Source organism: Ceratotherium simum, chromosome 2 (genome assembly GCF_057802395.1).
Source record: "Ceratotherium simum simum isolate JZ-2026a chromosome 2, ASM5780239v1, whole genome shotgun sequence".
In the NCBI taxonomy this organism is placed as follows: Eukaryota; Metazoa; Chordata; class Mammalia; order Perissodactyla; family Rhinocerotidae; genus Ceratotherium; species Ceratotherium simum.
The window spans coordinates 98,314,380-98,872,117 of NC_141901.1; the positions used below are offsets into that span (position 1 = coordinate 98,314,380).

Genomic DNA, 557,738 nt, shown 5'->3' on the forward strand with positions numbered 1-557,738 from the left:
TCTTTGTTCTGGGATTTTTGTACCATCTGATGTTTTGTCAACTTTTCCTTCTCAGAGTCCCAAGCCAAATAACTACAGGCAATTTCCTTAAGTGCATGTGAGGCCCTCTTTTTCTCAGTCTGGGAGGTAGTCTTTACCTTTTCTACATCAGAGTCCTTTCCTGCCTCCCATGCTAAGAACATTTCCACTTCCCACTCTGAGCCTTCTTCCTCCTCTGGCTCAGAATCTCCTACCTCTTTAATTAAAAGAACCTCCAAGCCATCACTGGCTATTTCCTCCACTCTAAGTTTTGGATTTACCACAGTATGATGCTGAAAGTTTAAGTCCTGTTCCTCACATACCACTGAGGCCTCTTCCCCCTCCTCCTCCCCCTCTGAGGCCCCTTCCCCCTCTTCCTCCAGCTCTGAGCCCCCTTCCCCCTCCTCCTCCAGCTCTGAGGCCCCTTCCTCCTCCTCCTCCCCCTCTGAGGCCCCCTTCCCCCTCTTCCTCCCCCTCTGAGGCCCCTTCTCCCTCCTCCTGCAGCTCTGAGGTCCCTTCCCCCTCCTCCTCCAGCTCTGAGGCTCCTTCTCCCTCTTCCTCCAGCTCTGAGGCTCCTTCCCACTCCTCCTCCTGCTCTGAGGCCCCTTCTACCTCCTCCTCCAGCTCTGAGGCCCCTTCCTCCTTGAAGGTTTCTTTTTCTTTCCACTCTGAAGGCTCTTTCTCCTGAGTCTCTAAGTTCTTCACCTCCTCTGGCTCAGCAACCTTCACCTGTTTAATAAATAGAAAACTCAAGCCACCTCTGGTTGATACCCCAGCTCCATGATTTGAGTCTATTAGAATTTTATCCTGAAAGTTAAAAAAAAAAAAAAAAAAAAAAAGCAAAGTTATTTCTTTAAATCATGTATCTTTTAAAGGAATTAAAGCTTTCCCTCTTAAATTTAATATGACTGTCATTTTGACAATTAGCAAATATCTAGAAAATTGTTTAAATATCACTTGTTCTTGAAGGCCTGGGTCCCCAAATAAGCCAACTTTCCCCTATGGTCACCCCGTCAACTCTAATTTCTTGGGTAGTACTCGCAAGAGGTTTCTATGAGGTCATAATGTCTGTGTTTCTTCTGTATCCCCAACACTCTGTTCTGTGCATGACCGCCTTTCAATGTTGCCTTGTACTAGTGAATGTCTGCTTACATGCATGACCCTATGGTAAAGAGACCTCGCTATCTAACTTTAAGATGATTACCAAAAACCCCTCAAAACTCACATATACTTTTCCTCAAAAGAAGACAAAAGCAAATTTAATATTTTTTAAAGTTCCCACTTGCAGTTTAAACTCTAGCAATATTACTTAAAAGGAAAACATATTTTGGTTAGGAGAACAGGCTCAACTCAAGACTGCTTTGTTCAAATCCAGCTGCCACATTTGCTACTGGTACCTCAATTTTCCCTCTAAAACATGTCTGATGATAGCATTACCTCACACTGTTGTGAGGGTTAAATAAGGTAATAAGGGTGCTGAGCTTCAGGCAATGTCTGCAATATAAACGCTGTTTCCTAATACTTCTTGAAACCCTTTGCTTGCCCCCGAGCTTTTCACTTACTGTTCCCTGTTAGGAAGGACTTTTCTCCACTTATGGCTGGTTGATTGTTATTTGTCCTTTAACCTTCCCAGACCCTCCAGGAGAGGGTAGGTGCCTCATCTGTGTAAATCTCTGGAGAACAGCTCATTTCTGAGATTAAATGCTGATTCTCAAATAAAGAATTTGATGACCCGACTGTATCTTCTAATTCTGGATTCTCATTTTGCACAGAGGTTACACGTGAAAATGCTGGGGGGTGGGGGGTGGGGGGCAGGAGAATTAGGTGTTCTTTTGCGAACCTGTCAAAAATACTGGCTTAAGACTTCTGAAGACTCAAATAAATGGAAAGATATTCTATGCTCACGGATCGGAAGAATTGATATTGTTAACAAGTCCATACTACCCAAAGCAATCTACAGATTGAATGCACGCTCTATCAAAATTCCAATGGCATTTTTCACAGAAATAGAACAAGCAATCCTAAAATTTGTATGGAACCACAAGAGACCCTGAATAGCCAAAGCAATCTTGAGAAAGAAGAACAAAGTGAGAGGTATCACACTTCCTGCTTTCAAACTATCTTACCTAGCTATAGTAATCAAAACAGTGTGGTATTGGCACAAAAACAGACACGTATCATTGGAACAGATTTGAGCCCAGAAATAAACTAACCCAGGTATGGTCAATTAATTTATGACAAAGGAGCCAAGAATATAGAATGGGGAAGGATAGTCTCTTCAATACATGGTGTTGGGAAAACTGGACAGTCACATGCAAAAGAATGAAACTGGACCACTATCTTATACCATACACAAACATCAACTCAAAAAAATAAATAAATACATAAAAAGAGAGAGAAAGAGAGAGAATCTCTACAGTATACCAAATTTCAAGATTGGGATAATGAAAAACATTCAGAAAACAAGATAAAGTGTTTTTAATGAATTGAATAGGTGGGAACATACTCTAATATGATATAAGAAACAAAAACCTTTATACATGGAATGGATAAAAGCTAGATATTAACACTAATCGACAATCTGATGGCTTTAGTAAAATAGTTTTATTTGCATTTCCCTGATTGCTCATAAAGAAGATGTAGCAGGATTACTTTATACATTGAAAATTGAACCTAATTATTTATGCTTGAAATTTTGTTCCTATTCCTATTGCATGCAGCCTTTTAGTTGAATTCATTCAATTCTTTGTTTCTATTCTTCCCTTTAATGATTTAAAAGCCAGTGTTCTAGTGTTTACCCTTAAATATTTAACACAAATTTATTTTTCTATCAATGTCTAGAATGAATATGTACTATCTCCCCTCAAACTCTTAACTCTTTCTCACCTCTCCCAAGCTTCCAACACCATCCATTAAAAAAAGCGCTTTAAATCATTACTTTTAAGATCATGCTTTTACTTTTAAGGAATTATTTCTTAAAAATTGATTTAATCTTCAAAATAACTTTCCTATTACTTATACTTTATACATAAGCTCTACATATCTGTATGCTTACCACTTTTTCTTGAATCCCATATTTTCTTTCTCCTTTTTTAATTTTTTCATTTTGTGGGAGTACATCTTTCAGTAATTCTTTCATAAAAGATTTTTGGGTGGTAAATTTGCTGAGGCTTTGCATGTCTGAAAAGGTCCTTATTTCACCATCACATTTAAATGCTAATTTAACTTGGCACAGAAACTTAGGTTCAAAATTGTTTTCCTTCAGAATGTTGAAGATATTACTCCATTGCTTACTAATGTCCAGTGTTGCTGATGAAAAGTCTGCTGCCAATGTGAGTATTGCTCCTTCATCCTCTCTGGCGGCCTTTAGAATTTTCTCTTTAGTCTTTAAGTTTGGAGGGATTTTTTCCTCTCTCATTTCTTTGACTAGTTCATCCTCTCCATTCTCTCTGTTCTCTCCTGTAACTTCTATATGGATGTTGCAGTTTCTACATCTGTGATCTACAATGCTTATGGCTTCTTCCACACTTTCCATGACTTTGTGATTTTGTGATTCATTTTGGGACAATTTCTTACCTTTGTTAGTACTGTACTCTTTAGATTTGTCTAATTTGCTACTTGGCTCATTTATTTCTTTTCTTTTAAAGGTCAAATTTTCAATATCCTCAACTATTTTCGAGTTTTCTCCTTCTATTTTCTCTACCAACCCTGTTTTTTGTGAAGCTAAATGTTTTATTTGTTCCCCCTCTTTTCTGAAACTGGAGTTCTTTGGATTTTTCATGTCAGATATTGTACTTTTTACTCCTAAAATTTCCTTTAGGTTATTTTTAAGAGATTCCCTTATCTCTTCAACCATTAAGTCCAGATTTTCCATCAAGATGTCAAACTTCTTCATAATAACTGCTGACATGTCTTTGTATTTTAAATCCAATATCTGAGCCATCTCCTGGTCAGTTTCAGTCAACTGAATTCTTTCCATATGTGTGATATTTTCCTGTTTCTTTGCAAGTCTAGTGATTTTTGATTGTACACTGGACATTGTGGATATGTTGTCAAGGTTGGATTGTTTTCTTTTCCTGAAGAGCAAGTTTTGTTCTTGCAGGCCTGCTAGACTCCTCAAACTCAAAAACCTTAAAAAATATATCATCTGAAATATAAAAAAAAAAAAAAGAAAAATTGTTTACTGAAGAATTCTTTATCTTGAGAAACTCAAATCAAGAATGTAGGCTTGGTTATTAAGTAAACTATGCTATGTGTATGCCATAACAATTTAACATAAAGGCCACTAACAAGATGAGTATATGTAAACTAAAACAAAAGGAAAATATCAGAATTCAAAATTCATACAGCATGATCATTAAAACTCCATTCATGTAAAGACTTAAGAATGTAATAAATCAACCAAACAATAGATAAATAATGGTGGAAATTGGCTGATTTTCCACCCTATTAACTTTGCTTTCTATGCTCTGTATTAAATAGGTTAATTACAAGAAAATAAACATTATTTTAAAAAGGTGTACCAAATCAAATTTTGAAAGTCTGAGGTGATGTGAGTAGAAACTGCCACAAAATGGAGAAACGGAAGTCCTTGTTTTGATTGCAGAGACAGTTAACATGAACACTTTTTCTCAAAACCAGCTGTCTAGTCAATTCAGAATATCATTTTCCAGAGTGTAAATGTTAAGACACACCCTGAGGGGAGAACTAAACCCCATGCCTCCTCCCACCTCAGGCAGGCCCTAGCTCTGCTTGAGGACACTCACTTAGGGTGCTCGCTTTCGTTTTTGGTCACTCCACTATGCTGCTGGCCACCTGAGCTTGCATGGTGTAAAGTGTGAGAACACGCTTTCCCTCATCCCTTAGTTAATAGGGACGAAGGGCGGGAAAGCACAACACACACACTGGACAACTGGAAGGCCGGTTCCAGAATCTTCTCCTCTGCAGAGTACGTGAGTACGTGAGTTTCCCCAGTTGAGTTTACTGTTGATGTGCAAACGATGGTACCACCTGCTGATGCATCACTGTCATGGAGACACAAACTGCTTGAACTGCAGGTCTAAGGAGAACAACTACACCCCTGTTAGGAGGATTCAGTGACTTAAGAGAAGGAGACTAGGGTAAATAATCAAAGCTGGCAGCTATTATGGAAGCAGGCAACAGAGCTCATGAGCACTGTTCCTCATAGCTTCAAGGAACAGAACCAGAAAACCTCCCAAGCAGCTAATGGAAGGAGGATAAAAAACACATAACGTGGTAATAGAAAACCTCCCTGGACTCGTCGTCTGATTGAAAAACATCACCAGATCTGGTGCAAGGTTAATAAAAGATGCATTTACACCTACATAAGATCCTGACAAAACTTACAAGGTCCTAGACATTCATATTTACTGAGCACAGACTATATGCTAATTACTGTGCCAAATGCTAACAGAAACAAACGTTGAGCAAAAACAGACATGGAACCTGCCCTCAAGAGGGTTAACATCTAGGGAGAAACAAATATCAAACTACAACTGTGCCAGCTTACAAAGTGAGGGTCAAGGGTCATGAGGGCCTACACTAGGCGTTATCTGATGTATTCAGGGAGATCCAGGAAGGCTTCCCTGGGGAAGTGGCTCAAATTGGATCTGAGAAATGAGTAGCAGTTATAGCAAAAATGGAAGGAAGCACATTCCAGGCAGAGGAAACACTACGTGCAAGGCTGGAGCAAGCATCTGCTGAGGAAAAGGTATATAGAGAGTGAGGAAATAGGAGGGCTTTGGTGGATCTGTCTTCCCGACTGGATGAATGGTGATGATGGCTATACACCAAAACAGAAAACACCAAGAAAGAACAAGGTTTTAAAGGAAGAGCACAAATTTTGTTTCACTTATCAAGTTTGAGGTGCCCTTGAGATAATCAGAGAATGGGATAAATGAGCCTAGAGCTGAGGCTAGTTTCTGTTCTACAGATATACATTTGTGAATCATCCACTCGTAGGTGGTTAATTCCATCATTAACAAACATTCCAGAAACAAAAATCAAATCAGCATGAAACTCAATAAAATGAGAAGACAAGCCACAGACTGGGAGAAAATATTTGCAAAAGACATATCTGATAAAGGCCTATTATTCAAAATATACAAAGAGCTCTTAAAACTCAATAATAAGATAACAAACAACCTGATTTAAAAAATGGAGAAAAGACCCAAACAGACACCTCACCAGAGAAGATATACAGATGGTAAGTAAGCATATGAAAAAGTGCTCCACATCATATGTTATCAGGGAAATCAAATTAAAGCAAAAATGAGACGTCACTACACACCTATTAGAATGGCCCAAATCCAAAACACTGACAACACCAAATGCTCATGAGGATGTGGAACAACAGGAACTGTTGTTCATTGATGGTGGGAATAAAGATGGTACAGCCACTTTGGAAGACAGCTTGGCCGTTTCTTGCAAAACTGAACATACTCTTAACATACGATCCAGCAATCATGTTACTTGGGTATTTATCCAAAGGAGATGAAATCTTACGTCCACACAAAAACCTGCATACCAATGTTTATAGCAGCTTTATTCATAACTGACAAAAGTTGGAAGAACCAAGATGTCCTTCAGTAGGTGAATGGATAAATAAACTGTGGTACATCCAGACAGTGGAATATTATTCAGCCATGAAACAACATGGAGGCACCTAAAATGCATATTAGTAACTGAAAGAAGCCAATCTGAAAAGGCTACATACTGTATTATTCCAACTATATGATATTCTGGAAAAGGCAAAACTATGGAGACAATAAAAAGATCAGTTGTTCACAGGGACTGGTGGGGAGAGGGACGAACAGGCAGATCACGGAGGATTTTTAGGATAATGAAACTATTCTGTGTGATACAATGGTGAACATGTGTCACATTTGTCAAAATTCATAGAATGTACAATGCCAAGAGTGAATCCTAATGTAAACTGTGGACTCTGAGTGATAATCATTTATCAGTGTAGGTTCATTGAGTGTAACAAATGTACCACTCTGGTGGGGAATGTTGATGAGGGAGGCTGTGCATGTGTAGGGGCAGGGGGTATATGGGAATTCTCTGAACTTTCCACTGAATTTGCTGTGAACCTAAAAGTGCTCTAAAAAATTAGGTTTATTCATTTAAAAAAAATTAGCATGGGCCATCTTACCTGCAACCCTAAAGTCTAAATATAGAACTTTAGAGACCATTACAAATGACTGTGATGTAAGAATCATACAAGCAGCTAATACATCATTAACGTCAAGGCAAAGAAAGATATATACTTTCAAACAAGAAGTTCAAAAATTTCTCAAATAAAAATACAACCAGGAGGGGCCAGCCCGGTGGCGCAAGCGGTTAAGTGCGCACGTTCTGCTGCGACGGCCCGGGGTTCGCCAGTTCGGATCCCGGGTGCACACCGACGTACCGCTTGTTAAGCCATGCTGTGGCGGCATCCCATATAAAGTGGAGGAAGATGGGCATGGATGTTAGCCCAGGGCCAGTCTTCCTCAGCAAAAAAGAGGAGGATTGGCATTGGATGTTAGCTCAGGGCTGGTCCTCCTCACAAAAAAAAAAAAAAAAATACAACCAGGAAAAATTAAGATAGCATAGAATTAAAAGATAAAAATTTCTGTTTGGCAGTTAAATACTAAAGGGTACAGTTATTTAAATTCTAAAATAACTCAGTCAAAAACTAAAGGAAATTTGAAAATAACGCCAATAATAACTAGTCGTGGTAAAAAGTGAAAGTGGTGTTTTGAGGCAAATTTACAGACTTAAAATATTAGAAAAGTAGTAAGGATGAAAATTGAGTTAAATTGCTAGATAAGAACAAAATGGACACAAAAAATTGGAAACACTGAACCTCTGATGACACTGACCAAGCTAGAGAGAAAAGGTACAAATAAACGACACTATGAACAAAACGGGGATACAACTACAGATAAGGAATAGTTCAAAAATGGAACTATTATTAAACTTTCACAATTTAATTTGGACATTGAGAAGCAATTTTTATCTTTGTGTGTGTGTGTGTGTGTGTGTGTGTGTGTGTGTGTGTGTGTGAGGAAGATCAGCCTTGGGCTAACATCCGTGCTAATCCTCCTCTTTCTGCTGAGGAAGACCGGTCCTGAGCTAACATCTATTGCCAATCCTCCTCCTTTTTTTTTTTTCCCCCCAAAGCCCCAGTAGACAGTTGTATGTCATAGTTGCACATCCTAGTTGCTGTATGTGGGACGCCGCCTCAGCATGGCCGGAGAAGTGGTGCCCCGGTGCGTGCCTGGGATCCAAACCCGGGCCGCCAGTAGCGGAGCGCGCGCACTTAGCCGCTAAGCCACCGGGCCGGCCCGCGATTTTTATCTTAGAGGTACCCAAACTCTTCCAGAACAGCAAAAAGGAAATATTTCAATGCACTCCAGGAGGCTAGATAACTTCAATAACAAACCAGAGGAAAAAGAAAAGTTATTTTCCTCAAACTTATCAATATAGATGCAAAAATCTTAAAGAAAATAGTAGCAAATCAAATCCAACAGTATTTAAAAGGATACAGCAAGATTAAGTTGGTTTATTCAAGAATGCAAGGCTCATGGCTATGGAAAACCATAAGGGGGTTCCTCAAAAAATTAATCATAGAATTACCACATGATCCAACAATTCCTCTTCTGAGTCTATATCCAAAAGAACCGAAAACAGGGACTAGATCATTTGTCCACCTATGTTCACAACAGCATTATTCACAATGGCCAAAAGGTGCAAGCACCCAAGTGTCCTTCAAAGTGAAGTAGCCACTAACCAATAATCATTCTACCACAAAAGAAGAGAGTTTTATCTGAGCCAAACTGAGGACTATAGCCCAGGAGTCGCAGCCTTCACAAGGTAAGAAAGTGCCCCTGAGAAGAGCATTTTTCAGCACAGTTATATAGCATTTCCAAACAAAGCTACATACATCAACACGACAGGGGTACATTCCTTTAAGGGTTCAAGGAGACGTTTGCTACAGATTAGCATGTACACAGCAGGTCTAGAAGACCCTGGTGTCATGGGAAGAGAGACTTATCTTCAAAGAGTACAGGCATCATAAGAAGAAATTCTTATCTTCAAAAGAGTACACTCTTTACTTTAGGGTAATGATTAAAGCAGATGGACAATGTATGTTTGACAGGCTGTAAGTCAGGCTTCTTTGGTTCAAACAAAATTCAGGCCAAATCAAGTTCAAAGCAGAATGACTTCCCAATACACTTCAATATATAAGAATTTTCTCATGATCATTTTCCCCTTTTGATCAATAACTTTTGATAGAAAGTATCGACGATCAACATATTATCCCTTGAAGCCAGGGTGGTTGCTTCCTGCCCTGGGCCCATCATGTTCCTTGGAGCTGGGCTTTACTCTAATTGATCTGCCCAATTATCCACATTGGGGGGGAAATAGCCAGATATAATTGATAACCATAGATGAAGTATTTTTATAGTTTATATATATATTTTCGATTAGGCCGAATTGTCATGCAAACATTGTACATGTGCTCTTGTATGACCTTTTGTGATCACATTGTTTATAACATTTATAGAACAGATATAGTAACAATAATAAGAAACCATCCAGGGGCTGGCCCCATGGCTTAGTGGTTAAGTGCGCATGCTCTGCTACTGGTGGCCCGGGGTCGGATCCCGGGCGTTCACCGATGCACCGCTTCTCTGGCCATGGTGAGGCCGCGTCCCACATACAGTAACCAGAAGGGTGTAGAACTATGACATACAACTATCTACTGGGGCTTTGCAGGGAAAAAAAAAAAAAAGGAGGAGGATTTGCAATAGATGTTAGCTCAGAGCCGGTCTTCCTCAGCAACAAAAGGAAGATTGGCACGGATGTTAGCTCAGGGCTGATCTTCCTCCAAAAAAAAAAAAAAAAAAAAAGAAAAGAAAAAAAAGAAACCATACAATAATATTTGAAGTAGCCAATGTGGAGTAGGCACAGATTTAAAGAGACAAGAGAAGGGGCCGGCCCAGTGGCACAAGTGGTTAAGTGCACACGCTCTACTGCAGCGGCCTGGGGTTCGCTGGTTCGGATCCTGGGTGTGAACTGACGCACTGCTTGGCAAGCCATGCTGTGGTGGCGTCCCATATAAAGTGGAGGAAGAGGGGCACGGATGTTAGCCCAGGGCCAGTCTTCCTCAGCAAAAAAAAAAAAAAAAAAGAGGAGGATTGGGATTGGCAGATGTTAGCACAGGGCTGATGTCCTCACAAAAAAAAAAAATAGAGACAAGAGAAGAAGCCTAAGAATCCGTCACAGGTATTTTGGTAATTTTATACTAATTTAAGTATTTGTCTCCTTTGTCCACTGTTATGTGTATTTTATGATAAATTTGGGCAGACTGGATTAACATAGTAGTAAGATCTTCAGTTGCCACTTGTAAAGATTTTTCAGGCAGTTAGGTTCCATTGAAATTACATCTCGTGGTGGGTGCAGTTCCAATTCCCAAAACATTTGATCATCAATATCACTATTAGTATAAGTCTTACTATCTTTAGGCCGTGCTATTGGACTAGCAAAGCCAGTGTTACACCATATAGCAGTAAACTTATGATAAAAAGTACTTTGATTACAATATAGGTCAGAAAGTATGACAGAGGTATTTTGTAAACCTTCTCAACAAAATTTTTCTTTATCCATATACCATATATTTGTTTGCATGGGTGTGGTTGTTATAGGTCAAGCAGAAATAAATTCAGGATTCCATTGCTGTTCAGGGCACAGCCACATAACTTGTCAGTATTTGCAAATTTGAGTGGATATAAGGGTCCAGTAAGCATTATTTGATAATAAGGCCCATCTTCCCCTAACAGGGAGAATTCTAGAAGAATTTAAAAAGGTCCCTATTCCTACTAATTGAACAACATACGTGTAGCTTGTTGCAAGTTTCAGTACTACAGCTGTGATCAAACACTTATGTGGGGCCGGCCCCGTGGCTTGGTGGTTAAGTGCGCGCACTCTGATGCTGGCAGCCCGGGTTCGGATCCCGGGCGCGCACCGAGGCACCACTTCTCCGTCCATCCTGAGGCTGAGTCCCACATACAGCAACTAGAAGGATGTGCAGCTATGACATAAGACTATCTACTGGGGCTTTGGGGGAAAAAATAAATAAATAAAATCTTTAAAAAAAAAAAAAAAAACACTTATGTGAATTGTAGGGTCCTTTAAAAAATTTCCATAAATTAGGTGGTCTATATAATTTCCAAAGAAGTACATTTTGGGCTTCTGCTGCAAATAAAGACCATTGGTCCATCACTACTTCAGATTCCATTTGAATTAACATCTCTAAAAGCCCTTGTTGGGTTCAAGTACATGCTCTTTCCCATTGTTGGGTATGGGCATTTTCTGCCATAACACACTCAGTTTGTCCCAACCATTTTATTAATGCTTGATTATCAGCCCAAGCAGACTTCCATCCTTTACCTTCTCCTTGAAATAATAATCCTCCTAATTTACCTTTTTGTATTAGAATATTTTTTTCTTCTGAATGTCTTTCTTCATTAAAGGCAAACTCAGCTTGTCTAAGAATACCGAACCTGATCCTATAGGCCCTACCTAAAGCTCGCTTTTTCCTTTGGGGCCAGTGCTGATTAATCCACCAAATGTGTTGTTGCCAATGTAGGCTAACAGCCTTGGTACAATTAGGATGAAGGTTTTGGACCCAAAAGTGTCGAGTTCCCTAGACTGAAGTTAAATGAGTAGTAATAACATCTGAGTATAACTTTGTTTGGGTATGCCACAAAGCTTCCCATAATCTTCCTGGTCTTTCAGTAAGGTGAAATTTAGGAGGGGGTTGAACCCACCAGGTCACCTACAAGGTGGAATTTTCAAGAGATATCCATTGTTTTGTTTTGTTTCAGGCCATTTCATCCACAGAAACATGGTTTATGAGTGCAATGGATCTTTTGGCATACTGGGCAAGCAGCCACTAAATTTCTTCCCATCATACCCAGGAACTTTTCTTAATAATTGATCTGCTAGGTTTATAGATACACAGTGTCAGTTTGTTGGGTATTATATACGATGCAACTTAGATCTGAATTAGGTAACGGTTCTTGAAAAGTTCTCCCTAATGATGGCCCCTCGTAACACACATATCCCAAAATAGGTTCCAAGGGGCAAGGTAATATTAGGGTATGTCCAAGAGTCAAAACATCTTATCTAACTCATCATCATAATATAAAACTAAGGTTGTGTTTGGGGTTATATTCATTAGATTGGTGGGCAGCCATGATATTTCTTTGGGATGTAATAGACGGGAATGGGAGACAAATAAGTGAGTCCAATATTGTCCAAAGTGGCAGATGTAATAAAATGGAGGAAAAGTAAGAACACAGGCCTGGTCCTGAGTCTTGGGAGGAGCTATCTACCCTGATGTCACCTCCTTCTCACACTGGCTTGGTAGTGCTTGTCTTAGCCAAATGAAGCTGGGTGTCAGAAACAGGAGTTGAAGTCCACTCAGGTGGAGGGGCCTTTTTTAGATGAGAAATGTGAATCCATGAGTTTATGCCTTTTAATTTTGCAGTGCATGGATTAGTCAATAATACCTGATATCGTCCTTTCCATTGGGATTTCAAGGAGTCTTTTATTTGATGTCTTTTCCAATAAACAAAATCCCCAGGTTGTACTCCATGATCCTTGAGGTCTTTGTCTCCTGGGAATTCATTGTGAACGGAACTAGTTACCAACTTTTCCATTTTCTTTCTTTTTTTTTTTTTTTTTGTGAGGAAGATCAGCCCTGAGCTAACATCTGTGCTAATCCTCCTCTTTTTGCTGAGGAAGACCGGCTCTGAACTAACATCTATTGCCAACCCTCCTCCTTTTTTTTCCCCCAAAGCCCCAGTAGATAGTTGTATGTCATAGTTGCACATCCTTCTGGTTGCTGTATGTGGGACGCGGCCTCAGCATGGCCAGAGAAGCAGTGCATCAGTGCGTGCCTGGGATCCGAATCTGGGCCGCCAGTAGCAGAGCGCGTGCACTTAACCGCTAAGCCACCGGGCCGGCCCAACTTTTCATTTTCTGTAAGTGCCTTAATAAGACCCTGACAATAGGGTCTTGAGTCAAGTTGGTTCATACATTCCTTCATCTCATCACACAGGTCGTCTTGTTATTTCAACAGGAGACAGCCGATGTCTACCAAAAGATTGAGATGGACTAGTGGAAGAGCTTTTGGCCATGAGATATGAAATACTTCTGAAAGTTTTGCCAATTGAGTTTTGATTGTGCCATTAGTTTTTCCACCAATCCTGAGGAATGTGGATGATAAGCACAGTGAAAGTGCTGCATTAATGCATTAATGGCCAAATGTCACAAATAGATTTAATTATTTGTCCAGTAAAATGAGTTCCCCAGTCATGATGTAATATGGAAGGGATACCCCAAACATAATTATCCTCTCCAATAACAATTTACCTACTGTCAAAGCTGTTGCTCTTCTGCAAGGAAAGGCTTCAACCCACGTGAAAACATACAAAACATTACCAAGATATATTTATATCCTTGAGATGGCGGCATTTGAATGAAGTCCAATTGCCATACCTCAAAAGGTCCCGTAAGAAGGGGAAAGTGGACTTGTGAACTGTGGAGTGGTTCTCAGAATTATATTTAGGGCATATAGTATAACAAGAAGACTTTATAAGCCACTATGGGAGAAAGTTTCCAAAAATATTGTTTCCCCCATAAAATCATCTTTTCAGGTGCCCAATGAGTAATAGCAATTGTGCTCCAACAGGCACTATGGATTTTTTAATCAGGTCCAAACCACGTTTGTGTGACAGAGTCAAAAATGCCCCCCTTTTGTTGCCACATTTCTTTTCCTCTTTCAGTAGAAATTTCTTGAGCCAGTGGAAGGAAATCCTTTACTGGGTTAGCAGGGTTAGTAGAGAGCAGCGGGCATTCTTTTTTTTTTTTTTTTTTAAAGATTTTATTTATTCAGTTTTTTCCCCCCAAAGCCCCAGTAGATAGTTGTATGTCATAGGTTCACATCCTTCTAGTTGCTGTACGTGGGACTCGGCCTCGCGTTGGATGGAGAAGTGGTGCCTCGGGGCGCTCCCGGGATCCGAACCCGGGCCGCCAGCATCAGAGCGCGCGCACTTAACCGCTAAGCCACGGAGCCGGCCCAGCAGCGGGCATTCTTGAGGCTGGACAGGATGAGTACTTAAAGCTGCCTGATTGGCAGCAATGTCAGCAAGTTGATTTCCCTTAGCTTCCATAGTGTCAGACTTGGAATGTCCTGGTATTTTCATTATTGTTAATTGCTTTGGCAGTTTGTATAGCATCTAATAATACTGCAATCTGTTTTCCATTCTTTATAGGTTGCCCTGAGGAGGTTAAGAACCCTCATTGTTTCCAGAGCATTCCAAAGTTTTGTGCCACTCCAAAGGTATAACGTCTATCAGTATAAATGTTTGCTATTCGGTCTTTAGCTAGTTGACAAGCTCGGGTTAAAGCAATTAATTCAGCTTGCTGTGCTCATTTTATCTCTGATAAATAAGCACTTTCAATGATGCCCACTGTGGATGTTACTGCATATCCAACTCGGTAATGTCCTTGCTCATCTTTTAAATTGGACCCATCTGTAAACCAAATTAGATCAGCATTATCAATAGGAGTCTCTTGTAAGTCATTCCTAGGTGCAAGAAGATGATCTGTTAATATAATACAGTCACGGTCATTTTCCTCCTGTGGTGCTGGAAGCAAGGTTCCAGGGTTAAGACTATTACATTGAGATAAGGTAATACTAGGTGCAGAAAGCAACAGTACTTCAGAAGCGGCTAACCAGTTAACAGAGTATTGCTGAGTATAATGAGAATTTAGAAGAGATTCAACTGAGTGTGGGATGTAAAAAGTTAAGGGAGACTCCATTACCATTTCTTCAGTAGCCTCACATAAAAGAGCCATTGCCAAAATATCCCTCATACAAGGCAGAAGTCCTTTTGCCACCAGGTCTAATTGTTGACTATAATATCCTATAGGTCGACATTGATCACCATGTTTTTGAGTTAATACACCTAAGGCATTTCCTTTTTTGTGCATAAAGAGGAAAAATGGCAAGGTGTAGTTAGGGTGACCTAAAGGTGGAGTTTGAGCCAAGATGGATTTTAAGGTGCTTCCAGCTTTTTCTCCTTCTGGAGTCCATTCAATTTGGTCAGGCCAGTTGGACTAAATAATGCATATAAAGGTTGAGCAGTGAGTGAAAAGTTAGGCACCCAGTTCCTTACAGTATCCAGTTAGTCCTAAAAATCCCCTCAGTTGTTTTTTTGTTTTGGGGAGAGAAAAGGCCAAAATTCCTTTAATCCTTTCAGGATCAATCAATAGCCCATCCTTAGATATTAAGTGCCCCAAATATTTTACAACAGGTAAACAAAATTAGAGTCTACATTTGGACACCTTGTATCCTTTAGATGCTAGTTGTTGTAATAGGTAGATGGTGTCCTTTTGGGAATCTAATTCAGTTTTGGAGCATAAAAGCAAGTCATCTACATATTGAATTAAAGGGGAGGCATTAGGAAAATCTACATTAGCTAAATCAGCCTTAAGTATTTGAGAAAAGTAAGTGGGACTTGCAGTATAGCCCTGTGGCATGGGTGTCCAGGTATGCTGGTGACCTTCCCATGTAAAGGCAAAAAGATATTGACTGTCTTTTTCTACTGGGACACCAAAAAAGGTGCTGCATAAACCAATTACTGAAAAACAGCAGCTATCAGCTGGAATGGCTGAGAGCAGAGCGTGGATTTGGGACCACAGCATGTTTAAGAATCATAATATTATTTATAGCTCTCAGATCTTGAACAAATCTCCAGCCCCTTTTCCATCTGGCCTCCTTACTGGTAAGATAGGTGTATTGCAAGGACTAGTACAAGGAATTGTACTAGTCCCTCCTCAAGATATTCCTGAACAATAGGTCTTATTCCATTTAATGCCTCTGGTTTACGTGGATATTGTCAAATATTAGGTAGAGCCTTAGCACTGTCAACAGTCACCTTAATAGGAGCAGCTGATTCAATCTTTCTGATGTCAGAAGAAGATGACCACAATTCTTTAGGCACTTGTGATAACAAGTCACCAATTTTTCCTTGATCTATCTGAACCACTGATTTTATAACCATCAACTTTTCAGTAACTAGATTTTGGTCAACATCCAAATCTTATAAATCTAGAAGCATTTCACTCTTGTGAAAAGGCAATCTGAGCGTTATATGCTTCTAAAAGGCCTCATCCTACCAAATGAATTGGGGACAATTTACCAGGAGAAACACGTTTCCCTGTGATACTTCCCAATTGAAAGGTTACTGGCTCAGATTAAAAATTTGCATCGGTAAATTAGAAGACCCTACCATGTGAATTGATTGTCTACTCCGAGGGAGAGGGCAACAAACATGGTAGGGTTAAGAATGGATAATGTAGCCCCGATATCTACAAGGGCCTTTGATGTTTCCCCTCTGAAAGTTATCTCAATTTCTCCTAAGGTACTGGTGAGAAGGAGAGGAAATGCCCTCTTGTGATGCTCAGAGGACCCCTACGCCTGTTCCCTTTTGATTTTGTCATGTTCTAAATCCCACTTGAGTTTATGGCAATCTCATGTGAATTGACCAGATCTTTTGCAATAGTAGCAAGTGTGGTCATCTCATCTTTGAACAGGTTTTGAAAAAGGTGACTTAATTGGGCCACTAGGCTGTTGCAGTTGCAAATTCATAACCCTAGTGGCCCCTTCTTTTGCAATGTCTTAGATAGCTGATCTAAGAGAGAGACAAGCATATTAGTGTGTCATGTTGCCCAGCCCAAAACATATCTTTTTATTATTAGTGCCAATTCCTCATCTAATCTTTCTAGAAAGGTCGAATTTAAGAATGGATCATTTTGATGATCTTGCAAGTTTTCAGGGGCCATTCTGGAGTGCTGTTTAAAAGTCTTTTCAAATCTTTCAAAATAATCAGAAATAGTTTCTCTGGGCTTTTGTTTGCACTGTTGTTTTTGTCCAATCCATTTTTCTAGGAAAAACGTAGGGAATGGTTTTGTATAATTTATGAGCAATTTCTCTACATTTGTTAAGATCAGCAGACTCATGTTTAGGAAAATCTTCCTGGCGTGCTTTCCATTCTGCTTTAGTCATCCATTCCCTTGCTTTGCTTTCAGATACCAGCAAGTGTACAAGCTGAGATAAATCTGGGAATCCCAGGTTATATGTTCTAACACTTGGATCAAATTCTTGAGCAAACTCTAAAGGGTCTTGTAAAGGGTCTGGAAAGTCTTTAGTTAAATTCACAAGTTCATTTCTAGTCCAAGGAGTACACGTAAGCGCAGGCTTACCCCTCCCAGTCACAAGTTTTTCCTTAAAGGGAGCCATAATGATATTTGGACTTTCAATATTTGTTTCCTGGGATGCACTTAATGTTTCCTTTGGGGATGGAGGAGAAAGAGGCAGAGCAGACAAGTTGAGGCACAGAAGTTCAGAAAGGAGAGGAGACAAAGGCACTGAAGGAGGAGGAGCTAGTGGAGAAGTGGGGCATCTTCTCGGAGCTTTTTTCTAATTTAGCAATAGATTCTAACAAATTTCAGTTAATTTCCTGTAAAGCTGTCATTTTATTGTTACCATACTTCAAAGCCTCTAAATACAAATTAAAATGTTTCCCATTTTGCTTATTTTATAGCTGGCTTTTTCCAGTTGTGCACACAAATAAACTAATTTTGGTAAACCAAATGTCCCCATTTTGGCCACCTAAGACCCAAGTTTGACAATTTTCCCATTTTGTTAAGTACTTGGAAGTAAAGGCTCTGTATGTATTATACATGAAGCCAGCCGGAGTTCCAGTGGATGGCTGCCTATCGGGGAGCTTGTCAGCTTTAGAAGCACAATTTCCCATTTTCTTTTGGTTTTGATTTAATATAAAGTCTGAACAATTCCTAAGGACAGTGTAATGGGTTGTGAGAGCACCTCCTAAGAGGCTGTGAACACTCTTACATGTCTCGGTTTCTCCTGCCAGAAGTCCAAAACTACCGAGGGGGCTCAGAGCACCGGATGACCACACTTATGTGTGCGTCCCCAGAGGAGCCATTAATTGATTAATGTGAACGATGGCGAGGAGTCCCTATGGGACGGCTGCACAGAAGGATTGACCTCACACTCTTCCACTAGGTTCTCAGTCACCTGAGAACGCCTTGCGGCTAGAAGGAGCAAGTGTCTCTTTTCTTCAGAGCTAAATGAGTTCAGCCCTCCAGTCTGCTATCACACAAGTTGTTCAGACTTTATAAACATAAATCTTTTCAAATTTAAAGCCAAATTAAAAAGGTCAGCCAACCCAGTTCACTCCAAATTTCCGCCTAGGTTCCCCTTACCTAGGAAAAGTACCAGTACACCTTTAAGACGTTAAGTCCTAAGACCTAAAACAGCTCAAATAAAAGTCAGGACCATCAATTTAAATCAGGAGGCCCAGATTTCAGGAGAACTAACCTAAATACCTGAAGAGTGCAGTGAAGCCAGGGTGGGGGGCACAAGGGGCCCGTGCTGGTACCAAGCACCAGCTCAAGGTAGGCTCCAGGTGGTCTCAGGTGGGTTTCCCGGAAATCCTGCCAGCTTGCCAAGAAATGTCAATGCAAATAACCAATAATCTTTCTATTGTAACAGAAAAGCGAGTTTTATCTGAGCCAAACTGAGGACTACAGCCTGGGCGGGGGGGGGGGGGCCGGGGGTGGTGGTGCAGCCTTTACAAGGGAAGAAAGTGCTCCAGGGAACAGTAATTTCCAGCAGGGTTATATACCATTTCCAAACAAAGATACATACATCAACACGACAGGCGTACATTCCTAAAGGGTTCAAGGAGACGTTTGTTACAGATGAGCACGTACACAGCAGGTCAGCGTGACCCTGGCGTCATGGGAAGAGAGACTTACCTTCAAAAAGTACTAGCACCCTAAGAAGGGAGATCTTCAAAAGAGTACATTCTTTACTTCAGGGTAATGATAAAGCAGATGGACACGTATGTTGACAGGTCGTAAGTCAGGCTTCTTTGGTTCAAATAAAATTCAGGCCAAATCAAGTTCAAACTGCAATGATTTCTCCATACACTTCAATATATAAACACCCTTACATCAGAAGGATGAAGGGATAAACAAAATGTGGTACACACATACAATGCATTATTCAGCCTTAAAAGGAAGGAAAATCTGACACAGGCTACAACACAGATGAGCCTTGAAGACATGATGCCAAGTGAAATAAGCCAGTCATAAAAGTATTGTCTGATTCCACTTATATGAGGAACCTAAAAGAGTCAAATTCACAGAGAAAGAAAGTAGGATGGTGTTGCCAGGGGCTGGGGGGAGGGGGAATAGGGAGATAGCATTTAATGGGTAGTTTCACTTTGGAAAGACGAAAAAGTTGTGGAAATGGATGATGGTGACAGTTGTACAACAGTGTGATGTACCTAACGCCACTCAACTGTCCACTTAAAGAGAGTTATGGTACATTTTGTGTTATGTGTATTTTACCACATAAAAAAATGCATGAGCTTAAAAGCAAATAATTTATAAACAATTTGCTACATTAACACTAAAAAAACCCCAGGATAGTTGCAAAAAATCTTAAATTTAGAATTCATTGATGATAAAATAACTCAGTGACAGGAGGTGAAGGGAAAAAATGTATACTAAAGATTTCAAGTCAGAGGAGAGGTCAGAAGAGGAAACATAAAATGACTACTAATAAAAGAAGTGATCAGTATTAGTCACACACACACTTCATCCCTCTTCATGAGATAAACTCAAAACCCCAGCACCAGTTGTTCCTGAAGCTAACCAAGCAGGCTATGAGGAAGCAACCAGAAAAGTCCCCGAGCAGGACCTTCTGCAGGGCTTCAATTCCTCAGTGACACGAGGTGAGGGGCCTGCTCACGCTCAGGAGACCGAGAGAACGGCGTGCCCCTCATCTGGATCCTGGTTTGAACGAATCAGTTGTAGAAGAGCAGGAAATTTTGTATATGGACTGAGTATTAAATGACATCAAGAAAGAGGAATTTTATTAGCTGTGATAATATTGTGGTTATTTAAGAAAACATCCTCATTTTTTAAGAGCTCGATACTGAGGTTCTGAAGGGTGAAATGACATGAGGTCTGGGATTTACTTTATAGTACTTCAGCAAGAAAGGAAAAAGGGGTAGATGAGGCAAACAGGGGAGATGCTCGTTTTTGAATCTGGGTGAGGGGTGTGAGGGTTTGTTCTTTTGTTATACTTGAAAGTGCTCCTAACATTGTAAAAATGGAAAGTTGTTAAGGAAAACCATGGAGCTCTCCTAACCGAAAACAGATGGCTATGTCCTATGAAAGACACTATTAAAGCAAAATGCCAAATAAAACTGAAACTAAGGGCAACATTGTACAGATAAATGCAGACAAAATGAAAGCACACAAAAAGGCAATAGTGACCAGATAAACACAACTCAGATCAAATGACGAAACGGAGCAAAGGTACTTTCCAGTTACGGCAATCCACAAACAAATAGCTTTCTGCCCCAAGCAACATGACTAAATCAGGACCAGGGAAGGAAAGATAGAGGCTGAGACAAAAGGAGAAATCTGAAAGAAAAGTGTGATGAATAAAACCAAAGACAAGAGGGCTGGCCCCGTGGCTTGGCGGTTAAGTGCGCGCGCTCTGCTGCTGGTGGCCCGGGTTCGGATCCAGGGCACGCACCGAGGCACCACTTCTCCTGCCATCCTGAGGCCGAGTTCCACATATAGCAACTAGAAGGATGTGCAGCTGACATACAACTATCTACTGGGGCTTTGGGGGGAAAAAATAAATAAATAAAATCTTTAAAAAAAAAAAAAAAACCAAAGACAAGAAAGAATTTTCCTTAAAGAGAAAAAAAAACAATGTGCAAAATTAAGCCTGAGAAAGGACCCAGTGCAAAGGTTTAGAAGACGGGTTGCAAATGTACAGGAATAAAGAAAAAAGGTGACATAAATGCCACCTAGCAAAACTTCAAATAATCAAACATTGATCCAAAAAGCAAAAACAAAAACACAAAGCCCTCATCAGATCTGTACGACAAAGGAAAACCAATAAAACAACGTTCAACATTTTAAAAGGTTCCATGTCCAGAAGTTTCCATTTACTATATGGAACAATTTTCATTAAATACTTCTTAATTGCAAAAAAGCTAAAACAGGTAAGTAGTTCACAGAAGAGGGAATAACAATTAAATTCTAAACCACCTGGGGCTGGCCCAGTGGTGTAGTATTTAAGTTCACGCACTCCGCTGCGGCAGCCTGGGGTTCACAGGTTCAGATCCTGGGCGCGCACCGATGCACCACTTGTCAAGCCATGTTGTGGCAGCATCCCATATAAAGTAGAGGAAGACGGGCACGGATGTTAGCCCAGGGCCAATCTTCCTCAGCAAAAAGAAGAGGATTTGCAACAGATATTAGCTCAGGGCTCATCTTCCTCACCCAAAAAATAAAAAATAAAGGGAAAAGGGCATTCTGACCCTCTTGTCTCTGTCCCCTCTGAAGGCAGGAAATAAGTCTCCTGTGTGAAAGGTGCTCTCCCTGCATCTTATCACTAGAGCTGGGGAAGTTAGGGCCCAGAAGCCTGTATAAACAAGTTTTACTAATTTACTACCTCAAGCTGAAACTCTGCTTAAATTGCTCCCTAATTACAAACCTCAAATCTAAGTTTCTTTGTCCTGTCATTCCTCAGAAATTTATCATTTCTTTGTGTAAAAGATACATGTACTGCCTGCTTTGTTCACTCTCTGAGCATCATTTCCCTAGGATCTCCAATACGTATGTATTAAGCTGGGTTTTTCTCTTGTTAATCTGGTCTTTTGTCAATTTTATTATTAGTCCAGCCATGAGAACACAAGAAGGGTAGAAAGGGGATTTTGCCCTGCCCTGACACCAGCAATTGTTTGAGCCGTCAGCAGTGAACAGGAGAGCGGCCCTCCTGATCACAGACTGAGACTGTGGACTTTCTGAAGATAGAATCAACAGTCAATCAATGTTTAGCCAAGACTAGCTCTCTGCCTCCAACTTCAATTAACAATCTTTGTAATAAAACCTCTCTTCTTTGCCTTTAAAAGCCCCTGACTTTTACTCCCTAGTGGAACACTATTTGGGTTTCTACCTGAATCTGTGTTGCCCAAATTGCAACTCTTTGATCCCAAATAAACGCTGTTCCTCTTAAACTGGTTTCTGGTTTTGCAGGCTGACAGACTGACGCAGTGAAGGTCTATGTACCCTGTGGAACTAGAGGCAGCTGGCAGAGAGCAGGTAGATTAGAGACACTGTGCATTGGTTAGGGCTGTCCTTGAGACAGTGAGGGGAAAAACAACTTGCAGGAAACGTAACGAGTCTGATCCATTATTATGAATACACACAAAACCATAAAAATGAGAATGCACAGGAAACATATGAAAATACACTCAGTGCTATTAGTCAGGGGAATGCAAACCAAACAGATTCCAGTGTTTGAAAAAGCTGATTACAGCCAGCGCTGGGGCAAACACGTGTCCTCTCCAGCTTGAAAGGAACACTAGAAAGTGTTAGAACCTTTTGGGTAATTAAAATGTGAAAAGTATAATGCCACTTAAAAAAAGGATGCTAAACTTAATGTTTTCCTTTATTCTCCTCCCCTGCACCCAGAAAAACCCACCTAGTGGAGAGATGCCACACCCAACCCTGGTGGCCACAGAGCACCAGGTGGGGAGTAGTAACTGGTCTTCCTCTAGCTAAAAGGAGTCCACAATAGCGCCAGGAAATGCAGAAAAACAGAGCAGGCTGCCTATTTTGTAGTTAATCCACCATACAGGAAATTTAAGTAGAAGATAAACATATGAAAGGATGGCATCACCAGCCAAGGAAATGCAAATCAGAACAAGCTTTTTTCCATCCATGAGATTAAGGGGAAATTTAGCTACCCTCCCAACCCCCAATGCCTTGGGCGTGTGAACTGCTAAATGTTTCCGGCCCTTCCTAACTGGTTCCCACTTCCAGCGATGGCTCTCCTCTTGTATGTTGTTACAGTAAATTCCTCAAAACAAGAATCAGAACGCACGGCCACGCGGATTAAGAGCCTCCGGAGTCTCCCTCTGCTAACCCTATGACAGCCGTCAAGCCTGACCTGCAACTCGCCAGGTTTGCCCCACTTGATTAGGGATTCTGAACCCAGAGTGGATCCATATCAGAGGTCTAGGATCTTGGGTGGGAGTGAGACCACGTATTTATTTTCATTAATCTGACTGGAATTTAGCATTTGATAGTTATCAAAATAATAACTTGGAGGCATAGAATAACGTGAGCTTCTTAACCTATTATTTAACAAGACTGAGTGGCAGGTCTAAACTACTTGCTAATTCTGACATGACACCGGCAACAACTATAATGTGACATGAAAATACCTGTTTTCTAGCGGTGACAAAGTCGCGGATTCTGCTGACAAGGTCAGACTACCAGAGCTCCGGGCTGAGGATCCCCGCCCTGGATTACCTGCTGCAGGACTCAGCCCCTCGCTCCAAAAGGTCAACGCCCTCATCCACTCTAAGCAGGCGCACCTGATGCGCACGCTCGCCCACCGCCCAGCCTCACCGCTTACCCACTGGTCCTTCCCTGGGGGGCGGCTCCCTGCAGAGCGGGACTGGTCTCCCGAACAGCGGCGTCCCGGTGCCTGGGTCCAAGCCAGCTCCCTGAGACAGAATCAAAGTTGAAGGCTTAATACTTAGAAAAAGTACTCCATTTTGTACACAGAAAAAAAGGTACTTCTCTAGCTCTGTTTGCCTCAATTTATATGATCGTAGAAATAAGTATGAAGACACTAAGTTATCGGCAGAGGGCCTGGGAGTGGACGTGAGGGGGGGGCCGCAGGGAAGGGGGGACCGACCTAGAGCCGCAACTGCGGAGCAGGAGCCCCGAGAAGAGGGTGGGCTGTGCTAGCTGGGGTCCATTTTCTAAGACATTGTGGCAGTAAACATGCATTCCTTTTGTGGTCTGAAAAACAGTTTCTCCAACAATGACGGAAAAGCAGAACAAGTTACTACTTCCGAATCTACTTCCCAGTCACACAGAGACACTTGAAGCAACAGGCTGGAGATGGGGCTCAAGGCCTCACACGTGGGGACGGGGAGACAGAACGCACCCCGGGTCCCCTCCCGAGCTCTCACCGCCCGCTGCTCCCCAAGACGGCGCGACGCCCCCTCCCCGGCCTCCGTCAAAGCTGGTTCTCGAGTACCGCCTGCCCCCGACTCCACCTCGCCCTGCGGCCCCGCTGTGTGAACGGCCCACTTTCGGGGAAGGGCCGGTGGGCGCCAGAGCCGGCTGCAAAGCCGGGGGCCCGGGCGCCTACACCTGGGCCAGCCTCACCTGGAGAGGGTCCGGCCTCACGTGGACAGGGTCCGGCCCCACCTGGACAGGGTCCGGCCTCACGTGGACAGGGTCCGGCCCCACGTGGACAGGGTCCGGCCCCACCTGGAGAAGGTCCGGCCCCACGTGGACAGGGTCCGGCCTCACCTGGAGAAGGTCCGGCCCCACGTGGACAGGGTCCGGCCTCACCTGGAGAAGGTCCGGCCCCACGTGGACAGGGTCCGGCCTCACCTGGAGAAGGTCCGGCCCCACGTGGACAGGGTCCGGCCCCACCTGGAGAAGGTCCGGCCCCACGTGGACAGGGTCCGGCCTCACCTGGAGAAGGTCCGGCCCCACGTGGACAGGGTCCGGCCCCACCTGGAGAAGGTCCGGCCCCACGTGGACAGGGCCCGGCGCGAGCGGCGGACGCGGAGAGGGAGGAAGGAGGCCGAGGCCGACTCCGCACCTTCAGCGGGCTCCTCCCCTCCTCTTGAGGGCTCTGAAAGCTCCTAGGTCCAATCGCCTCTCAACCCACACTCCCTCCCCCATCCCGAAGCAATCCCCGGCTTCCCATTGCGGGCCCCACCTGCGCTCCGGCTCCAGCCAGCCTCCTGGGCCCTCGGGCTGGGCGTGCCCCTCCCCGCCCACCCCACCCTCCGCACCCGCCCCACGGGTCCCCACACCCGGCTCACGCCTCAATCAGGCACCACTCCTCGCCTCCTTACGCAGCCCATAACCCCAGGGCTCACCCCTGAGTCCCCTGTTTTCTTCAATCCCCGCATTTAATCATCACAAGCCCTTGACATTGTCCACTTCTCTCCTCCTCTATGGCTCCAGCCCAGTCTAAGCCCCTAGTCTCTCACTGGTCTCCTAGCCTCCCCTGTGGCCCCTCTGCAATCCTTCCCACTCACCCCTTTCGGTGGCTTCTCATTTCCGGTAAAGTAAAATTATACCTCCTCATCGCATCCTGACTCCCCTTTAACACTGTCTTGGTAACAATCCCCATAACAGAAACCCCCTCCTTTCTGCTCCTCAGAAAATACTGACATTCCTGGGCCTTTGCACCAGCTGTTTCCTCCAGGAGTTACTTTCCCTTCACAGCTGACTTCCCATTCTCAGCTCTCAGGTCAAATGCTGACTCCTCTAAGAGGCCTCCCAGACCACCCTTTCCTTTCTAAAGGAACCACACATGCCATCCCATTCCTCTCTCTCACATCACCCTCTTTGTTTGGTTCCCACTTACCAGAATCAGAACTTATCCATTTAATTCAGTTGTTTCCTTATTATGTCTCTCTTCCACTTCCCCACTGGAATATGGAACAGAACCCCATGTGGGCAAGAATCTTATCTTTCTTGTTCTCTGATTTCTCTACTGTGCCCAGACTTCTGACTAGGACAGGCTAGGCCCTCGTGTTCAATGAAGGAACAAGTGAGGGAGCAAACTCCTCGCCACATCAGAGTACTAGGGGGGTACCCGTTGCACCCCTAAATGCTTCCCAGACTTCCTCTAGAGTTAGGAAAGGCGGGCCAGGCAGCTCAGGAAGCTGTCTGAGACGGAGGTTCTGGAGTCCTGGGTGGTCAGGCTCCCCGGGGCCGGCCGACAAGGCTCCAATGGAGGTTGACTTGATCAGGGTTATGGAGCCAATAAGAGTGAAGCCTAGGGCCGGCCCCGTGGCTTGGTGGTTAAGTGCACGCACTCCGATGCTGGCAGCCCGGGTTCGGATCCCGGGTGCGCACCAAGGCACCACTTCTCCGTTCATCCTAGGGCCAAGTCCCACATACAGCAACTGGAAGGATGTGCAGCTATGACATACAACTATCTACTGGGGCTTTGGCGGGAAAAAATAAATAAATAAAATCTTTAAAAAAAAAAAAGAGTGAAGCCTCGATATCAGGTGGGTGTCCCGTCAATGTATATGGAATACAAGAAGAATATTTAGTCTTTTTCTAGAATCCCTTCTACCTCTCTGGAATTATTAATAAAAATCACTTGAATGAAAAAAATTAAAATCAAACGGCAGTATCAAGTGGCAGAGAAAAAAACATCAGCCTTGCCTGTGAGTGACAGTTTAGTGGGAATACATCAGTCCTTACAAACAGGACATTCTCGTTTTTACTGACTTCTTGGAATGCTGGTGGTTTCGTCCAGTTTGCAAGATAAGACATTCAAGGCAATTCCTCTGAAACAGCTGCTCAAGCCCTATTTTAATAGGGCTCCACTCATGTCATCTTCCACAAATCTTTTAATCATTAAAAGAGACCTAAACGACGTATCAATTACATTAATCAAATGCAGCGTGTGTGGGGCCTAATTGAATCCTGACTCAAACACAGAAGAAACGGGGACAAAAGGCAAAGAGACTGGAGCCTGGGCTCTGGGGATGACCTGCCAATGACTGCCTATTTGTTGTAAGAAATGGAGTTGCTGGTGGTCCCAACAGCAAAAGTCTTCCAACTGGAGCCTGTGGGGACTTGGAGACCTCCCCGAGGGCAAGCGGGCCTGCACAGTTGGGGATTTTTTATGGTAACGTAGTACTTGATTTATTCCATCCTGTAGGAACTAATATTTGAGAACATTTACAATATTAATGGAACTTAATCTAAGAGAAGTTCAATTGACATTTTGTTTTACATCTCAATACAAAGAGAGACAGTCAAGATAATTATGGTCAAAATTATGTCAAAAACTTATAAATGCTTACTGTTCGTATGTCTACATTCAGTTTTTGTTGTGAAGTTACTTGGCTGTAAGAAAGAACATTTGGTTCACTCCACTGGTAGGAATATCTCTCAATGCTGGAATGGCTTTTTCTTGGGGTTTCTTCTGTGACTACAAATGGAGCTGAGAGCAGAGGTCCCCATCACCATCAGGGGAATTCCAGAAAAGAGTACAGCCGGTTACCAGAGTTACAAGGAGGTAAAAAGGTAATTCAGCTGCTCGATATTTTTGAGGCCAATGGGTTAAGCCTAAGAAGTTTAGCCAAAACTCAGGAATAAAGGCCCACATGAGATACAGTATGAAGCCAAATTGGAGGGCTAAGAAAAGAAGAGAGGGCGACGGTCAGTCTTCCACCATTTCCCTTGTGGCTGTGGACGGTCTCCTCACTGAGTCCTCTTTCCAGGCACCCAGCAGGGACTGCAGGAGAGCGAGAGGAAAAACCGAGGGAAAGGCCCTGGTCCCATGGCCCCCAATCCGTGATCAGCAGTGCTTGAATAGTTTTAAGGGGCTTGGTTTCCACAATTGCAGATTCCATATGTATCTATTCTAAAAGCTGTCTGCCTGAGAAGGTGCCTGAGGAATGCCTTTCTTACCTTCCCTTTCTCTTCCTCAATCTTTCTTTTCTCACTTTACAAAATGATTACTGGACTCACTATGGGGGCATCCCTTCCCCACCCTCTTCCCACCCAGGTATAAAAATCTGGTTGAGAGTGCCTACTTCTGAGTAGGAATTCCTAACATGCCCAGCCTGGAGGCTTCCATGAGAAATATTGAAACGAGAAGTACTTCATCTCATCCAGGCAACAAGGCTCTCCATCCATCTACCTGCCTATCCATCCATCCATCTATCCATCCAACTATCCATCCACCTCCCCCCACCCACCCATCTATCCATCCATCCACCTACCCATCCATCCATCTATCCATCCATCTATCCATCCACCTACCCACCCACCCACCCGTCTATCCATCCATCCACCAACCCATCCATCCACTTACCCATCCATCCATCATCCATGCCTCCATGCATGTGTGCATCTATCCATCTATCTATCCCTTCACCTATCCACGCACACTTCCCTCTGTTCCTACCTTCCTTCCTCCCTCCCCCCCCATCTCTATTGGATTGAGAATCAGAAGTGAGAGAGATGTCCCCAGGGTATACTTAACACCATTATTTGAACTGAAACGTGAAGTCCAAATTTTCCTGACAGAAAGTATGATTTGTCTGATGGGACTGGCTTTGCCAACTAGGTTATATGGAGAACACTTTCCATAAACTGATTGAACTAAAATCTGTTTTTGACAAAAAAAAAAAAATACTTAAGGTGTGTTCACAATATAGAAAACACTAGAAAATATATCCTTTGAAACTATTTAAACTTATGATTTGAAAATTTTGGATGTCAACCTAAAGATGTATTTTGCAAGGACTATGAGCAAAAGTATTTGAAAACCGCTGTCCCTTAGGCCTCTACGTGGTCCCAAATGACCCTAGGGAACAGCCGGGAAGCAGAGGACGAGCCATCCAGGATGCTCAGGCCAAGCCTCGCAGCGGGCTCCTCGCCTGATACCAGTTTGTCTTGGAGTCTGCCCAGCTCTTCAGAATTGTCTGGCCTGTCAGAATAGAAGATTTTACCTGGGTCCAGTTTGACTGTCAAGTTGACACCCCTGCCACCTGCCAGGACACCCTACACCCGAGAGGGAGAGGCAGTGCTGGACTTGAAGCAGCAGAACGATGAAGAGCCAGCATGGAGCCCCGGCTGAGACACACTCTGACGTTTGTTCTGCCTCACCCCAGTTCTACCCTGCCTGCTAGGTTCATAACTCCTCTGTCGAATATTCATTGTGCACAGTATGTGGCAGGCTCCGTTCTTTCAAAGTTCTGCCTTCACGCCTCCTCCAAGAAGAAGCCTTGTTTGATTCTCTAGCCTGAATTAGGAACTCGTCTGAGCTCCCAGCATCCTGGGACTTCTGCCAGCATCCTGGGACTTCTGCTGTTAAGGCGCTCATCACTCTGCATAGTCATTGTTTCCCTGGAATGCAACAGTGCCCACTCATAAGAGAGCTGGCTCCAGATTCAGGCTGTTGGGTTGAAACCACCACTTTACAAGCTGTGTGACCTTGAATAAGTTAGCTAACCTCTCTGTGCTTCCTATTTTTTTGTGTGTGTGTGTGTGAGGAAGATCAGCCCTGAGCTAACATCTGTTGCCAATCCTCCTCTTTTTGCTGAGGAAGACTGGCCCTGGGCTAACATCCATGCCCATCTTCCTCTACTTTATATGGGACGCCGCCACAGCATGGCTTGACAAGCGGTGCATCGGTGTGTGCCCGGGATCCGAACCTGCGAACCCCAGGCCACCAGCGTGGAGTGCACGCATTTAATGGCTGCGCCACTGGACCGGCCCCTGTGCTTCCATTTTTTAAATCTATAAAGCAGGCAAAATAGTACCTACTTCATGGTGTTGGGAGAACCTGAGATAACTGAGTTCAAGTGCCTTTCACGGTGCTCGAACTTGAGCACTACATGCACATTGCAACCAGTCTGCTAAATACAAGGAAGCACAAAGAAGCAAAGATTACTCCAACAATCTGAGGCGCAGTCTTTCAGATATTTTCTATGCACATATGTACTTACATAAAATATGAACCTCTTACATCGTGAACTTTCCCTCTCTGAGCATTCTGAAGAGATTTAAGTTAAATATAAAAAACAGTTGGGGAAGAATTATTTATTATTCAAGCTTTCCAGCGATGAAGATGAGATCTCATCAGGCAGGTCACTTAACCTCTTTGTACCTGCTTCCTGTAAAATAAGAAATGTTGATGAAATGGAGTAAAACACGGGAAAGTGCTCACTCACAACAGTGCCCAGAGCACGGAGCCTTCCACAACTGTTTGCTTTCATGTTGTTAATATCAGCATCTGTTTAAACTTCTGGCAGTGTCAACACAAAATAACCAATAACCATTCTATAGACAAGAAAAATAAGGTGAGGGGCCTGCTGGTGGTACAGCGGTTAAGTGCACACGCTCCGCTGTGGTGGGTCAGGGGGTTTGGGGCGTGATTTGCAGGGGTTCGCAGGTTCTGATCCCGGGCGCACCAACGCACCGCCTGTCAAGCCACGCTGTGGCGGCGTCCCATATAAGGTAGAGGAAGATGGGCACAGATGTTAGCCCAGGGCCAATCTTCCTCGGCAAAAAAAGAGGAGGATTGGCATCGGATATTAGCTCAGGGCTGATCTTCCTCACCAAAAAAAATAAAGAGAGAAATAAGGTGAGTTTACTTGAGCCAGAGTGAGGATTACAACATGGGAAGGCCTTGGAAAGCGTTCTGGAGAAGCATGGTTTTCAGTAGTCTTATATCTTTTTAGAACAAAGAACATACATTCAACACACCCAGGATACATTCTCATCAAACGTATTCAGTTGCAAATTAGCAGGTCACCGTGACCCGATGTCAGCAAAGAGACTAATCCGGTGTTACCATAGGGCGTCACCAATAGGGCGTAGGAGGGGAAGCACGCATTCTTATCTTAAGAGAGTGCATTCTTTACTTTAATGGTTAAGCAGATGGACGATGTATGTCTGATAGGCCATGAGTCAGGCTTTTTAGTTTAAGGCGAACCGGTTTTGAACCCGAACAGTTACCCCATATACCTCAATATGTGAGAATCTCTTGTCACCTGTGAGATGCTAGGCATCTACACATCAGCAATAGATAGGGGAAAAAATATCATTCACAATAGCAGTGAAAACTATTACTCAGGAATAATATTAACCAAAAAAAAAAAAAATGTGTGAGACTTATTGAGGAAAAAAACCTGCTGACAAGAGATTTTCAAAGTTCTGCCTTGATGACACCTTCTCCAGGAAGAAGCCTTGTTTGATTCTCTAGCTTGAATTAGGAACTGCCTGACTCTCCCCCAGTGGAGTGCCAAGGCGGTGGGCTCTGCCTGCAGCCCCTGCTGATGCCAGGGCTCAAAGTAGAAGCGAAGAAAGAGACCTGCCGGGTGCAGTCAGCGGGCAAGGGAGCCTGCTGCACCCACGTCTCCGCTGGGCCTGGAGACCTCTCCCCTCCCTTCCCGCTGCTGCTCCTGAATTCCACAGAGACCTGCCTGTCCTAAGAGGTGGCCCTGACTTTGCAGCCGAGGTCAGACGGGAGGGTTAGAGCTTTCCTTCCGGGTGTCCCGCTGCTCCAGCCCAGAGGAATATCCCATCTACCCATCTTTCTCTAGACAAGAGCGGCTTCTGTGGAGACGGGACGCCTCCTCCCACCCGATATTCAAGATTCTAACTGCCGTATCCCATCACAGTTTTGGAGTGGGGATTCTCCTCTGGATTTCTGTAATGAGACCAAGCACTTTCTTTAGAAGAGGACTTCCTCGTAAGGACACAGGGACCAGGTAAATGGGAAACCTGCGCCATCTCCTGGCCACGAGCATGAGAAGCGTTCTTAAGACCCATTGTTGGTTAATACTCAGCAAGGGATTTTCTCTTCCTTCTCTGCTAGATCTGAGGCTCTGCGATCTTCAGCGTGCTGCAGTGAAGACTCACCTGAGGAGCCAGGTTAAAATGCAGATTCTAATTCCTAAGTGTGCACCTGCCCGCCCCAGGATTCAGATGTCCACTCTTCCTGGACCACACGCTGAGAAACAGCAACAAAATGTGAAACGAATAATGGGTTTTTAAAAATCGTTTATGATTAAAAAAGAAAACATTTTCATTAAAGTGTAAACGTTTGGGGAGTACAGAAATATTAAAGATGAAAATCAAAATCACATGTAATCCCAGAGAAAAGCACCATTTTATAATCTTGTTTTTATGTCTTTTTAGTCTTGTGTCCCCAGTACAAAAATTTCTTAGCTGCATTATTTTCCTCTGGGTGGCGCTGTGCCGTGTGGTATTAACGGTCCCCACGCGGGTTCCGAGAGCACCCTTATGCCATTTTCACTATTATAAATAATAGTGTGGTATTGGTATGATCATCCGCTTACAATAATCTTCGTGTACGACTTGATTATTTCCTTAGGATGTAATGGTAACGATTATGGCACGGATCGATTCTTTTTTTTTTTTTTTTAAAGATTTTATTTATTTTATTTTTTCTCCCCAAAGCCCCAGTAGATAGTTGTATGTCATAGCTGCACATCCTTCTAGTTGCTGTATGTGGGACTCGGCCTCAGGATGGAGGGAGAAGTGGTGCCTCGATGCGCACCCGGGATCCGAACCCCGGCCACCAGCATCGCAGCGCGCGCACTTAACCACCAAGCCACAGGGCCGGCCCCAGATGGATTCTTGATAACATTGCCAGCTCATTGTTTCTCATTTTAATACATTTAATATGTTAGCCAGAACTTCCAAAACATGGAATTGCATAGATGAAAGGAGTCCATTCCTCTACAAACATAAGTCTCTAGTCAGAATAATAAAGACTATCGTTCCAAACATTTGATGGAATTTTGCAATCCAAGAGATATTTCCTCTCCAGGTGTACCGTCCTGCTCCTGCTCTGTTTTGCTTTCTCCTTTTCCCCAAGGTAAAAAAAAAGATCTTGGATTTTGATGATTTGTTATTCATTATTAGCCTAATTTTAATGAAGAGGTTGGAATATTAGGAGTGTGGTAAGAAACTGAGGTAACATACATTTTTCATAACTGAATGTTATGTAGTACACCAAGTTCAGCCCGACGCTTAGAGTGCTGACTTGGCTGGGAATGTGTTTGACCCCATGGGCATGAAGCAAGCAATGATCGGATCCATGACCCAGAGAGTGAGCAAGCTATGAAAATCATCCCAAAGAGAAGTGATGCATGCACTAAAGCAAGGTATAGTCCTAACAGCCAATTTCACTCCGCTTTTACGCATGTATTAACTCATTCAGTCGTCCTGTGTTATGTTAGCCTATGAAGTGGGTATTATTCTTATCATCATCCTCACTTTACAGATGAGGAGGCTAAGGCACAGAGTAACTTGCCCAGAGTCCCAAGAGCCAGGATTTGAACCTCGGGGTTCCTGCTCCAGAGTCCACGCACATAACTACTAAACAATAACATCTCTCTGTACTACCCAGGAGGGAAGGATTATGACTCTGGAGGATCAAAAAGGATTTAAAAAAATTAATATTTTCGGGCCGGCCCCGTGGCTTATCAGTTAAGTGCGCGCGCTCCGCTGTTGGCGGCCCAGGTTAGGATCCCGCGCACGCACCGACGCACCGCTTCTCCGGCCATGCTGGGGCCGTGTCCCACATACAGCAACTGGAGGGTTGTGCAGCTGTGACATACAACTATCTACTGGGGCTGTGGGGCAAAAAAATAAATAAATAAAAATTTTAAAAAAATTAATATTTTCAATTAATGTTAATTGAGCATCTACCAATTGGCAAGCAATGTGCAAGGAGCTGGATACTCAGTGGTGAAAATGACAGTCACGGTGCCCAAGAGATATTCCCTCTGCAGGTGTGCTGTCCAAACTTCTTCATTAAGTGTGCGATCTAGCAGGGGAGCCAGAGAGTAAACAAATAAAAACACAAATGAATACATAATTACATGCTGTAAAAGTGTAACGAAGGCAAAGAACTGAGTACTAATATAAAAATAGTAACAACAGGACGAGGAGGGGCTATTAGATTATGGTGGCATCATGAATGGCCTCTCTGAGGAAGTGACATTCAAATCTGGAGTTAAGCCACGTCCTGGGGGCAGGGGCTTGGGGCAAGAGGAACTGAAGGAGAGGTTGCAACAGCAAGGGAGACGTAAGAACAGATCATTCTGGGCCATGTTCAAGAAATGGATTTACTCCAAGGTCCATGAAGGCTTTGATGCAGGGGTGAAGAGGAGGTTACATGGTCCTATTAACATCTCAAGATCATTTGATTGCATGGAGTATGAATTGAGGGTTGAGAAAGTGAAAACTGGGAGAGCAGTTAGAAGTAGCTTCAGGCACGAAATGATGGTGGTCTGGCCCAGGCTGGCGGCTCTGGTGATAGAGAAAAGTGGACATCCCACAGACATGCATTATTAGGAGTATAGCCAGCAATTCTGGTGGGTGGCTTAGATGTTGGGGGTTACTTTAAGGTTTTGACTTGGCCAGCTAGGTAGATGTTAAGCTGTTTATTAAGATGGAGAAGACTGGTGGTGAACAGACTTTGAGGGGAGCACAGAAGATCTCTCAAAAATCCAGCTCCCAGAAATGAGTGTCCACCAGAGTTCAACCAGCTTAAATCACATTCCTTTTTTCAGCATAATTCACAGTGCCCTCTCAACTCATCCTCTCTCCCATCTCTAAAAGCAATCATGGGGCCGGCCTGGTGGCATAGCCGTTAAGTGCACATGCTCTGCTTCAACTGCCCGGGGTTCGAAGGTTCGGATCCCAGGCCCACACCAATGCACCGTTTGTCAAGCCATGCTGTGGTGGCATCCCACATAAAGTACAGGAAGATGGGCATGGATGTTAGCCCAGGGCCAATCTTCCTCAGCAAAAGGAGGAGGATTGGCAACAGATGTTAGCTCAGGGCTAATTTTCCTCACAAAAATAAAATAAAATAAAATAAAAGCAATCATACTAGCCTCACAATAATAAGCAATGTGACCTGTTGTCTTGAGAAGTGGGAGGGGTGAGCTCCCAAGCAGGCTCCTTGGCCCTCGCCCATTGGTCTTCCCTTCCTCTTGTAGGTTCTTGCACTGTGACTGTGGAATAGGAACTCTGAGAGGTCAGAGATCTTATCTGGCTGGTTCACCACTGTGTCCCTTTTCTGAGGGAGCTATTATGATTTCAATCTTACTCTCTGGAGAATTCCCAGCCAGCCCTCCCCATTCACAATTAGTAGGTCTATCACCCTCTACACCCATTTTATTTTTGAACCAATTTCAAAGGGGAGTGCAGGAATAATTTGAACATTGGTGCAGGTATCTGACATCTTCCAGCCCCAGAAATCTTGTTCTTACTCTATTACAGTGATTTCTTTAAAGGGCAAATCTGACCACAAAACTCCACAGATTAAATGATCTCAATGCTGGAAGGGTAATTCCAGGCTCTGTCAGGTGGCCTAGAGGGGGGTCCTGACTTGGACCCTGTCTGCCCAGTCACATCTCTTTGCACTTCTCTTCTCACATCTTACCTTCCAGTCACACTTGAGTCTCGGAAGTTTAGGGAACTCACCATTCTCGATTCTCACTTTGAAATTCTCACTTTGAAAATGCTGCTGTTCTCCCTGGACCCCAAGCCATTCCAGGCCCATCACCCCTTCACCTGGCCACCCTGCTGACTCTCACTGCTCTGCAGCCTCTGCAGGCCTCTCCCACAGCGCCCTGTGCTTCCCTCTATCATGACATCTCCTCCCTCATCATCGCATCAGTCTCCCTCCGGCGTAGCACCGTCTCCCTCTATGGCAATCAGTTTCCTTATCCGCCTCCGCTTTCCACTAAGCAAGTCAGGGACTGTGTCCTCCTCACTTCCGTATCTCCTCAACCTAACATGCTCAGCTCTTAGTAAGTGTTACGCGAGTAACTGAAACAGTGTTATCGTACCTCATATATGTTTAAATCAATTTTAATGACTGCTAAATCTTCTGGCACTCTCTAAGTGCATCCTACAGTAGCCCTTTTATTGAAAACGCACAGTAAAATGACAAACTCCGGCAACAAGATTCCTCCAGAGTGCGGGTCCTGGAAGGGGGCAGGATTGGGGGGACCCTAAGGTCTGAAATGCACACGCTGGCCCTGGCACGCTCCCCTCTCTAAGTCGTTACTCATTGTCAAGCGCCAGGCAAACGGACGCGATTTGCTTAACAGAAAAGCGGAGACTGCAAGACAAGAGAAGGCGGCCAGAGTCAGGACGCACCCCCGAGGGCTGTGAGGACGCTGCCCACTTGCAGCAGGTGACCGCCCGCACTGCGCGCCCGCCCCGTGCACGGGGCCCTGCAGGCTCCGCCCGCCGCCCTCCCGGGCCTCAGACCCCCCCACGTGACCTCCCGAGTGCCGCCCCCGGCCCCTCCCATCTCCCCCGGCCCGCCCCCCTCGGTCCCCTTCCCCCCCGGCCCGGGCCCCGCGCGTCCCTCGGGCGCCCCCGCGCGGCCGTCTGCGCCGTCGCGGCCGCGGCCCCGAGTCCTCCCGGAGCCGGCTGGGGCGCGGCCCCGACCCGGATCCGGGTCCATCCTGTGCCGGCAGGATGCGGCGCCCGGCGGGCCGCGGCGGGGCTGGGCGCCGTGACTGCGTCTCGTCCCGGACAGGGGCTCCGGCTGTCCCCGTCCCGCCGGCGGCCACACGTGACGGCCCCGCGCAGCCGCCGGGGGTCCCAGCCCGCCCCCCGCAGCGCCCCAGACGGGTCAGGGACACGGGTCATGACCGGGCGCCTGGCCGGGTCGCATCCTCCCTGCGGCCGAGGACACCTCCGCCCGGGGACCGCGGGCAGGGGTCCGATCCTGTGTCCCCTTCTGTGAACGACGGGACGACTGGGAACAACGCTGTCCCGAAGGGCTGTTGTGAAGACTCCTTGTTCCCCCCGGTGTTTTATTATGCAGAATTGCAATACAGTTTATAAAAACCTGGATCCGCACAGCGCCTGGCCACGTATTTCAGTGCAGCCAATATCTGAACATTCACGGTGCGCCGGGCACTGTGCCGGGTGCTGGGGGTGCGAGGGTGAGAGACTGTCTCCCTCCTGCAGATGCTCAGAACGTGGCCGGAACAAGAGACCCGTTAACAGATACCCCCTCTCCCACTGTCTAGTTGGCGTGATGGGGGAGCTGGGGGTGACCCGAAGCAGAGGACAGCAGCTTACCCTGCGGGGGTCTGTGGGGTCAGGGAAGGCTTCCTGGAGGAAGTGAGGTTTCAGAGGAGACTGTATTATAGTCTCTATAAATACTGTAACACACATAGTGCGATGTGCACGTGAACTGGCTTCACCCAGCACCCCAGGGGTTGAGAGTTAACGGCAGGTGTACCCAGGAAGGAATCTATGTCCAAAGATGGATAATTAGCAACTGAAGGACCACATGGATGGCTTCAAACATCATCATGCAAAGCGACACTGAAGGGTGCATTAATTACCTTAAGGGGACTTTTTAAATTAGTGAAACGAAATTGTTCAAGATCTGTCCTTGGGAGAAAGATGGGCCTGTACCTGTACAGCAGGTGAGGGACCTGCTTGCTTAAACAGGGCCTAAGGAACCACCACCTCCAGGAGCCTTCCAGGTCTGAACTCTCAGTTCTGCTCCCCCTGCCCCAGCCTCTTCAGGAAGAGTATGTTGTCTGATGGGACAGGTCTGCAAATTGCTGCACTTTCCTGGGTGTGAACCTTCTCAAGCCAGGTGTTTGTGGGAGGACCTCAAACAATGTTCTTAACTCTGGCCCACACTGGAATCTCCTGGGGAGCTTAAAAAAATTCTTTTTTTTTTTTTTAATTTATTTTTTATTTTTTTTTATTTATTTTTCCCCCAAAGCCCCAGTAGATAGTTGTATATCATAGCTGCATTTCCTTCTAGTTGCTGTATGTGGGACACAGCCCCAGCATGGCCGGAGAAGCAGTGCGTCGGTGTGCGCCCGGGATCCGAACCCGGGCCGCCAGCAGTGGAGCACGTGCACTTAACCGCTAAGCCACGGGGCCGGCCCTAAAAAAAATTCTTGGCTCTCCCCCTCCTTCCCCCTCCTTCCGCCTCCTTCCGCCTCCTTCCCCCTCCTTCCGCCTCCTTCCCCCTCCTTCCGCCTCCTTCCCCCTCCTTCCCCCTCCTTCCGCCTCCTTCCCCCTCCTTCCCCCATTAGTAGCCTGGGCACTGGGCATTTAAAATACCCCAGGTGATTTAATGGACGGCCAAGGTTGAGAAGCACGGGCCTAGAGAGAGAGTGGGCAGCTGGCACAGCTTTCTGGGCAGGCGGGGCTGGGGGTTGTGCCTGCTGGATAATAAATGTTGATACAGGCGGCCAGCTGGGTCAGACTGGCTCTCAGTGTAACAGACCTCAGGTAGCAAGGCAGTGGGGGAGCAGGCCTGTATTCCCGTCTGTCTCGAGCCACGGGAGGCAGAGGACACAGGTGTTCTCCAAAAAGAACGCGGCAATTGTAGATGACCACAGACCAAAGGAAGAGGAGGAGGCTGCTCTAGCCTAGTGCTTCTCTACCTTTAGTGTGCATCAGAATCAGCTGGAGAGCCTGATTCTCCATTAAAACACAGCTTTCTGGGCTCCAGCCCAGAGATTCTGAGTCAGTTGGTGTGGGGCAGAGCACATGTTTGCTTCTCCCAGGTGACGCTGCTGATGCCTGACTGTGGTTATACCCTCTGTGCCAATGAACAGTGTGTGCAGAGGCCTAAGGCTAGAGAGCTTGGCTTGTCCAGGGCAGCATCTGGTGACACCAGTGTAATACTCCTGCTGGAGACAGAGGCGGGAGCTAAATCATGAAGTGCCTGCCACAGAGACATGCTGAGTCTGGGCTTCACCCTTAGTGCAAGGAGAGGCCACCTAATTAGGTATACAAATACCTAGGGGTCCCTGGTGGTGGGAGGGCAGAGGCGAGACCTCAAGCCGTCTGCTCCTGGGGGTCTGGGGAGGTAGTAGTGGTGATGGTGGCTGCACCACAGCTGTGGACACGGGGGAGGGGCGTGGGGGAGCAGGGGGCTGCAAACAAGTTGAGAACAAGGACAGAGAACACTTCTGTGCTTACCCTACAGCAAGGCCATCCCTAGAGGAGTTGCAGTTCCAAGTCCCATGATGTCTGTGATGGTTACTGTTATGTGTTAACTTTGAGAATGTTTTTGGATGAGATTAACATTTAAATCAGTAGACTTTGAGTAAGCAGATTGTCCTCCATGATGTGGGTGGGTCTCATCCAGTCAGTTGAAGACATGAACAGAACAGAAAAGACCAGCCTCCATGAGCAAGAGGGGATTCTCCAGCAGACAGTCTTACAGCCTTCATCTGCACCATTGACTCTCCTGGGTCATGAGACTGCCAGCCCACACTACAGATGTGGGACTTGCCAGCTTCCATAATTGCATGAGCCAATTCCTTATAATATTTATGTACACACACATCCTATTGGTTCTGTTCTCTGGAGAATCCTGGCTAATACAATTCAGACAGGAAATCTCTATCCCCAACCTTTATTTTAATTTTATTTTTTTTTGTGAGGAAGATCAGCCCTGAGCTAACATCCGTGCCAATCCTCCTCTTTTTGCTGAGGAAGACCGGCTTTGAGCTAACATCCATTGCCAATCCTCCTCCTTTTTTTTTTTCCCCTAAAGCCCCAGTAGATAGTTGTATGTCATAGTTGTACATCCTTCTAGTTGCTGTATGTGGGATGCGGCCTCAGCATGGCCGGACAAGTGGTGCATCAGTGCGCGCCGGGATCCGAACCCGGGCCGCCAGTAGCGGAGCGCGCGCACTTAACCGCTAAGCCACGGGGCTGGCCCCACTACCCCCAACCTTTAAAAATAAGCAAACCCTATCCCTCAGGGTCTGAGGGCCATTGGGGCCTGTTTTCAGGCAGCTATCCTGACGTTCCCAGGAAGATGAGACACGGCTCTGGAGCTGAGCGGAGCTGAATGGCTGGTACCTTTTATGCCGTCACCATTCCTCCTCTCTCCCACGAGAGCTGGGCACCTGCCGCGTTAAGACACGGGGCAGGAGGAGCAGTTCTCGCACCTGTCAGCAGCTACGGCTACCTCGAGAAGAACACGTAACCAGGAGGGAATCCTGGATGTCCTGCCCTGGGAATTCTTCCCAGAATGTAGAGATGAATGGGGAGTTGATAGACCAGGCCTTCTCTGTCAACATCCAAAAAATGTCAGATTTTCTTTGTTTTCTGGCCTTTATGTTTATCTTGTAAGTGCTTTGTTTGGGGAGCTAAGTTAGGGAGAACTGAGACAAGCTTTTGAAAATTCAGGCTAATTTAGAAGCCACGCGTGGATGCTCTACAGTAGTTTGCTAAGTTGATGCATTTCCACCGAGGTTTATTGAAGACTCCTCTGCTTGCAGATTAGCTGAGCGACTGGGCAGGCCACTCACTCCCCCGGGCAGGTGTCTCCCTCCTGAGAAATGGGGGTGGGGTGGCGGGTGGGACAGACTCCAATGCTGAGGCTGCCACCATTTCTAAAAATCTGATTCTAGAAAGAGGATCAAAGAAATGTTTGCTCCTGTATGGCTCTGCCCAGCATGGGTCCTGACACTTGACAGCGAATCTCAGGGACCCAGGACCAAAGCAGCTTACGTGCTCTGTAAAGTGACCAGAAACGGAAGCACTGCCCAGAACAGGTGTAGCTGAAAGTCTTTTACACACTGTCTCTCTCTCTCACACACACACACACACACACACACACACACACACTGCTCCTCCACATTTCAGTTTATCTCAGTATTGTGCAGTTAGTAAAATGTTTCTTTTTTTGTCTTGACTTAAAGAGATTCTGAAGATTGCGAGTCAAGCTGTCAAAAACTCAACGTTTGCACTAGGGTGACATAAAACTGGAACTATTACCTAAATTTAAAATTTTGTGTCCAAAAATTCTCACTATTCTGATTGGACTTTAACAGAAAACTATAAATATTAAATTGGGGGGGAAATTGGGGGCAAAAAGCGTCAGTTGCTTATAAAGTTTGGAAACCAACGCTGTGAGGAAAGGCAGGCGATGCTGTGTGACCTCCCGTGACAAGATGGTGGAGGTTCTAGTCCTGATAAAGTGAGTACCTGAGAAGGGAGGTCCTTTGTAAGCCCCCCGGGCGGGGGTGGCTGCGGGCAGGGGTGCGGGAAGGACTGAGGCAAATGGGCTGTCAATTCCGAAGCGGAGAAACCAAGGAGCTTACCGGTATAGTGCTTTTTAACGTGTAAAATGCTTACAGAAAATCGCATCACCACACTGTGAGGAACTGGTTCCCATTAGCATCTTAAACCCTGTTGATTAGATCAAGATAAAGGTCTTTTGCTTCTGTCCATGAAGAATTAAGTGCTACCGGAATTGCCCTCCCGCTGTAGTCAACAACTAGGAAAGTGGACGTAATATATGAAGCAACAGTTTTCACACATCAGGCAAGAGGCAGCCCTGGATTTTGATCCCTAAAAGAAGGGAAACAAGGCAAGGTCTACATTGCCCCAGTTTACTGCCAGGAGGTGGTGTCCAGGCCACAGCTCAGGAAGGGGGAACCAAACAGACCCCATGAGTAGAGGAGACACATCAAAGCTCAGGGAGGCCAAGACAGCCCTTGTGAGGCAGAGGACTGGACAGGAGGGGGCTGCCCAGAGAGCGGCCTGTGGAGACCTGCGCAGGGGCCCCTGCAGTCTGGGGTGGGATGCTAACTGAACACGTGTGAGAGAGAACTCAAGCCAGGAGAGAGCCACCTGGAGCTCAGGCAGGGCCGTGAAGAGTGTCCAACTGCCAGAGTGGCAAGACTCATAACATACAGGCATCGGGTAGAATTCTCAGAATAATGCCGTAAAAGTGGGGCAAAATTAGCCCTAAACTAAAGGCTGCATTAGACCCACCCTAATAAGCCTAAAAACAAGATTCAAAAGGATCAAACTGATCACAAGTAAGTTAACTGCACGCACGAACTGTCTACTGCTATTTAACAGAACACAACAGAATCCACCACCCAACAATACAAATTTTACAATGCTTGGCATCCAACAAAAAATTACCAGGCATGCAAAGAAGCAGAAAAATAAGATCCATCCAAAATTAGGAAAGATAAATCAATCAACAGAAACATCCCAAGGAATGTCAAAGATGATGGAATACTATAGCAGACAAGGATCTTAAACTACTACTATAAGTCTTACAATATATTCCGGCCTATAATGCACAAGGTATAGCCTGTGGGCCAAATTTGGCCCCCTGCCTGTGTTTGTAAATAAAGCTTTATTGGAACACAGCCAAGCTCATTCATTTATGCATTGTCCATTGCTGCTCCCATGCCACAATGACAAAGTTGAGTAGCTGTGACAAAGATTGCAAAGGGCTGCAAAGCTGAAAATATTTATTATTTGGTTCTTCACACCAAAAGTTTGCTGACCTCTGATGTAAAGGAAAACATGAACATGAGCAGGGAGATGGAAGATATAAAAAAAGGCCCAAATAAAACTTCTAAGGATAGGACATACAGTATTTGAAAAGCATACTGGATGGAATTAACATTAAGATGAATCTGACTTAATCTCTGTTTTCAAAGCTTATCATCTTGTTGGGGGAGGTTGAACTGACAGCAGATGGGTGTGAAGAAGGGAAGTGTGGCTGGGTTAAAAACCCAGCAGTTTGCAGTTCCAAATTCCTGGAATCAAGGTCCATACCAGGTTAAAATTCCTTGCCAAACAGTTGATGGTAACTGAAGCGCCTTGCCTGGTTCCAGAGGTAGGAGGGTGGGCACGTGGCATTGGCATTACTCCCTACCCCAGGGGCACGGCTGACAAAGGAAGCCCCGGTTTCAGCTCAGCTGTGGCCCTTTGATGGCACAGGCTCTAGTTCCTCAAGCCCACATCTTTATAATCAGCTACACAAGTTGCCACCTGATTCTGGGCAACAGTTCAGAGCTAAGCCACCCTTAGAAATATTTTTTTAAAAGGTCCTTACTGATTGAAACCATGAATCAGCAGCCTAAGTGTCTAATTTCAGGCCATCTCCATGAATGGGGTAAGAGGTTTACTACTAATGTTTATTTATGTCCGACTTACTAGGAGCCAGGCACTAGACTAAGGGTTCTACTTGGATTTTACTCCTTATAGTGCTTAGAACCCCCCAACCCCCACCCCTTTATAACTGAAGAAACTAGAGCAAAGGGTGATTAAATACCTTGACAAGTCATATGGCTAGTAAGTCCGGCTTCAGACTCAGGTGGTGTGATGCCAAGACGCGCCCCTGGACCACTACACTGGCTCCTCTGTACAGCATCTATTCTAACACCAGACAACACAGTTGGCAATTAATATATGAGACAGCTATTAATGGACCTCAGACTTTAATAGGACACTGGAAAACTTGGTGAAAGCTTGGATTTTTTTTTCTATTAGGGAACAAAATGTCTAAAGGAAAAACGAAATCAGATCCAGAAATTAAACTTTTTCATATATAACAAGACTCCATTTGCTCCTTAGGCAACTACATTTATTTAGAATCTTTGGAAACATCTTATACATACATTCAGCAGTTTCATTTTTCCTGGTTTACTTCCCTCTCATGTTAACTCCAATTAGTGACATCATTACTATACATAAATGGCCCGAACGAGGCCAAAATGATATGTGTGGCTATGAGAGAACCACTCCTTTCACGTATTCCCATCTTCACATCCTCGTAGCTTGTCAGAAAGTTCTGATGCAAAAAAGTGTTTTTGGCAAGGCAATTATTCATGCAAGCAGAGACACAACCAGTTATGAGAAGCACTAGTTCTGTCAATTTATGGCAGCAAGGAATATAAAGCATCACAATTTCTTATCAATAGGCTTTTAGTAGCATGACCTAAAAGGATAATGTGTAAAGAAACACAACAACAATGTATTATTTCAAAATGTGTATTTAATGGCCATTCCGTCAAAATCAAGCAGAATCACATTTCAAAAGTATTTTATATATATATGTATTTTAAGGTGCATTTTCAAGTTTTATTTAGGCTTCATTTCTTCTTGGCTGCCTGAGGTGTTCTTGCAGATACAATTAATATAGAATGTTCTGAGGTTGATAGCTTCTCATGTGTTGAGAGACAAGATCCTAACAACACCGCATATCTTGGATACATTAGAAATTCCAAAAGCCATGTGTAATTTCAGAAAACTTAATACCAGTCATGAAAGACGTTTTCAACACAAAATTTAGGCACTCTAAACTTTGGAACAGCCACAAAATATTCCAACAAGAGTTAATGCACTTCATGATTACATCTACTCAAAGATAATTCTCAATTAAAATCTATTCTGCCCATTACATTTTGATAATTACTGTGCACCATTTGCAGCATTGTGTTTTAGTTAAATAATGCCAAACTACTTCTATTATTGATCCTGGTACTCATCCTTCATGGTACGTTTTTTACAGAAGAGCCTATAGCATTCACAGATAAGCGTCTCCCTCCTTTTCCTGCGAGTACTTGAATAAGAATGCCCCTAACCAACTTTATTCTTGTATTTTCTGCTGTAGTTGCTTTCTTAGCATGCAAAACTTCAACAAATGGGATGCTCCCTGGAGACCAGGAAACGTTATCTAAGTGTTTCCAGCGCTGATTCCTAGGCTCAGTTCATCTGCTCAGTCACTTTGTGGCTAGCACGTCACTCCATCTACGTTCCTGCAGTCTGTGCTGCTAGGCTGATGGGTATGGAGCCAAGGGGAAGCATGCTCAAATTTGTTACTCTACTCTGCACAAGGCCAAGGCCACCTAGACCTCGTCTGACTTGAGGCAAAACTTGCTGATCTCCAGAGCTTCCACCCCGTTGTCTGAAGACCCAGGGGTGGGAATGATGCTTGCCTACTGAGACGCCATCCGCTCCAGGTGAACTTCTTGGAATGGAACATAATTTAGCATTGTCAGAATTCAGAACATGTTCCTGTTGAGAATAAGGTGCATTTCCCAGTGGTATGCATTTATGTAGCTAAGAAAACAATTAGGAAGCCTTTCAGAATTTTTAGATTACAGTCTGCAAATTGACTCATCATAATCACCAATGACTAACGTATAAAGATCTATTCAGAGAAACGAATTTGAGCCTTATTTGACTATAAGTCGTACAGAAGCAAGCACAGTAATTTCCCATAGGCGAATCTGGTATTTCATCACAAGGGTCACTGGTAAGTTAATTACACTGCTAATGTTTCTGGTGTACTTGAGGAGACAATTAGCATAAGTAAATCATGAGCGAGATGACAAGTTGCTTAACATTTGTTTCTGTTCGCTGCACGAGACTGAGGCTGTCGTTAAGCCTGCATGTGAGTAGGGATGAGGAGGGAAGGGCATGAGGAACCAGAGGTGGTTAACTTCAGTTTCAGCAAATATAATCAGAACCAATGACTGCTAGTTGATAAACATCGATGTTAAATGCAAAACAGATAAGACTCATTCAAGTTTCAGAAATTACCCTCACCAAGAGGAGACAGAAGCTGGGAAATATTGGGGAGGCTGTTGACTTGGGAAATTTACGTGAAACCTCAGCCATCCCTCCTGAGGAGAGAGGAAGGATGGTAACAAGGAAGGTGGACTTGAGCTGAGACTGCTTTTCGTCCTCGTTCAGAACGTCATCCTCCTAGGGCTAGTCTACAACATCATCTACCTCGTGATCGGGACCCCGGGCTCACGACAGCACAGTTAAGATCACAGTCCCTCTCTGGCGTTTTAGAATGGCCACCGCTTGCTCATGAGTAACACCTTCCAGGGTCTCGCCATTAACAGCTAAAACCTGATCACCTCGCTTCAGCTGGCCGTCGTCTGCAGCTGCTCCCTACAAACAAGAAACATTCCAGTTTAACCCAGGGCGAATCAATTTATATTCAAATAAATATTAAAACCTCTAACCTGTGTCTGGTGTGCATGCTAAAAGAGTAACTTTAAAAGCTACCAACGAAAGTTACTCTAGGCAATGTTTTTAAATTAAGAAAATTAAGAAAAAAGTGGGATGTTATTTGAAAATGGCTGAATGGTAACCATAATTATGCATTGTTTCAACAACAAACTAGTAGAAAAGAAGGGACATTCACTTTTCTTTTAACAAGCAGGACCTTATTTCAACATTCAGTCCTGAATGGAACTTGACTGTCCTGTGATGTCCCAATCATGACGTCACATTCATGAACATGTAATACACAAAGGCAGGACCGAGTCTGGTGCTAGTCTTCCTGGCCCAGCCCATCAGCATCTCGGGTCCCATTGCGCTAGTGAGCCGTCAGCACTGTGGTCTGTCAAGAAGCAGCCTCCAGAGGGTGAATTGTATGGCTTGTGAATTACATCTCAATAAAGCTGTTCTCTGCATGAACACATACAAGCGTAGCATCTCTGCAACTTTGCATATCATATTCAAAAGCTCCAACTTTATTTATCTTTGATCATCTAAGTAGGTTTCTAAACGACTACTTTCACTCTACACTCAGTCACACACGGCTCCTCAAAAAGCACAAAGCAAGTGAGACTCGGGCTTTTTGTTCCTAAAGCTGAGTATCTAAAAATGCTGTGATATTACTAGAAATGTTTTGGACTGGTAAGGGAAGACAAGACCTAGAAAATGATTCACAGTCGGCTTTCTCCATCTGTTGGGGTAACTGTGAAAATCCCTTGAAAAGTTAGTGCCAGAGGGTCCTTTAAGTGATGCCCAACTAGAGGGGACACTAAGGCGCACAGGCACCGAGTCCCTGAGGGACTCGCTCAGAGGTGGGGAGAAGAGGTGCTGATGCTCCGGGGACCTGTGTCCCGGCAGTGGGAGGTCCTGCAGTGGCGGGAGAATTATCTAGAATTCCTCTACAGAAGTGTAGTAAAGAATATTCAAAACCATGTCTATACTGGGGGAAAACAGCAAAATTAAATAACTTGCAACTTGACTCAAATCTTCTTTCTTTTAGGAAAGTGTGTTAACTGCACTAAATCAGGACTAAACAACTAACTCTAATGGATAGAATCAGAATCACTAGGTAACTGGATTTTAGTAGACATTTTATACTAAGATTTAAGGGCTTCAGTAAACCTCAGATATCCGTGGAGTTTTTTTTTTTTTTTTTTTTTTTTAAAGATTTTATTTATTCAGTTCTTCCCCCCAAAGCCCCAGTAGATAGTTGTACGTCATAGGTTCACATCCTTCTAGTTGCTGTACGTGGGACTCGGCCTCGCGTTGGACGGAGAAGTGGTGCCTCGGGGCGCTCCCGGGATCCGAACCCGGGCCGCCAGCATCAGAGCGCGCGCACTTAACCGCTAAGCCACGGGGCCGGCCCTCCGTGGAGTTTTTTTAAAAAGAATGTTAAGCTCTTCAAGTTTTCATTTTCAGTAACGCAAACGCGGATGCTTTTTTCACTTTCTAAGACTCATGCTCTAGCTCAGGCATTGCCGCGCTTACTGACAACGACCTGCCTGTCCTCTCCCGTTTTCTCAACGTGGCATTTGTGGACTACGCAGGGGAAGGAAGAAACAGATGGTTCACAGACAGGCCTCCAACTAACTCGGAAACATGGCCTTGTGCACACCTGCCGTGTGTCCCAGCTTGTCCCTTAGCCTTCCCTGATGCTGTCAAGTAGGCATCTACCATCCGCTTTGCCCGTGCTAAGGATGAACGTACGACAGCAGGCGTTTACTCGGTGATGGGGGTGGTACAGTGAATGAAGCTCCAGGCATGCTCAGACCCGTGCTTCCAGACGTAGAGGCTCTGCAAGACTCGCTAAACTTCCAGGGTGGTTGAGGTCTCGAGGCCAATCTCTTGTTGGCTTATGGTAAAATTTGGCTGCTGAAGGACTAAGAGCTATGGTTCGCATTGATTTTGAAGTTTCCAACTAAATACCTGAAAGAAAATGGGAGGTCCTGACATCCTGTTAATCAGATCGACTAAGTCTCGCAAACCCGCACACCCTAAGTGCCGGGATGTTTCATATTCTGGGGGAAAAACACTGTGATGGGCCAAGTTAACTTCTTCGTTGAGCAAGAGAATTATTAAAGGTTTAGGACACCAAAAAGGTCACATAAAAATCCACACCTGTGGACATCTGAGATCCAGAAATCTGAACAAATATTTTTAAGAATATATTCAGGGTTAAAAAATGTGAAACACATGCACCTATAGTTCCTAGATCTTCAAAGTTCCTATGGGGGAACTGTGTAGCTTAGTGTCAGAATTTGTTTTAGAAAGACTTCACCATTAAAAAAGAAAAATCTCATTTGCTAGTTTTTGGTTTACTGATTCTCTACAGAAAACCTTTAAATTTGGATATATTGGTTTACTCAAACAAAAAAAGAGGGAGCAAAAGTCATCAAACTAAATCTTATTATAATAAACTCTACAGAAATATCTAAATTATAATAATGGTAATAATTATTTGCCTTGGAATATTCCTTTATTGAGACAACTAAGTGGGGCACTAGGTGGGGCTTTAGAACATTTTCTTTTGTTAATTCAGGGCTTTTCATTTTTAGGTGTCCATTCCTTAAAAAAGGTCCATTCCTTAAAAAAGAAAACATCCCAAGGATATTCAGCATTTATGACCATGTTACTACTTACACAGGTGCTTCCTGTGTGAGCACTTCCAGTGGGGACCTTTGCAGAGAGCATGCGGAGTGAGCCGCAGTCCATTCACTACCCCACCGCTCGGGCCCCACCGGGATGTGATGGTGATTTCTTTTCAAAAATCCACCAGCCATGCATGGCCATTTCACTCCCAGCTGTGTGATCTGGCACCCCGACAAAAGGGGCCTAACTCTGGCCCCCCGTCTACATGAACGTTTAGCCAGGTACAGCTGGGCAGCCTGCTGAACTCTGGGCCCCAGGTCAAAAGGCCTCGGGAGCCAATGGGTCCTCTCTCTGGACGGCAGCTGCTCAACCCGCAGTTGTGAAGTGAGCAGTGACTACAAACACTCTGGAGGGGCTTTCCAGGGGCAAAGGCCAGCAGGCAGAACTTGCTAAATCATGGGGGCTGAGTTTGCAGCCTTTCCACTATCCTTACTACATGGCTGCCTCTTTTAAAAGCCCAGTCTAAAAATGCCCCAATGAATGATCATCACAACTCCTTATGGTGTCGTCTTGGGAAGGGGAGAGTCTGTAGGTGGTTTACCCACCTCGAGAATACAGATGGGCAGCACCACCATCCGGAGTATTCCAGTCTGCCTGCCCACTCCCCGTTAGCCTACCACCGGGTCAGCAGGTGCGTGCTGGGATAACGTGCCCTTCTCACAGGCACCCTTGCAGCACGGACACAGGCAGGCGATCTCAGGGCTCTAACGTGCTCTGAAAGCACATGTGACCCAGGGATCATGTCGGGTCACGGGCAGGCCTGACTGATAAGCGATGGGATCTGCTCAGTAAGAGCCAACTTGTGTGCAGGGTACAGTATGGCTTTCTAGAAAGAGACAGAGTCTATCTTACTTCTTTTGAAGACCTGCATTTCTCTAGGAAAATAAAGCACTAGGAGGCAATTGGGTCAAGAATAAATGACTGTGATAAAACCAATAAGGAATAAAGGTGTAATATCAATACTAGTACTTTTCAGAGATCTTCAAAATGTATAATAAAATTAAATTCCAACTTTAAAAATCACAATGAAGTTAAAAATAATTTATCTAAGAGCCACCTAGAGGCAGCAGTAGGAATGCACACTGTGATCTGGGTATTAATTACATAGGATATACGGAAACGTTTAATTCCTAAAAAACACTCTATCATCCAGTGTTAGTGTAGCCTATTGGGCTGATCCTAATGCACTTGGCAGTTCTGGAAAGGAGAAACGGCCGTGAGCTCAACAGCGCCCTGAGGTTTTGGTGCTGGGTGGCCCAGTGCTGCACTGAGCTGGGGCTCGGTCAAAGCTCCACGCCACAGCCCTCTGGTGTCTGTTCTCTAAGGAGGCCGCATCTCTGGTCTGGCCCAGGACAAGACTCTCAAGGCCAGTTTCCCAAGAGCTTGGCACTGCTCCTTATCCTGTGTTGCCGAAAGAAGACACTCCTTAAGATCCCTTAGCATCTACTTGTGTTATGGGCTCCGAAGAAAATTACACTTCTGCGACTCCACTATTATAAAGCAACAATTCCTTCAGTGTCTGGTGCGGGAATTTCCTAGAAGATTCAAATCAAGTAAGCATACATGCACACACCCAGGTACAGCCAAGGAAAGCACAGCAAAGCACTTTAAAAAAACCTCACCTAGGTTTGATAAAAAAAAAAAAAAGTACAGTAAAAAGGAAAAAGATACCTTTGCAAATATAGTCTTGACATAAATTGGCAGGTCTCCATGGGGACTTCCATAACCCCCTACAATACTAAACCCCAATCCTTCAGAGCCTTTCTCCAAAGTAATAATCTTAGGTGGAGGTGTTCTGAAAACACAATGCACGCTGTTTAATTCAGGAAGTGATACTGCAGGGAATTTCATTTTAATGGAAGAACACAGATTTGAGAGAGACTTTCATACTGCGAAACTGTGGAGGTCACTTTATCAAATCAAACTCGCAGAGAGCAATCTAGAAACTTATTTGTAAATTTCCCATATCACGCTGGACTAATGACCAATATTCATGAAATTTTACGGGTTTCTCTTTCATAACATTGTTGTTTAATTAAAAATAAAGTCATGATGCTGAAATTGTCAAAGCACCCTTCTATATGCTTAGTTTCTAACCTTTTTTTTTGCTTGAAGAAGATTTGCGCTGAGCTAACATCTGTGCCAATCTTCCTCTACTCTGCTCGTGAGCTGCTGTCACAGCACCGCCACTGATAGACGAGTGGTGTAGGTCCGTGCTCAGGAACCAAACCCGGCCGCTGAAGGGGAGCATGCCGAACTTCACCACTAGGCCACGGGGCTGGCCCTAGTTTTTAACCCTTAAGCTTACTGTTTATTTTTTTTTTATTTTTTTATTTTTTAAAGATTTTATTTATTTTACTTTTTCCCCCCAAAGCCCCAGTAGATAGTTGTGTGTCATAGCTGCACATCCTTCTAGTTGCTGTATGCGGGACTCGGCCTCAGGATGGACAGAGAAGTGGTGCCTCGATGCACACCCGGGATCCGAACCCGGGCCACCAGCATCGCAGCGCGCGCACTTAACCACCAAGCCACAGGGCCGGCCCAAGCTTACTGTTAAAGCTGAGTGAAACTGTCCTGACCTCCTAGAAGGATGTGCATGGAGACAGAGGGGCATGCCATCACCTGAGCTTGGTGCAGACCATCAGTCTGCAGGTGGCCTTCTGTCCACAACAGGCAATGGCAGCCTGACAGTGCAGTAAACTGCTCCTCCTTTTCTGCCCGGATGCCCTCACCACACCTGGGGTGGAATGCCCTCTTTTTTTTTTTTTTTCTGAGGAAGATTGGCCCCGAGCTAACATCTGCCAATCCTCCTCTTTTTGCTGAGGAAGACTGGCCGTGGGCTAACATCCATGCCCATCTTCCTCGACGTTATATGGGATGCCACCACAGCACGGCCTGCCAAGCGGCGTGTCGGTGCGCACCCGGGATCCGAACCGGCGAACCCCGGGCCGCCGCAGCGGAGCACGTGCACTTAACTGCTTGCGCCACTGGGCCAGCCCCTGGAACTCCCTCTTTTAAGCCCCCATCCAATAAGATGCTTTCCTGACCCCTTGGAGAGTGGGCCACATTGTCCTCTGTGCTCCCTGTGCCCCAGGTCCCTATTTCCTTATGGCACTCTCACGGCGTCTCGGGATTGCTGAGCCATCTTTCTCCTCTACTGGACTAGGGACTCCTTAAATCTCAGCCATCTGAGCATTCCCAGCGCTGTGCCTGTCACAAACTCAGGATCATGACTGTGTAACGAGAGCTGAAGTCCCAGAGGGAAGAGAGAAACCAAGGTGAGGCAAAATGGATAAAAACCATTGTTCCAAACGTGGAATTTGGATTTTCAGAGCTTCGTCCAGTGTGGAAGTCTTCTCTCTCAGAAACAACATGGCTAAAACGTAAATTACCTACGTGGGCTCAAGTAGTTAGCCTAAGGTCAGCTAAGGCAGTGTCTCATCCCAGGTGTGGCTGTCCAAAGGGTGAGGACCTAGGGGAGCTCGGTACCCCTGACCCTGTCGTCCATGTGTAGGCGGAGGTTCGCGTCTGGGCCCTGGCAGACTCCTGGTTGTCTGGCAGCCTGCACATCCGAGGAGCAGAGCCTCCGATATGCACTCATGGTCATGGATTTAGAGAAATTTGCAAAACTGGGACATGAGCAACCTCTGAAGATGCGGTTCTGTCTGATTAGAATATTCCTCACCCCGCCTCCCGTCAATTTGGCCTGGCTCATTTCAGGCTTGGTTTTCAGCTGGTTCACAGTGACACCACTTGCCTGATGATGGACTCACTGGTTGTTTAGAGCAGGCACTCATGGCAATCGCTGAATGTCTATGCCATATAAATTCTTAACTGTTTAGAATGCCGCCCTTGCTTTTTCCAATTATTTGAAAACTCAGCGTAAGCACTGGTGCCCCCAGGTACACTCCCTAGTGAGGCATGCCCCTCTCCACGGCTCACAGGCCCTGTGCCTCCTCAGCTCTCATGAACCTGGCTCTCCTGTATGTATCGACTCTCAGACCGTGGACTGATGGGTCTGTTTCTAGTGCTCTGGCGTTCCCTGAGGACTGGGGCAACGCCTTCACCTACGTCTCTAAGTCTGAATCCTCAGAACCCTGCGGGTGCAGAGTGTCCAGGCTTCAGAAGGCACTCAGTAAATACCTGCTGACGTAATGAGGAATTGACCCTACAGCGGAGTGGTAATGGCGGCCAGAACGGGCTCTGCCTCTCACCACTTCCTGGCCATGTAAACACTCTCGGTGCTGCCCCGCTGGCTGGACCTGAACTTGATCGTGTTTCCTCTTTCAAACACAACCCCCGTTTCCCAGGATATTGAAATGGGGACCTAGATGTCCAAAGCCCTTGTTGTAGAGCCCCTGGGGGCCACAAACCATGAGACGGTCCCATTGCGCCTGTTCACGGTTAGAGACCTGCTCTCGGGGGAGGGAGGAATGCAGCTCCACCTCAACTGGAGACGTGACATGAAGCTGCCCCACTTATCTCACGTTTTCAGTTGGGTTTAATTTACTTTGATACAGAGGACTAGCGAAAAATGTATCTCCAAATGTTAACATTTGGATAATAAGTGATTTTTCAATTCTTTATGCTAGTGGTTCCCAACCTGCCAGGAGCTGTGGAATCACAGCAAAGGAACCAGGATTACAAGGGCATCTCTGTACCCCATGGGCACCTCATAGGACGCCAAACGTACCCTCTCTTCCTATAAGGGCCCTGAGTTTTTTAAGGGAAGGGCCATTGTGATTTGAAAATGTTATACTTTCATGTATTTGTCATATTTTAATAGCATGCATTCCTTACTTTTATAATTAGAAAAAAGTAAAATGAGCTTAGTTTAACATTCTGCCCTGAAGAAAAACAAACTCAAAGATGTCATTTAAGTTGATGAACTTGCAGGAAAAAGTTGGGACTGGCTGTGATCATCAGATCCTCCAATAAACCCTTCAGATCTGTCACCAAGCATTTACTGAGCACCTACTGGTGACCAGGCCCTGGTGGTACTGAGAGGAATAACTTCAGGCAGCACTTCTCGAAGGATGCATCCTCTGCCTGTCTGCAGCAAAACTTCCCTGGAGGATCCGCTGTAGACCACCCATCAGAATCTCTGAGAATGGGGCCAGGGGAATCAGCATTTTTAAATATGCTGTTTACATTATTCTCATGCACATTCTAGTTTGAGACACTCTGCTTGAATGAGCAACTTGAACTGCACTGACTGGTCTTAATGAAGAATGCCAGCAAGTTTAACAAGGTTTAACCTCAGAACAAGATTTTGGCTTATAAAACTGAGGAAACCTGGTTCCCTGCATAATAAAGTGGGGTGTCCCTGGGCTATAAATGTGGGATTTCTTAGGGGAGAAGTCACAGGCACCGTGTCAGAGTGACCAGATGCAGCGTGTGCAGGCCCTGTGGCAACAGTCTGTCCAGAACTCACACGAGGAACAAAGCCTCGTGAGAAATACGGAAACCCTGGTGCTTTCCTGGGGATCCTCTCGGCATCAGAAGAGGTAATGTGTGCTGTCCCACTCCTCTCCCTCAGAGAGCACACTCCAGGATCTGGAAGAGGGCTCCCTGAGCTTTGCCCACACACGTAACAGGCACCCTGCATCGAGGATACTCACTCTGTGTCTTCCGGATGCTGCTCAGCACTGGGTGAGCTGAGGTGGTAGCCTGTGGACATATTTTCAAGTTGAGTTGCTATGGCGCTTATATTGGTATCGGCTACAACCTGGGGAAGCACAAGACAACGCATCGTAAGTCAGGGGAGAATCCGAGAAACCACGCTGTCTCCAGTGGTCAGTTCAGCTCATCTTATTCGACCATCTGCAGCGTGTGACACACAGGCTACTCCTCTCTTCAACTGTTTCTTCGTTTGGCTTCTGGGACACCACACTAATAAAGCCGCAGCTCTCAGCCCTTGAGCTTATCTTCTCCATGTGAATATATCCCCTTGGTCACCTCATCTCACGAATTTAAACACCATCTGTGTAATGATAATTCCTGAATCTGTATCTCCAGCACCACCTCTTACTTAACTCCAGATCCATATGTCCAATCACCAACTTGACGCCTCTACTTGGATGTCCTGTAGGTATCTTGAACCTAACACGTCCCACACTGAGCCCTCCTCCAGCTTTCACTCTGTAGCCTTCCTGACTTCATTCTTTCCGTTTCAGCACACACCTTGGCGTCATCCTCGACTACTTCCACTCACAACCCAGTCAGTCCTTGTAGACTCTGTTGGTCTTTCTACAAAATCTCTTCTTGCCTGGACTTGCACATTAGCCTGCTCCCTGGTCTCCTTGCTTCAGCCCCTGCCCCCCGCAGTCTACAGCAGCTAGAACGGTCCTGCTGAAAGACGGCAGATTATTTCACTGCTCTGCCTAAAACTGCCCAAAGGAACCCCCACTCCTTGGATCACAAGCTGAGTCCTCACTGTGAGCTGCAGGGTCACCTGTAGGTGATCCGCCCCGTCGTGTCTCTGCCTCGTCTCCCGGCGTCCTCTTGTGTTCTCGCTGTTCCTAACACACCAAACACCCCTACCTCAGCGCTGTGCCTTCTGCCTGGAAAGCTCTGCTCGGCCAGCTACTCTACTCCCTCAGGTCTTCAGTCACCTTCCCCGGCCACTCTAACTAAAACTGCCACACCAACACGCCGGCCCAACAGCTCACCTCCCCTCCGCCTTCTGTTTCCTTCCTCCTGCCACTACTAAGAGACTGTACGCACGTCACCCTATTTGTCTCATTTACTGTCTATCACTTCCTCCTGGAATGTGAGGGCAGGCAGTCTGTCTGTCTGTTCACTACGGTACCCCCATCACGCATGCAGAACAGTGCCTGGCATACAGCAGGCATTCAGTAAACATTTGGTGAATGAAAGAATGAATGAATCTCTCTGACTCCCTCTGATTTGCCTTTTTGATGGTCCCAAACAAAAGTATAGTAGAATAATGACATTTAAACATTCACCTTATGTTGATTTTCTGCAAATAACATCTCAAAGCATTCAGAAGAAACATGGTATAGCTCTAACAGCCCAAACTATGACACGGTATGGAGATCTGGAGTTCGGGTTCTGCCACCGAAATGACACCGTGCCTGTTTTGGCTTCCTCCTCTGTTAAGGGCATCATAAAAGCCCGCCTCGCCTGCTCACGCTGGGTTGTCTTCCACCTCAACTAGTGATCAGAGCTCCTTTCTCAAGAGCTCCTGGGCCCCCCGCTCTGATCAAGGTGGTAACACTCAGTTACAGGGACAGAGTAGAGGGACTTGCTGCACAGCAGAGCAGAGAGCCTGATCTGACTGCACTTTCAGAACTAGCCAACAGAGGGGGCGGCTGCCTAGACTGCTGGGCTCAGTTGCATCTAACAAGGAAAGCAACAGGCCACCCTGCTGGGTCAGAACACATTTTGGGTGAAGCACCCTGTTCTGGGGGAAAACATCACTATGCACAAGTTATAGGATCTTCTGGAAATACCCTTGTATAAAGAATGACTGAACGAGTTGGGAGAATACTTAGATAAGAGACAAAGAGGAAGGACTGGTTCTCCCTGACTCCAGAGCCTTCCACTTACACAGCTCTCTGCCCTGCCTCATAGCAAGCCTACTGGAGCTGTCTCTGCATGCGACCTCTGTAAGCCTACCCACTGTTGATGCAGAGCGGCCTCATAAACCCACTCCAGCCCAGCTCCCATCCCCATCCCCCGCCTAGAGTTCCAGAACCACACGTTCCTGCTTTCCTCCTGCGGCTGGGGCCCACTTCCCACTTGCACATGGAGGGTCTAGGTGACAGCACATACATTCCCATAGCTTTAAATCCCAACAACATGCTGACATGTCCCAACCTAGTCTGTTATATCCAACTGCCAACTTAACATCTGCACTCTAAAGATTTTATTTATTTAATTTTTTCCCCCCAAAGCCCCAGTAGATAGTTGTATGTCATAGCTGCACATCCTTCTAGTTGCTGTATGTGGGACTCGGCCTCAGGATGGACGGAGAAGTGGTGCCTCGATGCGCACCCGGGATCCGAACCCGGGCCACCAGCATTGCAGCGCGTGCACTTAACCACCAAGCCACAGGGCCGGCCCGACATCTGCACTCTAGTATCTCAAAGGTTTATTAAAATCAACACACCAAACCCTTGATCAAATAACCAAGTCCCTTCAATTCATTTTTCCTCCTCTTAGTGGATGGCACCTCCAGCTGCCTAATTAGAAATCTACTAGGTGTAACATTGAAAATACTTGATTGCTGGCTGGTGACTGTCCAACTGGAAAGGATGCTAGGACGCTAACTGTACAGGTGCTTCCTCTCTGCATATCGACCCAATGCCTCCCTCCCTCCCTCACCTGCTGCATGGACTCCACCACCAAGTCCTCCAGATCCCACCTCCAAAACACCTCTCACATCTGTTCACTTCTCATCTCCATGGTGACTGTCCTGATTCGATCCATCCTCATCAGCTGCCCTTTACCTGCAATCCCCTCACCCTCTTCAGTGTCTCTTCTACACAACAGCCAGGTATCTTCATAAATATACAATGGACAATGGCACTCCTCTGCTTAAAACCTTTCAGTGGTCTCTCTTTGTTCTTGGAATGAAATTCAGACTCCCTAATTATACATACACAGGTCCTCCCCTAGGCCAGCTCTCTAACCCCATCTACTCCTCCCCTCCACCCCACGTCCCACAGCTCTCTCTGCCTGGAAGCTCCTCCCACACACCAGTCGGCCTGGTGTCACCTGAGAGTCACTTCCCTTACACGAGCCTTCTTTAACTGCCCATGTTGAAATTAACTTTTCCTGTTTTCCTCTCTGTAGCATTCTCAAAGTTTTTCTCACAAACTGTGACGATACCCATTTGTGTGACTGTTAACTGTCTCTCCCTCCCAGTCACAGGATTCATGAGGATAAGGACTCTCCTCAGTGTTAACGTGCCTGGCACAACACTTGCCTAATGAGTATTTGCGGAGCGAATGAATGAATCTAAAACCTTCCTAAGGAATAGGGATTACGGGACTCAACCTCCTGAATTTCCACAGAACAGAGTGAGACAGATAGAGGTTACAAGGAGATTGGTCATGGGTCCTTTCAAGGAAAAAAAAAATCTAATAACTCAGGTAGGTACAGAACGGCATGGCACAGCTCGTTAGGACGTGAGCACCCAGCAAAAGTGGCGTCCAGAGACTCAAAATCTGTCAGCTTGGGACGTGGGGAAGGGGTTCCTACATGTGGTGGGGATTTGGACACGCACTCTCAGCCGACCGTGGAATAGACCATCCACTATGGGGTTGGGGAAGAAAGTCAGTAAAATATTGCTTCATCTCAGGTACCTTCAAAAGCCAAGATCTGGGGCCGGCCTGGTGGCGCAGCAGTTAAGTGCACATGCTCTACTTTGGCGGCCCGGGGTTCGCAGGTTCGGATCCTGGGGGCACACTGACACACCACTTGTCAAGCCATGCTGTGGCAGCGCCCCATATAAAGTAGAGGAAGATGGGCACAGATGTTAGCCCAGGTCAATCTTCCTCAGCAAAAAAGGGGAGGATTGGCATCGGATGTTAGCTCAGGGCTGATCTTCCTCACAACAAACAAACAAACAAAAAAGCCAAGATCTGATGGCAACCTGCTCCTTCCTTCACTCCCTCATTTACTCAACGTGTAACAGTGTCACAACCACTGAACAGATGCTGAGCACTCTCCTGGGTCCCTACAGAGGAGCGACCATTATTATTCCCACACTGCAGATGGAGGAACCTGGAGCACGGAGGTTAAGTAACTTTCTCAGCGTCAGCTAAGGAGTGACGGCTGGATTCAAGTCCATGCCGGTCCACTCCAGAACCGTATGTGGTGTGTGGCAGATGGCGCGGTGTGAAGGTATAGACCTGGTGCTTGGTGAGCACAGAGCTTACGGTCCAGACGTGGAGCAGGGGAGGCAGAGGGGCAGAGAAAGTGAACAAGCAGCCGTGAATAGAGCAGGCGGTGTGTGCTTGGCAACCGGTGGGAAACCTGCCCCCTGCCCCTGCCCCCGTACAGTACTAGGAGGAGAGGACTCGGGCGGTGGGAGGTGCACACCCACGGATGTTCTAGGAGGAAAGCTTTTAACATTTAGAAAGAGAACATATTTTCAAGAGTCCATGAAATCAGCCATATAAGTTGTGAAACCAGTCAAACCTCAATTTGGATGAAAATTAAATTTTTTGAATCTAACTAGAAAAATATAAAAACACTTCTACAGCACTATCTTACAGAAAAACTCACATCTCTCCAAAATATGCCTCTTGCTCACCCCTAACCTTGAAATAAAAAGGGCCTCCCAACCATTGATAATATTAAATCCTAGAGACCCACCTAGGATCCTTGGAGTTGTCCAGGCCCAGGCCCATTTGTAGGAATGGAACCCAAGGGTCAGATGGGAACAGTGATGGATTTTACAGACAGTTTGGTCTTTTGCGGGAAGACAAGGAGAGCACAAATCTGCCACTCCAGGATGACTTTACAGCCCAAAGGCATTTGTATCAACCATCTTGGTCTCAGGGTTGACTAGTCTCCCAGGGATTGACAGGGGATAATCTGATCTTGGAAGGGTGTGTATGTTCAGCTGGATACAAGTTCAAGGAGATGTGATCTCCGAGTCTTGGCCCCACCTTGCATCTGAGGACTCTCCCCCATCAACACCAGGGACTGAAATGACATGGAAGGAGGGCTGGGAGAGGTCTATTTGTGTGTTTTGAAGAAGAGGGAAGGCAAAAAGGCTAATGAAATGTTCATTCATTTTTTTTAAAGTAAATGAATGCCTGGGCACAGACTTCTGTGGTGGGCTTTGAGGATACAGATGCGAGCAGAGGAAACCAAGGGAAAGACATGTGGTCCCTGCCCTCCAACCAACAGGCTTGCAGCCCACGTCATCCAGTGTAGGGGGCAGATGTGGACACACGTCCTGCAAAGTGGAGGGGTGGGGGACAGGGATTCCCGGGGAAGGCGGGAGGCTTTGAGGTCCTCAGATGATGGCTGTTGATGTCTGTGGAATGTGAACGAGTGGTTCAAGAGCTGGGGTGTCTGGGGTCCTTGGAGCTGGCTGGGACCAGCGCCAGCTCTTAAGGTCTACAGCCTGTGGTCTGGCTTTTGACATTACTCAGATCAGCAACTTCTCCTCTCATCCCTCATCCCCGGGGACCTGGAGATGTGGCTGATGTCCTCCTTGCTAATGCTCACCCTTCCAAACCACTAACTGGGTTCAAAACCCACAGGTCCTTCAGATTTATGTTCCTCCTTATTGTTGCACATAGTGCTGCTACAGAATCTTGAGAGTGGTGCTTCAAGGTAGATAACTAGAAATGGAACTGCTGGGTGATGGGTATGTATATATTAAATTTAACAGATCTTCCTCAGCTGCCAAGTGGTTGCACCAGTTTCAACTCGCACCAGGCATTTAATGAAAGTACTTTGTTTCCACACATCCTCCCCAAACCTGCTATGATCAAACATTTAATAAGTGCCTGCCTGAGGAGAGGGAGGCCACTGACCTGAAGGAAGAGGAGGAGGAAATCCCTGTTCCTCTCCCTGAGGAGGGGCAGGCATGTGAAGTGAAGGATGCGGAGGAAGCCTACCCGCGGAGCTAAGGAACAAGCAGAGCACTTTCAACCAGTGGAAGAGAAGAACCGGCATGCAGGTCTCTCCTCACTCTGTGCTCCCCTCTCCGAGAGGGTTTCCCCTTCAATATCCATTTCCTTCTCAAATTTTGTCTGCTCCTCAAACTGCCTAACCGTAGTAAGGTATTCATTGTGATACACTCTCTCAAGCCTTGGCTCTCTTGTGGCTGTTAATAATTTATGTTAAAAGCAAAAATATAATTCACATTCAGTCAGAATTATATGTTCTATATTAGAACAATGTATGTTTAATAAACTTTCTGAGTAATAAAGCACAGGTCTTTACTGCACGGACCCTAGAGTGACTACCTTTCCTTAAAAACAGGCTCGGGGGATTATGTTTTGGAGAGTTGAAAAGTCAAAATATTTTCCAGATAAGTAGGATATTACCATGCACAAAAGCTTGAGCTCCTCGCTTAGAACTTTCCAGAGCTGCTGACCCTGTAAAGGAGAAAGACTAGCCCTTAGATTTGTTAGGACCCAAATCTTGCGGTACAAAATACAAACTCAGCACTCACAGCCAGCCTGGGCCCTAGATCCCTGGTTCAGACACGCTGAAGACAGGCAGGAAGGCGGTCAAGTTAAGGGGACCCCTGAGAAAGCTGCATCTTAAGCCAGGGGCACCTCACAGAAGAACAATCAAGAAAGCTTGCCTTGTCCCAGGCCTGGCATTCGGTGTAACCTCATGAAGTAGGAAGCTCATCTGCTTAAAGTTTTTATTTAGAATCCAGCGACACTGATTCTAGGGTCATCAGAATATATCAGTTTTAATGTGCCTGTTTTTTTTTTTTTTTTTTTTGAGGAAGACCGGCCCTGAGCTGACATCTGTGCCCATCCTCCTCCACTTTATGTGGGAGGCCGCCACAGCATGGCCTGACAAGGGGTGCCTTGCTGCGTGCCCGGGATCCGAACCCGGGCCACCAGCAGCTGAGTGCACGCACTTAACCGCTATGCCACGGGGCCGGCCCCCTTAATGTGCCTGTTTTTAAAATATAATGCCTGCAGTGTCAACTGTTTTAAGTTGGGAGTCAATTAAGAAGGGGCAGAGTGACCACTGCCACATCGCCATCTAGGGGCACAGACCTCAAATGCCGCCTGGGATACCACGCCCCCTCCAGGATTGTAAAGGGACTTTTAGCAACCTCTCTCTTCAAGCCTGTTATTACAATGAAAGTAATAAAATACCGTGTATTTAATGCTTACCATTTGCAGCCCACTGTTTTTATTAAACACTACACCTCATTTAATCCTCACAGCAACCGTGGAAGGAGCTATGACCTTATCTAGGGGAAACTGAAGAGTTAAGTAAGAGGATTCAGAATGCACGGCTCTCTGGCAATAAGCCGCCCTGTCCTACAGAACTTCCACTAGATCTTCATTTCAACTTCCGAACCTTCAGCTCTTTAGGGACCTCACCACCCCCTTCCTGCACCACGTGGCTCTCTCTCCATCATGAACCCTGCAGAGCAGCTGGTCTTACTCCTTGGCTACATAGTAGAGTCACCCGGGAAGCTTTAAAATCTCCCATGGCCATGCCACATCCCAGACCGTTTGAATCTCCGGGCTGAGACCCAGGAACGGGTAAGGGAATCAGAGATTTTACTGTGCAGCTGGGTCGAGGACGACTCACAACCATCCCTTTAGTGATACTCACAGGTGCCTTCAGACACTTGCCCTGCATCCTCCACCACATGCCCTTACAATTCCCAGCTCAATCCTTCCTTCTCCTCCACCGGCGTTTTTCTGGACCAAACTGGTGGCTGTGCTGATTTGCTCTCTCTAAGGTCATGTCCTTCAACTTGATCAGCATGGCTCAGCAACCCTCTCAACGTGCCAACACTCACGAGGCATCTGCTCTGGGCCAGGCCCTGTGCTAGAAGCACTGACATCGTCTTAGCTTTGGATAAATTCATGTGGGGGTGGGGGGGAACTGACCAGGCACTCTCTGTTCCTGGTTGGAGAGTTTCCAAACAAAGGATTTCACAAGATTTACTCATCAACCTTTACTCTTCCCTAAATAATGCACTACTCCAGTGGTCGCAGGTCTCTCTGAACTAGCCGCTTCAGCAGCACCTGGGAGCTTGTCATAAACGCAGATTCTTGGATCCCCCTCCGTCCTACAGAGTCAGAGTCTCGGTGGGGGACACCCCGCAACCTCGTTTAACGAGCCCTCCAGGTGATTCGGGAGCATGCTCAAGTTTGAGAAGCACTTCTCCCAAATATCAAAATCTTTACTTTTTCTTAGAAAATGATCATCCTAGAAGGGAAGCCGCCAGACTCAAACTCCCCTGTAAAATTTCTTTTCTTCTTTTTCAGAGGTAACACCATCCCTACCTTTTCTTCTGTCCCCTTTGCTCCCAACTACTCCCTTGCTCTCTACTGCCTTGCCACCAACGCTGAAAGAAAGAAATCAGTTCAAGATTGCCAGCGATTTATCTGCCAGTTTAGTGACTTGTCCACAGCTCATTGATAAATGTGCTATTCTTGAAATTCTTTTCTCCTTTAGTGTCTAGGGCCTATATTCTTGACTCCTGGTTCTTTTCTATTTTATTTTATTTTTCTAGGCTATTTCTTTTTGTGTGCACATGATAAAAAATTAAATAGTACAGTACATGATAAAAAATTCAACACTCTTATTCCCTAGAGACACACTAAACTTTTCCCTTTTCAATTCTAGAGGTATAAGCTGAGCAATATGCTTATAAGCCTATTTTTTTTTTTTTGAGGAAGATTGGCCCTGTGCTAACATCTGTTGCCAATCTTCCTCTTTTTCTTTTTTCCCCCCAAGGCCCCCAGCACACAGTTGTGTATCACAGCTGTAGAGTTGTCGCTCTTCTATGTGGGACGCCGCCTCAGCGTGGCTTGAGGAGCGATGCGTAGGTCTGCACCGGCGAACTCCGGGCCACCGCCAAAGCGGAGCGCGCGCACTCAACCGCTACACCACCGGGCCCGCCCCCTTATAGGCCTATTTTGAAATTTACCATCTTCACGATGTCTATCGACTCGCTATTATTCCAACAGATGAAGTTGAGCTTGTCAAACTCTTCCACTTAACTGTTATATTATTGTTAAATTCTACCTGTTTCCTATGTTTCTTTACATACATTTAAACCGCTGTAGTTCTCACAATTTCCAACAACCTCTTTTCTTATTTCAACTTTAAAGATTTAATTCTCTTACATTTTCCTCTCCACTAACACACCCCAAACCCCCATGCTACTAATATTTCATGCATCCTGATGTTTGGTTGTATTGGTTTTATTATTATGACTTATAATGTTTATATAAATGTTATTCATATTGAGCCAAATACTTTACCATAATTGCATTTCCTTTTTTTTGTATAAGTTATATTCCCCAAGGTTAATAATGATCTCATTTTATTTAATTTTTATATACTTAGCACTAATTCAGCCCCAAACTTTCCAAATTGATCTCAAACTTCCAGTTCAGTTAAACATACGAGATCATCTTTCTGTTCCTCTTTTTCCTCTTGAATTCAGAAGCATCTCCCTGGAGCCCTCTTCTCCTCCTGCCCCAGTTTGGACAACAGTTCTCTGTGTCTGCTCCACAGCTGTCCTGGGCTCCCACGTTCTTCAGCATGGGATCCGCTGGCTTCCCTCTTTCTTACTTTGCTCTTTGTTGGAGTACATCCTAAAGTAATTTTCTCAGAAATACATTGCTGAAAAAAAGTCAGGTGCCATTTGAATCTCTTGTTCTTTTGTAAAGTCGTTTATACTTTTCTCTTTGAAAGTTTTAGACTGTATGTAGGTATTATTCATGTTTTATTTATCCTGATCACTGATTAATGGACCTTTAAACTAAATTTATTTCATTCCTTTGTTATTTTTCTGTTTTTGTTTTTGCAACTCCTATTTGCTGGATATTGGATCTCCTGAAGTAATCCCATGTCTTACTTCTTTTTCTCTATATTATCTTAAGAAGTATGACACGCCTCTCTCTTCTATGCAGCATCTGGGCCCTCTTCTATCAGTTTTTTGTGCCCTGGAGGATGCCCTCACAAGGCCTCCCAACCTACAGAGCCTTCATTCTCTCCCTGACTGCAGACTCTCTTTTCTGCCCTACACACTTGCAGCTGACCCCAGGTCTTTGTCCCCTGTCTGTGTCTCCACTGTTTTCATTTGTTATTCAACCAATATCATGAAGCGTGACGTGCCAGCAACGGGACGTCAACACCGGAAAGCCTTCGATGGCTCTCTTTACCTCCTGTTTCCACACGAAGGCTCCCTGAGCACGGGCGGCACACCTCCTCTGCCTGCTGGACTTCTCCACCTGGGCGTCTCGGATGACACCGTTCTCTTCTCTCCCAACACACTCCCCGATATTCCCTAGTTGAGTTAATGTTACCTCAATCCTCTGTTCTCCTATGCTCTAGAATGTTTGGAAAATCTCTTAATGGACCCAGAACAAGACCCACAAGTTCCTGTGGTGATAAAAAATAAAAAAGCCCTGATACACTCTTTTTGCCTTGATGTTCTCAAAGAAAGATGTAAAAACAACAACAAAATTTTCTAGCAGAGAGTCTGGGTTGCCTGATTTTGTCCAAAAAAGGTTTTACGATAATTCCATGGACAAAAGAGCTGAACCAGGCAAACTATCAAACTACAGAGGCATATATAATTGGGAACATTTAAATGACCCCAATAGCCAAATCAATCTCCACTGACCAATCTGTAACTGGGAATAAGAAATTTAACCTTATTACACCTAGCGATAGCAATTTAAACTGTGGAGAGAAGCTTCCAGAAGTTTTGTTTGTCTCTTCCACTCTCTTCTCCTTCTCCACCCTGCAGTCTGCTGACCCAGACCTTAATTTTCCCTGTGCAATCTGCAGTTGCTGACTGCCTCACATGATACACCGACAATAAGTCTTTTCCGCATCATCAGACACAATTATCTGACCTTCCCTACTACTCTGCCAATGGGCTGGCTCACCTGATAATAAAAATAATTACCTAATGACAAGTCGGCTGTGATCACTGGATAGCTGGTACTACCCCAGGCACATTGTTGCAATTAAAGCAAATACTCTACGCAACCGAAAGGCTTTTGATGCAGGATATAAGAGTTTCCTGGGATTTGTGTCTAAAGCCTTTGGCAGCGCACATGTTCCATACCCACAACTGTGTAGGTTACAACTGTCAAAATCCCAGAGGATTCCATTAAGCTTTTAAAAGCGTGTGTTAGGGCCGGCCCCGTGGCTTAGCGGTTAAGTGCACGCGCTCCGCTGCTGGCGGCCCGGGTTCAGATCCCGGGTGCGCACTGAAGCACTGCTTGTCCGGCCATGCTGAGGCTGCGTCCCACATACAGCAACTAGAAGGCTGTGCAGCTATGACATACAACTATCTACTAGGGCTTTGGGGGAAAAAAATAAATAAATAAAAATTAAAAAAAAGAAATAAAGTGCTTGTCATGCTGTAAAATAAATAAATAAATAAATAAATAAAAATAAAAGCGTGTGTTAGAAAATAACACCACCAACTAACATGATTAATGCAAAAGAACATTTTGAAAGGAAATATCATTTTTTTCTTAAAATACAGAAATAGGAAAAACAAGAAACTCCTTCAAAAGTATGTTAATAGTGGCAATTTGGCTGAATGAAGTGTTAATTCAGCATGGGAGAGCATGAGTTCATTTTCGTCTAAGGTATTTTTTTTTTTTTTGGTGCGGAAGTTGGTCTCTGGGCTAACATCTGTGCCAATCTTCCTCTATTTGTATGTGGGATGCTGCCACAGCATGGCTTGATGAGTGGTGTGTAGGTCCGTGCCTGGGATCCAAACCCGCAAACCCCAGGCTGCCGAAGCAGAGCACACGCATTTCACCCGCACGCCACCGGGCAGGCCCCAAGGTACTTTTCATGTCTAGTTCATGTTACACTTTTACATCGTGTCTTCTCATTTTTTGTGAAGAAGGCGGAGCTGAACAAATTATACCCACGTATGAGAACAGCAATAATGCCAGATTTTGCTCAGGGTAACACTTTTTTTCTTGACATAGTTATCATCTGAAATAACTTCCTCTTAAAATTTTGTACAACTGATGGTCGGCGGCTCTGAGACGGAGGGGCTGCATTTGCAGGGCCTCTAGGGGTCAGCGTAACTCGAGCAAGAGCACGCGCAGCACGCGAGAGAAAGGAGGGGCGGGCTCCGGAGACGCTGGAGGAGGGTGGAGGAGGGATGAGGGGGCCACGGACGTGTGCACTCGAAAGGAGGGGGAGGCCGGGGAGCCCACCCGCAGCCAGTCCACACGGGGTTTCGGTTTGTGTTCAACAGAAACTCGGGGACCCAAATCACTGAACAATGCGTCGCCTTTCACACAAACTGTCTTGAATCTACTGACAGAATTTTCACGACCCCTCCATTCACGCTGAAAGCCACTCACGTTTTCAATGCCTATCGGGCACTTTGTACCTATCCCTTGAGACGTCAGCCTCAGGCACCGCAAACTGCTTCTTCCAAATGTAACGGGTTTTCGATTCGAACTTAGTATTTTAAGGCTGGAACGATCTGAGGGGCTGGCTAGCCCTCTCTCTAACAAGGTACTAACTGGTGGGTTTTATTTTTTTACCTACAAGCCATTTTACTACCTCTGCAGAAGTAGGGTGGTTATAATCAGACATTTTTGGGGAAACAGTAAGGAAACGCACTGCCAGCAGGCTGCCCCTCCCTCGCTGCACGGTCTCAACCTCAGGGACACCTGAAGTGCTGAGATGTAAGGAGACTAATTACGGCACACCTCGTCTTACTCCTGCTACACCTCCCCGTGCCTCTGGACAATACTCCTGGGGACCACAGCCGATAAATAAGTGTCTGCCTTAGTTGACGACCGCTCCGCAGCGAGAATTTACCAGTGTTGGCAATCATTTATGCACAGGAAAAAGAGCGTTGTATTTTTCCCTTCCTTTAAAGGGGGTGGAAGAAACAGCACTTGGGCAGTTCAGTAGCAGTTTTGGGCATAAGAAAAGAAATCATTTCCTATTCCTTGGAAATTTTGATTTACAAAAGAAGGCTGGAAGCTAAAAGCCTTGTTGATTTATCATGTGAAGCAAAGAATAATTTTTCTCCCCTTGTTATGCTTTCATATAATCATGCTCACTGCCTGTATGGGTGGCATTAAAGAATTTCTGAATAAAAATAATAATTTCTTGCTTTCAACCTTCATAATTCACATCAGCGAGCGCCCTGAAGGGCGGTGATGGCTACTGCCAGCGACGCTCAATCTGCTTTGCACAACCCTTATCTGCCTCACGCAGCTGTGCGTCCCATTGACCACGGTACCTGCAGGATAACGTGCCCGTAGGCGTTCTTCAGCAGACCAACCACATCCGCGTGCGACAGCCCATCCAAAGGCTGCCCATTAATGCTGACAATCCGATCTCCAACCTGGAAGTACAAAAGTGGTGGAAAATCGCTATTATTAAGAAAAATTAAATTTGAGAAGAATGCTTAAAATTCTTTGTAAGTCACATTTACCATTTGTGGCCATTGTGACGGTTCTGCGTCTCTACTGTGCATGCATGTTCCAGAAGCATGAGGAATTTTTATGGCTTTCCCCAAATAGAGACCAATCAGAGAAACAAGAAGGGGGTCGGATTTGATTATTAAAAGGCACAGCAGGCCACTGTTGTATTTTGGTAATGGTGGTGTTTCATACCTCCAGCACCAGTCATATTGGGGTTTACAAATTAACTGTTCAATAAAGCTCTGATGAGCAAGCCAATATTTTCTGCTTTAATTCTCTAGCTGAGTTAAGATTAAGGGGCAATGGGGAAAAAATCTTAAGATCGTTGATTCTTTTGGTTGAAGGAAGAGTCTAAGGTCAAATCTCTGAGGTGAAAATCAATTTCGGGTAGAATGAATGAGGGGCTAAAAACGCTATGGGAGGCTTTGCAATTGAGCAGCAACTTCTGCTTCCATCGAGAAGCTCGGATACAAACAATAATTTTACATGCCCAGGGACGTAATGCATTTCAGGTGTAAGGTTTCTCCAGTGAAGTTTGCCCTCTGCGGGGCCTCTGATGGCCACTGGAATTCCAACCTTAAACAAGGTGCCCACGGCGGCACCTCTCTCCCACCCCGCCACGTGCTGTCAGCGCCTCGCCGTCCCCTCCTGCTCACCTTCAGCTTCTGTGTACGCGCAGCCACACCGCTGGCCTGAATCATGGCAATGAATATTGGGATGTCTCCCAAGGGACTGCCTTTTCCTCCAGCAATGCTGATTCCCAGGGCATCACTGAGCTCCTGTAAAAGAAGGGAACACAATGCTTACACATCTAACAAAGAGCCACAACCAGTTGTCCCCAGACAGCCATGGAACAGAACCCGCTCGTGACGCAGGAGGCTGTGGTGACGGGGGGCCGAGTGCAGCACCTCCACAGTCCGAGACCCTTGACCAGCCGGGGGTCTCGGGGAAGTTCCATCTCTACACATAAAGCGGGAAGAACACCACGAGCTCAGTGCTGGTCTGGGGATTAAATGAGGTGATATAGGGCAGTCCCGGCCGACAGAAAAGCCCAATAAAAGGCAACAGCAGGAGTGAAGACCCCCAAACCCTACGTTCCCGCTCTGATTGGTGGCCGATTATGAGGCAGACTTGGTAGGTCTGTTCTCACATGGTGTTTACGATTAAACTACCACACACAGCACGCTCCTGTGGGTGTGAACACACACACTTGGCTCTGAGAGAGCCGCACGCCTGCGTGAACACAGAGGATCTCGGAGGACACCCTGAGCGACAACAGAGTCTGGAGAGAGAAGGAAATGTGACCGATTATTAGGTGAGGAACGTGGTTCACTCAGCCCCTGGTGGGGGGACTCTGGCTCTAGTCCAGCTTTCCCCACATTTATGGCCCCAGGTTAATATTCTGAAAATCACAAGAGCAAATGACAAGTTCCACTCCAGCGTGGCAGCACACGCATGCTACAGCGCCGCCCTCCTGCTGATCCACACGGAGAACTCCCGTCAAGATGCAAAAACCACCACCCGAGGCTTCTGAAAAGTCAAGAAACTCAAGTTGTGAAGAAAAGCCAGAACTTGGAGAAACGACAGCAGGGGTGAACGTCCCAGCTTTGTCCTGAGGGCGAGACCCGGTCGAGGAGCTGTGAGGGTGGCACATGCTGCTCCAACTTGGGTAGAAACTCCCATCCTTCAGGCCAGGGACCAGGAGGAGGAGCCCCTGGTGGCTGAGGATGAAGGAAGAAAACCAGAGCAGAGAGAGCCGGAGAAGGGCTCCTCTAACTCGCAAGTGAGCCCACAGAATTCGCAGGCTCAGTTCTAAGCTGCACCCGTGCAGGACAGACCCAAACCAGAGAACCAAACTGGGATCTGAACCACTGCTCACAAAGGTGAGACGGACTGTGGGGTCTGGACCTGACTGGGTTGACAGCCTGCTAGAACACCAACATTCTCCAGGGTCTACACAGCACAACACTCACTAGGTCCAGGATAAAATCCTAAATCACTCGACATGTGAAGAACCAGGGAAATGTGACTGATTTTCTTCCTAAGTTCTTTTAAATACGTAGGACAGTCGAAAGCACACATTGTACCACTGTTTGGTGGCTTCTCAATTTATGCAGACGTAAATGCCACAGCTGTGGCGGGAACGCCAGTGGCGTGGCTGTGGGGAAGGGACCTGTATGGTTGCGGGGCTTCTACAGTTGAAATCGATCATTTAAAAACACACACAGCTTAGCGTGCTTCAGTTTTACCTCAATAAAGTTGGAAAAAGGAAAAAGAGCAAAATGACAACAAAAACCCCCTGTGAAAGAACTTTAAAACCTTGTGTCACATAAGTGTGACAAATTATTCCCTATTATTAATATGATTACAGTGCTGCCATGTCATGCCTATAAGACAGAATGGTGCAAGGCTGACCTCTCCAGGCTCAGGGAGCTTGCATCGTGTTCTCCCAAGTATTTGTGTCCAGCGTATATTCTCTGAATGCATCAACAGTAAAGCCCTGTGTGCAAAATGGCAAGACGTGTTTCATTACAAAGTTCCTGCTGGGACCACGTGTGGAAGAATAGGGTGGGTAGCAGCAGGCCTTTTTACAAAAGCCTGTAAAAACAAGTGGCTGAAATGACTACGGAAACACAAAATGATATTATTTTATAAATCTTGGAATGAGGAGAAATTTATGGAATAATTTGGCTTTGTCAAAATCCATCATGTTTCCTTCATTTATCCATAACTATGCACATGGTGGTACATTTCACTTCCCCATCACAGGGGCATCAGAGTTGCCACTCTGGTGGGAAGATATGGGGAACAGATAAGGCAGATGTAGTCAGAGCTGCAGCCAGTAATAATGATGCCACCCCCGGGCATTCATGACGCACTTGGTACACTACATGCATTACCTCATTTAATCCACAGGATTTGCCTTGTGAGGTAAACAGTGTTGTCACGCCCATTCTACAGATGAGAAAGTTGAGGTTGAGTCACTTGTCAAAGGTCATAGGGCTATAAATGGTGGAGCACCTTTAGACATGACCGACTCCAGAGCACTGAGCAATGCTGGACATCCCTCTACTGCAGTCGAACTATGAGACAACAAGCTCAGATCTTTTTTTCACTACTTCTTGAATCCCAAATTTAACGGTCCAAGTGATCACAAGAGAAGTCTACTTTCCAATATTTTGGATATCAGACAGGAGTCTGAAAATCAGGGGTTGACAAACTTATGAACTGAACTGCATCTTACACAATCTCCTCAGGAGGGCAATTTCACAGCACATATAAGAGGCCTTAAACAACAAGTGTGGCTTTTGATTCAACAACTTCATTTCCAGGAATTAATCCTAAGGAAATCACCCATGATATGGGCAGAAAAGAAAATACAAAGATATTTTACTAGAAAATATAGCAGAAGTTGAGAAAGAGGCTAATCCTTTGGTAAGAGGAAGCTGGTTAACAAAGTTGCAGCACATTCACAGGAACGAATACTATGCAACCAACCAGAATCATGCCAAATGCCGTCAAAAAAATACTCATTGACATGGCAAAAAGTTCATGCTTTTTTCTTTTTTTTAAATTTTATTTATTTTTCCCCCAAAGCCCCAGTAGATAGTTGTATGTCATAGTTGCACATCCTTCTAGTTGCTGTATGTGGGACACGGCCTCAGCATGGCCGGAGAAGCGGTGCGTCGGTGTGCGCCCGGGATCCGAACCCGGGCCGCCAGCAGCGGGGCGCGCACACGTAACCACTAAGCCACGGGGCCGGCCCAAAAAGTTCATGCTTTAAAGTGAAAAAGATGAGGTACGAAAGTGTCTGATATGACACCAATGCACAAGATGCAGTATATGGGAGGTACCAAAAATCCACAGTGCTCATCTACGCGCTTGACTCTCTTTCTCTAAATCTATGTCCCATAGACCATATACTTACCTCAGTAACTTAAAAGAGCACACTAACAATCCAACAAATTGTATTAAGGGGAAAACATACATTTTATGCAAATCCAACACAAACCAGAAAAATAACAAAATAACTGACTTACCCTGATTATCTCAACAGTCCTGGGTCCCGTATCTGCGCCTATAAATAAAGAAGCAACACAATTAACTTTTCAAAATTAAGAGATAATATATGTAGGCTATAATATTGTCTCATGAGAATGGTATCATTTCCTGGGACTTCAAGAGAGAACAGTGAAGCCATCACCTTTCTCAACATCCAGACCTGCAGCCACTGATCAGGGCTGTGTCCCCTGTTCCAAAGAAATCCTCTCTGTCTGAGACAGACGCGGCCCCAACCACTGAGTCTGACAGAAGCTGCTGGATGGCAGCGGGAGCTGCTGGACTATGCGATCGATCGGATGGCGTGGACGGGGAGCCATTTGCGTTTCAGTGTACATCTTTCTGCCTCGATCAAAGAACCCGCTACCCAAGGAAAGACCTGAAAAGCCCCCATGCCCCCCCACCCAGAAGTGCATATGCACTTCTGACCTTCCTCGAGTGGCCCGCAATGTTTTAATTTTCTCTTTGTAAATGGTTTTACTTTTGGAAGCACTTTAGACTTCTGCTTTTCTGTTTTTCACGTGATTTGTGTCAAGTTAAAGGCGCATTTCAAAGATGAAGCTCTGTGGCTTTCCTTCCTTCAGAACAGGGCTTTCACGAAGCTTGGGCTTATGTAGCCAAGTTCAAAGAACAAAAAATATTTTAATTGAAGGCAAAAGGATTGTTTTTTAAAAATATTAATACTAAAAAAAATTAGGTAACGGGATGGTTTTCCTGGAGGTGTGCCCAGGTCCTACCTGAGTCCTGGGGGGGAGGATCGGAGGCTCTTTTCGTGCCAACCAGGCCTTGCAGGCTGGTGAGGACAGGAGCCAGGGACGGGTGACAGCTGCTGTGCGTGCCGTGCTGAGCCCCCTGAAAGGAAACTCCTGGTCAGTGGCCGGGACACCGGCGCGTCTTAGAGGTTCAGACTGATGATCAGTATTGCAACTACTGAAGTGACCATGACCACATAACAGAAGATTCTGAAGACTAAAACACAAGGCTCACCGTACCCACTCTCTCACCACCCTAACACTATCCCCCTCACATTTCCTCCATTTACGTGCTTTCATACATGGTTTCAGTCGTCAAGGTGGAAAACACGCAATCATTTAAGCTTTCCTTAGTCCACGTGAACTCAAAGACATTGTCCTGGGCTGTCACCTAGTGTTTATATAGGATCCGCTAGCGGCACTACGTGTCATTTGGGGCCACAGTCAACAGTTATTCCTTTATTACCCAAACTATATGACCTATTTTGCTAAAACAAGTATAATAAAGTCTTGATTAACAGAAACTTGACCAAACGGAACCCTCAATTATAGCAGAAAACAGAAAATATCAAAAGAATATGTTGTTTTAGGAATATGTTACATTTTTTTCTCAAAGATTTTCCTAGTAATTTTTCAGTAGATTTTTCAGTAATAATTCAGCCCAATCTGCTATGCTTCCATTACTGTCCTTTCATTCATTTAAATAAATATTTGAGGTCTACAATGTACAGTCATGGATGGCTAGTGGCCATTCAATGCAAATCATATACATACAGAAGGACCTTTCCAATGTAGAAAACAATGTCACCAATAACGAATAAAGATTTTTTTCCACCAAACTATCAAGGTTACGCCTCATTGCCTCAAAATTTTAAGCTAAACCTAAGATCACATTATCACCTGATAAATTATCATTTGATCCATTTCCTTAATCTACGATGTAAGTTGTTCGATATTTTAACATTCCTTAAATATGAAAATTTTCAAATATACAGAAAAGTTAAATTATACAGAAAATATCCATATGTACACCACCTATACTCCACAATTGATATTTTGCTATATTTTCTTTATTACATATCTACTTCTCTATTGCTCAATTTGTCTTTTTAAAAAAATTGATTTCAAAGTAAGTTACAGACATCAATACCCTTTACAATGGATACATATATTTAAAGGAGTGTTTTTATATTTTCCCTGAAAGGACATGATTTAAGTCATTGAGAAGTACAGCATATTATAAATTTTGCCTAAAAAAAAAATCTCAGATTGGTATGTTTGCCAGGGCCTTTATAAATATGGACTTTGCCTGGCAGCATTCCCTCAGTTGTCTGAGGAAAAGAATTCTTAGGAGTTATTTCCATTAAACACTTTCCTCTGCAGAGTAGAGAGCTCTTTCCTGGTTGGTAGGAAAAGACATTTTACAAGAAGAGGCTTGGTGGCCCCAAGGCTAGAAGATCTCTCTTAATGAACCCACTTGCTCTAGGCCAAGTCAACAAGTTACAGTTCTCTTGGCCCTCAAAAGCAGGCATCCATCTCCCTATCTTATAACTGCTCAGAAAGAAATCTGTGCTCCTACAGGCTCCTGACTGCTTTAAACAGGTCTGGAGTGGACAAGTTGGGAGACGGAAGCCTCCTTCTCTCCATCTGGGTCATGGGCTGGTCTCAACTCACGATGACGGAGGACATATCTTTTTCAGAGCCAACTAGAAGCTTGCTTCCAATCAGCCAATATCAGTGCAGACTCTCACATCATCTCAGCCATAATTTTAGGGACAAAGTAAGGATAAAATATATTTATTGCTTTTCTTAAAATTGAATTAAACTTCTACCCTCTGAAATAAAAATTCTGTGCAAGAAGGTTAGATGAAAGTATTTGATACTTTGTCCCAGGTTTCCAAAATATGACAACTCATATTTACATACAAGATAAATGGTAATGGTGGGTTTTTTTGACATTTAATGATAGGGCTTGTAAGTTTGTTAGCTCTGTATTTAAGCTGAGTGTGAACTCTATTAATCACTGAGACGCTCAGGTACATTCCTCAATGATGGACATCCAGTTTCGCCCACCACTCACCTGTCAGTCCACACTCTTCCGAAAACACTGGAGCTCCCCGTACCTCTTTGTGCCTTTGCATACACCACTCCCTCTGTCTGGGAGGCTTTCTCCCTCTTCCCAACCCATCAAACTCCTTTTGGAGTGAGATCCAGTGGAACCTCCTCTGTGTAGCCTTCCCGTACTCTCCAGGAAGAAAAATTTCATCTCCAGGATTGTTCATTCTGCATTCTACCCTCCTGTGTACAATGAGGCTTTAACGAAATCATTCAACAAGTGAACCTTCCATTAAGGAAGAAGCTGAGACACCTATTTTACATCTCAAGTTCCCACTGTTGATACAAGTCTGGTCAGAACCGTCATCATTTACTCCTGAATCTCACTGAGCACTGCATCTTAGTACAGGCGACACTTGCCGCCCATTACAGACACCAGAAATGAAAAAAAAAAAAAAAAAAAAAGTGCAAACGTGACATGATGTTTACTGGGTTTGACTGCTTTGAAGATTCTCTAAGACAGGCCAGCTGCGATCCTATCTGAACAATTGCATTTTTCTTCACCCATTTTCTAACACCCATGAGGCAAAGGAGCAGCTAACAGCATTCCAGAAGCACCCATGTGCTAATCACAACACCAGAACATCTTCTGAACAAAGGCCTTGGAGAGGCTTTAAGCCTAAGGCAACCAGAGACAGGACCAAAAGTCATGCTTTTAACCTCAAAACAAAGGCCCATCTATAACCCACAAAGGGGATTATGGGGTCACATGTAAGTTTCCATAGTTTCAATATGTACCACATGGGACTAAACATATAGTCCACCATCTTGATTTTGTCAGCCACTCCAATGAAAAAAAAAATACAGGGAAATATACTTTGTTAAAAAAAGGAAGTAGCACTTACATCAGCCTTGCAAATAAACATAAGATGTTTGCTAACCCACAAAATATCACCCATTAAGGCCTCCCTCCCACAGGAGAAACCCCCACACTTCGCTCTCCTAGGAATATACCATTAATTGCCCTCAGCATGTGTGAGCGGCTATTCACAAGTTAACTTTATAGTAATATTTAATTAAATGAATAGAACAATGTTGTGCTAATGAGGGTCAAATTGCCACCAGATGTTGCTTCTTTCTATTTTTTTTTAAATAAACACAGCTGTGTACATGTATGCACAGGCAATACAGAACTAATAGTGGGAGAGAAAAGTCGTTCTAAGAAAACATTTGCAGGCAATAAAGGAAAGAAAAATCTAGGGATTAATGAATTTCCATCCCACCTTTCATTTTTATTTCAAGCACATTAAAATACACTGAAATTGGTGTTGTGAATATGCTGTATATTACACATTATTTCCAAGCAATCATTTACGAAAGGGGGAGCTTTCTCCCAGTGAGGACAGTGAGTGAGTCAGCCTGATGGGAAGCCAACGACAACCTGACTGATCTGTGATGTCTTCCTCGAGGAGGTCCAGGAGCCAGCTCGGAGTCTTCCAATCTCTAGCTGCACAAGCCCCTGTGCACACTTGGGAAGACAAGAAAAGAAGAGAGGTGAAAAACAGTAGCACTTATGATGTTCTAAATTGTTATGGCAGGGCCTCCACTCATCTGAGCAGCCAAGAATTGTAAAGGGGTGATGAAGGCACCAGGCAAAAAGGAGATTCAGTAATCAAAACACCACACAAAATAACAAAAACTTATCAATTCAACAGTATTCATCTCACACTTCATGACCTCTTTAAACAAGTAAAAAGGATGACATTTCAATTCACCTCTTTTCTCTTCCTCTTCTCTTCTGATGAAAGTATTAACGAGCAGTGAAATAATTAAGAAGTGGCGAAAAGGAAGACAGAAAAATCAAACATAGAGGTAATCCACAAATACAAACCCTCTCCAGTAGTAACCGATGGTATAAGGATTCTAAAATGAACAAAATTCATTTGTCTTTGCAAAAGCTTCCACAGCTATTTGTGAAAAGAATAAGATGCACCTGGTTATAGTTGAATGGAAATTTACAAGAACTTTTATTAACCACTTTCTCCCAAGGGAGGTAGGGTCCATGTGGCAGAGACACTCGGAAGGGAATTCTGAACCTCAGCATCTCTACAGCGTCAGTGAGAGGCAGCGCGGGTGGCAGGAAAGCCACTCCAGCAGAGCTCTGTGATCTTGGGCACGCCATGCGACTCTTTCAAGCTTCGTCTGTGAAATGGAGGAACTGGTCTAGATAATCTTTAATGTTCCTTCAAGCAATAAAACCTGGATTTCATGAATTCACAATAACACAGCCCTGGAGGGAGGAGGATGCATGTTGCGACTCTAGGAGAACCTAGCCCATCAAATGCCTTTAGAGGACAACTGTGGATTCTCACAAGTATGAAAAACAAGCTTAGAAATCCCCAAACAGGGTTCCCTTCAATGCTGTTAGTGAAATAACAGCTTTCTTTTATTATCATTATTACTATTATTTTGGTGAGAAAGATTCACCCTGAGCTAACATCTGTGGCCAGTCTTCCTCTATTTTGCATGTGGGTTGCCGCCTCAGCATGGCTGACAAGAGGTTTTGGTCCTCGCCTGGGATCCAAACCTGGGAAGCTGAAGTGGAGCGTGTGAACCTAACCACTACGCCATGGGGCCGGGCCCAGCAGCTTTCTTTTAAAGCTATTCCCGATTGGTTAAAACAAGCAGAGATTAGATCTTTAGTAAAAACCACAGTCAACATAAAATCCAACCCATTTTATAATCGAGCTAGATTAGAACCGTTCCCACTGGCCTTCAGTTATCCCAGCCGGGCAGACGCAGCCTGGGGACTCACCTTGAGGACAGTGGCCACTGTCTCCTGTGAGGCACTTCTCATGTCCTCCCCATTCACAGATAGGATCTGGTCTCCCTGAATCAACCTCCCGTCCAGGGCTGCAGCTCCACCTTTCACGATGTCAGAAATAAACACTCCGTTGCCACTTCTGTGAATACCACAAAGCAGTGGGTAATGGCACAACCTAACAATTCTTTATTAAATCTGAGATTACTCACATTCTATATAGATTCACTAAATTCTAAAACTTGGAAGAAGGGTCCTATAGCCCCATCTAATCCAGTAATAATCCACTAACTTCCCACATGATAAACCTCAGAGTGCGTGCCTTTTAAATAATTTATGCCTATTTATGCTGCCTATTGTGATATTCATTTTCATTGGCCCAAGGGCATAATTTCTGCAAGAGGATAATTTTAGTGAAATGAAATGGAAATTCACTTTAAAAAGTAGAGAGAAGTACACTTTAAAAAAAATTATTTTTATTTTTATTTATTTTTTTGTGAGGAAGATCAGCTCTGAGCTAACATCCATTGCCAATCCTCCTCCTTTTTTTCCCCCAAAGCCCCCCAGTAGATAGTTGTACGTCATAGTTGCACATCCTTCTAGTTGCTGTATGTGGGATGTGGCATCAGCATGGCCGGAGAAGCGGTGCGTCGGTGCACGCCCGGGATCCGAACCCAGGCCGCTAGCAGCGGAGTGCACGCACTCAACCGCTAAGCCACAGGGCCGGCCCATAGAGTTAAGTACTCTTAAAATGTACAGGTTATTTCCTTAGAAGTCAGTTCAATTATTACATCTGATCTATTTCTAGTCTCCTTCTTTCACTCTTTTTCCTGACTTTATTACTTTAAGGTTTCAATTATATTTATTCATTTGATGAATAAATAAATGTATGTCTCAAAGTTCAGGAGGTTAAAAAGAGGGGACCTTGAAAAGTCTCCCTCTCACCTCTCTTCCCCATGCCCAAGTCCCTCTCAGAGGCAGCCAAGGTTACCCGTTTCTCGGGTGTCTCAGTGTCTCCAGGAGATATTCTGTGTGGACATAAGCAAATGCCTGTGTGTATATGCACACACACTCCTTTTCTTTTTCTCTAGTTTTGTTTTAACTTTGCTTTTTTCCACTTAATACTCCTTGAGAACTGGTCTTTATTAGCCCCTAGAGCTTCCTTATTGTTCCTTATGGCTGCATACTATTCTATGGATGTTCCTTACTTTCACTTATCAGTAAACTATTGATGGCCATATAGGTTATTTCCATTCTTTAGCTACTGCAGACAATGTGCAATGAATAACATATCTACGAGCACATCATTAGGATAAATTCCTAGTCATGGAATTGCTAGCCAAAGAGTTGTGAATTTTGAGAGCTGACATCTCTGATCCTTTACAATGGAACTTTTTGTGCTAAGGAATATAAATGTTCCTTACAAACTCAATCTGAAATACTGGTGTCATGTGAGGATTATTTCATCAATCCACGACGAGACAATAAAGTAACACTCACTACCCTGAGTGGAATCTCTCCAGGCACATGTACATGTCTCAACAAGCAGGCAAGCTTCAACATGGTTTCTGCCAGCGGCTCTGCACCAAGATGTGTGTTAGGTTTGTTTAGAAATTCGAGTCCAGCTTTTCTGTTTCGTAATGCATTTTCAGATTGATGGTTTTTATGGTGCTGAAGTAAAAAATGAGATCATGACAGCACAGTACTTGGCACAAAATCAGTCTCAAAAATGGTAGCTAATATTTTTATTTTAATAACAGCTTGGACTGCTGGAAAGAAGCACTATGCTAGTCATCAGAGGGCTGTGAGGATGCATGACATAATATATATAAAACCAACTTCGATTCTTCCTAAGAAGATGGTTGACACCATTTAAGGCCACATTGGGGCATCACCTGAAAATCCTGTGGTGTTGTTAGAAGCAATACACACTAGACATCTAAAGCCAGTGAACCACAGAAGCTAGAATTGCAGTTTCAAGATATTACTTCCTTCTCTAATGTATAACATTGTTTTGGAACAGTTGCTGTAATTCCCATCACATGGGTAAGCAGCACGGACTTCAAAAGAGCAGCCTAGGGCCGGCCACCTGGCTTAGCGGTTAAGTGTGCGGAGCTCCGCTACTGGCGGCCCGGGGTCGGATCCCAGGCGTGCACCGACGCACCCCTTCTCCGGCCATGCTGAGGCTGCGTCCCACATACAGCAACTAGAAGGATGTGCAACTATGACATACAACTATCTACTGGGGCTTTGGAGAAAAGAAAAAAAAAAAAGGAGGATTGGCAACAGATGTTAGCTCAGAGCCAGTCTTCCTCAGCAAAAAGAGGAGGATTAGCAAGGATGTTAGCTCAGGGCTGATCTTCCTCACAAAAAAATAAAAAATAAAGAAAACTGTTTAAAAAAGAAAAAAACTTAAAAAAAAAAAAGAGCAGCCTAGCCTCCAGGATCTACCTACGTTTTTGGTGCAGGCTATTATTTTGGGGACAACTTTCTCAAGAGAAAACTACTGTCATGAAGAATTTATGTCTGTCTCTCAACTGTGTCTCCTCAGCTAGTTTTAGTTAACACAGTAGGACATTAACAAGGCACTCCATGGCGGAGTGATTTTCTTAACCCAGCATCATCGTATAGTCCCTCTTGATGTTAGCCGTTTCTCGATGGTAGCCGTTCTTCTACAAGCCTCAGATCTGAGGACTCCAAGTTGAAAGACTCTTGTTGACTGTTCTTACTCTATGTGAGAAGAAGTCTGAAGAGTCTGGGTTGATTTGGCTTAGAGGTCTATCTTCATATGACACGTTTTTGGCTAAGATCTTGCTCAGAAATATGATCTATGTCGTTCAGATATTCAAAAATATGTTAATTTCAGAAATCATATCATCAGTTTACACTAGGTTTTATCTTTTAGTGTTGAGAGGTCTTAGTCCCTAGGACTCTGAAGGAAAAGGCCGATCAGCCCTGACTTGCACAGCATTTCTTTACCGTTTCCCGACGATGCTCAGGCCCAGTCCTCGGCCGGCCTTCTTCTGCAGATCCACAGGGAAAATCTCCAAGTTCTCCTCATCCCTGTAGTGTGCCTCGTCTCTGTACACCACCAGCCGTACCTGCTGGGGGGTCTGCCTCAGGGCTGTGATGGCTTCCTCGTGGCTGGCACTCCTCAGGTCCACCCCGTTAACCTGGAACAAGGGGCATCTGAGATGGGCTGCAACAGCAGAGGCCTCTCTGCCTGCTCTGTCTGCTGAGCTCCTTGATCCAACCAGGGAAAAACCTCTAGAAACTTCCAGCCATTCCCAAAGCTCACAGGTAGTGACCACTAGCAGTGGTAGCTGCTTCAAACATAAAGGAGGGAACCCTTACATTCCCCGTGAGCAGAGCAGGTGGGTTAGTACATGTGACAATGCAATTTCACGTAGCTGTGAACTTCACGACGGAATCAACATGAGAGAGTGTGCAGGGACTAACTGGCTCATTTAATTGAGGTCAAAAGGGAAACAAGAGGTAGCGTTTGGTCAGGATTTTTAGACTCAGTTTGCTTCCTGAATTTGACATCCTCACTCCTAAACGGTGACATGACAACTACTTCAGAACAAGCCAGAAGGAAATGAGGGACCAGTATTTCCAACAGTGTCAAAGGCTGCTGAAGCCCACTCATTTGATTCTGGATCTGAGTGAGCACAGATAGGACCACGCATCAGATGGCAAACTGTCCTGGAAACAGCACTGAGTAAGCCACGGCTCTGCTTCTGCCAAGTCAGGGGAATCTGGGCAAGTTGTGTAACCTCCGTGAGCCTGCTTCCTTGTCTGTTCAAGGGACAGCACAGTCAACTTAGTTCTTTTTACTTAACAAATGCTTGTGTACTAGCCCTTTGTGAATAGTTACTCACTTGACCCTCATACTAACTCTCTGAAATAGACACTATTACCATTTTACAAATGAGGAAACTGAGGCATAGGGAGGTTAAGTGACCAAGGTTACACATCTAGCAGGTGGAGGCCATGACTTGAACCCAGACTATCTTTCCAGCCTGAGTCTCTATACCATGCTGCCTCAACTTACTCTCAGAATGGGTCACTGCAGCCCCTGCCACAGAGAAAGTCAAGTACTGATGCTGGCTGGTGAATCTGAAACAGGGAGAAATTGAGGGGCAGAGCATCCTGGGACTCAAAGGAAGGGAGTCATGGGTCACTCCTTCAAGGTCACAGCCAGGGAAGAGCCATACGAAGGGAAGGAAGGGCCCTGGCCATGGCCTGTGGATGGCAGAATGGAAGAGTTCCCTCAGACGTTGGTTCCACTCTGCATTCTGGTCCATCCCTGGTGTCCTGGGCAGGTCAAGCCGGGCACGTCCAGACCTCCATTCCTTCATCTGTATGGGGAGGGGCTGATATGAGGCTTTCCCAGTTCTAACATTCCAAAGACTAAGGACTCGTGGCATAAAGAACGGTCACAGAGAAGGGAGAGAAGAGGAATGAGCCCTTCTTGGAGAAGGCGACTTTTGAGCTATTATTTAAAGCTCATTCTATGGGCCAAGAAAACGTTTAAAAGCCTAATTGTCAAGCTGCTTTTCTTTTCTGGTGTATCTTGGTGAGTTTGTGGACTCACTTAGGTAACAGGGTGGGGGATGGGTTTTAGATACAGACAGACTTCACCGTGAGTGCTGATTCCAACTTACTGAATGTGAAAACTTACATTAAGTTACTCAAGCTTAACTGTGTCATCTACAGATTGGAGATAATAATAATAATAACAATAGCTACTTGGTGTTGTGAGGATTAAACGACATAAACCCTGACGTGCGTTTGGCACAGGGGTCGGCTCACGTTAAGCTCGAGGTAAGTTAGGAGTCGGTGTTTTACAGGGAACTGAACCAGCCGCAGTCAGAGCTGTTTTCTCTCAGCGCCAGATCCACTGTTAGTTTGGGCCCAGGAACACATTCTCATTGTTGGTGCGGTAAACCCACAGAACAAAGGGGAAAACTGTCTCTAGAAAATGTGTTCTGAGCTGAGTATCTGCTTGTATTCCAACAGATGGCACACAAGACCACTTCTGTCACTCAGTTGAAAAAAAGTTACCTCCATGGGTGGAAGGTGAATTCTCTAAGTCTCTAAAATACCTTTTGAAAGGCCCTAACAATTATACTTTTAACTAAGAGCGTTGTCATTAAACTCTAATATTACAAAAGCAACTTATAGTAAATTCCAGCATCAAGATGTCTGCTCGAATAAAAATGATCTGCTCTCAGTTCACAGTTTCGTTTCCTCCTCTGCTTATCAAGAGACACCACTAAATGCACCAACAATCATAAGAGAAGTATCGCCATGTGGCTAGAATATTGTGGAGTGATTTATTACCTTAAGAGCCTTACAGAGGCACCTAATGCATTATTTAGAACCTGAGTGCAGAGGAGTGGGGGTGGTAACACAGGGCTCCCTGTTTGGGAAGAAGGGCCCAAAAAGGCCTGTTGTCAGTGGGGGTGTATCACGCCCCGGAGTAGGACGGGCAGGTGAGAAAGCAGGTGACTATCCCTTTGGAATGAAAGAGGAACCTGCCTGGGGCAGCAGCTCCTCACTGTTTTATCCCACGGGGAAAACCAGGCAGTAGCCCTCTGTTCGTCTGCTCCTACTTGCACACAAATTGAAGGGGAGAATGGGAGTAGGGATAGGGTAAGAGGAGGGTCTAATCCTAAAAGGAGAACCAGAAAGAGGGCAGTCCATGTTAATCATAGAATCATAAATCTTGCCATGCTAAAACATTATTTGATTCTATCTTTGAAAGCAAAATCTAGCTTGTCCCAATTTTAACATGAGGACCATGAAGACCGCGGAAGGCCAGCTTGCACGATGCAGGGACTCGCGTGAGCAGGAAGGCGGCTGTTTGGAAAGCACTGATGCACAGCTGCCTCGTTCCCTGGTCTCAGAATGCACCACCAAAGCCGGCCCGTGCTCTTCTCCAGGCAACCTGCAGGCACGGGCTGATCACGCAACAGAGCGCATCTGCACGCAGCGGCCACAGCAAGAACAAGTCCAAATGCGGGGTCTCATGCCACTCAGAAAGGAAGCGTTACCTGACCCAACTGAGAGCTCTGTTTCCTAACTAAACACACCATCTGCCCTTGTGGACTAGATCCTGTCTGGGGCAAGAGAAGAGCCTGTCCTGCCATCTCGAACGAGAAGTGTGGACCATCCATCCACATTGGGTAAAAGAACTCGGCTAGATGCCAGAAAATGGTTCACTTGACCTTTCAAATTCTCCTTCCACTTAAAACAAACCTGCTCTCTTCATGCTAACCTGTCCTGAGTGTTCACTTGTACATGAATATGCTTATGGAAGAGAGCAGCTACAGCTCAGGATCTATCCAATACAAACGAATACAGTTTAAAAAATTTTTATTGAGGTATAACTGCTATGAAATAAACCACACATATTTAAAGAGTACATTTTATACTGTGAATTTATATGAACTTAAACCTATGTGAACATCGCCACAAACAAGATAACGCACATACCAGATTTAGTTTCAAGTGATCATTATGGGATAATTTGTGGTCTTACAAATCACGTCAATATCAAGGCATGTGTGCATCTGTACTCTTCCGAATACTCAATCTACTCGTCTTAAAGTCAATTATGGTAACACCAGTTAATTAGAAAATCCAGGGAGAAAACCTCCAAACTCCTGACCATAAAAAATGGCGCTGTTGCCACGGCAGGCAGGCCAGGTCCCAGAGGGGCCTCGCTTGCTTTTCTAACCTCACACACTTGTACCCTAATGAATGTACTGGGAATATGTCCTAATCCAATGATGCAGCACAGTCAAGGCCAGCAGAAAACCCCATAACTTGCCCCGAATTTAATTTGCAGTCAGCCTGGCCTCTCCTTTAACTCTTTCTTGCCTATACTTTCTGCACTTAATTATATCTCTGATTTCATCTTGGGATGCAGACTTGAATCACCAAAGGGAAAAATAAAATGCTATGATGTCATTCATAATGTGCTATATTAAAGCTGCAAAGGAAAAATGCACATGCCCACCATAAAATGTTAACTATTCAATTAAATTCATCCAATGAAAGAAATAAATGTTGCCTAAAGGCTTCACACCATCGAAAAAGCTCTTTAGTTCCACCTACCAGATCGCCTGGCACTGCCTTTCCCTCCATTGTTCCCCAGTTCAGACACCGCTTGCCTCGGCACTTTTTAAAAGGCTTCAATGCCTTTGCTAAATGAGAGCCCATTTGAAAGAGGCAAGTTAAGCATTTCCATTTTTAACAAGTACTATATACCACCTAAAGGGAGAAGATTCTACATTTTCATCAACTAGAAAACAAAGGGGCCGAGGCACGAACTTCCATCTGACATAACGATTCATCAGGAATAAGAAGATAATACTAGAGCTGCGAAGAAGTCTTGAAACTACCAGGTGTGCATATTTCTGTGTCCACATGCCTGTGTTTTAGGAGGGAACTGAGTAAGATACGATGGAGAGGCAAAACAATCAAACTGCAAAACCATACAGTCTCATTTGATGTTGCGATTATAGAACCATAAGTTGTACTTTTCCTTTTAATTAAAAAAAGTTTTCACAGACAGATTTAGATTGATAATCTGTCATGATTCTAATGACAGGGATTCAACGTACATTAAAAAAGAAAAAAGAACAAGGTGCGTGTTTTGTTAAGGGGGCGAGAAATAAGTGAGGCTGTGGCTGAGGAGAAGACGGTGAAGAGAGAAATGGACCTAGTGGACAGGGGTCAGTGAAGGAACCGTATTCACTGGCACGAAACTGAATCCTCATGCGTGTACCTCCAGTATCTGGTCGCCCGCCCACAGTCGTCCGTCTCTGGCTGCTGCTCCTTCCTCGTAGACTTCGTGTATCACGATAGCATCCTATAAAAACAAACACTCATTGATTTTCAACAACCACCAGTGCTTCCTTAAGCAAACAACCAAACCATAGGCAGCAACTCATAATTTGCTATTTGCTAATAACGTCATATTTCATTTGACCTAAAGATAAACAAAAAAGATAGTTATGATATATTCAGAGGTACAATTAATTTTTCCTAGGCTTATTATTTCATTCCTTTAGGACTAGCTTTGCCTAATATTTCAAGTCAAAGTTCCCCCACGTGTTCTCCTGTTAACCCCGTACATCACTGCTGTGTATGAACTTGAGGGGAACCATGTGTCATTCTTATTTACATTATATGGTGTATATAGTTTGAAACATGGTTTTAGGTATTTATTGGTATTTAAGGAATAGATGGCCCGAAGAAGGGGATGTGTTAGGCCTTGGTACTTGGGCAACGAAAGAATAGAACTTGGTGGAATGAACGGGCCCTGGGGACAAAGCACGGAGCAGGGGAAGAGCATTCGTGGGCCTCAGTGTAAGGCAGCTGTGGGTTCGAATCCCGACTCTGCCGTTGTGTCCTCCTAGGCACATTCACTCCTGAACTCAGCATTCTGAGCCATAAAATCAGGACAATATCTAAGGTAGGCAAGCTTTGGTTGAGGAAAGTGTTTCTGGTTAATGAATTTAAAAAATAATTTATATCTCTTCAAATGAATACCCTTAAATTTTTTATCATAAAAATAACATGTACCAACGTAAAGGACTTGAGCAAGACCACAGGGCATGGCAGACACGGATGGAAACCGCCTCCCGCACAGGCCCTCAGTCACTCCCCCACAGACACCACCATCGTCAGTTTCCTAAGGTCCTTCCAGACAATTTCCATAAACTCAAATTTCATACCTTTTGGTGAGACCATTTTAAAAATATTCAATTGAGTTTGTTTACACAATTTTCCCCCTTTCCCCTCACGTTGGGCAAGTAGTCAAGCTTTGCAGTTCCTTGCCTCAGGGGTTTTGTGGAGCTGAAAACTGAAGCAACCAGAAGCCCCTGGTTGTTCCTGTTGTTTATAAAAGGGAAGGGCATGTTGCGTGGACTATCCCAGGTGTCCTGGAGGCTGCTGGAGAGGAAAAGAGCTTCTGAGTGGAGACTGGACACGGAGATCTGCGGGTCCCATGAGAAGTGAGGACTTGAGGCCCACACTGCCCCGTGCCCTTCCATTCCTATCCCTCCAGCACACACAGGTGGCAAGACCCTGCAGGCAACGGTCCGGGGGCGGACTCTAGGCATGATGACCCCCCTTGAAGGAAGCCCTGGGTCCCAAGCACTGGGGCCTGGAGGCAGCAGGACTTCTGGACTTGAGGAGATCATGTAAGTAGGGGCTTGATGACGACCAGGGTGCACTGGTGACAATGACTGGGGCCTGCCAGTGTCTGGGAGCTTTCTGCAGAAACTGGAACCCTGAGCGTTCATGAGCCACCAAGATGACCAAGGTTGAATGCTGATGGTCCAGAAGCATGGGGCCTCAGGCCTTAATTGACATTAAGTAAAGAAAGAAAATATTTTTTGCAAAAATATAACAAATAAGATAGAAAAAATATCCAAACCAAACATAATTCCTTAAAAGAAAAGGTGCCTACACAAATTCTGGAGTATAGAAGCAACAAAAGAAAATCAGAGGTCTACACCAGACAACCCACCTGGATTCCGATGTCTTTACAGTATTAAACATTCTCATTTTAGCACCACACAGTTCTGAAAACATTCTTTACTATAGCACTTAGAGGGGCAGCCCCCAAGAGCCAGGAAAGGTTCCTCGATCCAGACAATTTATACTTCGGATTCTGTACCAGCAACAGCTTTAGACCTTTCTTCGTTTTAACTCTGACCTATGAAATTTCCAGACCCAAGGAGCATTTACACTGCCAAGAGACTGTTACTCTGAACTGTTTCAGGGGAATGATTTTGAGGAAACTTGCTGGGTCAGTGGCTGGAGGTGATCCCAGCCACACGGCAGAGATGACCCCCAGGGCCACTTTCCCGCAGGACGTGCAGGGAGAAACTCACACAAGCTCCCAGAACTCGCTGTATAACGATGCTGGTGTGCAGAGTCCGGCGGCCAAACACCCCACTTCACTGGATTGGGAGAATCAGACTGGACTCCGACCACACTTGGTTTTACAGAGCTTAATTTTCAGCATAAACTCGGTTGATCTTGCAACAATACAAAAGTCAAATGGGAAATTGCTCTCCTTTCATGCTCCAAGGGAAGAAAAAGCCTCATGGAGTTTTTATTCCATAAAAGTCGCCTCAACCCAAAACTCTTAGCTACTTTCTGGGTGCCAGTGAACTATCATACATAAAAGAAATATACTGTTAATAGTCTCAAATAAATGCCGAACTTACGGCGAAAGATCTGTTTTTGGTCCAGGAGTCTCTGTGTACGAAAAACTCTCCATTTATTTTTTTCCTTTTGCTTCACTACTGCTATAATTTCTCTTAAAGTTATCAGCGAAAATACGAGAAAACATGAGACACTCTGACCTGACATAGAAGAGGCCACATTTCCTACCATGTGCCCTTGTGTGCTGGAAGTGTCCTATGAGGCTGCAGTTCTGCACAGTGGCGTTAACCGGGGTGACAGAGGTGAGAGGTGGGGACCGACAGTTAAATTAGAAATGTGCACTAGTGAATGAGAAGAAAAATGGATTTGATTTCTTTTTCAAAACTTATGTAGTTCATAGGGTAGGAAAGAATAGTAAAAAAGGTACTGGATTGGGATATACTAAGCACCTATTTGATACGGCTCCATTAAAAATTGACTTCTTTCTTGCTTTGAAAAAATTGTGATTAGAGGAAATAATGGGTCATTAATGAAAGACTTATTAAATAAAAAATTTGGAGTTGATGATACGCACGATTCTTATCTCCTCATTGTGTATTCTCCTAAGTTTTCATGCTCAGGAGCTGTTCAAGCTGAACTGCTCGTTGGCACAACTGAGTGCCTTCTCCCCACGAGCCCACCTGCCCATCTCTGTGTATTAAATAACACTCCTTCACCCCAGAAGACCTCCGTGACTCTGTCTATCAACACCAACGACTTCTAAAGCTCGTCGATTCCAGAAGCAGGCTATTCATCATTTCCCTGTGGGTGGGTTGCTGGCTTCGCAGAGCAGAGGCTGTGAGACAAATGATCACGAACGAGGTGGTGGAGGCAGACTTCTTGGTCCAAATCCCCGTCCTGCTACTTCTGGCCAGGGGCCTTGGGAACCTCACTGTTAACCTCTCCAGGCCTTAGTGTCCCCATTTTTATATGGTTTTAACAATATTATCTACACACGAGGCTTTATGCCCAGTGCCAACACACAGGAAGGAAGCAATAACCTCTCATTTATTCAACATCTAGGTGCCAAAGATGCCACACTTCCCCCTTGTGCCATTTAGTTCACATACCAACTAAGCAAGTTCAGCATTATTAGTCTCGTTTACAGCTGGGGAAACAGAGGCTCAGAAGGGTTCACACTTGACCAGGTCTTTGTGGCTTCTAAGTAGGAGAGAAGAAATTCCAGCTCAGGACTGTTTTAACACCAGAGCCTGTGTTCCCATCGCTACATCACGCTTCTCATTGGTTTTGAATATTTTATTTTGCACTTGTACAAAAGCCAACTTGTGGGCCGGCCCCGTGGCTTAGCGTTTAAGTGTGCGTGTCAGCTAATGGCGGCCCGGGTTCGGATCCCGGACGCGCACTGACACACCGCTTCTCCAGCCATGCTGAGGCCGCGTCCCACATACAGCAACTAGAAGGATGTAAAACTATGTCCTATGTCATACAACTATCTACTGGGGCTTTGGGGGAAAAAAAGGAGGAAGATTGGCAATAGATGTTAGCTCAGAGCCGGTCTTCCTCAGCAAAAAGAGGAGGATTAGCACGGATGTTAGCTCAGGGCTGATCTTCCTCACACACACACACACACACACACAAAAGCCAACTTGGGATTTTCCATATGGCATCAATTCTCTTGAAATATTGTCTCCTCAACTCCACAGCAAAATCCTTGAAGATATGAGCTGATCTTTTTTTTTTTAAATTTTTGTGAGGAAGATCAGCCCTGAGCTAATATCCACGCCAACCCTCCCCTTTTTGCTGAGGAAGACTGGTCCTGAGCTAACATCCATGCGCATCTTCCTCCACCTTATGTGGGACACTGCCACAGCATGGCCTGACAAGTGGTGCGTCAGTGCGCGCCCGGGATCCGAACTTGGGCTGCCAGCAGTGGAGCGCGAGCACTTAACTGCTACACCACGGGGCCGGCCCCATGAGCTGATCATTTTATAGAGAATAAACGGACGACTTGTGGAAGTGGACCTTGCAGCCCTTGGCTGAGTGAGGTGGGGTGATGATCCTTGGACCTCCCCTGCTAGTGTCGGTACCTGATCAGGGCTTTGCACTCCACACAGGGGATGGGCAGGCCCTCTCCCCACTGTCTTGACATGAGTGCAGCCATGTTTGGTCGCTCCATTGACCTACAGCCACCAGCACACAAAGAAATATAAAGCTGCTTTCTGTGTGGTGGGAACTGGCCTTTCTCCCACGGAGATAGTTGCCATTTGTAAGAATTTCAAGGTCCTTTGGGCATCACAGCCTGGTGGGGCAGACTGGCCATCTGTGCCAGGCTGGGATGATAACCAGAGAAAACAATGCACGTACACAACTGCTGGGCTGGGACGATAGCCAGGAGGCTCAGTGCACGTACGCCACTGATAACCATTTGTGCATGGGAACACTGAATGCTTGCTCTGTAAACTCTGTAACTGCTGATGTTATATAAACTGCTGGAAACCGAGGCCTGGTAAGAGTCTCACCTGTGGAGGGGACGCCCGGCCCAGGACCTCTGATGATCGGATTCCCGGCCAGCTGTGTCAATTGAAGGGACTCTCCTGGCAGTGGGGCGTGGATGTTGTGAGTAACCAATCTGATGTGTTCTCTTTTTGGTCAACCTGGTGTTTCTCTTTCCGGTTGATTTGCGTTATTTCCCTTCAGTCGATGTGGATGTTTTCCCTTTCCAGTCGAGCTGATGTTTTTCCCTCTTATTATATGCTCTATTCAAATCTGTTGTGATCTCAGTCGATGTGGATGTTTTCCCTTTCCAGTCGAGCTGATGTTTTTGCCTCTTATTATATGATCTATTCAAATCTGTTGTGATCTCAGTCGATGTGGATGTTTTCCCTTTCCAGTCGAGCTGATGTTTTCCCCTCTTAATATTTGACCTATTCGGATCTGTTTGCAGACTATCGCCTTTACTATCCTCTATATAATAAAATATACCTTCAGTCCATTTATTTGGAGTGGAAAGTTTCTTTTATGTCTCCAATCGAATCCCCGAACCTCTCACAACACCCACCCAACACAGGCTCTCTCTTAATTCCATCCATTATTCTTGTCTCTTTCCTTCTTCCTTCCTTTCATCTTTTCAGTCCTGTTTCTCTGCACCCATGTTATTTATTGAATGATTTTTTTCTACAGGAGCAAATATAAAAAATTATAATAGATACAAGTGATAAATTGATGTTTAAAATAAAAAGTTGTTCAGTCCAAGAAAACAGATTTCTCTGAATTAATGGCATAGACTTGAGAACCATTTATAGATGACCAAGACTGACATACAATCAAAACTAGTTTCCTTTTGGCAGTTGTGTGATTTTCACTGGCACAACAGAAATTTAAATAAGATGTTCTGTTTACTGACTGCCTGAGACAAGACCAACAATTTCCCTCTGGACACTCTAAGTCACTCATTTGACTCGCCAGCTCTAGACCCAGGGAAGAATTTGATCAGTGAGTGGCAGAATCTCTCACGTCTTGGGTTTTCCCTAATCAGAAGGGTCAGGCAGGATTTCAGAGATGTAGAAAAGTCTTCTGCTTAAAAAATTCTCCCTCACCAGCCGACGTCTGAAACACGTTTAACTGAAGAAAATTGCCTTATTCCACAATTAGGGACAACATTAAACAAAATGGACACCCAGGAAGAAGCAGCTGACTAGCAAACTCATCATACTGTTTAAGGGACCACCGTCTTAATGTCTCCATTCCTAGAAGAAGAAGTATTTCTTTATTTTAAATATAGAAAACACATGCACACACTACTAGACTCAGAAGAGTCTACACTGAGAACTCTCTCGCCCACATCTGTCCCTCAGCCACCTGGCTCCCGAACTAGAAACAGCAGCACTACATTTCTTGTGTATTTTTACAGAGATATTCTCTTTATCTTTGGAAAGTATGAAGGGCACCAAACGCCTGAAGGTCACGCCCTCTTTTATCCGCTACCTCCTTTGTTTCATGAAACTCTACTGCAGCCAGCCAAGCGCCACCTCTTCCAGGAAACCCTGTCTGGCCCTCTCCCCAGGTGAAGTTGGTCAGCCCTTCTGTGGGTCACTGCTCCGTCTCCCGGTGTCACTGAACTTATCACAGCACCACAAGAGCTTGTTCATGGAGCTAGGTCCTGCACAACCTCCCGCCCTCAGCGGAACCCTTGTGGCCGGGGCTGCTTGCAACTCCTCTTTGCATCCTGGTGCTGAGCCCAGAGCAGGCACTGAGTAAACGCCTGCTAAATAATTACCAAAAATTCGGTTAGAGAAAGAAAAAGGCGTAAAATGACCCAGAAAGAGAAGGCTGGTGGGGTTAGTACGTCATCATCTTACCCTAGCCCAACCAAGCTTCTGATGGTAAAGTATTAGTGATATACAACCCAAATACCCATCACACACGGACGTTCAATCCTTCTGAATTTCCAGAGGATTTACTATAGTTCAGAGAGCAACTTAAAGGAGCCAAGTATGAGGGACTTAATTATCACTGAGCCCCACAAAAATCACAAACTCCTCCAGGGGGATTTAAACTCTGAACTGCTGGGAAGGAATTTCACAACATGCAGTCATGTATCCTCAGACCGAGGCAAAGTCATCACACACTTCAGCCCATCATTTTCTTTACTGCCCAAGCTGCCAACAAGTAGATAAAGTAACTCATAAACACACCAATCATTCAGCAAGAGGCAATTTTATTGCTGTCACAATAGGCCCATAACACTAAAGAAGCCATGTGTTAGGAAAATTAACCAAGGGTCTCCTGTGGACTGAGGATATCAATGAGCACCCTGTGTGGGTGAACTATTTCCACAGAATCAGATTTTACAGTTTTACACATTTCTAGATATTCAGTGGATTGTTTTAATAAGCATTTTAGGACAAAACTTTGATAAAGAATTACATGGTAGATATTACTATAAAGGACTATGCATAACATGGCTTAATTTTACTGCTTGTAGGCATGTTTTACTTAATTTGGATCACTCTGGAATTAAACCCAATCTTGGGCATACTCATAAAAGTCCCCATCGCACTCTTCACAAAAAAATCCTAAGGGACGTTTTAACTACAGAAAAGTTACACATTAAATTTCACATTTAGGTGGAAATCATACTTACCAGCGACCCAAAAAGAGTGTTATATCTTATTTCCCTGCTTTATGGGAAAAATCCCTCCTAACAAGAAAAGCTTGAGGACCAAAAGAAGTATTAAAAATACTGTATATAAAATGGCATCATTTTTTCCTCTGGAAGGAACCATGGTTCAGATCTGTGGCCTTGGAGGAGTAATGCTATTTTGAAACATCACTTAATAGTATTCCCCTCTGTGGCCGTCACTGTTCAGAAATCCTCGAGTCTTGCCTTCTACACAGCAGACAACTTTCTCATGAGGGGCGATGATACAGGCGGGTAGTAAAGCCCTCAGTCTAATGTGCAAACCAAAACCACACTCAGCTCCAAACCGAAAATCACGCAGACGAATTAAGTTCCTGCTTGTGATGTCAACTACAATTACAGAGTCAAAAAGAAAGTGCTGGGTTAAAACTGTAGAAGTACATCTCACTTTGAGCAAAGCTGAGAGGCTCAAACTGTGTTTATATAAATAAAGGGATGAGGGTCTGAGGACATGATTCTTTTCTGTCCCAAATCCCTCGTGACCTAATTCTTTAAAAACCAAGCTTCCCTATTATATTTCAATTAGAATGCGATCTGAAAATCAGGTGCAGTACGGCGTGGAAGAAGGACCCAGGATGGGAGGGAGAGGAGTTCAATGTCCTGGCAGCTCTGCAGGGGACCAGCTTCCCAAATGGTTCTGCACGGACCACTGTGCTCATGACACTGAACATCATCAGTAAAGCGCAGAGCTACCTGACTTGTAAAGCCATCCCAGCTCTAAAATTTCAGACGTCTATGAACCCATAAATGGTGCAAAGTGGAGCAGAGAGAGCCACTGTTTTACACAGACGCTTAGGCCCTGCCTAGGAATAAGACCCTCTGAACGGCATACCAGAAGAATCTCAATTCCCAGGGGCTGAAAGAGATCAGAAAGATACCGGGGCTGGTCAGACCCTGTATTAGTATCTTTTGCTGCAAAACTTTGTGGCTGAAAACAAAAACTAGCCATTTGTTTGCTCATAGTTCTGTGGGTTGGCAGCGGGGCAGTTCTTCTGCTCCACATGGTTTGGATGGGAGTCTGCAGTCAGGTGAATGGGGCTGGTTGTATCCTGGACGGCCTTACTCTCACGTCTGGGGCCTCGGCTGGGATGGTCAGGCCCTCTCTCCTCGTGGTGTGTCATCCTCCAGGCGGCCAGCCGGGCTTGCTTGCCAGGTGGCGGTGTTTCAGGAGGCCAAGAGCTGAAGCACAAGGCCCCTCCACGCCAGAGCCTGGAGGTCCCACAAAGCCACTTTCCCTACTACGGGTCAGAGCACGTCAACAGGCCAGCTCACATTCAAGCAATCGGGAAGGGAGCTGCACAAAATTTATGGTCAATTTCAATCCACTACAGACTCTAGCAAGTCGGCCAGAGGAACTTTCCGGCCTGTAAACAATGGGAGGCAGCAATGTGGGGTGGGAGAATACTGGCTGTGGCCACATACACCTGTATTCGGATTTTGGCTCTACCACTTACTGTAGCTTTGTGATAATTCTATTATTTAACCTTCCCAAGCCAATGTTTCTAAATTTATTAAAACAGAACTAATAAATCCTACCTTTTAAGGCTTGAGGATGAAATGAGATTATGTATGTAATGTCAAGCAAAGTGTCAGCCAAACAGAGGTTGAATAATTGCTAATGAGGGCTCCTAATACATATACATCTAAGGTTTAAGAGGCATATCTGGTACACAAAGGAAGGAATACACATGTGTCAGAGTGATCAAAATTCATGATTCTGAGGATGAATGACACCAGTCTTGGTCCAATTCTTAATTTCTAATTTTCCTGTTGTCATGGTCATCCCAGAATATAAGCAATTGCTTCTGCTACAAGGATATTTTAGATTATTCCTTCTCAAGTCATGGACCACTCAGGGCTAAGTCTAAGGGACCATCTGAACACCAATAAGGCCCAAACCAGACTACAGGAGTCCTGTCCCCAGAGATTCTGATTTTTCTGTTTTGGCCAAGTACAGTCAATCTTCATTGTTTGTGGATTCCATATCTGCGAATTCACCTACTCCCCTAAATCAACGCTCTTGGTGCTTTTGTGTCATTTGCAGATATGTGCCGAGTGGTAAAAAACTTAAGTTGCCCGATTCACTTGTTCTCAGCTGAGGTAGAACAAGGTGACATTGTTGCCTCTCGTTTCAGCTCTCATACTGTAAACAAGCGTCCTTCTCGTGGTCAATTTAGTGCTACGTGTTTTGCATTTCCATGCTTTTTGTTGGTGATTTTACTGTTTAAAATGGCCCCTAAGCACAGGGCTGAAGTGCTAATGTTCCTAAGCACAAGAGGGCTGTGATATGCCTTAGAGAAAATCCGTGTTAGACAAACTTCCTTCAGTTATGAGTTACAGTGCTGCTGGCTGTGAGTTCAACATTAATGAATCAACAATACATAGTAAATAAAGTATCTCTAAAGAGAAACACACGTAAAACAAGATTATGTATTCATCGGCTGTTGAAAATGTGACCAGGGGCTCGGAGTAATCTACTCTGCATTTCCCCAGGATGCAACGGTTCGGCATGCACTAACCTGGGTTTGCTGTGACTCCATGGAACAGAACCACAGGAACATCGAGGACTGGACGTCCCCCTACTGCTCTTCCCGGGTGATGTTTCACTCCACAGAACCGGGAACCCTCATGCGAAAGGTGGTCAAGGTGAAACGCAGGCAGATGCTACCTACGGTACAGCCGGCAGGACTCACGTCGACAGGGACAGAGCCGTTGCCCTCGCCACAGCGGCTTGGCGGGTTGATTAACCCAAGGATGGAAAACTTAAAGCATTCTCCTTACGCTGTGGCATGACTTGCTATGTATATGCTCAACGTGTTTTGCGGATCTATATTTTTTTAACTAATTACAAAAGTAAAATGCAAAGATGATCTGCGACAAGCTGCAAAGTTGCTGATCTTCCCCACCTTCAGACCAGGAACTTCTCTTCTTTGGTGCACAAGGGACGTGGCACAGCCTCACTGATTCACAGGGATCAAAACGTTAAGAGGCTACTTACTTTCAGTATCTCACAAGAACACGCAGGACCTGAGGCAGAATGCAGCCATAAATACCACATTTCCTTTATTCTAAGAGGATTTTTTTCTCATTTCACAACTTTGTGATCTGGATGAGTCTCCTGGTCAAGTGTATGTTTAATGTACCGCTTTCCCACCAGGGAGACAATAAAAGATTATCACTTTAGAAGAAATGCAAACATATGTCAAACTGATATAGTTTTGCTTGCCAACTCCACAGGTTGAATCCATAATCGCTTCCGTTCAGACACCTGCAGGGGCTATAGCTGTACAGGGACGTCAGCAAGGGTCAGAGGAACTTATTGATCAGACTTGGAATCACAGTTTTTAAAATCTGGATATTCTACCCTGCTCACTAATAAAGTGGGGTTCACTCACAGACTTTCGAAGAATCTCAGAACACAGTCGAGCCTCCAATTAATCCCCATAAAACTCTGCTACAAAGGAACAGAGAGCGAGTCTACATGTCCTAGTCTCAGTTTATCCATCTGTTCTGACGTGCTGGGGAGGGTACGAAGACCCGCACCTACCAACTCTGCAAACAGAAAGGGTGGGGCTCAGTGTGCAGTACCTGATATTCTGGAATCCTGAACCATTCCCAGGTAATAAACTATAGACAAATAAATGAGCACTAAACCAGCAAGAGATGTAGAGGCTCTTTTGACATAAAAGTAAAAGTAAGACTAAATGATCAGTCACACAGGAAGAAATAACAACAATCTGTGTGCATGTGTGTGTGTGTGTATATGTGCACGTGTGTGCAGGCAATGGACCATGTAAGCTATCCTAAAACAAACTCAGGGACTGTCAACTCTTGCACACTATTTACAGGTAACTAAAATGTGGAATGAAAATCACAGTAATAAAATGGGTAATATAAGAATTGCTGTGAATATATAAAAACGTTTCACATTCTAAGACTCCGAAAAGCTTTCTCTTCTCAAGCCCAAAAAATAAACTATTTTATATTTACTTAAAATGGAGTTCTCTTTCCAAGTCTGATTTAACAAAAAGTTGATGCTCATCAATATGAATACAATTTTTCATACTGAAATACAGATTTACTTTAAGGAAATGGGACAATATTTGCGTTATGTTTTATAAGTCCCTATAGTTCCATCTGGTCCTTATTTATCTAAATTTTACACAGCTTGCATAATATTTTTGCTAACAATCATATGCTTTAAGATTAGAAATGCCCAAATTTGGAAATTCAGAGGTACTATTCGTTAACATTCTTTCAGTGTGATTCATAAACTTTTTGCAAACTCCGCTTTGATTTTAAAATAAAACTAAGGTAATAAGATGTTTTATGTAAAAATATATGACTTAAGCAATAACGATAAAAGGAGCCTGGCTTTGGGGGATTACATGCCAAAACAAACTACACTCCTCATGAAACAGACTGTGAAGAGTTCATTTGAAGGGGAACAGCAAAATAAAACACTGACTCAAATGTAAAATAGCTTTCCATCCTGCTCACTTTAAAAACACCTAGTGGCTTGAATTGCTGCAGTCCTACATCTAAAGGGTCAAAAGCAGTCATGGCTGCACCACAGCATGGAACACGGTGAATAGTTAAATAAGGTCACTCCAGAACCGGACGTATGGTTACAGCTAAGAGACAGGTATTCTGAACTTCAGTTTCTGGATGGACGAACTTTGTCACATACTATTCAACTGGGAGAGTCCTACCTTGATGCTTCTTGCTACCTGCCCTATAGAACTTCTATTTAATAAGAACGAATTAAATTGGTCTGAAATCAGGTGGTGAAAAAAATAGAGGTCTGAAATTTGAAGAGAAATGACAAGATTCTGAAGCTGACATTCTCAGGCCTTTTTCATATTAAGAACATCTAAGTTTTACAGTCTATCGTGGGAATCCCCTGACCTCATTTACCATCGGATGGTGCCAAGAACACGAGGACAAACAAAAGCCCTAGTCTAACTGTTTCCTCCTGCAAAGAGACACGCCTCCTCCAGACCCAGAACAAGTACAGCAACTAGGGCTTAGATTGATAACCTTTCCTTTCTAAAAGTGATAACAGTTACTAGAGCAAAACAAAACAAAAAACAATAATTAGGGCTTCTTCTCTACTTAAAAAAACTCAAGACTTTGAAGTTTTAAGAAATTTGTGAGAGGGGAATGCAGAGAGAGAATGAGTTTTCTTATAGCATCATCAAATCGAAGAAGAGAGTTATAAACGTAAATGTTCCTCCCCAATTAAAAGACAAAGCCTAATAACAGGATCCTTGCAGGGCGGCTTCCTGCCTTCGTCAAAATATTTCTCTAGATGGGCACGGACTCTCCCCAGGCAGGTCCTTCCACCTCTGGTCAGCTGACGCTTAGAAAGTTTTTCCTTATAATAACGTGAAACCTGTTTTTCACTGAGCCCCTTGGGAGTGGCTGAATTGTTCTTATCCTCCGTCCTCAAGAAGATAACCTTACATGTTTGCAGAAAGTCATGACGGTCCTTTCTGGTCTTGCCATTTCCAAATTGTTCAACTCTTCCTCAAACGACGTGGTTTCAACAATGTTCTTGTCAGTCACATAGTCACACCCAGAGATGAAGGGGACACTCTAGGTACAGTTAATACTGACCCGAGACGCACTCCAGACAGCTCCAACAGCACGTGCATCGGGTGGGAACAGGCTCACCAGAGGAACTGCATGAGGCCACCGTGGCTGGAGTTCAGAGTGGCGCAAGGAGGCTGGACAGAGAGGCACAGTTTTACCTGTGCAAGGCGCTCTACGGGGGCACTAGAGACACAAAATAAAATAAAACAGGTCTGTTCTCGGGGAGCTCAGGGTCTGGTGGGTGGGATGGATAACTCCCTTTTACACGTGAAGATTGACGACACATAATGGTAACGCCAGAAAAGGGGACCAAATAGTGTGGCTTTGGAGTCAGAGTGTCTGATTAAAGCCCAGCTGGACCCACTGCTAGTGTTATGTCCTTGGAGAAGTTACCTAACTTATCCGTGCCTCAGTTTCCTCATCGTAAAGTGGGGATACTGCCACTTCCTCCCCTATAGGGTTGTCGTGAGGATTAGATTAAATTAAATACTAGTTACACATTAAGAAGAGTGTCTGAATCACTTTTTAAAAGTTTGATGCTGGAAAAAAATCTATCTAGAAACAAAGTCATGTTTTTCAGTGTACAGGTAATATACCAAAGACACACAGACGAAGGGAGCTAAGGATCTACTTTAATTTGAATCTTTAATAATAGTAAACATTCGAAAGTGAACTCAGTATAGACAGGAGCTGGGAAAAGTTTATCGTAATTAATCCACACACAATCTGAAGAGGTCGATTCTGTCATCACCACTATCGGATCAAGGAAGAAAGGAGCAGATTTAACTTAGACGGGTTCAGTCGCTTGTCCGAGGCCCCACAGTTAAGGATCCGGGGTTCTGATGCCATAGGATCAGCATCACCACTCTGCTAGGAACATGGTGTCTACAGTCTGGGACCTCTGGCAATGGTACCCAGAGAAAGGGAGATGCATAGGTGAGGGTCCTGGGGAAGCTTTCCCCATTCTCTCTCCACTTCATTTGCTCAATTTCAAGAACAGTTCATGACTGCTGATATTCTAAGATAAAATACCTATTTCTTAAGTTTTTCTTTCTCTTCTCTAGAATTCCCAAGGCTGATAATAAAATAACCCCAATAGATGACCCTGGAGAGCTATATTTCACGTCTTCTGAGGACACCAGAGATAAAACTTCTAAACAGCAAGCAAACATTTCTGAGAAGGGGACACTGAGGGGTTAGGGGAGAGGCTTAAGGAGCATGCTGCAAGCATCAGAAGAGGTAAGAGTCCTTGGTCTTTTACTTGGCAGACTATGCCGAGTCCTCTGAGCTGTAAGATTTCATGTAAATTACCACTCCAAGACCAAAGGGAGGGGGGAGACAGGATGAAAGGATGGATGGATGGAATGAAACAAAAAACCTGTATTAATATACTTTCTTTTGTATGCAACATGCCTTATCTGGTTTCCTGTCTGTGTCCCTCTCGAATTCATGTTTAAATCCTAATCCCAATGTGATGGTTATTAGGGAGTGATTAGGTCACGAGGGTGGATGAGATCATCGCTCTTACAAAAGAGGCTCCCCGGGGCTCCCCTGCTCCTTTAACCACGTGAAGACACGGGGAGAAGTCTGCAGCTCAGGAGAGGCCCTCCTCTGACCATGCTGGCACCCTGACCTGGACTTGAGCCTCCAGAACTGTGAGAAATCAATTTCTGTCGTTTATAAGCCACTCAGTCTGGGTATTTTGTTATAGCAGCCCAAACGGCTTATGAAAAACATATAAAAAGTAGCCAGTATTAATTTAGTCTAGAAAGTGTGTATTACAGCTCTACTTTTTTCTACTTTCCAGAGAAAGTCCTATTTTAATGGTCCCTATTATAATTTTTCATACTAGACTGCAAACATTAAAGGCAGTAGAATCACCTTGAATGAATGTGTGAGCACTCTGAGGACAGGGTTATTTCACCCAATTTTGTATCCCCTAAGCAAAGGGCAGCCTCTGAGCAAACATATGCAACCTATCACAGAAAAGCCATATGCGCCAAGGGCAGCCCTGGGAGCACATCACCAGACGAGAACAGAGACAGAAGTTTGCCCCTGGGGCCAGGGCTGGTGTGCTCATAAACCTCCCGAGAGGCTCACTAGCACCAGAGAGGCTCACTAGCACCATCACCATCATCTCGGTATCTTAACAGGTCTGTTTAGGTGACCAGCTGCGAATACGATGGGACGTTAGGGGAGCGCTCCCTCTGAGATCTCAGAACCATCCGTGGCTCCAGAGACACTATTTACAGCAGGTAGGACTGACGTGGTGTCAAGACCGAGTCCCAGAAGCTTAGTTCCTCTAAAGACGGCAAAAACATCTGCTGGACACACAACAGAAAGGCCCAGAAACCCTGACGGGGAGGTCACCAGCACTCAGGACGCCCTCTCCCGGCACCAGAGCTGAAGGAAGCCTGCGCCCCATAACCAAACGTGCAGAGCCAAGTGCAAAGGAGCCTGGCCGGGTTCCCACCGCTGTCCACTGCCCTTTCAGATGCTCTCAGCTCTGTTTACTAACTTCCTCTGGTGGAGCAGTCCCAAGACCTGACTGGACAGGTGACCTGGAGTGTCAGTTAGGCTGCATGCTCCTTGTCGAAACTTGGAGGGAAAAAAGGAGGATCTTCATCGTGGTCAACAATGTTTCCATTTGTTCAAGCACCTTCCACCCCTGCTGTTCACCTCACCCAATGACGTGCCCGTGTGTTAACTTACAGCTCCCGATGAGGGACCTGAGGTTAGGACACACAAGCTGTGTCCCACCTCTTTTTAAGTGGTGCTTATGCTTCCAAGGACAATGGGATTTACAGTCCCAAGAGGCAGAGCTATATTACGCACCTCAAGATGCTCTTCAAGCATGTTTTTGGCTGCCTTATGGTGGCAGAAGCTGAGCACAGTCTTCAGCAAAGAGCCTCACGCCCAGGAGGCAGGAGGTGATGGTCGGGCAGTGCAGGTGCCCAGGCCAGCGGCCGGCAGCACGGACGCTGGCAATATTGGAGACCCAGGAGCAGCGTGGGCACATCTTATTCAGGTTTCCAACACACACACAAAGCAAAACCAGATTAGCAACAACAAAAGCAAAAAAAATCAACTAACAGACTCATTCGGCTAGGCCAGACATGCTGATTCAACTCTTCTGACTTCCTCTGGGAAATCTTGTTCTGCCTTATTTTAAGCAGTATAAAGAGACTTACATTTACAGAAAACAAATCAGAGGGTTATTGTCTCTTTATGAAAGAATTCACTAGAGAATTTCCTTAAAATGTAATTTCTCTGGTTCATTTCAAACGTAGCTTTATTTATATAAACTTCATTTATTTAACATTCAGGAACGTCTCTTTGGGAAAAGGAGGAAACAGGCCCAGGGAGGGAGACACACCCAAAGCTCAGGGTCAACCAGTAGTTTCTGAAAACAACCCCAATAGCCTCAGTGTAACAACTACATACACGTGTGTGTGTGTATATATAATGTCCCACTGTTTATGGAGTCTGATTTTACCATCACCAGTGAGTCAGGATTATTAATGCTGTACATCTGGAAACGGAGGCTTGGGGAAGGTACGTGTCACGAGCAGTTTCTTACTCTGTCTGGGACGAGGCCAAGCACTGTAGTCAGGTCACCTCACTGACCCTCCTAGTCACCCTACCAGGTATGACTGTTCCTGTCACCAGGTTGAGGAACCTGCCCCAAGTGGTGAACGGGAGAGAGAAAGTAAGACTGAGAGCCGAGAGAGGAACCGCCGACCATCTGCTCCACATCCCGCCCAGAAGAGATCATGGAGCTGGAGAAGCCAGGGAAGATGCCCTCAGAGGGGGTTGAGGAGGCACAGAATCGTGATGGGGAGGCAGAAAGAGAGCAGCACTTGGGGAGGGGAGCAGAGTCTGAGAGGCTGGAACACCCGTGAGTCTGGGTGACAGTGGTCTGGTCTGGTCCTCTGTGGGGGCTGTGTTTCCTCCTCAGACAGCAGGGGCTGGCTGGACGGCTGGCCAGAGTGTTTCCATGAACTGCTCAAAGACCAGATCACATATAACTAGAACGCATTATTAAAAATACGATTTAAAAATACAGCCTAGACCAAACCACTTGAAGGGAAACTTCTAAGGAAGAGTTTGCCCCTTTCCTCAATGACGAAAACTGAACAGATAGCATTCCAAGCCAGATCACGAGAGATGCAGAAAAGTTCCCGGGCCTTAGGGAGGCAAAGACCCAGGCGAGAGCTGGGAGCTAACACCAGCTGCTGAGCCCGTTAACTCCAGGTGTCCCCAGTTCCACCAAGCTGATGACAACATCACAGTGTGTGTGGGAAACCACACACAGTCCCTGCCGGCACAGGCCAAAGGAGAGTAATCTAGGAAGTAAATTATCCTGAACTCCGGAGAAAAGTTTCACCAGAATTTGAATCTAGCTGAAGAAGATCAAATCCTCTAATAAATAAATAGCAGCCTCTGAGCACATTCGGTTTCAGTGGTTCCTAGTAGGCTGGAACTCAACACCAGGATTCTCTCGATCAGGCCAGGCAGGAGAGAGAAGGACCATGACCAGGAGCCGTGTGGAGGGCACAGACCCAGGTTCTGCAGCAAACGCTGTTCCTGAGCTGCCTGCCGTGTCGGGGATTAACATTTATTACAGAAAAACAGAACAGGACTTCCCCGCCCCCAACGGTACTAACAAAAATGTGACATTCCTGCCCAAAAAGGAAAAAATCATTTTACTGATCATATTGTACTTGTTTTACCTGTAAATCTGGCAAATACAATTTATTCCTTACTAAATATATTCATTTATATATGAATATGAATTAACATTTGTATTAATAAGAGTGACTGTCTCTAGGGAAAGGCCTGGGGTGGGGGTGAGGATGGGGGTGGGTGGAGGGCAGAGCAGGGCAAAAAGGTAGGAGGAGGGAGGTTTATTTATCACTTTATATCCTTTCGTGTCAATTTAACTGTGAATAATATGCATGTATTACCCATTCAGATTTTTTTTTTGGTGAGGAAGATTGTCCCTGAGCTAACACCTGTTGCCAATCTTCCTCTTTTTGCTTGAGGAAGATTGTTGCTAAGCTAACATCTGTGCCCATCCTCCTCTATTTTGTATGTGAGATGCTGCCACAGCAGAGCTTGATGAGTGACATGTAGGGCCGTGCCCAGGATCCAAACCCGAGAACTCTGGGCTCCCGAAGCGGATCACGCAAACTTAACCACTACACCACTGGGCCAGCCCCACCATTCAAATATTTATGCATTGATTAATCCCATTTTGAGTAAATCAAAACCCAGGAAGTTTTACATTTTAATGGCACTATTGATTAGTGACAATCAAAATGTACGGATAATCAAAGATCCACCATCCAAGCAAAAACTAACGTTCTAGACGAATTCTAAAAAAGATTATGAGTGGACGTGAACGTGGTCAGAACAAAGCAACACCTAAATTGTTGGGCTGGAATAGCTGATGTCAGGATACTTTTAGGTAGCGTTCCACTAAATGATGATGATGCTAACAGTTCAGACTTATTTTACACTCAGCATGTGCCAGGCACCATCCCAAATCCTGCTGTGATATTTCTAAATGCTGCTATGATGTTGTTGGTCTAATCAGCAGCTATAAGAGGGAGAAAACCCTGGTGAATATAAACCCTGAGAAACACCTGAGAGCCAGCCAGAATATGGACGCACGTCTATTTATACTTATGTTTTCTCCATACCATGAAAAAGCCAAGTCTTCCGTAGACGCAACACAGGCCACAATGAGGCTCAACAACTAACTGTTAATGACTAAATAACTAAGTGACAGTGGATACACTTCACTTCTGGAAACTTACCAAGGGGGTGTCTTTTCCTCCCACGATGCTGAGACCCAGCCCTGAACGTCCCTTGGATATTTCTATAATCATCTCCTGGCCGGGGACAATGGGACACGTGGCAGGGTCCACTGACAGAGGAGCCTGGAAACTGCCTGGAGAAGGAGGGAACAGAGTGAGCGTCAGGCAGGAGGCGCAGCTCAGCTCGCACACCCAGAACTTACGGAGGGCAGGGTCTGCACATGTGTACCATTTCAGTCTTCCCGCCGAGCACTGTGACGGAAACGCTGGATCGTCACTCCCACCCACCCAGGGATAAAATATGTCACTCCCACCCCTCTCTTGGGATTAAAACAATAAACTGCTCCCCTTTCCAAAATCATCCATTTTAGGTATAGTTGAAATTTTTTTTAAATCTTAAAATACACCATGAAAAGTGGTATGGAAAAGTTTAAGATGATTAAATGATTAAGTACATATAGGCACATGTTACAACGAAAATAAAGACTATATGACAGAAGATTCTGAGTTATAGCTATAAAATACCAGACAAGAAACAGTGCTTCAACACTTTCAGTTAGAGCCTGTCACATGAATTCAGATGTATAAAGGATTTAATCAATAAATCCTGACGTAACTGGAAATAACAATTACCTAAAAGTTATCCCTTAATACACACAGTAAAAACACTGTGTTATAAACGTACAACCTTCAAGAATTAATTGCTGGGTCCATAACTGAAAAGCTGCTGTTTTATAAAGGTTTACTTTTTTAAAATCATTGTTTTAGACTGAAAACTCAGTCTTACTGAGTTTTACTAAAAACTGGGAAAAAACATTTACAGGCTAAGAAAGATGTTTAATAATACCCATTTAGCATAAATTCTACATATGTGCATTTTCCAGATAACTGAACCTAACCATTAAAAAATCAAAACATTCCGAACATCAGTTTCAGGAGACTCTTGTTTAAATAACGTCTCCAGAGAACGTCATCTTTCTGGTAACTGAGTTTGATCACCACATGTTCTGATTCCGACGCTGTAACGTAATTCAGACAAGGGCTGAGCACAGAGGGCGCCACCTGCTGTCAGCTGCAGCGAGTGCACGGGCCACGCTGAGCCTCAGGAAGCTCACGAGACCCAGCACAAGGAGGGCCGGCCCACCGGCCAGGAATGGTTTTTACATTTGCAAAAAAATCAAAAGACAAATAGCATTTAAAGATGTGAAAATTATATGCAATTCCAATCTCAATGTCCATAAATAAAGTCGTATTGGAACACAGCCCCGCTAATCCATTTACATCTAGTCTACGGCTGCCATCGCCACAGATGGCAGAGGTGAGCAGGGGCAACAGAGACCATATGGCCCGCTAGCCTTAAATATTTACTCTCTGGCCGTTTACAGAAAAAGTCTGCCAATCCCTGGTATAAAACAAAGGGAAACGGGCTCCAGGTCAGCCTGTGGGGGTCCTGCTCTGACTCAGCAATAATATGGTTTTCGTGACAAAGGGCACAGGTTTTGGAGCGGTGCAGAAGTGGCTTTGAGTTCCCAAGAAGGAAGTGAAAAGGTGGGGGAAACCAAGCTCACTTCTCAGAGGAAAATGCACGTGACCCTATCTGACAGGCTGTAGAGGAGTTCAGTGAAGGACGTGTTGTGAGGCCCCAGCCCAGGGTCCGGCACAGTGTATGCATCTGTGCAGCTGCTCATCTGAGCACATGGAATTTATTAATCTGGTGGCCTCCTGCTCAGGATAAGAAATGTACTGACAACCTCAGTAACAATTAAAAATGTCACATTAGAAGTGGAATATTAAATTGCAAACCTAATTTGTCTCTAGATATTTTTGCAGCATATGTATTTCATGCTACATTTTTCATCATTTACAGTAAAAACAATGTACAATAGTGGCAGAATTTCATGGGTGCTTTAAAAAGTTGATCCTCCTTTTGTAAATGACTAGTTTAGTCTTGAGCGTGGGGACAGAACAACGGTAAGAGATACTGGAGATGGCTTTCTCTCCCTCCTCCTCTTCCGCTTCACCCTAGCCAGTCCTGAGTCAGGGATTTATTTCTCTCACAGAATCCAGCCCAAGCCCCCAGTAAACGTCTGGTGAGTGGATGACTGAACGAATGAAATTGCCACAGATTAAATTGTAAGAGGATGAATTTGTTATCGATGTATAAATATGTGATATATATTATCAAAACTCAGTTAGTCGACATTGAGGCCAGTAAGCTTTTTTGGTAAAAGGCAGGTAGTAAATATTTTGGGCTTTACAGGCCATACGGTCTCTGTTGCAACTACTCAATTCTATCATTACAGTGTGAAAGTAAGCAAATGAATATCCCAATAAAACCTTATTTATGGACACTGAAACTTGACTTTCACATAATCTTCATTAAATATTCTTTTGATCTTTTTCAACCTTTTAAAAATGAAAACTAGTTTTAGCTTGCAGACCATATGAAAACAGATGGCAGATCAAATTTGACCCAGGGGTCAAAGTGTGCTGACCACATTCACCAAGTATTTTAGTAAAAATCCAGTGCTTTAGAACAATACTTGCTTGCTAAAATTTTTATGAATATTTATGAAAAAATACGTAAAAGACCATACCCTAAAGGTGTCAGGCTTGCTAAATTCATGCAGGGTTATGCTTTGCCATTGGTGAGCATGGTGTTTTAAATAGTACTTTTTTTTTTTAAACTAACTTATATTGCATAAAAGAAAAATGGAAAAACTCATTATTCATTTTGAAGTTCTATTTTCAACCACCAGTCAGCATAATTCAAGCCAGGAATTCAAACAGAGAAAGTGAATACCAATTTCTTCAAGCAGTGAAAATTAACAGTGTTCAAATGGTTTACATCAATATGTGCAAAGCTAACAATTTGGTTCAATATGATTTCTAAGAGATATTACTTATGAACTAAACACAATCCTTGGAGAGATTAGAGAATAATTTGTAAGCCTCAGATTCAAACAGCATTTACTGAGGGCTTTTTTGTGCTGGCTCTTTTCTATTCAATAAGCACTAGGCAATCCCACTGGTGCAGACAAGGAAAATGATGTAGGGAGTGGCACCCTGGCCAGGCCCCAAAGCCAAGGGCGTGATGTGAGCCAGGCTCCCTGACCCCTGGTCCAGCGTTCTTTTCAGAACATCACCATCCCTTCTTTCTCTAAGGTTTGATGAGCCAAGTCAACTCAGCCAGAGAAAGAATCATACCATAGCCTGGGAAGTCGGCGTCTGTGGAATGGTACGATGGCGCTGGTGCTAAAGGCATGTCTTGTGAACCGAAGGAGACTTGCGTCGAATACTTTTGCTGTTTCATCTGACTGACAGCCTACAAAAGGAAGGAAAATTAGATGCATGTCAAAGAGGAGGCAGGTAACAAGAGAAGGCTTTAAAATTGGCCCTTGCTACCAAAACAATGGCGCCCACCAATCACGTCTTTTGAGAAGTTAGAGTGGGAAAGGTGGCAAGAGGAGTTCGGGAGATTTTTGCCCATTCCTCACGCTTCTCTATTTAACTTCACGTCTAAAATGCTTCGGTGAAGGATGGATCAAGGATGGGAAGAAGGATAAAAGCCGAAGATACTCTATCACTGTGCTCTGTAGGTGAAGCTCGGGCTGGGAAGCAGAACAGAATTTTACAATTTCTACTCATTCTGATGAAATCAACGTGAAGTCCAGATGTCTGTGCTGTGTCCACTGGAAAACAATCTGTGCTGCACATGTTCTGAGCATACAGCACCGCCCGTCTCTTCTGAACACATTCATAATAGTCAAAGATGCAGGAAGGAGTCAACTGAGCAACATGGGGGCAGGAGCAACAAACATGTACTGAAGCCCTACGAAGTGCCAGGATACCAGGTGCATTTATTTCACCTAAAAGCACTGTCCCTCAATCACCTTTGAGTCCTGGTGCCTGGAACACAGTAGGACCTCAATAGATGTTTGATAAATGAATGAATGAGTAAGTGAAGGAATGACTACGGAAGAGCAAAACAGAAAACACGGAAACTCAGAGGAGAAAATGAATTGTGATTCAACGAAGGTGCAGAGACCTCGGCCGTGTGCGCTTCTGAAAATTAACTTGTAATTCTGGATTTCTGTTGGTAATGCCTCCAGTGAATGTTAGTATTAGAAACCTAAGAAAAACGAAAAGGACTCCATGTTTGCTTAACAGGCAGTTAAGAAATAGTAGTAGTGACCTGGCCTGCCTTTTGGATCTGTAATTAGCCAGGGAACCCATCCCCAGCTGGAGAGTCTGGTGGAGGCAGTGAGGCACCAGGCTGTCCCTCGAGTGCAGAAATAGGATCAAGGCAACTGCTCCAGAACAATAACATTCAAGATTCTGTCAGCAGGAGGCCGTGCCTCAATCCAAGGCACCACCACCCGCTGTTCATCTGTGCTGTGCTTCCTAGTCTTCAAAACACATTCACATCCATGAATTCATTTAATCACAAGAACAACCTTGCGAGTTAGACAATACTGCTCTCTTTTCCAGATAAAGAGACCAAGACACAAATGTCAACTGACATATCTGAAATCACACAGCTCATCAGAGAGGTAAGACACAAGTCAGGAGCTGAAGAATGCTACAAGTTTAGTGTTTATCAAACAGCTGCTAGCAATGACTCTATGGACGTTCATTTTTTTCCTGTAGTTTTTCCATCACCGTCATTTAATAATGACCATATGCTTACTTAAAAAGACTTATTCAAATACATATTTTCAGTGATTTTAAAAAGAGGGAAGTAGAAAATGACAAATAAGGGGTTACTACCAGAAAACCGAACAATGGAACCACCTAGATGTCCAATTACTCTAAGGACCACATTTTCCAGCCTCCTCAAAGCTAGATGGGTCCACAGACTAAGTGCTGGTCCATGGGATGTGAACAGACATGAACTGTACAATTTTCAAGTCATTCTCCCAAGGGGAAGGATCCTGCCTTCCCTTCTCCCTCGCTGGAATGCAGATGGGATGGTAATAACTGGAGTGGTCATCTTAGACCAAACAACGGATGCCATGTTCTGAGGATGACAGAGTAATCAAATAAGAATGGTGCAGTAATCAGAGAAGAGGTGCCTGGGTCCGTGACACCGTGGATACCATATCGTCCTCAGACTGATCACACCCAGACTGAAAAGGAGAAACTTCTTGCAACAACTGAGTCTAATCTTAACTCATACAGCACTTAGGTCCAACTTTTGTTTGCATCATCTCAAGAAAGAACATCGATAACAAACCTGAATGCAAGCCACAGAGTCCTTTTATGAAAAAATCACGTGAATTTTAAAACAGGAAAGCAGGGCCGGCCCCGTGGCTTAGCGGTTAAGTGTGCGAGCTCCGCTGCTGGCGGCCTGGGTTCGGATCCCGGGCGGGCACCGATGCACCGCTTCTCCGGCCATGCTGAGGCCGCGTCCCACATACAGCAACTAGAAGGATGTGCAACTATGACATACAACTATCTACTGGGGCTTTGGGGGATAAAAATAAATAAATAAAATTATTAAAAAAAAAAAAAAAAAAAAGGCCGGCCCTGTGGCTTGGTGGTTAAGTGCGCGCGCTGCAATGCTGGTGGCCCGGGTTCGGATCCCGGGTGCGCATCGAGGCACCACTTCTCCGTCCATCCTGAGACCGAGTCCCACATACAGCAACTAGAAGGATGTGCAGCTGTGACATACAACTATCTACTGGGGCTTTGGGGGGAAAAAATAAAATAAATAAAATCTTAAAACAAACAAACAAACAAAAAAACAGGAAAGCACAAGAGACAGCACTCACTACATTATGACTTCTATAGTAGCAGGGAATGTTGGTTGCCCATCTTTATATCCAGTTCCATGCAGCATCCCATTCCACTGTGCATGAGAGGTTTCCAACAGATATTGGTAGCATTGAGCTCAATGAAAAAATAAGGAAACGGTCCACAGAAACCAAGTGAGACATCCAAACACACACTTAGAAGCAGACCTCTTTTTGGCAGGTGCGGTGACAGAGGCACATGCTCCTGTGACTCATCCACTGGCACAAAACCAAACTACTGAGAACGAAAGACCAGAAAGACTGGACATGCTGTTGAATGTACTATATTCATATGAGAGCAGATTGGACATCACAGGTCATCCAACCTAACTCATCCAGTGGGTCTCAACCCTGTCTTCACAACAGGAACTGCTGGAGAGCCTTTAAAATTTATGGATGCTGGGACCTCCAACCTAGACCAAATAAATTGGCATCTAGGGGTGTAAAGCCCAGGCAAGTGTTTTTTTTTTTTTGTAATTGAGACATTTCTTAAAGTTAAGCCATGGATTCTTTTTTTCTTTGTGAGGAAGATCAGCCCCGAGTTAACATCCATGCCAATCCTCCTCTTTTTGCTGAGGAAGACTGGCCCTGGGCTAACATCCATGCCCATCTTCCTCCACTTTATATGGGATGCCGGCACAGCATGGCCTGACAAGCAGTGCATCGATGTGCGCCGGGGATCCTAACCCGGGCTGCCAGCAGCAGAGTGCGTGCACTTAACCGCTACGCCACCAGGCCAGCCCCAAGCCATGGATTCTTAATCCACGGTAAATGAGTTTCCATGAGATTCACAGAGGGAATTCTGGGAACTATAAAATCTTTGTGGTTATATCAAAATCATACTTAGCGTTCTTCTGGGAAAAGGTCTACACCTCATCAGGTCTTCATGACAGGAAAAAAACCACTACCCAAAAGAAGGTATGAATTGCTGAGTTTGCTGCCACCAAGGAGCTGTGTGACCACAGGCAAGTCACTTCACCCCCTCACACCTCAACGTCCTCGTCTGTAACTCGGTGGCGGTACCTCTGTACCTTGCAAGGGTGTTGTGAATATTAGAGGGAAAAGCACATCAACAAGCCTATCACTGTGCCAGGAACAACCGAGGAGTTCAATTAATAACAGCTATTAATGTTTTATGTCCCTTGAGAACATATTCATAAAGGATCGGCCAGCTCCTGAGTGAGAACCTTCAGAGATGGAAAACTCCATGTCCACAGGAAGCTCATCTCATTCTGGAACAGCGCAGACTTTTCCATTCTGGAAAGTTCTGAGCTGACACAGCTTCACTGCAGAGGTTGCCTATTGATCTCTGGGCTGTTTCTCTTCTGCAGCCACAGAGAAGGGTTATATGCACTTTCCCACAGGAGAATGCTTTAGATATATAAGTGCTCATTTTTCAGCAGGAAAAGAAAGGCCAGATGACGTTTAGGATTTGCCCCTGCTTGAAAATTCTACGGTTATAAAATTTTAGAGATGCTTGATGTGTTACTTGAGATAGGTAGCAGGATATAAAGTACTAACCCACTAATAGTATTTGCAAATACATTACATAAAGCAAAAAAATCTTGTTTTAAGTTTAAAAAAATAATTGCTTACAGGTTTTCAGTTAACTGAATTTGTTATTTTTAAGGTTCTTCCTACACCTACTTTATTTAGCATATTATTTTGGCGACTTTTCAAAGGCATTTTTTTTGGCAATGTTTGAAATATCACATATTTCCTGTGAGCTCCATAATCTACAGTTCCTTAAACATAAAAATAGTTAATAGAATAATAAAATTTTAGCAGCACAAAAGTATAAACTAGTACATAGAAATGAGAATCAGGACTTCAAAAAAAACCTCAACAGCGGGCTGGCCCTGTGGCTTGGTGGTTAAGTGCGCGCGCTGAGATGCTGGTGGCCCGGGTTCGGATCCCGGGTGCGCATCGAGGCACCACTTCTCCGTTCATCCTGAGGCCGAGTCCCGCATACAGCAACTAGAAGGATGTGCAGCTACGACATACAACTATCCACTGGGGCTTTGGGGGGAAAAAATAAAATAAATAAAATCTTTAAAAAAAAAAAAAACCTCAACAGCAACAAGTACAAAAATTTGACAGACAGAAGTTTATAATTTTTTAAGACAAGTGAAACTCAAAATGCAAGGAACATTAAAGTTATTGCATTTACATGTTTATGGAACTACAAATTCTCCCATTTAGAATCTTTATGTATGACATCCTGTAAGGCACAGCACTCTCAGAATTGAAGGGCAAGTGTGTTTTTGGGATGCCCGACCTGAGACACTGCTTAGGGTACCAGCACAGGAAGATGACCGAGGACATTTTCTCACTCTTGCCCAGGATCAGTGACACCGTGTGGGCTGACTTCAGGTTCAAGACACACCATAACCTCCCGCCAAGTAACAGAGAGTCTGATTTCACTGCAATCACCCCTGCCCTCCTGGAACCCATCTGTAACGCACACCATCCCAGCAGAGCAAACCTCGAGTGCGAGACACGGACCTCGTCAGCTGGGCACTCCAGCACCTTCTGCTGACCTGCCACCACTCCTTGACCGACCACCTGGGAGATGTCTTCCTGAAACGTACAAGACACGACCAGTTAACGACAGCGCAGACTCGACTCCCCAACCTCAGCAGTCAGACACCAGTGAACGGGGCTTCGGTCTACTACAAAAATGACCAACACGCCAGGCATAAAAGTTCTATCCATCATCTAGACTAATTCTAGAAATGAACGCAGGCTTCTCATCTCCAAATGCTTTTTCTGGCCCCTTCAGATCAATCAGGCTTTAAGCCTCTCAGGTTTTGACCATCCTTTGATGGTCATTTCAGCCAGAGTTTTTTTTTCTTCTGTCACACCAGTAATCCCTATGTCTGTATTTATACCGAATTTTAAATCATTTCAGGGCTCAGATCCTGATACTAGCACTCTTTTTCCCTTTAAGATTTTCAATTAGAAGCAAAAAAGTACATTCACTGAAGACACTGGGAGATACAAAGATAATCAGTCCTGAATCCCATGGTGAGGTGCAAAGTCCAGACTTAGGAGAGAAGCAAACTACTAAATCACATGGAAACTGATGCCTAGCTAAAGGGCGGTTCATCGAAATAAATGATGACACCAATCAACTGACCAGAATGTTTGTCTGCCGCCAAACACAGCCCATCCTTCACAGGCAATTTACAGGGGAATCATCACCTGGCGGTCTACTCTAAGGCAGGCACTCCTGCATCTGGACTGGGACACCACCTTGGACAGGAGAAAGGATGGGCTTATGCTGGCCTTGGTACACATCTGAGACACCCAGGCGGCAGGTTTAGGACACAGACGGCAGGAAGGTAAGCTACCTGGAGATGAGAGGAGAGGGGTGACTCATCTAGTGAGGTGTTGGGAGTTTGTGACCCTAGTTCCTAGATCTAAGAGTTCTGCAACCCTGAGCAGTTATCTGACACCTCCAAGCCTCAGTTTCCTCATCTATAAAATGTGAAAAAATAAGAGTAGTTACGCTATAGGGATGTGTAATACATGAAAAGCACTTAGCATGGTATCTGGAAAATAACAAATATTTAATAGAGATGCTAATGATGATAGTAAATGGAATTGGGCTGAGATAACCCATATTCCTGACTGCACTATAGGGTCGGTGGAAACAATCTCTTGGACAGGACACTTACTCCCCTGGGGGATGCTGGAGTACTATCTGACACCCCCTGCCCCCACCCCAGTTTCTTTCTGGGCACACTGACACAGGCTTCTTCAACAGGCTTCCTACCGATTTGTAATAATACAACAGATAATGATCAGGTTATGACCAGCCGTTCATTATTAATAGATTAGGTTACAATCTCATCCTGCCTCGTCAATTCCCTATTGGTTTACAACCTGAGAGCCTTACCCCACCACCAATTTCTGGACTGCAGCCTAGGTCCCTGGATGACTGTCACTACCCTTAGCTGCCTACTTGCAACTTATGTTCTAGGATCAGAACTCTCTCTCATTTAGATTTAGACTCTCTCTAATTTCTCCCACATGGGAGAAAGATCCTAGAACTACCCCCAACCTGGCCTTTTTTTTTTAAAAACTTTGCTCCTAAACAGATTACATGACATAAAATAAACTAGTTGTCAGCAGAGGTAAACGCAGCACATGCCTGCTGAGTGTCTCCTCTGTGCCAGCAGCGACAGAGAGTAGCAGAGGCCCGCACTTATGACACGTGCATACCTGGTGAGACAGACGCTAGAGAACAAAGGGGGAGACTCTGCCTCACAACTGAATGACACACATAGGAGGATGCGTGGCGGAGCGCAGGTGTCTGAGAAGGGTAGTTTCCTGCCTTTCTCCTATTTGTCCTCAAAAACGTGGATGGGGAGATGAGGAAATCAGAGCTCGGAAAAGCATCTGGTCCAGCACGGCCCGCTTTCTTATACTGACCACCCTAAACCCCTGGGCCACGGGGCAGGCCATACCCGGCGGTGGTAGTAATGACGACGGATGACACTCACCGAGCACTGACGGCGCCAGCGATGGCGGGAGGGATGTTACAGGTCGGGGACGCCGATGCGCACAGCAGACCCCAAGTCAGGTCCCAGCATCGCCCTCGCTCTTGAGCTGGCCCAACTCAGGCGCAGAGAGGCTGAGGCAGTTGCTGGGCCAGGACTGCCCGAGGCACATTCTGCTCCAGAGGCCCTGCCCTCACTAAGGAGTAAACCACAGGGAAAGGGATGTGCTGCTCCCCTCTTCCCAAGACGCACGCGGGGTCCTAGGGGTCAGCTCCCCACGCTGGGTCAGAACAAGCCACACCTGCTGATTCTGAGCTTGGGCGGGAAAACGTGTCACGGAACTAGCCACTGCGGGGGCCTCGGGTGAGCCACTTTCCTCCGTGTTTTGTGTTTAAACATAAATTTAGAACTTGCTTTTCTCCCAACTACTGCACCAAGGGAGCTCTCAGTGCCGTCAAAGCTGAGGTTCTGGGACCTTCTAAGGTGCTGACTTTCCACAGGGGAGCCCTAAACAGGAAGACTGTGGAAAGATCAGCTCGTCTCATCAGCAAACAGATATGACATTCTGTGTGCACCATGTTATCCTCAGTACAGAAGATGAGCTCCTGAGAGAAAACGCTTTGTGGGCCTGGCCAATTACTCTGATCAAGAGAAGTGGCTTCTGATGGGTGGACATACAAGGCAACACTGGGAATGTTCTATATAGTAGATAATAATGGGAGCGACACCCAGTTTATAGTCACCAAGGCTGGGTGACTTCTGTCCCAAACCTGGGTAATCAACAGGCCCTGGCTGTCTGGCCACAGTAACTGGTCCATGGGTGGACACCTGCACCACACAAGAGCATCCTGCAGATTTTCCAAAGTGGAGCCAGGGGCAGAGCGTCAGCCCTTCTGGAGGGAGGCTCAGGGCTTTGGCGACCGTGCTCCCACCACACGGAGGAAGCGAGTCTGCAGGAGAGTCAGAAAGACAGCAGAGACATCTCCAAGGCACCCAGCCCCTAGTTCCCACTGCCCCGGAGGCTATCGACCTGCCTTCCTGCAGCGATGTAAGGGGGACCTGCAGCCTCTCAGTAAGTTTCCCCTTTGTCTAAAGGTCAGGTTGAGGTTTTATCACCGGCAACCCAGAGAATCCTGATTAAAACAAGGTGGAGCCCAGAAAAGAGCTATCAGGATGATGGACTCACAGGGGTCAGGCCCTAAGGTAGCCAATCCGAGATGAGTATAAGACAGCAAACTGGAGAGAGCTGCTCAGCCTAAAAGAAGCCAAAGTCAAGAGTATGCAAATTCAACAATTTTTAAAACATGCCTGTCACACACACAACAAACAAACATAAGTTGTCTACTGTTGACTTTCGTCCTTGGACTTCCACTTGGTAGCCTTTGATGACTCTAGAAAAAGACCACCATTGCCTGGATCAGCCCCAGCCTGACTCCCACCTGGATCAGGTGAGATCACATTAGCAAGAGCCCCACCGTAACTTTCCCTCAGGACACTAAGACCACTTATTTAAAGTGGGCTTCAGATCCTGGCTGGGACACCTGAGTGTCTCTGTGCCTCGGTTTCCTTATCTGTAAAATGAGGATAACGATAGGCTCGATCTCACACAAGAGATGAATTAATACACAGAACCGTGCCTTCTGGAGTGCCTAGTAAATACTACGAGTGCGTGAGCTGCCATTATTCTCGCTCGGTCCTTCTGTCTGTTGAGTTTTAGACGTCTCTGTAAGACAGGAGACCATTGCTGCACCAGGCACTTTAAAATGTTGTCTCATTTATCCTGACAAAGCAGTAGTAGTAATAACAACAATGCCGTCTACCATTTACGGAGCCCTTACTCCTCGTTAGGAACGGCACTGAGTGTGCTGTCTCCGTCCTCCCGGTAATGAAGGCCTCATTCCTCCACTTCGCAGACGAGGGACCTGAACGTTCCAGAAGGTGACCAGCTCGCCCTGAGGCCTAGGGCAGTAAATGCCACGGACGGATTCAGAGCTGTGTGTGTGTGACCTGCGTGCCTGATCGTGCCAGCTGCCTCTCCAAGAGACAGTTGGGCTCGACCCACAACGAAGTGAAGTTTAGAGAAGTCTAGTTTGTGGGAGAGCACATAACCGCCAGGTGGAAAAACCAGGACATGAACGGCTGTCAGACTCCGAAGTCCAGGCTTTCTCCTCTGTGCAGACGACACTAACGCGTCACTGATCAGACCGTCTGGGTCCCTGACGGTTTCCACTGATCTGAGGAAATGAGAAAAATAATAACCCCGTGGAGTTCTTCATAAAGCTAAATCTGTTCAGTTTAAAGGACTGCGCCCACCTAAGTTCTTAGTGTTACGGTGGCTCTTCCTGGGTGACATTACGGTGACACTGTGTGGCGGTAGTGGGACGAGAGGACCTTAATAGGTTGAACCCTCTGAAATCACTGATATCAACTATTTCTTGACTTTCAAAATGGCAAATTCAGATGCTCCAACCTAATATTTCTCTGGGCTTAATTACTTGGCAAAAAAAAAGGTGGGGGAAGACTCTGTATCCTCACAGTTCTTTTGAAAATTTTCTGGTCTGTGAAATCCCAGAGTCTGAGAAAAATCTACTTTGCTTATATTGTGTCCCTAGAATCAAGGGGACTTTGCAAATAATTAGACGAAAGCAGGCAAGGGGAGAGATTAGTGAAAGCTGACGGTGGTTTTAAACCTGGGGAAGTAGGAGGCTGATATTGTCATTAATTAAAAAAAAAAATTAAAAAAGAACATGAAAAAAACAGATTTGTAGGAGAAGATAATGAGTTCAGCGTGGAATTTTAACTTTTAAGGGAATAATATGCCATGTGATTTCTTTTTTTTTTTTTTAAAGATTTTATTTATTTTATTTTTTCCCCCCAAAGCCCCAGCGGATAGTTGTATGTCGTAGCTGCACATCCTTGTAGTTGCTGTATGTGGGACTCGGCCTCAGGATGAACGGAGAAGTGGTGCCTCGATGCGCACCCGGGATCCGAACCCGGGCCACCAGCATCGCAGCGCGCACACTTAACCACCAAGCCACAGGGCCGGCCCTGCCATGTGATTTCTGATACAAGTTCAGTTTATCAATTTTGACTGCTGTGCATGTTAAATATTATTCTTGAGTGTTTTTATTTTTTTTATTTTTTTATTTTTTTTAAGATTTTATTTATTTTATTTTTTCCCCCCAAAGCCCCAGTAGATAGTTGTATGTCATAGCTGCACATCCTTCTAGTTGCTGTATGTGGGACTCGGCCTCAGGATGGACGGAGAAGTGGTGCCTCGATGCACACCCGGGATCCGAACCCGGGCCACCAGCATCGCAGCGCACGCACTTAACCACCAAGCCACAGGGCCGGCCCATCTTGAGTGTTTTTAAAATGCTGGCATGCAAGTTTGGAAAAATAGCTTAAAATGTGTTTCTAATGATTATAGGCTTCTTGTTAAGTCTTCCTTCCAGGCTGGAATTGTCGGAAGTATATCCTGCTCCTTTTTAATACAAGGTCCTGGATGTGTGCTTAAAATCCATTTTCACCCCCAATTTATAGCCCATCAAGAACTGCAGGATCTACTTTGGCTGTGGGAGCAGAAGTCACTGTTTGGATCTTATTTCCTGTTTCAGATTCAGTATGAAAACTGCATCTATAGCCAGAGTCTAGGAGTTCGCTGTAAGGGGCAGGAGAGAACTTGTCTGCCTCGGCATCGGCCTGCCCCTTGTGACGTATGCAAATTGCCAATGGCAGAGTTCAAGTGCGTTCAAATATGTGGCATTTTTCACAGCTCATTGTGCTTTAGATCTTGTATTTCTGAAAATCACTTGAGATTTGCCTACTTGATAAATTTCGCTTTCCTGGTCATAAAACAAGACGGTAGATTTAGTCAAGTCTATTTCCTTCACGAGAGAAAAGCTTCTGACTTCGTCCTCCCTTCTCTTCCCATCTGCACCGCAAATGAAGATAAAGTAGAAACTTGAGGGTAACAGGTAAAGTAACCTTGTGAACTCAGAGACGAAGAAATATAGGTCACGTTAACACAAATTCGCATCTCGGACGTCTGCTCCTTGCTTTCACTCCCAACACTTTAGCTGGTCCGCTGTGGAGACTTGCTTTTCAACTTGAAATTTGACTTGCCTGGAAGGAAGCTATTGCTTATCAGATTTATCTAAATGGAGCAATTAATCTTACAATCGTAATTATTAGCACTGAAGACCCGGAGAAGGAAAATGTCATGATGGCTTAGAGCCCAGAGCTCAGACTGTCTCCCCTGTGTCTAGAGCTCTGTCTTCTGAATCCAGAGCTGCTCAGAAACCTGGTGCTGCTCAGGCCTCGTCTGCTGACATACTTTTGAGATCCTGTGATCTAAAACCTATCTTGAGGGGCTGGCCCAGTGGCAAAGTGGTTACGTGAGCGTACTCAGCTGTGGCTGCCCGAGGTTCACAGGTTCGGATCCCGGGCATGCACTGATGCACTGCTTGTCAAGCCATGCTGTGGCGGCGTCCCATATAAAGTAGAGGAAGACGGGCACTGATGTTAGCTCAGGGCCAATCTTCCTCAGCAAAAAGAGGAGGATTGGAGACAGGTATTAGCTCAGGGCTGATCTTCCTCACCAAAAATATAAAATAAAACCTATGTTGATCATCTTATCTTTCCAAGGGGGCAGAAATTAAGCAAGTTTGTACTGAAGGCCTGTTATGTCCCAGGCGCTGTGCTAGATGTAGGGCCCACCGCAGTGACCAAGACGTGGACCTCACAGTGAGGGAGCCTCCAGAACCGCAGAGAAGAGTGGTGCTGCGCTTTCACAGCATTTACATGTGGTGTCATTCTAAGTGTATTAATTCATATCTTGTGTGAGATCGAGCCTATCGTTATCCTCATTTTACAGATAAGGAAACTGAGGTGAAGAGACACTCAAGTGTCCCCACCAGGATCTGAAGCCCACTTTAAATAAGTGATCTTAGTGTCCTGAGGCCCACGGAGGGAAAGTTACAGTGGGGGCTCTTGCTAATGTGATCTTACCCGATCCAGGTGGTTAGATGAGTACATGGGAGTCAGGCTGGGGCTGATCCAGGCAACAGTGGTCTTTTTCTAGAGTTATCAAAGGCTACCAAGTGGAAGTCCAAGGATGAAAATCAACAGTAGACAACTTGTGTTTGTTTGTTGTGTGCCTGACAGGCATGTTTTAAAAATCGTTGAATTTGCATACTCTTGACTTTGAATGTGGCTACTCTTAGGAAACAGCTCTCTCCAGTTTGCTGTCTTATACTCAGTTCATGTCATTCCTCTTTCCCCACAATCTGCTCCTCCTCCTGCTTCTCTTCTCAGTAAATGGACGGCATCAACCATCTGAGACGCAGCTGAGAGTCATTCTTGCCTCCCCTCCCCACCTCCAACTCTGACATTCGCACCATCACTAAGTCCTACCAGTTCTAACTCTCGCATATCTCCTGAACATCTGTCCTTACTGCCAGACCCCAGCTCAGGTCACTGTAACTTGCACCTCAGTTACTCCGTCAGTGTTCTCTCTCCCAGTCTTCAGTTTTGACATTTTCTAAGGGATGCTTCACAGGGCACTCAGAAGGATCTTCACAAAAGGCTAATCTCATCATTACAATCCCCTGTTAGAAACCACTTGGAGGCTTCTCTTGGTATAAAGACCCTTCTTTTGGTCCACAAGGCCCTGACCACCAGCCCCCGGCTGCTTCTTGGCTATCACCTCCTGCCTCTCCACCCACATGGCAGCAGCTCTGTCTCCAGTATCAGACCAAGGATGTGGGCTCAGGTACCTGGGTGAGGGGAGCAGGCTGGGAAGGAGAAGAGTGGAAAGGCAGGGACTGAAATAAACTGGAAGCCCATTAACTGGTTAAAGGGCCAGCTTGAGTAGAAAATGGAAACCAGGATTTTTATGTAAAATCTCCTGATTTATAAAAATTAGCTCAAACATCTTAAGAACATGTTGGAGGCTAAATGAAACCTGGATCCGACTCCTGAAAACAGGTTTGTGAGCTCTGCTTGGACCTGCTGTGGTGTACCCCCGGGTGAAAGATGTCTTATCTTTGCATCCCTGGAGCGGGACACGTCACAGATGCTAAGGACATGTGTCCTGGAAACCAAGAGTTCCGGCACACCCAGATCACATAAGGGCACAACCTGAAGTTCCAACAGACACGTTCACCAAGCCCTTGCCAGGTGCCAGCCACCGTGCTCAGAGTCTCACCTGTACAATCACACCGGATCCTCACAACAAAGAGGAGGTCCTCCTCCCCTCCATTTTTGGATGAAGAAATGAAGACAGGATGGGTCGCTTTTCCAGGTGAGAGCCAGGGAGTGGCGGAGGTGACATCCAAGTCTGTTCAGACTTCAGAGCCCATGGTTTGCGTCTGACTGCCTTTTTCATCCGAGAAAGCAAGTACGAGCAGGCCACTTGGAGATATGGGTATTGATTATAACACTCGATACTGAGTTTTCAATAAGTATGGCTGGAAATTTTACATGGATCAAGTGTATCAAGGTAGAGAGTAACAAGTGTTCCTGCAACGTTGGCATTGTGGCTGCCGGGGACTCTGACATGGGGACACACGTCAGCTGCGGTGTGAATTTCCACGTCACAGCCCATCTAGGATAGTGACGGTTGCTTCAGAAACAACTCATGCTTCCCCAGCCTTCTTGCTACCCCGTAAATTCTTTTTTTTTTTTTTAAAGATTTTTTTTTTTTTTAAGATTTTTTTAAAATTTTTTTTTATTTTATTTTTCCCCCCAAAGCCCCAGTGGATAGTTGTGTGTCGTAGCTGCACATCCTTCTAGTTGCTGTATGTGGGACTCGGCCTCAGGATGAACGGAGAAGTGGTGCCTCGATGCGCACCCGGGATCCGAACCCGGGCCACCAGCATCGCAGCGCGCGCACTTAACCACCAAGCCACAGGGCCGGCCCACCCCGTAAATTCTAAAATCCCCACAAAGAAACCACAGGTTGAATGCCACCTTGAGCTGCCTGCAATACTCTCAGTTTTTAATTCTTGCTCTAAGAGTCAGAAATTATATTTCACAACGAAAGACAACAGAAAAGACAAACACTGCAGGTAGTTTGAAAAATCTAAACATTTTGAAAAATTTTGAAAAATCTAAACTGTTATTGAAGCTGCGGCAAGTGAACCAGGTCTGTTAACGACAAGGATCACTTGACACGTGGAGGGCATGGTGGCTCAGCAAGTTCATAAAACGGGGAAAGACGCCGGCACATCTGTCGGGGGCATTTCCTAGGAGGGCTGTCGTGGGCTGCTGGCCAAGCCCTGGGATGATGCCTGTTGTCAGGACCCAGATGGTGCAGAACTGCCATTTAAAAGCTCTCAACCTGCACCCAGAGGAAAGAGCACATACAGCAGAAGGTTTGCAAACTGGCGGGAAGAAGGTAAATCCTTGTACTGGCAACTCTGTGGAACTCACCTGGTAAACACACGTTACCTTGCTGTTCATTCTACCAGGACCTTTGCCAAGACAGAACGTGAGAATACACTGCTGCTGCCACCTCGCACAGACAGCTGTTGCTGCTAAACTCCCAACTAGTCGATCAGCACCCACACGGGCCCCTGTGCAATCTGACCACCACATACGGCTACAGTTTGGAGTCACCTCCTAAAGCCCCCCATGCCTCCCACCACTGTCAGCGCAGAGACCACCTCGTTAACGTGGCCTGGCTCCCGTCAACCACCCCAGATTACTTTCTGTCTCCCCAGCTCTGGCCACACTAACTTCCAGTGCTTTCCATTCACCAGACTCCCCGAGGCTCCAAGGCCGCCTACCACGCTCCTTTGTTTCTTTGTCCCATTCCCAGGTAGCGGCGGCTTCTCCTTCAGATCTCAGTTCAACCTCCCCTGGGGACGCCCCCCTACAAGGTCAAATCCCCCTACTCTCTTAGCAGCAAGCCCCTCTAGTTCTTAGCTTCGATCAAGGTTGAGATTTCAGTTCCATGTGTGACATTATTTGAAGGACTTCATTCTCCTACGAAGACAGTAAACAACACAGGAAGAGAGACTGGCTGTTTGCCTCCAGCAATATCTGGCTACGTCTGGCAGAGAGTAGCAACAACAGAATGCAAGAATTCATAAGATAAAGCCCGGCGTTAACTTTGATGGGCAAAGAAACGCGGCCTTTTCTACTGGGGTACCGATTATTGAACGCTTGCAAAATGTTCCCAAAGGTGGAGAGACTACCCTAAACGCTCCACGCAGAGGACCATGTCACAGTCATGTAGCAGAATCACAGCATGTCCAGTCTAGAGGCCACCTCAGCACTTCTGCTTTGATTTCAGTCTGTGGATGATCTACATTCTTTCCTCCCCTTTCCTCCTCCTGTTCTTTTCTTTTCAACATCTTTATTGGGATATAACTAACATACCATAAAATTCGCCCATCTAAAGCGTATAATTCAATGGTTTACCATTCAGAGCTATGCAAACATCATCGCAATGTGAGTTTAAAACATCTTCATAATCTCAAAAAGAAACCCTGTACCCATCAGCGTCACTCGCCAGTCTCCTCCCCACCCCCAGCTGTAGGCAACCACTAATTTACTTTCTGTCTGTGTAGATTTGCCTATTCTGGAATTTCATACACACAGCACCATACCATACGTGGTTGTAGCATCATGTATCAGTACTCCACTATTTTTAATTGCTAAACAACATTCCACTGTATGGATACACCACACTTTATTTATTCATTCATCAGTTGTGGACATTTGGGCTGTTTCCATTTTTTGGCTATTATGACTAATGCTGCTAGGAACATTTGCGTACAAGTCTGTGTGTGGATGCACCTTTTCATTTCTCTTGGGTATATACCTAGGAGCGGAATCACTGGGTCATATGCTAACTATGTTTAATATTTTGAGGAACTGCAAACTGTTTTCCACCCCGGCTGCACCGCTTTATGTTCCCACCAGCAGCGTGTGAGGGCACCAGTTCCTCCACACCTTGCCGGCACTGTCACTGTCTCTTTGATTACAGTCACCCTGGCAGGTGTGAAGTGGCATCTCATGTGGTTTTGATGTGCTTCTCTAATGGTTAATGAGCCTGAGCGTCTTTTCCTGTGCTTATTGGCCATTTGCGTCTCTTTGGAGAAATGCCTATTTATTTATTTACTTTTTTTGAGCAAGATTGGCCCTGTATAACATCTGTTGCCAATCTTCCTCTTTTTCTTTTTCCTCCCCAAAGCCCCAGAACATAGTTGTATGTCATAGTTGTAGAGTTGTAGCTCTTCTATGTGGGACGCCATCTCAGCATGGCTTGATGAGTGGTGAGTAGGTCCGCGCCCAGGATCCGAACCAGTGAACCCCGGGTCGCTGAAGCTGAACGTTCGAACTTACCCGCTACGCCACCGAGCCAGCCCCCAAAAAATGCCTATTTAGATCCTTACCCATTTTTTGCTTGAGTTAGTTGTCTTTTTATTATACTGTTGCAAGCCAGATGCTTTTGAATTATTTTACTATTAGTATCTATAACAGCATGGAAAAGGAGATTGACAAGAACAGATGAAAAAGTACACTGGCTTCACATCAAAGCAGAAAAATCTCAGAACTGGCCAGGGTGAGGGATCCAAGGGCAGCAGCAGAACAAAGGTGGGCCGCTCACAAGAAGAGAACAGCACTCTCTCTCCCTTTCCTCTCTACTTCCTCCTTCCCGATAACCACTGAGCCTGTGAAGACAGCACGCTGATGTGAACATGCCCTCCAACACGAACATTTCCAGCCCTTCACAGAGCTCTGCCGGGTCTGCTCAGCAGGAATCCCCGCACACAGCACGGTCTGACAGGTGAGAGACACCGATTAACATTTGCTGTTTGCACAAATGGATCGCACAGGGGTATTTCTGGTATTCAAGAAAAGCTATCGAAGTGAACTTCCCAGTGAAGAGAAGATGGCGTAGGAGGCAAAGAGGACCGGGTCTGAGTCCAGCCACGCCTCCCGGCAGCTGGGGGATCTCAGGAGCAGACCTCCTTCTCGATAATGTGCATCACCAGGTTAAAGAAGACACCCAGTACGAAAACGCCGGGCACCGCCCAGCTTCTGGAAAAATTTTAGTTCCTTCAGTCACGAAACATCTGTTTGGAGGGCTATAAATCAATGTAAAAGGTTACTTTCAGAATCTTTAACTGTTTCTTTTCCCTAATTTTCTATGTTGGAAAAGACTGAGACAAAAGGGAATGAGAATCACAAAGTTCAGATCCCAGTGTCATCTTCTCGCTGGTCTCTGACTTCGGTTTTGTTCGATGTCTGTGTCTCTCGGAGAGGCGGTTCTGCCCAGAGGGTTAGAGTGCAGCCTCCAGCCTCCGAGTGCATGGACCTGGATCCAGGCTTCACGGGGAGATTTTAGGCAACTTACCCAACAGTTCAGTGTCTCAGTTTCCTCATCTCCTAAGCTGGCCTCACAGGACTATTATGTAAATGAGTTAGTGCAGGTGAAGAGCTTAGAGTAGTGCCAGCACTAGGCAGTCAACAAATGTTGGCATCATTATTAACAATTGCGTCTTCGGGGGGTTGAAAAATTCACTTCAATTTTCAATTAAGTCACACCTAATCTAATTACACCTAATTCAATTGAGTCACACCTCACTCAGAACAGCTAATCCGTACCAGGCTGACCCTTCACACTTTCACCAGAACAGCAACATCGCCATCATTAATAACAACGCACTGGAGGCAGTGACTCCAGTGTATGCAGCCCACGTAGGACTTCATAGACACTAGCTCCTTTAATTCTCACGACAACCTTCGTTTCATCCCCTCATTTCACAGACGCAGAAACTGGGGCACAGGGAGGGCAGTCATGGCCTAAGGTTATGTGGGGGATCAGAACTGGCCACCCCAAAATGTGTCTCTTTGGCATAAGGATTATTTTGGGAGAAGCTCTGAAAAGTAGAAGTTATCCTTTGTAAGAGATGTTTACATTTGTAAGGGAAATCTCCATTTGTAAAGATATATCCCTCTCTGTACCAGGAAGAAGGGGGATGACCTCATCTCTGGAAACTCTTATCAATGAGAAGGCAAGGACTTAAATCTGCATAGCAACCTTACTCTTGTTTACTGTGCTTTCTGGTAATCTCCCATAACTCACTCCCCTCACCCCCAACATCCTCCTTTGTCTTTACCTGAAGATGGTATTTAAGGTGGTGACCCCAGCCATTTTGGTGAGTTGCTCAGTTTTTCTGAGTTTCTCCCAGGTATACATGTTATAAAGCTTTCTTTGATTTTCTCCTGTCATTCTGTCTTACATCAGTTTAATTCGTACCCCAGCCAGAAGGACCTAGAGTGGGTAGAGGAATTGTCTTCCTCCCCAACATTATGTTGCTAGTTCATGGCAGAACCAGGATTTGAATCCAGTAGTCTGGATCCAGTGTTTGCACTCTTAACAATCTGTTATACTGCCTCAAAAGAGTATATTATACTAACAGAGATATTCTCAACATGATAAAAACATAGGTTTATACCCAAAAGATTAAAATAACCATTTTAGGGACTCATGATCTTCCATGTCAAGATACCCAGGAATCAAGGACCCTCTAGGATGAATTCCAGCTCCTCCAATTTATAGTTTTATGATCTTTCACCAAGCAGATTAAGGTTTCATCTATAAGTCTGGGATAGATAATTCCTGCCCTACTTTTTACATAAGGTTATTTTGGGGTTAACATTGAATAAGATCACAAACAAACTAAATACCACATTTTAGAAAAAATTTAGATACTAAAAACATTAAGCTAATGACATAATAGATGAGGCTTTGTTTTGCAAATTGCAAAGCTCTCTGCAGTTTTTTTAAAGTTCCTTTCAAAAGGCTTAAGAAATAGTCTTAACAGGCTCGCATCTCACTTCTGAAATAGATTCCAGACACCTCCCTGCCTCCAGCCTCTCACAACTGGAATCTCTGCCTCACAAACCATCTTCTGATCAGTTGTCTAAAAACAAGTTTTTATCCCTTTAAAAATACCTTTGAGAAATCTATTCCCTACTGGAGTTATATACACTCCTTGCTGTGTATCTGGGGACCACAGCAACCATAATGAACAGTGGAAATAGCCCTGGAGCAGGTGTGGACACACGCCCTGGTCTTAGCTCTGAAAACACGTAATCCTGGAGAAGGAACTCAACAGCTCTTTGGGTGCAGCTCCCCATTGGCAGCACCTCATGTGGACGTGTTATCACCCAGCTGTGGAAACATTTACTGAGCACTGAGCATGAAAAGATGAATAAACAGATCTACAGTTCATAGCATACAGTCCCTTCAGTGTTGTGATTCTACGTTCACATTGTTGCCCCACAAAAGCCCAACCCTTCCTGGCTACTCCTGAACTCACGCTCTGATTCACCTGGTAAGCCTTCTCCTAGTCATGCCAACCTCAGCAGCCAACTGCCTTCTCATCTTTATTTATTTATTTATTTATTTATTTAAAGATTTTATTTATTTATTTTTTCCCCCCAAAGCCCCAGTAGATAGTTGTATGTCATAGCTGCACATCTTTCTAGTTGCTGTATGTGGGACGCGGCCTCAGCATGGCCGGAGAAGTGGTGCGCGCCCGGGGTTCCGAACCCGGGCCGCCAGCAGCAGAGCGCGCGCACTTAACCGCTAAGCCACAGGGCCGGCCCTGCCTTCCCATCTTTAAAGCTTCACCCTGGGGCCGGCCCCGTGGTGTAGCGGTTAAGTGCCCGCGCTCTGCTGCTGGTGGCCCGGGGTTCGGTTCCAGGGAGTGCACCAACGCACCGCTTGTTACGCCATGCTGAGGTGGCATCCCACATAAAGTGGAGGAAGACGGGCACGGATGTTAGCTCAGGGCCAGTATTCCTCAGCAAAAACAAGAGGATCAGCATGGATGTTAGCTCAGGGCTGATGTTCCTCACAAAAAAAAAAAAAAGAAAAAGAAAAAGAAAGAAAATAAAAGAAAAAGAAAAAAAAAAAAGAGATGTGCTGAGACTTCCTTTGGGACATAGCCCACTGTCAGTGGTAGTAAACGTTCCATGTATTTGAAAAATAAATAAATAAATAAAGGTTCACCCTAAAGGCCACGATTGTAAGAAACCTTCCCTAATCCCCGAATGAGATGGTTTTCCCTCCACTTTCGAACTCCTACAACATTTCGTTTTTCTTCTCTAATACGCTTTTGCCTGGTATGATTTTCCAGATACAAATTCTATTATCTTCACTGATGCTAGAGGGTTAGAGCAACTTCTGGAGGGTTAGAGTCGACTGTTTCCAACTATCTTGACATAAACTAAGTAACAGAGTCCAGGCCCACACAGATCGCAGGCATCCTCTGACATGCTGCACCCAGCAACGACCCCAGGATGTGCGGCAATGCAGGGTGGCTGGCACCCACCTCACAGCAGAAACGGTCAGACAATGACTCGTGATGACAAACTGCTGTTAAGACTATAACAAGACAATGCTCACGAATACGTTAGGTTGATCCCTATGAAATTTTTACCTACAAAAACAGTGGTTTCACATGACTCAATCCAATATTTGCTAATTTGTGTATTGTCTATCTCCCTGCCCCGCCGCCCTGGAGCGAGGCCTGGTGCACCTCTGCACGTCCTGCTCACTGCTGTCTCCCGGGCCGGGAACGTTGTGGCGTTTGGCACAGGTCTGCTAAAATAATGAACGAGCTCACTGTGCGCCAGCTGCCTGCCTCACACCCACCACAGGACTGATTTGTTTCCTCACCACGTCCTGATGACTGCTGTTCTCCAGACGGGGGAACCGAGGCCTGGTGAGGCCAAGAAACTGATCCCAAACCACAGTCTTGACCAATACTTCCTGTTGGGCTGCTTACACTTATGCTGTAAAAGTTGTTCAAATTCAGGCTATCTTTCCGCAGTCGACTAGGCCATGCAGATGCCACTGGAAATGTGAGGAAGAAACTGCAGAACGCCAGAAAGAGAGGGAGGAGGCGGGGACAAAGGGGAGACAGAGCCACAGTCTCGGGGGCTGGGGAAGGCTTCATTCTTGGTGAAACGCAGGATGAAACAATATCTGAAAATGACCCGCGGTGCCTTGGTCCTCTGCCTGAGGGCCCTTCACTCCCTGATGCCTGGAGCCCCGTCACTGGGCTGCATTCTTGGGAGCAGACGGGGATGGACGGCTTTGGCTGCAGCCCACAGTGAGGCTCTGGGGCTACCAGACTCTCCGCAAGCACGGGAGGGCTCTCACTCTTTCTACTATTTCCTCTGTGGATGACTGGGGGCCCTACTTACAAAAAAACCCTGTTGCTTTAAAAGACCTTCTCCTAACCTATCTATGAAAAAGAGTGCCAAAAACCCAAGTTAATAGTATTTTTAAACGAAGGAGCTTAGAGTTTGAAATTTGTTGATGTTACTCATTCCCCTGCAGTGCGAATACGCAGTTTATCTTCCAGGGAGGGAACAGGGTAGCCTTGGAACATCTTGTTCAAGAGCGCTGGTGATAATCTGTCAGTCCCAGACTCTCGACATTCAGGGTCTCGGGTCCCACGTGGGGTTTGTCAAAAGTGGCCCATTACTATTTCCACCCTTGCTGAAATGTCCTTTCCCTTCAGCCTGAAAGAATCCATTCACTTTATAGGACATGGAATCTAAGCCAGTCCCAATACAAATTTTCTAAAAGTTGAAATAAGATAAATGGATGACTTCAAACTCCCTTAAGTAAAATGAAGAACTCGGTGCTGTCATAAAATCAGGGTGACCCTCCTAAGTAATTAATTCTTTGATGTTTATAAGACATTTTGAAACACAGGGAAAAAAACCCCACAGTGCTTTCTAGAACTTGTAGTATAAGCCTGGACATGTGAGGCTGCGAACAGAAAGGGAGACTATGAGCAACGGCATGGGATCAGCCCCCAGGCCTCGACAGACCAGTGAGTGGCCTCTAAACGTCAGTGAACATCTCCAGCCCTCAGTTTCTTCACATTTAAGAGAAAAATATTGCCACCTACACTACACGGATAGGAAACCAATGTCAAACACAGCAGTGCTGGGTACACAGTACAAGTTCAATAAATGTTAAATAACAAAATCTCAAACGTTAGGACATGTAAGGAGGGAGAGTTCTCTAACACTGCCTCTCTCTCCTGACGCTTCTGCCCCTGAGTGACTTCAAGTATCTTTTACCAGGAATCAACGGAATAAACTGAACCTCTCTTTCTGCGCTGCTAGGACGAACTCAGCACAACCTTAGGCTCACAGAAACCCAGTATTAACAAGATTTAAGAAAGAGGTTACTTCTCAGTCCCAGACAGCACGATGCGGGGGAAAGGAAAGTAGAACATGCCGTCCTTGGAGTGAACCGGCCATTCGCTGTGGGGATCAGCTTCCCTGTCTCAGGGACCAAGACCCCTGGAGACGCCGACCCCGCAGCTGATCCTTTCCACGGTGGAACAAGATACAAATGCACATCCCTAAAGAGAACATTGGACGAAAAACACCCAGGAGTCTCACCAGGTTGGAGCTTCCACTTTCAGGCAACTGTTTAACACCAACTTCGAGACTGCCGTCTTCCTCACCACTAACAGGCTCGGTGCAGCTCTGACCCTACGGGACAGTAAACAGAATACAGTGACGCCGCCCAGAGCTGCACAGACGCTCAGTCACAGCTGCCTGTTCTACCGCTGTGTGGATACGCTCTCCACTCCAGAAGTCTTCCCTATTTTCTTCCTTTCCAGAAGAAGGTCATTTTATCCCCAGGGATCCATCCCTATAGCTACAGACGAGCCTCAGAGAAAGCTGATCCCTACTCTCTGTTCCAAGATCAGGCCTGATGGCCCTGAAGTTAATCTCACTCTTTTTTTTTTTTTTTTTTTTTTAAAGATTTTGTTTATTTTATTTTTTCCCCCAAAGCCCCAGTGGATAGTTGTGTGTCGTAGCTGCACATCCTTCTAGTTGCTGTATGTGGGACTCGGCCTCAGGATGAACAGAGAAGTGGTGCCTCGATGCGCACCCGGGATCCGAACCCGGGCCTCCAGCATCGCAGCGCGCGCACTTAACCACCAAGCCACAGGGCCGGCCCTAATCTCACTCTTTTTGCCAATGATTTTGTCAGGGATGGGTACGTGATCCAGTTCTGGTCAGTGAGACACAAAGAGAGGTCTGCTTAAGACTTCCGGAAAAGCTCTTCTTTGATCTTAAAAGAACCAGAAGATGTCCCCACACCTCCCAAATTAACAAGAAAGCATGAAGCTCAAATTGCAACAGGCAGCCATCCCACAGCCATGAGGAAACTAGCCTTAGGATGAAGCCTACACCGTGAATGACAGAGCAAAGATAGAGATGGAAAGAACTGGTTCTCTGACGGCAAAACTGGGCCACTAGATCAACCGGACCTGAAACCCGTCCTTATCCTTAGCAGTCTCCTAGTAAGAGCTAATATATTTACCTACTGGTTCAGCCGGTTTAAGTTAGCTACTCTGTTCCCTCCAGCCAAAACTTCCTGAGACACTTGTTTATCTCTGCACAAGACTAAACTGTTTGAGATAAGAGACTGTCTTTATCTTGTTTTTTTTTTCATATAAATTTTTTGTTTATTGCAGTAACATTGGTTTATAACATTGTAAAAATTTCAGGTGTACATCATTGTACTTCAATTTCTGCATGGACTACATCATGTTCACCACCAAAATACCAATTACAACCCATCACCACACATGTATTGAATTATCCCTTTCACCCTCCACCCTCCCCCCTTCCCCTCTGGTAACCACCAATCCAATCTCTGTCCCTATGTGTTTCTTTATATCTTTATCTTGTTTATTTCTGAAACTCAAGTACCTAACACTCTGCCTGGACATGGAAAACACTCGACAAATACTGGTGGAACCAAGGAATGAACTCAGTACTCATTTTCCTGATGATTTTTTCTGCAGAATCCTAAAAATATTTATTTAACGTAAACGAGACATCTGCTAATAATAAGCCCCATTAAAATCCAAAACACATTAGGCATCTCCTCAGTTGAATTATGACATATTAAATGTTACAGTTAATTAACCAGCAGTTTCTCTACTTTCTGAGGGTGCACAGGGCAGAATAAGGATGATAAGTAGAGTGTCTACATTGTATTCATCTGGATTTTTATTTCAAAACACCACTATCCTGGGATAACTACAAATTCAGGTGAGATAGTTTTAATTTTGGGACATTCCACCTCACTTATAACTTAAGAGATGCAAAGATGTAGCATCCTTTCATCTCTCAAACAGACGAGAGAATAGAAAGAACATCCAGATTTCATAACGTTGTGGGGAAACAGGAATTTTTACATACCACTGAAGAACGTAAATTAGGACAATTTTTTCATAAAAAATATACATAATACATATATATAGAGAGATATAGATACATATATGGGGAAAATATCTGTAAGCATACAGAACAAATTTTTAAAATTGCTTATTCTGGGGATTAGGGATCGGGGGAATTTCTGCATTAGTTATACCTTTACTGTTTGATTTTGGGGGAATTAGTGTGTACTATTCCATATTTACAAAGAAATAAAGAAGAGCTATGAGAAATATCTAAAAGAAAAAAATACAAGAAAGTAGCATGGACTTTAGCACTGGTTAGATTTGGGTTTGAATCTCAACTTTGCCACTTAGAATTGTGTGATTTTTAGGAAGTTACTTTCTAAATCTGAATACTTGTTTTTCAAGTACAGATAAAAATACCAGACTAAAAACACCGCCCCCTCAGGTCGCCTTGAAGATCATGCACTAATGTGTAAAACGTCTAGTGTGGCACTGGGTATGGTTAATTCCTGTTTCTAGCTTTTTGTTGAGACAGGTTCTTCATCCATGCCCTCTTCGGTGTCGTCTTCCTAACACCCCTATATGAGTATGCACCACTGGGATCCCAGGTCCTAGATGAGAAAAATGATCCATTTTAGACAACTTGCAGAAGAACTCGTGGCCAGTGAGAGGGCTACCAGGATTCAAAGCTGGTGAGACTGTGGCTGGGGCCAGGCTCGCGGTGACCACACTCCAGGCCTCGAGTAAATGATGCTCTCATTCTCTTTCTTCCTTTTCAGTACTGAGTGTTGATAACTAGTCTCATGGAATTCAGGATTCACAAACTTAAAAAAGGTTATTGTCACTAGACAACGGATTAAAAAAAAAGAAGTGTTTTAGCATTTGTTAACCAGAAAACTGCATTATGTAGAACACTTTCCTCTCAGTGAATTTTGGGTAATCAAGAAGTTACCATATAAAATAAACACGCCAAGTTAAGAAACAAAGCTTGAAAATATATAGATTTTCAACACTTTAGAGAGGGGGTAAGTTCTAGAGACAGAAAAATTCTGAAGAAATTTTCAAAAACCAGTACTTAATCCTGGAAAACCTTAATGCCCCAATTACTTAGTGTGCCAGGTTCTTAAGCTGTGGGGGGCCCTGGAGAGTCCCTGGTGAGCTATGCTGTCCAAGTGGAGCTCAAGACTGTCAATGTTTGTAACTGCAGCACATTCAATGGCAGGGTAGAACAAACCAGCAGGCAGCTCCTTGAGAAACTCTGCAAATGGCCACCTCCTCTGTCCCAGAGGAGAGGAGACTGTCACCAGCACGGCGCTCAGCTGATGCCGTTCATCTAACTGTGCACATGTCTTCTGGGGGAAGGGAAAGCGTTCTTTAAATAAATCAGAGGAACCTTTTACATTTCTCAGCAATGTTCGTATAGAAGATGAGATTTTGTTGGTCTTTATAAAATTAACACTAAAGTGGAGGAGAAAACAGCTGTTTGATGCTTCAACTTAGAAAATCTAAGAGGGCCGGTCCCGTGGCTTAGTGGTCGGGTGCGCGCACTCCGCTGCTGGCGGTCCAGGTTCGGATCCCCGGCTCTCACCGACGCACCGCTTCTCCGGCCATGCTGAGGCCGAGTCCCACATGCAGTGACTGGAAGCATGTGCAGCTATGACGTGCAACTTGCTACGGGGGCCTTGGGGGAAAAAAAAGGGAGGAGGATTGGCGGTGGATGTTGGCTCTGGGCCGGTCTTCCTCGGCAGGGAGAGGAGGATTAGCATGGATGTTAGCTCAGGGCTGATCTTCCTCACACAAAAACAATTTAAAAATAAAATAAAATAAAAAAAAATAAAATTTGGATTTCTCTTAAAAAAAAAAAAAAGAAAATCTAAGAAAACATGCACAGCAGTCGAGGCTGAAAATGGTCCACATAGCCTTTAAGACTTGAATAAAAACAGAAAAGGATACCCTTTCCATCCCCACAGACTTCTGTGTCTAGTTACTAGTTTAGTTTGAGATGGCTCCACACATCTCTGTGTGGTCTGAATGGGCAGGAGAGTCAGGTGAAAAGGAAGTGGGAACTGAGAGAGGTTAGCAAGGAAGCACTTACTTTCCTGGGGACCTCAAGTGTACAGAAAGTTTCCTGCTCAGATGAGGCACAGAACACAACCATGGGGTTCTGCCTGGAGAACACAACGGCTCACATGTGCTAAGGAGCCTTCAAAATACCCCACTGACCAGGAGCTCAGAAAACAGGCCTCAGTCAGAGATGGGAAGGGAAAATAGGTTAGCAAGTATGGCTTCCAGAGCATAGTTGTATCCGGTGGTGTGAAGAACATCTGGCCGATGGACGGCCACCCACTGACACCCAGGATGAGTCAGCTAATCTGATGGCGGGGTGCTCCCTTCCTCTCCTGCTCATTTTCAAGCCACCTGTCCAAAGCCGCCCGCTCAGCCCAGGCTGCCCAAGGAGAACAGCCTTTCCCCACGAAGACCACACAGTGAATTGTGCTTTACAGACAAACGATAGGAAAAGGCAAGGCTCATGACTGTACGTTTAACACAGCCTTTACCAAAAAGGAGGAAAAAAAGACTGATAAGAAATGCTGTTCAACCCCCAGAGAAGCCTCTTCCAAACCTTGGGACACTCTGAACTCCCCCCGCCCCGAGCTCCTCTAAAATCTTCTACATGAATTGATGATGTCTTATTTTGTTTTTATACTACTTTATTTTTTCATGCCCATATGTGTCTATAGTTTCCCCCAACTAGACCATGAGCATCTTGAGAGCAGGAATGTGTGTTTCATTTGAGAGTAAATCAGTTAAGGCTGTTACTGAGGAGTGGAGAACCACATCTTCTGTTCTGAGGAATGAACAACCCACAGTGTTGTTCCCCACCTGCCTTCCTCATTTAAAGTGACAAAAGCATAGATTAGCATACACAACTGTTTTCTGTTTAATTGATTTAAGATTTTACTAAGCAATTAAAAAAAACCCAGCAACTATGCCTCCCCGATATAACTGAAAGTTCTTTTTTAAAAATAAACCTGATGTTGGTTTACATTTTATCATCCCCATATCTCCTAAATCCAGTGCCCTCTTCAAAAAACCACAAAATGATTTATCAGTCTCATTGCAGCCTAAAATCACAAATACTCATTTCTGCAAGGTCATGCTTACTGTGACAAACTAAATCTCTTTCTTATACCCCCATCACGAGCATCTTTTCTAGCCTACTCAGAATTCCAGAGAGGCAGTGCACGATTAAGATAAAATGGAAATTATGCTGATGGGACTCTCAGGGTAATGAACCTCTTCATCCTTTATGAGGCCTGCTCCATCTCACTTAGTATTCAAAAAAGCACCACTTCTGAGGAAAAAGGAAAAATGAAGGTTCTTGCTTCTATGAAGACATTCTAAAAGACTCAGCTGCCTTGTCAGGAAGGGGGTAAATACCTTGCAGCCAAGCACACTGGAGCCCCCAGTCCCTCTGATGAGACAACAGTAGTGGCTTCCTAACTGGGTTTCCTTCTTCCAGACATTTTTGACGTTGCTGTTAGACCAATCCACCGGCCGTAGAGCCCTGATCAGACCATTCATCATTCAAAATGCCTTCAATGGCTCCAAGGCCTAACGCGTGAAATTCAAACCTTCTGAGATTTAAATTCAAGCCTCTCTCATTCGACCTAAACTAAATTTTCCAACCTCATCTTATACCTCTCCCTCTCACACACCCCTACACTCTTCTCCCCATTCTACACCCTGCTTTTTCTTACCTCGCTGTTTTTGTCTGTACTGTTCCTACATTCCTATCTGACCATATTCATATTTCAAGGTCCAATCTATCCATCAGAAATAGCTGTTCTCCTACCGGGAAATATTATTCATCTTCTCTGAACTCCTCCTAAAGCTTTATCTCCTAGGGCACCTTGTTTTAGTAACATACATGTCTTGTTTTCCCTATAAGACTATAAGTTCTTTGAGGGTGGAGACTCTGCATAATTAATCTTTATATGCTCTACAACGTAGATATCTGGTAAATAGCAGCAGAACGAATTGAATCAATAAGAAGTAAGAATTCAAAACTGAAATGAAAAATCAAGGATACAGTGGAAAAGCCAAAATACGGCTCCTGCCACTCACTCCACAAGCACTTATTAAGCGAGTGCCTTGCGCTGGCACCGAGCAGCCAGCGTGAAGAAGACAAGAAGCCCGTCCCCGCAGCTCACATGCAGTGCGGTGCCTACAGCGCCACGTTCTCACAACACCGAGACAAGGAGGGAAGGGCAAGTCACAGACCCTCGTTGAGAGACCCAGTTAGAAATGGGTCTCTTCTTCTGTACAGCCCAGGGGACCCACACGAAGGACAAAGGGTACCTTCTACTTTTAAATGAATCAAGAGTGACATTTCCCCGTGAAGAGAGTCAAGACTCCTGAAGAGAACAGGGGGATGGAGTTGGTCGTGAGAACAGTATCCCACATTCGGGCACTTACTATATTCCAGGGTTCAGCTCATTACTCTCTGCACATGATTTTATTCATTTGAGTCACAGGAAACTTGGAGAAGTCTTCCCAAAAGCAATCCTTCAAGGAATTAGGGTTGTGAATTAATAAAGGGGAAGTGGGCAGGCATCCCAGGTGGAAGAAAGAACAGGAACAAAGACAGGAGGGTTGGAGAGACCCTGACGTGCGGAGGACCGACAGATCCACGAGACGCCAGCGCTCTACCTGCTCTTCTGAGAAGAGAAGGGTGATTGGTGGAGTGTGTGGAGGTAAATACCAAGCCTCGATTCTAACCTCGAAACGAAGGTTTGGTCTGATAAGCAAGAAGGAGGTAGTTAAGATTTTTGAGGAAGAGGACAAATATAGTAAATACATAAGAAAAGAAATCCTGCCTTGTATGCAACTGTTGAAAATGGAACATGCGGGGGGCTGGAAGTTCTGCTCAGGGCTGTAACAAAATAAGTATAATCACAACTGAAACGAATGCTCACTGTGTGCCAAGAACAAGGCTAAGCATTTTATAACATCATTCAACTCCTCCACAAATCCCTAGAATTAATCATTATCATCAAAGCCCTTTTGAACTTGAGGAAATGGAAGCTTGTAGAGCTTCACTGGCCCAAGCTGACCCTGCTGGTCAAAGCAGAACAAAGACTAGGACTTGGACCTGTCTCACTTCCAAGCTTGAGTTCTTAATCACTGTGCCCGCAGCCGCCCAAGAACAGGACAATTACCAAGAGGACAGCAGGAGAAATGCTAGCAGTCCCTTATATGTGTACATGGCTGCACGGATTACAAAACACTGTCGCCTCCTTTTGTACTTGCTCCTCCTAAGGACCTGTCCTCACAGGCAGGGGAGGCTATGAACCTGGCCTCACAGAAAACGGCAGACTCTGAGGGTTAACCGCCTTTACCAAGGGCAGATGCCCCACAGTAACCAGTGGAGCGAGAGGAGGAACCCACACCTTCAAGCTTCTTCTTGTGTTCTATCAGCACCCCCGTTCACTCACCAGCACACAGCCCCACAGAGCGATCCTGTTCTCTGCTGTCCCTTGGTCTCTAGACCAGCGCCTGACACACAATAAGGGCCCCATAAAGGAATGAATATGAATCCCATTAGCATATAACACCAGTGCTATTCAACATGCTGAGTTATTATTATCAGGTCCAACAATTAAGTAATTAAACAATACGGCGATATTTCGTCTATTTGGTTTCGATTTAAACGGGCTAGCTCTCTCAGCAACACGTCAGATATGAGTCATGCTTACGTACTTACTAGAAACAGCTGAGGGGGAAAAGGCACGGCGAAGGGGCCACACAGGCGAACGGGAAGGGACAAAGAAGGACGTGGACCAGAGCACACTCTACACTTCCCACGCCACCGCAGGAGGGTGTCTCTGCTCACGTGGTGGTGGTTATCGGAGGCTAATAGTCTAGAGAGAGACTAAAAAACTCTCTTTATAATTCAATTCATACATATTATAATAAAATTTATTTTTTACAGGCGACTAATGATTAGAACCATTTCTGTGGTTAGCACAATTGAAAAAATGAAAACAGTAGCTAATACTGTATAATATACTTAAAAATTGAGTTAAATATACTTAAATATTTGAATAAATAGAACAAATAGTTTGCATTTATTGACATTTCCTTTGCACCATGAGCTGTACTGAATGCTTTATATACATCACTTCCTTTACTTGTTACAAGGCTAGGAAGGTTTGGTGGTAACACCCCTAGGTATAGAAGAGGAAGATGATGCTGAAAAACACCTCTGCCTCTGGGCACACGGATGTGCTCTTCAGCCTTTCTAGCCCCAGACTCTTCTTTTGTAAAGTGGAAATAATAATACTGTCTCAGAGGTCTAGATGTAAGTGGGACATGGGACAACATATGGAAAGCATCTAAGATAGTGTTCCACATAGTGGACACTGGATTCAATCATCCCCTTAAAATTTAGTTCCAAAGGAATGATATTTTGATGGTAACATTCATAACCAACAAGACTATAGAAAAAATTATTTTAAAATGTGACTCCCCTTATTCCCTCTCACCTCTTCAAAAGATTTATATGACATTCTATAAATACAAAAGAATTCAGAATTAAGTACTAACCTTTACTGAGCAGCTACCATGTGGCAGGTACAAGATATATATGTCTTATTTAACCTGTTTTTAAAATTTTTATTTATTTATTTTCCCCAAAGCCCCAGTAGATAGTTGTATGTCATAGTTGCACATCCTTCTAGTTGCTGTATATGGGACGCGGCCTCAGCGTGGCCGGAGAAGCGATGCGTCGGTGCGTGCCCGGGATCCGAACCCGGGCCGCCAGCAGCGGAGCACGTGCACTTAACCGCTAAGCCACAGAGCCAGCCCATGTCTTATTTAATCTTAACAACACTATGAGGTGGAAACTATTGTTATCTCCCTACAGATGAGGGAGTGAGGACAGAAGAGGTGGTTGTAACGACCCAAGGCCACATGCCCAGAGCATGGCTGTGCTAGGGTTTGACCTGAATGCAGCCTGGCTCTGGTGCCCCTCCTTCCCACCATGTGCTAACCACCTACCCTGGTCTGAATTAGAATGAAAACACCCAGTGCTGGCAAAGCTGTGGCTAAATGGCTATCAGTGAGCAGTCAATATCTATCACTACAATCTTTTCAGATAGTAATTGGTCAAATAGATTAAAATTTTGAACTTGTATAGCCTTTGGCTCAGCAACTGTACACTGGGGGGATCTACGCTACAGAAATAAAAGCACTAGCATCTAATGATGCACACAGATGCACACACACACACAGACGCTTATATTGGCCTTCTTTTACTGGCAAAACATTGGAAGATCATCTGAATATCTGTCAATTGGAAAAAATTATAACAGAGCATATTAAAATATGGTCATTAAATTAAGCAAAAAAAAGCAAGGTTTTTCTTTTTAATGCATAGAGTCTATACCAGAAGGATGTATAATATGCATCTCAAACTTTAACTACCTAAATCTCTGCCTCTCTGTTGAAGAATAGCTACTTTTCAAAAATGCCACCATTGTCCACCTAGTTGCTCAAGTCAAAAATCTGGGTTTATCCATGATTCTCTAGTTCCCCTCAGCTCCCACATTTATTCAATCACATTTGAGTCAACATTCAAGACACCAAGAATCAGCTCACTTTCCTTTGCTTCCAACACCAGCCAGTAATCCTCGTCTAACTGCAGTCGGGTCTCACCTGGGCTTCTGCCCTCCTGCATGTGGCTCTTACCTTCCTGTAGTCTGCTCTCTACCTAGGACTCTGTCCATCATGTTACCACACTCCCCTGTTAAAACCTTCTGGTGGCTTCTACTGCCCATAGAAAAGAACCCAAGCTTCCTACTCTGACACACGAAGGCCTCCCCCCCCCCATCTCACAGGCCACTACTCTCCAGGCTCCCAACACCCTCCAGCCACATTCATTCCTCAAACCCCCCAGCTCATTCTCACTTGAGAGCTATTTTTGTCCCCTCTGCAGAAAAGGCTCTTCTCCCTTATTTCTGCCTGTCTGGCTCCTTCTTATCATTTTGATCTTGTTTAAATTTCACCTTGCCCAAGAGGCCTTCCCCAGGACCAGTCAAGATGGTCACCTGTTTTAATTCGCTGCAAGGCACTGAGCACTACTGATAATTCTCTTGGTTTATTTATCTGTCAGTTGATTTCCTCATTGGGATGCAAAGCTGAATCGCAGCAGGAGCCTCCTCTATTCTACTCACACCTGTCTCTCTCACACCCAGCACAGTGCCTGACACATGAAACGCACTCACTCAACACTCGCTGAATGAAAGCAATGTGTGTTACATGACCACATTCACACTAAAAGAGACGCTATTCATATATAGCTGTTTACTTTTGTTGTAGAAGCAAAGGAAAAAGTATGGAAAGATACTAAACAGTGAATATTAACTTCGTTGGGGAAGTGGAGAAGGGAAAGTTAACCTTTTCTTCTAAGAACTCTGCATTGTTTGATTAGTTACAATAAGTGTGTGATAAATAAGAAAGGTCAAGAGAATGCAATATTCCTCAGCTGGAGAGACACACTGATTACATAGCTAATTAGCTATCTATCTATCTTTCTAATGTCTGTCTGTCTAACTCTAGGAGCAGATTGATATGACAGCAATCTTGTTGACTAGTAATTTCTCCACTAGTAGATGAAAATAATTATTTAAAGGTACCTGTGATCATAGGTATTAAAGTCTTTTGCAACCATAAAGAAAGAGGCACGATTTAGTCACTAAAAAAGAGAATTTTCTAATAAATTCTGAAATGTCCAATTAGGACAAATTATATATCTAGAAGAAACCTTAAGAAACTTTGAGGAAGGTAATATCCACATGGTTAAGCTCTAATGTGTTTGTTTAACGTTATTTTATATTACTTTATAATCATACCTCAAATATTTTATATTTTAATTAGGGAAATTCCCTATAATAAATTCTACGAGTTTGGAATACAAGATACTGAAAATTAAAAATGTTAGCTTTGGGAAAAATGATCACGACAAATCCATGTAACTCACTTGAGCTAATTAGGGGCCATCTTACCTCAACAGAAGATGGAGGAGTGGACGGTAACGGAAAGGGAGTAACAGCCATCTGGTGGACCGCATCTTCATTTCTGTGGACGTTAAAATAGGCAGAATCAGTACAGAGTAAATGCTAAGTTCCTGGCTCAAATTACAATCATTTCTGCAACTGTCAGTTGAAAATGCATGCACGGCACCTCAGAATGAAAAACATACATAAACATGTACTGGTTTCAAGCATACAAAGCTACTAGGCACAAAAAGAGATGTGCTCAAGGGATCCTGAGATATAATTACTAGTGACAAAGAATGACAATGCGAGGCGTCAGCCAAATCCTGCTTAGTACGTCAGGTGCTGTGGGGGAAAACTCAGGAAAGGCATCAACTCTTTCAGTACAGTGGAGCACGCATTTTTCAAATGGGCGTATGTAAACTTTAGGACCCATTAACGTCCAGAGCATTTTGTTCTTTGAACTAGAAAGGTTCCCAGGCTCCTCACTTGGCTTCTAACTTTGTTCTGCCGAATGAAGGAGGATGGGGTGGATACGGCAGGCCTGCGTGGGTGGATAGGGTGAGGAGGAGTGATGGCTGGGGACAGCAGAGGTCCAGACAGTGCTTTGTGGGTGAGGTCACTTCTCCTCCTCGTACCCTAACTGGAGCAGAGAAGGTGGGAACTGACCTTTCATCACACGGTGACAGGCATAGAACAGCTCCTAGAACACCAGCTCTGATCATGTGGACTTATTTCCACTATGTTACTAGCAAATGGTAGGCGGTAGTTCTGTGTGAGATCTATCCTTTACTTTCTGTCATTCATGATGCACGACCAATATAATTATCTCATGATTTATGCGAAGTCTGACTTAGGTTTCATAATATAACCCCAGGAGGAAGCTCACAAAAATGCTTCTTACTGGTATGCAAAGATCTAAGACTGTTCACAGATCTCTCTCCAAATGACCACTGCATGTGGGACAGCCACTACCTAACCTGGGAGGGCACTCAAAATCCAGCCCCAGTTTATTTTTTACTTCTCACCAACTGGAAAAGATCCATTGGTCCAAGTCATTCCTGCTCTGGTGCTTTAATCATATCACTGCCTCTACCTGAAATGCCTTTCTTTATTAAACTTATAACCCACCCATCCTTCTTCTCCAGTGTGAGTTTAATAACCCCAACTAGGTGAATTAATCCCTTAAGTTCAAAGACTATCTATATCTTGATGTCTTCCACATTCACAGTTAGCCCAGCTCTTTTTCTGAGCTTAGGATCTGCATGTCCAGCTTCTGCTTTACTATCTCCACCAGATGCCTTCAAGCATCTCAAACAGAATAGAGCTCTTTGTCCCACTCAGTCCCCAGGGCTTCCACAATCAACCCTCTTCACCTGAGTAAATGCCGACATTCTCCACCCAGAAACCTAGGAATCATTCTTAAAACCTCTCACCCTCAGGGCTGGCCCGGTGGCGTAGTGGTTAAGGTCACGCATTCCCCTTTGGCAGGCTGGGGTTCGCAGGCTCGGATCCTGGGCATGGACCTATGCACTGCTCATCAAGCCATGCTGTAGCAGCATCCCACACAGAAGAACTAGAAGGAGGTACAACTAGCATATACAAGTATGCATTGGGACTTTGGGGAGGAGAAAGGAAAACAAAAAGAGGAAGATTGGCAACAGATGTTAACTCAGGGCCAATCTTCCTCAAAAAAAAAAAAATAAATAAATAAAAAACAAAAAACCTCTCACCCTCAAGTGTATATCCAACCCATCCAGAAGTTCTGTTGATTCTACCTTCAAAACGTATCTGGAGTCTTTCCACTTCTTTCCACCCTATCCTAGAGGCATCATCATGACTCATCTGAGTTAACGGAAGAGCTTCCTATTTGGTCTCTCTACTTACACTCGTCATTCTCTCTCCAGCCCATTCTTCACTCAGCAGAGTTATTATGGTCTAACATATAAATCTGATTATATTTCTATCCTCTGCTTAAAATCTTCCGATAGCCTCTTATTGCAATTAGGATCAAGTCCAGAATTGTTGGGGAGGCCATAAGGCCTCGAGCAACCTGCCCCAGCCCCCATCTCCGGCCCCTCGTGTTCTCGCTTCTCCTTGCTCACTTTGTTCCTGTTCGGCTCCAGAGGCTTTCTGTCCACCTCTCAGCTGAGCCAAGCTCCATCCACTTCAGGGCCTCTCTCACCTATTCTCTTCTGCTCTGCATGCCTGTCAACCAATCCTTTGTCTGATTCATTTCTGTTTCTTCTTCATAGCTCACCCTAAATGTCATTTCTTGAAACAAGCCTTCTGGGACCTCCACTATATGCTCATACCATCCTATACAATGATCCCAGTTGTATCTTTATAATTTACCTAACTGATTTGTACAAACATTTGCTTCAAATCTGTCTTCCCCCAGATGGCAAGCACTCCAGGGATGGGACTCACGTCCTTCCTTCTATTACATCCTCTGGGGCAAACACACTGCTGGGCAAAGAGTTTGCACTGAACATAGCTATCCAAAAAAAAAACCCAGAAGTCGTGATCACTCACTCAATAAGGAGACAGAGGCAGGAGTGTCAGTTCCAGCAGCACCACTAACCAGCTGTGCGATTTGGGGGAAATCACTGTTAAGAGCCTCAGTTTCCTGATCTCTTAAGTACATGGGCCGAACCTAAGAATCCCAAGCTGATGTAAAGTCTTTGTGGAATGAGGCAGAGTACAAACAAAGAGATGAAGTCTAGGTGCCATTTCTTGCTCTAATCTTCTCAGATTCTTGGATTATCTAGCACATGAGCCAAACCAGAGCAAAAGGGAGAAAAACTAAAATCCTCAAGTGACACAGCACATGAAGAATACATCTATTTTTCCTGACAGCATCACAGATGCCTTGAGTCTGCACTATTATGAGAAGAGATGGCCATTGTTTTTCCAGGAGCATAATCCGTCCCTCAGCAGTCTGCTCATGCACAGAAGTGAGCAGCCACCGCTGGGTAAGTAACGGCATTCTCCCGGTGGTAATTCCCTTTCCCATCAGTTTCCCCCATCGAATAACACGACAGAGCTCAGCTCCAGCTGAGAGCTGGACGCCAACAGGACACGTCTGCTCCAGACTCAGAGCTCACGGGGCGGAGCACATTTGGCAGTAATTAAGCAGATGGCTTTCATATCTCTCTCAAAGGTTACCAGCATTAAAAATACGGCTGCACATAAATTCTTACTTAGAAATCATGATTAACTGGACCAAGTTAGTGCAAATCAGCCAAGTTATCCCTTTATAATTTAATGATTTTCCCCAAATTACTATGACTTTAGTGGCCTTTAGTCCATATTCAGTTTTTTAAACCTCATGCGAGAACAGGAAACCTGCAACTACTCTCAGTGGAGAGAAGAAAGCTGCCATAAGTTACAGTTCATAATCCTTTATAATCCACTTACTCGTGAGTGTTCACACACCTCAGCATCACAGAGGCGGAGACCTGACAAGTTTACGGAGAAAGAGGCAGGAAGAGGAAGAAAACAAAGGAGAGAGGGCAGTTACACCCAAACAAGCAGTTAACCCGAACGACTCCGGGGACCTCCAGCCCCTCATATCCTATGATTCTCATAAGGAACGAAATCTGCTTGCTTTATAATTAACCTTTCCTTTCCAATATAATTAACGTAAGTTTCTTAGGCCCGGGTGCCCCATATAGGACACAGTGAGGAACTGTAATTGTCTGTTGGTGTGTTTACAATTATCTTTCACAGCTGTTGCGAGAGAGATAACAGTTCTGACACGGATGAGAACAGTGTTCCAGGGCTCAGAGCCCTGCGTGCGTCTGTCCGTATTGCTATCACGCCGTCCTCGATTATGATTTGTGCTGTTCCTTCTCCCTCTCCAAGCACAGGGGCGGGACCTTAGCTCTCCGCACCCAGCCTGCAGCAGAGTACCTGACAGACAGCAGGTGCACCACAAATGTCTGTTCAACAAACGGGAACTTAACAAGCAGGAGAAAGACACGGAAGCAGAACTATCCAAACTACGCCCTGTGCTTTCCAAGTTGCCTCGACGAGTTAATGACCACGTGCTGCCTGTCGTCAGCCAGCTCCGTTTTGACCACGTTAATGGACGTTTCTTGGGGTGTCTGCCCAGCTCACAGCGATTCCTGGATGGTAGCAATGTCCATACTGTGTATCACTGACAGCCTGCCCCAGCCTCAGTGGGTGGAGGGGTAGCTGCCTGCCTCAGCTCGGGCCAATCAGATTCTCTCTCCCAGGGACTCAAAGTCGAGAACAGACACGTGGAGGTCAGGGTGGCAGTCGCCAGATACACCAGTGGGCATGCTCAGGGCTAACCCGGGGTCAGAACTCCCTCTGCTGACACCTCCAGAGTCACTCGGCCCTTTCTCTTCCGAGTCTTAGCTGCATGGCTCCTTCTTAAGAGTCCACGAGACACCCCCGCATTCTCACATTCTCCTCCTAACTGAAGCTGCTCCAGTTCACTTTAACTGGTTGAAACTCAACAAGAGAGCTCTGATTTTGTTTTAAATATATACATTAGTTTATCTAACAAATAATGTATACTATGGATACAAAGACAAAGAAAACATGATTCTTCCCTTTGATATTAGCCGTTAGTGAGGAAGTCAGCCGAGTCAACAGACAGCCACCATACTGGCATTACCACCCAGGGCCTGTCAGTTTACTTCTGCTCCAAAAGGATGCTAGGAACACGCCTGAACTCAGTTTCTTGTTTGTAGAATACATTTATATTTATGACAAACACACATTCTGGATCCTGATTTCATTTTTTTTTATTATTAAAGGTTTTTTTTTTTTTAAATAATTTATTTATTTTTCCCCCAAAGCCCCAGTAGATAGTTGTATGTCATAGTTGCACATCCTTTTAGTTGCTGTATGTGGGACGCAGCCTCAGCATGGCCGGAGAGGCAGTGTGTCGGTACGCGCCCGGGATCCGAACCCGGGCCGCCAGCAGCGGAGCAAGCGCACTTAACCGCTAAGCCACGGGGCCGGCCCTGGATCCTGATTTCAATTCTATTTTGTTATAAAAATATACTCATGTTGGCAAAAATTATGCAACTTGTGTTAGGCAGAATTTTAAGAAGGCTCCCAAGATTCCTGACGCCTGGTTTATAGAAGGGAACAGGATGAGCTTCACTTCCATGACTAGCATTATCCGGCACAGCTGACTTTAAGATAAAGGGGGATTATCAGGTTGGGTGTCACCTAACCACGCGGGCCCTTTGCGTCTGGAGATTCTGCTTCTCAGAGCCTGTGTCCTGATCTATAAATTAGGAGGTTGGTTTACATGAATCCTAAGGAATGCCTGGAGGTCAGAGATCAGAAGCACCATTGCTGGCTTGAAGATGGAGGGGGCTGTGTGGCACTGAATGTGAATGGCTTCTGCAGCTGCGAGCAGGCCCCATCTGAGATCCAGCAAGGACACAGGCGTCAACGAGAATGAGCCTGCAAGTCGAATGTTCCCCACGGCTCCAGCAGAGAACTGGGCCTGGCCAGCACTCGATTTCTGCCCTGTGTGCCCTGAGCAGAGCCCAGCCAAGCCCAGCAGACCCTCTGACCTACACAACTGGGAGCTGACCAATGGGTGTGGATTTAAGCTATTGAATCTGTGGTACTTTGTTACACAGCAAGAGAAAACTAAAATACAGCAAAACTCTTGTGTGTGGAAAACATGGTCACCAGACACACATTTGAGTTCCTACAGTACCACTGCTCTGAATGCTTCTCACAGGTTAACTCGTTTGACCTTCGGAACAACTCTATGTGGCAGTTACAATCATTGTCTTCAGCTTACACAGAGGTTAAGCCACCTGACCAAACTCACAAACCTCATAAGTAGCAGAGGTGAGATTCAAACCCGCCAGTTTGGTTTCAAAACCTACTCTTTTAACTACTACACCACAGTGTGCCCGTCCCAGAGTCACATAAGTCTTCCTCTCTCTGATACCCAGGCGAATATGCCCAGACCTACCTTGGGGAAAAGTTCTCCCAGGTCACGAATTACTCTTAAAGCTATTTGTAATTTTCCTTAGGGTAAGATGCAGGCACTGTAACTCTACCCACTTCTCATGCCTAGGTTCTGAGTGTCATATCAACATCACCCATCCCTTAGACATATAATGACTGTAAAATGCTTTAATACATCCACTGTGCTTGGTAGTGCAGGCAGAGTGGTGACAATGCAGTGGAGTGTCAGTCCCTCCGGACACGTCTGGGATGGTCATGGGATGTCCCTAAATGCTCTGGCCTGTACTTTTCCTCCCCTGTCAAGTTGGGCCAGCACTTGATGATCTACGTTTCCTTTTCCTGCCCTGATCATCACAGGAACACACACTGAGATGGAATCATGTTCCCTGGGTACCCGAGGGACCATGGTGAGAGAGGCCCCTCGCTGAGCCCTGATGGCCACGTAACAGGAGAAAAAAAGAAACTTTTGCTGTTGTAAGCCCCTGAGATTTGGGGCTGTTAGTTACCGAAGCACAACCGAGTCTATCTTGACTCAAACATGCTCTGAACAAGTTTATTCCATAATACATATGTTCTTTAAAGTCACGCTTATGCCTTACTCAGAATAGCTAAAAACTGGAAACAACCCAAATGTCCACCTACAGGGAGCGGACCAACAAACTGTGGCATATTCACAGATTGGAATATTACTCAGTAATTAAAGGAACAAACTATTAATACATATAACAACATGGATAAATATTAAAAAATATGTAAAATGAAAAAACCCAGACCACACAAGCATAAATACTGTTTGATTCTATTTACATGAAGTTCAAGAACAGTTAAAACTAATCACTGGTGACAGAAATCAGGAAGTGTTGGCTCTGGGGGAAGGAGGCACTGACTGGAGAGCAGACCTGCAAACCTGGGGAGAAGGAATGTTCTGTATTTTTGTTTTGAGTGATGGTTACACAGGAATATGTTTTGTATTATCAAATCCAACAAACCTAACACTTAAAATCTGAGTGTAAATTACACCACAGTTAAAAAGTAAATTCATGATTATATGTAGTGTAAGACAACTAGGCTATTCTGGAAAGAAATCTAGACCAAGGCAGACCTAGGCAAAGGTACCGATTCTATCACTGATAAGATACTAAACATTTTTTGTGTGTGTGTGAGGAAGATCAGCCCTGAGCTAACATCCAATGCCAATTCTCCTCTTTGTTTGCTGAGGAAGATCAGCCCTGAGCTAACGTCTGTTGTCAATCCTCCTCTTTTTTTGCTGAGGAAGATTGGCCCTGGGCTAACATCTGTGCCCGTCTTCCTCTACTTTATATGGGACACTGCCACAGCACGGCTTGACAAGCAGTCTGTCAGTGCACGCCCGGGATCCGAACCTGTGAACCCCAGGCCACTGAAGTGGAGTGCGCACACTTAACCACTATGCCACCGGGCTGGCTCCTAAACAATTTTTTTAAATCGTGATTTTTTAATCTACAAAATTGGGATATCTTCTAATAGAATTGTTGTGAGATGATGTAAATGTCAAAGCACAATAACAATAATTAACATTTAGTGTTTTATGGTTTGATGATATTCAGTCTCAGATGCTTAAATTTCCATGGGCTAACTCCTCAGTTACTTTTAATTCATTCATCCATCAACCCTTAGATCCAAGGAAATCACCAAGTCTAATGGTTTCATTCTAAAGACTTTATCCTTTCTTCTCGTCCCATGGTCTCCATCCTCGTTCATGCTTTTCACATTGTCTGTGCTGTGACCAAGTGTTCCTACTGGTTTCCCTGTTTTGCTTTTTGTGTGTCTCAATCAATCCAAATCACTCCCCTCTCAACTGTGACAACCACTCCCTGGAACCACACCTGTTACCCCGTCACAGAGCTCCCTCTGTTGAAGCCTGTTTTGCCCATCATATAATTAATTATGTGTATGCCTTACAAGTTTTTGGAGAACTTCTTACTTAATCCTGTGGTCTTATATAGCATCTGACATACTGAAGGTACTTAATAAATGATTGAATTAAATTTGTTCATGCAGCTGGGACTCAATTCCTTCCCATGTAAGTCTACCCAGGTAGCATTACCTGGGTAGACTTACATGGGAAGTGAGTACAGCAAAAGCATTAACCAGCTTTTGCTGTACTCACTTCTTTAATAGTAAACTTGCTCTCTTCTGAGTTTCTAAACTATGTACATGGCTTTTCTCAGCAACTTCTATTCTTCTAAGAATAGGTCACTGCATTCTTGGAAGCCCATACATGTCATATACAGGGATTTTGTTGATAAAACCCTACATGTTTATTCTTTATCCATCAAAGTTATAACCATAATTCAAATTGTAATAAGAGATTTCATTAACATGTTATTTGAAGCACCAATCCAACAACTATTGACTAATTCCTTAGGATAAATATGGGATACTTTCTCCAATATAAACTCTAAAAGAACACTACAAATTGTGGTCAAAATAAAGATTAGTGGGCTATGAGGAGAACATACTTATCCTTCAGGAAAGCACAACGAGCCCATGACAACAATTTCTTTTTTTTTTTTAATATTATTTATTTTTTCCCCCAAAGCCCCAGTAGATAGTTGTATGTCATAGCTGCACTTCCTTCTAGTTGCTGTATGTGGGACGAGGCCTCAGCATGGCTGGAGAAGCAGTGCGTCGGTGCACGCCCGGGATCCGAACCCGGGCCGCCAGCAGGAGAGCACGCGCACTTAACCACTAAGCCACGGGGCCAGCCCAACAATTTCTGAATGAGGAGAAAAAAAGCCATATCTGATGTAATGTGTGGAATGTGTGTGTGTCTGTAGAATGCCTTAACTTCATTTCGGTCTGAGATACCTCCAAGTAGCATTTCTACTTCTTTTTAAAGCGAAAGTGTGTTCCATCTAAAATTCATATGGAATCACAAAGGATCTTGACTAGCCAAGCAATCCTGAAAAAGAAGAAGGTTGGAGGTCTCACCCTTCCCGATTTCAAAACTTACTACAAAGCTACAGTAATCAAAACAGCGTGGTACTGGCATAAAGACAGACATATAAACCAATGGAATAGAATAGAGAGCTCTGAAATAAACTGTCACATACATGGTGAAATGATTTTCAACAAGAGTGCCAAGACCATTCAATGGGGGAAAAGATGATCTTTTCAACAAATGGTGCTGGGAAAACTGGATATCCACATGTAAAAGAATGAAGTTGGATCCTTCTCTTACACTATATACAAAAATTAACTCTAGGGGCCAGCCCGGTAGCATAGTGGTTAAGTTCACACACTCCACTTTGGCAGCCCGGGGTTCACAGGTTTGGATCCTGGGCATGGACCTACACACTACTTATCAAGCCATGCTGTGGTGGCATCCCACATATAAAGTAGAGGAAGATTAGCCCAGGGCCAATCTTCCTCAGCAAAAAGAGGAGGATTGGCAACGGATGTTAGCTCCGAGCTAATTTTCCTCACCAAAAAAATAAAAATAAAAAACTCTAAATGGATCAAAAACCTAAACATAAAACTAAAACTATAAACTCTTAGAAGAAAACATAGAGAAAAAGCTTTGTGACATTGTATTTGGCAATGACTTCTTGGATACAACATCAAAAGCACAACAACAACAAAAATGGATAAATGGGACCACAGTAAAACAAAAAACTTCTGTGCATCAAAAGACACAATCAACAAAGTAAAAAGACAACCTATGGTCTGGGAGAAAATATTTGCAAATCATATATCTGATAAGGGTTTAATATCCAGACTATACAAAGAATTCCTACAACTCATTAACAACAAAACAACCAACCTGATTTAAAAATAGGCAAAGGATTTGAAATTTCTCCAAAGAAGACATACAAATGGCCAATAAACATATGAAAAGACGCTTAACGTCACTAATCATCAGAGAAATGCAAATCAAAATCCACCTCACACCCAATAGGATGGCTACTATCCAAAAAACAGAAAATAACAAATGTTGGTGAGGTTGTGGAGAAATTGGAACCCTTGTCCACTGTTGGTAGGAAGGCAATATGGTACAGCTGGGAAATAATATGATGGTCCCTCAAAAAATTAAAAATAGAACTACCATACGATTCAGCAATTTCATTTCTGGGTATATAGCCAAAAGAATTGAGAGTAGAGTCTCAAAAAGACATCTGTACACTCATGTTCACAGCAGCATTATTCACAATAGTCAAAAGGTTGAAGCAACCCAAATGTCCCTTGACAGATGAATGAATAAATAAATGTGGTCCACTCATACACCAGAATATTATTCAGCCTTAAAACGGAAGGAAATTCTGACACCTACTTACAACCTTGAAAATATCATGGTAAGTGAAACAACCCAGTAACAAGAGGACAAATGCTGTGTGATTCCACTTTTATGACGTATCTAGTACAGCTAAATTCAGAGATAGAAAGTAGAATGGTGGTTGCTAGGGGCTGGTGGGGAGGGAGAATGAGGAGTTATTTTTTAACAGGTACAGATAGAGTCTCAGTTTTGCAAGGTGTAATGAGTTCTGGAGACAGACGATGGTGGTGGTTATAAAACAATGTGAATACACTTAATGCCACTGAACTGAATACTTAAAAATGGTTGAGATAGTAAATTTTATGTTATGCATATTTCACCACGATTTAAAAAAACTAACTAACCAAGACAAGAAAAAGTACAAGTGTGATGAGATTATATCTGAACTATTTAGTTATCACTTAAAATCATTGTCTTCAGGACTGCTCTGGTCCTGCCACGTGGAAATTCACTAAGCCCATAGGATTTTATTTTATGCCAACAAAATAGCATTATATCAAAAGCAGAAGTTGTGTGTCTGAATTCAGCCTGGAATCCCGAGTAGGCTGACTTAATTTTTTCGCAACCTGCTCTAAAATGATCACAACTACAATCGAGTGCCCAGCACATTGCTAGGTACACACACAAGGTGAGTACACGGGGAGCACACGAACATAGCTACGCAGGCCCAGAGACTATGTTCTGATGGCACCAAACAGAGTGATGTGAGACACCTGAGGACAAACACACCAACTTAACGTTTGCTACATTAACTGGAATCAGACATTGAATTAACATTCAGCCAGGAAAGCTCCATGTGAATGAACCAGAAGTAACACACAAAACAAAGCAAATCTCAGTGGGAAGAAGAGATTCCAGTAGATATTTCTAACTATCTGAACAGACTGAATAGTTTCCCATTTCCAACTGGAAGAAAACACCAAAATAGCTGACTATGCTGAATCTGAAGTGAACGTCCAGGGACGGTGGAATTGTGAACTTTATTCACTCGGCCTTCCAAACAATGTCACCACTAATGAGGACCATTGGAGTCACACAGCACCCAGATGGTCAAAGATGGCCCAAGTACAAAGATGGCCCAGGCACAAAGATGGCCCAGGCCAGTTCTGAAGGATTGCTGCCAGCTGCGGAGAGGAAAAGGTGGCTCAAAGTATCTGGCAGTGCAGGCTGGTGGGGGCGTGATACAGGGAGCTCAGGACTGGATGGGACGGATGACTTAGCCTAATAAGTTTCTCACAGAGGTTCTTTCTAAAAGATAGTGTGGTAGACACTCTCAGCCATGCCCCTCTTCATCCTGGTTGGCAAAGCCCAAATGTTGTCCAGATATCCAGCCCTCACCATAAGGCTATGTGCTGGCAAAGGTGACCCCACTCCTCAGGCATCAATCCGGGATAAATCCTGCCTGATTCCTCTGAGATAGTCACGGTAAGCTCGTTTCAAGAGCCAGTGATGGTTTGGCAATGGTACGTGTCACACTGCAGGGCTCAGGAGAGGCTTGCTCAGGGTCTGAAGGGAACAACTTCCCAGAATCAAGGCTAAAAGCCTACATGTGACAAGAAAATGTGCAGAAGGAACCAAATACCTCACTCTGGTTGCTCGTCATTTGTTCAGATTGCTCACTTTTATCACCCTTCCCATCTATTAGGATTCTCTGGCAGACAGCAACAGAAATGAATTCCAGCCAACCTAAGCAAGAGGGAATTTATTCAAGGGATACTGGGATCTCACAAAACACCGGCAGGCTACATCAGACTGGGGACAGAAGGAACTAGGAGACCTCCACAGGACAGAGAGGCAGGAAGCAGAATGATGCCATATAAGGAACCTCTTATCAGGGCCCGAGGGCTCCCTGAATAAACACCATTCATAGGAATCACTCGCCTTACTTGCCTCCTGTTCTAAGCCGAATGGATCATATTGCCTGAGCTTAGGTCACTTGACTACCACTGGCCACACTTCGCCAGTGAGAGAAAGATCTGGATCCTCCAGCTTCTACAGAGAGAGAGGAGCATCTAGGTTTACTGTTTCTACTGCTCCACCATACTGCATACAGCGTGTGTGTGCGTGTGTGTGAGTGCCTGTGTCTGAGGGCCTGTGTGTGAGTGCCTGTGTGTGTGTGTGTGAGTGCCTGTGTGTGTGTGCCTGTGTGTGCCTGTGTGTGAGGACCTGTGTGTGTGTGCGAGTGTGTGTGAGTGCCTGTGTGTGAATGCCTGTGTGTGTGTGTGAGTGCCTGTGTGTGTGTGAGTGCCTGTGTGTGCCTGTGAGTGCCTGTGTGTGTGTGTGTGAGTGCCTGTGTGTGCGTGCCTGTGTGTGTGTGTGTGTGTGTGTTTTGGGAAGGGAGTCTCCTTATGGAAATGGACATTCTACAGGGAAAAGAGTGTAAATATTGACCGGCAAAAAAAAAAAGAAAGAAAGGAAGAGAGGAAAAGAGGGGAGGGAGGGAGGAAGGAAGAGAAATGCCCACGCCATCCCTGTGACCATCACAATCAGGCATTTCTGAGGGCCAGAAGAAGTAAACAAATGCCACCATAATTCCCACCAGCTGGTACTACGTCACGGAAAGGGAACAGCAAAGAAAAAACTACCAATTCTGTCCATGAAATAATAAAGTTGGTTTTCAAAGACACTGTACAAGTCATAACAAGAAAGAGGGGCTCGTCTTTTGGTAGCAACATGTTACCTAATTCACTGAATTCACTGAATTCATGAATGGCCCTGCAAAATTTTTGGTTGCTTCAGATTGATTAATTACAGCCAACCTCAAAAAAGTAAAATTTATGGCTATTGTGGATATTCAAAAGAATATGCCATAGGCTTTCAAGACGATTCCAGAAATTTATGACCCAATGGGATCATAACTGGATTAGATGTATGGCTTCTAAAGGTTCCCATAATAAGTCAAAGGGAACAATGCTTCTTATTTGGATACATAAATTCCAGTGTCTTTGAGAAAAGATCAAAACACTCCAAATCTACCGAGTCCTTGAACTAAAAGGCTTATAAACTCTACTTACAAATATAAAATTAATAAATAATTAGAATTACTATTTAAAATGGATAGTACAGGAACAAGTACTGAAGAAATGAAGCAAGAGTCAGTGTCTCAGAGGCCCTGAGAAACTCCGATGGGTCTACCATACAGGCCAGCTGGACAGAGAGACAGAAGCACCCGAATTGCAGGAGACTCTCTACTCCTTCCTCCCCGCAGCTCCCAACAGAGCTCAGTGCTCACGACAGGCCTCTCCCCCAGAACTTCCTGTCACACATCTGTGGCTGATATTTTACTGTGCACTTGAAAAGGGCATTGCATTCTTCACTGGTCCATGAGAGCCAGAAAGACACTTCTTATAGAATTCAGAACAAACAATGCACACAGCTGTACTCACCCCACGGTAACTTCCTAAAGAAGGGCTGCTTTTCTCCCACAAGGAAAGGTCCTGGGACACTGGGCATAACACCCCATTCCGGAAACCTTTGGGCCTCTGTACATCCTGACTTTGCTTACTTATCCTTCAGGTCTGAGCTTAAGCACCTTTCTTGGTGACACCTTCCCGGAGCTCCAAAGAGTAGGTTAGGTGTGTCTCCTATGTGTTCCTACAGCACATCCTATAGTGATCACAGCACCTCTGTCCTGGATAAGGCCCCAGACTGCTCACTCTCTGCCTTGTCCTCTAAGGCAGGGACTGTATTCTCAGCATCACTGATCCACAGCACCAGCACAAGGAGGCATTCAGCAAATACTTATTGGACAAATGCGTGAATATTTCTTTATGAAAGTAAAAGTCATGCTTGTTCCTCAATCATTTTTCCCTCCTATTTATCAAAGCTCAATATAAAGAATCAAGAGCACAGTAAGGATTTTAAAGACAGGCATTCCATTTGCTTCTCTAGATGAGCTCCTCCCAGAGACGACCCTGGCACTCACACGGATTTCAAGTCAATATCATCTTTCAGGCATATGGCCAGAGGATAATGGGCCACACCGTATTTTTAACTACAGAAACAAGACATATGTTTAATCGATACAGTAGGGGGATCCCATGGCGAGTCCACTCTCACCCGGCAGGGCTGGACAGCTGGCACTAAACCCTTCCCAGGGTTTCAGTTTCATTCGGCCCCCCTTAGCCCCAAGAGATTTTACACAGTATGAGTGTTCCACTCGTCGTTAAGTAATGGAGAGCGAGTTGTTACACGTGACATTTAATTTTCCACAGTGGGGGAGGTACGACAAGAGCTGCAGGCAAGATCATTCATCTCCTTGGATCCCTGCACAGCCGAACGTAGCAATTCATTCTCCACCCTGTTAACACAGCTTCCCTCCTGTTCATAAACTGGGGTGCTGGTGTAGAGGGGGTGATGGCGAACACGAGAACGCACAGGACTGAACGTGTGGTATGTGGTCAGAACCCAGATCGTCATATACACCTGGATGATCCAGAGTAGAATAGTTTAGTTTATCCAAGTCCGTATGTGCCATAGGGCACAATTACACAATTACAGGATTGTCCAAAATCTAATGAGGTGGGAAAAAACGAGGAAGAGTGACTATGTAAGTCATGTACACATGCAGCAACTTGCTAATTTTCACCAATGACTCACAGACCCCTTGTGACTTATGGATCAATTAGTCTATGAATAAATACAAGTGTTAAACGAATATGACAAGCACACGATCACACACAAGCGTACATCACTGCAAGAGGCCCTGTTAATTCAGACGTCCCCTGTGGATATTTTAACAGCTTTCAGAGATTACTTCCCTGCTCATCACACTCCCAGACCTGCGGCCAGTCCCCATTTTTATCTCAATTGTCAATAAATTTGAAAAAGAGCTGCCAAGGTATAAAAGCCAAAAATTTCTGTACAATGGAACTGCACGGAGAAGCAATAATTTCAACTAAGGAGGAAATATTGCCAAATAGAAGCACTAACTGCAAAGAAATACAATTTATAAAAATCAGTTTTTAAAGTAACATTATATAATACACACAAGTTATGCAGTTTTAAAGAAAAGTATAATTGCATCTGTTGTGCTGAGGTGATTTAAGAGTTAACTTCCTGAAACTTGATAACAAATCAATATTTAATTGCTTCGGGATTTGGTTCCAAAATAGGAGGATTAGGGTTCTCGTAACAAAGGTCTGAAAGAGGTAATATAAAAGCAGAGGCTGAAAGATGCACCTAAATGAGTAATGAACCAGTCAAGCAGCCTGAGAGAGAGAGGAGGGCGTGCTGCACGGCTCCTGCACAGGTCCACACCTGAAGAGGACGCCACTCCGCCACCACACCTGGGCATGCACAGCGCTGACGAGTAGTTACATATTCTTTTTTGGTTTTCTTAAGTGCTTTAAATTCTGACACTTATCTCAGTTAACTCTATTATACTACATTTTATTGACGTGGGATTAACTCATGTTAATTAGATTTCTCTTTATACATCCCTCAATTAAGCAGTGTTCTACTCCTTGTTAGAATATCAGGTCACCATGAAGAAAGCAGCAGCAGCAGCTGCTGACAGAACTAAGAGGTGTTTCAGGCTGTGCCCACGTCTCTTATTCTAACATTTACCAGAAATGGTTTTATACACTGTCTGTAGCGCTCTCTCCCAGGTTTTAATCATTATGATGTTAATTAAAGCATTCTTAAACTGCAAATGTGCTTCACTTAAAAAATATTCAAGATTCTTCAATTAGACGAAGTATATACGAGCAGTTCTTCTTTTTCCTCTTCTTTCCTTCTCCCCGACTTCTTTCCTTTTCCTTTACCTCTTTCCTCCATCCACCTTTCAACCTTTTTCTTTTTCTTTTTTTTTTTGTGAGGAAGATCAGCCCTGAGCTAACATCCGTGCTAATCCTCCTCTTTTTGCTGAGGAAGACGGGCTCTGAGCTAACATCTATTGCCAATCCTCCTCTTCTTTTCCCCTAAAGCCCCAGTAGATAGTTGTATGTCATAGTTGCACATCCTTCTAGTTGCTGTATGTGGGACGCGGCCTCAGCATGGCTGGAGAAGTGGTGCATCGGTGCACGCCCGGGATCCGAACCCCAGGCCACCAGTAGCGGAGCACGCGCACTTAACCACTAAGCCACGGGGCTGGCCCTCAACCTTTTTCTGCCATCAACAATCATCTTCATCGTCTTCTTCATCATCTTCATCATCATCTTCTTCATCATCTTCATCTCATCATCTTCGTCCTCCTCCTCCTCGTCATCTTCATCATCTTCTTCATCCTCATCTTCATCATCAATATCACTGTCATCTTCATCATTATCATCTTCATCAGATGATGATGAAGGTGATCATCATTCATCAGGCAGGGTGAACCCAGAGTTCCTTCTTTTAATCACTAAATCTTATAGTGCAGTCATTCTTTAGAAAGAATTCATCATTTAGGCAAGAGTTCTCAGTCAGATGAACAGTTCCTTCCCTTACAGAAAATGAAGCATTAATTAATTAATAAAATGTTGGCACACAGATCACCAGATATATATGTACTGACTCAAACAAAAGGTGTCAGCATCTCTCTTGATTCGAGTTAAGCTTGTTTTCCTTCTCACAGTCTAGAAGTGGGTACGACAGTAGATTGTTCAGAATCACACCCACATCTTCTTTCTTCTATAAAAGAAGACATAGAAAATCTTCCTAACTTAGTCTATTTGGGAAAGTAGTGGGGAAAGGGACTAAAGTATGAGGAATTTTGTAAAATAATGAGTTATATACTATGTGTACTTTTAAATCCACCAAATAAGTCAAAGTAACTTACTGTGATCATTGCCTCTGGAGAACAAATAATCTAGAATCACATAGTAGGAGCTGAAGGGAATTTATTCAATAAATCTTTCTGAATGCCCACTATGTGCCAGGCATTATAATTTAGTGACCATGCAGAAAGGTGCATAATTAGATGACATATTTTGAATGTACATTGATATTTCTAAATTGCTTAAAATCGTGTCCAGCGAATCAGTGTTCAGCAGCACCCTCATCTTGCTCACACCGTTAATTCACTGAACAACTCCTTTCCTTGATTCTGATCCCTTCTGAACAATCAAAATTGAAACCATCAGACACAAAATTAACGGGGCGTTATTACACTCTACTCAGCTTTCTCTTCTGTATTCTAAATAATATCAAATCACTGAACCTCTCTTCATTGAAGGAGGGTCCTATTTCCCAACTACTTCATTGCATTCAACGGTTTCTTTTGGATCCTACTCCATGTTCTTTTCACTCTCTTTAAATGGGGCGGCACAGTAGGAGGGTGATGGCCCCACGAATGCTGAAGAGGGAGCAGGAACGGTGACGTCGGTGCCTGTGGCCGCAGCCGCCCTGTGCTGAGCACGCGGTGCAGACGCTGTTCAGTGCTCTGTGCGTTTTCTCACGTGATCCTCACACAACTTGACACACAGTTTCAAGCCACATGCACTTCTTGTGTGGACTTCTCTCGAGGGACAACATCCTGAACTCTCTCGTGGCTGACCCTTCCTCAAGTCTGTTCCCGTTTTCATCATCTGACTGGAATGTTGTGACCTCTGGCCGCAGGAAGGGCAGAGAAACCCAGACAGGAGGTCGGTGTCTAGGTTTCAGGGGAGTAAGCCGGAGAGGCCTGTCTCAGCACAAAGACATATGAGCAGGGAAGGCTTCCCTCTCTGGAAGCAAGAGCGAAAAACTGGAAAGCCAGAAAGTGGTCCTGAGTGGACAGAAAAGGCACCAGCGTGGGATTTCTTCAGGAGCAGGAGTATTTCATCACCTGCTAGTGCCCATATCTGGGAATAAAACTGCCCCTGAATCCCACGGCCCCCTGCGAACGCACAGCCTTGCTGACAGGTAAGTAAGGAGAAGGAGAAAATAACAACAACTATCACCATCACTAAACCCCAGCTGACACCCTGTCAGCCGTCACTCTGCGAGACACTGTGCTGAGCACTTCAAATTCTGAAATAGCACAACAAGTGAGGTACGTGCTTTATTCTCCCCATTTCACAGATGATAACGGAGGTTCAGAGGGAAAAGACACAGAGCAACAGTGGACACACTGTTAGCTACATCACCCAAAATAATTCCCATTCACCTGTCATTGCCATTCATTAACAGAAAATCAAGCCTCACTCCATGGCTGACGTGGCGACGATGGCCAACACCAATGAGGATCCCAGTTCTGATTCACTCATGGAAGAGGCTCCGTCAGCCAGCAGGCGAGGGGCGGGTGAATGTGGGGCCCCAAACCCACCACAAGCTCTAGACAGCAGGCCTCCATCTCCCCCCTCTGGATTTCTCACCAGCACTGTTAACACGAAGCTCCTAACCTTTCCCCGAGTTCTGCCTTCCTGCCTGCTCTTTGGTGAGGACGTTAATGAGTCAGCAAATGGACCGAATGATGGCCACAGGAGGAGACATGGGACGGTTCCATTCTATTCACAGACAGGATAATCAGATCAAGAAGGGAAGAGTTTTTTTAAACTGAAATATAAATGCCAGCCTGTCTTGACATGAGTACAGCCATGTTTGGCCACTCCATTGACCTACAGCCACCAGCACAAAAAGAAATATAAAAGCTGCTTTCTGCGTGGTGGGAACTGGCCTTTTCCCGGGAACCGGCCTTTCTCCCACGGAGAGAGTTACAAGTTGTAACATTTCAAGGCTCTTGGAGCGTCGTAGCCCGGAATGGACTGGCCATCTGTGCCGGGCTGAGACGATAACCAAAGAGAACAATGCACGTACACAACTACCGGGCTGGGACGTTAGCCAGGGGGCTCAGTGCACGTATGCCACTGATAACCATTTTGTGCATGGAAACACTAAATGCTTGCTCTGCAAACTCTGTAATTGCTTACTCTGAAAATTACTGATGGTATAAAAACTGCTGGAAACTGAGACCCGGGGAGAGTTCCACCTGTGGAAGGGACACCTTGCCCAGGACGTGTGATCCTTGCCCAGCCGCGTCGATTGACAGGACTCTCCCGGCAGTGGGGCATGGATATTGTGAGTTTTTGATTTGATGTGAAGTAATTGATTTGATATGAAGTAATTGATCTGATCTGTTCTCTTTTCGGTCAACCTGGTGTTTCTCTTTCCGGTTGATTTGTGTCATTTCTCTTCAGCCGATGTGGGTGTTTTCCCTTTCCAGTCAGGCTGATGTTTTTTCCCTCTTAATATTTGACCTATTTGGATCTGTTTGCAGACTGTCACCTTTACTATCCTCTATATAATAAAATATACCTTCAGTCCATTTGTTTGGAGTGGAAAGTGTCTTTTACGTCTCCGATCGAATCCCCGAACCTCTCATAACACAGCCTCAACTACTAATTCTATCAACAAGAAAACCTCATAATCAAACAATCTATACTTTTCTTAGTGACAGTTACAAACGGAAAATGTATTTTTAGAATACAGTAATCTGGCTAGACAGATAAAATACAAGAGATAAAATACAAAATATAATAACATCTCCAGAAGAGATCTCAGATTTTAGAAAACCAGACATCTCCATCTCACCTGATGAAAACCAGCTTGACCTTCGATGGGGCAGTCTTAATAATGGCAGACGCATTTTGGTGACTTCTTCCATACAGGATCTGATTGTTTATCTGATTGGGAAAAAATAAAATGCACTTGTAAAATGCAAAATATATATCTATACATGTAAACAAGTATATATGTATATCTTTGGAATTAAACAATGAAGTCCATTCATTTTCAAGTGGATACATGTAGGACACTAATGCTAAAAATCTTAATATTCTTTGTATTATGGATTCAAACACTAAACAGCTATTAAAATCTCTTAAGTTCAGTTTTGAGTGTAGTTAATAAAGAACAGACAGTCCTTAACCCTTTTCTAAACTTCAAGAGAGCAGTGATTAAGCTGGATGCAAAAACTTTATGATAGATTTTCATTTCATACAACTTTTCCAGATTCCTACACAATGTAGAAAACAGACACACTGTGGTACTCGCCAGAGCTCTGGAGGGCCCATTAGACACGACTCTGTAAACATGTCAGGGTTATTACATGGCATAAATTTTGTTACCATAGAGGAGGTAAATGTTTTGTCCCTGTTTTAAGTCAAATTTTAGATCAATTGCACAGAAAGATTTTCCTATACATATCTGCTCTTATCCAAGATGTGGTGGGGTTTTTAACTTGATTAAATGCACCTAAATATGATCTAAAAACATTTACATTCTAAATTTTTTCACTCCAGATTTTCCCACTGATAAAACTATGATGATGGCCATAATCAACCTTTTATTTTATTTCATCCAAATGATAACAACAGCTGGCAGAGTTTTGGCTTTTTCCCCTGTCTCTTTCATAAGTAGTTAATGATCTACACTAGTACCCCTGTTTAACTGAGGCCTGGATAATTTCTACTGTTTAAGGGAGAGTATAGTACACTATATAAGGGATATTAAAAATGGATTTATGCTTTTCGTAATGAGCATCTAATTTGTCCTTAAGCTCTCCGAAATTTTGCATTTGAAGACACACCTGAAAAAGGTATCCTTTTTGACATCCCAGTTACAATGAGAAAGCATATGGAAGCGAATACTTCAAAGGATGGAATGAGCATATAGTATTATTGACTGCCTAAACGAAGCTGGTCTATCACCTGACGTGGTGGAGCGGCATTCATACCCAAGGCTGTGGCAGAGACTGAACTCGAGCTGCCCCCCAACTATGCCTCTCGTTCTAGCAGCTCTTGTTCTTCACCAGGATAACCAATCACACTGAAATCCACTGATCTCCACGCTGTCATTTCTCTGATCCTGTTTCTTCTTCTCTAAAAGGAACCTAAGCACCCACTTCACAAAACTGTTGTCAGAATTAAGAGTTAACGCCTGTAAACTTGATTCATAGTAATCTTGATACCCGAAAGATTTTTAATTTTTGCGTGTTCAGAACTACCCATGTTTTCTGTTAAGAGTCTGTCCCTTTACTAGCATGTATGTAAACTACGCCCGCCCTCCGCATGACGCTACAGTGATGGCTGCTGCCGTCAGATCTTCGTCCAAACCCATGGAACGTGCAGCTCCAAGAGTGAGCCCTGACATAAACCCTGAACTCCGGGTGAGGTGATGTGTCAGTGAGGGTCCATTGACTAACAGATGTTCCCTCCGGTGGGGCTGTTGATAACCAGGGAGACTGTGCCTGTGTGGAGACAGGGGAGATGAGAAATCTCCCTGCCTCCTCTCAATTTTGCTGCTCTAAAAAAATAAAGTATTGAAAGAAAAAAAACATGCCCACCCTCTAGACTATATATTTTCTCCTAATACTTTCATGGTCTTTTTTTCTTATGTTTACATCTTCTTACCTAACTTATAAGGGAAATAGTTATATAAATCATGTAGTCATTCAGAGTAATGTGGAGAAGTACACTTAATGACATAGTAAACGTCCAAAATGTATTATGTGGCAAAACCTGGTAATAAAATAGTATGTCTAGCATAACCACTTTTTTTTTTAAAGGACTCTTTATTTATTTATTTATTTTGTGAGGGAGATCAGCCCTGAGCTAACATCCGTGCTAATCCTCCTCTTTTTGCTGAGGAAGACCGGCTCTGAGCTAACATCTATTGCCAATCCTCCTCCTTTCCACACTCTCCCCCCCCAAAGCCCCAGTAGATAGCTGTATGTCATAGCTGCACATCCTTCTAGTTGCTGTATGTGGGACGCGACCTCAGCATGGCCGGGAGAAGTGGTGCGTCAGGGTGCGCCCAGGATCCAAACCCGGACCGCCAGTAGCCGAGCATGCGCATTTAACCGCTAAGCCACGGGGCCGGCCCCTGTAACCACTTTTTTTGCTAACCAGATTTTTCAATCTCTTTAGTTTATAATGAACTACAAATAAGGATCTTTAAATCACAATTTTAAAATGAGATAATGCGTGGAATATGCTTGATTCAATGCCTGGCATTCAGGTAATTATTCACGAACGTCTTCCCGCCGCGCTTGGCCTCTGCTTTCAGAAAGTCTTTCCTAAACCACGACCTGTCAAACCTTCCTGCCTTTGAATTCCACGGCACTAGGTTTATACAATCTCTCACTGCACTCACACCCCACCGGACACGGCAAAGGCGGTCCTTGCTGGGGGCGAGCACCAGTGCAGGGCCCGCATTTACTGAGCTTAGATCAACTCCGGGGGGCAGGAGCCGGTGTCCCCCGGCATCCCCAGCTTGTCCTGCACAGCCTGCACACAGTGGCGCTCGATGAGGATAACCGCAGAGCCCTGAACGGAAGTGGCACTTCCATTAATAACTGCTAGTGCGCCTTCTCTGAGGTGGGCTCCAGCCTTCAAAGTGACTGAGCTTAAAGAAAAATGGTTTTTTTGATTAGCTAAAGCTTGAGCGTATACAATTGAGCTGTTGGGTGTTTATGGATACACTTGCTTTTTAGCTGCAATCCTCCATTTTGATAGAATAGACTACATGGTACTATTATTCTAAGAGGGAAAAATTACAGCACAAATAAAGAAAGCAGGTCACTAACTGTAATTTACTCAGAGTGAATCTACAGTGATGTCTTTGGGGGAGCCGTTTCTGAACAGGCAGAGGCTTCGGCCCGGAAAGCGAGCAGCCTGCTGGCTCTGGGTGCTGTTCCAGTGCCAACAACTGTGGGCTTTGCTAAGGCAGCTGCTCCCCGCCAACGTTCAGAGGCATCTGGAGAAAGTCCCCCAGTCAGCAGAAGACTGCGAACAGAACAAGACCTCAAGAAGGAGCAGAACCTGCTTTAACTGGATTAAATCTAAAAGGAAAACGCAGATCTCTGGATGAAAAAATCCGTGACAAAGCCTCTTTTCTGGCCTCAGAAATGACACATGAGCAGCCACTGAGTTTCAGGAGAGGAAGATCTCTTTTGTGTTAGATCTTCTTTAACACAAAACAACTTCACTATTTACATGAAAGGTACATAGCTTCCAACTATGTATGCAGTTTTTATATTTCTTTATCACTAAAGGAAATATATTCCAGAGGAAATTCAGTAGATAATTAGAAAGAATATGATGTATTTTATACACAATTAACTTGAGACTGTCACTTATTCTATTTCTGAGAAGCCTGGAAGTCTTTCAGGTTAACTCTAAAGAGTGAAGCTACCAGTTACCGAGCGCTTACCCCGCGCCCAACACTCGGCTGAGCTCTCTGTGCGCAGTATCTCACTGAAATCTCAGAACCACCGGCATCACGTGCTTGCACCAGATGACAAACCTGGAGCTCCAAAAGCTTGAGGAATTTGCCCACGCTGATTTAGCTGTTAGTTTAAAAGCCTGTAATCCTAAGGCACACCTAGAGGTCACCTCATCTGTAAGGTGCACACAAAAATCAGAGGATTTCTAAAGGTCATCTTTATAAAGATGTCTATTAAGTAAACTCTGAGCAGGCACTGCAGGATGCTAGTCACTACTCTTAGTTCCTGGAGTCTTGGGATACAGAGGTCAGAATCAAGCACTTCACCACAGCACGTAGAAGAAATGTCCAATTGTTGACTGTGGGGCTTTTGAAGTCCCAAATGCAGTATGCAGTCCCATAAGACTGTGTCTCTTTGTGCAAAAAAACTGCACCCTGAACAATAATATACACTTATTACACTTTTTTTCAATGTATGAATATACATAGATTGACTACCCTTTTAATTTTTCTGACCCAAACCAAAAGAAAACAATTAAAATATTTCATTTTAGGGCAAATACTGCTCCCATCCTTTCAGAATATGAGTGATCACTTAGATTATCTAGAAACTGGAAAAATATTATTATTTTCCATTTACTTTCAGTAAACTGAGAAGTAGAGAAACTCAGTACCTTTCCCAAAGTTTCTCCTTTCAGAGGTGACTCGATATATGGAAAGAATAATAAATTTAGATATGCCCTTATCTTTGATCTTATCTCACAACGGTAGGAAGAACTATCTTTAGTCCTGATTTGGTATTCCCACTCCACCCAAATAATCTATTATCTTAAAATCTGAGCTCTAGAACTCTTCTGTTCAAGGGCAACCATATATCCTAATTCTTCTGGAACAGTCCAGTTTGTGCATTTTTCCCCAATTATTAACAGTGCTCCCTCTCAAAGTAACCCAGTTTACTTTGAGAGTAACCCAGTTTATATCTTTATCCCACATTCATCAAGCCATGACTATGGGAAATGTATTTCATGCCATTCCACCTCGATTTCCATATCACTAAATGAGAAAGCCAGACCAGACAGGGGATGTAGTAGAAACTTTGGGGATCTCTGCCAGCACACAACCACTTCTCTTTGCAAGGGATGGTCCTTCAAACCTTCCCATCACAAACACCATCCACAATGATGGGCAGCCAAGTTTGTGTCGCTAATCATGCCACTCCAGGCCGAAGCTGGGGGACATATCACACAGGCTGGGACATCAAGAGTTTCTCCTTTGGGGGTTTTCAGCTGGGGTTGAGACACAGGTAAGGATTCTCTACATCTCTGAGCTTGGTCATACTCTGCCATGAGGAAGAAGGGGCCTGAAAACCCATCACTTCCTGAGGCCCCCACGCATCCTGATCTTCAGGCTCCAGGAGGGACACCTATACCAGTAGAGTGAATTCTTTTTTGGTTAAATTACCTTGAACTAATTGCTGTTTTTTGCCTTTGAAAAATCTCTGCTGATATAGTAACTGGGGCCCCTTCCAACTTTAGATATTAATTAACACGTCCAAGTGCCACACCGCTCTCTCTCTCCTGGGCTTATGCCTGCTCAGACACTCAGTAATTTAGCATTTGGCATTCAAAAGGAAAAAAAGAAAAGAAAAAGACAAAGGAAGGCTGTCTGTGCAAAGGAGCTTTCTAGGCTCTTGCCCTGCGATTCTGGTGTTCTTATCTGTGTTTGGCTTCCTCTTCTGATTACTGAAAAAGGGCCTTCAGAGTCAGTAACTTCTAGCTCAGCTCCCTGACCCTTGGTCCCGGAAAGTCACGAATACCTTATCACAGCTAAGTTAGCTCATCTTCTCCTACCTTCTGAATTTCCAGTTCAATGAAATGTCATTCAAGAGCAAATTACAGCCACTCTAGACACCGAAGACAATAGCACCAAATGAGAAACATCTGTATTTGTAAAATTTATGTCACATTTTAATGAGTTTTCAGTGTGATTCATATTCCTCCTCATGGGTTGGTTTCTGCTACTGTAGTGGAAAAAAATATATACACTTATTTGAGGCAAACCCTTTATATTTAGGTTCCAGAGATACTTAATTGCAATATTTTATAATTTGTAGAAGAAGCAGAATTAGGGTTAATCCAACAAAGATTCAGCGAAAGTAAACGGATGTAAATACTTTTGTTATACTACATAAACTTTCACTTTAGAGGTCTTTAATGAGATTTGTTTCAATAAAATTAATTATTCAAAAATATCATCAAGAAATAGGTTTTCAATTACTCTTAATTTTCCATAGTACAACTGAACGTGAATATAAATTTATGCTGGAGAGCAGGGCAATTAAGCCCATTCAAAAAACTTACCAAATTAGAAGTAAAAGTTAATTAACTTAAGCTCAGATTAGAAATGTTAATCATATAAAAATTAAAATTTAGTTCAAGCAACAGATTTGCCTGAGGTTTGAATGTTATAATATATTATACTCAACAACACTCCCTCTGCCCATGCCTTTATTAAAGTAGAAGAATTTATTATAAACAGTGACAAATTATTATTAAAGAACTGAGTTGGAATTCAGGTAACTGGAATTACTGATAACGAAATCTGAGAGTCCTCCCTACTTCACTTTCAAATATATCCTAAATTTTACATTTCAAGACTTTAGAATCTATGGGGTAACTTTTTTTCTTTAATAAACTCTTTTTATTGAGTATAGCACACATGCAGAAAAAAAGAACAAATCATAAATGTTTATAATTTGATGAATCTATTTATAGGTTAATTTTTAATCTAACAATTCCATTTCTAAGAATTTATCCTGAAAACATTAAAAACCTGGGTGTCAAATAAGCGGTTAATATCCAAAATATATTAAGAACTCATACAACTCAACAACAAAAAAACCAAACAACCTGATCAAAAAATGGGCAGAGGATCTGAATAGACATTTTTCTAAAGAAGATACACAGATGGCCAACAGGTACATGAAAAGATGTTCAACATTACTAAATCTTAGGGAAATGCAAATCAAAACTGCAAATGAGATATCAACGTACATCTGTCAGAATGGCTATAATTAACAAGACAAGAAATAAGGGTTGGAGAGGATGTGGAGAAAAGAGAACTCGCATACACTGCTGGTGGGAGTGCAAACTGGTGAAGCCAGTAGGCAAACAGTATGCAGATGCCTCAAAAAATTAAGAATAGAACCACCATATGATCTGGCAATTCCACTTCTGGGTATTTACCCAAAGAACATGAAAACAGAGATTTGAAAAGATGTATGAACCCCCATGTTCACTTGCAGCATTGTTCACAATAGCCAAGACTTGGAAACAACCTAGGTGCTTACCAACAGATGAACGGATAAAGAAGATGTGATACACACACACACACACACACACACACACACAGACACTCACCATGGAATACTACTCAGCCACAAAAAGATGGAATCTTGCCATTTGTGACAACATGGATGGATCTTGAGGGTATTATGCTAAGTGAAATAAGTCAAACAGAGAAAGCCAAATACTGTATGATCTCACTCATATGTGGAAGGTAAACAAACAAACACACAGATACAGAGAACAGATTGGTGGTTACCAGAGGGGAAGGGGATGGTGGGAGGGTGAAAGGGGTAAAGGGGCACATGTGTATGATGATGGATGGCAACTAGACTTTAGTGGTGAACATGATGCAGCCAACACAGAAATCAAAATATAATGATGGACACCTGAAATTTATATGTTATAAACCAGTGTTACCTCAAAAAAAACCCAAAAAACAAAAAAACTCAGGTGTCAAAACATCTATCATGGCCATACTCATAACAGAGAAAAAATGGAAAAAACTATACATTCATCAACAAAAGGTTTATCATCTTTGTCATCATACATCAATAAATGGAAAACTGTGCCATTAAAAGGTGAAGGAGGATGATATAGATCTAGATTCATTGTCATAAAAAGATAACATTATTGAGTGAAAAAACTAAATGACAAAGTATCATGCAATCTATTTATCACATTATTTTCATTCCTGAGAAGTTTCTGAGTCTAAAGAAAGCTCTGAGTATCTCTACTTTATGTCAACAATGATGGCATCTCTGAGGGTGGGATTTAAGGTGATTTCCAGTTTGTTTTTCTATATTGATATTTTTACAACTACTCTGGAATAATACCATTTAATAACACACAAGGCACATGCACACACACACACATGCCTTAAATACATTATTTAAGTTGCACACAAACCAGTAGAGGGTGATTATTTCATTATACAGATGGAGAAACTGAGGCTTAGGGAACTTAATGAATTTGACCAATATAACATATCCAGAGCCAGTACTTATAGCCAAATTTGAGTTGAAAAGCCTGTCCTGTTAATAATTAGAAAACATTCCTAAGAGTATTTATCTGGGGTACCCATAGGATAAATAACTCATTTTTAATCCTAGGGAATTTTAAATCCAATTAACAGGCCTCACAAAATAGAAGCCCCAGACGAAGAAATATTCCAATAAAAGCATAATAGATGTGTGTTATATCCAACCATTTATTCACTCACTCAACAGTGGTCATGCAAGCGATGAGGATACAGAAATTTTCATTACCACCATTCCCACAGCTAGCCCGTGCTGAGCACTAGGTAAGTTTCAGATACCAGATTCTCTGAAAGTCTCTTTGTAGGAATGATTTTACTCAGTCAGAGATGGTCCCTGTCCTCAAGCATCTGGTAGTCTAGTAATCATCATCACTGCCATCTGATGTCTGTGGGCATAAAGCAAGAAGATCACCTCTTCTTGGAGCTGAGGGTTGGTCTGGAGGAAGAGACAGAAGCTTGGCAGGCGCAGGGGGACTGAGCAGCACGTGGACACCAGGACTGGGGAAAAGCATGTGAAAAGACCCGCAGGATGAACCTGCCCAGCTCTTTCTAGGAACCACAGGAACCTCAGTATGTCTCTGTCAGTAGGAAGTGGACTAACAGAGAAGACAGGTAACCAGGTCCTGTTCAAAGAAGACCCGTGTACTGTGGCGTATTTTCCCTCTCTCAAATCTTGGGCACCAGCCCCCACAAAGAATGACCCTCACTTTCCAAACACGGCTTCAGATTTGCAGACTGGAGAACTTGGGGTGGAGGGGTACCAAGGACACGGATGGAACAGGAGGAGGACTAAAACTCACAGGAAAACACAGTCTTGCTGTAATGAAAAAAATGTTTCTGAATAAATAAGCACATTAATCTTTTCTCAAAAAGACAAAATAATATACATCAAGCTCCAATATGTTAATACTTTGGGCAAAGGCGCAGGTTTTAAGGACTCAGTTAACGGACGCAGTGCTGAAATGAGCTCTTCTGCAACTTCGATTTGATCTATTTCCTGTGAAGTACAATGTTCCCAAAGGAACACGTTCATTCAAAAGGCTTAAGTGTGTGAGACTTATTTCCTCTCAAACTAATTAAATTGAAATACCTTCTAAAGGCAAAGTAATAGTAACATGTAGCTCACATCTTTCTAAATTTGATATATTAGGAAAGAAGTAAGATATTCTTTTGAATCCTAAATGCTGACAATTTTGAAAAATACTGACTTCAAGGAAGTGAGCAGAGAAATATGCTTATGTGTTGCTCTGATTTTTGGTGTTTCTGTAGAACCCGCCCCAGTTGCTATAGGTTGGTTCACTTGCTGAGATGAAGTAGGTGCTTGCAGATAAATTCCTATTACCTTCAGGGTGTGGGAAGGAACAAGTGAATGGGGGCACAAGTATAATTGACCTCCTAACAGTTCGTAAAGACTGCAGAGTAACACGTTTGCCTAGGAGGCTGAGGCACGACAGCCTGACTGTTAGCTGTATTGTCAGTCACCTAAGTAAACAGGACTCAGTGACAGTGACCCGGAATTCCTCCTTCCAAGAACATCAGTCCATCAGTCAAGACTTCCCCCAAACTAACGCCCAGCTTAGTGTTTGCCTCTTTCATGCAGATGATCTGATTAGAGCTCTGCTCTAATTCCCTCTGTTACTAGAAGTTTCTCTTGCCTTCAAAATATTCTCCTTGCTGCTTCTACAGACATAGCCACAAACCCAATCAATCATCAAAGGACTCATCAGTCCCCACTTCCCCTCCTTCCAACCCCAGTATTGTTCTTTTTCTAAACACTAATCTTGCGGGTGACTCAGTCCTGAAGAGGCAAGATTACGTCCTGTGCATTTAATAGCTTCTCAAGTCCGTCTCATACAGAGTCTGGCATGGCCACACTGCTCAGCACAACACAGGGGAGGCAGATGCTCCCGCATCTTTGTAATGAGGACACTGAGATTCACAAACTCCGGGACTTGTATGCAGATTCGAGGTAAGTTAGTGGAGAATCAGAATCCAAACCCAAGTCTCCCCATCCCAAAGCCTCTCTCCTGTAGGCGTGGGGCCTTGGGAATGGGGGACACGTACATTCAACTTGATGCCATGGAACTCCTGCTACTTCACTTAATATTCTTTCTAATCACCCAATCCCATCCCCAACCACCTCCCTCCCTCTCTAAAACATCCCCCAGCATCCAATTCTCATTCCAAACTCCGTACAGTGGTTAAGTCAGAGAAAAATCCAATTCAAGCATCAACTTTAAAAACTGCCTCACCAGAGTACAGCATCAACTTCTCGGTCACGTCCTTGTGTGTACGTGTGAAGATGTTTTTTCAGTGAAAAGAGTGTGCCTGTCAGGTTGGCTAAGGTCTGATAATACCCAGGGTTTGCTAGCTTTGGGGGGAACAGCGTCTCTCACATACTGTTAGCGGGGTGGGAAACTGGTTATAACACTAAAGAAAGATAATTTGATATAATTTATGCCACAGATTTATTCAAACAAGTACACAAAGACATATATACCAGTTTGTTATAGTATTATTTATTCTGACATGGAAAATGATGTATCATTCAATAAAAAAGGTATGTACCATATGATTCTGTTTGTGTGTATGAATTGTAAAATCTATGTCTGCACAGACGCACACATGACTACATGTGAGACCACTAGGAGGGACGGTGAGTTGACAGTGGTTACTTCTGGAACAGCAGTATTACTCACTTTCATGGACTGCAGTGCTAAAAGAAGGGACAGTACTACTTTTACCTGTATAATTAAAATTTTTTATGATTACATGTTACTTTAATATGTAAAAAAGGCATACTCTATAAGTTAAAAAGAGAAAAACAGCAATAAGCAGCAACACCTTTACGATAACTCAGCATCTTAGGGAATCAATCAGAATTAAAACCTATTTGCTAACCTAATACTTTTGTATCATGGCCGGAAACATAAATAAGGATGGACAATAAAATTTAGAGTCAAAATAATTTTAAATTGTGATATTTTGAGCCTTTAGCTGAGAAATCATCCTGTCCTCCTGCCCCATTTTTCCAGCCACAGCCCCTGCGTCTAGATCAACCCCACTCTCTTGGCATTTAGAAGAGACAGATGGAGACAGAGACCCACGATGAAGAGAAAGCAGTACTAAGGAGCATGCAAGGATCTCTGCTTTGCCCTTTGTGGGTTCAAGGACACATTCACGATCCTTGCATTGCTTGTCAAAATTGCTCATTTTATCACTGAACACACCATTTTACTTCATGCAATTGTTGTGTAATCTGAACTGAACAGGAAATGCTTGTATCTTCCGCAATCAGGTTACAGAGGTTCCTGGTACTTTTGTCAATGTTCTTCTATGACAAGAGCAAAAATTCACATCTAGACACCTGATGAGATTTATTGTGTATATCAACCAGGTAACTTGCACAAAGCATACCTAGGCTCCACCTTCAGAGATGGCAGGGGTGAAGCTGTCCTATGATTCTGATACACAGCCTTGGTTGAGAGCAATTATATGGCTAAATAGATTTATTTGGTAAAATTTTTGAGAAAGGATTTATAGGTTTTCTGTTCCCCAGAGTAGAGATCAGAAATGCTGAAGTTTGAGAAGCAAAAATTTAGACCCCAGAATCAAAAACACTTAAGTTTGAAAGGTTCTTCAAGATATTTTTGACTTTTCTTCCATTTTACAGTTAAGAGGTGACCAGAGTAAGGGACTTATCCAAGAAAAAGAGTTAATTAAAAATACATCTGGTATTAGAAGCCATCTCTCTTATAAAAAATAGTACATTTTCAACAAATAAAAACTAACAATACTTGTTTTTTTATTCTGTCATCCTTACCTTTGAATTTCAAGTCAATTACCTAGAGTTAACAAACATTTCAAAAAATCTATACGAAGAAGAGATACCAGATCTAAATAAGAATTTTTATTTAGGATAATAACAAAAATAATGTCATGAACTTGTGCCAAAACAGTTGAGCTAGGTCTTAAAGACACCTGCAGAAGTGGACTGAATAAAATACCTGGGCAAAGAATGGAATCAGGGAAACGCACGTCTACACTGAGGTCTTATTCAAGTGTCCAACATGGCGGGATCACAGGGAGAACGGGAGAAGCAGTGGCAGAAGCTGGAAAGGTAATTAAGGACATCTTTTAAAGGACCTTGAATATTATGATAAGGAGGGGTTTTTTTGTTTGTTTGTTTGTTTTGTGAGGAAGATTAGCCCTGGGCTAACACCCATTGCCAAACCTCCTCTCTTTGCTGAGGAAGACTGGCCCTGGGCTAACATGCATGCCCATCTCCCTCTTCTTTACATGGGATGCTGCCACAGCATGGCTTGATGAGTGGTGTGCCAGTCCATGCCTGGGATCCAAACCTGCAAACTCCAGGCCGCTGAAGTGGAGCACATGAACTTAACCACTACACCACTGGGCTGGCCCCATGATGAGGAGTTTTGACTACCCCATAAGTCAGTGTCCTTTTGTGTTATATTTAAATTTCATTTAGGGCTGGCCCCGTGGCTTAGCGGTTAAGTGCACGTGCTCCGCTGCTGGTGGCCTGGGTTCGGATCCCAGGCGTGCATCGACACACCGCTTCTCCGGCCATGCTGAGGCTGCGTCCCACATACAGCAACTAGAAGGATGTGCATCTATGATGTACAACTATCTACTGGGACTTTGGGGGAAAAAAATAAATAAATAAAATTAAAAAAAAATTTCATTTAAAAACATACATGGATAACCTAAACAGGTGCAGAAAAAGCATCTGACAAAATACAATGTCAAATTTGATTTTTAAAAAAAAGCCTCATCAAATTAAAAATATAAGGGAACTTCCTCATTTTGATAAAGGCCACTGATGAAAAACCTACGGGCTAAGATCTTATTTAATCATCTAACACTAAATGCCTTCCCTCTGAGATTAGGGACAAAAAACAGAAAAAGAGAGGTGGAGGGGAAGAAAGGAGGAAGGAAGGATAAAAGGTCCTAAAGATTGAAAAGGAAGAAATAAAATTCCCTATACACAGATGAAATGATTGTTTACCTCTAGAAAATGCTAAGGAATCAACAGAAAACAACTAGAACCAAAAAGTTAGTTTAGCATGATTATAGGATACAAGATCAATATATAAATACATAAAAATCAATTGTATTTCTATATACTAGCAGCAAAAAAGAATAAAATATTTTAAAATTCCACTTAAAAGAGCATTGAAAAATATAAAATACAGAGGAATACACTTAACTGAAAATGCAAAAGTTCTACAGTGGAAATCATGAAACAATGCAGATGAATAATTAAATGGAGAGAATCACGTTCATAAGTTGGACTCAATATTGTGAGGACATGCCCTCTTAAAATTAAACTATAGATTCAATACAATCTCAACCAAAATATCAGCAGGCTTTTTTCAAAAATAGAAATTTGCAAGTTGGTTCTAAGAGTCACATGGAAATTCAAAGGACCTAGAATAGCCAAAACAATTTTGAAAAACAAGAATAAAATCAGGACTTGGCACGATCTGAATTCAAGGGTTGCTATAACGACATGGTAATCAAGGCATAAAGGACAAACAGAGGAATAGAAGAGAACTGAGAGTCTGAAAATAGACGCGCAGTTATGTGGTCATTTGACTTTTTACAAAGGTGCAAAGGAATTCAACGGGAAAGAAGAGTCTCTTCAACAAATGGTGCTGGAACAACTGGCTATCCACATGGAAAAAAGAAACCTCAACCTCTACCTCACACCACACACAAAATTAATCCAAGATAGATCCTAGAACTAAACATAAAAGCTAAAACTATAAAGTTTTTAGAAGAAAAAATAGGACAATATTGTCGTGACCTGAGGTAGGCAAAGATTCCTAGCTAGGACAATAACTATGAAAGAAAAAATGAATAAATAAGATTTCATCAAAACTAAGAACGTCTGTACATAAAAAGATAAAGATTAAGAAAACAGACAAGCGGGCCTGGCCGGTGGTGTAGTGGTTAAGTTCGTGTGCTCCGCTTTGGTGGCCTGGGGTTCGCAGGTTCGGATTCTGGGTGTGACCCTACACACCAGTCATCAAGTCATGCTGTGGTGGCATCCCACATACAAAAGATAGAGGAAGGTTGGTACAGATGTTAGCTCAGGGACAATCTTCCTCACCAAAAAAAAAAGCAAAAAAAAAGCCAGACAAGCCACAGATTGATGGAAAAGATCCATAAATCATATATCTGATAAAGAACTAGTATCCAGAATACATAAAGAACTCCTACATTCAATTCAATTACAAAAAGACAAACAACCTAATTAAAAATGGGGAAGGACTTGAATACATACTCTATAAAAGAATATATCTGAATGGCTACTAAACACAAGAAAAATGTTCAACATCATCAGTCATCAGGAAAATGCAAATTAAAGCCACAATGAGGAACCACTACCCACCACCAGAGCAGCTAAGGATGGGAGACAACCAAAACACTTATACTCTGCTGGTGGGAATGTTTAATTGCCAACCACTTGGGGAAAAGGGTTAGCAAATTCTTTTTAAGTTAAACACACAACTACCCTGTGTCCCAGTAATTTACCATGAATATTCACCCAAGAGAAAGGAAAATATTTGTCTTCAAAAAGACCTGTCACATAAATGTTCATAGCAGCTTTATTTATTATAGTCAAAACTCTGGAAAAAATTCAAACGTTCATCCATAGGTAAACTGATAAACAGACTGTGGTACAGTTATACAAGGGAATGCTATTCAGCAACAGAAAGGAACGAACCACTCATACATGCAACTACTAATACATGCCACGAACTACTAAGACACGCCGAGTCAACGAGGCTGGACTCAAAGGAGTACATACTGCACGCCCCATTTACAGGATGTTCTACATCAGGAAACACTAATCAAAGGTGAAAACAAAACAATCAGTGGAGCGGTTGCCTCCCAGGATGGGGTTGGAGGCTCCAACGGGAAAGGACACGAGAAGATTTCTGGGAAGGGGGGGATGATAGCGTCTGGGTTATACAGGTGTATACAGTTGTCAAAAATCGCACAGGTAAGATCTGTGCACCTCATTTTATGTAAATTTTACCACACACAAGACTATAGAAATAACAATAGCCGAGGCAGGGTAGGTGTATGGAGGGACAGATGATGTGCAAATGGCAGCGTGTGGGTAACTGTTGGACTGTGTGACAGCCACACAAAAGGATTTCAGTACATTATTCTGTTTACTTGGTAGACGTCAAAAATTAACCATAATAAAAGCTTTTTTAAAAGGAAGAAAAAACAGATATGGGTAATCCATCCCCAGATGAGGTTTCCCTGAGAGAACAGTTTTTGATTTTTAATACATGTTCATACTTCATAAGGTCTACATATCCTCTCAATACAATATTTTTCAGTAAATGTTTATACAGGAAACATTTACATCCATATCCCCAATACAAAGTAAAACATTCTAAACAAAACACTGTGAGGGAAAGTCCCGAGCTGCGTTCAAACACAGAAGCACAGGGAGACATCCTGAACCGCATACCCAGTGTCCACAAGGAGGAGGTGCAGCGGACGCCAGGGCGCCACCAGAGACCATGTCACTGACGCAAAGCAACTGTGCGTCAGCAGTCACACTACCTGGTGATTCTGATGCAATATCAGACACTTTGCATCTTAACATGATTCTGTGCTACCGATATACAATTATTTGTACTGTATTTAGCCATATTTTAGGAAATTGGGGGCGGGGGTCGGTTTGGGATTGACATGTAATGCACAATTTTTCCTGACTTAAAATAATGAGAAATAGGCTAACAGTTAGTCTTTTGGGTAGAACATCTGATTTTCAGATTAGATTACTGATTTTAGGCCTACTTAAAGACTATAATTAAAACACATACACAACCTCATTTTTGATGAGTTTAAGCAGCTGTTTGATATTGTTAGTCAAATTTGGAATAAGAATTCATTAACACTTTTCTTTCAGACTTCGTCCCTTAAGATTGTATAGTGACCTTAAGAAATTTCTCTTGTGTAAATAAAGCAAAACACAAAAATAAATTATATGTTGAGGGTGATATAGGAAAACCCTTCTCTGTGACCTAAGAGCATATCTTCCCAGACTGTATTCCAGTTCGGTCACGACGACACATGAGAAGGATGGAAAGGAAGTGGGGGAACCTGGAGAGAGGAGGGAACGAGGCCAGAGAACCCGCCCAACACATCCCATAAGACGGAGGAAAACTGCAGGCGAGTCTCTAGAGGCTCTGCTGAAAACCAGCTATTCTTTCCAAACAAGTCTCTTCCCCAGCACACCTTCCTATCCCTATTTGTATATTTCTTCCTCGCAATCTAAGTTTCTCCAATCGTCTCCTTGGTTTACCCTCTGCTTTTGTGGCACTTTCTCTCCATGATTTTAAGATAATGTGTCTCACTGTAGCAATCTCACATAAAACTTCTGTAGAGCAAAAATAAAATGGAATGACTGTTCTCCCTCTAAGAGATCAGGAAGAACACAGATTTTTAGCCTAAATATTTCAGTGGCATAAGGACAGGAAGTGTGACTAAATAATTCAAAACTCTTCCCCCAACAGGCCAGAGACAGAAACAAAACTGCAGAAAGAGAGTCCAGAGACTCCACTGCAGGCAACACAGAAAAGAAGGAGGCAACCCCAAAACGAGCTGGGTTTACACAACATTTCCTGCAGCCTGAAAATAAAACTCAACTCTGTAATGGTACTGAGGGGGAAAGCTCTTAAACTATGAAATTCAGAGAAGCTCTCAAATTGGGCAAAATCAACCTCAAAAGAAGATTATTTCTCTTCTTTGCTTCTTGCGAGATGGGTATAATTTTACTGACTGCATTCTTCTCTTTAAATTTTAAGATAATAAAAAGAGTAACATGGTATTGCATTGTGAGAAACTCTCTCAGATATTTTAAACTAGTACTGGATTAACTGCATTAATCTACATCTATCAAAACTACAAAATGATGAGAGAGTCACTTATTATCTTCTAGAATCATTGTTAATCCAGAACTAAATACCTTCAGAACACAGCCTTTATGGTCAGAAAAGCCAGTGTCGGTATCTTGATTCTGCCCCTTTATGCCTCCGTTTCCTTATGTGAAATGGGGATGAAAACAGCATCGCTTTCAGAGGGTTGTTGTGAAAGTTGAGAGAGAGAATGCACGTGAGGAATTTAGCACTGCCTTGCAAATAGTAAGTATTCAATGTTGGCTCAATTCCCAATACAGCTCCCCCACCCCCAAGGTTCTCTTAACCAGCACGTCTTTTTGTAAGTCAAACTGGATATAACACAATGGATTACTAGGGAAGATGATCTAGCAAGACTCAGAGAGCCACCGGTTACAGTGCTGCTAGGACGAGGGGACCGCACTGTGAAGGAAGGAAAACGCTGCACACACAGCAGAGGCGCCACCACCGTGTCTCGAGTGAGGCTGCCCACTCAGCCAGCACCGCCTCCTTCTGCTGACTCTCAGAGCCGTGCGCTAGGCTGCAGACTAGCGTAAGAGGCACAAAATGGGGTGCCTTCAGCTTTGCATATGGGAAGGTCATATTCAGGACCTGCCTACAGAATTTATATTTGTCAGGTTTGATCAACCAATTTTTTAACAGCCTTATTGAGACATAATAGACATACAATAAATCACATATTTAAAATGTAAAATTTGATATGTTTTGACACTCCTGAAACCATTGCCATAATAAAAAAGTTGATCGATCAATTTATTTTCACATTTTAAGCTACCATAAATCTATAGCTGGTAATAAAACTGTAGGAAAAAGTAATTTTATTGCAATTTTGAAATCCTTACTCTTCTCTCTGTTCCTCAAACTAGTGTTCCTACAAGGGGACATTTTATTCTGTGAGGCCTCCTAGGGCGTACTTAGCACATTAAGAAGTACACTTGACAAAATTACATCCTCGTATGGTAATCATCTAACGTGCCAACCTGAGATGACAGAAGCTTTCGACTGCTAATCAGAAAGAGTCTTATCTATGGAGGCACAAAAGCTAGTAATTTATTGACTGCTGCACTGTGCTTCTAAAACACATCTAAGTCGTCCAAAAGATTTCAACAATGATTCACTGGCAACAAGCAGAATGTGCAGGATCAGCTGTCGGGGCTAGTGCAGTGGAAAGGGCCCTCAGGCAGGAGTTTTGGCATGAAGCAGCTACGTGTACCTGGGTCAGCCATTTAACTTTTAGGGTTTGGTTTTTTTCTCTTATAAAATAACTATCGCCAGACAGTAAGATCTGAGTTTACCTGTAGTTCTATGTCTTATTCCCTGGCAAACATGGGAAGTATTCACGCCATTTATTATTAGTTCTTAAATAAACATATTATACGCGTGCAAAAATAACAAGTTTAATCTGGGTTATCCTGCAGGTAAACGTTACAAAGGGAATGGACTTCTTCTCTCTGGAAGGAGGTGGGAGCCAGACAAGACACAGCTCTTAAAAGCAGCCCAATCAACTGTGCACTTCTTGTGCTACCCACAATGTTCCACAATGTAACCTGACAGATCACTCCAGCTCCCCACACAGCACTATCAGCTCTCTTCCCACACTTGCACCACTGGGAAGATTATAAATAAATCCTATATTCATGTGACAGCACCATGCCCATGACCAGGCCTGTGTATTTTCTGGGACTAATTGCTTAGGGAAAGTGCAAGTCTCATTCCAGTCTACATGGTAATTATATGCTAATACCTTCTGAAACTAATTCAGCACCCCCACACCAGCACTGCAGTAACAGGTGAAGAAGCTGAGATGTAATCACGCTGTCTTCCAGGGACTGGATGTAAGATTTCTTTCATACGTGAACTGGGCCCTCGACCGAGAGAACTTGCTGACTGCCCTTTCAGGGTCACAGTGCAGTCCCACGGCTACAACACTGCTGGGAAGGTCGTGCCAGAAATCAGTCACGGACACGGCTCTACAGAGCAGAACTTCTGACTTCAAAGAAGCCACAACGTACATCTGAACATTCTCTTTACTGCTTCCTGTAAGTTAGCCTCATCTTAGGGCCTAAAAGAAGTCAGATCAACTATTAATAAAAGGAGGCTGTGAGCAAAGTAATAACATAACAGTAACAACAAAGCAATAATGAGAAATAACAAGCAAATAGTAGAGTCGTAGAAATAATCAAGACACGATAACTTTACCTCAGTTGAGGAGAGAAACCACAAAATTAAATGGCCTGTGGGTGGGTGAGCAAACGCACGAGACGTGCTCTGGCCCAGAGACCTAGTGGGTGTCACGTCGAAGCCCACAGTAAAAGCCACCCACGTAACGCAGTGTCCTGCTACCCTCGAGCACCCGCAATACCCAGGGGCAGGGGCTGTAACGCTGGCCATTAGCTCCCCTGGTTCTCATCACTAAGTCAATTTCCTATGCTCAGTTCAAAAGCACCCTGGATGTGACATTATGCTGCATACAAACTCCTCACACATCAGCTACAAAAACTAACCTCAGCTCCTCTGCTATGAAAAGTAACGGGGAAATGTTCCCCACACAATTTTTTTCCCCTGTCACCCTGACCTAGAGCCAAAGTCACATGAGAAGAAGAAGGGTTATAACCGCTTAGGAAGCCACTACGCACATCTTCCCATTCTCTCAGCTTTTCAGGGTGCTGCACGGAGCTACAGAGGAAGAAGAAGATGGCCACCCTCTGGGACATGCTTTCAGAGACAAATGCGTTACTATAGGCAAACTAAAGAGAACTGAAATACACAAATCCACATGAAAATATTATTTTACAAACAATATCAGCTGAAATGTATTACGGCATTACTACGTGCCAGATACTGTGGCAAAACTTGACATATCTTTCTCACTGATTCTCATAACAACACTGTCTGAGGTTGATGCCGTACATCACTAGACTGTACAGTCTATGAGAGCAGGCACCACGGATCTCGTCCACCCCAGTAAGACCAGCACCCTGTTCACAGACTCCTCCTCCATGACAGATGCACGTGTGATGCTTGCTGAATGAATAAATAATTTCCGTTGACAAAGGAAGTAACCGAGGGTCAGAGAAGATAAATAACTAGCCAAGGATTTACGACGCTAGAATGTGTTCCAACATACTTTCATTTACCTCTTTTTTTTTAAAGAAGAGACTCAGGGGGGCGTGGAGGGGGATTAACTCACTGCCATGTTTAACCTTCTTGCTCTTCCCATCTTGGAATGAAGATCCAGTTGCTGAATAGCCACAAAAGGGCCAAAGTCAAAGGCAGGAACAGGAGGGTCCCCTGTGGCGAGAAGTCAGTATCCCTTCTTGCCCCAGGGGGCTCTTCCACCTCAGCCTGGCAAACACACACCCGACGTTCCTGTCTGCGAGGGAGGAAGGTGACTTAACCAACACTCAGCTCTGTGCCAGGCAGTGTTAAGCCCCTTCTGAAATGCAGCTAATGACTGAAAGAACTGGGAGAAGTTAAAGTAGGAGTTACAAGCCCAGTGCTCATGCCCCGTACACAGTGTTGACTTCTGCCTACAGCCTGTACAACACTCATTCCTCTGCAGCCTCAGCTCATCTGTCACCCGTATCCAATAAAACGTCAGACAAAGAAATAAAGCACCAATGCTCCTGCTAGTCTGGGTCCCACAGGCCTTCCACCTTGAGTCATTTTTTTTCCTTGTAATTAAAGATTTCCATTTTCTAAGAGAAAATGATCTAGGTTTTACAATGCTAAGACAGAAGTAAAACTCTGGTTTTGATCTATCTGGCAGAGTCTACGCAGCCTCTTTAGAAATTTGCATTTTTGAAATTCTCCAAAATGCAGGTGATTTGTGCTCGGCTCCCGGCCAAGGTGGCCTTAGCCCTCAGGGCCGCACCTCACACGACCTGCAGGTTGTGCTCATGCCCGTCCTGCTGCACCTTGAGCTTGTGTAGCTCCTCGACCTCACGGTTGTGCCACTCAGTTTTGTGGTGCAAACTCGGATGGTGAAGACCACGAAGATGAGGCCCATGGGCACCATGACGATGGTAGACACGAGGGCGGCCTGCCCGGGGCCTGCTGGGTGGCCGGGCTGGTGGCGCGCGTCCACCGGCAGGAACTTGATCCAGCAGAGCAGCGCCACCTAGGCCAGGAACAGCAGGGTGCCCAGCACAATAGAGAAGCCCCAGGCCAGCTCAACGTAGGGGTGCATGAGCTCGTGCGGCGACTCGCTGATGGAGTTGAGGTTGTGGATGCTGCTCACGGCCTCCATGTTGGGCAGGATGCAGGTGCTGATGAGCAGGGTGAAGAGGTGCACGGCCATCAGCACCATGGTGCAGGCGCTGAAGGCGATGAGCAGCGGCCACGGGTACTGGTACTACATCCTCAGCTGCATCTCCACCATGGCCACCATGGCGAAGCCCGGGAGGAGAGCAGGGGTCTGGCTGGAGGCCTTCAGCTTGGCCCTGCTCAGGTAGAGCTTCCTCCAGGAGAGGGCCTGCACGGAGCCGTGGCTGGAGGTGACCAGTTCCAGGTAACTGCGGTGGACCCGGTCCTGGTAATCCATGCCCTTGTGGCAGGCTGCAGAGCAGGCAGGAGTGGAGGGGTACACAGACACGTTGAGCTCGGTGCTCATGGTGGGAGCCAGGCAAGCTGCTCTGCCTGCCCTGCCCCGCCTGGCTTGGGCTCCAGCTCACGGCAGGGGGCGCTGGTGTGGCCGTGTGGCCTGGTGGCCCTGTGGCCGGGCTGGGGTGCCAAGTACGGACCCCTCCCTCCTTCCACCCGGCCCTCGGGGTCCCCCCGGCCCACCTTGAGTCTTAATAAGGTTGAGAGAACAGAACTAGAATCTTCATGCTCCCAATTAGAGCCTTTGGAACGTGTCCATATACCACGCAAGACAGGAAGTCTGTGTCTAGGTACATGTACACAACAGAGTGACTTAACATACATGATTCCCTAAAGATCAGAGCATCATAAATCCGGATTCTCATGAATCTGCACAAACAGGGTTTGGCTGAAGTACCACGGGGAACACAGTACACTTCAGTGCTTAGAGCATGGATCTAGGGGTCAGGCAAGCCTGAGTTCTTATTGCGACCTAGTAACTTAGTTCTGCAGTATTAGGCAAGCTACTCACACAGTTTTCTTATCCAAAAAATGAGGATAACAACACTACTTACTATACAGGGCTCCTAAGAACATTGAATACAAATGTGTGAGTGCATAGGCACAGCGCTAGTAATAACTCAGTAAATTAGTTTTACTTTTATCGTTCTCACCACCACCACCACATCAGTCTCATCTCTGAAGAAGCTTCTAAACACCAACCAAAGGAAATAAACTTGAAGTAATGAATTTCATTGGTTAATACATACCGTCACCTTTGATTTTTATTTATTTAACGACTATGCTGGTCGCTATACCCAATGTGGGTCCCTTTCTTGATGCCATTTCACAAAAGAACAAGACAAGAAAAGTAATTCCAGAAGTGACTTCTTTGTGGAAACAGGTTCTAGATGGGGAGAAGCTGCCAGGGCTTGGAGGAGAGGTGGGTACTAATGGTCTTGCATTGTGTCTGACAAGCTTTGGCTGTGGATATTATTAGGTCAGACTATGGAGGATTGTGAATTCTAATCTGAGTCCAAGTCTGAAGAGGAAATCGTAAAATGCAACATCAGTGAGCTCTCACTTTAAGGGAGCAGTCTGATACTCGGGGTCCTCCGCGACTCAGCTCCCCCAAACCTCCAGTGTTGGAGCATTTTATCCAAGAGGCCTTAGAGCACACTGGTTAACACAGAGCCGAGAAGTCAAATGCCTGACGTTGACTCCTATGTACTCTGGGACCTCACCTGTGAGAGAGGCTGCTGTGTTTGATATCGAGTACATAATAGCTGTTATGATTATTATTATATTTTTCATTTTGTAGTACAACAATCTCTTCATGTCTGTTTTCTTCCTCTAGACTGTGAGCTATCAGAATGAAGGGTCTGGATGTATTCATGTCTTTTCTGCATCCAGTCCTAAGAGACACTCAAAAAATATTAGTGGAATGAATGAGTGAGTGAACAAGAAAACGAAAATCAAACTAAGATAAACTCAGAACAGAAACTCTGACTTTAAGTTTAGGAAGATAAGAATAGCCTTTTCAGATTATTGATGAAACCTAGAGAGTAATCAGCAGAGGATCAGTCATCTCCTCAGCTTCTCTTATCTCTAGCCTGTTCCTCAGTAAGTAACCTATGTGGCCACATCACCTACTTCACAGATACTAACCAAACCTTGACAACCAACTCACAAAGTTTTGTTGGTTCTAACACCTTCCCAAAAAACTATACAACAACAACAAAAAATGTCATACTTATGGTTAATTCAAAACCCAAAGAGAATTTTGATAAACACTAACAATTTTAGATTAACACACAAATTAGTTTTGAACCTTTTGGAATTTATATTAAAAATAAGCCCTATTCTTTTAGTATGTTTCCATGAGCTTTTACTTAAGGGCTCCTAAATTATTTTGTGAGACTAGTTTTTACTCAAGGAGCAAATAGCATTTGCAAGCAACAATGTGATTTTTGTTCTTGCTTTGGAAAATGATTTTAAATAGTTTAAGAAAATATAATTTGTAACATCCTTCCCGTTCACCTCATTTTCCCCTGCACCCTTTCACCTCACCAAAAGAGAAATTAAAAATATACGCCCCTCACCTCTAAGAGTTCATCTCCAATACGCATTCGTCCGTCAATGGCAGCAGGTCCTTCCGGGTTAATTCCCACCACAAAGATGCTCAGGCGTGACCTGTCTCTATTACCAGCAAGGCTGAGTCCAAGTCCATTCTTATCCTTTTCAAGTTCAATAATGTGCAATTCTCCAGGCAAGTCTGCATATCTTTGTCTGATTTTTTCTTTTAAAAAAAAAAAAGGAAAAAAATTTTAAATAGAGCAGCAGAATCTATATTACAGAGACATCAGCATTTCCCCGTCCTTACTGTGATTCCTCTACAATGAACAGTCCCTTTTTGAGAACGAAGTACTTGAGGTCCCTAACAGCCTTATGCACAGGTTACAGTCAGAAATTACTGTATTTCCATCTAAGAAGGTTGGCTCCCCCAGCAAGCCTTCTCCAATTGTCCAGGGTCACACTGGCCTAGACTGGCCATGCATCACGTTCTTACCTAAGACAGTCAACACAATGTAGTGGAAACCCTGGCCTCACTGCCCCCCTCCAAAAACCAGAGCGGGTGTGGGACAGGGAGCATTTAATGAGCACAAGCCAAGTGTTTAGTCCTGGAGATATCACGTTGAACAAAACCAGCATGGATCCTGTTCTCACGGACGTGCAGTCCAGTAAGAAAGAAAATCAATAATTAATTCTAAATAATTACATTTCTTTAATGTATACAAAGGTACAAAATAACATTGGGTGTTATGTGACTAAAAACAAGGAGAATTGAGGATGTTGGTTTGGCTCTCAGATCTGAATTCCATACACAAATCTATCACTTACTCAATGTCCAAGAATTAATACATTATTTTATCTCTGTGGAATTCCACTTCTTCATCTGCAAAATGGGCATAATACTTACTTCACAGATGTTGGGAAAATGAAATAAGATACACGTTAAAGGACTTAATGGCCCATGGCTTATAAATGTTCTATAATTCTTTTATTCAATCTCCTGTCTCACCTTGCTACCTCCACTTTATGGTCTAAATTACCGATTTCAGGATTTGGCTGACAATGCTTCACTTATATTGATTCTGTGCAACAAAACCACAGTGGCGGGTGGATGTGGAAAACAACACTGCTTTAACCACGTCTTGAACCCCCACGGCACCAGCTCAGGCCTGGCGTGCTGCCAGGGCCCAAAGGCATGTGACGATGGCTGTGGGGTGACACAATCGTCCTAGCAGCAGAGTGACAAGTCAGCCCCTCGTGACCGTCCTGGCACTCTCCACGCTCAATCTGCTGCTTGACTCAGGCTCGCTGTCCTTAGAGGGAAGCTTGCAGATTGAAAGCTTAACTCAAATAATTAATCTTAAGTGGGAGGGGGAGGAAGACAGCTTAGTGCATTGTATGGCTTTACCAGACTCAACAAACAGGCTTATAGGAGAGCAGCTAAATTTAAACTTGTAAAAACTACTTTATGCATAAATTTACATTAAAAGAATTAACCATAAATGGCTGCTTATTTTAGAAACAGAATAAATCTGTTTTACAAGGAGTTTGAAGAGAAACTTAAAGAACTTTCACTCATCAAGCTTATTATTAATAATAAAGGACACATTTAGCAAAATATAGTAAAATAAAGAACTTGCAATGTAACAAAACTGTCCTCTACATAGGAAAAAAATTAAGTCATATTAACGTTGAAGTAAATAAACTCAAAGTATTTTTGTTGTTCAACAGCAAGAACAAGACACTAAGCAGGTACTTTAATGAATAGAGACCTACAGACATGCATTTCCCTCAAGATGCTTACACAGCACAACAGGGCAGGCAAACATTATGACAGAAAATATCAAACAACTACAATCACTTAAACAGAAGTTCTGACCACAAGTGCTGGTCACCGAATAAACAGTAATTTATTAGCAAATCAGGTCAGTGAATAAACACTAAATGAATTGTGCTAGCAAGCATTGGTTTTACGGTCCTAAATACTGATATGGCTAGAAGAGACTGCTTGGAAGAAGCAGAATTTGAGCAGGCTTTGAGCAAGGCACAGAATTTGGTTATGCGAGGAAGAGTCCAGTAGGGGCACTGGCAAGTGGACAAGCAGATATGCAGGTGGGTGAGGAAGAGGATGGGAGGGCCCATTTGGCTGTGAATTTAAAGTTCTCTGGGTTAGTGGGTGTGTGATAAGAAATAAGTATACGGTTAAAAGGTTAATTGATACATTGTTTACAGAAATAATATCCCAATTCAGGGACTCTGCAGAGGGGCCTGGGGTCACCCAGGGATGGGGCCTTGAGAGGACACAGGGTTTAAGAATTCTTCTCCCAGACTCAACCAGAGCAATCACGGTTTCATCTGCTTTGTTTATTGGATTACAGGGTAAGATGGCTAAGAAATGATACCACAGCTAAGAAAAAAAAAAAAAAGACAAAAATGTTAACACATCCCTCTCAGAATAAAGCAGAAAAAGATTTTTAAAAAAGATACTGAAGGGTCGACCGGGTGGCTTAGCGGTTAAGTGCGCATGCTCCGCTGCTGGCGGCCCGGGTTCGGATCCCTGGCATGCACCGACGTACCGCTTCTCCGGCCATGCTGAGGCCGCATCCCACATACAGCAACTAGAAGAATGTGCAACTATGAGATACAACTATCTAATGGGGCTTTGGGGGAAAAAATAAATAAAATTATAAAAAAATAAAAAAAATAAAGATACTAAAGACTTTAGCAACATAATAAGCTCAAAGTATTAGAGATAAGAGAACTCCACATCTGACAGACAGAAAGTACACAGAACCATTACGTAAACAGACTGTGATTTGGGCCATAAAAGAAACTTCAGTAACTCTCAAAGAGCCAATGTCATTAACGCTGTGTCTTTGAATATAGTGTAACAAGACTATGAAAAACTATGAATTAACAACAAAAAATAACTTTAAAATTCCCTTGTGTTTAGAAATAAATTAATGTTAGTTAAAAGCCCAAGATTTAAAAGAGAATTAATAAAGGAAATTAAGAAATACAGTATTGACAACTGAATAAAAATTATAATTCTAGATGTCAAACTTGAGACACATAGCTAAAGCAGAACTTAGAGGGCTATTTATAATTTTGAATAATTTGTTCAGAAAATAAGTTAAAAAATAATAATTTAAGCATTATAACCAATAAATTAGAAAAAGAGTTACCTAGTAAGTGCAAAGAAACAAGAAAAGAGAAAATAGGAAAGATAAAGGCATCTGTTAATGAAAAGAGAACAATCACCACCAGTCAAAACTAAACCATACACAGAACAAAAACACTACAATAAAGATCAATGAAATTAAAACCTAGTTCTTTGAAAACATTAATAAGACAGACACTACAAAAACTGATCAAGGGAAAAAACAGACGATACAAATCAATCCCAGAACTAGAAAGGGGAAATAACTACAGACGGATTTTTAAAATAAGATTATTATGGACAGTATATCATATGAACTAAATGCAGGCACATTTTAAAATCTAGATGACAAAGATAAATTTCTCAAAATTTAAAATACCACATTTAGTGCAGAACAAATGTAAAACTGCAACACACTTGTAATAAAGAAAATGAAATGTCAAGGATATTCCTTTCAAAAAAAAAAAACAACACAGTCCTAGATATCTTGACATTTGAATTCAATCAAATCTCAAACTTTCATGAATTTTTATCCTAAATAAGTTGTTCTAGAACATGGGAAATGTAAAAAAATAAAAATTAAAAAAAAATAAAAAGCTATCCATCTCATTGTTTCAGGCTGGTATAATCCTGATTCTGATTCCAAAAATAGATAGAGACAAATCAAGAAAAGAAAATTATATTCTTATTTAACTTATTATCATAAATGTAAAAATATTTTTTAAAAGAGATAAATTTAATCAACAGTGTGTTAAAAACATTCAATTTGACATTTATGAAATAGCCAATATTTGACCATTTTTTGACCTAAGAAATAGCAATTTCATATGATGCAATCTAAGAACACATTATGAAGAAGGGTGTATCCCAGGAATGCAAGAATCATTAAATATCAGAAATTTCTCCAAGGAAAATCACCCCATTAATAAACTAATGCACAAAAGCTGAAAGATTATGTTAATAGATGGAGAAAAGCATTTGAGAAGGTACAACATTTGTTTAAGATTTTTTAAATACCCCTAAACCGTTGACAAACTAGAAGATTCTTTCTGAACTTAAATTTATAAATAGAAAACATAACAGCAAAAGATATTTGCAGTATCTAAAACCAACAGGGAATTAATATACAGAGAACTTCTACAAATCAAGCAGAAAAAGACAGCAACCCCAACAGAAATCTGGTCAAAAGATACACAACTCAAAAGGCTCACAGACATGTGAAGAAACGCTCAAATTCATTAGTAAAGATGGAAATATGAGTAAAATGAGATATCAGTTTAAACTACTGAACTGGCAACCATCTGAAATCTGGACCATTGAGCCTTCTCAGAGATATGAGAATATTAGAATCCTCATCCACTGCAGTTGGGAGTGCTGAATGGTGCAGCCATTCTGGAGAGCAGTCTGGCACCACCTAATCAAATAAGCATACACATCCTCTATAAACCAGCAATTCCGCACTCGGGTATGTACATCCTAACAAATTCTTATAGTCTCAAGGAGACAACTGACAGATGTGTATTATAATGTTATTTGAAATAGCACGGAGCTGGAGGTAATCTGGGTGTCCACCACTGGGAGAGAAGATGGATGAAATGTGTTGGATGGACATCACAGGGTATTATCAGCAGTTAGAAGCAATTAACTGGAAGTAGTAACATAAAAAGATTTTTAATACAGTGCTGAATGAAAAGGAGGAAAAACAGAATGGAGTCAATACCATTTACATAATACCATTTATGAAAATTAAGATTACTGCACAAAAACCACAATACATATTTTGGAAGTGCATATACAAAGACACAAATATTGAGCACATTAGAATAGTTCATTATAGTGGATAGAAAGGAATAAGAATAAAAGGGAGCAAAGAAAACCAGACACGGCCCCAGCAGACCAGCGATGGTAACGTGCCATGAAGGAAGGGTTATATCTAAGCCCCTGAGGTCTGAAAAAAAAAATGATGCTGAGAAAGGCTTTAGTATTGTATTAATACAAAAAGACTTCCAGGTTCAAAACTTGTCTGACCTGTTCAACCTTCAGAGAAAAAAATAACCTTCATAGTCATTAATTATATATTCAACCACTTAGACATGCAGACAATTAATGACAAGAGGGATCCTCCTTGGTAAAATAGGCTTCATCACAACTGATGAAACACTCAGATTAACTGTGCTGCGAATGGTGCGTCTCCCATCAGCATGTTCTTGTCGCAGAGCAGAAAGAGCGAGGGATAAGGGTCGGAAGTTAGTTTGAATCCTAGCTGAGGCACTTAACACCACTGGTTTCTTGGACCAATCACTGAACCTCTATGAATCGCAGAGTTCTTATTTGTAAAACGGGGTTGTTACCTTAAAAATGGGTATTACCTAAAAATGCCTGGGACATACGAGTCCAAACAAGGTTATGGAGGAAAAAACCCTTCATTTTGTTTCCATGATTTAGTTGTATTGAGGTTTTACGTTAGTCTTAAGTTGGTGGCGAAGCTATTCTTTTCTTCTTTAACTTTGTCGATCTTGAGGAAAATTGAGACTTGAGAAAGGAAGCAATGGTTCCCCCAGGATGGCACGATGGAAGCAGGCACACAGTCCTCCAGTGGGAACTACTGCAGAAGGGGACTGGCTCCATTCTCCCCCGGAGAGTCACCCATAGGTAGGAGTCCCCGGGACAACTTTGCAAGTGCAGAGAAATAACATCACTGGATCAGTGTTTGTCCCCATGGCATATAGGCCACTGAGGTGGCTTTAAAACTGTGTGCTAGTCAGGTATGGAATTAAAACCCTTTCTAGAGCTTCAGCTGGGGAAGATGAAAAAGTTCTGGGGATGGATGGTGGTCACGGTTGCACAATGATGTGAATGTACTAATGCCACTGAACTCCACACTTAAAAATGGTTAAAATGGTAACTTTGTTATGTATATTTTACCACACACACACACACACACAAAACCTATTTATATACTTAAAAGACTCTTCAAAAAATTGGTTCCCTTATCAGGATCCCACCAAGGGGCTAAGTCATACATGTATTATTCTGAATTTTTGAAACCAGCAGCTCTATTTTTCTGTCCAATGTTTTGTTCTGACACTACTATAATCCCATTTAGTCAATTAACCAATATTGATTGAATCCAAATTCATGTCAGGCTTGTGATACAAAGGGAACTCTATGGAATTTGTTTTCAAGGGTCTTAAAATCTATCATTAGAGACAAGCATACATATATATATAACTGATTATAATTCAGAGAGATAAGAGTGATGAGAGAAACACCAGCATTTGAAGTCACCCATCTATTTTACAGAGTCGTCAGGAAAACCAACTAATATCTGCAGACTACACTGACTATTACAGATGTTCCAGCCAACTCGCAATCTGTCAGTCAGACAAACCCTCTAGTGCATCATGCCCAAACCTCATTTTAGCTGACATTTCCAGTAATCCTGCATCCAACTTCTTCCCACTTTGTTTGCCTAAACACTCACAAATGAGTCATTCAGCTTTCCTTGACTTCTTTTTATTATCATTATTTTTATAGGAAAAGGCAGTAAGCTCAACATCATAAAACAGGAAGAGTACTAAGACAGTGAAAGCGCCAAACGTGCTGTGACACATATGCACTTTAATCCTCAAACGTTTATTGCTGAGATCTTCAGGCTCTACAATGTGGGTTATCTTACAATTTTTATTTAGACCCATAACTGTAAGGGGCTTAAAAGACGACAGGTCCAACTCTTCAGGCAAATTAAATGCTATGTTTTCACCACATCATGGAATCAGGGACTTTTAATTCAGGCAAAACAAACTAAGAATCATATAAAGCTACCTTCTCTTATAGCAACGCCCCCACCCTGACTCCATTTTATAAATAAAGAAATAAGACAGGAAATGAAGATCTTGTATAAGGCTATGAAGCTGATTTATAGCTAGAAACTAAAGTCTTCTAGTATGTAGGTCAATTCTTTCTCTACCAAATCATGTTAAATTTCTCTGATGACATTTTAATGAAAAAAAAAATGAGTTCAAACTTGTCCCTCAGTTGAAGAGCTATCTTTAGAATCCTCATATCATCATAATATTTCCGTACGTGAAAGAAACACTGCGTGGTCCACCAGGTCATCGAGGCCTCCCCACACCGTTGTAAACACCTCCGTTTGCAGGTGAGCAGACTGATACCCAGAGAGGCGCGGTGATCTAGCCAGTGTTCAGGCCAGGTCTACTAAATCAAAGGCTGTGCCCTCTTCGTCCCACCACAGCCCTCTCCGAGTCTGGTAGAGTTTTAAATAAGAGGCTCCCTTAAGGGAGCTCAAACAGTGGTTCCCAGGTCTTGTCTCCTTAGATTATCTGTCAGGCTGGCTACCTAAGAATCACCCTTACAGCCTATAAAACAGAATCAGGACTGGGCTCCGCCAGCTGAGATTCTGAGCCAGTGAGTCTGGGGTCAAGTTTGGGAATGCAGTAAAGTTCTCTTTGTAACAAGGTCCTTAGATCATTCTCATTGGCAGCTAGGTTTGTAAATAACTAACAGACTAATATCCCATGCAATGCAAAAATTTTGTCTACAGGGATCATGACAGTCAACCATAAAGTTCACAGATACCAAAATTTAAGGCAGCCTTTAAACATGCCCTTCACAAGACTAATCTAATATGGAGACTCGCTCTGGCTCCACAGTCATGCTGCAGGATTAAACGAGAGATTTGTTTTGACTATACATAACTATACAGTAGATGACTTTAGAATCTCAATCTCTTTCTCCCTCTGTCTCCCACCCCACCCCCACCCTCTCAAATCTCAGCTGTTTCCTGTCATTTCCATTACCAATTGCCTCTACTCAGTAGGTATAATAAAAGTGAACTAGAATTTCAAAAGGGGAGAAGGAAAATAAAATTAGTGGGTGTGGGGGGGAAGCAGAACTGAACTCTCATTTTTGAAAAACCAAGACACAGCCTGCCAGTTTATCTGTTGACTCAGAATTGAAGAGGTATCGCAGTGCAGATCTCCGGGCTACAGCTGAGCCAGCGCTCACTGCTCCGCAGCATCAGATGCGGCTCCGCCACAGGGGAACCCCACTGCCTGGTGTTTGCTCTAAGGGGTATAGGAGTCGTTTCCACGGCAACCAGTGGGTGGGGAAGCAGATAAATGGGAAGAGACTGTATACAGAGAATGGTTTTCTTAAAACTTGTTTCAATTTCACTAAAAATATATTAAAGAGATGGAGTAAAGAGTATTATTTCATTCGAAGCCAATGGGGTTCTCCCCTAAAGTTAAGGAAAAAATTCAAAGAACCCGTACTTTATTTCCTGTACACACGCACACACACACACACACACACCCCCATATATTATATAAGTACTAGCTTTTAGCAACAAAATATTAAAAGTGTTATAGTGATCCAGGATCTTATTATACCTGTTACTGGTATTTCCTGGAAATATTGTAATAAACAGCCAGTGTTTATACTCATTTTCATTGATTTTCGCAATGTCTAGTCAGTGGCAGTAGTTCCTATCTCAAATAACCTGGATGCCCCTTCTATTTCTAAATAAAAACCAGAGATTAGGATATGAGTAACCTCCCCTCTTTGGCCCTAGGCTTTACCCAAGGACCCTGAGTGAGCATCAGGCTAGAATAACTGGGGAGGGGGAACAGTCTTCTGACTCAGCTGATCAGTCACGCTTGTCTTAAACATGGATTTTCTAGCCTCACGACAATGTTATCTGAAGAAAGGAATCTCAAGTTGCTCATAATTCTGTATCAAATCATCATTGTCTTTTCCTTGTCCAAGAAAGCCAATAAGATTGCCCAGTATGGTCTCAAGGTGTAATATCATCATAGGATATTAGGCGTTGCTAAGTAACAGAGCCTTTCTCCCAAGAAAGAAACTTAATCCGAGTCACTGTCCAGTATTTTAAAAGAAAATGTTCAACACACTAGAATAATGACCCAATACAACTTCAGAAGCATTTAGTTACTGGGCCTGTTTCCAAATAACGAAGAATAATATAATATAAAGAAAATATTTAAACACATTTTTCCTATACATTAAATACAATAATCCTACTTTTAAATAATCAGGTTATGAGAAACATCTCAATCTAATTTTCTTATGCAGTAATCAACTTTAAATCTCTGAGAGTCAGTTAGTACATGCAGATTTGAGAAGTAAAAATATATGAAAGAAAACCATAACTAATCAGAAGAAACAGCACATGAACTCCAGTAAGGAGCAAATCTCAAGTGAAAGTCCAGACATAAAAAAATAATGAAAACATGTCAGTGTAAAGAAACTATATTTGACGTGACAGAAAATAAAAACTTTCTTCTTAAAGGTAGTAGATATTTTTGCCAGAACGTAAACTTGACAATATCTTATGGACCTATAGATAGAAATTAACTATTGAAACACAAAAACATGAGTACAGTTAAGCATAATAACAGCAGCTAGACATTGTTCTAAGCTCTATACTATAGTTCAAATCATTTAATCTGTAACAAAACTCTACAAGTAGGTATTATTGTCCCCAATTTCACCGATGGCATAGAGAGGATGGGTGACTTGCACAGTGACACAGCCAGAGAATGGAAAACTCTGTGAACCCAGAGAGTTTGGCTCTGGAGCCCATGATCTTAGGTGCAAGTCAAAGCTGGAATTAAAAAGTATTATACACAGAAGTCAGAAGAAAAACACAGAGAAGTTAAACCACTTCCTTTCTTTCACTCACAAAAATTCAGTCCATATTAGATACAAGAATGGAAAAGAAAATCGACCACAAATTTAAAGTGACAAAATTCAGACAGTCAATTAGAACCAGAATCATTAAGATAATTTCCTTAAGAGACCACAGAGTGAGGGAAAAAAGCCTCAACTAATGGTGAAAATCTAAAATTTTTCCTTTAGATGAATCAAAATTCAAACCAATCAATATGCAATAAGCAACTTTTAAACACAAGGCATTGTATTAATATTAATTGAACTTTCGGTGTTAGATGCTATGCTGATCCCTGTGCATATTTGGTATTATGAAATATAATCCTCAGGATGTCCGTTTATAGTAGAGCGGATAAACAAACTGGGGCATATTCACGCAATGAAACTTTATTCAACAATGAAAACAAACAACTACTGCTATAGGCAACAGATGTGAATATCAGAAACATAGTCGAGTGAAGGAAACCAGGTCAGAGAGGTGTATACACCACATGATTCCACTCGTATCAAGCTCAAAGACACGCAAAGCTCATCTCTGGTTTCAGAGGTCAGGACAGCGCTGACCTTTGGAGAAGAAACAGTGAATCAGAGGGGGCGAGACGTGACTTCTGGGAGGGAGTAATGTTCTAGTTCACGCCCTGGACAGCAGGTGAAAATCCATCAAACTGCAGTTCAGTTTTCTGTTTGTATCTATTTCAATAAGCTTATTTTTTAAAAAGAGACTTAACAAAATAAAGTATTAACGTGAGGAACTTGTTTGAATTCTGATTTGAAGAAACCAACTGTAAAAATACATTTTGAGACAATAAAGATTTTGATTATGGATTATATATTAGATAAAACTAAAGAATTACTGTTAGCTACATTAATGATATTAGAGTTGTATTTTTAGAGATGCCCATGTATGGATGAAATAACATGATATCTGGCAATGGTTTTAAAATATTTCAGCAAAGAAAAATAAGGAATAGGTGACACAAATACAGCAAAGCCTTGGTAATTATTGAATCTGGAAGAATAACATACGGGAATTCACTGACTACCCTCTCCACGTTTGCAAATGTTCGAAAATTTTCACAACTAAAACAAAAACAAAAGAGAACTCTCCTAAGAATCCTATAAGGTATGATCATCCCATTTTACAGACGATGAAATGGAGGCTCATGGAGTTTATGGAACTTGCCCACACTCGCACTTAGTGACTGGTGGACCTGGGGTTCCAATTCAGGTCTGCGCCACTCCAGATCCGTACACTCGCTCCCATGGAAGGAAGACGAAGAGGTGTGTTGTGCTCACATCTGCTACAGTGGCAGAAGGGAAGTCGAAAACCTGCCTCAGTTCTTTTGGAATTTACTATTTAGGGCAAGAGATGGAACACAGACAGGCAATCCCCAGAGCCCAGCCTCCGGGTGTTTCAATTGGCGGCAGTACACATAGGATGGCTTGAAGAGGGGAGACAGAGGAGAGAGGAAAACGAAGACTATAAAAATCGAATGGTGGACAATACGGAGGCAAAGCCAGCATGTTGGTAGGAAACAATTTGACAGACAAAATCAACAAGGCCTGTGGACTGTTTGGAGGTCTGAGGTAAAGGCAGGGGAAGTGTAACGAGGAAACCGAGGTCTGATCCTTAGAGACAAGGAGTGAGGCCCAAGGAGGTGACGATTTAGCTTGAATGGGCTGGCTTGTGGTATCAATAAGAGAGAGCTGCTGAATGCAGCCAGGAGCTCAAGAATGAAGGAGAAGATGAGCCCGGAGCTGCTGCTGGATGAGGCAGAGATGGAAGAAACACTCTGAACAACATCTGAGGATGTTACCACTCAACAGTGGGGAGGACGGCTCAGAGGAAGAGAACAGGGGACCTGACCATGTAGGAGGCCATGACTATGCACCCAAGAGCGATGGGAGATGGATACAAACTGGGTTAAGGTGTCAACTGGCACAGAAAAAAGAACTCAAGGAGTCAGAGAAAGGAGTAATAGCTGACTTCACTCCATTTATTCACACAAAAAAATTACTAACACTTGCTCTGGGCCAGGCATTATGCTACTTGCTAAGGAGATAAGGGTGAATTAAAAGAGAAGAATAAAGGTTCAATTAGGTATATCAAAGCATAAGAAATTCCAAATATGACTGGGCTCTGTCTTTCAGTCACACGACAGCAGACAAAGAAAGATTCAACTTCTGTCATCAGCACCTACACTCCTGAGAATCACATTTAGTTTGAACGGGGAAGAAACCAGTCCAGGGGGTTCACAGTCAAGGACACCAAAGGTCATAGAGGTTAATCGCAAACTGATAGCAAAACCAGGAACAGAACCCAGAAGTCCTCATTAACTCGGCCAGTTTCACTACCCTAAGTCTCAGATGTTGGGGCAGGTAGGCCAGGCCTAAACTGAAGTCACAGGTGGGCTATCTTCATCTCTCATTTTCACAAATCTCATCCCAATTCCTTCTTTATTTCATACCGTGAGAAAACCGACCACTCTGCCAAATCCATGTGATAATGAGGGATGCGGGGTAAGGCAATCATTCAGTGGGGGAGACGCAGCTGGCAAATGATCTGTCTACAAAGATGAAGTACAAGTCCATTGACCACCTTTAGGCTAAAAACATAAAATGAAATTAGTTTAGTACGGAGGAAAGTTTATCCACCCTAATTAGGGACAATGGTCCCGTGTGCACCCGTGCTCAAACACATAGGGTCACACTGTCCTAGATGGATATGTCTAGGGAGGCCTTTCTCTAAGAGCACCATTACACCCAAACGAGTGGTTCCCTATGTGTGGTGCACAGAGTGCCTGAGCTAGTTCTGTATAAAATGCAGCTGTCTGGGCTCCACGTCACATCTGCAAAATCTAAATCTTGGGGCGCAGTCAAGGAGTCACCATCTTTTTTTTGTTTTTAATAAACAGATCTCTAAGTAATTCTTAAACACATTAAGGAATACCATCTAAGAACCTAAGATAAGTCCCTATCCAAGCTCAGAATGCCTTTATGGCCCTTAGAGATGCCTGAAAACAAGGTATTAAAAAGGGTTTGATTATCGTCGACCTCAAATTTTTATTAAGTCTTGAGAGAAACCAGTAAAAACATTTTGATTTTGAAAACAGCACTGAGAAAAGCCAAAAGTAATTTTAAAAACACTCTCTACAATCATTTGTTGTACATTTTCAATATTAGGAGAACACAGAATACGGCTCTTTAATCCCTACAAAGCATTGGGTTGCAAGCTCACTATGGTTATAGCAGAGCAGAAACGTGTTGGGGGGGGGGTGCAATTTTGCTTCCTTCTGGTCATTAGCCAGTCAGGCGATAACGCTCAACACAAGCCCCACACTGCACCAGATCACAGGATCAGCAGTGGCACTGACAGCATTAAGGTGTTTAATTATATTTTCTGGAGGGAAACAAATGGCAGTTTCCAAAAACTAAAGGGAACTGTGGCAGAATGTCGAAAAAGGAATATAACATGACATTTGCCAAGTCCACCTGGTCCCCTGGGTGCACACCTCCTCAGGCAACCATCTGCCTATATGTGCCCAGGGCCTGTGCGTACGTATTAGTTCCAATAACCAGAGCAAGACTCAGGGAAGAAGGAGAATTCCAGCTGGGGTCTGACAATATTTTGTGCAGGGGTCTTCAGTTTATTGCTCGTGTCCCCACTATCACAAGGGAAGAAACTGCCTCTGTTTTCTCTAGTTAGAGTCCCTGGCCCAGAGCAGGTACAGCAGAAATACACGAATAAACTTCAGAAACACAAACTTACAAATTCTTCATTATCTGAATTGGCCAAGGAACAGGTTATTGAGGTTAATCAAAATTTCTAATTAATACAGAGTTTTACTTTCCCTAACAACTACATTACAATAAAAGACTTCAAGATTAAACTGAGAGGAACATATTTGCTGGGTAATTCAGATGTTTCACCACTATTAGAAACACTGTCTTTTAGGTCTGTTAAACCAGAGTCAATCAGAAAAAAGTGCAGGAGCTTTAGAGTCGGAAAAGTCTTCACTAAAAGGCACATGGTGAGGGGAAAAGATCTACTATCCAAGTCCCACTGATGCCACGTTGTACGTGTGAGTTACTTAACCTCACGCTCCCATCTTCAAAAAAAGAACAATAACCTTTCCTGTCCTGAATCTGAGAAGACAGAATCAAAGAACATGAAGTGTTCACCCTAACGCCTAGCACACAGCAGCTTTACGTACCTGAGGCTTGTTCCCTAACTGGCCAAAACTCTCTTCCTTTATCTCCTGCAGCTGGAGAGCTCCTTAAAGTACCACATAAACCAGTTTTAATTACATAGCATTGCTTTCTAAAACTGTTATCATCTTTTATTTTATTTATTTATTTATTTTTTTTGTGAGGAAGATCAGCCCTGAGCTAACTTCTGTGCTAATCCTCCTCTTTTTTTTGGTGAGCAAGACCGGCTCTGAGCTAACATCTATTGCCAATCCTCCTCCTTTTTTCCCCCAAAGCCCCAGTAGATAGTTGTATGTCATAGCTGCACATCCCTCCAGTTGCTGTATGTGGGACGCGGCCTCAGCATGGCTGGAGAAGCGGTGCATCGGTGCGTGCCCGGGATCCGAATCCGGGCCGCCAGTAGCGGAGCGCGCGCACTTAACCGCTAAGCCACGGGGCCGGCCCATATCACCTTTTATTTTAAAAATGAGGAAACAGGCTAAGAGAGTTTAACAGGCCTGGGGTTAGGAACCTGGACTCGACTCTACTTTCTAGCCATGAAATCTTGGGCAAACGGCTTATCTTCATCCAGCCCCAGTCTGGTCACGGGTTAAATGAAAATAATCTTGCCTGCCTTAACTGTCCCATAGGATTTTTTAAATGATAAAATACAGAGTTCTGGTGAAATTACTGTAAAAGCTGTCATCCTCTAAAACAATGTAAAGGAGCTGGAAATCTTCTAAAATAACGTTTTTGGTTTTGAAGCTTTTGTTAATAAAAATTTACTGAGAGAAAGGGAACATCATCCTGATTAAGTTTCTACTTCAATGGCTACTAAACCAGGTGACTGAAAAATCTCAGAGGTATCTTATAGTTCTGCAATTTGGGCACTGAATACTTAGATAGTGGTATCTTCTGAATAGTTCAAAATATTAATTTAAAGTTAACTCCTTAAGGGGGAGGGTGAGATGAATATGCAGAGCACAGAGGATTTTTAGGGCAGTGAAGCTACTCTGTATGATACTATAATGGCAGATACCTGCCATCACACATTTGTCAAAACCCATAGAATGTAAAACACCAAGAGTGAACCCTAATATAAACTACAGACTCTGGGTGAAAAGGACGTGTCAAGGTAGGTTCATCAATTATAACAAATATACCACTCTGGTGCAGGACGTTGATAGTGGGGGAAGTTGTGTGTGTTGGGGGCAGGAGGTACATGGGAACTTTGCATATGTTCTGCTTAATTTTGCTGTGCATCTAAAACTGCTCTGAAAAATCAACTTTAAAATAAATAAGTAAATAAATACATAAAAAGTATATTATTAAAAACTATAAAATTCCTAGAAGAAAACACAGGAGAAAAGCTTTACAACATTGGATTTGGCAATGATGTCTTGGATATGACACCAAAAGCAGAGGCAAAAATAGACAAATAGAACTACATCAAACTTAAAAACTTTTGTTCATCAAAGGACACAATCAACAGAGTGAAAAAGCAACCTATTGAATGGGAGAAAATATCTGCAAATCATATATCTGATAAGGGGTTAATATCCAGAATATATAAAGGACTCCTAGAACTCAACAACAAAATATTAAATAACCCAGTTAAAAAATGGACAAAGGACTTGAATGGACATTTCTCCAAACACGATATACAAATGGGCAACAAGCATATGAAAAGATGCTCAACATCACTAATCATCAGAGAAATGCAAATCAAAACTACAGTGAGATATCACCTCACATCCATTAGGATGGTTACTAACAAAAAAACAGCAAATAAGTGGGGATGTGGCGAAGTTGGAACCCTTGTCCACTGTTGGTGAGAATGAAAAATGGTGCAGCCACTATGGAAAACAGTATGGAGGTTCCTCAAAAAATTAAAAATAGAACCACCCTATGATCCAGCACTCCCACTTCTGAGTAATTATCCAGAAGGATTTAATGCAGGGTCTTGAAGAGATATTTGCACTCTCATGTTCACAGCAGCATTATTCACAATAGTTTTCTACCACAATAAAAATAAATAAATAAAATAGAGTCTATTAAAAAAAAAAGTTAACCCTTGAGGGCCGGCTCTGTGGCTTGGCGGTTAAGTGCGCGCGCTCTGATGCTGGCGGCCCGGGTTCGGATCCCGGGCGCGCCCCAAGGCACCACTTCTCCGTCCAGCGCGGGGCCGAGTCCCACGTACAGCAACTAGAAGGATGTGAACCTATGACATACAACTATCTGCTGGGGCTTTGGGGGGAAAAAAATGAATAAATAAAATCTTTATAAAAAAAAAAAAAAAAAGTTAACCCTTGAAAACTTATTTAAGGTCATGTTGTGATCTAGATCTGCATTTGCCAAAAGGACAACTGAGAGTCGGGAGGGAGACCACATACATATTCTACAGAAAAGCTGCTGAATGAAAGGAAGCATCTGTCCCATACACCCAAAGAGGCCAACAAAAAAGATTAAGTTCTAAAAAACTAGTAGCTGAGACCATTATAGTACAGACACAGAAAAGATACCAGAGACTCAAAATAAACTGACAACACTCATCATTCATCTCCTTCCCACAGAGGGACAGAGACTTATTTTCTCTCTGCTGTTGCTATTTTTGCACCGTTTAATACTTTACCCCGTGGGCTTGAATATCTTTTTGGCTTTTTTTCAGGCAGTCAAGAGGAGAACATGAAAAAGGAATTATTCCCGGCCTGGTAGCCAGTCTTCTCACGTGTCCTGTCTTTAGACTGACCACACTCTGAAAGCAGCTGGCAGCAAAACCTGGACAGGATCTGGCACATCAGCGACCAACTGCTGTCTCACAAGACAAAAGCAAAGACAAATGAGAGGGGCTGGCCCTGAGAGGAAGAAGCAAGCACAACAGAGAGGCGAAAGGAGCAGCAGAGGAGAAAAGCAAGCAGGAGCGTCTGCTGGGGAGTCCCCTCTCCCGGGCAGTGCAGAACTCGAATCCACAACAACGACAGACGCCGCCTTTTAGTGACAATTGCCTTCAAACAAATGACTTCATCTGATACTTCGACAGCCTCTTCTGGAAAGAAGAAACACTGAGCCTGGGAAGGATTAGATGAACTGCCCAGAACATGAGCTAGTAAAGGGCAGAGTCGATATTTTAACATAAATCACTGTCTCCCTTATGAATTATAAACCACAGGTATTTCTTTAAAAGGTAATGTGAAACTATTTTCAGCACGCTTCTGATCTTTCTTCTAATATGCAGTCAGGTCAGTCCTATGAAGAGCGGGTACTGAATGCTTGTTAAAGGCATCTTGCCTCGAACAGAAGTTCAACTCTTAAAGAGATAATTTAAGGTAAAATTGGTAAAATAAAAGTATTGAAAGCAAGTTTAGAAAAAAATATTTTAGGAAGAAAAGGAGAGTTCTTATTTTAGTATGGCCAAATAAAAATAAAATCAATGCTTATGTTTTCGAGAGGCTTATATGTCCATAACACTCCTTGCTCCGTGCCACACGCACGACAGTGTTCAGTAGTAAATGCTTCCTGTAGCTCCATCTCTGCCGTGCTCCCTTGCGTGGTGCTCTCTAGCCACATCACCATGTCACGGCTCTGTTTCTCCATGTCTTAGTGACTCTGCAATGCTCACAGGGGAACACAGGACCCCTCAGGAGGATTCAGAGTCCTCTCTCTTACTCCAAGTTACCCTGAGAGCCTTCCTCTACCTTCTCTCTCTTCCTCGTAGGATGGGGGCTCTTGAGAACAGACCTGGGTCTTGCTCATTGTGTATCCTCAGCACCTATCGTGGTACCCGGCAGATAGTAAGCACTCAAATGATACTTGATTTGCAGCCCCAAGAAGTGAAGGATGAAAGACTGAATATTTTTTCAGGTTCGCCTTTCCTGGCAATTCACTTTTGCTTAAATTTTGATGGAATTCTATGGCTCTAACAGATTACCATTCAAAAATAACGATGAGGGGGCACTGGCAGAAGAAAAGCCAAGGTACCTGTCCAAAGGGCACTCGAAGTCCACTTTAAATCCTATATGACAGCTTCCTGGATGGATTCCCCGCTGAGTCTCCTGGAGAGGCTGATCCTCCTGTCTCCCTCTCTCAGCCTCTCCTGGTACAAACCCCTTGTCCTCTGAGCATCCACAGCAACGCCTCCTCAGTCAAATTGGCAATGAGACCTGGTGACTAAGCATGGGGCTCTGGAGTCAGACTGGGGGTTCAAATTCTACTTCTGCACCTGCAGCTGAGAGACCTGGGTTGACTGATCTCCTTCTTTCCTCCGTTGCCTCATGTGTAAAGTGAAACCAACGACAGTAATTACACATTGAGTTGTCTGCGGACACATGCGAGGCAGTGCATTTGAAGCACAACACAACGCCTGGTCCCCCCCAGGCTCAGGCTACTTCCTCTCCTCTGCAGAAGCCCAGAGCTCCAAGCTGCCCTTTCCCCACGTGAGAATCACCCCACAGCCCACAGACTGCTGTGCCTTCTCCAGTCCTCGCCTTCTGCCCTTGTCACTGGTTTACTCTGTCCCTGGTCAACTGAACTGCTTAACTCCCTGGTCCCTTCTTCTATAGCATGAGATCAAAGAATAAAAATAAAAAATGTTCCTTTGATTAACAGTGGGGTTAATGATTAGCATTGAGAACCACGGTGTCCATTAAACGATTATATAACTTTTAGCTTAGAAATGTCAAAAGCTACAAGGTGAATGCAGAATATATTAAATAATTATATTCAAATGCAAAGAGCATCTATTGAGAATGAGTTTTATATCAGGCACTGCACCAGGCTCTGTCATACATCTTTTTCTCATTTAATCCTCAAATTAACACTCGAGGCAGGCATTAGCGATATCCACTGGAGATGAATAAACTGAAGCCCCGCGAGCTCATGTGGCTTGACTGAGATTGCACAACTAGAAAGTGACTGAGCTGAAATTTGAATACAGATTTTTGACTCTACACACAAAGGCTCATTTGACTACACTATACGGGTTATTTTAATTCTAAAGATAAGAATGAGTTACATTTACGTATTTTTCATCAGGATCAGTAACGTGAATGTGAACTTTGCTTAGCTCTGCAGTATGAAGTATGAAGGCAGCAAATCATGCTTTCTCATTCCCTCCCTCAAAACGGTTTTAGTGATACTCATCCTGCGACAAGCACGGTGCCAGGTGCTCCCGGGCACTGGAGACCTGGCCCTGGAAGAGACAGAATTCATCTAATAATCGCAAGGTGAACTCAGATGAAAAGTGTCAAGAAAAAGCACCACAGGCTATGTATAGAAAAAGCATCTGCATGTGAACTGGGCACCGAGGGGGTCTTCCTTAAGGAAGTGAGGTTTGAGTTAAGAGAGCTGAGAGGGAGTAGTGCTAGGCAGGGGAAAGTGTGCGCAAAGGCTCGAGGCAAGGGGGAGGATGGGAAGGTGGAGAGACTGCCATCTCAGATGCGCACAGAGGGCGAGGGGCGAGGAGACACCGAGGGACGTGGAGAGAGATCCTGGGGCCAGCCCTGAGAGCCTTAGACAACTACAGTGGGAAGCTAGTGAGTGCGGGGCAGGGACTGCCAACAAAACAGGACGAAAGACTTATCTGCAAAGGTATGCAAATGAACAACCATGTCATAAGAGAAAGTTAAAGCTTTCTTAAGTATGTATATTACATGTATATTACACGTATACTATACCTATATAATTAAATTAAAATTTAAAACCACTACAACATTAACTTCCAAAGAAGCAGGCAAACATAGATTTTGCAGCAAAGAAAAAAAAATCACCAACACAGCACATTTTAATACTTCAGGCATCGATATAAAATCCTATTCATACATGCAATCACAGATTGGGGGTTTTTAAAATTTTCTGAGTTATAAAATTAAGTTTTCTAATATCCTTTTCATTTTTATACTTTTCCAAGCATAAATAATCAAATGATCAGGTAGTATAGTATGTAAGCATGGTACTTATACATGATTTGCTTTTAGCTCTAACTTACAAACTCCATTAAGAGTAAATGCTGCCTTATTTTCTTTTCAAATTACATCTTAGGCAGAATTTAAATACCATTTCTCTATGTCAAAGAAATCTCCTCTGAAAGCTTTAATCTGTCAATCCACCACATATTTATTTAACTGGTTATTTTAAGAATAAAGAACACATAAGAAATTATATTGCTTTTAGATATACCTTAATATAAATTATAATAAATAATAACAGAATACATACTACCTTCTAGAAATCATCATACTACAATAAACAACATTCAACTAAAATCATAAACCTTTAAAAATAACTCCAGGAGAATCAAAATACTATACAGGCCAAAACTTCCACTCTCTCCTGGTTTGGACAGATAAGCACAAGCAAACACATAAAACAGGGATGAGTATGCTGCCTTTTACTCCATCCTTCGACAGAGCGTTCGAGGTACTGGAGAGAAGGTACACTTTGGTCTCTTTCCAAAAACACAAGAACGTGTACCTCAGAACAGAGAAAACATAATATTATACCACGGGTTCCTCCCTACTCTGGTGCCCAAGTTTTAAACCTACGACATAAACATGAAAAGATGGCACGGCAGGAACTGAAGGAAAAGATGTTAACATTCTAGGCTGAGGGGCAGAAGGGTGAGGACCGTGCTCCTTCTCATGTGGACACAGGCCCAAGGCCCCGGTCCTCCTGTGAAATTCCAAGAGGCGCTCTTCTCCTTCCCTGAGGTCACACGCCCACCTCTCCCGCCATCTTCACACCGCTCTTAAAGGTTCCTTCTGATGTTCCTGGGGTTTGTACCAGACCGCACATGCTCTCCTGGATGATCACACCAGCTCTCACAGCTTTCATCACCGACTCTCCCCCCCTGACTCCCTTTACATCTAGAACCACCCCCGGTTCTCAGGACAACACCCAATAAATGCTGGCTGAATGAATGAATGAATAAATGTATATCTTCTTTTCTAAGAAAAGTTCTACTTATATTAGCTTATGGCCTTCTCTCCATGTTTCCTACAATATTAAAAAACGCACCATTGGAAACGCTGTTAATTTGTTCTCTGACATCCAACCTATCTTTCTTCTTGAGTAACAGAAACAAATATTTCTAGCTGGGCATGTGTCTGCGCAGAAGGAAAATAACATTTTTCAGCCTCCCTTGTAGCCAGTTGTATAACTAAACTCTGGACAATAGAATTTACGCTAAAAAGTTATGTGCAACTTTCCAGAAATATCCTTAAGAGGAGGAAGCTTGCCCTCCCCGTTTTTCCTTCCTGGCAGCTGGAATGCAGCCCTGAGGGCTGGCACGAGCGTCCTCTGTACGCTGAGGTGATGTAGGGAGTGGAGGTCACGCACTGAAGGGCAGCAATATGGAAGGAGCCTGGGTCCTAGTCACTGCAGCACCCACTTCCAGACTCACACCTGCAAGAAAAATAAACTCCTGTCCCCAAAATAACTATTGTTTTGGGGTTTCTTCACTTAACGGTTGGAACTTAATCTTAACTGACACGTCTTCACAGCTCTATCTCCTCCCCTTGTCATCTACCCACACGTTCACTCTCCTTTAAGATCATGGTCAGAAGATGACTCCCCTGCCTCAGTAGTTTAATGGTCCTTACTGACAACAAGAACACATCTCTCCTCATTCAAAACCCTGCCACGTCACACTGCAACCCTGTCCAAACGCTCCACACATCTGGGTGGAGGTGCCTTAGGCCTGCCTTGTCAACTATAAAGCTGTTTGGTACAAATAACTCAAACACCAAACTCCGGACAGGGTACTTGACATGAATATTTCAGGAAGAAAAGGTATCAAGAAACAGAACACAGTCAATGCCCAAACCCCTGCTCACGTGCCCGCTGCGTCATTTCACACATCCTGATGGTCACCCACTCTCCCATTCGTTTACTGTTATCGAGTGTGTCTGCTGTACAAGGCATAAACAAGATGTGCTGAAGTAAAATGAAGCAAGACGCACACTTCCCACAAAGCTCTAAATGTAATGAGTAACTACAATATCACGGTAGGCCGTGCAAGTCAAAGGGAACCAAGAGAAGAACCAGCAGAAGGAGCTACAGGAGACACCACCTTCACCTGAGACACTCGGGAAAGGCCACCCAGCAAGAAGAAGGGGTGGGAGGGTTCGACCTTTGGTCCCAAGGGCTGCTCGCCTGTGCGACCAACAGAGGCTGCTGTACCCACACTTCTCGTGTCTGCTTGACGTAGTTTTCTACCCCTCTTTTGCTGTCAGGTTGATACTTTTCATTTGTGGATCCTGCAGTCAGCAGCCCTGCCTAAAGTCTGTTTGTCAAAGAGTTTTTGTTTTATCCTACGTGAAGGTAAAATATGATAAATTATGAATGAAAAATTTATTTGCAAATTGGTAGCTAACAAGATCTAGTCAGGGATTCATGTTTGAGCAAAGTAAATGAGCTATGAGTACAAACGTAGTCATATTTATTTTGGCCCCTGGAAACTTCTCATCATTTCTTTCACGGCTTTGTGCTTAGGCTAGGAACAGTCAGGCTGTCAGAAAGCTGGGTTTCAGAAGATTTAGTAACACAGCCATCCAGGTTTGGTTGTGCAGTATGAGCACTGCACAAGGGTGCCTGGCTGATAGCGAGTGGAGGCTGATATCCAATCCAGGTACCACTCAGGAGCTCTCACCCTTGTGAGAGACTGTGTCTAAAGGATAAAGGGGTTCCTATTTCCTTTGCTCAAAGGCCTTCACCTTGCTAAGTCATCTGTGTGCTTCTAAGTCAATGTCTTTCCAAAGGAGGTGGCTGTTTCCAATTCACACAAAGGCATAGTTGCAGATACTCCACAGAATTAATGGTAGTAAAGAGAAGAGAACTTTAGATTTACTTCTTCTCAGGCTATTTTTAGAGCTTAACCATATTTTTGGACCAGGGTCTCTCTCTCCATCTTTAAAAGGGGCAGCCTCTTTCTTCCCCATCTGAATGTTTAGGTATTGTTACAAGCTATCAATCCTTCCATCTTTAACTTTCAGTGAAGATGCACCTTGCTAAAACCAAGGCATCAGAAATCAGTGTTTTCCCCTATCTGGAACTGAATGAAACCACGAACATTGAGAAAAATGCTCAGTAAAATGATCTTTTCCAGAGTACTAACTGACATTAAGATAATGGAAAATGTCTTAAGAATCAAGGGGAGTTTTAAATGATCTCCGTGAAAATTACACTTCATTCAAAGGTAAAACAATTTTTATGATGAGTTTAGATCTATATAACAGGAAGGCATGAGGGAAAGGATGGTCGTGACAATAAACTTCCATGTGCGGAGGACCTGCTCCGTGCAGGTAGGATGTGTGCGCTTTACGTGCACGTCACCCAGCCCTCTAAACAATCCAGTGAGGAGGTGCCTTCACCTCCACTTTATAGCTAAGGAAAGAGTTTCAGAGAGATTAATAAAGAGACGACCTGGGACTAAAATTATATGACTCCAAACCCCAAGCTCTCAGCCACTAAATTATGAGTTATATAAATTTATATACGGTCAGACAGTAGACTTTCGTCAGAACAATATGGAACTAATATTGATATTGAATAAATAACTTCAAAACATTATTTATTCCTTCATACGACAATAAGCAATTATCAAGCACAAAGGGCTGTGTTGGGACGCAAGCAACAGAACCATTCTAAGAGCAGTGGCAGAGTGTTTCATGTAAGTGGAAATCATTATGTCTTCAAGTTTGAAAATTCATCTATTTAGTTTGCATAAGTAATATTGCAGCTTAGACCAATTCTTGGAGATAAAATGTTACATGTATTTGTCATCTGCTGTGTAATCATTGGTCCCATACTCATGTCTTTCAAAAGTCGTGTTGTGTGGACTGGATAGTTCTATTTGGCCTGTTCTGATCTGAAGTGTCCTCTATTCACCCATCCCTGATGATTTTTACAGGTGTAGAACAGTGCTGTTTTACCTGGCTGGGGCCCTGGGTTTCATGGACAACATAATAAAGATAAGAACTACCTCTTCTTTCTCCCAGAAAACATATATTCCAAACTTACATAGAAAATTCAAGGGACTGACAGTCATCTCTGGACTCCTTATGATAAGGCTGATGGACCCCCGGTTAAAAAGCCCAAATTTAGGCTCTTAACATTAATTGAAAACAGGTATCTTCGAGGTTTTCTCTACCCTAAGCGAGCAGAATATCCACTTCCCCCTAAAAGTCAAGCAACTAGAGGGAATCTTAAGGATCATCTAGTCTAACACTCATTTAGAGATTAAGAAAGCAAGGCTCCAGAGAGTCAGTGATGTGCCACAAATTAACAAGAGGCAAAGCCTTGATTTCTGGGGCTCACTCTTTCCACTGTATCGAGGATACTAGGTAATCACTCTGGACCACAGTTTCTCCTCTATGCTCCTTGAGGAAAATGAGACTCTCACAAATTTGAGGCCAGAGGTACAACTGGTGATTCATACAAGGATAGAATAATTTGTCAAACAAACCAGAAAACACTGCTTAAATCTTGGGGAAGTCTTCAAAGTAAATATGATTTTCATGGGGCCGGCCGGGTGGTGTAGTGGTTAAGTTCATGTGCTCTGCTTTGGCGGCCTGGGGTTCGCGGGTTGGGATCCTAGGCACGAACTTATACATCATTCAACAAGCCATGCTGCGGCAGCCTCCCACATAACATACAGGCAGAAGGGCATGGATGTTAGCTCAGCAACAGTCTTTCTCAAGCAAAAAGAGGAGGATTGGCAACAGATGTTACCTCAGTGCGAATCTTCCTCACACCCACACAAAATACATATATATATGATTTTCAAATCATAGAGAACTTTAAGCATTGAGGACTTTAGGTCTATAAATATTTTCCAAACATTAAACAAGTATATAGGGAATAATAAAATATAATGATATTTTATATTAAAATATTCTGATCAGTAAAAAAAAAAAATCTGACTAAATTGATTCCATATTTGATACCACCATTTGCCAGAAAAACTAGGGTCATGTTTTAACTACAAGTTAATTTAAGGTTTGGACAGCTGACTTTTTACAACATGGAAAAACCTAAATAACTAGCCTTGTTGATAAAATTTATGCCACCAAAGTACAGAGAGTTAGAAATAGTGAGTATATCACCAATTGTAGCTATAAGATAAATAAACATGCCAACAAATTATTTCACAGTAAGAGTGTACCACAACAAAGTTAACTTTCAATCTTGCATGAAGGAAAAATAATATACCAACTAATATATGTATTTTTGTATACAGCTAGCCTTTTCAGTGCTTACCATTAAAACATCAACATGTTAAATATTTTACATATTTTCTGCCATTTAATCGCTAAGAAAACCTTATGAGGTAGGTGGTATTATTCCCATTTAGAGAAAAAGAAATCAACGGTCGGACAATTTTGCAATAAAGTAATTTGCTCGAGGCTACACACGTAGCAAGCCATAAGGCAGGATGTGAACCCACACCTGATTCAAAGCTTTAGCTTCTTTGGTATAACTCACGGGTTGGCAAACTTTCTGGAGAGTTACACAGAACATATTTTAGGCTTTTTGGGCCATATGTTCTCTGTTGCAACTAATCAACTCTGCGGGTTTTTTTGTAGCTGGAAAGCACTAGAGACAATATGTAAATGAATGGGTGTGGCTGTGTTCCAATAAAACTTTATTTACAGAAACATGCAGCAGGCCACACCCAGCCCACAGGCCACAGTTTACTGAATCCTGGAATAAATGATTCATTTTAAATTAGCTCACCCGGCACCAAAGGTTTTCTGGTTACAAAATGGAAAAGCTGCTTTTTCCTACTTGACCAAGAAAGCATCTTGTTACTTCCCTGAACTTGTCACAATGCATCCATCACATCACAGAGTCCTTCAGTGACCACCGAAGAAGCAAACTTGTGGATTGATCAATTAAAAAAAAAGACCGAGAACAGGCAAATAAACTCGTGTGCCCGTGGTCCTACTCGCACCATCCCCAGGTACACCGATTCCTCAGAAGAACTTCTTCACGATCACGGAAGAAACGTTCTTCAAGAAAAACCACTGTCCACTGGGAGAAAATGTGCTCTCCTTAGATACTATCACTGCACTGTGTAGCCCACAAAGAGCCTTCTAAGTAACACATGTGGATGGTAGGAGATTCCATCTTCCCTAGGGAGCCACTGTTCCAAGAGAATGCCCACTTTACGAATTGAACAGATTTTGCCATTTTCTCATGAACATTCATTAGGTTACATGCAAAAATGGCTTTTTCTACCTCACTTCAAAGAACACATTGAAATCTACAATGACCTAAGAGAGTAACACTATACACCTCATCTCAGCCCAGCATCGAAAGTGCATTAAGAGCCATATTCACACAGGGGAAGGGATTATTTAAGCACAAACTGAAAGAAAGAAGAGCACGGACATATGATGAAAGTTACCGACTCCACAGGGACTGAAGAATGGGAAGCTAGCTAGTTTTCCTAAGTTCTGAGATCTGTGAAAACACAGGTTATCTATCTGCCAAAATGATTCCTCTCGAAGAACAATCAAAACAGTGGACTAAACAACTTGCAAGTTACTATATAAATGTGCCCTGGCAATCAGTCACATCTCATGTCTGTCACTTGAGGAACCAAAGCATTTAACTTAATGTTGTGCAGGAGCAGAGAGCTGTTTCCAGAGATGTCGCGTGGCACAGATGAGCAGCCATAACCAATACAATTACAATTCTGTTTGTTGTTAGACTATCACCATGTGTGTAATCAAAACATTTCCAAGAAACATCAGATGTAGTCAAGCAAACACTGAGAGGGGAAGCTAGTCAACTGCCCCTTAGATAGAAATTTCTTCTTTTTTTTAACCTCTTACACCTCATGATCTTTTGCTTTATGAAGCTGAAAGGTGCTGCCTTCTCACTCCCAGCATCTCTTATACCTGTAACGGCTTCTGAAATACTCAAGAGAGCAGACACTGAAAACCTGAAGCAGGTACAGGCAACACTGAGCCAAAACCCAAACACAACTCAAAACGTTCACCCAAATGCCAACACACCTCCATCTCACCTGGGATGAACACAGAAACACTGAGCGACTCAACACCTACACATCTGATTCACCTTAGATACTCACCCATTCCCTTCTGGTTAGCATCAGGAGACTTGCAATTTCTTCTCCAAATGCAGAAATTTTTCAGAAATGCAAGAGAAATTTGTTTATGCTGAGAAGCCTGATCCATGCTGTGTGTGTGATGCCACAGTGAGGTGTACCCTGAAGACTAATGGCTCGCCTCCATCACTGTATTTTTCCCCAATTCAGCTTCATTGGGTTTTTGACTTTTTCTTTTAAATTGGAACTTTCAATGTTAAAATGTGGTTTGCTAAAGAATACAATGAACGTTTTTCAGAATTTGGAACTTCAGTATGCCTTTCTCTTTTTTTGGAATCTAAGTACATGTCTATTTGCCCAATTACTGAAAAGGTGGATAGTAATCAACCTGTCTTTGCGAATGGAATGGATTGCTCGAGAAGATCCTTGAAAATATGTAAAGTCAAAACTTGTTACAAGTATAGGCTTTGGAGCCATCTAGACGTCATCTAGAAAATAATGAGACTTTAAAATAAAGAAACTCATAAAATTATACGGATTGAAGAAAATAATGTATGCAAAGCCTTTAGCACAGTGCTTAGAATATAAGTTCTCAAAAAAGGTAGACAAACTGTAAATTCTATTTCAACGTTCTGAAATGCAGTCTCGATGGTTAGCTCCCACTATAACTTCCATTTCAGAAAATAACATATTCTTGGGCTTTAAGTTTTAGAATTCTCGTTGCTCTAAATCTGCTCTTACTCTGTCTGTGCTACTTTCCCGCTGTATCTCGCCCGCGTCCCCTCTGGCTACAGACCATCGTTGTCCCTCCATCCTACACCCCTGCCGACACCCTTTGCCTCCTTTCAGTGGACTCTCGAGTCTGGAACTGCCATGCTCCTGTCAGTCTACCAACTTCTCAAGCTCAGTCCCTGCTAGAGGGCCTTCCAGTGCACTTGTTTCTACACCTACACGCATTTTCTCTCTTTAGGAAGACGACAAACTTCTTGAGGGCAGAGAACACATTAGTGTTTCTTCCCTTAGGCTCAGGAACTTTTTAGGCCCCAAAACTTTTTAATGTTATATCATCATAGTAACTGAGGTTATGTCACACTTCCACCAACTCATGGGTAAACCATCCCAAGTTTCTATAAAAAGAATTTTACTATTTATAAAATGGGCATAAGACGATTAACTAACTTGGGACAGATATATTCAGAATATACAATATGAATCCTTCATACTATGCAAGTATCTTAGAGTCTTGGCATATCATAAATGTAAAGGAAAAGAGATAAATGTGAATTTTTTTAAAATACATAATATCTAAATAAGAAAATATAATAGAAGCCTAGGAGTAATATTTCTTACCTTCTCTCCCCATTGTAATTACCAAAAAGGAGGCAGTCTCTGTAATAATTTTATTTTATTTATTTATTTTTTTTAAAGATTTTATATATTTATATTCCCCCCAAAGCCCCAGTAGATAGTTGTATGTCATAGCTGCACATCCTTCTAGCTGCTGTATGTGGGACGCGGCCTCAGCATGGCCGGAGAAGCGGCGCGTCTGTGTGCGCCCGGGATCTGAACCTGGGCCGCCAGCGGTGGAGCACGCGCACTTAACTGCTAAGCCACGGGGCCGGCCCTCTGTAATATTTTTAAATGCTACTTAATTTTTGATACACTACCTCCCTAATTCAAATTGCAATATTCTCTTTGTTCAACATTCAACATTGGCTCAATTAAAATGATGAATGTTTAATAACCTATATTTACATATGCAAACTTGAAATATTTAAAGCAACATAAAACCACTGATATCGAAGCAGCATAAACCCATTTAAAATAACAGGTTTCCAAGCAAGGACAAAAGAAAAAGTAAATTCTCTGAAGACTGAGGCCTCATCCTTTATTTATCATCCTATGTATAACTTTTTGTAAAATATGCCAAAAAGAGACATGAAATAGAAAGATGCTTTTAAAATTAACTGAATGCAGAGCAGTAAACATAATATAAGGACTATTACAAAGATTAAAATACTTTGGAGTTAAATGTGTACAAATAGAAACCTTTAATAAATGCTAAATATATTCATTATGAAAATCATGGATAATTAGTCCTCAGCAGAGACACTGCAAAAGTAACTTATATATAACACACAAATATGTGTCTGCTATGAGACACATTTATAGCTAAGAACACTTTTTAAAAACCACGTTCATATATTATTTGAATAAAATACCAAAGAAACAGAAATTCCTACTGACAAGATTTACTCTCTTCAATTTCTGGAAAACCCACTGGGAGGATTCCTGAGGGTTCTCCTGGGGGGTTGAGGCCCAGAGAGGGGCAACTTCAAGATGGTGAGACAGAGATTAAGGAAATGATCAAGGATGGCAGTTACACTGAGGAGACTAAAGCAGTGTGCATTCTTAGTCTGGAGAAGTAGATTTTAAAATCAAGAAACTTCCTAAAACAAAAGGAACATGAACAAACCACTTAAGGGAGTCTGAGGAAAAGCAGGTAGGGTCCACAAATATTCAGGATCATTCCACAGTGCCTTGTCAATATGCGTTTGAGAAGTAGCACTGAAAAGATGACATTTAGACCACGGAAAGCAGTTCCAACTACAGAATGGAGAGACGCACAGCACGGACATTTGTCACTACAGGAATCTGTGACGCATCCATTTAAGAGCTATGACATTTCCTCCAAATCAAAATCACAAAACTGGAGACTAGACAGCTCAGGACTCCAATACTAAGATCCTCAGAAATTATATCTTAGGCAAAAGAAAAGTTCTTGCTCAATTATTTTGACAGCACAGCCAGGAATAAGGTTTGCTCGCTTAAATCAGGAATGCAGCATACATCCTGCTGTTGCAGTAGAAATAACCTAATTTGCGTGTGTGCTGCTGAAAATACAAAGAAAAGCTGTAATGTGATGTCTAATCTCTGAGTTTACAATTGCCTCCCTTAGGCAGTAATGCTTAGGCAAGAAGACCCCTATTATGTCCAAATGTTCCATATCTCACTTAGATAAAAAAGAAGCTCTGATCAATTAATTTTTTAAATGTCAGGCAAAAGCATCCACTAAAAGAGTATTTTATTGCACAGAATTAAATATTACCAACCTAGCAATGATTTCAAGAACCAGATGTTACAAGAGGTCCCTGAGAGTACTTCCAAGCACTGAGCCCCCACCCCTAACGAATCTGAATTTGTAGGTCAAGATGAATGGGACCTCAACCACAATTAGCAAATATTTCAGTTGCTGTTCTACAGTTTAGAGAAGGCGGGCTTCTGTTTACCACTACAACTCCTTACTGATATTCTGCTTTCAGCTACCACAAAACGCTGAATGGGCAGTTTTTAAAATGAATCAGAATAACCTTGTGTTAATGTAAACCATCTTCCCTTTTCATTACGGTGAAATCACAAATAACAACAATCATAATAAACGTCCAGGAGATCTACTTCTCAGTGACGATCCTGAAAGGAGAGGATACTGCAGGAACACTGTTAAGAATTTTGGCACTGAAACTACTAGTAGATTCTTGACAGTCTGATAAACTGCTCTACTCTTCAAAAACATTATGGGGACGATTCCAGCTACAATACACACGAAAGGAAATTTTTAAAGGTTTGTCTCTAACGCACTATCGCCTTGCACATGCAGAGGTACCCTCACTCTTTCACTAAAGATAAATGCCTCAGCTTACTATTGTTCAAATCTTTAAAACAACATTCTGCATCATCACTGAGACAGCTTAAGACTGCATGCCGAAAGGACCACAGAGCACAGAGGCACAGATGTCTTACCTGGGAAACCCCCTTGGACCATTGCTGTGCCAGCGTTCCCTTCAGGGTATCTGCATCCCTGATCAACATTCAGTGCTGGATGCAGCTCAGATCCTCACCACAGACTCTGTCCTCTCTCTTCTGTTGACCTTGGGCCTATTCTTTTGCCCCTCAGATCTTATTCTCCTAAGGGCAAGTTGTCAGTCTATTTCTATCACGAGAAGCAATCAATTAAGCTGCTCCTCGAGCTAACAGTCACATCTGCCAGTAGGTGAAAGCTGCACGGAAAAGTATGCCGGGAGAAGCAAAGGCCTTGGTTCCCACATCTAACCCTCGGGTGCCTCTCGCTGCCGACGGAGGCACTCAGTCACCCTGCGTCAGGACGCCAGCTCTGCTCCAGCACGGGAGGAGGATAAACACAACCACTTATTTTGTGGTCAGCTTCAATTGATATCATTTTAATGACCCAGTTTTCCTGCTGAGAAAGAGTTCATCCCATCAGTTGCATTTTTCGGGTGCAGACTAAAAGGAAACAGCAGTTGATTCCAGCCTGTCCGGAGTGAGTGGACCAGCATCCACTTGGTCTCTCCTTACTGCTCTCAGCTCTGAATCATTTTTATAACAAAGGAGCTGACGAACCACACTGAACACGAGGTGTCCCCTAGTGGGATGCATTTGTGTCTCAGCAACATTCTAAACGTGCAGTAAAGATTCTATCAAAGCAGTCAAGCCTTCAAGTTAGCTTTTTGGGGGAAAAAAATGAAAAAAACCAGAAGCTTCAGAAAAATCACTAGAGAAATGGTTGAGGTTTCTTAAACTTCACTTAAAATGCTACATTGCAGCCCCACCCCCAGCACACCTGAATACAATCATATAACCAACTGCAATTACTTCAGAATTATCTTTCTATCAATTACTGCAGTATCTTCCGACCTTTCTTTGTAAAATGTAGAGTAAGAAGTCATCTATCTGATAATTGATCATATGGATGAGTAAAATAGCCTGAACATCATTTAAATGCTGCTCAAAAGATCTTAAACAGTACAATTTTTTATTTATAGTTACAGTAAATGCATCCAAATTATACCAAGAGCTGAAGCCTCAGAAGTTTTCAGAATAAAAAACCCACTAAAATAAAAAGCAATGTTCACCAGTCTCCAACTATGGGGCTAGAACAAGAATTCCACTTATTGGACTTAATTATAAAGATGAAGGGTCCAGAAAAGGACGATGAACAATAGGAAATGAGAAAAAGAATTTACATAAAACTAAAACATTAAATTTTAGCCTTTATTTCTTAATCTTCCCCCTCCTATTCTGCATTGTCAAAATTAAAAAACAGAAAAAGGAGAAAGCAAATAAATTCATATATTTAGTAAAAAAGAACATGGAAATGCCGCTAGAAGCCACTAATGAATGCTGTTGGCTTATTTGAGGTGAACATTCTGGCATTCTCTAAATCCTGGGTAATAACTACTGTTGACTGCAGTGACATCTATTGGCAAGGCAGAGATCAACTACAGAGCCCACAATGAAACAAAAAACAAACAAAATTTTAAACCAAAAAAACTACTAGTTGCTCACAAACCTTCCCTGATCATGAGTCTACTACAGGTTAAAAACTGGCCTGGCACACACAGGCAGGGAGGGCCTGAATGCGGCCCAGGACACTAACGAGACCCAGGTTCCAGTCCAGACCTCAACAATGACTAATTCTGTGACTTTGGGCAAACTAATCAATCGCTCTGGGTCTTAGGATTCTTGATTATAAAATTAGACCAGGTGAGCTTCAAGGGTCTCAAATCCCATCACTCTCAAGGACGACATTAAGATACTTTTATTCCCTTTTTTAAAGGAATTTGCTATTCCATCACCCTCCTCCTTTAACATAAACCTTCTCATAGTTAACGTTCTAACTATTCCTTACAAATGTGGTTCTTTATTTATTTATTTATTCCCCCCCCAAAGCCCCAGTAGATAGCTGTATGTCATAGCTGCACATCCTTCTAGTTGCTGTATGTGGGACGTGGCCTCAGCATGGCCTGAGAAGCAGTGCGTCGGTGCGCGCCCGGGATCCGAACCCGGGCCACCAGCAGTGGAGTGTGCGCATTTAACCGCTAGGCCATGGGGCCGGCCCCTGTGGTTCTTTAAAATGATATTTAGCTTTGAAATAATCTTAACAGCTTTATTTAGCATAATTTACACAACATAAAATTCACCCGTTGCATGCACACAATTCAATGATTTTCAGTAAATTTATAGAGGTATGCAACCATCACTGCCATCAAGTTTTAGAACATTTCCAACACCCCCAAATATTCCATCAAGCCCAAATTCAATCCCAACTCCAGGCAACCACTGACCTGCTTTCTATCTCTATTAACTTGCTTTTTATGGACATTCTATATGAATGGAATCACAAGCATGTAGTCTTTTGCATCAGGCTTCCTTTTCTTAGCATAATGAGCATATATCAGTATTTTGCTCCTTTTCATTGGTGAATAGTATTCCACTCTATGGATATAGAACATTTTGTTTATCCATTTACCAGTTATGGACATTTGGCTTTTCCAGTTTTTGGCTATTATAAATAATGCTGCTATGAACATTCACGTAGGAGTCTTTGTGTGGACACGTTTCCATTTCCCTTGGGTATATACCTAGAAGTAGAACTGGTGGGCTGTATGGAAAATTTACATTTAATTTTTTGAGAAACTACTAAACTGTTTTCCAAAGTGGCTGTACCATTTTACATTCCCACCAGCAGTGTATGAAGGTTCTGACTGTATGCCTGTCTTTTTACTAAAATCATTCTAGTAGACGTTTAGCGGTTTTAATGTGCATTTCTCTAATAACTAATGATGTTGAACATTTTCATATGCTTATTAGCCATTTACATATCTTCTTTGGCGAAATGGCATTTCAAGTTTTGCCCATTTTTAAAAATTGGGTTGCTTTTCTTACTATTGACTTGTAAGACAATGCTTTTTTGTTCCAAATAAACATACGTTGTTATACAAAATTCAAGTGGATTAAATAAAGTTGAAAGGAGAAGTTTCTTCTCAAAATTCTCCTCTCAAAGCAGTTTGGTGTACATCCTTCTGCACTTTTTTCAATTAAAAAAATACTAGGGATTCTGCAAAGCTCAGCTTTGGCCTCACACTTTGGCTAAAAGACCTGAAAGACACTGGGACATCGTTCAGGCACCTCTGACCCACGCAGGATCAATGATCCTGGGACAGCGTGGATTAACAATAAAAACTGTGTATTAATGGCAATAATTCAAACAAGGCTGACATTTCCATTTACTGTTACTACCTAAATTAGAATTCCTGACATAACTTGTGAAATATTTCTTTATGTGCTTGATATGTTGAAATTCTATCAGTTAATTGAAGCATAAATGTTTATTTATTATTACAAGAGCAAAATACTACAAAATAAATAAGATGAGGATGGAGGCTGCTAATTTTTTATACTAAAAATCATTAAAATTTTTAAAAGGTTAAATAGGAAAATATATCCACAGTTAAGGTGAATATTAAGAGAATTAACTCTACAAAGAACATTATAACTTTGGTGAGTCAATAAACGTTCAGAAATATTTAAATACTACAAAGCAGAAGAAAAGAGATAATATTTAAATACTACAAGGCAGAAGAAAAGAGATTTAAGTTTTGTCATAAGCTTTGTAGGATTTTTCAGCAAACTAGCACTCATGTTAAACAACGTAACCTTTAAAAGCTATATTTTCAGTCTTTAAATTCCATATAGACTATGAATTTTTCTCAAAAAATTGTCCTTTGCATTCTTCCTACATTGGGAGGAATGAAGTGAAATGTCAACCCTACAACATCAGAATGCCATGGTAATGAAAAATTACAAAATCATATACAAATACTTCCATGACAATTCCACCTTTGGTCCAGAAAAGATAAAGAATAGGAAGAGAAAAAGTATTAGAGAAAAATGAAGTACTCCAAAATCCTTCTCTTCTAATGCTCTCAATTGAAAATGAAAGCGTAAACGCATCACAGTGATGATGCAAGGTGACCAGGGAGTAGCCCAGCGGTGGAGAGTGTAACAGCATCACAGGGGTGACCAGGGAGCAGCCCAGCGGTGACAGTGTAACAGCATCACAGGGGTGACCAGGGAGCAGCCCAGCGGTGACAGTGTAACAGCATCACAGGGGTGACCAGGGAGCAGCCCAGCGGTGACAGTGTAACAGCATCACAGGGGTGACCAGGGAGCAGCCCAGCGGTGGAGAGTGCTGATAATGTACTGTGCCTACATGATAACGTTAAACTCCAAAGAATTGTCTTCTAACATTTTAAAAAATTAAATTGTAATTATTTTGGATAAAACTTTAATATATACTTATATACTCTAGCATGGCAATATTTGGCAAACATTGAAGAATTTTGTATACCACTGATATTAAAGAGCAACAGTTAGCATTTCTGGAGAACTTCCTACATGAGCACGTTACCCACATTCTTTCTCCTAGTCTCTCACCACCACCCAGTGAGAGGAGAGGAGGACTCTCAATAACCCACCCTTAGAAATGAGGAAACTAAAAGAAAGAGGTGTAGTTTATTCCAGGTCAAATGGCTAGAGATGCTCAGAGATTAAGTGACTTAATCTAGGGCATGTTATGTATTAACTACATATCATATATATGGCTATGATTGCTATTAGTGAAAAATGCTGCAGTAAACACTTTCGTAGGTATACACACATACATATACACATACATTCACATGAGCAATGAATTCCTTAGGCTACATCACTGGAAGTTGAATTATTTAAATAATGTGCACATTTAAATTTTTTATACATGCTGCCAAGTGGTTCTCCAGAAAGAGGTACATGAACTCATATTCCTACTAACAGTATATAAGAACTCCTATTTTTCCACAAACTTGCCAACAATGAGAAATACTAATTTTTAAAATCTTAAGTAATCTGAGAGGCCAAAAAGATCTGATTTTTTATTAATTTACATTTCTCTCATTATTAGTGAGGCTGAAGACTTTTGTACTTGTTGCCCAAAGCTATTTCTTTAGTTACGTACTTTCTGAACTTTGCTTGTTTTTCTACTGTTGTACATGTCTTTTTCTCCTGACTATATATATATTTATGTATATGCATATATACGTTTTTAATTTTTATATAAGCAAACTTATGATTATTTTCCTTTATAGTGTTGGTATAATAATATGAAAGGCCTTTCTATGCACCAAGATTACATTTTAAAAATCCTATATAGACTTTTCACCATACATTTATGGCTTCAGTTTTTAGACGTACATAATTCTTTTGGAATTAACTTGTAATTTTGGTGAGAAGTAGAGATCTCTACATTTTCTACCCAAATGATTACATATTCCATCATTTATTGAATAATCTATCCTATTTCTACCATATCGAAAAAGAATATTTTTTATGCTCTAAATTCTAAATAGACGCCTGGGTCTATTTCTAGAGCACTTTCAAGGCAAACACTAAACTGATTTAATTACTGCCATTTAAAATTTTTAATTCGCCCCCCCCCCCGCCCCCAAAGCCCCAGTAGATAGTTGTATGTCATAGCTGCACATCCTTCTAGTTGCTGTATGTGGCACGCAGCCTCAGCATGGCTGGAGAAGCGGTGCGTTGGTGCGCGTCCGGGATCCGAACCCAGGCCGCCAGTAGCGGAGCGCACGCACTTAACCGCTAAGCCACGGGGCCGGCCCTAATTACTGCCATTTTAAACAATGTTTCTAATCAGAAGTGCTCTGGCACTCTGGTCAGGACGATTCTTGGTGGTTTGGGGCTACTATACGATGCAGTGCTCTTGGTACCCTGACTGATAAATGACAGTAGAACCCCCATCCATTTAGACCAGGGGACACTGGCAATGAGGGGAGACATTTTTAGTTGTCACAACTACGGTGGGAGAGAGAATCCAGTGGGCATAGACCAGGGATGCTGTTAAACATCCTACAGTGCAAAGGATAGCCCCCCACAACAAAGAATTACCTGGTCAAAACGGCAGTAGTGCTGAGGTTGAGAAAAGCTGACTTAGACAACCAAAAACGCTCCCATTCGTTTCTAAAAGCTCCAGATCGAGTCTGAAAACCACCAGTTGAGAATATATTCACATATTGGGGATACTTTCCAAAACTGTCTAGCATTTCATTTCCAAATCAATTTTCAATCAAATTCTCATATTAAAAAAACACCTATATAAACTTAGGATTTGGATTCAAATTACCTTAAACTTATAGACTAATTTAGAAATAATTGAAATCTATAATATATTTAGTCTTCCAAGCAGGAAAATAATATATCTCTATTTTTTCACCAAATCTTCTTTAATAAAATTCCATAGTTTTCCCTAAAAAAGAAACTATAGGGGTTGTTAACAGAACCTATAGTTTCCATGAATTCTTAACTGGGCTTCAGGACTTCCACCAAATAGGCAGAATGACGCCTATTCAAAACAGCATGTGTGTTTACGCGTGCTCATGGGTGATCATGTTTCCCGGCACCTGCATACATTTTTCTGGGGAGTGGGTTTATAGCTTTCATCACACTGCCAAAGAGTAAATGACTCAAAAAGTTATGGATCATTGCCACGAGTTTCACGTTTCTAATTGTATTATTCCTATTTTTCTGTTATTTGTTATCAGGAAATTTTTATATTTTCTAAGTAGATAATACTGATTAGATTTTTTTCATATGTGCAATTCATATATAGCTTTACTTATTGTTGCCAAAGGTTTTGAATTTTTGAGATTGACAACTGTACCATCTGTGAATAATAATTTGTTCTCTTCCTTTCTGATTTTTTTTTTTTTTTTGGATGGGGGGAGAAGAGGTAAGCTTAATGCATTGCTAGGTCCTTGAGGACAGTGGGGCTAGCAAGCATCCTTGTCTTCTTCCAAATTTAGATGCAGATTTTTTTTTTTTTGTAAGAGGAAAAGGGGTTTGGGACAGGTTCCCCACCCCACTCCACAGGAACACATGAGGAGTATGTATAAAAGTCTTTTTAAAAATGAAAATATAGGGCTGGCCCCATGGCTTAGCAGTTAAGTGCGCGCGCTCCGCTACTGGCGGCCCGGGTTCGGATCCCAGGCGTGCACCGACGCACCGCTTCTCCGGCCATGCTGAAGCCACGTCCCACATACAGCAACTAGAAGGACGTGCAGCTATGACATACAACTATCTACTGGGGCTTTGGGGAAAAAAAAAAAAAAAGGAGGAGGATTGGCAATAGAAGTTAGCTCAGGGCTGATCTTCCTCACAAAAAAAAAAAAAGGAAAATAGATGTGTGTATATTTTATATACGAATATAAAGAATTTTTGAATAAATAGAGTATAGTGACTGCTAATGAGCAGGGCTTTTTAGGGGAGAGGTGATGAAAATGTTCTAAATATTCTAAAATTGATAGTGGTGATGGTTGAACAATTCTGTAAATATACTAAAAGCCACTGAATGGCACACTTTAAGAAGATGAATTATATGATAATGTGGATTATATCTCAATAAACTTGTTATTTTTTTAAAAAGTCATCTCTTCTAAACTTATGAATAGTGTGACTCAGTAATTTGGTAATAAATCACATTTCAGAAGGTCTTAGCTAGTATCCTATACTTTAAGAAAATTGAAACAAAACAATAAGAATTAAAGTAAAACACAAAGATTTGTATTCTAATTTTTATTTGTGTGGTACAGCTCACAGGTTAATTTTATGATGCTTCATAATCCAGATATACTCTCCATACCAAATATTACATTATGATGTACAATTTGAGGGGGAGGGAATCTGAGCAAAAGACCATAAAAATGTATCACAGCCAATAATTAAACCAGATCCTTTCTGAGAAAAAAAAACACCTAAGGAGAGGAAGCTCTTTTAGAACTAAAGGATGAAGAAAGGGCTTTGAGATGCCTTGCGCTTGGTTCCACTCATGTCTCATACCACTCAAGAGCCAAGTGTCAAACAAGTCAAGCATATATGTCTGAATTTCTAGGACTAATATGTTATCAAGAGAGGTGTCTTCTGCACGACTCTCACTGCTTCTTTATGATCACTCTCTCATATGTTATGAAAGGTCATTCCAAACCTTCTGCTCCCTGAAGTTTAAAAACGTGGTTGAAAGAATGAATGCCAACAGGTCAGAAAGACCAGACTGATGCGAAAGCATTTAACCTCTGGGATCAAAACGGAACAAAGCAGGACTTTCTGGAGATGGTGGCTTCTCTCCCTGGGGATGGAAACCTTTAGATAAGGGGAGGGCAGCATACTGGGAAAGAGAAGTCAGCTGTGCTGGACGGAAGGCTCTGAAACCAGATGGAGGGTACAGCGCAGTAGGAAGGGGATCCCGCACCCCTGGATTTTCACCCAGCTCCACTGTGACTGTGCACGCCTCTACCCTCATCATTAATTTGCCCCAAATACTGAGGCACCAGGCCAAAACAGAGAGGGTCACCAGCCTCACGGAACTTAAAGGTTTAGTAGAGTAGATAGATATTAACCTAACGATTACACAAATAACACATTTTGTTAAGAGCTATAAAAGAAAAATACAGGAATATATATTAGAATAAGGAGTCAGGCAAGGTTTTCCAAAGAAGGTGATGTGAAGCTGAAGGCAGCAGAAGAGACAATATTTCCTTTCAAAGGCTCTTTTATGGATCAGATGAGAACGCATCAAAGAGCTGGGGAGAACACGCGGCACACGGTGGGTACAAGATAAATCGTGACAACTACCACATAGTCATTCAAGTTGTGGGGAAAAAAATGCAAAGGAAACTACAAATGCGAGAGAGATGGGAACGAGGATTCATCCACATCTGTTGATCCGCTGTCAGAAAGAAAGACAACAAACAGAAGAGAGGTTTCAGTCAGAAATCGAGAACAGAGGTAAAAGGGCAGCTGTGGGGGAAGAAATGAGCTTTGTTTGGGAAAGGGACTTCAAGGCTAGTGGAAAAAAGATGTGGCATCTTTCCAACAGCCAAGTGAACATGGGGTCAAGATGGCAGAGCAAGGTCGAGGCTGGAAACAGAGACTTGAAGTCCCCACGTGACAGTGAACTGAGGGTCCCCTCAGGCCCTCAGCGATCCTGGGCCTCAACAAGACAGTCTGGTGTTAAATTTAGGTTTTAGAGACTATTACCATACAGCCAAGTCAACGGTTCTGCACCATCGACACCATCCTTTGACAAGGTGTGGTAACAAAAGTTCTGTCAACACCTAAGCATTTATGTGGATACTGTTTCTTAATTCTTTTTTTTTTTTTTTTTTAAAGATTTTATTTATTTATTTTTTCCCCCCAAATCCCCAGTAGATAGTTGTATGTCATAGCTGCACATTCTTCTAGTTGCTGTATGTGGGACACGGCCTCAGCGTGGCCGGAGAAGCGGTGTGTCAGTGCGCGCCCGGGATCCGAACCCGGGCCGCCAGCAGCAGAGCGCACGCACTTAACCACTAAGCCACGGGGCCGGCCCTGTTTCTTAATTCTTAATTGTTTTACAATTCTTAATTAAAATTCAAGCAATTTTCTTTCAGTTGATGGTTATAAGACTTCTTATGACATCAGAATGTCACGAAATATGTTGAACTATGCAAGATAAGTGATCTATGATATAAATGCCTATCATGTACCATACTTTCTATATTGGTTGTAACATTTAATTCTCACAACAATCTGAACACTAATTACTTTCCTTATTTTACCAAGTACCGTCTCTTTCTTCTTCCTTATCTTTTTTTTTTTTTTTGGCAGGGAAGGATTTGTGCTGAGCTAACATCTGTTGCCAATCTTCCTTTTTTTTTTCCCCCCTCCCCAAAGCCCCAGTGTATAGTTGTATAATCTAGTTGTAAGTCCTTCTAGTTCTCCTAGAAGAACCACTTCTAGTTCTCCACGCCACCACGGCATGGCTACTGACAGACGAGTGGTGTGGTCCCATGCCCCGGAATGGAGCCCGGGCTGCCAAAGTAGAGATCACCAAACTCTAACCAATAGGCCATCAGGGCTGGTCCTTCCTTGTCAACTCTATGTCGCTAAGGTCAACGGTTACTTCCATGTCTCCAGCCTCCTCAAGCTCTCAGCATCACTCCACGGTTGAGCACTGTGTTCAGTGACAGAAACTTTCTTGAAACACGTTCTTCACTTAAACTACCCAATTCCATAATCTCCTGGAAGTGTTCTTCGGCTGGGTAAGCAGCTCCTTTGCTGGCTTATGAGGAACGTGCGGGGTTCACTGCTTGCTACTGTCTACAGACTGCTCCTCAGTAAATTCACTGGCTCCCATGACTTTTAACACCACCTAGATCAGGTTTTCAGAATATAGTCCCTGGATCAGAAAAATCAATCTCACCTGGGAACTAATTACAACTGTAAATTATCAGGTCCTCCCAGATGTAAGGAATCAGAAACTGGGGGTGAGCCTAACAATTAGTGTTTTAACAAGCTCTCCAGGCACTTCTGATGCACAATAACGTCTGAAAACCACTGATCTAGGTTAGCGTTTTTCATACTGCAGGTTGCAACTCATTAGTTGGTCAAGAAATAAATTGAGCTGCAAACAGTATTTTAAAAAATTAAATGGAGTAGAATAGAAAAAGAATAAAGTTCTTCATATGTTATAAAGGTAAGTAATATTTTGTGAAACTTTCGATTCAATTATATATACGTTTTTGTGTGCATACCTGCTTATACTTGGTTGATAAGTAAAATATATGTTACTGTGCATCGAGTCTGAAAAAAATGTCTGATCTACATGATGACTATATAAGCCAGCTCTCTGCATGTCTCTAATTAATGACTGTAGAAGCCAGCTCTCTGCATAGATCTATATGATGACTGTAGGGCCAGCTCTCTGCGTGGATCTATATGAAGACTGTAGAAGCCAGCTCTCTGCAGTGATCCACATGATGACTGGAGAAGCCAGCTCTCTGCATGGATCTACACAATGACTGTAGAAGCCAGCTGTCTGCACTGATCCACATGATGACTGTGGAAGCCAGCTCTCTGCATGGATCTATATGAAGACTGTAGAAGCCAGCTCTCTGCATGGATCTACATGACGACTGTAGAGCCAGCTCTCTGCATGGATCTACATGACGACTGTAGAAGCCAGCTCTCTGCATGGATCTACATGACGACTGTAGAAGCCAGCTCTCTGCATGGATCTACATGACGACTGTAGAAGCCAGCTCTTTGCATGGATCTACATGACGACTGTAGAAGCCAGCTCTCTGCACGGATCTACACTATGACTGGAGAAGCCAGCTCTCTACATGGATCTATATGACAACTGTAGAAGCCAGCTCTCTGCATGTCTGGTTCCTTCTTGTCATTCAGGAGTTATCTTGGCCTTTCATATCCATTCTATTTAATGTTGCCTCCTCTGAGGCATTTGTTCTCATACTACCTTGTTTTATTTTAGTTACTTACACTATTCATCAATATTTAAACTATCTTATTGTTCATGATCTTTCTCCCCTACTAGAATATAAGCTAATGAGAGGAGAAATCTTTTTCCCTGCTGTGTTCCCAACAGCCTGAACAGTGTCTGCCCACCTCTAATATCCACTCAATAAACATTTCTGGGCAAGATGAACTTTATGAATAATTAACTTGCCAAAGCTCACCTGAGTGAGATTTCGCCACACTTTAAAATCACGTGTATGTCATGTGTGTGATCTGTCTGATACAATCCTGGTGGGCCTAACGCTTGGGTTCTGCTGTCCACTACATAGTCCTGGACCACAGGAGAGTGATGTAATCATACTCTCACCACTGCAAAAAGAAATGCTTAGTTTGGGGACAATGAGAATTTGATGAAACAGTGAGCCAATTTATTTTTAGTTTTGGACGGATGAGCAGAGTAGTCATTTAATAAGAATTAAGGAAGAAAAAAAAAAGCCAAGGGATCCATTTCAAAAAGAAATAGAGGAAAGCTAGAGGCTTCAGCGTCACCTACATTAAATGTGGAACATCTAATACCACCCCCATATAGTTCAAACTCTTCTGGAGAAGGCTAACAGTAAATTCAATGGGAAAGGAAACATAGTGGGAAGGAAAAAATTGGGGAGCAAAAGAAATGGAGAGAAAAATCACATTCACAGCCCAAACAGGTGTGCTGGAAAACCTGTGAAATGCTATGGCTAGAAGACAACTTAGATATTTTAAATTTTTTTCTGCATTCGGTGTAAATTGGTGTCCTTCCTGAACCCTACTAATGCCATCAAGGTGTCTGTGCACGTGTGAACACACATGTATGCATGATCTTGGAACTCTGGGGAGGGTGCTGCTGCTCTGCCTACCTTATGGCATCAAAGTGATATTCACTAGATACCCCCAGTCACTTTGTACCTACTCCTGCCATGGAAAGGTGTTTAAGTAACGGGACGTGCAGACGACAGTGCAGGCTCTGGAGGCACAGGGCCCGGGTTTAAACTCCACTTCCACTATGCACTTGCTGTGTAACTTTGGACGTATTCCTTAATTCCTCTGAGCCTCAGTTTCTTTATTTGTATACTTAGAGACCTCACAAAGTGGACATGCTGACTGACTTGATAACCCATGTGAAGGCCTGGCACACAGAGAGCAGAGCGTTTACGAGGCGTCACGATCCTTATCCTGAGCTTTCTCCCCTAATTTTCACAACTCTATGAAACAGGTTATTATAAGCCATCCCGGCCCCACTTACAGAGGAGCAGGTGTGAGCCATGGGGAGGTTAAGTAACTTGTCCATGAATTCACAACTAAGTAGAACTCGGATGAAAATGTAGTCTTAGTCACAAGCCTAAACCAGGTTTCCTAACAACTGTGCAAACGTGGGCGTTCCAGCACCCCAGAAATTATGAATAATCAACAAGCTATCTTCACTCTGCGGCAGCTCTCCTAATATCTGTATCAGAACAAGGGCTCACATCACACATGTGCACACCATCACGGTAGCTCTCCAAAAGAGACCAGGAACCGAGGCACCACAGTACATTTATCACATTTTGTTCCCATGCCCTTATATCCTCCCCTGCAGGCTGGGGACCCCACCAAGAGAAAAGGAGCTACGTTTTATTCATTTCATAGCAAACCCACTTAACACTGTTAGTAAAAAGCAGTTGGCTTTCAACAAAGATTTGTTGAATAAATGAAGAAAATACTGCATGAGAAAGGGCTCCTTAAAATCGCAAAGCACAAACCAAGCTTTTATAAAGTCAACTAAATTATTATAAACTTATATTTACTTATATATTATCATATTTAGAAAAATATAAAGTTATGGGGCCAACTTAATAATAATTATTATTAATAATAAGAGCTATAAAACTTGAGGATTCACTGCATGGCAGGCTAAAGGTCTTATCGCCTTATTTTCATCTTTGCCACAACCCTGAGAAGTAAGGACCATTATTTTGGTAGAAGAGGGCACGCTTAAGGCCACACACTAGGAGGAGCCAGAGCCAGAGTTTTCACTCTTTCAGTTTCTATATCAAACTCCTTTTCTGCACTGCAGAAGGAAAAACATTATTTTTTTAAAGATACATATTTCACAAACCATAAAATTCACCCATGTAAATATATAATCCTGTGCGTTTTAGTATATTCACAAATTGTGCAACCATCATCACAATCTAATTTTAGAATATTTTCATCACACCCAAAAGAAATTCTACACACAATAGCTATCAGATGTAACTACAAATACTTTACATGCACAAAAGAAATACAAATTTTTTAAATAAAGCCTCCATTAAACATATGTATGAATGTATATTTGATACAGCTAATGCAAAAGAAAATCATGAAAGGAATTCTAAAGGAGAAAATATGACGTGGTGGGCCTTCTGTAATTTTGCATCAGCAACATCACCCTCCGTCTGAGCAGGGCAAGTTATCAACAGCTCACGTCCACATCCCACTCAGGTGATGCAGGTCAAACTGCAATTTCAAGGACTTCTTAGCATTTTTGTATTCACAACCAAATCGTAAGACCAGGAGGGAATGTAGATCAAATAGCGTACCGCCCAGCTGCCTTCGCTATTCACTCAAATATTACATTAACGTCAAAGACAGAAGCTTAGAGAAATAGTCACAAAAGTTAGAGAGAGGTAGACTTTCTTTTTCAGCATATGTTCCTGTACCTCTCCTAAGAACCCACAGCATTGCATTTGATAATTTATAACAATCATTAAAGCACAATTTAATAAATTCTGCATCCACTTCAAATAATGAAAAGGAACTCACTGTTGGTAAATGCGTCTTCATCTTCCTCTCCGTCGCTGTCACCACATGGAGCTTTATAAGGAGGCGGCAGCTTCATTGGAGGTGGGGCAGTTCCTCGCCTCTGAAGATGAAAAATTTGAGAAAAGGGTTAACTGCCTTTGCACAATCCTCTTCCTCAATGACTAACAGGGTAGAAAGGGAATCTGTAAATATTTTGACTGTATCCAACTTCAGTCACATCATGAGGGTTGTCAAACAAGTACAATTGATTCTCCTATGTTTATGCTCTTACGTAAAAGGGACTCTGTGATGTAAACACACCAATACAAAAACAGGAATTCAAAAGCACAGCTTTTAAGGCTGTTGAACTACCCAGAAGAACGCATTCCTTTCCCCAATGAGAAAGCCAATTATATGTATTTTCTTTATACTGTTAAAGTTTAATTTTTTTTGGTACCAACCAAATAATTCAAATGAGACATTTCAAAAATAAATCTAAATATAAAAACTATCCCCTGTATTAATTCTACAACATTTAAACTTTTTATTCAATTGTAGAAGGTACAGATTTCATTCCTAAAAAAATACTTGAAATGACATATCAAGATTTTCTAACTGAAAAGGTATTCATCTATAATTTGTAGATAGTCAACACACATTTTAATGTTTTAAAAAAGAAAGAAATCTTTATGATGAATACCTTTTGTATTTCTGTATAAGTATTCTTCAAATTTACACAACAAATGATACAGCACATCAACATCTGGTTCAAACAGACTTACTTAAAGTAGAACAAAACACTATGATCAGATTACCTTCACGCAATGTAGACATTTTCTTGAACGCCGGGAAAAATAAAACATGCCAAACTTTAGTGAGATCCAAGCTTCTAAAAAGAATAAGAGCTGATACACCCAAGCACTCCACCAATACCAAAATAATGGGATTAAGATTTGTTTTGCTACAGCATTTCAATAAAGTACATTCAATTATGCTTTATACGACAAAACCACTAATGGCAGGATACACTTCAGTAAATGGACAACGACTGGTCCATTACAGAAAGCAGGGGTGTAATAAATGTCTCCAAAGTAGAAAACACTATTTGAGATCCATAAAGGAAAACACACATCCAAATGTATTTAAGATAATGTTTAACCAAAGCAGTATTTCATATATACGTAGAAAATCCAAAAATCAACAAAATGCAAGTGATGAAGGAAGAGGAGACGCCAAATACAAAATGCTAATTAAGCAATAAAAGGATTCAGAAATGTGATCACAGTGTCGCTTTAGTTCTTGCTTGAAAAAACTTAAAAGTGAGTTAAATGAAGAGTAAAAAGGCAAATAAATTCTTTTCAGTAAACCTTTTCCTCAGAGCCAGATCATTCTAGGTCAAAGACAGTACTCAGAACAAAGACAGCCAGCTTTTAAAATAATATTAAGAGATACAAATTCTCTTTAATAGCACTTCTTTTATATTTAAGGGGAAATTGTTTATGCAGCCTACTTATTTAACTAACTTCTACCAACAGTCTTGAAAAGAGAAGACAAGATAAGCATGTCTTGGTCTCCCTCAAGTCTGAATGTGGGGTGCTACTGCACCTGAGAGAACGGTGTAGGCAGAGCAGGCTCTCCCTGTAGCAGTGAAGGCTGGAGCAGGGGACACACAAGGAGGCCAGGTGAATACAGTCTCCTTGAGCGCTGAGAACACAGATGGTGTGGTATCCTCCACTCCGAGAACAGTGCCTGGTACAGGGGAGGCCTCCCTTAACTATTTGCTGAATGAGTAAACAACTGGTTGTCACTCACGCTTTTCAGGTTCCCTGACATATTAACTTTGCGAAAAATGACAGTGACGCAAACGGTTTTTGCCCAATAGTGTTGCATATTAATTTTGTCTGGTAGAGATGCAAATTATTTTAGTTCTATAGAAAGGATAACTCCAAAGGTTACAGCTTTATTGCCCTGTAAGACATTAATCAGTTTTGTGTCTAAATTTGAGTATTCCTTGAGCATTCCTTCATTCAGCAATTACAAATACTTCGCTCTCTCCAGTTCTCTCTGAACCAGGCTAACCACCTGGTTAGTTCCCTCGTTAATAAGTTAAATAGATACATGGTACCTGCACATTTTGCATAATTTTATAGGTCATATTTTTATTTTTTCTTAAATTATACTTTGTCAGTTTTGGAGGTCCCATTGAGATGTTCAAGTAGACTCACCTTCCAGAACCAACTGAATTGTGACTCTTGAGATGTGCAATCAGGAGCTGTTTAAGCCCATATATGTGATTTCTCAGCTCCCACAGTAAATCCCTGGTGGCAACAGAACTTTGTCTTTTTGACTCTGCTTCTCTGTTTTTTATTTCCAATTCTATGTTTTTGTTTCTGATACTAGGCCAAGTTGGGTTTTGATTTGTACTTGGGCATTAAGTTATTTCCCATTAGTAGCAGTAATAAATGGAGTTTGGTTTTATGGTTCTGACAATTTAGTGATACTTGCTGGGACGATGAGAATCTATTATATATTGGTTCTATAGGGATCTATTGGTTAGATGTATTGAATCTAACCAATAGATCAATCTACTCAATAGACTATTGGTTCTATAGAGATCTATTCTCTACCACTTGAGAGACAACAGCGAATGTATTTGTTAGTCTCTGTTTGCCTGTTGGTGCTTTTGTACAAGAACATGTCTCGGGTCCACTGGAAAGAACACTTTTTGACATGCAGACCAGCAGGTTTTTGCATTTCTGCGTCTACCTCTGACATAAGGCTAAAGCTGGGGGACAGGCCGAGAGCACTCTGTGTCTGCAATTGAGAAAAGGCCTCACCTCTCATGGTGAGTGTGAAATATCTTCATGCCTTCAGGGGGTATTAACAGATTAGATGTAAGTCTCCTAAAGAATCTCTTTCTGATTGACTTACAGAGACCAATAAGCATTATTTAAACCTAATATTCCCTAAATTCTAATAAACTTTAAATAAGTTAATAAACTCTAAAACTCTAAATTCTATTATTCGCAATGTCAGAGTGTTCCAGAAAATAGTGGAACTAAACTTCTATTACTTTAGATGTGCCAGCCTTTTAATTAAAAAAAAAAGAAAAAACTCTTTTCACAGAAACCAATAACTCCAAAGCATTTTTATACAAGAATCCAGATTCACAAAATCAAAGTGATTTGGTAATTTTAATTTAGAAACAGCTATACTTTCTCCCTGATCTCCTTGGTCTTATTGGTGTGGAGTAAAAAAAAAGATGTATATGACTATAAAAACCTTTATACCGGGGCCATCCCAGCGGCATAGTGGTTAAGTGCACATGCTCCGCTTCAGTGGCCCGGGGTTTGCAGGTTCGGATCCCAGGCATGCACTGATGCACCGCTTGTCAAGCCATGCTGTGGCGGCATCCCATATAAAGTAGAGGAAGATGGACACCAACGTTAGCCCAGGGCCAATCTTCCTCAGCAAAAAGAGGAGGATCGACAACAGACGTTAGCTCAGGGCTAATCTTCCTCGCAAGAAAAAAAAAATTTATACCAACATTGCATGATACTCACATGTCTATATGCTACGAATGTATACAAACATATACATATATTGATGTATATAAGAACATCACAAATATTTACACGTTAACCTGAGCATTATCAGCCAACTTGAAGGCTCAGCACAATGTGGAATATCACTGATGGAGCACTGTACTATCTGCTGCTGTTAAGAATGACCAGACAGCGTGCACCCTATAACCCTCTCAGTGCCATCAGGAGGTTCACAAGGTCACTCGGATCTCTGGAAAACGCCTCCATGAGGTCCCCATAGTCCCAGAGTCTAGCACGTACAGGTTTTTCACTGGGAATAGATGTAGGTCTTGAACACCAAACTATTGAGGCACACTTTACACATAATAAAGTGACTCACTTGAAGCACTCACTTGGAATAGACACACTTTTATAAGTTTAACACAGACTATATTTTTAGGGACTATTATGTTTGGTGGCAGACAGCATCTTCATTTGGTAATACACAAAAAGAAAAGGAAGATAACAGAAGATGACGACTTCTCTCCTAGGTAACACCTCCCAGTTGTGACCAGTGTCCACAAGTCCCTCAGGAGAAAGAGTGTGAAGTAACACTGAAGAGAAATTGAGAGAGAAAATACCACAGAGCTGCTATGAACCCACAGTTAATATTAGTGTCTCTATGAATCCTGACTGCCTCTTGTTTCACAGTCTGCATGACGAGAACAGGTCAGAAAAGACTGACCTGAGAAAACAAAACAAGAAAAAACCAGGCATTTACTCAAGGCCTGCTCATTGTTTTTTTTTTTGTTAATTTTTTAGTCACTCTCTCTTTTTTTTAATGTGAATGGTCTCAACCCAAAATTTAGATTTCTAGCCTAGACCTCGAGTAGTAATGAGTTTCAGGTGATTTTTATTGTCTCACCCTGGATTGTCAGTAATTCTAGAGAACACGTATCCCTTCTGTATTAAAGAGGAAACAATGCCTAAGGGGAATTGCTTCTGATGATGATAACTCTTACAGAGAGGGCGTAGTCATCATCTGACCTCCCAGCTCCGGGAAGCCTCCCGGCTTGTGCCCCTACAGCAGCCCGGGCGTGTTCCTGTCACGCTACCTACACTTGTGTTTATTCACCACATGTCACTTCATCCATGCGCCTCTGGGAGTGAAATGCTCTGTCATTCCAGAACGTAGTCTAATGCCTGGCACATAGGACGTAATTTCAGAGAGGAGCAATAGAGTAAAGTACATCTTGTAACTGCTGAAACAGAATCCTGTCACGGAGACGTGGATTCCAGGACGACTTCTCCTGCTGCCATGTTAGCTCAGTGGTTAGCTGTTCTCTACACCACAGAGCTCAGCTGGATAGACTTACACTGACTTTTGGGTGTACTGGGCTCTTACTGTATTTTTTTTATTCAGATGCAAATATCCTTCCAATGTATTGAAATTCAGTTTGGTTTAATGGAACAGGCCAAAGTTGATAAGAATCATACATTTATCTTTTTCCTTCTTTGGATCCTACGTGGAATTTTCCTGAATCAATTACATTACCCTGTCCCCCAGAGCAATTAAATTAGTAATCAGTTTATTCATCTATGTGTGTTTATTGTCTGCGGCCCCACACACCGAGCCCTGTCTGTTTCCTCTCTGATGTTCTATCACCAGACGCCGAACAGTATCTGGCGCACGACGGGCTTGCAATAAACAGACGATGAATGTTCAGATCTTAGAATCAACGTGAGAACTGATGAAATTCCAGTGATAGAATAGTCTAAATATTCTGAGAAACTCTACTTAACCACATAAAAATGACAGATAAAATTTCTAAAATGTGTTTTTGTAACATGTGACTGAGGCCAGAAACAACCATAAATCCCAAATCAGAAGGTGCAGGGGCCTGGGAGCCCTGGAAGGGGGCTGCCCAGGGGACAGGTGGGAATCCCTGGTGACAGACCAGAGAGCTTGTTTTGTTGCCTCCAGGATTCTTTACTCACTCATCCAGTATGTACTGTGTGCCTGTTAGGTCCAGGCTGAGTTCCGGGCACTGGGGACAGGGTGACAGAAGAGACCCTGCCCTTACGGGCTCACATTCCGGCCCTTTCCATATGTCACGTTCTGTGGTCTTCTGTCTTGCCCCCAGTTGCATTAAAGCAGCAGTCGCTGAGTTCTATGAGGTTTGCTTTGCCCGACTAGAACGCAAGCTCCAGGGGGCAGGGAGTCTCTGTTTGTCTTTAAAAGCTTCACTGCAGGATACTGACAGTATCCTGTCACAGAAGGATAGACATAGAAAAAACTGCACACATTTTAAAGCGTACAGTCTGAATCCATCACCCCAATCAAGATAGTGAACAGAACCATCGCTCCAAAGTTTCCTCGTGCCTCTTTTTAACTCCTTCCTGGCACCCCGTTCTCCGCAACTACTAATCTACTCTTTGTCACTACAGGATGTATCTTCTAGACATTTATATAAACGTAACCACGTAGTCTCCAGTTGTTTTATCTAGCGAGGGCGAGGGATTTAACTAGGCCCAAAGCCTCCACTGGAGGTCCAGTTAGGCGGGAGGTGGAACCAAAGACATCACCTCCCAGCCCAGTCCCTGCAAACGAAGCCGGCACCTCCGACAGGCTGAGAAGAACTCTGCAGTAACGACCTACAGCCTGCACACACCAACACCTCTACGAGCAGTGCCACGGTCTTCCCGAGTCCACACATTATGTGTTTAGTAACAGCTGCCAAAAACAAACCACAGAATCCTGAACAGCCAGTACATGCTACTGCTACTCTTTACTCTTCATCTCTGGATTAGGGTCGGGACTCAGAGAAGGTGGCAACCAGGTGGAAAGAGACGGTCCTATAATGTGGTCAGCAGCCCTCTGCTCCTTTCCCCTTCCAAGAACCTTCCCCAGTGCCCAAGGCCCCACGTACATGTTTGTAAACAAAGTTCTCGGCAAGCATCCAATTCAATTACAGCTTTTTATTTTTCTTTAACAATGTGAAACCTGCAATGAGTGAAGTAAAAACAAACAAACCAAAATCCTGATCACAGAAGACAGCAGAGTACCTCCTGGCCTTGGGCTTGGCTGGAGGCGGAAGAAAAGAAAGAAACAAGTACAACGGTGTTCCCTGAGAATTCCTCACAAGCCCCGACTCACCCAGGGTGGGGAGCTGAATGCATTCCACGTGGCTCAAATATTTCCAAGCCAAAATACCTGGCAAATACAAAGAGAGAGCTGGCATCGTTTCAGTGATGTTAGATCTAATAGATGTGAAGGCGTTACTAAAGAATGCCACACATTAATAAAGGGGTCAATTCCCTAGGAAGATATAAAAATTTTAAGCTTGTAGACACCTAACAAATTAACTTGAAAAAATGTAAAATAAAAACTGAAAAACTACATGAAAAATAGACTAATTTGACCATCAAAATGGGAGATTATTAGATCACCCTGACAAAAAAAGAATCAGTTTGTACAAAGAATATCTGAATAACTCAATTAATTAATTTGCCCGAATGACTCTGTATAAAAACCTGTACCAAATATTACTAGATGGTAGCTATTTTAAATCATAAATAGACATTTACAATAACTGACAATGTGCTCGGCCATAGAGAAGTCTTAACCAAAGTAAAAGAATATTACAGAAACTGCAATCTCTGATTAGAACTGAAGTATGTTAGAAAACAGTAATAATAAGTTTTTTAACAATATTCATATAGAAATTTAAACATACATTTCTAAATAAACTTGGGTAAAAAAGAAACCATAATGGGAGCTAAAAAAAAAAAAAATTTAGTGCCAAACCATAGAAATTCAACCTAAAATCTTGAGATGCAGGTAAAGAGGAACTTAGAAGGAAATTTATGGTCTTAAATGATTATTTTAGAAGAGAAGAATGGCTAAAAATTAATAAACCCTACAACTAGCTACAGATTACTAGGGGGGAAAAGGAGAATAAACCCCAACAAAGAAGCAAAGCTACATCAAGATGAGACAAAACTAAGTAAGCAAAATAAAGACACACAGAGGAGACTAACACGATTCGAAACTTAATTCTTCAAAAAGACAAGTTAAATGGAAAATTACGTTCCAGATTAATTAAGAAAAAGAAAAATTAAAATAATAAATTATATTCAGAATGAAAAACAACTACTCTGGCTTGAGCACAGATAATACCGGTGAAGAGAACACACAACAACTTCACGCCAACAAATGTGAGAGACTAGGCAATGTCGATACTCCCAGAAAGGAGTCAGCAACCAAAACTGACTCTGGGAGAAACAGGAAATCTGAATAGTTCACTAACTGTTCAAGAACTGAATCACTATTTTAGATTTTTCCCACATAGAAAACACAGGCCCACGACGGCTTCATAGGCTAGTTTCACCAAACATTTAAGGAATAGATAATTATCATTTTACACAAACTTTCAAGAGAACTAAAAAGAAGAGATACTCCCACTATTCAGTTCAGTAGTCTCATATAACCAAACCCAATCTCATTCATGACCACAGATGCAAAATCCTAAAAGAAATAATACCAGCAACAAGCAAAAAAGATCATGACCAAATTCAGTTTAATCCAAGAATTCAAGATTGGCTCAGCATGACAAAATCTGTTAACATAATTTACCACATTAGCGGATGCAAGGAGAAAAAAACATTTATACACACACAATTATTTCAGTGAATGCAGATAATACATTTGCTAAAATTCAATACCAATGCCATTCATGATAAAAATTCTTAGCAAAATAAGAATGAAAGGGAATACTTCCTTAACCTGAAGGATTATCTATAAACACAGCACACGTCATATTCAATGGTGAAATACTAAAAGCAATTTTTCAAATATTAGAAGGAAATATGACAAGAATGTTACCTATCATTACTTCTATCAAACATGGCGGAGGTCTTAGCAGATATAATAAAACAGAAAGAAGAAAGATTGGAAGGAAAAAACAAAACTGCCTTTATCCAAAGTGGTTATTATGATCTATATAGAAAATCCAGAAATAAAGATCTACATACATAGTATTAGAATTTGAGATTCATATTCTTATTAAAAATATTCCTGTATATTGATGGATCACCTACACAAAGACACTAGAAGGCTCTACATGAAATATTCAATAGGTTTATCTTCAGGTGGCAGGTTTATGAAAGATTTTAATTTTTTTATTTCAGCATTTTGGTTTTCCCAGTGTTCTGCACTGGATTTTTTTATTTTATAAAAGAATAAGAGAATAATGTTACAAGATTTCAAATAAACAAATAAAAGTCAATTTTATGTCTACACACTAGCAACACACAGAAAATACAATTTAAAAATATTTAAAAGCAACACAAAATATACGAATAGCTAGGAATAAACCAAAGATTTATAATACTTTTTTCAAAAAAAGTATAAAAATTGAAAGACATAAAAGAAGAATCTAATAAATTCTAAATGGTATCTAAAAAGATACACCATGTTAATGGCTAAGTAGGTTCAAGATCATAAAAATGTAACTTTTTTCCAAATTAATCTATAGATTTGACTCAATTCCAATCAAAATCCCCAAAGAGTTTTTTTGTGGAACTTGACAAGCTAATTCTAAAATTTATACGAAAAAGAAAAAGGACACAAATAGGTGAGACACGTGTGAAACAAGGTTCACTACGAGGCCTCCGGGTTATGGTGGTGCAGCATTTGTGCCGGGAGGGACTCACGGCACACAGAGCTCAGACACCAATGCCCCCGACAGCCTGAGCCGGGACAGAGGGCATGCTGCAAATTAGTTATCTTTATGGGAAAAAATGAAAATTCACCCCTACCTGACATCATATCCTAAAACAAATTTTAGATCAACTGATTCTACTAGAATAGAGGTGGGGAGAATAGAGGTGGGGAAGCAGGAATGGGGGATTAATTCTGACTGACAGTAAGGAAGGTTTTCTCAGTAGATACCACCTTTGACCTGCCCCATGAAGGATGAAAAGGAAGAGCCACGTGGGCATGGACGTCCAGGCTGAGAGAACAGCGAGATCAGTCGCAGAAACTCCTGTGTGTGAGAGGCGTTTGCTGGGAATGGACAGACAACCAGCCTGCTGAACAGAGAGGAGGATGGCGACGGCTGACGGCGCTTTGTAACATTTCACACTGCGCTCCACGAGGTTTCTGGCCATCGCCTGGCCAGAACCAGTTATGTTCACGGAAAGGAAATACTACAAACACAGTACCTCTACCCTGAGACTCATCAAAACACCACTCAGTAATTGCCACTCACATATGCAAAAACAAACCAAAAACATTTTTGAAAAGCTTCAGAGGTTCAAGTTACCTTTTCTTTTTTGTCTTGGGTGTCCTGGTCCTGGTTATTAGCGATTTTGTTGGCCTTGTTATGCACACTAGGAATGACCTACCACCCCAGAAAGGGGCGTGGGAGGAGGGAGGAAAACATTTAAATGTCACACTCATTACATTTCTTAATGTAGTTTTTTACATAGTTAAAATCTTATGTAACTAACTCTCTGACTTCACTATAAAGTAAAGACATGAAGTCCAACTCAAGGAACAATATAACTTGGGAAATCTGACAAGCTATACACCTCGAAATATTGTGTGTGTGTGTGTGTGTGTGTGTGTCCAGAAAGTGAAGATGAAGAAGACTAAAAAGAAGGTCACGATACGGACTGTCACCCAAACATCTCATTTGGAAAATCTGGTTTTGGGGCGACCTAAGTTAATTTGTAGAACATAGGCTGCCCCATTTATTTGACAGACCTACCTTATTCCTCATTGTACTCCAGTTCCAGCAGGCTATCTGGCACACTGTGCACACTCAATGAGCATCTCCCTTCACTGTTAGCATCAACATGAATTACAATCCACGACACCATAGGACAAAGGCTCCGTGAGGGCTGGAATTTATCACCATCACCCTGGTGCTCAGACAGAGCCCAACACACAGGGGCCTCAATAATGTCTACACATGAATGAGACAGTTCAATTTCATAGAAATAATTTTAATTCTCAATAGTGCCAACAGCATAGATTACTTTTGACTCATTTCTTTTTGTAAAACTATGAAACATCTTAAAGAATATATGAAATTTTGAGGGATTTTTTTAAAGGCTCCTCAAATAGTTACAAATGACCTTGGCATAAAATCTGACAACAAACAAAGATTGAAAGAAAAAACAGATCTCTTTTCTCAGAAAATTAAAAGAACTGCCTGCCTAGGGAAAATTTAAAAAACAAAACTCAAAAATGCTTCTCTCTAAATGTAATTTAAGATTACTTTTTTTTCACTTTTAATATAGAGTCTAAAGAAATAAATTATTTTTGGAATAAATGAGAAAGTCTCAGAAACGTTTCATTTAAGTAAAAAACAATAGCAATGATATATCAATATATATTCAGTGCTTCCTATGTGAATAGACACAATGCCTAGCGCTTAATATTTACTTCTCTATTTAATACACATGGCAACTTAAGGTAGAGTTAAAAAACGGGTAGGTCCACAGGCATGTTTCTTGTCCTGAAGAATCTTAGAAGAGAACACTGCCTCCCTGACAAGTCTGAACGTCTGCCATCACTGGATCTGCTTTCTCCCAGGGAAACACCAGCTGCAGCTGAACAACACAAGCTCTTGGTTGGGCCAGAATGTCAGTTGCCATTCAAAAGGTTTACACTGTTTGTTTTTCGAATAGCAGAGAAATATATTTCCGTACACATAGCGTTAGCAAAATTTGGAAGACAAAAGGCTCACCAAGAAGACTGTGTCTTTAAGAAAAGTAGAAGAAAGGGTATTTCTTGTGAAAGTAAAAAATAGATTTGTATATGCTTAATATGCAAAATGTACATGTGTCAAGAAAAATTAGACAATATTATGAAACAGTGGTATTAGGGAAGTAAAAATGAAACATAGAAAAAGAAACAACACGTGATAATAAATTTAATGAACCAAAGGGATGACCCCAATTCCAAAAGGGTTTGTTTTTGAATATGAAAAAAAATACGTGATGTTGCTGTGAAATGCAGTTATGTTATTAAGTGGAAAAAATTACCTTGGCATAGAAACTATAGAGGAGTCAGTATAAATCATGGGTTCTGCTCTCAAATTAGCATTTGCCAAGTAAATCTAAGAAGATACACACATTTCGTTCTAGCATGCTGAAAATACAGTTGAGAAATTCAGGAGAAAAAGCTTAAAAAGGTAATGTATTGGTGGTATTCCTAAAACATCTGTTAAAAGCACAAATATAAAAAAAATAATAAAATACCACTTAAAGAAAAAAAGTACAAATATAAACACTACCACTCAATTCATGGTGTTGATGAGAATTTCCATGCGACCAAGGCACGTTTAGACATAAGGCCTTTGATGAGCCCAACGTTAGATGATGACTTTGGCAGTTTTATGGAAAGTCTCAAAGTCGAATGTAAACTGGTCAAAAATGATTAAACGTTTGGCTATATTTTCTCCTCCTGTGATGATCAATACTACTTGCAACAAGAAGTAAGCTGAGGAGAGCACCACTTTGCAAAGATATGAAACTTGATTCCTTTCAACGCTGCACTCAGCAGGAATCACTTTGTGCTAAAAAGCGGAACAAGCCATGGACACAGTAATGAACGCCACCGCCTGGACGTGCTCTCCTGGCTGGAACCACCGATAGTCCAGCGCCTGATGAGTGGATGCACCAGGTGGCAGTCTCTCAAGCTACGTGGGGGTCCGTGACTGAACATGGCATGATGCTGAGATTTTCTTTTATAGAACAGTTGAAATAAATTGCACTGTTTATATTATCCAAGCAAAAATTTCCACCTCAGCTCACCAGCAAAGGCTGGACTGAAAGCCTGGCCTTTTTGGTTGACTTTATAACCTATTTAAACGCTTTGAATGTTTTTTGGCAGGGCATTCACAAGTGGCCACATAAATGTATAATTTGATTGGCTCATTCTAGCTGAGAACTGTTTCTTCGGAAGTATCATTTGGCAAGGAGTAATCCGGCCAGTTTTCCTACTGAGCTGAGCTTCCAGTGATGGCCTCAACTACCTTCTCAATATTATAAGAGTTAAAAAGGGAATTCCAAAAAATCTTGAATTTCAAACGGCATGAAAATGAGAAGACTTTATTCAGGTCACCTCTCTCCACTAGTCTGGGTGGTGTAAGCACAGCGCTAAGACTGGAGGGGACCATACTGCAATGCAGTGCACCACAGCAACCGCGCTAGTGGGTCAGGCTGCAGCCCACTGCGTGCAGGCAGGCCACAAGTGTGTGGAATAGCATGGTGATGCCCCTGCCCTCGGGGCAGCCAAACATCTGTTTGCCTAGTTTTCCACACAAATACTATTTTCCATATGGCTTGACGTATAAAAGGTTGAAAAGCACTGTAGTACTGTATTTAAAAGCCAATTTTTTTAAATATGCAGTTTTTCTACTGTTCAAACTATGTTTTGAACAGCTGTCTTCCATTATAAAATAAAGAAAAATAAACATTGCTTCCAGTTACAAGGCTTAAGGGTGACATTTCTGCTGCACATGGCAATATAAAATACATATCCCGCCACTGACATCTGCATATCTGAGTTCTAATTCCATACCAAAAAAGTAATTTATTACAGGAAAAAATTTTATGATTAGATATTGCTATTTTTGAATTTGAAATCTCCAGCAGAACATACAATACAACATGTTTGTATTTTTACACGCTTTAACAAATATACAGAACATTCGCTAGTACCTCTAGAATGTCTGCATACCTGACCCTCTTCATGTTCAAAGTGTTTTATAAACAAAGTAACTGGTCATAAAAGTGAAGTAACTTGTCCCCAGGTTAGCAAAGCTGGTAATTAGGGACACAGGGAATGGAGAGCAGGTCTGTTTGACTCCACAGCCTGTGACTTAAACCAGTGCACACGGGAGCGACTCAGATTTGACTAGGAGCTCAAAATCAGAGAAAAAAAGGGGAAATTGAAGTTCATAACCCAATTTTTACGAAGCTAATGCTTTTTCTAGGTAATAGTAGAGTAACAGTGAGAATACATGGAAAAATACTTGGATGCAGATATAGAGAACATTTTTAAACTTTTTGAAAATAGGAACTAAAGCTTACTCTCGGAGTGGATGACAAGCTCTGAACGACGAACACCACAGGGTTTCCTGCATTCTTAATGGCCTCGACTGCTTCTCTGTGCGAGGCATTCTGCAAATCTACTCCAGACACCTAAAACGCAGAAGGAATTTATTTCAGTTAGAAAGCAGTAGAGGGCCGGCCCCGTGGCTTGGTGGTTAAGTGCACGCGCTCCGATGCTGGTGGCCCGGGTGCGGATCCCAGCGCGCACCGAGGCACCACTTCTCCCTCCATCCTGAGGCCGAATCCCACATACAGCAACTAGAAGGATGTGCAGCTATGACATAGAACTATCTACTGGGGCTTTGGGGGGAAAAAATAAATAAATAAAATCTTTAAAAAAAAAAAAAAAGAAAGCAGTAGATACTGTGGATAGGTTAATTCAAAGTTCACATGTATTATCTAGTTCTGAGAACACGTGTAAAGTGAGGATGGATAAGTGAGAGAACACTTTATTTATATTCAACCGACAGCAGAGAAAGATGAGGGGAAAAAACAAAACCAAAATTCAAAAAGATAAAACCATGAACGAGCCAATTAGAAAACGAGCAGAAGATGCGCAAACATCTCACTGAAGAGGATACAGACGGCCGTGAAGCACATGCAAGTCCTTCCTCATCAGCCATGAGGGAAACGCAAAATGAAACACTGAGAGATCACTGTACACCTATCAGAATGGCTAAAACGAAAAACAGTGACAACACCAAATGTTGGTGAGGATGCAGAGAAACCGGATCATTCCAACATGCTGGTGGGAATGTAAGATGGTGCAGCCACTCCGGAAAAGACTTTGACAGTTCCTCAAAACTAAAAATGGACCTACCATCAACCCAGTAATTGCACTCTTGGCTATTTATTCCAGAGAAACAAAGACTTACTTTCACTCAGGAACTTGTATACAGATGTTTATAGGAGCTTTATTCACAATAGCCAAGAAGTGGAAACTACCCAAATGTCTTTCAGTGGGTGAATGGTTAAACTGTGGTACCTCCATACCATGGAACACTACTCAGCCATAAAAAGGAATGAACTGTTGACAGACACAACACATTGAACGAACTTCAACAAAATTATGCTAAGTGAAAAAAACCAATCTCAAAAAGACACATATTGCATAAGTCCATTTATGTGACAATTGTGAAATAACATAATTACAGACATGGAGAAACAGATTCGTGATTGCCAGAGGTGAGGGATGGGGGAGGGGAGAGGAGTGGCTGTAGAGAGGCAACATAGGGAGTCTTGTGGAGACGAGATAGCTGAGTTTCCTGATTGTGGTGGTGATTATGCAAGGGACACAGGTGATGAGACTGTGTGGAGGTATAAATACATACACCAACGAGTGCACGCATAACTGGGGGAATCTGAACGAGGTCTATGAATTGTGCCCATGCAGGTATTTTGGTTTTGCTGTCGTTAGTTAAGACTGGGGGAGGCTGAGGGAAGGGTACACGGGACTTTCTAGTATATTTCTTTGCAATTTCCTATGACTCTATAATTATTTCTAAATAGACAGTTAACGAAAAAAAGATAAAACAAAATACAAAATATACATTTAAAAATTGGGTCAGCCCCGCAGCGTAGTGGTTGAGTTTGGCACGCTCTGCTTTGGCAGCCTGGGTTCGCAGGTTCGGATCCCAGGTGCAGACTTACACCACTTGTCAAGCCATGCTGAGGCAGCAACCCACATACAAAATAGAGGAAGACTGGCACAGATGTTAGCTCAGGGTGACTCTTCCTCAGCAAAAAAGAAAAAAAAAAAACGTTCGAATATATCAGTAATCAAAATAAAAACAACTAATGTCACTTATTTACTAGATGAGATGATCAATTTAGATTTAAAAAAGCAAAATCCAGCTACATGTTGTTCACAAAAAATACAACAAACACAAAATCACTAATAAGCGTGAAAATGAAGAAATGAAAACAACAACATGCCACATAAATGCTGAATAAAGGAAACCAGGCCTGCCCCTGCAGCCAGAATTAACGTGTATGTGCTCATAATTCTCTAACGGATTCTCACCGTGCTCAGAGTCGAGGACCTTCCAGGCTCCTCTTGATGGGGCTTCGCATCACCTCTCAGACACTTTCTCTCCCCCACCTCGTTCACTCCACCCACTAGCAGTGCTGACTTCCCTCTGTTCCCTCCGCACACCCAGGCAAGCCCCAACCTCACAGCTTTCCCACTGGAGTTCTCTCTGCCTGGAGCCTTCTTCCCCCATAGAGGCAGAGGGCTCATTCTCACTTCCCATATTTGTCCCAGGATCATCGTCCATAACAAATGTATTCATTGCAACCACCAGCTTCACCCTGCTATCATTCCTAGCCTCCTCCCTGTTATTTTTCCCATTAGCTACTTATTACAATCTAACATTCTACATATTACTTATTTTGTGTATTGTCCATCTCCCTCACTATCATGATTTCTGGTTGTTTTCTTCACAGCCATATCCCCAGCATGTTTAAAATGTTTGCCTTTTTTTAAATTTCATAAATATAACCTAAAATTTGCATATACAGAGCAGTTTTATGCAATTCTTTGATTTAATCCTCATTATGATGCTATGGGTTTTGAATTCTCGTTTCCATTTTATTTGGAAAGTGAGAATAAGGTGGGTTTAATAATCTGTCCCAGAACAAACAGAAAATAAACAGGACAATCTCGACTTCAACCCACGACCTCTAGAGCTCTTTTCACTCTGTCAGAGCTAAAACACCACAGCTGACATTCAGCATCGTAAAGTATGAATCAATAACCAGCAGATTCTGGGACTGAAGATATTCAATATTGCGTCATCCAATAAACCCGATGCAAAGACATGTATCCGATTCAGACCTCAGGACATTCTCAGTGTCTTGATGTGCCCTAAACCTCCGCTCTGCAAAGCCTACGACATGCGAACGATGGATTCACCCCTCCCCCAATGGGGTCTTCGACTTCCAGGGTCAACTCTGGGAGGACGAGCATGGCTGTCCCACCAACACATAGCTACAAAATTCAGAGCTTGTTAAAGATCAGGAGAAGCACGAGGCCCACCACCTGCCTCATTCTGTTAAACTGTGAAACCGCGTTTTCAGTCACCTGAGGCTTTTTGTTTTATATGCTACCACCTCGACTTCAGACTCTCATAACATCGTGCAAACGACACACAAAGGCATCCAAATAAAACACACCCATGTGCACACATACACCCCAACGATGCAGAAAGGACTTCTGGCTAAATGATTGTTTTACTCTCTTACAGCACATTTCAAACAGAAACAGAATTTTAACATCATTTACCTCAAGTATTTTATCTCCAGTTTTAAGAGCGTTTGTTTTCCCTGCCGGGCTGTCTTCTAGAACTTGCTTGATAAATATTCCTTTAAGCTCCTCTCCATTCTTCAGGCGTTTTATAACGGTTTGTCCACCGACAATACTAATACCAAGAGACACGTTGGGTTCTCTGAAAATCTCAACACTGTAAAAAGAAAAAACAAAATTCACTCACAAACAAGTTAACTTAATTTGCTGGACTGTCGTTAAGTGTTCAATTTGTCCCATATCCTTGTGACTCATTTTATATAAATGTATTCTCTAAATGTACTTTTATAAATGTCACAGAAATTTTACCTAGTTCCAAAATTATATTTTCAAAAATTCATGGCATATGTAAAAGTTTAAATTCTGAAAAAGACAGATTACTAAAACAGTAAATACAACTCTCAGTATTCAGGGATTTCACTGGGCCCCATGTTGCCACCTCTGACCATCACACACTTTCTGTTATGAGGCCTCTTCATCTACACCCGTAACGTTATAGAAGAATGGATTAAGGAAACAACAAATGAGTGAAACATCAAGAAAGTCACATATATCATTTTGGGAAAAAGCACAGACTCTCAGAACAGAATAAATTTGCCACGGGGAGGCCCGCTGCCCAAGTTGCTTTCCCAGCCAGCAGGTTCCACCTGCGGGTCTATGAGCGCAGGACAGATTTTATCCGCTCCTGAGGCTGAAAGGCTTTCTCTTCTTCCTTCCTCCACATTGTTTTTAAAAAGAAAGTATGGAATAAAACTTGCCCCTCAAAATGTTAAGAATTTTGCTCAGGGGGCCGGCCCCGTGGCTTAGTGGTTGAGTGCGCGCGCTCCGCTACTGGTGGCCCAGGTTCGGATCCTGGGTGCGCACCGATGCACCGCTTGTCTGGCCATGCTGAGGCCACGTCCCACATACAGCAACTAGAGGGATGTGCAACTATGACATACAGCTATCTACTGGGGCTTTGGGGAGAAAAAGGGAGAAAAAAAGGAGGAGGATTGGCAATAGATGTTAGCTCAGAGCTGATCTTCCTCACAAAAAAAAAAAAGAATTTTGCTCAAACTGCACAGATGTGGCCAATAATTAAAAGTAGCCCAGAAAGAAGCTCCCAAGAGTTTTTAAGACAAAACTCAGAAGTGCATGAAAAATCAGACAATTTGGGTGGGCATGGTGGAATTAATAATGCATGAAGAACAGAGAGAGCAGCTAAAGGAAGACTTTCACAATCTTAATAAAGTGCAGCCTGGTGACAACTTAAAACCACAAGAGTATCCAAGGTGAGTGGGCCCAGCATGTTCTGTCAGCTCTAAGGAGGCACAACTAGACTAACACAGGGGAGGAGGGGAGAGAAACTCACACACAACAGAAGCCTCAACTACTGCCGTTGTTCATTAAAAAAAAGAAGCTTTCCGAGCCAGCCTTGATGCCCTAGTGGTTAAAGTTCGCACTCTCTCCGCTTCAGCGGCCTGGGTTCATTTCTCGGTCTCGGAAGCACACCACCCGTCTGTCAGCAGCCATGCTGAAGCAGCGGCTCACATAGAAGAACTAGAAGGACTTACAACTAGGATATACAACCACGCACTGGGGCTTTGGGGAGAAGAAAAAAAAAGAGGAAGACTGGCAACAGATGTTAGAGTTAGCTTAGGGCAAATCTCCCCCCCACCACACACACAAAAGCAGCTTTCCTACATTCAGGGCAGCCCCGTCTGCCCTGCTGAGTGATGAGTGACAAGCTAGATTCAGCCCATCAGTTACTGTTCTAGATCGACATTCGTGAATTGCTCTCTCTGAAAGAATATGATACAGGTTTTCCTAATATCGGTTATAGTCATTTTGCCGGCTAAAAAGCTCTCGATAAGACAAAATGGCACTAAAATTTAGGCCAGCCTACACGTGAATTGTGACAATTTCTCAATCATTAGCAAGGACTGAATGAGGCTACTATGCTAAAGCAAAGAGCAGCTGATCGGTTCCCCTGATGAGAACAACAACGATGCCAAAAACGTACATTCTTGGTGGACCCCAGTGGCTGAAGTTTGGCGTTTCTTCTCCTTCACCTTCTTCTCTCTCAGGTAACTCACTGAGGTGGGAGAAAGGAAAAAAGTACACACGTATAAGACACACTCTTGTTATCAAAAGTTCTTGGAAAGTTTTGAAATTGCACAATCTCTATGTAGACAGTTCTTAATTCTTAAGCTCTAAATACTTACATCAATGGTTCACTGTCCATACAAAGCAAAAATATGTTGTTTTAATATTCAACTCAACATATATCCAGCACCAGAGAATCACAGAATTATCATAGACAATTTTATTGGTGACACTCTAGATGCTATTTTCTAAAAATCTGTTTTGATTTGTACAATTTCACACTTGCTTCTCCATCAATATATAAAATATTATAAAATATGTTCCTTAAAACTTGGTAATGACTGACCAGCTAAGAGAACAGTCCAGTATAAAACAACATAAATAGCTGACGTGGCTAAACAGTTAGTAAACATGGTCCCTCTTTCTAGGTTTTTCTGTCACTCTAACCCTGTCATTTGTATCCCCTGAATATTTGTATAATTATAAAGCACTTTTCAGTTTACACAGAAATTTACTCTGTTATTTGATCCTCCCACCTGCTACCACCATAGGTTACCCACCAAGTTCTGTTAGTGTGTGGAAGTGCTTAACTGGGTGACATAAAATGCTGAGTTACAGAGCGGTTAGTCATAAAAGTAACGCTGTCTAACGGGGTAGAGACATTACCATACGTTAGCTGGAGGAGGAGTCAGGAGCTCTAGGCTCCTGTGTAACCTGCACCATGAAATAGGCACGTGACCGGACCACCAAATGAAACAATGTGTCTGGTACTGTAAATCGTATTGCTCTACACGCAAGGGTACGTACCACCTCTAATGCTCCATTCTCACAAACCCCTGTGTGGGGAGCACAGCAGGTCAGGCTATTCCATTTTCCGCAGGAGGAGCCGAGGCTCGGGGAAGGCACAGACATACCGCACAAGCTCTCCACAGCCTCCAAATCTGTTTCAGCACTAAGTCTCAATGCTTCATTTTCCTCTGAACCCTCAAATAAATCCTGTAAAAAGCAGCAATACTCTCCCTACTTGCCACCCTACAGACTTTTTAGGACATAACGGGTTAAGGCTGAGTGAAGAGGAGAAAGCTGAGAGCGTCCAGATAATCCAAAACCCAGTCAAGAAACTGGGACCACCAGGGACCATTAACATCCCACCACTACCAGATGGCTTTCTTGCCTTGGCAAGTCTGCTCCTTACGACTAACAGCCTCACAGCGTTCAGGGAAAGACAGCCTGGCTGGTTACTAATGTCCTCTCTCTTCCTCCTTACCAGCATAACCTCTGATTCCAGGTGGCACTATGCCCAGCTTTGAAAAAATACAGTTTCTGGACTTCCTTTCAGCCAATGGTCACTGTGTGCCGTAGTTCTGATTAGGGATATGGAAGCACAAGTCCCTGGATGAGATTTCCAGGAAAACTCATTAAGTGGAGAGAGAAGCCACGGGCAGGAGCCTTCCGCTCCATGCCCTTCCCTTCCTCTTGCCTGGAAGGCAGAGATGGTACTGGTGGGGAAGCATCCATCCTGAACCCACAAGAAACTGTGAGGACTAAAGCAGCGCATGAGGACAGCAGAGCAGAGAGGAGGTGTTTAATCCCGACAGACCACCTTCTTCAGTTTTTACATGAAGAACATTAAGCCCCTGTTTGGGGAAGCCACACTAAGTGGGGGTTTCTGTTTATGAGCAGCTGACTGCAATCCCTAAACGACACACGAAGACTCCATCAATGTAAGTGAGGTCTTCCCCTTATCCTATCACATTACCATTTTTGCATACGTGCTTATGTTTATTGGCTAGCTGTAATTACAATGTAAACTTTCATATTTTGATTATCTTATGTAACAGTAACAAGGATTAAATGAGATATGACTGGCATTTAACTGAGGCTCAACCAACATTTGTTTCCTTCACAATTTTTTTACTTGAATTTGTATCAAAATTTTCCTTGCATATTATCACAATCTTCATCAGTTTTTACTTAATAACATCTTAATAGCCCATGGTATTGATGTAATTTATCTGCTATCCCACATATGATGCACTTAGATCATACCCTGTTTTTTGAAATACGGACATTGCTGCAAGGAATGTCCTTGCTCTGCTGTCATGCTCTGCTGTATTTCACAATTCCCCTTTAAACAAATATTAACTGAAGTAAGACTGAAAACTAAAAACCAAAGCAACACTGACGCCTTCCTCCTCTCCATTTTCCACTTTCCTGTACCCCAAATCGTGACAGGCATGATAATAAGAAATAAATCTTTGGTCTTTGTCCCTGGTTCCTGACACAGAGCTTCTAAAACCCTTGGAATCTCCCAAGTGATGGACTGACAGGAGCATCCTGTGAGTCACAACAAGCCCCTTTCAACCATACCTGAGTTTATGCTAATGAGGAGGCCCTGGGTGGGTCTCAAGATGCTCCAGGATGGGAGCTGGTGCCAGAGGAACCAAACATGCGATTAGAGGGTAGAACTTTCAGCCCCACCCCCACTCCACCTCTGGGAAGGGGAGGGGCTGGAGATTGAGTTCGGTCGCCAATGACCCACGACAGGATCAATCATGTGGAGGTAATGAAGCCTCCATAAAAACGCCTGAACAACGGGGTTCAGGGGGCCTCCAGGCTGGAGAATACATCAAGGCATTGATGTGCTGGCTGGGAGGGTGATGTGCCTGGAGAAGGCACAGAAGCTCTGTGAGTCCCCCACATCCTCGCCATACCCTGCCCTGTGCATCTCTTCCGTTTGGCTATTCCTGAGTTGTATCCTTGATAATAAACCAGTAACAGTAAGTAAAGCACTTTCCTGAGTTCTGAGAGCCATCCCAGCAAATTACTGAACTTGAGGAAGAGGTCGTGGGAACTCCCAATTTATAGGTGGTTGAGCAGAAGCACGGTTGGCAGCCTGGGACTCTCGACTGGCATCCAAAGTCAGGGTAGTCTTGTGGGACTGAGCCGTAACACTGTGCGGTCTGCACCAACTCCGGGTAGTCAGTGTCACAATGGAACTGACTTGCAGGACACCCAGTTAGGGCACAGAATTGGATGTAGGGTGGAGGAAAAAACTCACATTTAGTGTCAGAAGTGTTGTGAGCAAAATCAGTTCGTAATAGGCATTAAGAAAAAAATATATGTATTTTTATTATGGTACATGTATACTATTGTTACAGGAATTAAATTCTTCAATTTAAAAAAACCTAGAATGTGGGGCCAGCCTGGTGGCGTAGCGGTTAAGCTCTCACGCTCCGCTTCGGTGGCCCGAGGGTTTGCAGGTTCAGATCCCGGGCGCGCACCGACGCACTTGTCAAGCCACGCTGTGGCGGCGTCCCATATAAAGTAGGGGAAGATGGGCACGGATGTTAGCCCAGGGCCAACATCTTCCTCAGCAAAAAGGGGAGGATTGGCATTGGATGTTAGCTCAGGGCTGATCTTCCTCACACACACAAAAAAATAAAAAATGAAAAAACCTAGAACAGAATGGAAACTAAGCTTTAACATTAGTATGGGCCATTCATTTTTCTATTTAAGAAAATGAAAACCAAAAATTTCCTAAACTGCTGGCTTTCACATACAACTTAAGAGAAGTGGGGAAAAAAGCTCACTGTATGGAAATTTTTAGTTTTCTTAGATAAAGAGTGTAACAAGAGGATTATTCTGTTGGAAGAGACTCACTGACTTTTTCAAAGCATACTGTCTTTCTTCAGGAAGTTGGCATACACATATTTGATTCAGATTATTTCATACTTAAAGAGAGAAAACTTGCAAAAGCTTATCCAGATAGTGTGATGGGTTTTGGAAACACTGTCACAGGAGATGAGCAACTATACAAATTAATGGAGTCACTTCACACTGGTGAAGGCACATACCTTTTAACCCAAAGAAAATTTAACTGAGAAAGTAAAACACTTTTACTGCACATATTAAGATGTAAATGTGCACAAACGTATTTAAAACCTTAATGGGACTTCTAACCTCAAATTTTATAATTTGCACTGTGATTAAATACAGTCAGTAGCTCAATCAGTTAGAATCTCAAATCTTAAAATAACTGAAATTTGCCTCTTACATTTAACCACAGTTTTATAACCAATTTTTCCTCAGAGGAATTAACCACCCAAAAGAAACACTGCTTTTTATTTCAGACCTTCATTACAGATGCCCGAAGTTATCATTCTTTACAGATTTTGGAGGAAAGACGGGGCGCCCCATCAGTGATCCACAGTGTGACTTGATCATGATACACAATCTCTTTGCAAATAAAATTTTCAACACCACACGAAAATCAGATGAATCCAGAGAGACCTTTCCTTTTCAATGTACCTTTTTCATATAAAATTTCCATCTACTAAGCCACGTGAGGGTCAAGTAAACTCAGCATCCTAAAATGGCCTAAGCAGGGAGAATCCTGGTTGAGACTAAGTCACCTCAAGATGTCTTTTTCCTCTTTAAACATGGATTCTATGTGGCAATCTTCTGTGCCACATCACAGGGACTATGGCGTTTGGAACCAGGGAGAAGGGGCTTCTCCAAATTAGCAGGTTCTCATACGGATGTTACACCCTGGTTTGAAGTTGCAAAGCAAATGTCTACCCGACACCAGCAAGCATGAAGAATTAGGTATTCCCTCACATTAAAGTTTAGAGTGACACAGGCGTGATGCTGAGCGAAAGAAGCCGGGTGCAAGGAAGTAAGTACTGTCTGCTGACATTTACATGAGTTCTAGAACAGGGAGAATAATTTACAGTGTTAGAGGTCAGATCAGGAGTTCCTGGGGCAAGACACTGCTAAGCGGCACAGGGGACTTGCTGGGAACTTTCTGGGGTGATGGAGATGTTCAATACCTCCACTGGGCCACTGCGAACACGAATGTGTACATTTATCAAAATTAAACAAACCATCCTTTAAAATTTGTGCATTTTATTAATATGTACAATTGTGTGTAAGAGTTTTGTTAAGAAACAAAAGCTCAAGCCATAAAGGGTAAGTTGCTTCCTCAGGTCAACTTTACTTCTCTTTTGGCCTTCGGTAGACCCTGGATTAGAAACAAAGATCTAACTATGTTTTCAAAGGCATTAGTGTAATATTCCCGGGTAGTTCTTGTACTGATTTCTCACATTCGTCCTCACCTGCAGCGTGGACCACAGCTGCACAGCATTATACCGGAAACCTCCCCTTTTTGCTCCCAACTCAAATATTCCAGAGGAGTCCTTTCTCAATCGCACATATTTACTCTCTCCCTCATCCTCAGCCTCCCACCAATGTCCTGAATTTACACATAAGTTTTGGCAGTTTGTCTCAAAGGTAAACCTGTTAGACATCCACCATTTATTTACAAGGCACCGAATGCCAGGCACCATAGTGGGGGCTCAAAATATAACATTAACTCATTTAAGACTTTCCCCAACTATGACACCCTGCCTCCTCCCTCACCTCCCACATTCACGTCCAATACATGAAAGCCTTTCTTTGCATTTGCATCCTATTATATCTACAACATGATGTTTTTTTCAACTTTAAATATAAGTCTTTCATCTCAAGTTCATCCTCCTCCCAGGCTTTAGCCTCTGACACCTTGTTTTACTTACTGTGAGTTGATCTTATTTTATTACCAAAAAACCCAAAACTACAATCTCCTTGGGTGTTTTAATGAACTCAGCAACAATGAATACTACCCTAGACACACCCCAGGGCCCAAGAGTCTATCTTCATCATCTGGCATTATTGCCAACTTTTCATTAAACGTTTACTGTGTTCAAGGCATTGTACAAAGCCCTTATAGTCACTCTTAATTAACCTGTAGAACTTCCTACTTTGTAAGTGAGGAAATGCAGACACAGGGAAACTTTCCCAGGGTCACGAAGCTATAAATAACAGTAGAACTGTGATGGGCACCACAATATCTACATCTATACTGCAGATCTGCTGTTGGTCTGAGAAACGGGCATGTCCTCCGATCAGGGGCACCCACATGGCTTTGGGCAGCAGGTGACAACAAGACGAGTTGGAAAACACTGAAACCAGGTGCATCCTGAAGACACGATATCAAGTGACCCTATGGAAAGCAGGAACTCAGAACAGAATCACTTGGACCCCTTCTGAGTTACCACACCCTGTCTGCCCGCAGTCTCCTTCCGAGAGATCTCCACTTCCAAGGTGTGTTTGACCTCTTAAAACCAGTCCTGCCTCCAAAGGCAGGGAGAAGTTGGTTGATGCAAATGCATGGTGTGCATTAAATAACTCTGCTGGGTCCCACACGAGATTAATGCAAAAAGAAACTCTAAACTATCCTTTAGCGCTTCATGACACGTCGTCTTCCAAAAGAATCTATGCCTTACTCAGGAAGGCTCCTGAGTGGCAATAAATGTTCACCTCTGAACCTAACTCCACAGGGCACACTGAGAGATTAAAAGGGAGAATATGGTCTACAGGAACTCTTCTGGAACCTGCTGAGATTTGCATATACCATGACAGCAAGCCAAAAAACAATACTCAAATGCAAGACTGGTCTCCCAGGACAAAAGTTAGGTTGGAGCCCTTAAATGCCTGTGCCCACATAAGAAATCAGCGGGACAAAGTTTTCACTTGGGGAGAAAAAGCCTTGGGAGAGAGTAAAGCATATCTTCCCTCTCTGGAGCTGGGAGAATTGAGTAAGACACAGCTGAGGCTCCATTTCGTCTTTCATGTAAGGGGTGGGCTTGGAAATTTGTTTAGATCTTTTCCAATTCTACAGCTGTAGAGAAGCAGCCCCATTTCTGAATTCTCTGGCCAGATTCAATTATTAACACCAAGCACAAGAGAAATTTAAAGAACAAAGGTGTCTCATTTGAAAAGCAATTTGACCACATAAAAAGTCATAAAATGTATTCCTGACTCTTCCCAGACTTCCACTCCAGGCACCTCTCCTAGAGAAACCACCACTGCTTGTTCAACACCGAGAGCTCCTCCGGGAGCCAATTATATGGCTCGCTCACAAGGACACCAGCCCGTCAGCACCTCCCCTCTGCACCGCTCCAGCTCTGCTGAGTGAAAAGCCAGCAGTTTCCTCCAGGCGGTGGGGCCTACCTGAGTCTTTCCTTTCCACTCAGAGATGGGCTATTCAGAAGCACAGAGAACAACTTTGATGACGTTTCTATCTAAAACTCTAGGCGAAGGACACAGGCTGTGAACAGAGAAGTGGTATCATTCTAAGACACTTCATGTACCAACACAAAATCATTCTTGGCTAAGGTTTAATAAAAACATGAAGGCTGCTAAGTCCCACCCTATCTCATCCTGTGGCGCTTTGCCAACACCAACCACTCCGTTGCTCACGTCTCCTCTCCTGTGCTCAGTGCTACGCTGCTCTGGTTTCTCTGCAGATACTGCTCGAGTTCCACGATCACCCCCAAGGCCCCCCCAGCCAACTACCCAGCACAATCCTCGGAATCTCCTCCAAACGTAAAGAAACCATCCCACACCCTAACCTCTTCACTGAATGTTCTCTCAGCAGCTTCTGGTTCTCTGCCACAGACACCACCCTCAAGCGGGTGGTGCCCATTCTCTCACGCTGCGAAGGTGGAAGAGGGCCGATATTTTTCTAAACTCCCTTCCACCACGAAGCCATCACTCTCCTATCCTTGTTTCAAAAGCTAATCTCTACTCTGACATCCCTCCTTTTAATGCCCACTTTACTAGCACCCCATCACTCTTAGTAAATAACCTTCCCTCTACATGACAGGAAAAAATCAAGATCATGGGCAAGAATGTCCTTGGCTTCCTGGCCCTGAGGTGCATAGAGTACCAGAGTGCACTTTCCTGTCTCTGGAGGAGGGGAGCTCCTCCTGTCTCTCTAGCTGTGCAGCATCCTCCTCTCCCTCCACGGATAGGTTTAATCACCCCTTGCTAGCACCTACATAGTCCTTTCCTGGATCTTTCCTAGAAAGAAACACACACAACACACGTAGTTTTATATACATACACATAAAACTCCCCCCGTACCTCAATCCAACAATACCCTCCAGTCGTCCAGGTAACACGCATTCTATCCACCTCTTTCATGACCAGGATTCTCAAAACATGGGTCTGTGCATACTACATCCAGTTTGAGACCTGTTCAATTCTCAACCTACTACCATCAAATTTCCTCTACTGAAACTGCTCTCTGCTCACCAAGGGCACCCATGTGACCGACCCCACGAAAACTCTTCCGTCTTATCTACCTCGACCTCTCTGCAGCATGTAATGACGGCCTGTGATGATCCTTTATTAAAATGTTCTCTTCCCTTGGTTTCCATGCCAACCTCTACTTCAGCAATTTCCTTCTACATTTCGTTCCGTCACCACGGTCTTCCTCCAGTCATACCTTTAATTGCTGCTTTGCAGGACTCCAAGTTGGGACCTACGACCTTCTCATTATTTGAGCTTCCCCTGGATGACCATTCAAATCCAGAAGTTTCTCCTACACTTGATCTTGCCCCCAATTATCCTTGTCGGGATAGACTCCACATTAATCCCAGGATTATGTATCTACTAGACTCCACTTCACTCTGCTGTCCTGTGGATATCTGAGCCCTCAACATGTCCCAAGCTGAATGTTTCATTTTCTCTTCTGACCTGGTCATGCTTCTATAAACTTGTATCAAAGAATTAGTGGTCCCGCTATCCATCTAGTTTCCCAGTCCAGAAACCCAAGTCATCCCCAACTACTTCTTCTCACCCCCCAACACGTTATCAGTCACCAATTCTGACAGATTCTCGAACTCTTAAATCCATTTGCTCCTTGTCTTCAAGTATGTCTGCTTAAGTTGTTACAATAAACTCTTAACTAACCTCCCATTCTCTATGTAATCCATTTTGCACACAACTGCAAGAATACAAATTGTATATGTGGTTCAATTTTGAGTATGTGAAATTCTCATAGTAATTGTCTAACATGGTAGATTTTATTCATAATGTTCTTTGTATTTTCCAAATGTTCCACCATAATCATGTCGTTCTTAATATATAGAAGTAAAAAGAAGACTATTTTATAATGTGAAAGCAAAGATAAATGATGTCATACCATGTATCAGTGGCATATCTAGAAGATAACATTCCTGTGTACACTGAGGCCTTGGAAACACCTCGGGTCCCGGGGAGTTGGTATAAAGGCAGATCTTCCTGATCCCTTCTTTGAGCCACAGCAGGAAGTTCAACGAGCAAGCCAGGACCCTGGACATCCTTCGGAGTCACCACGCCTAAAGACGAAGCCCAGATGACAGTGAACACAAGGTGCTCTCGTGCACCCTTCATCCCCCCAACAAACAGCTACGGGCACCCACTACGGGCAGGCCCCTTCCAGGCAGCAGCCTGATTTATATTTAACCAACAAGTGAAATATTTAATATGTCCGAGGGTGACAAGTACTATGGTGAAAAATGAAGCAAGGAAGGGGGATAGGGACTGCTCAGTAGAAGAGAGTTACAATTTTAAGTATGGCCTCACTGAAAAGATGACATTTTGGCAACACGAATATTTATTGAAAGAATCCCCTTTATTGAAAGAATTAGATGGTATTCTAATCTTACTACAGATTTTCCTTTATCAACCTAAACTGTCGTAATTACAGCACTCCAACATTTCACTGATTTAAAAAAATAATTCTACAGATTAACAAATAACCAAATAAAAACACTTACCTCTTTAAAGGAGCTTTGTTTATAAATTTTAGAATTCTCTGACATTTGTTATCTCATTTAATTCTGACATCAAGCTATGAATCGGAGAGAAAAGATACTAGCAACCGTATTTTATAGATGAGGAAATGCAGGCTAAGGAGTTTTGCCAATTAGAACGTGCAAATTTACCTGACATGCCACGTGTGTCCTTTCCCCATGTACTGAAAAAAGAACAACCAGGGCAGAGCCGTGCACAGGGTCCTGCGGCACACGCTCAGGGACGGCACCCGCTCGGGCAGACCGCAGCCCGTTGACCCCTCTGAGACACACCCCAGTATCCATTACATCCAATCCATTTAAATCCCCAGCCAATCTTCCCTCATCATGTTATACAAATATGATGAATTGTGCATCAAATGCCTGCCTTAAATCCACGCATTTATAGTATATTTTGGGGATGTGGCTTATCAGAAAATCAGAAATGATCTCTGACTAAGAGATACAGATCCTCTTCTAAAACTTTTCCTATAAGCATCACCTAACTCTCCATTTCTTCACATTGAAGAGACTTCCTAGTAAACTCACCACTACTTCTGCCCTTATCTTGTCTAGGGACTTTGGAATCAGAACCTAATCAGCTGGCAACACAGCAGAGCGTCTGGAGTGAAAATCACGGTGATGCTCAGGTGGCCTCACAGTCAGTCTCACCAGCCTTCCTGTCCCAGAGGCCCTTCCCTGCCACCCGCCGGGCCCTCGTTCCTGCAAAGCCATCGAATCCGTGCCCCTGCCCCCCGCTCGAGCTTTGCCGGTCTGCCTCCTCCCACTGAGGAGGGGCGAGGCTGGGATCAGATCCGGCAGGCACGGCCTGAAACCAGCAAGAACAGGGAACTGGCTGTCCCTGCAGAGCTGCTTCCCTCCGGCGTTGCTGGCAGCAGAAGCTGGCACGTGACAGCGCTGGGTCACAGGCTGCTGTGGTTAGTCTACACCGTGCCACCACCTGCTCCCACAGGGCTGCCCGGAGCCTCGGCCCCTCCTCCTCCTGGACCCCCCGAGGTGCTCAGGCACCATTTCCCGTCTCTCCAGAGCCTGACACCTCTCCAGCTGCTTGCCAAGGGCACCACCGCACCCAGGAGCCCAGGTGACAAACCCGGGCCTCGAAGGCCGTGCGGTGTGGGGTATCAGCCATAACAGGGGCAGAAGGCTAGAAGAGCAGGGATGTTAGAGAAACGTTCCTGGATAAACGGAAGTCAGCGCTCACAGGAGAGGAAGGGGGAACTTTCGAAAGGGTTATTCTTGGTGAAGGGCAGGAACAGAAGAGTAAATGAGATAAAGGCAAGAAGCACAGGGGCAGAGAGGAGAGCGGGTTCCTACACGTTCAGCAACTGAAAAAAAGACAGTAGGGAACTGATGCGCTGTTGGATGACCACTGTGAGCGCCCTGTCACTTTCCCACTCAAACAACACTTCATGGGCACCTACTACAGCAACATCAGCAGGTACGAGCCTTGCCTTCCAGAAGCTCAGTTTATGGTCAATGACAGGCGTGCAAATGAGCGTGTGTGCCTGAGTGGGTGCAATGACAGCAATGCACCGGGGTCAGGAGGCACATTCTGGCAGGGGCAGGCAAAGACTGGGGACAGAACCACTTTCTGTCTGGAATCTTCTGAACTCTTGTAACACAAGATGTATCACTGATCTGGAATTTATCTTGTATGCTGTGGTCATGAATGCTTTTCTAGTGAGGACAAATCTGAGGGATACAAGTGTAGCTTAATTCCCAAAGCTATAACTTCTAAAAATAAATTCCCAGGGCCTTGAAAAATATCAGATTAAGGTAGACACGGTAGAATGGTGGCCCCCTAAAAGATATATTCACGCCACAGAACCTATGAATGTGACTCTATTTGGAAAAAAGGTCTTTGCCAAGGTAACTAAATCAAGTGTCTTGAGATGAGACCATCCTGGAATCCCCAAGCGGGCCCTACATCAGTGACAGGTGTCCTTATAAGAGACAGAGGAGAAGACACGGACAGGGAGAAGAGGAGGCCCCGGGAAGACAGAGGCAGAGACTGGAGTGATGCAGCCACAAGCCACAGAACGCTGTAGCCACCAGGAGCTGGGAAAGGCCAAGAACAGCTTCTCCCTGGAGCCTTCAGGGAGCACAGCACGTTAACTCAGGGCTCCGGGCCTCCAGGGCAGCAAGAGAATTAGTTTCTGTTATTTTCAGCCACCAAGTTCGCAGCAATTTGCCACAGCAGCCACAGGAAACTCACTCAGGCAGCAGAAGGCAGAGGGAACAGCTGGAGTCACTCAGACGACACAGTGAGCAGGGCTCAGAGGGCACCGGATCATCCCATGAGAAGATCCCCTTTTCCACCTTCTCCCCAGCTCCACTGCCCATCCCCACACCCCACACGTCTTGTCTGCTCCAGAGAGTGGTCCGCATCGAGGGGCAGTGTTGCCCCCAGGGCACACGTGGCCATGTCTGGAGACGTTCTGACTTGGACCATGACTGGGAGTGGGGTTATGGCATCTAGGGTTGGGGGCAGGGCAGCTGCTAACTGTTCTACCCTGCACAGGCCAGCCCTCCACAGCAAAGAATGATCTGGTCCAAAACAGAGCTGACATTGCTATAAAGCATCCACGGTAATCAAACAGGTATGGGCCATTAACTCACTTATTCATTCATTTTTGCCGAAAATCTTCTCCAAGTATTCAGTAGTCAGAGGACTATAGAAACGCAGTGGATTAAAAAACCGTATACTGGGTGAGTTTTGGTGAAAAAAAATCCCATTTTTCTCCTAGTCACAATCAGTTATACAGCATGAAAAATTGGATAGACTCACCTAATCTTAGATATTCAAAATTAACTACCCTAAATAAAAATTTTAAAAAACTTAACTATCCATGCTGTTTCCACCTGCAGAATTGACAATTGTTATCATCTCTTAGGTGCCTTCCATCTTTAACCATTAAGGATTCCATTCTTTAGATTTTACTTAACAGAATGCTGAATTCATATAAAACTTACATAACTTTCCATAGCTCTCTCTCCCCGTATAACATATTACCATATACCACGAGACATGCCCACAGAGAAAGACTTTTCCTCTAGGTACAGTCATAACAGATGAAGGACAGCATAAATCCCAGACAGCGGCTCCATTAATCCCAGGCTATGAAAGAATTAACAGCCTCACCCAGGGATCTGAATGTTATAATGACATTCGATATTTCGGTGTTGGATGAAGGAAAATTATTTTTTAACATCAACTTTTCAAAAATATATAAGAATCAATATTGGGGGGAGGCAGAGAGAAGCACTATACTTTTAGAATTCTTTAATGGAAACTGAGTTATTAATGTATCAAAATTGAGCATAATGTATGGCTATAAAAATGCTTCATAAATGTTTAAAATATGCCTATCTTTATTAATATTTAACAACCCCATTCAATGAGCTAACAGTATCACTTAATAGCATCAGACATTTTAACATATATTAGTAGAGACTTATTTCAGACTCAGCGTAAAGTACTGGTCTTAGTTTTAATCCATACTGCTAATAAAATCAAAACGAGGCAGAGCAAATGCAGCTCTCCCAGAAATCAGAATCTGAAAGTTCTAGGTTGAAATATGAGCCACATTATTCTTCCAGATATTTTTAAGCAGATTAATTAATTAGCAGATTTAAATTCAAAACAACATAATGAACGAAAATGTGACAGTAAAACTCATCATAAACAAAAATAAAACTGAAAGATCGCAAAATAATGTAACATATTTATGAGAAACAAAAACCACAAACCTAAATCCAGACTGCTTTTTGTTAATGAATTAAGATTTTCCAGACCATCAAATCTGCCTTGTTGACTGCTCCCTTCAGTTGAGGGCATGGAGGGTAGGGAATCGATGCCAAAATTTTCTTTCATCTTGAGAGGAAGAAAAACAGGAATGCATTAGTACTTTATGATAAAATGGGGAACACGATAATGTTGTTCAAACCAGATAATAAAAATAGTGGAAACTGCCCTGCCACGGGCCTCCTCAGTCACAGTTTATACTGTGGGGGTAGTAACTTAATATCTGCTGGAATACAGGCTGGTAAAACCTGTTTTTTCCAAATACTGGATTTTTTAAAGCAAAAAACCTGTTTTATAAACATTAATGGGCGGATTTAAATAAACATTCACCAAAGTAGAGGAATAAAAGATCTACCGAGCCAAGCAAGGTCAACGGTTGGTACCCACTGCCTCCTGGATCATGCTGGATCACAGCTCAAATAGCTTCACTGCTGTGTGGATTTTCACAGATTTACCTTGCTGCACCTTCCCTAGAGCTCTGATCTGCAGTGAACAGCCAGTTACCCAAAGTAAAACCTGCAGATAAGCAGTCAGTAACTTACTGCACTTCCCTTGTCTTCTGTTTATACACGTCTTTTATGGTTTTCCAAAGTTAAATCTTCTAGAATGTACCATTTTCACAGAAGTATTTTATTATGATATTTAAAAAAATTTTATAAGCATAAAATTAAATGATGGCATGATGGCCACCACAGGGATGTACCTTAATTCATTTAGCACAACATATTCATTTAGAATAACTGTGTTATTCTCCATTGTTGGAAATTCAGGTTATTCAAAACAAAAATGTGAATTATATCTTTTACAACGGTCCATGTTTTTTCACTAAGTTATACTGGTCAAACTTCAATGGTAAGAGAAGGACCTCTCATAACCTGATGTACCAAATACTGCTAGATTTTTCCAAACAGATTACGAATATAGCCAAGTATATAACTATATCAGATACCTAATAGAGGCCCATCCTGATCCTGTGGGTGTAATTGTTACAGGGGATCAGAACATTCTACCCAGAAACATGTCACTTTGACACAAGGATTATTTTGAGACGAAGACAACCGAGAAAGAGCAGACTCAGGGAAGCTCTCTATCCTCCCGATTCTCAATCACAGAGACGACTCTAGACGCTCCTTGGCTCAGAGATGGCCCTAAGAGGAATGTACAACAAACCTTACTCAAACAACCCTTATCCTCCACCAACTTCCCCCAGATGTTTCCTTCCCACAGTTTCTTGACCCAGAAGCCTAAACCCCTTTCCCTTCGTCTCGTCACTTCTCTACAAATTTATTGTTCTTTGTTGAGATGCTCTATAAGCCTGAGTTCTAACCACCCCTCAGAGTCACTCATCACTGAGTTTCCCCTGTATGCGCACTGCAGGTGTTAATAGATTGTTTTCCTTTTGTTAATCTGTCTTTTGTCAGTTTAATTTCCAGGGCTTGGCCAGAGCACCTAGGAGGATGGAGGAAAAGATTCCTTTCTCCCCTACACTGTCATCACTGTGGGGTGTGGGAAGGGAGGAAGAGTTGATGCCCAAAGCAAGAACATATAATTCTTTACAGGAAATAACATACTGGGTAGGCAAGACACATTAGGGTTGAAGAAATCGTAATCAGTGCCAGTTTAGGGAACCCACAGAGTCCACCTCACAGAAGCAGAAAGCTGGGAAATTCAACACCGAGTTCCTAAGGAGGACGCATGTCCTTCACTGTGAGCACTGGACGCTGTTATAAACAAGCTTTCTAAAGAACATGTTAACAAACAATAGAGTAAGTGGTTACAACTTGTAAGAGGAACTTTTTAAGAATCTAATACTATGCAAATGAGTACCTAAGATAGGATGACATTTTGACTGACAGTATGGATTTAAAACTTACTGTCTCTCAAACAACCTAGATGGAAATGAAGACAGTACGCGGGAAACTGTGTTAAATGCTCAAAAAGTGACTCTAGTGATAATGTAGATACTGACATTATAAACACGCATTGAAAGAATCTGAATAAAATGATATCATTAAATGTGAGAAGAGGCAAAAAATGAACATTTGACAGGTTTTAAGATATGAATGTTCAACTAAGTTTATAAAGTAAATATTGTGAATATACATTTGACTATTTCATCTATATCCTAGAAGTTTCTATATTAAAATGGGCCTATATTTCAGGTTGCCTTATATTTGAGTAAATAGAAAATTTTCTTTTTATAGAAGAAAACAGCCACAACAAGGGAGCATTTATGAACATTCACTAATCTGTGAATAGAATTTGCTCCATATAACTAAATATTCTGTTTGTGGTCAAGCACTTCCAGATACAGGAGTGGGACTGGCTAAGACAGAAAGCACCAATGCCCATGGCAGCACACAGGCGCTTCTGTGTCACCTCTTCCCACACCCAGGCATTATTCACACAATCCCCAAACATCGGTTCTCCGGTAGACTTCCCAGAGTCCTCCATCATGGGAACCCTCTGGGGTTCCACCAATACAGCTAGTACAGAGCCCAGCAGAGCAGAGGGACCTGCACGCATCTGCAGAAGCGAAAAGGGAGCAAAGGTCTAAGGGAAGCAAAGGAAACCCAGCCCCAGCCGCCCTGAGGGAGAGAGGAGGAGGGCGGACGTGGCACACCACTGCACGAGTTGACCCCCAGCGAGGGGAGCCCACGCCGTGCCTGCATGAACTGCCGTATACCCCCAGAAAGTACGCTTCTTTTCATTTGCCTGGAAGTTAATTTGGGGCAGGAACTAAACAAACAAAAATAAAACATTAGAAACATCCCTAATGAAAGATTCCGATTGGTGGCCAGTTAATTCTAACTTTATAAAAAATAAACTTTATTGCTGATTTAACAGCAAGGGCAAACCTATTAAAATATAATGCTTTCCTGCCAAGTTGTCAATAGGCAATATCACCAATGCGAGGATAATTTTCTAGAGTTCACTGACTTTCTATTTAGTATCACATATAATTCAGAGAACAGTCTGGATAAGCAAGACATAAACAACAAAATACCTTCAATCAATTTTACCCTGATTTTCCCTGACAAATAGACTACGTGGGAAATACACAGCTGTGTCTCCCTGAGGGAATAAAAAAATCACCAACGCCTAAAGACCTCTTTCCTGAAATGGTTCGTGAGGAGGAAAACATCGCTAATATCTCAAGGCAGCTGCAGCCCACCGACCCCGCCAGGAGCCACGTAACACAGAGAAGACGAGCTCTCATGACAGCAGTTCCCGTGTACTGGGTCTTGGGAAAATGATTAACTATGAAAAGATCCATTACATTTGGTTTGTTTTTTGATGGATGACTTAGGGACAAGGGACAGCAAGGGGAGGAGACAGGAGGACGTGGAGGATGTGTCCCTGTCCCTTACCAGGTCTTCGGTGCCACAGCCACACTGCTGCGCCTCCTGGGAGTACATGCTCATCGCAGACCTTGCTTCTCGAGGCTCAGGAGGCTCACCATCAAGTAACCACTGCGCACCGAAGTGAAGCTCCTCCACCGCCGGAACCGGAGCGGCCTCCTGGACGTGCGGCGAGGAATACGACTGCACGGACTGACGGCCAGCCTGATACAGCTCGTACTGGTCATCTACAAGCATTTCCCTCTCCTCACCCATTTCCTGCAGTCCAGGAGTCAGAAATTCCTGCATTTCCCAGGCCTCCTTGCTGTTGTCGATTTCTTTCTGTTGGGACTGGAAAGACTTTCCCAAATCTAGAAATGGTTCGTCCACAAGTTCTTCTTTAAAATAGGGCTCATCTCTAAATCCCTGTAAATAAAAGTTGCAAAAAATTTTCAGCTACACCTGTTTTAAAGCTGCACTCTGCACGTTAACTGGAAAATGAACCGCTGGCATAACTATCCTCCATGCCAGTGCATGGTTCACAGGAACAGCTCTCCACTGCAAACAGGAGAAACGCAAGCTCACCACCACACAGCCCTCAGCCCAGGAAGGGGAGAAACAATAAAGTAAGAGGCAGAAATCTGCCCTGGGCAAGGTGAGTGGCTGTTCTAGAAGGTTCATTATACATTAACCACCTGAAAATTCTCAGTCAGAAACAAGGATTTTGTTAAACTGCTACACTGAATACTTAACTCATGCATCTTATAGAAAAAGCAGTAAGTACATCAATACAGATACACTTCATACTATTACTTAACGCAAAGACTTAAAAGGTCAGGATTTTCAAGCTTACGTAACAAAAGAAATCATGGCTATTCAAATGTTCAAAAAACATTCTCTATAAACTAAAGACATGGGGGTTATGTCTCCACTACTTTGAGTACGACTCTTTTCTAATATATCATATAATACAAAGAGATTTTTTCATCTGCCTTGAAAATATATGACAAAAAGGTATGAACACAGGAGGCTTTTAAATTAATTTATATTTCACTAATCAGAAGAGCAAGTACATACAACTGAAGCTAAACAGTCATCCACGTGCAAACACTCCACTGAGTTCCCAGGTAAGGCCTGGGGAACGTGTGGACCTGCTGAGAGGCACCTCGGGGTGCTGCAGGGCACAGGGAGGCCCAATGCCTTCTAAGGGATCGACGACATCGCCTATTTTAAGTCCTACTCATGAAGTATCACCAGGTGCAAATTCCTGAAAGGCACCTACTCCTTCCATTGCTTCCTCACTTGCAGCTAAACGTCACTGTGGCGAAGCTTTTAAATTAATACAATACACGAAATACTGCACCTAGTTACTTAAAAAAAAAAAAAGAAAAGTTGCGTTGAGAGGATATATTTGAACACATCACATGGTTATGAAATTTTAACAAAAAATGTCTACACTAAAAAAATATAATGGACATTACAGGACTACATATCAGCTTGAGACACTGTCAACAAATCATATACAGAATATCAGAAGACAGTTGTTATCAAGTAAAGCAAAACCCCACTCCAACTGCAAAGAGCAAAATAAGCACAATTCATTTTAAGAATAAAAAAGGAAAAGCTTCAAAATAGACTTTCTAAAATTAAAGCATAAAGTAGGGTTTGACTAAATAACTCTTATCTAGACGGCATTCAGTAAGAAGTTCTCTTGTGTAGCTCTGTTTTCTGAAGCATTTTAAATTCAGGTCTATTTTCAAAAAGATTGTCTACCCTCAAAATTTTAAGAATATTTTAGTGATGTAAAATAGGCTATGTTTGTTCTTTGAAAATGCCTCACATCTGGCCTATACCATTTACGCAAGCAATGTGATACAAGAGGGAAAAGATTTCAGTTTAAAAAAAATAAAAAAGAGAGAGGGGGGATTATTTACTTTGTATCTATTTAGCCAAGACAGTGGGGACAAGATTTTATCCTCTTTATGGAAACTTCAGCTCACAGCAAACATTCCAATGGGTAATAAATTTACTAAATACCTTGGGTGCTTCAAGTATTAAAGATGAATTTATATCATGAATTGTTCCTGAAATATCAGTCTCGTCTTCATGATTGTTTGACTGTAAAATATAATGACTTTCTTCCTCTTTATCATCTTCCTGAAAACAAAAGCAGTTATTTTTTATTTTTTTAGGATGACTGAGGAAATGTCGTCAACCACGAAGATATTTTTTATTGAGATATAATTAACATATAACATTATATTAGTTTTAGGTGTATAACATAATGATTTGATATATGTATATACTACAAAATGATCACCATAATTAGTTAACATCTGCAACTTTCAAATATACAATACAGCAGTGTTAACTACGGTCGCCATGCTGTACATACATCCCAGGGCTTATTTATCTTAGAGCTGGAAGTTTGTACCTTTTGCCCACCCCCGACCCCCACCTATGGCAACCACAGGAGCACTTTTATAAAGAAAATACCTAGTTTCAAAATCTCTTCAGATTAATTTTCATCTTTTCATTAAATGCAAGTACACAAGAAAATTTATGCAAGTTGTTTTATTAGAACAAACTTTTCTCTCATAATTAAAAAGAAAGTCATATTCAGGTCAAAGCTTCTCAAACTGTTTCTTCTTTATAGGTATTCTCTAAAGGAAAAAATCACTTCCTCAGGAACAGACCTTGATATTAAGAAATGTATAAATACTTACAGGGTGATATTCAACATATTTAACAAAGGTGCTGTGCAGTCACTCTCCACCGGAAAAGGGACAGCCACCCTGGTGCTTACCAGCTCAGTGCCGCCCCAGGGAGTGACACAGCCGCTCCTTACCGAGTCCTGGCTACATGTCACCATCTACAGGAAACACCCGTGTATGCTTCGTCTCAGCTTAATCTTTACCACAATCCTATAAGGTCAGGATTTTATATCGGATATTCACATAAAATAACAGCAAACACACACATCTCTCTCTCTCTCTCACAGGCTCAGCACTTTAGACACATCAACTCATTTAACACATTAATATATACTCTAAGAAGCAGGTGCTCTGATTAACCCCATTTTACAGATGAGTAAATGAGGCAGAGGAATTTGCCTGAAATTACATAACTAGCCAGTTACAGAACACTGGCTTCCGGGCTCTGCAGCCCGTGGTCTCAACCTCCAGGCCACGCAACCCCGTCTCACAATGAGGAGGTGGGAGCCGGTGAGGTTATATAACTGGCCCAGGGACACGGCCTCGCACATCACAGAACTAAGCAAAAGCCCACAGCGGTCTGGCTCAAGAACTCCACTGCCACCTCTGTCTTGTCACTTCTGAAGATACAATGCAGTTTTTAAAGTCAGTTCACTCATTTTTTGGATCTGGTACATCTGAGGTGAGTTTGTAGAAAAGAGAAGGTAAGTCACATTTGTGATTAATGTGAAAATATATAGATAATATGTATCTCTATATTATATAATATATATCTGTATCTCAAAATTATATAATATCTATAAATATATAGACAATACATATCTATATGATACAAGACTTAATAAAAAATGATTTTGTTCTCGTAACTGTGGTATATTCATAGTCTTTCTGCCCCAGCCTGACTGTGGACCTTCTTATTCACACTTGATCCCCTTATGCTGAGGACTGAGCCAATGCTCAGTAAACAACTGGCTCAGTAAACACGAGGTGATAAGTGGCCACCAGGTGGCCCATGAGAGAGAGACAGAGACCTCAGAGAAGATCCACGCATCACTCTCACAGCTCCCAAGCAGACAGATCTGCTACAAGAACCCAGAGGTTAAAGAAGGAATTATAATTTTTTAACGTCTTGAAAGTGACCTTTCTCTCAACCCTTTACTGGCTCCCACTCCCAAGGATCCCTGAGCCTTCTTGTCCCCTAGGGAAGCCCAGCAAAGGTCCACCTCACAATCGCTACCTTCCAAAACCCTCAGATGAGGCTCAAGGCCCGAGGTTTCTGCCGTCCACCTCTGTAGAAACAGCTCAGGACTCCACACCTGGCTGGCTCTAAGTTCCATTTTTTACACTGAGTCTTCCTTAACTGCTTCAAAGTCAAGTCTTGCTGTTTAAGTCCTATAGGCCATAAATAGCTTGGGATTTTCTCTGGCAGCCCACATAATCAGGCGAATAATCATCAGGGAAAATCTAGACAAAGTTCCTGCCACAATCCCTAACACCAAGGAGAGGAGAGCCCCACAAAAAGATCAAGTTTCCCCTCCTTAATTTGTCCAGAAATCAAACTGGCATCTCATGGTATATATTGGCTATGGCAACACCAGCACACCAAATACACAATGTAAAGTCAAAAACCTGACTTAGTTAGGTACTATAACCCATTCTGAAACGGTTAAAGTGTCTGACACGTATAATACACAGGCATCTTTATGTGCACTACATGAAGAATGAAAAGGGCATAGATGAAGGGCATGTTGAGGTTCCCCAGTGCAAAAATGCAACGTGTAATACATGAATCTATCTATGTCTATACCTACATACCTACAAATGAACATATCTATCTATATGAACACTTGTAGTATGTTAATAAATTCCATACAATAAAAGAATTTTAGAGTTAAGATCTTAGGAGTCCTCTAATCTTGTCCAGTCTTTCCAGAAATGAAAAAATAGGCTCAGAGAAGAAAAGTGGTATATCTATGATCAAATTACTAGTATACTGTTTCTCAAAGTGCAAAATTCTGCATCAGAATTACACAGGTGATTCACTGAAGAGGCAGGCTCTTGAACAGCACATCAGAATTACTAAACCAGAACCCCTGCGGGTAGGACCTGGGAAACTGCATTTTAACCATCTCCCAGTGATTCGATCACTTATCTCTGATTTTGAAACCCCCTGGGCGAACTCGCAGCAAAGTTAGAAACGGGGCCCAGATATCCTAACTCCAGCCCAACACTCTACCACGGCCACGCTCCCTGTTTCAGACACACTGCACGCAAACGAAACCAGCGACAACAGACCACAGCAGGAATATACACCAGGCGGCCAAGAGCACAGGGTCAAAGCCACCCTGCTGAGTTTACACTCCAACTCTGCCCCTTATCCACCTCGGATAAGTTCTCAACTCCCTGTGTCTTGACTGACTCATCTGTAAGGGGGTAAGAAGAGGAATAAAGCTGCGTGAGGATTAAACTAGTCGATACACGTAAAGGGCTTAAAATAGTGACTGACGTAGAGTAAGCACCCAATAGTACTTTAATGCTGCTTGAAAATTATCGTCAAGTATTTTTCTGCACCAGGGAACCTCGAAAGCACCGTAACTGTAACGTGGTCTTGGGTCCTAACAGTAATCTGACTCAGTACATGAGATTAAGCAGTAAGACGACTTTAAGATGGCTTGACCAGATAGGAGTCTAGATGCTGGGGTTACAAGGCACCTTGACGGTCAGAAAAGCTTATTAAAATCTCATAGCCATATGGTTAAAATGGTATGGTGAGCTGGATTTCAACTGATCATGCCACCTCGACATCATTCCCACAAGAAGGTTAAAACGCATAAATAGACATTTTAATTTACATCATAAGGAATGTGATGAGAACTTAGAAGTCTGTACCAAAAGCACGAAGATAAAATTAGCAGTGTGAGTGGTGGCAGCAGGACTAGGAAGGTTGGCAGCCAGCATTTATGTAATAACGTGTAAGCACCGAATGAACATCAGCTTTACTCCCCAAGGCCCTGTGAGTAGACATTATTTTTTCTGATTCTGTAAGTCAAGGACACTAAGAAACTTGCACAAGGATACATATAGTGAGCAGTGGAACAGGGATACGAGGCCGGGTGTATCTGTCTTCAAAATCCATGATCTTAACTCCTACACTATTGTCACTCTCTACATTAACAAAATTCAACGCTTACCACCAAAGGCTTACAGATGCCAAGGCGCACCGTGCCTGGCGGCACAGCTTTCAACACCTCCACGGCTTCAGCAAGGGTGCTGTTGTCCAAACTGTGTTCGTTGACCGAGACCAGGCGGTCTCCAGGCAGTAGTTCCCCACCTCTGTCTGCGACGCCGTCCACCACCAGGGAGCGGATCACAATCACTGATCTCGTGGGATCCAAGGGGTCCTGGGGATCAAGCCAAGAAGAGACGAGTCAGTTCCCTGAAAACAAATACAGCCTTCAGACAGTGTGTGTCTACTCTTGAATCTCATCTGACTATCTACTTTGTGTGTCCAGCATTCTGGTGACAGAGGACAAAACCTATTAAAATATCACTCTACGTATCCACACAAATACCAGCTAGTATCAAGGTGAAGACACAACCCGAACAACTTCAACTGCATGCCTGAGTGCTCGATACACATAAATTTCTATTTTAAACTTTGGCGACTGATATTTTGTTGGACCACAAGAGGTCCAGGGACAGTTAGGAAAGATTCTCTGACATCCTCAAGCACAGTCACACTACGGACCCAAGAGAGGCCCATCTATTACTGCTCGTGGGCCATCAGTGGGCTCCAGGAGAAGGGTACCGTGGGAAATGACACTCCCTCCTGAGGCATCCCACCAGCAGAGCATCCTCCTGCTCAGTCACTTAAGTTCAAAACATGGAATACTCCACTCCACTAAAAAGTATGTTTAAAAATAACCTAACCTAAAACTATGACAAGGTATAGGTGCCCCATGATGAGAACCATTCCAATACATAGAAAATGAGTGTCAATTGATGAACAAAACCAACATGCAAATACCTCTCATCTGCTGAGAGGGCCCCACATTTCTTTTCATTAAACACTGAAGATAACCAAATCTATTTCTTGAATGTCAACCTTAACAAAAATCAATTTCCAACCCCACTATTATTATTTATTTTATTCAACAAACACTGATATATAGCACTTACTGCATGTCAGGCTCTGTTCTAAGTGCTTGACAATCATTAATTCATCTAATCCTTACAGCTCCAGGATGTGAGTAGATTTATGGTTTGTATTTTTACAGATGAGGAAACTGAGCCTCAGAAACTTAAGGAAACTTGCCAAGATCACCCACAGAACCAGGATTCACACCCAACCAGTCTGACCCCTAAGTCCTTACTCCAGACCACCGCGCTCTGGCACTCGCTCCACCAAAATAACAGTCGGAAGAAACTGGAAACAAAGAGTTGTGACATACTCACTTGGAAATCTTATGTTTGAGTAGAATATCTTAATTGTCCTAATGGCGGAGCTATATGGTACTATTACTAAACCTCAAACTTAGTAGGGGAGAGAAGAAAGTAATTCAATCCAAATCATAACGTTTCCTTTGGTTTGCCTATTTTGCTCCTGTGGTTTCATGATGCACACACTGTTCCATAAGGGCAAGACGGAGTAACACGAGATCCTACTACCGTTAGTTTCTATTAAACCCTTCCTGAGAAAGTGCAGACAAACTGCCCCATTTTGTGTTGGACTTCTGTGACTTTGGAATCAGCAAAGTGAGAATTTGCTGAGTTCCAGGCTTTGTTGGTTTGAAGTGGCTGATGGGTCTTTTGAGGTTTTCTGATCTGGTTTCGTACACCTTCATGTTTCAGACATCAAGGTGCATTTTCAAGTACTGCATGGAATTTTAACCAAATACATCATATTTAAGTCAACAAAGTCTACCCAGCTAATTCCTTAAAAAATGCCTTCAAACATAACTCCTCTTACTTTCCTTAACCATGCCTGCCTTTCCGGCTCCCAGGGCGAGAGATTCTGGTAAATTTCTAACACCCTCTGATGCGTAACACCACATATTCATGAAGAGGACTGAAAGTAAAAGTAGTCATGGGTGTTCCTTAATAACGTACACATTGTTAAACTATCATTACACCAATATTTTCAAGTAGAGGGAGCTATTGCACAGGAAGAGAACAGAAAAGAACCAAAACGCGCAGTGGGCCATCAGCAGGCACTTGGAGCAGCAATATAAAGGAGCTGTCTATTTTGTCACCGGCAGCCATGAATCACAACACACTTTCCATTCTGAAATATGAAACCATTACGTTTTAAGTTTGACACACTAATAAATAAGCTGTACAATTACGTCCTTCATTTGGGATGTCAGTTTTTGATGAAAGGCTTTTTTATTGGGGGGGGGAAGGGAAACTACATAATAGCTTATTCCCCTCATGAAATGCACAGAGAGCAGCTAGCATTACTTCACATTAATAATTACTTGACTTTCTTAGAGAAAACTGCAACAGTAAAATATACCAAAAGCAAATAAATGATTTCACCAGGATGGTGAGAGCAATCTCTGCAGTTTCGTATAATGCCGAATCAAAAAGTACTATTTTTAACGTAAATAGGTGAATAGGTTTTCAAAATACAACCAGTTGAAATGACAATTAGAAACATTTCAAAGGAAGAGTCACCAGGAAATAACAGAACCAGAAAGGTGAATAGATTTCCCTCACTCTAGAAGAGTCATGGGGGCACATTCACACACAGCACAGTCTTCCTTAGACCTGGAACTCGCGCCAGGCGTGCCGGCTCACGAAGGTACTCAGGCTCAGACCTCCAGATATTCTCTATGCTAAGTCGAATCTCCACCCCTTCTCCTGGAGGAGAGAGCCCCACGGCAGCTTCTTTGTCCCTTAAAAAAAGACGAACAGCTCCCTTCTGAAGATGCCCCATCGGGGATAATCACAGCCCTGTCTTTTAGGATGACTTCTGACTCTGGTTTCCCATGGGCCTGAATGAAGCTGTGCTGATGAGCAACAGTCGTTTCCTGTCATGGCGGCCACACGGAGCAGCCACCCTACGGAAAACAGCAGCTGCCACTGCCCATAGGGGCGGCCACTGTTCTTGAGGCTTTGCTGCATAAAGAATGCTTAAGAACCAGCCTGATTCAGCCTGGTTCTCATCAGGAAAGTCTGTTTTCTGAAAATCCAGTCCACAATATCATACCGATGTTATATCAAACAAAACCTTATAAAGATATTTCTCAAGACCCCACCCAACTCCTAGACCTCATGCCAATTTTTAAAGTTCCTATCAGTTTTTATCATCTTCATCATAATTTTTAAAATCTCTAATTTTTCTTGTTTCGGTAAATAACACTGCAAGGAACATTGTATTCAAGAATCAAGATTTTGTTTTAGACCCAACAGCCAACAGAGGGCACTGAAGACCAACCACAGCACCAGAAACAGCATATTCTCCTGTGTAAGCCCTTCTCCTCTTCTGCAGGACTGTTTTCCTCTCTATTCAGAAGCCTTGTATTACTATATATGTTCTAACAGTATCCCATTCGCTTACTTCAACTCAACCATTTATGAAAGTTGTACCCTATAGTTCTTAAAAATATTATCAAATTCCTACCATCGATTAAAACAGCCAACTTTCCTCAGAATACCATACGAAGACAGATCTGCCCCAAATCCCCCTCAGTACTCAGCTCTGAAATCCCGAGAGGACCCCCTACCCGCTGTCTCACTGCCCCTGCCTGACGGAAAGTGGTGTTGGGACTTCTGAGGTCTCTGGAAGTGATGCTCATGTTTGATGATTATTATAAACATGGGGTGTCTCCACTTGGGGAAACCCCAGGTGACAGACAGACTCCTCTCCCCCCGTGTCCCCAACGGCACTCCACCCCCGCACTCACTCCCCCTACCCCTCCCTGAGTGCTAGTAGGGAGTCTATCTGATCGTCCCTCTTCTACTCGACCCATCCCTCAATCTCTGCTGCCATCGCCTCGGTTCAGCTTCTCATTATTTCTCGTACCCCCAATAGGTCTACCTGTCGCGAATCTTTGCCCTTTTTTTCTACAGAGATAAAATAATGATCTTCAAAAATAAAACTGTGATCACAATTCCTTCAGGATGAAGTCCTGACTGCTTGTGGAGAAATTCCTTCAGATCTGCACTGTCTCAGCTCCTCTCGCCCTCCCCATTTGCCCCACAGCACCCCAAGTACAGAACTGCTGAGATTCAGGGACCGTGAACCACTCTGGCATGCTTCTCAACGCCCTACAAACATCCCATCTGCCAGAGTGCCTGCCCTGCCCCTACCCCTTATCGACATCTTTGCCACCAGGGTCAGCTCACGTGTCTCCTCCGAGCAGCTGTCCCCGACTCCCCGAAGACAACTCAGGCACCTCCTGCTCTGTGACATCCCTAAACCTAAAAAGACCTTCATTACAACTTTGTAATAACATATTGTCCTCGCTGTTTTGAACTCCTAGGATAAGCCAGGTCCCCCTATAGATGTGCCCACAGCACCTGGGCTGTGTTTACGTAATTGCTGCTTTATTTCCAGGGCCTACTATCACGCCTGCCACACAGAAGGGACTGAAGAGCAGCTTACACAGCAAATGCCTGAATCTACTGAGTCTCTCTCCTCACTGGACCCTCAGAACACCAAAGGAGAAGGCCGTATCCCATCATCTGAGAACAACTGCTAACACCACCAAGCTGTTCCACACACACACTGAGAATCTCACTCACGCGAACCTATTTAATCCTCACACCAACATGAGGTAGGTGCCACTATTATCCCCACTTTCCAGATGAGAAAACCAAGGCAGAGGAAAATTAAACAACTAAACCAAAATACACAGCTGATACATGGTGGAACGAGCATTTAAACCAGCCATCAAGTCCCAGAGCTTATGCTCCTGGCCACCAAGTGATGCAGTTTCTCTCTCTCAAGGTGAGTATGAAAGAAGGCAAATAGGCCGGCCCCGTGGCTTAGCAGTTAAGTGCGCGCGCTCCGCTGCTGGTGGCCTGGGTTCGGATCCCGGGCGCGCACAGACGCACTGCTTCTCCGGCCATGCTGAGGCCGCGTCCCACATACAGCAACTAGAAGGATGTGCAGCTATGACATACAACTATCTACTGGGGCTTTGGGGAAAAAAAAAAAGAGGAGGATTGGCAATAGATGTTAGCTCAGAGCCGGTCTTCCTCAGCAAAAAGAGGAGGATTAGCATGGATGTTAGCTCAGGGCTGATCTTCCTCACAAAAAAAGAAAGAAGAAAGAAGGCAAATTGTTGGAAGATATATTCTTACCTTGCCAGAGGGCATAAAACTGAGCCCCTTAAATATCACATTTGGCCACTGGGGGTTTATATTTCAGTACCCAGCTGATGGAAAGGCGGAAAGGCAGAGAGCACAGAACGCACAGCGTGCCTGCCTGTACAGGGAAGATATGCACTTGTTTGCCAAACTTTAATTTCCATTTACCTTCTCAGGAATTCATTCATTTGGTGAGCTAGGAACACCTTTACATGAACAGAAGCAAACGCGTGACAATCATAGGCCCAAACGGAAGGGATTTGAAGTTTCTTAAGTGTCTGTAAAATGTATTAAATGCATATTTGTGTATGTTCCCCCAGATCGAAGAGACCAGAGTTCACACAAACTATGGCACAGAGCAGGCCGCCAGCTGGCGGGAGGTGGTCCACTGCGATGTGGGCTCCATTAGACATAGACTCAGCTGGAAGACACGGCGAGCTCCAGGGACGACGCTGCCCAGAACTGGAACCACAGAGCAGGTGGGTGGGCTCAGCGGGAAGGCACGGAGCAGGGAACGTTATGCACAGAGGAGACAGAGAAATGAAAAGAAGAAAAGTGGTCACATTTAATGAAATGGCCAATGCATCGGTGAGGCATTTCTGAAAATAAGAGGGACGTGAGACACACGCCAAGGACTCCGCTGGCATTTGTCATGTGTGTGCTCCTCGGTGTTACTCCAACGAAGGAGACAAAGCCAAAGTATGACAGTGACTCACCCACATGGATTCAAAATAAAGAATAACTTTTGGGTTCTCCTTTTTTTAAAAAAAAAATCTATTCTGTATCCAAAACAAATTTTAAAAACATTAAGTAACACAACACGAATTTAGAGGCCACAGTGGGATGGCAAAGAGACAGACCACAGTTTATTTCAGATAAAAATTTGTGTATAAATTATTTTGCCATTCGATAATTTTGACACTTATTGTCAACTGAGTATATTAATATATAAAACTGGTCTTGAATAACTCATGAAAGGAAATAGCGTTGATTCATATAGTCTCAATTCTATGTCACTAAAATTCTGCACAACTGGTCTTGAATAACTCATGAGAGGAAATAGCGTTGATTCATATAGTCTCAATTCTATGTCACTAAAATTCTGCACTGCTGCATAGTCACCACACCAAAACACCTGCTCTCCTGCATCACAGGAGTCTCACCAGAAGGAAACAGTTCCAGGGAATGACTAGAAAAACACCTTCAAACAACCATGCAACAGAAAATGCTCTGCAAATGAACAGCTCTCCTAACCCATGACCTCAGTGTGGCGGTGGACGTTATTACAGCATGAGGGCCCTGAGCTTCATTCCACAAATGTTTATTCATGGAAGTGTGAGGAAGTGCGTTCCAAAGATAACTGCAAAGGATCTACGTACATTAATGTCTGGACAACATGAGGTGGCTGGCTACTTAATATTTAATGAGAGAAATGACCACTCAATATTGGTCAACTGCAAGAAAACTAAGACAGCAGCAAGTAGTCAAATTTTCAGTCCTTGAAACACACATCCTTAAATGTGGCCATTATTATTTGAACTAAAGAGCAATGAGTTAAAATCTAAATAAATTAATAGTTAAGTAAATTTTCAAAATAAGATCTCAAGGAAGTTACAAAAATGAAGATTACAGAAAGAAACCATTAAATTTAAAAGAGAGACAGCTAGGCAGAAGAAAGAATTGGGTACAAAGAAAGGCAAAGGAAAGATTCTTTTGCGCGCACACACACACACGGATCTACATCCTAAGGAAGAAACAGTGATCTGCAGACGCTCTGATGTACAGCTGCACTGAATTAAAATTTCCATTGTGAGCAACGTCAGTCAGGAAATAGGAATCCAAAGATTTTTTTTTTAAAGGAGAAAATACACACAGGAGAGAGACAGGAAGGACAGCTATTCAACTCTCTCATGCTGGGATGGGTGTAGCCTGGAAGCCAAAACTTACGCTGTGAGCCCAGCCCGGCCAGCCTGGCTGTGTCGAGTTTCACACGTCCTTCACTTCTCCTAGTCGGTTTCCCCAGTTGTAAGATGAGAAACTCGGATATATGACAGTTACGATCTGTTCCCCCAACTCCACCATCCCATAACTAGATTTGACAGAGTATCCTGAGTCAAATTTGTCATTAATTTCTACTAAAACATCCACAAAACCACTATAAAAAGAAGCGCATGATGGAAGTTAATTCAAAACACAGCATCCGTAAGGAAAAAGATGTACTCTATGGCCACAAATATGGTATAATTTTAGTTAGTGCTGTCTTTTAAGAACTCATAAAAAGGCCGCTGACTACACAAGATCTACCTTCCAGGTGACTCTACCATCAAAACAAAAGATATGACAAAATATACACTACACGTGCCCTTTTTCTATAAGCTGAATCTTAAAACAACTCTTTTTTCCTTTGCCATTTTTAGATAGCAACAAAAGACAAGTCAGCGACTATCAGTTGAATTAGAATCACTAGGACAGCTCTGGTTTAAGACAGTGGGACGTAATTAATTACATACAAGAGCTTCTTCTCATCTGACCAACATGCTGAGCATCTACTTGTAGGAAAGAGAAATAAATGTATTTATAGTGAATGCAAGGCAATAACTAAATGATCCTAATGAGTAATGAGCAAGCTATCTTATCAGAATCTAACCCTATTTTTAACTACTTTATAAAACAGCCAAGTATTACACTAACCATACCAATTACCACAACACCTCATGTTCAAAGTAAGTTCCCACAAAATACATTCAGTGCACTCAAGATAGATTAACCCGATATGGCTCCTGGCTCCTTGTGCCTTATTACTTCCTCAATACTATGAAGCATTAAGAATAGATTTTTTCACTCATCACACGTGGAAGTATGCAGTCCCTGAGCAGCACGGCAGGCACAGACGGTAAGGCAGTTAGAAGTAGCAGAAGAGAAGTGGACAGAGAAACTTGCTAGAAGTCCACAACATATTCTAAAGAGGAAAAAAATACACAAGCTTGCACATAATCTTATTCTGTATAGCTTAGTACTTTAAAAGTCTATTTTAAGCACCCAAATTAAAATGGTTCAAGCAGGAGCCCCATGGCAATCACTTCCTGAAGATGACTGCTTCCTTTTATCCCCCCTGGTCTCCTACTAGGTATCTTCCTTGGATATTAAATATGTTCCTTGGATGTTTCATCTCTTGAAAAATTTATGTCGTGCCGTAACTGTTTACATGTTTACCATTCATTCCTGGCCCGGGACTTTTGCTAGTTGTTAAGGAAAACGAAACAAAACCAACCACACAACTGTCTCTTATCTACAAGTCCCACCATCTGGTTGCAGTGGCTGGGGTTCCACCAGGCAGAGAGCACCACCCAAGTACTAAGTCACACTCTCTGTTAAAATTACATTAGTTAAAATGTGAATATGCTTAACACTATTGAACCATACACTTAAAAATGGTTAAGATGGTAAATCTTATGTTATGTGTATTTCACCCAAAAGTTTTTTAAGTAGAAAATAAATTTATAAATAAGAAATACCCCAATATTTTCCAGAAAAAAAAAAAAAAACTACATTAGTTAAAACTTGCTATGATGCAGGGAAAGTATAGATAAAACTTTTAAAAGCCTTTTTAATATTAGTTTTGGAATTTATTTTAAGTTTCCAACTCTCAACCTAAACACTTAGAAATACCAGCTGAGTGATACTGTTCAAGTTGTTTGATCTCTGAAACCCGGGTTTCTCATTTGTAAGTGGAAATAAGAACCGTACAGATTTCACAGAGTCGTTAGAAGCTTTAAATAAGGCTTGCGAAGTGCTCATCAGCCGGCAGTAACCACTTCCTAAGTGCCATTACTACTACTACCATCATGAAGATGTTGATGGAGAGGAAGTCTAGGATAAATGGGTCTGTGGAGTCAACAACTACCATCTCACCTACTGCCTTCTAAATTCAACCAAGCACGTGTGACTTGGACCAACAGTGCTATGAACTGCTAAACCATTCACAATATCACACTTCCATGTTAACACATGAAAATAAAGGGTTGACCCTATCCAGACCTGTAGACCTCTGCACCGGAACAGAGGCTCAGAACAGCATGGCGTCCTCAGTCCCCATTCTCCCGTACAGCAGACACTGAAAGACGGGCGCCATCTCCAGGCTGGGATGTTCTGTGACAACCACTGCCACATCAAGGACACATCCTTTAGAAAAGATTCTGCAGTTTTTTTTTTTAATCCTTGAAAGCGCAACCGATTCTCTGTGCTATGTAGCACACAACGTGCAGAATACAACTTTGCCAACCTGGAAACTGCACAGGAAAAGGGCCAAGGAGTCCTGCTGGGAAATCTAAGATCAGACACACACAGTTTCTCTCTGCAGTGGAAAAGCCATTAGGTCTCGAAAGAGCTTTGTCAGGTGGAGGAGGAAAGGCAAGGGGCCATCGGGATTCAGGAATAATCTGAGGTAAATCTTCTGGAACCGCAATAAGTATGTCTCTCTGGAAAGACAATTGGAAAATTTTTATCATCTTTCATTTGAGCCACAAGAAGAATCAGTGCTGCTTCTGGTCCAAAGACTGCACTTTCAATGCTAGACCACAGACGGGGGGGCCCAGCTCCACCGCTTCCTAACTGGGAGATCTCGAGCAGATTCCTTAACCTCTGTCATCAGTTTCCTCACTCAGAAGATGAGGATGATTACAGGACCCACCTCACGGGGTTGTGGAGACGATTAATCAGTTTATGAATATATATAAAGGCTTTAATGGCGCCTGACAGAGTAAGCAGTACATATTACTGGCTCTTATTACCACATGAAATGGTGGTCATGTTTTCCTAATAAAAAACTAGAATACAAAGTTTCTCAAAGGATTTTTCATTAAAAGGAATAAAATTTGAAAGTTTAGCTAGAAATTAAACAGCCCACAGTTACTAAAGAAAACAAAGACATGAAATCAGGACCAATGTATCAATTCCAGGCCGTTGCTGTCTGTCTCCAAGGCCTGCCTTGGGTCCCTGGGAGGCCTCTCTGGATCCTAAGAAACAATCATGTCTCTTCTCTTACTTCCACCATTGCTAAAATCATAACATGTTGTAGTGAGTTGCTCCAAGTCTGTCTCCTTTATTATATTTTCACATATGTTTATTCATCAACTCTCTCCACTCGCAATTGAATTTAACCTCCACGAGGACATCAAGTCTGTCCCCGACTGGGTTCCTTGCTGTATTCCCAGCGTCTTGAACAGTGCCTGGCACAGGAGATGCTCAATATGCATTTGTTAAATATAAGGTCTTTAAAGGGAGCATAACTTCTCATCTTTACATCCCCCATACTAGCGCATATTAAGTGAACAATAACTTTTTTGGAAGGAGAGAATGAATAACAGGTGTGGCAAATCTGTGCTCAGATTCTATTTTTAAAAATCTTCATTACATCATCATCATCATTTTTCAGTAACTAGTAACACATTATTTTATGCCTAGAAAAGTGTGGGCATTTACATACATCTTTTATGTAGTCTTCACAACTGTGTAAGGCAAACATTATTTCTATTTTAGGGATTACTGTTTTAGTAAACAGAGAATAGGAAAGACTAACAAGCTTGTCCAAAGTCCCAGCAGGGTGTCATAGGCCAGAATGCAAATCCTAGTCCTTTCTGACATGTCAGCCAGTGCTCTCAACCATCCCCTGTGTTCACAGTGGCGTACCGGTGGATGTAACATCTGATTAAAGTAAGGGGAGGATCAGGCAGCCAAGCCCCCTTCATGCATCATTAACCAATTAGGCCACTGGGCCCAGAAGGAGGCAGCACCGCTCCCTGGCCCTCGCTGGGAAGAGCATGACTGCTCGTATGCACATGAACGTGCTATGTTCCCAGTGTTTGGGTCACTGCCTGGCTCCAAATGACAATGGCAAACAGGGCAGGGCAGCCACACCACCACGCCTGTTAGCAGATTTGAATCAGACTTTCTGCTACACCCCAGGAAGCACTATGACTGTCGTCTCCTAGCACAGTTCTCAATGCTGACATCAGAATCAAGTGGGAACTTCCAGAACACACCCACACTTAGAGCTGGTGATGAAACACCTTTGGAGATGAAGATTCTTCTTTAGACCAACTTTTTTTTTTTTTTTGTAGTTATTGTTCTGTTTTTAATTACATGGGAGACACAGAGGCACAGCCAGACTGATATCCACCAACTTCCTGGAAAATTCCGAGCATTTCAGAGGAGAGATGTAATTACCAGGTACTGCAGTAAATCTGAGAATTTTTAAGCCTATATTTTAGCTCTCCATGGTCTTTTCATAACACTAATATTTACAGCTTGGCCACTTCTGAAATACTCACTAAAGGTAATACAACAGATCTATCATTTCAGGACCTCCTACTCCTCAGCAATGCCTTCTGGTGTGATTCAGAAACATCTGTTGAAAGGAGACTGCCCTACGAGAGAGCACCATCCCGCTGACTGCATTTGTTGCCTGCCCTCTATTCTCTCCCCCATTAGACACAAAGGGATTTTTTTACCAAATTCTTATTCCAGAGGAGCCATGAAATTCCCGCAAAGTTCAACATTGGGCCTGACTTGAGATCTCCGAGGCCTCCTGCTAACTCCATCCCCCGCAGCTGCCCAGCGACGGCGAGCTTTTGATCTCACTATCTGGATTCCAGGCTGACGTACACACAGCCTCTTTGATCTCTGATTAAGTGGCCTCTGGTTTCCTGATGCCTTTAGTCCTGCTGCACGGAGGTTTTGGAAGTCAGTCACCACCCCGAGCACACTGCAACCTCCACACAACAGGAGCAGGCTCCCTTCATTCAGCCACTTCCTAGGCTTGAAAAGCAATCTTTAAGCCACGAGAGAATTTCCCCAGTAGCCACAATCAAACCACTCCATGAACACACTACTAAGAATTATTTTTCAAATGAAGCAGCTTAAAATGATTTAAAGGATACAGAACTTTCCCATGGAGGGAAAGGAAGCAAATCCTCTGTGAAAAGAAATCTCCAGCCCAGTTGGCACTGCAGCTTACAGCACTTTGATGCTAATAAAAATAAATGTGGATAGAAATCAGGATGGACAAGAGTAGCCTTTATCAGCTCCCCGAGTTCCATTACGCAAAAGCAACCTTTCCATGCAGCTATGTGACCTGGTCAACAGTGAGCTATGCGATGGATTTGCAAGAACACGGAGACTGCCGTTAGCAGCACACTGACTGCAAGTTGCTTAGCACCAATATCTTAATCCTACATGGGCGAACTGGACCCAAAGGCTCCTAAAACAACAACAACAACAACAAAAGGGGAAAAAAAACAATGTTATGAGATCCCTTGAGCATTGAAGAGGAACTACATAATAACTTACAATACATTACTGACCTCTGCATCTTAGATTCTGGAAACAGTAAAGGTTTGTATCAGACTCTTGAATGTTACTAATATACGTAGTATCACATGTTAAAATTATGTCAATACTTATAAAATTTTGTATCTCAGATTCCATAAACTAATCATCTGATATGAATGTACAACACTGGGCTTCCACGTGCTACTGAACACTATGTACTGAGAGGAACATTCACCCAAAACCTCAAATCTTGCAGCAAAAATTAAAGTCCTTAATTTCTTCCCTTTTTAAACTCAATTTTCTGATAAACAAGATTAAAACTGGTAGAAGATATAGGAAAAGATTTGGGGGCACTAATATCATAGTCTGAATATAAATAGTTTACGCCCTCTTAGCTACAAAAGTCAATAAATTAATTACCACCAATATAAAGTGGAAACAAAATTGATGGTTATCTACTGAAATCACTTAATCTGTCCATATCATGGAAAACCATTAGCAAATTCATGAATTACACACCCACTTACACTTTACTTTCCAGGAGAATAAAGAAATGACTCTACTTAAGAAAGCATCAATTTCAAGATGCCTAAACACATGCAAGTCTCACAAACAGTTATGTTCAAGCAATTTGGTAAAAATATACCAAACTTTAAAAGATATATGCTCGTTTGATGAGGAATACCACTTCTATGAATTTATCACAAGATTTATTCTCATCTTTTTACAAGAGTATGACAAGGATATCCATTACAGCCTCATTTGAAGTACGCACCAACTGAGAGCAGGAGATTGGTTAAATAAGTTATTGTATGTCGACAATAACACACCATGCAGTCATTGCGAAGAATCAGGTTGGTCTATAAGCACCAAAATGAAAGAACATATAATTGAGAAAAAAAGCAATGTGCTTCAAGTGTGTATGACATATTCCATTTATGTGTAAAAAAACAAAAAACATTAAGCAACAAAAAAACACTATGATATAACCACAGTTTATAGTATGTATAAACTATCTCTAGGAGGGAGGACAAGAAAAACAGGAGTTTTTACGGGAGGAGAAGTGAGGGATTACAGTCAGAGGTAGATTTACCTGTCATGGGATACCTTTACGTACCTCTGAATTTTTATGCCATGAGTATGTAGTACCTATTTTTAAAGCATTTCTAATGTGCTCAGAAAGTCTGTCTGTTGCACATATAAGAAAAAAGCCAACCTAAAGGCACACACATGACATTTATACAATCCCTTCCTACAACTTTCAAAAATCTTTTTTAGAGAGAATTCCACCTAATAGAGCTGGTAGTCAGCACAAAACTGCACACTAAGTTTTTCTCATAAATACTAGAGCACACCATATCCAAGACTCAGCAACACTGCCGTATTTATATCCATACTGTTTGGGTTTTACATTCTCCTTCTTCCGTTAAGGAAAATGAATCACTGTTAATTTTTATAGGGAGGAATATTTTCACTACTCTTGTTAAAGAGCCATCATTTGCCTTTGGTCTTCCAAACAAATTTCAGGTGTTACCGGCAGTACTTACGTACCCACCACCTCTCGGTGGCTGTGCTACTGCACTTTCTGTTTTTATCTCTCTCAGGGTCCGAGATAAACCCAAAGTCTTTCAAAAATATCTGCTTTGGCAAAAATTGATTCCGTCCATACCAGGAGGGGAGAGAATAAGGAATGGGATGTGGGAGGGAGGCGAATTACTGGTTAATAAATTTTACCTTCTAGATCACTGAAATCCAAAAGTACCAAGAATGGCAATATCATGGCTAATGTTCAAAAAGTGGCTAATGTCAAACATTTTCAGTGAATTATAATCATGAGGGGTTATTCAAAGTTCAACATAAATCAAAACACCAGAAAATATCCACTTGCCATGTTTAATTTATAAGGTCAACTGAAGGTAAAATCTACATGGTTCTAAATTTATTTCAAGCTTTTTGGTAGGAAATACAAATTACAGACTCGCAGACTACCTAGTAACTGCTTCATTACTGAACATTAACCCACAACAAATTACTTGCACTAATTTAGGATTCTTAAATTTGTAATTATTTTCTTTTAAAGCAATAAACACTAGCTCTTACACAATGCATATGAGCACACACATAGTGTTAATTTTTAATACTTACTAAACTTTCATATAAGCATTAAAAATGAGAATACTATATAGCAGTTTGTCTTTAAGAAATGAAATTTTTTTGCAAGCTGGAAAAACAGGAAGATCTGCTGTAATAAATTTCTTACAGGGATCCCCTATAATAAAACACACATGGAAACACCACTCACAAGGAAAGGGGCAGTACAGTGTGGTGGGTAAAAGCATAGGCGCTGGGAGCCAACTGCTTGAGTTCCAATTCTAGTGCTGCCTCATAGGAGCTGTGTGAACTTGGACTAGTTACTTAACCTCTCTGCGCCTCAGGCTCCTCACTTCTAAAATGAGGATAATAATAGTGCCTACTTCACACGGTTCTTGTGAGGAATACATAAAGCAATTAGAACAGTGCCTAGCAAATAGTAAACACTCAATAAAGGTTAGCTATTATTGTTGGATTTGTATTAATTTTATTGTACTAATATTAGGATTAATATTAGTAGGAGTGTTAGTATTATCCTGAGGAATAAAGATGTTACACATAGGGGGCCAGCCCCGCGGCTTAGCGGTTAAGTGTGCGCACTCCGCTACTGGTGGCCCGGGTTCGGATCCCGAGCACGCACTGACGCACTGCTTGTCCGGCCATGCTTAGGTGGCGTCCCACATACAGCAACTAGAGGGATGTGCAACTATGACATACAACTATCTCCTGGAGCTTTGGGGGGAAAACAAATAAATAAATAAAAATTAAAAAAAAAAAAAAAGAAAATGAAGTCTTTCTCTATCAGGTCTCTGAGAAGCACAAAAAGAATATCTAACACTTCCTTTGCAGCAAAATTACTTTATATAATTTGTGCAGAAATAAACATCAGTATGTATAATGATTTTGAGGAAGATGAGAGGGGGGAAAAACCCTAGAATTTTCTAAATAAAAATAAAATTCCGGGCCGGCCCCGTGGCTTAGCGGTTAAGTGCATGCGCTCCGCTGCTGGCGGCCCGGGTTCGGATCCCGGGCGCGCACCACTTCTCCAGCTATGCTGGGGCCGCGTCCCACGTGCAGCAACTGGAAGGATGTGCAGCTATGGCATACAACTATCTACTGGGGCTTTGGGGGGAAAAAATAAATAAATAAAATCTTTGGGCCGGCCCCGTGGCTTAGCGGTTAAGTGCGCGCACTGTGCTGCCGGCGGCCTGGGTTTGGATCCCGGGTGCGCACCGACGCACCGCTCCTCTGGCCATGCTGGGGCCGCGTCCCACATACGGCAACTAGAAGGATGTGCAGCTATGACAGACAACTATCTGCTGGGGCTTTGGGGGAAAATAAATAAATAAAAAATCTTTAAAAAATAAAATAAAATAAAATTCCGAAAAACCAAAGGTACGTTATAATGCACACCTATAGCAATGGAGTGAAGAAAAAGCCATTCAATATTTAGAACTGACTATATATTTTCTTAAACAGTGTAGAGCTCAGCACTGATAGAGGAATGTTTCTAACCAAGGATTCAACTGTTGAGGACGACCAACTTTTTCTTTCCTTCTTTTACTGAAGTTGGTTGTGTTTTTGTTTTTTAATTTCTGAAGCACATCTCTGCTTTGACATGTGCATCAGTCAAAATATAACACTTGCAGACGATGACATTCAAGAGGGCAGGAGCGACCATTATGACATCTTCATCACAGAAGATCGCAAATTTCCAAGGATTCCACGATAATGGAAATGGAACTGAGTATCTAAGTCCACAACCAAAAGATGTTTTCCAAACTAAATCCTAGTTATCAAAATGGTTAACAAAAAAATCCCAGTGTTCATTTAGTCCCAGTTAATTTTGGCTAACCTAACTTTATTCAATCATTCTACAAACGTTTATTAGTCCCCTGCCCCATGCAAGGTAACAGGGCTACACTGGGGAGAAGAAAATGAGATTGTACCTGCCATTTGTTTCATATGCCCTAATATTAACCAATATATAAACTTCCAGAATCTTACAGTATTGATATTTCTTGATAAAAACATTTCCCAAAATATGCATTATTTGGAATCAACAACTCATAATTCAATAATATTCCAAAGAGAAGTTCCAATAATAGAAAGGGTGTCTGTCACAGAAATAACGCCAGCAAAAACAAAATAGGTATAATCTATTTCCATAATCTTAAATCACACTGCCAAAACATGGAATTGAATGTTCTTACATAATACTCAAAGTACTTTTCTTTTAATCTGTTTCCTATTGCTTTATTATATTAAAAAAAGAACTGATTTTCATATCACTTGGCATTTTATGTGTTTTGATAGAGTACATTTCGCTTTATTAAACCACAATGTGTTTAGGCAGCACTAATGTATTAAAACATGCATCTTAAAAGTGAAGAGAGTTTTTGCCAACAGTTTTAATTCCCTATGATAATCAGAAGATCTAGAAATATGAACCGGTAAACTGGTATAAACATAGATGTCGTATTGTGACCTTTCACATCCCCCCCCGCCAAATGCATTGGTAACTTTACCCTAGTTACAACTAGGTTACATATAAATACATAAACATTCTGTGTTCTATATTAAATATAATATACAACTTCACCAAGAACATTTCTACTTAATTAAACTCATCAAGATTACTAGGTAAGCAAAACTAAAAACATTCACGTGAAGGGGAAGGAGAGCAGTGAGAATTGAGAAGGACCGCTAATACGTACAGGGTTTCTTTTTCGGGTGATGAAAATATTCTAAAATTAGACTGTGGTGATGGTTGCAGAACTCTGAATATATGAAAAACAACCGAACTGTACACTTTCAATGGGTGAATTTTATGGTATGTAAAACATATCTCAATAAAGCTGGGGAAAAAGACCCTCGATATAAAAAAATTCATCAAGTTCCAGTCTCTAAAAGCATCCATGGGTATAAAACTATTGCTTCCCTTATTGTCCAGTTACTATATCATCCATCATTTTATTCACTAAGGGAGCTATCAATTGGAAAGGTAACAACGGAAATCATAAGCCCACCTTTGGACAGCAGCATATACATCAAACCATTCAGCTTTGCCTAAATCAGTGGGTGACTTAAACAATTACTACCTCACATAACTTTAATACAAACTAATCACTCGAAAAAACTCTACATAGGTTCTTATACCTGGTAATCCAGAATGCTGAATCCCAAGCCTTTATGATCTTTTACTAGTTCCACAATCTTGACTTCAGGAGACCACAGTGCTAATTCCCCATCATCGTCGTCTTCAAGATTCACGTCTATATTGTGGTCAGCCTAAAATACCAAAAGACACAAATGCTTTAAAACACTGTCTTTCCAATTCTGGAAAGAATTAACATATCAGAGATCTCATAGCTTCTTCTCAAACTGGGGATTCTCTTTGGCATGCGTAGTTTTCCTTTTTAATCTTTTCAAAAGGAGCATGCACTGGGGCACATATACTCTAGTATAAGATCTTCATGAAAATTCAAGCACTTGAAAATGCAGACTGTTCATACAGGTTTTTTAAATGTAAAGTACCTGTTTCATTCAAAGTATTAACACTGACCTCTTATACTTCAATGAGTTCTGTCATCCCTTTAGAAGCATAAAAGGAAAAATATGCAATTTAAGCAAAAATAAAAACATTATATAAAGTCACAACTCATAAGTAGCACTGACTTCATAATTACAGTGAGAGAGAGAAAGATGCCAACGCAGAGAGAGGCCAGGGCAGGACACAGAGAAAACACTTCTGTTGACTCCTGGAAGTTTTCGAGAAAACCGTACTAGAAAAAAAAGTTGGGAAAAACTCATGTCTTTGGGAATCATGTAAGTCTAAAAACAGGTAAAAATGACTGAGTTAAAATAAGGAAAATCTGATCTTGGAGGAAGTAGGTCAGCACAACTACCCAGCACACAGGTCCTTGGTTATCCTCCCTGCCTTCACACCCCAGGTCCCCCTCCTGTCAGAGAAGAGTCACTGCCACACGGAATTAAAGGAAGCCAAGTGACGGAGGGTCAATGAATTGACTGTGCAGGAGGCTAGCTGCTCCAACCTTCTGTTTTTATACCACTAACAGCACTGAACTGTTGTTTTAACACAATTTCTCTTCCCCCAGATGCTCTGAACATCAATCTGAAACTCAAGAATTATCTTCGTTTTCTTTGTAGCCCTAGCAACTAACAAAATGCCTGGCTCCCAGGCTAGAACGGAAACTCTGTGCGGGCTGCCCAAGTCTACCCCGGTCGTCCACTCAACCCACAGCAGTGCCTCGCACACAGTGGGCACTGGATAAATATTCGTTCAATACATCAATGAATCATCCATCTCTGAGTGGGTTTCCCTTGAAACTCTTTTTTAATAAAGCTACAGACTAATAATTTTTTTTTTTTTTTGAGATCAGCCCTGTGCTAACATCTGCCAATCCTCCTCTTTTTTTGCTGAGGAAGACTGGCCCTGGGCTAACATCCATGCCCATCTTCTTCCACTTTATATGGGACGCCGCCACAGCATGGCTTGCCAAGCAGTGCAATGGTGTGCGCCCAGGATCCGAACCGGCGAACCCTGGGCCACCGCAGCGGAGCGCATGCACTTAACCGCCTGCACCACCGGGCAGGCCCCACAGACTAATAATTTTTAAAAGCAGACTTCTTAAAACTTTGGGTGATCCTAGCAAATAAAATGAAAGTGCATCATTCCTATGAACATGATTTTGAGTCACATGTGTAAAAGGTCAGAGTGTGGGGGGGACCCCTCCAACACGGAAGAGTAAGGCACCATCGCTAATAGAAAAACATTTTTTTTTAAATTTTATTTATTTATTTATTTTTTCCCCCGAAAGCCCCAGTAGATAGTTGTATGTCATAGTTGCACAGCCTTCTAGTTGCTGTATGTGGGACACGGCCTCAGCATGGCCAGAGAAGCGGTGCGTCAGTGCGCGCCCGGGATCCAAACCCAGGCCACCAGCAGCGGAGCGCGCGCACTTAACTGCTAAGCGATGGGGCCGGCCCCAAAAACATTTTTAAATTAGAGTTGGACCAGATCTCAAAATGTCCCTGCAGGACGTGGAAAGTCAATACTGAATCCAAGGAGGATGGAATCTAAACATGGGAACAACTTCTTGGTTCTTGAATTACGAAACCTGAAATTAGTGGGAACATTCTGGATCAATAACCTCTGTATATATCAGCCTGATGGGAGAAAATGATACACTTGAAAACAAAACACTTATACCTTCCAATAAAAAGTAAAGGTCCGATGGCTAATACAAAATGATTGATGTTTTACTGGGGCATTTAATACCCTCACTGATTAATGAGCATTAGAATTTTGGCTGAGCTGCCTCACCAGATAGGGTTTAAGAACCTAAGACGGTTTGGGATAAATGAAAAAGGAGACAGATGGAAAAGAGAGCCTGGATTGTAAGAAACCACATATAACCAACTATAAAACCCAAGTTTATAGAAATCTCAAGACATCCAAGGTATACAAGATATTATGCTCCAACCTAAAATACATCACTTTGATACGATCAATTCTGCATAACTCTTATATTTACAGAATGGAAAGCAATCAACTAATGGGCAGCCAGGTTGACTTTAGCATAATTCAAAGCTGTTGCTCACCCATTGTGGTAAAGTATGACAGATGAGAGCCAGGTCGGTGATTTACACACCCTGTAAGATTAGATTAAAGGCATTTTTATCAACCTTTAGAGGTAAGCCATCAGCTACATTTAATTTTAGTAAAGATAGTAAGAATCACAAAAGTGTGGCATTCGAGTCCCTTCCTTGAAATACGTTTTACCCAAGATAAACATTAAAAACCAAAGATTCCCAATCAATAATCAACAATTTACTAAGCACTTCTTATATGCCCAGTACAGAATAAAAACACTATGAGATACAAAACAGTGTTAAGACATGGCCTCTGCCCACAGAGAGCCAACAGCTGTCTTATAAAAACAAGCTTAACCACACGAAAGTATCTGCGACTACAAGACAGGGTTGGCCTGCCATGTACTTCAAGAAACAGGAAAACAGAGACGGGAGGAGTGAAGAACAGTGCGAGTCAACTTCTACTGAGCACTTTCCACGTGCAGGCATTGAGCTAAGGACCCTGCACATGTTACCCCATTCCCTTCTCACATAAACTGATGAGGTGGGGAAGCACTTTCCAGAGAAGAATATGAACAGGAAGTCAAGTTATTTGCTTAAAGATTCACAACCATTAGTAGTAGAGGCAGGATTAGGGTCCACGTATCTCGGAATTCCGGCCACAGACAGGTAAAAGGAAAGGCCCATGTATCTAAACTGATGATCATGGAATTATAATGTAAAAGAGTCTGGAATGGGAGAAAGCGGCATAAAAGATGACGTTACAAACAGCATAAGCTGGCAAAGCCTGTGCTCGCTACGGTTTTCACAGTCACAATGCTCTTAAAAAAGAGAGCCCAGAATGTGTTCTGTATTCTCTGACCTTCTGAAGGCTTTTACAGCAATTTTTAGACTCGCTTTGAAATTGGTCATAGATCTTCGTATTTTTAAGGCTCTGAAAAAGGGAAGTCCATTAGATATTCAACACTCACCAACATCTTAAACTTATTAAGATGAACTGAGTTGAACTGGGAGACAAAAGTAATGAGCCCAGGCAATTTCTAAAAAAAGGTTCTCTAAAACCAAAGTGCATGCACATTAATGTCACCAACAGTTCAAGTAAAAAAAAAAAAAAAAAAGAAAAGTTTTATGATGTTAAATGAAAAGTAACAATTTGAAGAGCTACACATGGTTGCCTTTGAGAGCTACTGCAGTCAAACAAAAGAGGGAGGAAGTCTCTCCCCTCCCTTCATATCGCAATACACCCTCGTGTCGTCCCTGGTGACTGGGGCCGAGTAAGCGTGTTCATTCAGTACCTGCGTCTTGGGAGGAGAGGCTTCGGGGGCCCTCGGTTCATCCACAGAGGCTTCATCGTCAAACAGCCGCCGACAGCAGACCAAGACAAAGGGGGGAGGCACTTCTTTAAGGAAGGAGACTGCTTCTCGGCGAGATTTCCCATAGAGCTGCACACCGTTGACCTGGGAAGACAAGGCAGAGTCAGAACCAAGCAGGCCCAGCGAGAAAACAGAATCTCTGGCTGCATCAATCTATCAACATGAAAACAGGATGTCGTTTTATTTTCCCTGGAAACAAAGGGCCTACATGTAAATCATATTTTTAGTAGTAACTAAACATTGGAAATCCTTAAAATTTATAAAAATTAAGCCTAGACCTTCACTGAACTTTGAAGAAGTACGAAATATGTACAGTGGGGAAGCTATCTGCCTGATTTTCCCATCTCCATGGTCTCTGCTTCCCACCCTCCAATGCTGTCTTCTCTCATCCGCCTCCACCCAGCTCTCCTTTAACACACTCAATACTATTTACAGCCTCCTAAGACCGCGCCCTTTTGCTTTTCCATCTCACAAGAACATCACTATAGATATTAACACTAACTTAAGGCTGTTAAAAACCACTCAACAATGTATAGGCAACAAAATCTAGGATACTCGGCTGTCAAAATTTAGCATCAGTTCACAATTTTCTTTCACATCCCATAAACTCTTAATATCATCCTAGAAAAACCACTTCTATAGAAAAACACATATAACTCTGCATCAGTTCCATTCTTACATGCTCTGCTGACACGGCTGTCAAGTGTAGGAAGTGTTACTTTTTAAATTATTTTACTCGTGTCCCATATGTTTAAAAGAACAAAAAGATAACCAACTATTCCTTATTAATGATCAATGCTTATCAACACAAAAATCTCTAAATTTCCTTTTTTTTTTTGGTGAGGGAGATCAGCCCTGAGCTAACATCTATGCCAATCCTTTTTTTTTTTTTTTTTGCTGAAGACTGGCCCTGAGTTAACGTCCGTGCCCATCTTCCTCCACTTTATGTGGGACGTCGCCATAGCACAGCCCGACAAGTGGTGTGTGGGTGCACGCCCAAGATCCGAACCCGGGCCGCCAGCAGCAGAGCATGCGCACTTAACCGCTACGCCACGGGGCTGGCCCATAAATTTCCTTTTATTCTTGGTGCACAATAACAATATTTCGCACCAAAGATGATTTAGGAAGATAAGTCTGTCCTAATTTTTCATACATATGACTTTACTTCAAGGAGCACTCTCACTTCTGACTAAAAATCAGTAAAAGCTGATCTGTCTGCTGCTCCCAAAAAGCTGAGGTATGAACACACTCCAGGCCACAGACAGCCTTTCACGCCTGACTCCCACCTTCCCAGGAAGGTTCATTATTAGTTTTAAATGTACTTCTGGTCTGGCATTCATCTCTGACAGGCACAGTGCTGGTGCCCAGCTACCTGGCAGAGCTGACTTTCCTGGGAGGAACCTCCCACAAACTGTCATTGCTCAGAGAGCAGGAGCAGAGTGGGCTATCGGAACGGTCCCATCAGCCGCTGTCTGAGCCCTGAGTCAGCCGTCCCTGGGAACCACTCTCAGGCCTGTAACACCAAACCCTTAGCCCTCAGGCCAGTTAACTATTTACCAAGGAATCACCACACTGTAGAGACCCAGGTGTGCTCCAGGGAGCGAGCCCTAGCGGAGAGGTCAACATCCTCTCCCGGCACTGTGACTCAGGAAGCTTCCAAGGACAGCAAGTCTGCAGCAGAGGAAGGGTGTTCCTTGGAAGCAAGTCAATCTTCACACAAAAATGGGCAAGGAGGCACCATCACTGGTCACACCACGTCCACGGTGCCAGCCGGTGCCACCGGCATGGAAAGCTCTAAAGTCAACCAGATGGGTGGTAACCTAGGTTGCAGAGAAAGCACCAGACACGGTTCACGCAGGAGCTCTACCCGCACACAAGGATCATCGTGTGCTTCACATACTTCAACAAACTAGAAAATCACTTTTCAGGTTTTTATCTTGCAGTAGACTTAAATATTTATTCAGCTCATTATTTATTCATTTGAGTTGTCTCCAATTATTGTAGCCATGCCTGGTAGTCCCTCTCCCTGCTCTCCATCGCTAAAGGGATTGACCACATTTCCCATCACCAGCCCCCATCTGGGGGATTCACGGCTGCTGTAAACAGCTGCTCTGGCTGAGACTGGGCGCAGTGTTCTGACCCCAAACCTATTTGTGTTTCTGGTTTTAAGCTCTAAGGAGTACATCACACACACACACACACACACACACTTTAAGTGCAGGAATTTAGTTCGCTAACTTTACAGAGATTTTTTATTTCTATATTCGGTTACTCAGAAGAAGCCAAGTTTTATTTTAAAGTTCACAATATTTCTCTAGGCCCTTCGACCCTCTGACGTGCCATCAAGTCTCACTTATTCAGACTTTGTGATTAGAAAGCACACGCACATGCTCATCCAGAGTCCATGATGCTGTACAAGCACTGTCTCACTACATCACTTCGTTCAGTCAGATTCGTCCTGTCCTATAAGACTGTTTATGCCTTTTCACAGTGATCATACTGCCAATATCTCACAGTGAGATAATGCTTTACAGTTTACAGGGACGATATTCCACTTGATCCTCACAAACACATAGTGAAGTAGGCATTTATTAATGAAGAAACTGATTCTCAAAGTTAAGTGGCATGCCCAGGGACACAGTTAGGCTGTGGCAAATTCAGAACCAAAAGCAGCTCCTCTGACTTGCACACCTGTGCTTCTCTCCCTGTCCCACGTTTCTTCACCAGACATCTGTGCTTACGAAATTCACCACGTCTTCAGGCTGCTGCTTACACCACACTCTCATCCAGGCCCAAGGGATTCTGACCCTGGCTGAGGCCCAGAGGACGCTGTTGCTGGCTGGGCTCACCTATAGCCAACATCTCTCTATCACCCACCATGTGCTAGTAGTTAATTATACTGAATGCCACTGAATTGGTCACTAAAAATGCTTAAAATGGTAAAGTATATGTTATGTATATTTTGCCACATAGATATGAACTAAACCAGTCTTCACTCATATTTCCATATCTCTCATACAAATATATCTCATTTCTCAATACTTAACAACTACATATTTTAGAAATGGTCTCCAACCTACAGATTATTATGTGTGAAACCCACAAAGCTATGCCATGTGCCCTGCAAATGAGAGGAGAAAGACACGAAAGCACCATAAAAACCATAAATGATGGAGTAAAATCTAGGGCATTAATCTGCAATAAGCATCGCAATATCCTTCTTTGAACACCTCTAAAAATAATCAACTTACTACATCTTAAAACAGGACTCCAACACCCTCCCCTCCCGTGCTTATGACAGAATTTGACAACTAGTTAGAGCACTTTTCCTTCTGACCTCGAAATTCAACCCAGATTTCTCAACACACTCCTCTAGGTGGCTGGACACTGTTAAAAAAAAAATGCAGTTGCATCCAACAGAAAACTCATTTGCTATCCTTGTCTCTCCACTTTGAGCAAACATAAATTTTACAAAGAAATCTCTATCATCAAGGCCCATGGGATTCCAATCTTGGCTACAAAGTTGATTCTATCAAGCCAACCCGGGGCTTCTTGTGGATCCTAACTCTCGGCAGAGCCCTAGTCTACACAGCCTTCTCTAGGTTTGACCATTCTCCACATCACTTTTTTTTTTTTTAGGAGCTTAGGAGGTAATGTGTATATTTGAAAAAACAGTGAAATGGGAGTTAGAAAACATGAACTAAAGCCATTCTTCTACCAGGGTATAAAGTTGGGGGAAATCAGTGCTTTATTTTCTCATGTGTAAGATTAGGGGTTCCAACGTTGTTTGGTTGGTTTGTTGTGTTAGCTGTAGAACATTCCAATCTACAAATCTCTCAAGGCCATGTAAAAACAGAAGTGCTCTAGAACCGCTCTGACTGAAGGGAGGCTGGGGGCCTGAGTGGGCCCAGTGGAGGCTGCTGTGTTGGGGGAGGGAGCCCCAGGGAGACAGCTGAAAACCAGTCACCGGGACACAAGCCTGTGGGTGTCCAGCTCCAACCCTTACTAGAAATGCTCAACAAAACCTGCAGATAAAAGCGACTGTGTGTTGCAAACAAGGGTCAGGATTAGATTCTTAAAAATAATTTTGCTAAAAAAACCCAATTACGCTATCAAACTGAAACAGGACTTCAGCTTTTTTCTTAGTCAATCATTTAAATAAGCACTCACAGGGACCTCTCAGGAGTCCCAAAAGATGGGGAAAATGAACTAAAAGCATAGAATCTGCTTTCTTTGTCATTACAGAGGCTGCTAGTATTTTTCTTTGCATTTATTTTACTTATTTTTGGCAGCTTCATTGAGATATAATTGACATAAAACATTGTGTAAGTTTAAGGAGTACAAGGTGATGATTTGATTTTACATACATAGTGTGAAACGATTATGACACTAAGGTTAGTGAGCACATCCATCATCTTACATAGTCACCATCTGTGTCGGGGGGAGTGCGAACATCTAAGATCTACTCTCTTAGCAACTTTCAAGTATACAATACAGTATTGTTAACTATAGTCACAAGCATTTTTCAATCTAAATAGCTCACATTACACTGGCACTGGTGTCAGTGTAACTCAGTGGATTTCTGGTGAGAATACATTTACCTAGAACTTAAAAATTCCTGCCCTGTGACTTTTTTCCTCATAAATGTTACCTCGAGAAGCTCATCCTCTGGCTGTAGAAGGTTCAGCGTATCAACAGGACCACCTGGCGCAATCGAAGAGATGTAATGGTGTCCATCAAAGGAATCCACTTCCATGCCAAGCCTCAAGGTGTGGATGGGCAGCAGCTGTAGCAATAATACCAAAAAACGACAAGGACATGTCCAACTGTCAATCCTCCATCAGGAATTATTTTGACATGAAAGCCCCACCTCTTGAATCCGATGACCAAAATCCCCAGAGGACAATGGCCAGAAAACCAGCCTCAAGTAAGACACGAAGTCACTTGTCTTCCTGTTCCCACTCCTCTTTTCCTCTCAGATTCCCCAGGAATGGAGACACAGATGTGCAAAGTCCTGCCTTCAATTCTAAGCAACAGGCACCCCACACTTCCTATAGTTCCCAATATGTATTGTCTATTTCATTTTCCTGCAGGCTTCCCACGCCCCAGAACATTCTAGCTCCTCTTTACTATCTAACTTACTTCCACTCACACTTCAATACCAAGGCAGGGTCACTTCCAGGAAGCCCTTCCTGATATCTGAGTTGACGCACCTCTGCCTGGGGCACAAGAGCGCCCCGTGCACCCCTCTATCACAGCTCACAACACACTGTGCTTAAAATTCCGACTTTCTTGGCAGTCTGTATCTTTTCTGCTTGAGTGCAGTCTGTATCTTTTCTCTCCATAGCCTCAGGTCCTAGAACAGTACCAGGCACTAAAAATGGCTCATTAAATGTTATCTGAACCAATCTGTGAAAGACGGTACCTCACTCAAGATGTCCTTTTCCACGTCACCAACTTAAGTGAGAACAATTTCCAATCTGGGGGCAGGCAGGGGTGTGTAATAAGGAAGGCAATCATTATTCCACTCTAGGATTGATGCTGTTGGTTAAAAGGATTCACATGGGCTCAGATATGAGTTAAGGGTTAAGAATCTCTAGCCAATGTCAATGTAAAGAGACAAGCGTCTTAGTGTTGTTGGCTGTAAAGGTCAAAGGCGTGCACCAAACTCCGTTCTCTTTTACAGATGGAGCTCATGGTTTCTCACTGTGGCTGTATAAACTCAAATATGTAAGTGGTGCTAATATAACTTATATTTCCTGTATCAACAGTCTGTTCATCTACCTGTATACTTGATAAGAAGAAAGCCCTACCCACAGTGGCAACGCCTCCACAACATGGTTATTTCCTATTCTCTGTGATCGCATCTCTCCGAGTCGTCACCTCCCCTTCGTCATCTGCTCTGAGTCCCTCAAATCCCACAGGCCTTGCTTCAGACACCACCCGGGGCTTGTTTCCGTCCCCCTACAGACACACAGACAACTGTGAAGTGGCAAGCAGTCCAGCTGACTAAGACCTCAGTGACCTAACACAGGCCTGAGGCACCTCTAGTCCTGGGCTAATCTTCCAACAATGATCATTCTTGACCTCCAGGCTCTTCAGGTCTACAGCCGTCTCTGTAGACGGCTAGGGGCTAGGAGGCCCCAGCGTTGAGCAAGGTGAAATCTGTTTCCACTCTCGTTCCCTCCCTGTGACGTCTTTACTTCTCGCTGCCCCCATCTCATTCTCCCGTCCAGTCGTTGTACCAAATCATGGACCTTGCCAGGAGGAGACACTGGGGTCACTCTCTCCAGTAATAAAGGGTGACTCAAAACTCACAGGGAAATGTTTCTGTGATAAGTTTCCCCGCCCGCCTCTGCCAACTCTCCTCCTTCCTTTGTTTGTGAGCCCAACACCAGGGCAGAGAGTGGTCAGTGGGTCCACCTGCAGGTCATCTCCAGCGGTGCACTGGCGCCTGCTTATGAGAGCAAATAGTTCAATTCTCAGGGATTTTGCAAGCCAGTTCTTAAATATAGCCATTACAAAAAACTAAATTATACAGTTACAATTAAATAAATAGTATTAAAAATAAATGTAATAAGTACTCAAAATCCATCACTTTCTAATTATTTTTACCACGTTATGTATGTTCTTGAAATGACTTCTATCTGTCATATACGTATGGTGGAAATACTCCCTAAGAACTTGGAGGATCCCAAAGGGGTGGGCACCTGAGAGAGACAGATGAGACGGTTGATTTATTTAGCTGCTAAACGAGCTGGGCTGGCGATTAAGCTGTCCTGCTCCCGCGCAGAAACCTGCAACAGTGAAGTGCTTTGTGAATCGCTTCCCAACTCAAGAGTCCGGTGACATCACTTTGGTAGCTTGAAGCCTACCGTGCAGGGACTATTACGCCACAGAGATCTGTGAATGCTACAGATTGGGGCTGCTCTTTTTTTTGAGAGCTAGACACTTGCCAGCATACCCCTGATCTACAGCCTCGTCTGGACATCATATCCAGCATGTGTTTATGGGTGTAAACTACGTGCACGGATTTGAGTCATGAGCTGGAATTATAGGGTGAATTAAAGAAACGGTCTCAATCCCCATGGCACTAACATCTAGAGTGGCGGATAGGCAATAAGCAAGCAAGAGAGCAAGCAGATCCAAGCAAACGAGTAAACAATCCACCAACAGTTGTGAAAAACAAAGTTACAACTGTGACGAGTGCTGTGAAGGAACCGAGCAGGGTCATGATCTCAGACACACCCAGGGATGCCATCTAGAGAGCTGGTCAGGGTAGGTTCTGCAGAGATGGGGACATTTAAGGTGAGACTGAAGGATACGAATGCGTTGGCCCTAGAAGAGTCTGCTAGGAGACTGCTTGTGGAAAGTGAGTGAAAAGCAGCATTGCTCAAGTTTTGGTTTGAGCGACTGGGTAGACGGTGGTAGCAATTTCTGCATAGAAATAAGTGTCCAAATTAAAACGAAGACATTGCTGTGCAGAGAGAGATCTTCGTGACTTACATAGTAACATGCCCTATAAAAAATGAAAGGACCAAGGAGGGAACTGATTCCAGTCTGCCTTCCAGCACCCCTCGATAACCCTGCAGGGTAGACCCCGTTCCCACATCCAAGGAACAGCTGAAGTTAGGAGAGGCTGGAGCACGGAGGGGCAGCAGAACCCACCCGTGGACTCCCCCCACTGGATACGGCACTGTGCCCTTCCAGGGTCTCCCCCCAGATATCTGTAAACATCACACGCTCCCCGGAAACTCAAACCTCGAACAGAACACCCATACCCTATCTCCAATCACGCTCGACAAATAAACCAGAAACGATGTTTACGAAACCTGTCAATCTGAAAGGCCCACCTAATATCAGTTCTGGATCTTGATTTAGATATCAATCTAAATCAGATTGCAGCTGGGTTTCTGAGACTTCACGTTAACATGGCTACAGGCTTCTCCACGGGGGCAGGACTGTTTAATTACCTGTCCCAGCTGCATTTAGCAGCTAAACAAATCAGCCGTCTCACCTGTCGCTCTCAGCCCTCCACCCCTTCGGGGTTCTGAGTTCTTAGGGAGGGAGCAGAGTGCTAAAACGACAAGAGCAGGGGCGACAGAGAGATGACTGACGCCTTCACACGCACATTGCATGTCATGCTCAGTCAACGCACTTTGCAAGGGGTCCTATTTAAGGTGACAAAGTTAATGAGCAGCAGAATTTTCATGATCCTGATATGACAAGTGAAAGATACAAGAAAATGAATCCAAGGACAATGCGACCACTGTGTGATTTACTGTCAGAGCTAAAATGATGGAGATCAAATGACACCAAGAACCAGCGGCCTCCAACGCATGAGGGGGACACCTGTCACGAAGCAAACCACAGCTCATTCGTTTCGTTACAAGCTTTACTTTAGGATCCAAAAACAAGATATCAAAATGCTCGAGTGGGAACATAAATGATGTTGCTTCGGGGGGAAGAAAAACTTCTGGAAAAGAATAGATATGTCCATGGGATGGGGAGGATGCTCCAAGAAAGCTGAACTAAAAACAGAACAGAATGAACCCCACAATCGGTTCTCATAACCCACACCTGCACGCACTTGCCATGGGTTATGAGAACCACACACACACACACACACAGTCGGAAGATATTAAAGAGCCATTTATGTTTTAAGATTGGGGGAAGAGTTACTAAATTTACCACAAATAAAAAACAAACTTTGCAAAAATGAGGCTCTAGCTTTTAAACTAATGGTGAAACACAGCATAATGGCCTCCGAAGTCAGGTGTATTCACTCAGAGGTTATGAAGACAATCAATCAACCCATTACAGCTTGATTTATGTTAGTTTTTCTCATCCATCTAAAATTTTAATTCTGAATGTTCAAACACTACACACTACATACTCTCCTGTGCAGAAATATACTGAAGGTTCTCTTCAGTTACCCGACACCCAGGCCAGGTATCAGCAGCCGTTCATTTTAGATATCACTCATGTCACCTGTCTGGCCCACCTGAGATTTGAGCTTTTGACACCTGATGTCACACTTTGCACAGATGACCCTTTCTCTACCTTGCTCATGGCATTTCCTCCCCCTAGAACACCCACTGTTCTTATTTCTCCAAACCCAGTCTTCAGAGTGTATTCAAACGCCATCCTCCCAATGAGCCCTGCTCCTCTGTCTTGAGGAAGTCATACCTCCTCCCATGAATACACAGAAGGCACTGTGGCAAGACCTGAACAAGAATTCTCCGTGGAGGGAGGCAAGACAGGGACCACAATTTCCTTTAGGGACCTCACCCCAAACCTACAGGATCAGAATATTGGTCAGGAGGAACAGAACAGGGCACGTGTATTTTGAAAAAGCTCCTCTGATGTTTCTGTGGGCCACCTGCCCTAGCAGGTAACCACTGTTAACTGCAATTATCTGATTCTGTGTGTTCTTCACTCAAAAAGAGATCAGCAAAATGTGCAATTACACACTTGGGAACTGGTGACAGTGGTGGGTGCCTCTGGGAGCAGAACAGGGGGCACGATGGGAGGGAAGCTTATTTTTTGCAGTTCATACTTCTTCGGCTTTCATTTCGTCTTTCCACATATTATCTATTCAAAAGAAAAAAGAAAAGAGCAAAGAATGGCACAGACTCAGAAGCCAGATAACCTCTGACCTGTTTCCTAATTTACGAGCTGCATATGATCTTCGGCAAGTCACCTCACCTGCCCGACACTCAGTTTCCACCTATTAAAAGTAGAAAAGAGGCAACAGCGGCTGGCCAATAAGGTGAATGTGAGAAATAAAGAAGATGTATTTAAAGCAAAGAATTGAGGGCCGGCCCCATGGCTTAGCGGTTAAGTGCACGCGCTCCGCTACTGGCGGCCTGGGTTCGGATCCCGGGCACGCACCGACGCACCGCTTCTCCGGCCATGCTGAGGCTGCATCCCACATACAGCAACTAGAAGGATGCGCAGCTATGACATACAACTATCTACTGGGGCTTTGGGGGGAAAAAAGGAGGAGGATTGGCAATAGATGTTAGCTCAGAGCCGGTCTTCCTCAGCAGAAATAGGAGGATTAGCATGGATGTTAGCTCAGGGCTGATCTTCCTCACAAAAAAAAAAAAAAAAAAGAATTGACCTGGTAACCCGGTGATCCAGCTCTTGCAGGGCCCAGGGCATCCCTCCACTTTAAAAATTATATTTGCTCATCAGAGTGAGGGGGAAACTCACATTCTAACACCCTCTGGTTCAGAGAATATCACCCAGAAGGAAATAAAGTGACATCTGTGCGTCGCGCTTGTCAAATCCAGAGAACAGGAGCTGGTGTTTTTGTTTCCCAGGCCAGGGATATTGCTAACGCTCACCCCAGACCCGCTGATGGCCAGCAGAAAGGTCATTGGACTGAGCTTAACGCGCCTCCCTCATGGTGTGTGATTATCTTGAGCAAGCGCCTGCCGAGAGAGCCATCCCTCCCTGAAGCGCATCTCCCCAGATATTCCTGTGTCGTGATCACCAGCCTCCGAGAAACCGCACAGCCAATGCTCAAGCCACTGTCCCACCTCCCTCTCTCCTCACAACTCCACCCACCTCAAAGGAAAGCCTCATCCAGAACCTCGGCCCGGAACATAGGAAGGTGCTTCTTGAATCACAACCCCTTCAAGAGTGGTGGCTATGGGTGGTAATCCAGAGTGGCCATCTAAAGACAGCCAGACCCTTAGGAACACCAGCTGTAGCCGTGAAACACAAGTTTCCCAACTAGAAAGCTGACAGGACAGAGGAGAACCCCTCAGCCTTGACCTCAGATCGTGACACCACCCCACCTAAAACCTTCTGCTGGTGTCCCTGGACCGAGGATACAGCGTGTGCTCATTGCCAGGGAGCTCAAGGCTGGTAGCACCTGGTCTTCCTCACCAGCCTCATCTAACAACATGTACTGCGCACTTATCTGACCCAGACACTGCTGCACCTGCCGCTCACCTGTCTCTCAGCTCCCCTCGCTCTTATCCTTCAAGCCTGAGCTCGAGGCCTTCGCAGTGGCCCCCATTAGCTCTCATCATGCTGTTGTCCCTTTGCATCACCTCTTAGAATCTACAGCTATCTTATCAAGTTCTATTTACTGGTTTATTATCATGCTCCTACCCAGTTCAGAATTCAAGCTTGATGAGAGCATGGGCCTCTTCCACTTTGCTCCCCACAGCTAGTGGCCCAGCGTCCTACAGAGAGTAGGAGCTCAGGAACATTTCAGGAGTGAAGGGATGTGCTCTAAGCTGCAACCTGCCCCCACTACTACCTGGCTGTATAATCTGAGGTGAGTCATTCAACCTGGGAAAACCTTAGTATCCTCATCTGTGAAATGGGTTTTGCTAGGTTAAAGTCTCCTCTACATATTGTATGGAGAAATGAGAAACTACTGAGTTAAGAAGTAACTCCCGGGCCGGCCCTGTGGCTTAGCGGTTAAGTGTGCGCACTCTGCTGCTGGCGGCCCGGGTTCAGATCCCGGGCGTGCACCGACGCACCGATTCTATGGCCATGCTGAGGCCGCGTCCCACATACAGCAACTAGAAGGATGTGCAGCTATGACATACAACTATCTACTGGGGTTTTGGGGAAAAAAATAAATAAAATTATAAAAAAAAAAGAAGTAACTCCCAATTACAAGGGGATTTAAAAAATTACGGCTCATCAAAATAAAGAAATAATCTGTGGGCATTTATAATTAAGAAATCAATGTAGAAGAAAGTAAATAGGTGTGATAACATTATGTGGGAAAAGCACAGCCCCTTCTCTCTCATGTCTGTGACACGGGAGGATGGCGCACCCACAACAAGCACCTGACACGGGAGGATGGCGCACCCACGACAAGCACGTGACAGGGGAGGATGGAGCACCCACAACAAGCACGTGACACGGGAGGATGGCGCACCCACAACAAGCACGTGACACGGGAGGATGGCGCACCCACAAGCACGTGACAGGGGAGGATGGCACACCCACAAGCACCTGACACGGGAGGATGGAGCACCCACAACAAGCACGTGACACGGGAGGATGGCGCACCCACAACAAGCACGTGACACGGGAGGATGGAGCACCCACGACAAGCACGTGACACGGGAGGATGGAGCACCCACAAGCACCTGACACGGGAGGATGGAGCACCCACGACAAGCACGTGATACGGGAGGATGGCACACCCACAAGCACCTGACACGGGAGGATGGAGCACCCATGACAAGCATGTGACACGGGAGGATGGAGCACCTGACAAGCATGTGACATGGAAGGATGGCGCGCCCACAACAAGCATGTGACACGGGAGGATGGCGCACCCACGACAAGCATGTGACACGGGAGGATGGAGCACCTGACAAGCATGTGACATGGAAGGATGGCGCGCCCACAACAAGCACGTGATCATCAACAGCCAACAACTGAACATGAAGAGAGATGGTGCAGTTACGGGCGACTCTTCCAGTGCAAAAACGTTTTGCCGTGACAAAATTTCAATTAAGTAACTAAATGGTTCAAAATAGCTTATTTTTTTTAAAAAGGTGCCTTTAAAAGGTCAGAGACTAAAGGTACTAGAAGCATACAACCGGGAAACAAAACCACCACTTACAAACCAGTCTTATATGTTGGCGTGGAGCTACATTAATTAGGGCCTATATTATACGTACACTCAATCATCTACAACAGACGTATTATTGCTCGTCTACGCAGAAGAAACATTAGGCTGCTTACTTCACCTCCTAAAGTGTTTCCTCAAATGTCGCCTTCTCAATGAGGCCTTCCCTGGTCAACCTCTCTAAAAGTGCAAATGCACGCCCTCCTGAATTCCTTACCCATCTTCCCTGCCTTAACATTCTGCATGGCACATGTCACCCCGACTACACTAATCACTTACTTATTTCTATCTCCCCCACTAAAACATAAGTTCTACAGGGCAGGGCTTTTTCCTGCTTCACTGTCTTCTGAAACCCCAGCACCCAGCAGAGGACCTAGCACAGAGTAAATACTACCAAATATTTGCTGGATAACGAATGAATGATGAATGACTGAATGAATGAACAGCCGAATGCACTGGTGAGTTTCTGCGAGGCGGTTCTGGAAGTCTGTTCCACTCACAGCCTTTCCACGCCTCCATCCCCGAGTTACTGAGCACACATAGACACACACGGCATAGGGGTGATCAGGAAAGGTGGAATGCGCAAGACCGTGGCGGGAAGCTAGGGGTGGAGGTAAGAGAGAACACCTGCCCCGAGAAAGACAACGCCCGTCTTTAAGACACACACGCAGTGCAGTTATCGTCCTTGTTCACTTACTGTAGAGTGTGAGGACACAGGGGCCTACGGCTCTGAACACAGGAGAGACGGGTACAGCTGAGCCACACAGAGAACTGAGCCTGAGCTGCAGCGTGTCCCCCGGGACGTCTTGAGTTCTGATGCTACACGGGGAAGGAGGCGCAAAGCCAATCAGGAAACCTCTGAAGAGCAAAGCGAAGATTTCAGCAGCCCCAAAGTACCGAGGAGACAGGAGTGGAGTTCAGGTCCCACCAGGGAGAGGGGACTGGTAAACACCCCAAACTCACGTGGAATACCAGTAAGGCTGGGTCCTAGGAGGAAAAGCAGACCTGCAAGACTGAACCAGAACTGGACCTCTGCCTCGTCTCAGAGATGATCACCCACCCCCCACCACACACACGCACGCACGCACGCGCACACACACACACTGTCTCCTTATTAGAAGAAAGAGTGAGTCCTCTGGACAGACATAACAGCACCTGAATCCTTTTGTAGCCGGCATACATAACGTCTGATATTCTATGGCATGAGAGATACAACCAAACAACCACAACTAGAGAAAATATCAAACATATCTAAAGTTGATCCAGATATTGGAATTAATTATTTAAAGTCCTTATAAGCTATGATTAACACGTTCAAGAAATGGAGAAAAAGATGGCAAATATAGATTTCTTTCTTATTGAGAATTCCACCAAAAGAATCATGATTCTTTTATTCTTTCAATAATGATTCAAAAGAATCATTATTCTTTCATTTATTCTAAAAAGGAATAAAACAGAAACTCTACAATAGAAAAATATAACAACTGAAATTAAGGACTCAGTAGATGGGGTTTAGCAGATCAGGCACAGGAACTCTAGTGAGCTGGAAAATAGTCACCAGAAAATACCCAAGATCTAAGAGTTTGGTGTAAATTACAGTACAGTGTTAGGGAAAAGCATCATTGATCTATATGCATGATAATTAAAATAATAACAATAGCCTACAACGTGCTCGCAACTACCCTGGGCACATTACATTTAATCCCTACAGAATCTGTGACGTAGGTACCAATTAACATCTCCCCTTCACACACAACAAAACTGAGACACAGGGTTTAGATAATTTTACAAGCTACTGAGTGGATAGGCCAGAATTTGAACTCAGGCATTTGGCTCCAGAGTTCATGTAATCAGTAAACTATACTGCAGTAATTAATAACATGGAAGTTTGGTGAGGTATTTATATTTCTTACTCTGATTTTGAATTAAATCCTTCTCAACATATTTAGATTAAGCAGTAATTAGTGACTACTTTAATGTAAAGATTATTTTGTAAATAATTTTAAATTAACTACAAGCCATGCCGTGCTGCTTTCACACTGCACGTGAGGAAGCTCGGTCAGGTGGCCCACACAGACACAGCACGAAAGTGACTCTAAACGCAGGCTGGCTTAGAAGGAAAGAAACACTCTCCAGTGTCAGCCCTGAAAATTCAAACCCATAAAATTACAGCACATATTACATAAAATTATGGAAGAGAAGTATTCACCACAAATACTCAAAGCAGAAAATAGTAGCACTCTCTAAAGAGATAACCTCTCAGCAAACCCACGTGGGACAGAGAAGACTCAATTTGAACACCGCCCTCGACAGCAGAGTTCAGGCTGAGCTCGGCTCTCAGACCCCGAGACGGATTGTCGACAGCGCAACTTCTGAAACTCCTCTGACAAGAAAACCTTTCCTTTCTCATCATTTGCTGAGAAAGCCACCTAGAAGGTTTCTCTAAGCTTCAATTACCCTGGCTTTTGATTACCAAAACAGGAACCATAAAATTAATTTGTGGTGAGAGGACACTAAAATGTTGGGAAAAACTGTAAAAGTTACCTTCTGGCATTTTGCCGTGAGAAATAAAGCTCTCACTATAAAATTTTTTAAATTCAGGAGAAAATCTTGCCTGTACTCGGAAGATAAACCACTTTTCTGTCCTCAAACATCTGGACCTGAAGGATTTTTTCAAGTCTATACTTATGGTCTTGATTTTCAGGAACCCTATTAACCGGCCTTCTTGAGGAACCGGAAAGGCTGAGGCATGCTGTGCACAAGCTTACTCCCTGTACCACCCCGAAGGTGGGCAAAGCAGCCCATCCCGAGTTCCTGGCTTCTGGAGGTGGCATGGGGGACCAGGTTCTCCCCAGGCACATCTGACCATCACCTTCCACAATAGCGAGAACTCATCACATTTCCAGGAAACATCCAAGACTAAATTCTGGAAACAGGTCACAGTGCTAATTTTGTTCTTTGACAAGAACTTAGAGAAAGTTCTTCAAATAATAAAAAACTGGTAACATTTTTAAAAATACTGCTTACCTTTGAATATTTCTGTAACTCAGCATCATCTGCAATCTGTGTGTCCAAGGTAGCAACCTAAATTTGCAAGAAAAAAATACTTTCAATATTTGTAAAAGCATAACTTTATTTCTTCCTAGATTTTTCTTCTGGAAAAAAATCTGTAAAAGCTATATATTGATAACTCCACCTGACCTGCGTTCTAACCTCTTTTCTATATTTCTAAAATCCATAATATAACACATGTAAAATTTCAGAGAATATTTGCTTTTTTGTTGTTATTGTTCTCCACAGCAATCTTTTTTTCTTAAATTATTCAAAAGTTGAACCAGAAGGTGATGGGCAAGTACATATATTATTTGTAAAAATCCACCATCCCTAAAATTTTAATATAATTCTCCATTATACTGAATTCATAAAAATTTCATTCTTTTGACAAAGCCAAGAGTATGGTCATTTTTATTTTTAAATTCAGACCTTAAAACAAAGTTTGCGAGGTCAGTGAAGTCAGACGGGTTTGGAAAAACTGAAGCACCTGACTTCCACAGCAAGCCCAAACCATTTCCCGAGGAGCAGCAGCTGGCGAGGACACAGACAGGAAGACCTGGACGGGGGAAGCTCACGGACACTTAGAGCTTTGAATCCTGGCCTGAAACTCGTGTTCTGAGCTTCAATGGTGGATGTCCACATAAGTGAATCCCTTGCAAGTGAAATACTTTACTGATGACCTGCATCTGTAAGCTGTTAAGAAAATGGGGCACATCTGGAGGGAGGGATGAGTTCAACAATGACCCAACTAAAGTTTTTAAAAGTACTGCACTGCAGATAAGTAGGTTCTGGAAGAAAATAAAACAAGAAACACTGGAGACATGCACACATTCATCTCGCCTTGCTTCTCCTTTCTGGTCCTCCTTCCGCAGAACAAGTTACAACTCCAGTGACTAAGCTGTCACTTTAAATTTCCAACTTTAAATTCTGTCCCCTCTGCCTAGCCTCTCTGTTATGACCTCAAGACGTGATCAATGAAATTTGGAAGGGTAGTTATAAGGAAGATAAAATTTTAACAAAAACAGCCCATCACGAAACTGGCCGTTTATAAACACTGGTTCACTAAATTACTTTGACTATCAAACCACTACGGATAGCAGAAAAGGCCATCCACCAGGTGACAGACAATTCTCTAAGGTCACAGCCTAGTAACAAAACAGCACCCGACATCTACGAAGTCGAGAAGCAGCAGCGCATGAGGACACGCAAGTACAAAACTAGCAAGGAGAGCGAGAATGGGCTGTCGTGACTCATCCAAATGACAGCGGAAGATTTCTGACAACAGATAGAGGCTGTCTACTCTAAACCAAGAGGAAAAATCTCCAACCAGCCAAGTACTAACGACAAACATATGTAAGAACATGTGAATGACAACAGAAATTTAATAGAATATTTTATTGCTAACGCATTGAGTGAACACTGTAGAGGCTTTTCTAAGCACAGCTTTCTGCTTTCATGGGATTCATACGGGAAAACGTGACCATTCCGACTCGATGACTCTAATAACAGGTGAGAGGAGGCCTAATGGACCACTGGCTCTCTAAACTTGTGCCCGACCTCAATCACTTCCTGTTCTCCCAGACACATTTGAGAATCAGTCTTTCATTTTTCTCATAAAACCGTAAGATTCTTTGTGAAACATAGGACTAATATCCACAGCCCTTTCAGTGTACAATAAAACAAACAGATCAGAAAAGCAATCATAAAAATGCCAGCAATTTTAAGCAGCTGATACAGGTTATAAATTTAAAGGCTGGCCCTCTCTCTCTTCACATTTTTCTGCCTATTGTCGCCTTAAATGGTTTCAACATGAACTCGAGTGTCTCCTAATTGTAACTGAAACTGGTATGCAGTCCTTAACCGTTCTTACAGCCTAAAATGCTTAAAAAAAAAAAAAATCGATTGATTGATCCAATAAGAAGAAAGGCAGGAGGAAAAAATAAAGGCAGGCTGATTCTTCGACTTTCCCATTTCTTTTCATTGTAGTGTTAGGAGCTTGACATGAAAAGAGACATGAGCGTTTTTTATCAGAAGATTTTAACATACCATTACTTCATAATCAGGGCCCAATAGGTTTTCCCATCTGGATTTCAGCTCATTTTCTGGAAAGTCTGGGACTCTTTCTAGATTAAAAAAAGAGAGAATGTTGAAGCTACTGTGAGCCAAACACACTTAACTACTAAATTCTTCAATAAGAGACCAGTTTCAGTAAGTAAAAGGGAAATGAATAAAAAGGAAAGTGCATTAACTGAGGTCTACCAGGTAGAGTAAATCAGAGGTGACTTATAAGACGAACGTAAAAGTAAGGACCAGCTGTGCCCAAATTGTGAAGGGGCTTTTGTTGGTAAAGATATTTTAAAGGGAAGAGGAAATAATGAGCTATAAGTGAAATTTGAATTACATACAGTTTATATGTAAACATCCTGTTTACAAGTAAAATGCCTCTGGCTTTGCTTTACATGTTAGGACAAACAAGGATTTAATTTAAATGTTAATCACTTCCTCAAGCAGCACCTTCCACTCACCCAGGAAAAGCAGAAGCTCATCAAGGTCTCTTTCCTATCGCCTAGGCACATCACACGGCCACTGGGACTTCTCCCTGACCACGTAAAGGCTGGTCTGCTCTAACGCAACCAGTGAGCGCCTTCCGCTTCACCAGGACGGCAGCTTTGACTCTACTCTGGTCTTTCGTGGCTGCTCGGTCATCACATCTTTACGATTTTCTCACGTGAGGGTAAGATAATTTTAAAGAGCGAGGACAGATTTTAGATGTCCTGCCTGTCCTCCACATGGTCCCAGCCAGAAGCTCAGTGCAGTCCACAGTCTGAACAATGCCTAATAGGCCAAAGTCAAAGAACTGAAACTATAATGTCAACTTACATCCATGGTAGTAGCAGAAAATCAACCTCCACCTTTTCTCTTTAAGTTAAAGAGAAACTCTCTCCACTTTGTCACAAGCTTGGACAAGTCACAGAATACTTATCACAACTGACATAAGCACCTGTCTAAAATCAAACACCACTTACAATATCAGCTCTTTCCGTCTTCAGCACGACAGCTCATCTTGGATGCATATAATGCTTAATTGCACAATTCAATCATCAAGTAATCAGGCTAACCTCAGGAATCTGAGACTAAGACTAATGAACACTAGAGAACTTAAATTACCAGATTTACAAAAGAAGATCCATGAAATAACTGCACTAACTGATACGCTAGATCACATTTTGGGAATAATTAGCCAGAGGTCCCAGTAAAAACAAAGTATCGTTCACGTGGGCTCTGCACGTTTGCACCGCCTCCCGTTAACATTTCTGTAAGAAATTACACAAAGAGTTCTACCATCTCACCTGTCACATTTCTTCTGGGCAGCAGTTTCTTATCTGGGAAGCTAATTTAAACAAAATTTGCAATGTATTGTTGAATTGTAAGCTTAAAAACATATTTAAAGATGATATTTCATACACGTGTATAATAATGCTGACATTCTGCCTGTAATTCTTTTGACGATATTTTTAACTTTCCGTCACACCATGAAAGCACAGACAGCCATGAGTTTGAAAGCACAGCACAAAAGCCTCAGTACCAGAGGAAACAGGTTAATTTACTTTCAGCAGCTCGATAAACCCTGGGCTACAAAAAACGATCAAAAAACGAATAGTATGATGATCTGAAAGAAGTATTCCAATGGCAATGAAGGGGAGCAGAATACGCCACCCCAAAATACACAACTTTGGCACATGGATTATCTTGGGTCTTGAAGACAATCAAGACGCAGCAGATTGAGGAAAAGCTTTTACTTCTCCCTTAACTATCTAAAAGGATTTAGAAAGAGGGCCTGTACCAGAAAACAACTATCACCAGAGACGACATTTCATCTGAAAGACCCATCTGCACGGGGAGCAAACATCTGCTCTTCTTATCATCCTGTGAACCACCCTGCTCCCCTCTGAGGCCCCGGACCCCTATCCCATTCCTCAGCCCAGGATGGCAGACAAGCCTCAGCGGCCGGACTTGCCCTTGGGTCTCATATTTTTATGGAGCTCCTGTATGTAACTAAATTTGTTTTTCCCCTGTTAATCTGTCTTATGCCAATTTAATTATTAGACCAGCCGAAAAAGCTAGAAGGGAAGAAGGGAAATTTTTTCCTCCTCGACAACAAAAAAAAGAGAGCTAACTTCATAGCAGTCAGAAGATTTTGGTCTTACTCTCAAGCTGAGATCACACATACTCATGAAAAAAAAAAATACATAGTGAGGTTGCTCCAAAAAGAGCAGATAAAACATTTCCAAAGATATTTCTAACTTCAGAATGTATTTGATTTTCACCTATTAGTTCACTGAAAATCCATCTGGGCTCACTTGAATTTAAACAGCAAAGATTAACTGCCATCTACGTGAATGGAAAAGAACAAGGTGAATTGCCAAATCATAGGAAATGTTTTAACCTGAATGAGGGGTCACTCAGTCCCTAGGCCATTCTTTCCTCAGACAAGACAGTCAAAACCGAAAGCCAAAACTTCTCTGGACACTCATGGTGTCGAGCACTCCATTTCACTCACTGGCAGGGCTTCCCTGAGCACCTCTGCAGGGAATTGTGACCCTGCTACGAACCTGCCTGCAGAACAGTCAACTATAGCAGCCGAGGTATCAAAACACAAAGAAAAGGGACAAAGGTGTACACCGATTAAGAAGAAAATTAAAGGATAAATATACGGCAACCTGGCAGTTTGATGAAACATATAACGATATATACATTAATAACTTTTATGGTGAAAAAGAAACACCGGCATATGTAGACAGACAGTTATATCGATACAGCTATATCAGTGATAACATACGAGCTGAAGTGCGTGGTAATTAAAAATGCTGACGAGATTAAAAAATAGCCATCACATGGTGCTAAAAAGGCACTCAAAATTAATATAACTAAACAAAGATTAGCAACAATACGCTTGGTCCCCAACTTCCACAAGTGTTAGGACGCTGATATTAAGAATATCGTATTTTATATCTCCAAAATTCCTCACATTTATAGAAAGAAAATGGTTAAACGAGAAAGACAAATTATTCTGAACTGAATGCTCTGTGCCTACCCCATCTCTTTAAGGCTTGTACGTTGTCATTTCTTAGATTATCTATTCTCTCTTCAGTTTCTTCATCTTCACCATCCAAATTAGTTTCCGTTTCCACTGCTCCAGAGAGAAAGAGGGCTGGTGTTTTCGGTGGTTCTAAAACAGCTCCTAAAATAAGAATTGCTACCTTGAATCACTGTGCTGATGACCATATTAAGTGAGCTCCCTCCACTCCTGTCTCCCATCTCACAACCTCAGGACAAACGTCTCAGATAACTTACATACCGGGTTCCTTGATTTAAAACGCCATGTGATAACCACTCAATTCCTAAAAAAATCAGCTTGCTGGTAGTATTGAAAAGAATAAGGGACTTGGCAATGGGAGGAGAAAAGCAAATTAAAGTCAATGACAAAGCAGGCACAGATGCGTTCCACACGGCCTGGAAAGGAAAAGAACACAAGGGTCTGGTGCTCTTGCTGCCGCCGTGGGTAGAGAGCAAGACGTTAAGATACAAGTGAGCGGAAGCCGGGCCCACTGCTCTGGGCCCTCCTGGGTTCTGCACAACCTCATCCAGAGTTTGACGAACAAGTCCACAGAGGCAGCCTCCTGCACTGTGAGGGACCAGGAGAGAACGGCCTGGGTGCAGAGGTCCCTCCCTCAGCTAAACTGAGCCAAGTAAAGTAACAGGATACCCAAAGTTTTCAACCTCAAGCGTGCAAGTCTCTATGTATCTCTTAAACACAAGAGAGGCCGAGCAAGAGTCATTTTAGGTTATTTTTAAATAGTCACATGTGACTTATAAAGTATCCTTACCAAAAACATTTCACCTGAACCTACCTGAGACCTAGATCTAGCTTCCAGCTCCCAGAGACACAGCGGAGAGAGAAACAAGTTAAATGACACCACAGGAAGCAATCAAATTCAAGATGAGGCATTCTAGTGACAAATGGACAAAAAGTCTACACTATGGGGGCCAGGGTGGGGATTCTTCTAGGTTAAGCAACCAAAGTAACCTAACACATGCAACAAGGGCAACGCCTGGCTGGATCTTGATTTTATGGGGTTTTTTTTGGGGAGAGTGGGAGAGGGAAAAGAAGCTACAAAAGACATTCAGGGGCAATTGGGGACATTTAGGTACGTGCAGGGTACTGGGTATCAGGAAATTACTGCTGCACTTCTCTGGTGTGATAAGGACGCCCCAGCCACGTAAGAGAACACCCTTGTTTTCAGCAGCTGCAGACTGAAGCACGCAGGGCTGCAGCGTTGTGAGGTCTGTGCTCACAATTAAGCGCTTAAGGAGAAAAGATCAACTGACGAAGCAAACGTGGCAAAACGTGAGCCGATGAATCTAAACGGCGGGTTTGCGGATATTCGTTACATCAATTTTCAATGCTTCTGTGTTTGAAAATGTTTACAATAAAAAAATGAAAAATGTAACCAGCTAAAAGTTCCTACGATCTTAACATGAGATTTGAAGACACACATAGGATTTTTTAGATCATTAATCTACTGACACACACTAAAAGCACAGCCCAGGGCTAGCAAAAGAAACACCAGCCAGGGCCGCTGGCAGAGCTGTGGAGAAGAGTCTGTGGGACAGAGCAGCACGTGACGCCGCTGTGTGCTACAAGTGGTATACAACTCGGTACGGGAGCAAGTACATACAAGGTGTGCAAAGGGCAGGAGTTGAGAGGAGAAAAAGTAAGATGCAGAACAGGAGAGGAAGGTGTTGGGCAAGAGCTGGAAGCTGTGCAGTTTGTTTCAGTAAAACAGACAAATGCTGACGATGTGACGTGTGACGTGGGGCAGGGGACAAAGGCATCCCCGTTCCCCTACAGCACCTCGGCCACACACAGAACAGGTGAGCACACCAGAGCATGACGAACACTACAGTGGAGTGGGAGAGCTCTTCACAGAAGCTGCTGAGACACAGAGGGAGGACGCCCGAAGCCCGGAAGAGATGCAGGTTCAAAGTCAACACTTATCCCAGCACGAACGTAAGATGAGGCGTGCCCGTAGAGAACTGCGAATTCAGACGACACATTTCATCTGATGCAGCACACTAGAGCCACAGGCTCTATCACAGCTATTCAAAACCACTGTATCAATATAAATTTTTCTGTAAACCTTTTAAGGTCAATATAGCATCTGCTCAATGTGCACTATTCAGGCGATTTTAAATTTCACACACACAGTGCAATTGACAGGGATCTGTTTCTCAGCAGCAGATTTTCCATGATCACATAAAACCTACGAAGTTGCAATGTAAATACAAACCAATATCACATGAAAGCAAAGGCTCTCAGGCTTATCATATTTTCAGAGGAGGGGAAAAAATGTATTCATCTTCTGACACATTCTAATGGAATTCTTTCTTACTCACTAGTTATATAACTAGTCATTCATTTAACCTGAATATGTGTTCCCATGATTGTCAAATTTTGTTGATCTACACATTCATCAGTTGATAATTAAAAACTGGCATGCATACAATTACATATTTGTTCCATAATGAAAATTAACTATTTTCATAATCAAAATACCAAATATTATTTTACAAATAAAAATGTTCTTGATAGAAATCCGGGTTTTATTTTCTCTCACTATATTTCAAAAAGTAAATCAAGAAACATTAGAATCAAATATATCGATAAAAGTAATATGAAACTTGAAGTTTGCAAAATGTCAAAGCATTAGACGAATGAGAGCCCTTGGAACAAAAGATGTCAAAGCTTTATTATTCAAATATAAGTAAGAAATGAAATTTGGAAGCTTTTTGGGACAATGATTTCCATCTCCATTTAGAGCTCTCAGAGCTTAATGTATGTCAGGCAGGGTTCATGTTCTAACATGTGGACGGCACATTATAATAGGCAGAGGAAACTCTTCGCTGCACAAATGAGCTGATTAATTTCTCCATCGCTGCATTACACAAGGTGGGCAGTTTCTCCTTCCCAGACTCACAGAACAGCTTCCATAAAGGAGCTATTCTTCCAAACCCAGACTACAAGGTGGGAGAGGGACAGTGGCATTAATCACCTCTGTCTGAGGGCCACTCACGTGGAGCAGCAGACCAGGGCGTCTTCCTTCGAGCTAGAGTCAGACGCACCACCTGCCCTGCACTTCGTAACACCTCGACGACATCCTGGTTGGCAAAACCCTGAATATTCATACCGTCGACCTACAACATTAAGAAACACATTCAAGAGAGGTTCCAAGTTTGCTGCTATTTTTAATGCTGGCAAGGCATAATAAAATGAGGCAATTCATTTTATTCCAAAAATAATTTGTATTACACCTAAGAAAGTATCCTTGAATAAAGATGCAAAGTTAGTAGTAAAACATGCAGACGAACTTCCTGAAAAACTAGAAAGCAAATTCAAACCTGTACCCCTAAGGCACACATTTTAACTGAACGCTGAGAGGTGAAAGGTCGTAGTCCCTGATGCTATTCACATTCAAAGTGCTGTGAAAGGCGGTGGTTGTTACACACAGCTTTCAAGATGTACTATCGAAGCTGAGGCGGTCATCCAACACTCCACCCTCTGTCACGTCTCCAACACTCCACCCTCTGTCACGTCGCTGCAATTTCCAGTGAGGAAACACGCTGCTCTCCCTCCATTAGGCTTCCCAGCATTCTGACAAAGTACGTGCTGGAAAGGCACTTCCTCCTCTCTCAACCCCCTCAGGCTACAAACCTCTCCTCCAGCTTTCCCACAAGCCCCTTCCCACAGCACCCACTGCTGGCTGCTGCTCCCCACAGCCTGCAGGTCAGAAGGCCCTGACCAGCCCGCAACGGAAGAGCCGACGGTTGAAGAGCCGACGGTTGCAAAGGGACCTCCTTAGACGGATTCACATTGTACCAACAAACGTTTGTTTTTACGTAAATCACTAAATTAAATGTGCGTGTGTGTTTACTTCAAAAATATTATTCACGGGGCTTGCCCCGTGGCTTAGCGGTTAAGTGCGTGCACTCTGTTGCTGGCGACCCAGGTTCGGAACCCTGGGCGCACACAGACGCACCGCTTGTCAGGCCATGCTGTGGCAGCGTCCCATATAAAGTGGAGGAAGATGGGCACAGATGTTAGCCCAGAGCCGGTCTTCCTCAGCAAAAAGAGGCGAATTGGCATGGATGTTAGCTCAGGGCTGATCTTCCTCAAAAAAAAAAAAAAATTATTCAAATAACTGTAAAATTTAATTTCTATTAAATGGAGGAACGAGCAGTCTGAATTAATAAAAGGTAACTATTATATTCTCCAATAGATAAAATATCTCAATTTTGTATGTACTCAAAATGACTGTTAGTAGAAAAATTACCTTCATGAAGAGATGACAACGAGCTGGTTAGTGGCCTGTTAATTGTGTTAAAATGGTGAATTTGAAGAACACAGAGGTCCTGGAAATGCTCTCTGGGAGAAGCTAGACTATCTTCCAAATACATATATATAATTGTTTTCCTACCAATATGGTTAGTGACCCCTTTTTTCACAGACAGTAAATAAAAATCAAATTTAGGACCATAAGAGTCCAAATTAATGAGATTTCACCATACTAACAAACTTGATTTCTTAAAACACTATGAGACTATACTAAGCCAGTCCCCTCTCATACACATTATAATGAAGATAACTTTTTCCCCAACTCAAGTCAACTCTAAAACAGAGGGCAGTTACTTACAGCCACTATTCTGTCGTTCACTTGAATCTGGCCATTGTGGTACGCTGCGCTGCCAGGTATGATACTTTTCACATAAATCCCTGAGGCTTCCCCTAAGGTGCACAAAACACACGGAAAAAAGAAGACAGCTCTAATTAGGCCTTGATTGCAAAATTCATATTAAAAGGCTCATTAGCTAAAGGGCTGACTGGAGGCTTGATAAATACTATTTTGAACGCAAGCACAGAAATTGATGGATTATTTCAAACTGTCACCATCACAAGTGACCCGAATTTGAAATGATTTGACTGATGACTATTTCTGGAAAAATGATCAGTAATGAAACCTTGATGAAATGATCTCTAGTAGAAACTGGGATTCAGGAGAGCCCAGGGTAAGGAGGACCCTCTTCTCACCACTGAACCAGCAGAAGCCTTCCTCAGTCTCCACCAACACTCCAGGTCTCCTAACAGGTCCTCCTGCCTATACCCAGCTCATGCTACGTTAGCTTCCCAAACCAGAGAAGTACACACAGCCGTGAAAAACCAGAATTAATATCGCAACATGGACTAACCCTTATTATAAAATAAAACATTTAAATAGAAATAAACGGCTGTTTAAAAATTACAACTATACAAAAACTGTGCATGTCTATGGGCAAAGACTGGACGGGAAATTGGAAAATGAAAAACTACAGCTCTGGATGATTTTATATTTTTATTTTTTAATTTCAAATGAGCTTAAAATATTGTCTATAGAAGAAAAGTAAACATTAACGGATTCTAAAGCCTACATAATAAAGTGTGAATTTCACAGAATCATATTCAAGGACCTCCATAATCCACGCCCAATTTTTTTTACTTCATCTTCCAACTGCTCTCCCTCCAACAAGACAAAAGTCCAGGCACACAGACTCTTGATATTCCACCAAAACAAGTATGTTCATGATTTTCTCTCTCTTCTCACTTCATTTTCTCTTCCTGTCAACCTCCCCCTTTCCCGTGCCCCGTACACAAGCCTCTTCGTGAAGTCTCCATTTCCCTGTTAAAGTGAATCTGTCATCTGATCCATGTGATGACGGTTTGCTGCTGTCTCTGCTAAAACATATATCTCATTTATCCTTGAACAATTGAGAGTTATTTACAAGTCTGTCTCCCTGAATAGACTTTTTATATCCATTTTTCTACCCCTTTCCAGAATAAAGTAAAGTAACTGCTCACAAGTTCCAATGAATGGAATAAAGAGAAAATTATTTTGAAAGACTACATGTTAAAAAGCATATTGAGTTTTAAAATGTTCTAGCTTTTGCATTCACCACTGCCCCCTACCCAGTCCCAAAAACTTCTTTTGAGGGTAAAGAAGTAAAATGATCCTTTTCTTTATTCAGTAACATAATCATCAAATGTCCTCGATTTTCTATCAGTTACTCACTTTCATTTTACTCTGCATGTTTGTCACTAGGTTTACAAGAACACCTTGAGAACTTATATAACAAAGGGTCATAAGCCACAAGATGAGGAACTAAGCCGTGATTCCTACCCAGACAGCATATTAGGAGCTACTCAATATAGTTTTTTTGCAACATTATTATACTACCCATACTTACCTCTTTTGGAACTCATTTAAATTCTGAACCTAAAAAAGGTAGCACTTAGAAAAATCTAACAGTGTGAAAGCAGTTATTTCATTAGGCTAAAATAGCACGAGGTGGTCTGATGTGAATTTCACTCAGGACTCGGAATATATTAGCACTCTTAATCTTTCCACCTGCTGTAAATATGCAAAATAATATATATATTTTTTTAAATCACTCTCTAATTTTGCTATTTTTTAAAAACTAGAACATTTCATAGCTGGATTTTCATGTTAGTAGCAGATATTTGTGAAAAAGTTTTATTTTTTCTTAGTTTAATGATTCTCTTATAATAATAGGGTACAGTGAAAGTTACCAAAGCTTTGCATGTGGGAGTTGAGGGAGTGTTATTCAAAGATACATGGGCCACGTATTTACTCTTACAATATATTCCCTGTATATGAAAGGAAAATAATTCTAATTAAAGTATTTGTTTTATCCTATTTTTTCAGGGATTAAACATAATAGTAATACTTTTTTGACATTTACAATATGAAATATATTCAGTAATCATTTTAGTACATGTAAAATGTCATAATGTGATAGTCACAGTATTCAAAATATATCTATCTTAGAAGAGGAGGTTCAAGTGTCATACAATGAGTTGGACAATTAAATTCTTTTGTTAATGACTATCAAGCCAGCTATAAAACCATTGCGATAAAACTGATTCTCTGACCACTGAAAAGTAACTGGTTGCTCTTACAGATTCACGGTTTTATTGTTCATGTTCAAAATAAAATTTGCAGATATTTAATCTTACTGTCTAGAAACCTTAACATCTTTTATAATTATTTCCAAATATAAAATAGAAATGATTCATTTACCTGTATTTGGGGTTCCAACATAGCCAACAATTCTAATTCCAAGACTCTGTCCATCTTTTTTAATGAGTTCAACATTATAAGTTTCAAAAAGAGTAGAATTGTCCTAAAAGGAAAAAATAATTTTAACTATATATAACGTTTAGTTACGTAACTGTGTGCACATAGTCAATTGGTGCGTGGTTTGTCAAGTATTTTCCTAGCACCTGTGGTAGGCAGAATTCTAAGATGCTCCCCATGACTTCTGGTCCCTGGCACTAGTCTTGTGTTTATGTTACATCACATGGCAAGAGGGAGGCTATTCTGGCGAGCCTAATCTGATCAGGAATCCTTCAAAAGCAGAAGTCTTCTGCTGGTGGCAGAAAAAGATCTGAAGCATGAGGACTGGACTTCTAGTTTGAAGATGGAGGGGTCACAGGAGAAGGACTACAGGGGGCTTTGAGAAGCTGAAAGGGGTCCTTAGCTAACCGCCAGCAAAGAAAAGAGACTTCAGTCCTGCAGCCGTGAGGAACTGTATTCTGCTGGCAGTCAGAATGAGCTTGGAAGTGGACTATCCCCAGAGCATCCAGATAAGGACTCAGCCAGGCCTTGTAAGAATCTAAGCAGAGAGCCCAGCCAAGCCCACCAGACTTCCGACCTACAGAACCGTGGACTAACAAAGCATGTTGTTTTAAGTCACTGTTTGTGGTAACTTGTCCTACAACAATAGAAACTGACGCAGCCACTTAGAACAACTCAGGATGAGGCTGTATCTGAAAGAACTAAATGTAAAGAAAAATTTAGAAACACACGGTAAGACTAATTATTGTGAGTAATAATTATTGTGAGCAAAAAATATTGACCTAAAACTTATTTTCATTACTTGTCTTCTAAGTTTAAATATTTCTGTAAAAGAGTAAGGTTAGTGTCTAAAAACATAATACCTGTCTTTCAATTCAAAACATTAACATTAGAAAGTACATAACTGCATCAAATTCTTGCTTAGCACACAGCCTCACTGGCCTCTCACTGCCAGCAGAAGGCTCCAGAGAACTAGGGTAGTGGAGAGAGAAGAAGACGCTGTAGCCACAGTTGAGAGAGGAAAACAAAACCGACTCTAGTGTCTCAGACAGAAAAATTCCACTCAGATGGCTCCACGTGGGAAAGGCGAGATGAGCGGAAGTCTCCCGCCCCTTCCCACCACAACCACTTCCCCTCTCCATCCTCTTCCTCCTGCCCCTACTCCCAAAAATGATTTCTTTCCTTTTGTTTTATTATCTCTTGATAATAAGATAATAAGAGCCTGTGGGGTAGCTGGAAAGAGCTTGGAATGGAGCAAAAAGATCTGAATTCTTCATAGGTCTTAGATTAGATTTCCTTAGCTAAGAAAACTAGTAAGACCTTAATAACACCTGTCTTGACGATAGGATGATAAGACCGATCTTGCAGCATTCCCATGAGGACTTCAGATGACCTGGACAATTCCAGGTGCTTGATAACAATTAACAGTAATGATTACTATTATACAATCACAATGATTGTTGTTCATAATAAATATTATTATTAACATCTGTTCCCTTGGCCAGTCTGTTCCATCAGCGATAACTCTCCTACAGTGACCAGTATTTACAGCTCCCTCACTGTCTGGAAGTCTCTTCCCCACTCTAATGAAATAGAAATGGCAAGTATTATTATTCTCCAATTTCCAGATGAGCAGCTGAGGCTCAGAGAGGTTAAATGACAAAACCCCGAAAAACAGCAAAAAAGAAAATCAAACTTGTCCATTGTCTCCAAATTGGGCTCTCCTCTGCTTCCCTGGTGAGCACTGAGAATGGGGACCACTCACGCCAGTGGCGACCTCGAGCCGAAGGCATTTCTAATCTTGCAGCGTACCACGCCAGTATTTAAGATGAACGAATGATCTGTATACTCACAGAGCTCGGACTGCTGTTGGCGACGGCAGACAGGGCAACAGGCGAGGTGGCAGGGATGGGAGGGGTTACAAAGACTTCATCGACTGGGTCTCTGGCAACAAGCATTCTGACCGAGTCCCCACAATTCCTGAGCACTTGTGCAACCTGCTCACTCGTCATGCCCTGCACGTCAGTGCCGCCAATCTTCAGGATGTGGTCCCCTGTCTGGAGTCTTCCATCCTTTAGTCCAAGAACAAAACAAAATTATTCTGAGAAATCAATGATCTAACCTCAGTAGTTAATAATGATTCATCAGACTTTCAATTCTGGCAAAATGGCTAACAAAGAAGCCATCTGTAAATGCTGAATAAAAGATAATATTTTTAATGAATGGCTGAATTGGCAACAGAGAAAAAGAAGCCCTTATAAAACAAAAAAAGATTGGGGAGGGAGGTGTTCAAAGGAGAAGAGTAACCAGAATTCTACAACGGGCATGTGTGTGAGGATATCCCTTCACGCCTAGCAGCCTAGAGCCAGGGCAGCAATGGCCATGTGTGCAAGGAAGAGACCAGAGAGCCCTGGGCCTCAGGGGAGGAGGAGGTCAGATCAGGGGCCCCCAGCATAAAGCTGGGAACTCTACACGCCAACAAGGTCAGGGGCACCTTTAAGGAACAGCAGGAAGTCAGTGTGGCTGGAAGAGAAGGAGCAAAGATGCAATGAGAGCGTTGGCGGAGTCGGCAGTGTAGAGCATTTGCTCAAGCGAGTGGGAAGGGAAGTCACTGGAGGGTCAGGAACAGAGAAGGACATTATCTGACATACTCTTGACAAGATCACTCAAGCTTCTGTGCTGAAAATAGACTACAGGAGAGGAAACAATAGAGCAGAGACACCAGCTGGGAGGCTAAAGCAATAATCTAGAAAAAGATAACAGCTTGGACTAGGTTAGCAGTGGGGGTGCTGAGAAGTGAGATCCTAGGCATATATTTATAAACTGTCAACGGGCTCTGCTGGTAGCTTCCACATGGGGTATGAGGGGAAAAGGAATCAAAACTCCCAGTTTTTAGCCTGAGCAACTGGAAAGAGGTAAAGAAGACCACAGAGGGACAGACGGGTGGGCGCGGAAGCCAGGAGTCAGTTTCAGAGACGCCTCGTCTGAGATGCCTATTAGGCACCCAAGTGGAGGTACCAGCCATGCAGCTGGATATACAAATCTGGAGTTCAGTGAAGTCCAGACTACACACTTAAATATGGGAGTCATGAGCGTACAGAAGGTATTTAAAGTCATGATTCTGGATGAGTTTAGAGTTTAGAGAAAGGATATGTAACAGGGAGAAAGGATATGTAATAATATTGTTATTATTTAAAATGTTCTATTCCTTAAACTGGGCGGTATATACATTGGTGATTATTATTATTATTTAAAATGAGTACAGACATTATAAACACTTACTTGTATGTATACTTCATATACAAAAAAGTTTAAAACATAATTTATCAAAAAGTATGTCGGTTCAAAATGTTTATCACTTCCATTCTATCTTCATTCTATCCATAAATTCCCCTGAAATTTCTTTTTTTTTTTTTTTGGGAGGAAGATCAGCCCTGAGCTAACATCTGCCAATTCTCCTCTTTTTTTGCTGAGGAAGACTGGCCCTGGGCTAACATCCGTGCCCCTCTTCCTCCACTTTATATGGGACGCCGCCACAGCGTGGCCCGACAAGCGGTGCGTCAGAGCACGCCTGGGATCCGAACCAGCGCACCCCGGGCCGCCGCAGCGGAGCGCACGTAGCTGCTTGTGCCACCGGGCCAGCCCCAAATTCCCCTGAAATTTCTGAAACAGCTGATCCATCTGCTTTTTCACTAAATTTGTTTCATCAGAAATTCTGAATTCTCGTTATTTATCTTTCTACAATGTATTAAAGATACCAGAATGTAAACATAGCTGTTTACAAAAAATTACACCTGCAGACCACTTTACAGGTTGAAAATCACTTTTCATGTATCATTTCATTCAGAGAAGGATAACTTTCAAATGAGAAAACTGAGATTCAAAAAGGTTGACTGCCCTGACCAAGGTCACAAAGCTAATAAGTGGCAGAACCAAAGTTCAACACCAGTTGTCCCACTGAAGACCCGTCCTCATGTGGTCACTTGTCTTATACTTTGATATCTCCAGAGTAACACCAGTAGATAGTAAATTCACTGTTTTCCTATTCTCCAAGAAATTGCCATAACTGTCAAAAAACTTAAATACAGTGAAGATGAAAAACAGACATTCTGCAACTGGGAGAGGAGGACAGCCTGAGGGTAGAGCGATGACCACTGACTGGGCTAATGCAGTTGGAAGCTCCATCTTCCTGGCTCCAGGAGGCACCAGCTATATAAGTTGTAGATGGAATTCAGAAGAAAAAAGTGAAAGAAAAAAAAAGCCATAAGACTAAAAAGTCTACTCCTCATCCTTCCTTTTCTCCAGTTTTGCAGAAACCTGAATGAAGGAAGGTGTTAGATCAAAATATTAAGTAGAAAGCTAAGTGCTTTGTTGTGAACTCTGCAGAAGGCACCAGAAGCGACTGGAAGTGCAGAGGAGCAGGGAAACAGAAACGCAACCCCATCCAGAAACATGTGGAAAGACTTAGAGGAAAAAAATAGACGCAAGGAGGAAATCATCACGGAAAAGGATAAGGAATTGCTGGATCTCTGCTTTAAGCACTGAATATTTGATATTCTATTTCTATCGAGGCAACAAACTTGAAATAAAACAAGCAACTACTTAAGAGAAAGTCAGTGGTCATGATGAAAAACAAGAGTAAAGCTGCCTCTGTGAATCGAACCATCCTTGAACAGAATTATGGCCTGACCAAAGAATACAGAATACGTCAAATAAGTGTTTTCATACTTGGGTTGGCCCAAAAAAGGGCATTTCGCCATAAGTACACATTTAGTCACTTCTTAGGTACTATTTTTTCCCTATTTTACCTCAACTCAATTGAAAATGATGTAGATAATTTGCAGCTGTCACTGAAAGTCAAACATTTTCCTCTTCCAGAAAAACAGGTGTTCTAAAGAATTCATAAGTGCAAAAACAATCACAGTCAGATTGACAGGAAAGACACCAAAATGACAGCTACCTGCAGTGATAAATGGTATGATGGTCCATTATATGTGTCACCTTGGCTGGGCTATGGTGCCCAGGTGTTTGGTCAAACACTAGTCCAGATATTACTGTGAAGGTATTTTGCAGATGTGATTAACAGCACAATCAGTTGACTATAAGTAAAGGACATTACCCTCAATAACATGGGTGGGCTCCAACTAATCAGTTGAAGACTTTAAGAACAAAATCTGAGGTTTCCTGGAGAAGGAATTCTGCCCTAAGACTGTAACAGAAATCCTGCCAAACTGCCCTATAGATGTCTGAGTCCCCACACTGCAGCATCCACTCTTGCCAGAGTTTCCAGCCTGCTGACCTGCCCCACAGATTTCAGAGTTGCCAGTAAACATGTCAACATTTATTAAACTGTATACTTTATATACGCACAATTTGTCGTATGTCAATTATGCCTCAAAAATTACTGAGAATCTCAAAGAGCTCTGGTTTACGTGCTTCTCTGCATGGATATCTCTGTTGATATCTACTGAATTAGAAAATAGCAGTGAGAAATTTTTTAAATATTTATATAGTGATGTACATGCTTTTTATTTTAAAAAGTTATATTTTCTAAAACCAAAAAAAATAGTGAGAAGAGTGGTATCTTAAAATATATTTGTAAATCTCTTTAAAGCCTGGCTTTAAAGAAGAGAGATGGATTTTCACATCAGCTTCAGCATTCACTATGTTGTGATACGTTGTTTGGGTGAAGGATATAAAGAAAATATGGCCTCAGTCAGATACACAGACGGAAAATGGAGGATATTTTAACCCCCTTTGAGCCCATTCTTCGTTGATAACACACCAAAACTTGACAAGTGGTGGTTTCTTAAACATCAATTGCAATGTGGAATCTGAAACTACATCAACAAACTTTCAGATATTGTTTCATTAAAATCTATTGCTCAATCTTGAATTTTGAATGGATTTTTTTGGTGTGTGTGTGAGGAAGATCAGCCCTGAGCTAACATCCGCTGCCAATCCTCCTCTTTTTTTGCTGAGGAAGGCTAGCCCTGGGCTAACATCCATGCCCATCTTCCTCTACTTTATATGGGACGCCACCACAGCATGGCTTAACAAATGGTGCATTGGTGCGTGCCTGGGATCCGAACCTACGAATCCCGGGCCGCTGCAGTAGAGCACGTGCACTTAACCACTGTGCCACCGGGCCAGTCCCTTGCATGGATTTTTTTTACCAATATATTATTTTGTCATATCACACATTGGTCTTCAGAAAATACTGATTCACAGAGTTATGCAGATCTTCCAAATACTGACATATTTCATTATATAATATCAAAAAATCATGTTCATTAATATCACCAACAATCTGATCAGAAGTCTTTAAATGTTGGGAAATTTCAAGGTCATGGTAAAACACAAATTTTTGTTAGAAGCAAAATTCTAATTAGAAGCAAAATTCTAATTTTTGCTTGAAAGTTCAAATTTTATCATCAGTAAATGCTGTCAGTTGTTTTTCTTGAAGTAATACGCTCACTTCATTCATTTTCAAGAAAACGTCTGCCAAATACTCAAGCCTGAATAATCATAATTACTCTGTCAGTTATTCTTTCAAAAATAAAAATGCTGTTCCAGATTAGTGGTTGTCAGAGGCAGGGTTTGGGGGGTGGGCCAGGCCAAATGGGTGAAGGGAGGTCAGCACTAAAATGAATAAGGTGTGGGGATGTGATGTACAGCATGGTGACTACAGTTAATAATACTGTACTCTACATTTGAAAGTTGCTGAGAGTAAATCTTAAAAGTTCTGATCACAAGGAAAAAATAACTTGTAACTGCGCAGTGTTGGGTCTTGACTTATTGTGATGATCATTTCACAATATTATACCTATATCAAATCACGCACACCTGAAACTAATACAACCTTGTATGTCAATTATATTTCAAAAACTTTTTCGAGTAAGAGAAAAAATAAAATAAATTTTAAAAAAATGCCGTTCCATATTGAAAAGTGGCTAGTTGGTCTCACAAATGTTCTTCCTCAGGACAAACACCCTTCAGCACATGGCAGAAGTGCTGGAGGGCACATCCCATTTTGTCACACAATATTAAAAAGACATGCAGCTAAAGGTCAAAAGTTACTAAAACCGGTAATTTTTACTGCACTTTCTTAGGTGACACTGGCATTTTCCTTCTCTTTTCGTGGCAAGCACACAGCAGAGAAGAAGGCACCGGCTACAGCATCGTCTGACACCACCGCGTGTTTCACACCAGGGCACCAGCAGTTTAGTCTACCACCACGTCTGCACCATCGGTGCAGACGTCCACCTAGTGAGAGGGCTCATCACGTCCTGCTACTCTTACAGAACCTGCTGTGAGCTTAGAGAACCCCTGCAGGAGACTCAGGGACCCTCAGGGTCCAGAGACAAAACTCCAAGAGCGGCTGCTGTGAATAAACACACTTGGATGCTGCAGGGATAACAGGAACACGAGAGGCTCCACAACTTGTACGAGGTGGAGCGGTGCTGGTTAGAAATGAGGAGCCGAGGGACGCGTCTCAAAGCTGCGTTTGCACATCAAGCTCATTCTTACCTTATGTGTTTATTAGAAGGGATAAATTTATACGTAACTGGACATTAATCAGTGAAATTTACATACTATTCTGATTCTCACGGACAGTCTATATAACGTGAGATCATTACTAAGTGACTTCATAACCAAATTTCTAAACCACTTTCTAAAAACTAAATGTAGTATTTAACATTTTCTTCAATGTAAAACTAAGCCAAAACAGTTGATATGTTTAAATATGGCCCACTTTCAGTTTAAACACAGCTAAATAATGAAGTGTTGTCATCTGATTTATAACACTAGAAAACTGTAATTCAAGTGACATTTACCACGTACAATATTGGGACAAATGTTTACAATCACTGTGCCATCTGATTTTAACATTTAGGCCCTTGAAAGACACACTGGGAGAGAACAATATAGACATTCAGAATGCAATACCTATTACTGATTCTTTTCAATAAAAAATACTGTCCTCTAATATAAACTAACACACGGACAAAGAAAACAGTTTGGTGGTTACCAGGGGGAAGGGAGTTGGGGGATGGGAACGGGGGTGAAGGGGTGCATTTACATGGTGACTGACAAATAATAATGTACAAGTGGAACCTCACAATGTTATAAACTATTATGACATCAATAAAAAAAAGAAAAACATACTGTCCTCTGACGGAATCAAGAAGACCATCAATCACAGGCAAAAAAACCACCAAAAATGTTGCTTTAGGAAATGTTTAAAATAAAGCAGAATGAGTGTACATTAACACTTATAGAAAAAAACATTTTTAGCTCTACTTAAATTCTAGTTGTGGAATCATATATCCTCGTAACCCATATTATGAAATCACATTTCAAGCCATACAATTTAAATTGTATAAAACCCAATGAAAACAAAGAAGGTCAACTTACTCGATCTGCTAATCCTCCAGGAACTATAGTCCTCACGACCACACCACTTGATTTTCCTCCAACTATTCCAAAACCTAATCCAGACCCGTCATTAATGAGCTCAACATCTTCAATATGGCCCCAGCGAACCTACAAATTCACGGCAAGAGCCAAAGTGTTAGTAACACAGATTCTTAGCTTCCCAATACGGTGATCACTACGGTAACAGAGACACAACAAACTGAACACTCATACAATTAATCAAGGCAGCTTTCTAGAGGCTAAGGGATACTTGAGGATGATTATATGGTCCCTGCCCTAAGGATCTTACAGTCCAGTAGAGTGATAACCTACAACACAAATAATTAAAATACAGGACAGAATATTGGATCATCAGACACTGTGGCTCTAAGAGGACAAAAACACGTCTCATTTCCCCGTCTACGCCCAATATCTGGCACAGGGCCCAGCACACAGTAGGAACCAATAAATACATTTTATCTGAATTGAAGGAGAACCACAAAATATTATAAAGGTGGAGGGGTAGAGACAAGAAGTCAAATCCAGTGAAGAACTACGGACAGCGTCCAGGAGAAGGTGGCATTTTAACTGCTCTGCAGAGAAAAAGGACATTCCAGCAAAAGAGACTGTTGGAGTAGAGCTGGCTGGGATGAGAGGGCGCGAAGAACAGGCGGTGTGAGAAGAGGGAGCGAGGGGACACAGCAGCCATTCAGGAGGTTGACCTGGCAGCAACGTGAAGTATGGATAGTGCCGAGACTGATGTAGGAGACTCCTACCAGGGAGAGGAAAGCAGGCCCGACTGAAGATATTGGCAATAGGACTACACAAATTAGAAAAGAGATACGTGCCTCTTCCCTCTAACTAGCAGGCTTCCATCAGAAACGGGCACTAAATTCACACACTCCAACTGCAGAACAAAACTTTCCCTCTCAGATCATGAGGGCATATTTATTCCTTAGTTTTTCTGTGATACTAACTTGGAAAGTTACTGTACAAAGTTAAAATGACCAGGAATATTGGGAATATTTAATAAATCCACGTGGGGAACAATATCTGGTATCTGGGCAGCAACAACATTTGCTCAAGTCTGCCTGAATTGGGGAGAGCAGCTAATATTCACGGCACCAGGCGCCGTGCTGAGCTCTTCACATGCGTTCTCGTCAGTCCTCACGACATCTCTGTGCAGCAGACACTGTTCTTGGTTCCAGGTAACAGACGAAGGAACTGAGGCGAGGAGGAGTCAGAGAACCAGCCCAGTACGGCACGGCTGGGAGTGGACGAACTGGACTCGACCCCTCCCGAGCCTGCTGCAGGCCCTGGGTCTCAGCCAGGACACAAAGCATCTTCCCACCCTGTTCCTTCTACTTATTACGTAAATTGTGGCGTATGAATATTACTGATGACAACAGGGAAAATGTCTATACATTAATTTGTGTTGTTGTGACCTTGTACTGTACCCAGTCTATTTTTTCCTTTTGTCCCAATGAATAAAAATTAAATATATCAGCTAGCACTTACTGTTATAAGAAAATAAGATTTATTAGTTTGCATTCTGAAGATGCAGGCCAAAATCTGTAAAATGTTATAAAGCAAGTTTAAAGATTTCCAAAAGAGACGTATACTTTTATTCTTTTAAATTGTTCAGCATACATCCTTACATGAAAAAAAAGAAAAACGTCTATAATTTTGCAGTATCAATAATCTAGTCATAAACACTCAATACAATTTACAAAAATAATGTTTTTGAAATAAACAACCAAATCTTACTTAAGATACTCAACAGTAAATCTCTAATAAAAACTCTCATCTTTGTTAATTAACTGGCTACATCATCAAGGAACACAAGACTCCTTCTATCACCGAATAAATTACACCTAATACTACAATTTGTCCTCTATATTAAATAATAATCTTAAATAAGGAGAACCATAGCACACTGAAAAAACAAACCCCCCCAAAAAAACCCTCCATGAAATATCTTGTTTAATATGCTAACGCTGCATTTGGACATATGATCATCTCTTTTAAACTATGACAAGTAAAATGACACCTTCTAAATGTGTTCACACTCCTTAAAATCAATAGCACAATTCGAAATTGAGTATTCTTCCAAACTTGCAACGTACCGTTCCCGGCAGGGTTGTATCAGGTAGGCTGGTGGAAGTACCACTTTTTGTGTGGACTGGCTCCCTCGCCACGACCAGACGCAAAGGTCCAGTGGTTTGCTGTAATAATGCGATTGCCTGCTGGTGAGAAATGCTCTGGTCCAGTGGTGTGTGATTAATAGCCAATATTTGGTCATTTTCCTTTAACCTTTGATCCCTTAATGAAATAAGAAAAGAAAATATTGTTGTAAGCGATACAACAGTCTGATTTTAAAACATCTACCACTCGAGCAGTTTATTTCGTCCAGTGCTATGTCACTTAGGACATTTATTTCAATACTTATTTAATTCTATAACAGAGCTCCTCAGAGTGTTTGCCATCAAAGCACTCATTAACTAATCAGCCAAGTGCATCCCTACACACACACACACACACACACACACGCATACATTTTAAAAGTCACTTGTCTAGAAAAATAAGCAACAACCATGTCTAGGGCCCCACTGCCAAGATGTTGCAAGTATGCACACTGCACGCGCGCTGTGTCCCTGAACCCCTTCCACTCTGCGGTCAGCACACCACCCTGGGGTTACTCGACTCTCAGATTCACCAGTGACCTCCTCCCTGGCAGATGCATCCCGTCCCGCTGTCCTTCACCTCCCCAACATCTGTCAACAGAGGCCAAGCTCTCCCTGAAAATCGACAGAGATTACTTCCAAATCCACGTCTGAGCCCTGCTCTCTGCCCAATCACCAATCTCCCAACTGCTAACCCAGGTAAAAGGAACCATTTTTAGAAGAAACTAGCAAAATCTTACAAAAAAAAAAGGTAGTATTCTAGCTCATATTGACTGAGCACTTATGACGAGCCGGGTACTATGCCAAATGCTCCACAGGCATGATCTCATTTCATCTTCACAGTCACCGTTTAAAGTGCTCAGGTTAAATTTTACACACGAGAAATCGAAGCCTGGGCAAGCTCAGCATCCTATCTAGGTAGCCTGACCCCGAAGCACACCCTTCAGCTTCTCACAGCGCACTCGCACCCGGAGCAGCACTTGCTCTGGCTTCTGTATTCAACTCCACTCTCCCAGAACCACTCCTCCTCTTCCCCTTTCCACCCTGCTATCACCACAGTTCTTCCTTATCCTTCTTTATCTCTCTTGCATCCACCCATCTCCTCCTTTCCATTCCCAACGTCAACCATCCAGTTGAGACTCCTTATCTAATACCTAAAACCTAACTTGCAAAATTCCTCAAGGCTTACTTTTCTAGGCTCTCTTCATGCTAGTATTTCCCCACTCAAAAGGTATAATTATCTGTGGTTGTTGACCAATAAGGAAAGAAAACAAACTCTTGTTAGGATTGTTTCATAAAAGAACATTTTTAAACTTCAAAATACAAAATCTCTCTGAGAAGGGATTAATCTCTGAACAGAGAATTCTAATTCACAAATTTAGAATTATGAAAATTCCATTATATTGCCCTTCTTTTTCTCAGGTCACAGCAGACTCAGCAAAACTTTCCCATGGACCGGAATTTGTAACTTCTGACCTCTAAGACAAGGGTAAACTTGGTGGGCATTCAAAGACCACTACATTTGGCCCCAAAGTACTCTTCCGGCCTAGCTTCCTCCCTCACAAACCCCTTTTCCAACTACTCTGAACTACTCTTTCCCTCTCAGACACGTCCAGCATGCCCTGTTCTTGTGTAAATGGTTCCCTCCATTTCTAACGCCCTTCCACTCTGCTCAGCCAAAGTCAATCCACCCTCCACCATCCAGCAGAGTCTCTCTCTCTCACTTACCTCATTGTCACGGTGCTTAGAACCACTCCTTTACCACTCACTGAATGTTCATTTATACTAAGGATGCTGTCCACAGAGCTAGCATAATCCTTCCCTGTTAGATGTTAAGTTTTCTGAGGACAGGGACTCATACATTTTAGATTCTCCTTTGAAACTAGCAAGTTGGATATTTCAATTTGGGGGGCCAAAATTGTGGGTGGCTCTCACAATAGATCGAGTAGCATTAAAAATGTTGCTTATACATTCTCTTATTAATATTAGGAAAGGCTTATGTTATATTAAGAGATAAGAATAAGACATAAAATTGTATATACTCCGTGACCTTGTCTTTCTACAAAGAAAACATTCTAATGTATTTCCTAGTTGCCTCAGGTGGTCAAAGTCCAAGAGGTTTTTGGGTTTTTTTTCCTTTCTTCTTATATTTCTCTATTTTATAATTTTCTATTTTATGCATGTATTACTTTCATAATGATTTTCATAACTTTGAAATATCTATTTTAAAAATTGAGAATCTTGCTTATGAACTTTTCCCTAGTCCTAAAGAAACATTTATTTTTAAATGTGACCACTACAGGACAGTATCCAGGAATCACTTCCATTTTCTTATCTCCAATGTCCTCCTTTCTCTAACTTCTTTGCCTAAATTCGTATTCACAGCTCATTCATTAAGGAAAAGTTCTTAATTAATCCCAAATGAATGAGTTCCTCTGGAATCTTTTCAATCCTGATGAAACTCATTTTGCATAAGTCAGTCCTTCATTTACTCACACTCAGATTTTCCATTTTCTGGAAACGGATCTATTTTAATCTACCTTTCCCTCTCTCAAGACACTTCCAGGACAGCTTGTGTCTCTGCAGTTAGTATGTGCTCAAGGAATATAAACTCAGCCTAAGATCAACAGGCTGCGGAGGAGAAGTCTCCTAGAAAACACGATTTTGATGCATTCTAAAATTGAACAGAATTAGTCTTACTGCCACTATTATTTACTATTTAACTCCGCCACACTATTTGTATATATATATATGTAATTGAATTCACACTTTCCCTTCAAGGGGAGACCAGTTCTTGTCTCTCCAGCCCAACATTCAGAAATAATGGATTTCCATGACTTTGAGAGCCAACAGGTCTTGGGCGAGCTCCTAAAATGACACGGCTCTATGTGCAAAGTCCTCAGAAGGAAGGAAGAGCTGATCACGAAGAGCACTTAGCATGATGGAGAAGGTCCCGCGTGGCTGGCCCATACCTCTCCCCAGCCCCTCTCTCGCCACCCTGCGCTGAGCTTCCACACCAGACCAGCACCAGCCACACCCCCAGGACATGAGCTATGTCCCCCTCTCCATAGGGCTCCTGGTCAAGAGAGTCTATTCCTCTCCCCAGCAACACTGCTCTCTGCAGACCCCACTCTCTCCTCTCCATTCCCTTCAAGCACCACTGCCTCTGGGAAGCCACCTGACTCCCTAGCCTCGGTCGAGGTTCTTTACACATGTCCAAACATCAAACTCCTCTTTTTGAAGGTGCTCACCCCAACCTGTAATTACAGACTTATTAGTACAGAGTAACTGAGATATAAGGATGGACCACAAAAAGGTTGCACAATACTGAAAACACACTAAAAATTACTGAATTGTACACTTTAAAATGGTGACGTTTATGTTATGTGAATTATATCCCAATAATAATTTTTTAAAAGTTAAAAAAATTTAAAAGTTGGGCCAAAGTTAAACAGGCTTTTGGTCAAGGGACTTCACAGCCTTAAGAAAGCTAACATTAAGCAATGCTAGGTCCAGGTTTACCCTGGATTGTCCAGGTTTGCCAGAATCGTCCTGGTTTATACCCGCTGTCTCAGAGTCATTAGTAATAGCACACCTTCTCACTCCCAAAACTACCCCACCTGGACAATAAACCATATGATGACCCTAACTATGTACACTCAATCACCAAGAACAGGACAGAGGTCCTCAGATATATCTGACCACTGCTCTGGTTCCTCAGAACATACTCGAGGAGATGCTGCATTAGATGGCAGAATAAAGATGCAAAGTCATGGAAATCCATTATTTCTGAATCCATTATTTTCAGCTGGGGAGACCAGAACTGATCCCCCATGAGTGGAGAATGTGAATTCAAAAATATACTATTGACCGAGAATTTTTTTATAATCATATTGCTACTATTGCTATTATTCTAACAGGCAGTAGTAATGTAATGAATAATGTGCTTGTTAAATGAAAAATAAACTAAAGACCTGAAATCAAATAGAAACAAAACATAAGGCTTGCACATACCCCTTAAAAAAGTAAAACCAAGACACAAGTGCAATAGGGGGATCACACAGACTTGAGGGGGCTTTTAATTGACGTAAGTGAAATAATCAATAGTGTCATACGATCACCAAAAAGGTGTTATAATCTTACGTTTAATGAACAATACAGCATGTAGAATGCAGATTCCCATATTCCCATCGTTCTGATCAGCACCACAGGACACCACATCACACTCCATCGTGAGAGCGGCGCAGTAGAAAGAGCACCAGCTCTGCAGCCAGGCCATCCTGGGATCAAATCCCAGTTCCAGCATTAACAGCTCTGTGACTCGAGGCGAACTACTGACCCTCTCTGAGCTCAGTGTCTTCATCTGTAAGAGGCAGTAACGACACCACTATGGGACTGCAGCCCAGAGTGTACGCGAGCGTGTCTGCAGAGGCCTGACAAGCGCCTGGGGGAGGGACAGGAAGCACCAGCTGCTGCTCTGCTTTGATTCCCAGTTTCTATTCTCTTTACAGCAGTGTTTTCAGAATGGTCAGACAAAACTGACAAAGATCTTCCTCACCTGTCCACCACACTCCCCGGCTGCACCTCCTTCACAAAGATGTCCACTGCTGCCAGAGGCTGACTCCTCACGGCCACCACACTGAACCCCAGGCCTCCCTCGGAGGGCCGTTCTATCTCGATGTACTCGACTTGCCGGCCCTAAGGAAGGGGGATGAAGAAAAGGCAATGGAGGACATTTAACTGACATACCGTTTCCAAAGAACTGAAATTGCTATTTTGTGAATAGAACAAAAACAGCTTCTCCTAAGTCTTCTCCATAAAACCAAATACACTCAGCATTTCAGTAATAAACCATTTCTGGAAACACTCTCACTTGATTATTTTCAGCAGAACATAAGAGGAATGTGCTGTGTTCTGCAGCCTCGGGGAATCGGAGAGGTATTTTCACACTTCATTCGCATTACAAGATGAATCCGAAGCTGTACGAAAATTCCTGAGGAAAATGTCCTTTCCCACAGTACATTCTAAATCACTTTTTACACTGAACTTCTCTAAATTCTCTTGATGAAAAATGTATTTTTAAATGGAAATCAAATTAGATATATCAAAAATATGCTTTTTGTTTAGCGGTCAGCCTAAGTCAGAACCAGCTGCATTTTTTAGGGTTCCGTTTTTAGTTCTATTGCGATGCATTAATATTCCACTGCAAAAGACTATGGAAAGACCACCAGCCATTCCAATGGGTTCTACCTGTGACAGACAAGCATTTTACTGCTTTAGCTAATAGATGCATTTATAACATGAGAAATTCATAAATGTAATCAACCAACAAAAGCATGGCATAAAAATAATTATCAGTCAAATTAAGGGGATAGAGCTATAAAGTCAAAAAAGGAATTTGGTATAGAACATTATTTAACTATCACACCTTAAACACAGTCTTTTTAACTTTCAAACTCAAGATTCATTTTTTTTTTTTGTGAGGAGATCAGCCCTGTGCTAACATCTGCCAATCCTCCTCTTTTTTCGCTGAGGAAGACTGGCCCTGGGCCAACATCCGTGCCCATCTTCCTCCACTTTATATGGGACACCGCCACAGCATGGCCTGCCAAGCAGTGCATCGGTGAGGCGCCCATCCCGAACCAGCGAACCCTGGGCCGCCGCAGTGGAGCGCGCGCACTTAACCGCTTGCACCGCCAGGCCGGCCCCAAGATTCATTTTTTAAGACACTTAGAAGAAGAGGTGCACAAACACAGAACGGACATGTCCACAACTCAACATCTGTCCTTTAACTTGGAACACGCATCAGGGATGAAACTGGGTGACTCTTTCAAATGTTTCCCCAGATTTTCCAAATTACATTAGTTCTAACTCCCATTAATTCTGTTCTGACATAAAATTAAAAACAGCTTCAGAGGAGTTTTGTCACTTCTGGTAGACATGTTAAATTTTCCTCCTATGATCAAAACCGTAAGTCTCTTTCTTACAAGAGTAGAGACGTGTCAAATTGGAGTGACAATCTAAAAACTCTCCTCACCACACAAATGGATATTTCCTTACATAACTTTAAGCCAATAAATTTCCAACACGCAGGTCAGAAAATAGTATCAATTCCTCCTAACAATATAAACACACAAGCAAACAAAACACAGAGTAACATATTTTAAGGCAAAAAGAGTAAGTCTAGGTTCCTTTTTTAACCTATAACAGGAGAAATAAAGCTAAATTTTCTGACGACAAGACAGAACTTTACCTGAGCCATCTGCTGAATAATTGAGTTAAAGTCTTCATTTCCTGACTTAGGGGTCCAAGGAAATAACCCAGACACAGTCAAGTTATTAGAGGACCTGTGGGCATTCCCGTTCGTAATGGCACCATCCGTGAACACTAATAAACCTTTCCTAGAAAAATCAAAGTTGGCTGAACAATCTGAGGGTATATGGCTGAGCTGTTGGAGAGAAAAACAAAAGAAAGTCATCAACAGAAACCTAGAGAAAAGAAATTATTTCTACCTAGTAAAATATATTTTGCCCATCATGTGTTAAATTTATACATGTGAAAGAAATAAGATACAGATGCATGAATCTATAAGTTTACAAGGCTGTAGTTTATTTAGTATTACACAAAATGCTTAATAGCTTCAAGTGTGTTCTTGTTTCCTGCCTGCCACTATCACCTCCAGCTAACAGCATGGAGAACAGCTCATCACACTCCCCACACATCCTGTCACTAACACACATCTGAGACACTGAGTCCTTCTGCATTTATCCGTGCACTTCCCTGTGGGAGCCACAAGAGACTCGCGGCTGGTGTATAACAACAACAACAATATTGGTACTTATTGGGGGCTTGCTATGAGCAAGGTACTAAACCCAAACTCACATATTATCTCATTTAATCCTTCCAACAGCCCTATGAGACATCAGTCTCCCACCTGTGAAAATGAAAAGCAAGGCTCACAGGGGCTAAGTAACTTGCCCAAGATTAGTAGCAAATGAGTTGAGGACCCACTTAAACATTAGTAATAAAGGGGAGACTCCTGTAATTACGAGGAACAGGAAAACCCAGGTTAATTTTTAAAATATCATTGGCTGATACAAGTGCCAACACAGTGGAATAAAGGTAACATCAAGAACAAATGTCAAAAGGACCTCACAGAAAAAATCGCTGCCCACAGAAACTCTACGCAAACACTCACAGGAGAAAAATCACAGGGGTTTACAGTTGAGTGGATAAAATATGATTATGCACATAACTGCAAACTATATAAACATAAAAGACTGTCATTATGATGGAGTGGTGGGTCAAGTCCCCTCTTAGTCCAGTAAGAGTGACAGATCTGGGGTAATCTTTCCCAATTTCTATTGCTACCAGTAGCATTCACTGTTGCAACATGGGACTCATTCCACGACCACAGACCAAAGAAAGCTAACCTTCAACATGGGGAGTGCTAAAATTATGACATAAATTCTGATCTAGAGAAAGACATATGTGCAGAGTTTAATCCTTAATTAGTTATAAAAAAAAATCACTCACTAAATATGGGCAGGCATTTTGGTTTATCAGTAAAAACATTCTTTCCCAAATGTTCTTAATCTTCACTTAACAACTCTACTACATTATCTCCAACTACATTTAAAATTCTGCCCAAATTTATGTATAGGATAGCCACTACACAAGCTCAGCTTCTAGACTAGATGGTTTAAAATCAATTTGCCATCCCTGACCCCAAAACACAGCAACCAAGAGCACAGTTAAAACTACTAATTTACATCACCCTAAGCGAGATGCCATGTGTCCTGTGGTTCAACAGCCACGTATTTAGAGCCTGCAAGAGTCCAGGTACCACGTCACATGTGGTGGAGGAAACAGAGATAACACCAGGTACACTGCTTCCAATGGCTATCTAATCAGAATATTCACGACATTCGATAGTCATTTGATTAATTACTGAGGGGTATAAATCATGTGCTACAAGGGCATGGCCAGTGCTTCTTAGAAAAAAGACTTCGTGAAGAAACTATATGTAAGCTAAACACTATTTTATAATTTTGAAGAAAATGTTGAGAATTCTCAAAGCATCTGACCTTTACATATTTAAATAATTTAAGTACCAAAACCATATTCCAAAGCCAAACACAAAATTTACAGTCAACACTTAAACTGTCCGTGCCAATGCTCCCCACGGGTCACAAGTGCCAATACAGTCTCGCTGCTGAATTGAGAGTATTCAGAGACAGCCTGTCTGTCCCTCTCTCCTCCTCTCTCTTTGCTGGTTTGAACATATCGACAGGCAGCTCCCTGATGGGTAACGTACCTGCCCCTTCAGCTGCTTGATGGACTGCTGAAGCGTGAGTATCTGGTTGAAGACAGGACTCTTCAGTGTCTCATAAAACACAGACAGCTTCTCGTTCTGCGACGTGTCGCCCTTCTCCTGCAACTTCGTTGTCAGGCGATGGAGAACCTGCAGGACCTGCACTTTATCTTGTTGGAAGAAGGATCATCAGAGCACAAGTTAAATCCCATGCCATATTCTGTCTCTGAATTGTTAACTAATTTAGTGACAGAAGTATATATCTAGAATACCTGTAGCAGGATTTTCAGGCATTTTGAATTATTGTCTTCAACTACTTGTAAAGAAACCTAAAGGAAAAATTTAAAATACAAAAGGTGGTTTTCCATTAGTGTATACATGACTATAGAATGATTAAAGAAAAATTAAATGTACAAAAATTAAAGAAAACCTCAAGAACATTCTTCATCAAAAGACTTCACTCAGGAAAGTCAAATTAAAACCACAATGAGGTGCCACCACACACCCACTAAGATGGCTAAAACTAGAAAACAACACAGCAGACAACACTAAGTGTCGACAAAGAGGTGAAGCAATGGAGCTGTCACACGTTGCTAGCAGGAATGTAAAATGGCACAGTTTGGAAAATTGTTTGGCAGTTTCTTATAAAGTAAAAAATACACTTACTATATGACCCAGCACTTCCACTCCTAAATACTTACCCAAGATAAATTAAAATATATGCCTACAAAAGACCTATGCAAGAGACCATACAAGTGTTCACAGCATTTTTATTTATAAAAGCCCAAAACTAAAAAAACCCAAATGTCTAATAACAGATGAACACACCAATTATGGTACGTAAACATAATACTCAGAAATAAAAAGGCAAAAATTACTGATACACACACAGATTAATCTCAAAAATAGTATACTGAGGGAAAGAAACCAGATAAAAAAGGATACAAACCTTATGATTCCATTCATATGAGGTTCAACCTCTAGTCACAGGTGAGTTTACCTGGGCAGGGTGGGAAGGAGTTGACTGGGAAGGGATTTGAGGGAGCTTTTCGGGGTGATGGAAATGTTCTACGTTTTGAATGGGGTACTGTTCACACAGATACGTTTGACAAAACTCATTGAACTATATATTTTAAATTGGATATTTTATTGTATGTAAATTATTCTTTAATAAAGTTGATTTTTTAAAAAAGATCCTGGGCTAGAAAAGAACATCCAAATTAAGGGATCAAGAAGATTTTAGAGAGATCAGAAAAAAAATCCTCAAGATGCAAAAAGGATCCTAGACTCTTCCCAGTCATCTGAGAGTCTCCAAAAGGTAACCACCCCATACGGCATTTTCTAGGGATAATGTTTTTAATTCCAGTGATTTGCTTAAACCAGCCCAAAATGTAATGTAATCAAAACTCAAAAAGCTAGCAAACGCTTTATTATGACCTAAATGTCACTTTCACAGTGCTCATTTTTACTAGTGGTACACTGTTGTAATGAACCAAAGAAATATGAGTATCACAGTCAAAATTTTCCTACATCAACCCTGGATACAGTTGCTGAATGAGATCTTCATCTTCTGCGTCAAGGTCATTAAGGAAGAAGCGTATTAAAAACCAGTAAGGGATGCCATTGGCATTGATAAAAGGTCCATGTATTCCATCCAACATTCACCAGATTCAACGAGAACTACCAAAAGCCCTACTGGACAGAGCATCGCAGAAACACTGTGACGTGCTCCGCGTGACAACTTTGCAGGCCTTGCGACCACCCACCGACAGAACTGGATCACAGGAGGGCAGTCCCAACAGCGCTGTCCTCTTCTACAGAAGGATCGTCAAGCGCAGCTCTGTGGTCATTAATACGTCAACCTCTCTAAATCAAAGAATGCAAGCTGAAACTATGAGATGCTATTTTTTACTCTCAGATTGGCATTTTTTTTAAATTAATAACAGCCTGTACTCTCGGATGTCATGGAAAAACAGGTGGGAACGTAAATTGGCACAATCTTTTAGGAGAGCAATTTAGCAATATCTATCAATCTACAGTCTCTTTTGCTTAGAATGTCTACTTCTGTCTCCCCTAACGATGTACTTGTGAAGGGCACACAGATGTGTGTACATGTATACTTACTGCTTGTTTTTTTGTGTGTGTGTGAGGAAGATCAGCCCTGAGCTAACATCCACGCTAATCCTCCTCTTTTTGCTGAGGAAGACCAGCTCTGAGCTAACATCTATTGCCAATCCTCCTCCTTTTTTTTTTTCGGCCCCAAAACCCCAGTAGATAGTTGTATGTCATAGCTGCACATCCTTCTAGTTGCTGTATGTGGGACGCGGCCTCAGCATGGCCGGAGAAGCGGTGCGTCGGTGCGCGCCCAGGATCCGACCCCGGGCCGCCAGTAGCGGAGTGCACTCACTTAACCGCTAAGCCACGGGGCCAGCCCACTGCTTGTTTTTAATAACAAAACTCCTGGGAAAATTAAACTATCACGAGCAATCAGTCATTAAAGCAATGAAGGAGATCTGAACGTACTGAAGCGGCAGCAGGAGGAAATGGTTAACACCAGCCCGGGGCTCATTGAGCAGCTGGAGACTCCAGCTTGATACCCAACCCCTCGCAAAGGACGCCAAAGGTTTTTAATAGATAACAGAGTCCCTCATTTTAAAATGGCAGGAAATACCTGATCCGTCTTAATTGCTTTTTGTAAATAATCTGAGAATGTATGGATTTAGGGGGCATGGCTGGCTGGAAGATGGGAGATAATCACACAGACATTCTCTGTTTGTGTAACTAATGGACGATAAAACTCGGGATTCCCCAAACAGAAAAGGCTTCCTTTGAGCAAAACATTTCTGTATATATTATTCAGAACTTGTCTGGTAACCGCAAAACAAGAAAATGTGTCCTAAGGTTTAATTTTACTCCTGCAAACAAATTAAAAATTCCAGTAAAAGTCTGTCAGAAATACATTTATAAATGACAATGTCAATCTACATGTAACGAGGTATTTTAAGCATGTTGATAATGTCCTGATATGGAAGAAAGTGACATTCTGTGGAAGCTGTGCCCACTGGCTGGCTCCTCCAGCAAGGAATGTCTGCGCCTGGCTCCTGTGCCCGCCGCCCACCTTCAACCCCAGAGTCGTGAGTAAGGTCTGGTGCTGGCTAAGATGGTTCATTCACAGGAGCTGCTTTGACAACTAACCCGGGCCCGTTGCCTAACGCACACAACTGAAGAGCGAAACCAGAAAGTTTCAGGACGTGTGCATTGTTTTCTCCTTTTTGTAAGAAAAAAAATACATATTTGTGTTTGTGTAGGTTTCTAGATGTAGAAAGATAATCAATTTAGTGATTACTTCTAGAAAGTAGAAGTGGCGATGGGGAGATAAATTAGACTTTTACTTGACAGATTTTAGTTTGAATGTTATTTAAAAAGCATGTATTAATTTTATAACTTAAAAAACAAAAGGGACAAAGAGATAATGGCTAAGACGGCCTCATGAGAGCACAATGGAGGCGACACCCAGGGTGATTCTACTGTAAGGAGCATGCACACACTAGCCGAGCGTGTCCCCCAAGCTGGGAGGCAGTGAAGAGAGCGTGGCTCACCCTGCCTGTGCCAGGGGAGCATCAGCACTCTCCTAAGAGAAAAAGAGGGTGTAAAGAAGAGGGACTGTGTGTCCTCACTGGCCTAGATGGTCAGACTACGCAGCATCACGGCTGATGGACAGAGCTCCATTTCACCCTCAACAGAGGCCCCGTCTGAATGGCAGACAGGGCTGCCCTTGGTCAGCGGTTCTCAAATTTGAGCATGCGCCAGAATCGCCATGAAGGGCTTGTTCACGCACAAATGGCTGGGCCACCCCCAGAATTTCTGACTCTGTAGGCCTCAGGTGAGCCAGAGAACCTGCACGCTCACCACGTTCCCATGGGATTCTGATGCAGCCAGCCTGGAGGCCAAATTTGAGAACTCCTGTGGACAGGTGTAAAAAGGCGAGGCTTTCTGTGAGAATAGCAACTAGTTCTAAGTGACCTAGTGTGAAGTCTCTAAAACCAGCAGAAAGGGCAAAAAAGTAGTTTAGACCGGGGTTACTGCAAGTGTGGACTGTGCACTGACGCCTGGCCCCCAAGGAGACAAGGTCCAAAACTGGGAATAAGCATTTAGACACCATGCCATGTGGCACAGTAACTTAGATCCATGAAATTTAGTAATAAAAAAAACTTGACTTACCTTGTATTTTTTTAATTTCATTTTCCTAACAATTCATTTTTCTAATAATTTATTTTAGAAAAACAGCAGTCCTTAAAAGACTGGTGGGGAGCCCTGATCTTTCACCACTGATGGTTTGAGAAGCACTGGTTTAGAGAGATTACTTTGAGTGGTTCCTTGTAAACAATGCTGAGTAGACTGGTCTTGATCCTGGAAGCAACAGGAAGTAAGTAGGGGCTTTTAGGAGAGAAGTATTGAATCCAGACTTCTATTCAAAAAGGTAATTCTGGTAAAAGGATAGATTAGTGGTCTTCAAACTTTTTTTAACACACATTCCCATCAGTAAAAATGTGCTGACCACTCGCCTTGGTTTATTTTTTATAATTATAAACATACTACTATATTTAGACGTCATACATGTTTTAAAACACATATAAAATAGAAGCATCATTAGGTAAAAACTAAAAGGCAAGGTTCAACTGTCAACTTCCTACCCTCCCAAAGGATCAGCCTGCACATCCTGGAAACCGTGGAGGAAGACTATCCCTCAGCAAGGGTTAAGGGAAGAAACCGGCTGGCCATCCAACCCTCTGACTCATGTTTAATAAAGGCTAGGCCATGTCCAAAAGCAGGCCTGGAAAATTACTACAATTCCGTGGTGTTCGGTGATATCTGGGGAAGGGAACGAGAGCCCTGAGAGTATGTGAGCCCAGAAGGAAGAAACGCAGCGCGTCCACAGCGGAACACCCCGCCGGCACAGGCAGGCTACACAGAACTCATTTTGCGGTCGTGGGAAGTCTTCAAACAACTCTGACCTACCTGGCCAAGAAATGAACAGGGCTTACAGCAAGGAATTTCAAGTCTGTGTAAACTTGGTAAAGCCGAGTCACCAGGCTACCTACAATCAGTCACAGCCTGGACATTAAACAGCCACCACTGTCCCCGTAGCCGCACAGTCTCCAGAGACCCGGGAGTCTGGACATTAAACAGCCACCACTGTCCCCGTAGCCGCACAGTCTCCAGAGACCCGGGAGTCTGGACATTAAACAGCCACCACTGTCCCCGTAGCCGCACAGTCTCCAGAGACCCGGGAGTCTGGACATTAAACAGCCACCACTGTCCCCGTAGCCGCACAGTCTCCAGAGACCCGGGAGTCTGGACATTAAACAGCCACCACTGTCCCCGTAGCCGCACAGTCTCCAGAGACCCGGGAGTCTGGACATTAAACAGCCACCACTGTCCCCGTAGCCGCACAGTCTCCAGAGACCGGGAGTCTGGACATTAAACAGCCACCACTGTCCCGTGAGCCGCACAGTCTCCAGAGACCCGGGAGTCTGGACATTAAACAGCCACCACTGTCCCCGTAGCCGCACAGTCTCCAGAGACCCGGGAGTCTGGACATTAAACAGCCACCACTGTCCCCGTAGCCGCACAGTCTCCAGAGACCCGGGAGTCTGGACATTAAACAGCCACCACTGTCCCCGTAGCCGCACAGTCTCCAGAGACCCGGGAGTCTGGACATTAAACAGCCACCACTGTCCCCGTAGCCGCACAGTCTCCAGAGACCCGGGAGTCTGGACATTAAACAGCCACCACTGTCCCCGTAGCCGCACAGTCTCCAGAGACCCGGGAGTCTGGACATTAAACAGCCACCACTGTCCCCGTAGCCGCACAGTCTCCAGAGACCCGGGAGTCTGGACATTAAACAGCCACCACTGTCCCCGTAGCCGCACAGTCTCCAGAGACCCGGGAGTCTGGACATTAAACAGCCACCACTGTCCCCGTAGCCGCACAGTCTCCAGAGACCCGGGAGTCTGGACATTAAACAGCCACCACTGTCCCGTAGCCGCACAGTCTCCAGAGACCCGGGAGTCTGGACATTAAACAGCCACCACTGTCCCCGTAGCCGCACAGTCTCCAGAGACCCGGGAGTCTGGACATTAAACAGCCACCACTGTCCCCGTAGCCGCACAGTCTCCAGAGACCCGGGAGTCTGGACATTAAACAGCCACCACTGTCCCCGTAGCCGCACAGTCTCCAGAGACCCGGGAGTCTGTTCTGCTCAGCAGCTTCTACTCCATCATTATCAGGAGGGTCTGTGACATGAACTTTTCATGTCTGGTTCACTGTAAGAGTTGATTGAAGGAAACTATTATAAAATTGTGGTTTTTAAATATCCATGCCCTTAGCCATCACCAATTAATGGAATATTTGAAAAAAGCTGGTGCAGAGATAGAAATGTAATTTGATTTAAATTTCTAGGTGGAGGAAACTTACTGAAAAGATTTACTGACCTCCTCAGTTCAAGAATATAGGCGAATTAAGGACCCCGAGGAACAAACTTTTTGGACTCCCAATAGCACCAAAGAATGTAACTCCCCAAGACATCTTATACTCCTATCTTGAACCTAACGAGACATCTTATACTTATGCAAGATAAGTATACTTACACTTATCTTGAAAATTTGGGAGAAAAAGATCTGTGGCAATGTGTTTGGGATTGCAGGTGTGCACTGAGCAGATCACCATCAGACCCAACAAACTCCTCAATGGGATTCCCCAGAGCTCGAGGGAACCAGGGAGTTTGAACCACGTAAGAGCTATTAACTGTAAATGAAGTCATAATGTCAGAAGTTATTCCAAAATTGAAGTCCATGAACAACTTTCAGTTTCTACTGCTTCCTTTGGGGTGCAAAGCTCAGGATGTGTCTAATTATCACGCCTTTGACTCAAAACTCAGCATTTATGAAGCACTGTTTAAATGAAAAACAAACTCTTAGCCAAAGAGCAATGGCGGCTCTTCACTGGAACTACAAATAAACTCATCTGCTGCCATGCTAGTGCAGATTCAGGACAGGTGTCCTAGCCTTGTGTCCCTACCAAATGACAAGGCCTTTTCCAAACTCCTTAGATGTAAAAATTACTATATTTTTGGCTGCTGCCAAAACACTATTCCTGGAATTTTGGAAACAGATACATAAATACCAGAATGATCCTGATATTTTGGGGCCATATGCCTAAGGCAAAGACAATGTTTAAGTCCACTAAACACTGGACATTCAGGACATGTTAAAATCAAAGCTGAAAGATACTATGTTAAACTCAGAATCAGAACTGAAAGTCAAGTCAGTTCTTCAGAATAATTCAGCTGGTTAAATACTAATCTTCTCATTGAACTATTCAAAGTTAATGCACATGCATATTATGCCTGTAACTCTGCCGCTGTGTAACAACAAAGTTAAACTGTTTAATGGCATGCTTTTGTATTCCTGTTGGTGGCGGTTTTCTCCAATGATGACAAAAAAACAAATCTGGGCAATTTTCACACCTACGGACCTCTGATCCTGTAGCCAGTCCCTCCCTGAAAAGACCCAGGCATTCACACTCCTCACTAAGGTTAGCTCCCACCTCAAATACTCGGTTCAGTTCACCCCACACTGCGGACAGTGCGTCTGAACTCCTCTCCAGAAATACGGTCACGCTGTTTTTGGCCTGCTTGGGAGATTCAAAACAATGCCAGCAAACTGTGAAACACACCAAACCAGGCTTCAGACACCCTTCCCACCAGTGCTCCTCCATCTTCCTCCTCCTGCCTTTTCCCAAAAACCATATTACCTGTCATTAAGTCAAGTAACTAGCTTTTTGGTGCCTACCACGTACAATGCAAGGTCATTCTGTATAACATCTCATTTATCTTCTTAACAATGTACTATCATCTCCATTTTGCAAATGCAGAAAACTTGCTATAATTCCAAAACACCAGGGGGAAAGCACTTTGAAAGAGGTAATAACAGAGGAAGACAGCATAGATGCCACTAAAGGGAGTTAATTTCACCTTGCAGGGAGGGAAGGTCAACTGTCAATGACTTCAATTACTTTAAAAATGAGATTCAGGGGCTGGCCTGGTGGTGTAGTGGTTAAGTTTTCGCACTCCGCTTCAGTGGCCTGGAGTTCAGGGGTTCAGATCCCAGGCACGGACCTACACACCGCTCATCAAGCCACACTGTGGCAGCATCCCACATACAAAAATAGAGGAAGACTGGCACAGATGTTAGCTCAGCGACAATCTTCCTCACCAAAAAAAAAAAAAAATGAGATTCAGATATTTCATATTTTCAATGGAGAGGGAATGTTTGTCAACCTGACCCTCCACATCCACTTAACTCATCTCCCTCTCCTACCACACTCTGTCCTGGAGCTTTGAAGCTTCAGAAAGTAACCCCAAAGGAGACTGCTTTTCTCAAGGCAGAAGCCCTTCCCAGCCCCTATTACCAAAGCCACGCCCATCAATTAGGAGCTAAACTAAATGAAAACCGGTCTGCTCCTCAAAGGCTGCAAACCTGGGCCCTGAAAGCTATCTACCAACCAGGCCATGTGTGCAGAGCAACAAAGCCAGGGCAGGACTTTGGTCTGGTTCTGTTTCGTTTAGGAGGAAGACCAACACCAGAGAATGCTCGTTGCACAGAGATTTACTAACTTCTTTTAACCACAAGGCAGCTTCACAAACGCATGCAATCAATATAGACAGAATTCAAATCCTAATTTCTTAAGACACACACTATCTTCGTGCACAATATTATTGTTTGGCAGGTTTTTAAACTACATGAATGGTAATCGTACTGTATATTTATCCTCCCGCAATTAGCTTTTTTAGCTCGACTTTACATGTTTAAGGTTTCGTCATGAGGACATACACAGCTCCTCTTCCCTCACCTCGACCACTCAACAGGATTCCACCGCAGGAATACACAACTTACCCACCCAGTCTCCCGTTGATAGCATTTGGTTGTTTCCTATTAGTCACTGATACAAAAACAGGATTGGAACTAAAGATCTACTTCAATAAGCGACTTTTTTCCAGGTGATTCAACAACCAATTCTTGAAATATGGGAGAATCCATAGCCTGTGAGCTTTGAAATCGGAGACCCAGGTTCTACTCCTGGGACCAGCTCTGCATTCTTGTGGCCAATTGTTTAAATCTCCCTACACCTCAGCTTCCTCATTTGTAAAATAGAGTTAATAAAAATTACTAAATATTTACAGTTGAAAGGACTAAATGAGATATTATAAAGCACACAGTGCACATTCAATAAATGGTAGCAACTATTATTATTAACATCTCTTTTCAATAAAAATTACTGAAGATATTTTGGGGGCTTCAAAAAAGCTAATAATTATTTTAGCTGAGATTTTGCTGTGTAATCAATAATTATTTCTCAGAAGATTGCACAAAAACTTTCATCAATGCAGTGAATACAAGGGAGGGAGATGTGAGGCAGCCTACAACTTGGGAGTTAAAAAAATCAGTTTATAAATACGAATGTAAGTGCTTCAGTAAACTAAACCCTCTTAAGGATAAGCATACTCATACTGAATCCTAACCCACTTCTGCTCAACGGAAATATAATGTGAGCCACACATACAAAATTTTAATTTTTCTAGTAGCCACATGAAAAGGGTAAAAAAAAACAGGCAGGGGCCGGCCCCGTGGCTTAGCAGTTAAGCGCGCGCGCTCCGCTGCTGGCGGCCCGGGGTTCAGATCCCGGGCGTGCACCAACACACCGCTTCTCCGGCCATGCTGAGGCCGCATCCCACATACAGCAACTAGAGGGATGTGCAGCTATGACATACAACTATCTACTGGGGCTTTGGGGGGAAAATAAATAAATAAATAAAATCTTTAAAAAAAACAGGCAAAATTAATTTTAATAATATATTTTACTTAACCCAATGTATATAAATTATCATTTCAATCTATAAGTAATATAAAAAATTAATGAGGTATTTTAGACTTTTTTACAGTAAATCCTCAAAATCTGATGTGTATCTTACATTTACAGCACATCTCAGTTCCACCTAGCCCCATTTCAAATGCCCAGTAGTCACATGTGCAAGCAGCTAACCATGTTGACAGTGCAGTTTTGCTTTCTTTCTTTTTTTTTTTTTTTTGAGGAGGATTAGCCCTGAGCTAACATCCAGTGCCAATCCTCCTGTTTTTGCAGGGGAAGATTGGCCCTGGGCTAACACTCGTGCCCATCTTCCTCTACTTTATATGGGACACCGCCACAGCATGGCTTAACAAGCGGTGCATCAGTGCGTACCCTGGATCCGAACCTGTGAACTCCGGGCCACCGAGGCAGAGCGCGAGCACTTAACCACTATGCCACCAGGCCGGCTGCAACAGTGCAGTTTTAACTATGACTTTTCAGAAAGATCCCTGCACAGCGTTTTAACAAAGGCTTTGTTCATCAGCTAATAGGTCTCTATGCCTTTTATCAAAGTAACTGAGTGAGAACACTCACAAACTTGAGTTCTACTCAATACAAATAGCACAACTCCATAATTTTATCAGAATTAAACATCACAGTGGAGGAGCAAAAAGTGGGAGAATGATGGCTTAGAGTTTACAAGACACATTCTTGAACATACTTCATTTCAACCTCCCCGAAACTCAGTGAGGTAGATTGTTTACAAATGGGAAAACAGAGGTCCAGAGTCAAGTCACTTGCCAAGACGCACTTACATGGCCAGTGGGCCCAACTCCACATCTCTAAACTCCACAGACTGCACAGCTGTGCAAACGCAAACACTAAGTGGGCTCGAAATGTTCAGCAGGGCCCTATGCCGATGACTAAAGGAAGGGCACTGACAGGCTCTAAACACCTCTCTATTTGCTCCAGACCCTACGATAAGGGCTTTTATAAAGCCCTCCAAATCTACACAACATCTGAGTATGAAAAAAGCACAGCAATGGTCAATTAATCTCAAATATTAAGGTGGACTAGTCCTGTGTCTCAAAAGATTGACTCTACTCTCAAGATGAGCAAAGTCTTAAGTAAACAAACAAACCCCCATTTTGGCTTCCCCAACCTAAAGTTTTTTGTTAAATATTTAACAAAGAAAGTAAATCCACACTGCTTGGTTGTGTAGCTTAAGGATAATTATTATATGCTTTTAAGTAAAAATGCAATTACAAGGATTACTAACGCTGAACCACCATCTCAGAATCACAAGGTTCTGAAGGTGAACCCACAAGGGACAACATACAGATATTTCTTAAGAACACTGACGGCAAGACAATATACACCAATTTTATTTGTGGTTATTTTCAAGAGTAGGTGGGTTTGTGTGTGCTTAGTTCCTTTTCTGAAAATTCTCTCCAATTTTTCTACAATGAATGTATGTTACCTTTATACTCATAAAAATAATAATAAATACAAGGCTTGAACTTATTAAGGCATCTCTAAACAGATGACAGCTAGGCCGACCCTGTGGCTTAGCGGTTGGGTGCGTGGGCACCGCTGCTGGGGGCCTAGGTTCAGATCCCGGGCATGCACCGCCGCACTGCTTCTCCAGCCATGCTGAGGCCGTGTCCCACATACAGCAGCTAGAAGGATGTGCAGCTATGACCTACAACTATCTACTGGGGCTTTGGGGGAAAAATAAATAAACAAAATTAAAAAAAATAAACAAACAGATGAGGGCTTACTACAATTTCTTTCCAACTTTAAACAAAACTATTTTGATGCCAAGATCTCAGTTAGCAAGGGCAAATCTCTTCAGAACTCAGTTTACAAATTCTGTCCACAAAGTTCCTTCCAGCTCTGACATTTATTAACTTTCAAATTATGTTAAATTTTTCATAGTCCTTATAAAGGCCGTTAGGGGCCTAGAAACATCAAGCTCATTTTAGCTAGAAGTCACGACCTCACCTAACTTGTTCTGATGCTGCAGAATGACCCCATCCGAGCTGTACCCCACCCCGCCTAGCTCTCCTTCAACCAAGGCGTGCGCGAAGGGACTGGCGTTAGCGGAGCCCAGACAGCCCGGGAGGTGGTGTTTCCTCCGCTGTGCCCAGGTTTCTTTTTCTGCTGGGCTCGGGAAGGCTCCTCCCTCCGTGGGGAGGCCCTGGACTGTTCGCACCCACCGGGGTCCCCCTGAGTGCAGTCGGGGGCGCCCGCTCCCTCGGGCACCCGGGTCAGCGGCTGCGCCGGGCCCAGGACAGGGGCAGCGGAGGCCGGGCCGGGGGCCAGCCGAGACCGCGCGGCGAGCCGGCCTGGAGGGCAGGGCCGGGGGCTGGAAACGCCTCCCGACGCAGTGCCCCCGGCCGGAGAAGAGCCTGCGCTGGGCCGTGCCCGGGAGCGGGGCCCGGGCCTGAGCGCCGCGACCCCCGAGGCTGCCGTGACCATCGTGACCGCCGGGCCCGAGGCCGGCCAGCGTCCCCGCTCCGTCCGGCTCCGGGCGGCCAGGCCCCGAACTGTGCAGACGCGCGGGCGCGGACAGAAGTGGGCCGAGCGGGCCGAGCTGGGCACCGAGGTCCGCCCGGCGCCCGCGTCCCCCGAGCCCCCTCCCTCCCCCGGGCGCCCGGCCCCGCTTTACCTGGTCCGGCGGGCGGCGGCGGCGGCCCCAGTCACCTGGGCGGAAGTGCCGGGCCGCCGCCTCACCTGAGGCCCTCCCCCGCCCCGTGCCTCCCTGCCCCTCCCCTCTCCCCTCCCATCCCGTCCCCTCCCCCTGTCCTCCGCTGTCCTCCTCCTCCCTGTCCCCTCCCTCCCCTCCCCGCGCTCCGTCCCTCCCCCTCCGCCTTCCCCTCCCCTCCCTGTCCCCTCCGCCTTCCCCTCCCCTCCCTGTCCCCTCCGCCTTCGCCTCCCCTCCCTGTCCCCTCCCTCCCTCCGCCCTCCTCTCCCTCCCCTCCCCTCCCCCTCCCTCCGCCGTCCCTCCCCGTCCCCTCCCTCCCCTCCGTTGTCCCCTCCTCCCCCTTCACCCCTCCTGCCCCAGTCCCCTCCCTCCCCTCCCTCCCTTCCGCCGTCCCCTCCCCTCCCCGTCCCCTCCCCCGCCCCTCCCCCTTGACCTCTCCCTCCCCTCCCCCTTCACCCTTCCCTCCCTTCCGCCGACCCCTCTCCCTCCCCGTCCCCTCCCCCCTCCCCTCCGTCGTCACCTCCCCTGGGCGGGCGGGCTCTTGGTCCTAGGCCCGCGAAGGTGGCGGCGGGCTGCGGGCTGGGAGGTGCGGCAGGTAGAGCGCCAGGCGGAGGGGGGCCGGCTGCCCAGGTGTGAGGGTCGCCGGGAGAGCGAGCGCCAGGCCTGGAGAGGGAAGGGGGGCGCGTGGTCCCGTACCCCCCTCGGTTCCTGTACCCGCGGACCCACCTGAAGATCTATGAAGCGTCACAGGGGTGTTGCTGCCTTCCCATTTCGCCGAGCAGGTGAAGATGGTCCAGCTGCAGTGACCTCGCTCTGCCCGGCCAGTTGGTGCACGGCCTCGTCCACTGGGAAGAAGTCGCGCACCTGGTAGGTTAAAGGATTTGCCCAGAGTTTGCGACCCACACGGATCTTCTGACCCTAGGTCCAGTATTGACTTCACTCTGCATTTTAACATTTTTACTCTTGATATCCTAACTTGACTTGGAGAAAGATCTGTGTAAAACCTACAATGGCATTGTTCCACTCTCTTTAACGTAACGAGAATTTTGATGACAGGCGGTTTACTTTGTCTAATACAGTGCACACATTAATGATAAAGAGAATCAATCTTCAAGTATGTACTCACTGAATAAATGCAGTGTTTGTTAAGCACTGTGATTGACTAAAATGTTAAAAATGGGAAGACGAGGCATGTATACAAAACAACTACAACATGAGGACATCAGCTGTAAGATCATACACTTGGCACTTTGTAGTGTTATTGTTGGTTCCCTTGTTTTAAACGAAACATCACTTGTTAGGCTGGTAAAAAGATACACAATTTCAGCACAGTCCTGCTTCTCAGGAACTAACAAACTATTGAGGGAAATAAACTTATAAAATAACTTAAATTACTAAATAGAATAAAGCTAAACTTTCAGAAAATAGAGATCTGTTATGCTTGTTGACAGCATCTATTAGGACTTAAAGAGGTCTTAACAGGTGTGTGGGATTTGCTTAACATAAAATGGGGAACGAAATGCTTCCCAGGTCAGGGGGCAGCACATAGGTGGAGACCAATGATCTCAAAGCATCACCTTCAAACACTGGGTCTCTTCTTACTTTGACATTTCATGATGGTTATGAACACATTCCCCCTTTCTCAAAAAATAGTGTGATTTTGAACTGACCATGAAACAAAGTTCAAACTCCTTTCCTTAGTATTCAAGGCCCTCTAAACTCACCCCTTCTTGCTGACACTTCAACCTCATCTCCCACTTCACCTCTCCAGGATCTGACTCTGGCCACACAGGTCTGCTCCATGTCCTAGGAATCACCACACCATGCTGTCCGCTTTTCAGTGCCTGGGATGTCCTGGAAGGCCTGCCCTGCCTCCTGGGCTAGACTCAAGTCTCCCTTCTTGAGAGAAGGTGCCCCCCTGACCACCCCAGCAGACACCTCTCTCCACCACATTTCATCTGATTTTCTCCACATCATTGTGTTGTTAATTTTATGTGAGCTTTCCTTTGGCTCTTACCTAGAATTTAAAATTTTTTTTGTCATTCAAAACATTTTTTTAAGATAAAGCTTACTCTGAGAATGTTTACCTCTAAGAAACCTCAAGAGTGCCTTATTCATAGAATGATGAAGATGAACAAAATTTTTAAGAACACATCTCTGAAGTCAGAAGATCTGAGCTTGAATCCTGAATCCACCGTTTCCTGAAATACGTGACTTTGGCAAGTGACTTAACCCTTGTAATTCTCAGTAGTGAAACTGGGAACAGTGCTCACTTCATAGGGTAGTTTTGAAGGTTAAATGCAGGAATATGTGTACTGCACATACCTGGCACAGAGAAAGTCCTCAATAAATGAAGCAGCACATAGAGGGAAGGAGCGTGACAGATACTGGTGACAACAAGGGGACAGCCAAGAAAAGCAGTAAATAAGGTGAGGCCAGGGCAGATGGTAGAGGCCTGAGAATACAGAGATGACTAGGTTCCGAGGCTTTATCCTTCACATCTGAGAAATTAAAGAACCACTGAAAATGTATGAATAGGATTTTCATTTTGGGTTTTTTAAACATATAATGATTAGCGTGCGTTTATTTTTAAAAATACTTTATTTTTGTAGAGTAGTTTCAGGGTCACAGCAAAATTGAGAGGAAGGCACAGAGATTTCCCTTACACCCCTTGCCCCCACATGCATAGCCTCCCTCTTTATCAACATCCCCACCAGTGTGGGACATCTGTTACAGTCGATGAACCTACACGGACACATCGTTATTGCCCAGAGTCCATAGTTTATGTTAGGATTCACTCTTGCTGTTGTACATTCTGTGGGTTTGGACAAATATTTAATGACACGTATCCACCATTATAGTATCATACAGAGTAGTTTCACTGCCCTAAAAATCCTCTGTGCTCCAACTATTCATCCCTGGCAACCACTGATCTTTTTACTGTCTCCAGTTTTGCCTTTTCCAGAATGTCATACCACTGGAATCATACAGTATGTAGCCTTTTCAGATTGGCTTCTTTCACTTAGTAACATGCACTTGAGATTCCTCCATGTCTTCTCATGGCTTGAGAGCTCATTTCTTTTAGCACTGAATAATATTCCATTGTCTGGACGTACCACAGTTTATGTATCCTTTTACCTACTGAAGGACATCTTGGTTGCTTCCAAGTTTTGGCAATTAGGAGTAAAGCTGCTATAAACATTCATGTGCAGGTTTGTGTGTGGACATAAGTTTTCAACTCCTTTGGGTAAATACCAAGGAGCTTAAATAGGATTTTGAGTAAGATTTTGAATATGATATAGATTGGGTGTTTTTTTTTAACGAAAGATTAATGTGGAAGCAGTGTGAAAAATGGATTGACAAAGTTGGGGAGAGGGCCTAGAATCAAAAAGTGAAGGAAGCAGCCACTATAGCAAGGTACAGAGGAAATGATGAATACCTGAAATAGCGTGAAGATACAGGATAAAAAAATGAACACTTAAAAATATCAGTGGCTTCCTGATTGGAAAAAGGGATTCAAGAACAAGGAGAAAACAGAAGGGCAAAGATGAGTCTCGGTTTTGAACCTGATAAAAGGACTATGGTGGTGAAACTGAGAAAAGCCAATTTATTCTGTTTTGTTTTTCTGAGAAGCAGGACTGTGATAGTTTTAGATCCTACATTTGACAATCAGGATGAAATCTACTTGGCAGAGTGGGCCTCATGAAGTGATGGGTCAAACAGTTTAATTGGACTTTGGCAGTTAGGCTGGTGCACCAAGGAGAGGACACATCCGAAATGCTTGCGAGTCAACAGCATGGATGTAGTAGAATTCCCTGTGTGCAGAAGACCAACAAACATCTGCCAGAGCCCTGATATTGCGAATTTATCACCAGAGAAAAAATTGCCCATCGCAGTCAAATAAAAAAGAAATTTTTGGAGGGTAACAATCTTTTATCTCTTAATGTTTCTGCCCTAACCAAACAGGAGTCAGGTTGGTTTCCCCAGAAAGCTTTGCTGTGGGCAAAACCATCTGTTAATGTAATTAGGCGTATGCGGGAATTTTAGGAACGGGAGGATCCAATGTGCAGAGCCATCGAATCCCAGAGGAACCTCTGCTTTAGGCTCCACTGGTAATCCTCACCCCTAATGTTTCTACACAGTAGTTTCCTTATTGGGTTGTGCTACCCCTGTCCTTTGCTTTCTATAGAATTTCTATAGAATTTTTATGTGACAAAGAAATCTGGCATTGAAAACACATCTAGGATTGAGATTTAAGAACTCTTACTAAATTAAACAATGTAGTGATCATGTGATCAGAGATTATGCTTGCAAAGAAATAAAGTAATATATTTTACTGAGCCATGAGAAAATAGATTAAGGGGCCGTCAGAAGAGAAAGTAAATTTTTAATATGCCGTCAGTGTAAGAGTCAAAAATCTGGTGGTGTTTCTTTTTTTTTTTATTCATTTTATTTTTTTCCCCCCAAAGCCCCAGTAGATAGTTGTATGTCACAGCTGCACATCCTTCTAGTTGCTGTATGTGGGACGCGGCCTCAGCATGGCTGGACAAGCGGTGTGTCGGTGCGCGCCCGGAATCCGAACCCCGGCCGCTGGCAGCAGAGCACGTGCACTTAACCGCTAAGCCACTGGGCCGGCCCTTGTGTTGTTTCTTTACTTTTATGAGGAGACTCTCTTGTTCTTTTCAGTTTATACATTGTAAGAGAGAATGAAGATAATCACTAGAACCATAAAAACAGATTTTGCAATGGGAGTAATTAGCAAAGCATAAGCATTTTCAAAGAGTTAATTGTTAAAAAATCTGTATGAAAAAATGACACAAATACAAGGAGCAGCAATATTCCTACAGTCAGCAGGAAAATATCTAATTTTGTCGTAATTTCAGTAAACTAGAAAGTTTCTTCCTTTCACTTTCTGACTTGCTTTAGACTGTATTTTGAAAACCAAACCAAAACATTTCGAAAGTGTCAAAATGGTAATTAAAATGCAAAGTTACTGTCTTTTATTACCAGATAATACGTGCAACAGATATTCTGATCCTTACCCCTAGACTGTACCTAATCCTTGGGCCCTATCCCCTTCCTAAATTTCATCTCAGGATGAGGCTGAGAGATGGTGTTGAGCTGTATATTATACACAGTACGGGTACTTTATTTCACTTAAAGTTAATGGTTAGTTTTCTAGGCTGTACATTTTTAGGTAGTCATGTGTCCTATGAAGATACAACTTTGTTCTTCTCATTTGTCCTGAATTTTGAATTATTCTGATGCTAGTGACAAAATATTGTGTTCCCAGTACTGTTGGGGGAATATCCTAAAAGCCTTACTTGTCCTACTGCAGTAACTAGTACTTGCTTCTACTGTAACAGTTATCAAATAGTATTTTAACTATTTGTCTTTTCTGCTGTCAAACATAAAGTGCTTAATTACTGGATTCTTGTCTCTTCAGTTTTTCACTCTGTAGGGTCTCACCTAATGTTGGGTATGTAGTAAATGCTTGAAAATATTTTTATGGAACGTAAGGAAGAGAGAAAAGAAAAAAGGAAGGAAGGGATAGAGGGAGGAAAGAGGGGAAAAAAGGAGAGAAGGAAGAAGTCCACTTAAAAGAGGAAGTTTAAAAATTGAACTAGTCAATTTCCAATTTCCTATCACTTAAACCTTTAATTAAGCATGTTTTAATTTAAAAATGGCATAGTAATGCTGCAAAATTGGCTTAAGAAAAATTTTAAATGTAGTTACAATACTAAAATATTGCTGCAATTAGTTTCAAGTCCTCCTATTCCAAAATGATGCTTCTCATAAGACATTATCCCAGGGATCTCCAAGTGTGGTCTTGGGACTAGCAATACCAGCATCCCTTGGGAACTCGTTAGAAGTGCCAATTATCCTTCTGCATCCTAGACCCTCAGAATCAGAAACTGCGGGTGGGCCCATCCTTCTGCGTTTTAAGAACCCGTAGGTGACTCGGATGCTCCCTGAAGTTTGAGAACCACTGCACACACAATTCTGCAACATCAGTGCCGCTGTGGAGCAAGAGGAGCATTCACGTTCAAGTATCTTGACGTTAGAGGAAAAGGATGCAACTCTCACTGCAAGAGGACACATTCTGCTCAGCAGACAAGACCCCCAGCGAGATCTTGTAGCACACACGGCAGTGAAGGAGGGAGACAGGGAGACCCCCAGCGTCCCCTCCACAGGCCCGCTCCCCCATCGTGCACTACAGATGCACGGCCGTGAGGCCCGTCTCCGGGGAGCCCGCCCGCAGTTCCCCCCCTCGAGTACCGGGCTGCCCCGGGCGGGAAGGGCAGAGTCCGGCCCGGCCGCGTCCCTTCGCCTCGGCGCGGCGGTATCCTGGGACCCGGCCCCGCCGCACCACGCACACAGGTCGTAAGGCGTCCCTCAGGTCGCTCCCGCGGACCGAGTGAGCGGAGGGCCGGGGGCGGCCGACCCTCCCGGAGCCCCCTCCCCGCGCGGTTCTCAGAGACGCCCCCGCCTCCCCGCTGACTCCCGCCCGCAGGGAGGAGCCTGCCTCCAGCCGGCGCGGGCCCTTTAAGAGCTGTCCTCCCCCCCCCGCCCTCGCCCTCGCCCGGCGCAGCGGAACCGGAAGTGCGGCCCGCCGCTCCCAGCATGGCGGCCGCCGGGGCCCCCGGGCCGGCTGCACCCGCCACTGTGGCCGCCCGGATGCTGGGGGTCCTGTGGCTCGTGTCCGTCACCGCGGGGTCTGGGGGCGCCGCCGCCGCCGGGGGCGAGGACACGCTCAAGTGCGAGGACCTCAGAGTGGGACAATATCCTGAGGGGCCGCCGTGGGGCGGCGGGCGGGGTCTGGGGGACGGGGTCCCGCGGGCTCTGGTGACCCGGGCCGGAGGCGCGGGGGGCGGGGCGGGAGAGCAGGGGACAGGCCGCCTCTCGGCGGTCGGCGCGGCCCCGGCGTCCGCCTGTGTCCGGGGCCCGCAGGTCCTGTTCCGGGACCGGGAGTGCGGGCGGACAGGCTCCCCGGAAGTGCGGCGGCCGGGGACGGACAGGTCAGGGCTGAGGCCGGGGGTCGGCGGTCTGCCCACTGTGACAGCGCTGGTCAAGGGAGGAACGGTGGGAGTTACAGTCCAAGTACAATGGCTACCCTGTACTGAGTTAGACAGTTGTGTACAAATTGTAGAACAGAAAAGTGAATAGCAGAAGCCAGAGATGTAAGAAAGGTCCTATGAGAGAAAGTCTTAAAATTAACAGAATTCCACCGCATAGATTTTTATGTGGGGGGGAGAGGCGGCCGTTATTGGATTTTTACGGAATAGCCCTGATTTGCCGAGGACCACTACGTTTGGAGTCTGAGAATCACTGACCTGGTACGTTACGCCCTTTGTCGGCAGAAACGTCACGGTGATTCTCAGGAAGTAACTGGGCGTTGAGAGGACCTGTGCTCCTCGAGCCCTGGAGACAGGTGGCCGGGGGACAGGACTGCGGGGTGAGCGTAACTGGAGAGTGTCTGTGACTCCCGGCGACTAGGCGAGGTCTCCAGCAGTGAGTCAGAAACCCTGAGCAGGGGTCAGGCGCTATCTCCAGAGACGTCTTGTGGGAACCTTACTTATCCCATTTTAGTGTCAAAATGTTGAGGAAACAGAAAAGCCCCTGTCCCCCCCCAAGTATATTAAACGTCTGTTAGAGGATAGTTTTATATCTGTTTCCAGAAGCTTAAAATCCCGTTGGGGAGACCATGCAGACCACCTGAAACAACCGCCTTCCCGGCATCCTGATGGTCAGTGCCCCAGCTTGGAGTCGGGAAGCCGGACTCTACAACCTGTCCCTTACACAGCTCTGGACGAGTGGCTCCGACTTGAGCCTCGGTCTGGGCCTCTATAACGTGGCAAGAGTAGGGTGACTTGTGTTACATGAAGTCACGTATATGACAGTACTTGCGCCCCGTAAATTACTCCATGAGATCTCTGGACACTGATTTTTTTTTAACCTAAGCTCTGGTAATAATTTGGTAAAGATTTTTATTTTCATTTTTTCTGTGTGCTTTGTGCTTAAACCCTAACTGATGTTCTTTAAGGATGGCGTTCTCTACCAGAGCTTTCAATATGTATTAAGTTAATAAATATGCTTTTCCTGTAATAAATTAATGTTCAGGTGTTTAGTGACACTACAAGTATGTTTGTGATTGTGACTTGGACAAACAGCCTCTTTCCATGTGAATATGAATATGAGTATATAGTATGAGATACTAAAGACAAGATAGTGTTTTGTGTTGGAATGTAGTTTATATTTCCTTAACTTTTCTTACATATATTTGTAAAGATCCAAAAATAAATGATGCTACACAAGAACCAGTTAACTGTACAAACTACACAGCTCATGGTAAGACTGCCAGAAACGTCTTTAAAAATAATTTTTAAAACACTCTTTCATAGATTAATGTATGATCACTGAAAGTAGTTAATAAAGGTGTGTTTTTTCCTTGAGTTATAACTGTTAACTGTTATAATTGTTCAGTTTCCACAACAACTTAAAATTGGGGAACTGGCTAGGGATTGTTAATATTTAATTTAAACAAGAATCTTATTCTCTTAATTATATAAACTGGGAAGTTTTATGTTTTTGTTCATTTTTTTAAACCTTTGAAATCAGTTTCTGTAGCTTTCTCGATGTCCTTTATTCACCAAGCTATGTTATGCAAAGGTGCTTCTTTAGTTAGTTTTGTAATAACTTGAAAAGAACTTGAAATGAGACTGTGAGTTCAATAAGGTACAGTGAGGAGCTATATCACCCATATTATGCACTTGTCATAATATGGGTGATACAGCTGTGTAAGGATTTTAAGTATGTATGAGTATTTTCCTAGAGAGATGTTTTGATAATGATTTTGGGGAGCTTCTATTGTTCTAAAATATGTGTAATGCCAGATAAAAATTAATAAATTGTTTAGTTTTTTCTTCTAAAAGGGTGTATGTTGGAAGGGAGGCAGGTAGATGTTGGAGCTATTTAGCATTCTCGTTTGGCATGGTACATAATGATGGCAATTACGTAGTATTATTTTGAGAAAAGAGCACCTATTGACTATATACTGATTGTTTTATGTATTAGACAGGAAATAAGCTGATAATTGATGTTTTCTTTATAAGTAAAAGCTATTCAGATTCATTATATAAATGAGGTTAAAGGAATTATTTTTGTTACAGCAAAAAACTTTGTTTTTCAAAAGTATCTTATATTCAAATATTTGACCTCTTGATTATGAATTTGTATGTATTTTAAAAAGCAGATATCCTTTTATCTTGTTATATCTTTATCTTTTGGCACACTGCTAGCCCAATTCTAGTAGGCAGAGATATTTGAAAGTAAGTTGTGTTCAACTTTTACAATTGACGTTTTGCTACTATTCTGAAGTAGTGAAAATTTACTATATAAACAGTAATAGTTTATATATATATGATTTGTATAGTAGATATTGCTTATTGTGTATGCATATATTTAATTTAGATGTATTAAACTTAAAAGAACTTTGCAAGGAATCTCCTCCTTTTTTAATTAATTCATAAGTATAGTCTGATTTGCCTGTTTCACAGTTCAGTCTTTTATATTGTGCTTTTGGAACACAGAGAATAGAGTTAACACGCATAAAGAAGAATCAGCTTTCAAATATTCAACCGTTATATGAAAGATGTTGGAAATCTCTGAATACTGTTGTGACTCAGGTATCTAACTTTAAACTGGAAAGCAGGCAGCCAGCTATCTCAAAAAGGCATTTTCTAGCCTCTAGGGTTCTTTGCAGTTATGAGGATTTTGAAGGAAACTGTATAACTAAAAAGAATAGTTTCTGCCCCAAAACAGCTCTGCCCTCCAGTTAGGTGTCTCTTTTGTGTAAAATAAGTTTGAATCTACTTAAGCAATTATTGATAAATAAGTTTATAAACATATACAAAATCCAGTGATCAGACTGCTAGGAAGTGTAAAGGACGTGGAGGGATTATGGTGCATCGTGGCCTGTCAGGTGAGTGCTCAGGCGATATAGGTGGAGAGCTACCGGAAGAGAAAAGGAAGGCCTTCTATAGAAGGGAATGATAGGATTATTCATTTGGAGAGAATAAACCAAGTGCCTCACTGAATGTGGGAACGTATATAAAATGTTGTAGATTAATAAATAAATGACTTTAAGTCATTATCATGATTTTAAAAAGAAAGTAAAGTTTCTGAGACAAATCTGAGTCACAGGTCTTCTGCATATGGATGTACAGTTTGTGGGTGACACAAGGGTGTCCAGACGAGAGCTGGGAGAGGTTCTGCCAGCCCAGCACTCATGAGGCTATGACTTTCCACGGGAGGTTTTTTTAAGTTGCCCCTTTTAAGTTTTATTTATTTATTTATTTATTTTCCCCCAAAGCCCCAGTAGATAGTTGTATGTCATAGCTGCACTTCCTTCTAGTTGCTGTATATGGGACTCGGCCTCAGCATGGCCGGAGAAGCAGTGTGTCGGTGCGAGCCCGGGATCGAACCTGGGCCTCCAGCAGCGGAGCGCGCTCACTTAACCACTAAGCCACGGGACCAGCCCTAAGTTGCCCCTTTTAAAACACACAGAAGCTAGTGGAGTGGCCATGGTGAATCACTTCCAAGTCTGATCAGAAAGGACATCAGAATCACCCTTGAGGGGCCAGCCCAGTGCTGTTGCAGTTGAGTTTGCACGCTCTGCTTCGGCAGCCTAGGGTTTGCTGGTTCAGATCCTGGGCGCGGACCTACACACTGCTCAGCAAGCCATGCTGGTGCAGCGTCTCACATAGAGCAACTAGAGGGATGTACAGCTATGATGTACAACTATGTACTGGGGCTGTGGGGAGCAAAAAGGAGGAAGATTGGCAACAGATGTTAGCTCAGGGCCAATCTTCCTCAAAAAAAAAAAAATTACCTTTGAAACATGCTTTTTGGTCCTAATGTAGAATTGATTAACAGGAGAAAAATATTAGTTGTGAAAAGTGTGAGTTAAATAATCTCTCTCAGTCCTCCAGCCAGAATTTTTCTTCCTCTGTTTTTTCACTGTGTATATGAAGGACTATTGCAGAATCCTCAAACTAAGTTTAATTTTCTTAAGCTATACTTTTTGGGTAGGGATGAATGGGAGGACTGGTTCACAAAGAGGGGAGTTGGGGAGTAGGGAGTAGGAATTGAGACTGAGACAAAGGAAATTTGACTACAACAGTAAATTGATGTGATCTTAAAATGGTTCCTGGGGCCGGCCTGGTGGCACAGCGGTTAAGTGTGTGCACTCCACTGCAGCAGCCCCAGGTTTTGCAGGTTCGGATCCCTGGTGCACACCGACTCACCGCTTGTCAGGCCATGCTGTGGCGGCGTCCCATATGAAGTAGAGGAAATTGGGCACGGATGTTAGCCCAGGGCCAATCTTCCTCAGCAAAAAGAGAAGGATTGGCATCGGATGTTAGCTCAGGGCTGATCTTCCTCACCAAAAAAAAAAAACAAAAAAAAACTGTTTCTGGTTAGTCCAGTGCGAATTAACAGGCATATTCATTTATTGAGAAATCATTTGTAATAAATAACTTAATAACTAAATGGATTAAAATAAATGAATGGATCAAATCAATTAATGAAAATTATATAGTAAAATGTTTGTTATTTATTGAGAAATTATTTAATTTAGTTATTGAGAAATTGTTACATGGCAGGCTTCTGCTAGGTGCTATACATGATATACGAAAGAAGACAATCTCTGCCCTCAAGGAGTGTTCTGTCTAGATTATATCGACATACGTAAGCAAGTGTTTTCAATTTTCCAATCAGTCAAATACAAAAGTATTTAGACTCCACCTCCGGAAAATTTTGCTCTAGTCCTTTGGCAAAGGTCTTTTTTATTTTCTTTAGTTTTCATTAAAATATATTTACAGAAAAGTACACATAACTCAAATGAGTTTTCACTCATTTGAACTGATTTCACTCATTTCTCTCAACAATACGCCTGTGAATGCCTCCCAATCAAGAAACAACATGATCAACGTGCCAGAAGCCCCCTCATGCTCTCTTAGAGTCACTACCCTGCCTTGAGGGGTACCCTTATCCTAACTTATAACTGCATAAATTAGTTACGCAAGGAGTGTGTTATTTTAAACATTTTATTTGGAGATAATCTCAAGCTTACAGAAAAGTTGCAAGAATAAGAGTAGTACAAAGAACACCCACATACCTTCACCCAGATTCACTGATTGTTAATACATTATCCTTGCTTTATCATTGTGTGCTCATGCATGCTCTCTGTCTCTCTGAATTTGGATATATATATTTTGCCCCTAATTATGTTTGTGTGTTTTTCCTAAGAATAGAGGTATTCTAACATAACCACAGTTCATTTGTAAACTTTAGTAAATTTAATGTTAATACACATACTTTACCATCCATATTCTAATTTTATCAAATGACCCAAATAATGCCTTTATCGCATCTTCCCCCAGTGTAGGATCCTAAGGTCAGGTTTTGCCTTTAGTCTTCTTTAAACTGGAACATTGCCACAGCTTTCTTTGTCTTTAATGAAACTGACATGTTTGAAGACTACAGTCCCCTTTATTTTAATAGAATGTTACTCATTTGGGACTGTCTCATATTTCCTTATGATTAGATTTAGGAGATACATTCCAGGCTGGAAAACTACATAAGTGATGGGGTGTCCTCAGCATCTGGCATCTGAGGTACATGGTATCCATCTGTCTGTCATTGGTGATGTTATTTGTTAAATGTTGATCACTATTTTTCCACTTTACGGTTAATATTTTTTCCTTTGCAAGTAATAAACAGTCTTTGGGAAGAATTATTAAGATGATGCAAATATCCTATTCCTCATCAAAAATTTCCCCTAGACTTACCACTCATGGTGATTCTGGCCCGAACCATTCTTTACTATGATAGTTGCAAAATGGTGATTTTCCAACTCCAGTGCTCCCAAAGGAAAGCTAGCTTTTAGTGCTGGAAATATGAAGATGGGGTTGGCTCTTGCCAACTTTATTTTTTGCTTTCACCTGAATCCTAGATTGACACATTTAATTATCTGATCATTATGCAGTGTAACCTGTTACAGAGCTCATATCAAGTCTGACCCTTTTTTTGCGTGTGTGAGGAAGATCAGCCTTGAGCTAGCATCCATGCCAATCCTCCACCAGCAGCGGAGTGCGCGCACTTAACCTCTATGCCACGGGGCTGGCCTCAAGTCTGACCCTTTCATTTGGCGGATCGAGACTAGAGTCTAGAGGCCTGATGTTACCTGGAGTAGGCTCCCAAACCACCTACTCTCTAGCTCAGTCCTTTTTACTGTTAATGAAACTTCATTGATGACTTTGTTTCTACTTTAGCTTTTTTGTATTTAAAAAACAGCGCTGCTTTTTATAATTGAGAAATACTGGGTGTTTATTGGCTTAAATTGATGCCATCTAAACCCTAGACATTGGCCAGAGCCAAACTTTTTGCAAGAAAACTGCAAATTGAACTGCAAGTGTTCAGGCTTGTAGCATGTCGCTTAATTTTGTCTACTAGTTAACATTTATTGGTAACTGGCTTCCTTAGTCTCATCTTATTGATTTGTTTATTTTTGCTTGTTCCTGAAATCACTGTAAGCATGAAATTATCATGGTATAATGGGAAAAGTATTGATTAAGAGTAATGAATGATAGTCTAGGACTTACAGAATATTATCTACTTATGAGACTTTGGTCAACTCATTTAATTTCTTAGAACCTCAGTTTTCCTGTTTTTAAAAGGAAAAAAAGAAAAAGGAACATATTACTAGTTTTGCCTACTTAGGTTGTTTTTTTTTTTAAATAAAGGTCAAATGAAATCATTATAAAGTATGTATAAATGAATAAATTCAGGGTTGTAGGCTTCTTTTGAATCAATTAATTTCATTTCACAAAATCTTGCATTAATTTTACAGCCACTCACATTGTTATGTTTATTCTCCGTGCCAGGTTCATTCTCTTAGTCTTCTCAGTCTTGAAGTTCTCTAGTTTTCTAGAGTGGGGACCCTAACCTTTGTTGAGCACTTTCCCTAACCAAGCTTGACACACCATGTGCCTTTAATACGTAGGTAACGTTACAAGGGTGTTATCTCCATTTCACAGGTTACAGAACAAGTTTTGTTAACTTGCTCAAAGGAACGTGATAGTTAAGTGACAGTTTGGACTTAAATTTCATCCAGTTCTAAAGTCCTGCTCTTTGGAGTTCTCTACCAATTCAAACAAATCTGATCAGTCTGTATGTTTCTCTTATTCATTATTTTCTCATGTCATCTCTATATACGTGGAGCAGCAGCTCATCCTTCCTCACTACCATATGTAATTTTCATCCCTTGAAATAATTGGTTCATACCTCTGCCAGACTTCTCTAGAATCATGGTAGCAGTGTGGTTTCCCTTCACTCTGGTACCTCTTTCCAGTAGTTACATCTTTCCTGAGGTTCTAAGCCTGGAGCGTTAGGCATTTTTCTCTCTTTCATCTATCTCGTATTGAATACAAATCATTTCTTGTAATAGAAATGAAAAATATCATTGAAAACTAAAATTGCCAAAATATGGGAGTTTGAATAATTAATAGTATCTAACTGAAATAGGTATGATTTCTTAGTTTTTAATATTTTTATAATGCATTTTTATAACTCACCTATAAATGTTTGATCTTTTAAAATTTTGTACAGGAACCTGTCATCTCAAAAATAATGCGTTTCTGTTAGGCAAGGTATATTGGACAATAATGCCAAGTAGAATCATAATTATAGTGTTCTGTGTTGCAACTATCTCTTTAAATTCTGATTTTAGATAGTCTGCACGAAGATCTAACAAAGCTGTAAGACAAGAAAGTGACAGCTTCAAACTGAGCAAGTGCAAGGTAATACATTTGGAGAAAAATTATCCAAAATTTGGTAATAGAATTCTGTTTTATGATACCATTCTCCAATCCAGAACTTACTACTTTGAGGATTTGAAAAAATTTAAAGATGCTTTTCGAGGAAAAATTTGTGTTTCTCTATAGATGTTCTTGCAGGTTACTTCTTTGTGGAGGTGGAATGGTCCTCATCAAAGCAAAAAACTTGAACTTTTTAAACCAGACATCTCTTTGACTGACTTACATGCCTGATGCCTAAACTCTTAGTCTTCAAGCTGGAATACATGTACTCCTGGGGGTAGGCGGAGCTTCCCAGAGGTAAACAGGTAGAGACGTTGAATTAGTTTCCTAGGGCTCTGTTATAACAGAGTATTACAAACTGGGTGCCCTAAAACAGCAGACATTTACTGTATCAGTTCTGAAGTCTAGCACTCTGGAATCGGGGTATTCCAGAGGCCACGTTCCCTCTCAAACTCTGGGTAGAATCTTACCTTACCTCTGCTGCTTCTGGTGGTAGCCTGCAATCCTTGGCATTCCCTGGCTTGCAACCAACCGCATCAGTCCAGTCTCTGCCTCTGTCTTCACGTGGCATTCTCCCTGTATGTCTCCACATCATCTTCTTCCTGTGTGTGTGTGGGTTCAATTTCTTCTTTTTATAAAGACGCCAGTCTTATTCGATTAGGGCCCACCCTAATGACCTCATCTTAACTTGGTTAAATCTGCAAAGACCCTCTTTCCAAGTAAGGTCACATTCTGAGATACTGAAGGTTAGAACTTCAACATGTCTTTTTTAGGGGACACGATTCAGCCCATAACAGATGCCTTATAATGGAATCAATTTCCAGACCCTCAGCTTTAAATGTGTACTTTTTCCTAAAATTGATGTAAAATTTCTGAGTTTTAAAGAGCTCTTTCATATCTCTTCTCTGTTGGGTCATGATGGCTATCGAATTGCTGTGGTGTTTAGATTCCATTTAAAAGAGTGCTATAATATTTAAATTTCAATGGCAGTATTTACAATGTGCTGGAAATTATATTTTTTTCAACCACTTAAAACCATGATGAAAAATTTTAGATGTCAACTTAAAAATGTGTGAGAGAGGACATAGTTCTAAAAAATTGTTTTTAGAGGCTGTGTGAGCAAAATTTTTTGAAGACCACTGAATTAGAGCAGGGTTTCTCAACCTGGGTACTATTAATGTTTTGGACTAGATAATTCTTTGTTGTGAGGAGGCTGTCTTGTGCGTCGTAGGATGTTTAGGAGCATCCCTGACCTCTCCCCACTAGAGGCGAGTAGCAGCTCCCCAGTGGTGACAAGCAAAAATGTCTCAGACATTGCCAAGTGTCCCCTGGGGAGTAAAATTGCCCCCAGTCGTTGGAATAGAGCTTATTGATCTCCATTCGGTTGGTAACATGAATTTATATTAGCATTTCAGACATTTGCAAGTCTCAATTTTGAGTTGTCTACTATATAGCTCTGGTCAAAAGCATGACCTAAGAGGGCAGCTTTTCAAGACATATAACCTAACGGACATGATAATAATTTGTTCACAAAAGTCAATAAATTTTATCCCTGTATCAAGACTGGTGGCCAAACAGCTGCATATAAACCGTCTGATAACTTTTGCCCTGTCTCTGTAGCTGCTGACATGATAAGCCCTTGCTTATATGTGGAATCAGTGTAAGAAGTGGCTACGTGGAAGCCTCTGTTCGGTAAAGGGTCTCACTGAGGACCTTCTCTGTTGCATTCTCTTTCCCTTATGTCATGACCAGACCAAGTTCCCCAGTAGTTGAGAGGTGGATTGGTATGCCTTCTTTCACATATATCACAATAGCTCGGTAAAGCTTTTTGCCGTAACCGCCAGGAAGCCCTGAGCTAAATTTGTGGCTCAATTACAGTGTCTTCCCTTAGTTGTTTCCTAGTATAATTATTTCTTCACTCTCCCTCTTCCCTTCATTTTATTACTCTTTTTCTTGTTTAAATGATTCTCAGTTGAATTGAATCTGTGCCTTTCAGTGTAAGCACTTCCTTGTTTGGAAATTTAAATACATTGAGTACATGCATACGTAAATAAAATTTGTGGGGTGATCTAGTTTGAACTATCAGTGACCCAAAAAAGAGTGTCAAGTCATTATGGGTTTTTCTTCCGGCATCATTTTCTGAGTGGCCTAAAAAGGGACAATGATTTGTTGGAAATCTTAAGATAATTGTAGACAGAAAATAAATACCATTTTCCTCTCATAATAAAACTCTGGGGTTTCTGTGGGGTTTTTTTTAGACTATTATATGAAGTTTTATTTTCATTTTCTCAAAAAAAATCTGTAATTATTGATGCTAAACAGAGAGATAAGCATTTACTGAAACTATCCCAAAAACGTTAGTAGCTTTTAGTCAGCAGTGGTGAAGGAGGTAAAGGCACTGACGTTCACTGAAGACCTACTGCGTGCTATGCCTTGTGCTAGGTGCCTACAGCGTGTTTAATGCCCCCAGTGGTCCTCCAACACAGGCAGTCTTACTGCTGTTTTTGTGTACGCGGAATCAAGGTTCTGGAAAGGCCAGTGCCCAGTAGGCAGTCTCGTTCAGAGTCCTTGCTCTTTACACCGTGAGGCTGTAAAGCCTTCAGGACAGTGCCTGTCTAGCACACAGTAAGCTCCACGAGTGTGCCTTCCTCTTCTTACCCTGTCATCTGGGGTATGAGTAAAGATCGAAACTGCTAAATGCTGAAATAACATGCTACATCAAGGCCTCGAGGGAATAGAAAAACAAATACATTTAGAATAAATAAAAAGAATCTATTCAGAATAGATAAAAAGAATCTTAGTTTATGGCAGCCATCATCTATAAGAGTTGATATAAACTGAAAATGCAAACACAGATTATGTTAAATTAAATGAATTACCCAGTGGGTTGCCAACAAAAATTCAAGAAGTATTCTTTATCCTAGAGATGAAGTAAAGAGCAGCAATCTTGTGCAGTTCTTCCCTTGTCCGCTTTGGCAGAGGCAGGAGATTGAACTAGATGGGTCATGCATCTAACGCAGTGTGGCAACTCTTATATTTTTGTGTTGAGACCACTATATCATTATTATCTTTATCTTGTATATGAATATACGTGTTTATGTATATAAAATGTGGCTTTTCCTATCTAAAAGTCTCTTGTCAGATGTTATATTGGGAGGTGGTTTGTTATAACCTTATATTTTCTTGAGTGCTTTGCTAGTTTTAAAAAACACAGTTACATACCTTTCCTACAGAACAAAAATAATGGTTTCTTGCCTCTTTCTGCCTTTAGTTCCATGTTTTCCAGCACCCAACATAACTTGTAAGGATTTTGGTGGCAATGAAACACATTTTACTGGAAACGAAGTTGGTTTTCTGAAGCCCATATCTTGCCGAAATGTGTAAGTACATCACTAAAGCTAAGTTTTCAAATTACTTGCTTATGTTGTATCTTGATTGTGTGGAATGAAGAGATAAAGAGCCAATTTATCGGGAAACTCCTGCACCAATATAACTTGTATCTTTTTGCTTGTGTCAGAAAGCCTCTATTTTAAGTGTGCATGTCATTTTATAAATGCATTTACCAACCAGGCAAAGCTCAGGACTTCACTCTGTGGGGTGAAGAAGGACTATGAATGGCCTCTTGTCATGTCAGTTCAGTCGGTTTATATTACCAAGTGAGTTATGGGAAAATTCTGTTTTCAAAATTTGGGGGATTTCTAGAGTACAAATAAGGGATTATGTACCTGTAGTAATAAAAGAATGCTAATTATTAATGGTTTGCATATTAAGGGCATTTTGAAACTTGGTTTCATTCTTTGTAATAGGTATGAATGATGAATGGTAATGTTGAACAGAACACAAAAATTCGTTTGCGATATTAAGACAAATGGCTTTATTTTGTTAGGGATGTCCTTTGTTTAAAGGACTTTTAAGTTTGCTTTTTGTTTTTGCTACAGTAAAGCTAATATTTTATTCTTATATTTCTGCTTTGTACTAAAAACATTTAGTTTTACCCATTTTTATTAATTGCTGGCACTATATTTTTACCTTTCAAATGTACATTGCTGCATTTTATATGATGGCACCTGTTTGCAGTTGTTCAAGAAATAACCACTGTTTGGCTGTTTCTACAAGTTCTGTTAGAGTTCTTAGAATTACTACTAGAGTCTTTTTTTTCTTTTGACCCTACTTCACTGAGTTAATGAGGGGCTTTAGAGTCTATCTTGCTGTGTAATCCTAAGTCGATCACTTAAGCTTCTCGAGTTCCAATATTTCTCATTAGTAAAGTAAAAATTCTTAAAACGAATTATTTCCAAAGTACTTAGATATGGTTTAGTGAATTTTAAAATTTATAGATTGATATTTCTACCTTAAACATTCCAAATGACCAATAATTTATTAAGTGTTGGTCCAAGATATCATAGATTATAACGTAATGACTAAGAAAAGCATCTGCTGAGAACAGCTAACTGCTCAGGTTGGACCTTACAGGTTCATATTACCTGTCATGGTAGCACCGCACTGTTAGTTTCCAAGTTAACTCTTATTTTTCTTTCAGTGTCTCTGGGTAGATTCGGCTCAATGCCACTGAGCTGCACGAATCATGCTCACAAGACACTGATGTCAATTATGATGAGACACAGAACTCTCAAGGAAACTAGATACTCCAAGTCTGCTGGCCAACTTATTCCCCTCCTATGGTAGAATCTACAATTCCAAAATAGAATTTGTTTGATGAGCATTGAATCCGAACAAGGGGAGTTAGATTGATGGATAATTTTAATGATAAGTCAGAAAATTAAGATAACCTGATATATCATTTTCCTTTATCAGGACATTCAGTACATGCCTACCGAAGAGCCCGCTGCTGGTCAGCTGCTAAATAAAGACTGACAAATTCTTATTCATTGAGTGTCCCTTTTCCAGCTTACAAATTTTCCTTCTACTTCTGTTAACATATTCTTTTTCAAACTGTATGTCTTATTGATACTTGAGTAAAACTCCATATTAATGTTGCAGACATAGCCATTCTACAGTGTGCTCTTCAGCAGCGGAAGTCTAGTAACCATGTCTGACTGATTACCAAGCCACACACCTATTTATACCGGCCATCCATGTTAGGTGGAGCAGGCTAACTGCTGCAACAAATGTCTTTAGAATTTCAGTGGCTTAACACATAGAAGTTATTTCTCACTCACATCATAGTCCACTCCGTGTTGGGGTGGAGGTCTGGGTGAGGTGAGGGGAGTTGCTCCATGCAGTCATGCAGGGGCCCTGCTCCTTTCATCTTGTGGCTTTGCTTCCTCTAGTGCTTAGAGTCCTTTCCTTTCAGCCAGCAGATGGGAAAGAGGAGAGGGAGCCCCCTGTAGGACTGTTTCATGGCACACCTAGAAATGGCATGCATCAGTTCTGTCCCGTTCCATTGGCCAAAATTCAGTTATGGCTGCACTTAACTGCAAGGTGGGCTAGAATATGTAGTTTAGCTGTATGTCCATGAGAAAAAGAGAAATGGTTTGGTGAACAATTAGACAATCTTTGCTGCACGCCCAGTTTTCAGATTATTCTTTAGGGTGATTTACTTATTTAGAAAATTGCTTATCTAATTTCAGTCCCCTTCCCAGCTAAGCTATTTGAAAGACTCTTTTCTATAATACTTGTCTTTTGTGAATTTTTCTGTCTAATACAGTATGGCTTTTGACCGTGCTGAAATTCACCAGCTGTATCTGTTGCTATATTGAATGGATATTTATAGTCCATATCTTAATCTTTCTGTAGTATTTGGCATTCCCTTCTCTTAAAATACTTTCTTTCCTTGACTTCTAGTATAAAACACTCTTCTATTTCCTTTGATTCCTCTTCCTTTCCTTCTTCCTTAAATCTTGATATCCCCAAGATTATATCCGTGGTCCTTTCCTCTTTTCGTTCACCCACCTCTCTGGCTCCTCGCTCCATCTTTATATATGTTAAGGTCCCAAACTGAATCTTTCATCTTTTCCTTCATTCGTTTCCTCCCTTGTCTTAGAGAATGGCACCTGTTCTACCCAGTTTCTTAGGCAGAGACTTTGGAGTAGTTCTTGGCTTCTCTTTTTCCCTCTTTCCCCACATGTAGTCTGGTTGCTTCTGCCTTCTTAATGTTTCCCAGTTTTGTTCACTTTTCTCTGCCCAGTAGTTGATAGCTTGAGTTTCTACAAAGCCTTCTAGTTTATTTCTCTACTTTGTCTGGTGCCCCATTCCAATATAGATGGGGCACCACTGCCCTCTCCATAAGATCTGATATCTGTGTAATAATAGATGCATAAACAGGATCTCTGGGCTGTTGACCATCTCCCCCAACTCCCCGAAAATGTCCTAATTGTGAGTGCAATGCAAAAAACGTAGGATTGTAAGCAGGAGACGGACATGATCAGATCTGACTTTAAAATAATCCAGCTACCTCTCTATTTCTTTACTCCGCTTTGCAGCAAAACTCCTCAAAAGAGTTATCTAATACTTCCTTTCTTAAATTTTTTTCCTTCCAGTCTTGAACCCACTCTATTCTGTCTTGCTCTCACCATGTCACCAGAATTGGCCTTGCTGAGGTCACTAATGATCTCCTCCTGGTTAAATTTATTGGTAAATGCTCAGCCATTATCTTATGTGACCCGTCATTCACATAAGCACAGTTGATCCCTCTGTTCTCCTTAACACACCATCTTCACTTGACTTCCAAGATACCATACTCTTTGGGTTTTACTTCTTCTCACTGTTAGTCTCCTTTCTGGTTCTTCTCTTCTTTTTTTTTTTTTTTTTTTTTGTGAGGAGATCAGCCCTGAGCTAACATCCATGCCAATCCTCCTCTTTTTGTTGAGGAAGACTGACCCTGGGCTAACATCTGTGCCTGTCTTCCTCCACTTTATATGGGACACCGCCACAGCCAGGCCTGACAAGCAGTGCATCGGTGCACACCCGGGATCCGAACCCAGCAGTGGAGTGCGCGCACTTAACCACTACGCCAGGGAGCCGGCCCCTGGTTCTTCTCTTCTTGATCTCTTCATATTAGAGCATCGCAGGGCCCAGTCTTTGAGTCTCTTCTTTTGTCTGTCTACACTCACATGGCAATCTCTGGCTTTAAATACTTCCTATATGCTTCTAACTCCCTGATTTATATCTGCAGCCCAGACTTCTCTCCCTAACTCCAGACTTGTAAATCCAGCTGTCTTTTGGATAACTCCACTTGGATGTCTGATAAACCTCTCAAACTCACATGTCCCAAACTGAAATCCTGATCATCCTTCCCAGGTCTGGTCCATCCTCAGCCTTCCCCACCTCACTTAATGGTAGTTCATCCCTCTAGTAACTTAGGATGAAATCTTTAGCATTATTCTTACTCCTTTCTTTTTTTATACCCTAAATCTAATACATCAGGAACTCCAGTTGGCTGTACTTCAGAATATATCCAGAATCTGATCACTTCTCACTGTTCCTTTGCTGTTACTCCAGGTCAAGCCACTATTAATTCTCACCTGGATTACTGTGCAATAGCCTTCAAACTCCTTTGTCTCTGTGGTGGTTTGAATTTATTCAGCAAAGTTATCCCTCTCAGTCCCTGCTAACTGGGCAGTGTACTTCCCACTCTGTTGATTTGGGGTTTGACCATGTGGTTTGATTTGGCATATGTTAATGTTAGCAGGGATGAAACAAGCAGAGACTTAAATGTGCTTGTGGGTCTTAGCTCTCGTCTTGTACTGTGGTGATGTGTCCTGGTAAGAATTTGCCCCAAGTAGCTACTGCACCTTCAGCCTGGGCTCTGGAAAAACTGAGGTGGAACTGATTTGAACTGAATCCACAGCCTGGGTTCAAACTCAGCCACACTGCTGCCTGAAGCAGCGTCATTGGCTGAACCCAGCATAGATGAGCTTAACCACAGCCGATCACAGTCTACGAGTATGAGAATAATTGCTTGTTGTTGGAAGCCACTGAGTTCTGGGGTGGTTTGTTGTACAACGTTACTGTGACAGTAGCTCACAAATACTCTTGTACAGTCTGTTTTCAGCACAGCAGCTAGAGGATTATTTTAAAATCTAACTCAGATCATATCACACCTCTACTTAAAGTCCTGCAGTAGCTTCCCATAGCTCTGAGAGTCAAAGCCAGGGTCTTTACAGTGGTGTTCAAGTCCTACTGTTCTTCCTTCTCTCCCTCCACTCCTGCCACACTGGCCTCCTTAATAGACCTCAAACCTGTCAGGTGTGCTGCCTCTGCAACAGCAGTTCCTTTTGCCTGGGACGCTCCTCCCTCAGAGGCGTGGCGTGGCTGCCTCCCTCCCTCCCTCAGGTCTTTGCTCAAATGTCACCTCCTCAAGGAGGTCACCCTATCCCCCCATTTCAGTGGACCACGTCTGAACACCCGGCATTCTGGAGTCCCTAAACCCCTGCTCCACTTCATTTTTTTATAGCGTTTATGACTTTCTAACATGATATGTGATTCACTTTTTAAATATGTTTATGTTTATTGCTTGCTGCCGCTAGATTGCAGGCTCTTTAGGGCCACGTTCATTAATGTATCCCAATAGCCTGGAATAGTGCCTGGCACGCAGGAGCCACCTGAAAAGCATTAATTGAATGAATGAATGGGTGAATGAACCAATTAACAAACAAATAATAATTAACGGTTTTGTTTCATAAAATGTTTACATGTTGGAAATGTATGAATGTGACGCTCAGGTTCTAATTTTGTGCAGAAATGGCTATTCATACAAAGTGGCAGTTGCACTGTCTCTTTTTCTTGGCTGGTTGGGAGCAGATCGATTTTACCTTGGATACCCTGCCTTGGGTGAGTACATTTCATTAAAAAAAAGTCCTGGTGAAACCGGTGTTGTAGGTAAAGTACCTATTCTTATAGATTAAGTCTCTGCATACTGTTAATAGTTACAGTTATATGTAACTGGAGTTGAATAGCCAGTGTTCTTCTGTGAGTATGGAGCCAGCAGGTAGCTCTGTAGTTCAGCTTGGGTAAGAAATGCGGACTTTTCTTGTATTTTCATCTTTAGGAAAACACACTCGAGATAGTGTAGGCACTGACTTAGGACAGTAGACTTGAGCTGTCCTTGCTGGTGCTGGGCACACAGTGAACATTCAATAAATGTTTGACAAATAGATGCATATCTCTCCCTGTCCCTCCAAAAAACATTTGCCTTCTCCCTGAACCTCTGTCAGTGTTGCCTTGGGAATAGAAATTACTTCTTTCAGGAGAAGTTGGGATTGGAACTATGGCCACCAGCGTGAGCCGGTGCGGAGCCTGACTTGCATTCCCGTAGCATCCCTCCTCTCCCTCCTCCCAGCTGTAGTCTGCACATCTACCATGGTTACTAATGCTGATGAGGACTGTTGACATTCAACGATAGCTTGTGTTTAAACAAGACTTTCACGTGCCTGCCCTTATTTAAGCCTTACAACTCTCTGAGTTTACCATCCTCTTTAAATCTTCTTTAACAGGTAGAGAAATTGTCACCAGAGAGGTTAAGGGATTTACTGACTCTAGAGGCTTTGCTTTATTCTGTGACATATTTGTTGTTATCATCCTTGTTTTATGGATACAGAAATTGTCACAAGATTAAGAGATTTACCCAAGGACACTCAGCTAGTGACCTGAATTTGAACCCAAATTTTCTGGCTCAAGAGATCATGCTTTATTTACTATAGTATTCTGCTTCTGTATTAGCCCTTCACTGAGCAAATTTAAAGTTTCTGAATGCTCTGCTTTCCAGCTAGCAAAGCTAATCTTATTCTTTCCATGTTGCTACCCACCAGAGATCAAAGAGGAATCTTTACTGTGGGGCTGGTGGGAAGTATGTTTCTGACAGCCTTACCTGGTACTCAGTGTTGTAAGGTCATAAATAGAAGTCAAAGTTTAAAATTAAATCATGAATTTATGCAGTTAATAAACATTTATTCAACGTTTACTACCTGTTAAGTAAGTAACTAAGTGCTCTGAAAATAATATTGAAGATCACAGTTCATACTAGTTAAAAAGAAAATAAATATGTTGGTGGGACAATTTATGATATTACAGAACCATGACAGTTCTACGAGAGCGCACAAGAGGGACTGATTTAGTCGGCCTTGGGTATCAGGGAGGACTTCTTAGATGAGGTGACATTTGAACTAGGTTCTGAAGGATGAACAGATTACGGAGATTTAGGGTGTTACAGGGAACAGCACATGTGAAGGCACAGGGTGTGAAAGAGCATGTGTGCGTGTTGAGAGCATGGTGGATCATTTAGTGTACATGTAGGGAGAACAATGGTAGGAGATGGAAAGTGACTGCAGAGCCAGCCTGCAGTCAGATTGGAAAAGGCTTTGTGTATTCCTGTGGAGTTTGGACTTTACCCTTCAAACATCCGAAGGCATAAAAGTTTTTAAGCAGAGGAGTGTCATGGTCAGATTTGTATTTCAGGACGATGATACTGGAGGAATGTGGGAAATGGCTTAGAACTGAGACCGGCTGGTGGCAGAGTGAGCTGCAGGGAGCTGGATGCAGTGGTCCTGGCCTGAGGTTGGTGTAACTGCACTCTGATGCCAGTTGTTAGGGCAGCCATGCCTTTCCATAACATGGCTGAAAACGATATACTGTGCACAGAAGGCCTCTGGGTTGCCAAAATAAAAATCATTTAGTCTAACTCTCTTTTGGAAGGAAGGGGGCGGCGGGGGGACTAGGTTTATAGTGAGAAAGTAAAATGACATGATGATGGTTGGACTACGTCCAAAGCCGCCTTCCTTAGTCCTTCCATTTTCCTATATGTTCTCTTTAAGATGAAAGAATCATATATGTTTTTTGGAAAGATATCTAACTTTTAGAAAGTTTTTAAAAGGTTAGGAGGAAAGGAGAAACGCTATTTTTTAGAACAGTTTATTCTATGATGATTTGGAGTAGTAAATATATTTTAAATATTTGGCTTAATGAGTGACTTTTTAGCTTCTTTTGTGGTGTGTGTCGGAGGAGCTGTCATGTCATATAGTGTAAGTTAATGTTTTTGACTTACTGAAACACATAATATGTTGGTATGTATGTTGTGAATTTTTTCTCATGTGAAATAAAACTCTAGGTGATAAGCTCTGTATGAAGCTCTGGTTAGTGGCTCTGGTTAGTGAACGTTAGTTTCCTGCCAGGAGCTGCCTTTCTCTGGCCGCTGCTGCTCCCGTCTCTTATTGGCTTCCTCAAAGAGAACCTTTCTGCTTGGGGCTGAGATTCCGTAAACGTGCAGATGTAATTTTAACATTTGACTTGATGCTTCAGCATAAAGGTTTTTTTTTAATCTTTAAATGACTTTATTATCACAACCACCTTTGGATGTTCGTTAATTCAACAAGTGTTTTGACCCTTGGCTTCGAACACAACTGTTTGAAGATTCTTAAGTCTGTCACTTCTTGTTCATCTGCTTTACACCTTCTGAGTTTTTGTTGCTATTGTCTTATCTTCCGTTCTCTTTATTCTATTGGGTTTGTGACTTTAAAAATTGCTTTACCATCTTTTAGTGCGGTCTTGGAGTGAGAGGAGCTAAGTAGGCATGGCACATTCTTTAACTGAAAATCCTCTTATCTCTTTAAGCATTCAAATAGTTTTATCCATATCATACTTGCATTTAGGCTATCTTAATGTTAAGGATTTTGATGTTTTATCAACTAATCTAATCTAATATATAAAATTAACAATGTAAATTTTAAAAGTTTAAATGTTTTTGCTTTAATTTTTACTAAGAATCTGAGATTAAGGAATTTTCGTATTTTCAACTAAAATAATTACTGCCATTTAAGAAAAATTCTTAACTGGATAATACAATGTTGACTGGTATGAAAATGGTTATAGATACAATCTAAAATTCTGTTTTTTTATAATCTTATTTTGTCTTTCCTCGTGGTTATGAAAAGCAGTGGTAGTATTTATAGATAGCTTTTTAAAATACTTCCTTAATACCGTTTATGATCATTGGAATTTTCCAAGATTAAGAACAGAATAAATAAATCATGCAGATATGAAATTTGCTCTTTTTAGGTAATTTACTGTTGAAAGTGATACTTCATTATATAAATTTTACTTCAGGTTTAAACAAGAGAAATTTGTTGGGGAGGGTGAGATTGAATAAAATTTGATAATTTCTAAAAATTCCTTTAACAAAATTTTTCTTTCTAGCAAATTCTTTTTTAGCTCACGACTGTGACTTTATGTATGGCTTTATTTTCTTTAGTTGATTTATTCCTCAATATACCAGTGCTGCTTTAGCTGGAAGCCTTTTTTCACCACAAAGCCTTATTTTTCTAATAATGTTCTGTCTTTTTATGTTTAACTGTGTTAACATCTGTGATTTTTTTAAATATGCAATAACTAGCGTATTTTGTTTTGCCCATCTGTAGCATTAAAAGATGATGGATCCTCAAAGATAATAGCTCTTTTGGAGCACTTAACTGGAGAGATACTCTTTTCGTAGTGGTATTCCTTTTAAAATGTAAATATTTTCTTATTATGAGAATAGTAAAGTGTTGTATGTTTTTAAGCCCAAATCTTTAAAATCTTTGATTATATTATTCCTTTTTTTTTTTTTAAGTTTGAAGTTACCAATTTGTTCTAGTATATAATATCCCCAGACCGTAGGACAAATAAAGGGATTTGTAGATTAAGCTTTTCTAAGGTTTGAAAGCTCTCCCTTGTAGGTACAGACACAGAATAGTGATAACTACCGAATTGTAGAATATGTGGGTGTGGCAGACAGTGAGTTCAGTGTGAGATCATCTGTGTTCTCTAGAGCAGTTATGCAGACAGGAGAGTATTTGCAGGACTCAACCTGTAATAAAACAAAAAAATACCACAAATTAATCGTTGTTCTTTTTATTTTATACCCAAAGAAACCCTTTTGTTGAATTTGTGTTTTTATTTATTTTTTATAATTTTATTTATTTATTTTTGTCCCCAAAGCCCCAGTAGATAGTTGTATGTCATAGCTGCACATCCTTCTAGTTGCTGTATGTGGGACGCGGCCACAGCATGGCCGGAGAAGCGGTGCGTCGGTGCGCACCTGGGATCGAACCCGCGCCACCAACAGTGGAGCGCGTACACTTAACCGCTAAGCCACGGGGCCAGCCCTGAATTTGTGTTTTTAAAGTGTAAAGTTTGTTACTAGAGTATAAATAAAGTACCCTCAAAACATGACCTTTATTAATGACACCTGGCAGCATAATCTTTTTGAGAATATATCTGCAGTAGTAATGGTTCAGGATAAAAATGGATCCTTCTTGATTACAAATACTTTCATTTGGAATTTTAAAACAGTTTTTAAAATCTAAATCTGATATTCCTTTTCACAATAAGAAGTTAGTAAATAGGGTCTGTACAAAAAGATCTAACATTTTTTTGATTGGAAAAGAAGTCAGTCTACTTGTGGTACTTCACAAATACCTCATCTTTTAAAAAACTGGTATTGATGCTCAAAATAATGAAATCTATAAGAGTAATGGTTTAGGGCCGGCTCCGTGGCTTAGCGGTTAAGTGCGCGCGCTCTGATGCTGGCGGCCCGGGTTCGGATCCCGGGCGCGCCCCGAGGCACCGCTTCTGCGTCCAGCGCGAGGCCGAGTCCCACGTACAGCAACTAGAAGGATGTGAACCTGTGACATACAACTATCTGCTGGGGCTTTGGGGGGAAAAAAATGAATAAATAAAATCTAAAAAAAAAAAAGAGTAATGGTTTGTATTGGTTTTAATAAATGTTGTTTAGAATGTATGCTACCTTGTGTTGTTCAAGTTGATCAGTGTTTGTTTACAAATATGGTAATTTTCTGTTGATATAGTTTGTTCCTTCAGTAGTCGCATTGACTAGGCATGGGAGTGACGCAGCCCTGACTTCAGGTTGCTCACGGAAGGGTGGGGAAGACAGACAAAGAAATGTGTAATAAATCATGCCGTGGGGTATGTGCTATGCTGAAAGTGAAGGGCAGCGTGCAGGGGAGAATCCAGGATGGCATTAGAGAAGACTTTCCAGAAGTTTTAAAAGGCTCTTAGGGTTGGCTAGATGATTGGGAACAGAGGAGGAGGCAAGGCAGAGCACAGCGTAGCACTTAGAAATCCAGAGATCGATGGGGAGGTGTGCGAGCTCGGCACAAGGCAGGTGGTTTGTTTGGCTGTAACCAAGGCAGGAGGAATCTGCAAGAGATGAGACTAGGTTAGATGGTGCTGCTGTCAAGAATGTGGATTTATGCTGTCTGAATTTCTCAGTTATAATAATAATGGTAGTAGTAGAAATAGTGGTAACACAAGTAGCAGCTGGGCTAGCGTTTATCGAATGCTTACCATGTGCCATGTACTGTTCTAAGTTTTTAGTTTGTCTCTATCTCTTCTAATCCTTAGTGTTCTTCCTATCTTATTTTCATAAAGTATTTTTAGATTTGAAAAGCTAAAACAAGTTTAAGATAGCAGTATTAGTAGTTGTTATTAGTAAAGTCATCCTTTGTCTTAAATTTGTTGAAATAGATGGACCATAGTTAACATCACAGGTTTAAAGTGAGAGTCACTCTAAACAGACAGTCACCACTTTCTGTCACTATAGATTGGTTGGCAGATCCCTTAAATGCTTAAATGTCATCTTGGATCTGTTCTATGGTTTTTTTAAATGTGTTCCTCCAGGAGTAGATAACATTTACCAAAATTCCAAACACACATATCGTTCCCTTATCTAATATTTTATCTGAACAGGAACCTCTCATGTTCATTTTTCTGAAGCACTCTTAAGGAGGGGTTCGTCAGGAGAATATCTGGATTTTAATGCACTCATTATCTTTTTCTGTTTTGAATGTTATCACATTACTTTGCCAGTGAATATACTTCTGTATCATTGTTTTAAACGGCTGCATATGGGCCAGCTCCGTGGCTTTAGCAGTTAAGTGCGTGCACTCCACTACTGGTGGCCAGGGTTCTGATCCCAGGCGTGTATCAATGCACCGCTTCTCCGGCCATGCTGAGGCCGCATCCCACATACAGCAACTAGTGCAACTATGACATACAACTATCTACTGGGGCTTTGGGGAAAGAAAAAAAAAAAGGCTGCATAGTGTTCTCTTTTACTGTTAGTTGCACCTTAATTTTTTGAGACAATTCCTCTCTATTAGACATTTAGATTGTTTCTAGTTTTTTGATAGTCATACAACAAATATTTATCAAACTCAAACTGTCAGGTACTGTTCTGACTTGAACAAGACAGATAAGGACCCTGCCTTTAGGAATTTACATGGCAGAGGAAGACGGAGAGTGAGTGAACAGACCAACGGATGAGGCTGTGACAGATTTCTAGTGAGCACCATGGAGGAAATGAATGGGGGAGACGTGGTGGAGCGCTTGGGCTGTGGGGGAGCAGCATGCTGCTTTGGATAGGCAGGTTAGGAAGACTTTTCGGCAGAAGTTGCCTGAGAGAGGAGAATATCTTTGGAAGGAGGCATGACAAGGGCAAAGGCTCTGACATGAGTACGTTTTCTTCGTAGAGTAGCAGTTAATTAAAGACAAACTTTTGTTGGACCATTCTTAATATTCTTTTTATAAACAAATTGAAGGAAGGGAAACTCAGTGATATTTCCACATTTACCCTAAAATGCTATGTGAAGAGGGATACATTTCAGAAATACAATGGGTGAGTGAATGGATATAATATACCAAGTGAGTGAATCAAGTTCCTTGGGCAACTATAATAAAATGCAACTAATGAAAAAAATAATTAAAGGAATTGTTATATAAGATAATGGATAGAAAATTAGGGGTCTTAGGGAAACAGAAAAGCTGAGAAAATTTATCCATTTATTCAACAAATATTGAGCATCTACCATGTGCCAGGCCGTGTGGTGAGGACTAAGAACATAGGAGAAAACAGCACAGGGGATACCCTCCCCTAATGGGGCTTCCATGAGACAGATGGTAAACAAATAGAAATATTAGGGAGATAATAAGTGTTTTGAAGAAAACTAAAGGCATAATTTTACATAGTCTCTATATTTTGATTGTTTTTTTTTTTCTCTACCTCTTCTTTTTTTTTTTTTTTTTTTAAGATTTTATTTATTTTATTTTTCCCCCCAAAGCCCCAGTGGATAGTTGTATGTCGTAGCTGCACGTCCTTCTAGTTGCTGTATGCGGGACTCAGCCTCAGGATGAACGGAGAAGTGGTGCCTCGATGCGCACCCGGGATCCGAACCCGGGCCACCAGCATCGCAGCGCGTGCACTTAACCACCAAGCCACAGGGCCAGCCCTATTTTGATTGTTTTTAAATTATTTCCAACATATGTTATCCCAGTACTTACATTATTCTGCTAGATGTCTAATACTTATTAGTGTTAAAAAAAAATCATCTAGTGTACCACATATTTCAGTCTTATTTGTGTATTTCCAAATTGTACGCAGGAGGTGACCTCATCCCCTCTTGCAATTTTAGCTGGCATCTATTTGTAGTTGATACTTAGAACTACCTTTTCACAAAGAGTCTTGTTTCATACCATTTTTATATCTCAGATGGGATGTCTGGAAAGCAACTCAAGTTTAAATATAGAAGAGAGATTCCTCATCCCCCCACCCCCAACCCACCTCTCCTGATTTTATCGTCACATGTTTGTGTTATATCCTTGTACATGTCCTAGACTCCCTGCTTTATTCTTATCTGTTATAGTACCTTAGCTCTAAGGTTGGCAAGGACAGAGATATATATAGTGCACGGAATTGTTGATTTTGACTATAGGGCTAATAAACAGGAGATGCTTAGGAAGAAAAGTATAGGATAAATTCAAGATAATTGGGTTACTAATAAAATTTTGTAATTTAACTATAAGATCAATGTTTTTTCCTGATTATTTTTTTATGTGCCTTGACAGTCTTTATTTATTTGAACTTTCTATTGTAAATGTATATTAAAATTGGGATCACGCAATGTATTAAGTCTAAGTAAATAAGGATTTTAGGACTAAAAGATGCTCTATAACTATGGTGTACTGAAATTTAAAGATTTATTTCCTTAGGCCTTTTCTCTTAAGAAATTCTGTAAGAATACATTGAGTTTTTATTTCAGTTCATAATATTTATTTATTAAGTGAGTTATTAAATTTTTTGGTGACTTTTATATATAGAGAGTCCTTTAAACTTTTCTCATATTTTCAGGTAAAGATTTGTTTTTTTAAAGTGTTGATTTTATATTCTTGATATAAAGAGTTTGTAGTATATATAATAGTTTATTGGGAAATGGAAAAGTTTGTTAATATTTATAAGACTTTCCAGATTGCAAATGACTTTACCTTCTTTTCTAGGTTTGTTGAAGTTTTGCACTGTGGGCTTTTGTGGAATTGGGAGCCTAATTGATTTCATTCTTATTGCAATGCAGGTAAGTTAGTTTCAGTCTAGAAGATGAGCTACTTTTACATTAAAATTTGAGTTCTGTGATCTCCTGGTATATTTTATTTTATTTATTTTTTTTTGTGAGGAAGATCAGCCCTGAGCTAACATCCATGCTAATCCTCTTTTTTTTTGCTGAGGAAGACGAGCTCTGAGCTAACATCTATTGCCAATCCTCCTCCTTTTTTTTCCCCAAAGTTCCAGTAGATAGTTGTATGTTATAGTTGTACATCCTTCTAGTTGCTGTATGTGGGATGCGGCCTCATCATGGCCAGAGAAGCGGTGCGTCAGTGCACGCCCGGGATCCGAACCTGGGCCACCAGTAGCAGAGCGAGAGCACTTAACCGCTAAGCCATGGGGCCGGCCCTCCTGGTATATTTTAAATCTATTAGAAAGTAGTTAGAAATGCTTTTTCAGTTTTTCTTCACATGCTGGATCTAAGCGATCACGACCGTTTCCAAGTAGCATTTCTCAACCTGCGCTTGACCAAGTAGTCGTTCTAAAAAGCATAAGAACGTCATTTAAAAAAAAGGGATTCTATGCTCCAATATGATTTGTAAATGTGAGTTTAACTGATTTAGAGATTTCTTCACTAGATCACTTCTTAGAATCTTTATAATTTGTATTATGAATCTCTAAGAGTGATTGAGGTTATTTCTCAAATTTGTTGTTTCTTTTCCTGATAGTCACAGCCATACTGTCAATTTGACTGTAGTAGAATATTGGTAGGAATCTGATATTTACATATGAACATATGGAGGCAGAAACAAGATTTTCTTTTGCACTGGACAGCACTCGATACTGGTATTCTCTTGGTTGCAAATTGAAATCCAGCTAGCTTAAGCCAAAAAGAAAAAAGGAATGTCTGCGCTTGTGGCAAATCTAGGAGTGGGGCTGGGCTCGGGCAGGACAGATCATGTAATCCAGGAATGTGTTCCGGACCCGCCTGCAATCACCTTGCTTTCTCCTGCTGCAGTGGTGTTAGGCAGGCGTAGTGTGTGAGTCTGCCTGATGTCTTCTATTAAATTGTACTCCACTGGTTGTGGTTAACTCCTGAGAATTCTCAAATTAGAGAAAGAGATGAATTTATCACAACAAATGTCACAAAGCAGCATTTCGGTAAACATTTATGGAGCACCCAGTGTCTTCAGCAAGTGGGTCAATATGTATTTAGATCATCACCAGTTTTGCTCTTCTTTTTCGTACAGTATTTCCACTCCTCAATTCTGTCTGCTTGATGTTATCCTTATGCTTCAAAAGAAAGTCAAAATCTAGGAGATTTTTGGTAGCATACTGTGAGGAGGGTACCATACTGTGAGGAGGAGGCAGCATATGGACCAATAAGATACCAGAATTAAACAAGGAAAATATTTGGTTTTTAAAGTTGGAATTTTCCTGTCTTTATTCATAAACATATGCCTAACCGAATATCCTGCCTTCTCTGATTGTGGGACAGGCAAGCAGGCATGAAGAGGCTGAGGCACTTGTGCACATATGCTTGGAAATGGGTTTCTCATTTTAAATGAGAATCCACAGAATTAATGTATTATTGGAATTCTTTAAGATATCCAGAATTTAATGTCTTTGAAACCCAACCATTGAGTTAATATTTTCACATGAGGTTCTTTCTTTGGTGATATTGCTTTGTAGCTTTATTTATATCCAATGATAGAGTTTATTTGATTCAGTCACTGCTTTCTGGTGTGTGTATGCCTGAACTTTAAGAAAATAGTTCTTTTCTTAAAGATCTGGAGTTGAACTATCACATTAAGAAATTATTGAGGTAGAATTAGAGTGTTTGAATTCTGTAGTAAATTTCCCTAAATAAGACATTTTAATAGGCATGGCCACTTTAGACTGCTTTCAGATTGGGGGAAAAATAAATCAGTTTTCAAATGTAGCCAAATAAGACATGTAGCCTCATTCTACATGTCATTTAATATACTTAACATGTAATGTTGACTACATTCGTTTTAGAGAATTATTTTTTCAGCAAAGCAAGTTTTTACTATAAATATCAATAAGCTATGTTAATATTTTTGTCCCAAATATATTTTTTCCAATTTCTCATAGACCTTTTACATTTTGTCCATCATCTTTTTATTTATTCTTCTTTCCTCCCTCATTCTCTCCAGCCTCAATTTCTTTTTCTTTTTGCCATTAAATATTGTTCCCCAGTGAAAAGCAATGTTTTTCTATTGGGCTGTGATCCCAGAAACATATTGTGCAAGAACTCAAGACCTATAAAAACATACTTTGCTTCACAGTGTTTGTAACAAAAATCCAGGAAAATCCTCTTTAAAAAAGAAGGCTAGTTATTTCATCTTTTTACCAAAACAATATAAAGTATAATGCACATATTGCTTTACATGTTGCTATATTTACTGAAAATACTTTTATGAGTTTATCTATTTGTTAATAAACTTTTGAAGTTTCTATTTTTTTGTCCTTAAAAATATGCAGATGGCACTTTGTGAATGGTATGAAACAGTATGTAGAATTAATTCAGGTCTTTTGTGCATTCAACAAAAATCTAAATCAGTGGTACGTGTGTAGTACACAGTCTTTCAATTATAGGTAACTATTTTGTATAACTACTATATATATAGTTATTCATAAGGCAGTTCTGAAGATTTTAAAACACTCATTCCTTTGTGCTTGATATTTTTATAAGCATCATGAAGGATAGTTTAGACAATTTAAGTTTTTTTATCAGAAAAAAATATGAGAATTTTTAAATTTCATTTAAACCTCTTTTCTCACTTACACAAGACACACCAGACAATCTCAATCACAGCAGACAATCTGGACTTTTTTTTTTTTTTTTTGTGAGGAAGATCAGCCCTGAGCTAACATCCATGCTAATCCTCCTCTTTTTGCTGAGGAAGACCAGCTCTGAGCTAATATCTATTGCCAATCCTCCTCCTTTTTTTCCCCAAAGCCCCAGTAGATAGTTGTATGTCATAGCTGCACATCCTTCTAGTTGCTGTATGTGGGACGCGGCCTCAGCGTGGCCGGAGAAGCGGTTCGTCGGTGCGCGCCCGGGATCTGAACCTGGGCCGCCAGGAGCGGAGCGCACGCACTTAACCTCTAAGCCACAGGCTGGCCCATGACATTTTTAATTATACCAAAACTACTGATGTGTATTCCACCAAACAAAAAGAAAAGAAAATTTCTTCTGTTCAGTGGAGACAAGACAGCCCTGAATCAGAAATAGGAAGACAGATAGAGGGAAAATGGGATGTGAGTTGGAATGTAGCAAGTTGTTAGAAGGAAGTATGTTGGGGTTCTTTGTGACAGTTTTAAAAAGTTCTGTGCATCATGGAAGAAATTACTTTCATTTTCATTCCTGTTAACATCACAGAGTAGACATCCTTAAAGGACTAATAATTATATAAGCAGCAGAAGTTCACAAAAGCAGCATAATTTCTAATACATTTATGAATTTTGTAAATAAATTTATCAGATTTATAAAATATCTCATTAGTTTGGCATTTAATATGTATAACTCATTTTAGCACTGCTAAAATTATATAAAAGTATATAGGATTATATACTGCTTTTATATTGTTTTTCAACTTTTACACACCAGGTTTGACTTTTCACGCATAAATTTCTTGAGGAAAAAAAGACTTTTATTAATTCCCTGTAGCACTAGTAGTATGCTAAACATAGAGTATGCCTTCAGAAATTTTTGCTGATTTGAACTGAATGCAGTAAACTTTGTGAAAAGTGTGGCTTTGTGCCAATTACAGGGAACATGAGAAGCTAAAAATGGTCATTTCTAAAAAGTGATTGCTTTTCTTGGGGACCTTAGAGTTCTAAATTTCATAGTGTCACTTGAGAGGTATTGAATAAAAATAAAATTTGGTATGACAAACTGTAAATAATAGGTTTTATGCCATCAATGAAAATGGGTTTAGTGAGCACCAATTAAGTATAATAAGTTGGGGTCCTTGCCGTAAAGGAATTTACAATCTATTCCAAGAGTGGTCTGATAATAAGATTTCACTTATCAGAAATAAAATCTTTCCTTGGGAACTGCAGGTTTAAAATAAAAATGAGTTATCTTGATTTAATCTTGTTTAAATTCTTTGAATTTTACTAAAATTTTTAAAAGCCTCCTGTTTTCGCTTTAGAGCATAAATAAGGCTCTCGTTCAGGGTTCACTTCTGTGTGAGCCAGTTTGTTTTGTCAGAGACATAGCCCCCACCCCTGCCCATGACATCCACGCTGTTGATGACAAGAGGACTAAACCTGTGATTGCCCTAAATCTGTTACCAGTCCTGGGAGGGTTGGTCGGAGTCCTCGATAGTTCACTAGAGGTGGGACAGCAATGTATAAAACCAGTGGATATTTTATAGACATCGGGTCTTTCAAATAGCTCTCTGCTTTATTTATTTAACACTGGTGTGATTTGTTGGGGAAATAAACTGGAAAACTGAAGAGACTGATAATTTGTGTAGCTTCTGCCCTGTCATGTGACCTTAATTACGTGGATTTCACTTAGTTCACTTATCCTGGGGGCAGATTTTTATTTAGTGAATGAAAGGAATGTTCAAAAAACTGAGAGTATCTTTTTTTTTTTTTTTTTAAGATTTTATTTATTTTATTTTTTCCCCCCAAAGCCCCAGTAGATAGTTGTATGTCATAGCTGCACATCCTTCTAGTTGCTGTATGTGGGACCCGGCCCCAGGATGAATGGAGAAGTGGTGCCTCGATGCGCACCCGGGATCCGAACCCGGGCCACCAGCCTTGCAGCGCGCGCACTTAACCACCAAGCCACAGGGCCGGCCCTGAGAGTATCTTAAACTGCTTCTGAGACTAATCTCAAAGCTGTGTTTTCCTCAGGAGATATAATGGTGAATCTTGCTCATTCCTTGAGGAATGATGTTTCTCTTGTTCCTTTAGCATTAATACTAACCAGTCTTCAAATCAGCTGGAGTCGGGTGTTCTGGAGGCATGACTCCGGCACTGTGTAGGAATTTTGAGGCTTAACTGAAATGTGACTAATCAGATGGGTTTAGTGGCCTCATCTGAAATTTTTTTTTTTTTTTTAAAGATTTTATTTATTTATTTTTCCCCCAAAGCCCCAGTAGATAGTTGTATGTCGTAGTTGCACATCCATTCTAGTTGCTGTATGTGGGACGCGGCCTCAGCATGGCCGGAGAAGCAGTGCGTCGGTGCTCGCCCGGGATCCGAACCCGGGCCGCCAGCAGCGGAGCGCGAGCACTTAACCGCTAAGCCACGGGGCCGGCCCTCATCTGAAAATTAACCACACACACAGAAGTCAGCTATGGGCACAAAAATGGAATTTGACTTCTAAGAGAATACAAATTTACTTCTTTGGGGGGATTGGGTTGGACACAGGTTGCATCATTATCCTCTAATTGCAGACAGCTGAGTCATTTCATGTTTTCACCAGGTTAATAGGTCTTTAGGAGGTGATTTGATCTGCCAGTGCTAATATTTGCATTCTTTATTTGGAGAAACTCAGAAGCGGGTTATACAGGAAAAAGCCTCATTGATAGAGTTGCATAAAGTGTTCTCATTTCTTTCCTTTCACTCCTTAATTCATTCAACATTTTAAATTTAAAATTGATAAAATATTTGAGTTACCTAAGCAGTATGACTTCAAGGACACTGCAAAGCCCTTAAATGAGGGATCATATCTGTTGCTCAAGTTTAGGTGTTAAAGTACTTGTCGGTAACCCCATTTTTTTTCTTTTAATTAATTTACTTTTATTAGAATGCTTCTTAAATATATACAAACAAAAATATATTTTCTACTAGCAAAATCAGAAGTTTATAAATTACACACAAAACTGTAACATCAATAAAGTTCAAATAAAGTAAAGCTCTTTTTTGTGTGGTAAAATATATATATAAAATTTGCCATTTTATTTATTTATTTATTTTTAATTTTTTTTGTGTGTGTGAGGAAGATCAGCCCTGAGCTAACATCCAATGTCAGTCCTCCTCTTTTTTTGCCGAGGAACATTGGCCCTGGGCTAACATCTGTGTCCATCTTCCTCTACCTTTTTATATGGGACACCGCCACAGCATGACTTGACAAGCGGCTTGTCGGTGCGCGCCAGGGATCTGAACCCACGAACCCTCTGGCCGATGAAGCGGAGTGCGAGCACTTAACCGCTACACCACTGGGCTGGCCCCTAAAATTTGCCATTTTAAACCTTTTTCGATATATAGTTCAGTAGTATTAATTACATTCAGAATGTTGTGCAACCATCACCACTATTTCCAAAACTTTTTCATCACCCCAAACAGAAACTCTGTACCCATTAAGCAGTAACTCCCCATTCCCGCCTCCCCCCAGTCTTTAGTAACCTCTAATCTACTTTCTATCTCTATCTAGATATTTCATATAAGAGGAATCATACAATATTTGTCCTTTTATGTCTGGCTTATTTTACTTCCTGTATTTTCAAGGTTCATAGGTATTGTGGCGTGTATCAGAGCTTCATTCCTTTTTATGGCTGAGTAATATTCTATTTTATGTATAGACCACATTTTGTTCACCTCTGCATCTGTTGGTGGACACTTGGGTTGTTTCCACGTTTTGGCTATTGTGAATAATGCTGCTATGAATATTTGTGCACAAGAATCTGTTGAAGTCCTTGTTTAATTCTTTTGGGTATATACCAAGGAGAAGATTTATATATAAAGCTAATTGAAGAGAATATCTTCATGACCTTAGCTGTATTAAGCCTTCTTAAACAGGATCCCCCAAACATAAACCATAAAGAAAAAAAAATGAATTTGATTACATTAAAATGAGAAATTCTGTTTTAGAAAGGCTACCACAGATTTTTTTTTTTTTTTTTTTTTTTTTTGTGAGGAGATCAGCCCTGAGCTAACATCCGCCACTCCTCCTCTTTTTTTGCTGAGGAAGACGGCCCTGGGCTAACATCTGTGCCCATCTTCCTCCACTTTATATGGGACGCCGCCACAGCATGGCTTGCCAAGCAGTGCGTCGGTGCGCACCCGGGATCCAAACCAGCGAACCCCAGGCCGCCGCAGCGCAGCGCACGCACCCAACTGCTTGCGCCACTGGGCCGGCCCCAACCACAGATTAAGTTAACAGTTAATAGACTGAGTAAAAGGATTCTAGCAACAGGAATTGATATGTGGAATATACAAATAATTTCTGCAAATCAAGAAGAAAATGATAGGGAGTCTAGCAGTTAAATGAGCACAGTAAACTAACAGGTGATGCACAGAATCACCCAAATAACTCATATGTAAATAGAGAGATATTTCTGGGCATTTACCCCAGAAGACTCATGCTCCTGCCCACAAGGGGACATGTACAGAGATGTCTCTGGTGTTGGGAAGTTGGCATCAGCCTCGATGTGCACACTGATAGGGGGATGGATGCATCCTCTGTGACACAGACAACAGTTACAAGCACTTACCTGTGTGTGCACACAGCTACGTGGAAGTGTCTTACAGTCATAGTGCACTGTGAAAATAGTCTAAAACTCAATAAAGATCTTCAGCAATCTTATTCAAGTAAATTAAAAATACATATTTATTCAAAGAACATCATGTTTTTTTGTTTTGTTTTTTTGTATGTGAGGAAGATCAGCCCTGAGCTAACATCTGCCAGTCCTCCTCTTTTTGCTGAGGAAGACTGGCTCTGGGCTAACATCCATGCCCATCTTCCTCCACTCTATATGGGATGCCACCACAGCATGGCCTGACAAGCGGTGCATCAGTGCGCCCCCAGGATCCGAACTGGCGAACTCTGGGCTTCCGCAGCGGAGCGCGGGCACTTAACGGCTTGCGCCACTGGGCCGGCCCCAGCATCATGTGTTTTTTAAGAAAATCCAAGTCGTATACCGAATTAAGTATATGACCATTATTTGTGTGGGTGCCCATGGGTGGGTGGGTATGTGGAGGTTGTAGAGAATTAGAGTGGAAATCAAAGATAAAGAATAGAAAAACAACAGGAAATTTGGTGACCACTACTTAATATTCTTAACTTTAATATATATTTCTAAAGTTTCCAGATTTACTCTTCTTGCTATAGACTTTGCACCTATAGAAGAGTCTACCCCTTTAAGTAAACAGTTCAAGGTTTTTTTCTCTGTCTTTTTTTTATTTAATTGATGTTTTAATAGTTTTTAACATTGTGAAATTTTAGGTTGTACATTTTTGTTTGTCCATCACCATATATATGTCTCCCTTCACCCCTTGTGCCCACCCCTCACCCCCACCCCCATAGCCCCTGGTAACCACAATACAGTTTTCTCTGTCCATGTGTTTGTTTATATTCCACACGAGTGAGATCATACAGTGTTTGTCTTTCTCCTTCTGGCTTACTTCACTTAATATAATACCCTCCAGGCCCATCCATGTTGTTGCAAATGGGATGATTTTGTCTTTTTTTATGGCTGAGTAGTATTCCATTGTATATATATACCACATCTTCTTGATCCAATCATCAGTCAAGGGACACTTAGGTTGCTTCCACTTCTTGGTTATGGTAAATAATGCTGCAATGAACATAGGGGTGCATAAGCCTCTTTGGATTGTTGATTTCAGGTTCGTTGGATAGATTCCCAGTAGTGGGATGGCTGGATCATAGGGCATCTCTATTTTTAATTCTTTGAGGAATCTCCATACCATTTTCCATAGAGGCTGCACCAGTTTGCATTCCTACCAGCTGTGTATGAGGGTTCCTGTTTCTCCACATCCTCTCCAACATTTGTTGTTTTTTGTCTTGGTGATTATAGCCATTCTAATGGGTGTGAGGTGATATCTTAGTGTTGTTTTCATTTGCGTTTCCCTGATTAATGATGTTGAACATCTTTTCATGTGCCTATTGGCCATCTGTATATCTTCTTTGGAGAAGTGTCTGTTCATTTCCTCTGCCCATTTTTTGATCGGATTGTTTGTTTTTTTGTTGTTCAGTTGTGTGAGTTCTTTATATATTATGGAGATCAACCCCTTGTCAGATGTATGTTTTGCAAATATTCACTCCCAGCTGGTGGGTTGTCTGTTCATCTTGATTCTGGTTTCGTTTGTCTTGTAAAAGCTCTTTAATCTGATAAAGTCCCACTTGTTTATTTTTTCTTTAGTTTCCCTAGTCTGGGTAGGCATGTCATCTGAAAAGATTCCTTTATGACCAATGTCAAATAGTGTGTTGCCTATATTTTCTTCTATGAGTTTTATAGTTTCAGGTCTCACCTTCAGATCTTTGATCCATTTTGAGTTAGTTTTTGTGAATGGCAATAGCAGATGGTCCACTTTCATTCTTTTGCATGTGGCTGTCCAGTTTTCCCAACACCATTTATTGAAGAGACTTTCCTTTCTCCATTGCACGTTCTTAGCACCTTTGTCGAAAATTAGCTGTCCGTAGATGTGTGGTTTTATTTCTGGGCTTTCAATTCTGTTCCATTGATCTGTGTGTCTGTTTTTGTGCCAGTACCATGCTGTTTTGATTATTGTTGCTTTGTAGTATGTTTTGAAGTCAGGGATTGTGATGCCTCCTGCTTTGTTCTTTTTTCTTAGGATTGCTTTAGCTATTCGGGGTCTTTTGTTGCCCCATATAAATTTTAGTATTCTTTTTTCTATTTCCGTGAAGAATGTCATTGGGATTCTGATTGGGATTGCATTGAATCTGTAGATTGCTTTAGGTAATATAGACATTTTAACTATGTTTATTCTTCCAATCCACGTGCATGGGATATCTTTCCATTTCTTTATGTCATCATTGATTTCTTTCAATAATGTCTTGTAGTTCTCATTGTATAGGTCATTCACCTCCTTGGTAAGATTTATTCCTAGATATTTTATTCTTTTTGATGAAATTGTAAATGGTATTATCTTTTTGAGCTCTCTTTCTGTTGGTTCATTATTAGCATACAGAAATGCAACTGATTTTTGTAGATTGATTTTGTACCCTGCAACTTTGCTGTAGTTGTTGATTATTTCTAATAGTTTTCCAATGGATTCTTTAGGGTTTTCTATATATAAAATCATGTCATCTGCAAATAGTGAGAGTTTCACTTCTTCGTTACCTATTTGAATTCCTTTTATTCCTTTTTCTTGCCTAATTGCTCTGGCCAAAACCTCTAGTACTATGTTGAACAGGAGTGGTGAGAGTGGGCAGCCCTGCCTCATTCCTGTTCTCCAAGGAATGGCTTTCAGTCTTTCCCCGTTGAGTATGATGTTGGCTGTGGGTTTGTCATAAATAGCCTTTATTATGTTGAGGTACTTTCCTTCTATTCCCATTTTGTTGAGAGTTTTTATCATAAATGGATGTTGTATCTTGTCAAATGCCTTCTCTGCGTCTATTGAGATGACCATGTGGTTTTTATTCTTTGTTTTGTTGATGTGATGTATCATAGCGATTGATTTGCAGATGTTGAACCATCCCTGCCTCCCTGGTATAAATCCCACTTGATCATGGTGTATGATCTTTTTAATGTATTGCTGTATTTGGTTTGCCAAAATTTTGTTGAGTATTTTTGCATCAATGTTCATCAGCGATATTGGCCTGTAATTTTCTTTCTTTGTATTGTCTTTGTTTGGCTTTGGTATCAGGGTGATGTTGGCCTCCTAGAATGATTTAGGAAATGTTCCATCTTCCTCTATTTTTTGGAATAGTTTGAGAAGGATGGGTATTAAATCTTCCTTGAATGTTTGGTAAAATTCACCAGAGAATCCATCTGGTCCTGGACTTTTGTTTTTTGGGAGGTTTTTGATTACTATTTCAATCTCTTTACTTGTGATTGGTCTATTCAGATTCTCCATTTCTTCTTGGTTCAGTTTTGGGAGGTTGTATGAGTCTTAAGAGTTTATCCATTTCTTCTAGATTGTCCAATTTGTTAGCATATAATTTCTCATAGTATTCTCTTATAATCCTCTGTATTTCCGTGGTATCCATTGTAGTTTCTCCTGTTTCATTTCTAATTTTATTTACTTGAGCCTTTTCTCTTTTTTTCTTAGTAAGCCTGGCTAAGGGTTTGTCGATTTTGTTTATCTTCTCAAAGAACCAACTCTTTGTTTCATTAATCCTTTCTACTGTTTTTTTTGGTCTCAATTTCATTTATTTCTGCTCTGATTTTTATTATTTCTCTCCTTCTGCTGATTTTGGGCTTTGTTTGTTCTTCCTTTTCTAGTTCTGTTAGGTGTAATTTAAGGTTGCTTATTTGGGCTTTTTCTTGTTTGTTAAGGTGGGCTTGTATCGCTATGAGTTTCCCTCTCAGGACTGCTTTTGCTGCATCCCATATGATTTGGTATGGCATATTTTCATTTTCATTTGTTTCCAGATAGTTTTTTATCTCTCCTTTAATTTCATCAATGATCCATTGGTTGTTCAGTAGCATGTTATTTAATCTCTACATTTTTGTCACTTTCCCAGTTTTTTTTTCATGGTTCATTTCCAGTTTCATAGCATTATGGTCTGAAAAGATGCTTGTTATGATTTCAATCTTCTTAAATTTATTGAGGCTTGCTTTGTTTCCCAACATATGGTCTATCCTAGAGAATGTTCCATGCGCGCTTGAGAAGAATGTGTAGTCAGCTGTGTTTGGATGGAGTGCTCTGTATATGTCTACTAGGTCCATCTCGTCCAGTTTTTCATTTATGTCTAATATTTCTTTATTAACTTTTTGTCTGGATGATCTATCCATTGATGTAAGTGGGGTATTAAGATCCCCTACTATTATTGTGTTGTTGTTAATGTCTCCTTTTAGGTTTGTTAATAGTTTCTTTATGTACATTGGTGCTCCTGTGTTGGGTGCATATATATTTAAAAGTGATATGTCTTCTTGGTGGAGTGTCCCTTTTATCATTATATATTTCCCTTCTTTGTCTTTCTTCACCTGTTTTATCTTGAAGTCTACTTTGTCTGATATGAGTATGGCAACATCTGCTTTCTTTTGTTTGCCATTAGCTTGGAGTATTTTCTTCCATCCTTTCACTCTGAGTCTGTGCTTGTCTTTAGAGCTGAGATGTGTTTCCTGGAGGCGGCATATTGTTGGGTCCTGCTTTTTAATCCATCCTGCCACTCTGTATCTTTTGATTGGAGAGTTCAATCCATTTACATTTAGGGTAATTATTGATATATGAGGGCTTAATGTTGCTGTTTTGTCACTTATTTTCTGGTCCTTTTGTGTTTCCTTTGTTTCTTGTCCCATTTGTTTCAGATTGCCAATTCAGTTTGGTTGTTCTGTCTCATGACTCTTCTAGTTTTCTCTTTGTTTATCATATGTGATTTTGTTTTGATTATTTTTTTAGTGATTACCTTGAGGTTTGTGTAAGAAATCTTGTGTATGAGATAGTCCATTATCTGATGGCCTCCTATTTCCTTATACTAAGTCAATTCAATCACTTTCCTCTTCCCCTTCTAAGTCATTCTTGTTATACCTTATTCTATCTTGTGTTGTGGCTGTGTGTTTACAGTGATGAGGTTAAATTTATTTTTGGTGAATTCCTTCCTTTGATCTTTGATTTTGGTATTTAAGTGGTTGCTAATCTATTCCGGTAAAGATCTGTTCTTTTTCTGAGTTTTCTACCTATTTTTCTCCTTGCTCCAAGCTTTGTATTCCCTTTCTCTTCTTTTTTTCAGGCCTGAGGGCCTTCTTGAGTATTTCTTGTAGTGGGGGGTCTCGTGGCCATGAACTCCCTTAGCTTTTGTTTATCTGGGAGAGTTACTCTTTCTCCATCATATTTGAAGGATATTTTTGCTGGATAGAGTATTCTTGGCTGAAAGTTTTTGTCTTTCAGTATTTTGAATATATCATTCCAGTCTCTCCTAGCCTGTAAAGTTTCTGTTGAGAAATCCACTGAGAGCCTGATGGGAGTTCCTTTGTACATTATTTTTTGTTTTTGTCTAGCTGGCCTTAATATTGTTTCTTTGTCATTGACTCTGGCCAGCCTTACCACTAGGTGTCGTGGAGAGGGCCTTTGCCTGTTGACATGTTTAGGTGACCTGTTGGCTTCGCTTACTGGTATTTCCTGCTCCTTCCTCAGATTTGGGAAATTCTCAGCTATTATTTCCTTGAATAGGCTGTCTGTTCCTCTTTGCCTCTCTTCTCCCTCAGGAATACCTATAATTCTTATGTTACATTTCCTAATAGAGTCAGATATTTCTTGGAGACTTTCTTCATTTCTTTTTAGTCTTAGTTCTCTCTCCTCTTCCATCTGGAGCATATCTGTATTCCTGTCCTCTATAATGCTAATTCTTTCCTCCATATTGTCAGCTCTGTTCTTTAGAGATTCCAGATTCTCCTTTATCTCCTCCATTGTGTTCTTCATCTCCATCAGCACTGATTGGTTTTTCTTTATGATTTCAATCTCTTTTGTGAAGAAACTCCTAATCTCATTGAATTGTTTGTCTGTGTTGTCTCGTATTTCATTGAGTGTTTTTATGATAGCTATTTTGAAATCGCTGTCATTTAGGTTATGGATTTCTGTGTCTTCAGGGTTGGTTTCTGGGTGCTTGTCATTTTCCTTCTGGTCTGGTGTTTTCATGTATCTTTGCATTGTGGTTCCTGTGTTGGCTTTGTTTTTCCTCATCCTGGAAATCTCTGGTTGTAATTTCCACCCGCTGCCACTGTGTGGGGGTAAAGGGTTGTGTAATCTGAGCCCCCTGCGCTCTGCCCCGGCCGGTCGCTTGGTCTGGTCTGGTCGGCTGAGCTGCAGGGTCCGGTTTGTGGGGGGGCCGGCGCTCTCTCTTTTGCTGGCTGGGTCCCTGGCGTGGGGGGTTTCTTGTTCGCCCCTCGTTATTTGCTCTCTGGGGTGCTCAGAGGTTGATGGTACCCTGTAGCAATTCTGAGTCCTCTGTGTGGGAGTTTCCCACTGGCTGAGAGAGCCCGAAGAGCTACGGTTTCCCCGCAGAGGGCCGCCCCTCCCGCCTCTCTGGCAGCCTCGCGGACCAGGATCACTGATCTGATGGGGAGGGAGAGGAGTTCTCCTTACCTCTCCCCACTTCCTCCAGGGCCCAGCACGTTCCACTCTCAGATGTGCGGCAGTGTGGATCTTTCTGATCCTGCTTTTCACTATCTAGGATTCCGTTGTTGGTCTGGGACTGTTCCTTTTGTTGTATCTTATGGGGGAAGAGTTTATGGGAAAGCTTACTCCGCCATGACGCTGACGTCACTATCCAATTCAAGATTTTTTGCATTTAAGTTGCAAATAAAATTTCTTGGGGAAAACGATCAGAAATGGCATGAAAGAAGAAATTAAATTCCACCCAGTTCCTCCAAACCATCACCAATCATCTCTGTAGAAGGAGGGTGTGGTAGAACCGAAGATCCCCATGACAAATCCCTGGAACCTATGAATATTACCTTATTTGGAAAAAGGGTTTTTGCAGATGTGATTAAGTTAAGGATATTAATATGAAGAGATCATCCTGGATTATCTGGGTGGGCCCTAAATCCAATGACAAGTGTCCTCACAGGAGACGGAAGAGGAAAAGACACAGACACCCGGAAAAGACGGCGGGTGAAGACAAAGGCAGAGATTGGAGTGCTGTGGCCACAAGCCACAGAAGCCACCGAGTGCTGATTACACCAGAAGCTAGAAGAGGCTTAGAGCTGATTTTCCTCTAGAGACTCTGTAGGGCTTCGGCTATACCGATACCTGCATTTTCGACTTCTGGGCTCCAGAACTGTGAGAGAGTAAATTTCCATTGTTTTAATCCACTAAACTTGTGGTGATTTGTTACAGTAGTCACAGGAAATAATATAGAGGGATATGAAGTTGCTTTCTTGTGGTTTTAGGGCTTCTCACACAAGGGACATTGACATCCATTGTACAAAATAGCTTCCCAGAGTGTAGTGGCCCTCCTGTTTCCCCTCTTGTAAGATGAAGACCTGTAGCAACCTCTTCGTCCATTAATTGGAGTGAAGTTTTTCCTTCTCCTCATAGATTTCAGAAATCTGCCCCAGCTTATTGAATGGAAATACTTCATGCTGTAGAATGCGGCTTCAGGCTATTTCTTAGCAGAGAAATAAACTCATCATTTTAGGTTTCATACTCTGTTGTTAATGAACAAATGGACATAGGCATATTTAATTGAGTAACAAGTTTCCCAGTAGGGGATATTTTTAAAGATTTGTAATTTTATAATCAACAATACAATAATATACTCATAATGAATTTATAATTGGCACATGTACATAAGTGTATATAAGATGCTTAAAAACAGGTTTAATTTTTATTTTTGATGAAGAAATAGGGATTTGAGTAATTGAAATCTTTGCAGCTGATAGTTTTCTTACAAGTTAAAGAGGGAGAACAATTTCTTCTTTGATGGGATAGTTCATGGAAAAGTATATTGACGATACCTTATAGAGGTGTTTACATTTAAATGTCATGGTCATGTAAGATATAGAACTTGAAAGGTACCATGTACATCAGCTTCTTCTATTCCTGTTTTATGGATTATCCAGAGAGGATTAATCCTACAGCCGCGTGTTGACAGCTTTCTCTTCAGTCCAGTGCTTTACTGCACTGACTTAATTTGGTTGTTTTGGGGGCAGCTCTGCAAATTCTTCTAGCAGAGGATAGCAAGGTGTGCTGTGCTCTGGTGATCTGGCAGTGTGTGTAGGAGGCATTGAAGACAAGCCGGTAACAGAAACCTCCTTTTAAATTGGCTTTAATAATGTGTCTAGAGATAAGGTAGTTCTGAAATTTGTTACTTTAGAGCCAGAGGGCGTAATGAAGGACCTGAATCCATCCTCCCTCCCCCTCCCTCCCTTGTTTCTTCCCTCCTTCCTTCTTTCTCTTGCCGTCTTCAGTCCCTTTGGTTAGCATCACTTCCTTATATAGTTACTTCCAGAGGCAGGAAAAGACCTGTTTCCTCTCACACGTGTCTTCTTAAGGCAGATAAGCCCCCAGTGGATAGTCTCATAGCGATTAGCCAGAATTCCATTCCACGCCCAGGCTGAACCCGTCTCTGGAAAGATGTTTGGAGTCAGCATGATAGAGCTGGTTGTGGAGGAGCCAGCATTACATAGTGTGAGGGGAGAGAAACGCTGTAATAAGATTGCTAGATTAGACGCAAAACTGGATCATGTATTACCAGGTAATAAAACTAAGCTTTGGGGCTACCTTATCTACAGGACAGGAAATAAAACAGAACACAAAAACACCTTATCGTTTTGTTTGTTTTTTTTTTTTGCGAGGAGATCAGCCCTGTGCTAACATCTGCCAATCCTCCTCTTTTTTTGCTGAGGAAGACTGGCCCTGGGCTAACATCCGTGCCCATCTTCCTCCACTTTATGTGGGACGCCGCCACAGCATGGCTTGCCAAGCAGTGCGTGGGTGCGCGCCCCGATCCAAACCGGCCAACGCCGGGCCACCGCAGCAGAGCGCGCACACTTAACCGCTTGCGCCACCAGGCTGGCCCCACCTTATCGTTTTTCTACACGTTAACTGCTAACTTGACAAGATTGTAAAACATCTGGGCCCTAATCAGTTTTTAGTTAGTTACATTTCCTTGAGAGTCACCTGAGCCTCAGGTGGGCTTATTAGAAAAGCATGATATTGGGGTGGGCCCCGTGGCTTAGCGGTTAAGTGCACACGCTCCGCTACTGGCGGCCCGGGTTTGGATCCCGGGCGTGCACCGACACACCACTTGTCTGGCCATGCTGAGGCGGTGTCCTACATACAGCAACTAGAAGGATGTGCAACTATGACATACAACTATCTACTGGGGCTTTGGGGAGAAAAGGGAAAAAAAAGGAGGAGGATTGGCAATAGATGTTAGCTCAGGGCCGGTCTTCCTCAGCAAAAAGAGGAAGATTGGCATAGATGTTAGCTCAGGGCTGATCTTCCTCACAAAAAAAAAAAAAACAGAAAAGCATGATATTAAAAGGTCCCTTAGGGGCCGGCCCCGTGGCTCAACGGTTAAGTGTGTGCGCTCTACTGCTGGCAGCCCAGGTTCAGATCCTGGGCGCGCACCACGCACTGCTTCTCCGGCCATGCTGAGGCCGCGTCCCACATACGGCAACTAGAAGGATGTGCGGCTATGACATACAACTATCTACTGGGGCTTTGGGGAAAAAGAAATAAATAAATAACATTATTAAAAAAATAATAATTAAAAAAATAAAAGGTCCCTCAGTCGTATATTTTCCTTGTTTCCAACTTCTGAATACTTTTTTTCAACAGGAATAAGTGAGATTGTCAAGGGAGACAGCGTAGGAAGAAAACGGTAATAGGACAGAAGGCCCATTTCCAATCTGTGCACATTTTATTAGGCAGTTTTTTACCATAAGATGTAACCTATTTCTACTGGCCAGGCTTTACTTTTTCTTTGTTTCCCTCCTACAGTCTCAAAACATGTTGTAACTTCTAGTCACCCATTCTCTTTTTCTTGGCTTCATGCTCACAGCAGTTTCCTCTGTGACCTTGGCCACTGAAAAGGTTTTAATTTTTACTTAAATTCATAAATAACATTCATAAATGTCAACAAGCCAAATCAATTTAATCTTTAGAAAGTAAGTCAACATGCATGAGAACATCTGGCGTGCTATCTAGCATGTAAGTGTTATTTGAACGTTAACATTCACCGTCAGCTAGAGTAGCTCCCTGCCGGCAGAGCTTGCGTCTTACTCCTTGTGATGTGTGTAGTGCCCAGTACAGTGCCTGGAATGTCTCAGGAATCAAGTCTTTATTAGATAGTTTTTAAAACCAAATTCATGGGCCGGCCCGGTGGCGTAGCAGTTAAGTGTGCGCACTCTGCTTTGGCGGCCCAGGGTTTGAAGGTTTGGATACCGGGTGCGCACCGATGCACCGCTTGTCAAGCCATTCTGTGGCGGTGTCCCATATACAGTCAAGGAAAATGGGCATGGATGTTAGCCCAGGGCCAATCTTCCTCAGCAAAAAGAGGAGGATTGGCAACAGATGTTAGCTCAGGGCTAATCTTCCTCACAAAAAAAAAAACAAAAAAAACAGAAACCAAATTCATTTTAAAAACAAAGAATGCTACACAGCAGTGTTCTTCAAACTCAGATTGTATAATCCCTAAAGGAATTTTTTTAAAAATCCCTGCCCTCCACACTTTTTTAAGTTGACATTTAAGTTTTCCATCGTAAGTTTAAATAGTTGGAAAGGATATAATTTCTAGTTTGCAAATATTGATATATTTAAATAAAACTGTTACATCAATTTTTAAATGTATCCAACAGAATATAAATACCATAGAATGTTAAATATCATTCACTTTAAAAGGACATGAATGAACCCTTCACTAATAATTTTTAGGTTGTTTCTTTTTCTCCTTGAATTTTTATTTCTATTCCCATTCTCCCACAGAATTTTATCCTAATGTAATATATTTTTATGCTTGAAAATCTACTGATCATCTTATTTATTAACATTAAAAGATTTTTAAATTTTCTATGCCTTCTGGATTGAGTTGTCGTTATAATTATTAAATAATGATATACAATTGATCAAAACAGCATAAACATGTTACAGATTTTAGCAAATTATTTTTAAGCAAAAATATGTAAAATTTTGTCAGAAATACATCTTTTGAACAAGATGTGGCAAAGCATAGGACTCAATTAAAGGAGACATCCTGATGTGTAGTATTTTGAATGATCCCTTTGGCACATCAGAGGTCTTTATCCTCACGGCAGCGTGCCATCATAAGACTTGGGTGCGCTTCAATGGGAGGTGTGCTGTATGCTGTCAAGCTGAGAAAGACCACAGTGAAGGGGAGGCAGGAGGGGGACTAGCATGATGCCTCCACCGTAGTGGTATCAGGCGGGTCAGCTTTACAAAGAGTATTTATGGGAGTTAAGATCCCAGAATTGATTCTCTTAGCACTCTCTGGGCTCACATACATCTGGGTAAGTCTTTGTGTACCCCTAAGGCTACAGGGTGAAGACTGCTACCTTAAAGGATATCTTGTAGAAGTCCTGTTAACTGGATTGTCACAAATGTGATTAAGTGGACAAGAGGATTGTAATGAGCATGTATTGTTTTTTTTCTGTCTCTCTCCTCTTTTTCCATTCCATGTGGTTCTGGTAGGACTGGTAGTCATACTTGCTCATCTCCCACGGGGAGCCTGGCCTGGCCGTCATATCTTCCTATTCCCTTGGATGCAGTAATTTGTCCAGCAATAGGCATGAAAACCAAGCAGAGCAGTCCAAGTCCTTCCCTGGAGTTGGTATACAAACACTGAGGAAGGACGTTTTATTTTCTTTCTTTTGGGAGCTGCTGAGCTTCAAGGCTGTGCATCTGGAGCTGTTGGCAGCCCCCTGGGAGCACCTCTCTGCGGAGTGAGGCAAGCAGAGCTCAGCAAGGAGGCAGGGAGGCCGCACCAAGGGCCGCGCAGGGCCCGGCCTTTCAGTCCCGAGGCCTGGCTTCCTGCAGCTCTGCCGACCCTGTGAGCTTCCCCAGTATCCTTTCAGCTACCTGAGCCACTAAATTACTTTTTTTTGCTTGAGTTAGTTTGAGCTGTGTTTTTGGTGCTACTGAAATAATTTTATTAACAACTGAGAAAAGTAAACTCAAAGTATTGTGAAAATATCTTTTGTAAAATGAGTAATTTTGAAAATTTTCTCTTCTAGATTGTTGGACCTTCAGATGGAAGTAGTTACATTATAGATTATTATGGAACCAGACTTACAAGACTGAGTATTACTAATGAGACATTTAGAAAAACGCAGTTATATCCATAAATGTTTTCTAAAAGAAATGGTAAGTGATATGTATGTGTAATCTTAACTATAGTATATTATCTGTATAAAATTATGAGAATTTGAGAACCACAGGAAATTTAAGAGATCGTCTAGTGTTGTAAACCTCTCATTTGGCTTATCGAGAAAACAGGTGTACATATGCCTAGAACATCTCTCATCTTCTGTAAACCATTTTTATGTATGCTCATTGCTCCTGCAGTTTTCAGTTCAGACTCTCTCTCTTTGCAGTGAATATGGTTAAAGGACAAAATTCACAAGAAAAAAATCACTTCAAAGCAAAAAGATGTTCCATAGTATTATATGATGGTTCTCATGGAAGTGTGTGTTGTAGATAGTTCCATTCAGCACATCTTTTCTGCTATCCATCTCTCCTGGGTCAATATGACCCTTAAACCTCTTTCTTCTCCTTCCCTAAACCTGAAAGTTGATAGAGTCCCAAACCTGAACTACTGTAAGTATTTATTCTAACCCAAAGTTTGGCCCTGCCCATGAGAGTTATTAATTGGCCTCAGCTTCAATAGGTAATACACCTGGAGAAGTCAGAGACACTATCAGTCTTCCTGGTTCAGCTCTCTATTCTGCTACCATAAGGTTTTTATTTCCATGACAGAACATTAGTCTATTCTAATAAATAATCTCCCAATAATGCTAGATTGTTCTCAGGATTTTGGTAGATTGTCAGGAAAACAATTCCCTGGTAGAATCATTCTCTGCAGTGGAGAAGTCCTGTATAACGTGGAGTCCAGGGTACTTCTTAGGTGGTAGTTGACTGTCAGAGAGAAAGACAGGCTAGCTGTTTGGGCCACAGCTGTAGTTCTAGGGTTTTCAGTTGATTCTGACTCAGAGAGTGCTTCTAGAGGCCAGGAAGGGAATAGACGTTTATTTTGTATGTTGTAGTGTATAAATAGGATATGAAGGATAATTTTGTCCTTAAGGTATATTTTTTCTTTTCTCACAGTAAAATTGTGAGATATGCTTTACAGTTACTGTCTTGAGAGTTGAACAGTGGCAGACCCTGTCAAGATCTGAGGAATTTATTCAAATGATTGTCTAAAAAGGTTTTCAAATCTTGTCTTGTAAACTATAAGTCTTTGGGTTTGAAATGGAAATGAAGCTTGGAGATCCATCTGCCTCTTCTTACCAGGGAACAAATTGAGACCTAAAGAAGTTGAGACTGAGACACACAACTGATCAGTGCAAAACTGAGTGTCGACTAGGTCTTCTGTGCATTCCACTGGTGGTTCTCCAGCCCTCCCATCCCCACCAACTGTATCATTCTGTACTCAGCATCTTCTTTTTGGAAATTGTTATCCTACTTTATGAGAAGGGTTGTGTAGTTTCACATAACCTTATTTTCATACTCTAAATTGTTGTGTCTCTTTCAAAAGTATATAGATTGTTTTTAAACCATAATGTGTAAAAATTAAGCAAATGCAATTTAAAAAGCAATTCCATTCTCTGTAGCCTATTATATAAACATTTAATTGGAATTCCAGACTCAAATTTGAAATTAACACTGAAGGGCCTGTTGAGAAGGCAGCTCTCTGCACTGTCATTCATATGAGCTCTCTACAGTACGTAGAGAAGTGCTCCAAGAGTAGGAAAAAGTGTCTTGAGTAAATGAACCACTAATATGTGCCTCCACATTGGACCAATAACCTCATTGGACTCTTAAAATACTGTATTTTAACATATTTCTCTTTTCTGTTTTAGGATTTGGGCCTCCTTGATTTTAATAGAGAACTCTCAGTATGTGGATTTCCGGATTTTCCTTTTTCCTTCTTCACGTACCACTTTATGGATTCTATATAATTTTTTGTCATTGTTGATGTTCTTCTTTTGTTGTTTTAGTTAAAAGCATGTTATTCTGAGATTTATTTAATAGGACTTTCTTGAGAGCTGTATGATAGTGGAGTCTCTCTTAGGCTACTGTCTCTATGAGATAGACAGCTTATTACCTCCATATTCTTTAATGTCTTTTCCAAAGACAGTTGCCACTTGCCATTTATGCTTCTGAAAAATAAAAGTATGACTTACTCACATTTTTCAGTGCTTTATTATTGAGAAGACCTTAAATATTGAATGTGGCTGTCTCCTGCATTTTGATCCTTGAAGCAGTTAATCCATGGTGTGAACAAATACATTTATATTGCCTGGGGCTGCAGGCTTGTGTGTGACAACCTACCTGTTTTTCTGCGGCTTTCAGATCTGCCTTTGCCTTGGTGTCCGGGGAGCTCAAGATCCTCAGGAGTCTGAAACCTGGAGGCAATGTGGATGCCTCTGGCATGGATTCAGGCCTCTGGAGTGTGAGCACCTTCCTTTTTTCTTTGGGAGTGATACACTGGCTCCTGGAAGGCCAGATGCTGACTCATCTAGCTCAGTGCAGTTACAGCTGAAGCTGTCTGGACAAGGTGGGAACACCGAACAGACGATTAATGTCTGCCATCTGTTAGCACCGCCAGCAGAGCCCGGCAGCGGTGCCTTCAGTGATGCACGGAGTCTGAAGGAGCCGCGCTTGTCCAAGAGCACTGGTTCTTCTCACCGCGTGTAGAAGGGTGTCAAGAAGTTGGAAATACACCACATGTTATGTCCCCATAACACTGTCGTCCTCTTTAGTAACAGGTGTACCAACTTCAAAATTACTGGGGTCTGGGCTCCTCAAAAGTAAAAACCATTTTACTCAAAAGTATACAGAATAGTACAGTTGGCTTCATAATGTTAGTCATTCAGTCACAGCTTCTCCAGTTGGTGGGAGATTATTAAGTATTGATATAGGAAGAGAATTTGGATTGACTCCTAATATACACCGGGAGTGGTGTCTTTAATTCTTTCATTCATGAAAATACTGAGTGTCGACCACGTGGGAGGCAGTGTTTTGTACCCCATGCTTGGGATACGGAGGGGGACAAACACAGCGTCCCTGCCCTGCAGAGCTTGTGTTCTCTCAAGTCCACTTTGTCACAGTGATAATATTTCTGGCTGCAGTTAAGCTGGTGGATGCCCAGCTTAACTTTAATTTTCTAGTATTTTAATTTAATTTTCTAGTATTTTAATTTTCTACTATTTCCTGGTTCCTTTAGGTTGCAGACAGTGCTTTGAATTTTACTTCAGGATCACCTAAGCCCAGATTTTGAGTCTTAAAGTTTCTACAGTTATGTAAATTCAGTGATATAAAAATGCCTGCAGTCAAATCTTGAAAAGTAATCTTGATTCTCACGTAATTGTTACAGTTATTAACTTGGCCCGTTGGGAAGTCTGTTTCAAAGCAGGTGCTTCTCAGAGTCTTTGTTCAAATAGGCTGCGTTCCGAAAGAGTTGTTGGTGGAATCCAGAAATGAAGTCCCTTCACAAATACCCGTAAACCTTGAGACTTTATTTTCATTATAACTTCCTAAGTTTTCACAAGAGACATCAGTGTTTGCAGTTTGCCTAACTCCCTGTTGCCTAAACTACGTAATTCTTTAACAAATGGTTTTCTGTGTTTTATTAATGATTATTATTATATTTTTAATGTGAATGCGGTTTTTTGCTTCCGTGGAGCACTGTTTCATCACGGCTGCGTGGTGGTGGTGTGTGCGAGGACATGTGTGTGAGTACCCTGTGTGGGTGTCATCTAGGGTGAGCCTGCTTTCAGAGCAGGGGCCAGGGCTCTGGGGTGGATGAGCCCAGTCACCCTTGGGGACTCCTGACCGCTCGAGGCTGGGATGGAATGATTCCTTCAGTCCCACAGGAGTTAGTGTTTCCATGGAGACATTTACAAATGGTACTGTAGCCTGAAAGGATTAATACAATTTCCAGAAGTACCTCTGTACCCGGGAAGATTTCGTACCTACATTATATTAAACTAAAGGACCTCGTTAAGACTTCAAAGGCTCTGTATGTCTACGCCAGCATCTGTTCATGGGACCGCCAGGACTACAGAAAACATTACTTTGGAAGTATGTTTTGTCTTGCAAAATATTTATCTTTTTCCCTTATTTTAACCTAGATGCTTAAGGTTAAGTATTATAATACTCGTAGACAGCGAGGAAACTAAAATAGATCTAACAGCAAGAAACTGGCAAGATGAAACATTAGTTCTTAAAAAGTACGTACAAGTCTAAGATGTTGGTTCCTCTTTCTCATTCAGACACCTGAAATGTAGATATTCCCCTGAGTTCTGGCACCTTCCCCCTTCCTTTCTCTCATTGAATCAGCATCTGTTTTGCTTTTTACTATTTACAGAATTAATACAAGCTTAATGCAGAAATTTTGGGAAAGCACCAAAAAGTGCAAAGAAAAAAACCTCATTCCACAGCCCAAAGATAACAATGTAAATGTTTTTGTATATGTCCTTCCCGTAGTTCTTCCAAGCATGTAGGTACATTTTTCTTCACAAAAATATATTATCCATACTGTTTCATAGCCTGCTTCTTTACATTGTAAAGATTTTTCTATTTCAATAAATATTCTTCTACAAAATTATTTTTAATGGCTGCAGAATATTCCATGTCTATATCATAATTTTTTTGTGCAATTCCTTGTTGTTTGGTATTTAAGTTATTTCAATGAACAAACAATGTACATTTCTGATTTTTTCCTCCAGAATATCATTCTTAGTCAAAAAGGAATCATTATTAAAGTTTTTGATACATTCCTACAGTCCCAGTTCACCAGGGTAATGGAGAAAGAATGAAGTTAGCCCCAAACCCAACTTCAAACAAAACCGCAGTCGACTCTCAGTCGTGGTGGTGCAGATGGACTGTAGATAAGACACTGCAGGGGCCTGCACGACTGACTCCTGCTCTGATCAGACCACTGCATTTCACTGCAGAGGCTGCTCCTCGCGGCCCTGGGGCTGCAGAAGAGGAGCAACCATTCACGCAGGAGAGCTGCTGGAGAAAGGTGCTGGTGATGAGGATGGGGATGACAGCAACTCTGTCACTGGGCTCAGGATGCCAAATAGTTGACTGGATTATCTAACTCCTTCCAGAAAGCTTCAAGATAAGAGGGGAGAAGAGCTTTAAGGAGTAAGTGGGAAGCTCCTTCATGGTGGTCTTGATTCTCCCCTGCTGAGAGGGAAAGGGAGGTGGGTAAATTTGGAAAATGAGAAAAGTTACTAATTAGGAATGAATAAAAGAATTCTGAACAACACTGAGAACCCAACTGAGCCCTGGAATATGCATTTGTAGTTGACTTAATCAGCATGATAAAAGTTACTCATTCCTATTTCTTTTACAATAGAGCTAATATCTTAATTCTTAGTAAATGTAGCAGTGCTCTTGCTAAGTCATTGTCTGATGGAGAAAGAATGTTATTGACTTTCCTAGAAAAGGTATTTGAAGAAAGAATATTTACAAAAAAATTAAGGCTTAAAGTCTTAAAATTTTAGCATGGATGTCAAACCTTTGGTATCATGTGTTAGATCTGCCTTGAAGATTTTAAAAGTTCCTTTTACTGCTCTCCATGTGTAAGATGTTATGCTAAGCTCATTACATACTTGAAATGATTTAATCCTCACAACATTTCTGTAGAGTCCTCCTAAAGAGTCAGTATCATTATCCCCACTTTACAGATAAGTAAATTGAGTCCCACAAAGATTGAATGACTTACCCAAGGTCATGACATAAGTGCTGAAGCCAGGATTTAAACCCAGGTCTAGTAATTGCTATCCTGCCTGCAGTATGATGGTTACATCTATCTAATTCTAAGAAATACACCACTAATGATTGCTTAACAAGAGATTTTTCTTAATATGTTGTTTAATGTTTTCAGTAAAGATGGAATTATCTGCCTATACTGAGCCTTTTTGCTTAACAGGGAGTTTCCTGGTTAAAAAAAAAAAAGCTTATTCAGTATTCTCAAATTTACATCACGCAAATGCCAAAATGTTTTGTGACTTTCAAAATGAGACTATGATAGAGCAGTGATTATTGTCAAAAACCCGAATATTTTTCTGCTGCTGCCTCATCTAACATATGCATCACTTTCTGGACCAAAAGCCTGATTGTGTTTATATAGACAAGAGGAGAGATGTTAGGTAGGACCACACCATCACGCTTTGCTTAGTCTTGCTAGAGACATTGGTAGGTGAGGGAATTGCACGTGATTTTTATTTGTTAGTTTTTCTTTTGTCTTATTTGAATTTTCTAATTTTTACACAATAAACATGCATTATTGGCATACGTGTGTTTGACACAATACATAATAGCATGTGTAAATTAGAACAAAGAACCCAAGAAAATCTTGTTCTCTTCTTCCCCTCCTCCTTCCTCCTCAAGATACACTTACCCTGATTTCTGACTGTGATTCTGAATTCAAAGGGTAGATACATTGAAGAGAAAAAGGCAGATCTAACACATGATACCAAAGGTTTGACATCCACGCAGCACAGTTTGATGGGAAAAGCACAGACTTTGGAATCAGCCCTGAGTTTGTATCCTGTCTTTGTCACCTGTTCTGTGACTGTGTATGTAACAGTTCTGAGCCCCTCTGTCTTCATATAAATAGGGATAATAATATCAATCAGGTGATGTTGAGAGATTAAGATGACATAGGTAATAGTCACAATTTATTGAACATACTTTAAAGGAATGAAATGATGGCATTAGGCGTTGGTGAGGTCCATCTGGAATTTGCAAGGAGTTCCTCATACTTGGGCTATACTGTGGTCATACCTTGAACAAAATACCAGTGGACTCAAAAGTTCCTTTTACAAAAATAAACAAATGGGAGTACAACAAGCTAAAAAGCTTCTGCATGGCAAAAGAAACCATCAACAAAAAGAAAAGACAGCCTACCAATTTGGAGAAGATATTCACAAATCACCTATCTGATAAGGGGTTAACATCCAAAAAATATAAGAACTCATACAACTCAACAACAAAAAGACAACCCAATTAAAAAATGGGCAGAGGATCTGAACAGACATTTTTCCAAAGAAGATATACAGATGGCCAACAGACACATGAAAAGATATTCAACATCACTAATTATTAGCAAAATGAAAATGAAAATCACAATGAGATATCACCTCATGCCCATCAGAATGGCTATAATTAACAAGACAAGAAATAACAAGTGTTGAAAGAGGCTATGGAGAAAAGGGAACCCTCATACACTGCTGGTGGGAATGTAAACTTGTGCAGCCACTATGGAAAACAGTACGGAGTTTCCTCAAAAAATCAAAAATAGAAATACCATATAATCCAGCAATTCCACTTCTGGGTATTTATCCAAAGAACACGAAAACACTAACTCAAAAAGGTATATGCACCCCCGTGTTTATTGCAGCATTATTCCCAATAGCCAAGACATGGAAACAACCTAACTGCCCATCAATGGATGCATGGATAAAGAAGATGTGGTATATGTATACACAATGGAATGCTACTCAGCCATAAAGAAGATGAAATCTTGCCATTTGTGGCAACATGGATGGACCTTGAAAGTATTATGCTAAGCGAAACAATTCAGATGGAGAAAGCCAAATACCATATGATTTCTCTCATAAGCAGAAGATAAAAACAACGACAAACAAACGCATAGATACAGAGAATAGATTGGTGGTTACCAGAGGGGAAGAGGGGAGGGAGGAGGATGTGTGTGGTGATGGATGGTAATTAGTCTCTGGGTGGTAAACATGATGTAATCTACATAGAAATCAAAATATAATGATGGACACCTGAAATTTATATAATGTTATAAACCAGTGTGACCTCAAGAATTTTTTAAAAAGGCTTATAGAGCCAGACATAGAATTAAAACCTGGATTTTAATTTTAAGAACAGTTCCTTTTACAGAAAGGAGCTAAGACTTTTCTTTGGACACCATTTACCTACATTTTTCTTATCTCCATTATCATTATCGTCGACTGCAGCTACTCTGTGTAAAAAACGCCAAGAATATCTTTTTTCTCAAGAAAGTGGCCTTATGGGCAGCTTCCCTGCTTTAAGACTCTCCTTCCGTTAAGGGAAGGCTGCAGCGTTGCAGATTTTGTTTCTGTTGCTTTTTAATTTGAAGTTCTCTGGAGATATTTATCTAATGAATTTAGAAATGTTGCTATGAGGCAGCTGATCACTCTCCTTTCAGCCTAAATTAAGGTTAATTGCAGGCAATTGCTATGCATACAACAGAATGTTGCTTTTAACCTGTCACTGTTATCAGAATATGCCAAGCATGTGGAGATTAAAACTTGAAAAATGATTAAGGTTAGAGCTATTTGGACTGCATGTGCCAGAGAAAAACGTTTTACCAGAACACTTTAGAAAGTGTGCCGTGTTTGGAACTTTTAATAGTGTGAGCTAATTTTATATTTCAGAGGCTATGATTATGCAGGCACGCGGTCCCATCTTTGACTTTCAGGCTAATCTCACAATTTGGCTACTGATTGGAATGCATGATGAGGTTCGTTGTTTATTGTGACATGAGGGACTTGAGGAAGAACGGCGTGTCTCCTTTACACGCTCTGTGATGAGGAGAACTGCTGGAATGAAGTGGTCTGCGACAGGGCACAAATTGCTTTAAATGAGGAAGGCAAGTCTTTAAAAAGGAGTTCAAAAGAAATGAATTTATTGTTTATTAATTCTCAACTACTTGTTGAACTGATTTGCACCCCTTCTGCTTTTGCCCTCCTAACACCTTCTCCACACCGCAGCCCAATGATAACAGTCGAGGAGAACCTGGCACGTCTCTGCCGGTTCTCCAGGGGCTTCCTTCCAACACACCCAGTTGGTTCTGATGGATAAATGACACGCGATAGGGCATACTGGAGTATACGAGGAAGCCATTCGGTGTAAAACTAATTCGACCTGACCTTGTTTTTCCAAAAGGGCCTGACGTGGCCTGTTGAGCATGCATTGTACATCTGCTTTAACCATTTACTATGTCCCAAAGACAAGAATGATGCCCTTAAAGACAGGGATGTAGCTTTCCCCTACCCCATATCGGCATTTCCTTAAGGATAAGCATCCCTTCCTAGAAACTAAGGATTAATTACTGACCTGCTGTGCCCACCTTGTGACCACTACCTGCTGTGCCAGCTAAGCGCCTCATGACTGTAGTAAAAGAGAGATTCCTGTCGTATATGATGTATGCTCTTTTTTCCAAGATGATACAGAACCACTCTGTACACCCCAGTTCTTTGGTGCCCTTCCTTCCTTGGGGAAGGAAGCCCCCCAGGCTATAGTCCTCAGACCTGGCTCATAGTAAACTCACCCCAAATTTTGATTTACAGATTGATTATGGATTATTTGCATCCACAGTTCCCACCTCAAGGTTCTCATCCTGGCTCTTCCCTTTGCCTGGAGAGTCTTTCCCAGGTCTGTGCATGGCTTGCTTTCTCACTCATTTAGATTTCTGCTTAATTATCCCTGGGCATCCTCTCTAAAATCCTACCCCAGTCCTCCACCAGCCACTCTCTGAGTCCTTATCCTGCCTCATTTCTCCTCACAGTACTGACTGCTACCTGAAAGTACGTGTGTATATATTTTCCCTTTGTCTCCCCTACCAGAGCATAAGCTTGGTGAGGGCAGGGACTTTGTCCTAGATGTCACTGTGTCGCCAGTGCTTAGAACAGCGCCTGGAGCATAGTAGGTGCTTGAAAGATACTCCCACTCGCATGGGTTCATAGGAATGTGAATCAATCTGAGATTAATAACCTTCAGCTTTGGGTAATTTACTTTAGGAGCTGGCATCCAAGCATGATTCCAACCCTAATTACTGTCTACAGGAGGTGGGTGAGGAGATGAGGCTATGCTGGTTTGTTCAAGTCCTGGGTGGTCCCAGAGCTTAGAACAGTGCCTGCCTGGTACAGCACAAGAACTGCATCAAGACTGAATCCTTACCTTGGAATGGCTGATTTCGGGAGGTGGTTCTCAGGGGAGAGAAAGACCAGCAAGTAGATTAGAAACAATAGGAGGGAGGTGGGGGCGGGGGTGTACTAAATCACCTAAGATGTGTCATACAGTTATGTGTCGTTCTGTACTTTCCTGCCCTGATAATCTCAGCTAATCCTCACATTCACCCTGTTAGGCAGGGTAATTAGCCTCCCTTCCAGTGATAAAGGTCTTTTATGCTTTCAGTATAGATTGCTAGCCTTTAAGGTGTTAACCAGAAGCTTTAGCTAAATGTTGTGCTCTCTGCAGAACTTGGGCCAATTTCTGACTCAACTTTTCGCTATCCACCCACATCCAATTATACCAATGGCTTCATAGGGTAATGCTTAAGCTCATGGACTTTAGGATTAGACAAATCTGCCACTTGTCATGGACAAGCTCTTAGATTCTTAGTTTCAGGGCCGGCCCGGTGGCATAGCGGTTAAGTTTGCACACTCCACTTCGGTGGCCCAGGGGTCACAGGTTTGGATCCCTGGTGTGGACCTGTGCACTGTTCATTAAGCCACGCTGTGGCAGGCGTCCCACATAAAATAGAGGAAGATGGGCACAGACGTTAGCTCAGGGCTGGTCTTCCTCACCAAAAAAAAAAAAGAATCTCAGTTTCTCGTTATTAAAATGGAAATATCATCTTCCTCATGTGGTTGTTGTAGGGTTAAATAAAATAATGTATTTCATAGGATATATTTAATAAATATACACACATAGGATATATTTAATAAATGATAGATGATTGTTTTTAATCACTACTCTCTACTACCTCCCCATTAAGCCTCGTGTGAGTAGACAATTGGCCACAGATCTATCTCACTCTTTATAACTGCCCCATTGGAGGTGTTTTATCACAAAGAAGAAACAAAATTACAAGGGCCTAATGACTTCGTTTTTAATAGAATATTCTATTGAGGCATACATAAAATACCTAAATCTTAAGTGTAAAACTTGATGAATTTTCACATGTACATACACCCATTTAACCACCACCCAGTGCAAGATGAAGAACATTTCTAGCAGTCCAGAAGGTTCCCTGGACTCCTTCCCGTCAGTACTGACCCCTCTGAGATAACCCCTCTTCTGTGATTCCATCACCATAGATGAGTTTTGCCGGGTTTTGAACTCCATATGAACGGAATCATTTGGAATGCTCTCTTTTGTGATCGGCTTCTTTCACTCACCATTATTATTGTATGAATACGCCAAAGAGTGTTTATTTATCCTACTGCTGTCAGACATTTAGTTTGTTTCCTGTTTGGCATTATCATGAATGAGCTGCTGTGAACACTCTTACACATGTCTTTTGTTAGACATATGTTAAGAATAATATGCCCTTATTTTTCTTGTGTAGGTATACAGGAGTGGAGTCTTTGGATTATGGTGCAGGCATATCTTCAACTGTGGTAGACACTATCTAGCAATTTTCCAAAGTGATTGTACCAGTCGACACTCCCATCAGCACAACATAGGAACTCCAGTTGCTCCACATCCTCACCGACGCTTGGTACTGGACATCTTTTTTACATTAGCTGGCTTCCATTTTTCAAGAAGATGGACTGTAGCTATCAGTGTGGCTTAAAGATGGACTGTAGCTATCAGTGTGGCTTAAAGATGGACTGTAGCTATCAGACCAAGGGGTAGAGGGTGGAGAATAGTTTCAGTTCCGCACAGAAGATCTCTCTTATCGCTAGATGGCCCATAAAATAGAATAGGTTCTCTCTCTGCCACCAAGAAGACTTAAGCAGAGGCTGGAGGTCCATTTGTTGTGGTCAGTTTGGAGGTGGTTCTCTGGTATCAAGGAAATTTGGTTTATAAGACTTCTGTGGGCCCATCCAGAGACTATTCTGACTCTGAGCTTGGACTAGCAAAACTCTTGAGCTGGAAGAAACCTCTAAGTCAGCCTTCTTCCCCATTTTATAGAAGTTATTGATGCTAGCCCTGTACTCTTTCCGTAATACCCACCACTGACTAGAAAGGCTGTTGTTTTTTCCTGTAAAGAGTTTATACAGAGTTTCCTTTGAGAGGTAGTAGTGACCTGCTTTGCCTCACTGATTCCCAGATTAGCCTCCTGTGGAAAGATTGGTTTGTGGGTTCCTAAAGGGAGTTATTTCATGTTCTGAGTTGTATATATATGGTGTTATTTGATTTATTTGTTTGTTGTTTTGCTGTTGCTCAAATTAATTTGTTATGGACTTTTCCCCACACTGGGCTTTTCCATAGAGTCTGTAAGAATATCTGACAAGTGTCCCTTTCAGATTTTCTCCATCTCTATCCATTCACTTTGACTTTAGGAGTATTAGCCCCTGCCTGCTTCTGCTGCCTATAATAAGACCTGCCATTTGCAGGTCCAACACCATCCAAACCCTGGGCCAATACAAACCAGACCTGAAAGACATGATAGGGTGAAGCCTCACCCTAAGAAACAGTGGCATCTGGAAATGTTCACTATTTACATCCCCAGGGAACACTGGTCCTTAGGAAGGGTTTAGTTCAGGACTATCTGCTGAAACATCAGACTCCAGCTTTCTTACCGAGCCTCTATTTGTGCAAGGATCATTCTCTGCCTACCTTTTCTGCCTAGAGTCTTGTGGTATTCAGCATAATAGCCCCTCAAAGATGTCCATGTCCTAATCCCCAGAACCCAGGAATATGTTACCTTACATGACAACAAGGACTTTGCATGTGTGATTAAATTAAGGATCTGAAAATGGGGAGATTATCCTGGATTATCTGGGTGGGTTTAATGCAACCATAAGGTCCTTATAAGGGAAAGAGGGAGGCAGGAGAGCTGAAGAAGAGATGACTCAAGCAGAGGTCGGAGAGGAAAGATATTTGAAGATTCTACATCACTGGCTTTGAAGATGGAGGAAAGGGCCGTGAGCCAAGGAATGTAAGTGGACTCTAGAAAAGAAAGGAATGGAATTCTCCCTTAGAGCCTCCAGAGGAACGTGACTCTGCTGAGGCCTTGATTGTAGCCAAGTAGGACCCATTTCAGACTAATAACCTCCAGAACTGTAAGATTATAAATATGGGCTGTTTTAAGCCACTAAGTTTATGGTAATTTGTTGCAGCAGCAATAGGAAACTAACACAGTTGTTATGTTCAAAGTGAGTTACTCACAGACAGCGTATTGTTGGGTCATCCTTTTCTTCCATTCTGCTAATCTCTGTCTTTTAATTGGTATATTTAGACTGTTTGCATTTAAATTAATTATTGATATGTTAGGGCTTAAGTCTGCCATTTTATTACTTGTTTTCTGTTTTCTCCCTCTGTTTCTCATTCTGTTTCTCTTTTTTCCCTCCTAGGCATTACCTGAACATTTTTTAAGAAATTGATTTTCCTTTATTTGCAATGTTCTGCATGATTTTCTTTAATGGTTGCTCTTGACATCGCAATATACATACATACGTTCTACAGGCTACCGGTGTCAGCATCCTACCCTTTGAGTGAGGCATTGAAAGCTCACTTCCGTTTAGGCCCCTTCACATTTTCCACTTTTAAATGGTACAGCAGGAAGAGGAAATAAGACAGGCCTCAAAACCTGGCTTTAACACATGGCTACCGTGTGGGCCTGAGAGTTAAACTTCCTGCACTAAGTGCAGTTCTACTCTCTGCTCTTAATGTGCTGTGTGACCTTGGGCAAGACACTTCACCCCTTTAAGCCTCTAAGATCTATAAATTGGGGATGAAGTAATAATACCAAACTACCTATGAAAACATTTGTCCCTATATGTCCTCAGGACCTATAAGCAACATTTTCAAAATTATTCTCATCTTTTTTTTTTTTTTTAAGATAGGCTTTATTTTTTAGAGCAGTTTTAGGTTCACAGCAAAATTGAGAGGACGGTACAGAGATTTCCCGTACACCTCCTGCCTCCCCACACATGCAGCCTCTCCCATTATCAACATACCCCACCAGAGAGGGCCATCTGTTACAATTGATGAACCTGCATGGACACCTCATTATCACCCAAAGTCTATAGTTTAATTAGGGGTCACTCTTGGTCTTGTGCATTCTATAGGTTTGGACAAATGTATAATGACATGTATCTACCATTGTAGTATCATCCAGAGTACTTTCATTACCCTGAAAATCCTCTGTGCTCTGCCTCTTCATCCTTCCCTTTCCCCTAACCCCTGTCAACCACTGGTCTTTTTGTTGTCTCCATAGTTTTGCCTTTTCCAGAATGTCATATCATTGGAATCATACAGTATGTACTCTTTTCAGATTGGCTTCTTCTTTTTTTTTTTTTTCATGAATATTAGCCCTGAGCTAACATCTGTTGCCAATCATCCTCTTTTTTTGCTGAGGAAGATTGGCCATGGGCTAACATCCGTGCCCATCTTCCTCTACTTTATGTGGGATGCCACCACAGCGTGGCTTGATAAGTGGCACATAGATCCGCACCTGGGATCCAAACATGTGAACCCTGGGCCACCAAAGCGGAGTGCTCAAACTTAACTGCTATGCCACCAGGCCAGCCCCCAGATTGGCTTCTTTCACTTAGTAATATGCACTTAAGGTTCCTGCGTGAATTTTCATGGCTTGATAGCTCATTTCTTTTTAGCACTATATAGTATTCCACGGTCTGGATGGACCACAGTTTATTTATCATATACCTACTGAAGGACATCTTGGTTGCTTCCAAGTTTTGGCAATTATGAATAAACCTGCTATAAAGATCCATGTGCAGGTTTTTGTGTGGACATAAGTTTTAAACTCCTTTGACAAAATACCAAGGAGCATGATTGCTAGACTGTGTGGTAAGTGTATGTTTAGTCTTATAAGAAATCGTTAAACTCTCTTCCAAAGTGGCTGTGCCATTGTGCATTCCCACCAGCCATGCATGAGAGCTCAGTTTGCTCCACGTCCTCTCCAGCATTTGGTGTTGTCAGTGTTTTGGATTTTGGCCATTCTAATAGGTGTGTAGTGGTATTTAATTATTGTTCTAATTTGCATTTCCCTGATGATATATGATGTGAAACATCTTTTCATATGCTTACTTGCCATCTGTATATCTTCTTTGTTGAGGTATCTGTTAAGGTCTTTGGCCCATTTTTAATTGGATTGTTTGTTTTCTTATTGTTGAGTTTTAAGAGTTCCTTGTTTACCTTGGATAACAATCCTTCCTTAGATATGTCGTTTGCAAATATTTTCTCCCAGTCTGTGGCTTTCTTCTCATTCTCTTGACATTGCCTTTAGCAGAGCAGAAATTTTTAATTTTAATGAAGTCCAACTTATCAATTCTTTCTTTCACGGATCATGCCTTTGGTGTTGTAGCTAAAAAGTCCTTGCCAAACCCAAGGTCATCTAGATTTTTTCCTAGGTCATCTTCTAGGAGTTTTATAGTTTTGCATTTTACGTTTAGCTGTGTGATCCATTTTGAGTTAATTTTTGTAATAGGCATAAAGCCTGTGTCAAGATGCATTTTTTTTGCATGTGGATTTTCAATTGTTCCAGCACCATTTGTAGAAAACTCACCTTCATTTTAAACTTACTTCTCCAGCGTTCCTTATGGTGGGCCATAGCAGCCCATCTCCAAGAAAGAAACTGAGGAATTGTCTTTGATGCTGTCTTCTCCCTATATCTGATGGATCACCAAGCTTTTAAATTCCTCCCTATAAGCACTCTGAAATCATTACTTCCTCTGCACTGCAACTCTATTATTTCAGGCCCTGAACGTTTCTCATCTGGATCCCGTGATAAACTCCTGCCTGGCCTACCTGGCCAAGTCCCACCTTCCTCTCAGTTCTCCTTTCCTACTCACCAGGATGATCTTTCTGAGAAGCAAATCTGATCATCTCTGTACTGCTTAAAACTCTCCAGAAGCTCCCTATTTCATCTGAGATAAAATTCAAGGTCCTTTTCCTGGCTTACACGGCTTATCCTGATTGAGTCCCAGCCACCGCTGATCGCCCCCCTCTCCCTTCACAGTCTGGACTGGGGAGCTGATCCAAGAGGTTACAGGAAGGTGCCCTGATTTCCTTCACCCTGACACCTGCCTACTGCTGCTCCTTGTTCTGAAACACTTCTAAGTATCCTTACAGGTTCTTGAAGACATGGCTGGAGGACAGAAGTCCACTCAGGTCTCATTGGGCTACAGTGGAAGTATCCGCACGGAAGTGTCCCATCGGGGGCTGGAGGGGAGAACCAGCTTCTCTTTAGGTTGCGTTAGATGCCCCTCTCTGTCCTGTAGTCCCCTATGCTTCCCTCTGGCATGGCACTGAGATTTATTATTGTGATGACCTCTTAAAAACAACAATCATACTGCGTAAGTTCATTGATTTTGGCCGTATTGGGATACAAGCAAACTAAAACAGAGAAAAGTGGTGTAACGGGCACCCATGTGCTCAGCACTGGGATTAAATATGTGTTAGTAACTTGCCATGTGTGTTTCGGATTTCTCTTTTTTCTCTCATGAAATGGAAGGTTGTGACATAACTGAAGTTCCGCCCCCCCAAACCTTTCTGCACCTTCCCTCCCTGCAGGTAAACGCTAACCTGAGTTGGGGTGGACGTCTTTTTGCTCATCTGTGTCCCTCTCTGAGCAGTCGGCACCGTGAGGGAGGCGGCGAGGACCTGTCATCTAGCTGCGATCTCTCCATCGCCAGAGCTCAGCGCGGGCTGGTCCATAAATGCTCCTGAACGACCGCTGGTAGGACCGGCCGTGGCCTGACTGCCTCTCCTGACACCTTCTGAAGCCACTGTCCCGTTTCTTAGACAGCTCTGCCTGTCCTTCTGGCTTGACGGAAATTTGCTCCTTCTCAGAGAAGGGCTGAGATTATCGTGGGGCAAAAAGAAACAAAGGACAGAGCGTGAATTTTGGAATCAGACTTACTGGGTATGTGCCTTTCAGCAGTCACTTAATCTCTCTGGATGTTTAATTTCCTCTTTTGTAAAAATGAGGCTAATAATACTCACTTAGCAGAGGTTTTGTGAGGGTTAAACAAAATAACAAATGTGAATATTCCCTTTACGGTGGGACAGGTGCTCAGGAAATGTTACTATTCCCATAAAAATAATTAAGTATTTTATCTTCTTTTTTTTCTTTCTAGGATTCTTCCCTCTCGGGTTTTTTACTTTCTTTCCCCATTTTCACGCTCATTTACAGCACTGTTCCTTCTCTCCTTCCGTTTGCCCAGCTGGAGGGGAGGGAGGCCCGCGATGCACCGCCCGTCCATAGCTCCCTCCAGTCCTGAATATTCCGGCTTCCCCGTCCTCTTCTGCACTCAGCGTAGGTCACAGATCCCTCGGCGTCTGTGACACGCCCCCTCTAACACGCCTCTATGGAGCGGTCCCTCCCGTTCTGTCTGGGAGCTCCCTGACGGCCAGGACCGGGTCTGTAGTGCTCTGGTCTTTGTCTCACTTCTCAGCACTAGTGTGGAGACGTGACACGTGGGCTCAGACAGACACTCGCCCCAGTTCAAATCCTTGCTCTGCCACTTGCTATGTGAGCTTGATAAGGTAACAGCTTTTCTAGGCCTCGGTTTCCTTACCTGTAAATTGGGAGTAATAATAACACCTACCTTATGATGCAGTCCTGAGAATTAATAAAATATAACTGTAGTGCATCTTGTACTGTGCTTCTCTCCAAGTGCTCAAAAAGTGGCTGTCACTAGGATTATTACCCACTAAATGATACAGTGTTATCTGTCAATTATATCTCAGTAAAAAAAAAGACTTGTTGTGTGGCTTATTGGCGTCAACGCTAATATATTAGTTTCCTATTGCAATTGTAACAAATTACCACAAGCTTCTGGCTTAAAACAATGCACGTTTATTATCTTGCAGTTCTGGAGGTTGGAAGTCCAAACTGGATCTCACTGGGTGGAAATGGAAGTGTCAGAGGACCCTTGTGATAATCCAGGATAATCTCCCGTCCCCAGAATTTTTTTTTTTTTTTCCTGTGGAAGATTCGCCCTGAGCTAACATCTGTTGCCAATCTTCCTCTATTTTATATGTGGCTCGCTGCCACAGCATGGCTGCTGACCTACACTGAGTGGTGTAGATCCACGCCTGGGAACCGAACCCAGGCTGCCAAAGTGGAGCATACCAAACTTAACCACTAGGCCACCGGGCCAGCCCCTCCCATCCCAAAATTCTTAATTTAACCACATCTGCAAAGTCCCTTCTGCCATGTAAGATATATTCAGAGATTCTGGAAATTACCATGTAGACATCTTTGGGGGGCATTTCTTCTGCCTACCACACCAAGATAGTAAAACTCATTCATTCATTCAACAAACAGTTACTCATCACCTACATTATGCCAGGCCTTGTTTTAGTCCCCGGGATTGCAAACACAAATAAAAATATCTGCCCCTTACATAGCCAGCCCTGGTGGTCTAGTGGTTAACACTTGGTGCTCTGGCTGCCTCAGCCTGGGTTCATTTCCCGGTCAGGGAACAACACCACCTGTCTGTCAGTTGTCATACTGTGGTGGCTGTGTGTTGCTATGATGCTGAAAGTACTATCTTATGATAGGACTTCCCAAAATGTGGAGGGGAAATGAGAATATCTCATATTTAACAGCTACCCAAAGCTTACTGCCATTTTGATTGTTGGAGAAGCAGGCAATGGATGCATCACAGTGCTCATTAGGTCATGGAAACCCCAGACTTGGGTTTGTGGGTACATGTCAATTAAGTTGAGGTATTCTTAAAATTGCTCTCCCAGTGAGAAACCAGACACACAATTTTCAAGTGAGAAAGAGAATGTGGAGGGACAATATTGCATTTTATTTTCTATTTGGCGCCAAGGTCATGTGTGCACATTGCCAGGACCAGGGAGAAAGGTTACTTTGGGCATTATCCACCCAACAAAGTAAGCTGAGTTCGTTTGCTTTCTCACCTACTAGAGTAAAGACACCAAACTTTTTGTTTTTGTTTTTATTTTTATTTTTTTCACATCTTGCTTTCAATTATTGATTGCCAGGATGATCAGGGGCATCATCACATCCCATTCACAGGAATAGAAAACGGAAGAAAGAGCGCAGGAATGTGGAGTACCTGCCAGAACTCTTAGAGAAGAGATGGGCCTTGGTTGGCGAGGCAAAATCCAGGAAAAGAGAACAAACTAAAAATAACATTTCCAAGTGTCAAGTCAATCATGTCTTTATTTCTATTCCCTTCTCAGAAGGGAACAGAACTCCCCCTCTCTAGACCCCATAGTTTCTATCTAATAATTCTCCTGACTCCTTTGAACCCAGACTTTCCCTCTACACTTCCTTTCTTCTCCACGGTCTTCCTCCTCTGACTGCTGAGAGTGGGCTGGTGACACCAGAGGACAGAAAGGTTGTCCTTCTTTCCAGTACTTGACGACGTGCCAGGTTTTTTGTTGCTTGGGGCCTGGGCTTGTTTGTGCCTTGTCTTCTTTAGCTCTGAATGGACCTTAAATGGCTGGAGTGGCCTTCTTAAAATGCAGGAAGTTCACTCAAGCTGCCCTTTTGTTTATTCATTATTCCAGAAGGTGAGATGTTTTGAGTCACTTTGGTTTGTAGATCACACAGCCCATTTTGTGAAAGTTACACCGACATTCTCTTATTCAACAGATCTGTGCTGGGTACCTGATGTGTGAAAGAGAGATGCTGCAGGACGTGGGGAAGGGAATCTGCATCTACCGAGCGTCAGTGTGCGCACACTGTGACTCTTGATGCTTATCTATTTCCCTGAGAAGTAGAAGTCACGATACTCGGCGGGTGGGTCTCCTCTTCCATGCCAGCTCCAGTAGTCCTCTCTAGAAGACAACAATGTGGAGAAGGCGTGGGGAGCTGAGCTCAACCGTGATGGGAAAGTGTGGTGAGACCAATGAGTAATGTCTGCTGTAAGTGTGAGAGGGAGACGGGGGACACATGTGCCATGTACACTCCCATTTACTCACTAAACTCTTACTGAATACCGACCACGTGCTGAGCTCCCTGAAGGCATATGTGGATGCAAATGCAATACAGGGCACCATGTGACCAACGCGGATGGATGACCACAAACACATCGTACCACCGAAATGTAGAGGAATGGCTCTGGGATGATCAAGAAGTCATCAAGGGGGCCGGCCCCGTGGCGTAGTGGTTAAGTGCTCGCGCTCCGCTGCTGGTGGGTCGGGTTCGGATCCCGGGTGCACACAATGCACTGCTTCTCAGGCCATGCTGTGGCGGCGTCCCATGTAAAGTGGAGGAAGATGGGCACAGATGTTAGCCCAGGGCCAATCTTCCTCAGCAAAAAGAGGAGGATTGGCAGATGTTAGCTCAGGGCTGATCTTCCTCACACACACACAAAAAGTCATCAAGGAACTGCTGGTACATGAACTGAGCCTTGTGTGTCAGTCAAGGTTTCATCTGAGAAGCAGAACCACTATAAGTGTTAGGGAATAAGGGATTTATTATGGCAATTAATCATCACATCATTGTAGGAGGGTCTGGGGAAGTAAGATCTAAAAGGGGAGCTGGAGGATCAGAAATAAAATCACTAACCAGCCCTCCTGCAACACTGGCCCTGGCAGATAAGGAGGGCTTCGCAAGGGAAATCTGGGAAGCCAGGTGTATCTAGCTGCTGAGAAGGGACCACCGAGGGGAGCTGATGGAGAAGGCTGGGGAAGGTTGTTGACTCTGCATCTGGTGGGGGCTGGAGGAGCTGGTGGTCATCAGGACCAGCAGTTGGGAAGAAGTGCTGGTCATGGAGCAGCGGAGAGCTAGGGCAAGTTTGAACCTGCTAGCGCCTCTGTTTTTGTCTCTCACCACATCTAATCAAGATTTTAACCTTTCAGAACTCTTGCAAATTCCTCTTTTGGTCAACTCTAACCTGGAATCATATAGGGAAACAGATCCTGGGGGCCGGCCCAGTGGCACAAGCGGTTAAGTGCGCCCACTCCGCTGCGGCAGCCCGGGGTTGGCCAGTTTGGATCCCGGGCGCGCACCAGCGCACTGCTTGGTGAGCCATGCTGTGGCGGCATCCCATATGAAGTGGAGGAAGACAGGAACGGATGTTGGCCCAGGGCCAGTCTTCCTTAACAAAAAAAGAGAAGGATTGGCAGATGTTGGCACAGGGCTGATCTCCTCACAAAAGAAAAAAAAAAAGAGAGATTCTGGGAAATGTAGTTCCAGCTTCGCCGAGATGACACAGTTCAAAACATCACTCTTGGGCCAGCCCCGTGGCTTAGCGGTTAAGTGCACACGCTCCGCTGCTAGTGGCCGGGTTCGGATCCCGGGCGTGCACCTACGCACTGCTTCTCCGGCCATGCTGAAGCCACGTCCCATACACAGCAACTAGAAGGATGTGCAGCTATGACATACAACTATCTACTGGGACTTTGGGGGGAAAAAATAAATAAATAAAAATCTTAAAAAAAAAAAATCACTTCAAAAAGTCGGACAAATTTGTATAAGTGAAGAAAGAGTGAAGGTAGCATGTGGGGAAGGCTTGTGAGGAAAGGTTTGGGGTAGGAGTGAGTAAGACAGTGTTTAGGGAACCATGAGTAGATCAGCCTGGTGTAGTGAAGGCTCTTGGTGGAAGATAAGGTTAGAAACCAAGGTTGGGATCATTTATTAATGAATTAATTATCTAATTCAGCCATTATTTATTGAGCATATACTACCTACCAGGCACTGTACTAGGTGCAAGGAGTATAGTGACGAAGGGAAGAGCCAGATTTTGGAAGGATTTGAATGTTAGACTACAATGTTTATTCAAGTTTTGATCCATCTCTTGACAAATGGTACACTCATCCAGTTGGAACAACTGGTCAGTTGAATTTCTGCCCTTACTTCAACTCAACCAATGCTAATTCAATTCAACCAACGTTTAAGTTCCTTCTCTGTGCAAACTCCTCTCAGGCACACTGTCATTGTCCTCTCGAACTGTGAAGCTTGGCTGCACCTGATAATATTGGTCAGCGTGTAAGGACTGAGTCACTTCTTCCCCTGGTAATTTTCTAGAATGATATGTGCTCACATTTTATTTTATGCCATGATGTCCTTATTCCAAAGAAAAGGTACTTCATTAGGTGCTTAAGTGAGACAAACAACATACAGATTAAATTGCCAGAAACCCCCGCATTTTTGTTGAAATAAATGTTACTTCAGAATTCTGTAAGAATATTGATGCGTAATTCGTATTAGCCTATCTGGGCTCGTACGTGAGCTCTGTGCTAGTAAAGTGTCGCACAGCTTAGCATGGTGCCTCTTGTGTGGCATTTGTGACCTAGAGGGCAGGTACTTTTATTGACCCGATTTTGTGGAATAGGAAAGCAAGACTTAATGAGATTAAGCACCTTTCCTAGAATTATATAACTGGTAAGGGAGTGAGCTAGGAATCCTCTCCTCTTAACCACTCCACAGCCAATAAATGAACCACAAACTACTCTATAGTTTGGCAACTGTTGACCTCAAGACTCCTCCGGGTGACTCAGGAGGAGTATTTTACAGGCAGGAAAAGTGTCCAAGAAATATCGCTTATAGTCTTAATAGATACGAGTTGAGGATAAGACATCTGTGGAAGGAAATCTGCACAGAGCAAAGTGAGACTTTTGAAGTCGTTAGGCTGCACTCCAACGTGCAAGTTGGCACATGAGCATTGCCTCTAGTTTTCAAGATGCCGGCACCTGCATGTCAATCCCCTCCTGTGTTCTTCGGATAGCTCTGAGCATTGCGTGATGGGTAACTTTCCCTTACAACTAGCCCCTAAACTTGTTACTGGCTGATGTGGATATGCTGCCACTTCTGCTAAGTCAGCAGTGTGATGAGGATCTCATTGCATGGCGAGTGTGTGAGAAGGAGCATCAAGTCTTTACAGAGTGACCAAGGATGACATCTGACCCATGAAGTTTTCGCCACAGAGCCAGTAGCATTTCCTTCTTTTCATTGCTGTGTTGCCACTCTCTGCTGCCCGAGATCCTCACTGCAGTGTTTCTGTCAGCTTGACAGACCCTCCACACTCCTTGACACAGAGCCCATTATCCTCACTCTGCTGCGTCTAGTAGATTTATACATTACTTTGTAGGTCAACAAGCAGACTTGCATTTAACCCTCATAACAGCTTAGTGAGGTAGACAAGGCTAATGCTACTCTTTCCACTGTACAGAAGAGGAAACTGAGGCCAAGAGAGATGAAAAGACTTGCTCAGCTAGTTAATGGCAGAACCAAGACTAGTCCCTGCTTTTTCTGCTCTGCCATGTAAATGATGTCAGTCCTGGGAAGGAGAGCACCATAGTTATGAGTCAGAGTTTTTATTTTTAAATCAAATTTTCACATGCTGACATCCTATTTTCTTTTGGACCCATTTAAAATTAATTTGTGGATGGGGACATGAGGCTGTGTTGTTGAGGGGCAGGGGTGGACAGGAGCCCGAAGCCCACAGGCCTATGACCAGCGGGCTGCCTTCTTTACAGCACAGACCCTCCAAACCGAATATGACAAATGGGCAGAGTCTCATAAGCATTCCAGCTCTTCCCTTCCCTTGTTTGATTACATTGTACCGGGTGGCATTTAGAACTCGGTTCAGGGTGCATATAGCTGAATTATGCAATTTGCTGATATGCAATTAACTGGAGTAGCAACACATTCAGTCTAATGGGGGCCAGACAGAGACTGCATAGTTCTCGGGAGCTCAAACTGATTACGCAGTTAAGTGATATGCACTTAAGAGAAGTGCACCACATCTATCTGATCCCATCTCTTCCAGTAGACTGTTCATGGCACTTTGCTCCAGCCTTTCTGCTTTTGTGGTCAAACATATTCTAACCTGCATCCACTGGAAATGAGAACCTGACAGTCCATGTGCAGATCTGGGATTCAGTTCTTTTAAAAAATCAACCTTTAAAAATCTTAACTCTTGCATGCAAAGAGGGATGGGCATATGAGAAAGGAGAGGGGCGAATCTGGGGCTCAGTACGTCTGGTCTTAGAAACAGGGAACAATACCTGAATTGTACAATTTAGGATGCTTCGTTTTCAGTTTCTTTCTCTTTTTTTCCTTGGTTAGGAAGTTGTGTTTCAAATGCAAACGTGAGGTGCATGAAAAGATTTCTTTTTAAAAGCAAAGGGCTTTGCAGTCAGTATTTTTTTTAACTTGAAAATGGATATTGTAGAAAGGGGCCCTTTTACGAGAAACTCCAATTAAATGACAGCTCATTGAGTATAGCCAGTTTTAAGTTACTCTGATGATGATGGATTGTTAATTTAATTTGGCAGGTTTTCCTGGTTTACTGTATGCTTGCTATATGCCCTGGATTGACCTAAATCCTTTAGGGGACCCCCAGAAGTATAAAATATGGCTGCCTGTCTTCAGCCTCCTTGGGAGGTCATGACTCATGCATACAAAGTAAGTGAGGAACAATAAAACACGGCATATGATTAGGCGTCCAAAAATGGTTGTTAAAGAGAGTGCAAGATAAAAGAAATCGGAGAAGGGAGAAAATGAACTGGGCTGGAGTTTTTCTTCACTAGAGGGAGACAGAGGGAGAAGACAGAGGGTCAGTGCTTCCCATAGAATAGATGAATCAAAACAACTCTGTAAAGGTATTAGTATCCCCAATTTACAGACAAAGAAACTGAGGCTCAGGGAGGTTCAGGAACCTGCCCGTGATCAACAGGTGGTAGAAACGGGGTGAGAATTTAGAATCAGGTCTGTCTGATTCCTTTTTGAAGATTTTATTTATTTATTTTTCCCCCAAAGCCCCAGTAGATAGTTGTCTGTCATAGCTGCACATCCTTCTAGTTGCCGTATGTGGGACGCAGGACGCGGCCTCAGCATGGCCGGAGGAGCGGTGCGTCGGTGTGCACCCGGGATCCGACCCCGGGCCGCCGGCAGCAGAGCGCGCGCACTTAACCGCTAAGCCACGGGGCCGGCCCTGTCTGATTCCTTTTTGGAGGTGTTCGAGCAGGACGCCAAGGCAGACAGGCTGAGGAGGATTCAGACTCTGCTGGGAGAATTAACTGCATGACCACCATGATCTGTCCCAATCCTGGGGTTATGTGGTCCAGACGGACTTCAAGGAGCAGGTGGGAGTTGTGGTCTCAGTTTTAGAACTCCTCATCCCTATAGCAGAAGAGATGCCAGCTTTATAGATACAGCTTTTCTGAGTGAAATAAGTTTCTGCAAGTTCAGCAAAACCAAACGTCGTGATTGAGCAAAGAACAGAGTCACTTGGCATTTGGGACTGTTGTAGCAGGCAAAGAAGAGAGAATGACAAAGATTAATCGTTATGTTATCATCGAATCTCCTTTCCCCAAAGAAGCAGCTGCTCACGGCCCAGGAATGGAGAGCCTTTAGGTTTGTATCAACAGTGCGTCAGGGCTTTGTGCTACTCAATGATTTACCCTTCCCCTGTGTAGTCCTGTGTCGCTTGAGATGGGGATCCGTTCTGAGAAGTGCATTGTAGGTGATTTTTTCATTGTGGGAACATCACAGGGTGCACTTACGCAAGCTTAGATGGCACACCCTCGTACACACCCAGGCTGTGTGGTGCTGATCTTATGGGACTGCTGTCATATATGCAGTCCGTCATTGACCAAAACATCATTGTGTGGCACGTGACTGTATTAGTTTTCTACTGCTGTGTAACAAATTATCATAAACTCAGTGGCTTGAAACAACACCCGTTTGTCATCTCACAGTTTCTGTGGGTATGGAGTGTCTGCATGGGTTAGCTGGTTCCCTTGCTCAGGATCTCACAAGACTGCCATCAAGGTGTCATCCAGGGCTGCGTTCTCATCTGGAGGCCCGACGAGGGAAGAATGTGCTTCCAAGCTCATTCAGGTTGTTGGCAGAATTCAGCTCCTCGCAGCTGTAGGACTCAGGGCAGCTGCTTTCTTCAGTGTCACTTTGCTTTTGGAGAGCACTTTGTAGTTTGCAAATACTTTTTCATTCTAAAATTAACCACAAATACGCTCCTTGCATTCTCAGCTAAGGACTCATCCAAAACTGATTATGGTGGTGGTTACATGAGTTTGTTACTTTGTGAAAACCCATGGATATGTACAGTTAAAATGGATGCATTTTACTATATGTACTCCACCTCAATAAAGTTGATTTAGAGAAATAAGAATCAAGAGAAACTGACAATTAAGATAACTCACACTTGGCAGTACCTGGTAACAGTGATTTTTCCTTTAATACCCATCATCTAAGGAAACAGAAAAAAAATTCCTCTGTTGCACTGATATTCCAGTTAGAGGTCTTAGCCACTCCGTGGAGTGAGATGGGGTTGGATGTGCTTTCACGGTTTGGGAAGGAGAACATGTGTTGTCTCCCACCGGCTCTGTTCCCTTGTCCGGAGGGTGTGGGGTGTTAGAGCACTTTATAGCCTTCTCAGGTCTGGCCCACCCCTTTCACTCCCCCCACTGTCTCCTCCTCCTTTTCTTCCTTTCTGTGTATTTCTTTGCCTGCCCAGTTCTGTGAGGTTCTGAATTGCAGAAAAACAGATTACCTCACCTGAACTGAAAAGCCAGGTTCAGACAGGAGAAGTCAGCAAGAAAATTTCAGGCCCTTGTCTCAAGATAATCCAGGACACAGTTCTGCTTGTCACCCTGTTCTCACAGTAATCTGGGCTTCTCTGCCTGAGTAACAAGGCTAATTCTTCATTACCCTGCTCCTCTGTGCCTGTGGAGAAACCCCATGAGATCCTGGATGTTTGGAATCAGAGGATCAGCAAAAATGCTCACAAAATATAGAGGCAATTTGGGATTAGTTGTAGCAAACAAATGTTTAAAAGATATTATAAAAAATTGTCATTGTAAAAGGCCCAGAAATAACCATGTTAACTCTTTGGTGAACATTTTTCTTGTTTATTTTCTGTATTTTTGTTTCTTATGTTTTTAACATAAATATGCCAATCTATACGTATGGTTCTGCAACCTGCTTTTTTCAGTTTCCAATATGTTTAGAAATTTTTCGTGTGTGTACATATATTAAGTTGAGCCATATGAACCTGCTATTTCTGTAGACCTAAACAGGAAAGAATTGTCAGCTTCACATAGCTAGCCTCATACATCTACTGCAATATATCAACGGCTACATAGTACTGCATTGTATGGTTGTACCTGAATTTTTAAAACTCATTCCCCTATTGATGGACACTTAGGTTGTTTCCATTTTATTTTGCTAATCCAAACAGAACTGTAATGAACGCACACACACACATCTTTGTGTGTGTATATATATATATATATATCTTTTTGTATATATATCTTTGTGCATATATATCTTTGCATATAAATGTATATATGTCTTTGTGTGTGTCTATATACACACACATATATATATCTTAGTATATATATGTACATTTTTTATGTGTGTGTACACAAATCTTTGTATATGTGTGTCAATATTTCTGTGGAATAAATGGATTAGATTCCTAGATGTGTAACTGTGGCCAAGGGATTCACACATTTCACATTTTGATAATTATTGCCAAAGTGTCCCCTCTAATGATGGTCACAATTGATACCCCAGAGTGTCCTTTTCCCTCCATACTCTCAATCATCTGATGGGGGAATTGGTTTTTGAAACATTTTGAAATTAGTTATTTTATTCAGCACAAGATATACAAAAGACCTACTGTATGCCCAGCTTTGTGCTAGGCCTGAGAAGTAAATATGTGCAACTAATGGTCACAGTGTGTGTGTTCTGACTGGTGAAACAAGACTGCCGAGCACACACACACACACACACAGTGGCAACGATGTCACTCTCCTAATTAGCAGTCATCTCCAGCAAGACTGACTGAAAACGCCTACGCTGAGGCTCCAGAAGAGTCAGACAGCAAGTGTCATTCCAGTCCCTCCACGCACTGTCTCATGACCCCAAGTTTCTTTATTTGTAAAATGGGGATAGGAATAGTGATGTCCTCATAGGGCGGTTGTGAGGATTAAACGTACGGCGCCAACAAGGGCCTGGCCCTCAGGAAGGACTCCATGGTGTTAGCCTCTGCCACTTGCCTTCATTTCCAGAGTGCATACCAGCTTCACGTGCCTTTGTTATTCCTTTTATAATGGGGCATTGAGTACTGAATAAAAATTATTTCTTACGTGGTGGGTGCAGCCCTGAGGAGAGAGGGACTACTGCTCCCCTCATTCTGAACATTATACTTCTATTATTAGTACAACCTACTTGTTAAGGTTTCTGCTCTCAAGTTATTATTTTCAAAGAAGTTTAAACATTGTCTGCACCCTCAAATAGGGAGATTGCTCACTGCTATTTTACAAAACCCTGATTCTTGATTGAGGGGGCCATTTCACTCACCGTTCCATTACCCAGTGTATTTTAGAAGGAAGATGGTAAGGGGCAACACTGTAGATGTTTTTAACTAAAATAGAATGGTGCGAGGTAAGCCATGCAGATGCTTACCCATAACAGACAAAGTTCCTGCATTTATTATTAATGTTTCAGAAAATACTGTTTTCTTCCAGGTATGCAAGTTTTGTGTTCACTGTGGTAGCATGAGCAGGTGGGTGGAAAGCCTGTGGTCCATTACGCACGAGCACGGAAGCACTGTAGTCCACAGATGCACAGCTTCCTTCTCCAGCACGTTTATGAATCTGCTCCAGTTAATTGCCTGTCCGAGGCTCAGGGGGCTGCAGCAAGTGCTGCTCATCGGAAACCGTGAGAAAAGATCAGAGCAATGTAAACAATCGACAGTCCAAGGAGAGGCATTGTCCCCACCGGAAACTCATTAAGAGGAAGGACTCTGGTGCACATGAATAGCCTGTGGAAGGAGGCGTCTCCACCCGCTGCTAAGGAGACCCTGACAGCCAGGACAGGTCTGGAGGGATAAGGAGCAGCAAGAAAGCGCTCAAATGCCGCTCAGAAGCAGGCTGAAACCTTCCCGGCTCACCCAGACCCGGGTTTTCCGTGCTGAGAGGCCAGTGGCATAATTATTTATAACCAATAGGTGGTTCATAGGCCGCCGGGAATGGACGGTCTTAACCCATCAGGCACCGAACCCCTTTGACCCTCTGATGGAGGTCCCTCCCAGTCCCTTTCCCGGGAAGACAGCCCCACACGTGCCCACCGGGACTTGACGTCCTCTCAGGGCTGCAGATCCGAGGGCTCCGGGGGCCCTGGGTTGGGAAGCCCTGTTTGTGCTGCTCCCGCCCTCTCGGCCCCGCCCTGCAGCGACGGTGGGGACCACGTGTGCTGGTCCCTGCGCCCACCGACTTCGCCCCCCTCGCGCCCCGGGGTGGCCACGCCTCTCAGGGCGCGCTGTGCTGTGACCGCTGGGCACGTGGATGGGGACCGTCCTTCAGGTCAGTCACACCTCGGACGTGCTGGGCCGTCGCAACCGTGCGTGTCTCCAGCCCCTCAACACGCATGTAGTGAGCGCCTACTGCATACCAGGCACAGTGGACGATTCCTGTGCCGAGGTCGGGACCCCGCGACCCCGGAGGCCAGGCCCAGCCCCCACCCAGGCTCTGCCGTCCTGGCTTGTCCCCCCGGGCCGCCTCGGCCCCCTCCGAGGGGGGCTCCGCCTCGGCCCCCTCGGCTGTCTGAAGGCGTCTGCGCCGTGTCCTGTGTTCTCCTCCAGGGCCGGGCCCGGGGAGGTGAGACCCAGCCAGCACTGCTGACCCTCGGCTTTCTGTCCCCCCCCAGACACCGTGCTCCACCCGAGGCACTCCTCCTCCTTTATCTGCAGATCCCATCGGACCAAACCTCACTTCCAAAGGAAAGCCTGTTTTATTCCCAGATGAGGTTGGGCCCCCTCCCCAAACGCTCCCAACCGGCTGTGAGGGTCCGCTAACGTTGCACTTGACTGTAATTCCTTGGTTACTGTGCACACTCATTGCCAGGATGTCGGCCTCATTAGGGCAGGGCCGGGCGGTCTGTCCTTCCTCCGTGCAGCGAAGGACCACGCCCTGGAGGGTCCCTGCTGCTCAGAGGCGGCTCACGGCCGGCAGCACCCCAGGAGCCCGCTAGAAATGCGGAGTCTCAGGCCTCCCCCGACCTGTGGAGTCGGAATCCCCAGTGATTTCACACGTTCAGGTTTGGGGAGCGGTGGTCTAGCACACACGCATTCAGTAGACATATGGATGAATAAGTGTTGAACTGAACAAAATGCAGCCGCTTCAGCCCTGGTGCCCCTACTGTCTGCACAGGCCTGCTCACAGGATGCTCCCAGTGGTGTCCTCCACTGGCTGCGTTCATTGTGTTTTCTTCAACTAGCTATAAGCCCCGCTTTGGGGCCGGGTCCTCTTCGGCCTTTTCTCTTCCCTCCGCGACTTCTCACTCTGCACCGGCAGCGGAAGGTGCTCAGTCAAGACATGGAGCCAACCTGACACTTCAAAGTCGAGGGATGTGCTGCCCAGCAGCCTGGATCCAAGCAAGCTGGCTAGACCTGTGGGGTGTGTGAGGTGTTTTCACCAGGACGTTTTCAGTTGTCCAGAGACCCTCACCCTGAGAACTGTGGGGGACACCAAAATGGAGAGCCCTTAGCAACCAGGACTTTGATTTCTGGTTTCCAGCCTTTTTTCAGGACACTCTTTGGTTTGAAGAGGCCTAATTATGCCACTTACACAAGCAAAAACAGTGAAACAGACCCTTCTGAGTAGTATGTTTTACTATAATTGCCTCTTCCAGATTTTCTCAAGGGAAAAACATTTGCTTTTTGGCATTTGGTCTTCGTATTAGGACAACTTACAGACTGTGGGCAAAGGCTTTGTGAAAACAGGCATATTGATGCATAAGGTTAGGCTTTTTTTTTTTTTTAAATAGGTGAAAGTAAAATTTAGATTTAAAAATCACATTAATGCACTTAGTGAATACTCTTGATGTTGGGGGACGTTGCACTGAGGTAGACTCAGCAGAAACTTCTCCAGCACCTCCTGCGTTTGGTGCCGCTGATTGAATCTCCGACCTGGAGGAGATCAGGTTTCGAGAGCTGATTGTGTCCTGATTTCTTTTGTAAAGTCTGCATATTAGAATGTCAAAATCTAAGAAATTGCGGCAAGAATTTATGTTTCTTTAAAGATGTGGGATTTTAGAGAGAAGAATTGGAACCCTGGAATCCTGGAGACTTTGACCTTTAAATTGTAGATCACAAACTTTCCAAAAGAGTTTAAAGATTGACCTGAGAAGGAGAGAGTCACACAGAATCACAGGGATCGTCATCCGAGTCCCCCAAAGTCTCTCTGACTCTTCCTTTGCTTGCTTGGTGAGAATTTCCACCATCTCAATTCCTTTCAGAACGTCCTGGAAGTTTTCAAGGAAGTTCTCGTGTGGACTCCGCCTACTGGTCCTTGGCTACTTGGCGGTGGCCACCATTTTGGTCTGATCCTTCTCTAGCTTCTTGAAATGAATCTTCTTTCGTGACAAAAGCTGGTGCCCTGCACCACCAAAGACACTCTTGTTGCAGGCCCACCAAAGGCCCACTGTGGCTGCTGGTGTGGCTGTGTGTCTGGCCATGCCTCTGTCAGCACCTCCACCAATTCTGGTCGTGCCTCCCACTTCGTCTTCGGACACAGTCGACACCGTTCCTCTCCTTCCTTGCCTGTGGCCTAAAGGCGCTAAAAACAAAACCAGACACACCTGGATCCAGTTAGCAGTCTGCTCAGAAGCCAAGTAAACAGGAACTTCTGAGTCACAGCCTTTCGATCCCCACGTCACGTCTTCTGCTTGCTCCCTCATCAGCAGGACATAAGAAGCTCCATCTTGGCTTCAGGTGGCCCAGACAGTGTCCCAGGTTTGCTCTCATTTACCATCCCCTTGGGAAGAACAGATTTCACTCCAAATAGATTTAGGGAAATTGTTGTGTAGGTGTGTCTGTAATAGTTAGGGCATAGGCCTGTGCTCCCCACACCCCCAAAATTAGCCCGGAGATACACTCCCTTTCTCCCTGCAGTCATCTGCCCAAGAGAAGCAGATTTCCTGAGGCCGTTTGTCCCAGACCTTCCCATTCCCAGCGGAATCTGGGCTGTCTTGTTTTGCTGCCTGCCTTAGAAGGGAGAACAGTCTGGTTTGGTCAAGAGGTTAAGAATCCCAACCAGGTTCCCAGCACACAAAGCAGTTAGGAGCACAGCCTTCAGTCGCCAGGCCCTGACTCTGCCACTTCCTGTCCACTCTAAGACTGTCACCCTGTAGGGCCGGCCCTGTGGCTTGGTGGTTAAGTGCGCGCGCTGCAATGCTGGTGGCCCGGGTTCGGATCCCGGGTGCGCATCGAGGCACCACTTCTCCGTCCATCCTGAGGCCGAGTCCCACATGCAGCAACTAGAGGGATGTGCAGCTGTGACATACAGCTGTCTACTGGGGCTTTGGGGGGAAAAAATAAAATAAATAAAATCTTTAAAAAAAAAAAAAAAAAAAAAGACTGTCACCCTGTCTGTGACATGGGCAATCCTTGTGACAGTGGGGAGCATTGAGTGAGGTTATTTATATTGTGTTTAGCTTAGATCCTGAATCACAATAATCACTCAGTTATTGGTCACTACTAATAATAACAAAAATAGCTAAGTGGGTTTTTTTTAATAGTAAGATTTATGGCAATAGTTTTATGTCTTTCTGTCTCCAGCTCCTTCTCTGCAGGCCATTTTCATTCAGCTGTTAGATTCATCTCCCTAGAACATTTTGATCCTATCACTCCCTTATGTGAAAATGTTAGATGGCTTCCCATTACTTACAAATAAAGTCTGAAGTCCTTCCCTTTGCACTCAAGGCTCTTGGATCTGGCCCCCAAGAAACATTACCTCCTTTTCCCCACTGTTCATTTTCACACCTCCTCCACTCCAATGAAAATAAAGCAGCATTCCTCATGTACACCCACACCCTGCGCACTGTTTTTGTTCTTTTATCCAGGATCCAGATCTCATCTCTTCTCTGTGCCTGGCTCCAGTGCCACCTCCTCCACCAAGCCTTCTCCAGCTGGTAGCAAACCCCACAGCTCTTTATGGACCTCGGGGCACTTACTCCTTGCCACCACACAGGTATTAAAATGTGTACGTACATCTCTGTCAGAGGATAGATGATGACATCCATCTCGTTCATCTTCATATTCCTAAACCGGGGTTCTCTACCTCAGCTCTGTTGACATTTGGGCTGAATAATTCTCGTTATGGTGGCTTGTCAGGTGTATTGTAGGATAGTTAGCAGCATCCCTGGCCTCTCCTCGCTAAATGCCAGTAGCATCCCCCACCCACCATTGTGACAACCAAAAATGCCTCCAGAGGTTGCCGAATGTCCCCTGGAGGACAGACTCACCCTAGCTGAGAACCACTGCCCTAGACCAAGCTTGGAGGTTTGGACACGGACGGTTCTCAGTAAATGCTTATGAAAGGAAGGAAGGAGTTAGTCTTAGGCCCTTTAGGTGTAAGCAATGGTGGAATATATAATTAATGATATTCTTTCAGTAACTGGAAGTGAAAGTGTAGAGTTCCCATGAGAACTCAGAGCTAGAGATAGAGATTTGATGCCACCAGCATAGAGTCAGCCAATAAGTATTTACCTTGTAAATGTTTAGGAGTCTGGAGTCAGATAAGAGTTGGGTTCCAATACTGGCCTCATCGTTGTAAGCTGTCACCATAGGGGAGTGTCTTAACCTCTCTGAGCTTTGTTCTCTCCTTCTGTAAGTGGGGATAATAATTGTTACCCACATGGGGTTGTTGTGAGGATAAATTAGATAATGCACGTAAAGTGGTTAGCAGAGAGCCTGGCATGTAGTAAGCTCTTAATAATAGTTCAAAGCTATTGTTAATATTGTGATCATTATCATAGTAACAATTCATTTCTAATCGTTTCAGAGGTCGTGACAGTATTATTTCCGTTTTATAGATGAGTTGTGGTTGGAATCGGGATCTTCTGTTGGCCAGCTTTCACTGGATCACACGCATCTGACATAATGCGAACGGAGTCTCGTTCACAAAGGACCTTCACTTTTTTGTTTGGAAACTGAGTGCTAACTGCCTACAGCAAAAATTCCTTTTCAGTTGGTAAACACCATTGTCATCTGTACTCTCACCTGGAAACTCAGTAAGTGCTTCTTCTGCACTTTGGGTAAGTAGATGTGCTGGATGTCGGTTATGACACCTGTGTTGTTAAAACAAAGCACCTGCCTGTAGCTTACAAACCCACAAGCTAAAAAATTCTGTCCTTTAGGCTTTAAGAAATGAATTCATAAGTTTAGCAACCAGTTGGCTTCAGCTCCAGGCAGCATTTGATTTTTGGAGTGAAGCAGCCTGAGCAGCTGCCTTGGCCCAGAGCAGGAGCTGGGACAGAAGCTGGGATGGGACAACAGGTAGGCAGGGAGGCCAGCTTCCTCTGGAGAGAGCCAGCCAGTTGAGCGGATCCATAAGGCCCGACTACAGGAAGGAGGATAATTCTTTTGTCTTAGAAAACAAACACCAGTGAGAAGATCAGGAAAAGTTAGCCCCAAACTAGTTCCGTCACCAACAAGCTGGGTGACGTGGGGGACAAGCCTCTCCACGCCTCCGTTTACTCCTCTGCAGCATAAGGGGATCAGATGACGTTAGGTTCTTAGGTGGTGCCACCCTGCTGGGAGGTAGAGCACGGGACCAGTCCAGATGGTGTCGCACTGTTACAGCTATCACTAGCCGGTGACAGTGCCTGACGACTCATAAACACACCTAGGCAACAAAGGGGCTTTGTTTTGATCACACTGGGTCTCTGTCGTTCAGTAGAGCAGGTTATCCAGTGGGCCAGGTTCATCTGTTGTTCGTTCATTCATTCAACAGTTGAGCACACAGTGTGTGCTGGGCCCTACTGGGACCACATACTGCCTGTGCCCTCAAATGGGGCTTCCATTCAACCAGTTAGATCAATGCATAGGTTACAGGAGGAGACACGATGTCTTTCTCCTCCAAACACGAATCCCTGTGCAGAATCTGACATGCCTCTCTTGATCTGGAGAGGGAGGTTCCTATCTCCCAACTTCCCACCGCCTGTTCCTGCTGGCCAGGAGATTCTCCTGGCAGTTGTCAGAGTCCCCAACCCCCCCTGGTTTCTGAGGAGCAAAGGGATCTGCTATGTTTGCCTTCTGATTCCTGTAGATGGAGCCAAACCCCCTGGCTGAGGGGCTATGGGCCGCCTCTGAAGCGATGCCTTCTCTCTGTCCCCTTCCCTCTCCCCCACTTCGCTCTCTCCTCTTCCTTCTCCCCGCTTCCCTTGCCCCTTTTCCTCCCTCCCCCAATTCCCTCCCCTTCCTCCCCCCCCGTTCCCTCTCCCCCTTCCCTCTCCCCTTCCCTCTCCTCTTCTCTCCCCCTTCCCTTGCCCTGTTCCCTGCCCCTGTTCCCTCTCCCCCCATCCTGTTCCCTCTCCCCCTTCCCTCTCCCCCTTCCCTCTCCCCTTCCCTCTCCCCCCTTCCCTCTCCCCCCTTCTTTCTCTCCCCTTCCCTGGGGTGGGCTCAGTGTGTGTCTGAGGTGAAATCGTGCCAGACTTGGAGCCAGCTGCCAGGTTTCTCTCCAGTCTTGGCTTAACAAAGGAAAGCAAATTACAAAAATGGAAATTTTCAAACCAGCGTGCAGTGGTATTGGGGTGGCAAGCAGGCACAGACCGCGTTTGTGCTATTTTGTGATTAAAATGATACCGAAAATGCCGCCCTGCTTCGGTTCCTCCTCTGCAACGACCTGTTTCTTTCTGGAGTGGCATCTCCGTTCCTTGGGGGCCGCCAACCCCCAGCCGCTCTAGAATCGCTGACTCTGGATCAGCGTCGTCGGAATCCCCTCTGCTGACTCCTCTAAGGAGCTGAACTCTAACAATGCCTGGAGAAATGCAGATGAAGGGGTTTCCAGGCACTTTACCAGACGGTTCTGTGTGAGGGGCTGCGAGCCCTGTGACTGTTCATCAGGAGGAGAAGGCGGGTGCCTCGCAGAAACACAGGTGGCCTTGTGCTCCCCTCGGCCTGGACTGCGTGCTCTGTCTCATCCTTTTAAAAATGGTGTTAACGTGGCCGTTGAGTCTTGAATGATTTTACTTGACGTGAAGTAAAAAAAAAAAAAAGGCTGACCACGTCCTCCTTGCTAATTTTTGTGGTTGCTGGACAGGCACTGCCCCCGGTGGGTTTGTGAGAACGGCCCTCCCGTAGTTTCTTCCCGCCCCCAGATGGCACCATGTCTGTCCTTGGAAGCTTGGACGTCTTTGTACACAGCTGTGTTTGCAGGGCCTGGACACAGTGGGGGAGAGCCTCCAGGCTGAAGCCGCCAGCTCCCTCTCTAAGGACTGTCAGAACAGCTATTAAAATTTAGAGATCGAGCACACACATTTTTGGGGGGAGTGGTGGTCCCTCACTGTGCCTGACTGTTTGCTGTACAAGGGCAGCGTTACCAACTGCCAGACTGAGACTAAATGTCACAGTCGTTCTGCTGTCTGCATTCTCCGGCCACAGGAGCATCACCTTGGGCCACTGCCACATCTTCCTAGGCACCTTAGAAAACTGGGTCCTGTGGCCTTGGCCAAGCTGTGGGACTGACTATGAACCGTGGGAGAGAAGACTGCCCATCTCAATAGGTAGACTCAAAGCACTCCTGGACACGGCAGTGTTCAGGCAGTAGTCACAGGAAGAGGTCTTTGCTGAGTTGGGCCCACGCAAAGTAGAATTCTCTACCTGGGTCAAGCGAGAGCAGATACAGCAGCCCAGACTGGTAGTGTTTCCAGACTCTGGAAGGGCAGGACGACTCATCCAGTCTGGAGTCAGACACTCGGCCTCTCGCTGACAGCTCTGGCCCTGAGTAGCCAGGGCTCCTGTGCCCCCTCACACCTTGGCTTGTGCTGTTTCCTCGTCTTGGAATTTCGCCCCATCCTCTTCCCTGCTCCACAAACTCTTGTTTGTCTTTCCAGACTTGTCTTAACTGCAGCCTCTCTGAAGTCTGTCATTGTCAGGCCCGTGGGCCTCCCCCCTGCAGAATTAATAATCCTGTCGTCTGTCACATATACCTCTATTCTGGATCTGTATGACACACCACACTGTGTTAGGCATATCTTTTATGCCTCTTTCCCTCTATAGAATATACTCTTTGCCAACGCAGGGAACACATCTTATTTACCTCTTACCCCTTACACTAAAAACACTCAGGGGAAATCTGTTGAATAAATAAAGAAACATGCTTGCTTTTTGAACATTTTCAGAGGGGCAATTTGTTTCCTCTTAGGTTCTCATAGTTCACCTGCCAGACATCTATGACCATGTCTGTAGAGCTGAGAGTAAAAATTTAAAGTTTATGTTAAAGTCTGATTTTCATAGCTCAGAGACGTTCTTCTGCTTATGGTAAGGAAGGTTTGATGTGCATGTAGGTGGGAAATGCCTGTACCCTCAGCACTGATTAATGCCTCTGTTCCCACAAAATCCGGTGAGAGCAGTATCTCTCTGCAGACACAGGAGCTGGAGAGAGATGTGGTTCTCCCACTGCTTTGGTGTCGCCTTAGAGTTATATTAACAGGTTGTTATTTATTAGACTTTATTCATTAAGTTGCTCAAGCTAGAAACCTGGAAATGTCCTTGGAACCTCCCTCTCTCTCACTTCCATGTCCAGTTGTCACCACATCATGTCACTTCATCTCCAAAATGTCTCTCAGATTTGTCCACTGTCCCACAGCTCTGCCATTGCCCTATTCCAAGCTGCTGTCACTTCCCACCTGGACAATTGCCAAGCCCTCCTACTCAGTCTTTCTGCTTCTTGTCTTGCCTGCCTCCCATCATGTCCCTCCCTGGCCCACTGCCTTTCAGTGGCTGCACTTAGCAGAATTCTTTACTCAGCCTTGTGTGGTCTGGCTCCCACCTACCTTTTTAGCCTTTTTTCTCACTGCCTTCAGGTGCTTGAACTTGACAAAGTCTTGCCTACTTCAAGGCTTATCCACGTGCCTACTTCTCCTGAGAACACAAAATTCACTCTCTTGGATCACTTCTCATCTTTCAGAAATCAATTCCAATGGCACTTCCTTGGAGATGTGTTCCCTGCGTCTCCTCTCCACTCCTCTCCTGGGCAAAGCAGATCCCCACTATTGTCCCTCCTGATGCCCTATTTTGCCTTCATGTTAATTATCACAAGTCGCAATTTTAAAAAATCGATGTTGTCATTCGTTTTGTATCTGTCTCCCCTTCCATCGTAGGCCACATGAAGGCGGGGATCATATCTCTTTGTTTGAAAGAGTTTACCCATCTACCCGGTGCCTAATGTAGTAGGTTGGCAGGACGTACTCTTTGGATGGTGCTGCAGGGCGAAATGCTAGCGGGTCATGCGTAACAGGCCTGTGGCATGAAAATAGTTTCATGCAAAAAAAATAAATGGTAATCTGAAATGAGACTCAAAGATGTTTATGCACATGGAGGAAGAAGGGGAAGACTTGAGTTATGATATGATAGCCCACAGCCTTTCTCCACTGCTATTTGAAAAATAAGAAGAGAACAAGAACAAAAATATTTGTTTTACAGCTCTACCAAGGTTCAGCCCTCCCCTCTCTCTCCCCTTTCCATCAAGTACATCCTGTACTTTTGGCAACATGTTGACTGGATATTTAAAAGCTGTGAACTGTTCTGAAAATTTCACATACTGGGTTATGGGCCATGTGTGTTTGATCAAAATTCAATTACTACACTGTACCATACTTGGAAACCTATCATCCCGAGTTATGAAGTATGACGAAATGGGCGAACCTAATTGGTTCAGTATGGGAACAGTATCAACCAGGCTTGTTATGATAAATAGCTTCCTGTGTTAGAGGTTCTCTAGAGCTTACAAGTATCTGGGCTCCCCTCCTTCAGTGGAGTAGGAATACTGCGCCCAGGGACCCCTCCATCACTGTCCCTCCGACGCACCAGCGGTTCAGAGCTTTCTTCAACTTACTACCCCTGAAAGAGAAAAATGCTGTGCAATTTTTCTTCATCTTTCTCATTTCTTCATTTCGAATTTAAGCACCTGGTAACTTCTTTGGCTTTTTTTTTCCTTAGAAAAACAATTTTAAAAAGTAAGAAGCATTCCAAATACAGAAAAACAGACAAAACATCAGACATCCTTGTATCTACCACTGGAATCAACAAATAATAATTTTTTCCTATTTCCATCAGATCTTTTGTCTTTATTTCTCATGTGTCCTTTCTCCTGCTTCTTGGGACCAAATATGGACCACCACTTATTAAACCACATATTTATGAGATTTATAAATTATGTCCCAAGGAACCTTAACACGCTTGAATCAGGAGGACGTGCGTCTCATTACAGAGAAGAGCCTGTAAGGTGGGGTCTGCTCCGGTGTTGAAGTGGACTCAGTGAGAACCCCGGGTCTCTACCACACGTGAGGTTACAAGGATCCAGAGAGGAGGAGGTCGTTGGAGGTGTAGGGAGAGAGATCAAGAAATCGTCTTAACAGTTCAGAAAGGATAAAGAGTAAAATAAAACAAAATACTTTCATGCTTTGTGGCCATCACAGGCACATGTACAGTACACAGTTCTTCTTTAGAAGTGGCCTTTTGGGTTGGGTTAGGAGTATTTCCTTATCGTGATCTCAGTAAATCAGTTGGGTGACTGCCATTTTAACTTCGGAAAGCTGTCAGCAGCCCTGGCATTTTCCGCAGAAGGCAGCTTGAAGGCCAGGAAAATCGGCGGAGCTTTACCCTCATTCCAGTTGGCCGTTGCTGCTGCTTTCCCTGGTTTGCCCGTTGCATTCACCACTTGTGTCAGACCATCCTCCTAACCCGTTAACAAAAATGCATAACGCTACGTCTGCCTTTCTCCCCTGGAAGAAATTTTGCGTTCCACAAAATGTTTGGATAAAAAGCAACAGACTCACCTTGTCCTTGACGATAACTCACGATGGTGCTGCAACACCCAACCTGGATGCAGAGAGAGCCTCCAGGCCACTGAGAGTGCCGGCCCCGAGGCAGAGAGGCCGCACCCTGAGGGTCAGCAGGGTGAGGTTACCTGTGGCCAAGGTCAGATTAGAGACATTCTTCTCGTCCTCAGCGCCACCAGTAGGTTTACTTTAGAGACTGCGATGAGCTGAACAGTTGTGGTTTCTGAAGTGCCCACGTGCCCATCTTGTCCTCCATCGGGTGGGTGCTGGTGTGGGAATCCCTCCGTAAGTGTTAAAGAGGAGTTTCCAACAGGAAGTGCTCCTGAGAGCGTCAACTTCAAAAAACAGACTATGACCATAGGCACATGTGCTAATAAGTGCCTCCATGATTTTTTCACTTAACAAATGTCTGATTTTAGCAAATTAGGTTTTTTGTGTGTGTTGAATCTTGCCTGACAGGAAAGCATGGGAACTGCCAGACTAAATGCTATTTTCTATGTACAGTAACTAAGGAAATAGTGCTGTCTCTCTAACAGGAACGGGGCTCTGCCTGCCTGTGATCAAGTTAAATGATAAAGAATTTCTGGAGTGTAGCAAAAAATAAAGGGAAGCCAGTTACTAGCATGTGGCGATTCCAGACAAACAGTAGATAAAATGGAGTGATGCATTTTATAGAGAGTATATAAAGAGTGTATAGAGAGTTGATAGAGAAGTTAAATAACAAAAATATATCAATTTTTCTAATTTAATGAAATAATTATTTCAGCAAAAGAAACTCTTCAGTTTCTCTCTTTGGGAAGAGTTGAGGTTTCCTTCATAAACTTCAGTGTATTATTGTAAAACATAGCTTCAGCAAACAGGTCAAACCCCTCCATAGTAAACATCAGTTTTAAGACAACGATTCTCTCTGTAATCACAATAAACAATTTACTGCAATAGAAATAGTACCAAGCTTTAGAAAAGGCCACGTCACATCATTTTGAAATGGATTGGGGTGCCCCTGTGGGGGCCCGGTCTCACCCTCCTCTCTGTGTGTCTTTATCTGTCTTGGCTACTGTGTCTCTTGTTTCAAACACGGCAAAGAGGAGGCTGAGGGCACTGGCAGGTTTTGGGATAAACCTCACCGCGGAGCCATGAACTATGAGGAAAACAGTCTTCTTCAGAAGACACTGAAGTGAAGAGGTGGTTGTCTGCCAAGGAAGGAGGCAGTGCTGTCATAACCACGGTCCTAAAAATCACTGTGTTCTGTACTTTGGAAGATCTGGTGCAGGGGTCGGCAGACTCTTCCTGTAAAGGGCCAGACTGTGAATATTCTCAGCTTTGCAAGCCACACGTTCTCTGACACAACTACTCAACTCTGCTGTCGTGCACAAAACACTGCAGACAACGTGTAAATGCACCAGCGGGCTGTGTTCCAATAAAACTTTATTTATAAATTCTGAAATTTGAATTTATTACATTTTTCAGGTATCATAACATATTATTATTCTCTTATTTTTATTTTTTTTTTTTAAAGATTTTATTTATTTATTTTTCCCCCAAAGCCCCAGTAGATAGTTGTCTGTCATAGCTGCACATCCCTCCAGTCGCCGTATGTGGGACGCGGCCTCAGCATGGCCAGAGGAGCGGCGCGTCGGTGCGCACCCGGGATCCGAACCCGGGCCACCGGCAGCGGAGCGCGCACGCCCAACCACTAAGCCACGGGGCCGGCCCTCTCTTATGTTTTTAAGAGTGTGAAACCCATTCTTCGTCCATGGGCCATACAAGATCAGGGGGCAGGTGGGGTTTGGCCCACAGCTGTAGTTTGCTGACTTCTAACCTAGTTGCTCATAATTTTTTTCACTTAACAAATGTTTGTTAAGTACCTACTTAGACCAAAATATTTTTCAAGCATTTTGATAAATACTAAAATGTAGAAGACATTCAACACTTATCTACTATGTCCCAGGCACAGGCTTGGTGCTGGAGATACGATGGGGAGCAACACACCCCCTGCCCTGCTCTCAAGTCTTTGTTAAAATGGGGCATGAGAAGTGCTCCAGCCCGGTCATTACAGGATTGTGGTAGCACGTGCTGGATGTAACCTGACTTCCAGTAGCTTTTTTTGTTTGTTTGTTTGCCTGGTTTTTTTGAGAAAGATTAGCCCTGAGCTAACATCCGATGCCAATCCTCCTCTTTTTGCTGAGGAAGATTGGCCCTGGGCTAACATCCGTGCTCATCTTCCTTTACTTTATATGGGACGCCGCCACAGCATGGTTTGATAAGCGGTGCATTGGTGCGCGCCCGGGATCTGAACCTGCGAACCCCGGGCTGCCAAAGCAGAGTGTGCTCACTTAACCTCTACGCCACCAGGCCGGCCCCAACTTTTGGTTTTTTTATGGTACTTTGTACTTGATCTTCCTATCTCTAATCCCTGCCCTGTAGATCACTATCTGATTATTCCTCTTAAGGCAGAGGAAGGCATGACACTTCCCTGCAGGCAGGGAAGTAGATCCATACCTAGAACAAATTTCTGTTCTAGTGAGGACAAATTGCTGCCCCCTCCATTATGGAAGTGGTCCAATTAATCTGCCAGCAGGTGGCTTTCTGATCTCACCAGGGTATTGTGTCATAGGGGCTAAGCTTGGGTCTCTGCTGTGGGAGGGTGAGCACTCAGCAGCAATGCCATCCAGATCCAACAAGATGAGGAGAAAAGTCTTTCTGTTGTTGAACCATATGTAACAGCCGTCTCCACCACTATGGCCACTTATACTATATCCATGAACGCACTAAGCCAGCTCTGGCCTTACCTGGAGAGATGCTGACTGACATTCACAGGTCAGATCACCTTTTCCCACTGTCACCGAGAGCCTCGCCTGCAGTGCGTGCTCTCTGATGAGCATTCACACAGGACACAAATATTCTCACCATGAGCTCCATCCTTACAACTCTCTCCTGTTCATCCTTGTTACCAACCCTCCAGTTTTGTTCCTCCCAAGTCTAGGACCGTCTGGCTAAGCCATTCAGCACTACTCACAAATTACGGTAGATCTGTACCTCTTCTATTTCCCTCCAGGCAAAGGAACAACCACCTGTACTGCTTGAGGTTCTGCCTCTGAAAGAGTTACCTTTCCTTCTGTCCTTCCGGGTCACTCCTAAGTAGGGCATGTGCTCCCACAGTCCACTTTTAGTTGGTGCATATTCCTGCAGAGTTTTCTGCTTCCTCAAGTCACTTTTCATAAGCAACTCCCCACCAAGCTATTAGAATGACTTGAAGAAGAGGTGGCGGGACCTCTGGCGTCAGTGCATTGGGAAAGTGAATGACCTGCCCATGTGGCTCACCACTGCCTTTACCACCTGCCTGAGTACAATCTCCTATTTAACACTTCCACTTGATTTTGGAGTGTCACTGTGCATGCCCAATTTTATGGCTTGATGGATTAGATGATACACAGTTGATAATGGGCAGCTCAGGGCACGTGGTCCCTTGGTATCTCATGGCCAAACATTCAGTCTCTACCAACCAGAAGATGTTTCTCAAAAAGAGACTGTTTGTGGACGAGTGTGTGGCTTTGCTCCAAACCCTAGGGGCTTGTGTTCTGATTCTGCTATTGGAGCTGTCTGTCTAGTATCCTCATCAGTCGTACACACTTTGAGCACCATGATTCTGCTTGATCATACGACCAAGCTGCTTGCTCTGCATCTTGGACCAGCTGAAGAATCATCACTTGCTCTGGGACCTAATCAAAGTTGACAGTCCTTAGGTGTTATTTGGTAAATGTGTCCAGTAGTTTATCCAAATGTGGTATGAGTTGCCTCCAGAACCCTGAGAGGCCTTCTGAGCATCTACGTGTCACTGTGCATGCCCAATTTTATGGCTTGATGGATTAGATACTACACAGTTGATAAGGGTGGCAGAGGTACTGAGGTGCCAGAGCCCTGAATTTTTGTGAGATTTATATCACATCCTTTCATGCACATATGGTTTATCAAGGGGTCTAGGATTACAGCTGCTTCTCATTTGCTATGTCTTAAGAATACGACGTCATCAATGTACTGAACTACCATGATGTCCTGAGGGATGGTAAGGCGATCAATGGCCTGTTGACTCAGTTTTGACAGAGAGCCAGAGCTGCTGTAGCCCTGAGGGAAAACAGCACAGGTGAACTGCTTTCCTGCCAGATGAAAGCAAACTCCTCTGGTATTCTCTGCTTAATAGGAGAGAGAACAAAACATTTATCAGATCGATAACTGCATACCACGTGCCAGGGTCTGTGTTGATCTGTTGGAGTACAGAGACCATGTTTGAAAAAGCAGTTGTAATTGAAGTGCTGCCTTGTGACTAAATTTAAGAGAATCCATTGTCATTCTCCAAACCCACACATCTTCAGCCAGGGCCACAGTGGTGAATTAAATGGAGCTATGATAAAAATCACCACCCCAGCGTCTTTCAAGTCTTTCATTTTTTAAATTATTTTTTTAATAGCTTGGTGAATTACTTTAAGGTGAACATCCTTGTGACCAATACATGAATCAAGAAATAGAACTTAGCCCATCACCCCAGATGTGGGTGCCAGTGCCAATCACAGCCCTCTCCTCCTTCAAAAGTAACAACTATCCTGACTTCTGTATAGTGATCACTGCCTTGATTTTTTATGCTTTTTCACCTAAGTGTGCATTCTTAAATATTCCAGTTTAATCATGCCCATTTTAAAGTGTATGTTTTTCCAGTTGCTTTTTTTTTTTTTTTTTTTTTTAAAGATTTTATTTATTTTATTTTTTCCCTCCAAAGCCCCAGTAGATAGTTGTATGTCATAGCTGCAGATCCTTCTAGTTGCTGTATGTGGGACTCGGCCTCAGGATGGATGGAGAAGTGGTGCCTCGATGCGCACCCGGGATCCGAACCCGGGCCACCAGCATTGCAGCGCGCGCACTTAACCACCAAGCCACAGGGCCGGCCCTTTCCAGTTGCTTTTAATCTAAGGTTCCTTCCCCATTCCCCCTTTTATCCTTATAATTTATCCCAGCCCGTTGGAACTGTAGAGTTTCCCAAAGTCTGGATTTTTTGTTGTGTACTCACGGAGCAATGCAAGGTGCTCCTTTTCCTTGTGTTCCCTGCAGATTGGCAGCTGGATCCAGATGCCCGAGTGGACTCAGGGACAGCTCCTTTGACACTACTATAGGTGACGCTGTGTTCTTTCATTAGAAGACACACTATCTGTCTGATTTTCACTCTTTTTATGATTTCAACAGCTGGTGATGGTCAAGGCCCAGACCCATTTATTTATTGGAGGTTTCAAATTGTGATATTCTATCATTTTGTTTCATGTTAGCTGGAATAATTTTATAAAGGGACACTTCCCCTTATCTATTATGGTTAGCCAGTTCACATAGAATAGGCAAGATAAATGCTTGATTCTTTCGTTTAGTTTAGTTAGTTCTCAAGGAAGTGAATTGAGTTCCTTTTTATCCTCAGAAGGTGACCAATAAGTTGCTTTCTCTTTTAATATTATAATCTCATGGATTTAAACATATTTGATGAGTTTCAATCTATTACAATTTTTGTTGAAGCTGACATTGTCCCACCTTTGGCCCATAGGAGCCTCTTCAGGTAGGCTCCCGAATCTTTCTAACATGACACCAGTGACCTTTGAATGGCTTCCTTGCCACCAGACCTAGAACCAGCCATTTCTCTCCAAATCCCTGGTTTCTTTTAATGAGAAAGGTATTTCAAAACCACAATCTGGGCTCCAGGGAGCTCATTATTACTGGGTCTGTCATGGGTTCTAGTTCATACTGATATTTGCAATTTAAATTCAGGCTACAGGCTTTTTTACTTAACCTCCTCTATAATACATCTGTCTCTCCTTTCTTCCACACCAAGAATCCTGGTTCTTAAGACGTGACAGAATCAGAATACCCCCTAGTTATTAATTTGCTTTGTCCCACATACACATATAATAGTCTCAGAATGGCAGTCCTGATACTACACCATCAATTATGATTACTGAAAATGTAATTTAACAATATTTTTATTTTGCATATGCTATTTCCATCTCCCCCATTTTTAATGATTTTACTCTATCTAGATTGTCAAATTATGCAGCTATTATGTACTATAATCTCTCCCTTTTAGTCCTCATTTGGTTTTAGTTACTCAATTAAGTATATATTTAATACCCATCATCAGCCTTTATGTCAGTGATTTCCAGTCATTTTGATTAAAGCTCATTGGCTAAGACAGAGCTATCCCATAAAACTTTCTGTGATGATGGGAGTGTTCTATAGCTGCACTATTCAATATGACAGCCACTAGCACATATAGTTCTTGAGCATGTGAGATGTAGCTGGTTTCAGTGAAGAGTTGAATTTTTAATTTTACTTCACTTAATTCATCAATATTCAAATTTAAATAGCCACATGTAGCTAGTGGCTGCCATATTGGTCAGCTCAGCTCTAGTAGATTTCTTAGCAAGGGCTCATGGGAACAAAGAACTCCTTGAATTCTTGCATGTTGATAATAGTTTGTCTGCACCTTTTATATTTATAGATCAGTTTTGTTGTATATAAAATTCCTGGTTCACATTTTCTTTCTTTGAGCATCTTAAGAATATTACTCCATTTTCTTCTGGCATAAAATGTTGCTGTTGAAAAGTCTGATGATAATTTTTTTCCTTGTAAGTCATGTGTGCTTTTTGCCTAGATGCCTGAAAGTTTTTTTTCTTTCCTTAAACCTCAGTAATTTTACTAGAATATGTCTCAGTGCTTCTGTAGATGCTTTATCGTGATCAACCCCAGATGATAATTTCATCATCGTGACTGCCACTGCATGCTGTGGGTTACCTGGCACCCCATTGTCCACTGCAGGGAGGTCAACACTTTGTTCCAGACCAAGGACGTGACCCAGTCAATCCTCGAATCCAGTCTTTGAGGTCTTCAAGGGCCTGTTTCTGGGGACCACTCCTGGTACAAATTCCTGTATCAGTGTCCAGTCACGAGACAATAATTAGGACAGAGAGAATTTACTATAAAAGAGAGACAATAACTTTATAAATGGCGTGACCTTTTTAGATATCTTTTCTCAGACACACAGTATGCTCTTTCAATATGTAATTTCGAATACTTTTATTTTTTATTTCAGGAAAGATTTTAGTATTTGGTCTGTTCCTCTGCTTTGGATTTCTTCAGGGACTCCTATTATCTATGTGTTGGATTTTCTTTGCCTATCTTCAAGATTTGTCACTTTCTTTTTTGTTTTTTCTCATTTCTTTTTGAATTAAAACATTTTCCTTCTTTTTACCCTCCATATTTTTAGGCATTACGTATATTTGTTTGCTGTTATCTTCCTCCTACAGTAATCTTCACTTTTTAAAAACATATTTTTTTCTTTTTATTGGTGATTCTTCCTTGAGTTCTGTCACATCACCTCTGAGCTTTCCCAATTCTGATTTATGTTATTTTTCCAAATATTGTAGTATCTTTCAGCTCATTTGAGACAGTGTGTTGCAGTTTGGCCTGTCTCTGAGTGTCTTTCAGGTATTCTCTTTGTAGGAAGACTATGCTGCTCCTTTTTCTGTTTTTTAATAGTAAACTTTTATGGGATGTGATCTTGACACTTGTGTTTGCCACTCATTTTAATGTGAATTTGGTTTTATTGAAATTTTAAAAGGAGCTTGTTTCAGACAGATTTTCTAACTTTGCAGAGCTCCCTCTTGTGTTGTTTTCACATAGTGTTAAAGAACATGGCGGCTTTCTGAGGTTTTCCAGCTCTATCCCCTCCCACACTTTGATATAGACTTTTCCATTTGCTCTGTGCTCCCAGCCTGCTCAAGTTTATTCCCACTCCCGAAGTTTCTCCTGTGGGGTTCCACCATGGGAGAGAGCCTGGTCAGGTCTGTCTCAAGAGTTCAGCGAGATGGGAGGCTCCAGCCCGTTAGGCCTTCCCCTGGCCCCCGATGCTGGTCCACTACTGGAGTTTCTGCTGTCCTCTCCCCTGGCCTGCTGCACTGTTGGTCAGTGTCTGTTGCCTTCTGAGGGATTTTCAGTCCATCAGTTGCGTTGCTGTCTTCTTTGATTTCTCCAACATGGATGCCTTGTTGGAGAGGCAACATGCAGATCTTGTTTCTGTTGGTGTTTTTTCCCCACACACTGCTATTATGGGGTTTGTGGGGATACCTTATCATCTAGTTCTGTTGGAAATATTGGTCATATTTGTTCTTGTATCAATTTTCCTGTATCTTTTTATGTGAGGATTCAATGAGATCCAAAATTATGCTGCCACTATCGTCCCCTCTCAAGTCTTTGATGGCGACATTAATATGTAATTCCCTCAGGGACGTGGTACTGTTTTTGATTCAGTATTTGGTTCCCTTCGCTTGTCCCTTCCCTTCATGATAAGGAATGAAAGGGGAGACTCTACCCCTTGCCAAATGTCATTACAACTTTGTCTTCTGGAGCGGGAAAATGACCACAGACGGGTTCATGGGCTTTCTTGGCCCATTGCAAGATGGATTCTGGACGCACAGCATGTATCACTCGATGTTCCTAAGTTCTTACTCTTACTAGTGGATCCCAGTTGCCTTTTATGTCCCTAAGGATTCATGCTAGCTAAGAACCAGCGTCCAGTAATACCCTCAAAGTCTGAGTATTTCCCTTTTCGCTGTGCACATTACTCTGGCAAACGGCTTTGGTTTCTTTAAGGAGACAAAGAGGAAGTTTACAATTCACTCCTGGGACAGTGCCATGGGGTCCTTCCTCATGGGTAACTGGCTTCTTTATTCAGTGGGCTCACACTGTCAAGTTTCTGGGAATTTGACTTTCCTCTGAGGCAACTCAAATCAGTCCCTCATTTTCCAGATTTTTTTTTTCTTGACTTTTTGGCTGACCATCTGCTTCAATCCTAGGAATCCCATGATAAATAATCTCATTCTGATTACCCCTGTATTCCTGCTGCTTATATGGTAACCATTTATTGCGACTGCATGGCCTCTGCCACTCCAGAATCCTATCATCACTGAACTCAGAAAGCCCATTTCAATAGCAGCAGCTCCCACACAGGGCAGCCACTATGGTGTTTTAGAGGATAGTGGTGCTTCGGCCACAGATGTGTTCCTTGGTGTCTTAGTGAAGGGAGCATTCTTGAGGCCTCTTGGCAAACATAGTTAGATGGTGAATGAGCAGATCATACATAATCATTCCATTTCAACCTTATTATCTCCCAAAGTCTTTGTTTTTTCCCCTCTACATATATCAAGGAATCTTGACATTTAAATCTCAGTTGGAGTAGGTGTAGGTTTCAGTTATCACCTGGCAAACAGAAGCATTCTCTTGAATTAGATCACTGAATTAAAAAGCTCTTGTACATGCCGTGGAGTCAGAGACCCTGTGGACAGCAGAGCAGAACCCTGCCCACTCTTTCCGGGCCATCCTCTCACCTTCTGGCGCTGTATTAGAACAATGCTCCGCTGCGATTCACACGGTTTTCACGGCCAGTTTTGTTGGAAGTGGGTGGCCAGGTCCTTCTTCCTAGTCTATCTTAGTCTGGAAGCTCCCCGATACCTGTCCACCATGGGTGACCCTGCTGGTGTTTGAAATCCCAGTGGCATAGCATAGCTTTCAGCATCACAGCAACACACAGCCACCACAGTATGACAACCGACAGACGGGTGGTGTGGTTCCCTGATGGGGACAGGGACCTGGGCTGTGGTGGTGAGAGCACCGAATCTTAACCACTAGACCTGCAGGGCAGGTTGTAAATGCACATATGTTGATACTTACTTCTCACTGATCTAGCCCTTCCCCCACCTGAATCCGTTATCACACATATTCCCTGGGCTTCTACAGATATCAGTAAGCAGGAAATTACAAACATTTAAATAGTAAACTCTCTTTACTTCTCTCCCTGAGACATAATGGGATTTGACATTTTTTATAGGTCTACAAACAATGAAAACTGTTGTGGGGGAACATGAGGCTCACTGACATCCTCTTGATACCTCAGATACCTCAGGAAAGGCTCTTGCAAGGTGTCCACACAAGGCAGAACCAGCTTTATCGGATGGGAGGAACAACTGCTTCTTCTGGAAAGTGAGGCTCAGTGGATACTGGGGGCTCTAGGGACTCATTATATTCATCTGAATTTACCCAAATGTTCTCCTCTCAGTTCTCAGGGTTCCACTCTTTCTTAATCAAAGTCTATCCTGACCATAAAAGACTTGGGGAAGCTGCGAATTCGGTTTAATTTGTAACTCAAAACTCACACGATCAGCCTTGGCATCGTACTTTTGGACCTGTCATCCCATTCGCTTTAAGAGATTAGAGATTGTTTGATGGCAATTACAGGAACTCTCCAATCCTCTAATTTTGCCTAGAGCGTAGAATTTAAAGAAATGTAAAGGCCTGAGCTTACAGCTTAAAGAAAGCTGTCCAGGGCTTCAGAAGTGTCCCGCGTGCCCTATAGTCCTGTCTGCCCCCTTCCTACCATACTAAGCCACCAGGAGGCTTGCCTTCGATAGACATTTAATTTAAGTCCTCCAAAAATGGGATAGCTTAAGTAACTCTATTTGCCTGTGCCATGGACTGCCAGTTACCATTTTCAGTGGGAACCGAGTCACCTCTGCCTTTAAATCTGACCAAATCAGGTGTCCCGACCCAAGTCCTTGTTGAGTCTGTTGTCTAAAACCACGTGCAGTTTCACAAACTGTATTGGTCAGGACTCTGTATAGGAGAGAAAAAACACTCTAGGTATTTTAAACACGAAGGGTTTTATATAGAAAATTGGGTGCTGTGAAAATGGGTGGAAATGCTCGAGGAGCATGAATCAGGAGACAACCACTGACACCGTGAAGTTGAGTGCTCATCATCGTGGATGCTGCTCAGAGATCAGGGAGTTGGGGTCAGGAAGCCACATCCTCTGTCATCATTGAAACTTTCTTAACAGCCATCAGGTGTTGCCCAGCACTAAGTCTGGTCATCATTGGCCCTCACCTGCTTTTTCACATGCATGTTTTCTTGGGCTTGCTTGTTAGCAGAAATAGCAACAGGGCGATACCTCCGGTCCATATTTGTGCTCCAACACTTTTGTGAGTGTACTAATTGGCAGAACCTAGGTTGCATACAGACCCTAGCTGCAAGACAGTCTGGGAGATGTAGTTTTTAACTTTCTAGGCTCTCCAAGGAGGTGTGAATGGATCTCTCCAGTATATGGAAAAATTAAATGCTTGTTTTTTTGGCTTATGTTAGTCAGTTTCTGTTGCTTCATGCAAAATGGGAGATAAACTGTAGTGACGTGAAGAGTCAGTGGAAATGAGACTATATAAACAGCAAAAATACTAGGCTCTTTTAAAGAAGTTTGTATATGAAGAGGAGAGGGATGAGATGGTAATTAGTGGGAGAATTCAGCAGAAGGGGACAGTTTCTATTTAAGCATTTTTATGGACTGGGGGGCAGGAAAGAGAACAGAAGAAGAGGTTGGTTGAGGATTTAGGGCACCAGGGGCTGTTGATCATGCAAGGTCTGGAGGAGGCGGGCAGGGGAGGAATCGAGGCTACAGGCGTCAGAGTTGGCAAGAGGAGCAGCTGCACTCCACGGAGGGTCCTGCCAGGACCTTGAACACACGTCCGGACCCTGGCGAAGTGAGAAATCAGGGCGCAGGACCACAGGCGCGCGTGCCCGCGGCAGCCACTCAAGAGCAGTTTGTGAAGAGCAGATGCCTAGATGTGCATGTTCTTCCAGCCTGTTCAAGTGAAGGGCTTATTCTAGAGCATCTCATTTTCCAATACTTTAAACTGCTTGTTGTCAGATGTTTACTTAGGACAGATAAAGTGTTACCTGTATCGTGTGAAATACGCACACTGTCCACAACCCTCCGAGAGCATGTTCTTCTCTCTTGTAAGTGTGGGAACCTGACCAACGCTGGATTAATGAATGACCAGTCAGGACTCCCCACTGCTCTGCTCACGCCTGCTTCTTACAGAGTCCCCCGTTTCTGCCAGCCTGCAGATCTCCTAATTTAACCCTAGCCATGGCTGATATGGCCTTTTGTAAGCCCATGACAAAAAAGTTAGCTTTGGTTGGGAAAAATAATACAACCATGAGGTTATATCCACTATAGAAATGTCTACTCTTAGGAGTGAATGTGATACAAACAGAAATTTTGAAGCAGGTTCCACAAAAACACCCAGAGTGAGTGATGAGGGTAGACTGCAACCTGCCTTCTCCTCTGTCTTTTGCTGGGTTGCTAGGTTTACAGGCCCCCCTCGGGGGCATCTGTGTGGCAGGGAAGGTGGGGAGCAGGACGGGTCCATTCTGACTCTGTTGGGTGGATGTGGAGCAGACTGCCTGACGGGAGTGGTGATTGGGTGGGGGGAGCTTTCCGAGGGAGAGGAAGAGGGTTTCCAGTGTCCCTCTTCCTCTTCTTTGGGCAGCCTTGGTGTCAAGAGGTCAAGTGGGTGGGCCGCAAACTGTCCCATAGAATCTCACCCTCACCCCCCACACGTCCATCATCCTAAACAAACCTACAATCCAGTTAAGAGGGGTTCGTGCAAATGTGCCCCTAGGACGGCCCTGAGCTACCCTCTAGCCGGTGCTTGCCCACACCCTCCGTGTAGACAGCCTGGAGCTGCGAGTCTTTGATCACATAAGCATGTTCCAATGCTTCGTTCTGAAAACAAAGTTGAAAAACACTTCCTACAATGCTTCAAGTTTTGTCTGTGATTCTTCCTTCTCCCTCATCAACCCCCACAGGCTGAGTGCCTCTCACTCTCTCTATTTGCTAACATCTCCAATTCTCTTAGCCACCCAAACCTAGGGCCCTTTCTCCCCATCTTTTGAGATGAATCCTACCTGTGTCCCTTTTTCTCAGGCTCTGCAAGGTGACTGGCTAGCAAATTTAATTAACTAATGCACAATAAAGTCCCGTTGGCTTCAGGCATTGCTCTTTGAGGGTAACATTTGCATTTTAAATGAAGCTTCTTAGACTGTCAAACTCAGCAAGCAGTTTGTAGATCATCAGGACAAATGCGCTGGTTTCACAGAGGAGGCCACCGAGGCTCCAGGCTCCGAGGGCTTGCAGGGCTTGCTAGAGGCTTCAGGACAGTAAGGGGCAGAGCCAGGACTGGAACCAGTTTGGGGTCGAGTGCACCTTGCACTGTTTGCACAAGCTCTCACGACATGACTAGTTAAGAAAATATTTTCAGGTACTAAAGGAGAAAAATAGTTTGAATTGTGTATTTATTTAATATCCAACATACGTTTACATACAAAGTTATCACTCCTTACCTAGAATTCCTATTCTCACGTGTTTATCTCAGTGGTGTGCTTAGCACAGAAAGCTGCAATTGTTTCTACCTGTGTGTCTCCCCAGCTGGACTCTGAGCCCCCAACGACAGGGACTGGGCTTCACTTGTCGTTGTATCCCAGCACCCAGGCCAAGGTGGGGCAGGATGGGCATTCCACATGTGCTGCGAAGGAATGAGTAGACACGTGAATGATGGTCAGGCACGGGATAGAACCTGGGGCACCACACTTATGTGGTTCTGAACAAAGTTACTGCATTGCTGAGGCATCTTTCCTAACATTCCTCATGTTACCACCCAAAACGGGGGTTGGTCTGCCTGCCGCAAGACATGCCAATAGTCTAGAGGCAAGGAGGTGGGAGAGAAAGGACTTTACTACAGCTGCTAGCAAGGGGGAAGATGGCCGACTCATGTCCAAAAGAACCATCTAACAGAACAAAGACTACAGGCCAGTTATATATGGGGCTGGTCTCCAGGTGGGGGAGGCATCTGGTCTCAGGGTGGGGGCATCCATCTGGTCCTAGTTCCTGGCAGTCCTTTGTTTTACTGGACATGCATCAAAGGCTGGAGCAATGCCCTCTACTCTGACCTTTCAGTTGTCTTTGATGATGGCTATCCGCATAGACTCTCTGCCTGGGGAGTCATCACATTCCTAAGGAACTCAAAAGAACAAAGTTATCAATTTATAGCAGCCGGGAGGGGCCATAAAGTCCAGAGTTAGTCAGAGGTCATCCAAAGTTATGGTATGGTTTCTTTTCTACAATATGGCTTCCCTCATATCAATCTTGACTTGATCCAGTATCACTCACATCACATCAGACACTCACCTTCCTCCTCTGTTTCCTCTGTTGACACAAAATAACCAATCACCATTCTATAGATAAGAGAACTAAGGTGAGTTTACTTGAGCCAGAGTGAGGATTATAACCTGGGAAGGCTTTAGAAAGTGTTCCAGAGAAGCATGGTTTTCAGTACAGTCTTATATCTTTTTAGAACAAAGAACATACATTCAACACATCCAGGATACATTTTCATCAAAATTTCAAAGAGGTATTCAATTACAAATTGGCAGGTCAACGTGACCATGATGTCAGGAAAGGGACTGATCCCAGCGTCACCAATAGGGCGTTACCAATAGGGTGTAGGAGGGGAAGCACACATTCTTATCTTAAGAGAGTGCGTTCTTGAATGGTTAAGCAGATGGACAATGTATGTTTGATAGGCCATGAGTCAGGCTTTTTAGTTCAAGCCAAATCAGTTTTGAACCCAAATGGTTACCCCATATACCTCAGTATGTGAGAATCTCTTGTCACCTCTTAAGGCTAGTGGCTGATTTCAATAACTGTTACTTTGTGTCCTCTGACTGCCTCGCTCTGATCCTGTTACCTCTCTGGTTTCTTCCACTCCAGGAGATCTCTCTTCCTCATGAGGTAATCAGCGTCCTTTTGCAAGGTTGAGAAATGACATACTTAAAGAACACCAGATTAATCTGTTCCATTTTTGTTTGTTTTTTTTCCTCAGCTAGGGATTAAAAAAGACCCTTTTGAAGAGCCTTTAAATCAACAGTAATTTCAAATTTTCACAACATGAAGAGGCAGAGTGCAAAGTGGATTTGACACTTTGAAGACGGTGTCAGCCTCCCAACAGACGGTGCACGTGCTGCCTCTTCACGATGCTGGTCTCATGCGCATCCAAAAACGTCCATGTCAGAGGCGCTGGGTAATTAATATTAACCTACTGAGAAAGCGCTTATTTTCTACATGGTGGATTTCCAGTGGGGAGACTAATTAAATATTAAAGACCACGGGAGTTGTTTTCCGTAATCACAGTAGCTGTGTTTATGAATGATGTGTCTACAGGCAGAGTTGAAATGATAATATGGTATTAATCCATTTTTATTCCCATACAGAATATATAGCTGTTTTTCAGTCTGGACCTTCTCTGCTCTTCTCTGCTCAAGCCTGTCTATAGTTGCTTATTACCCTGGACAGCTGCCCTCATAGACTCTTTCCTTCCTATTTCCACCATGATCTGAAGGACTACTCTTCCACATTTTTATGCCTCTCTGCTTTCTGGCTCTTACCCTTAGTCATCTTGAGTTATTTCTGTCAATTCCTACTACTTATGCTATTTATAGAATAAACTCATTTTGTGTCATCAATATGACCCATACTCAGTTAAGTGCTTAGATCTTGGGGTTTGTGGGAACCACATCTCGTAAATGCTTATGTAATCCCAGAGGTATCTGGGGCATCCTTGCCCCTCCGTGTCTTCCCAAGATTAACCTGAACTACATTCCACACCCCGTGGAAATTCTATTGCCCTCCCCAGCACTTGTGCAAATTCTCAGGGACCTTAATTTCTTCTTCTTTAAAAAAAATTGAGGTATATTTGACATATAACATTATATTACTTTCAGGTGTACAATGTAATGATTCGATATTTGTATATATATTGCAAAATGATCCTTAATTTCTTATTGTCATCTCTGAATCCAGTCTCGTATTTCTACCCAATTCTTATTCTCCATTCTGTCTTTTTGTGGCTCATTTTTCTTCTTCACTTTGGCATAGACCCCAAAAGAATTCAAATACACTTTTCCACACACGTGCATATACACACGTACATGATATATACACGTATATTTGTACATGTGTGTGTTTGGTGAGACACGTGGGAGACACAGCACTGTAGAGAGATTCAAAGGACACTTAGACTTCTCCTTGAAAGTTCCTCCAGCCGCCATCTGCCTGCTCACCGTTTCTTTCTCCACCCCTTCTTGCTCCTCTGCCTCCTTCCTCTCAGGAACAAAAAGACTTTCTCAAATTCTTCCCAATGTCTATGTCCCAATCTAATCCTTTCCACCCTATTCCAACCCCCCACAATGCCTGGCTTTTCTTTGTAAATGCAAGAACTCTCCCAAAGCTTCAAAATTACTGTGTGTAGGAACCCATACCACTGCGTTCTTTGACGATCCTCCCCATTCTCTGCTGGGAGATGGTCATGGCTGGTTTTGGCTCTTTCATTACACTTAATTTTCAAACAGAAACCATCAGATACTTCCAGACTTTGCTAACCACTCATGAATAGGGCAGTTCTAATTTTTGCTTTTATTTTTCTTTATGTACTTATCTTTTCCTGTAAAACTATATCACTCTTTCAGTGATTTTAGATTTTTGACCTTAAGAAATAATTGAAAGGAAAAATTTCAGAAGCATCCTTGCTGACCTTGCTAAATATTTATATGAGTTAAATGGATTCAAGCAGGATTGTTTCTGATGCAAAGAACCTTGAATTGTTTTTAGTGTATAAAATGCTATGACTTTCACGTGTATGTTGAAAGAGGATAATATTTGCTGTGCTTAAAAATGAAGAAATAACTTTGAATAGGACATTTACTCTATATGGAGAAAACATTTCAAAATCAAATCAAATTTATCCATTAAAAAAAAGAAACCAACCTTTATTCTCCAAAAACCAAGGAAGGGGATGAATCTACTAATGGGCTAGAAGCCCTGCTTCCTTCCATTCGAGGCAGAGTCCTCAGTAGCTACACACTCTTGGACTCACCCAGTAGATTCCTGCAGGAAGGGAAACCTCTCCTCAGACTCGTTTACCCGCTGTCACAGGCTGAAGTACACTTCAGTCAAGGCTCCTTCTACCAAGTCCAATGTCAGATGAGAGCTCCTAAATCTTTTTGTTCAGTGAATTGGACCAGGCATGATGGTTTTTCTGATAAGAGCCTTCCTAACTTTAGGTTCATTTAACACTTAAACTAGGAAAATAAGAATACAGCCTGAAGTCTTTCCAAGTGTTTACAGACTAACAGGCATTTTAGGTACTTGCTAATGAGGCAAATATTGTTTAAGGAGAAACCCCATGTAGACAGGGGTGGTGTGGCCTCTGTATCAAGATGCAAGAAGTGGGTGCTCTGTTGATGAACAGCAGAAATGCAGCAGTTCTGAGGGCAGAAGGGATTCACTTTACACAGAGGTGACTCCTAACCCTTTGCTAGGTTATTTGTTCATCCACATAACACGTTTCTGTTGAGTCCTATGTGCCAGTTACTGTGATTCAGGGGGGACACAAATTCCAAACATGTATTAGTCAGGATTCTTGGTTGCAAGTATCAGAATGTAACCCAAATACTTTAAGCCCAAACAGGAGTTTATTGGCTTATATGACTGGGAAGTGCAGAATGTGTTTGCTTCTCATATACTAGAGCCAGGGGCTAATTTCTGTTATTGGGCTCTATTTCCATGTTCATAACTGTGTGTCCCTCTCTAGGGTTAGCTTAAGTCCGTGGACATGCTCCCTTCATGAGATGGGTAAGATAACTGTTGGTGGTCCAAGGCCTCTACCATTCAATCCAAAAGAAAACGAGGGACCTTCTTTTTCCAGGATCCATGTATTAACATCATGGAAAGACTGTCCAGTCCCATGCCTGTACTTAGATAAGTCATTGTTGTCGAGAGGATACGGTACCAGGATTTGCCTGGATCACATAGCCTGCTGCAAGCAGGTAGACAGGGCGCTGTGATAAACAGTCTCAGCAGAACCACATGGGTAGGGAGTGGTACTTCCCTAATAGAAAGAGTGGTCCTCAGCAGATAAATATAGCTGATGCCCACAATAAAGGACATAGTGCCTTCCTCCAGAACTCTGAGTGTGGTGAAGGGGAGGGCTGCCATAGTTAGACGAGTGCTAACACAGACCAGAGAAGCACCATGTGAACAGGGTGGGGACCTGTAGCTCAGACTGGGGAGATCATGATGGTTTCCTGGATGGTACACACTTTGGTTGAGTCTTGATGGACAAAGTCTTGATGGGTTCTCAGGTGAATAGGGAAGTGCAGAATAGATTTTGGGCAGTAGAAACAGCACAACAAAAGCAGGGAGAGGACAGAGGGAAAGGGCCATTTGAGGAACTAAATAGTTTGAAATGACTGGAATGCAGCATGTTCCTGGGGAGTTTTAGGAGAAAAGGCTAAATAAGTGTACAGGGCTAGATACATGACTCAAAGGATCTAAAGTATTTAAAGTCGGAGAGGGATTTGACCAAGTTCTATTTTAGGGCAGCACATGGAGCAGAGTTTAGATGGCGTGTGGACTGGAGGGAGAGACCTATTGCAGGAATCCAGGTGAGAAATGGTGAAGACCTAAATTAAGTAATGCACTTGATAACTGATTTGGTGTCGTCAGAGAGAGAAAGAGAGAAGTCTAAGACAAGCATTAGTTTTCCAGCTCTGGTAACTGGGTAGAGGGTGCCATAATTCACCAACATAGAGAAGCAGAAGGAGTTTTTGGTGGAAGATCATGAATTTAGGTTTGGACAATCATCTTTATGATGCGAACCTGAAGCATCCTAGAAGCTGAATGGCTTCATGGGAAATAATGCAGAGAACATTCCATCTGCAGTAGAGGCAGGGACAAGACGACTGACTTCTCATGACCTTTTTTGCCCAGCCCAGTAACAAGTCCATCTCTAATTTACCTTCCTGCTCTCAGAAGCTCCTGTGACTTCTGTTAGGTCTGATGCAGCCTTGATACAGAAAGGAGGGAATTTCAATACTTATGCCTTATTGATTTAGTCTTCATAATTTAGGGATGGCAGCCTAGTGACATAAAACGTGGGGTGGAGCTTAATCATTTCCTGCACAAACGGGGTAGGGACAAGAATGGAATCAAAGGCTATCTTTATTATTATTTTTTTTCAGTAGGCAATTGCTACATTCATAGTTTTTCTTCATAATGATCACCTTAGACACTTCAAAGCCTCCAAGACAGAGTCTAAGCTCCCTTGTCTGACCCACAGGGCCGTGAACAACCTGGTGACCATCTCTGCAGCCCCATTTCCTACCACCCCCGATGCAGACATTCCCCTCTGATCAAGGGAGTCTGACCTTCACACGGCACTGTGACAAAGTGCCTGGCACATATTGGCACTTAAAGACTTACTGAATTTTTTGAAAGAAAAATTAGGGGGAATCAAGTGCCTCTCCTTCCCTCTTTTTGAAATGATTGTGTTTTTTCTGATTAAATAATGGTTTCATGGTAAAAATTAAAATGCACAAAAATATAAAGAATAAAAAAAATTACTTATAATTTTATCACCCAAGGTTAACCTTTGATCGTTTCTTTCCAATTTCTTATAAGTTTGTAGAAAAATGTGTATGTGTTTATACATATACATGCACACACACAGGCACACACATGCACACATGAATCTCATTATATAAATGCTGAATTCTGTTCTTCTCACATAACATTTATCCAAACTTTCCCCTTTTTAAATTATCTATGAAATATCTATTAATTGAGTATATACTTTACTTAACATTCTTTTGTAATTAGATATTTAGGGTGTTTCTAGTTTTTGTAAATTACGACTATCTTATGATAAACATCCTTGTAGGCAAATTTTATCAGCATTTTTGATTACTTCTTTAGATAAATTTTTAAAAGTAAAATTTTGGATCAAAATATATCGATATTTAAAACAATCCTTGATTCACATAGCCAAATTGTTTTCTAGAATAAATTTATTAACTTATACTCTCATTAAGTTATATGAGAATAATTATCATCAAATTGCATGAGAATGATTAACTTTCAGGATATTTCAGCATATGTCAGCTTAAAAACTGTACTGGTGGGGTTTTTTGGTAACTTTATCAAACATCTAGATAAGTCGGAGGATAATTTATATTTTAATGATATTTAAACTTCTAACAGACTATATCTCTCCACTTATTCCAGTGCTATTTTCCGTCCTTTAAATTTTCAGTTTTCATCGATGGTAAGTTACACACATTTCTTGTTAAGTTTATTCCTAGGTATTGTAATTTCCACTGATATTGAAAATGCTTATTTTCCCATTGTTCTTTCTAATTAGCTACCTCTGCTACATAAGAAAGCTACTGATTTTAAAATGTTTATTTTTTTTTAATCTCCTTCTATCTTGTGAAGGAAAGGAAAAAAGGAAGAGATGCTTTGACTGTCTTTCAAACATGCCTTTCAATTTACTCTCCTCTAAATTTTGTTCATGTGGTTGGCCCGTTGGCTTCCCATTAGCTGGCGGACTGCCAGTGGGAAGAACTGGAGGCAGGCTGGGAGACGGAAGGAAGAAGAAGGGACTTCTATTTCTACCATTCGTGTCACTAAAGCAAAACAGCAACAGGGATCTATAAATCTAACCTATTGTTTGAAAACTCTTCAATGACCCCCATTCATTCATTTGCTCAGTAATGAATTCATTCACTCAAAGAATTGCTCAGGTCGACAACTTTGTAGTTGAAGAAGACTCTTTTCCTCACAGACATTGAGTCCTGTGGGCACCAGCTTCAAAATATATTCTGAATTTGACCACTTCTCAACAATTCCACTTCATTACCCTGGTCTGAGGCATCGTTATGCCTCATGGGGACCAGTGAAATAGTCCAGCATCTGGTCCTCATTTTCTCTATTGCTTCTCTACTGTCCTTTCTCCACAAGGTCACTAGAATAATTGTTTTTAAAGTGTAAATCAGATCATATTTCTACAGAAAATGAAATGTGACAACAATTTAATGATTGGGGAAGAATATTCCAGATAGAGGGAATAGCAAGTTCAAAGGCCCTGTGTTGGGAGCACCTTTGGAGCGTTTGAGGAACGCTCTTCCTGCTGGCCCTCCCCTGCCCCACCCCCAGCTTGCTCTCCAGTTTCTGACTCCTACAGTGTATGAGCAAGGGAGGGGAGGAGAGAGAAAGGTCAGGAAAAGCCTTACTTGAATTGGTTCTATCATAGGCTGAGAGATGTTTCAAGCTGTCTCTTTCTCCAGTGGAGTGCTTTCCAGGGCTCTTCCGGAGGTTTCCAGTCAGGCCCTCCAATTCAAATTCAGTGCACATTTTCCTTTGGCTTGACTGTTCTCCTTTCTGCAGACCCTGGCTCAACAGGGGCCACTCTCTGCGGGATCACACTTGTTGGAGTCCCCTCACCCGGGAGCTTTAGTTGGACAGAACTTAAGAGGTCTGCAGCTCAGCCCTCTCTTCAGCATTGCCAATATCTGATCCATGGGAAATACTCATTTCTTGTCCCATCAAACTAAGGGTGTGCAAGACTTTCCCCAACTCAGCAGCCCTCTCCTGACTCCACCATCAATGTGACCAGTCATCCCATTGCTCAACTTCTAGAATTCCCAGCGGGAGTCAGAATACAGGCCATGGTTGTATTTGCCAACGTGTTGCTCTCCCCATGTGGCCCAATGGAAGCCCCCTTCACTTGTCTTGAAATAAAGAAGGTAGATCCCTCCATCAGCAACTCCCCATCTTTCACCAACTCACACATACACCCCTTGATAGGAAGGTATAGGAACTCAAAACACTGTCCAAAAAATTCTAGATTATACACGCCAATTATAAAAGGAGAGGGTGTTGATTTTAAAGTCACTGGGTATACTTTCTACTTAGTTGTTTCAAGGTTATGAAGAATCACTTTTCCAATTAGTGGGGACATGAGACAGTGACAGCTCTTTTCTAAAATGGTGAAAAGGATGATGCTGGGAAAATAGTTCTGACCCTAATTTAAGAGAGGTGCTATTAAAATAATGAGTCAGTATTTCAAATGGCACATCAGTCGTACAGCTTTTGTCCCTAAGAGGGACCTCTGTAACACAGACCACAGGACTAGTGAAGTGCAAGAGCAGAGGGTCCCTTGCCCACGGTCACCAGGGAAACTTCTTGGTCAGAGAAGTGTTAGATGGAAGAATGGCAGAGGTTCCTCAGCAGTTATTGTTGTTTCCCCTGTGTGAATAAAGAACATTTATTTACTCAGATATTTTTTGAGCAGCCCCACGTGTTAGGAGCTGAAGGGAGAAGAGTAAAGGAGATGCTAAGAAGGGGCTTATTATAATCCAGTAGGAAATAGAAAAGCTGCTGATTTTAGTGTTACCTTGATGTTTGAATTAGCCAAACAAGATGCCTGAAGAAACCTGCCGCAGGATCTGTAGTATTTCTCAGAGAAACTTGCCCTGAGGGACAGCGATTTTGTATTTTACTACTTAATATACAGGCTACCAGACATTCTGAATTCAAAAGCCAGGGGAAAATGGAAGAAAAAATAGAAAGAAATAGGAATCGCTAGGAATAAACATGAGATTTAGTAATAATGCCAAAATTATGATTGTTATAATAATTTTTATAAGTAACATTTATTGAGCACTTACTGTCAGACCCTATGCCAAGCACTTCCATGGACTATGTTATTTAATTTTCATAACAACACTTTTAAATAAGTGTACGATCCCCATTTTACAGATGTGGGATTCGAGGCACAGCTGGCAGGTGTCGGGTTTGAAGATGGAGGTCTGAGTCTGCACCACCGCTGCCCCCACTCTGGTGAATACCCGCGCAGACGCCCGGGTCGTGAACTCTCAACCGGAGTCAGCTGTAAATGGGATCAGTGCTCGGGGGAGGAGCGCGGATGGCCCTTGGTTTCTTGGTCAAGGGAAAGGCTCCTGGCACCCGACTCTATTTTGCGATTTGTCATGTGTGTAGATAATAAGAATCTACTGGATTTTCCCCTAGAACATATTATTCCACTAGTGTTATCACCCTCGTCTGCTTTGCGCTGTGGAAATCAGACACCCTGCCGGAAGCCTCCGTCTCGCTTGTCGCAATGAAATCGTGCTGAAGGAAGTAGGGCGTTCGGGAGCCAGGAGCTCCAGGGACTCGTCGGGCATCTCAAGGCCCGAGAGGCGCGCTCGCCGCCCGCGGGACACGTGAGCCCGGATGCGTCCTGCTCCCCGCGGAACGGGGTCCTCCGGGGCGCTTCTCCACGCGGGCTCGCTCCCAGCGGGCTCTGTCGCTGGTTCTGGGACCTCTGCTTCCAGGAGCGAAAGAAGCCCTGGGTCCAGCGCGAGGCGGCGAGAACCCCCTGCTGCGCGCTGGGCCGCGTGGGTCGAGTTTCAGGAAGACCTGCTGCAAAAGAGGAGCGGGGCCTCACGCGGAGAAGGCGCCCCGGGGGAGCCGGCTGCCTGGGAAACAACTGGATGCCGTGTTGTCTTGACTAGTTTCCACGGGCCAAAAGAAGTTGTTTATGAAGCAAAAGCCGCGCACGATTTGGAATGGTAACGTGTTTTAGAACTCTCTTTGCGCACAGCGGAAATGGGGCCGATGTGGTCACGGGACACTGGAGCCAGTGCTGTGACCCCGAAGCACCTCTCCTAAACGCGCCTCGGAGTCGCCCGGCCCGGCCCGGCGGCCCGCACTGTCTGGCTCCGTGCAGGGACTTTCCAGACAACACGCTCCACGGCCCACAGAGGCCCCGCCCGGCGCTCCGTGCCTCCAGCCCAGCGGGGTGCCTCACGGCCATCGATTCCTGGACAGCGTCGTGGCACGCGGTCCCCCGCCCTCTCCACCACGAAGACGTCAAGTGGAGGCACCCCTCTCCTTCGCAGTTCTTCGGCTCCCAGCGAGAGACGCCAAGGGAAACAGCCAACTTTCCTGATGTTTTGAGCCAGGTCATGTGAAAACTAAAGAAAATCCATGTTTGCTGGCTTTGAGAACAGGAGTCCCAAACTGCTTTTTAAGCACAAAGGAAGCAACTGACAAAAGGGCCAGACTCAGGGTGGGAACATAAACCGTGCAGGAATTCCATGAAAATCAGGGCAATGAGGGACCTCCTGTTGGCTATCTTCATTTTCCATATCACTAGAATAATTTATTTTCCCTCTTCCTGCCCTTCTGTGGCAAAAAATTAAATTTAGTGCTGCAAGCAAAAATTTGGGGGAAAAGATTTCTTATATTTTGGAGACTATTGAATCATAGAAATATTTGGATACTTTTTATACATATATTTTCCTAGGAAAATGAAAAACAGATACTTGATTTGTTTGGCTCATTCAGTGGCGTGTGACTCAGGGGTGGACAGAAACAGACAAGGCTCCTGCCCTCAGGAGCTCACATGTCATAAGTGGGGGAGAGAGACAGTAAATTTGTAAACTCAGAACTACCTCACGTACCTTCTGACAGTGATGATGCTGTGAGGGCTCATAAAGCAGGGTGAGGAGACAGGAAAGGAATAGGCCAGGTGTTAGAGAAGGCCCCTAGGAAGAGAAGGTATTTGAGCAAGACCTGAAGGACTGGAAGGAGGGAGCCATGCACTGTTCTAAAGGGAGGGCGTTCCAAGAAGGCGGGTGGCCAAGCTGAGCACAGGAGAGGAGGTGGGAATCCCTGAGATTGGAAAGGTGGGCAGAGGCCAGGGCAGGTGGGCTCCTGTTTACTATGACAAGGAATATAGATTTTATTCCAAGTGTTATGGGAAGCCTTTGAGGGACTTTGTTTCCTGTCAGCTTTTCTCTACCTGGTTCCAAAAAGAGATGGAAAGAATTTCTTCCATTCATTCGACAGTTATTTATTAACACTAACCATCTATCCAGCTGGGTCCAGCGGTAGAAAAATTGTGACCTCTGTCACCAAATGAGGGGACAAGAAAATAACGTGAACAACCAGAAAAGCAGAATGAAGAAAGTTCCAGAAGAGAGAGGAAACGCTACTACTAATAATGTAACAAGAACACAAATTACAAATATTAATGCTGACTAATTACTACTAATGCCAAGCGCTAGGTACTATCTGTGTATTTCTTCGCAGTGGACAATTATTATCATTCCCTGTAAACGAGGAGACTTAGGTCAGAAAAGCAAGTAACACCCCAGGCCAGAAAGCGATCAGGCTGTGAGGCAGGACTCGACTCCAGTTTGTCTGATCCTGAGAGCGGGGCGCCCGAGTCAGAGGAGGGCCTGGGGGGACAAGCCGGGCGGATAGCTCGGGACCCACGGCTGCTGCTTCCAGGAATCCGATGCCTGATGCACCGGACCTGGGCCAGACTGGTTTCCACATGTATCCCGAAGTCCACCAAGTATGGCATGGTCATACTTGTGTGTGTGTATGTGTGTGTGTGTGGGGTATTAAGATCTAAAAAAACAGTTCCAAAACACTGCAAGGAGAACAGCCTACAGATTGTTTCCTTCATAGCACAGGTGACAATCTGCAACAACAGTGTTCTCATTGTCGTTCCTGTTTTTCCTGTCTCCCCTACTGCGTCGGGTGAAAACCATGTCTGACTGGTCACCGCTTTATCTGCAGAGCCCAGCCCGGCGCCTGGAGTGCAGTACGGGCTCAACTAATATTCGTGGAATGAATGAATTAATTGAACTTCATTTCTTTTCTTTCCGGGGCTGCCTTCACTGCCATGTAGCACTCCAGGCAGCAAGCAGAGCTGGCGCAGAGTGTAATGTACATCGAAGGTATTTTGCAATTCATGGCTGACCCATGCCCACCCTTTATTTAATTAAATCTTTCACTTGTGAATGAATCATTTCTTCCATTAATTAAAATAGGAAACACATATGTCTCTGTAAAGCATGTGTCAAAAGAAAGCATTTCACCTAAAATATACGGGAGGCGCTGACCCCCGGCGAGTCATCCGTCACAATCCGCTGAAGGATGGGCTCTGGAATTAGAACCCGGCGTCTCTTACGGCCTCAGCACTGCTGGCTGCAGCTTCTCAGCCACGCGGACAGCTCCCGGGTTCATGCCGGGAGGAACGGCAGGGTGAAGCCCTAGGAGAACTATTGACTTGGGAGGGCAGAGCGCGCGGCCGGGAACCCCACCGTCCCCCAGAGCTGCTTGGGGCCCGAGCTCTCGGGAGGCCGTGTCCTGACTGTCAGGGCTGGAAGGCAGGGGACCGCACGGCGCAAGGCTCAACACTTGCTCCTTCGATTCCTCCGGAAGCCAAAAATTAGCTGCAAGAAAACCGGCCATGCTGCTCAAGTGACAAAGCAAGTGTGTGTTTCCGTTCACCCTACAGTCTCCCCGGAAGAAACGGGGTGCAGAAATCCATCTGCAATCTTCATCTCCAGAAAACAGTGAGCATATCAAGCCATCGTCTAGGGTATTTTGCCTCGGAGTAAAGTACTCACTGCCCAAACTCCACAGACCTGGGTTAAGTACCCAAACATGTTTCAAGATCACACCGGGGCCTCTCCAGGCAAGGTGAAGAGGGAGGAGGGGTAGAGCATGGAGTAACTCAGCTTGAAAGTGCGTCAGGTTCTCTAAAACAAGTTTAAATATCCTGCAAGATTCCAAATGCAGCAATTTTTGAAAAAGTAGTAAATCGTAAGGCCTGTTCTCTCAGTGAAGTGTTGGGCTCGTGGGAACGGGGGTGATAGACACCCCCACATGTCCAGGAGGTTGTTGCAGAACAGGCCGAGGGATTGCAAACCAGTCGTGGCAATTCAACGTGTGTTATTACCGTACTTTTATGTCGAATACGAACTGCTCTTTTATTTTTCCTTCAAAGGAATCCTGTAAGGCAAGCACAAACGTGTCGTAGGAAAGGTCAGGACTTTTGTGATCGTCGGGGCTATTTCCAGTGGTGGAACGAGGGACCCTAAAGGTGAAGGGATTGTCCAAGCCCAGGGGCAGGTCAGGGGCAGAGCCGGGCCTCCCAACTGTCTCTCCCATCTCGTAGTCCCAGGCTCCTTCCCCTGTGTCTGTACTGAGGGCGGTGTCACGGCATTTATTCCCTCTGGGAGGGTGCTAGGTACACTGCCATTGGATTGATTGATGTGCTGATTCCAATAAAGTAAGAGATTCAGGATTACTTCACAAATCTCTCAAGTAGTCAGGAAAAAAAATCAATAGCTTTTCTTAGACTTCAAGTCCAAGTTATTTGGGTTATTTCAGAAGTTAGGCTCAGTCACTATTATCTTTAAATTTCTCAGTACTTTTCTCCTGCCTTCAACACTTCTCTGACACTCATTGGCTTATCTCCTGTGTCAAGATATATAAAAATGAAAAGAAGAGGTATGTAAGAGATTTAACAGTCGAAATGGACAGCGACGTTGGAGAATTAATTGTTTACCTGGTACGGAGTAGTGATTAAGACCCAGACTCTGGAGTCAGGGTGCCCTGGGTTCTAATGCTATCTTTGACATTTAGAAGATGTGTAGTTCAAGATCACTATCTTGGGCTTTTTAAATCACTGAGCCTCAGTGTTTTCCTCTGTAAAATGGGAATTACAGTACCTACTTTACAGGACTGTGACAAGGATAAATTTAAAAATCTGAGATTATTCTTAGAGGTCCCACTTATGTGTGTCATTTAATGACATATATACATATTCAAACAGTAATATTAGAAAGTGAGCAATGAAAAAATCAGATTATTGAATTTGCTTTATATTGGTTGAAGCCCTAATGACGGGTCATTTTTCAGAGAAGAGCATCCTGTGCTATGTCCTGATGCTGCTTCCTGTCTTTCTCTGCCCCCAGCCCAGCCCAGCCCAGTGTAGACGCCCAGTGCCCCTGTCTGCACAGTTGCAGTAGCCTCCTCTCTGCTGTCCTCCCTTTCTCCTTTTCTCTATCTCCAATCCAGTTCTTTCTGAGTAACTCTTTTAAAGCACATATTTGGCCATATCATGCTCTAGCTTAAAAGCTGTCAGTGAGACCTATAGTTTCTAAGATAAAGCAGTATAGTCTGGTCCCAACCCACTGCAACTCATTCCCACCAGCATCATCCCCACATGGCTACATTCTAACCAAACAGGACTTCTCCCCAATCCCCCAACACCCCACCTACTTATTCACCTCTGTGCTTTGCTCATGATATGTTCTTGGCCTGAAATCTTCTTTCCTGCTTCATCACCTACTGAATTCCTAGTCATCCATCAGGGCCTGGCTACAACCCCACCTCTTCTGTTAACCCTTTCCTTACTGCACTCCCCTCTTGGCAATATTAATGACTCCTTGCTTTGTTCTTATTTCACAAATAGCACTTACCACATTAAATTATATTTTGTTGTATATGTGTCTGTCCCCAGCTAAACCTGGTTGACAAAAAATTCAAAACCATTTCTTCTTTCCATGCCTATGACTCTCTTCCCCACTAAGATCAAATGCTGCCTAGAATTGTTTTTAACCAGTGCTCTGGGCAGCCCCTCTAAATCCATCAGAGTTGACACCAGAGTGAAACATTTGCTGATCTGATGACTGTGTCTTAATTATCTCTCCACCTCTAGTACCTAATGCAATACCTAATATGTAATAAAAGTTTGTTAAATACACAAGGCAAAGTACAATAGCACTGAACTGTTAGACATGAACTCTAAGGAACAATTCTGGGCACCGAGAGTATAGAGTGAGACCTAGACTGTTAATACTTGACACCACACTTCACATCCCAGACTCTGGGATATGGAAATGCAAATTCTGATTGTAAAAGGAGCTCAGATTTGGGAAATTGTTGCAAAGTAACTCAAACCTGTTTTATGCACACATACACACAGAGAGGCTTGCTTGGTAAAAAAAATATACTTCCCACACACAAGAAACTTTTAATATCATATGGAACATATCAGCCATGTGGTAGGATATTAATCTTCTTCATCCTTTTTCACCAAATATTTCCAAATAAGTCTTTATATCCAGTTTTATAGGAAAAATATATCCAGTTTTATAATGTAATTTAACAGGATTATGAGTCATTTCACAGAAATTAAAATTATGGTTAATAATAGCAAACACTTGTTGGATCCTCACTAGGTACTAGGCATTGTTTTAGCTGCTTGGTATGTGTTATCTCATTTGGTCTACACAACATGCTATGAGGTTGGTACAGTGATTATCTCCATTTTGCAGATGACAAAATTGAGTATCAGTGAGGTTAAGTAAATTGCATAACATTTCACATCTAGCAAATAACAGAAGTGAGATACAAAACAAGATGTACCAAATTTCAGAAACAATATTCTTAACCATCATGTTATAGCTCATGAGAACACACACTGAATCCTGTATTAGTCAGCTTTCTCACAATAATGCTGTGTATCAATCACCTCAAAACTCAGTGGCTGAGGAGTGACGTCAGCATCATGGTGGACTGAGTTGTTCCCTTGTCTCTCCCCTTCAAGTTACAACCAAATGGACATCCATTGACCAACAGAGGATTCCCTACACAGCACAAAAGGATGCCTGAGAGATCCATGCAGCTATACATCTGAAGATGGGTAGACTGGACCCCCAGGAAGCAGTGGAACAAGGTGACCCCAGAAGCAGCAGAAGTGCTCACAGCCTGGTGATGGCCGTGGCATCACCAGAGACTGCAGTGACATCTAAGCAGCAAGGCACCAGCAACCCCAGAGGCACAAGTGGCACAAGAGAGGCACTGATGACGCTTCAGGCAGAGGCAGTGGGAAGGAGGAGGGTGGAAAGTGCAGGCTCTGAGAAGCAGCTCAGAACCAAAATAACCAAAACCATACCCTAGTAAGAAAGGTGGTTACTACCCCAAATGTGCTGGCAGAAGATCAATTCATCAAACACCATGAAGAACTGCAGTAACATGGCAGAACAGAAGGAAAATGACAAATCTCCGGAAACCAAACCTGAAGTCACAGAAGATTACAATCTGACAGAGAATTCAAAATAGTTGTCATAAAGAAACTCAGCAAGTTACAAGAAAACTCAGAAAGACAGTTCAATGAGCTCAGGAACAACATTAATGAACAGAAGGAATACTTCACCAAAGAGATTGAAGCTCTAAAAAAAAAAGAAATTCTGGATATGAAGAACAAAATTAATGAGATGAAAAATAATGTTGAAAGCATTAAAAATAGAGCAGACCTTATGGAAGAGAAAACTAGTGAGCTTGAAAATAGAAACCTAGAAATGGTTCAGGTGGAGGAAGAGAGAGAACTTAGACTTTTAAAAAGTAAGGAAATTCTTTGAGAAATATCCAACTCAATTAGGAAAAGTAACATAATGATTATAGGTATCCCCAGAGGGAGAAGAGAGAGAGAAAGAAGCAGAAGTCTTATTCAAAGAAATAATAGCTGAGAACTCCCTAAACCTGGGGAAAGAACTGGGACATACAAGTACATGAAGCTAATAGAACTCCTAATTACGTCACTGCAAAAAGACCTTCTCCAAGGCATATATTAAAACTGGCAAAAGTCAATGACAAAGAAAAACTATTAAGGGCAGCAAGAGAGAAGAAAATAACCTACAAAAAACCCCCATCAGACTTTCAGAGGATTTCTCAGCAGAAACCTTACAGGCTGGAGAGGGTGGAATAATATATTCAAAATTCTGAAGGACGAAAACTATCAGCCAAGAATACGCTATCTAGTGAAATTATCCTTCAGATATGATGGATAAATAAAATCTGTCCCAGATAAACAAAAGCTGAGGGAGTTTATCGCCACTAGGCCTACCTTACAAGAAATGATAAAGGGTGCCTCCTACCTGAAGCAAAAAGGTAAAGGATTACAAAGCTTTGAGCAAGGTGATAAAAAGACAGACAGACTCAGAAAATTGCAGCTCTATATCAGAATAGGTTAGCAAACACTTAATTATAACATAAAGGATAAAGGGAAAGAAGGCATCAAAAATAAATATAAACACTTCAATTTGGTCACAAACTCACAACACAAAAAAGGATAATTTGTGACAACAAAAACAAAGAAGGGGTAGAGGAAATGGATGGAAACTGCATAGGCTAATGGAGATAAGAGGCTATCAGAAAATGGACTATCTCATCTATGAAATATTTTATACAAACCTCATGCTAACCACAAAACAAAAAATCAGAGCAGTCACAAATCATAAAGAGAAAAGTGAGGAAAATATTACAGAAAACCACCAAACTGAAATGGCAGTCAGAAATACAAGGGAAAAGAAACAGAAATATAGGACAACCAGAAAACAAGAGAAAAAATGGCAGTATTAAGCCCTCATATAGCAATAATCACTCTAAATGTAAATGCACTGAATTCATCAATCAAAAGACAGAGTGGCTGGATGGATTAAAAAACAAGACCAAACAATATTCTGCCTCCAGGAAAAACATCTCAGCTCTAAAGACAAACATAGGCTCAGAGTCAAGGGATGGAAGACAATACTCCAAGCAAATGGCAAACAAAAGAAGGCAGGTCTAGCCATACTTATATGAGACAAAAGATAAAAACGATAATGAGAGACAAAGATGGGAATTATATAATGATAAAAGGAACATTCCACCAAGAAGACATAACATTTATTAATGTATATATGCACCTAACACAGGAGCACCAAAGTATACAAAGCAACTATTAATAGAACTAAAGGGAGAAGTGACACCAACGCAATAATAGTAGGGGAACTTAACACCCCACTTATGTCAATGGATAGATCATCCAGACAGAAAGTCAACAAGGAAGCAATGGCCTTAAATGAAACAATAGACCAGATGGACTTAATAGCTATATATAGAATATTCCATCCAAAAAAAGCAAAATACATATTCTTCTCAAGTGCACATGGAACATTCTCAAAGATAGACCATATGTTGGGAAACAAAGCAAGCCTCGATAAATTTAAGGAGATTGAAATCATGTCAAGCATCTTTTCTGACCACGATACTATAAAACTAGAAATCAACTATAAGAAAAAAGCTGGGAATGTCACAAATATATGTAGACTAAACAACATGCTACTGAAGAACTATTGGATCAATGAAGAAATCAAAGGAGAAATCAAAAAATACCTGGAGACAAATGATAATGAAAACACAGCATACCAAAACCTATGGGATGCAGGAAAAGCAGTGCTAAGAGGGAAATTTATACCAATACAGGTCTACCTCAACAAAGGAGAAAAATCTCAAATAAACAAGCTTACACTATACCAAAAAGAGCTAGAAAAAGAAGAACAAACAAAGCCCAAAGTCAGTAGAAGGAAGATAATAATAAAAATCAGAGCAGAAATAAATGAAATAGAGACTAAGAAAACAATAGAAAGGATCAAGGAAACCAAGAGCTGGTTCTTTGAGAAGCTAAACAAAATTGACAAACCCTTAGCCAGACTCATTAAGAAAAAAAGAGAGAAGACTCAAATTAAATAAAATCAGAAATGAAAGAGGAGAAATTACAATGGACACCACAGAAATTCAAAAGATTATAAGAGAGTACTATGAAAAGCTATATGCCAACAAACTTAATCTAGAAGAAATGGATAAATTCATAGAATCATACAACCTCCTAAAACTGAATCAAGAAGAAATAATCTGAATTGACCAATCACAAGTAAAGAGATTGAAACAGTAATCAAAAACCTCCCAAAAAACAAAAGTCCAGGATGAGACAGATTCTCTGGTGAATTCTGTGAAGCATTCAAAGAAGATTTAATTCCTATCTTTCTCAAACTATTCCAAAAAATTGAAGAGCCTGGGGTGCTTCCTAACTCATTTTACGAAGCCAACATCACCCTGATACCAAAACCAAACAAGGACAACACAAGAAACGAAAATTACAGGCCAATATCGCTGATGAACATAGATGCAAAAATCCTCAACAAAACATTAGCAAATCGAATACAATGATACCTTAAAAGGATCATACAGCATGATCAAGTGGGATTTATTCCAGGGATGCAGGGATGGTTCAACATCCATAAATCAATCAATGTGATACACCACATGAACAAAATGAAGAATGAAAATAACACGATCATCTCAATAGATGCAAAGAAAGCATTTTACAAGATACAGCATCCATTTATGATAAAAACTGAATAAAATGGGTATGGAAGGAAAGTGCCTCAACATAATAAAGGCCATATATGACAAACCCACAGCCAATATCACACTCAACAGAGAAAAACTGAAAGCCATCCCTCTGAGAACAGGAACAGGACAAGGGTGCCCACTCTTGCCATTCTTATTTAACAGCTACTGGAAGTTTTAGCCAGAGCAATTAGGCAAGATAAAGAAGTAAAAGGGATCCAAATTGGAAAGGAAGAAGTAAAATTCTCACTTTTTGTGGATGACAAGATTCTATACATAAAAAAACCCTAAAGAATCCACCAAAAACTATTAGAAATAATCAACAAATACAGTGAAGTTGCAGGATATAAAATAAACATACAAAAATCAGTTGCATTTCTATACACTAATTACAAACTAGCAGAAAGAGAAGTCAAGACTGCAATCCCATTTACAATTGCAACAAAAAGAATAAAATACTAGGAATAAATTTAACCAAGAAGGTGAAAGACCTATACACTGAAAACTATAAGACATTATTGAAAGAAATCAAAGAAAACATAAAGAAATGGAAGGATATTCCAAGCTCATGGACTGGAAGAATGAACATAGTTAAAATGTTCATATTTCCTAAAGCAATCTACAGATTCAATGCAATCCCAGTCAGAATCCCAATGACATTCTTCATGGAAATAGAACAAAGAATCCTAAAATTTACGTGGAACAGCAGAAGACCCTGATAGCGAAAGCAATCCTGAGAAAAAAGAACAAAGTTGGAAGTATCACACTCCCTGAGTTCAAAATAGACTACAAAGCTATAGTAATCAAAACAGCATGGTACCATCAGAAAAGCAGATACACAGAACAATGGAACAGAACTGAGAGCCCAGAAATAAAACACATATATGGACAGTTAATCTTCAACAAAGGAGCTAAGAACATACAATGGAGAAAGGAAAGTCTCTTCAATAAGTGGTTTTGGGAAAACTGGACAGACACATGCAAAAGAATGAAAGTAGACCATTATCTTACACCATACACAAAAATTAACTAAAAATGGATTAAAGACTTGAATGTAATACCTGAAACCATAAAACTCCTAGAAGAAAATATAAGCAGTACACTCTTTGACATGGGTCTTAGCAGTATCTTTTTGAATACCATTTCTCCTCAGGCAAGGGAAACAAAAAATAAACAGATGGGACTACATCAGATTAAAAAGCTTCTGCACAACAAAGGAAACCATCAACAAAATGAAAAGACAACCCACCAACTAGGAGTAAATATTTGCAAATCGTATATCTGACAAGGGGTTAATTTCCAAAATATATAAAGAACTCATACAACTCAACAGCAAAAAAATGAACCCAATCAAAAAATGAGCAGAGGATATGAACAAATATTTATCCAAAGAAAATATACAGATGGCCAACAGGCACATGAAAAGATGTTCAACATCACTAATTATTGGGGAAATGCAAATAAAAACTACAATGAGATATCACCTCACACCCATCAGAATGGCCATAATTAAAAAGACAAAACATAATAAGCTTTGGAGAGGATGTGGAGAAAAGGGAACCCTCATACACTGCTGGTGGGAATGCAAAATGGTGCAGCCACTATGGAAAACGGTATGGAGATTTCTCAAAAAATTAAAAATGGAAATACTATACGATCCAGCTTCCCACTACTGGTTATTCACCCAAAGAACATGAAATCAATAACTCAAAGAGATTTATGTATCATTATTATTCACAATAATGATATGTATCAGCATTATTCACAATAGCCAAGATATGGAAGCAACCCAAGTAGTCATCAATGGATGAATGGATAAAGAAGATGTAGTATTTATACACAGTAGAATACTACTCAGCCATAAAAAGGACAAAATCATGCCATTTGCAACAACATGGATGGACCTTGAGTGTATTATGCTAAGTGAAATAAGTCAGACAGAGGAAGACAAGTACCGTATGATTTTGCTCATATGCGGAAGATAAACAAACACATGGATAAATAGAACAGATTAGTGGTTACCAGAGGGGCACGGGGTGGAGGGGTGGGTGAAAGGGGTAAAGGGGCACACATGTGTGGTGACGGATAAAAACTAGACTATTGGTGGTGAACACAATGCGGTCTATACAGAAACTGGTGCATAATAATGTACACCTGAAATTCATACAACGTTATAAGCCAACACGACCTCAGTAAAAAAAAAAAAAAACCACTCAGTGGCTTTAAAGGGCAAGTATCTATTCTCATGTAACTCAGCTGAGTTGGGCTGAGCTCAGTGGAGAGGGTCTATGGAATCAGTTTATATTTGCTCCACACATTCTATTTTGGAGTCCAGGTTAAAGGGACAGGAGTGACCCAGGGAATCTCATGGCAGGTGACAGTGCATGAGACGGAAGCTAACCTGAGAAAGGATGTTGAAGGTATGTCTCATGTCCACAAACATTTCATTGGCCAAAGCAAATTGCATGGCCGAACCCAATATCAATGGGAGAGGGAGGTGAAGGCCACTGATGGGACGAGGAAGGGAGTAAATATTTACTAAATAATAACGCAAAGTATCACGTGGTTCATTAATTAATTAATTTAATTAATTTAAAAGTCTAGGATACTTAATCCTTTGCGTTTAGGCAGGTATTATTTCCTTTTTTGCCCCTGTACAAAGATGCAGAATTCCAAAGCTGTTGCTGAAGATTCCAGACCTTGCAGCCCTTGTGTGGTTCTGCGCTGAGAACTAACATGCGGCTCTCGAACTCTTCAGAACGGTACCATCGTGGGCAGACCACAAACCCACACTGCTCTTCACCCGATTCCTTGCCACGTTCATACAGGTGTTTATATTTTTTTAAAAACCTTGCACTAAAACTTCAGTTTCCTCAAGAGCAATGCATTTTCAGAAACCCAGAAGTTCTTGTGAACGACTCTTACAAAGAATCAGAGAATGAGGTCCTGCAGTTTTAGAGCAGCCTTCAAGGGCATGAGTTCAACCTCCTCATTTTACAGATGAGGAAACAAACAGTTTCAGTTTCAAACTTCCAGTTATTGCATAAAGTGGGTTACATTTTTTTTTCTTGTGTAAGAAAAGCAATGAGAAAAAATCTGGGGCAACTTTTACACGTCTTACTGTAGCTGTAACTCTAGTGGGGACCTCTGCGTAGTTTATTTTAGGAGAACCTTCCTATGACCTGCAAACTTTGTCACTACAACCAAAAGCCCCGACTGCCTATGAAAAACAAAAATTAAGTCTTCCCCTTGTGATGTTGAGGGTCTTCTGTTAGAGCCGGCAGAATACGCTGAGAGGCCTCGTCACCGGCTCCAGTGTCCTGAGCACGTCTAGGACTGTTTTCCACAAGGAGAGAGAAACAGAGGCACCACACCCAGTTCTCCAGGAAGGGAATTATGACTATCTCTCCAGGCCAAACAGTTTCAATATTTAGCTAATATTTTCCCCTATTAGAACAGTAGACTTAGAATGGAGAGCATGCTGGAGTGAGGGTGGGAGCCAAGATTAGACAAATCTAAGGTGAAAAGTACAATTGATTAAATAAATATCTATTGAATACCTCTTCTGTGCCAGGCCTGGTGCCAGGTCCTAGGGTTATGATGTAAACAAGACAGAAAAAGACCCTGTGCTCATGCTTCCGGTCTGGCCTGGACATGTAGCTGAAGTGTTATCAAGTACAGCGTATCGTGGGAGGGTGTAATGTAGGATTAACCTAGCACAGGGTGGAGGGGCTGAGGGGTGGTCAGAGGAGGTCTCCCTGGAAAGAGGATGCTTTCCTAGTAGAGACTTTGGGGGGCTGAGGAAGAAAGCTCTCCAGGCAGAGGAAGACCATGTGCAAAGGCCTAATGGAACTTAGAAATAGCCAAGGAAGCCCAGGCTTAGCCAGGGAGGGGAGATGAACATGAGACTGGACAGACGGGCAGGCCCAGACTCTGGGGGGGCTTGTAGAGGAGAGGAGAGCAGGACTTGACTCTAAGGGCAAAGGGAAGACGTTGAAGGCTTCGAAGAAGGGGACTGACACATAGGATTTGCATTTTCACAAGGAAGACTTTGGCTGTGCTGTCAAGAATAAACTGGAGAGGACAAGAAAGAACTGCGGGATGTGAGGAAATTACACAGAGAACCAATAAGTTCTGGAGCTGGTGACTCCAAATGTTCAGCCCAGGTGGGCTGTGGATTGTGCAGAGAGCACAGATGGGGTGAGTGTGTGTGCGTGTGTGCACGAGTGTGTGCGCATGTTCGTCGGTTACAGAGCATGTGGAAGGTGCTCTCCTCTCCCTAAACTTACCCACAACTCCCGGACAGCCCAGGAATAGGATCACTCCTTTGAGTTTGAAAATGTCTCCAGAACATGTTGGTTAAAGGACAAGAATGGCTTAGAGGTAAAGCTGACAAATCGGACACGTATATTGAGCTCTCTTTCTTTCTGAAACCCACTACACAAAAGCAAGGAGAATGGGAAAGGAGCAAACAGCAGAACCTGCGAAGTTGAAATGCTGTGAAAGACGGTGACTGGCCTAGGGACCCAGGCCATGAAGGCACAAGCCAAGTCTGCGGGGGCGAGTGAGGGGGGGACTCCAAAAGTGCCTTGGTTCACATTTAGAGCCGAGATACAAGCGCAGGAATTGGTGGCACCTGGTACCTCTGGACGTGAGCGTGAAGGTGGGCTGAAACAGCAGGGTTGGTGGAGAGCGTATAGAAGCGGGTAGATGTCCCTAACCACCCCCATGCCATGCAGCCATTTGGCTCCTTGTTCACTGCAGTAAATGACGGGAGAGATTTATTTTCGGGAGACAGTAAACGGGGGATTTCTGAGCTGGAGATGCCAGGGAGAGTTGAGGTATGGCAGGAGGCTGTACTGAAAACAGAGGGATTCAAGGAATGTTGATGGGCTGACTGGATATTTGGGCTCCAGCATCTTCCTACACTCAGCTCCCAGAACACAGCAGCCCTGCGCATATGCTGAGTGGGGGATTGAGGAGTCTTCTCTGGGCATCTGACCAGTCCAAGAGGAAAGGCCTAAATTGACGGTTCCTGGGGAAACAGCCTAGTCATCTGACCCTCAGGGCCAGGCTGGTGCAGGCCTGAGGGCTCTGGCTGAGATCTCAAGAAGATGAAATCAACAGTCACTAATGAGTTTGAATGTATTGAGACTTTTGCGCAACTGGGCAGAATTTGGATTTGATTAGTGATAAGTTCATTAAAAACCAGCAAGTGAAAAAACAAGCCAATTATTCACTCCAGGTGGAAAAAATGTGCAGGAAAGGAAAAGTACTCTCGGCATCTCTCGCGACTTAGCTATCTACAGCGTTTACATAGTCATGGTGACATGAATATTGTATATTGATCTGATCAAATCACCACATCACTGTCTTCGGCAGATGGCATACTAGGGGGTCTGTGTGTGTGTGTGTGTGTGTGTGTATGTGTGTTTTAGGGGTGGAGTGGGACCTGTAGAGAGCTAAGTCCCCATCTTCCATGTTGGGAAGCCAATAGATAATACCTATAATGGAAAGATCATGTAGCAACATACATCTGTTATTTGGAAATTTACAGTTAAATATTAACAGAATTAGAAGAGTTGAAAGAGGTTGCCTTTGAGAGTATGCAATGGAGGTGGGGAAAACTGTGTGGCTCGTTGACTCCTATGTTTCATAATAAGCCTTGTAAAACTGCTTACTCTTTCATATGTGTATGTATAAGGTTAATGAAAATGAACATTAAATTTAAAAAGGAAAAGACAAAAGTGGTTACGTTAACATATCCCATTACTGGCTTTTTTTATACTCCCTCCTGAGTACTACCGCAGTACCAAGTACGAGTAGCTGTTGCTTTACCTGGTGCTGTGGGTTGAATTTTGTCCCCCAAGTGACATTGAAGACCTAACCTTCAGAATCTGACCTTATTTGGAAGTAGAGTCTTTATAGATGTAAGCAAGTTAAAGTAAGGTCATTAGGGTGGGCCCTAATCCAAAATGAGTAGTTCCTTATAAAAATAGGAAATGTAGACACAGAGACAGCCATGCACAGAGGGAGAATGCAGTGTGAAGATGAGGGTGGAGATCAGGGTGCTGCATCTACAAGCCAAGGAAAAGCACAGATGCCAGCAAACCACCAGAAGCTGGGGGAGCAGCCTGGAACAGAGTTTCCCTCCCAGCCTCGGAGGGAACCAACCCTGCCGACACCTGGATCTTGGACTTGGAGCCTCCAGACTGTGAGACAACAGGCTTCTGTCGTCTGAGACCCCAGGCTGTGGTTCTTTGTTATGGCGGCCATAGGGAACTGACACCCACCCATGGGACCACTCATTTCCACCCCTCCATGGAGGAGGGGACTAGTCTCTGAATCTTCCTCTGGAGGAAGGAGGAAAGGAAGGGAGGAGAGACGTGGGAGCGGGGAAGAAGAGGAGAGGGATCAGGATGTGCCTAGATCGACCTTGACCCACACAACCTTGACCCCAGCTGGGAAACCTACCTTTGGGCAAGAGGGTTACACTTCTGTCTTAAATTCTTTTATAACCGGAACATGTGTATGTGTTACGTTTGCAGCTGAAAAATAAATAAATACAAACACTCATACATACCAAAGAAAAGTGGAAAAGAAATTCTTCTTCCTCAATTCTTCAAAATCTCCAAATGGGAGAAGAACTAATTGGTAATGCTGAAGTTGATACAGGATATTGAGGTTCATACAGGATTAAAAATATTGTCTTTTAATGTGTTTGTTCTTTTTCCCTAACCAAGTAAGATGACTGCATTGGGCGGGCTGGACCCTGTCCTCCTCCCTGGAGCTCGGTTAGGGGGACACGAGCCCGAGTGGTCCTTCTTGGACCTGCTCAGGAGCATCAGAAAGCTTTCCAAAGATTGGCCCTTGATGGTCGCAGGAATAAGGTGATGCTGCCACCTCCACCCGTTGTCCGGGCTCCAGGACACATGCACAGCCCACACGCAGCCTCTCTGTGGCTCACGAGGTAAAAAGTTATTAACCGAAATCAACTGAAATGAAGAGTCACATCTGTCGTGACACACAGTTCACGTCTCCAGACGGGTTTGGCCTGCATTGCAGGGGACACACACACACACACACACACACACACACTCAGCAGCCCTGGGGGAGAGCAGAGGCAGCTGCAGAAGCCAAAATCCTCCCCAGTCTTAATTAAACCCTCCAAGTTTCCAGGCAACACAGCCAAGGAAAAAATCATTTCCAAGCTGAAGCCTCCAGCCCCCAGCCCAGAAAAGGAAACGGGTCGTTTGGTTTAATCAGCCCACATGCACATTCTCTCTCCCCAGGTTGCCAAGACAGGGCCTGTACCTAGCAGAGGTATTTGTGTAATCAAAGCTTCTGGAACTTTCCCTGCCAAGGCTACCAATGTGAATAGGCTCCTGAGGTAAAAATGTTCCCCCTGCTGGGGACGGCGCCCTTGAAGTCTACATCAAAATCCAGCCAGGGTCACAGCTGTTTCGGCACCCCACAGCGGAAAACTTGCAAGAAATCCTGCCTGTACCGCTGCTTTGCCTCAGGACCAGAGGAAACAGGCCTCAGTCGTGACGGGGGGAGAGAAAGAAGAGGTTGTCAAAAAGCCAGCCCTTCTGTCTACCCAGTCCTCCGGGCGCAGGGGCAAAGCCCCGTCGCACGGCACCCCCCCCCCCCACTTCACCCTCTCACCCATTCCCCTTATGGGAGCTGGGGTCCCGGGAGCCACAAGAGGGGGCAGCAGGTTAACTCTTCAAATGCCAGAAGGGGCTCGGAGGTATCAGGAGGTGGGTTTGAAAACTCTGCATCTGGTCACTTCCCTCAAAGGAGAGGAGAAGCAAATGGCTTGCTCTGGAAAGGCCCCTGGCTTGCAGCATAGATGCTGGAGGAAATCTATGAAGGGATGGTGGCCTGGTCACCGGTTCACACGGTGGCGAGGACAGAGGGAAGGGCAGTCATGTGCTTCAGGCTTTGCGACTTCAGTGACGCTCGGTTCACATGTGGTTCTAGCGACTGAAAGATCCTTTGAGAAATTTATGCTCACGTTCAGTTTATGTCAACAAATACCAAATACAATAGGAAGTGGGTGCCTTCCATTTCCAGGACGGTGCTGGTGGATGGGCCTGCCCTTGGGGACCGGGGGAGACGGACACTCCACAGAAGTGTTCTTGCGGTTAACCCCCATGGGTGAGTACAGGGATCGAGGCTCAAATTGGCTGTGAAAGACTTAAGAGAAAATAGGCTTATGAAGATCATTTTACATCGAGCTTCTCCGTTATGGGAAGTCTTATGTCTCTAGGGTTAGCAAGGCCTAAAACTTGGGAGCCGCCAGAAAGAAGGTTGCCAGCAGGGATGAAACATGCCCGCTGTTCAGATGGAACCCCATCAAATCATTGTCACGGAAAACAAGGCATCGTCCCGGGTATTCTAGCCTCTGCAAAGCATCCCCCATTCTGCCTCTTAAACTTCTGTCACAAAATAAAAATACCATGGTGTTGACTGAGTAGTGGGCTGGAGAGGTGAAATGGGTTTACTTCAGAAAGGAGAGAGGGAGCTACCAGCCACGGCAGGAATAGATTCAGAAAGGGGAGGGGGCTGGGGGTGCAAAGGCAGGCGCTCCTGTAGTTGGGTGAGAGAGTTTGCAGGAATATAGGGAGAAGGAGGAAAGAATCAGGAGGACAGAGCCATACATGTGTGATATATGTGGCTAGGGAGACAGGGAAGGGCAACTGAAAGATGTTTTGCTGTGCATCTGGATTCTCTTCGATATGCTTCAAGAGAGCTCAGTAAAGATTAAATTTGCCTTACAATCATCTTTATGTCTTGCACTGGGAGGCCACTCAAGACACAAGCAAGCCCCATTGGTGGCACCACCCCTTCCCTTCCCCACTGTCTAGGTTTTAGGACAACACCCAGATTATAATTTCTCTCGGGAAAAGCCATCCTGGGTCTCCAGGAGGTTATACAAAACGTAAGTACTCATTATGCTAATCCTAGTAGGCAATTTCTCATTCTTGAATGGGCAGCCTCAGAATTTAAATTTTACTCTACAATTTCACCACAAGGAGAGGAAGCATCACAGTAAGACCACTCTCTGACCAGCCAGTGACTTTGAGTGATGATATCATGGGGTCACCATGCTTACACTGACTACATGCAGGGCTAACAGGTCTCAGGTGGCCCACCAGCCCAGCTTCTTCTTCGGGACAAGCACCATTATGTCTTCGAAGACTTAAATGAGATGGGTCCCGGGTCCTGACCATGCTGCTTTTCCTCCTGCCGGATTCTCCTTACCTCCACCACCCCTTTCCCACCCAACCACGCCTGGTCTGCTCAGCAAATCCTACTCTAATGTGAAGACTGTTGAAATGTCCCGGCCCCTGTGAAACCTGCCCTGACCACTTACCCACAGCCTCTTGTCCCTGAGTCACCCCCTGCTTCTGCAGTGTTGTTTTCCTATCTACCTTCCTAACTAGAGTGAAGACATGAATGAGCTCTGTGTCTTCAGTGCCCAGGACAGGGCCCAGCACACAGTTGATGCTCAATAAGCCATCCAACACAGAGCTGTCATCTGTCTTGTCCTTCCATGCAGAGAAAGCCCAGTTTTTGAAAAGCCATCATTTTCCAAGCACTTAACCCAGAACTGAAACTGCAGTAGGTACAAGGGAATTCATTTACTCATCCCTCTAATCACAACATGTATTTCCCATCCTTCAACTGGCAGTCTCAGAACAAAGCTCACCCAAATTCACAAAGTGGAGGAAAACGTCCCATAAAACAACTTTCCGAGCATCAGAGCTGTAGGATTATGGTTTCAAAGCCTTCAGCAATAGAAATTTCTTGCCTGCACTTCTGTTTCTGACATGAAACTTGTACTCTTTAAAAAATGTTTTTTTTTTTTAATGTAAAAGTACTCCATGCTCATTAAAGAAAATCTGCAAAGTAGAGAAAAGCAGAAAAGAACAAAACCATTTTCAATCAGAGTCTCACTATGTAAATAGTAAGTCTGTAACATTTTGGAGTAGGAGTTACTCTCTTACTTACAGAATTTAATAAAAACCAGAAGACAGCTTGTGCTGTCTGCTAAGATCAGAGCCAGCTTCCACAGAAAACACATCGTGGGTTTCATAGCCAGTCCCTGCAGCACACACTCGGGGAGCGCCTGTCGGCACGCCCTGGTAGGCAACACTGGGTGTGGGGAGATGGGTTAAGGGAAAGGCGGAATTAGTATGGTTGGGCGCCGTGGCTTGATCCTAGGGAGCTTTGTATATTGCGGACCACTCTTCTGTTCTTCAAATCACCGAAGTCATGGCAACCTCAGGCTGCAGTTCCTCCCAGCTCCCATTCATGCAATTACCAGTCAGTCCTCTCAGGCTGCCGGGAGGGCCACGAGGCCCTTCACAAAAACCAGAGGGCCTCCCCAGCAGCCCCATGACCTTCACCACTGTTTCCTTGACTGACCCTGCCTGGAGCTGCCATAATACCTGAACCCCAGCAGCCAATCCTTGGACCCTTAGTGGCAACCCCAGCCCTGTCACTTGTTAGCCTAACGGGACAGACAGCTCCCCAGAACTGAAAGATCATGGCAGAAAGATGACACCTTGTTGAAGTAGATAACAGACAGCGGCAGCTTTCAGACGGAGGCGAGCAGACCCTCAGGATGCCCTCATCTGCCTGGGCTGACCTGCCCTGAGTAAAGCATACACTGACTTCTTGACACCGGAATGGATTTTTACTTGTGCATAGATATTTTCTTTATTTAATGTAAAAGACATTTCTGTGCCCAGAGTATGAATCAGCACTGCGACTAAACAAGGTTTCCTGTTCTCATTCCAGGCACTGAGTTCATTGCAGGGGACTCAAAGATCCGTATGGCAGCCCAGCCAGGGAGGCGACCATGCCCCTCCGTGGAGGGAAAGGAACTTAATATTTACGGAATGCTTACTCTGTGCGTGGCATTGTGCTAGGTGTTGTTTAAAATTAACACATTTAATCTCAACAAGGTATGAATTAGTATGATTTCTTTTCATTTTACATTGGAAGAAACTGAGGCTCAGGAAGCCATTTCCTGCCTTAACTCACACTGCTGGAATTTGGAAAAAAACGCAAACCCACATCCGGGTCAGTTTGATAGAGTGGCAGGGAGCAGCGTTTAAGTGCAGGCAGGCAGGGTGTGGGGCATGACGGGTGGCAGTCTGCTTGGCCTCGCTTTCAGAGTCAGCCACGGCTCGGGGGAGCGACACTGTGCACAGACAAGCTGCCCATGTCAGCCGCAGTCAGGCAGGACTATCCCTCTGCCTCATGGACCTCTAGTTTTCAAGGAGGAGTTTAAATTCTCTGTCCTCCCAGCTGAGCTTCAGTCTTCCCCCCTCCTTCCCTGACAGTGCAAAGGAGGGAATGAATGGTGGGACGAGTCTGAGTGTAGATGCAGAGGGGCCAGTGGTGTGGCCTCAGGTGTGTGTCTAGGTATTTTTGAGCTCTGGTTCCTCACCCATGTGATGGCACAAGGGCTCCCGACAGGGTTTTTTGTTTTTTTTTAAATTTTTTATTTATTTATTTATTTTTCCCCCCAAAGCCCCAGTAGATAGTTGTATGTCATAGCTGAACATCCTTCTAGTTGCTGTATGTGGGACGCGGCCTCAGCATGGCTGGAGAAGTGGTGCGTTGGTGCGTGCCCGGGATCCGAACCCGGGCCGCCAGCAGCGGAGCGCGCGCACCCCACCGCTAAGCCACGGGGCTGGCCTCCGACAGGCTTTTGATTACATTTCTTGAGTTATCAGAAGTGGTGGCTCATACAGCACATGGAACACCTCCACGATCAATAAACATCAGCTCTTGTCGCTTCACTGCTTTCCAAGCTCCACTAGCACAGACCTATATGGTCAGCACTGTTCCATGTCTTAAAATACTCTCTATTTTTTCTGCGTGTGTTAATCTTTGTCCCCCCAGCTCGTTCCCCTCCCCTGCAAGTTGGCCTTAGTCCTTTGAGGGAAAAGATCATGTCACATATAAACACCTTTCAGAGTGTGCTACCCATAGCAAATATTTAAAAAAAAAAAATTTGATTGATTGATTGATTCTGTCTGTGGACACCACGTCCTGACTGGTAAGTGATGTGTTAGCAGTGGTGCACTGACGCCAGCTCACATTGGCTTGTGAGAACCAAGTTAAATTTTCAGGAAATTTGTGAGCCAGTTGTCAAACTGAGAGTAGCTTAAATTTTGCTACGGTAGGAGTGTTTACACCACAGAAATTGGCAAACACCACCCATCAGGACTTCACTCCCTCCCCACCCATAAACACACACACAGAACCAGTTGTGGGCTAGGTTTCTTACAGTCTAATTTCTGGTGCATCATCATTTGCACAAAGCTTCCAGATGATATGTAGCTTGATTTCACCAGGGCAGAAGCCTGTAGAGTATCTTAAGGCTCCCTACACTGATAACAGGATTTCCAGCCTTAGAACTGGAAATGCAAAGATCTCACTTACTTTAACCATTTCAAATGTAGAAGCTGCTTCTTTCACATCCTGACGATGCCCATCTGGCCTCCAAGGAACACTCTGAAGGGAAGGGAACTCATTTATTGTCTTCCAGGCAGTTTTTCCAAAGGAGAGCTCCAAGATTATTTGAAGATTCTTCTTCATAGTGATCTGTTCCAACCTACTACCACCAGTTGTTCTTAGATCTGCCTGGTTTTGTAGCAAAGCAGAATGTCTACACTCTGTGTAGTGACAACGTTGAGCACAGCTTCATGTCACTCTCACAGCTCCTCTCTGTCAGGCTGCATGGCCTTCGTTTTCCAACTGTTAAGACCCCCTCACCATTGTGGTTATCCAGGAACTAAATGAAATAGTCTAGATTTGATCAGGTTAGTACAATAAAGTGAGACTACTAGTTCCTATAATATTTTCCACAAGCATATTACACATTAGGTTTGTGTTGTACTTTAAAAAAAATTAATTCTTTTCCTTGACATTATTTTCAGGCTGGGCCATGTTAGTGCTATACCTAGACAATTCATTTTATGAACTCAATACTTTACATTTATGGTAGTTGTATGTCATATTCTCACTATTCATGCATTATTTTTTGAGTATTAATTTTGATATCCATCATATTAATTTAATTAATTTTTCAGTTTTGTGACCTCTCCTACGGGCCTTCCTATAACAGATTTTTCAAGACTGAACACGAATATTCAACCAGTTGTGACTTTTATGTAATTACTATTGTCCAACACAACTTTCTAAAATCTGGCTACAGGGAGGCCATGAGAAGTTTTGTCCAATAGTTGGCTGAATTCAGCCATGTTTATGTAATTCCCTAGATCTGTCAGTCCAGTCAATCAAAAATGGAGTGAACTGATGTGGTATGCCTTGTTTTTAATGAACTTAGCCAGTGTCCCGTAATCATCTACTTGTTTCCTAATTTGCTTATAAATGTTGTATTTAATAATCGATTCCAGAATTTTGTCCTGAGAAAAGACTTACCAATCAGCAGTTTCTGAGAGCCACCTTTTCCTGTTTGCTGAGATCAGGGTGACATTTTCTTAATACTTCTTTCGATGCTGCTCCTGTTCACTCGATGTCGCATGGACTCCCAGTCGTGGGAATCTCACAAGTCCTCGTCACAGCCTATGATGTCTTTTGTCTGCCCCTCCAATCACAGCCGTCCGACAGAAAGGTGATGCAAACCACAAAGGCAAGCCACTCGCATAATGTACAAATTCCTGGTAGCCACATTGCAAAGGTAAAAAGAAACAGGCGAAACTAACTTTAACCCTACATCTTGAAATTATTATTCCAACATATAATCTATATAAAAATTATTAAGAAGGTATTTTACATTTTTATACTAAGTCTTCCAAATCTAGTGTGTGTTTTACACTAAAAGCAAATCCTGATATGCACAGGCCACATTGCAAGTGCACGAAAGCCACTTGTAGCGAGCAGTTATCATACTGAATCGTGCAGTTATAGACTTACACTCGTTTCAAGTGCCTGGACGTTATTGTCACCACTATCGTTATGTATTCTTTCGTCTTGCACTTCACGCCCACTTTCATGGTCTTTATTGTCTCCTCCTTTTCAGCATGAAAGTCTCACTCACCATCCAGAAGGTGGGAGAAGAATAGGGGCTGATGGCCTTGCTTTCTCTCTGTCTATTAATATTAACGAGGGCACCTTTTACAGTGAAAAATCATAAAGAAAGCTCGTTAAGGGCAGCGACAGCCCCGGCACACAGCTCTCCCTAGAACCACAAAACGGGCCTGTTACAGAGGCCCGGGAGCTAATTCTCTCCAGATGTTTGCAAAGCGAGCAAGACAGAAGGTGGGAGCAGAAATTACTGAGCACTCCATGAGGAGCTGAGGGAGCAGGGCCCCAGGCTTGGATCGGCAATAAGTGAACACAGAGACCTTGTTTGTTCAGAGGAACTTCAAAGCCACTATAAAATTCCAGGAAAGGTAAGAGGCAAAAACACTACAGAATCCAGCATTCCTGCAAAGTCAGGCTGGAGACGAACTTGAGGTGCTTCCCCCGGTGCTTAAGAAGACGACAGAGGGGCAGGTCTGGCGAGCAGATGTCTGGCTTTTGTTTATGCCTGTTCTTATACGCAGTACGTGCATGCCGCATAGATGTGTTTCTCTAGCCAGGCCAAAGAGGACACACCAATTATAGTCGTGCATCACTTGATGCCGGGGCACCTTCTGGGAAATGCGTCATTAGGCGACCTCGTCGTTGTGCGACATCACAGAGTGCACTTACTCACACCTACATGGTACAGCCCGCCACACACCTAGGCTGTACGGTACTAATCTGACGGGACCACCATCGTATATGCAGTCCATCATTGACTGAAATGTGGTTATACGGCACCTGACGGTAAACACTTAGATAAAAAAAAAGAAAGAGAAAATGCCTTTTCTGTACTATTACTTTACACCAAAACCATAAAATTGCTAATGAGACATAGCAGGTCCAAATAAAGTTGGTTATATTTATCTTCATTTTTTTCCTTCCTTCTCTCTCTTTAAAAGTGAGACAAACAGCATGGAATTATGGCTAAAATCATAATTAAAGAGGAGGAAGAAAGACTAATTAATCAGCTGAAAGTCTGATAAGTTATCTCTCTGGTCGCCAGATACCCGGTGGGATACAGGCTTCCAGGATCCAACCCTGTAGCTATGTTTTTTCCATCGCTAATTACTGTGACCTGCCAGGTATGTGCTGTTTGCCTCTTCTATCTTTCTCTGGGGTTCAAAGGAAGAATGAAACAATGGCAGCCGAAAAGGAAGACAAGAAAATTGATCAAAAGTGACCACATTACCCAAGCGAAATAGCCGCCACAGAGGAGGGCAGAGAATGACCCACAACACAGTTACTACTTGAGAGAAGCAGACAGTCCTGGTGTCACGAGAAACTGAGGCAAAACCTCATCTCCTCCTCAGAGAATCAGAACATATGGGTCCATATCTTTTTCTTTGGAGCAGAATTATGTAGCATTATGCTCAGAAATAACGGTTAGTTAAATGCATGGTCTCTTGGGACTGAGGCTGTGTTCCCGGCTGAGAGGCTTACAGGGTGACTAAATTTCAGGTTGTTTAACTGCTCTTGGATTTCTGTTTTCTCCTCTACAAACAGCACGAGAACAGGACCTTTCCAGGCCTGTTGTGAGGATTACTGAGGTGTGCCGGCAAAATGCTTACCTTGTCCAGCCGGGCCCCTGGCCCAAGGTCAGAGATAACCGAGGATGCTCAAGGTGAGACCCCCTTCTCATTCACCCAGCTCTGTCCAGCTCTCTTCCTGCAGGTGTTAGCAGCCCTTGGAAGACGGCAGACTTGCAGGCAGGTCCTTTTTCTTCTTAACCTCCACAGGGCAGGGTCATCCAAGTGGTTCCCTTGCTGGTTCTCTTCATACAGAAAAGGGACAGTCTCAGCAGAGTCAAGGACACAGTGACTTTCTAGACTCTAAGCCTTTGCTGGAAGAAGGGGTCTCAGAAATGGTTTTCTGAGCTGGATCATTGGCCAAGGAGCCCCGTGTCGCCCTGTACCCAAGCCTCCCTCAGTTCCCCTTCTGAGCACTTTTGTGCATATGATCAATCACTGTAATAAAGCATTTCAGAAAGTCATGATTTGACAAGAAAAAGATAAATGTAAACACTGCACAGACAAACACTGTGAGGAGAAACATCTGGACGTCCACTGCCTGTTTCCTGCTGAGAGAGTTTGGGAACTTGGGGATTTTAGCAGTTGGACAGGCTAATTTTGGAAATGACTTCACGTATGTACAAAAAAGAAAAGCACACATTTATTACGCTTCACTCACCAGATGAGGGAAGTTGGCGGTCGACGTCCCGGCCTCTCAAGAACAGAAGGGACGGAGCTGGGGCCGCGCACAGGGTTTTCCTCCCTTCCCGCTCTCTCACCCCCGGGGCCCCCTGTCCCTCGGCAGGACTTCAGTTTCCTTGATTTCTTCTTTCCTTCTTACACTCAGTCTCCTCTTGGGTTCCAGAAATCTCAACTGTGAATTCGGGCTTTGCCGCTGACCAGCTAGTTGCTCTTAGAGAGATCTCTCAATCTGCCAAAGCCTCAGTTTCCTCTTTTGAAAATAAAATTAATAATCATAGTGATAGTAATAACAAGTATTCACCCTCGAATTTCACAGGATGGATGGAATCTCCTCTCCTCCTTCCTCTTCCCACAGCAGTTCACGTTCTTTCCTGCTTCCACACCTTTCAGTACAAGGTTTCCCTTTGTCTCTCCCTGGGCAACTGTGACTCATCCTTTCAGACGCAGCCCACACATCACTCATGCTGGAGAGTCTTTGTGTCTCTCTCACAGGTATTCACATAACATTTCAAGGCACGTAGTAGCATGGGACAGACCTTTAAGTAAGAAAAAGCAAGTTATAAAATAATACAATCCAATTTGTTAAAACATTATATGTATACATATTTAAGTTTATTTAGCAGGATGATAAATGAGATTCTTCTTGTCTTGGACTCCAGCCCACAGCTGCAGAGTTAAAAGAACCCTCACATTCTAGAGAGCAGATGCCAGGCACATACCTGCAGATGCCATAGAAAGGTAGACCAGAGAGTCTTGCAACACCCACCACCCAATCAGCCTGCGTGAGAAAAGACAAGAGTCTCAAACTCCGTTTGCTTAAATAGGAACTTCATACTAATGAGTTGTTATCTGAATAGGGACTCTTGTATCATCCTTTCCCCATGAGTTCCCCACCTCTCAGGCCAAATGACAGTGGCTCTAAGAGAACACTTCCGAGAAACTGGGGCTTCCTGCAAGGAGGTGACCCTGGCTGCTCACTCCTCTCTGGACGCCGGCTGAGTTATGGACCCTCCCAGGCCCGTGGAGGTGCTGCCTCCCCAGCAGGGTAAAGTGAGAAAGTTCTTGGGAGCTTGACACATGCTCCCTTCCCTAGAGGCGGGGGGCACACGTGAACCCAGGGGTTGTGCCTACTTCTTGTCTGAGCACCCCGAAGGTGGGAGGCGGGAGGAGCAGTTGGCAACAGCAGGGCACAGAGAAAAAGCAGCAGAGGAGCAGTCTGACTCCACCGTTAGGCATGGAAGTGGTGCCTGAGTTCTCCATAGGCCAAGAGGATATTTTGGAAGGTAAGTGGATTTAAAGCTCCTTGAAGGTCACCCCGGTGAGGATGGAAGTAGGGTAACTGCAGAAGCTAGGAGTGGAGGATGGCAAGACATCGGATGGAGTGGGTGTCACTCATGCTGATGTCAGAGGGTTGTGCAGTGTGTGGTCCTCCGGGTGCCTCCAGGTAACCCACACATCCAACCCACGAGAGACCCAGGTATGGAAGCCTCCAATGGGAGACAGGCTGTGTTAGCTGAGGGAGACCTAAAACAGCAGCTGCAGCAGCTAAGAAAGGATGTTTCTCTCTCTTCCTCTTCCTCCCTTCCACCCCGACTCTGGAGCCGGATCCAGACACGCAGCTCCCACTCCCCACTAAGGGCTCCTGACCATGATTCAGGCCTGTGTTGAGGGTTACAAATTGGGTGATGTTGGGGGAAGCAGAAGATTTAAATTGGTAGTGAGATTGAAGCTTTGATTTAGACTCAGTGGAAATTGGCACCCTAACTGAAAGTGACGTTCTCCTTGTGGATCCATTTTGCTCTCAAGATCCCGTTCCTGATGTTGGAGGGAAACCTCAGACTTGCCGATGAGAGATGATGCAGCCTTTCCCCACTTACCCAGAGAGGGGTCCATATGGCGTTGTTCTGGGTTCTTGTCGTAACTTAAAGGGAAGCTTTCACAATGTCCAGAGCCCTTGATTTCCTACAGATGAAGGAGGAGGATGTCCTCAAGTTCCTTGCAGGAGCCCACTTGGGTGGCACCAACCTTGGCTTCCAAATGAAACAGCACATCTACGAAAGGAAAAGTGATGGCATCCACATCATCAATCTGAAGAGGACCTGGGAGAACCTTCTCCTGGGGGCTTGTGCCCTTGTCACCACTGAAAACTCAGCTGATGTCAGTGTCCTATCCTCCAAGAACACTGGTCAGAGGGCTGTGCTGAAGTTTGCTGCTGCCACTGGGGCCACTCCTATTGCCGGCGGCTTCACTCCCAGAACCTTCACTGAGCAGATCCAGGCAACCTTCCAGGAGCCACACCGTCTGGTGGTTACTGATCCCAGGGCTGCCCAGCAGCCTCTCATGTGGGTGTCCTGTGTTAACCTGCCCACCTTCGCTCTGTGTAACTCTCCTCAATGCCACGTGGACATTGTCACCCTGTGCAACAACCAGGGAGCTCACTCAGTGGGTCTGCTGTGGCGGACGCTGGCCCGGGAAGTTCTGCGCATGCGTGGTCCATACCTCGTGAGCACCAAGGGAGGTCACACCTGATCTCCACTTCTACAGAGATCCTGAAGAGAGGGAAAAGGAGGAGCAGGCCCCTGCTGGAAAGGCCACGACCAAGGAGGAATTTCAGGGTGGATGGACTGCTCCAGCTCCCAAATTGACTGTCCTCAACCCAAGGTCACAGACCGGTCTAAGGCTCAGGTGCCCTCTGCGCCTGTGCAGCAGCTCCTGCTGCAGACTGCAGCCCTCAGCCTCTGCTGAAGACTGGTGTGCAGCTGCCACTGCTGAGGCCACTGAGTGGGCAGGAACAATACTCAGTGGTCTTAAGCTGTTCTTCCATAGACTTCTAAACAGAACATGGAAATAAGATTGATGGAAAATAAATAGTTTCTAAAAGAAAGAAAGAAAAGAAAGGTAATTCTGTCTCTAGGTTTAAAACTTCCAGGTAAACATCCAGTGGATTCCAAGAGGACCATCAGGTCTGCATCTTCCTGCTCAAGTCATTTCCCCTTTTCTTCCTTATTTTTGTGACTGAGCTTAGGCAGAAGCTTACATATCCTCTTCGCAGTGGGAGGAGAAGTCTCTAATCCATGTACCATGTCCTCACTTTCCAGATGAGAAAGCAGAGGGTGAGTAGCCTGTTAGGGCACAGAGCTAGTGGCGGCAGAACCACCTCTGAGTGTGAGCAGAGGCTGATATACATAAACTCAGACCACCGTGAATGCATTAGGAGACTGACTGTCATCTTAGAAGAACGAGGAGCACACTGGCTGGGTTGCGGGGCCGAGGTGCCGGTTCTCAACACGCTTGTCAGGACACTCTCAGACACGTATAAGCCACACCAGCCTAATACAATTGAGTGGCTCCTATTATTTCTGAAAAATGAACATGGTCCAGCAAAGGACATTGGATTTCACAAGTTTCAAATTATGATCGGCACTATTTGTTCCATTCACGTCTTCCTCCTCGTTCATTTACTACATATCAGTTTGGTGTGTTTACAAATGAGGCAATGTTCTAGGCACCAGGGATAAAGAACTTAAATGAGACAGACATCTCTGTGCTTAGGGAAGTTTTCTTCTGTAAATGAAGGGAAAGAATAAAAACTAATTACTAACAAAAACTAATAATTCATGCCTTATTATAATTTTTGATAAGTGCTATGATGGAGAAATTTAGGGTCCCATGAGACCATAAAATGAGGGCATGATCTTTATGGTGGGACAGAGGGTCTTTTCTTGAGGGAATGGCATTTGAGCTAAGCTATAAAAGCTGAACAGAGGCTAGCCAAGGGGAAGGGGAGAGTTATAAGAATGTTCCAGATACACGTGTGCTATTCCTATTGAGATGGAGCCTGGCTCGGCCACAGACACGAAAAAGAGCTGGGATGGCTGGACATTGGTGAGGTCAGTTGTACGACGTTCCAATTAAGTAGGTACTGGATTCAGTCCGGGGTCCAGCAGGCGGTGTATGGGGGAGACCCACGACCTTACTGGGAGCTCACCGGGAGAATCCTGGAATTGGAAGAGGCAGCTGAAACGTAGCTTGTCATTTTGGTGTGCTTTCAATATGCGGTAACAGAAAATCCAAATAACAGTGCTTAAAACTGAAGTTAGCAAACTTTCTCTATAGAGAGCCAGAAAGTAAATATTTTAGGCTTTGCAGGCCAGGCTGTCTCTGTTGCAATTACTCACCTCTGCAGGTGCAGCACGAAAGTAGCCACAGACAATACGTGAACAAGCGAGCATGGCTGTGCTTTACTTCTCAGCCCACGGGTTAAGGTTTGTTGATCCCTGGCATAAAATAGGATATTTAAGGTTCCCTTAGCCAGAAGTCTGGCGGTGGTGGTTTCAGAGTTGGCTCAGCGACGTCGTGAGGTGAGGCAGCTGCAGAATCAGCAGTGTTTAATTCTTGTGGTCATGTGAGCAAATAGAACAAAGACACTGGGTTATTATTTTTTTAATACAAGTTTATGAAGTTAACAGTCGATGAGACATGTATCAGTGAAGAAATTCACTGAGAAGTTTCTTGAGGGGGAGAAGTCAGGGGTTTGTAAGTGCTGAGCGAGAAGCAGTGGTTCACAGGGGTGAGGCTAACTAAGGATTGAAGACTAGTCTCTGGAGAGAGCAGGGTAAGTTCACCGGCCTGTCCAGGGCTGGTCAAAACCACTCTCAACGTTCACTGGTCAGCCAAGGATCTTCGTCCGCTCCAGAGGTATCCGATTCTGGGGGTCCCTCAAAGTCCATGGTCCTCATCGAGTGCCACGGCTTGGAGCCAGCTGTGACGAGACATAGCAGCGAACTCCGACCCCTCCTAGGCAAGTGCTGGCGTGAGGGGAAATTTCACCCCGTACAATTCCGAGATGGCACTGAAATTCCACGCATCACGTGTTTAAGGGACAGTGTCCCATCGGGAGGGAGGGCACAGCCAGAGGGGCATCTGCCCCCAGCATTCCCTCTCACGTCAGGAAGATATTTCACAGAAGCCTACTGCCCACTGCTGCCATCTTACCCTTATGTCTCATGGGCTAGGACCAGGTCACACGTCCACCTCCACACCTCTCACTGGAAGGAGGATGGGGACAACCACGGCCCCCCCCACCGCGCCCGCCTGCCTGACACCCGAGCAACACTGGGGGTCTGTAGCAAGGAGGAAGGTCTTGATGGTCATCGGGAAGGCCATCAACTGTGTCCCTCAACATACTGGCCTTCTTCCTTATTAACAGAAAATGCAGAGACAACAGGAGACAGGCACTGCTGAAGAGCTGGAGACAGAGCAATGGAAAAGAGTTCTGCGAGAACTCGGTGGCTCTTTAGAGCACAGCCCCTGACAGGATCTTTGGTAGCGCTGGCCGCTAGCGAGAATAATCGTATCTGGTCTGCTGGAGATCTGGATTTTGTTTTTCATTAGAATGCTCTAAGGGGAACACCCTCCTTGCAACCCCCTCTTCCTAGGGACACACAGAACCCATCTAAGGACAAAGCTTGAGGACAGGAAACTCCAGTTTATCTATAAAACAAACATACTTGTAGTTTAAATAATCAGCCGTAGGTTTTTGGATTTCTTCTCTCTATGTATACACCACTTTTATGAGAAACTGGCAAAGTATATATACACACACCAACGTTAGAGATTTAGTAAGAAAAGCCATTTCCAGGGTATGTTATAATTAAAGTCATACTAATTCAGCCCAATCCTTAAACACCTACCCCACCTCGGTCTGCTCTGTGGGCTAATGATATAATTATAACCCTGACGCATCGCAGGACACGGGAGAAAGAATGAGCTCTTCTTTTCAAGTTGTTACGTAAATTGCATGTTACTGTCGTCTAATTATTTCTCAGGGGAAGGCAATGAAGAATGATGAGAAAAGCAGGGGTTTTGCAGCTGGCGCTCCTGGGGTCAAATCCCAGCTCCGCCACTCAGTAACTGCCTCAGCGTCCTCATCTATGCAACAAGAGTTGCTGGTGTCCTCAGGGGCAGTTTTACTGCACAGAAAGATTACTCAGAGGTTTAGTTTTGTTTTTAAAATTATGTTCTTTTATTAAAGTTACAAATTGAAAAGTTGACTTCTTCCTTAGGCTTTTAAGTTCAGCTTCAAATCTTATTAATCCATTTATAAGTCTAGCAAATTTTACACTCACTTTTGAGGGGGGCTATGACTGATGTTTGGTTTCATTCACAAACTGTGTTAATTGAACATTTTCAAATGTTTTAAAGTGCATTTATACGTTTAATGTATTTGATTCCTTTCTTAAGGATTTCAATTGTCTGACAACAAATAAAACTTCCTTAGTATTCAGAAAAAACCTTATAAGTCTAATAAATTACATCTATAAATACGGGAAACTGTAGTTTCCTTACATACACTTATTGAGACGTCAAGTTAAAATCACAAATTTAATCCGGTATTCCATTACATAATTTCAGTTGGAGTTACAAGACTGTCACTCTGTCACATGGTCAAATTCATGTAACATTAGAAACATGTGACACTTGCATAGATTCCTCAGGCTGAAATATTAATACTGAATGTTGTATATTTGCCTATACAAATCCCATTGAAAGTCACCGAGGCTATTTCAACTGAGAGATGTGGTGCTTCAGCCACCTGGAGCGACAACTCTCACACCTCCCCTAGAAAACTGGGGCGTCTTCCCAAGTAACTGGTGGGTTGGCTTCCTGAGTTTACGTCCAAGGTTACTAAAGACGAGAGATTTCAGCCCGGATGCTGACTGGGTTCTTGTTGTTCACTCTGCTTGGAGGTGTGAACGATATTTATAGTCGCAGATCAATTTCCAGAGGCCGCTGTTTGTGTCACCTGTCCCTGGAGTCCGTGTATACACATTTCTGTGTGTACACTCCGGGACGCTGTAACTCCTGCCCCTGTCAGTCTCTTGGTTGGGTTTTGTCTTCCTTGGCAAAACCTTAAGATCTGTAAGCGCTTCCCTGCTTCTTCCACGTTCCTAGAGTCACATAACACTTGTTATTAATATTGAATATATGCGTTGTATGTTGGACATTGGGGTGAAAACTGATTGCATTTCATATCTCTCATGGCTTCATTTGTGGTCACAGTATGTGAGGTCAGTCTATCAGCAGTCTATAAATTTGGAATCACAGTACCCACCCTGCGGTTGTTGTGAAACAGCACTACAGAATGCAGAGTGCCTACCCCAGCAATGGTACGTCGTAGGCACCCAGTCAGCCACGGCCACTATTACCATTTTTACAACCCACTCATCCTAACGCATTTTCTTAATAACTTGCCCTGCTCGTTTCCTCACTTCCCTCATTGGCCAGCGTAAATTTCATGGCTAATTACAGTATCATCACACCCTTGCATAAACCCTCAACTGTCTCGCCCTTTTCTTTCCTCATCATGCTACTGTGTAAACCCATCTCTCCACCTGCTCCGTGCCTGCTCCCACATAGCTGAACATGGCCCGAGAAAACCACACCACCGTGTTCATGGGGCTCCTCTAAATTCTTGTTCACTCACTTCAATGCTGCCTGGCAATCATAGTGTATTTTCCTAATCCACTCTCCCACTCTCCTCAACAACTATTTTATTCCTCAAATTGTCACCTTACTCTGAGCCCTTCTTGCTTCTAATGTCACAAAGAAAATATCACCTCTCAGATGATAGCTTCTACATACTCCGTCTCCAAATGCAACCACCTGCCTCTGTCCACACCCATTTCTCCTGGATGAGCCCCTGGAAAGGCCAACCCCTCTATTGTGCATTAGATCTCATCTTGCGTCTGTTTGAGGGCACTGCTCTAGCAATCTCTCCTCTCTCTCCAGAATTATCAAATTTTTCCTCTCTAGTAGATCTTTCCCATTTGCCTACAAAATTGCTGTTAATTCTCCCATCTCTTTTCCCGCTTTCTCTTGACTCCATTTCTTGCCCAGTACAGCTCCATTCTTTACTTCTTTACAACAAAACTCCGTAAGTGAGTTGTCTCCACGTCTTTTCTCCCGTCATCCCTTGAGCACAGCCCAATCAGGCTTTTGGCTCACCGCTCCAGGGAAACTGCTCTTATCAGGGTTACAAACGACATCCATTTTCTAAATCCCCTGGTCGGTTCTCAGGCCTCGTCTTGCTTGATCTATCTGCAGAATTTCACACTCTTTCTTCAACATATTTTCCTGCTTTGTTTCGTCTTTTCTGCTACCCCATTGGCAATTCCTTCTCAGTCTACTGTGCTTTTTCTTCTCTTCTCCCTGATCTAGCGTTCAGATGAGAAGCTCAATCCTTAGATCATGGCATCTTTCTCTCTACACTTTCCCCTTGGTGCCATCACAGAGTCTCACATTTTCAAATGCCATCTATACACCGGTGGCTCCCAAATTTATGTCTCCCTCATGGACCTGTCTACCCAACAGCTCCACTTGGAGGTCTAATGGGCACCCCAAACTTAGCACTGTCCAAAATTGAGGTTCTGTGCTTTCCCCAACAAGGTTACCACAGTCTTCTCCATCCCAGGAAATAGCAGCTCTATCCTCCTGGTTACTTAGGGCAAACACCATGGAGTCATCCTTAACTCACTTCTTTTTCTTCCAACCCATATCTGATCCATCAGCAAATACTCTCAGCTTCATATAAAAAATATATCCAGAATCCAACCCTTTCTCACCACCTCCACTGCTGCTAGGGTGGTTCAAGCAGCTCTCCTCTCACCTGGGTTTTGAGCAATAGCCTCCCTACTGTTCTTCCTGCTCTTCTCTTGCCCCCTCCCCAGTTTACTCCCAACAACCAAATAGGATGTTTAAAAAAATTCAAGTCAGATCACATTACTCCTCTTCTAATGATGCACATCTCACTTAGAGAAAAAGCCAAAGTCCTTACCATGGTACACAAAGCCCTATATGGTCTGGAAGTCCATCATGTTTCGGATTGCATCTTCTCCTGCCATTCTCCTCATCTTTGGACTCTAAAACGCCCGGCATATTCCTCCTTTGAGGCCTCAGCACTATTACCCTTACCAGAGGTGCTCCTTCCCAGATGTCCACACATCTCACTCCCCTGCTTCCTTTAGGTCTGCAGTCAACTGTCACCATATCAGATGGAATGCGCTAGGTTACGCCACAGTAACAAGCAACCTCAAAACCTCAGTAGCTTAAAACAAGTCACAGTCCATGTCCATTTGGGGGTGGCTGGGCTCTGCTCCATGTGGTCCTCACTCCAGGTTCCAAGCTGACACAACGGCCGCTATTGGAACATTGCTGTGGCAGAGGGAAAGAACGAGCAGGAAGAATCATACAGCAGTTCTGAAAGCGTACGTGCCAAAACAGCACATCACTGCCACTCACATTTCATCAGTCAAAGCAAGTCACTGGGCTTCTCCAGTTCCAATGTAGCGAGGAAACGCAATCCTCTCACGTGCCCGGAAGAAGAACCGGAAACGCAGAGGGACAGCACTGTCACAATAACAGTTATCTCAGCCGTCATCTGAGACCTTCCCCACCCATGGTGTAAAAAAGAACAAGCCCTCCCAACCACTTCCCAATTCCTATTCCACTTACCTGCTTAATTTATCTCGTCAGTACATTTCCCTATCTACACATACTCTCTATGTGACTTGTTTCTCTTGTTTGTTTTGTATCATTCCCCATTAGAATGTAAACTCCGAGGGAAAAGAGATTTTTGCCTGTTTGATTCAAAGCTGTATTCCCAGCGCCTGGAATAGTAACTGCTACATAGAGGCTTTAGATAAAAATGTGTTGAATAAATGAACGAATGACAAGAAGGAAACAATTAGTGATCCATGTAAAATATACAACAATTTTCAGTTGCTCAGGCTTGGGATTTGCTCTAAACCAGGGTTGGTACCATCCAACTATTCAACAAATTTGAATATGTACCTAGTGTATGCAAGGCCGTGTGCATTAAGGAAAACATCCTCATCCTCAAACATATCAGACACGTGGGAACTTATTGCCTTTCTTATTTTACACTACCTCTGCCAATGGAGGACATGGAGCAGCTTGACTTTCATGGAAACAAAAGTAATAATCTTCCTCTTTTCAGCCAGGATCTGGCAGAAATCAAGGTTTCCTGACCAGAAATACTAGAAAGTCTCATATGCGACAGGCACACTGCCTGATTTCTCCAGCCTGCCCATTTGCATTTCATCACATGTGCAGACCACCAGTAAGCAAAACTCCCAGCATCTTAATTTGAAAAGTTGTCATCAGCCTCTGCACGTCATGGTTTTCCTTAACGAAACAAATAACGCACTTCCCGTTTGTAATTAAATAATACCTTAGAAGGCTCTGCCTTCCACAAAAGATTCATGGGGAATTCATTTTCACATAGGGATAATTACACTTAGCACCACGGGTAGACACTGTGGTGTGGGCTATGGATATTCACCAGCTCCTCAAAGACAAATCGTAAAGGAACTTAGTACAGAAGCTAAAATAAGGTCTTCGTCAGTAGAAAACCAAGTTAAGATGTAAATGTCGAATCCAAGGTTAGTTTGCTTCCCCACTTAGAGATATTATTGCTGAGTCAATTATTTCCCCCAAGATTTTTTTTTTTGCGAAGACTGCACCCAGTTGTGTAAACTATTGGAGGGAGCAGTAAGTACATTTGCATATGATGTGCACGTAGTTTGTATACGATTACATACCATCTTCAGGAAAACTCCAAATTAGAAGGAACTTAGTGATATTTTCTCTTAGTGTTCCTTAGCATCTGTGCCCCAGTCTTCAGGGCTTCCCACTGCCTACAGGAGAAAAGGCAATGTCCTCTGCCGGGTACCCAGTCCACCTGTCCTGCCATTGCCTGCTGTCTCTTTCCTATTCCCTACATCCTCTCATGCACCAGTCAGGCAGAATTACACATTATTTTCTAACATGCCATGGGATATCACTCAGCTGACTGTCCACTAGTCATTTTCTCACTTTCTTCCTTCCTAACAGAACCGTGACCATCTCCCTTCTGGAGTTTGTACACCGTATGCTTCAGGGGGCTCACAAAGCTCCAGGGCGGGGGCTTTGATTAGTCTACAGCCAGCCCGGTAGATCCATCCCCCTGGTAAGTGATTGGTTTAGGCATGGTCATGCGATGTAATCCTGGCCAATGAGGAGGAAAGGGAAGCTGCTAGGGGATCTCTTAGAAAGTTTCCTGAGTCTTAAAGGAGGACCCAAGAAAGACAAAGACTCACCTCTTTTCTGCTTCTAGAAGGGGCTACGGAAGGAAGTGATGCCTAGAAGAGCTTCAGTGTCATATGACCGAGAGAGTGATGGCACTCGTGAGACAGCAGAGCAGGAAGGGGGAAGGAACCTGGGATCTGGAAGAGGGCATCGTGTCTTGGCTTCAGCAATCATAGTAACAACTTGACGACTTCAGTGTCAGGCACTGCTATGAGCGTGTTATGTATGTTAACTCATTGAATCCGCACCACTGTCATATGGAGTGGATGTTTTTATTATTTCCATTTTACAATTGAGCAAACTGAAGCAGAGAGAGTTCAAGTGCCAAGGTCACTCTCTTATTTGTTTATTTTTTCAGCTTTTTATTATAGAAAATTTAAAGTGTATACTAAAGTAGAGTGTAGTGTAATGAATCCCAGCTTAGACAATTATCTACTCAGGGCCAGTCTTGACTCACTTATGCCCCCACCCACTCTTCCTCTGCCCTACATTACTTTGAAGCAAATCCCAGGCCTCATATTATTTCATTCTGGATCACTCCATGCGTGACAAAAACTGAAAGCTACTTTTATCTGGGTCTTCTGTTACAACTAAAACTAGTCTCTAAATAGTAATAACTTTCTCCTCATAAAAATTTGAAAATGTACTTAAGCTGAAGGCAAAACATAAAAAACCACCTACCGTATGATCACCTAGCAATAACAACCAATAACAACTCAGTGTCTTCCTTTCAGTACTTTGTAGACATTTGCTTTGAATATGAGATGATTGTTTTTTTCCACTTATTTTGACCTGAGCGTTTTCTATCCTCATTGCAGCCCCATGATCTCTGGGTGCTGGGCCCCCTCCATCCTTTCCTCTTCCAGGACCCTGACCAAGTGCCCGCCTACACTTTGTACAACCTCCACCACGGCACATCCATGACATGTAGCAACTGTCTCCTCATCCGCCTTTCTGACTAGACCAGCGCACGCTGAGGGCAGGGAGTGTTTCTGAGTTGGGCTTGTTTTGTTTTTTTTAATCTCTGGTGTGTATATTGTTATAAGAAACAGGCTGACGAAACTCATTATTACAGGGATGATGTTGAACATGGGTGGCCTGCATCACGCGGTGTCCCCTTTGTGAGGATCCAGCGGGAAACTTTCCTCTCAAAAACCACGTCGCTCCTGAAAAACAGGTGTGTTCTTAGTGGATGCCACGAACGGTTGTCATATTAACGTGCGTGTCCATTGTTGCTTTGGTCACTGGAGAGCTCAGAGCTGAAGTCATGGTTCTAACTTTGGAAATTGTTTTCAGTTTTTGAGGCGTTCACTCTCTCACCAGTTTTACTTCATTTCCCTTCACCATGAATTCTTTATATTTGGAATAATCCTATGGTGTCGTGACAAGACCACTTTTGACCTGTGAATTCTTGAGTTTTCTTCTCTTTCTCCTTCAGCGGATCAGCTGGCAGGTTCTGTGCGTTTTTGCTTCAGAGGCGGTGAAGTTACGGTTGACTTCCCTTTCTGGATTTGTTTAGAAAAGTCTGCAGTCTTTAAGGAGGTTGGCCCACGTGTCCTGCATGAAGAGAAAGGGCTTCTGAGGAAACTTGGAAAGAGGGGCATTTCCCCCAGAATGACCAAGAGGTTCCAGAGTCTCTTGGGTCTGTGGGTTTAGAGAGCAGTGGGAAGCAGAGCTCACAAAAGTGACAAGACCCCCCCTGGGGAGCAGTGGACAGCCCACCTACCCAGTAGGAACAGGCTCAGGTCAGAATTACAGAAAACAAAGAAACATAACATTTCTAGCATACCTGCATTTGCAGGTTGGGATTCATACAGCACTTAGTGAATTTGTGAAAGTCATCCCAAATCCTTTTTGGAATGAGCCAGTGTACAGACAAATGGATAGAGAAGAAAGCCGTCATTATCGTGGAAAGACAGTGAGCTTCGGAGGCATACCTGTCATTACTTTACATCAGGCCCTTAATTTTTCCCCTTAGATTTCTCCAAACACCTCCCCCTGCTCTGGCGGCAGCCGATCTTGCTGCTGCAATGCGTCCTTCCCCAGCCATCACAGTCTTTTTCAAACGCAGGTTGGTCTGGGTCACTCCCCTGCTTAATCTTCTCCGTTAAATCCCATTCGCCCTCAGGATAAAGTTCTGGTCTAGAAGGGCTTTCACCATTTGCTTCTTGCCTACCTTTACAGCCTCATCTGAGAACATCCCTCATTCCTACCCAGACTTGACTCTGCAGCACTGGCGCCCTGCCTGCTGTTCTGCGAGCGTGCCAGCTCCTTCTTCTCTGCTGGTTCTTGCACGTGCTCCTTCCTGCTGCTCAGAGCGCCTTTGCACCAAGTCCCACCTCTTCAGAACTCTGCCCGGGTGTCGCTGCCATCCGGGCAGCCTTCTCCGCCTCTGCCCTCTCCACGTGGGTTAAGTGTGCTGTCTCTGCTGTCTGTTCCCAGAGCATCCCAAGGTTACTCTAAGTCACTTACCACAGTGATTGGAACTGCAGGTGTCACAGTAAGAAAGAACACGCAAACTTGTTTACAGCTGGGGTTCTGGTATCTGCAGATGTGTTTGATGCATGGTAAAACGGGGGCAGGATGACATTGCCCAGAGGGTCACTGGGAGTCCAGAGGAAATGAGGAAGAAGTCTGTTGCTGTGGTCCACACTTGGCAACAGGGCCTGGGGGCAAAGTGATTTGGAGCCCAGTGTGAGGATGTATCATCTATGCCTGAGGCAGGGACTGCTAGAATCTGCCCCACAGCCATTCTCTTTGTTTTCCTTTTAGTAATAAAAACCCTTCCAGGGTTTCAGGCAGTCCCGTGGTTACCCAGCCAAAGATGACACTTTCCCAGCCTCCTTTGCAGCTGGGAATGGTCATGTGACTACATTCAGGCCAATAGAATGGAAGCAGAAGTGATGTATAGAAACTTCTAAGTCGCCACTCTAAAGACAAAGCTGCTTACTCCAACTTCCTCTTTCCCCTCCTGCAGGCTGAAATGCAGAGATGGATGAATAAACCTGGATTCGTGAGTGATCCTGTGGGGCAGAGCTGCCCACCTGGGCTGGAGAGCTCACCTGGCTCCTTTCTGCTCCATGAGAATGAAACAAACTTCTGCTATGTTTGGTTAAGGTGACCATATAAGTCATAGATATTTTCCAAGAATTCCATCCAGAAAAAAGAGTTGTGGGATTTACCAATGGGACAGGGAACTCGGGCAGGGTAGAGGATTATGAGAAATCATGCCCGAGTGCCTCCCCCATAGCAGGCCCTGTGCAATGTGAGGCCATGCGGAATCCCATTGAGGCTTCACTCTGAGCCCAGGGGACACTCAGCGTTCAGACCTCTGCCTACAAGGGCGCTGAATGCCAAGCGGGGAAGGAGCAAACAGCACCACTTCAGTGGAAGCATTTGCCTCCCTCGTCCCCATCCTTCTTTAAGACCTAAAACACTAGAGAAGAAAGGGGAGGGAGGGAGGAAAGTGAGAGAGAAGAGCACATTCCCTCCCACGGGGGACAGTAACTCTCCTGAGTTAGGAGGAAGATCACCAGGTTGGACATGAGTTTGAAGCTTTAAGCTGGATCACTCGTACTACGTTGTATTTTTTTATTTCTGAAAATGAGCATAAAGTTTTATCTAAAATGTCATTTAGGGAAGAGGGAGTGAGATTCAACAGAGCTTTTCTAGGGGCAGTCACTGGAAGAAACAGTATTTTTCATGTTTTAACTCTACTGAGTTTAGATCATTCAATAAACTGGCTACAAACTGAAAAAACAAAACAAATATAGCTAGAATACAACTCTAGCCCTCCTCCCGCCCTGATCTGGCTGTGGCCCTCTACCCTAGAAAAGAACATATGTCTGCACGTGAATGAAAAGGGGACGGAGAGAGGGGTGAACACAGGAGATCTGGACACAGGAAGCCCAGCAGCACAGAGGCCATGGGCAGATCAGCAGCACTCTGCAGGGCACCGGAGGGCAAACGCTTCTCCACCACTCCCAATGTTGCTTCGTTGTGGAATGAGCTCAACGAGAGTAGCTCTCTGGCCTCTCTCGGCACTTCACTCCCTCCCTCCCTCCCAGGACAGCTGGAAGAGCTTCACCGATTGGTGATTTGGGGACGAGTAGAGGGCACAGGCAGCAGAACTCCTCCTTTTCTCCTTCTGAGAGTAAGTGCCCCAAGGGCCATATGCTCTGCTCCACGTCTCCACGCACAAGTGGCACAGGACACGGACCCCACATGGGGGAACCTGCAGTGGCTCAGTGCGCCCTGGGACTGGGTGGCAAAGGAAAGGATTAGCATTATTGGGCCCTCCCAGTCCAACCCAGAGGGCATCAATACGGTCGAGCAGAAAAACAGCACACTCCAGGCAAGAGAAACAACAGCCCGAGGACAGTGGGAGAGAGATGATTAGAAAGCAGCTCAAATTATCTGTGAGACCTTCCGACCCCACCTTGGAACTCCCAGAGAGATGCAGAAAAAGGCCTGAGTAAGCCATATGGCAGGTGAGACTGGTAACAGAGAAGGTTCGGGGCAAATCCTTAAAGTGACTTAAGCTGGTTCCGTCAATATGGCAATTAAGGGGAGATGTGGGCTGCAATAATCAACTGATACTTGACGACCTCCCGATAGGTAAATCATACTGTTCCCAGTGTTTTATGGAACTTGGGGCACAAGCCATCTAACATCTGATAAGTTTATAGTCTAATACAATTTACTGAAATGTCAGCTTTTCCTCCTGCCACAGAAGGAAAAAAAAAACACATTTTCCTTGGAGGTTTCCACTCAAATTCTTTCGAGTTTTACCTCTCCTTGTTTTATTGATTCTGCAGCTTGGTGGAGAAGGTATGAGATTAGATTAGTTTTAAGGAGCCAACCAATGAGATCCAACTGACCCACTCAAATCCCATTGAAGGATGAGAGATTCTCGGGATGTAGCGTTTTGCAGATGTTCATTTCAAATCAATTTTTAAAAAGTAGATGTGTAGGTAGATATGCTTCACCATTCCTAACTGATTTTTTTCTTGTAGGAGAAAATTCTGAATTCAGCACAATTCTTGTCTAAATAAGTGTTTCATAATGATGTTCATACAAGTTCTTGTTATAACACAGCTAACAAGAGCCAGGTTGGTTGTAGTTGAGTTATATTTGCCATTTTGTGGGCTACATTTTTGTGAATCAGCCAGATCATTGCCTTAATTGGGGTCATTTGGGGGTTTCAGGTGGTGCAACAGGGTCACTCCTCTTTACTCCTGCGGTTCATTAGTCATTCCGTGTTCCGAAGTGCAGCGACCACCAGAACGTCAGATCACGTATTCTCTCTGGGAAAAACAGCAGGCTTCCAGAGCATGTGACGCTGGAGGTGACTCAAGACGCTGAAACGATTTTTCTTAAACTTGCTGGAGTTCTCTTCTCTGTGAAGTAGAGAGAGCTAACCTCAGGCTGGGGTCGCCTAGAGGGAGGAGAGCCGGCTTGGGAGTCAGGCAGGTCTATGCTCAGAGCTCTGCCACTCAGCTGCTGTCACTCTGGGTAAATTCATTCACCTTCTGATTCGCAGGTTTCTCATCAGCAAAATGGGATCAGAACACTTTGGCCGTGGTGTTAATGCCAGGAGTAACGAGATTGCATACATAAAGGCCTAACGCATGACAAGCACTCAAAACTAGCAGCAAAATAACTTTGATATCAGAGACAAATAACAGAAAATCCAGAGTGATTTGCCAAATCAAAGCAAGAGGAAATGAGCACTTCAGAAAAATGCGTAGTTTTGAAAATGTGACGTCACTCAAGTCGGGACATCAGGAGGAATGAACTGAACGAAAGCAGAAACCGTGCGTCCCACGAGGTGCCAGGGCTGCAGAGATTGTCAGAGACCAGACAGGCCTGGCCTCTTCCAGCAGTTCACCCCATCCTGCTGGATCCGTGAGCGCCAAACGCACGCAGACCTGAGACAGCCAGTTCACAGGAGAGGCCAAGCAGCAACGACTCGTCGCCTGCCCTGTAGCTGACGCCCTACAAATGTTTGTCAGGAACGAACAGAGCCTTTCTCTAACCAAGTAATAGATCATGTGGCTTCAAAGCTTTCGGAATGGAGGAGTAAGAAGGTGGGTAGACCCTCTTCCCAGAAAAACATGTTCACCAGTGAAATTCATAAACAACAATCATCTGAAGTCTGAAAATTGTCCTAAGGGCATACAGCAAATGGAGAAAGATCCTGAATCTTGGGAAGAACAGCGAGGGTCTGTGGCCTCGGAGCCAGAACCCACCCCTTGGCCCTCCCACAGCTCTATGTTACAGAATCTCTACCCCAGCACGGCAGCCAGGATGACAGGCTCCCTCTCCCTCCAGCCCCCGGTTTGGAGCTACGGATTCATTTGGGGAGGGCAGGCTGCCGTTTCTTACCTTCCCAGCCCCATATTGCAGAAGCTCTGTTCTAGGCAGGCATGGCCAAAAGGACCGGGTTTCCCCTCCTCACCCAGCTCTGGCTCAGGATGGACGCTCTACTCCAGGCGCAGAGGCTGTGAACACTGGTGCCCCATTGCCCCTGTCCCAACTTGCTTGCAGGGTGGACGTTCCATGCCAAGGGGAAAAAGCCAAGGAGATCAGAGGCTACCCCTCCCCCCAACAGTGCTCACGCCTAAAGTGGGGGTGTCACTCTGGTAAAGCAGGTCTCTGCCCCCGTTCTGGCACAGTGGCACAGGGCCTCTGCCCAGGGCAATGGCCAGCCCTGAGGACAGAAGAGCTCACTTAGAACAGAGTGGAGAACTCCCTACCGGAAGCCCCTGTTGAAATCAGTGGAGATCTTGGTGGAGAGGGATTAAGAGGAGGCTGGTGGCTCCATCATACAAGAAAAGTGGCAGAGCAGAAGTTTAGTGGAGAGAAACCGGAGGAGGGTGCAGCTGGGAAGAGCCCTTCTGGGATCACGGTCCCTTCTGAGTCAGGAGGGACGTACGCGTGTGCTAGGCTGTGCCCACTCAGGAACAATCAGAGCACGGTGTGGGCAGCCTGGAGTGGAGAGTGTCTGTCACGCAGCGCACAGAGCTGTCAGCACAGGGCAATAACAACACAGGCACAAAGGGCTTAGACGCAACCTCCGACCAACACTGACCGAGAAACAAGCGACTCTGACCCCGTGGCGGCTCCTAGGAAGCCAGGTTTAAAAATGAAATCACGCTCACCCCCTGCCATCTGGAAGCCATGTGAGTGCCCAAGGCTGTGCCCTCTCAGGAGTGACTGGAGAGGGACCTCCACACGACAGTGCCTCACTGAACGTGGGCAGAAAATGGAAACTGGCTGAGTTGTGATGGAGACCTCCAGGCCACACACGTCCACCATCAGAGGGCAAACACCTATCTAGTGTCTTGGTTTCTAGCCCAGTGCTTTGTACCCTGTTGTCACCTCTCTGGCCAACCCCTTTGGATGGAGGTTTTATTGGGATTTTGCCCTTGGACATTGTCCTTGGGGTCTCCCTGGGCCTCACACTCGGAAGCAATGGGCTGGTTCCATCCTCCCTGTGGTCTCAGACAGTGAGGACAAGCCCAGGTTACTCCCTAGCAATGGTGTCAGGTCTGGAATGGGGCCTGCAGGGCCGGAAACTCCTTCTCCCCTCCACAGAGAGCTTCCTTGTGATGAGGGAGAGGAACTTATCTTTGCGGTCCCTTGGGCTGTGATGGCATCAACCATCTCAGTTTGAAGTTTGCAATCAACCAGGAGTGGGACCGCCAGCACGCCCAAACCTTCCCTGGAATGTCTCTAGGGTAGCGAGCTGTCAGTGTCGAGCCACCAGGAGCAAAATGTAGAGGAGCCTGGCGTGGTGCGGTCTCTGAAGTTGCAAGATTCTGTCAGTTCAAATGTGGGAATAAGCTCAGGGAGAAACACTGAGTTCCCTGTGAGGAGAGGTTGTGCCCCAGGAGAGGATGGGCAGGGATGAGGGTTGACAGGGAAATGGACAGGGATGGGCAGGCACTACTCAGGCTGAAAACCAATGCTAATGTGTATGGCTATTTTTATTTTTCATCTAATAGCCAATTAGAAGCCAGCCCTGAGGGTCTAGTGGTTAAGATCCGGTGCTCTCACCACCATGACCCAGGTTCCTGTCCCATTCAGGGAACCACACCACCCGTCTGTCGGTTGTCATACTGTGGTGGCTGCGTGTTGCTGTGATGCTGAAAGCTATGCTATGCCACTGGGATTTCAAACACCAGCAGGGTCACCCATGGCGGACAGGTGTCAGGGAGCTTCCAGACTAGAGAGACTAGGAAGAAGGACCTGGCCACCCACTTCTGAAAAAACTGGCCATGAACACTCTATGAAAAGCAGTGGGGCACTGATATAGCGCCAGAAGGTGAGAGGACGGCACAAAAACCCGGGCAGGTCTCTGCTCTGCTAGGCGCAGGGTCACTAGGAGATGGAAGCCACTCTACGGAGCTAACAACCAAACAGACTAGAAGTAAAAGAAGCAAAGAGAAAGAGAGCACGAGAGCACGGTGGAGGACTGTCAGAGGCAGGTGCCCCGAAATCAGCACAGTGACATCTCACATCCAGACAGTGAGGAAGTTACGGAGGCCTGCCAAGTTTCTCATTCCACAGGCACGTTTGTTTGAGTGCCTCTCTGTGCCAGCCTCTATCCGGGTCCCCAGGATATATCAATGAACACTCAGTTAAAGATCTCCATCCTCAGAAAGCTCATATTCTAGCAGGTCTCTTGTTGCACAGAAACCCACGGGTGCATTTGGAGCGTTGGCCTGTGCCTCACGGATTGTGGTAGTCACATCACGGCTCACTCCCTGCAGTAACAATGAGGACAACCATGAAGGGCCATTCTGTGCACACCATGGGCCGGGTGCGCACCCCTGCTTCTGCACATCAGCTTCTCCGGCCCTCACTGACACCCTGAACCAGTCTCTGTGGCCGAGCAGTACGGCGTGCTCTGACGGTGAGGCCCGCTGTCTGGGACAGCCCCTCGTGCCCTCCCCTCCCTACCTCACCCTCGCCTCCTTTGGACTGAAACAAATGTCATTGGTCCCCTCAGAGCCATGTGCATTGAGCAGGGTACTGGACTGGGGTGAGGGCTAGCTCGCCGAAGGAAGTGACGCTGAGTAGACCAATATATCCACCAAGTCACACACGGGCCATCCTAGAAAGGCAGTGACGTCAGCATTCAAAGACCACAATGCAGGAGCGGTGTGGGGCACACAGCAGAAACGGTCCATTAGAACCCCATTTTATAAGTGAGAAGCCAAGGCACAGGGAGGGATGGGACTTGCTCAGGTCCCCACACCCAATAAACGGTGGAGACGAGATTTGGGTCTGCTCTCGAGGCCATGCCTGAATCTCAGCACCATTCCAATAAAGTCATAAAGACAACTTTCATTACCATAGTTCACAGATTCGAAGAAGCCGGTCTTTCCCATTTGAACATCTTTGCATGGGGATGTGTCATATAACAGATGTGACAAGAATACGCAGTATCAGTTTAATTGGCAGCATCTTTTCTTCCTTCGTGGCACATAAAATAATAGTGCATCTCACAAAAAAGTCATGTTAGATGATGAAGTGCTGTGTTCTTTCAACAAATATTGATAATGCTCCTACTCTGGATGGCTGTGCTAGGCTCACTGTGCAGTGGAGTGAGCGACATAGTCAGAGGATCAAGGATGTCCCACAGTGCAACGCACAATGTGCAGTGAGGAGTCATGCCCGGGAGGGCGTGGGAACACGAAAGGGGGCACTAGCCAGAGAGGGAGTTGGGGAGGCCTTCCCAGAGGGTGGAATGTAGGTGGTTGGGGGAGGAGATAAGTATGGTGGGGACAAAAGTGGCTCCATCCTGAGGGAGGATAAAATACTGGCAGAGAGCCATGCAAGATGAGGCTTGAGCATCGTTGATGCAATGACGCATGACTCAGCTGGACCACGAAGGTCCCTGAACCTCACGCTGTTTACACAGCAAGGAATGAGGAACCACTTAATGGATTGTGAAGGCCATGGCTAGGTTCCATGTTGGAAATTTCCCTCTGGGAGCTGGGTGCCTGACGGCTTCAACTGGAGGCTGGTTCAGGGGCTGTGGCCGTCGCTCAGGTCAGCATGGAGGGAGCCAGTGTCAGGGTGCAGAGGAGAAGGAAGGCTTGAAAGAACTAGAGATGCAATTGGAAGGCTTGGTGAATGGATTCGGGAACGGAAGCGAGAAAGGAGTCAGGGGCGATTTCCAGGTTCTGGACTTGGACAACCGGCTACGTGGTGATGCTACTGCTAAGGGCAGAGAATAAAGAAAAAAGAACAGTTGAGGGAGAAAGACAATGATCATGTGGATGTTGAGTGTGAGGGTTCTGTAAGAGGAGGAGGTGGCATTTGTGACTTGTGGGGTGTTCAGGTTTGAAGACAGAGTCAGAAGTCAATGACATTGGGAGTTAGTTAAAACTGTGGGCTCCTTGAGGGCAGAGACTCTTTTTCTCTGTTTTCCACCTATTTTTAGTGCCTAGCATGGGAACTGGCACATCGTCAACGCTCGATAAACAGTTGCCATCAGGTAAGTATAATGATCATCATAATCCCTGTGTGTCTATGAGAATGTGTGTGGATGTGTGTCTGTGTGTTAATGTGTGTGTGTGGTTACTGTGCTTTTTATATGCTGGGCACTGCTCCAAGATCTTTTCAGGCATGAACTCTCATTTACTTCCTAAAATAACACGAGGTATGTACTACTGTTACCCCCACTTCGAAGATTAGGACATTGAGGCAAAGAGAGGCTGACTAACTTGGCGAGGTTTCCAGACCTGGAAGTGGGTTGAGCTGGGATTTAAAGTGGGGTAGTCTGGCTTCTCTATGCCTTTGGTATAGTTTTTTTTTTTTAAATAAAATTTTCCTTCTTTTAGCAAGTGGTAAAGACAAAAGTTTCAGCACGCAAACGGTTAAGCTCCAGTGGTTTGGAAATTTTATTTTATCTTTTTACTTGGCAAATGCACATTCATACGACAAGACTCAGCCTAAGCATCACCACGTTTATGAAACTTTCCTTGGCCCCGAGTCTTTTCTTCCAAAGTTAGGCTTGCCGCCTTCTGGGATCCCCGAGTGTCCTTAGGAGGCTGCCTTATTGACCACTTTGTATTGAATCTCTTTTTCTCAACTTGAGTCTTTCCTGAGGATGGAGACTGTGTGTTGTGAGTTTCTGTGTCCTCAGACAGCCAGCACTAGGCATGGCGTGTAGTGAGCACACAATGAATGTTTGCTAATGGAGTGAACAAAGAAAAATCTTATTCCTTATTTTACTGACGTGTGACAAATCAGGTGTCACTGTCGACAGCACACTCCCTGCTCCCCGAGCTTCCAGTGCGGCTGCAGGGACCGTCTCAGAGGCCGCCTCCACACTGCGGGTGGAACCTGGGAGCAGGCTGTGTTGTCACAAGTCCTTCCGTCACAGCCCCTCCTCACAGTGACAGCCGGGCCTGGGGCCTTGCTCCTCCGCATCACACCAGTGTCCAGGGAGGAATCCAGGGGTGTCCTGCGATGCCTGTGGAGGGGCATCCACGAGCTCCCCCAAAGCTGGAGCACAGACAACACGGATGCCAGGTGCCAATATCGGAAATCTGGGAATTCCTTTAATATTCACTATCTCAATTTCTTCTCTTTGATGTAACGGGATCTAGGAAGGCTCAGAACACCCCCTAAAACCCCTATTTTCTAAGCCCCATTTATATTAGTCTTGCTCTGTGTTTATGTAGGAATAAAATCAACATGTGGAATCCTCGCGGCACATGGTTAGTGTTTGCTGCGGGTGGGGCATCCATTTCTCCGTCATGTGGCGAGAGTGCAGCAGCTGTAAGATCTCATTACAGGGCTTCACTTTATTTAATAAAAAAAATAGCATTGCTCTACTTAACAAAATTATCCTCATCCCCCACCTGCCCCCAAAACCTGATCTGTGGTTTCGATGCCTCTGCCGTGATAGCTTTGGACGGTCTGCACGTGACATTAGCGAGCTCCAGAGTCTACTGTCAATCCGTCGCTTCAGACTGTGTTTTCACTGTGAGCCTTTAGTCACCAGATGCTGACAAGCATTTGTAAGGATGCCATTTCCCCCTTTGTTTATATGCAAGTGCAGCAACCAAAATGATTTATTTATGCCTTAATTAAAATTTGTGGATAGACCAGTGATTTTTAGCAGTGACTTTTATAATTTGTGGGTTCCAGAAAGAAAAAAAATCAATAACCTGATACCATTTATGTTTTTATAGTTACCAGGCATTTATAATGCAGACCTGCCACTCACCTGCAGTCTCCCTCGGAGGAGAGTGGTCCCTGCCACATAAATCTCCCCCAGAGGCCGAGAGGGTCCATATTTCAGAGTCACTTCCCTTCTGTGTCAGCTGCGAGTGAAATGTTACATGCTTTCCATTCTCATGGTTCTCATGGCAAGGCACAGGCTAAAATTCATATTGAAAGTCAATTGATGGACTGTAACTGTTGTAATACCTGACCCAATCTGTAACGGCTGCTTAGAATTTTAATAATTTCAGCCCATTGGTTTTGGCTCCCGCATATCACACTCCACATTGAAAATGTACCCTATAGGGTCTTTGGAAAGAACATACCCCAAATGCTGTGCTTTTACAGGACTTAATATATTCGACATTGCATGTGCATAAATCTCCATGAAATTGCACCAAGTTAATCTATTTACTGATGCACACAATTTAGTAACTACTTTGTAAAAGTCTAAATAAAGATAGATAAGACAGGTAGATGTGGAGAAATAATGAGTAAATGTTCCAGTGTATATTAACAAGATGAGTTAATTGCTTTCGCAAGGCTATCAGCCTCACTGGAAAAGAATTAATTAATTTTCAAGGTGTTTGGGGTAGTTTTAATTGCTGTTTTTCAAAGTCTGGGGAAAATGAACTGTTTTTGCATTTTCTGCCAAACTCAAATTATCCTAGTCCGGCCTGGGGGTGTGTGTGGGGGGTGATGACAGGTTGGGTGGGAAGAGAGCTGCTCGCTTTTGCTCACCGCCTGAGATAAAGGCACAAGTATCAAGGAGAAGCTCGTTTTATTCAGCAAGTCCTCCTATGAAGGATCCCACTTGAGTTTCTGCAGCCTCCCTTTCTTCAGAATACGAATACTCGCAGGTCCCTGCAAACACTCACACACACGTGTCTGACTTTTCCCCTTTCACTCCCTCCTCCCCCTTCCCCTAGTTTTTGCAGTTCAGCTCTGGGAACACTCAAGTCAAGTTTTCAAGCAGCATGTTGGAAACATCTGGCCATTCTACGGAAGACCCCCAGCCCTACTTACCTTTGGAAGGCAGAGTTTGTGTCCTTTCTGGGGCGGGGGGGCGGAGATTGTTTAGTTCATGGAGATAATAGTTCATTTCTTGGGAACTATCTAACTCAAATATATATGTAATTTTAAGCAGCAGAACTCTGTCTTCAGATGAAAGCTTATACAGAAGTTCATTTCCTAAATCAGCTGAGTGTAAAACTGCTGCTCTGGTGGAAATGGTGGTTTTGAAATAGCTGATGAAGGAGAGGGACTCGTCTGCCAGCACCTTCCATCCCGACGTGGTCCACGGACATCTTGGGGCTACTTAGAGCAGAGGTGGAGAAGTCACTGAACTAGCACTACTTCAGGGGCAATCACAACATCCACATCCGTGAATGTGAGTGAGCAAGAAATGAAAAAGCCAACCAGACAAATCTTGCCATGGCCTCCCTCCTTCACAAGCAGGTCCCCTCTCCTCTCAGGGCCGCCTCTCTCGCTTTCTGCCTCAGTTGGACTGGATGTCTCAATTCCTGGAGCGCAGATAACTCTCTCCTACCTCTAGGCTTTCACAAGTTCTTTACTCGGCTTGGAATATGCTCTATCTTATCCCCTACACACCTCAACATCAACTGGCTTACTCCTACCGACACTTTAACTCAGAGCTCTTGCCTTGTGTGAAGCCTTCCCCAACTCCCAGATGCTAGGCTGGGTCTCCCTAGGATGTTCTCCTGTGGCATCAAGTTCTTTCACAGCCAGCACATACACTCTGAATTTATAGTCTTCTTGAGTTTCTCTCTGGTCGGTGAACATAGATGCAAAATTTCCAAATGAAATACAGCAAAACCAAATTGGGTTTATTCCAATAAAAATGTTGATAATGGGGCCAGCCCAGTGGCGTAGCGGTTAAGTGCGTGTGCTCTGCTGCAGTTCAGAGCCCAGGTGTGGACCAACACGCCACTTGTCAAGCCACGCTGTGGCGGCATCCCATATAATGTAGAGGAAGGTGAGCAGAGATGTTAGCCCAGAACCAATCTTCCTCAGCAAAAAGAGAAGGATTGGCAATGGATGTTAGCTCAGGGCTTGTCTTCCTCACACACACAAAAAAATGTTGATAAAACCCTATAACCATTTATGATAACAAATGAACAAAAAAACTTAGCGTATTAGAAGTAAGAACATCTTTAGTCACATCAAAGTTGCTTTTTTTTTTTAACTCAAAACAACCTAAAGGAGATATACTCAAAGGTGAGCTATTAAAAGCTTCTTCCTGAAAGTGGAAATAAAATGCCTACTATCAACTTTATTCAACATCATACAGAAGGTCCCAGCCAGTGCAGTAAACAAGAGCCTAAGAGGATAAAGATTGTGAAGGAAGAAAACTGTCATGATTCACAGACAAGTTGACGGTGTACATAGAGTCCAAAAGAACCTAAGATAAACAGAACTGAGGAACTAGTTTAGTGGTTCTCTGGATACAAAGTCAGTACACAAGCATCAGTAGCTGTTTTGCATACCAGCAACAAAAAACTGGAAAACCATATTTCTAAAAGATATCATTTATAATACTTATGAGTATATGTAAAAATATAAATGCAACACCACTATACCATAAAACTTTATTTAGAGAAATCAAAGATGTAAATATACAGAGGGATAGAATACATTTCTGCATTGAAAGAATCAGTATCATATATATATATAAATGTCAATGCTCCCCAACATGATCCAGAGATCCAATGCAACCCTATTGAGAATCCCAGCAAGATTTTTTGGAAATTGACAGTTCTAAAATTTATACCAAAATGTAAATGACCAAAAATAGCTAAAACTATTTTGAAGAACAAAGTTTGAGGACTTGTACAACTGTATATCAAAACTTACCATAAATGTTCAAAGTACCTTTGAAAAGAATGTGTTTTCTGTAATTGTTGATTGTAATGTTCCATATGTATCCATTGGATTAATTTTTTCAATCATGTAATTCATTTCTTTTGTATCTTTTATGATTTTATTTTTGGTCTGGCTATTCTATCATTTACTCAGAGTGTGTGTTAAAATCTCCCACTATGGAATAAATTTAACAAAAGATAAGCAAGACTTGTATTCTGAAAACTATAAAATGTAATTGAAAGAAATTAAAGAAGACTTAAATAAACGGAGAGACATCCCATGTTCATGGATTGGAAAATTTAATATTGTTAGAGTGGCAATACTCTCCCAAATTGTTTATAGAATCAACATAATTACTATCAACATCTCAGATGGCTTTATTTTTCCAGAAACCAATCTGCTGGTCCTAAAATTCACGTGGAAATGCAAGGACTTCAAACAGCCAAAACAATCTTGAAAAAGAAGAACAAATTGGGAGGACTCATACTTCCCAATTTCAGAACTTACTACAGAACTATAGTAATTAAAGCAGTGTGGTATTGGCAAAAAGATACGTGTATAAACCAATGGCATAGAATTGAAAGTCCAGAAATAAATCCTTACATTTATGGTCCATTAATTTTCAACAAGTGGGCCGAGACAATTCCATGGGGGAAAGAACCATCTTCAACAAATGGCGCTCGGACAACTGGATATCCTCAGCAAAGAATGAAGTTGGATCTCCATCCCACACGATATACAAAAATCGACTTAGAGTGCTTTATAGACCTAGATGTAGGAGCTGAAACTAAAACGCACTTAAAAGAAAACAGAAGTAAATCTCTGTGACCTTGGATTAGGCGATGGTTTTGTAGATATGACAACAAAAGTACAAATGATAAAAGAAAAAAGAGCTAAATCAAAATTACACAGATTTTTAAATAGATTTATCAAAATTAAAAAGTTATGTGCTTCAAAGAGCAGCATCACAAAAGTGAAATTGAAAATCACATATCTGATAGGGGACTTGTTTCCAGAATGTACAAAGTACTCTTAAAACTCAATAATAAAAAGGGAAATAACCCAATTGTAAAATGGGAAAAGTATTTGAATACACGTTTCTCCAAAGAAGATACACGAACAGCCAACAAGCACATGAAAAGATGCTTAACATCGTTAGTCATTAGGGAAATGTAAGTCAAAACCACAATGAGATACCACTTCACACCCACTAAGATGGCTATAATTATGAAAATAAAAACAAAACCAAAAGACCCAGACAATCGCAAATGTTGGCAAAGGTGTGGAGAAATTGGAAGTCTCATAGGTTGCTGGTAGGAATGCAAAATAAGGTAACCACTTTGGAAAACTGCAGTTCTTCAAAAGTTAAACATAGAGTTACTATGTGACCCAGCAGTCCTGCTCTTAGGTATATTGAAAGATATACCTAAGATAATCGAAAGCATATCTCCACACGGAAACTTGTATAGAGATAGTCATAGGAACGTTATTCAGAAAACCCCAAATTGGAAACAACCCAATGTTCATCAATTGATGAATGAATAAATAAAATGTAGTATGTCCTTACAATGGAATATTATTTGACCATAAAAAGGAATGAAGTACTGATACATGCTGCACCATAAATGAACATTGAAAACATTATACTACGTGGAAGGCCACATATTGTATGACTCTTTTTATATGAAGAAATATCCAGAATTGGCAAATCCATAGAGAGTAGAGCTTGGCAGAGAGGGGAAAGGGGAATAAATGTTAGTGTGTGTTTGTTTCTTTTGGGGGAGATAAAAATGTTCTGAAATTAGATAGTGGAGGTGGCTGCACAATTGTGTGAATATACTAAAAACCACTGAATTGTACACTTTAAAAGGGTGAATTTTATGAGATGTCAATTATATCTCAATAAATCTTTTATTTAAAAAATCTCCCATTATGATTCTGCATTTGTCTATTTCTCCCTTTTTGGCCCAGCTCTGTTTTGTATATATTGAAAGTATGTTATTAGGAAAAATCTTTTGAATTGTTATGTCTTCCTTGCAGAATGACCCTTTTATTATTACGAAATATCACTCCATCTCCAGTAATACTGCCTGCCTTAAAACCTATTTTGTCTGATGATGGTATATCTACACCCTGTTTGTGTTAGGGTTGCGTTGTCATTTCTTTTCCACACTTTCAGTTTCAGCTCCTTCCTGTGCTATAGTTACATTGCATCTCTTGTAAGCAGCACACTGTATTTTCTCTGTTTGTTTTACCTAGTCTTTGTCTTTTAATGGGAATTTTGTTTGATATATTCAGTCTTTGTATTTTAATTAGAATATTTAGTGCATTTAAATTTAATGTAATTACTGATTTGTTGGGTTGAAATCTACCATTGGGCTGTTTGTTTTATTTGCTCCACCTTTTCTATGATGCTTTTTCTCTCCTTTCTTGTCTTCTTTTGTGTTAAGATTTTTTTATTGCTTCATTTTCTCCTCTATTATCTTGTTAAACATTCCTTTATTATTCCTTTAATGCTTATCCTAGAGATTCTAACATGCATACTTGACTTTTACAATCTAATATGATGACCATAATACTATGATGCAATGTATTATATATCATTACGTGTAATATAACACCACCTAGTAAAAGACATGCAGGAACCTTAGAACATCTTGACTTCGTTTAATACCCTCCCAATTTCTGCTCTGTTGTCATGTGTTTTAATTCTCTATGTGTCTTATACCCCACCAGACATTATTCTAACTATTTATACAGTCAACATTAATTTGAGTTTCTCTAAAATTTACCTTTTCTGTCACTCTTCTTTCCTTCTGCATCTCTGTGCTTCTGTGAGGGATCATTTTCCTTCTGCCTAAAAGCATCTTTAACGTTTTCTTCAGTGTGCATCTGCTGTCTAAAAAGGTCTTTATTTTGCCTTCGCTTTTGAAATGCATTTTGGATTCTAGGTTGCCAGTTATTGTGTCTCTTCTAATGTATTTTATTTTAAAAAGCTGTATGTGACTCATTACATTGATTTCACAAACCACTGCACTGACGTGGCTTGAAGTCCACCACAAAACCATTGCAAACCTCTAGATAGAAAAACACTGCTGTAGAAGGTGCCACCTGGTCAACCCGCTATTCCAAGCCACTCTGGGAAGTACAGAGGTTCCCACAGTGAAGAAGCTCCAACAAGCTTGCCGAAACAGAATTGGCTCCTACAGAGAAGACCTGTGAATTGTGATTCGGTCCTCAGTTTCCCAGACGCTACGGGCCGGGTCTGATCCACCCTTGGAGAGTTTACAAGAAAGTTTCTACGCAACAAAGGAACCAGAAATCAGACTGCTCAAGCTGCCACGCCAAGCACAGGACTGAAAGGATGCATACTTAGGAAAAAACACCTTGGAGGATCATCGCCCCACCTTCGAGCTCAGAGCTGGAGCAGAACCAGCTGCAGGCTGGCTGGGACAACTATAAATCTCGGGGTTCATGTACACTTGAAGCACTTGTTGAGCGTCTACTCCGTGCTAGGCACTTAGACAAAAAGACGAGGTATTCATCTCTGTAACTGAGAAGACTCCCATCAGAGCAGGTGGCGCGACCCTATCAGGCCGTCCTCTGCTCTCAGCACTGTGGGGTGAACACCACCAGCTCTGTGTCCACGCCTCTCCTGGTCTTCCACTGTCCACCAATACCCATGCCACCTCCTGCAGGACCCCATATGTCTTCATTACTGTAATCTCTCCATCAGATCACAGTTGAGGAGTGGAGTGTTGGGTGCCATTCTTCCATCCACTCAACAAATACTAGTTGTGTGTCTATTACCTGTCAGGTGCGGTCCTAGTTCTGGAAATACAGGTCCTACCGCTGCAGAACCCTGTGGAGTGAGGACAACAAACAACAAATAAACCAGCAAATGAACATCTAATCTTATGTCAGGTGGTGGTAAGGCTCTGGATAAGGCTAACAGCAGAGAGAAACTGAATGTGAGGGTGATATCTTGGAGAGTGAGATCTGAGCAAAGATCTCAGTGAAGTGACAAAATGAGCTGTGAAAAAACTTGAGGGACAAACACTTCAGGACAGAGAAGCAGCCAACACAACCCACAACTGGAGACCCTTGGCCCGTTCAGCGAAGAGCGAAGAGCTCAGTGCGGCTGGCGCACGGGGAGGAGAGAGGCTGAAAGGACGTTGGGCCAGCCAGGTCAGGAGCCCGAGCATGTGCGTCAATCCCATGTCTTTACGGTGACTGAGTAAATGGGTTATTAATCTAACAATTGTGAATAAATGTTTGTCTTTCTTTTTGTATAACTAACATACACTTTTATTTCTCTAGGGTTTCTTAATCATTAGTTTAAAACTCTAGCCCTAGGAGTAGCAGGGCGCTGGGTTGAACTTGGCTCACCTCTTAGACCCATCATAACACGAGGTACACGTCTGTGGTCCCACCTGGGTGCCGGGAGGGTTGAACAACATACTATCTAAGCAAAAGCATCCACATAGCACCTGGCACTCATGTTTTAGTTTTGTGTCATTGGGGCACAAGATGGAGAGGCCCCAGGAGGCCAGGATTAGCTCACTCAGGGCACCGGCTGTCTGCTGAAGAGACGAGGTTTTGTCCTGGCGAGGAGGGCCCCTTGGAGGGTTTTGAGAAGAGGAATGGGAATGAGATTGCTCGGGGTAGGATGGACTGGGGAGGGTGGTGGCAGTAGCCAGGAGGTTACGGGAGGGGACGGAGACAGCCTCCCAGTGAGAAGGTGGCTGCAGTGTTCCAAGTGAGGAAGGGCGAGAGCCGGCCTCTCTCGCTGGTAGAAGCGTGGAGGTGGAGGGGGGAGAGGGAGCCAGGAGACGCCTGTGTTCCCAAAGCTGTTCATGCATCGGCGCCACTGAGAGAGCTTCCTGCTCTGCCCGGTTGCTTGCACCTGCTGCCTCCTCACCCTCATCTTGAGCATTTTCAGCTCAGGGGAGCCCCCTTGCTCTCCAGCTGGCTTCAGATGCCCTTCCCCATGCTCCCTTCACAGCCCCCCGACTCTCCTGGAAAGATGCTTTTCTGTGTCCTTCCCCACCCCGCTTCCTGGCAGGACAGCAGCGAATCCGCCTCCCCCACACCTTTGTACCCTCAGCACCCTTAGGGACCTCAGTCAACGTCTGGTGTTCGCAGTCACACCGGCGTTGTGATTCCCCAGCGGAATTTGGTTACACCCAGGAACGCTTCTGTTTCCCTGAGAGCCATTCATCCCTCATAACTACAAGATCCCAGGTTTAAGACCAACTTACGTTCTTTCATTTCAGAACAGTGTGTGCCCCATAATATAAGGGTATGTCCCACGGAGAGACTTCTTGTTCCCGGATTAAGGTTTCTAAGGGGAAGCTGGCTTTGGCGCCCAGTAACCAGGTTACTGCTGTTTGGCCTCCACCCTTGAAAACTTGTAATGTATTGCTTCTGATATTTCCGTCGTGTCCCATGACAAGATGTGCAGACGACAGAGGCAGGCCTGAGATTAAGAATGGCCGGAGACGATCCTGGTAACTAAACCAGCTCCTTGGGTGCACAGTGGCCCCTTACTCTGGGCATCTATTGTGTATAAATCTACTTTTACAGATTACATCCCCGTCAGGCCAGGATGCCCTGAACACGAGTGCCTCTGAGGTTACTCCAAGAAGACAATTACTTACAGCAAAACCGGGAGGGGGGACGAGACGGTAGACCAAACCCGCAATGAAGAAAACGTGAAGGCCAGAGGGGAGGGGCCCTGCCAGCAGAGCCGCGCTGTTTCCTCTCGTCAGAGACGCACAGCTCTCACTCGAGGTCCAGTGTTCCAGGAGCAGGTGGACTGGGGGATGGCAGAGAGGGTTCTCAGGTGGGGAAGGTGGACACGGCACGCCCAGGCTTTGAATCAGAAATATCAGTGTTAATACCATGATGACTAGTAATACTATCAGCAACAACAATCAGAGCAAATGCTTATGGAGGGCTCGCTGCCTGTCAGGCGCTGTCCTCAACATTTTACACGTATTGACTCACTTAATTCTCACCGCAACCCTGTGAGAAAGGTATGATTGTCATCCTCATTTCACAGAGGAGGAAACTGAGGCATGGAGAGGGTAAGTGACATGCCCAGGAGACAGAGGTGGCAAGTGGTGGGGGCGACAGTCAGACCTGGCAGCCTGGCTCCAAAGTTGATTTTCTTGACTACTCTGCTTATCAGCTACTCATCTCAGACAGTTTGTCAAAGGTCCTTGAGTTCAAGTCACCTCCACTGCAGACGGGGATAATGGTACTCTGGGGTTACGTTGAGGGGTCTGAGAGACACTCAGTGAACAGTGAAAGCAATTATGAAACAGCACAGTGAACCGAGTCCTGACTGACTTAGCTCATCAGCCTTTGATGGTAGCAACAGCAGCTGACTGACCCACCGAGGCACAAACGAAGTCTGCTGAAGGGGTACAGGATATCTGAAGTTGAGCTCCCGGGAAACCGGAAACCGTCTCTCAGATGGAGAGTTCTCAGCAGGACGTTCACTGGAGGGTGCTCTTAGCAACAAAACCCACAAGGGAGGGAGGGAGGGAAGCAGCACTGGCAGAAGGAGAAGTGGAATGTGATCCCACCGGGGTGGATAGCCTTTCAGAGTTGTCCCCAGGGAGGCCGTGCCAGGGAGGTGACACTCACGAGGGAAGGGCAGTTCTTGGGGTGAGACACCCGTGGCCATCAGTGAGCGATGCTTCCAGCAGCTGAGGGAACGAGGGCCTTGTCCTGAGGGGCACCTGGGCAGGCACCAAAGTGTCCACTGCAGGAGGAAACGCACAGAATGGAAAGTCAAGCGAACAGCCAGCCTAGTGAGGGAAGAGGCTCTGCTGCCCAGGGAAGCAGGGTGGCAGGAGAGAGTGGAGGCTCTTTCTGGAGTCACAATGTCACTCCGCTGGGTCCTTCCCTTCAGTGTTCAAGTTCCAGGCAGAGAGACCCTGGACAGGTCTACGGGGTTGCACGCCCACCTGTGGGCCAGGATGGGTGGAGTCTTTGATCAAAAGTTCTACCAAGACTGGATTCAGAGTAAAACTGTAGTGTAATTAACAGAGAAGAGGAAATAGATGCCTGGCGGGCAAAACAACAGGTGTCTATCCACCTCCAAATCAGCAGACTTGGGGAGAGCTCCCGGGAGACTGAGGGTTAGACAGTTGGATGATGTTGTGCCGGTTCTGAACCCAGACCTTCGAGTTGTTGAGTCCTTCCACTCTCTCGTGGAATCCTGCCCAGTGGCCACATGGAGAGGCCTGGACTAGACCACTGGAGGACAGCAGACCACGTGGAGCAGAGATGACCATCTTAACTCAGGCCATCACAGGCCAGGCCACCCCGAGCTGACTCCGCCTCCAACTGCACATGCATGAGTAAGCCCAGTCAAGAAAACGTGAGCCCAGCCCCAAATCCCAATCCACAGAACAATGAGCTAAATACATGGTCATTGCCACTAAGCTTTGGGGTGGCTTGTTACTTAGCAAATGCTGACTGATACATGCTACCAATGTTCTGTGTGATGTTAAATAAGAAACATACTCTCTCTGGGTTTTCCTACCGGAGGAAAGTAGGGACTGTACACATGAGGATCTTTCCTGGTCTGAGAAGGGCCAGAATGGGGAGAGACTCCCAGAAAGCAGAGCTTGAAGCTGCCCTACCCCCTAGGCTGCACCTACCCGGCGCAGAGGGGCCACTGAGCTGAGATCTCGTCAGGGCCTCCGCTAAGGTGTGCATACATCAGGTGTGGATGGGAAAGAGACAGCCGTGAGGATGCAACTCTTCTTGATGACCCATGATTCACAGGCCAACGACCACAACCACGGCCACGGAAGGCACGGGCACACAGCCACGCCCCCTTCCCCGTGGCCGCGGTGACCTCTCGCACACTCCGTCCTGGCAATCACTGGGGATGGGCTCTGTGTGCTTTCTTCCAGCCCGGGTTCTGTCGTTCAGATTGCTGCCTCCTTTCCCGAACATCTGCTTTTCCTTAACTGAGGCAGGGGTGTGGAGCGGGGGTGGCAGCCAGTCTCAGGCTCCTGACACACCCAGACCCAAACCACGAGGCGAGGCCTGTGGCCCAGAATGAGCTGGTATGCATGTGTGCGTGTGGTTTTTCAGTTAGTTAATTAGTTAGCTGGCTTTTTCAGTTTCCCACGTCTTAGTAATGGTTTTTCAGTTCTTGCAATGTTTATTGAAAGCACGTTATGTTCCATGCATTATATCAGCTGCTCCTGTGCACATTATCTCACGATTATCTCCACTTCCCAAATGAGGAAAAGGAGGCTCAGAGAAGGTATCTTCCCAAGGCCACACAGCTAGCACGTGGCAGAGCCAGAGCCAGAGCCAGCACAATGTTTCTGAAGTCAAATGTAAGCGTTCTTTGTCCTGTTATGGGCAACCAACCACGCCAAGGGCCTCTGCCTGGGCGGTGTGACCACTCCTACAGAAGCAGGTGGTTTCTGAGTCCTCCAAGTAGAGGCAATGGACACCCAAACTGAAAGAGCTTACCTTCAACCAAAACTTGAGATATTGACATTGTTATAGAACAGTAGAAACATAACTCGTGTTTAATAGTTTATGTAGTTGATTAGTTCATTGTTTTTGTGGAAAACAATGCTTTGTACTTTATCATGTCCCCAAAGTCATATACACTGTTTTATCTGGATGGTCAACCTTGAAGGGACGTAGGTCCCCTGGATCTTGCTCCTGAATTCAGGCTACGTGGAGCTGGCATTCGCCCGGATAGCTGTGCTGGTCGTCAAACCCTGAAATACTGCGTGGTCGGCAGAACACTCTCCCCCTGAGCCCTTCGAACACCTGCACAACCCTCCCTGACTCAGTTCTCCTATGCCCTCCCCATGACCCCTCACCCCACCTCCCCACCGTCCAGCAACTAAAGGGTGCAGCACTGGCCAGTAGGGCCCGCACACGAGCTCCAGCACTGGTCTGGGCCTCAGCCCCAGTCCTGATACTTCTTAGCATCACTCTTCTCTGCTCAGTAAACCTGGCACTTTAGGGCCAGATGTGGGGATGGGTTGGAGGTGGCAAAGACCAGTGGAACAGGAATTCTGTGTTCTGGAACTTTCTCCATCCTTCACCATGACCCTCAAAATCTAACTGTGTCCTGTCCTGTCTGCTTAGGGCTCATGCTCTGCTGTCCATGGGGAAAGGACCCATCCCCTGCAGAGCACTAGTCTCCTGAAGTATCCTCTGAATGAAAGCGTCTGTGTCATCTGAGCTGCTGAACGCTGTACGCTGTATCCTTCTATGGGAGCTCACACTTTTACATAGTGAAGTCCCTGAAAAGCCCAGCAGTAAGGAAATCTCCTTTGTTTAATCCAGCATTTCCCAACCACGGAACCCCACTGCCATTATGCCTACTGAATTTCTGCTTTCCCAGTGAGCCACCAGGGATATGTAAACGCCGGGAGGAGGGAGTGAGGGACGGGGAGAGGAAAGGGAACGTGGAGAAGGCTGCCGACGGTGTCCTTGTTGAGGTGGGCAGGCAGGAGGGCGGGAGAGAGGAGCGCATCACTGGTCCTTCCACCTCGGCCACCACCCACCAGACCCTGGGCAGGCGCGGAGAAGAGGGCCAGCCGGCAGCTGGGCTCTCCCCAGGGGATCTGGAGGGCCCCTGGCAGGTCCCAGTCTGCTGGTGGCGAGCTGGGTTCTTTCCCAGCTGTGTAACTTGGAGCACGCCACTTAAATTCCCTGGGCCTCTCTTTCTTCAGTTCTAAGGACTGAATTAGACAAATACACGGAAATGATCTCAAACTTGAACATGCATCAGAGTCACCTGACGTGTTAGCAGGGCAGGGCCCCCAGTCTGACTCAGCAGGTCTGGAGCGGACCGTGAGTTCACACTCCGACAATTTCCAGGTCAGACGGCTGCTGTTGGGACTGCACTTTGAGTGGCGTGGAGATGAGTGAAGGTGCTTTGTAATTTGTAAAGTTTACGTCTCAATTAGTTTAAATTAATTCACTATTCTGTGTTAAAATGATGATGTGTTCATGGGGTAAGTTTTGTCTCTTCTCGCCTCTGCTTTTGGGAGGAAATGATTTGTTTCTGTGGCAGAGGAGTGATGCCCAAGGTAGAAGCTTCAGGAAACCTTCTGGAGACTCGGCAGCCTCAGTGACACTGTGTGGGCAGGCGTCTGCTCTGGACAGGACATCAGCCCCCCTGGACATCCCCTGAGAGGGCAGAGGTCATCTGTCATCCCCAAGAAGCAGACCCTGACTGACACCCCCCTGGGTGACTGCATTCTGTGGAACTCTTGTCCCTCAAGGTGTCCTGTGGAAAAACCTTTTCTGTGGTTATACCCCCTTGGAAATGTTCTGTGTCCTCTTTGAGCTTCACAACACTGACCAGTGCATACAGGCTCTGAGAAGTCCTGCAGGCAAGAAACGTATTTGACTTTCCTATGGTGCTGTGGCGGTCCAGGGTCTAGACTATGCAGCCCAGCACAGCCGCCAGTGGCCGCTTGTGGGTATTTAAATGAACTTACATAAAATTAAAAGTTCAGTTCCACAGTTCCCCTAGCCACATTCCAAGTATTTGATGGCCACATGTGGCTAGCGTCTACCATCTCAACAGCACAGGGACAGTGGATTTCCTTCACTGCAGAAAGTTCTGCTGGACCCGGATGCCGGGCTTCCCAACCCAGCTCCACCACTGACCAGCTGTGTGAACTGGGACACAGTCCTTAAACTCTCGGTGCCTCAGTTTTCTCATCTATAAAATAGGCCTAATAAATGTTCATACCTTGAAGGGTGTTGTGAGAATTAAACAGTATGTGTCAAGCACTTAGCATAGCGTCTGGCACATGGCAAGCCCTCAATAAACGGTGCTTATTATTATAATTTGTTTAACTTGCTGTTCTCAAACTGACTTTCACTTGGAGCCCTTGGCTGTGTAATACTATCCATCTCACTGAACTAGTGTGCTATGAACACAACTGGGAAAATGCTGTCCAATCTTTCAGAGCAGGTTCCGAGAAGCCAGGGAACCTGACTTCTGAATGTGGTCACCCGAAATCCCGGGAAGAAGGACGTGGCTACACACGTGCTAGCTGAGACTCTTTAGACCCCAAGAAACAGAGCCCACTTGAAACTGGCTTCAAATGAAAAGGAGCTTTTTGGAAGGACTTGTTGGTGTCTCACGGAATCCAAGGAAAAGTTGAAGGACCAGGGCCCCGGCAGGGGAAGAGTCACGTACCTGCAGGAGCTGGAGGCCCATCTTCTGGAGTTCTTCCCACAATGTTCTAGCCCAACTCCAGGCTCTGTCCTTCAGGTGTTTTCTACACAGAGAGAATCCTCCAGGCCCAGCAGGTGTCAGTCCCCACTCTGGTCCAACTAATTATGGCTGAAGAGGCTTAGTCACTTGACAGAAACGTGACTCCCTCTGTGATGGGGACGAGGGCAGTTCTCAGAGAAGGGGTGTCGTCAACCCGCTCCGAGAAGTGAGTCACCCAAGATCTCCAGCTCTCGCTGACACTAAAGCCCTCACTCGTAACTGCTGGGCAGCGCTCCCTGTGCTGGAAGACTCGCATCTGGATTCCATCCTGGCCATCCGGCAGCATAATCCGCAATCAACAGGCCTTTTCTTGCTTGACAAAGTACTCGTCCAGCTTTGGCATATCAAGCAAGGCCGCGGGAACAGGATGAGCACAAGCAGATCGGAGGAATAAAACAAGCCCACACGATGTCCCGGGACTTGTAGACCTGCAAAGAATGAGAGGCGCATCATCGCATCAGAGCCTCGCACCAACTCTGGGGGTAGGTGAGATGGTTGTCGTGCCTCCCATTCCACAGACAGAGGAACTGAGGCTCAGAAAGGGTAAGTTCACGGTGGAGAAATCCAGGTTTTCTAACGTGCCTCAGCTCTCACACCCTTCCACCTCTCAAGGGATGCTCGTATTTAGTTTTTTCCACGAATATCTCAATGATCCAGGAGGCAGGCACGATGGAGATTATGATCTTGCCTTTCCTGTTGTGATGCATTTTGGAGCAGGAAGAGACCAGTAGCCCAGCCTTCTTATTTCACAGATGAGAAAATCGAAGGTCAGAGAGAGAGGCTTGCCCAGAATCACAGCTGACGTATGCCTGTCCATTCACCAGGAGAGGAATTTTGCTTGGAGATGCGTGTCTACAGCTGTGTAGAGAGTAGGGAGAGTTCACTTCACACAGATTTCTTGAACAGTAGCTCTGTGCCCGGCACAGGGGTTGCAACACCTCCCTCTCGTCCTCCACCAGCCTCCCCTGCTCACGCCGCTGGCCTCTGCTGTGCCTCAGACAGCCCAGGTACCGTCAGACAGTGCCGCCTTCGCTCGCTTCCTCTCTGTCTGGAAGGCTCCTCCCGGATCTGTGCTCGGCTCCCTCCCTCACCTCCTCCAGCTCTGCGGGGACTGCGCCTTCTCAGGGAGACCCACTCTGACCCCCTTATTTATTATTGCAACCGGGACCCCCACCCCTTCGCTCTCCTGATGCCCTCATCCTGCCTTCCTGTCCAACCGAGCTCCTCTAAGAGTCTGTCGTTTCTTAATCTTGACTTGAATTACTAACTTCTCTTACTCTAACTTAGATACAAGCCGGGCGTGGAGAAGGGGTCAGCGTGTGCCAGGCCCCATGACGGAGGCAGAGGTAGGAAAGGAAACAGTGCATCCTGCCATGTACGCTGCTCCTTTAGGCCACAGGAAGCCTGGCAGATTGAAGAGTCCGTGTGGCCGGAGCACAGGGTACAAAGGAGAGAGGGGCAGGGATGAGCTTGGAGGGAGAGATCGAGGACCTTCCAAACCTTCCAAGCTGGGAAACTTGGACTCACCCGGAGGCAGGAGTTAGCTGCAGAAGGGAGTGAGTGGATCTGCATTTTAGAGGGAACCCCTTTTGGCTGAGCTCTGGAGAACAGAAGTGCAGGGAACTCTGCTCACTCTGGGTCAGGGCCCCCCTGGGAGGCGGGTGAGAACTGGCTGTGGCAGAGGAACCAGAGGGAGGTGGGGAGAGCCAAGAGCTACAGAGAACAGACAGGACTGGGGCTGACCAGTGCCGATGGCAGAGGAGAGTGAGAAGGAGTGTGACCCTCGGATTCCCCCCTGAACACCTGGCAGACGGTGGTGGTGTGGACAGAGGCAGAGAACACAGAGGTTTTTGTTGTTGTTCTTTTTTTGGATGTTTGTTTTTTTTAATAAATAGAAACCATATCACTTCATTTGCTGTAGCTAATAGTAAACAAGAGGCAATAATTCCAGAGGGCCCCAGAAAGCTTTTTCACGCACAAAAGAGCAGGAAGGACAAGTCCCTCTACCACCTGAGCCTCCGGTTAACTGTATCTCTTGATCTCTGGTCTCCTCCCCACGTGCTGCTTCCAGAAGGGACTCTGCCTCAGATCCGACACTAGTCAGGAGGCTGGTCTATCGTCCACGTCAGGAGAGGAGGATGAGCTGTTTCAGGACTGAGGGTCAGTGGGACATTCGAATAGAAATGTCCGGGAGGTCACTGGACGTGTGAGGCTGATGCCCCAGGGGAGGGTCACGGGCGGGTGGTGAAGAGTCGAGGCGTTACGGCGGTTCTCAGCTGAGGGAGATGTTGCCCCCCACCCCCACCCCGGGGACACTTGACAATGTCTGGACGTTTTTGTTGTGGGGAGGTCCAGTGGGCAGAGGCCAGGAATGCCACAAAACACCCTACAGCACACAGGACTGTTCTCCACAACACAACTGTTCTCTCCAACAGCTCAAAGCGTCAGTGGTGCTGAGGTTGAGGGGCCTGGAGGCCAGGAGGCCGCCAAGGTGGAGGCGGCAGAGGCGTTGCAAAGAGCGTGCGCTGGAGTCTGAGTCAAGGTCTGGCCCGGCCTGTGCTACTGCAGCCTCATAACTGCGGTGTGTTGCGGAAACTTCCAGAGCCTCGTTACCTCGTTTATAACGCGGGGCTGTGCCGTCTCACGGGTGTAGTGACACGACGCCTGGCTCATAGTGCACACTTAACTCACAGCAACACACCTCGTGGGGCAGGACCAGACCCACGTGCTCAGTAAAGAGTGTTGATGCCTGCCGTGTGCCAGCGTCTCGCCAGCACAGGGCACACGCAGATACGGGCCGTCCTGTCCCCGTGGTTTCCACACCAAATGCACCTCTACACACCCCTCACTCTCTCTCTCACACACACACACCATCCCAACATCTTCAGGAAGAACAGCAGCCCCTCCTCAGATCCTTCGCACAATCCTGCTGGCAAACGGGATTGTCCGAGGGCAGCTCCTCTACGCTCCTGGCAGCTGCGTGTTTTCTCCAGGAAAGAGAGGCGGAAGGCGGTGTTTCGGCCACAGATTCAGCTGGAGAGGGAAGGAGGGCGCTCCTCCCGGGCACCCTGTGCGCCTTCCTTCCTGTGCTCCCACCTGGATCCCGCCTCTGAGCGCTGCCCTGGGCATCACAGATCGGCACCCACCTTCTCCCCTGCCCTCTGTGGTTTGGGGGAGCCTGCTCGATTTTGAGCCGTCCTCTGTGAAACTCAAAGGGGAACGAGCCTCAGACTTCTCACTGTGGTGGGGAAACCGAGGGCCTCCCCCAGACAAGGCCCACCGCGCTACATGTGGCCCCACAGCTAGGGGGCCCGGAGCCTTGGAACTCCCTGCAGATTTGAGTGGGAGCAGGAGAGAGGGAGAAACTACATAATCGAGCATCTACAGCTGAGTGACATCGGGAAAATTACTTAACCTCTCAGAGCCTCAGTGGCCTGATCTAAAAACATGGTAACAGTAGCCTTATAGGGTTTTCATGAGATTAAATGGCGCAGGGCACCATGTCTGGAATATGCTAGGAGCCCATTTATTAATTTAACAAATATTTATTGGGTTTCTTCTCTGTATCAGACGCTGTTTAGGCAACAGGGATTAACAGTGAATAAAACGGACTAAAATCTCTCCCCTCATGGAGTTTATCTTTTATTGCCTAAGAATTGCTGCTCTTTGTTACTATTTGATAGACACCATGCTATACTTCATCTCTCTACCCATCTCTCTCTCCACACAGGTGTACACGTACAGATATGTTTATGTTTATATCCACTCAATTATTATTATTCTTTTATTTAGATAAAGAAATTGAGATTCGGAGGAATGAAGTAAATCGTTCAGGTTCACAGAATCAGAAAGTGAAGGGGCTAGAACTGGAATCCAGGTCTGTCTGCCTCTAAAAATCTTCTCTTTCCACTATGCTGTAGTCAGAGACACACCAGACCCACCAGCCCTCAGGAGGCGGCAGTGATAATTCAGACGGCAGGCGACTGCCCATTCCCATTTCAGCAGCCCTTGTTGCACAAACCCTCTTTAAAAGGAATAACAGATTGGGGCCGGCCCGCTGGCCTAGTAGTTAAGTTTGCAAGCTCTGCTTCAGCGGCCAGGGGTTCGAAGGTTTGGATTCCGGGCATGGACTGATGCACCGCTCATCAAGCCATGCTGTGGAGGCATCCCACATATAAAAATAGAGGAGGATGGGCAGGGATGTTAGCCCAGGGCCACTCTTCCTCAGCAAAAAGAGGAGGATTGGGAACAGATGTTAGCCCAGGGCTAATCTTCCACACCAAAAAAAAAAAAAATAAGGAATGACAGAGACCCTGATTCCAAGTGCCTGCAACGAACACTACAGAACCCACTGTGTGGGCTGTAATTAATAGAGATGCCAACTGTCAACCAACCAGAAAAACTCCAGCATCATTAATCTGTCCCCTGGCTTCTCATGAGAACTGATAGATGAGGAATTCAGCTTAAATATTTAACAATCAATAATTCAAATACCCATCCAACCATTTGCAAGTTGGCATGTTTATAAATATGAGGGCTACACTTGCTTGCATTTATATGAAACTTACTTAGAGTTGAATGGAGGGGGTAGAAACGCCCCATGTTTTACGAGCAAGAATCTGAGGGAGGAGATGGAAATACCCTTCCAGTCTTGGCTCAACTTGAATCTACGAGACTTCCAGCTTCCATCACGCAGCATTGTGCATGCCCTCACATTGCTGGTGAGCACCTCAGCCACAGAGAACATGCTGGAAGCTGGAGTCAGATGCAGAGCCCTGTCTCCCCTCCATCAGCAGCTCCAGGGGAGGAACCCAGTGCACAGCAGATAGGACAACACACGATTCATGTTGAGCTTCCGCCATCTCTCTGTCACCAGAATGGGTCACCTCCCCAGCTGTAATTCAATCTCCCTCCTCCTTCCCCACTTCCCAACAGACACCCAAGAATGAGGTCCAACTCCGGGAAGACATTCCAGCCCAGAGGCCAGGGCCGTGAGCAGTGTGTCTCTATTGCTGTTTGAATTTAGCTGTTTGGAATGAATAAAGTCAGAGTCAGCCTTGGCAGCAGTGATTTATCTGCATTTCACAGTTATTGAATGTAGGTGCTCCGTCCACTTGCTGATTTATTAAACTGCTCTCCCTCCGAGGGAGCATCAAAGTGCCTCCTCTGCCCTAATGGATAGACACTTCGGAGGCACTTAGGAAGCCATTGTTGAAAAGACGTACTACCTAAGAGAGAACCCTGGCTCATGTTGTCTCTGCACAGAAATAACCTCCATTCTTTGTGTTTTCTTCACAGTCAATAACTCACTCTTTCCAAAGAAGGGTGGGGCTGAGGCAGACGCCCCGACGCTGTGGGGTTGAAGAGTCGGGCTGAGCCCCGAGCTGCCTGCACATGGCCTCCCTTCGCCCACGCCTCCAGCTGTGTCTCCTCCCGGCTCTGAGCCCGGCTCTGGGGGTGAAGGGAGCCCACAGCTCTGGCCACTAGCTGCCTACCCTCCTGTTCACAAGTTCCGCCTCCCCTCTGCTGCCCCTCTGGCTGCTCCTAGAAGCAACCCCAGCCAGGACTGACTATTATCCCCTTCACAAAACAACGCAGATTCTGAAACCCACCAGCGGGGACGGAGGAGAGGGGCCGTGGACTGATGCAGCCGTGCTCTGTCCACCACCCTTTCAGTGGGACGGCCTGTCAGTGAAAAGAATCCCAGGCAGCAGCACATCTGGACTGGAATTGTGGCTCCACTCTGGGAAACAAAACTAGCTGGTGGGGAAAAAGAGATGCAGCAGTGAAGGCCCGTTCTCGTGGGGACTCCAGCTGTAGGTCGGTCCTGGATTTAGGTTTTAAGGGCTACAGAGGAATGGATGAGGCATAGGCCAGTTATGTTTGCAAGAAAACAAAGGAAAAACAAAGCTGGTCTAAGCCAATGATGAATGAATGTCAGGAGGTCTGATACGTAGAATTTCTGGAAACTTTTAGGGAAGACACAATAATAGTGACTAACACGTGACCCATCTGTGGTCATTTCAAAGCACGCTCAAGATCATTTTCGTTGAGGGGCTGTACGGATCAGAAGGAGAATTTGGAGAGGAACTCTCTTACGGAAGGAGGGAGGACATAAAATTTAGTCATAAGAAACAAAGTAAGTTATTCACACATTTGGGAGAAAGTGGGCCATTCAGTTGGACCTCATGGAGAACGTGTGAGGTCCCAAGGACCTGGGGTTTCTCTCACCGACAGAAGTCTGTGGTTGTCCTACATCTGTGGCTGCATAGCCGAGCTTTCCGGCTGGTTTGTTACCCGCTGGTGTTGTGCCTAGAAGGGGCGTCAGGCAGGAGCCCCGTCTCTCCTGCGCACCGCGGCTGCGGCGAGAGCGGCCGTGAGGCAGCCCCTGTTCTTGCCCAGGGAATGGGCCAGCCTGGAGCAGAGCGACTGAAGGGAAACAAGGAGCCAAACCTTTCGTTTGAGGCTCATAGTGGTTCCTGGAAGTAAATATTATCGGTTTTATCTTTGAAACAAGCAAACAGGCAAAGAGGGCCGGGTCCTCTGCTCAAAGTCACAGATCCGAGTCCCTCCTCGCAGAGCACAGCCTCAGTCCACGTGCCCCCAGCTCATTCCCGGGGTCCTACAAAGAGCAGAATCATAAGCTGGGGGGAGAGGGCCAAGGAGGTAGGACCTGTGGTTCCTGCCTCTAAATTAACCAGAACATTCTCCTCTCCTTCACACGTGATGGTTTTGAACGCAATCTTAGACAAAAGACTTCACGTTACTGAAAGACGTGTGAAGACCACTACAACACACAGGCTAATTTTCCTTTCACTGAGGACCAGATGTGAAGACGGAATGGAAATGTGAATGATCTCTGAAGACGTGTTAGCCGTCTCTCACATACACACTGCCGTCCCCTCACCCAGCACCGACGTGAACCAAACCCCAGGCTCAACACTCTGCTGACTCCAGCACATGGTGAGGCTTCAGGGAGAAAGATGGCGCTGCAGTGAGTCTCAGATACCTTGGCAGCTGCGGTTCACGGTGAGGCCCCCGCGTGCCTCCCGGGGTCAGCAAAGGCCAGAGGCAGATCTGGAATTCAGTGCGAGGCAAGAAGAGCCAGATTTACTATTTTTGTGTGTGTGTGAGGAAGATCCGCCCTGAGCTAACATCTGCCAATCCTCCTCTTTTTGCTGAGGAGGACTGGTCCTGGGCTAACATCCATGCCCATCTTCCTCCACTTTATATGGGACGCCGCCACAGCATGGCCTGACAAGCGGTGCGTCAGCGTGTGCCCAGGATCCGAACCTGCGAACCCCCGGGCCACCACAGCCGAGCACGTGCACTTAACTGCTATGCCACCAGGGTGGCCCTAGAGGAGCCAGATTTAGTGTGACTTCTTGAAGGACAGAAACCTTTCAGCATGTTGGCAATTATTACTGAGAAACCACTAGGGAGAGGGTAGTTGAACACCACAGGGATTCTATTTTAAGGAGAAATTATAAACTGCCCATTTAACACTGATGTTTGATCTACTGTGAAACAGGGAAGAGAGCTATTACAAATTTGCTAATACCATCAAAACTTACAAAGCGATAAAAGGAGCTACGTGAAGAAAAGGCAGCCATCCCGAGACGAGGCGCGCTGATGGCTGTGAACAGGCACAAGAGCAGAGGACCACTGACCTCGAAACAGATCCGGCCACTTTCCAGGCCCCGCACAGTGACGGTGACCCGGGGTGTGCTGCTGCTTGACCGCTGAGGTGCACTCCCGAGCGCGTAGACACGCCCCAGGGAACCAGAGCGACGACTAGAACTCCTATGGGCATGTACTTTTATTTCATCTATTAAAATTGACTATTTCTGTGTGATTTTTGTAATGTCCGTAATATATTAGTACAGAAGTACACAAACGTAATTTTAAATAAACAGATGCTATCCTCACCACCAAAACTTGTGCTATCTGGACGCAGGAGCCGAATCAATTCAGATGAAATTTAGGATGAACTTTTTGCTATCCAAACTCTGATTATTTGCTCTCAGAAAAATCAAGGACCAAATAGATTTAGACAACCTGGCTCCTCACTGTTAAATGCACTCTTCCGACGCAGGAACCGATACGTTTGCACAGTGAGGGACAGTTGTGTGTGAGGCTGTGTGAGGTGCCAGGTTCGTGGTTTTTTTTTTTTTTTTGCTTTTTAACTAACATACACTATTAAAAGAATTAGGAGACACCGCCACAGGTGACCACAGTGGCTGACCTGACAGCCACAGGCAGACGGGGCTGGGAGGCCGAGGCCCGGACCGTGGGAAACGCTCCTTCCGGCTCCCGCTCGGGGAAGTCGTGGATTTCTTGGAGACTAACTCACTGTTCCGTACGTGAATCCTGATGAAGACACTGGGCTGTACTTTGAGGCCAAGTGGCACCAGAAATTCATATCTTTAAACATTAGAATCAAACTCAGGGCAGGGACACACTTGGTGAGAGGCGTGGAGAAGAGCCATCCCCTGGAAAGAGCCGACTCCGTCTCCCCTCTCACGCTCCTCCTGGCGGGCATGCTGGGTGGACCGAGGGGACTCGCAATACTGAAATGGAGGCAGCTGAGTGTGGGGACGGCTGCATAACTCTGTGACGATACTAAAAACCATTGAATTGTATATTTAAATGGGTGGGTTACATGGCACACAAATTATATCTCAGTAAAGCTGTAATTTTTTAAATGGGCATCTCGCCCCAGGCACTCATTTCTAAAGAATAAGCTTCTGAGGGATGAGATGAGTACCACTTGTGGACCCAGGCTCCTCTCCTGGGGCCCACACTTCAGGGGGCCCTTATCTGGCCCTCCTACAGCTGTGTCCTCTCCACAGGTTGTGTCTGTGCCCACCAAGACCCCTCACCGCCCCTATAGGCCATGCCATTGGTACTGGGCTCCCCGGAGTTCCGGGCTTAACGGCTCCAACCTGCCTTCATGGCTCATTTATTTCTTACAGTGAGGTGGGCTCTTATCACCTCCCTAATGAGAACACCGAAGCTGTCGGAGGTTACTGCAATAGTTGAGACAGAATTTGGTAACAGGACAATCTGACACCATCCCACTGAGCCGCACTGCCTCCCTAGGGACACCTGGCTCCTAGGTAAGATCACATTAGCAAGAAACAGGCCTCTTTTTAGCTTCTAACAATTATGAGTGATACAGAAAGAAAAAAAGCGTATGTCTTCCAACAGAATAGTTGACTAAGCTCCTTTCATTCAGACAAGACCAGAGCACAGAATGTTCGTAAGGGCTATAACATGAATCACATCTGCAGAGGACATTCTCATTTTCTCTGCAGCCTAAAGCAACGGGCTGTCCGTTATTTCCCCTAAGATTAATCTTTCTGCATCAGAGATATGGAGATGAAGGTTCAGGGCATGATGACTTATGCACACAGGAATAGGATTTTCTATACGTTACTAAAAATTTGGTTCACAAAGCATTCCTTCCATCTGAAATCTCAGTGCCATGGTTACCCGAAACTTACTGATGTGCCTAGGGGTGGTCTTCTCAAGGTTGCAAACAAGACCTTCAAATTTACCAGCTCAAACAGGTTTTACAACAGCTGACTCAATGGATTACATTAAAAACAATTTATAATAAACAAATATTTGTGAGCATCTTCCATTATTAGGTGGCACCCCCATCCTGGGGAAACCTAGTCTCAGAGGAGTTGTGTCAATCGTCTGAAGTGGTAGGAGGGGCCACAAGTCAAGTCAGTCCCCGATAGCACTGGGCTTGCTGGTGCCTGGCATTTCCACAGTATAGACATTGCCATTTTCACAGTCTCACATCAGTGTGTATTAACCCGGGGAGTTGTGCAGGAATGGGGCGACTGGGTGGGTGCTTACCCCGCCTCCATGTCTCCATCTCCTTCTCTCAGAAATAGCACCCAGGTCTCTGTTCAGAGGGGAGTCCCTTCCCAGGCTTGGCTCCCTCTCTGGAGGGGTCAGCATCTGCCTCATCTCCAGAGGGGTCTGGGGTTCCAGGCATTCAGTTGGGCCCACTCTGGGCCGCCAGGATTGGTCAGGATGGGCCTGCGACCCAGTGGCTGGTGAGAGGTGGGGACACGGCTGCTGGGACCTTCAGGAAAGAAGTTTCCTCTTTCACCCGTGGCAACTACTGGAAGAGGCCAGTCTGCTTCTTCGGAGCACGTGGTGTGTGAGGAGGGCCTGAAAACAGGGCGATCATCTTGCTCCCACCAGGGCTGGGGGGAAGCCGGGCGACGGGGGGAGGGAGGGCAGCCGACCCACAGAGGAGGGCACAGCAAAGGCAATGGAGCCACGACATTGCGACCCCAGGGTCGTGTCACACCTGGACGTGTCATTTGTGCTCAACTTTGATTTTGTCGATACGGCAGGGACTATCGCTCTTCACTTTTTGTAAGAGAAACTGAGGCTCGGAGGGGTTCCCATAGCCAGAAAGAGCCATGTCTAGGACTGAAATTCACGTTCCTTAACTTCAAGTGCAGGGCTTCTTCAGTGTTTTAAAAGATGCTTTGCCCAAAGTTGGGTCAGATCAATACTTTTTCCTCTTTACCCAAGGAAAATAAGCACTCACTCACTCCACAGAAGATTTACCGAGACAAGGCCAGAAGAAATTGAAAAGAACAATAAAGCCATTGTATCACAAAGAGTTGTACCAGAGCCAACAGAACCAACAGAACTGGAAATAGCCAATCCTGGGCATTCAGAACAAGTTCAATTACAAATGTTGACTGATTTATTAAAAACCGGGGAGGTCACTTTAAATTTTCATAATTAGATGGGACCTCAAAATATTCCCATGAAGATGACAAAATCTGTGGAACAAATAAGAAATGTAATAACAAATAAAGCATTAAATATTAACTTTAGAAGAAACCTTAGACATCGTCCCGTCCCACCTCCTACCAAGGGGGCCGCTCCTGTGACTGCATCCTAAGAGACGGCCATCCTGCATCTGTTTGAATACCTCCATTGATGGAGATCTCACTGTCTCATGCAGTGGCCAATATTGTTTTTAAATTACACTGTAGTCTTATTTAATTAATGAAAAATTTTAAAATACAGATAAGCAAAGACAGTAATGTTGCAGAATAATATTTTATATTATTATTTTAACTTATTATTTATTGTATTTTAACTTTTTCTCTCTTCCTTCTCAGTTATCCTATAAACCTTCCTCCGATGTGGCGAATAGCTGTGTGCTCTATGTTTTCTGCCTTGGAGGCGGGACAGCCGAGCAGGACACCAAGAAGAGAGGAAAGTCAGGCATAAGTGACCCATTTAGGAAGAGAGACGTAAAGCCAGACTGTCCTGCCTTCAGAACAAAACAACAGCAACAACAAAAAGCCTCTTCAGACCAGAGAAGGCCAAAACGCACCAGAAGAAACCAGGAGAGCTCGGACACAGCGCCCAGAAAGGCACCCTGCACCCACCCCCTTAGGTCAACCCTGGAGGCGAGGTGACAGCAGAAATTCCAGGCGGGTCCGAGGATGTCAGGAGCCCTCTCCCCTTTCCTGAGCAGAGTCTGTGGACAGGGGAAGACACCAGAGTAGAAATAGCCACGTGGCTTGTCCAGGGAAACAGATCTGACACGGCCCCATGGACCTTCTCATGGCACAGCGTGGCAGGGATGGGGGATGTTTCCCAGGCACTGAGAGACGGATGTGGCACAGAGCTCCTGCAGGTGGGAGGAGGCGGATTCCATGTGACCTGTGTGGGCTCACGACATGAGACCACATAGAAGCAGCAACATCTCAGCGAGCAAAGGGAGAAGAATACCAACCAAGGATCAGCCTCCCCCTCCCCCTCTGCCAACATCATGGTTGTACGTCACACCTCCGAAAGGAAACACCATGCCACAACGCTGGCCATTGGCTTCCCCAAACCAAACCGCTGTCTGGGATTTTGGAGGAAGCCTTGGGGGGAAACAGTCCCTCTTTCCACTGCGCCCTCCCCTGCTGGAGTGAGGGCGTGACCTGCAGTCACGAATCGAATGCTTCTACCCAGAAGTCTGACTGGAGTGAGTGAAGCACAGACAGAGGGATGCTGAGGCCAGCCTGGCCGTCATGGTGATGGCTCTGTGGGTGCTTGTGGCTGTATCCTGGCCATCTTCCCCACTGCCTAGCCCTGCTTGGTTCCTGACAATTTTCCAAACCTGTGATCACCCAACACCTTCCAGTGAATTCCTCGTTTGTGAAAGTTGGTCAGAATCCGTTTCTGCTCTTTGCAGTTTCCCAATACAGAAATTTACACCAGGGAGCACACTAGAGGCTCTTCACGTCAGAGGGCTTCAGGGTAGAAATCTGTACACTGCCTCAGTGGGGAGTTGATGACAATGATCATCTTTTTAGGATTCAGAGATGGGAATCTGCAGCAGGCATCTTAATTATCACCTGTGGTCATGTGTGTGAAGTGCTCATGAAAAGCCAGGTTTTAAGACCCCGTAACCACTGTCCTGGGGCGGCATCAAGACAGGAGGAGTTCAAGGACGGTAGGATGGAGTGGCTGCTTCTCCTTGCCCTGGTTAGCTTATTAAAAGAGAACAACAAATTTAAGCCCCCGAAATCTCGATTTATGGCATATATGAACACCCAGGAACTTACTACAGCAGTACTAAATGAATTTGCAACCTCTAAAAAACCACACAGCCGAGAGCACGGACAACAAAGTCAAGGTTGGACTCTGAGTTTGTCGAATGACATCAGGGGAGTTCTCAGCCCCGCCATGCCTCTCAGAGGAAGTGCAGACAAGGACAGGATGAGGGACGGGACAACGCAGAGGACTCGCCGGCCCGCCCATGCCAGAGCAGCCCTCCCCCTTAGTTCACTCTGTTTTTTGCTCAGACACTGTAACTCCCTTACTCGAAAGAGTCATGCTGAAGTAAAGAGCCTATTCTTTCACGATCTGCATCTGGCAACCCTGCCTCGTCTCGCGATGGGACCTGGAATACCTATGGGGCAGTGGGGGGTAAAAAGTCGAACCCGGGAGCAGAAGGTGTACATATCGAGTAATTTACACCGTCAAGGATCTGGGGAATGTGCATGGGGGTGACTTCTGCAGGCTCTTGACTAAGGACGGGAGAACGTGATTTCAGACCAAGCTGAAGTCTCTGCTGTGGACGCACTTAGACTCCAGATTCTGCTGCGAGTTCGAGCAGCTGGGAGTGGACACCGTTGTTTGTTCTGCTGGGTGACAGAAATCTGGACTCAGCAGCAGCCAGCACTAAAGAGAGTCGAGATGTCATAAATTCCTTGATATCAAGTAAAGGAAAGGATCCAGAGACTGAAGACAGGAATGCTGGAGAGGATGCATCATCTGACACTTTCCCTCTCACGCCCAGGAGCGTGCAGAGCATGTCCCCTTTGCCAAAGTCTTGAGAAACACCTTGATGAGGGGAACAGCAGCATCCTCACCGCGGCCACTGCCGCCTGGAGGCTGGATCCCAATGGGAGCTGCATTTGATGTGGGTGCCTGGATTCAGCGGGGACGGGAGGAACCCAGGGCAGCAGAGGCCACACAGCAGCTTTTCAGTGCAGAGGTGGGAGCCAAGGGAAGTCCTTCCCTTCCCCTCTCTGGGGACGCGTCGCTTTAATTCAGCCAATGAGATTTCCCAACCCAGAGCTCTGAATCTTTTATCAGATTTGCCTTTTGCAAATATTTTCTCCCAGTCTGTGGTTTGTCTTCTCATTCTCTTGACAGTGTCTTTCACAGAGCAGACGTTTTTAATTTTAATGAAGTTCAGCTTACCAATTACTTCTTTCATGGATCGTGCCTTTGGTGTTGTATCTAAAAAGCCATCACCAATGCCACGGTCGTCTAGGTTTTCCCCTATGCTCCCTCCTAGGACTTTATAGTTTTGTGTTTTACATTTGGGTTTATGATTCACGCTGAGTTAATGCTTGTGAAGGGTGTAAGGTCTGTGTCTAGATTCGTTTTTTTGCTTGTGGATGTCCAGTTGTTCCAGTATCATCCACTGAAAAGACAATCTTTGCTCCATTGGACTGCCTTTGCTCCTCTGTCTAAGACCAAGTGCCTGTATTTACAGGGGTGTGCTCCTGGGCCTTCTATTCTGTTCCATTGATCTATTCGTCTGCGCTTCCTCCAGCACCACGCTGTCTTGGTCACTGCAGCTACAGCGAGTCTTGCAGTCAGGTAGTGTCAGTCTTCTGACTTTGCTCTTTTCCTTCAACATTCAGAGCCCAGAATCTTGAGCAAGTGAAACAAAACTGTCAGATGGTGGGATTGTGCTGGAGGACCGTAGGACACAGATCCCACCACACAACCCTGCTGAACTTGACTTCTGACGTTTTATGGAGCTGACGTTTTTGAAGTCCAACACTTACCCCCCCAGTGTCATCTTGCTCCCCTGTCCACCCACTCGTCCCCAACCACACTGGCCTGTTCCAGCTCCTTCAACTTGTCCGGATTTCCCTCTCCTCACAGCTTCCACACACACCGTTTCCTCTGCTTAAAATGTTCTTCTCCCAACTCTGTCCTGGCTGCCTGCACTGCCCTCAGGTCTCGGGTCAGATGGCCCTTTCTCATCAGGTCTTCCTATGGTGCTCTCCTGTTTATTTTCCTCCGTAGCTCTTATGAGAACATTAACTACAAGTTAATCTGTACATATGTTCTGTAATGTCTGTCTGTTCACGATCCTCGAGGTTTTATGAGGGGAGGGGTCGTTTCTGCTTTGTTCTTTGCTGCCTCTGTTGCCGCCGACTTCCAACAGTGGGCCTAACAGAGAGATGGTGCTCAGCAGTGATTTGCTCAACAGATGCTGTATGTATGCTGTCTTGATTGTTTTTCCTCACTTGTATAATGGGAACGTCTTTTCACATCAATAAATATAAATCTGTAATGTCATTTCTAAGGGCACCGTAGTACTTTACAGTAAGGATGATGACAATAAGAACAGCTATCTTTACGTGAGCATTTCTACCTGCCAGGCCCTGTTGTGTGGGCTGAACATCTATTAACTCATTTAATCTTCCCAAACCCTAGCGGGTAGAGGTGTATTACTCCTACTTTAGAAATGGGGAAACTGAGGCATAGAAAAGGGCAGTTACCCTTCTCAGTGTCTCCCAGCCAGAGTCCTGTGCAGGGGGTAGTGGAACCCAGGCCTTCACGCTCCAGATCCTGTGCTCTTAATCTCAGTATTGCGTCACCCGTAAAATGCTATTTCATTTTCTCTTAGTGATGTACATTTAAGTTATTTCTAACTTTGGGCCATGCAAATACTGGAATTAATTCCCGTTATCTTTGTACAGTTCTCCTACTGTATTTAATACTATTTTGCCAAGTTCCCCACTGGATTGAACATTTTCCTCCAGCAGCGTGAACATGCTCTTGCCCACACTCTTCACACTTCTTAGTACTTACAAATTTAACGGAGAAATAGGGCCAATGGATTTAGCTAATAAAAATACAGGATGCTCAGTTGAAGTAGAATTTCAGACAAATAACAAATAAGTTTTTAGTATAAGCATGTCCTATATAGCATCTCAGAGGTGCTCACACTAAAATAATCATTCGTTGCTTAACTGAAATTCAAAATTGAATTCAAATTCCAGTTTAACTGGGTGTCGTGTGTTTATCTGGTGACTCGAAGGAGAAAAGAGTTATTTCATTTGAATTTGTCTGCCTACCTTTCAGTAACTAATCATTACAAAATGTATTTCCGAGGCAGTAGCTAAGTGCTGGATGCTTTGACCATGAAAAGAATGATACACATTCCCCGACATCAACGTGCCTGCTGTCTGGTGAGGAGAAGACTTGCGTCCTCGGCACCTCTCCATCCACAGCTTGCAATCCCACCCTGGTCCTCCTGAATCCCACGTGCCCGCATGGGGTGCTGCGCCGGTGACCCCCAGCTACATATTCTCTACTCTACCAAGTCGTATTCCACCTCCAGGGGGTCCCCAGTGCCCTGACCCTGCTGTCAGCAGCCTCCCTGGAGTGAGAGCCCTCCATTAGTCCCCCGGCCTGGAGACGAACTTCCTCTCTGTCGGGCCCCCCGGTCTTCCTGCGGCAGGATGACTTCTGCCTGAGAAAACATCCAACGAGAGTGACTCCTGTTCACGCCTCCTGAGGCAGGGTCCCAGGCTGCAGAGGGTATCCTTCTGCTCACCCTAAGGAACTCTACTTGGGGGTCCCACGGTCACCAACCTTGACTGTTAACCCCTTATCTTCTTTCTAGAGGCTCCTCCTCTCTTGGACCATTGGGTTTCTGACATAATTTGTGAGACTTTTGAACTTGCTCTGATTTCAGAGGCGGCAGATGCTGTACATAGTTGATCTCCCAGGGGCCACTAACTTCCTCATTCTCGATTTCTAGGGGTCCTTTCCTGTCACTCCCCTATGGCAGGTTTATCACTAGTCCATCTTCACTGCCGGGCTGCTGACCTGGCTCAGGCCCTTCCCCAGCAGGATGACTCTGCTCTGGCTTCGCGCCTCCAGCCCCAAGCCCCGCGTGGCGTGGCGTCGGAGGGGCCCCTTGCTCTGTTCCTGGCTCGCTTCCTCAGCAGCTCTGCATTTGCCTTCCTGCCGCGGCCTCCGTGTCTCTCTGGGATCAGGAGTTTCTGTGGTTCAGTGACCAGAACTTTTGAGTCTGAAAAACCCAGCTTGGAGCCCCAGCTCAGGTGACTCTCATTTTATTATTTATTTTAACCTGCCCAAGAATCCCCTGACAACTGTCATCATCTTTTGTTGACAGACGAAAAGCCTGTGGACATGGAAAGGTGAAATAATTTTCTCAAAATTGCCCAACTAGTGAGTGGGGTACTGGGATTCAAGCTCACTTCTGCGATTCCCCAGCCACACGTCCCCGTCACGTGGTCTGCTCGCAGGCACGGTGTACGTCCCAGCGAAGGCCACCTGTTTTACGAGCTTCAGCTTCCTACTGTCTAAGATGGAGTTTATGACAGTTCACAGGAGCTGCCGCCCCTCCAGGTTGTTGTCGAGATTATATGGAATTACGGAAACGAAGCACCCAGCCCAGACCTGACAACAGCCCCGTAAGAAATACCTCCTTCCGTCCTTGCTGTGTCCGTCCGGGCGGACATCCGTTGTCTGGTGGGGGCAGCTCCGAGCAAACACCTGGAGTGTCCCCGGCCGCCTGCGGGCTGCTTTCCAGAGGCGCAGTGAATGACTCTTGTCTGACCATCAGGACAAAATGGACGTGGTCCCGCCAGGCACCAGGGGCAGGAAGCTTTCAGGCAGCAGGAGGGCCGGGCCCGCCCTGGGGCCGGGGCCTGGTCTCCACCGGCCTGTTGCAGCCCAGAAAGAGGGAACTGCTAACGGGCTCGGCGACGGTGTGGGAGAAATGCTCTTGTGGATAAAGCCACTTTTCGGTATTCCTTATCTCCCCACCCCGTCGAGCGTGCCCACGGCCTGCTCTGAGTTACAGGACATAAATCTCCATCACAAATTTATTGCCGTCATTTATCAGCTCCTGTTGCTCAATGGCCAAGCAGTTAATTTTAAAATGAAGTGGGGCTGTTTTCATTAATACGCTTGCACTAACTACCTATCAAAACACTCAAAGACAATTAATACCACGTTGCTGAAGTACTGAACCAATAAATATCTCCAGTCTCGGCTTGTTTCTAGCAGATAAAAGACATTAGACTCATCCCTTGTTTTAATAATATTCTCCCATTCTCTTCCTCTCCATAGCATCAGAAACATTTACATTTCAGAAGGAGATTAAATAGCCCGACCAGCCCATAACACGAACCTAAAAGGCTGCTGTTTCAGGATGTCTAAGTAATGCCTTCAGGATTTAGTGCTAAGAGACAACGTGCCTGAAAAGAAGACAGAACATTTCCGAGGATGATGCATCCTCAGTACCAGAGCTGTTTGGCCTCAAAGGCTTTCTGGAAGCCAGCGGGACTGGAGGCGGGGCTGATCAGCATCCTGAGCAGGGGGTGGGAGCTGGAGCCCACATTCCTCACAGGCTCACCTTTATAGAAAGAATGTTCTAGATTTCGATGACTCTGGAGCCGCATCAGGGATTCATGGCACGTAGTCCTTTGTTATTTACTGAGGCCTGGCTCTCCCGTGGGGGCTGCTGTGCCAGGGTGGTTTTCTCTCTTCGGGGGAAGGCTTCCTGCCCTCAGCACCTCGTCCAACCATTTCTTCCTCCGCCACTGATTTGCCGGCCTACTGAGCGCAAACTGCAACCCTGGGCCCGGGACACAGCGTGGGCCTCTCGCCCTGCAGGAGGCGTGTTCATATCCCCTTTATTATTCTCTACGTGCCACAGCATTTACACAACTCTTAGGAGGTAATAAAAAATTGTGTTTTTTTGTGGAAAATAGCCCTGAAAAGAAATCCAGGTGCTACATTAAAAATGTTTTTTATTGCTTTTTCCCCATCTCGCGGAAATAATATGTTCACTGTGGCAAAAATTAGAAACTATAGGTAAGCAAAAAGAAGATAATTAGCTCCCTTTGTCCCACCCCCTGGAGGTCACCACAGTCGCCCTTCGCCTCCCACACAGCCTCTTCCCTCTTTCCTGTACGCCCCCTACCTTCCTTTAGAGCAGATGACTCTTCGTGTAACTGCCCTCGTCTCCTCACGTGAAGCTGTGCCGTCCCATCGCCCCATCGCCCCATCGCGTGAGCTCATAACTGCTGCTACATATGGATATGGATGCAGATAACTGCTCAGTAACCACGTAACTTCTACAACTACCTGCCAAAGACGCTCCCAGGGCCCTGCTGACGTGGGGAGACGTAAGAACACACACTGCTCGTTTTAACCAGCCCGCCATGTGGACATTGAGGCTGTTCTCTGCCTGTTTAATCATCAACAACACTGCAGTTCTGTTTGTCTGGTCATTCTTATTACGAGATCCTGGTGCACAATCCTAATTATGTCCTTGGGATAAATTGATTGAAGTGGAATCTCGATTCCAATTCCAGGTCAATCCTCAAGCCCATTTTTAAAGTTTTTGACACGTGGCCACACTGCCTTCAGAAGTCTTCCAGTTTACGCTCCCGGACGCTCTTCCTCCGCCAGGTGAAGACTCGCCAGCTCCTCACAATCACATTACAGAGAAGCAGCGGGCACCTGCTCCACCGCTCCCTCCCTCCTCCTGCCACCTCTATCCCCTCTCCTGGCCTCAGGGCGTTTCCTCTATCTGGGGTCCTTTTCTCTTGGTGAGCTCTTTGTCTCTTGCATATTACAAGAAAACAATTTCCTTGACCTCTGAATTGTGAATATGGGCTGAATTGTGCCCCCCTGAAAACTCCCAGGTTGAAGCCCTAACCCCACACCCCAGAATGTGACTGTGTTTGGAGACAGGGCCCTTAAAGGGGAATTTAGTTGACAGGAGGCCTTCAGGGTGGACGCGATCCGACCCGACTGGCGTCCTACTTAGGAGGGGACACTTGGGAACACGATGCCATGGGCGTGCATGGAGGGGGGAGGCCACGTGAGGGCACAGTGAGAAGGCACCACCAGCCAGTCCAGGAGAGAGGCCTCCAGGGAAACCACACCTGCCAACACCTGAGCTCAGATTCCAGCCTCTAGACGCGTGAGAAAATAGTCTATGGTTTAAGCTGCCCAGTCGTGGTGTTCTGACACGGCAGCCAGCGAACCCAGAGACCGCCTGACAGAGCCTTTCCTGCCGCTGCCCCTGCAACCAAACTCCGTGAACCAGCAGCTCTTATGCCCCCTCCTCTAGTCCCGTCTCACTGTCTGGCTCCTGCCCCGACCCGGACAGATGGCTCCCACCAAGGTCACAAACAACCTGCCCGTCACGACCCAGTGACCCCTGGCCGGTGAGGAGCGCACTGAACTTGAGGGGCAGGAGTTGCTGTTGTGTTATACTTGAGTAAGAGGTGCCAATTCAGTCTGCCAAATTAGAGTACGTCCACAGCGCTTCTTTACAAGATGTGTATGCCTTATGTTTCAAGATCTCCACAGGAGAGGCAAACGCATTACAGACTGTTTGGAAGACACCCTGTCATATCTTGGTCAATTTCCTCCAGGTCTTTTGTTCTTTTTTCTCAGTTGTTTGCTTGCTATAGTCTGCAAAGTATCCTCTGTACAATTACTTTGTATCCATCTTGCTTTCTTCTAGGTACATTGTAACCATGCCCCCTCCGGCCATAGGTTGTTTTAAAGGAACATGTGGCTCACCCACCTTCCTGATTCTCCCTCCTGTTTCAAAGAGTCAGGTTTGGGGCTATTTCTGTCGGTGCCTTGGCCTCCATGAGGATTAAACCAAGGAGGTGAAGCAGCAGCCCACGGACTGCGAGCCTGGTGCCCCCACCCCCACCCAGCCCCCAGATGTCCAGGGGTGCCACTGAGGGCTCCTCAGAGGTGGCAATGATGCCAAATGGCACTCAGAGAGAGGGTGAGTCAGGCCACAGCATTTTAGCCAGCGCCTGACATGGGTGAGGGCTTTGGCTGCCCACTTTCTACAGGGACAGCCTGGGCTTGGCCAATTACCACCTCACGAGAAGTGAGCCCAATGTCCCAAAGAGCCGGGACCCCTTCCTTGTGTTTTCTGGACTGAGCAAGCTGGGTCCTTAGACAGCAGGGGGAGGGAGTGAGGATCCTAATGAGGTCGTTCCCCTGTGCAGGGCACATCATCTCTGCTCCATTTCTCTGAGCCCTTAAACCCAATTGTCACCCCATTCACGGCCTCGCTCTGTTTGCCGAGGACTTTTCCGCCCTGTGAGGTCCTCCGCTTCACAGGTGAGACGTGCCAGGGTTGAGAGTGACGTGGTTAGGATGCAGCAGCAGGTGACAGGGTCAGAGGAGGGGCACAAGCCAGCATCCATGCCTCACCTCTCAGCTCCAAACTGGACCCGCGGTCCAGAGCCCACGTCCCTTCCATCCCAGGAGACCACGAGGCTCCGGTCACCGAGGGGACAGTGCCACAGAGGGTGAATCTCTGACTTCCCCTTGCTGTGCCATTGGCAAATACCCGGCTCTCTCTGCCGTGACCAAGGATCTGCCCTGACTTACCTGCTAAGGAGCTCTTGAGGGATGAGGACTCCGCCTGCCCTGTGCAACAGCGGGGCTGTGTGTCCTCGGGGTCCCTTCTCAGCCCCCGCAGACCCCACGCTCCCTGTAAACGGTGCTCAGGGTAAGCACTGTTCCTTCGATGGTTCATGTACTGCCACTTGCTCTCAAAGGACAGAGGTTGTGGAAAAACTGAGCACACTCACGTGGTGCTGAAATTATCCAGATCTCTTTCGTAGTTTTGAAAGATCTTCCGGGCTGTGAGGTGTCTCCAAGTCCTGATTACGAGCAGCTTTTGGGCACAAATACTTGATAGTATTAGTGACTTCTCTTTTTCTAAACAGATTTCACCCAGCTTTAGGGCTCAGAGGTGAACCCTTGCAGTTCATGCCCACTAGGTGGGTGATTTTAATCTTTCAGGGCCTCACAGTTTCCTCACTTATTTAATGGGACTGGGCTACTGAGAGGATTAAATGATTAAACGGGATGATCCGATGACACAGCCGAGCACCCAACTCACGCTGACTTTCGTGTTTCATGCTGGGCATCTGATTGACACGGGGACACCCAAGGGCTGAGGTGGGTCTTTGACACTCTCGTGGGGACGATGCAAAGGCCTTGTGTGAATATGTTTACCAACCCAGGAATGGGAACAAACGGCGTATCAGGCTGGAGAACACTTTACAGATCTAGGTAAATGGTTTAAAATACATAATTGGGAATTTTGGGGGGCGGGGTGCATCAGGGTTTGGGAGAAAAACTTTTGAAATTCAGTAAAATTTATTTGAAAACAATGGTCTGCGGGCTTCGAGGTTGATCGGATCCTGAGGTGCACTTCTGCCCTGGTTCCTCGCTGGCTCGGTTCTGGTCCCGTGTGAGCCCAGGGGGTGAGACTGATGGAGGAAGGAAGCAGAGACCTGAGGCGGATCTACCAGCAAACCAGCCCCTCCAGAGTTCAGGGTCAGGACAACAGGCGGAGGATAAATGGCTGGCTCGGTTCTGGTCCCGTGTGAGCCCAGGGGGTGAGACTGATGGAGGAAGGAAGCAGAGACCTGAGGCGGATCTACCAGCAAACCAGCCCCTCCAGAGTTCAGGGTCAGGACAACAGGCGGAGGATAAATGGCAAGGAGACATGCAAATCAAAGGGGAGGAGGGGGCCCAGTGCAGGCTCCCTCCCTCTCACACTGCAGGTTCTCCTGAAATGTTCAGGTTGACGGCTTGGGACCCGCATGGCAGAGCGGCTGCTCTCGCTGATCTGCCCTTTGGAGCTAGAGAAGATGGATGACTTAACGCCTGTTTTCAGAGGGAAGGGTCTCTGTTCAGCTTTCTGGGTGCAGACGAAGGGAGTGGCTTCACCCGCAGCAGGGGGTCCGTGTGGGACAGAGGGAGATTTATCAGGCAGGGAGTATGGAGACTGTGGGATGAGTTATGGTGTCTCCTCGCCTGCAGACCCTCAGAGTAAGATGCTCCTTCCTCTGACAGGGGCACTCGGGGCGGTGGGATGAGGGGACTCCTAGCCCGAGGCAAGGAAACTGCCACCAGTGACCCTTGAAAGTGGAGTCCAGCCTTCTGTGTCGAGGATAAACCAAGATGGGAAAACTGATGGTGCTGACTTGCAGCATGTGAATAAATCTGAGCCTCTCCTGGAGTTTGAGGAGAAAAAAGATTCTGGAAGCCTGCTCTGGCTTGACTGCTCTGTCAGTCAGGGTTCCAGCAGCAAGCAGATAGCACATTCAACTCAACATCATCTGAGAGGGTTTGATAAGGAGGCTGTACCAAAGGTATGGGCAAGAGGCAGAGAAACTACAAAGGACAGAGCAGCACCCACAGCGCTCCCCACCCTGTAGGGGAGGGAGCAGCGACCAGAACCCAGAAGGAGGAACTAGGGTACAGAGAGCCGCCCGCAGAGGAGCTGTGACCCGGCGAAGAAGGCCACCAGCCAGCGGGACCTGGGGAGAGAGCCAGGAAAAGAATGGCCCTGACGCCACCGTCCCCCCTTCCGCCACCCACTGTCAGGGCTGCTAACTGCTCGTCCCGCTGGAAGCCTGAGGTCAAGGTGGCCCACTGACGGGTCCACACAGGCTGGCCTCCCAGCAGAGAGCGGTTTGGAGAAGGGCGGAGAGCAGATCCAGAGGGACAAATAAAAGCTGGCGGACACACGCAGCACCCGTTCCCTCACAGAACGAGGCGGCTTTTATGTGCTGAGCACCGTTCGGGTGCTGGGAAGAGGGCAGCGAGCCAGACTTACATTTGGGACAAGCTCTGACTTAGAAATGTCCTCCTCCTCCCCCTGCATGTTTGCACACACAGGTGGGTCACACACAGGAAGTTATTAATCTAAGAAACTCTCGGGGCCTCAGTCTCCTCACCTGCTCGTACTGCTTTCATGGGCTAGGTTATATGTGCACGCGCGTGTAAAGTTCTTAGAAACACACGTTCGTGAAGTGAGGGCTCACCCAGTGCACGCTGGCTGTCACTGCTATGATCGCTGTTGATGTTTGTTCTTCCAGCCAGTCTCTTGGGCTCTCCCTGGTCTTTGAAGACCTAGCTGGTCACCTCCTCCCCCCTGTGGCTCCCCGCCCTCGGGCACAGTTTGTGCACAGACTGACCAGCTCCTGATGCCCTCCTGGGTCTTGTGAGGCCATGGTGCCGTTCTTCAGTTTGCATGTCTCCTCTGCTCACTCGACTCTTCAGGGGTGATCTCAGGTTCATCTTCTCCAGCCCGAAGTTCAGGCCCATGGGAAGTATCAACAATGTTGGTCGAGTTTGTTTTGAATGACTACACAATGAGCTTTTGTAGTTTCACGGGAAGGAGTGTGGCCCCGCCGATGTTCAGAACCCACGATGGTGGAAGCACAAGTAGCTAATGAGCTGGATGAAGCGATCCTGCGGCCCCGAGGAATCCACCCTGCTGCTCCCCAGAGCCTGATCAGATCTCTTCTCCCCGCCATGGATTGACTCCTGCCCCCGAGGGCACATTCACACGGGAAGAGAATGCTCACTGAACACGGAGGCGAGGACCGACAGACTTTTGCCTGAGTTTTCAACCAGGATTATTTATCCTGTTCCCCTTTAAGGTGGCAGGTGGCTTCTTTGTTGCTGGTGACCAGCAGTGGGTGGTAGAGGAGGACAGAGCTGTAGACTCTCCCTCAGCCTCCCGTCTACCTGTCGGGGGGTCTGGGGTCGGAGCAGGTGGAGAACAGCTCCGGGAGGCCCTTCCACTTGGCCCAGTTATTCTGCCCACGGCTTCCAGAGCCAGGGCGCGAGTTCCTGGATCCATCCCATAACTGCGAGGAGCACGGGGTCAACGTCCAAGGCCACGAACACGCTTCCAATCTAACGGTAGAACACGTTTAACTACGCAACAGGGATGCAATCCACAAAATTGAGACTGGAGAACTCTTCAGGACAAATGACAGGTTCTTCAACAAATAATTGCAAGGAAAAAGAGGAGGGGACCTACAGATCTACAGACTTAAGACACATACACACCACTTACTGTCTGGACCTTATTTGGATCCTTATTTGGACAAACTATTAAAAAAATCATAAGATGGTTGGGAGTATTTGACACTGGTTATTTGATGATATTAAGGAATTATTGTGAATATTTAGGGGTGTGATTTTGAATATATTTTAAAAGAGAGTCTTTGTCTTGTAGAAATGTATTTTGAAATATTTATAGATGAAATACATGATACCGGAGATTTGCTTCAACATAACCTGGGCGTGGTCAATCTGGGGATGGGGTGTGGAGGGGTACCAGGTGATCATAAGTGATGGAATGGGGGTTCATTAATCATCTCTCTTCCGTACATACGTGGTATTTTTCCATAACAGATTTTAAATGTGACAGTAGAAATAAGTGTACTTTTTGTTTAACTGGGGCTCCCTGTAATGAACTTGAAATCCACACTGAAGGTGCCAGGTGGGAAGTGAAAGCAGAAGGGGCTTGTGCGTTTCAGAGATGACGAGCAGCTAGTTCATGCAGTGCGGGTTCTCCTGCAAGGCCGTGGGAGCAGCTGAGTGTGGACCGAAATGGGACCCAGAGCCGGGGTGGCCCCTGGCTGGGTTCTCTCCAGTGGAGCCTAGCGCCTGAATGGTCCTTCCCAGCACACCCATCCGCACCCACTGAGCCCCCAGGCCTCTCTCTCAGGGAGCGTATTCCTTGTACAGGTGAGGAAACTGAGGCTCAGAGAGAGGTGGAGTAACTCTAATATCATACAGCCAGTAAACGGTGGATGTGGGGCTCACACCAAGCCCTCTGGTTTCAAGACCAGACTTCTTTCTGCTGTGCAGTGTTGCCCTCCCAGCAGTCCAGGGCTGCAAACGACACTCGTTGTCCTGTGGCTGATACTGTGCTGGGCATTCTACACACACTCACTCATTTAACTCTCTTAATGACCTCATAAGATAAGCACTATTCCTATTTCCATTTTACAGACGGGGAAACTGAGGCCCTGATGTCACAGCACGAATAAAAGGAGAACTCGAGATTTAAGCCCAAACATGTCTGGCCTCAAGCCTTCAACTGTATCTTTTATGCTACTTCTTCCTACTTAATCGAGGCAGGTGTTGGATAAAAGTTCCTTCAGAATTCACCTAAACGGAGGCCTGGCAATGACCACCAAGAGGGCTCACGCCATCAGGACGCTGAGAGAAGGCCTTATCGCTACATTTTGGACCCATCCATTTATGTTTTAGTCTCAGCATTCACATGGCACGCACAACCTGCCAGGCCTCTGCTCAGCACTGCACAGACGTTAACTCACACGTCATCACAACAGCCCTGGAAGGCGGTGGGTACTGTTAATTTTATTCCCATCTTACCAATGGGGAAACTGAGGCACTTGCCAGCACCACAGAGCTAATAAAATACAGAGCCAGGAATCAACCTAGCGCGTCTTGGCCCTCGTGGGTCTCCCGATTTCCATGTCTTCCGCACCCCGGGTCCTGCACCTGCCATGACCGGTCCTGAGCATGCCAGCGAAGGAGCGGTGTGACAGACTGTAACCCCAACCTCCTGACTGCAGACGAGAAGGACCACAGTGCTACTGTCAGCTGGTAGTGAGCGGAAGGAGGTGGCTGATTCTGTTGAATTTAAACTCCACGGCACGTGCGTGTGGAATTGCTCTACTCACTTGAGTCAGAAATGTGTTCTGAGGACTGACTACACCTTTCTAGAGCTGCAATAACAGGAGAAAATGTTACATTTAATGGGATAAATCCCCTACAGGACTTGGCCCATGGACGAGCTCCATACACAGCAGCTGTGAATACCCTTCTCGCTCACCTGTGCCCTCTCCTCTCCCTCACAGCCCACCACCAGGCCTGCTCCCCCATCGCTGCCGTCTCCACGCCGCACACCTTTCCTCCTCCCAGACCAGGCTGTAGTAACGTCCTCCAGCTCCCCTGAGGGAGGATTACCTTCCTGGTCCCGCTGACCCCAGCGCGGCCACGTGACCACTCTGGCCAGAGTGTGCGCATCAGCTCCAGATGGAACTGTTAAAGGCCCGTGGTGTGTGTGAGCTGTCTCGTGCCTTTCCCCACTGATGGCACGTCCAGGCAGCGCTGCCTATGCCCCTGGGTCCTAGAACGAGGAGACTCTGCATGGAGGCCCCAGGCGACCCTGGACAGACCTGCAAAACAAGACGTGAACCTTTCTTGTCGTGGGCCACTGAGATCTTGGACTTGTTTGCATCATGGCCTAGATTCAGCCCCGTCTGACTGACACTCGTTTAGGACGCATAGGGGGTAGGACAAAGGGCCCTCATGCGCCTGCAGGCCTGCAACGGCCTGACCTGAGTGTCAAGCTTTGTCTTGCACCCTCTTCCCTCTCCTTTCCTCCTCTTCACCCAGACAGGCCTCCTTCAGCCCCACAGCTGCCAAGCTCCATTCTGCTATGGGCTCCTCGGACGCGCTGCCCCCTCTGCCCGGAACGTCCTCCCCAGCCCACTGTCAGATACAACACCCAGGCGTGGTTTAAGCAAATGACGACAACGGCTTCCATAGCATTAGCAATTTTTTATTTTTCCTTTTTTGTTGCATAGGAAATGCAGTACTTGCTTCCAGTAATCGTATTGTAATGTGAGAAGGTGGTAGCACTAACGGTTGAATACAAGAGTTAAACTAATCCACACCAGCGCAAACACCTGTGGAGATTTAGTTGAATAAGAATGGACGCCCACAGAGATTCTCAACCCATTACAAATTTTCACAGAACACAGTAAAACGAAAAGGTAACTATGAGAGTCAACACAAGCATACTAGAGGCACAGGGGGCCCGGCTCATAAAAACACATCAAACCGAGTTATTAACACGGGGTGTTTAGTTTCACAACGGATCTCTTATCGTCACTGGAAGTGTTCAACCCCATCCCCCCAATTTGAAATGAAAACCCAAGGTGTCTGGAGGAACAGGTGTCCAGCGGGGGTGGGAAAAGTCCCCGGCAAACTCTGTTCTGGGGAAGGGGTCAGGGCGGAGGGACGGGATCGTGTCCACCTTGGAAGTCTCCTCCAGGGCCCCCCAGACCTGGGAAGGATCGGGCTCTAGGCTGTGGCGACCCTGCCCAACGCCTTGGAGGGGCAGAGGCCGCTCTGAGACCAGGGAGAAAGGGTGGGGCTGGCCGCTCTCTCAAACTCCATCTCAATGCTGCCAGCGGCCT

The 557,738-nt window shown here is 43.6% G+C and overlaps 3 protein-coding genes, 1 long non-coding RNA gene and 2 pseudogenes across 20 annotated transcripts; 3 read left to right on the forward strand and 3 right to left on the reverse strand.

Annotated features, from left to right (window-relative positions):
• Nucleotides 1-493: 493 nt before the first annotated feature.
• Nucleotides 494-24,882, reverse strand: LOC147918106 (uncharacterized). 6 transcript variants are annotated; one of them, XR_015548561.1, is made up of 4 exons: nt 24,763-24,882; nt 23,642-23,732; nt 3,074-4,165; nt 494-825 (listed from the first exon to the last, which is right to left on the reverse strand). It is a non-coding gene; the product is annotated as an uncharacterized LOC147918106 (long non-coding RNA). The 6 variants fall into 6 exon arrangements; XR_015548564.1 differs by lacking the exon at nt 24,763-24,882 and adding an exon at nt 24,721-24,738; XR_015548565.1 differs by lacking the exon at nt 24,763-24,882 and adding an exon at nt 24,637-24,654.
• On the forward strand, nt 22,987-27,061 carry LOC147918107 (uncharacterized). Of its 3 annotated transcripts, none has more exons than XM_087417148.1 (3): nt 22,987-23,184; nt 23,459-23,567; nt 24,045-27,061. In XM_087417148.1, the coding sequence occupies exon 3, from the start codon at nt 24,056-24,058 to the stop codon at nt 25,118-25,120; it is 1,065 nt and encodes a 354-aa protein (XP_087273274.1). In that variant the 5' UTR covers nt 22,987-23,184; nt 23,459-23,567; nt 24,045-24,055; the 3' UTR covers nt 25,121-27,061. The 3 variants fall into 3 exon arrangements, with proteins under 3 accessions (XP_087273274.1, XP_087273267.1, XP_087273261.1); XM_087417135.1 differs by having other exon boundaries at nt 22,991-23,184; nt 23,459-23,801; XM_087417141.1 differs by having other exon boundaries at nt 22,988-23,801.
• Nucleotides 27,062-43,577: 16,516 nt separating this feature from the next.
• PATJ (PATJ crumbs cell polarity complex component) lies at nt 43,578-351,861 on the reverse strand. 10 transcript variants are annotated; one of them, XM_087417183.1, is made up of 45 exons: nt 351,782-351,854; nt 339,474-339,530; nt 339,205-339,371; nt 337,141-337,335; nt 335,446-335,585; nt 330,831-331,026; nt 328,705-328,833; nt 322,140-322,358; nt 320,230-320,332; nt 317,791-317,882; nt 316,174-316,294; nt 313,134-313,280; nt 310,085-310,161; nt 308,012-308,068; nt 297,023-297,157; nt 292,294-292,455; nt 288,542-288,673; nt 270,838-271,047; nt 266,970-267,089; nt 264,963-265,358; nt 261,537-261,660; nt 257,135-257,309; nt 248,021-248,092; nt 245,998-246,175; nt 242,694-242,804; nt 238,913-238,990; nt 229,084-229,183; nt 183,958-184,154; nt 160,290-160,381; nt 140,519-140,591; nt 129,649-129,741; nt 112,196-112,270; nt 107,103-107,220; nt 103,896-104,029; nt 84,886-84,969; nt 80,067-80,260; nt 77,082-77,229; nt 75,708-75,794; nt 72,197-72,311; nt 71,441-71,478; nt 68,057-68,179; nt 67,217-67,321; nt 53,889-53,995; nt 49,939-50,062; nt 43,578-45,507 (listed from the first exon to the last, which is right to left on the reverse strand). In XM_087417183.1, exons 2-45 carry the CDS (start codon nt 339,493-339,495, stop codon nt 45,361-45,363), a joined length of 5,712 nt encoding a protein of 1,903 aa, XP_087273309.1. In that variant the 5' UTR covers nt 339,496-339,530; nt 351,782-351,854; the 3' UTR covers nt 43,578-45,360. The 10 variants fall into 10 exon arrangements, with proteins under 10 accessions (XP_087273309.1, XP_087273302.1, XP_087273326.1 ...); XM_087417176.1 differs by having other exon boundaries at nt 316,153-316,294; XM_087417200.1 differs by lacking the exon at nt 238,913-238,990 and having other exon boundaries at nt 316,153-316,294.
• Nucleotides 177,991-183,181, reverse strand: LOC147918108 (protein orai-2 pseudogene; annotated as a pseudogene).
• A 6,553-nt stretch (nt 351,862-358,414) lies between the features above and the next one.
• TM2D1 (TM2 domain containing 1) lies at nt 358,415-405,803 on the forward strand. Its single transcript, XM_087417269.1, has 7 exons — nt 358,415-358,599; nt 360,093-360,166; nt 369,968-370,076; nt 375,398-375,489; nt 383,980-384,053; nt 403,630-403,759; nt 405,475-405,803. The coding sequence occupies exons 1-6, from the start codon at nt 358,442-358,444 to the stop codon at nt 403,738-403,740; spliced, it is 618 nt and encodes a 205-aa protein (XP_087273395.1). The 5' UTR covers nt 358,415-358,441; the 3' UTR covers nt 403,741-403,759; nt 405,475-405,803.
• An 88,659-nt stretch (nt 405,804-494,462) lies between these two features.
• On the forward strand, nt 494,463-495,372 carry LOC101392695 (small ribosomal subunit protein uS2 pseudogene; annotated as a pseudogene).
• The last annotated feature ends 62,366 nt before the right edge of the window (nt 495,373-557,738 follow it).

Bases quoted from the DNA above. Each gene is read 5' to 3' on its own strand.
- TM2D1 (XM_087417269.1), top strand. From the start codon at position 358,442: ATGGCGGCCGCCGGGGCCCCCGGGCCGGCTGCACCCGCCACTGTGGCC. The intron at 370,077-375,397 runs GTAAGTACATCA...AATTTTGTGCAG, and splicing joins CCCATATCTTGCCGAAATGT to AAATGGCTATTCATACAAAG. The intron at 375,490-383,979 runs GTGAGTACATTT...CTTCTTTTCTAG, and splicing joins CCTTGGATACCCTGCCTTGG to GTTTGTTGAAGTTTTGCACT.
- LOC147918107 (XM_087417148.1), top strand. From the start codon at position 24,056: ATGACGGAAAAGCAGAACAAGTTACTACTTCCGAATCTACTTCCCAGT.
- PATJ (XM_087417176.1), bottom strand. From the start codon at position 339,495: ATGCCTGAAAATCCTGCTACAG. The intron at 310,162-313,133 runs GTAGGCACAGAG...TTTTTAATCTAG, and splicing joins ACAAGCCTTAAAGAGATGGG to AAAGAGTCCCAGACTTTCCA. The intron at 261,661-264,962 runs GTAAGGGACAGG...CTTCCTCTCAAG, and splicing joins GCTGTGGCACCGAAGACCTG to ATGAAAGAAAATTTTGGCAT.